Here is a 561,149-nt window from a genome sequence, read left to right as displayed (position 1 = left end):
TTCATGGTCTGTGTGTATATAAATCTCCCCACTGTATTTTCCACTACATGCATCCGATGAAGTGAGCTGTAGCCCACGAAAGCTTCTGCTCAAATAAATTGGTTAGTCTCTAAGGTGCCACAAGTACTCCTTTTCTTTTTGCGAATACAGACTAACACGGCTGCTAGTCTGAAACCTTTCAAATCTTGGGGGTGGGGGGAAAAGGCTTTTGTTTGTGCTCTTTGTTCAAATGGTTGTTCTCTCTTGGGACCAAGAGAGGCCAGACAGGAATCCATCTTCCCCAACCCATCCTAATCCAAGTCTCCAATACTGAAACCAGTAGAGGTAAGCCAGGCAAGGCGAGTTAGTTTATCTTTTGTTTTATGGGAATTTTCCCTGCGTTAAGAAGGTGGTTTATTCCCCTTTTCTGTAACTTTGTTTTGCCCAGAGGGGGATCCTCTGTGTTTTGAATCGGATTACCCTGTAAAGTATTTTCCATCCTGATTTTACAGAGGTGATTCTTTTACCTTTTCTTTCATTAAAATTCTTCTTTTAAGAACCTGCTTGATTTTTCATTGTTCTTAAGATCCAAGGGTTTGGGTCTACATTCACCTGTACCAATTGGTGAGGATTATCATCAAGCCTTCCCCAGGAAAGGGGGTGTAGGGTTTGGGGGGATATTTTGGGGGAAGACGTCTCCAAGTGGGCTCTTTCCCTGTTCTTTGTTTAACACGCTTCGTGGTGGCAGCATAGGGTTCAAGGACAAGGCAAAGCTTGGTAAGAATCAGCTTGGGGGGGTCTTTCATGCAGGTCCCCACATCTGCACCCTAGAGTTCAGAGTGGGGAAGGAACCCTGCCAGGGGTGGGGCTACACCCAGCTATCTGGGGACACACAGCCTCCCCTACCCGGCCCTCCATACAATTTCTGAAACCCAGTGCGGCCCTCAGGCCAAAGTTTGCCCACCCCGGGCCTAGGTGCTCAGAGCAGCAGCCCCGAGGGCCAGCCCAGCCCTTTCACCTATCTCATCACCCCTCTCCGAAGCTGTGCTCAGCTGCCTCCTGCGTGACCAGCCCTGCACAGGGGCCCAGATCTGGCCACACCAGGCATCAGAGTCTTGTGTTACTGACTGAAGAGGGCTCCCTGGGCTGTTGCCTCAAGACCTAGGGCCCTGGGTGATCACAGGGCTGGAAAGGGCCTCGAGACATCGTCTAGTCCAGGCCCTGCACTCATGGCAGGATTAAGTCTTATCTAGCCCATCCCGGACCAGTGTTTGTCCAACCTGCTCTTAAAACATCTCCAAGGACAGAGATTCCACAACCTCCCTGGGCAATTTATTCCAGTACTTAACCACCCTGACAGTTAGGAAGTTTTTCCTAATGTCCAACCTAACCCTCCCTTGCTGCAATTTAAGCCCATTGCTTCTTGTCCTAGCCTCACAGGTTAAGAGCAATAATTTTTCTGCCTCCTCCTTGTAACTAAACAAACCCCGTGTTTTCAATTTTCCCTCAGAGCTCATGTTTTCTAGCCCTTTCAGCATTTTTGTTGCTCTTCTCTGCACTTTCTCCAATTTGTCCCCATCTTTCCTGAAATGGGTGCCTAGAACTGGACACAACGCTCCAGTTGAGGATCTATCAAAGCAGAGCAGAAGAATCACTTGCTTACAACACTCCCGCTAATACAGCCCAGAGTGATGTTTGCTTTTTTTTTGCTACAGGGGTGACTCTGATTTAGCTTCTGGTCCACTATGACCCCAGATCCCTTTCCGCAGTGCTCCTTCCTAGGCAGTCGCTTCCCATTTTGTATGTGTGCAACTGATTGCTCCTTCCTAAGTGGCGCACTTTGCATTTGTCCTTATTGAATTTCATCCTATTTACTTCAGACCATTTCTCCAGTCTGTCCAGATCATTTTGAATTTTAATCCGGTCCTCTAAAGCACTTGCAACCCTCCCAGCTTGGGATCGCCCGCAGACTGTACAACTGCACTCTGTGCCATAAGCTAAATCACTGATGAAGTTGTTGAACAGAACCGGATCCAGAACCGATCCCTGCGGGACCCCACTTGTTATGCCCTTCCACCATGACCGAACCACTGATATCTCCTCTCTGGGAAGGATTTTCCAACCCGTTTTGCACCCACCTTGTAGCTCCGTCTAGGTTGCATTTCCCTAGTTTGTTTATGAGAAGGTCGTGCGAGACAGTATCAAAAGCCTCACTAAAGTCAAGATTACCACATCTACCACTTCCCCCCCCTCCACAAGGCTGGCTGGAGCCCCCCTCCCGGTATGCCAGGCTTGGGCAAGGAGGTGGCAGGATCCACGCTGGGACAGCTGCGTTCTCACCCACCCCAGCTCTCCATACAGCTCTGCCCTGGCCCCTGGTGCTGAAGCATGGAGCAGGTGCAGCTGTTTGTGCAAGCGAGGGCCTGGGGCACCTGCCTTTCACACGCTAGCCTGCAGCCCCTTTCTCCACCAAGAGAGTCATTTGAAGGGGGGCAAATCGCTGCCAAGAGGGCCCCCCGGTGATCTCTAAGGCCAGCACTCCCCCCCAGAGCAGCCAGTCACTGCAGGCCAGGCTCCAAGGCCCCCGACCTGCCCTTCGCAGCACCCAGCTGAGCCAGGGCAGGCTCCACCTGGCAATGAGACTCCAGCACCAGCCCCTCTACAAGAAGGAAACAGCTTTATTAAAAAATAAGTCCAGTCTGGTTTCTATACAGGTTCCACGTGGAGGGGACAGCTTGACTCAGCCAGCAGAGAATCTGGAGCGCACCGCTGCCATCAGGGACTCTGCTGTGCTGGGGGGCCCGGGGAAAGTACCAGACAGTGCCAAGGACCCTGGGGACAGCTCACTGGCCTCACTCGTGGAACAACTGTGGAAGGAAGGTGCACGTGCAGCGATGGCCAAGGTTTCTCACCATCCTAGGACATCGGGTGGGGGGTGGAGGGGAAGGTCCTCAGAGGCCATCCAGGGCCCTGCAGGGATCCCCATCAGGGCAGGGTGCCCCATCCAACCTCCATACCCCACACAGGGCACTGGCCCCAGGCTGTGCAGTGCCCAGGCTAATGCTAAGCAGAGTCAGATTGTAACAATCACACGTCCCAGTGACTGGATGGGAGCGATCTGTGCGAGACGACCAGCCCTGAAACATGCAGTGACAAGGGGCCTCAGCAGGGCTGGTACCTGCCCCTCTCGTGCCAGGGCAGTGACCCAGGAAAGCCAGAGGGGCTGCACTCATTGGGACGGACCCTGTGCACACCCCGGAACAGTTCCATGTCCTATTGCCCAGTTTATTCGCTCGGGGATGCCTGTGAGGCGTGCAGATCGCGGGAAAGGCTGGCGGAGAGCTGGGACCGGGACGCTTGAGCCAGCAGCCAGAGCAGAGGGAAGGGCGGAGTCCTGGCCCTGTGGGGCGGGTGCCCCAGGCTGCAGTAGAGAGCATCCGCACAAGGCCCCTGCTCCAGGCAGCGGGCATGGGAGTGAGCATAGCACGTGCTGCTCTGCAGCAGGGCCGGCTGAGCAGAGCCCAAGGCACCGGTTCCGGGCCCTGGAAGCCGTGGCATCTCCGGGGCAAGGAGCATCCATCCAGCTGACCGCCGTCACGGAGCCCAGGCACCCGCAGGTCCCATCTGCCGCTCACACAACCCGGACCAGGCGGCCCAGAGCCTCAGCCACCTTCATGCGGACGACAGGAGCCGGGTCCTTCAGCAGCACGTTGAGAGCTGGAACGAGAGCACATGACTCGGGCAGCCCTGACTGAACACGCAGCCGCGAGCCCGGGGACCGGCGCCCATGGAACCAGTCTCATTCCAACAGCCCTGGAGCTGCTACAGTCCTGCCCCAGCGAGGGCAGGCCAAGCCGTGCCCCACTCTGCAGCAGGGCCAGCCCCTCCCTGCACTGGAGGTCAGCTCCCCCTCCCATCAGATAGGAGATTGGGGCACTGCCCCAGGCCTGGGCTCTAGCCCTGGGCTCCAGCCCTGGTCCGCACAGCCAGGCATTGAGCCTGACCAGCCAGGGGTAGCGCCTCCCAACCTCCACCTCTGCTCCCCAAACCAGGGCCCCAGGCACAATCAAGGCTTGCCCCCCGCCTTCCACCCCACAGGGCAGCGCTCCTCCCCAGCAGGAGCTGCCTCAGCCCTGCATGGAGAGGAGCTGCCATGGCCCCGGCAAAGCCCCCTCTGGAACACAACATCCATTACCCAAAACGAGCAGGGGGGGCCAATGGGGCAGCAGGACCAGCCTTGGCACCGGCTTCTCCTAGAGCCTCCACACAGGCCACCCCACCCCCTGCAGCCTGTGACAGGGAGCCAGGCAGGGCAATAGGAACCCCCCCCTCCCCCATGCACTGATCTGGCTGGCCCCATCATGGGGGACTGACCCCTGGTGCCCACCCGTGTTTACCCTCGGCCCCAGGAGGTAGGGCAGGGCTCACCACCTTAGAGGGGGAAATGAAGCACAGAGGCTGCGTGACTGGCCCCGGGTCACATAGGGCAGCTGCAGCAAAGCCCGGCTCACCAGCGGAGAAGCGGGAGCCCCACGGGAAGCTGTGCGCCCAGCCCCTGCACTCTGCCCGTTCCCCAGGACCCACCCTGAGCTTGGCGGGGCAGGGGGTGCTCTGGGTGTACAGCAGCAGCAGCCCACCTGTGCTAAGGGACACCCACAAGCAGCCTGGCAGGGGCTTGGAGATGCCAGGGGGGGCGCTGGTTACTTCATGCCCCGCCCCAGCACTAAGAGGGGTGGTTGGGCCCTGGAGGAGAATCCTGCGGAGACAAGGAAGCAAGGCAGCAAAGCCCTTTCGCTGCAGACTCCACGCTGGGCTGGGGGTCGGATTCCAGGCTGGTCCCCGGCCGCTGGGCGAGCACTGAGCAGACCCTCAGCTCCACGTGCTCCCGGGGGGGAGCGGGCAGATCAGGAACCCAGGGCAGGACAGTGGCCTGGTTTCCCCAGAGAGCAGCAGGAACCGTTGGGCTGCACAGACTGTGCTGCAGCACTCGCCTGAAGTTGTGAGCGGGTCTTTGGCCTTCTGCTCGCCAGCATCCCCCCGCCGGACTCTCCCCTGCTAGCGCCGATGGGCCCCCGTGCTGGGCCGCTCTCAGCCTGCCAGACTACTGGGTGCCCATGGACAGGGCAGGGGGCGACGTGACCCCGCCGGTGTTCACAGCGCCTCGCCTAGGCCCAGCCAGGTAGGGTTTCCTTGCAGTGAAGTTATAATATTTTCCAGTAGCTTGTTTACAAAGCTGGGCGCCCCCCATCCCTCCAGCTCCCCTCTGCCATGAGCATGGATGAGGTCCCTGATTTATGTGCCGACTTGCTTCCTGTTGCAGCCGTCCTGGTGATTAGCCTGGGCTAGTGCAGGGGTGCCCCCGGGGCTGGGCTGTAAATCAGAGCCCAGAGCTGTCCCCGGACCCCAGTCAGCTAATCCACTCAATACGGGAAGCCAGAGCAACCCGATCCAAGGCTGCTAACTCCAGCTATTACTCACAGACACACGTCTTCTCTTTCACTTGTTTCAAACAGACAGGCCTCTCTCTGCTGGAAGGGCTCCGGGAGCCAACGGAAAGATAGTTTTTCCTTTTTTAGTGTTTTTTAAGCTCTCTTGGAACAATCCAAGAGTTTCCATGCATTACTATACACTATGAGGTCACTAGTGACAGGGAAAAAATCCCTGAAATCCAGGAAAATTACTTAACTCGGCTCCAAAATGCCACCAGCTTCAATTGGACTTTTTATGAGTCCTTTCTAATGAGCTGTAGCTGGGCCTTTTAACGGGTAACACGTTACAAACAAACCCGGAATTTCCTTACGCGCCAACGTTGCAAATGCCACCCATGCTCTGAGCAGATGCCCGAGCTGCAGCCCGCGATGCCGCAGGCAGGAGCCGGAATTTCCGCCTCGGGCCGCTTCGCCAGCGCCGGGCCATGCTCGGCTCTGTGCTTGGAGCAGTTTCCGTGGGTCAGGCTCCTCCGGAGCCCAGCACCGGCAGCAGCCAGGGCGGGGGTTAGTCACAATGCACGCTGCCACGACCATCACAGAGCTCTCGGGCTGGGTCTCCCGGGCGAAGCAAACCCTCACTTGCTGGTCCAAGCCCTGTCCCCAGCTAAGTGAAGGGGAGCCGAGCCGCTGGGGGACTGAATGTCACAACCCCACTGCTAAGTTACTAGCACAATGTGCCCTGCCCCTCACTCGCTCGAGAGAGAGGCCGCCAGGCAGTGGCCAAGCAAGCCCTGCACGGGCAGCTTGCTAGGATCCTGGCACGCACAGTCGGCTCTGATGCTCAGAGGTCAAGGAAACCAGGCCTGCGAATAAAGTCCGTGAAGATGAGTGACCTTGCAGCAGGGCACACTCTGGATTGGCCCGTCCACCCCTCTGTTTCCATCTCCAGAGGGAAGGCCGGGCAAACCCAGAGTCGGGCTGTGACCATGTGTGCCAGGAGCGGGGACCAGCCTGTGGGACAGGAGCCGATGCCGCAGGGTTGGCTTGTTCTCCAACCCCCCTGGGCCGCACCGGCCAGCGCCTACACCGTGCTCTTGCGTACGTTGACACAGCACATGCTCCCGGCAGGGACTTTTCAGTGACTCGTTCCCCAACTCCCGAAGACACCCACCTCTGCTGTGAAACGGGCTATAAATGTCCAAGCCAACATCGGAGACTTACGCACCAGCTCCATCGGTAACATGCCAGAGGAGGCCACCGGGTGCAGGCCCAGGAGCCTCGAGGGACTGTGTCTAAAGCTCTTTGGAATCTACTTAAGTTACTCCCCCAGGTCTTCACCCAGGACTGTGCAGACAGTCCAGGAGAGGGACGATTGTCCTTGGCAGAAAAGGGACAATCTGCCCGGCCACATTACATTGTTCCTGGGGCAGTCGAGCACCGGACAGAGCTCCCGCCAGTCAATCTAGCGGTGATGCAAGTCTCATCCGATCAGTGATCTACAGGGTTCTGCCTGTAGCAGCCCTCTCAAGACAATAGTCCCTGCCCCCGTTCGGATTGCCTAGGCAAGTCTGTGGCTTGGGGTCACTCGTTAGCAGCTCAGTCTCATCGTTCTGCAGTATCCTCCCACCACCACAGTCTAGCCAGCCTTGGCTGCAACGTGCTGCACAGAGAGTAGGGCTCGTCTATGCCGGGATGCTGCTGCTTGGCAGCCCAGACACTGCCCAGGCCGCCGGGGGGCTCCCCCCCGGTAATCCAGTCGAGGCAGGAGCCAGGCTGATGGAACCAGTGCTGTGTACACAGGCCCTTAGGCTGGCTTGGTTGAAATCGCTTGGAGGGGTGGCGGTGGGGATTTTTCACACGTAGCCAGGTTGAGCTAGTGTCTAGTGTTGACCAGCCCCTGCTGTTTGTGAGGGTTCCCCAGACTCTGTCCTTGGTCCCCTCTAATCTCATCCACAACACGAACTCGGCTCCTGTCTCTGTGACCGTGCCCAGCTCCAGCTCTCTACGCCAGCCTCCTCCTGCCCAAACTGGTGTCTGCACCGCTCTCCGAGGTCTCCTCAGGGCCTCTGGTCACCAGCTCCAACACAACAAGGCTGAAAGCGAGCCATCTCCTCAGTCACTAGGGCCAGCCTGGCATGCAGGCCCAGACACTGGCCCCGGGTAGGTCCTTACATCCACACCGCAGCCTGCCCTGGCCAGCCGCCAGGTCACACCTCGATTGCTGCAAACCCTTCCCCCTAGGCTGGACAAACGCAGCCTTCTGCCCACGCTCACTCCCAATGCTGCTGCCAAGATCCCGCTCCTAGCCTGGTCCCCTGCCCTGGCTCCACCAGACAGGAGCTACTTGACCTCACTTCCATGGCCTTCCCCAAGCTATTCCCCCTCCCGCAGCAGCCGGTCATCTTGTTCACGGGCGAAGCGCTCACTCCCTGCCCATGGCACCAGCCTCCACTGCCACTTACAAGTCTATAAACAAACCCCTTCATGCTTCCTCAGCTGCTGCCCCTCAGCCTTGGCAGGAGCTCCCCCGCCCCACCCACCCTCCTTTAAACACTCCCTTATGGTGACACTGACAAAACCCTGAGGAGTTAAGCCCTGGGGGCTGAGACCACCGCCTGCCACGCTGACCAGCCCCATCTCCCTGCTTCTGCAGCCTCTCCAATCTGCCTGGGACTTCGAAATTTCAATCTGTGCATGTACAGCGCCTGGCACAGCAAGCCCCTGGGCCATGCCTAGGGCTGCTAGGCACTCCAGTAATACAAACTGATTCGTTAACTAATGAGCTCCAGCCCCCACTCATTTCAAGCCAGGCCAGCCAGAAGCCAGTGATCAGTGCCTGTCTACCCAGGTCATCCCACAGCACAAGATGGGCCTGTGACAAGAGCTGCCAGTACACCAGGCTGCACAGCCCTGGCAACAACCCACAGGGAGCAGCTCGTCACCAGCTCCCTCCCCAGCACTGGAGTCCCCTGCCTCAAGGCCTGAAGCATTGACGAGAGCCCTCGCAGGCCCTCGTTCAGCCAGGCTCGTGTTTAACAGGACTGTGCCGTGCTAACATGTACCCCCTGGGCCCCGAACCCAGGGAGCAGAGCCCTGCAGCACCAAGAGCCCCAGGGCAGTGTTCCCAGAGTGAACGGAAGGGAAAGGGCCACGGGATACCAGCTGGGAGAAGGGAGCTGGGATCTGTTCTGCAGGGAGCATCAAGGGCCCCCTCCAGCCTGTGCAGCACCATGCCTGCTGGACCTCTCAACTGAGCACCAGGCAAGGACCGAGTACACATCTCGTGCCCTGCACCAGGTACAAGCTGGCACTGTGACGAAGTGGGAATGTTGGAAGATTTTCTCCACATACTGTGTAGGTGCCTCAGTTTCCCTCTATGCCTTTCTTAAGTATCCAGGTGGGGGGATAAAGGGGTGTGATTGTTGCAGAGCCCTAGGGGGCCAGTGTGATGGTATCTACACAGAGAATGGCCGACACCCTGTCTCCTGGCAACTGATGGCCTGGGCCCCTCCCCTGCAAAGGTGCCGACTAAAGGTGTTGGAGAACAAAGATCAGGTGGCCTCCTGGCCTGGGAAAGAGAAAGGCCAGAGGAAGGGCTGGGGAGTTTCAGTTTGGAGCTGGCTGGGGAAATGGAGGGAGGCCCAGATGGTCTGGCCTCCCTGCCCCCCCAAAATGGACTGACTGAGGGGTCCTGGTCTCTGTACCTACAAGCTCTGTGTTAGAAGGTTTATTAGATGACAGGAACATGGTCTGTTTTCCTGGCTGGCTGAGAGTCACATCTGACTGCGGAGTTGGGGTGCAGGACCCCCTGGCTTCCCCAGGACCCCGCCTGGGCAGACTTCACTGTGGGAAGCGCACAGAGGGGCAGAGGATTGAATGCTCCCAGGTCAGACCCAGGAAGGTGGAAGCCGTGTGAGCTTCTTGCCCTGGGAACAGTCTGCTCCCAGAGAGGAGACTTCCCCAGAGTCCTGCCTGGCTTCGTAGGGAGCAGCTCCAGAGCATGGCCCGGGGGCGCCGAACAGGCACTAGGGAACCCGAGAGGAACGTTTGCTATTGCAGGCGGGCCTGGCAAGGGCAGAGATGCCCCCCAGCAGGGGGTTTTGCTGCTGCTCAGGAGAACGACCTTGGACTCTGAAGTCAGGGGGGGCCAGTGGCCTCGACTCAAGCCAAGACCAACTGTCCCTTAGCCCAGTACCCAGCCCAGCCCTCGGGGGCACATGCACCCTGGGGAAGCCCCTGCCAGCACAGGGGTTTATAGCCCTGTACGAAGGATGGAGCAGAGGCGCGGCGTGACCCTGACTTGGTGGCAGCAAGCAGCAAAGTGCCAGAAATGAACTGGAAGGTGAAGCTGCTCCAGCCCCTGCCCCGGCTCCGGCTCCAGGCCCATTAACCCCCTGCTGCCCGATGCGGTAACCTCACTGGGAACCGCTGCAAAGCCTGAGGCCCGCCAAGAACCTCACCAATGACGGGCTCCCAGCCCTGCCTTCCCGCACTGCAATCTCCCTCCCATTTCACACGCAGGCTCCTGGGGCTCTGCACCCGCAGCTTCCAGCCTCGGCACAGGCCAGTGACAGGGCTCCCACAGCACCCACCGGTGCCCAGCCCACAGCAGCACAGCGCTAAGGGACGCTCTTACTCACAGGAAAGGAGTTGGTCCAGGTCCACTTGCTTACAGTGCTCTTCATCCACGTGCAGAACGAGGAAGCCTGGAGTCAGAAGAGATGGAAAGTTACGGCGGAGTTTGCAGCGCAGGGTTTTGAGGCCTTGCTTCACCTGGCCAGGTCCCACCAGAATTCGGGTGTTCTGCAGAGCAGCAGCCGCAGCACGTCAGTGCAGAGGCACCAGAGCACCCTCCCCTAGCGTCGCCGGCATCCGCACAGCGCTGATCTGCGAGGGGAGAAGGCTGGGGAATGTCGCAGATTCCAAGGCCAGAAGGGACCCGAGAGATTATCCAGTCTGACCTGCCTAGCCAGAGACCCGCCCTAACATCATCCCTAAATCCAGCCTTGATCCAAGACTTGCAGTTCCCATCACTGACACCACGACCCTTGGTAATTGGCCCACGGGCTAATCACTCACAGTTAAAAACGTATGCCTTATTTCCAGTCTGAATTGGTCCGACTTCAAATTTCCAGCCACCGGATCGTGTTAGACCTTTGTCTGCTAGACTGAGGAGCCCATTATCCAATATTTGTTCCCCGTGCAGGTATTTATAGACTGATCCAACTCACCCCTTAGATATCTCTTTGTTAAGCTCAAGAGACCAAGCTCCTCAAGTCTCTCACTCTAAGGCAGGTTTCTAACCCTGGAATTGTTCTCGTGACTCATCTCTGACCCCTCCCCAAGTTATCAACATCCTTCTTCAAGTGTGAACACCAGAACTGGACCCATGATTCCAGCAGCGCTCACACCAGGGCCACAGAGATAAAATAACCTCTACTCCTACTCGAGATTCCCCCATTTATGCATCCAAGGATCCCATTAGCCCTCTGGCCACCGCATTACACTGGGAGCTGAAGTGCAGCTGATTATCCTGGGAAGCAGCGACTTTGAAAGATGTGGGGGTCCTGATGGATAGAGGCCCCAGCTAAGTCTGGCCGACAGCCTTTGTCCCTAGACGGTCCATTTACACCGAGCCACATTAAAACGCATGTTTGCACTGTATCTCTGGGTAAGCTGCGGGCAAGCAATCTTGATCAGTGACCTGCCCTCTTGATTTACCACTCCAATTTTTATATCCTCTGCAAACTTCAGGGACAATTTTTTTTATGTTTTCTTCCAGCTCATGGATTAAAAAGTAAGTAATGTTCACTAGCATAGGGCCAAGAACCCATCCCTGCGGGACCACACTAGAAACATGCCTGCTCAAGGACTCCTCGTTCCCAGCCCTATCAGCCAGTTTTTAACCCAGGTAACGTGTGCCCTGATGATTTTAAGTTGATCTAGTTTCTTCAAACTTGTGTGGTACCAAGTCAGCGCTGAACAGAAGCGTAAGATCTTTACTCCTCATGACCATGGTTAGCAGCCAGACTGGTCATCACAGCAAACAAACAGTTTGACAGGATCTAGAGTCCCCGTAAACCCAGGCTGAAAGAGAATTAAAGGACAACGACTAATGTCAATCAAGTCCTGTATCGGCCACTCCATTATCCTGCCCACAACTGATGTCAAACTGACAGGCTTCTCATTACCTGAGCCAGCCTGTGTGCCCTTTTCCAACACCAGCACAATATTAGCTTTCTTCTCGTCTTTTAGAACTTCCCTGGCGTTCCAAGACTTACTGAAAATCAACATTAGCCATCCAGCCAGCTCTTTTAAGACTCTTGGATGCAAGTTATCCAAATCTGCAGATTTAAAAATGTTTAACTTTAGTAGCTGCTGTTACCCTGAGATACTAGTGGACTGGAGAGAGAATCATCGTAGGACATGACATCTCACCGGTTTTATTCCCAAGTACAGAACAAGTGTGTATTGAACAACTCCTGCTTTGCAGGAATTCTACCACCATTTCCATCTAGTAATGGACCGAGACCACTGGCAGCATTCTGTCTGCACACACTTAAAAACTCCTCCTTGTCTAACTCTGCTAGCCACAGATTTCCTCCAAAAAACAGAGCTGCCTTCACTCCCGCAGTGAACTGGGTCAGTCTTTTCACCAATACAGCCTTCTTCCTCAGCTGTGGGGTGCTGTGCAACTGATGAAGGGTTCTTAAACCATTCCCAATCATCATTCACATCTTTCTGATTAAATTCCTCCTCCCTGCTGGCCTGGCTCACACTTGTTTTCATCCTTGTGAAATTGGCCTTAGTAAAGCACCATGTCTATGTTTTACTGGTCTGGACTTTACCTGGCTGGATCAGGCCATGGTCACCTGCACCTGAGCTCCCAGGAAGTTCTAGTCCTAGGATCAGTCCCTCCTTCTCTGTCAGCACAAGATCTAATAAAGAATTCCACAGGTTGGCTGCAACACCTCGAGTTAGGCAATTGTCATCGAGCAGGTTTAGAAATTCCAAGGATGTTTCCATATTGGCAGCATGAGACCTCCAGCATGTGCCACTCAGAGAAGCCCCCATAATCTGCCCCCCGCCCAACACATTACAGATACAGAGTTAAGCACCCAAACCCCAGTGACTTTCAAACCCCTCTGCCAGTCCCAGCCAGCGGGAGTAGGGCTGATGTGGGAACAGTGCCAAGGCAACCTTACCTATAAACATGGGTGCTGCTGCTCGAATGTCAACCCAGTTGCTCTTGAAGTAGAAGAGGTTGGTTGAAATCAAACGATTCAGCATCTCTGGGTAGTTCTGCATCTAAAGGGAAAACCAAGGTAATGAGAACGAGCTGGGCTCCCGGGGGCACCCTGCTTCCTGCGGAAAGGGGCAGCCGTGCAGGGCATCTCCAGGGCTAAGGGTTGACAGAAGAGGGACTAGTCTGATCAGCAAGGTTCAGAGAGTGTAACGGTCCCTTCTGGCCGCAAGGCATCTCCTCTGCCCTCTGGTAGATCCCTGGCCAGACGTTTCACCCCCACGGGCAGCCCGAGGACTCGGTGAAACTAAAGCATGTCAGTGCTCAGGACACTACACTGATGTGTGCCACGGCAGAGAGGAGAAACCAAGGGGCCAGCAAAACGCCCAATGCCCCAGCGGCCGGGAACCGAAGAGGTGACGTGTGCCCAGATGATCCTGCAGGCGGATCTATGCCCCACGCTGCAGAAGGCAAAAAACCTACGGTCCCTGCCAGTCTGAGCTGGGAGAAACCCCTTCCCAGCCCCTATGTCTGGCCATCAGGCCCACCGCAAGACCCACCAGCCAGGCATGTGAGAGAGGGTTCCCTGCACCAGCTCAGAGCACCAGGGTCCCATCTCCTGCTGGGGCTTCAGAGGAAGGGAAAGATTCTTTCCCGACCCCTGCATGTGACTGGTTGAAACACTGGAGCATGAGAGAGTCAGATGAACAGGTCAAGGGCAGTGCAGACTGTCTGTCCCCCCCAGGCTGCAAAGGGAGTGGGTGACAGGAGGTCCACGGGGTCACGGAGTCCAAGGCCAGATGGACAGCATGCAATGCTGCAGCTTGAGCCAGGCAGCCCTGACCTCTGCACCTGGGCCAGCACTTCTGTTCACTCCATTGGGGCATCAGAAAAGGGCCAACTCCAGGGACTCTCGAAAGACCCCCCCCTTTCAAGGGGGGGACCAAGCCGCTGTCATGCTAGCACCACTACTGCCGGGGAGCGTCAGCGTCTTCCTGATGTCCCAGAGGGGCTTTGCTCTGGGTCCTCCAGCTCACTAGGCTGGAAGTGCTGCTCTCTGGCTAGCCCCAGGGCATTGCAGTGCTGGCTGTCAGCAAGGGTCAGAGTGGGGCGGGCTGGAGCAGGTTAGTTTCGCCCCAGCAGTGACTGCTCACAGGGCTGTCAGCCACTCACTCCACCCCCTGTGAAGCCAGAGTCTCACTCACCAGGTGTTTGCAGACATCGTTCATGAACTCTCCGTAATGCAGGCTTCGGTCTTCATGCAGGTGGTTCAGAAACATGTCACAGAGCCCCTCGCAGCCCATGTTGGGGCCACACATGCGCAGAGCAAATTTACAGGCCTGCAGGACAGGGCAGATGAGGAGACCACAACACCATGTTAGTCACTAGAAACTCACCAGCCCGCAAGTCTCCTTCCACCCTGGCAGAACATTCCATGCCCAGGGACCAAAAGCCCTGGTTACGGGCTCCCAGCCATAGGAGCGCTTAGCAGAACACTGTCCTGGCTGAGCTCGCAGGCCAGCATGGCAGCTGCACTTGAGACACCAGCCAAACGCCTGCTGGCCCCAGTCTAGCAGCAAGGCACTCACTTTGATGACCTCTGGCTTTGGATCTTGGAGGTGAAGCAGCAGCGTCACCAGCCCATTCAAGATCTGCTCAAAAAAGACGTCTTCACAGTTCCCAGCACTGAACTTGGTCAGGTTCCCGAACAGAACGATGGAAGACGTGCGCAGTTCGTGGTTTTCCTGCAGGCAAAGGGCACACAAGGCGAGTGTCGCTGTGATGGAGAAGCACAAGAGGATCACAGCAGGCACCGTCTCAGTGATCGGTACAGCCCCACTCCAGCTGCTTGCTCCTGGGACACCCTAGCATGGGGGAGCACAGGAATTGTTCCCTCCTCGTTCACTGGTTCCTTCCCACCCAGCCCCCCAACCTGCTGGCCGTCTCCAGTTCTGAGCAAACAGACACAGCAGATGCTGGAGCTTTCTCACGATCCACTGGCTTCTTGGGGATTGGGTGAAAAGCAGAGAGCAAGGATGAGGTTTCAACCTCCCCTGCCTCGGTTCCCTCCTCTGTAGAATGGGGCTAACAGCCCCCCGGGGCAGAGATCCGCCGGCTGTCTGGACCGTGCTGGGAGTCCCCTGGATGGACATTACTTTAGCACAGAGAAACAGTCACCCGGCCCTGCTACAGACTCAGCTGCTACGTCTCCCACAGTACGTCACCCGCTCCTGCTCTGCCATCTTGGTGGGTCTTTCCTTCCTGCCCATGGGCGCAGAGCGTTCCTCTCCCAGCCCCCGTGAGCCACAGCCAGCATGCCAGGGTTGTTCCCTCTCACCCACCCCCAGCTCCCACTTCTCTTTACACAGGTGTGCTAGCACACCAGGGACTCGCAGTCACGCCCACTAGGCACCAGGCTTCTCACGCATGAAGGACCCTGCTCCCAGCTGGCGGGCAGAGGCAGGGGAAGGACCAAGGGAACGGTAGGGAAGTTGCAAAGCCTCCAGCACTAGTGGGTCTGAGAGGGACTTCAGTGCGGGCAGACAGAGCTGGGCTCCGGAGGAGCACAAGAACCCATTGCATGGCCACCTGACGGACGGGTAGCCGAGGCTGGGAGCAGCGGTGCGGGGCGAGCAGGGCTCTGTAGGCAGTGACTCGCGGCGACTGCAAGAGGGGCGTGACCCGATTCCACCGGGGCATGCTGGAGTTCAGCAGCAGCGCGTGCTGGGAGGCCAGCGCAGGGGGGGCAGAACGAGGATCTGAGCACCAAGGCGGAGGGAGCAGGGGATCGAGCTATGGTTTGACACAAGGGAGGAGTTGCAGGCCTGAGTGCTGGGGAGGCGGGTGGCGTCGGTGACAGCGTCAGGCAAAGGGAGAAGGCGGGAGCTGGTTTTGGGCCACGGACAGTTCGGGAGGGCAAGCTGTCCCTAGAGGGGGTGTCAAACAGGCGGGATGGAAGAGAGGTTGGTGGCAGAGCGAGCTCTGCGAGCCGTCAGCAGAGAGTCCCCCAGGGCCGGGTGCAGAGCAGGAGAAGGGAGGATGCAGAAAGAGCAGCCAGAGGCAGGAGAGGCAGTGTCTGGGTGGCCCAGTGGGCACAGGGTGTTCTGGAGACGGATGCGCAGGACAGAGCTGAGGCCCTGAACCGTGGCCATGAAGAGGTCGTTCAAGACCGGAGAGTCGAGCACAAGCCAGAGCAGGAAGAGAGAAATCGGTGCCTGTCAATACTTCGGAGAGGAGGTGAAGTGTAGGGGGAGGGGAGGGAGTGAGATCTTTGGAAAGGCAGGAGCACTGTAGGGAGGGGGCAAGTTTCTCGGAAGGGGAAGGAACAGAGAACAACCCGATGAGGCGAAGGAAGGGATCACAAGGCAGGTGCAGAGAAGGGCAGAGCTCAGCAGACTCGCAATCCTCTCTCTGAAGGAGTCAGGAGGATCTGGTGCAGGGAGCAGGGTCATTAGTCTCACCACTTCCCGGGGGCAGGCCCTGTGCACTCGAGTGCCTCATGCTCGGAGAAGCCCTCACCCCTTCCGTTAACTCGCTCCAGCTACATGCTGCTCATCTCCACCACTCAGGCCTTCAGGTACTCTTCTCTAGCTTTGTTCTTTCCCTGCTTTGCCGTTCCCAGGACAGGTACATTGCCGCCCGCAGAACCACTGGCCTGGCCTGCTCCCTTCTCAGAGGAATTGTAACCTCGAAGTATTGACCTGCTCCTCCAGCCTCTATCCTAGAGCACTAAGCACGTCCTCCTAGGAGGCCAAGCTAGACCGACCCCCTTCCCATGGTTAACACCGCTGGCCTGCTGCACACCAATGCCCCACTATGTGAACCAAGCAACTCCCGCACACTGGTACCAGCAAGGCCATCCTCACCTTCCCCACTCCTCCCTGTGGCCAAGAGGTGAGCCCACAATGGCATCTACTGTCTAGCTTAGGATGCCACCTATTTACTGGTAACGGGCAATGGGATGGATCACTTGATTCCATTCCATTCATTCCCTCTGAGGCACCTGGCATTGGCCACTGTCAGAGGACAGGATACTGGGCTAGATGGACCTTTGGTCTGACTCAGTCTGGCCGTTCTTATGTTGTAACTTAGCCTCAGATGATCCCTGCTTAGCTACGAAGCAGCCCAGATCTCTCCTGGGTAGGACAACCTGCCAGGACTACACTAGCTTGTGGTCTAAAGCTCTGTGCGCCCCCTCAGCCCTAACTCCCAGCATCGTGCTGAATCAGCAGCTCTGTTCTCTGAGATGCTGGAGAAGGCTGACCCCCCATTTCAGAGCAGGCACCTCTTCTCATTACAGCCCCCGAGCCCTTTGCACCCTGGCTAACGGCTCACGCTCCCCTGCCCCCAAAAACAGCCACGGTTCTGCCTTACGTTGTCAAAGAAGGGGCGGATGCGGATGGCAATATGGAGAAGCATGGAGCGGATGTCCCTCTCCTCCACATGGTCCAGGAGTTTGGACAGGCTAGACATGGCCTCCAGAGCGACCACATTGTCGGGATCATCCTTGTCGTCCATGCCATTGACCATGGAAGCCAGGAGCTGGGCCCCGTGTTTCCTCACCTGCAGAAGGAAGTGGCACATTAGAAGCACTCCCTGTTGTGGGACACATGCCAGGATATGTGGGTGGGATCCAAGCGGCACCCTCAGGGAGGTCATGGTGTCACTGCCACATGGAAGGATTTCTCCTAGGTGGAGCTTGTAGCATCATCTCTAAGCAAACGTCACTAGCACTTTCTATTACAAAGAACCGACAACAGGGGCCTGTAACTTTGCCAGACTAAGAACGGAGGCTTGTTTCTTTTCACGCCTGATAGTTTCAGCTAAAACAGTTCTGAAAAATGGCTGAATGAGGTTAGGGAAAAAAGAAAAAAAACCCACAACATTTTCTCCTGCCCTGCCCTGCCGTCCCCTCCAATGCTTTGGCACAGGGATGTGAAATTTGGCAGGGTCACCCTGGCATCATGGATGTGCCTTTTGCCATCTCCATGAAAATCTGCCCAAACGTGGCCCAGGGATAAGAAAAGTCAGTTTGCACATGCTCAGTAGAGAGACTTGTTCAGCTGCTAAATTCTCTGAAGATTCTATCTGCACGGAGCATACTCCAGCCCAGAGCTGTAGGACTTCCCTGGAATTGCTCCTCTCCATGACTGGGCTGCTGTGGGTCCAGATACAGGAACAGAGCCAGGAGACTTGTGCTCTCAGTGCCCCCTGCTGGTGATCAGCAATGTGGTTTGAACACACAGGGACGGGGCAGACAACCTGCAGGAGAACATGTGAGGGGTGGGACAGAGCACAGCTCACTCCAGAGCCTGGAGCTGAACCCAGGGACCCTGAGTCTCCCCATTTCTCTGCTGTCTGCAGATAGCTGTGAAAGCCACTGGCAAAGCGCATCATCCCCTGTAGTTACTGATCCACAGAGGAGACCAGCCTACTATGGCTACCAGTTACTCCATCAGTGCAAGAAGTGGACATCTGTGTTGTGGAACAATCCTATGTGAGGACATAACTAAAGCCCGTGTGATAATGTATAGGAACAAGGAAGCCGAATTACATTTGCACCAAAAGACTCCATCCTGACCACTCCTACCTTCTGGGGGCTTGACTTTTGCAACCTAACCGCCTGCGGTGTAACGGATGTAGTAATACAAGCATAGGGCAAAGCTTTCGGAACACTGTGGCCATCTGGCCACAAGCGCCCTGGAGGACCGGATGCCCCTCTGCAGTTGTAAATGGATACAGGGCCTTTTACTTCTAGTTCACCACCTCTGTGCAACCCAGGTCAGGCCAGCCCTTGGATCAACTCGTAGCTTCCACAGGGCACCCGACCTTATAAAAAAAAGACATGGTCACTGCCATGTGCTCCATTTTATTGGCATTAAATGCAGCACTCCCCCCCACCCCCCGGCTCCTGGCCTGGTGCCAACACAGCCGTGTGCTGGGCAGATGGTGGGCGTGCTGCTCTGGGCATGCAGAGCAGGTGTAAGCACATGCAGCCACTCTCTCGGCTGGGGAAGTTCATTCAGTCCCTGCTTGCCCGGGGAGCACTTTGCTCTGCTCCCGGCAGGAGAAGGCGGAGGAGCTGGATGCTGTTACAGAAGGGACTGACTATGGCTACGCCAGCAGAATGGTATTTTTAGTAGCTACTTTATTTTAGTGTCAAGTCACAGTAGCTTATTGTCTGTCTTAGGGGTGACCTGTCCATGACCTCTTCTTGGGGTTTGGCACAAGCCTGAGTGTAGGAACAGCGCTTGCCAAGTCACTGTGCTGCCAAAGATCAGACAGCAGGTACAGAAACCCGAAAAGTGCGTGCAGGCAGTTCAGGGCCACGTGACAGTCAGCAGGGCTGGGCTCCTCTGCTTACAATGGGCTGCGATGCAGATTCCAGGGCGGCCTCTCAGACAGGAAACGACGGTTTTAAAACAGTCATTTCCCACTGCAGGTGTATCTGGAAACAAGCGGCAACTCCTCACTCTCCCAGCAACCGAGATCTCACATGCTACAGTGGCTGGGAACAGCACAGCCAGCCACCCCTGCAACCGGCTGCATCAGAAGAGATGTCGGAGTCGGGAGAGAACAGACAAGTCCGACCGCAGGCCTCGAGAGGGGCAGACACCGTGCTAAGGTGGGGCTCTCCAGATTCCCATGATAAGCATCCCTGGCTGTCAACGGAGGTATCCACTGGCGAACAGAGTAGAGCAGGAATCGCCAGTAACCAATGGAGACAAGTCTGAGCACTTCTCCCGGTGGCGTGCTGGCTTTCCTTTGCACAGCCTCTTTCAGCTGGCGCCTGACCAGGGCCCAGCGAACTCGGGACTTCCCAGGAGACTGTAGCCTGTGCTCCAGAATCTGGGCTCATGTTTTAAGTTAAGAAACCTTCAAAAAATGGGAGTCAAATCAATCAGTGCCTGCCTGAGTCTCTGCAAAGAGCCAGAGACAATAGTTGGGGGGAGGGGGGTGTTTTAACCGCCCCATTCATCTCCCTAGGGTGTCAGCAATCAGGGGTCAGAGCCAACAGTGCTGGCATCTCCCTTTCCTGCCGATCAAAGCAGGTCCCGGAGGACGGTGCTGTCCGAAGAGCTGCACGGTGCTAGTTGCATGAATGGGTGGAACCTGGGAAAGCAAGGGTCCTTCCCCAATTTGGGCAGTACTCCTGCCCCTCCCCCGACACCTCCACCTAGTACAGGTCAGATACCACCCCGGGGCAGCAGGCAGGAACACGCTTTAGTCTGGGGCCAGACAGAAGTACCCTGGCTCTAGCGAAGAGAGCCTGGAGCCAAGCAGGACCGTTCGCTCAAAGCCCTGGGCTCCTTTCCAGTCAGCACCCAGCAGGGCTGCGGATGCAGCTCTGCGTCGGGGGGATTTCTTGGTGGTGCACTAGTGCACCAGCCGCTCTCACCTTGTCCGGCGACCCAGAGGAGATGTTGCCCAGCCCCCGGAGAGCCAGCATGCGCACCAAGGTACAGGGGTCCTTCTGCCTGCCCGTCATGTTATCCATCATGGACTCCAGGAGGATCAGGTCACTCACCACGCTGCTGTTCAGAAGCTAGAACGGACAGACAGCCTTGGTGTGAGGCACTGCCAGGCTCCGCAGCGACCTTCCCCAGCCAGGCCACATCAGGGGCAAGGTCATGTCCAGTGCTTAGAAGTTCCTGGCCCTACACAGTGTAAAATGGACTCCTGACCTTCCAGCTCCCTTGCAGAGAGGCCAGAGAGCCTCGCTCAGTGACCAGTAACCCCAGAGACGTCCCCAGCCATATACCAACCTGCACAGCTCAGTAACCACACAGCTGCTTTCCTCTCCAGGGAGCTCTCATCCATGCCCTGGCTGGCTGGGGCAGGAGGGCGCCCCAGGCCCATGGCCTTGCTAATGCACCTTAGCCCAGTGGAGAAGAGCTGCCCTCTGCCTACAGCTGGCGGATCTGTGGCATGCCCACCCATGAGTGGTGCAAGGGGCCAGCTAGCCTAGGGGCGACAGGAAAGGTTCCCCAGCAGAGCGGCTTGGTATCACACACACACACCTTTACTCACAGCAGGCGTTTACAAGACAGCGACCCAGCCTTGCTTCCACCCTCACCTCTGCCCAAAGCTGCCTGTGTCCCTTCTCTCCCCAAGAGAGAGGGGACACCAAGGCAGACGTTACACTGACCCACCCACAGGAGGGCAGTGAAGGGCTTTTAGATCCTTAGATGGAAGGTGCTGAGAAGGGCAGAGTACCACTGTCCCGGGGGCAGCCCTAGTTCCTTCCTGGAAAAGGAAAGGTTAATTCTCAGGAGGGGTCCTGGAATGAGACCCTGCGCAAGGGGGCCTGCAAATGCCTCTCGCTCCCTTATGCATCCCCGGGGCTGGAAACCAAAGCGAGACGAACTGAGCGCAGGAATAAGGGACAAGTTGAAGTGAGGGTAATTAGCCACTGAATTTACCAAAGGATCTAGTGGCTCCTCGGCCACTGGGAGCCTTTAAAACCCTGTGTTAGCTCAGCAAGATCTGGTGGGCTTCAGACAGCAAATACCGGGCGAAAGGCCCAGGGCTGGGTGCGCAAAGCGCCAGATTGGAGGACAAGGGTCCCCTCCGGTTTAACGCCAATGAACGTTTGGAGTCAGGGATTAGCAGCTATTGACCCAGCTCTTCACGGTTTCCTTCCCACTTACACGAAGAGAGGGGCTGGAGAACAAAGCTGAACCGAGCAGACCCGAGCTAGTTACGGGCAAGCAGTTCCTCCACGCAAGGGCTGTCAGCACCCAGCACCCCACGCCCGGGAGGCTAGCAAGCGGGAAGTCGGAGGAGACCTAGCTAAATGGAGATCACAGGGCCGCTCTCCCAGTGGGCTCCAGGCCCACCCCCTCAACTTGAGGGTGATGCTATGTACTTGAGAGGAACGCACTGCCAGGAGCAGCTAGACACCCCACAACAGAGATCCTGGAGACCTCTAGGTCCTGGGGGAGCGTGTGCCAGGAGGAAGCACCACCCCTGCCCATCAGCTCATATAAAAGATACAGGCCAGCGGTGGTGTCCGCCCTGCGACATGGAGCTCAGAGGACAGTTCGAGTCGCATTCCAGGGCCAGAAGGGACCACTGTGATCAGCAGTCCGGCCTCCTGTGTAACAGGTCACGGAACCTCCCTAAAATCTCCCAAGAACAGAAGCTTTGCAGGGACTGACAATGGCCAGTGACGGAGAATCCACCACCACTCTGGGGAAACTGGCCCAACAGTTAATGGCTCTCGCTGTTAAAAAAAGTCTAGGCCCGGTTTCCAGTCTGAATTTGTCTAGCTTCAACTTCCAGCCACTGGATTGCGTCAGACCTCTCTCGGCTAGATTGAAAAGCCCATTATCAAAAGTGTGCTCCCCACCTAGGTACTTACAGACTGTGATCCTGTCACCCCTTAACCTCAGCTAAATAGACCGAGCTCCTGGAGCCTCTTGCAGTACGGCAGGTTTTCTAACCCTTTACTCATTCTGGTGGCTCTTCTCTGACCCCTCCCCACAACTGAAGAAGGATGCTGAAAAAAACTGGACATCAGAACTGGACACTGTATCCTCGCAGTGGTCACGCCAGGGCTCAGGACACAGGTAACATAACAGGGAATCAGCAGAGAGGTTAACACACCTTTGAACCCGAGTCCCCAGGGGTTTGTATGGTGATCTATGGACCCAATCACAACTGGTGGCCAAGGAGATCCCAGGCAGCCGCCTTGCGGGGGTGGGGGTGGGGAGACGGACGGGACGATGACACTGACTGCATCTCTGGCTTGAGCTGCACTCACCAGTGACCGCAGACCACTCTGCCCAGGGAGAGGTGCTACTCTCGGCCAGGCTTGCAGGGGCCTCAGGGAAAGCGTCCATCCTTTACACCCTGCACCACGATCGCACACGCAGGAGAGGCCTGAGGGCTCAGGGGAAGCCTTAGTACGAGCTGCAGCTTGGGTCAGCAAGGCCGCCGACTTCAGAATCTCCCCCACGCCCTGAAACTGCTCTGGGGCAATTAAGCCACTGCAGATTTGGGACCCAGCCCCGGGTTGGTGTCTAGGTGGGTTCCCCTCCCCCACTCATCCCCAGGCTGGATACCGGCCAGGCAAGCGAACTTTTGGAGGGTGAACTAGCTCCCTTGGGCCTTTGGCAGCCGTTTTGCTGGGTCAGACCCGTGGAGCGTTGGAGATCCAGGCAGAGCACTGGTCCTCATGACCGACTCCAACAGAGACCGAGCGCCCCAAAGCAAGGTTGTGGCTTTGAGAAGAGGCGAGGCCAGGGCCACCATGCACACCTTGGATCTTGTTCCATTGTCCCGGCGGGCTCGGGGAGGAGGTGCAACACCATAAACCCTCCCCTAGCACTGCTGGGTCTGGAGAGGGAGAGGGACCAGGCCTTCGCACTGCAAGAGGGACAGGGAAGGGCGAGAGCCAGCCGCAGATGCCCAGGCAGGTCTGGCAGCACAGCTCTACCACGCCCAGCGACACGCCATGCCCCAGCTGCTTGGGGGCCAGCCCACACCTCCCGACTGCCGCTTGGTCAGGTCAGCCCCTGGCAAGGAAGGGACGGCAGCTCTCACCTCATCAGCTTTCCGAGAGGGAGAGACGCAGGCGGCTGCTTCCTTCCCCACAAGCTCGAGGGCGAGGCAGAAACTGCTATTTTAAACCCTGCAAGGCCCGAGAGCCAAGCGCACTCGAAAGCTGAAGCAGATTGTGGGGCGGCAGCCAAGAGCAGGGCCCTCAGCCCCCCCCAGCCACACAGAAAATAAAAACAGGGCCCGAAGCCCAGGCTGCTCGAACCACTGAGCATTTACGAGGTGGTTAGAAGCAGGGCTGGAGCTCTGCGGATGGCAGGCCGCGCTGCTCTAGGGAACATAGACCACGGCAGCAGCCCAGTGTTATAAGAGCGTATTACGGTCGGCTGGCCTTGCAGCAGGAATGGCCTGAGTCACCTCATTCTTTACGGTGGTATGTAAGGAAGGGTAAGGTTATGTCTTGCTGGCTCCTGGCCCCGATGTGGTAAGAGCTGGACTCCTAGGAGCACGTCTATGCCATTCCCTTTAACGGAGGGCCAGGGAAGCTGAAGGGGACTGATCAGCAGCGCCAGCCTGCTGGACTCAGCACTGCCTCTGGGCTCTGCTGCTAACCCCTCGCCCCGGTGCCCAGGAGCCAAGTGGGGCGCCCCGGCCCTGCTCACCTCAGCGAAGAAGGCGGTGGTGGTGATCCTCTGGCGGTCATACACACTGTTGAGCATCGGGAAGAGATTCTTCACAATCAAAGGGAGCTTGGGGCCAGCGTGTTTAGCCATTGCCCTGGAAGAGAACACCCCATTACACGGCATACAGGGCAGGCTGGCTGGCGGCATTTGCCTTTTTAACTCAGTAGCACAAGAATCAAAGTAATCCCCTAGCTCTCCAGAGGCCAGCGTTAAGGGCACAGTAGCCAGTCTGAGCCCATTGGAAAAGCCAGTTCTAGGCAGTATAAGCAGCCATCCAGGATATCTGACCTGGGCAACCAGAGCCAGCCCTGGGCAGAGGCCCAGCCAAAACGCCGGCACATCCCACCTTCGGTGGCGCAGAACCCTGACAGTGGCAGTTCTGACAGGGAGATTACAGCCATGGGGTCTCCTGGCCTCCTCCAAAGCTCAGGCTGAAGTGCCAGGAGCCACCGGACAGTTTCACTTGCTTCTCCCTAGCCCACATCAAGCTTGGTAGGAAGTTTGCTTTATTTTGACAACGAAGGGAGAGTAACACCAATACCCCACCCCCCTCCAACCTCCATGACCATGTGTCTGAGCTCCAGGTGAGCACCTGCAGCCGCGAGGAGCTGCGTGGACACCCCGGCTCAGGGCTGCCTAGCCCTTTACACACAGGACAGGCAGCTGGAACATGTGTCTTGGCAAGAAGAGGCCCCCAGCAGAGCCCCTCCCTGACTGACTGCCCCTCCCCCCATGCTCAGGAGCTCCAGTCCAAGCCTTGGACACCCTCCTAACAAGGGCCAATCACCTACAGTGCAGGGACTCCTCCCACCCTCAGCCTGGGCGGCCCTTGCTCCTGGTGGCCAGAGCCTACAGCCTGGAGGTCTCCCAGCCCTCATATACAAACCCAGGAGACATCTGAGCTCTGACCCATGTCCTCTGTCAGCACAGAACTCTCTCCTGCTGGCCCTTGACTGGGTCCCCTGAACCCGCCTCCTCTGCCCTCCAATCCAGAGGGAACAAGCTGCCAAGAGTCTTGCTCCACTGGCTCCCCTCCTCCACTGCATTCAGGTCAAGCGCCTGTCCTTGCCTTTCAGTCATGAGTAGCTTTGATCTTCATATTCCCACAGACCCCATCCCGGCTCTTTGGTGCTGCATCCATTAGCCATGCGAACCCCAGTGCTCTCAGCCTGCAGTGCCCTCCCTTCTCTTGGCCCGGTGCTGCCAGGCTGCCCACAAGGGTAGCCAGCTGTCACTGGGAGCAGGGAAGCTGCGGGTAGCTTCACAAGCCTGGAGCCCAGTGCTTCCAAGCCCTGGCCCGAACACACCGTTCCACCATTGCCCCCAGTGGGAGCTCTGCAGCCACAGCTGCCTTAGTGCATTTGCCCTTTGTCCCAACTGCCCGCTGCACACCTGGTCAACAGGCGCCGGGGGGCTCTGTGCAGCACACGCTGAACTAAGGTATAGCCCTGTGCCCGGAGCCTTCCTTCGCCCCGCCTCCACCTGACCATTCGCCTATTGCTGGACGCTGGAGAGGGGCGGGGTACAGAGAGAAGGCGACGGGCCGAGGCTCAGTTTTCGATACCTCACCGTGTAGGTGTCTGCGGAGAAAGGGCTGAGGCCTGTCCACTCCAGTCAGCCACTCCTAGCGCCCAGCTCCACCCGGGGCGGGGGGGGTGATTTCGCTCCAGATCTAAAGGAGCGACGTAGGTCCTGAAGCACTGAGATCTGCTGTGCCACAGCGCCCTTCCCAGCTTCCCCTTTGTCCTGCATCGCTCCCCATTTCCCGGGGGCTGCCCTACTCCAGCAGATCTCACCCAGCCCGTGCACTCTGCTGCTGATCCCAGGCTGCAGGGGGACAGGCTGCCTGAAGAACTCCCCTCTTACCTTGCAAGCAGCATAATGCCATCATGGTGCCTATCAGAGCTTTTCATCAGCTCCCAGCCTCCCGCACTCTCCACAGACTTCACCACCTCGTCACTGCCCCCTTGGGTCAGCATGGCTCTCAGGGCTTCCACCGCACAGCTGGACCGAGAGAGAGAGAGAGAGGTTCTTTTATGAAGCCTGCATGCAACTTGTTCGTAGTGCAGCGAACAAGGGCGCCAGCCAACGGGGAGTGCTGGCCAACGCACACCACAGTACATTAGAGAATTCTGCACAGTGGCGCATGGGGTTATTCAGAGGCGCGAGGGTACCTGAGGACTGAATGAGTTATGTGAAGGCTTTAGTTGGAGTGAGACAAACCCATAACTCACGGCTACCTCCATTTCCACCAGGACATTTGCCGTTAAAGTGATCCAAGACAACGGACTGAAAAGTGAAGAAGTCCAGAGCTACTATAAGGCGGCTTTTTTTTTGCATTAATATTTTATTGGTAGGGATTATTTTGTTGCAAGCAGAGAGCAACATATGGGAAACATACATTATCCTGTCAGAACAAAACAAATATTAGTAATGACTAAATCTTAGGCTTCTATACAAGAAAGAGGACTGTGTTTACCACACATGTAAAGAAAACAAAATCCCGGAGAAAGAACAGCTCAGGGTCAGGGACTTTTAACCCAAGACTGCCATGCTCATGCTATTCGCTTTGCCTGGAGAACAAATGAATATAAACTGGCCACCAGGAAATTTAGACTAGAAATTAGATGAAGGTTTCTAACCATCAGAGGAGTGAAGTTTTGGAATAGCCTTCCAAGGGAAGCAGTGGGGGCAAAAGATTTATCTGGCTTTAAGATTAAACTCGATAAGTTTATGGAGGAGATGGTATGATGGCATAACATGGTTTTGGTAATTAAATATTCATGGTATATAGGCCCAATGGCCTGTGATGGGATATTAGATGGGGTGGGATCCAAGTTACCCAGGAAAGAATTTTCTGTAGTATCTGGCTGATTAATCTTGCCCATATGCTCAGGGTTTAGCTGATCGCCATATTTGGGGTTGGGAAGGAATCTTCCTCCAGGGCAGATTGGAAGAGGCCCTGGAGGTTTTTCGCCTTCCTCTGTAGTATGGGGCATGGGTCACTTGCTGGAGGATTCTCTGCTCCTTGAAGTCTTTAAACCATGATTTGAGGACTTCAATAGCACAGACATAGGTGAGAGGTTTTTTGCAGGAGTGGTAGGTGAAATTCTGTGGCCTGTGTTGTGCAGGAGGTCAGACTAGATGATCATAATGGTCCCTTCTGACCTAAATATCTATGAATCTATGAAAAAAAGCCTAAACCGCGGTGACGGAGGCTCAGCAGGTTTGGAGGGACTGGCTGAAGAAAGACCCGCGTGTGCGCAGAATTCGTGAGCGCTGAAAGTTCTCTTCTGCTGCTGTAAATGCACTCGCCATGTTCTGCAGCAAAGTTGTGTAACTGCAAAAAACCCCAAAAGATCCTGGCTCTCCTTCGGGACAGTATATAATCTTTTCTCCAGCATTGTCCAGAATCCAGACTAATGATGGAAAATATAGAATGAACCATTGTACACATGGAAATTAAAATGGATACACGACTGCTAAAGAAATATTTCTTCAGCCTTGTTTTTATTTGTGTCCTTTTATCTAGCTCTCTCCGCCCCAGCGCACACACAGGGTGCGTTAATAACACGAGCTGTATACATGGAAAAACCTCTGCATGCACGCGGCACTAAACTAATGGCAGCTGCTGGGTTAGCCTCTTTTTGAGGCATCCCCTTTTATAGGCAAACTCTTGATCACCCGCGTGGGGCAGCTGCTGAGCGTGCTCCTAGGACGGGTGAGTAAGGAGACTAACTAAAAAACAAGGGGTGCAGCGGCTCTGCACTAAGTTGCCCTTCCTCACCCAGAGAGTGTTTCCACTCCACGGGTGCAGGACAGACCATGCGGCTTGTTGCCTGCAGCTTCCCACTTCTTGGAGATGCCCCAGTGGACTAGCCATGTCCTCCCACAAACACAGGGAGGCATGGATCAGCTGCAGAGGGTTCTGAGCAATCAGAAAAGAGTAGCTAGGAACAAGAACCAAACCAATCCTGGACATCTGCCATGGGCAGGAGTTTCCCAAACAGGCCGTCAAGCATGTTTTAACTGGCTACTGGCACAAGCCTACCTCATTTGGCAATCCTGGCCTCCATTTTGGACCCCGTGTATAATCTGGCCCATCAAACGCTGCCGTTCTCTACTTTTTCCATCACAAATGTTTTTCCTACAGAACTAGTTTGCATTAACTTTAGGGACTGAATTCTGGGGGTAAAATGCTCTTTAGAGCCTTACAACTGCCATCAATAACCTCCTACAGCAGCTTTCAGAAAAAAGCAGTTGGCCTGCATTTACAAATGATCAGTGATGGCAAATCCACCACACCCTGTTAAATTAACCATTGGAATCGTTACCCTCACTAGGCCTCATTTCCAATCTGAATGGGTCTAGCTTCTACTTCCAGCCATTGGATCCTGGTAGTCCTCTCTGCTAGATCGAAGAGCCCATCGTCAATAGTTGCTCCTCATGTCGGTACTTACATAGTGATCAAGTCTGCCTTTAGCCTTCTCTTGGGTCGGGTGCATGGATGGAGCTCCATCACTCTAGGGAAGGGCTTCTAATTCTTTCATAATTTTTGTGGCTCTTCTCTGAACCCTCTCCAATTTTTTTGGCATCTTTCAAAAGAGACACACACACACACACACTCCTACAAGAGGACCATTTAATAGTTTCCCTACCATTGCAGGAGCCTCAAGCACCGGGGCACCCCAGTGCCTCCTATTCTCTACCTGGGGCACGGAACAGTCTAGTCTCCTGGGGGGCTGCAACAGTTGGGTCCGATTTCTGTGGCTGGGTTTAGTGCATGGGTCGTGGCCTGAGCTCACCGGGGTCAGACATGATGATCTAATGGTCCCTTCTGACCTTAGACTCCAAATCCACCTCCTGTATTTGAGATCATGGATCTATCAGGCATTAGTCTCTACGTAGAGTCAAGGGACCCTTTGTCTGGCATGTGTAGGTGCTGGGCAGGAGACCACCACCAACCTCGGACAACATCGAACCGCACGGGACACCACCACATACTTCACGCAGCGAATGACCACACCCATCTTGGGATAGGAGATCCCTTGAATTTAAGGTGACCCAAGCTGTTCCCTTCTTTGTCGCTGTACTACATGACTGCATCCAGATACAGGTACTGCTCATATCCAGCACCAGCTTCAGCCTCCTTGCAGCTGAAGCCTCCAGAAAATTAGTTTCAGAAAATGAACGGCACAATATATGCAACTAATTCCCATGCCTTCTCTTTCACGATGGCTGAAAATGGTTTTAGCTGTAAGTGGAAGAATGGGAGAGCAGGTGATTTAGCAAGCTAGGTTACTTGGGATACCAGCTTCATATATACACAGAACAGCTCTCCACTTCAACATCCACAGGAGAAGCGTACACCAGCTATCCACAACTTGGATGTCAAAGCCCTTTGACTGGGGCAATGTATCCAGTCACCCAGCTCCCAGGGGCAGCTGTTGAATAAGGAGAACAAAGTCACCTTATTTACATGTTCTGTACATTCCACTCAGTACTGAATCCCAAGTGTTTCATGTCAGTGTTCTTCAGACTTGTAGCTAAGACTGGCTATTGCAGACATCGGTCATGCCAAATGCTGAACTGCTTTTGGAAGAGGCAATATCTGCCCAGTGTGTTAACACAGCAGCTAGTGCGTCCTGAACCCGGCTGTAATACCAAGAGCACCCCTCTCTCACCATCCCGATGTCAGGGTGACCTGTAACCTTTCTGCTGAGCTGGAACGCTGATCTACAGAAGCCTCTGAACTTTTCCAGCTGCATTCAGCATAAGCAGCAGCCTGGGACAAGTAGAACCCAGGGACTTTAAGTAGTGATTTTCTTGGTGCACAAGGAAATTAGCATAAAAAAAATAAATAAGATATGCATGGCTTTGGGTGGTGGGACAGTAACTTTCTGGCCATTCCATACAAGGGTTCCAGCAGCAAGTTACAGAAGCTATTTTGCATATAGATGTAATGCTGCATTTTAGGGACTGTGCTGACCTCTTTGTTTAGAAAAATGTTTTCATACACCTTTTCCTAGCGCGGTATGAAAAGTTAGTCCAGATCCACTTCTCTGTAAGCTGCCAGCCCAGCCCAGCCCAGCGGGGCTGTGTATCCAGTTAACAAGGGAGCTGCTTTCCCCACTCAGTTTTTGGTTATCAAAGGCCCCACAGGGAGGAAGTCCCGACAGCTGGTAAGTCTGACTTGGGGACTGGCGAGATCTGACCAGCACATCAGAGGTACTGCATGAGCTGGGAGAGGGGTTTGTTCCTCATGGTGCCCAGCGGGGACAGCCTGCTGGTCAGTCAGGAAGACAGGAGTGTTTAGGAATGGCACTCTATAGCTGAGGGCACCCAGTCAGGAAGAGCTGGCCACACCATAGCGTAACCCTGGATGGCCAGTAAATGTTCCTGGCTGCATCACAAGAGGTATGGGGAGGGCTGTGGTTTGAGGGGACTAGCAGGAAGTCGAACAGCTGCACTGTGGCCAGACTTGCGGTATAATTAACAGCATTCTGATCAGGGTACAGCAAGGAGAGATCCTGGTATGTTCAATTGTGTGTTTTTCTGCATCAGTCTCCAAATAACTCAGTCCCCACACAGCAGCTACCTCAAGGGAATGGATTCCACGGAGCCCAGGCAAGGACCTGCTGGAGGCCTGCCCGATGAACTAGGCGAAGGAGACCGTGTTCTGAAGCTGTCCTGGAAACCGTAGACTTTGTGAGCAGGCCATAAGCCATGACCCCTCAGATGAACAGTTAAGAATGCAGCCCCTGCCCAGTTTGACAAGCCATGGATATTAAGGTGCTCGCTGGCCCTACTGAAAGCAGAGGGCAGGTAATTGTGCACAGAAGAGTCTCAGCTCAAGAATCCCCCTATCCCGTGACAGGGATGGTTAAACTGAAGCAAGACACAAAGCCAGTGAGCCACATCAATAGCCTCGAAAGGCAGCTGGTTAAAGTCAGTCGTTTGCTAGATTTGCATTTTCCAGTGTCCTATAGCCACTTCCTGGCTTCCCAACAAAAGCCCATCTCCTCCAAGGCCTTTTCCTGCCAAGCTATCGTATTCACCTTGACCAGCTCTTTGGCATTTAAATATCAGCAAGACTTAGAATTCAAAACGTGTACAGGAAATTATGAATATTGCAACCAGCTCCTGGGAGCAGCCTGGAATTTCACATCTCTGCATTTTTCCTGTACCTGGGACAAAAGCAATTTTCCCCGCATTAATCAGCAATGACTTCAGATGTAGAGCCAAAGTTCCCCTGTTTGCACCCAATGCAGTAAGAGCAGAACCAAACCCCAGGGACTGGGACGTTCTGCTGTCAGCGTCAAGGGCCAGGCAAGTCTGGATGTGGTTGGTAAGAGACCCTCCCCCCACCTCCCCAAATGTAGCCATTTGATCAACCGATATCACCGCAGCTTCCCGCCCTGCAGCACTGCTGTGGCTCTGGAGTAACACCTGCAAAATTCAGCAGAGACCAGAGAGCACTTGGCCTTGCCTATGTCGGGTTTCTTCCTGTTGGTAGCCAAATCTCTAGATCCCCAGAAAAAGCCACCTTTTCACTTGAGCACAAAGGCCACACTCAAGACAGTCTTCAGGGAGCTTTTGTCACATGCCTGCTATTGACCTACTTAACCCTGTATTGGAACCCTTTCCAGTCCCGCCACTCGCCTTCAGTCTCCACTGCACCCCATGCCATTCTGCTAGGTGCTCTTTGGGAACGTTTGCTAACAGAGTTGGAATAGCACCCCCCCCAGGGAAGGTATGAGTGCCTCACAGTCCACTCCTAACTACCTGAACCAGAGAGAACCCTGGAGAGCCCCCCCCTCTGGGAGCTGCAATGCAATAGTGACCCATCTGCTCTCTTCCACCTTCAGCTCTGAAGACTTCAGGATAATTCAGGGACTCCCTATCCCTTTTGCAGCCAGCATGTTGCAGGGAAGAATAACCAGTTCCCACTCAGCAGAACTGGGTCTTCTTGCAACCTGACATTCTCTCCAACAGGTCTGGCCTTTGCTCTGCCTGACAAGGGATCAGAGAGGCCAGTTCCCGTACTGCTAAAGGGAGGCACTCGGGAGGAAGCATTTTAATGCTTGATCCAATCTGTGGCCAGTGGCACTCTCAGACAGGACAGCAGCAGTCCCACTGTATTTGGATTCTTGCCCCAACTGTTCCAAGAGTCAGTTTTTTGGAGGAAGATCTGTAGTTTCTGGCTCCTGCATCTCCCTCCCTGGGAGGCAACCAATTGCTCCAAGTTCCTTTAAGTGTTCCTCATGTTATGGTGGTCTGGGGTCTGGCTGAGATCTCTCACTGTGCATCTTTTCCAGAAGTAATTAAGGAGGAGGAAGAGCGATTTGAGAGAACAGACAGTTCTGGGTGCACACGGCCAAAGCCACAAAGAGTGCAAGTGACTTAAGGAATGGTGAGAATTTCGGTCAGGGTTCACAAATAGGGTGGCTGTCAAGGCTCCTGCGAGCAGATCCCAGAGAACAGAACCCTCCCAGAGCTGGGCTGGAGAGTGGAGGACGCAGCCAGGAGGAGGAAACAGCAGCCGTGTGGAGCAAGCTCAACTTTAGCTTGAGCCACTTGAGCAGATTTTCTTTTAAATTTTGTTTTAACATATGGTCTAAATAAAACACTAATCAGAGAGCAGCTTTGCTAGCCAGCGTAACAACCTGTTTCCATTCATTACAACTTTGGGCTGGAAAAGCTACCAGAGGAATTAGTGGCAGCTTTCCAGGCTGAACACAGGGCCTATCAGGCTTCGTCAGATGCAGTTTGCATCACTTTAAAGTGTGTCATGGGCAGCCACTAATTCAGACTCTGTCTCTCCACCCCCAGCAGACAGAGCACAGCTTTTCCTTGCCATCGTCACAGCACAAACTGATGAATGGAGCTTGAATCCCCTAAAGTGGCTACAAGTCCCAGTTCTGGGTCCATGCAGCCTTCCCCATGCAAGTCGGATTTCCCCGAGTAAGAGGCCACAAAGAGCCACAGTAAAATCTGCAAACCGCCCCCCCAGGCCAAGGGGAGTCTGGCATAGCTTCCCCTTGCCTGGTAAAAGTGGGGCAGGAATCTCCAAACATCAAGTGCAGCACGTGCCTCACACACACGATCCAGCACACAGCAGCTATGCAAATCTTACAGTCCGAGGGCAAAGGAGGGTTTCCCCCCCCAATCAGATTCTGCACGTTTTGCTGTAGCCGCCCTGGGCCTGACACCACCGCTAGTGACTGCAATGGATCACGGAGGCAAGGCTTGAAGAGGGGTTGCCAAGGCATGGAATTTGGTAAGAAGATGCACGTTTACCGCCTAGTTTTCCTGGTTCGCTGGCGTGCTCCCCATGCGGTTTTGAAGGCGGGTGCCCCATAGCAGCGATCTCCCCAGGAGTGTTAAGGGTGCAGCAGGACACAGCTTTGCTTTGCTGCCACTGGGTGCATCAGTCAGAGCCTCAAGGTCAGCTTGTGGGCACGGCTGAAACCTGCAGCCTCCAGCATCCTAGTCAAACCAGCGCCATCTATTGGTACCAATAGAGAACTGCCTGTCTCCTCTCCCCAGGCAATGAAAGAAGCGCTGCTCGGGATGCAATGAAGAGCGTGAGTTTTGTTTCCTTCATGCCAGTAGGTGAGGGTGCTGGGCACAGCAATCCTGGTTCAGTGCCACCTAACGTGGGCATTGTCCAGCATCTGCCTGGGGAACAGCCAATCAGGCTCCTCTTCAAGATCACATCGGCCCCAAGTTTTGCCCCTCAGTGCTGAAGAGGAGAGTTTACAGAATCCCCCTGCTTGGGGGGGGAAGAGGGGTTTGAAAGCATATGGTGCTTGTGCAGGTCTTTCACACGGCAACAAGGGAGGGGACAGCTCTCAACAGGGAAGGGACATTGTAAGAGCCCAGACCCAGAGGAGTGACTTGGGAGCAGGGACAGAATCTGAAGTTACCCAAACTCCTTTTTGAACACTGCTGGCCCTTCGTCCTGCCTGCGACCCCCAGAGGTAAGATCAGAAAGATGGCTTGTGTCCCTCGAACCCTAGACACAAGCCAGCAGCATGTCCTGACTGGAGCTGGCCAGTAGCCAACGGGAATGCCAGGACTGATGAGGCTTTGCTGTGAGGCACATGTGCTGGGTGTAGATGCAGTCAGTGAAGTTACACCATCCCTCAGCTTCCAGCCGCCCCATGATCAGCAGGGCACAGGGCTGGGCTCCCTCAACACATGCTCAGACAGCTGGGAGGTAGAGCCAGCCCCATACACACCGCATGGCAGCGGGGATACCAGCAGTCACGGGAGTTTGAGGCCACTGCATCAGCCAGCAAGTCTCTTCAGCAGGTTTGACTGTGGCCAGCGCCACTGTGCTCATCAGCCACATCCCACCGAATTTGCTGTTTGCTCCTCCAGTTCTGGGGGAGGGGGGAGATGGACTAGCCCACACCGCATGCTGGGCTTCCTGCTGGAAGTCACAATCCATCCAGGAAGCTGGTGGATGAGTAAGAGCGCCAGGCCAAGATTGGCAGTGCCAAGGAAGCCGTATTGGTGCCAGAGGCAGCAGAGCCCTGATGAGCAGAACCATAAAGCATTTTCCAGGCCACACAATCCGGCCAAAAATGGTGCAAGTTTAATATGCTCAGGAGCGGCCTCGGGGCACATGACACTAAAGTCCCAGAAACCTGCCTGCCAGTCAGCAAGAGCCATCTCATACACACCGCAACCTGACTGGCTCTTCTCTGACAGATCACCCTAGCAGAGGGTGCCCTCCCTCAGACGTGTTCTCTCCCAGCCATCAAACACTCGGTGCCCTGTAGGAGGAATCAATGCTTGGATCTACATTTGTTATTGACCAAGACATTTGACAAAGAACTCAGGACTGATCACGTTAGATGAGGAACTCTGCCCACTGAAATCCAAGTTCAGGACTTGTCCACATGTGCAATTGCTCTGGAATAGCAATTCTGCTTTAAATTCATGTCCTAACTTATTCCAAAATAGCTGTCGTGTGCAGATGAGCCCTGAGGATCACGAATGCATTAGGCTTTCCCCCAGTTTCCCAAACTCTGCCAGAATATTTCATTTATAAACACAGCGCACAGAAGACACTTGCAAGCAACCTACTCATCAGTAGCCACATGGGAAGCAGCTCCAGCATTGCAGGGAGCCAGTCAGAAAGTACCTTAGCACGTAGCCCCATTTCGGCTTCACGGACAATAAAAGAAAGTGTCACTGTGCAACCCGGAAGGAGAGACAAAGGTGTGGAACCCGAGCAAGAACTGGGGAAGATCTGGTGGAGGAGGGATCTGAGTCAAGCTTGAAGGGAACTAGCCATACAATTAACTCACTCAGAGGGGCCACAAACCATGACCAGACTGAACGGAGGGATCCAGATGAACTGGAGCATGAAGGGCCCGACTCTCAGTCACACATGAACGATCCTGATGTGCACACAAGATGATCAAGAACCAAGGTCGGAGTAGACATATCACAAGCAGAAGCAACTCAACATGTCACTCATTTAGGCACAAGACTTCCTGAAGAGGTGGCTTAATGCTACTAGCGAGAACGGGTCTGGACAGGCCAGTCTCACCTCTTGGACAGCTGGAGAGTGTGGATTAATATCCTGTAACTCCTGCTGTCAAAGCACCTGAGCCAGTGGTGTGAGGCAAAAGCACACAATCACCCACAAACCGCACGCATAATCCTTGCCCTTTACTAAATGGCAAGGGACAAAGCTCCTTAAAGAAGTCTCTTCTGTTTGCAACAGTGGTATAATTTTCTGGCCCATGAACAACATAAGCCCAAAGAAAGATTCAGCCTCCAGCTGCCCTGTCCGTGGGAGAAGGGTGTGCAGATCAGACCTGAGCATGCGCAGGCCACTAGCTGCCTGAGGGGGGCACCTCTAACGGCTCCAAGGACTTTTGTCTAGAGCAGCACACAAGTGTGTACTCCAGCAGCACCGACAGCTTGGGGGCTGGGTTACTATTCTGCAAAGCCAGCCTCTAACCTACTCTGCAAATACAACTAAGTCCTTTCAGTTGGGAACTGCGGAGTTACAGATTGTGCAGGGATCTACGTATTGCCGCTGGATACAAACCTTGGCTAGAGACGGGAGAGAGAACTGCTGAGTAAGTGGATCACGTGCTTGAGGGCAAGGGAAGAAAAAGCTTTGGGGGATGCCCAGTAAGACAAGAGGCAACGCTTGTGGGTCTACCTGACCATTGCTGCTGTCCCTGGAGGCGGCCCTCTTCAGACTGCTGATGGGGTGGTAGGTCACCCAATGACCAACCAGCTTTTGGAAACCGGGCCTAGAAAAGGGAGTTTGCAAGACAGCCATTACCATGCAGTGATCTTCACGAAAGCACTGCCATGCAGGTTCAGGGTACGCACGGAGAGAGCAGCGGCTTTTCCGTGGTGCTCACCAGTCGTACCCAAGGCCCCCCCCCCCCCCCCCCCCCAGCCCCACTGAACGAGCAGGGAATGAGGCAGAGGAGTCAGGAGGGCAGCACAAGATCAGACAGGAACAGAAGCCAGGTCAGCGTCCACCCACAAATCCATCTTTCCTCGTGAGGGCAACAGAAGCCCTTTGGCCCAAGGCACTGCAGAAGAGTAGTCTGGTGACCGGAGGAGACTAGAAAGGCTGAAGACACAGAGCTTGGAATATCCTCCATGCACCAGAGCCATGAGTACTGCCAAAAGCAGGCGTTCCCCAGTAACGCAGGAGGGGATGGTCATCGGCAGGCTAAGCCCAGAGAGTCAGGAGAGCAGTCTGCCAGCACGGTCACAGAGAGCCGAGGACCAGCGGCTGGGTGCTGGGAGGGTGCTGGAGGCGATGGACGGTACCTAGAAGGGACAGGTCAGAGCTCTGCCACAGCGTACGCAGATCACAGAGTCAGAAGTCCAGGGACTTGGCCACTTTCCCAGCCTGACCCCCTCCCTGCAGGTTGGCAGCCAGAGCACTCAGGACAAAACGTCTCATGAGGGGGCTGCGCTGCCCCCTCTGCAGCAGCCCACCCTGAGGGGAAATGGGGAACACGACTCCCCATTCCAGTGCGTCAGTCAGCGATTAAAACGTGCCAACGTTTGGGTCTGCAGGAGACAGAGCAGTTTGTACCCCAGTTTCCCCCGGGCCCCGTTTCCAAAAGGCGCGCGCGTATACGGGCAGTTTGGCAGAGGGGGTGGCTGCCCGGAGGACATGGGGAAGAGCTGCAGGGCTAGGTCGGGGACACCATGCCCTGGAAGTAGCAGTAGGCCAGGGCACGGCGCACTCCACCTCCGCACATAGGGAACAATGTCACAAGCACAAGCGTGGCTGGAGATTGATCCTGTTCTGTGGAAAGCCGAGCTCTAGCCACAGCCTGTAGCTCAGGCCTTCATCCAGAACCGGCTACGGGCTTCCTGTGATTCGCCAGCCATCCGATTACACGCAGGCAGCATGTGTGTTTGTGAACAACAAAGATCCGTTCCACAAGGCAGGTAAAACCAGCTGCCTCCAAGCCCCCAGCACCCTCTGCTCTTTACCTGCAGGGGTCCAGGTTTCTGGTCCCTTGGCTCCGGCTGGCGCTCTTCCTCTCCTTGGACTGCAGGTTCTTTGGTAGCTGGACACCCACGGTGCAGCTGACTCGCAACAGGAGAGCCACAAACAAGTGCGGGTAGAGCCCCAGCACGGCTGCCCCAGACTCTGGAGCAGACATGATCTCATGCAGAGCACATGTGGCCTGAGAAGAAAGAGGATTAGGAAGGGCCGGGGCGGAAGAGAGAAATCATCTACTCCCCACTAAGACCTGTTAACGATATTCGATAGGTTATCAACTACAGCAAGGAGAGCTGCGAATCCCCTCCTCCAGTTCAGAGGCCAACAAGACCCCAGCAACCAGCCCATTGTTCAGCAGCCCAGACATGGCTTTGCTGTAGTCAGAGCTGGAAACAGAGCAGAAAAGCCACCATTAGAACAGTTGGATTTGAAACTTGCATGTTTCTAAATCTGGGTCTGAGATCGGCACCTGGCAGGGAGAGCACAGGAGATCTCATAGCTGGAGTTTTCAGGCAGGAAGAGTGTGTGCACATCACACACACAGCTTGCAGAGCCCTGCTCCGGCTGATTTAAAGAGCTGTAATTACATGGCCCAGAATACACAGGGCTGTAAAGAGGGGAGGTGGGGAGGGAAGGAGTGTTTGCTTTCAGCATGACGGATTCTGTACCATCTGCACTTGGTTCGGAGGAGGAGGAGGAGGAAATTGTCACAGCTGCTTTACTCCTTAAAAAGCTGCCAAGCAGGGATTAGGTTTTTGACAGGATAAAACGCAAAGTGATCTCCCTAGAGGATGAACACCTGAGAGGTTTTTTATGAGCCCGTGGATTAGCTCTAATAGGCATTATACAGTGATGCGTTATTTCCAGAGTCCAGGCCTGGCCCAAACACCTGAGCTGAGGAAATGAACAAAGCAGGCCAGGTGGGGGTGGGGGTCTGGAATGCCATCTTCCCTGGGGGCTAGGAGCCCGGCTAACAAAGTAGGGCCCCTTTGTGCCGGGGGAAGGGTGGCAAGGCATGGGAGTGGCAGGATACTTACAGCAAAAGGGAGGGGAGTTGCGATGCGCTCATAGGTGCCCCCCAACAGGAAGGATTTGTTCTCTTTGTATGGCACATCCCGATTCACCTTGTCCAGGAGCAGCTCCAAGATCTGCGGCGTGAGGGTTGGCTCCGTGGCCAGCGCCTTCCACATAGCACAGGTGTGACTAGGTTTTGACAAACAGGAGGGTTAGTTTTGTACCCAAGCTGCCCCCGTTAGTTTGGTACTGGCTCCTAGCTTTGAGCAGCAGCAAGCCTGCGAGTGTCCTGGCACGATGCTGCACAGCTCCCAACTTGGGGACAGACATGGGTCTCCTCTCCTGGCCTGCAGTCCAGAAATAGAGTGAAAGGGCTACCTACCATCCTGGGGCTTTCTGGCTGGCTCTGTAGCCGCACTTGCAGCCTAGCTAGGACATCCAGAATCCCGCCAGAGGAGAGGCAGGAGACAAGCCTGTGAAGATCCCCATGGATGGAGGGAATTGGTCTGTGACATGGGGGGTAGGACAGAGCCATGAGAAGAGAAGAGGGATGTTCAGGATTGACATCAGATGAAGCCTCCGGGCAACCCAGTAGCTCCCGCTGCGCACTCCCCTCCAAAAGGAGGGGCTGGGGGCCACCCAGCTGCAGTTGGATGAAACACTCCCTCTGCATGACACCCTAAGGATGGCAAGGTGCATTACGGGGTTTTCCCCTTCCTCAGGCCATGATCAGCTGGTGGGGCCTTTGCTTTCCCCATTCCCTTAATTCCTATGCCTCTAGCACCCCTGCTCCAGCAGGGTCACAGTGGGGGTCACATGCAGGGAGGGGGACACGTGCAATAGAGGTGTGAGGGCAACCCCACGGCCAGGGCTGGATGACTCCGGGTGGGTGGCCTAAGCCATAACAGACTCACTAATGCAGGCTACCGCACTAAGCAATTCCAGGCCCTTTTTAAAGGCAGCTCTCCCGACAAGTGGACGTGCTGATCCCCGAGCACAGGAAGGGCATTCCAGCAGGGTCCGATTACCAGGGGCAGGAGCCAGAAGATTAGCTGCAGCTTAAGTGAAAGCTTCTCCGAAGCCCAGCTCCTCCGAGAAGGAGAGCGAGAGCATGCAGCGCACCAGCCAAGGCAATGGCGCGAGCCGAGTACCTGTCAAAGGGCAGGGAGCTGCCCAGCAGGCTGGACACAACCGCTGTCTTATGCTGGGAGGCCAGGATGTAAACCGTCTGCTGAGCTGCCTTCCTTAAGTGCTCCTCATCCACCTCCTGCAGCTTGCTGTGAATCAGAGCCATGATCACGGGCACCTGGAGGACGAGAGACAGAAGACGTGTAGAGAGGAGCCGGGATGGGTTCCCGGCACGCTGCTCAGACCCAGGGTGGCAGGGCATGGGGCCCTCCAGGCAGGCTGCCAGCAGAGGAGGTCGTATTAGCTGGCTAAGCTACAGTCTATGGTACATCTATGGTGCTGGGGGCCGGCAGTGATCTGGGGCAGGGCCCTTAGCCCTCTGGGGTCCCGAGGAAGGGGAGAGGCAACAAAAACAAACGTTAGCCAGCAGTCCACTCCATACGAGCCCCCCAGCCCTGCTTTTCCTTTGCTGCATCCAGCAGCAATTCTCTGGGTAGAAGGATGGAGGGGGCTGCATCTGAAGCCCATGAACACGACTCCCCAGCCCTCCAAGCACCCCCAGGCCCTGAGCAGCTCCCAGAGGGACAGGATGAAAGCTCAGCCCCTGTACCACGCCCTCTGCATAGAGCCCAGTGCCACAGACAGGCTGCCAGCTACGTATGCTAATCACATTGACCCAGTCATAGGCCCAGCTCCTGGAAAGAAGCCTGCAGGCCGAATGGTGGGAGCGAGCCGCACAATGCAGTCAAACAGGGCGGTCACGCACAGAGCAGGCCTGGCAGCATACTCCAGACAGGAAGTGCAGAGCGGCAGGGTGCTCTGTCCCAAGCGGTGCTCAGGTTTGGCCCTGGACTCAGAGGCTTCGCACCAGTTTGGATTTCAGACGCTGGGCTGGACAGCTCTGACCAAGAGATGAAGCACGTAAGCTGGAGCAGCCCCAAGCAGGATAGAGGCTAACAGGGAGAGAACAGCCCAAGGAGTGCAGAGGGAGAACTGCTTTTTCCAAGAGGGGGAAAAGGGGGAAAAAAGCTTGGCCAAGAAGGTAGAGGAATCAGATGAAAGAAGCCTCACATCCAGAACCTCTCACCCCCCTGGGCTTCCAGCCCTCCTGCCTGGCAAGGCCCCCAAGGATCTCACAGGGAGCCCCAGTAAAGCACCAGAGGCCAGAATGGCTGATAAACCCAGGGAGCAGGCCTGGCAGGTGGCAGCTTCCCCACACCCGCCAGCAGGTGACTCCAGTTCCAGGGCTGCAGCTCCTGTTCCAGAGTCGCTCGGCCAGGCTGGGGAGCAGGACGAGGATGCTGAGTGATGCCCACTGACTAAAGAGCAGCACTGATGGGGCAGAGGCACAGACATTCCTCTGCCCAAAGTTCTTTGCGGCCTTGTCCTGCTGCCACCATATTTACAGCCAGAGCTCTTCAGGGCAGGACCATGGCGTGTCACCTAGCTCAGAACCTGCCCCATTTCCCCTCAGCCGGTGCACAAACGTGCCAAGTTCCTGCCCTGCAGAGCATATTCCATAACCTGACTGCACCCTTCATCTGGCAGTAGCACCCAGACACCAAGCCCTTCCCCAGAGTGGGGGCTGCTAGTACTGGTAGGGACCAATGCCCTGCTCAGACCCGGCAGCAGGGGAGAGCATGGCATAGCAGAATCCAAGAGCCAGCTCTCTAAAGGAGGTCTCCTTTTGCCCTGGAATCCAAAGGTAACCGAGGGAAAACAAAGGCCAGGAGAGAACCTAGGGCTTTACCTTTTCCAGTAACACCCCTCCACGCTCCTTCAGGAGGGCGTTGATCATGACAGCAGCAGCTCGAGAGCAGTTCTGATCAGGATCTGCCAGCCCTTCAAACATCGTGAGCAGAAGGTTCATCAGCTGGTCAGGTGGGAGGCGCTTCCCAATCACCTAGCAAGGGAGAAGGGAGGAAGAGATGTTAAATCTAACATGCTGGGGATTAGAGCACCTTTAACCCAACGCACTTGAAGGTCACTGAAATGCAGACACACCTGGGGCGAGACACAGCAACTAACACAGCAGTGCTGCACAACTCACAGTCGGAATAAAAAGCCTTACGCCTGGCTACTGTACAAGGAGGCAGAACGCAAGAGTTGGAATTTGGCCAGAATACAGTCGGTCACATGCCATAGAAAGGGTCTCAGAATAGAGAGAGACTGGAAAGGCTCAGGCCCCTGGTTTGATTACCACCCCACCCCAGCTGAAAGACAGTAGCCCCAACCTCCCACTGCGGGCCTGGTTCCCTACCGACAGAGAAAAGACCCCAAAGGAACACCTGGGTGTGCCATGGATTACAGCTGTCCGGCTGAGACAACAGGCTCACTGCTCCAGGCCTTTGCCACGGGGACCTCCGTGTTCTTTAAAAATCAAGTCTGGCCCAACCACCGTGTGACCTGTGGGGCTAGTGCCACCCTCGCTATGCTCTAGGGGGTGAGACTGAGAAAAGGAGGCGCAGTTCCCCAGCCAAGGAGCTGACATTCTAGCTTAGACGAACTTTGAGACAGCCAGAGGTGCAATCTCGGAGTAGCTTCGGGCTGACCCTCACGAGCTGCTTGCTCTTCGAAAGGAGCGGGGACTGCACTGGGCAGCATGGACACTACTTCTGCTCTGGAGTTAGCTGCCCTGTGACTAAGCCAAGGACGCCAGTGTCCAGAGCTTTCATTCCATTAGAACTGGTCACTTCACAAAGGGAAACTGAGGCAAAACTGGGCATTTAGAACTGTCCACTCCACACTCAGATGTGGCACCAAGAACCTGACATGTGCCATGGGGCTGGTGAGGGGGTGTGGCAGCCATGCTACTGGGAGAGATGTGGCCCCAGCAGAATCCAGACACTTCAGTGCTCACACTGCCGGAGAGTTCTGTTCACCTCACCCGCTGGGGCAGCTCCTCCACCCCGCAACGGGCACCTGTGCTCCCAGGCCAGGTACAAGGACCCCGAGAGCTCACAACTCCCCTGCTCCTATGTTCATGGCCGCTATCAAAAGCGGCCACAGCGACGGGTTGATGGTCACTCCCATGACAGCACATCAGGACCCTCTTCAGGATCCCCATGGCACGGACAGCTCTGGGGCACTGCAGGACAGCTACCATTTTCCTGCTACTTCCCAGCAGGCAGTGCAGGCTGCTGACCCTTTGTGAGAACAGATGTGCTCACTGGGGGGCACACAAGACAGGCTGGGAGCTCCAGGCCAGTGGTCCAGTCCCGTTACCATTTGGGTAGGAGGCAGACCCCCGGCCCATTGTATACATTTAGTCTCAGGTGTGGACCCGTTTCTTTGGGGGTAGGGTCAGGTTAGTACTGGAGTCAGAGGGGCAGGGACAGGAGACAGGCGAGCGATTGGCCCTGCTCCGGCTGCCCACCCCCCTCACCAGGAGGGCGGCTCCCACGGGCCCAGACGTGTATGTTCTAACCGCCAAGTGCAGAGACTGACCCTGCAGCAGGTCTGCTCTCCCTAGCAAACGTACCTGGCCAGGGTCAGCTGGGCCTACGAGCACATCGGATCCTACTGGCGGAGAGGGCATGATCAGTCCTTATGCCCACAACCCCCATGCAGGAAGGCAAGAACATTGTACCACTGCACAGACGAGGAAGTGGGCAGGGAGGGACTCCCAAAATCTAGACACCTCAGTGGCTAACCCAGGAGTGACAGCTTGCTGATGGACCATCCTCGGCCCACTGTGCTCTCCCACAGCTTCCTGGGGCACTCCAGGGTACAGCTCGGCAACTGGAAAGGCTTCTGGTTACACCCTCAGCCGCCAGATCAGGACATCTGCTATTTCCACATCAATAGCTTCACCCCCCCTCAGCCAGCGTCTAGGGCCAGGTCACACCACCAGCCACAAGGAGCAGTCAGCTCCCCTTAGGCAGGTTGGGATACTTACCTGAGCCCAGGTATTTTGCTTATTCACACAGAGGTGAAGTCTAAGGAGTTTGGAATGAGGGGAAGGAGCTCAAGGGGGCAGGCTTGAAAGAAGCCAGGTGTTCCCACTCTCCCCTGTGGGTGTCTCCTATGAACTCCCACAATGAGAGGTAGGGCACCATTTCCAGGATAAGAACCCTTCTCCTTAGGGGGTAAAAATTCACTTGGACCAAGCTGGTTAGCGCACTTTGGGACAGAAGCCAGGTCCCCCGGTCCACTGACACAAGAGTGTACAGGACACACGGACAGGCACTCCTGTTCGGAGCTCTGGATTTGCAGTTTATAGAACAGGTGCCCAAAGGCAGTCACAGGGTTCAAAAGCAAAGCCCCTCACATGCCATGGCCTGGCAGTTCTGGACACCGGTGTTCAGAGCACTTCTGTCACCGAGTGCTCCAGGCTCCGAGCAGCCCCCTCTCTGTCATCCAAATCCAACATGAGCCGCCAATAGCCCACAGGTGGGAAGAGCAGATTTCAGGGCACAGACAAGGGGACTGGAGCCTTCGTGGGCTCCAGCCCCAGAACGCGACATTTACCCTGAAGAGACCAGGATTCAGTGACAGGCGCAGGGCTCTCAGCCTTACCATGGCAATGTTGTAGCATGTATTGAAGAGAATGGTGAAGTCAGGGTCTTCCAGGCCTTTCTTCAGGTCTTTCAGCCTCTCAACCATCTCATCTCTATAATCATGGGCGAATCCTACATGCGAGACAAGCAGCAGCAGACTTAGCAGAACTGCTCCTCAGCCGTGACTTCACCACATGCTTTATACCTGGCACCAACACAGCACCTCCGAAGTGGTCGGAGGTCCCCCAATAGGATCATTACGCCTCTTGGCTGCCTGCCCTCCCCCGGGAATTGGCACCTTAGAGCCCCCCTTTCAGGTGGGGAAGATAAAGCTGAAGTGACTCACTCCAAAAAGCCCCCTGCAAGCCAGGACTAAACCCAGAGTCTGAACTCCCAGCTCTGTGGTCGAGTCATGTTTGCTAACCAAAAAAGAGGGGGAAAAACAGAAACCCCTTATGTCATATACAGCCTGCTTTTCCTCTGCAGCATCCCACAGCTCCACGAACTCCTTCCCAGTGGAGGAGCGCCCTCTCCTGGACAGAGAATTTTCTCCTCAACTCCAGGATCACGGCTATTGCTTTATTTGTGCTGCACAGCGTCAGACAGCTCCAGTCACAGACCAGGGCCCAGTTGTACTACTTCTGTTCGTACAGCACCACCAAGAAACGTCCATAGAGTTGACCAAAAAAATAAAATGCATTTTTCCCCAAAAAGATTTTCTGCAAGAAAATTTCAGTTTTGTGAAAAATAAATCAATTTTCCACTGTGTGTGTGTGTGTGTGTGTGTGTGTGTGTGTGTGTGTTATCAAAATGACTACTTCCTGGCTCCCCATCTGGAAGGCTCTTGTCAATTTCACTCTTGACCTGTGGGCTAGCTCCAGGAGGTGGAGAGGCAGGAAGCGAGGACTGTCTGCCTCGCTGCTACCTGGAGCTGTGGGGTCAGGCTGAGCACCAGCCTGGGAGGCTCTTGTCAATTTCACTTCCAGGGGGGAGGGGCACAGGGAAGGTGGGAAGCTGAAAAATTCCACTGTGGTTCTCCCGGAACAGAAGCTCTTTAAATCTCAGAGGAAACATTTCATATTTTTGGTGTTTCATCCTGATTTGGGACAATTGTGTGTGGAAAGGGATCCCCACCCTCCCCTGCAAGCTCTGGGCCTAACCCCGCTCATCGCAGCACAGAGGATATTGAAGTGATTATTAGGACATTTGAAACCTAAAGCTTACAGGTCAGATATTCAATGTCTTCAAGAGGGAAGAGGGCTATTCCTTTCCTTTTCTGAGCACGTCCCACATCCCACTCAGAAGAAAGCATCAGCATCTAGTTTCCAAGCATCAGCATCTAGTTCCCTGGTACCAGGCAGCGACTGCGAAAGGGGGATTTCCCTCCCCACTGTCTGCCAGGCAACAGGGAAGAGGGCTCCTTTGGTACTAGCTGGTGCAGACAGTCCTAGGTAGCGACACCGCTCTCCCTCCCCATCCCATTCATTTACCTTCATAACATAGCTGTATGTAGAGCAGATAGTAGGCACAGTCCACAGCACACAGGCGAATGCTGGCAAGGGAGTCTGAACACCGGGGGGAGAACAGTGCAACCAGCACCCCGAGGTTATAAAAGGGCACCACAGTCTGACCAGGAGAGAGGAAACACATGGGTGTTAATGAATGGCATGTCCTTGGTATGCAGCATAGCAGGGCAAGTGGAACAGGTCAGGAGTTACTAAGGGAGGGTATACAAGTGGGGTCCCTCTGGGATCAGCTCTGGGCCCGGTTGTGTCCAATATCTTCATCAATGATTTAGATCATGGCACAGAGAGTACACTTATTAAAAAGTCTGCGGGCAATACCAAGCTGGGAGGGGTTGAGAGTGAACTAGGTTCACCGGGGGAAGGAGACCAAAGCCCTGAGGTAAGTGGGAAAGCGGGATACCGGGAGGAAGCACAGGCAGGAATGTCTGTGAGGGGAGGGCTCCTGCCTCATACTGGGAATGAGGGGCGATCAACAGGTTCTCTCAAGTGCTTATATACAAATGCACAAAGCCTTGGAAACAAGCAGGGAGAACTGGAGGTCCTGGTGATGTCAAAGAACTATGACGTGATTGGAATAACAGAGACTTGGTGGGATAACTCACATGACTGGAGTACTGTCATGGATGGTTATAAACTGTTCAGGAAGGACAGGCAGGGCAGAAAAGGTGGGGGAGTTGCACTGTATGTAAGGGAGCAGTATGACTGCTCAGAGCTCCGGTACGAAACTGCAGAAAAACCTGAGTGTCTCTGGATTAAGTTTAGAAGTGTGTGCAACAAGAGTGATGTAGTGGTGGGAGTCTGCTATAGACCACCGGACCAGGGGGATGAGGTAGATGAGGCTTTCTTCCGGCAGCTCACGGAAGCTACTGGATCGCATGCCCTGATTCTCATGGGTGACTAATTTTCCTGATATCTGCTGGGAGAGCAATACAGCGGTGCATAGACAATCCAGGAAGTTTTTGGAAAGCGTAGGGGACAATTTCCTGGCGCAAGTGCTAGAGGAGCCAACTAGGGGGGGCGCTTTTCTTGACCTGCTGCTCACAAACCGGGTAGAATTAGTGGGGGAAGCAAAAGTGGATGGGAATCTGGGAGGCAGTGACCATGAGTTGGTTGAGTTCAGAATCCTGACACAGGGAAGAAAGGTAAGCAGCACAATATGGACCCTGGACTTCAGGAAAGCAGACTTCGACTCCCTCAGGGAACGGATGGCCAGGATCCCCTGGGGGACTAACTTGAAGGGGAAAGGAGTCCAGGAGAGCTGGCTGTATTTCAAGGAATCCCTGTTGAGGTTACAGGGACAAACCATCCCAATGAGTCAAAAGAATAGTAAATATGGCAGGCAACCAGCTTGGCTTAATGGTGAAATCTTAGCGGATCTTAAACATAAAAAAGAAGCTTACAAGAAGTGGAAGGTTGGACATATGACCAGGGAAGAGTATAAAAATATTGCTCGGGCATGTAGGAATGTTATCAGGAGGGCCAAATCACACCTGGAGCTTCAGCTAGCCAGAGATGTCAAGAGTAACAAGAAGGGTTTCTTCAGGTATGTTGGCAACAAGAAGAAAGCCAAGGAATGTGTGGGCCCCTTACTGAATGAGGGAGGCAAACTAGTGACAGAGGATGTGGAAAAAGCTAATGTACTCAATGCTTTTTTTGCCTCTGTCTTCACTAACAAGGTCAGCTCCCAGACTGCTACGCTGGGCATCACAAAATGGGGAAGAGATGGACAGCCCTCTGTGGAGATAGAGGCGGTTAGGGACTATTTAGAAAAGCTGGACGTGCACAAGTCCATGGGGCCGGACGAGTTGCATCCGAGAGTGCTGAAGGAACTGGCGGCTGTGATTGCAGAGCCATTGGCCATTATCTTTGAAAACTCGTGGCGAACCGGGGAAGTCCCGGATGACTGGAAAAAGGCTAATGTAGTGCCAATCTTTAAAAAAGGGAAGAAGGAGGATCCTGGGAACTACAGGCCAGTCAGCCTCACTTCAGTCCCTGGAAAAATCATGGAGCAGGTCCTCAAAGAATCAATCCTGAAGCACTTGCATGAGAGGAAAGTGATCAGGAACAGCCAGCATGGATTCACCAAGGGAAGGTCATGCCTGACTAATCTAATCGCCTTCTATGATGAGATTACTGGTTCTGTGGATGAAGGGAAAGCAGTGGATGTATTGTTTCTTGACTTTAGCAAAGCTTTTGACACGGTCTCCCACAGTATTCTTGTCAGCAAGTTAAGGAAGTATGGGCTGGATGAATGCACTACAAGGTGGGTAGAAAGCTGGCTAGATTGTCGGGCTCAACGGGTAGTGATCAATGGCTCCATGTCTAGTTGGCAGCCGGTATCAAGTGGAGTGCCCCAAGGGTCGGTCCTGGGGCCGGTTTTGTTCAATATCTTCATAAATGATCTGGAGGATGGTGTGGATTGCACTCTCAGCAAATTTGCGGATGATACTAAACTGGGAGGAGTGGTAGATACGCTGGAGGGGAGGGATAGGATACAGAAGGACCTAGACAAATTGGAGGATTGGGCCAAAAGAAATCTGATGAGGTTCAATAAGGATAAGTGCAGGGTCCTGCACTTAGGACGGAAGAACCCAATGCACAGCTACAGACTAGGGACCGAATGGCTAGGCAGCAGTTCTGCGGAAAAGGACCTAGGGGTGACAGTGGACGAGAAGCTGGATATGAGTCAGCAGTGTGCCCTTGTTGCCAAGAAGGCCAATGGCATTTTGGGATGTATAAGTAGGGGCATAGCCAGCAGATCGAGGGACGTGATCGTTCCCCTCTATTCGACATTGGTGAGGCCTCATCTGGAGTACTGTGTCCAGTTTTGGGCCCCACACTTCAAGAAGGATGTGGATAAATTGGAGAGAGTCCAGCGAAGGGCAACAAAAATGATTAGGGGTCTGGAACACATGAGTTATGAGGAGAGGCTGAGGGAGCTGGGATTGTTTAGCCTGCAGAAGAGAAGAATGAGGGGGGATTTGATAGCTGCTTTCAACTACCTGAAAGGGGGTTCCAAAGAGGATGGCTCTAGACTGTTCTCAATGGTACCAGATGACAGAACGAGAAGTAATGGTCTCAAGCTGCAGTGGGGGAGGTTTAGATTGGATATTAGGAAAAACTTTTTCACTAAGAGGGTGGTGAAACACTGGAATGCGTTACCTAGGGAGGTGGTAGAATCTCCTTCCTTAGAGGTTTTTAAGGTCAGGCTTGACAAAGCCCTGGCTGGGATGATTTAACTGGGAATTGGTCCTGCTTCGAGCAGGGGGTTGGACTAGATGACCTTCTGGGGTCCCTTCCAACCCTTATATTCTATGATTCTTTGGAAGACAGGATTATAATTCAAAATGATCTGACAGCCTGGAGAAATGGTCTGAAGTAAACAGGATGAAATTCAATAAGGATAAATGCAGAGTGCTCCACTTAGGAAGGAACAATCAGTTGCACACATACAAAATGGGAAATGAGCGCCTAGGAAGGAGTATTGCGGAAAGGGATCTGGGGTCATAGTGGATCACAAGCTAAATACGAGTCAGCGTAACGTTGCTGGAAAATGAAAAAATAAAAAACAAAAATGAACATCATCTTGGGATGTATTAGCTGGAGTGTCGTAAGCAAGACACGAGAAGTAATTCTTCCACTCTCTTCCGTGCTGATTAGGCCTCAACTGGAGGATTGTGTCCAGTTCTGGGTACCACATTTCAGAAAAGATGTGGACAAATTGGAGAGAGTCCAGAGAAGAGTTTAAAAAAAAATAAAAAGATAAAAAGGGCTAGAAAACATGGCCTAGGGACAATTGAAAACACGGGGTTTGTTTAGTCTAGAGATGAGAAGACTAAGGGAGGACATAACCGTTTTGAAGTACATAAAAGGAGGGAGAAAAATTATTCTCCTGAACCTCGGAGGCCAGGACAAGCAGCAATGGGCTTAAATTGCAGCAAGGGCAGTTTAGGTTGGACATTAGGAAAAACTTCCTGTCAAGGAGTTAAGCACTGGAATAAATTGCCCAGGGAGGTTGTGGAATCTCTGTCATTGGAGATGTTTAAGAGCAGGTTGGACAAACACCTGTCAGGGATGGGCTAGATAATACTAAATCCTGCAGTGAGTGCAGGGGACTGGACTAGACGACCTCTCGAGGTCCCTGCCAGTCCTGTGGTTCTATGGACCAGTGCAACAGGGGATTGAGTTTCCTGCTCTCCGCACCCCATATTGTGAGCGACGTGGTGCAGGATCCCCATTACTGGGTGGGATGGGCATGTCTTTACATTGCATTTACTTACACTAACATTCAGTTTGTCCCGGTAGAACTCCAGCAGTGTGGCACTGACCTCCACTGCTCGCTCACGCTCATGCTCTTTGTTCGACCTGATCCATGGGCCTAGATGCTGTAGAGGCAGACCCAAAGACAAGAACTCAGAGGTGGGTGAAGGCTTGCCCCTAGACCATGGAGTTCTACGACACAGTCCAGGGCCTATGGCATCTACAGAGCATTGCGTGCTGGGGTTTATCAGGGTTAGAGTGACAGCTTACACAGGACACACGGTTATGCTCAGGAAGATAACTGCAGTCTGAGGGATGGGCCAATTCTCACTACTCTGGGTTCAAGCAACTCCCAGGACCAAATCTGCCAAGGGCAGATGTTGCCACCTTCCATCTCTCTATGGCACACGTGTCCTTTGGTCCACAGACTGCCCAACTGAACTCCCAGTCTGTTCTGTTGAATGAGGAGAGTATTGGGCCCTGAGACTAGGGGTGCTGCTGTGTAGGGCTGAGCAGGCACGGGCAGCACAGCTAGCCATTGTGTGGCTAGTGAGTACCAGAGGTGGCTGAGATATGGGCACCTCGCTTTAGGCCCCAAATACCAGAGACTAATGTTGAGAGAGTGACCAGAAACCCACATTATCTTCCTCCCTTTGCTCAGCATTAGGGTGGTGAGCAGCCAGCTAGGTGGTAGCCAGGAGCCTTCCCACTCTTCCCCCCGCCCAGACTCTGGGGCCACCCACCTCGAACATGCTCTGTAGTCCATGGGGAGTCAGGTCCTTCTGCAGCATGCTCTTCAGCAGTTCCTTAAGGGCACTGATGGTGTCATAGTAGAGAGTCTATGAGGAGGAAAAGGCACGACATTACCACCAGGTGACCGCTCAGATCTGTCCCAGTGGAGTCGGTCTGGCCACAGAAGGGCACCAAGCTTTGCGTGAGGCCTGTGCTAGCCGCTTGCTGCATGGCATAACATGAAGGCAGCTGCTGCTGCCTTCCTCTTGGGCACAAAGGTGCAGCTCTCAGAGACACAAGGCCCAGCAAGCGAGGCCTCCCCGTAACTGGAACTGCTTGGTCACATCGTCTAGTGACCCTGTGGGGTGGAACTCTCAGAAACGAATGGCTCCAGCTTAGACTGCATGGCACCTGCTAGCTAGGGGCTGGGAAAGAAGTTTGCTAGGCTGTAAAGACCCTCCCCTTTCTGAAATCCAGAACTTCCTGGCTCACTAGCCTTTCTCCCAAGTCCCAGGAGCACCTTCGGGCCCCACATGGTGCATTCCGGTTCACAGAAGGGATCCCAGAAAACACAGAGGGTTTCAGACTCTTGAGGGAAAGTTTTAGGAGCTTTATTAAAAGCTGGTTTGAGCTGCCTGCCCCTGACCTCTGGTTAATGGGACAAGCCCAGAGACAGCTTCAGTTCCTGCTTTGCAGTTCATGTGAAAGCTGCCCTCTAACTGCAGTATGGAACTTTAGGGGCTACTCTTTAGCGGCATGTTGCAATGGCTGGGTGGCAAACAACCAGGCTGTTATTCATTACTGCTCAGCCGTATGTAGATCTTCGAACAAAACCCCATCGCTTCAGCCCTATGGGCTTTCAAAGGCTGCTCAGAGAAAGATGCCTTTTCCACCAAACAGACAGTTTGCTGGGTTGTTCTGATTTGGCTCTGGGAACGTGGTGTTAATACACCTGGAGTTTTTGGAGGCTTATCAGTGAATCAGTGTTTTCTTACTCATGTTTTGTGTGTAGAAGTTTACGGGCCAGGTTTCCCCAACAGGTGCTGCACTAGTCAAGTGAAGGAGAATTGAAGCGCGTATTACGCACCGGAAAGGCACCACTGACAAAGAACTAAGTGGCTCATGGATCTGGCCTGGCACACACAACTTTCCACCAGTGAGGCATCAGTTCCAGTCCAGCTGAGATCAGTGACTGGCACCATCTCAATGCTGTTCTTCAGAACAGACATGACCGGACACCAGCTCTGAATCCCATTGGTGCACTGCCAGAACTAGCTAGGAGCAGAGAGGGCCCCAAACACCACACAGACTGTCTAGCTCAGACAGCTCCCTTCCCACCTCAGCCTGCTGGCAGTTCAATTCTCTACCTCCTTGTGCAAGGCGTCTGGCACGTGCCCATCTCTTTCCTTCAGGACGTCCAGCGGAGGAAGGGCCAGCACGCTGCTCAGGCAGGTATCAATCAGTTCCCTGTGCTCAGGCTCGCTAAGCGGAGGCTCCAGTATGCTGACCGATGCGTTAAGGGAGCAAGTGAGCAGACACATGCCGTTCGCTAAAGGGAGCTACCTCCATACCAGCCACCATTTTAATTTGCATTCTTGCTGATCTCGCTGCGCAGACAGTGGCGGAGCTGTTCTCCACATCTGTGTCGGGGACGGACACGTGCTGCAGGATGTTTAACTCTAGCTCAGAAACAAACTCTCTCTCTCTCTCTCGCAGAGTTTAAGATGAAGAGTGAGGCCCTTGGCTTTCTATTTTGCACGAAGAGATTTCAGTGCAGAGCCTGAGCAAGACAACCAAGTGCATAACGCAGGTGGGGAGCGGGGGTGGGTACTAGCGAGAAGTTTTCTGCAAGAATTGTCTCAATCTAAACTCCTGGGGTGCACATATGGAATGGGACACGCACTGGCCAGGCACTGCAGATTTGTACTTGGTTTTCATACCACTCACGTGAGACGGCAGCTCAAGCTGCCTCGGCAGGTGGTTTCTCGTTATTTCCACGGAGGTGGGAGTACAGGGAAAGGATACACCAGGTACGTGCAGGAGATCATGGCTCTCTGGCGAATAGGAGTTCTCAGCAAGTCCAGTGGTTCTGTTTTGATAAACTCCTAGCATGCAAAGGGAGAGAGGTTAGCAGAAATCCATCACCATCTCAAAGACAGCTCGCCCTGAGCAAACCACAAACGTTTGGACCCAGAAGATAGGCCACACAAGGTCCTGGAACAACTCCACCTCCACAGAACAGCCATGAACCCTGCCTTCCAGCCAATCTCCCCACACAGCCTCCCACGCAGACCACCACTGACCTGGACAGTCACCACACCTTCTTCCCACGTTCAGCCTGCTCATTTGAGAGTCAGCAAACCATGCGACCGTCCTCCACTTCCAGTCTCCACACGCCTCGTTCCTCGCCTGCACTAACTCCCTCCCTGGCCCCAGGAAAGGGGACAGACACCCAAGAACCTCCCCCAGAATCCCTGGCTGAGGCAGAGTTGTGTCTATCTAACCCAGCCCCCCAGTCCTGACCTAGGTCTCAAGAGAAGTAGCCCAGAATTTCCTCTTACCATCATCTGAGCTAGGAGCTCTGCTTTGTGGGAGAAGAGGAAGGCACCGGACTGCATGCTGTTATAAACGGCCTGGCTGATCATGCAAATGCTCCGAATGAGGCTCAGCTTCAACGTCAAATCCTAAGTGTAGAGAGCACAGGACGAGCAGTGAGGTGCAGGTCTAAACCCAGCAGCATCTACCCACACGCTGACCGGGGTGCACTGAGCTGGCAGGCTCAGCCACCCATCAAAAGGTGAGCACAGCAGCTCTTTCCTCGCCTGCCTCTATTCCGGTTGCTCTGCTGTGGGCTCTGCCAGCTCTGCCTCTCGTCCAGGTTACAGCCGCTGAGGCTGGTCTACACCTAAAATACAGGTCGATCTACGAGGCCAGCCAGCACTGGGAAAGCTTTAGTACCCTCAGAACAGTACCTAGGTCAACTCAGGCTGTGCCCACGCTGCCGAGGGAAGTCGACCTACGTGCTGCAACTCCAGCTACGTGGAGAACGTAGCTGGCGTCCACGTGCCTTAGGTCGAGTTACCGCAGGGTCTACGGGAGAAAGTCTCCCGGCGACTTACCTTACTTTTCCCCTCGGGGGGTGAGGGGGTAGAGTACAGGGGTCGACGGGAGAGCTATCTGCAGTCAATATGGCAGGTCTTTACTAGATCGATCTCAGAGCGTCGATCCCGGCTGTAGTGTAGACCTGCCCTTGGTTTTAGGTGTAGATGTGACAAGGTTGACAAAAGGATTCTTTGTCAGCCTGGCTTCCGCCTGCCAGAGGCGGATGACCTGCATCGACCGAAGGGGCTTTCCTGTCAGCGTAGGAAGCGTCTGCACAAGGACGCTAGAGCGGCACAGCGACAATGCTGTCCCTGTAGCATGGACATCTCCCCAGCTAGCACGCATCCCAGCCCCCGAGGGCTTTCCAGCCCGCAAGCTCCTGATCCGAACGCAGCCTCCACCCAGCCAGCAGTGCGCCCGAAGAGACGCCTTGCACCTCCCACCTGACGAGGTGGCACCCAAGGACAAGGTGCACGTGCTGGAGATTCAAAGTGCAGAAGCTGCCACCTTAAAGGGAGCCTTGCTCCAAGCCCAGTGTTTTTAAAACGAAGAGCTCGGGAATCTGCACTTCGGACAAGGCCTCCGAGCCTCCCGAGGAAATACCATGGAGCCATCCAGCAGCAGGGCCGAGACACATGCCTCACCAGCAGACAAATGTGTCCCTGTCCATTACTACTTACTCTGCTGTAAAGAGCCAGGCTAACCCCCAGGCCCACAGCAGGTGGGAACGTTCCTCGCACTGCCCGTGGCTTTGCCCGTCACCCCACGAGACAGCAGTCAATCCCTTGCAGCACCAAAAAAGGGACTGCCGCAGGGATTAATGTAGAGGGCCCCGATCCCTTTAGATCTAGGGTATGCGATAAAAAGGACTAAGGCCTGGTTCTTCTCCTGGGTACATGCAAGTTGAGACACTGCTCTACTCCAGCCACAGCTCCCCAAATGAAGGCATAGTCCTAGTGCCCCCCCTTCACCACCCCTCTCCCCGTGGACCCTATGGAGATGGCTGTGGAGCCAGCAGCGTGTTTGCCAGGGAGCGTCCCGACTGCTCAGAGCGTGCCCAGAAAGCCATGGTACAGAAGTGGTTAGTGCCAACAAGAAACCAGAAGGAAAAAGACATTAGTGAGTCTGGAGAAGGAGGTGTTCTGGCCTGAGATTTTAACTTGAGCTTGACAAATGCCACGTTTTGTTCCTCAGTCTTTTATAGTAGCAGAACGCAGCTGCCTTCCCCTCCCCAGACAGCGACCTGGGTATCTGGCCACTGAACACCTGTTCTGGGTGGGTAGGGACTTTTAGCCGAGCTGTGAACTGTGGCTAGACCTCGGGGGTCATTAAGCTTCCCCACCTAGTTACATCAGTGCTGCTCAAATGAGCTGGGGCGGGGGAGAAATGGCACACCAAGGTCTATGGGGCAACTGTGCTCTGGGAAGCAGCAGTGCCGGAGTGGCACCTGGGCTCTGGGGTTATTCTCCCATTTTTGCAGCACAATTTGAACACATGAGGCTGACAGACCTGACCACACTGCCTGCGGTCTGAGAGCCAAGCTGAGGGTCTCCTTTTCACGCAGTCACCAGTGAGAGGTTCTGCAAGGCAAAGGAGGCTGTCCAGGACATCTATGCAGCCCTGTAGCTTTCAGTGAGTTTGCACAAAAACTGAGTGCGAGAGGAAACCTGCTGAAGGCACACAAAGGAAGGAAGACACTCCAGTTCCCTCCTGCTGACTCTGCGGGGCTTTAGTGACTACAGCCAGCCGACCTGGAGAGCGGAGTGCCATTTTAGTCTCTTCCAGACCAGAATCATGCTTTCGGCTCTCGGCCCCTCCGATAACAAGCACTCGGCCACAGGGCAACTCTGCTGTTCACCCTGTGATGGTCTCATTCCTCCCCAATGCCAGACTTCCCTGCTGAGAGCACTGCACAGAGACCCCAATCACGAGCACTGGTATTTAGTAAGCTAATAGTCTCCTGTGACGAAGTGGGACTGTTCTTAATGTTTCCTCTGAATAGTGTGGGGGTGCCTCAGTTTCCCCTAGGCAGTTCTTAAGTATCTAGGGGGTGGAGTAAGGGTGTATGATCATTGCAGAGCCCTAGAGGGCAGGTGTGTGCAGGAGTCTGGACACAGAGAATGGCCAACACCCTGTTTCCTGGCAACTGATGGCCTGGGCCCTTCCCCCCCTGCAAGGTGAGAGCTGAAGGGTTGGAGAACAAAGGAATCAGGTGACCACCTGGCCCGTGAAAGGAACAAAGCCCAGGGGAGGAGGGGCTGGAGGGAGTTTTCAGTTTGGGGCTGGCTGGGACATGGAGTGAAGTGCAGACGTGGTTGTCTGGCTCACTGCCCCCCAAAATGGACCCAGCTGAGGGGTCCCGTTCTCTGCACCTGCAAGCTCTGTTTTAGACCATGTTCCTGTCGTCTAATAAACCTTCTGTTTTACTGGCTGGCTGAGAGTCACGTCTGACTGCGAAGTTGGGGTGCAGGACCCTCTGGCTTCCCCAGGAGCCCCGCCTGAGCGGACTCACTGGGGGGAAGCGCACGGAGGGGCAGAGGATGCTGAATGCTCCGAGGTCAGACCCAGGAAGGTGGAAGCTGTGTGAGCTGCGTGTCCTGAAGACAGGCTGCTCACAGAAAGGCGACTGCCCCAGAGTCCTGACTGGCTTCATGGGGAGCAGTTCCAGAGCATCGCCCAGGGACTCCGTGACATCTCCTCTCTAGAGTGATCAAACAGAGAGACAGAGAGAGGCAGGCAGAGCAGAGAGTAGGTCAGATTTAATGCCTCACACTGTACCTTGGTTTCTACCTTTATTCCCAGAACCTGAACAAGTAAAAGAAAAACATGTTAGCAAGGTTAGCAAACACTGAAGTGAGCTGCCTCCTCCCAAGACATGGCATGAGCCCCTCCAGGGGTTGGCATGGGCCCTTTCAGATGCAGTATTTGCACACCCAGCTAGGCTGTTCTCACTCGTTCACATGCACACAGGCAGGTCACCTACCTTGGTGTCAAAGTAATGGAAGATGTTCCTGAGAATGTCTACTTCAATTCTGGACAGCACGAGTTCTTTGGGGGCATACCTAGCTACGTAGCCATAGCATAAGATCAGGGTGCTCTTTATCTTCTCTGCTTCATTATCGCTGCGGTCCTGAGACAAGAGATAGGAAAGAAGCTAGAGAAGGAAGTGACCTGTTGGGCCACCCAGTCCCTCTCCATGACAAGGCAGGACTGGTCCCCTTGGCCAGTCTGTCTGTGGTCCTGGGATGGGACCTCCCCACAGGGGGTGGGGCTCAGAGACTCCTGGTTCCCTTTGTATTATTTTCCTGTCCATGCTGCTGTTTGCAGCTCCCCTGCAGATTTCATTACCATGCTGTTTACATGCCTCTGCTGGAGTAACGTGGTTACCAGGACATGGGCCAAGAGAGGTCTGTGGCATTCCCTAGATTGCCTCCAGCGCCATCCTGTGCAGGACCATAAATGGAGTGATGCTAAATAGCCACCAGTTTGCAGAGCACATGAACCCAACTTGAGAGTATCCATGTGAGAGACCGGCTGCCTATGAGAGTTCGGGTTCTGTGCACTAGAATTACAGTCAGCAGGGTGGGTTAGCCAGAGAATTCTTTCCAGCTGCTGGCACTTTGCATGCCCCATACCAAACTAGAAAGCTATTCTCTTGCTTCCTTTGCGAACACTTCCGCCATGTACTGCCCTCACTTTGCTCTGCTGTTACATGCACGCAAGGTAAATATTTGACAACTGTAGTTTCTGGTGATTGCCATTAGGTGGCACACACTGATAGCCTGCCACAGGTGGGTATGTCGGTCACTCCATGGAGAGCAATCTACTGCCCTCCCAATAAGTGCAAATTCTTGGTTTGCCATAGTGGGCTGAGCCAATGGTCTGAAGCAACAGTTCTCAGACTGGTTTGTTTCCTAGGGGGTTCCTTTCTCAAGATGACGACCTGAGGTCCCTTCCAACCCTGATAGTCTATGATATTCTATGATTCAAGAGGTTTCACAGTAGGATGTGGGGGCTGGGGTGATGGGCCTTACACAAGGTGGTCAGGAGAGCCACTGTTCTAGAGGGCGGTCAGCTCAGAGTAACCTTGGAGGGTCGACTCCCCAGCACAGCTATGTCCCTGGAGTGAAAGCATTGCAAGTTCCCCCTCCCAGCGTGGAAGGGCAGTGACCCTTCACAGGCTGCTCTTTATGAGCGGAAGAGCTTCCGCGTCTCTGCAGAGCGGCTTGGCCCCCGCCAGGACACGGCCCTCCTGCCTCAAGATGGGTTCCTCCCCCCAACCTCATACCCATTATACTGTGTGCACCTTTGACCAGAATCAGACTATTGACCCCTAGCCTGGGTCCGTCTGTTGCATGTGAAGGGCCCATAATTTGGGCCCAAGGGGCACAAAGCACAGTGGGGGTGAGGGCAGGAGACTATTCTGCCACCTTCCATCGGCAGCCACCACACCTCTCAGGACTTAGACATTAACCAGACCTTGTCAAGGGGGGCAAGCCCAGGCCAAGTCCACTCTGCACATCCCTGTGCATCGGACTCCCACCAGAGACAGGGACAGTGCGAATGCATTTGAGGGCAGGCTCTGGCTGCCAGCTCTTGTGCACTACCTAGTCAATAGCTCCCCTCTGGGGACGTGCGAGGCTATGGCCCACACATGGCTCTGAACAGGTAACGCACTGGTGTTTTTCACCATCCAGCCTCGACCTTTCAGGAGACTCCCTATTTGGCAGATACAGACACTGAAGCTGTGGCTTCTCCAAGGCCTCCCAGCAAGGAAGAGGCAGAGCTGGGACTGGAGTTCATAGGAGGTCCCAGTTCCCAACCCTCTGCTCATTCCACTCCTCCCTGCAGCCAATGACACTCCTGTGAGAGCAAGGGGACTGGGCAGCCCCCGTAACATTCCCTTGAGACACAGGGGACTAGGCCTGTTTAGTGAAGAGCTGCTCAGGTGTGGAGATCTGACTATGTTTGGGCTCTGGAAGCACCTACCCCCATCACCCCACTCCAGGTTACTTGGCCCTTTTACCTTGAAGATACTGAACAGTCCCACTGATTTTTTGAAGATGTCGGATTTGACAAAGTCTTCTAGTTTGGCCAGGGTTTCGTCCAGGTGATTTATTGCACAGATCCCAAAGCTGGAGGCAAGTCCCTGGAGGATGGGAAGAGAGCTATTAATTCACCAGCCCTGACTGGCCTGTTCAAAACACAATTCTTGGTGGTTTAACACCAGGCTTTCAAAGCGTGCTCAGCTGACAGCAGGCCTGGCAGCTTGGCAGTTTACACTCTCCACAGAGCAGCGGCTCAGATATCTTCATATGGGGACGCAGCTTGTGAAAGGCTCCAGTCTTCGCATACAGCCAAGCCACTCAGAGCAAAGTGGAGTCTCATGTAGTCTAAATTACTAGAGGAGTGAAGCTTTGGCCTGCCTAGCAGACCCTAGTGGGTCATGACACACCTGGCCACCCAGGCTAGCCACATCTGTCAGTATAAACAAGCCAGCTATACTATGTTCTCCAGAAGTCACATATGAGTTTTGCTTCCCCAGCAGACAGACAGGAGCAAATTCAAGGGAGTCCAAATCTACTGGGAATCAAAAGCAACTTTAGCAGGTTGCCTTCCGCATCATAACTCCCCACACCAGGTAGTCCAGCAAGTTGGGCTGAAACTCCATAAACCGTTTATTAAAAACTGGCCCTTACTGGATCAGAGCCAGTCACCATTAACTTATGTCTGTGCTGCCCTTAAACATGACTAGATGCAGGGGTAACACTCACCCCGATACATCTGAACAGTGCAAAGTAACGCTACATGGCAGCTTACGATAGTGACAGAGAATCCTGTACCCAGGTGACAGCTCAGGGGAACTTCAGGGAGCCCATGTAATCACCAGGGAAAGAGACCACTAGAGGCAGGCACCCCAGGGCTGGTTTCCTCTCTCACCCAGAACACTGCGGCACTAGCAGCCAGGCGCTAACATGGTTTAAGGTGTTACTCTGTGACTGACCCAGAGAGCGTACCTCTTGGGAGTTCAACCTCTTCCCGCGGTACCCCATATTCCTTGGATCCCCCTGTACTGAGCCAGCCTGTTCCGAACTTCGCTTCTTTATGTAGTCTGGCAAGCACCACTCCCCCCCAGACACTAGCTGGAGTGGGTAGGGAGACAGCTTTAGGTCTCAAACGAGGCCATGCGCTAAGAAGGGATCGTTAGTGTGGCACTGGGGAAAGGGTAGGAAGCAGCTTTATCTCCAGGCCACATCTGCCTGGCCATTGAGTCTTGGGCCAAACCCAGAAGGAGACATGAAGAGGTGGAATAAGCTGGTTATAGAAGTGCCTAGGGGGGCAGAGGGCTGGAGCCCGCACTAGTCTGTCATTCAGTGGGTGTGTGACACACAGAAGGAGTCGGGGCATGCAGTGGGGAAGCCCCCTTCTCACTAGAGGACATGGTGGTGCTGGCCCACATACTGTCTCCTCACCTCCCTTTCTGCTTCCTCCTGGTACCTGGCTGTTTCAAGCAGCTCTTGAAGCTGCTTTTGCACCACATCCTTGTTCGAACAGACCCCAAGAGCTGTTCCAATGCACTTATACAGGAAGTTCTGGAAGACAAGAAGAGGAGCATTGTGTTCTATGGAACCAAAACACCAGCAGAGCCCTTGGGAGAGCAGACATCACCCATGGCCTTCCACTCAGCCTCCAGCTACCCTGCAATGCAAGCCACGGCTCAGGAGACCATGTATTGACTGTATGGCCCAAGTGCACACATTGCTCTGACCCCTCTCAGCACCCGAGACTCCAACTGGCCAGTTTTACTCTTGCAATAGAGCATTCCCAGGCACAAGGGGAGGACAGGATGGGACCCTGCACAGGGACAGAATAGGACAGGACACAAGAACCCAGGATTCACTGGCGCCGGAAGGGAAGGAGTTGCAGGGTAGGGGTCAGGCAGGAAGCAGCAGCAGCAGCGAGCTTAGGCTACAGCAGGGAAGCTGCAAGTTAAGTTTTTAGCTCAAACAGTCCAGACGCTAGAACCAGCTGCTCCCACTGCAGCTAGCCCATGGCACGTCTAGCCACTCCATGCACACTCCAACCCACGCCTGCCATTCGGCTGCTGCTCTTGGGGGGACGGGCCCGCGCACGCACCGCTCTCGAAAACCCCAAACTCGGCCAGCCCTGCTTCAGCACACGAGGACCACAGCAGAGACAACTGCTGCAATTCATTAACCCGCCTTGGCGGCTCTGGGCTTCCGCTACCACATGTACGCAGGAGACTCACGTCAGCTTCGGCACCCCTCACTTCCACAGCCTCACCTCACGTCTCTCCTCCCATGACATTTCTTTCCTTCGTGCTCTTCGCTGCCCAGGAGGGCCAGAACCTCGGTGACCCTCAACACCGCACTGAGGCAGACCCGAAATCCTGCTCTGTTCTTCTCCAAAATATCGCCAAAGCCACCCACTCCTCCCTGGCTGCACCCATGAGACCCTGGCTCGCTCACGCAAACATGGACCAATTCGCCACAACTAGAGTAACTGAAACGTTGGGCGATTCCTTGACTCAGTGGCCCGAACGCCCCTCAGAGGCCAGTGCAAGGCACTGCCGTGGTGACACGGCGACCGCCACTTCTTCCAACGGCGCCTAGAATCCAAGTCGTTGGCTGTATGCGGCAGCTGACCAAGATCAGCCCCAGGCTTCCCCATCCCCTCCAGCTGGGCCTGGCTGGGAGCAGATGCTTCCCTCTGAATGCCAGAGTACCCAGCCGCCTCCCCAGGGATACAAGCCCAGGAGGACGACGACGACAGACCTTCTCGGAGGGAAAGCCGTTGTAGCTGCTCAGCTGCTTGCACATTTCCATGCTGAACTGACAAATCCAGGCGTCGTCAGAAATCGCCGTCAGCGTCTCCCGGAGGAACTGCAGGGGAGAGAAATGGAGAGAACGGATTTCTATTCAGAGCCTCCCAGCGTGCGAGGAGAAGAGAGAGCCCCTGCCCAAGTGCTGGGCGTGTTTAAGCCTCTATTTAAAGCTCAGAGCCTTGAGTGTCTGAATTCAACACACACGCAGAGATGGAGACTCCCGAGAGGCACCGCTAAGACAGACGTTCAGAGCACGGGGACGCATAAAGGCTCCACTCTGCTGAATGGAGGCAGGGCCCCAGAGGTTAGTGACTGTCATTATCCGAGGCCGGCCCAGCTAACCCTACTCTGCCTCTCAGCTATTTCCTTCCAGCTCTCAGCACGAACACTGGTGCTGCCTTGGAAGGAGTCTGAGGGAGGAGGAGGAGGAGTTCTTCCTGGAGAACAGCATGCTGCCTCTTCCCGGAGCAGGAGGAACCCCTGCACTAGTTCCTTGATTGCTCCAGGCCTTATTTTAAACTTTAACAAATCCCCTGCGCACACACTGTTCTGGGATTCGTGCCCTCTGGCGACCCAGGAAGCCTAGAGAGGAGACGGCTCGGGTACTTCCCCTACCAGGCCCTGCCTGAACCCATCAGCAGCTACGCTAACCTGAGCCCCGTCATTTGTCCGAGCCAAGACGTCTCTTCAGAGCCGTCCGTGGCGACTGGGGACACACAGCTGCCTTGCAGTGGGGGCAGAGGTCCGGGTTCTGGGCCTACAGCCTTGCACATGGCGTAAAGGCACGCTCCCTCTGCCGCACTGACCCTCAGAGGAGGCTCAACGGCCTCTTGAGCAGACACAGTGTCGCCAAGTGCTCCAGGCTGCATTTGGGACCCCCCGACCCTGCCCCCCACGCGTGCACCCCCCCACACCCCCATTAACAATACAGGCTATTACACCCCTTTGAACACACTTACCAAAAGCAGCTGGTCTTCCCACTCCTTCGGGGACAGGGATTTCTCCGTATTTGCTACAAGAAAAACCAAACCCTTCGTGTGTGCTGGTTTCAGATCAGCACCCTACAAAGCACAGAGTGCAGCAGGCAGAACAGGCTCTCCTGGGGATCACGGAGCCAACGCTCCGAACACAGCCATGGACACGTTACTAGCTCTCGCAAGGAGGCTGGTGTGTAAATGCAGTGTGGAGAGGAACCCAGTTACCTTTGATTTAACACACAGTTTAAGTGCAATATTTTGGGAGACCTAAATGGAGTCCAGTTATCAGTTACAGTGGCAATAAGGGTCATTAAATCAAGGTGCCAACTGAAGAGTTTGCAAAGAACATGAACTTACACCAAAGAACCTCTGCGCTTTTTGGCATGGCTGGTCACACTGCCCCCACCCCACTGGTGGGAGCACTGAGATTATTTCACTGAAGTGTCCCTAGCCTCTGTTTGCCAGAAGATGGGAATGGGCAATGGGATGGATCACTTGATTCCCTGTTCTGTTCATTCCCTTTGGGGCCCCTGACATTGGCCACTGTTGGAAGACCGGACATTGGGCTGGATGGACCTTTGGTCTGACCCAGTACAGCCATTAGGTAAATGGAAGGATTAGCTAAATGCAGGAATGGCATTGGCCTTGCAGAAGCAGCAGGGATCAGAGGATATGTGTAGCCTTAATTGGCCAAGTGTTTCTCTTCTGTGGTTTTCTAGACTTTGCTCCTCAAAGCTCCACAGGCTTCAAGGTGTGGCTGGCCTCCTGATGCCTGAAGGCAGGCTTTTCCGGGACACAGCACTGCACGCCAGCCCTGTGTGACAGGGCAGGAGGGCTGCCTCCTGGAAGCTGCACATCGAGGCTGCTGTCAGAGGTGGGAGACAGCCAGCCAGAGCAGCTCATGGGTTGTTTACAGTGATCTGCATGGCCTCTTCGTGTTTGAATAGTTACAGTTTAATGCTGAGTAGTTCCAGACTGCTGCCCATCCCCACAGTATCCGAGTGCAACAGCGCACCTCAACAGCAGCCTTTAGATATCACAGGACTCTGAATAAGACTTTCGCTTGTGGCCCCATTAATGCCTTACCTTCCAAGTGCTCTACTAAGGGGGGAATCTTCTTATTCCACAGCTGGCCCAGCATGGGATGGATATTAAGGTGCAATACATTCAGTAGACGCAGGGCAGCTGCCCCCCGACCGTCTCCTAAATATGGCTGTGAAGACACAGTCTGGGGGAAATGGGGCAGAAGAGAATTACAGCAGGTGAATTCACAGTTGTGTATATAATTCCTGTAAGCACTGGAAGGCTACAGAAAGATGTGGAGGTTAAGTATAGCTTCGCTCCCCTCCCCGAACCCAGCACAATTGCTTTAGCCATCATGGAAACACCAGCAGCCAGGACACAAGCATGTAGCTGACAGAGGGGAGACGGGATGTTTTGCCAAGGACGTGAGGGCAAATCCTGTTTCCTGAGACATGCTAGAAAGTTCCCAATATCAAAGAGTAGGGGGGCCTGGTTTTTAAGAAGCTCCTGGGTAACATTTCCAAGAGTGCCCAAGTCCCGTTTTCACAGATGATGTAGGCACATGGAACCCCAAGTGCCTAAGTCACTTATGAAAACGGGACGTTTCTGAAAGTATTTCCCCTTGCTCATAAAAGGGCCGACAGACTACAGAGAACTCTATCAGTAGAAAGGACCCAGCTGCTGCTCCCTGGATCACAGCACGTCCATCTCAGATTACAGTGATGACAAGAGCGGTAAGGTCATAGGAATGATTATCCAGGCTTTTACAGCACCCCCGGCTTGGAGGCACCAGGGCCTGGGTAGTCGGGGGGCACTAGTACCAGGGCAGACCATTCTCAGCCTGGTCTTCCCACCCCCTCCAGGGAAGAAAATGCCGCCTTCTTTCAGTACAAAGAGAACCCAGACAGACCAGCCCCAACCTCACTCACCAGCAGCCTCGCCATTAGAGCACACGGCGATGGCAGGTTTGCTACAAATACAGAAACAAGTGTCAGATGGGAAACTTGCTCACCTAGAGCTTGAGCACAAGACTAGACGCTCTGGATGCTCAATGCTTCCTGCTGAAGCAGGCACAGAATCTGCCCAGGAGAGCAGCTGCCGATACAAACCATGTGTGTCGTAGTGGATGAGGACGGCATTCTCTCCCTCCTCCTGTTTCTTTGTAGCCAGGTGCATTAAGCTCCTGCATAGGGGGGTCAGGGCACCGGTGAACTGTATGGGGGTCACGAACTCCAAGAGATACGGCCAGAGAACCTGCGGAGAACAAGTCAATCATGTTTGTCTAGCACAGGAGCGGGCTAACTTTTTGGACTGAGGGCCGCATTGGGTTTCTGAAATTGTATGGAGGGCCGGTTAAGGGAGGCTGTGCCTCCCCAAACAGCCAGGCATGGCCTAGCCCCCACCCCCTATCTGCCCCGCCTCGCTTCTTGCCCCCTGATGGCCCCCCTGGGACTCCTGCCCCATCCAACCCTCCTTGTTCCCTGATGGCCCCCCCCATGGACCCCTGCCACATCCACTGCCCCTGCTCTCAGTCCCCTGACCACCCCCAGCTGCCCCCTGCCACCCCGTCCAACCCCCTCCAAGGATTTTAAAGACTCCTTATTGAGGTTGCAGGAACAAACCATCCCGATGTGTAGAAAGAATAGTAAATATGGCAGGCAACCAGCTTGACTTAACAGTGAAATCCTTACTGATCTTAAAACACAAAAAAGCAGCTTACAAGAAGTGGAAGATGGGACAAATGACCAGGGAAGAGTATAAACATATTGCTCGGGCATGCAGGAGTGAAATCAGGAAGGCCAAATCACACCCGGAGTTGCAGCTAGCAAGAGATGTTAAGAGTAACAAGAAGGGTTTCTTCAGGTATGTTAGCAACAAGAAGAAAGTCAAGGAAAGTGTGGGCCCCTTACTGAATGAGGGAGGCAACCTAGTGACAGAGGATGTGGATAAAGCTAAATGTACTCAATGCTTTTTTTGCCTCTGTTTTCACGAACAAGGTCAGCTCCCAGACTGTTGCACTGGGCAGCACAGCATGGGGAGGAGGTGACCAGCTCTCTGTGGAGAAAGAAATGGTCCGGGACTATTTAGAAAAGCTGGACGAGCACAAGTCCATGGGGCCGGATGCGCTGCAACCGAGGGTGCTAAAGGAGTCGGCGGATGTGATTGCAGAGCCATTGGCCATTATCTTTGAAAACTCATGGCGATTGGGGGAGGCCCCGGATGACTGGAAAAAGGTTAATGTAGTGCCCATCTTTAAAAAAGGGAAGGCGGTGGCTCCGGGGAAACTACAGGCCAGTCAGCCTCACCTCAGTCCCCTGAAAAATCATGGAGCAGGTCCTCAAGGAATCAATTCTGAAGCACTTAGAGGAAAGTGATCAGGAACAGTCAGCATGGATTCACCAAGGGCAAGTCATGCCTGACTAATCTAATTGCCTTCTATGACGAGATAACTGGCTCTGTGGATGAGGGGAAAGTAGTGGACATGTTATTCCTTGACTTTAGCAAAGCTTTTGATAGTCTCCCACAGTAAGTTAAAGAAATATGGGCTGGAAGAATGGACTATGAGGTGGATAGAAAGCTGGCTAGATTGTCGGGCTCAACGGGTAGTGATCAATGGCTCCATGTCTAGTTGGCAGCCGGTATCAAGTGGAGTGCCCCAAGGGTCGGTCCTGGGACCGGTTTTATTCAGTATCTTCATTAATGATCTGGAGGATGGTGTGGATTGCACCCTCAGCAAGTTTGCAGATGACACTAAACTGGGAGGAGAGGTAGATACACTGGAGGGGAGGATAGGATACAGAGGGACCTAGACAAATTAGAGGATTGGGCCAAAAGAAATCTGATGGAGGTTCAACAAGGACAAGTGCAGAGTTCTGCACTTAGGATGGAAGAATCCCATGCACTGCTACAGGCTAGGGACCGAATGGCTAGGCAGCAGTTCTGCAGAAAAGGACCTAGGGGTTACAGTGGACGAGATGCTGGATATGAGTCAACAGTGTGCCCTTGTTGCCAAGAAGGCCAATGGTATTTTGGGATGTATAAGTAGGGGCACTGCCAGCAGATAGAGGGATGTGATCCTTCCCCTCTGTTCGACACTGGTGAGGCCTCATCTGGAGTACTGTGTCCAGTTTTGGGCCCCACACTACAAGAAGGATGTGAAAAAATTTGAAAGTGTCCAGCGGAGGGTAACAAAAATGATTAGGGGACTGGAGCACATGACTTATGAGGAGAGGCTGAGGGAACTGGGATTGTTTAGTCTGTGGAAGAGAAGAATGAGGGGGGATTTGATAGCTGCTTTCAACTACCTGAAAGGGGGTTCCAAAGAGGATTGCTCTAGACTGTTCTCAGTGGTAGCAGATGACAGAACAAGGAGTAATGGTCTCAAGTTGCAGTGGGGGAGGTTTAGGTTGGATATTAGGAAAAACTTTCACTAGGAGGGTGGTGAAGCACTGGAATGGGTTCCTTAAGGAGGTGGTGGAATCTCCTTCCTTAGAAGTTTTTAAGGTCAGGCTTGACAAAGCCCTGGCTGGGACGATTTAGTCGGGGATTGGTCCTGCTTTGAGCAGGGGGTTGGATTAGATGACCTCCTGAGGTCCCTTCCAACCTTGATATTCCATGATTCTAACCACCCCTTCTCCCTGACCGCCCCTGGATCCCTAGCCCCTAACTGCCCCCCACCACCTCCCCATCCAACCCCCCTTCTCCTTCCTGACTGCTGCCCCTGGAAACCCTGCCCCCATTCAACCCCACTGTTCCCCACCCTCTGACAGCCCCGACCCCTATCCACCCTCTGAACTCCCCTGCCCTCTATCCAATCCCCCCCGCTCCCTGCCCCATTACCGCGCTGCCTGGAGCGCCGGTGGCTGGCAGCGCGGCTGCACCAGGACAGGCAGCCGCGCAGCACAGAGCACCGGGTCAGCTGGGGTCTGCTGCCCTGCCGCAGTGAGCTGAGGCTGCGGGGGAGGGGTGACAGCCTCCCGGGCCAGGAGCTCAGGGGCTGGGCAGGACGGTCCCGCAGGCCGGACGTGGCCCATAGTTTGCCCACCTCTGGTCTAGCACCATTCATGCTACACAGGAGTGTGATAAGGTCCCTGCCCAAGGCACTGAATCGAAAGGACTCCGATAGCCCCATGAGAAATGCCTGACCACAGGGATTGGCTGGACGGGAAGAGGAGGAGGGTTTCCATTGAGGGACACCATCCATGTGGCATCAGAGGTGGAAGAATAACTAACTGTCTGAACATTCCCCTCCTCTGACCCACCAGCTCTCTTTTCAGGAAGGACAGAGCCCTTCAAGTTGGCTGGCACCTTGTACACCTGCTCTGAACCCGGATGCTAATGGACATCAAGGCCTTCTCATCTTCCACCACTTCACAAACTCACCTGAGACAGTTCCTTGTTCAGAGTTTACAAATCCAGGTGCCCTCAGCTTAGAGGAAAGAGCAACTGGACTGTCACCAAACGATTCAGTGAAGAGCCTATTTGTTCTCTTCTCTGACGAGAGAGCAGGGAGATCTGTCCCTGGCTTTGGAACTGCAGCAGTCTGGACTTGCCTAAAAGCAGGCCTGACAGCAGATTGTGCAGGCCAAACAGCACCCCCCAGCCAGCTCTTACCAAGTGCATTAACACTGGCAATTCCCAACTCACGCACTTGGTAAGGCAGGCAGTACAGGGTACGGACCGAGTTCAGCCCTAAGCAGGGAGCGACAGTACTCCACAGACTCACCTCATCCATCCTGTCGACAGTGGTGCTGATGAGAAAGAGAGTATTGATGCTGATGTTCTGGACGCTGTCACTAGTTAAGTCATCAGCTTCTGGCGTCTGCTTCCTGGGTTGCTGTAAGGGAGCACGAACGCAGGTTAAGAGAGAAGCACAGCTGTGATCAGGCCCAGGAGACAGTGGGCAGGCAACAGAGGCCAGCTCCCTCTCCCCGGGGGCTGCACCATCACCCCCTCCCCATACCTACACAGGCTCACATTTTCCAAGCCATCAACACAGCATGCTCAGCAGACGGCAGCGTTACTCTGGGATCATGACAAGCCTCTGCCTTCCCTGCCCCATGCTATTTTGACTCCTTGCACATCAGTCACCTTGTCTCTGGAAGGAGCTGCAGGCGGTCCTCCTGCCAGATTGCACCCATTTTACTGATGGGGAAGGAAGCACTGAGTGTACGGCCTTTTTGTTTATTTTTAAGCATCTGTGTGTTAGGATATAGAAATTTAGGCCTGTCTGTAAAGGCTTGTACTCTAAGAATTTAGGAGTATTATCATCACTTGGCAAGTTATAGAGGTATAAAAGAAAGAATCAAAATTACTGTCTGCTGGTGTAAGGTCCTTCTCTTACTGTGACAGTCTGAGGCCCTGTTCTTAGGCTAAGATCTTTGGCTAAGTAGCAGAAGCAGCCATAAGCTGGGAAGCGACCGGTCACCTCCTCACATTGAAATAAGGTGCTATTGGGCGGTTAGGAATACAATCCTGTCCTGATAATGCCTGTCGCCTCCAAAGAAAGGGAAGTGCTTAGAAGATGTAAAAGGAAACAGTTTGAGACCATCCTGTCTGGCAATAACTCACTTAATAGGTGGGATGTGAAATCCTCATTTCTGTGTTGTTCTATCATTGTGGTCCCCATTTCCCTATTGTTTGTCTGTACAATCTGTCTGGTTCTGTGATTGTTTCTGTCTGCTGTATAACTAATTTTGCTGGGTGTAAACTAATTAAGGTGGTGGGATATAATTGGTTACATAATCATGTTACAATATGTTAGGATTGGTTAGTTAAATTTCAGGAAAATGATTGGTTAAGGTATAGCTAAGCAGAACACGTTTTACTATATAGTCTGCAGTCAATCAGGAAGTGGAGGGATGGGAAATGGGAGTGGGGAAATTGGAATCATGTTTTGCTAAGGGGGGAATGGGAACAGGGACACAGGTGTAAGGCTCTGTGGTGTCAGAGCTGGGAAGGGGGACACGAAGGAAGGAAACTGGAATCATGCTTGCTGGAAGTTCACCCCAATAAACATCAAATTGTTTGTACCTTTGGACTTTGGGTATTGTTGCTCTCTGTTCATGCGAGGACGACCAGGGAAGTAAGTGGGTGAAGGAATAAGCCCCCTAACATCTTGGTGCCGTGACTTGGATGCATCGGATAGGTGAGTGGCAGCCTGTAAGTCCCCCTCCCCAACAGTCCGGGCAGCTGCTTGGAGGGGGTATTGCGAACTCTCCTGATGGTAGTTGCAGGTTCTGGCAAGCCAGGGTAAAGGATTTTTTGGATAAATGGGTAAGGAAGAACCAGGGCCCCTACCAGGTGCAGGGGTCACCCTGGGATGAGATTAAAAAGGAAATGGAGGCAGTGTTAGGGGACCCAGAGGGATGGGAGGCGGCTGAGGAGCCCACCCTCCTTTGGTATACGGGTAGTGGAAGAAGGTCCCTTCCCATGGGGACTGGATGCCTTCTAGGGAAAGGAGGCACTTCAGTCCCCTTGTGAGCGGTTTGAAGTAAGGGCAGCATTATGGGAAGCTGCCAGGAATCTTTCAAGTTTGGTGCTGCTTCAGCAAGGGCTGCTGAAGGGTTGTAAATTAGTTAGGGGTGGTTACACATGATTTGGCACAACAGGGTTTAGAGTCCAAAGAAGAGTTAACAGACTCCCTTAGAGACTGGAGCTGGGACTAGGTCCTGGGGGAGTGGAGGGGGGAGGGAGTTTCAAAAGTGCAGAATGGCAGGGTTTGCAGGAGCAGGTAACAACCCCCACTCTTCTCCCAGAGCCAGGATGAGAACCTGGGGATAAGGGTTTGCAACTGTTTCAACCCAGGGAACCTACCCTTGGCTCAGAGCTAACTATGTCCTTTTCTTCTTTCCTCTTGGTTTACTTAATTTGCTGCTGGTAGCCTATACTTTAAACTGACCTGACAGGCTTAAATGGTTTCTTGCCATCTCTTCCCCCTCCTCTCCCCACCCCCACCTTTCCACACTTTTGTTCTTCTGAAGTTTTAATGGAGGGTACTTTGGATACTTATGTGAGATTTTTGGGGGTTTTTTTGGACAAAGCATGAGGGAGTTCTGCTATATTCCACTGGAATTTTTTTTTTTTTTGGAGTAAAAGATCCATGGGCATCCATGGAGACAAATGTTTTACTGCCTCTTTGAACAGTCTCAAGGCGAAGACAGCACAGGTTAACGCAGCTGTGTGGCAATAATTGTACTTGGTGGCTGAGTTGTTACAGACAAATTGCACCACCTTAAAGAACTGAATGTAGGAGTAAGTGAGTGAAAGGTTAGAAATAGCTTTTGCAAAAATTGATGACACAGGGTTTGGGGGAAAATAAACATTTGGGAGTTGGGGAAATGGTAAAAAGGTAACTGTTGTGAAGACGTTAAAAGAGTGACAGTTGTGGTGTTACAAGAAGGAAGTTTTTGTTTAATGATCAAACCCAGTTATATCCATGTAACTGTGTGCAACTCTGTGCAGTCACATTGGATGGACGCTTGGTAATTAAGTTATCCCAGGGGGTCAGGTAGAGTGGCTACTACCACCACTAGGCTTCTGTCCCCAGAAGCCTTTACAGCAATTTTGAGGGAAAACGGGCCCTTTTCCCGCAGAAATGGTCTATAAAGGGACTGCTACCGGCAGCAGGAGTAGAGAGAATCTGATCAAAATTATTTGACTATTGGGTAATGTAACCAAAATCACTAAAGGATGTAAGGGGTTTCTATTGGAATTTAACTTGGCTGCCCCTGATTGTGTCTAGTTGTACAAGATGGGAGTGTAATCGGGGTACAGTTGTGTAAAAAAGAATAATCACAGCGCAAGGGATGTTCGGCAAAAGAGAATTTTATGTGCGCACAGGAAAAGGAAAAGGGGAGGCATGATGGGAACACTGAGCCTTGGGGTAGTTCTGGGGGGATCAGATTGTCACTTTGGTGAGTGTGCATAAAAACTGTGGGCACGGGGGATGCAGTTATCCCTTGTGTAAAATTAATATGGCTAATATGTTGTGGAGGTTAAACTATGGAAGGAATGTGCATTTTCCCAGGACGTGTGCAGTGTATATTGGAGAAGGGGTTAAAAAAAAAACACCACGCAAACAAAAGATGGTACTTAATTAAAATCCTATTAGGGCTCCAAAAGGAGCCACAATAGGTTGTGCTTTCTTTTTCAGATCTCTGTGTTTTGGAGCAGAAGATGAAAGTGGAAAGTAATCAGAACTCTGGTGGAAGTAGAATGTGTCCCTTTTAAGACAGTCTGAGCTGTTAATTGCTTTGGATCCAAAAGCAAGCCAGAAAGCCTCTGTGTAAATAGGTTTCAGAGTAGCAGCCGTGTTAGTCTGTAACCGCAAAAAGAAAAGGAGTACTTGTGGCACCTTAGAGATTAACAAATTTATCAGAACATGAGCTTTCACAAGCTACAGCTCACTTCACGAAAGCTTGTGCTCAAATAAATTGGTTAGTCTTTAAGGTGCCATAAGTACTCCTTTTCTTGAAGCTACTAGAAGACTCAGATTATGGCCCTCCAGGAAAGGAAGGTGAAAACAAACAAGGGGAACAGGTTAACCCTAAGGGGGTGGGGGGGGTGCACTGCTAAAATCTAAAGCTGTGTCTCCATTACCTGAGAATAAACATAAAGCTTGGTACAATAGAGAAACTATTGCAAACCTGGCCTCTTGTACAAGAGGGGAAACTGAGGTACACATTTACTAGCCTGATTATATAACAAAATAGGACAGCCTGGAGGTAATTCTTCTGTTTTTCCTGCAATTAGCAAGAAGATTTGTAAAAGGAAGTGGTATTATTATTAAGCAATAATTTGTCCCCACTAGCGAGTGGTGGAAATTGTTTCTTTTGTTTTTCCAGACACTCTACAAGCAAGCTGGCACCAGCGAAAGAATAACCCACAATACCATGGATCTATGTTTTGTGTTTGTCTGTGGTGTTTGTCTCGTTGCTAGCATTGTTGTGTTTCAATGAACAAAAAACCTAATGACGTGGGTGGGGGATGGCTTCAAAAGGCTAACCTTGGTGGGGGTGGAGGGGAAGAGGTGTATGGGAATGCAAAATGCTCAACTAGGAGGCCAGCACCTGTGTAATAGCTACTGAACAGCAATTAAGGTGGTCCCCACAAGCCCTATGGGAATAATGAGAAGGGGAGGAGCTCACTGGGAATCAGTGGAGGGGTGTGTACAATAGTGTACAGCAAGAGAAGATATTTGGATGTGCCCCTCTCCTATGACTATGGAGGAGCAGGATCAATGGCCTATGGCAAGGGGTAGACAATTGCGTGTACTGTGTATGAGGAGTTTTGGTGGGAATGTACGTATATTACTAGGGGCACAATTACACCAGCCCATAACCAAACAACACCCATCTACACGCTGCTATCTGGACTTTGGTGCACAAATGGATCTGTGAATCTTATTGCTGTAAATAATCAAACGAGGGCATACGGCCTGATTCCATACCAAGTGGTTAAGCTGGTTTGGGCAATATCCCATTTCTCTGTGAACATTCAATGGACTTATGATATGGACAAAAGCATGCAACAAGCTGCCCCTGCAGGTTTTGCAACTGGACACAATAAGATCTTGACCCTGTCGAAGGAGGAGAGGCAGTGTTTTGGTGGTGGCCAGGATATTGGACCATACCTCAGTGGTCAGAACTCTCGGTGTTGCTGTAAATCATCATAGCAGCTGCTGTATTGTTAACAGTATTTGTATGTTATGTTGCATATGGAAATGATTAAGGGGGACACAACCCCCTAGAAAACAGCCACTAATTATAACCTATAAGTAATGTAGTAAGCCCTCCACCCCCTACAGTGTACTAGACAACCCGGACCCAACCTTCTCAGGCCCACGGTAATGGGAAGTCTGGAACACTAATTGGAATAGGTGTGGTATGCCCGTGTGAGAGAAGGTGCAGGGCACTATATTACACAGGGGCAGTGGGACAAACTGAATATTGACACCTTCCACCTTGATGCCTGGCCCTATCAGGAAATGTCTTATTTCACCATATGTCTTATGCTTTTCCAGGGATACCTGGACAGGAGGATCCCAAAAGAAAAAGGGGGTGGGAGTGTTAAGATATAGATATTCAGGCCACTGTGAATTTTGGGTGCCAGTCTTGACACCTTCGGCTTTCCCAGATGCAAGCACTCCCCATTCCAACCGATGCCTTGGGGCTGTAGGCAGCCAGCCTGGCACCACGTCTCAAGTGGACACTTGAGAATTTGGGCCCAGATGACTAGGCCCATGAAGCCCATGAGAGGCAGGCAAGGCTTAACCCTGGCCTTTTAGCTGGGTGCTCAAGCTTTCCCCCCAGCTTTTGGCTAGAAGCTAAGGAGGGGATTATCAGTTGCCAAGATCCCCACCCCTGCTTCCCCTGCCAGTCTACCTCAGTTATTCCCTTTTCCTGTGGAAGCAGTTGGGGAGGAGCCTGGAGGAGCCATTGAGGAAGGAGGAAATTCCAGCAATTGCAAAGCAAGATGCTCCAGCCTGTGATCGAGGGACCGTGTGAGGGTGAAGACCGAAGAAACCAGAAAGGACTGGCAGGGACAGAGTTCATGGGGTACAAGAATAATGCGTGGGTGGAGAACTGACAGATGGGGGGAGCGGGGGTGCAGTGGATTGCCCACCTTGGGACCACGTCTAGAAACGTGCCAGCTTCTCAGGCTCAACAGCCCCAAAGTAGGCAGCTATGTGGTGCAAGCAGCAACAGAAACCCAGTTTCCAGACTCCCAGGCCTGCCTGCAGAACTCCACAGTCCAGTCTGCGGCCACTCTTCTCTTCAGCAGAGAGGAGAGGTCCCTGCCAGGCAAGGCCACCATCTTCATCCAACTGGGCTGGCCACACTTTGCTGGACTTGGATCTCCACAGCCCCACCTCCGCTCCCCAGGCAAGAGCGGCTGCCATCTGCTCCATCTCATGCACCTTTGGTTTGGCCACTGAGCTCCTGGCCCAATCTCTTTGGCCATTCGTATCACCCCTGGGCAGGGGGGCCATAGACCTCCCACTTTTTGAAGTGTGGAGGCCAGCTGGGGAGCCCGGGCAGTGGTGGGAGCCGCATGGACCCAGAAAGGAGCCCCCGGCCCTGCCCCTACCCTCTGGGCTCTCCACTGCTCTTACCCGGACAGGTGGGTCCTCTGAGCTGCAGCCCGGCATGGTAAGAGCCATGCGGGAAGCTGTGGGAGCCACGGCGTGGACCCTCTACCTGTCCTGGGTGGGAGTCTGGGGGGTGGGGACACAGGCTGGGGGCTGCTGTCCTCAGCCCCACCCTCACCGTGGACAGGTAGAGGGTCCACCGCAGCTCCCCACAGTTGCCTGAGCAACTTTTACCATGGCCAGGCTGTGGCTGAGCCGGGTCGAGGAGAGCTGTGGGGAGTGGGTCCCTCTACCTGCCTTGCTCTGGCTTTGGGGAGGGAGGGGCAGGAGGGGGAAAAGAGAAGGAGTGGAGACAGTGCCTGGGGAGGTGCCTGTGGCCCCCCAACCCCACCACTTTTGGGAAGGCTCCAATGTCCTTGATGTGCTGGCTAGAATTAAAACCAAGATTTGCTCTCACATGGGCCCAAGAGACCACACAGGCCCCGCTGAGAGAGCCTACTACCGCCAGGCTAGACAAATGAACTTTACACCCAGGCCAGCAGCCTGAGGGTGCAGAGCCAGTCCTCACAGAGTCGCGTGCCCTGATCCAGAAGGACAAGGCAAGGGTAATCGTAAGAACTGGCTGTATCATGGCAGTTTTACCGTGTCAGGAGGAAGGGCGCACTGGTGGATGATGTACTCAATCATGACTTCCCCGCCTGCCTGTTCCAGATAGCCATGGTGAGCCATCGCGCTGATCACCTGGACCACGGCCCGTTTCACCTAGAGGAACAGAGGGTGAGCAGTGCACTCCACAGTGGCAGCCCCTCGAGCAAAGCAGAGGCCAGTATCCTCCTTGGCTGGAGCAGGCGGGAACGAGCAATCGTCCTTGACCTCCGCCCCAATCCCTGGCACCCATCTGTTCCAGGAAAGGCCTACACGAACGCAACCCAGCTGCTGGCTATGCAGCCATGCACGCCAAAGGGGATTCTTAAGCCATTTAAGAGCCTCCCAAGGCTGCACAAGTCACTGCTCTAGAGGCCAGGCATTTAGATTGAAAACCAAACTCTGGTGCTTTGCAAGCAGAACCACACCCTGCAGAGCCAGATTAGCTACAGGAACTCTTCTCACACCCAGGGCTTGAGAGAGATGCGGCAGGGAGCTGCCCCCAGCCAGCTTGGGTCTAAACCAGACACCTCCCTTTGCTCCACTGACAAAGGGAAGGGGGACAGAGGACAAGGATCACAACAGCTGGTCATGAGAGAGGCTTATTGTAATTCTTAGTCTTAAAAGAGGAACCCACTGGAGAGGTCAGCATGGGAGTCATGAGTGCTCAGAGGAGGGAGCTGAAGGAGAGAGAGCAGGTGACCTCAGAGGACCAAGGAGGCATGTTCCAGGCATAGGGGCTAGTATGAGAAGAGGGGCAGAGCTACAGGGAGCCCCCAGGTGAGCTGGGCTGGTACAGCATGGGGCACCTGCAGAGTGCCACAGGGCCCTGAAGGGGAGCCAAGTCCCAGAAAAGCCTAATTCACCACATGACCAGCCGGGAGTTAAGGACAGACGAGGGAGTTTCCAGTTACCTTATTACTGTTGTCCTGCAGAGGAAGTTTCATAGAAGAAAGAATAAAGGACTTTTTAATCTCCATCTGAGAGGCTGGAAGAAAGAACAAAGGCTCAGCAACTCATCCCTGCCCAGGCTGACAGGACCACAGGGCCTGGCCCCAGAGAGCATCCAGCACTGACCACCCTCCCTGGCCAGATGTGTGCTTCTCTCCTTTCCCCTCTTGGAAGGGCCATTGAGTGGGAAAGATGCTTGTTTTCCACCTAACAAGCAACTGGATACAAAGCCACGCTGCAGTCTCCATGCAGGTTCTTCACACTGAGCAGGAGTGGAATTCAGAGGCCAAGAAGGTTGGGGCAGCATTGTGCCAGCAAAACGTCCAAGCTAACATTTAGCAACTCCACCCAGACTAGCCAACAGTTACACGCCTTGGCTTTGGGAAGGGAACAGTTCTACTCCAAGAGGCATGGATGAGGCCAGAGCAGGCTTGCCATCCGGCACCAGGAGAACATTCCCATGTGGTGGAAGTGGAGATCACCCATTAGTAAACACAGCAATAAAGGGCTGAGTTGGCCTGAGGCATTTTGGCTACTAAGGGAAAGGCTTTGTGTAGCGGATTACCCTAGGCCAGGTCTGCTCAGAGGAAGCATCTGGATTACTCACAAGCTGCCCACCTGCCTGGGGGCTCCCAGGCCTAAGGATCCCTGGCTCCCTCCACCCCCCCCAGAAAGAGAGAGCACTATTTCCTCAGTGTTGTCTGCCCACAATGGGCTGGGAGTAAGGAACAGAGCTTAAATCCCAAGCCACATCCTGCAGGGTGGCCCCAAGGTTCCTGCTTTGTGATGCTCTACAGCGGGTAACAGTGGTGTGCATACTAAATATCACAATTTTGGCATAAGGGCTTGTCTGGGGCACAAGGCCGTGAAGGGTGTTTGTCTAAGAGATGTGCTAGGAAGTTCTCTGGCCTGCACTATACAGAGAGCCGGACTAGATGATCACATGGTCTCCTTTTGCCCCAAAGGGACATGACCAAGAAGTCAGGGACTGTCTGCCAGAATGAGGTCAGTCCTCTGAAATCCCAGCCCCCAGGTCTAGCTACCCAAGCACATGGCCTAGCACCGAGCAGAAATTCCCACCTGGGTGCTAGCACCCTGCATGGATACGACAGGGCCGCTGGAGGGAGCTGATCCTTTTGGTACTTACAGGCACAGTTGATGATTTGCCTCAGGATGATCAGTGTCGCCACACGTATTCTCTCGTTGTGGTTCTCCAGCTTTGGGAGTAGGAAGCCAAGCAAGCGATCAGGAAATGTACAGGCTGCAGAAGAACAAGGCCACCATTATGGACACTCTTAGCTCAGGAGCAGCCAGCAGAAAGACCTCAGGCCAAACACGGCCGGCAGTCACCTTAGTCTGACAGGCCTGCAGCCCAGAGACGACAGGTCCCAGGAAGCAATGCTGCCTCTCGGCATGAGCAAGGGGTATTCTCCTCAATTTGGTGCGCTGCATGCTGGGACAGGCCCCTCCGCAACTGAAGGCTGTGGCTTTGCCGTTTGTATTTCAAAAGTCATTAGTATACCCTCTATTTCTGCTATCTTGGCTCACATGGCCAATACTCCAGTGGAAGCTGTCTGCTGATCTGTGTGATGCCTCTGCAGTATTTTCAGCACGTCTCCCCCACTGGTTATGCATCTTAGCGACCTTTGCTGAACATTCAGCAGAGTTGTCCACAAGTGGACAAGCACATCCTCTTCTTCCCAAACCATCAAGCAAGCCGGTGGTTTAGAACCCAGGACCGTGCAGGAGGAGGTCAGGTTACACCTTCCAACATCTAACACCTTGCATTTATCACGGATGCATTGGCTGATTTCAGGCTCAGTCCCAGGAGACCCAGCTGAAGCAAGGTGCACTGGCATAAGTCAAACTCGTCATATAAGAAAAGAAAGGAATCAGAACTACTCTAGACATCTCAGAACTAGTGTTGCTACTTTGCATAAAACCAGTTGGAAGTGCGGCTCAGCTGTCAGGCTTTCAAGCACAAGGGCTAAGGACAGAGGGAAGTCATCTGACAGTGACTAGGCAGACATCTGGCAGGATCCTAATCAAACTACTGCTGCTTTAGTGGCAATTCCACAAGCTTCCTTTAAAGTATGAATCATTCTAAAGGGAAGCTTGCCAGAGCTGGGGGCTACAGGACTCAGTCCATAAAGGCTCCCACATACAGGAGGCAGGGCTACAAGCAGTGCTAGAAATCACACCAGGGCTCTGTTTTATGCAGGACTCTAGTAGCCAGAGACATAATTCAACTAGCTCAGTCCTTCCACAGAGCTTTCATCCAGAGGCTAGCAGACAACCTGTGCGCTACACATCAGAGTGGAGTTCTGCTCTGAGGGGCTCCCTGGAATCCTGCCACCTAGTCTGGCTGCTGCCATCTGCTGCTTTAAGCAAAAAGAGGGTAAAGCAAAAACCGTCAGGGTACATACAAAGCCAGTCTCTGTCCCCGTTATCCCTTCCAGCATACCCGGCTAAGCTAGAGGGCTAACTGGCATGTGCTGCATTACTAGCCTCTATTTGTCTGAAGAGGCAGCAGAATCATCGGAAGTTACTCTGCTAAATGGCCCTCAGGAACGTGAGCAGTGAAACCAGATGCCTTCGGAGAGCGATGAATTCGCCACAGAGGTTAGAATCCTCAGCATCCCTGAGACATGCCACACCAGCAAACCTTCATACTCGAGCCAAGTCAGTCCAAGGCCAAGTTTTAAATGGCCAGATCTCAGCAAACACCTCAGTTAAGCAAGTGGTGCCCTGTAATCTGCCTGCTTTTGGCACAGTCCCCACACGGGATGTGAGCAATTGCTTTCACCAAGCCTGAAGCCAGGGGGGACAGTCGAAACAAGAATCTGGTCAGTCTGCCTGTCCCATTTCCCCATCCCCCTCCCAGAACTGAAGTCTGCCAAACCCAACTGGACACCCAGACAAGGCGAGAAACTGGTTTTCTGCCTTCCCCCTGATGCAGCCAGATCTCAGGTGGAGCTCAAACCTTCCTGAACGTGCCAGGAGACTGGCTCAGAGGGGGTCAAGAAAACCCCTTTCCCACAAATGCTGAACACTGACCACGAGAGTTTGCGGTTATGATCGGCATTTCCACAGGGAGGCAGAGAATCTCTGCAGATTTCAAACCCACACACAATGCCATAGACAGGCAGGAGGTAAGTCACAGCAAGAGTCCACAGGGGACTTGGCCTTCACCCCTCAGCCCCCTGCACCCTTACCAAGGACAGTGAAGCATCGAAGGACCTCATTGTGGTTCTTTAAACTCAGGGGGACAGAGGACTCCACTGGGGCACAAATCTGTTGGGGGAAAAGAGTCAAATCAATGAGAGCTGGGCAGCACTTGGCATTAAGCCCCACACCAAACCCTTTCAGCTTGAGCTACATTCGCAGGCACCGAATCCACACTCGCAGCTGGACACGGCCAATGGAAGAGCCCAGCATTTCACAGTCCTGGAATCCAGGCCATATGCTGCATGTGATGCTCCCAGAGCACTTTAAACATTTGATCATTGCGAAGTAGCCTGGAGAAGCTGCGTGTACCTGCTAGCACAGACCTTCGCACTCTTCAGTCATTCAGTGCTAGCAGAGAGCATAGGTTCCACAGACAAGGCTCATTCAACAAGCTGGGGGGGGGGGGTGGAAAGCAGTGTGCAGTGGCCTTGGCATATGGGATCAGCTAGCTTGTGGGTTTGGTTTGGAGCTGCTACACATTTCCATTTCATGTGCAGTTTAACATGATCAGAGCACAATCTATTTCCTTTGCAAGTCATTGCAGACTCCCTTCTTTTAAATACTAAAAATCGCTCTCTGCAGACTGCTCTAATATGCAGTTTATCTGGGGACCCCCTCCCCATCTGCTCCCTCTCCAGCTTGCAGACAGGACATATTTCTTACTGGCATCCGAAGCAAGCTGCTCATTGTCTGTACTTATGCCAGAAAGTTCCTGGCTGTTCAGGTCTTTTTGGCTAATGCTACTGCATAACTGTATTGGTTAAAATCAGTGACTCCACTCTCCACTTCTGATCCTGAGAACAAGCTCTTGTGAGCAGCCATGCTGGGTCAGACCAATGGTCTATCTAAACCAGTATCCGGTCTTCCAGCAGTGACTGGTGCCAGGTGCCCCAGAGGGAATGAACAGAGCAGGTAATCAAGTGATCCCTCCCCTGTCGTCCACTTCCAGCTTCTGGCAAACAGAGGCTGGACACTCAGACCACGTGTTACACCCCTACCCATCCTGGCTAATAGCCACTGATAGAACTAGATAAGTTCCTGGAGGACAGGTCCTTTTTTTAAACCCAGTTATAGTTTTGGCCTTCACACAACACACAGTCAAGCTGTGGAAGTCATTACTGGGGATATTGTGAAGAAATATTTATTTTGTTTTAGACCTGCTGTCTATTAATTTCATTGGGTGACCCCTAGTTCTTGTGTTATGAGAAGGAGTAAATACTTCCTTACTCACTATAGACCTCGATCATATCCCCCCTTGCTTGTCTCTTTTCCAAGCTGAAAAGTCCCAGTCTTATTAATCTCTTCATACAGCAGCTGTTCCATACCCCTAATCATTTGTTGCCCTTCTCTGTCTCTTTTCCAATTCCAATAGATCTTTTTTGAGATGGGGCGACCACATTGGCACGCAGTATTCAAGCTGTTGGCATACCATGGATTTAGAGAGAGGCAATAGAATATTTTCAGTCAGGTTCTCTAGCCCTTTTCTGAGGATTTTTAACATTGTTTGTTTTTTGGCTGCTGCTGCACAGTGAGGGGATGTTTTCAGAGAACTCTCCACAATGACTCAGATCTCTTTCCTGAGTCACAGCAGCTAATTCAGACCCCATCATTGTATACGTACAGGTGTACCTAGAGTACTATTTCATTAGCACACAGTCTGCACAGGGTTGGCAGCCATTACCTTATGGTCTTATTTCGTCTTTGTGTAAAACACAAACTTTTTAAACACAGTTCTCACCACCTTCAGTTCCTCTGCCATAGCCACAGGCCTGCTGGCTGACTAAGGCACTTACAAAGACCAGTTTTACCAGACATGCTAGCGCAGCTAGCGTTAGACGTGTGCGTTTATCAGTGTGACGGGCTCTCCTATCAGAAACTCCAGCCGGGAGAGCGGGAAGCCAGGAGCCTGGGCAAAGCAGTAGTGGAGGAAGGGCACTGAAGAGCACACGTCAATGCCTTGCATATTGCCCATCCCCCAGCCACGTGGAGCCCAGGGCTCCTGATCTTTCGGGCCCCAAAGGGAAAAAAATTAATTAGCTTAAAAATATATTAACATGATTTAAAAGGGTGCCACCCTATAGACAGAGGCCATCTGATCAAGGGGGATCAACTCCCTCCCCCATGTATGGTTTGGCATATGGAGTCAGCAGCCACAGGCTGGCCCAACCGAACCCAGGCCAGGCTGAAGAGGAATGTGGGGTTATCCCTCAGCTCCCGTAGATTCAGGCACCCATAGCCAGAAGTGGGCTGGGGAGCAGGTCGTCCCAGCAGTGCCTAATCCTTAAAGTGGGCCTTCCAAGTGTTGTACCACAAACAAATCACAAGTCAGCCCCCAGACATCCTGGGGGGGCCACACAGGAAGGCTGAGTGCACCCCCTCTGACAACTGAGCAGAAGCAGCTCTAGGGATTCACTGAAGTTTCTGCTTTTGACCCAGTGACCAGGCCTGGAGTTAGAGTAAGTCTGTGCAAGCGGCTGGATTCAAACTGAGAATCGCAGTTCTTTTCCAGGCGAGCCACCCTCCTTCACAAAGCTGAGCCGTACATGTACTTCCCAGCACTACAACGGCATTACCCCATTGGAGACCAGCGGTTCTGTCAATCCACTCAACAGCACCAGAGCTGTTTGCTCGAGTAGAAAAGCAATTCAAACAAAGGGCTGTCTGCACTTTGCACATGGTTATTCCTGCCGAGCCCCCTCCATTAGGGCAGCACAAACACTCCTCCAGCTGGTTCGGAGAATCACTGGACCCAGACTTCTCTAGAGCACCTGGCTCCGCTCCACAGCCATCGCTTGTCCTTCAGGAGTTCAGTAGCACCTCCCACCTGGCTCATTTCAAGCAGTTCTCTCCAGGCCACATCATTTAGCTCTCGGGCCGAGTCTCCAGAGAGAGTGAAAGAGGGTCTGTGCTTTTAGAAAGGACCACGACACGTGGGGACAGCGTCAGACAGAACTCTTCCAGTCCAAGCACCAGACAGGGTGACCAAGTGCAGCCCAGGACCATTTACTTAGTGCCAACGTCCAGACAGAAAGTCCCTGCCTCAGGGGCAGAGTCTCGGAGCTAGACGCTGAAGGAGGGATGCACAGCAATGGAAGAGGGTTTAGTGCTTTTTCCCCTAAAGTTATAAACACTTGGTGCCATGAGCAACCTCGGCGTTAACAGAGTACCTGCTCATAGGGCCAGATTGTTAGCACAGATCAGGGCCTGCTCCTAGCACCGGATTCAAGAGAAGGCTTGGCTGCATGCCGAGGCATGCGCAGTCCATGGGCTAACACTCCCCATGGGAGAGCTGGACACTGATCGACTCTAGGTTATGCAGCCCGAGTGCAGCAGAAGCAGCCCAAGAGCACCCTCTCCAGCTAGGGCAGGGGTGGGCACACTTTTTGGCCTGAGGGCCACATCTGGGTGGGGAAATTGTATGGAAAGACATGAATGTAGGGCTGGGGCCTGGGTGCAGGAGTGTGGGGTGTGGCGAGGGGCTCAAGAGTGAGCTCAGGGCAGGGGGTTAGGGTGCAGGCTCCAGCCCAGCACCACTTACCTGGAGTGGCTCTGGGGTGGCAGTGGTGCGCAGCAGGGCTAAGGCAGGCTCCCTGCCTGCCCTGGCCCCGCACCACTCCCGGAAGTGGTCAGCATGTCCGGCAGTGGCTCCTGAGGGTGGGGTGGGGCAGGCTGCTCTCGCCTGTGGGTAACGCCCCAGAAGCTCCCATTGGCTGTGCTTCCCCCTTCCTGGGGAATGAGAACTGAGTGGGGGCGGTGCCTGCAGGCGAGGGCAGCGCAGGGAGCCCTCTGCCTCCCTCTGCGGCTGCAGGGACGTGGTGCCGGCCGGTTCCGGGAGCAGTTGGGGGCCAGGGCAGGCAGGTAGCCGGTCTTAACCCCGTGGCGCCATGAGGCTTTCAATCTGGCCTATGGGATTGCCAGCCCCAACGGGCTGGATCCAGCCTATGGGCCACAGTTTGCCCTCCCCTGTGCTAAGAGCTTGGAGGGCAGGGAGCATTTGGAGAGATTAGATACTCGAGGGCATTAAAAAGCTCATTTAGGAGCCTGCAATAGAAAACTGGTTGTTGGTGGGGAAGCACTTGGACTCTTCAACCAAGTCCATGAGAGCTGTCCAAGAGGTGGGCAGTCTGGCCATCCCAGGCAATTCAAACCTACCCCGAGGTGCATCCAACAAGGAACACTCCCAGCCAGTTACAGACCTCCACCACGGGCAGCTAGCCACCTCCCACCTTTCCGACTTCAAAACAAATGCACCACTTCCCCACCTTCCAAGGTCCGGCAACCCACCCAGAAAGATCCCAAAGACACCACACACACAAGATGGAGCCAACAGTCCTGCCCTACCAGGATGAAGGTGAAACCTCAGTTTCTCAGTAGCATATACAGGAACCATGGACAACTGGTGCTTAACAGTTACAGGATTAATCTAAAGGTTGATGCCAGAACACCACTGTAGGGCTCCCATGTGAATAAGATGCTCCATGATATGTTGATCTAGCTCCCTGGATTGTTAGCAGTACTTCATGTTGCTTGCTCCTAGTTTTCAACCTTTCAACGGTTTTTGTTTTCCCTCCACATTTGTTTGAGAATTCTGCCTTTACTGCTTCACTGAGAGGGGTGTGACCCTTGTTCAAGACAGCTGGAGCAGAAGAGCAAACAGCTTCTGATCCTGCTAGCAAGGGACTGGCTTCTCCTCTCCCCTGCCAGGGTCAGGCCATCTGAGAAGGAGCTCTCTGCTAGCAGGAGCACCTCAGGGCAGCTAGGAGGCACCAAGCCAACTCTCTCTCTAGCAGAAAGACATGCTCTATGTTCCTCAGCAGCTCACCCTTACCTGTGCTGGTAGCTGCAGCTGCTCCTTCCAAATACATCCCGCCCCTTCTGGGACATGCACAGGCTGGCCAACCTGGCCCCTGCCCTCAAAACAGAAATATGGTCTCCACTTAGAGACATTTCTCCTTCCTCATTCCAAACTGGAGCCTGGGGCTTTCTAGACTGGGAAGTTCCCTCTGCAAGATGGGGAAGAGTTTAGGGTATGAGGCCCCCAACACACCAAGTTCTCGGCTTGACACAGGTGGCTGTAATGCTTGGATGGGAACTCCAGCGCCAGGCTCTGGATCCCGTGTGCCATTTCCCGAGACCCCTTTCAGGAAGTTCTTATGAATGTCGGGTCTCACCAGCACCCAGCCCCAGAATAGGCCTCCCAGCCCTGCTGACCCATCTCGATCCTTACCTGGGGATGCAGGTTGCTCAGAAGGGCATCAAGCTGCGCGTCCAGAGTGCGGCTGCCAACGTTGACAGAAGCCTCAAGAATCTGGCACAAGCTCTGCTCAGAAAGAGACATTGCAATGCTGTGATTAGCACTAGGAAAAGGAACAGCCACTCCACTGGAAATGGAAGGGCAAAGACTTGGTGATCAGGAAGCAGAAAGACTCCGTGACAGGGATCTGAACATAGGAGACGCTATCCCAGTGCACACTAAGCTAAGGGGACGGGGCTGTAAAACAGTCACCTCCAAGTGGGAGCATAATCCAGCTGCTGTGGGTAAAGCACTGAGGTGGTTTCTGGAACTCACCCATCTCCCGCCATTCTCCTGCTGCAGCCAGCCACAGAGCAGCACCTCCACATACTGGCTGCTGCAGCCAGCCATGTAGGTCAGCAGACTTCCAACCCAGCCATTATTTCTCTGCTAACAGCACTTTGTCTTAGGGGGCTCTACTGGAAGGCCTCCCCTTACAGGCAGTGGGAGCCAAGAAGCAGAGCAAGAGGAATCCAAGACAGAAGGAAATACAGTGGTCCCAGCAACGGAGTAGGGCATGGGGTGGAGGGAGTGGTAGAGAGATCAGCCTGCCAGGTCATCTGGAGGGGACTCCCAGCCCACCAGAGAGGTTGCTATACTCTGGCTCAGTAGCAGTAAGTTTGCCCCTCCCCGACAAAGAGGCACATGGCAGAACTAGCCTGGTCCCTGCCAATGGCAGGTTCAGCCTTTGCGGAAGAGGTATCAGAACCTGCCAATGCCACACTGGCCAGCCTCAGTGGTGCCATCCCTGGTGTGATTCCAGCCAAGCCAGAGCGTTTAGAGAAGGCAGGATTTGTCACCGTGCCGCACCGCATGGGTCTGGGCACATAACCCGGCCTGTGGTATGAAGAGGAGCCTTCAAATGCTCCTTTGCTGCCAAAGCCTGGATCTCAGTCTGACTGCGCCGGGCAGGCGAGAAGACCGAGCAGGGAAAGAAGCGACAGGACTGTGGATCTGCGAGGGGCACCTGGCTTGTACAGAGCATGTGCACACACATGGGGAGCCTATCTTACAGGCAGTCTGTGCTCCTGTCCCACCCCCCCCGCTGGGAGCGCCCTATTCAATGCTCCATGGATTACAGGTAGCTGTGGGGACACACAAGAGGGTGCCCCTCTGTCTCGCGGGAGCAGTGCACGGAGCAGTTTACCTTGGTCACATAGAAAGCCTCTGTATGCTTCTTGTAGAGTGCGAGAATTCCCGGGACCAATTTCGGGAGCTGCTCCTCGAGCTTTTCGCTGGGCAGCAGGTGACTCATGGGCCCAAGAGCCTTCACGACAGCGAGTCTCAGCTGCAGGGACAGAAGCCACCGGCAAGAGTCACAGGCTTCCCAGCCAGCCCTAGCCCTGTAGGCTGGGTCACGCTGCTAGACTGGCTCCAATACTGCCCCCACAGAGACACGACGGTCAGAGGGGTTGGTTTGTGCCCCTCTGGCGCCAGGAGGAGGTCTCAGGCTAACCACCACGCAGCCCGAGCCTGCTCCAAGGACCCACTGAAAGGTGCAGTGGCAGTGTAAGTTTGCCCACAGTGCTCCACCAACCCAAGGGCAAGGGGCGCTGGGTCTCACCATGCATTCAAAGGAGCCATTGGCATCAGGTGCTGAGAGAGAGGGTGGATGGCATAGCCAGGCCACCTTCCATCACTCCCAAATCCAGATAGGTGGAGCACGCCCAGTTTCTTCATGGATAGGATTTGGAAGTTTCCCCCTCTCCCTTAGACTCAGCTGACACACTGATGGTAGCAAGGGGTACACGCACAAGACTCTCGCACTCCAAGCTGCATAACTTCGGGACGGAGTGACAACTACAGCTGTCCCAGAGGGCAAACACTAGCATGGCATTAGAGAGCAAGACAGGTGCTTCTTCAGCCACCAGACTAGAGTCTTTAGGGTGGGATGGTGGAGAAAGGCAGACTCCCCTGCATGAGCAGTGGGAGGCCCAGTCCAATAGTGGAGATTTAGGGGGAAGGTAGAAACCCACTGCCACACCCAAGCCTCACAAGCTAATAGCAAATGGCACAGCCGCACCTTGGCCTCCCGGCTCTGCAGCCAGATGTTGAAGAGCACATCATAGGCACTGAAGATCTCATTGGAGAAGGTGTCTTTCCTTACAGTGGGGTCAGGCGCTTTATCCAAGTTCGCCAGGTATTCCTGGATGCTCTCACTGAAATGCTGCAGAGCTACAAGACACAGGTTTACTTACATTTAGATGCTACACACCCAGGGTTAAAGTTAACAGTAGGCTTTTGACTGAGGTCTGAGATGCTGCTGTTTGAGCAACATCCAGCATCCTGGTGCTGGAACAATCCCACTTTAACACCACAGACCTCCAGCACTGAAGGTGCAGCCCGCAGGAGAGGTCTGCGGCTGTCACAGGTTGACAAGATCCTTTTACTGGCCTACTCCTGTGCTCTAAGGCCTGTATTTAAGCCCTTTAGTCCCCATTTTGGTGCAACGGCTCCTGACAACAGCCATTTAGAGGTCGAAGCGGGGCCGATGTCTCGACTTAGTCAATTTGGAAAGCAAAGAGGAGACCTGGTGTTCAGGCTCAGTGCAGAACCCAACCCAGAGGGGTCCCCTGGAGGGTGGATCCTCCTCATCTTTGTATCAGGCTTTGACTAATCAATAGGTCTGACCAGTAGGTGTCTGGTAAAGTTTCCTAATCAAATACACAAGGGGTGGGCAGGAAGCATTGTGCAGAGAAGAGAGGCGAGAACACACACACAAGGCAGGTGATGGCGTGGGAGAAGCACACCTGGGTTTAGGATGGGAAGGAGAACAGGGGAAAGACAGGAAGGAAAAGAGGGGTTCTGTTTTTAAACATTAAATTAACCACGCTAGCCAGACTGACTGGCTACTACAGTAGCCGTGGCCCCCAACCTCCTTCTTCCTTTGAGATGCAGTGACCAGGCTGGTACAGGTTCTCACCCAGCTGATTTGTTTACTCCTTGGGCCAGCCATGTAGTTTTCTCAAGTCCCACCTTGCTATTGTCAGGAAAAATCAGGACTTTTCAGGTAAGCCCAGAGAAGGGTCTAGACCCTTCATGTGGGATTTCTAGGAGCGCGTCTCCAGCGTGGGATGCAGGGCTACCCTTCCCACACCTCACTTTGGGTGCCCGTATTTAGTGTCCCCTCCAGCTTCCCCTGGGCCCTGCAGCAGAGGAGACTTCTGCCAAATGGGAGCCATTCAGGCATTTTAATCAGTGCCAGTGTGAAGAGTTTGGTGAATTTTGAGGGCTTGCACTTGCTGCCTTCATATCCTTTTACACACCCAAAACCAACATGAACATCCCAAATTCATCATTTGAGTTAAAGGAAAAACATGCTTCCCACCCTGGGGCACGCTGCTGCCAGAGTCCCTGTAACACAGCTGAGGCCCTGGCATGCTGAAGCCCAGGAAGATTGATCTGCAGGTACCTGGAAGTTTCCTTTCTTACAGAACTAAGGTCCACAGAGCCAGCTTGCCCTGACACACAGGGTATGTCTACACTGCCCACTCGGCGCAGACCGACTGATTTGAGCCCAACCCCCCTTCCATCCACTCACAAGTCTGTCCGACTCAGGTCAGCAGGCGCACAGGACCAGAGTCCTGGGACCCTGCTGGGGAGAGGGTCAGAGCCAGAGTCTCACTGTGACCCTGGGCCAAGCCCTGTCACACTGCAGCTCGAGCCACAGACCAAGTCTGAAGGGCTGCACAGTGCAGCACGGATGCAGAAGCACGGCTGGGAGACCCTGGTCCAACAAGCATAAGCCCAGGGTTACAACACAGTGCAGACGCTCAAGTGCGGGCTTGGGAACGTCAAGTCCACAAGCCAGAGACCCGGGTTTTCAGTGCAGTGCTGCCACACCCAGAGGAGAGATGGAAACGGACGTGCAAAGACAAGGTCTGGTTCACTAGGGAAGTGATGCCCAGTCTCTGCCATGGAGAAACGGCTGAGCTTTTTCTGGGATTCAGGAAAAGGGAATATGAAGGATCCTGGCTGTGGAAGGGGTCTCAGCTGGAGGGACCTCGTAAGGACAGGGCATTCGTGGGCTGCCAGGTCTTGTTCCACCCCGAGCTGCAAGCAGGGGTCTGCAGCCACTGTAACAGCTCCGTGGGCTTTAGCAGGTTGAAGATAGGAAGATGCATCTACAGCTGCCCGGGCTCTGTTCCCTGCGGCCTCCTTCCCATCACTACTCACTAGGCAATTGGCAGGGAGGCGACCCACAACCAGTTACCCCTGGACATTAGCAATCCCAAATCTCTTCACATTAGTCACCTGACCTTTGGTTCCCAGTTGTTTAGCTTTTAGCTCCATTGCTAGGCATCAGCCCCCCAGCGTGCTGGGCCTTCCAGCCCTGACCCAGGGCAAAGCCCTCTCTCCCATGCTGCCCCTCTCCACAAATATCCAAAACGCTACCTTGCCCTTGATGGCTGCAAAAACCGTGACAAGGGTTAGGCCTCTGGTGCACAGAGGCTTCTGCAATGCCATGCTGGCCAGTACGGTCTCCTTGGATCCAGGCCGAGATGGGAGTACCTCTGGTGTTTTACACTGCCACTGTATGCTCTTTGGGGCAAGGGCCATTTCTCTTCTGTTTGTACAGCACCTAGCACCCTGGAGTCCTCAAGCCCTGATGAAGGTGCTATGGTAGAGTACACACCATGAATCATGTAGTCCCACTAAGTCAATGGGGCAAGCACAGGCTTCAAGTCAAGCACGTTCCTAAGTGCTTTGCTGGACCATGCGAGAGCCCGCAGCCCTTGGGAGACCTCAGCACCTTGTGTATGACAAAGGCCATGTTCTCTGAGGAATGAGCACAGGACTGGGGATCAAGAACGCCCAAGGGGTGCTCCATGCCTTGATACCAACTCGCCGACCTTTGCCCAGTCACTGCCCCTGGGTGCTGCAGCTTCCCTGAGGAAACGGGGAGACTGAATGACCTTTTGCAAAGAGGGGGAGCGTTAATGATTTGAAAGACACTGAAGATATTTAGCACTTAGTGCTAAATGGCAGCACTAGACGAGAGAGCTTCATTATACTGGAAAGACAAGTCACCTGCATTATAACCAACTTCCTCCTGGTGGACTCAGTGGTGACTAGCCAGGAACTGCGACCTTGCAATTCTATCGACAGCACTGACTCAAGCACCAAATCACTGGCTGAGTGAGGCACAAGAGGGATATTTAAAGGAGCTTCACTCACAGCTTCAAATATTTTTCCTCCTCACAGCAGCTTTACCCTAACTCCTTGGGAAACCTGAAAGGATGCATGAACGCTGTTTGGCAATTTCCATTATGCTTCAAACTGTTCAGTGCATCAGCATTCACTTTCAGGGAGCCCACTGGACTGCATTAGTCAGCACCGGAGAGAGATTTTGATTACTGCATTCTAGCAAACTCAGAGTCTCTCCATATCACTGTGTTATTCCAGCAACAAGAGCTAGTTTCCAAGACTAGCTGTGCTGCAGAGCGGGGTCACAGAAATCTCCCCCCTGCAGCCTGAGGGCCATTCAAAGGTTCTGCCTGAATCCATTTGTTCCCAATGCAGAGCTGCCCCAGCACTGAGGCCCCTGCGCTCACACATCAGCGAGTGGGGATGCTGCGGTGGCCAAAGAGGCTGCTCGCCCAGCAGAGTGGAGAGCAAAGCTGCTGCATCTGGCAAAGCCTTTGAGAATAGATCAGTGCTCGCACAGACCTGCCCTTCTCTTTTCAGCTGGCTGATGAAGGAAGCCACAAGTTTGAAGCATCCTCTACTAGGATATTTGAGACTACAGTTTCACCTCCAGGTTCCTGTGATGACTACAGGACTCTGTCTTGGGCCGTAAGACAGTAACACAATAGCCCAGAAAAGCCTAACGGGGCAGGTGGTTACAAAGCGACTGAACAAAGATGCAGACGTAACCCACCAGCCAGACACACCAAGAACCACATCAAACTTGACCCAATGTGCAAGATTGCCAACAGAACGCAGGCCCAAAGCCTGCTCTCAGCTCTGTGGGCAGCTCCAGCTGGCGTCAAAAGGAAGACCCAGCATTGGCGTCAGCTACAGCTGACAAGCACGAAAAGCTCAGCTCATCTGTTGGCCAGACCCAGACGCTCTGACCCCCCCACCCCACCCCAGCTGTAGGCTCATGTTTTCCACTCTGGCCCCCCCACTTCACATGAAGTGTCACTGAGCGGAGGCTGTTGGCGAACTCCCAGGGATGTTCAATTCTATACATCTTCAGTAAATTTCACTGAGGCAAAAACCTCACTGAAAGCCAAGAACACTTGGTCTCCTGCCTCTGAGAGCAGTTTTGAGACCAGTGAGCTCACAGTACAAGCCCCCCCACTCCAGAAAACAGTTAAAGCAGCTCTTTGGGGCAGGACTCAAGTTTTCTGAAGTACTTTGCCCATTTTAGGTGCAGAGATAATCGGCAGAAAGGAAGAGCCGGGAAATCCCAGCCCAGTGATTACTTTGTTCAGAACTGTGACTAGGTAAAGGCATAAGTTTAGTTCACCTCCTTGAGGGATGGTGAGAAAGAGGAGGGTTCCTAGGCCTGTTGGAAGTAGATTTGGGGGAGAAAATGCAGCAATGGTGCTGCCATAATTTTGAGACTAGGACTGATCCGTCAAGCTTTCATTCAAGTTCTCCCACCTCAGTTGGCAAAAGGGGACATTCCTCACCCCCTACAAAGAGCCATTTTAGTCCTGTGCGGCTTGCCCCCTCAAAATTCGTCACCCCTCCACCACTCACATCCTTGCCCAACATGTCTCCACGCTGCCCTCAGCTAGGAGAGAGTTCAGACTCCTTGTCCACTGCCCTCAGTCCACCAACTGCAACACAGAGACCACATCCCGAACCAAAGATCCCACTGCTTCCTCCTCACCCATTCTATAGGGCACTGAGCAGGCAAGAGGGCGGAACGGACCTGGGTTAGATTCAAGCCAGTGCCCTAGAAATGAAAGGCTCAGTATCCTACCCCTGAGACAGCCATCTCCCAAAGCCAAGTCATTTAAAATACTGCAGTTCTGCTCTGAAACAACCTTCCCGGCCTTCGGGCCGAGTCTTTCCTTCATAGGATGAAGTAAGTTCCTTTATAGTGAAAGCTAAGGGAGATACAGCTCCCAAAAACAACCCATCAGAAGCCATCACAGCCTCAGTAAAAAGGAACAAGCCACCTTACCATAGCAAAACACAGACTTCATGTGGTCCTGTTTGGCCATTCCCAACATTGGCAGCATGGTCCCAAGGATGGAATTTAAGAAAGGCACCATCCCAAACACTGCAAGGGAAAAAGAGAGAAAGTTACAGTGGAGCAAGGTGAGTTGAGGCCGGGATCCTGTGGAAGAAGGGTATGTAACCATGTAGTTGGAGACTGCCTGAGAACGCATATGTGGAGCTGATCAAATGAAGATTGAGCAAGCAACTCGCTTTGGCCTCTAACATTGGAGCCCCCGACTCTGCAGCCTTGACAATCTAATGGGGTTTGCATGCTTGTTCTGAAGCACAAAAAGGGCAATTTGGTGATAAAAAGGAAGCTGCTGATTTCAAGAGCTCAGGTACAGAGCCTACAACCCCAAAGTTATAAATGGAGTTTTAGCAGCTAGCAGCCCCTCAAGTGCCTGGAGTTGTATCAGTTTAGACTGCCCCCAAGATGCAGGCTTCTGACCAGTCAAGAGCCACTTACTGCCAGACATTTCATTAGCCAGCAGATCAATTTGGAAAACAGCAGATAGGCAGGGGCTTTGGAATCTGTGTAGCCCAACAGCAGGCTTGGTTTTAGTGAGGCTTTCAACACAGTCCTATGGGACATGCCCATAAAAAATTAGGGAACTGGGTTGAGATTAGATTACTAGAATGGTGGATCTCAACCTTCCCAGACCACTGTGCCCCTTTCAGGAGGCTGATTTGTCTTGCCTACCCCAAGTTCCTGCAGAATCAAACATACAAAAGTGTCACAACACACTAGCACTGAACAATGGCGGACTCTCTCCTTTTTACCACTAATTATAAAATAAAATCAACTGGAATACAAATATCGCACTTACATTTCAGTGTATAGTCTATAGAGCAGTATAAACAAGACATTGTCTACGAAATTTGAGTTTGTCCTGACTTTGCCTAGTTTTACAACAAGCTACATAAAAAGCACTAGCGAACATCTAGATGAGTTGATGTATCCCCTGGGAGACCTCTGCATACCCCCAGATCCATTGTACCAGAAGATAAGAACATAACTGCCATACCTGGTCAGACCAATGGTCCATCTAGCCCAGTATCCTGTCTTCTGACAGCGGCCAATGCCAGGTGCCCAGAACAGAACAGGGAATCAAGTGATCCATCCCATCGCCCATTCCCAGCTTCTGGCAAACAGAGGCTAGGGACACTTCAGTGAAATAATCTCAGTGCTTCTATCAGTGGGGTGGGGGCAGTGTGACCAGCCATGCCAAAAAGCGCAGAGGTTCTTCAGTGTAAGTTCATGTTCTTTGCAAACTCTTCAGTTTGCACCTTGATTAAATGGTTCTGACAAACTGTGTCCCTAGCCTCTATCCCTGCCCATCCTGGCTAATAGCCATTGATGGACCTATCCTCCAGAAACTTATCTAGTTTTTTTTTTTTTTTTAACCCTGTTAGTCTTGGTCTTCACAACATCCTTTGGCAAGGAGTTCCACAGGTTAACTGTGTGTTGTGTGGAAAAAAATACTTCAGGGAGGTTTAAAAACCAAAGAAAAGGAAGTAATTTTTTCTACACAATGCATAGTCAACCTGTGGATCTCCTTGCCAGAGGATATTGTGAAGGCCAAGACTAACAGGGTTCAAAAAAAGAACTAGATAAGTTCCTGGAGGATAGGTCCATCAATGGTTATTAGTCAAGATGGGCAAGGTGTGTGAACAATTGGTTCAAAGCTCAAGCTCAAAGAGTAGTTATCAGTGGCTCACTGTCAGACTAGGAGGGCATATCTAACGGGTCCCGAACAGACCCTGTGGGACCAGTACTCCTCAATATTTCCATTAATGACTTGGATAATGGAGTGGAGAGTACACTTATAAAGTTTTTGAATTATACAAGCTGGGAGGGTTGCAAGCACTTTGGAGAACAGGATTAGAATTAGAGAGGATCTTGGCAAATTAGAGAACTGGTCTGAAATCAACAAGATTAAATTCAATAAAGACAAGTGCAAAGTACTACATTTAGGAAGGTGGGGGGGAATCAAATGCATAGCTATAAAATAGGGAATAACTGTGGCTAGGTGGTAACACTGCTGAAAAGGGAAACATGGGGGTTATAGTGGTTCACAAACTGACTAGGAGTCAAGCCTTTCTTGCCATTGCATCACATGAATATTCTGGGATGTATTAACAGGAGCGTCTATGTAAGATAAGAGGTCACTGTCCCACTCTACTCAGTACTGGGGAGGTCTCAGCTGGAGGACTGTGTCCAGTTCTGGGCCCCACACCTTAGGAAAGATGTGGGCAAACTGGAAAATCCAGAGGGAGCAACAAAAATGATAAAAGGTTTAGAAAACCTGACCTAGGAGGAAAGGTTTAAAAACTTGATAAATTTAGTGTTGGGAAAAGACGACTTATCCAGTGCCCCCTCAGCTGTATGTGCTGAGGGCTGTTCTAAAAAGAGGACAGAACAACTGTTCTCCATGTCCACTGGTGGTGGGAAGTAGTATTGGGCTTAATCTACAGTGAGGGCGATTCAGGTTAGAAAGCTTTTAATATCTAACTCTAGGGGGAGTTAAGCTCTAGACTAGTCTAAGGAAGGTTGTGGGATCCCCATTGCTGGAGGTTAAGAACAGGCTGGACAAACACCTGTCGGGATGGTCTGTTTACTTGGTCCTGTCTCAGTGCAGAGGACTGGACTAGATGACCTCTCAAGATCCCTTCCAGCCCCACATTTCTGAGTCTAGGTCTGCCCTCTCCACTAGTGATGCCCTGCCCTAGAGATACGGTTTCTAGCTGATCACCAGGTAGCCTGTAAGGAATGGCTGGAGACAGCAGCACAATACTAATAGACACTGCTCGACTTTCATGACTACTTTGCCCACAAGCAGTGACGGGTCGTAAGAGCGCACATCATGATTTAGTGTCACTTGTGAATTCCACACATTAACCTGGATTTGCACGATATGGATGCTGAGTGTGGAAGGTGGCTACCTGCTACTCAGTGAAAGCTCAGTGCTCAGAGCACTAGACAGAGGCCCAAAAAGGGGGTCGGAGAGACTCCCAGAGGCAGAAAAGGGTCATCCAATTCTTCGGTTTCAGAAGAGGAGCAGCTGTGCCTGATCACCGGAATTAGAGACCGCGTACAGGGCACTTCCAAGTACTTGCATAGTCTCACTGGTGCCTTGTGTGGCCGTACATCCTCTTGGGCAAGTAAACCTCCAGGATACAGAGGGGGAAACCGAAGGCAAAGCGGTTACGTGTCCTGCCCAGGGTCACAGCAGGTCAGTGGCAGAATCGGAAGTAGAACCCAGATCGGACTCCCAGGCTCTCGCTCCAGCCACACTGTGCTAGTGACTTAGCTTCCGTGCTCCAGCAAGAACTGGAGAATCCCTAACTTTCAAGGACACTCTGGACCACACCCCGAACTGCTGCAAGGCAGACCCACAAAAAGCTGGTGCAATGTCTGCCTCCAGCTCCACTCAATCGGAATCCTCGTGCAGCAGCCTCGACTTCTCAAAATGGGGCTGTCTGGCCTTTAATTTACCAAGGGCCTGGCTTTCAGCCACCATGGACTAAAAACAAACAGCCAGGCAGGACAAGTTCTGGAAAGCACCACCTCTTCCACCACGGGCTCCAGGCATGGTCTCCTCAGCCCATCTGGAGGCAGGAGAGGCACGGTAAGCTACTGTATAGCAAACAAGTAAATATTCCCCCCTTCGGATTAGAGGGTTGAACCTGCAGTGCCTCTTCCTAGCACAGACTTTCCAAACCCAGTTTTGAGTGAAATCCAGTGTGGTAGTTTTCTTTTTTTTTTTTTAAATAGGAAGTATGCCAACTGCATTGAACTTCTTTGCAGAAGTTCACCACACCATGGAGGTGGCATAGTTTATCCTGGGACTATACCAGCTGAACTGCTCTCAGAACAACTCTTCCCACAAACAAGCGGTATCTCCACGTTTACCCCCAGCCCATGGAATCACCTGCATCTCCAGTCGTCCTCTTCCTAACAAAAAGGTTAGCTGCAGATAGGGCAGATAACCTACCGTTTGACACAGAGAGGTTTGCGAAAGTCTGCATGATGAAATAATGAGGCAGGATCCCTGGCTGAAATTTGGTCAGCACCTCCTCCATCACTTTGTTGATAAAACGCCTCCCCGCAGCAACCAGGACATTGCTTGCTGCTTGCTGCCAGTCATAAATGATTTCCTACGTCAAACAGAACAAGACCACATTCAACAAACAGTTACAGATCACCCCTGCAAGATGTTCTCCGCACGATAGTTCCTATTATCCAAGGAGAGCATATGCACTTTCCCATGCTGCCTGGTCAACTCAAAGTTTGCAGGACAGACCACATATACAGAAAAATGGCAGATTTGGGGGCAGGAGGGCACTGGAAAAAAAAGTCAGTCCCCAGGCAGAATGCATGCCTACCTGGGCATTTACATGACACCCCCTGGAATAGCAGCTGCCTGTCATGCTCATTACAGTGTGCATACAAACAATTAACAAGCCAATTAAGATTTACACACACAAAACTAAACATCTACCCAGATATGTAAGTCTGTGCAAGACTAGAAGACCGACAATCCCAGGCTTTTCCTGAGCACCTAGAGCCCCTTCTGCCACTCAGCTGTGGTCACTTAAGCAAGGCTAAAGGGATGCCAAAGGAGAGAGACAGGCCCACCACATCCAGAAGGGGAGTGGCAGCAACTGACATGACACAGGGAGGAAAGAGGGGAAAGAACGAGGAACGGGTCAGAACCCTTGCAGCTCCTAACTCCAGATCAGAAATGGATACGGTAAGGAGACAATATAGGAGGAGAAATGGTGGGAAGCATCATGGAATGAGCCAGACAGATAAAAAATACAGTAACTCCTCGCTTAACGTTGTAGTTCTGATCTTGAAAAATGCTACTGTAAGCGAAACGATGTTAAGCGAATCCAATTTCCCCATAAGAATTAAATGTAAAGGGGGGGGTTAGGTTCCAGGAAAAAAATTTTTGACAGACAAAAGATTTTTTTTATATATATATATAATTATACACACACACACACACAAAGTTTTAAACAAACAATTTAATGCTGTACACTGCAATGATTGTGAAGCCTGGTTGAGGTGGTGGAGTCAGAGCGTGGAAGAGGGTGGGATATTTCCCAGGGAATGCCTTACTGCTAAAATGATGAACTAGCACTCTGCTGAGCCCTCAAGGGTTGTGGTTAATGTAACCTCACATGCTACAAGGCAGCCTGAATGGAGGGAGGGAATGGGCTTGTCAGCACTCGTTCTCCACTTGTAAGTTACTCTCTTCTCGTGCCAGTATATTTATGCTTGTATCTGCAATTTTCACTCCATGCACCTGAAGAAGTGGGTTTTTTACCCACGAAAGCTTATGACCAAATAAATCTGTTAGTCTTTAAGGTGCCACCGGACTCCTCGTTGTTTTAGGGAACTTAGGGGAGCGGGGAGCTGATGGGGGGCTGCCGGTCCACCCTGGTTCCAAGCCCCCACCAGCTAGCTCCAAAGGGCTGCTCTTTCTGCCAGCAGTGGACAAAGCAGGCAGCTGCCAAACAACGTTATAAGGGAGCATTGTGCAACTTTAAACAAGCATGTTCCATTGCTAATCAGTTACAGAACAAGTTAACCGGGACGACGTTAAGTGAGGAGTTACTGTAACAGAACTACCTACAGCTTCCAGCTCATACCTTTGACTTGGTCATTTCATTGGATGCCAGAAAGATAACGATTTTGGCCGTGCTTTTGTCCAGATAAGCAATGTTATTCTTCACGACCGTTTCCATTGCCTTCAGGATTATTGTACGGTGGGGATAAGCCATCTGAGGAAAACAGAGCCACACATGAGTCCCAACGCTAAACGCAAGTCAGACCATCAGGTAGATCTCCACCCGAACAAAGCGCTCACCACCCTTTGAACAGTTTCAGCCTGTACGAGGGGTCTGCAGTGCACACATTGGCCTCAGCAGAGAGCCTTGGGGGCACCCCCGGTTAGCTTTGGCCATGCTGAAAAGCTGACTAGTCCTACCCTTCTCTGCCTGTTTCTGATACGTGACAGTCCTTACCTCTCTGTTAGCACCTCTTAGACCAGTTAGTTTCTTGAACAGACTCTTGGGAGCAGCTTTGACAGAGATTTTTTAGAGTCCCAGTGATAGTAACCCATATCCCTTTAGGCATTGCTCCTGCACTCCCCCCAGCCGTCCGCTCAGGTTACTGACAAATCTCCTGATCGGTACTGCAGACGGACGGGATTCTTTCTGCATCCCGGCCCTAAAGGCAGAGAGCAAAGCCATACCTTTTCATGCTGCCGCAGATATTCATCACAGGAGTTTAGGATCTCTTCAGGCTCGCTCTCTCCCAAGTAGCACAGAGCATTGTAGATCTGTTCTTGGACTAATGGGTCCTTATCAGTAGTGGCATCCATCAGCGTTACGGCAAGTTCTGAGAAAGATACACTAAGCATGAAACACGCTTTCCAACACCAGTACAGGAATCTCTTCCTAGGAGAGAGGGAAAAGCCACTGCTGCCCCTACTGCAGGCACATCTGTTCTCCCACGAGCAAGTGGCAAGCCAGGACTCCCAGCTTTCCTTTCCTCTGGTCCACAAGAGGCCATGGCTCTGATGGAACATCCCTGCCACAGCACCTGCCTCCCAACCTTCAACTCCTCTGGGGTGAATCGCTCACCTCCACCCCTTCTAAAAAACCCCACACCTGACCCCTCCCTCACCTGAGCAGGGTCCAGAAAAACAGTTCCCCCAGCATCCCCATATATGTTCTGACAGTTCCCAGTTAAGCCCCCTTTATCCAGTGCTGAGGCTCCACTTCTCCTGGTGGTTCAGTGACCTACATTCTCTCCAATTAGAGAGCTCTCAGCTCCTATTTTGCTTTCAACACAGCTGGCTCCTCACTCACCTCTTAGTTTAACTTTGCTTTTTGAGAAGGCTACGTATGTGGTTACAGCCAAGTGCAGAGTACAGACACTGCATGGGTACGAACAGCACAGCTTAGATGAGCAAAGTGCCCGACACACTCAAACCCCCAGCATACACATCCTACAGGGCAGGCTCTCGACACACCCAAGCAGGGTCTCCCACACCTACGCTGCTATTTTTAGGCAGCCTCTGCCTTTCACCAAGGCATGTGGCAACACATGCACTGGCCGTCTTCCACATGCAGCCCTCAGTGTAGACAGAGCCTTAATGGATCAAACACCAAGGCTCTTTGCAAAACAGGTTTCGTAGACCTGGAATTGGTTCCATAGCCGTTCTCGGAACCCTCTCTAGTTTTCAGATACCATTTGTGAGTTCCCACTGCAAAATCTGTCAGAGAATCCCCTTCTCAATATGGACTTCACTATCAGGCTGCTTAGCTTTAGCTCCCAAGGTTGTAAGGGTTGAGCCATCTGTAGCACTGGAGGAGCTTAGAATCAGGCTGCACAAGAAGCTCTCAGGAAAGAAACCTACACTGGCTCTCAAGGGATGAGCTGAGGGGATCAAGGAGGACTTTTCTGTCCCTAAACTTCTGTGATGCCCAAGTCTTCTTAACCTGCTGACATCCCCTTTGATTAGCCCTGTCTGGAAGTGCAAGGAGTCCAATTCAATGCTCTGGCAGCTGGCAAGAATGGAAGGACATCCATAGCTGCAGGGGCAACAGACCTGGGACCAACATGCCCAACTAGCCAGTTCAGGAGCTGAAAGGTAGGCTGCAGCACCCTGCTTTGGAGAGTGGAAATCCACCACCTAGAGGGCATTTTATAAAGAGTTATTTACTGCAGAAGGTCCCATTAGGGCTCCTCAGGCCCCATCTCAAGGATGGTCTGAAGATTGGGCTCAGGGAGAGGGCACCAGCTAGAGATTCCTACTTCAGCCAAGAAGGTACACTTGTTACTACCTTTATGGCTTGTGACCAGCATTCCTACTGTATAAGTAGGGGCATAGCGAGCAGATCGAGGGACGTGATCGTCCCCCTCTATTCGACATTGGTGAGGCCTCATCTGGAGTACTGTGTCCAGTTTTGGGCCCCACACTTCAAGAAGGATGTGGATAAATTGGAGAGAGTCCAGCGAAGGGCAACAAAAATGATTAGGGGTCTGGAACACATGAGTTATGAGGAGAGGCTGAGGGAGCTGGGATTGTTTAGCCTGCAGAAGAGAAGAATGAGGGGGGATTTGATAGCTGCTTTCAACTACCTGAAAGGGGGTTCCAAAGAGGATGGCTCTAGACTGTTCTCAATGGTATCGGATGACAGAACGAGGAGTAATGGTCTCAAGCTGCAGTGGGGGAGGTTTAGATTGGATATTAGGAAAAACTTTTTCACTAAGAGGGTGGTGAAACACTGGAATGCGTTACCTAGGGAGGTGGTAGAATCTCCTTCCTTAGAGGTTTTTAAGGTCAGGCTTGACAAAGCCCTGGCTGGGATGATTTAACTGGGAATTGGTCCTGCTTCGAGCAGGGGGTTGGACTAGATGACCTTCTGGGGTCCCTTCCAACCCTTATATTCTATGATTCTATGATTCCCCCAGCAATGGCACGCAGCACCAGAAGCATGCAGTCATTCAGCACCAAAGAGGTTAACTGTAGTTTGAGGAGAAGCAGTGTATTTCTCAGACTGAATTAATCCAAAGATTATTCATTGGCAAAGGCTTTGAAAGGTCAGTGATGTTAATAAGATCAGATGGACAGCAGCAGCCTCCCTGCAAGCATCCTGCATGAAGCCAGCAGCTCAGGCACAGACCAGGAAGGATGGCTGCTAACCTTTAGAGCCAGTCGATAGGAATGTCTATGGAACTAAATCTGTAGACACCAGGGTGGGCAGAACAGAAGATTACAGAAGAAGTTCTATGGTTAATTACTCTCATTGTTAAAAATCCAGACTAATTTGTCTAGCTTCAACTTCTAGTCATTGGATTGCGTTAGACCTTTCTCTGCTAGCATATCAAATATTTGTTCCCCATGCAGGTATTTACAGACTGATCACATCACCCTTAACCTGCTCTTCTTTAAGCTAAATAGACTCATAGGAGTCAATCTAGCACTTTTGAACATTTTTACAAAGCTTATTCTCATGACTCTTCTCTGAGCCCTCTCCAGTTTATCAACATCCTTCTTGAATTGTTGATGCCAGAACTGGACACAGTACTCCAGGAGTGGTCACAACAGTGCCAAATACACAGTAAAATAACCTCTACTCCTACTTGAGATTCCCCTGTTTGTCCATCCCAAGATTGCATTAGTCCTTCTGGCCATAGCATCACAATGGGAACTCAAGTTAAACTGATTACCTACCATCCGCACCAAATCCTTTTCAGAGTCACTGCTTCCCAGGACAGAACACCCCATCCTGTAAGCATGGCCTGCAATCTCTGTTCCTAGGTGGTTACATTTAGCCATATTCAAATGCATATTGTTTGCTTGTGCCCAGCTTACCAAACGATCCACAACAGGTTGTATCAGTGACCTGGCTTCTTCATTTACCACTCCCACAATGTGCGCCATATCAGCAATCTTTACCAGTGACAATTGTTTTCTTCCAGGTCACTGATGAAAAGAAGTTAAGTAGCCTTGGGCCAAGAACTGATCCCTGGGGAACCCCACTAGAAACTCACCCACTCAAAGCTCCGTTTACAGTTACATGGGGGTCTATTATGTAGTTCTCTTTAAGCACTGTCCAGAGTGCAATTCACACAGAGGTACAAAATAGGACTCACTGAAGCTCAAACTCAGATATTTAATACCCATCAGCTGGCCAGGTCCAACCTTGACAGTCAGCTTCTCTTGCTTGCCTCTCAGAGAGCTAAAACATGAGGCATTTTGCCTTGACTCAGTCTCCATTACCTAGATTTCCCCTGGTTTCTAAAAAGGAGGCATTTTTCTAGCTTCTTGGTCTTGCACCAACTGTCTCCAGATTAGCAAGTCTGCCCCGTACTCAGTTTTGCATATAGAAGCTTTGCCAAGTTTAGCACGCAAGAACATAAAGCAGATTATCTGGCTCCTGCTCCCAGAGCAAATCAGTGTGAATCAGATAGGGCTAGACTAGGATAACAGAAACCACACAAGGTTTGCCCACTGCAGAGAACCAGGTAACATTCCCTCTTCCACGGCATGGCGAACTACTGCCCACGCTGTTTTAAACATTGAATCAGCCATACGAAGCCTGTTTTGAGGTAGCCCATAGGCATCTTCTCAGATACCTGAAAAGAGGTGCTCAAAATACACCAGGACAACAGGGAGTCTAGGGAGGCTCTTTGTGCCGCCCAGCAGAAGGCGCAGGTCGGAACCCCAGGCCCTTCTGCTCAGAGCCAGCAGAGGCATTTTTGCTCTACCCTCAGCTGAGGACGAAACCACCGCCCGTCTTCTCTGTAGCCCAACAGCACATTCCAGCGGCGCTGGGGCTGCACAGCAGGAGGGCAATCCAGGCCCCGAGGACTTGGGACTGGGGCACAAGCAGCGAGGGCTGGGAAGGGAGGACATCCTATAGTTTGACTTAGATGGCTCTGCGCAGGTGGGCCAAGGACGCTGGGTTAGTGAGATACAAGGAGCAAACCGGTAGCTACCAGATTTGGAAAAATGCCACCATCCTGGCTGTCAGACTCTCTAACTAGGCACACTATCTGGCTGGCCTTGTGCCAAGTGGACAGCCACTAGGGCAGGCCGCTCTTTCTCCAAAGTGGAAATTGTTCTGGTCGAAGCCAGCAGCGTGTACTATTCGTTCAGAGTATTCCTCCCAGCACGCATTGCCTTCCCTCTATTAACACTGAATTCTATCTGCCCCCGGGTGCCCCTCTTGCCTAGCTTTGGGTCACAGATTAAGACCAGAAGGGACTATCGTGATCATCTAGTCCAGGGGTTCTCAAACTTCATTGCACCACGATCCGCTTTTTACAACACAAACGACTACATGATCCCAGGAGGGGGGGCTGAAGCCTGAGCCCGCTCGAGCTCCAGTGCCTTGGGTGGGGAGGCCAAAGCTCAAGGGCTTCAGGCTGAGCCCAGGGGCCTGTAACCTGAGCCCCACCATCAAGGGCCAATGCCCTGGGCCCCAGTAAGTCTAATGCCAGCCCTGGTGACCCCACCCTGGGGTTGAGACTCACCCTGGGGTCCTGACTCAGAGTTTGAGATCCACTGGACTCTAGTATCCTACTTAGAGGCCATCAAACTCCACCCAGTAATTCTTCTATCAAGCCCATGGTTTCTGGTTGAGCTAGACTAGAACATCTTTTAGAGCAGAGGTGAGCAAACTACGGCCTGCAGGCCACATCCAGCCCGTGGGACTGTCCTGCCCCTGAGCTCCTGGCCTGGGAGGCTCGCCCCCTGCCCCTCCCCCACTGTTCCCCCTCCCACGCAGGCAGTGGGGCTGCGAGCTCCTGCCGCTCTGAGCGGCACAGTGGGGGGCAGGGAGCGGCACGCATGCACGGTGGGGGGGGGGTGGTCGGGTAGGGGGTCCCCAGGGGCAGTCATGGGATAGGGAGCAGTTGGATAGGGTGGAGGTTCTGGGTGGTCAGGGGGGTTGGATAGGGTGTGGGAGTCCTGGGGGGCCTGTTAGGGGGCAGGGGTGTGGATAGGTCGGGGCAGTCAGGGGACAAGGAGCAGGGGGAGTTGTATGAGTCAGGTGTTCAGAGGGGGACAGTCAGTGGACAGGAAGTGGGAGGGGGCAAATAGGGGGCAGAGGCCAGGCTGTTTGGGGGGCACAGCCTTCCCTACCTGGCCCTCCATACAGTTTCACACCCTGATGTGGCCCTCGGGCCAAAAAGTTTGCCCACCCCTGTTTTAGAGCAAACAGCCAATCTGTAATTGAAAGCGTCAAGAGCCTGATGATCTACCACTCCCCTTGGCAAGGTGTTCCAGTAGTGAGCTACCCTTGCCGTCCAAGAATGTGCCTTGCCAACTCCCTCAAGTTTCTCTAGACCTAATTAATTAACCACCATAACCAACAACATCTACAGGTTTACACTACCTCATGGTCCACTCCTGTATCCTGCTCAATACTAAACACCCAGGGGTGGACTGTTAGACTCCTGCCATTTATCTGCAGCACTGCATCTAGCAATGCAGGGCCCACATGGCCCTAGCCAGGGATCAGCGCCCCACCGTACTCAGCATTTTGCAAGCATGAAGCAGACCGTGCCTGGGCTGGAGACTTCAGCAGCTCGTGTGGTGATAAGATGCAACAGGTGAGAGAGACAAGTGCGGCAGAGGGGTAACAAGGTAACAGTGCAGACAGATCTGTTCCCCTAACTAATCATAGGTGGCCACCAGCCCAGCCAAGATCAGATGGGGTGATTTACTGGCACCAGAGCAGAGGTGTGTGCGATTGAAGAGGATATGGTGGTGGCTTTATGACCAATGTCAGGGAATTTCACTCTCATACAGTCTCTTACAGATGGGTAAAGTACAACCATGTTTGTGGGAGAAGTAACCAAGCAGGTGATCCAGGCTTTCTGTGTCTTGGCCAGTTTCTAGTCCACATCAGCATTTAAACGCTCACCACACGACTTCATTTCTTTGATGCTTCTTGTGAGGACCTTTGCCAGGAGGCTTTTAAATTGGTTTTAGGCACCAGCTCTCCTTTAACCACTTTTGTGGACAAGTTTGACAAGATTGTCTATGCAGCTCCATATTACTGGATTTTATTGTTAGCACATTGTATTGCATAATCACAGCAAGCATACAGCCCTCTCCCTGAGCTTTGCTAAGCCATGTCTATGTCCCACTGAAGTAGATCAGATGCCCCACTCCATCCATTGCCATGAGGCAGAGGGAACACATGTCCCTTCACTTTGAGAGCTGAGAAAGAGGTAGGAATGTGCATGTTGCTTTCCCCCCTTCTCAGGTGATTGTAACAGCTCAGTCTTCAGTCACTCAATTTTAGGAATCATTTGTCTCCTCTCAAGGTCCCTTCCAGTCCTATTATTCTGTGATAGCCAACAAGGCTGTCAAGTTAAACAGAGCCAGACCTCATTAACTCAATATACTGCTGTTTATTGTAACACTCTTATGGTCCTACAGAAATTTTCAGTCCAAGCCAGCTTGAATGTTCCAGGAGCTCTAGATCTTTATCAACTGCTTTAATTCTAGACCTTTCATTATCCTGCACTCCCATCAGACACCCATGTTGTATATAATTAAAGAGCACAGCATGTGTGCTTATAATGCTAAAGATTTTTATTTGATGTTGTGAAGCAGTCACTCTGGCTGTAGTCAATCTGTAGCAGGAGCAGCTGTGCGCACAGGTAAATGGCAATGTTGAATCATTTAAAGGAGAGTTGCCATCTATCACAACTCTTGGCTTCCTCTTTTTGATGCTGAAAGATTCTACTAGCCAATTGTCAGGATCACATTTTCTTCTTCAGAGGGGAATTAGTCCTCTGGCTCCTCCCCTCTTAGACTGTGTTCCTTGAGGTTAGGACAGGATTCTCAGGACAGGAATGTCAGCCAGAGAGCACATGGGAGTCATACCCCATTTACACCCAAGGTGAGGCCAGGTAGGGCCATCAGGGACAGGCTTATTATGCCTTGTGTAAAGGCACGGAAATACATGGGAGTCCCTAAAAGACAAAAGGCACTGAAATAAATGAGACTCCCTGAAAGCCACTGCAGGGATAACCTCCTTAACACAAGTATTAGAGAGTTCCTACTATCTGAAAAGAGCCTAAGGAATGTTTGTTTGTGCATCCCAAGAACAAGGACTGTTGAAAATATGCAGATCCCAATGCAAGTCAGATCCCAATGCAAGTCAAAGCAGTTATTCCCCCACATCCGACAGCTTTATACCTCCTGGTTCTAGCATGCCAGCAGCAGGCACTTGTCTACTGCTGGATCAAAGCAACATGCACCCAACAAGACAGACCTGTTGTGAATAACCCACATGAGTGGCTATTAACATAATGGTACATTATGCTGTTAGAAACATTCCAGGTGGAGATCAGGATTTCGAAAGGAGCAGGTAAGGACTTGGTTATATTACAAGTTGCACTTTTTCTAATTTGTAATTTTCCAAATTTGTTAGTCTAAGGTGCCACAAGTCTTCCTGTTTTTTTCCACAAGAGAAGTCTTAAACTGTTTTTTTTTTAAACTGCACAAATAGAGTTTAAGTAAATCAGCAAGTCACTTCTCCACTAACTTCAGTCGATCAAACCAAGCCATGTTTGCATCCACCTAAAAAATGTGCTCACAATTTCAGACATTTAATAACTGATTTTGGTTAAATTGGTGCAGTTTGCAATATAGAGAAGGCCAAAGATTCATTTCTAATAGAAGAGTTAAGTGCAAAGGAGACTTGCCACCTCCACTCAGCCCTGCCAGGTGTACACACTTCTCCAGAGGCTATCAAAAAACTAACTTATTGCTCATGGCTCTATGTTACAGTTTGATGCTATATCTCTTGCAAGTCACTCGCGAGACCACAGACAATTATGATACAGTGCCAATGGAATCTCAAGGGAGCCCAGACAGTCAAGTTTAGTCCCATTCGGAAATGCTTCCTGACATGCAGATTAGACTGTGGAATAGTCTCCCTAGAGAAGTGGTGGTAGAGCCATCAGATGGGCCATTTAAAACAAGACTGGACAAGGTACAGACTCCTACTACAAGGAACAATCCTGCCCTGACCTCCAAGGGACAGGCTAGATGAGATCTTAGTTTATAGGGCTTACAGTAGGAAGCCAGAAGAGGGAAGGGAGGGAAATGATTCAAGGTGAAAAAACATAAGAGCACAAAATTAATGCTGGTGTCACAACAAAAGTCATTCTGCAGCCAGACAGCTGCCACCATTAGCAGGGGCTCTGGATACCCACTGTAGTTAGAAACTTGATTTCAATTGTACTGCAGTGGATGGTCTTGGCCAGTCCACCTATGGGCCACTTATAGTTGTGGGTCCAGCCATTCTTTTGCTACCCTGCTCAAACTCATTGTCCACAAAGAGCTGGGCTGATTTCCTCTGCTGCTGCTCCTTACTCCGAGCCTCCCCTCCACCACCAGAGACCCCACACCCCTCTCTCCTTTGTAATCTTTCCCCACTGTTGCAGTCTGGTATTGAGGTGCTCAATACCATCCGCACCTGGAACATTAGCTCTGATTTAAAAGCTAAAGGAAGTGCCATGGATCTCCTGGCTCTGGAAGAGTGAGAGCTTACTATAGGGGATCCGATGAAGTGGGCTGTAGCTCACGAAAGCTTATGATCCAATAAATTGGTTAGTCTCTAAGGTGCTACAAGTACTCCTTTTCTTTTTACTATAGGGGAGCGGACCACGAAACAGCCCTCAGCAGGGTGGCTGCCATGTATCCTGGTAGCAGTTCTTGGAGCAAGGGGGACAGTCTGAGCATGGGGGAATGAAAGAGGACCAGTATATAGTAAGGACAGGAGTTACACTTCAGAACAGTCTCAGATTCCCAAGCAAGAGAGCCATACCTTGAGCTAAACAAAATCAACACCAGTGTTTGATAGCCTGGAATATAGCTATTACCTCCTACACAGGGTGCATGCAGCTGCCTAATTATCTGATTTTAGATGCAGTGAGATATTTGAGCAAACTGGCAATGTGTTATTCAGCCTTGCTCTTCCTCACTAAGGTGTTCACACTAGCAGAGCTCAGAACAACTCAGCATCATTGGAATTGCCTTTGCTTCTCTCCATTACTCTATGTCCCTTTACTACAAGTCCCTGAAAAGATGAATTTCCCCTCCCCTCTCAGAAGATAGTCACTGTCAGCGACACAAACAAGGAGTCCTGCCAGCTAACAGGGAGCGTGTCACCTGAATTGTACAATACCCTTATTGGAAGTGCCCATTTTGGTGTAAGTATCTACCCAATTCAATCCAGGTTTCTTAGCCTGACTTCCACAAAGCAGAGCAGCGGGAGTAACCCAGCACTTACTTTTCACCCGCAACTCCGTCATGCTCCTCGTTTTGAGCTTTCCTGCCCACAGAGAGTAATTTGAAACTTCTTGCTCCTTCTCAAACAGGGAAGCTCCTGGGGAACCTATTTTTACGGTCTGTCTTTGCTCCTCTAGAGAGCAGTTTCTGTTTTAAGAGTCTCTTGGACTAGAGGTTTGTAAGTCAGGAGCGTTTCACACCATGAAGCATAGGATACTAGTCCAGCCACAGGGAAATAAGACATCAGTCTCTTCAGTTTCTTGTGGGCAGCTAACAATCTCCAGCTGCCTGATCTCTCCAGGTTTCTGCCAGAGGTTCAGTTTCCTGATGGTGGGTAATCAATGCACTCTCCAATGCCATCATAGTTCCAAATGAAAAGCCTTGGGAGGGCGAGGCCGGAGGGAGAGCATGTGAAGTACTGTTCCCTACAGCTTCCTTCTTCTAGGCCTGCAAAGACAGAGACATTTCACAACATGACTTACAACAGACTTGACATACATTTATTTACCTATAACATTCAGTACTGTGTGTTCCCATCCAGCAACTGCTTCTATGCCTTGATTTCCAGAGTCCCCGCATTTCTTTTTTGGCCAGCGATAACAAGCCTGTCCACTATCATACTATCAGCCAGTATGGCTGCAGAAAGCATGACTACTTCAGAAAGGCCTAGGCTGTACTCATTTAAGTGACCTGCCTCTGAAGGGACCATGAGGATGGAAGCGACAGATATCAGCAGTCCAGAGGCCCCTGTTCAGGGGAAGTTTTCCGGATTTTTGCCTTTAAATAGAACCGCTTTGCCCTGCTTGTATACAGTAAGTGGCAACAGCAGTGCTTAAAACAACTTTAAGATACATAAATGTGGAGAATCAAAGTCCAGGCTTGCCTTTGTACAAAGTATAAAGTAGCAGAGTGTGTATACACACCCAGGTGCCACAGCACACATTGATTGTTTCTAAAAATACATATTGTAGCTTTGATCCCTTCTCTTCAACTGGGTCAGAACAGAATACCAGTCACGCTCACTCTGAAGCCTCCTTAACCATTAAGGAACGGTTAGAGTTTCTAAAACACAGAATCATAGAACATCAGGGTTGGAAAGACCTCAGGAGGTCATCTAGTCCAATCCCCTGCTCAAAGCAGGGCCAACCCCAACTAAATCATCCCAGACAGGGCTTTGTCAAGCAGGGCCTTAAAAACCTCTAAGGTAACGCATTCCACCCTCCTAGTGAAACAGTGTTTCCGAATACCCAACCTAGACCTCCCCCACTGCAACTTGAGACCATTGCTCCTGGTTCTGTCATCTGCCACCACTGAGAACAGCCGAGCTCCATCTGCTTTGGAACCCCCGTTCAGGTAGTTGAAGGCTGCTATCAAATCCCCCCTCACTCTTCTCTTTTGCAGACTAAATAACCCCAGTTCCCTCAGCCATTGGCTTGCTATTTCTCTACCACCACCAAGTTTGTCTGACCAGGTTTACCTCTAGTGAGCAGAGCACTCAGCTTCTCTCCTACCCCAGCACATGTTCAAGAATTGATTCCTCTCCCCACCTCTGTATAGTGATACTCATCTCAATGCAGATAATCTGGTCAAGAAGGAAACAGCAGCACAAGGGAGTGTCCACAATCTCACTTGTGTTTAGGAAGTGGAAGTTTAACATCCACTATCTTACTGCCTAGGGCAACTTATCTATTTTGACAGGTTTCAGAGTAACAGCCGTGTTAGTCTATATTCGCAAAAAGAAAAAGGAGTACTGTAATCGCGTGACCAGAGAGATTGAAGTGTTCTCCGACTGGTTTATGAATGTTATAATTCTTGACATCTGATTTGTGTCCATTTATTCTTTTACGTAGAGACTGTCCAGTTTGACCAATGTACATGGCAGAGGGGCATTGCTGGCACATGATGCCATGTACATTGGTCAAACTGGACAGTCTCTACGTAAAAGAATAAATGGACACAAATCAGATGTCAAGAATTAGAACATTCATAAACCAGTCGGAGAACACTTCAATCTCTCTGGTTGCGATTACAGACATGAAAGTTGCGATATTACAACAAAAAAATTCAAATCCAGACTCCAGCGAGAAACTGTTGAATTGGAATTCATTTGCAAATTGGATACAATTAACTTAGGCTTGAATAGAGACTTGGAGTAGCTAAGTCATTATGCAAGGTAACCTATTTCCCCTTGTTTTTTCCTACCCCCCCCCCCAGACATTCTTGTTAAACCCTGGATTTGTGCTGGAAATGACCCACCTTGATCATCATACACATTGTAAGGAGAGTGATCACTTTAGATAAGCTATTATCAGCAGGAGAGTGGGGTGGTAGGGGGAGAGGTATTTTTTCATGCTTTGTGTGTATAAAAAGATCTTCTACACTTTCCACAGTATGCATCCGATGAAGTGAGCTGTAGCTCACAAAAGCTTATGCTCAAATAAATTGGTTAGTCTCTAAGGTGCCACAAGTACTTTTTTTTTTAATCTATTTTGGCATTTCGAAACATCTAGCAAACACCTACTCCCCACAAGTGGGTGTTTTACATCCATTAACGGGTCACATCATCAGAATAATCAAATCATACAAGGGCCTTTGTGTTTGGTTTACACATGACCTATTAGTCCTTAGAGTCCCCAATTATTAGGCCTGTTTTAAGATGTGGCCAAGAGGGGCAGTGACTTGCCCCAAGTTATCACAGCAAGCCTGTGGCAGAGCTGGAGCACCTGGCCCTCTGCTCAGTTCACTAACCAACTAATTAACGAGAGAGGCTCCTCCATCTGCCTCTAGTAACAGTGCACCCCACTAAGCAGAGTACCAGAGCTGTAGCCAGCACTCATTCACCTGTTTCCTGAGTGTCATCAGACTAGACACTGCTCAGGAGGTAGGAATCTGGCCACTCAGACCCATGCTGGTGAAGGCAGAGGAATGGGTCTAAAGGGAGCACAATACTGCAGAGTCCCTGCAGCAGGGATGAATCCAGATACTCCTGATACAGCACAAAGCTGGTACTCATGCAAGAGCCATCATGCCTTAAGAAAAATGTAACATTAACAGAGAAAGTCCAGCCCAGCATGAAGCCATGTTGTTAAAGCCTTGGAAACTCAGTGCACCAGATTGGGTCTGGCCAACCTGCAAGCCAGAGGGCAGCAGTGCATAGTTACAAGGCTCAGACAGCTGGACAAAGCTACATCTCTGATCCTTAGAGACTAAGGAATTTATTTGAGCATGAGCTTTCGTGAGCTACAGCTCACTTCATCGGATGCATACTGTGGAAACTGCAGCAGACTTTATATACACACAGAGATCATGAAACAATACCCCCTCCCACCCCACTGTCCTGCTGGTAATAGCTTATCTAAAGTGATCATCAAGGTGGGCCATTTCCTGCACAAATCCAGGTTCTCTCACCCCCCTCCAAAAAACACATACACAAACTCACTATTCCTGCACAAATCCAGGTTTTCTCAGCAGGATAGAACGCCTCCTGAAGTGCACGCAAACAAGAACTAGACTAGCAGCATGGACCCGGAGAAGCTTTGTCATTTCCAAAGTTGCATGCAACGCAGCTAGCCATAGGACAAGTAACCGGTTCAGTACAAATAACAGGCTAAACCAGCCTTCCCATCTAGCTATCAGCCAGACTGTCAGAGGCCAGTCCTTACAGCCACCTGACTGGAGTGGCGTTCACTAACACAGGCCCGAACAGATGCAGACCCTGACCCAGCACTGAAGAGCTTACAGTGCGAGTAAGCCACATAGCTGGGAGTAGACAGATGTTAACTAGGGAAGCTACTCCTACAGACAGCTACAATGCCATTCACAGGAGCAGCAATAAGCATTCACCAGCAGCAGCGTGGTATGGAGAGGTGATCTCCTAAGGATTTATTTCAGGATAAGCTACTTATGAAAACTGTTTCCTATCATGAATCATCATTTTTTAAAGATGCAACTGGCTAATGACCCCATTAACAACAGCGATAAGCTACTGAACGGCAAAGGAAGATCATTCCCGGTCAGCCTTCCCACAGCAAGCAAGTACATCCAGTGGCCAGTTTCCTGTAAGGTGGAGATTGCATAAAGCACTCAGCAGTCCCATAAGGGGGTCACTGAGCTAGGAACAATCAGGCACCCAAACTGCCATGAAAGGAGCCCAGCCCATGGGATGTGCTGCTGCCCTGCTGAAGCAGAGCTTTAAGGACAGCCTGTGGGTGAGGAAAGCCCTGCAAGACAGAAGCCACAAACATCCAGCACAGAATTCCCCCCACACACATACCCCGTAAGTTTTGCTCTTGCTCCCTGTTCGGTGCATGTGTGTGAACCGATCCAGGTTCTCTCTAGCCCAGTCCTGCAACACATCGCCATTTCTCTGAGGCAAAAGCCCCAGACCCCAAACTAGGACCACAGCCCAGGAGCTGAAGTGCTGGGGACATTCCCAAAAGCCCCATCCCAGAGCCAGGATGCTTAGTGATGACAAGTGAGCCTGGCACTGCTCCCCAGGGCCAGGAGGAGACAGCAGGTCACAGGCTGCTGGACCAAGGAAGGCAGCAGGAAGCCCGGTCGCCTGGGTTCTCTCTCCAGCTCTGGGAGGGGCATGGGGTCTAGTGGGTAGAGCAGGGGGGCACTGGGAGCCCGGATGCCTGGGTTCTCTCCCCGGCTCTGGGAGGAGAGTGGGGTCTAGTGGGTAGATCGGGGGGGGGCGCTGGGAGCCCGGACGCCTGGGTTCTCTCCCCGGCTCTGGGAGGAGAGTGGGGTCTAGTGGGTAGAGCGGGGGGGGGCGCTGGGAGCCCGGACGCCTGGGTTCCATCCCCGGCTCTGGGAGGGGAGTGGGGTCTAGTGGGTAGAGGAGGAGGGGGGCCCGCTGGGAGCCCGGACGCCTGGGTTCTCTCCCCGGCTCTGGGAGGGGAGTGGGGTCTAGTGGGTAGAGCGGGAGGGGGGCCCGCTGGGAGCCCGGACGCCTGGGTTCTCTCCCCGGCTCTGGGAGGGGAGTGGGGTCTAGTGGGTAGAGGGGGAGGGGGGCCGCTGGGAGCCCGGACGCCTGGGTTCTCTCCCCGGCTCTGGGAGGGGAGTGGGGTCTAGTGGGTAGAGGGGGAGGGGGGCCGCTGGGAGCCCGGATGCCTGGGTTCTCTCCCCGGCTCTGGGAGGGGAGTGGGGTCTAGTGGGTAGAGGGGGAGGGGGGCCGCTGGGAGCCCGGATGCCTGGGTTCTCTCCCCGGCTCTGGGAGGGGAGTGGGGTCTAGTGGGTAGATGGGGGGGGCCCGCTGGGAGCCCGGACGCCTGGGTTCTCTCCCCGGCTCTGGGAGGGGAGGGGAGTCTAGTGGGTAGAGGGGGAGGGGGGCCGCTGGGAGCCCGGACGCCTGGGTTCTCTCCCTGGCTCTGGGAGGGGAGTGGGGTCTAGTGGGTAGAGCGGGAGGGGGGGGGGCCGCTGGGAGCCCGGACGCCTGGGTTCCATCCCGCCCCTGACGGGTCGCGGGGCCCCACGACAGCCACGGCCGCACTGGGCGAAGGAGCCCGGCCGCGCGGCGCCCCCGCCCGCACCCCGGCGGCGGCCGTACCTGCCCCCTCCCGCTCGGCGGCCCGGACGCTGCTGCTCCGGCTCCGGCTGCTTCCGGGACAGCCTGGCCCCGCCCCCACCTGCGCGAGGGGCGGGGACTCCCCGCCCCGCCCGCCCCCTCACGTGACCCCGCCAGTTCGGCCGGCCGTTGGTACCGAGGCACCAAAACACCGTCATGCGCATGCGCCTGAGCTGAGAGCAGCCCCGCCCCCCCGCGACTGACCGAGGGCGGGGTCTGGTCACACCCGCGGGGGATGGGAGCCCCACCCTCTCGGGGCGTGGCAGCATCAGGCCCCTCCCCCGAGACGCCCCTCCCCCATCTGGTGTGGCAGCCCTGCCCCCCCACAAGAGACCCCCCCCCACCTCCCATGCAGGGGGGCCTCTCTCCCCACCCCCCACAAGAGACCCCCCCACACACACACACCCCTCCCATGCAGGGGGGCCTCTCTCCCCACCCCCCACAAGAGACCCCCCCACACACACACACCCCTCCCATGCAGGGGGGCCTCTCTCCCCACCCCCCACAAGAGACCCCCCCCACACACACACACCCCTCCCATGCAGGGGGCCTCTCTCCCCGCAAGAGACCCCCCCACACACACACACCCCTCCCATGCAGGGGGCCTCTCTCCCCGCAAGAGACCCCCCCACACACACACACCCCTCCCATGCAGGGGGGCTCTCTCCCCGCAAGAGACCCCCCCACACACACACACCCCTCCCATGCAGGGGGGCTCTCTCCCCGCAAGAGACCCCCCCCACACACACACACCCCTCCCATGCAGGGGGGCTCTCTCCCCGCAAGAGACCCCCACCTCCCAAACCCCTGCAGGAGACCCCCTCCCCCACACTGGGGCTCTCTCCCCACCCAGCCCACTATGCTCTGGGGGAGACACCCCAAGAAGGTGCCCCCCACACCCAGCCCCGGGGGGAACAGGGCACACACCAGCGGCTCCACGCACAGCGGATGCCCCCCCAGCAGTGCAGCTCGGTAGAGCCACGTCACGCCCTGGACAGCGCACGTCTGTCATGCCGCCGAACACGCGTGGAGGCTGGGGCTGCTCGACAGGCACTGCGCCCCCCGGCCACTGTGCCCCTCTTCCCCTGGCCTCACCTCCCAGGGAAGCCTGGTGCCCAGTCAGAGCAGGCAAGGCCACCCTTCACCCCGAGACACACGTCTCCTTCCCCCCACCCACCAGCACAGGGCTCAGCGCAGCAGTCCCCAGCGAACATGGCAGGAGTTCTTTCCCACGGAGCATTACCAGCAGCTAATCTAACACCTGGGCCTCACGGAGTCCGGCTGCTGCTGCCTGGAATCCAGCCTTGCCACAGCCTGGCCTGAATGGCCCTGGTCCCCACAGCCACCATCTTACCCATAGCACGGCACGAGGGGCAGCGAGACCAGCCCAGGAAGCCCCCGATCAATCGCCAAAGCCAGGCAGACACAAGCTGGATGGCACATGGGCGAGGATCTCGGCCATTACGCAGCAAGGTCCTGCCTCATCACAGCATGCCATGGGCTCAAAGACACGCCAGCTTTGCAGGGCTGTGGGCGCTGTTCCAAAGGGGCACTGGGGAAAGGAGATAGCCCTGCGCTGAGGGAGTGCATTGGAGAGCAGGAAGGGAGAATTCAGGCATGAGGGACGCCATGTATTCCTTTGGGGATTTTCCCCATTTGTTGGGGGGGGGGGGGAAGAAGGGCATTATACAGATAACGCCATACGCTTCTGAGAGGGGGGCCACAGATGTGTGTGATAGGGAGGTTCCAGCCCACGTAGCCAAGGCCTGTAAAGGTCTCAGGGGAACAGAAAGCGCTAGGGCTGTTTGCTGTCCTTGAGTATTAGCAGGAGGAGGAAGGCAGGACCCTTGGAAAAAGGCTCCAGAGGGATAATCCCCACCAGGGCTCCAAGCCCCCACATTGGGGATTGCATCCTCTAATCACCCCTTAAGTCTTCCTGCTGGCAACCCCACAGGCCCTCAACACCCTGCAGCAAAAGGACTGCATGCTTACCTTTCCCCCAGCACTGCTTCTTCCACAGGCTCCACCTGCAGGAACTGATTTAGCAGCTGGGCTGGCTGCAGAGTCTGCTTTTAAGGGGAGCCAGCTGGGGCACGCTGGCTGTGGGGGAGGCAGCGCTCCCTGGGGGAAGGGAGGGCAGTGCTGTGGCGGGAGCCCAATGGGAAAGGTGGATGTTGTTTGGTGTAGCTTAATTTGCTATTCCTAATAAATGGGAGTCTGAAGAAAAAGTATCTCTGTAAAAAGTATACAGTCAGCTCTTCCTGGCCAGTCCTTCACAACCACAGAGCTCATTGCCAGCCATTAAACTGACAAGCAACCCTCCTAGCATAGCCCCAAAGGGGCAGGTCTGTAAGTGTCATCAGCCCCATTACACAGAGCAGCAAACTGAGGCACAGAGAGGGGAAATGACTTGCCCAAGCCTAGAGCCAGAACTAAAGCTCAAGCATTCGTAGGTCACAGTGCTGGACTCTGCCACTTAGGCCAGGCCAACAACCTCTGAGAGCTGCACCATATTCTACAGTACCAGCCCAGCACACTGTGGTGTCCCAGCTGCAGGAGTCTGGCCCATCACCAGTGTGTACTGTAGCAGCTTTAATAAGGGTCAAATGGGGAATATTTAAAGAGCAAGTCTCCTTTTCAAAGAGCAGTGACTGTTCATTTGTCATCTTGAGGTTTGCTTGCGAGTGAGCGAGCTCTGCAAAGCACGGTGGTGACTGGGAGGTGAGAAAGACCTGCTACGAAGGGCACTGAGCCAGTGGGAGCCATGCAGCCCTCAGAGAAAGACCTGGGAGGTTGGGTCGCTGGTTAAGGGAAAGAACATGTCCTCTTGAGGGAGGCTGACCCTGTGGTTAAGCCACAGGACTGGGAGTCAGGAGACCTGAGTTCCCAGCTCAGCCCCAAGCCAGTCACTTTCCCCTCTGTCCCCCGCCCTCTGCCGCTGTGGAATATGGCCTCCCACACGGCGAACTAGGAGGCTGCCCTGGTTAACATTAGTGAGGCAGACTGGGCTCCGTGGATGGCAAGTGCTGTGGCAAGGCAAAGGGTTATTCTGGTGTTATGAGATCATCTCTCCATACATTAATAAATAAACTGGTGTGACTGTGTCTCCAGCATCTGGCTTTGCACATGAAAGCCTCTGCCCCGTATCACAGGTGCCAGGAGGATGGCTGTCCCAGCAGTCAACAGCCTGGAGCCCTATGTGTTCAGGGATACAGGCTGGCCTGGCCTGGCTGTTTGAGGCAGTGCCCTGAGTTGCCCGATGAAGCCATTCTCCTCTTCATCCTGTCCAGCTGCTTGAAGGGGGAATCTTCTCCCAGATCCTGGAGAAGGGAAATTAGGCTGGACCCCGAGTCACAGCGTCCGTGCAGCTCTGCAGGTGCCTTCAGAGCACTGGGCACCGGGCAGTTGTCTGGGCCTAGGGCTGGCCCTGGCATAACACAACACCACAAAGTCATTCATTGCTGTGCCCGTTAGTAGACGAGGCTGATAGCACCAGAAGCGCAAAGCCTCCACAGCGATCCAAAGCCACCTGTGGGAAGCGCTGCCATGCCACCCATGTTAGAGGGCTAGAACGGAGAAGGAAGCAGTTTCCGGTATCCAGGAGAATCTAAACCCGCTTAGGAGAAATATAATTTATTCATCTAGCAGTAGCAAGTTCTCCCTAGGGCTGCTGGCCCCAAATCTCTCCTTCTTCCCTATCACTTCCCTGCCAGCCCAATGTAAATCAAACTTCCCATTTCCTCCCCGCTCTACATCAGCATGTTCCCCTGCTGCGTCCCAGACTGCCTCTCCCATCTGCCTTTCTCACTATGCCAGGCTGACTGAGTCGCACGTCAGATGTGGTGTGGAGATCAGTCTAACCCAGGTACCGGCGAAGATCGATTATCTGTGCCTCGGGGTTTGGGTGCCCAACTCAAGGCCTGGTTTTATACAGCGCTGAGCACCCTCTCTCTGAAAATCAGGCCCTTTTAAGGAATCTCAATTTGGATCCCCCAAGTCACTTCAAAATCTTGGCCGTGACATGTGGTGTCCACCCAGATTCCACCCACCAGAGCACCCGCAGCCCCTCGCTGAGATGCTCCTAACACTCGCTGTCCCCTTCGCAGCAGCCAGCTCCCTGTGAGCACACTCCCTGACTGCATGTGCACGGCCAGGCCTTCGGTGCTGTGAGAGAAAGGGAGAGACGGCACCAGTGCCGCCTGTGAGCCTCCAGACGGACAAGCGGCTGAACGGAACACGGGGTGCATTAAGCAGTGGTCTCCATCCTGACGGGGCACTACTGGCTAGTAACCTGCAGATTACATGTAATGTTGTGTTCCGGTTTCCCCATCACTGATTCTTGGTGAACTTTGCTATCCCAACTAAATCAGTTCCTGCTGACCGCTTCCTGGCCAGCCCTGCAGCATAGAGAGCAGCCGCTTGGCTTCGCTGTGTATTGGGACAGAGGATGGAGGTAAGGGACAGCTCTAACTCACCAGCTGCAAGAAGATACTCCTTCGCTAGCTCCCATTTCTTGCCATCAGTTTGTTTGGGTCTTGAGCAACTCCTGAGCGGGAGGACGGGAGGAAGAAGAGAGAAATCCCAACTGCATTTGTCATCCTGCCTGGTCCAGCACTGCAGGAGCGACAGGGCTGGGAAATACTGCAATAAAACGGAGAGTCTGTGGGGATGCACAGAAGCCTCGTTACCAATAGGTGAGAGAAATGCATCTGTGCCACCTGCTGGAGAAACCTAGACAGCCTTCCCCTCGCTGCACAGAGGAGACCTCCCCTCTCCCCACAAATAGGCTCCAGACCCACACTGGAGATGGAGGAACTCCGGTCACGTTATTGTCTGCCCCACTGTTGGGAGGTTAACGGACGCATTCTTCTGAGAAGGGCAAAGATCCACGTCCTCTGCAAGGCCCCAAAATGCAGGGTGACCCCGATAAGAAGATGATAGCTAGTATGATGATGAATGCCTAGGATTTGTATTCCCATAGCACCTAGGAGCCCCAGGTATGGACCAGACCTCCACTGTGCACGATGGTTTACAAATATAGAACAAAAGGACAGTCCCTGCCCAAAAGAGCTTACCTGGAAGGATAAGACAAGAGACAACAGTTGAGTACAGAGCGACCTGGGGGGGAGCACGAGGAAACCCTGAGCCGACATTGTCAGCCTGGCAGGCAGTGATCTGAGCACACCAGCAGCCAAGCCAGCCTCCAGCTTCCTGTAAGCTCTGCAGCAAAGGGGAGTTTTCGGGGGGGTTGAGGTAGGATAATGAGGTACTTTTGCAGATGTTTATGGGGTGCTCCTCCCAAGTATGAGGGGCAGCACAGGAGAAAGCACAAAGAGGCTTGTCTGAAAATGTAACAAGGGTGATGGAGGCTGCAGGAGCTGGGTAAAACCTTGTTAAGGGCTGAGTTAAAGCCTCATTCAAACGGATGTGTGAATATGCCCTTCATTTCAAAGAGTTGGGAGAGAGAGTTAAGGGGCCTGTCCTGGAGTGTGGGGGAGTCCAGGCCCTGCACCCCTCTTCCTGGGATTCACTGAGACTCTCAGCCAGCCAGTAAAACAGAAGGTTTATTGGACAACAGGAACACAGTCCAAAACAGAGCTTGTGGGTACACCCTGGACCTCTGAGTCAAGTCCTTCTGGGGGAGCAGGGAGCTTAGACCACAGCCCTGGGGTTGCCTGCATTCCTCCACCCAGCACGAAACTGAAAGTAAACCCCCCCCAGCAGGCTCCCTTCTTAGCCTGTCTTCACATTCCTGGGCAGAGGTGTTACCTCCCCTTCCCCCTCCTGGCTCAGGTGACAGGCTCTCAGGTCTCCCCTCCCCAGGGCACATTCCCAGGTCAACGCTCCCCCCTCCCTGCTGCGTCACATTGTCACAGGGCCACACCTAACACAGGGCCTTTTTGAGTCTGTCCAGAAAATAGCACCATGCGGACAGGGGACTCCACTGGGTAGTGTGACCAGGGGCGCTGGGACGGGGGGGTCAGGGGGCGATGGTCCCATCACTTTTTACCGACCATAAGGACGAGTGATGTGGGGCAGAGAGAAGCGAGGGGGGACGGGGTTTTGGGGGAAGGGGCAATGCGAGGGCAGGGGCTCAGGGGGAAGGGGTTTAGGGTAACCAGACAGCAAGTATGAAAAATCGGGACAGGGTGGGGGGTAATAGGAGCCTATATAAGAAAAAGCCCCAAATATCAGGACTGTCCCTATAAAATCGGGACATCTGGTCACTCTAAAGGGGCGGCACGGGGGCAGAGGGTTGGGGGGCAAGGGCAATGTGGGGGGCGGGGCCAAGGTTTGAGCGCCAGTGGCCCTCGCACTTTTAGGGCGCGTCCGTCACGCCTGATTTTGACCAGGTGTGTGCATGAGTGAACACACAGAAATGGAGACCAGGCAAGAACGGGGGAGAGGCAGAAAGCAAGAATGCTGAGCAGCAGCCTGTGAGCACAGCGTGACCTTGGAAAAAGCTGGGGAGAAACTGCTCCTTTTGTTCTTGCTTCCTTCTGCATTCAGAGAAGCAGAACTTTGCATATTCCTTGTTAAGAAACAAGACTGCATTGAAGAAAATACCAGACTTCACCAATTTCTACTTCCAACTGGAACATCCCGGCCTGGGGCCCTGAACGTTGAGTAGCCACTTAGGTTGAAAAGGGGACAAAATAAATAGATCTGATTCCTTCTTCCAGGTTTCCAAGTGCTTTTTGCCTTTTTGTTTGTCTTCCAGAGTGCAAACTCCCTGGGGGGGGGGCACTTTGTTGGCATTTGTGCAACAGTATATCCTCAGTTCCCTCCTGTATATGTCCACAGGCTACTTGGGAATACATCCCTGAAGCTTGCGCCCGAGTTATTTCAGAACTAGCCCTTGGATGTAGCCAGTTAGTTCATTTGCTCATCCAGTTCCCATTGTGTTATTTAGGGTTATGGTCAACTCCTATGCAATAGGCTCGTAGGCCACAGGAGCAAAGTATTTAAGGTTTCTAGATGACGTGGAAGCCCAGAGCCCTCCACCTTCTGGTCACTGGTGGAAATCCAGCCCAAGCACTTTGCAAACGCAGTAATTCTCACAGTCCTGTGATGCAGGTGTCATGGAGTGTGGGGGAGTCCGGGGCCTGCACCCCTCTTCCTGGGATTCACTGTGACTCTCAGCCAGCCAGTAACACAGAAGGTTTATTGGACAACAGGAACACAGTCTAAAACAGAGCTTGTGGGTACAACCAGGACGCCTCAGTCAAGTCCTTCTGGGGGGCAGGGAGCTTAGACCCCAGCCCTGGGGTTCCCTGCGTTCCACCACCCAGCACCAAACTGAAACCAAACCACCCCCCCCAGCAGGCTCTCTCCTGCAGCCTTTGTCCAGTTTCCCGGGCAGAGGTGTTACCTCCCCCTCCCCATCCTGGCTCAGGTTACAGGCTCTCAGGTCTCTCATCCCCAGTGAAACTCCCCTGCCACATTCCCAGGTCAACACTCCCCCCTCCCTGCTGCCTCACAGCAGGCTAGTCAGAATCATCACTCCCACTGTGCAGATGGGGAATTTGAGGCAGAAATGGAGGCAGGGACTTGCCCAAGGCCACAGATCAAGTCTATAAGAGAGCCAGAAAAAGAAGTAATGAACTCTACTAGTTGTCCTTTGCTCCAGCTAAGGGGTACCCTGGGTCCGAGCCCTGTACTCCTTCCAGACGCTTCTCACTGAGTGATGAGTGTGTTGGGGACACTGGGCATGGCCACTCTAATCTCCCTGTACCTTCTTTAAAGCTTCAAATAAACTTTTCTGCTTCTCCACCCCGTTGTAATTATTAAGTAACGCATACCGGGCAGCAAACCTCCTGCTGTTGCTCGCCTCTGGCACTGGGTGCCAGCAACAAGTGGTTAAGCATCAGGTTTGCCTTAAACTCCAGGGTCACAGATACATTCAGTTCCATGCGCATTCCTGTGTGAACTCTCTGAGGTGAGGGCTCTATGTGGCTATTAAAAATCCCCTGGGATTCATTCCGGAGTTCTTGGCCAAAATATGCCTTCCCCTCCCCAGCTGTGCCAATCACCCACCTGGCTGCAGTGCTCCAGCGCCGAGGTGGCTGCATTTCCATAGGGGAGGGATTCCTGGCCATCTCCAGACCCACCCAGGGAGGGATGATTGCTCTAGAAGGGACACGATGCTCTGGAGCCCGGGCAGCGTTCTAAAACAGCTTGTTACACGTCAGTTCTAGAATGCTGCCTCCAGAACACTCATCCTTCTCCCATCTCTGTGGAAACATCTCCCTCTAGACAGCAGCGAGGAGCCCGTGGCCTTGCCCTGCGCCACCGAGCCCTCGGGGCCCAAATTGAAAGATGGGGAGGGCAACGAGCTAGAAGAACCCAGTGCTTTGAGTTTCTCCTGTGTCCTTCACCCTCATGGGGAGCTAATGGTCATATTTGGACTCTGGTTCCTGTGGCATTCCCTCCAGCCCCAGTGCAATCACCGTCCCCACACCCGCTCCAGCAGGATCGCTCTGCTGCCCTTTCTTTCGCGAGCCTGGGTGGAGCCAAGAATGCCCATTGGGCGCCATGAAAAGCTGCGCTAAGCGAGAGGCCGACAGGAAGACTTTCATGGAACAGGTGCGGGAGAGCAAGGAGAATGGCTACCTCCTCTCCTCCAGGAAGATTGGCTCTGGGGCCTTCTCCAAAGTCTACCTGGGCTACGCCACGCAAGAGAAGCTAAGACAGAACTACAAGCTGGCTGCAGACCTTCGGAGCAAGCGGCACTCCATGGTGAGGACAGCAGGGCCTGGAGGCACAAGTCTCACTCAGACTCCTTGGCTGGGAAAGCCTAAGGGGAAACGCCAGCGAACCAGCGGGAAAAGGAGCTCAGTCACTGAGGGTACAACACCCCTGGGGGCTCTGCAGGATAAGGCACTTCTCCAGTCCTGCTCTCAGCTCAGAGGTGCAGTGAGTTTGGGGGCTCTCATCCTAGCCCTCCTAGGCACTGATCCATGGGATGTGACCAGCCCGTCTGGTTGCCCAGGAGAATCCCGGGTCCTGGATAGCAAGGAGTGCTGTGCTCCTGGAGGGTGGGCTATTGGCAGGGGCATGCAGGGGGCCAGCCCCTGGGAAGCTGGGGCTATAACTTACACACCAAGCCGGCTGGGTGATGGCTGGCATGTGTCCAGGTAGTTCTGTCTGTTTCTTAGGCTCAAAGGAGCCAAAGGGAGTCTGGTGCCTGGAATGGCAGCTGGGAGACTGCGTCCCCTGGATGCCCTGGGCAAATCCCAGCCCCACATATCAGCTCTCTGAGCTGGGCCGAGTCCCACGTCCTGTTCCGAGCCCTGTCCCTCGCTGCGCTGGCCGTGCTGGTGGGGGGGGGGGTGTTGGCGAGCCCCATGCTCCCTGGTCAGGATTTTACCCTGGATGGGTTGTTCTCTTTCTGTGCAGAATGTTGTCAGTGGGATTGTTACTAAGCACTCGTGGTGGGGTTCGCTGTTGTTCCCCGGCCATGTCTCTGGCTGTAGTTGTATTCTGAATTCCCACTTTGTCCCACTCGTTTGCTCAGATTCACCTGAGGGTTTTCTAGGCTGCTAATGATTTGCCTTTATCTCCCAAGCCTTTTCTGCTGTTTGCCCCCAGCCAGCACCTAGCGCACTGGGGTCCCGGTCCGTGACGAGGGCTGCTGGGTCAGACCCAGAACAGTAAAGAACAGCCACTTCTGGCTGCTTTCAGGGATCCTCTATAACCTGGCCCCATTTCTGGTTTCTTTAGACTTAACCCCCGCCTTTCTGGGTTGATTGGTTCTTGCCCTGTCTCTCCTCACGGGTTGGGTAAAGCAGGCGGGTGACAGACGGGCCCTGGCAGCTACTGAGGGTGTCTGGGGGGTGCTGAGCTTCCGACAAGGCCAGTGAAGAGCTCAGATGGGCAGAGGATGCACACAGACACTCATTCCCAAGTGATGTGCCCAAGCGACGCCCAAACAGCCCCCTGCCCCACCTTCACTTGGGTTTCCCAGACTCGCCTGCCCCTGCTGGCTCAGGCGGACGATATTTCACTCCACACGGTGCCGTACATCTGATCACCCCCACCAGTCCTTTCCCCACCTGGCCTCCCTCCAGCCTGCTCCTCTGCTGGGCCCGTCAGTGTCTCCTTCAGGCCGACACTGGACTGGCACAGACGGAGCCGCTCTCTCTCCAAGGGCCAGGAGGGCTCAACGTCAGCAAAACTAACAGGAGTTTCCCAGTCTCCTGCGTGCAGCTCAGCAGCCGCCCTCTCCTCTCTCAGGTGGCCATAAAGATCATATCCACAGCCAAAGCCCCCTTGGAATATTCCAGAAAATTCCTCCCGAGAGAAATCTACTCCCTTAATGCAACCTACAAGCACATCAATGTGGTGAGTCCCAGCTGTTTCCCCCTCCCCCACCCTGGCTACCTCGGCCTTTTGTTGTACCTACCAGAGCGGTGTCAATAGGGCACCCAAACTGCACCGGGCGAAGGCCACACTCCAGGGATGCTCATGGGCTTTCCTTCGGAGGGGCAGCCTGCAGGGATTGCAGCGATTCTGAGTCTCAAGCAGGCAAAGCCCAGCACAGATTAGGGGGGTTAGACACACCGTTCCTAGGGGAATAAATCGTAGAGCTGTGTCTCCTAACCCCCTAGTCAGGCTTGGAAATCTCAGCCTAGGGGCTCAGCCACTGCGTCTCGCCTTCGCCCAGCTCCTCTCAGGTTTTGGGGCCGCCCTTAAAGCACCAGCCCAGGCAATGCTTCCTCCACGGGTACCCTGGGGCCTCGCGCCTCCCAGCTCCTTGCAGGAGACCTGGGTCTGGTTCCGAGGCCTGGGCTGTCGCTAAGCAAGCCTGCCTGGCTGCCTAGGAGCCAGGGCCGTATGCTGCCCTGCTGGAGACCCGGGTGCCATTCCCCGACCCAGCCTCCTGTCCTGGGCTGACAGCAATCCCTCTGGACGGGACTGGGATTGTCTGGCCTCCAGGGAATCTGGTCCCGTCCACCTCGGCCATCACGTTGGCCTGGGGACATTGGTACCCCGGAGAGATGCTGCCCCACGCTGCTACAAGGGCTCTCTGTCCAGAAACGGGCACGTCTCTCATTGCCCTGGGGCCATTGGTGCCCCAGAGAGACGCTGCCCCACGCCTCTGGAGGGGCTCTCTGTGCGGGAACGGGCGCGTCTCTCATTGCCCTGTCGCCTCGGCAGATCCAGCTCTACGAGATGTACCGGAGCAGCAGACGCACCTACCTAGTGCTGGAGCTGGCCTCCCGGGGCGACCTGCTGGAGCACATCAACGCCACCTCTGACCGCAGGGAGTGCCCCGGGCTGGAGGAGGAGGAGACGCGAAGGCTCTTCCGCCAGATCGTCAGCGCCGTGGCACACTGCCACAACGTGGGCATCGTGCACAGGTGGGAGGGGCTGCTGGGGCCCGTGCCATCACTCCAGCACGGGGAGCCCAAACCCGCAGGAGCCCTGCCAAAGGCTGCGGCAGCAGCTTGACCGGGCAATGCCTGGTGTTCATCACCACCCGCCCGCATCTGGAGAACCCAGGAGTCCCAGCGCTCACCCCCCTGCTCCGGCCTCTGGACACGCCCTGTCCCATATGGCTGGTGTGCTGTACGGTCTGGGAGGGGGTGGGGAGGGGGGGGAAGACCTGCAGAGCTCCATCCAGCTGGTGCCCCAGGGTCGAGGGCGGGCTAGCTCCTGAGCCCCAGCCTTGTCAGGCTCAGCGTTACTGTCCCAAGGCTGGGGCTGGGGCTGCCATCGCCACTCCAGCACGAACATCTTTAAAAACCCAGAGACTGTAAGAGCTGCTGGGCAGGGGCCCTGGCCAGCTCACGGCCCCACCAGGTCCCCGCCTGCCCCCGCCCAGGGGAGCCTCGGCAGGTGTGAAGCTGCCATGGTCAGTTTCACACCATATGCCCCCTCCCAGCATGGGGGGCACACTGGGAGTGGGGGGCCAGACCAAGCGCAAGAGGGGGCAGGCCTGGAGCCCGCAGTGCTTCACCCGGTGAAGCAGCCCCTCTGGGACCACTGCAGCCAGTGTAACTTAGTTCAGCCCTTAGGCTACTCTACAGTATGGTTAGGGCCATTGAATCCCCCGCTGGCCCCAGGATCAGGGCTGATAGAGTCGCCTTCCTGCTGTGCACGCTTAGCATGGCTGGTACCTGGCCCCAGCAGCCTATTGCCAGGGATATACATGTGTGGAGGTGTGCGTGGGACAGGGGATCCCAGTGACACCGCTGCTCCTGCTTTGTGTTCCCTGCAGAGACCTGAAATGTGAGAATATCCTGCTGGATGAGCGAGGCTTCATTAAGCTGACAGGTGAGTGCGGCCCATTCCCAGCGGCAGGAATTGTTTCCCTTCAGCCAGCCCTGGCTAGGGGTGTGGGAGCCGCTCAGCGCTCCATGCTGGGAAGCTCAGCCTGGGTGCAAGGGAAGAGGAGCCATTGCATTTAGGTTACTTTTGCCTGCAGTGACTTTGCTTGTGACACCGGGCGGAGCCCAGCTCCAAACGGGAAGCCAGCTTCCATTCAGCTCCTCCCTGCGGAGGTTTCACCCGGCTCTTTCTCCCTCCGTTCAGCGTGTCTCCTTTGTGCATTTGCCAGCTCTCAGAGCAGAGCCAGCATCACTCTTCGTGTTGAGTCAGCCGCTCTCCCACCACAACAGGGAGAGACAAACAGGGAAGAACTAGGACCTTATGGCAAAGCCACAGAAATCAGCCGGGGACTGCGGGGAACCTCAGACTGCTTTGAACTCAGGGTCTTAACCAATTAGATTTCAGGTTTCACAGGCAAAAAGGCCCCTCAGATCATCTAGCTTTGTGTAACGAAGGCAAGAGACCCTCCCCTCGTGATCCCCGAATCCAGCCTATAGCTTCTGTGGGAGCTAGAGCAATCTTCTGAGTCTAACTAAGTAATGGCAAACCCACCATGATCCAATGGTTAATATCATCACGGTGCACCTCATTTCTAGTCTGAATGTGTCGCTTCATCTTCTAGCCATTAAACCGTGGCCTGCCTCTGTCTGTGAGATTAAAGAGATGTCTGCTCTCAGACATCTCTTCCGCTCATAGAAACCCACAGGCTGTACTCAAGTCACCTCCTAACCGTCTCGGGGATGAACTCGCTAGACTGAGCTCCTTCATGCTCTCACTCTAAGGCCGGTTTTCCAGCCCTCGACTCATCCTTGTAGCTCTTCTCCAAACCCTTCCCCATTTGTCAAAGTCTGTGTTCAAGTGAGCGTCCAGGGATGGACTCACTCATGCTGTCCGCAGAGGTAACTCCCCTCCCTGCTCCCAGTCCCCCTTCTCCTGCTCAGCCATCCGAGGACCACGTTCCCTCTCTCAGATACAGCATTGGACTGGGACTGGGTCCCCTAAGTCCTATTCACTGCCACTGCCTTCCAGGACACAGCCCCCATCCCACAAGTGTGACCTACGTTCTTTGTTCCTAGGTGTGCGACCTGGCATTTGGGGGTGTGAAACACAAGTTGTTCAGTGACCATTGACAGCCTCCCTTTAATGTTCATTTAATGGTCACATGGCCCATCAGCCCCCACCCCACAAAGACTCAGCCAAGTAACCCCCAGCTTGAGTAACCCCCTGAGCTGTGGGCTCCACTGGGAACCGGCCCTACCTGCATCAATGCAGTATCAGCACTTAGTGCAGAGAAGCAGCCACATCAGTGCATTTTGCCCTGGGGCGGCACGGCCCCGGGTCTTGTGTTTCTTTGGCAGGGAGTTCCAGAGTCTAGGTCCATCTCCGGGGGAGGCTCTGTTTCCTACACTCATGTGCCTCCCCCCGCTCACCTGGCAGTTTCATGGCTCCATTGGACTGTAAGGCATGGTCTCCCTCAAGGGGAATCCAGGCTCCAGGCCCAGTCAGCTCCTGGACTCCCCTCCAAGACCACCTCTGAGGGTGCATGCTGGCACCAGCTGCAGTCATGGTTCTGTGATGTGCCACTGGGAACGGGACTGAACTCATTCCACCTGGGCCACTGAGCGGCCATCAGACAGCAGGGCCTTTTCCTCACTGCCAGTCTGGGCTGGGTTCCAGACAGGCACCAAGAGGTGAAAGGCTCTGGTGCCCAGGAGCAATCCCTTGAGTCACCTGCTCCTCTGGGTGCAGCTTTACCGGGTGGCTCTGAAATCAATGCAAGTTAGGTTTCAGAGTAACAGCCATGTTAGTCTGTATTCGCAAAAAGAAAAGGAGTACTTGTGGCACCTTAGAGACTAACCAATTTATTTGAGCATGAGCTTTCATGAGCTGCATCCGATGAAGTGAGCTGTAGCTCATGAAAGCTCATGCTCAAATAAATTAGTCTCTAAGGTGCCACAAGTACTCCTTTTCTCAATGTAAGTTAGGGGCCTAAATACCTTTGAGGATCTGGGCCTAAGAAAGGGGGGGGTGGAAGGCCGGGGGTGGGGGGAAGGCTTGTTGTTCTTCGGCTGGATTCAAATCAGCCATTAGGTCACTGCCGAAACTGAGTTTGGGGGCCTGATCCCTACACCTCCTACCACACTGGCTAATGTGAATCAGCCACTTCCCCCAGAGCCCCAAGCCTGGACAGCCCAGGCTGGACATGGGCAGAGCTGTGTGAGAGCCCTGGACTGCGGGGTCAGACTGCTGGCCTGGTCGGTTGGCGGAGGGTGGAGAGAGAGGAACGCCACGGCCCCCTCGGTTCCCATACAGCCCCCATCGCTCCAGGGGCCATGCCACGGAGCACTGAGCAGGCATCTCACCGGTGGGTCGTTGCATTACAGATTTTGGGTTTGCCAACCGCTACTCCTTGAAGAATTCCCTGATGAGCACGTTCTGCGGCTCTGTGGCCTACACGGCCCCCGAAATCCTCATGAGCAAGAAGTACAACGGAGAGCTGGCTGACCTGTGGAGCCTGTGAGCGCCACGTCTCCTGCGGGGAGGGACATGGCCTGCGGGAACTCCGGCCTGGAGGGAGCAGGGAGAGGAGTCAGTCACTTCCTGGCACTGCGAGTACCACGAGGGAGGGGCGGGGTGGAGCCGGCTGCACCGTGGGGTCCGTTAGCACTGTGTAGTGGGGGACGAGGGGGCTGCCCGCAGGGGGGTGGGAGCACCAGGGCCCCCGATGGCCAACACCCTGGGGTTTGAACCGGGGGAGCTGCTGGAACGCTCCGTAGCCAGGGCCGTGCCAGCTGCTGTTCTCCGCGGATGGGCGCAGACGGGCCCAAGCCACGCTCACCGGTACGCTACGGGGAGGGCAGCGCAGGCTGCCCTGTGAGGACCGGCTGCTGGGAGCTGCCGTGGGCCATGCAGCCCACGCCCTGTCCCTGGGGAGGCTGGGCCTGGTGTCCTGACCCCCGGCCTCCTCCCGCAGCGGTGTGATCCTGTACGCCATGGTGACCGGGAAGCTGCCCTTCAAAGAGCGCCAGCCTCACAAGATGATCCACATGATAAAACAGGGCCTCTGCTTCCGGCAGCCCGTCTCCCCAGGTAACCCCCGCGCCTGCCCCCGGAGAGCCGCAAGCCCTGCTGCCCCCGCGCGGGGTCCCCGAGCAGCCAGGCGGGGAAGGGGACGAGAGCAGCGTGGCGGCCAAGTGCCAGGCTTTGTGGAGAATCAGCCAGAGCCGGGGCAAGGAACGGGCCGCGCCCCCCTTTGCCCCACGGCTCCTGCTTTGCGCTGAGGAGCGAGGGCCGCCCCCCGCAAGCCCTGCCCCAGGCCGACTCCAGCCCCACCGGCCTGGAGAGCAGGGAGGGAAAAGCCAGCCAGCGCGCGCGGGGTTGGCTGAGGGCCCACGGAGCCCAGCACTCTGCATAGGGCACCAGTGATCCTGCCCCACGCCGGCAGGGAGGCCGCCCTGCCAAGCCGCGGGGCAGGTCCGGCCGTCAGTCTTCAGCCCCTCTCTTTGCTGCCAGAGTGCCAGAACCTGATCCAAGGCCTGCTGCAGCTGAAGCCTGGGGCCCGGCTGGGCTTGCAGCAGGTGGCCACGCACTGCTGGATGCTGCCCGCCACCTCGGCCATCTTCCACCAGGCGCTGAACGCCACGGGCAGGCCCCCGGAGCTCGGCCCAGCCCTGGAGAAGCCGTCCGCCCAAGGTACGTGCGCGCCCTGCCCCAGCTCTGCCTTCAGGGCACCCCACAGCTGAGGGCACGGGGGGAGCGCTGGGCTGAGCACAGCAGGGAGTGGCCTCGCCCGTGCCAGGTCTGGCTCTGGGATGAGCCAAGGAGCCCCAGGCCAGGAGTAGCTCCCCTTGGGGGCTCAGCCCCCACCTCCAGGAGCCAGCAGCACCCCAGCCCCACATCTGAACTGAGCACTGCTGCCCAGCGGTGTCCCTGCCCCAAAGAAAAGAGCTGCCCCCCTGAACAGCCCCTCAGCTAGAAGCACCAGGAGTACCCCGGTCACCCTTTCCCTGGGAACCCCGCAGGACCTCACCCCACCGCTGGGGGAACATGGCCCCGGCCCCCCTCCCTTGGGTACCCTGCAGGACCTTGCCCCCCAGCTGGGGAAACATGGCATCAGCCCCTCCCCTGGGCACCCCACGGCTGGGGGAACACAGCACCAGCCCCCAGTCCTCCCCGGGCACCCCACTGAACATAGCCCCACAGCTGGGGAAATGTGACACCAGCCCCCTGCCCCTCCCCTCCGCACCCCACCCCACCGGACCTCACCTAGCAGCCAGGGGAACATGGCACCAGCCCCCTATCCCTCCCCTTGGGCACCCCGCAGGACCTCGCCTGGCAGCTGGGGGAACGTGACACCGGCCCCCTGCCCCTCTGCACCCCGCAGGACCTTGCCCGGTAGCCTGGGGAATGTGACACTGGCCCTCCACAGGACATAGCCCCACGGCCAGGGGAACACAGCACCAGGCCCCATCCCTCCCTTGGGCACCCCACAGGACATAGCCCCACGTCCGGGGGAACATGGCACCAGCCCCTCTATCCCTGCCACTTCCTTTGCAGGTGAGAGCGGAGGCTCCGTCTCTGTCTCTTTGCTGCCAGACCTGGAGAGCTCGGCCAAGCTTCCCGAGGGAGCCGCCAAGGGAACCAAAGCCCCAGCAGGCCCTCGCGCCTCCTCTGCTCAGGACTCCTTCCCTGGCCGAGCCGAGATGGAAGCCAAGGCCCCCGAGCTGATCTCTGCCGGCTGCCTCCTTCAGCTGCCGTCGCCGTGCCAGGCTGAGCGCCCTCCCCGATTCTCCCTGTACCGGCCCTGCCTGCTCTCCAGCCTCCGGCCCTTCCACCACCTCCCCAACTTCCGCAAGCCCGGCTCAGCCACCTCGGCCAGCACCTACGTAGCCAGCCAGCGGCTGGGCGAGAAGAGCCCCGCTGTGGCAGCAGCGGTGGGCAGCAGCTCCTCCAAGCCAGTCATCTCCCTCCACTCCATGTCCATGATCCGGAAGCCCCCGTCAGAGCCCATCACCAACTAGAGGGGGCCTCGCCCAGGGCCAGACCAGAGCCGCCACCGCTTGGCCCTACCCTGACAGAAACAAAGCCCGTACGGACGGGTGCAGCACGCACTATTAAATGTTATTCAGTCGCGGGCTCTCAGCTGTCCCCCTCTGGGCTCCCTCTAGGCCCCGTACTCGGCAGCAGCCGGGTCCCAGCTTGCCCCAGACCCGTGTCCCCAAGGCCTGACTCCTCGTTCCTCTATGCGCCCCTGCCTCTCCCCCAGGCCTCTCCTAGCCATGGCTACACACAGCCTCTCTCCTCCCATCCCCACCGGGGCCTTTCTTCTCCAGCCACCCTCCCCACCGGTCCCTCTCCTGGAGCCACAGACTGGCACCCTCGGCACAGTCTGCGCAGGGAGCAGCTCAGGCCATATACACAGAGCAGAGGGGTGAGAACTTGGGGAGAGGAACCCAGCCACAGGGCCTGGACCCCTTGGTGATGGGCATCCTGGAACGGGACTCCGGGGGACCTGCTGCCGTGAAGGTGGTGCCGAGGAAAACACCCTGCTGGGGCAGAGGGAGGCGTGGGCCCTGCCAGCACCGAGACAGAAGCAGTGACGCACTAGGCCTCGCCAGTCTTATGGGGGGCTGGAGAGTCCTGCAGCTCCTCCCATTCACAGGCCAGACCACTGAGCCGGGGCCCACCCCTCCATACCCCCCAAGCTCCACTTGAGGCTGGAGCGAGATGGGGTGGTTCATGTCCCCTTTACAGCCCCCCCAACCTCAGGGGCAGGCTCAAGGCAGCGCTGACTTCCAGCCAGCTGGCTGCAGGCCCCAGGGCCATGCCCGGACGCTGGGGGACACAGAGCCGCTGTGCCAGGTGTCACGGAGTGCAGGGGAGTCCGGGGCCTGCCCCCTCTTCCTGGGATTCACTGCGACTCTCAGCCACCCAGTAAAACGGAAGGTTTATTGGACAATAGGAACACAGTCCAAAACAGAGCTTGTGGGTACAACCAGGACCCCTCAGTCAAGTCCTTCTGTGGGGCAGGGAGCTTAGACCCTAGCCCTGGGGTTCCCTGCGTTCCACCACCCAGCACCAAACTGAAACCAAACCACCACCCCCCAGCAGGCTCTCTCCTGCAGCCTTTGTCCAGTTTCCGGGGCAGAGGTGTTACCTCCCCCTCCCCATCCCCGCTCAGGTTACAGGCTCTCAGGTCTCCCATCCCCAGTGAAACTCCCCTGCCACATTCCCAGGTCAACACTCCCCCTGCCCTGCTGCGTCACACCAGGGTCTTTCAGGCAGGAGACAACACACGTGGGGCAGTTGGGGTGTCCGGCCTCTCAAGTATATTTAACAGCTAAGAACAGGACCCAGCTGTCACGGAGTCCCTGGGCGATGCTCTGGAACTGCTCCCCATGAAGCCAGTCAGGACTCTGGGGCAGTCGCCTTTCTGTGAGCAGCCTGTCTGCAGGACACACAGCTCACACAGCTTCCACCTTCCTGGGTCTGACCTCGGAGCATTCAGCATCCTCTGCCCCTCCGTGCGCTTCCCACAGCGAGTCCGCCCAGGCGGGGTCCTGGGGAAGCCAGAGGGTCCTGCACCCCAACTTCGCAGTCAGACGTGACTCTCAGCCAGCCAGTAAAACAGAAGGTTTATTAGATGACAGGAACATGGTCAAACAGAGCTTGTAGGTGCAGAGAACGGGACCCCTCAGCTGGGTCCATTTTGGGGGGCAGTGAGCCAGACAACCACGTCTGCACTTCACTCCATGTCCCAGCCAGCCCCAAACTGAAAACCCCCTCCAGCCCCTCCTCCTCTGGGCTTTGTTCCTTTCCCGGGCCAGGTGGTCACCTGATTCCTTTGTTCTCCAACCCTTCAGCTCTCACCTTGCAGGGGGGAAGGGCCCAGGCCATCAGTTGCCAGGAAACAGGGTGTTGGCCATTCTCTGTGTCCAGACTCCTGCACACACCTGCCCTCTAGGGCTCTGCAATGATCATACACCCTTACTCCACCCCCTAGATACTTAAGAACTACACAGGGGAAACTGAGGCACCCCCCCACTATTCAGAGGAAACATTAAGAACAGTCCCACTTCGTCACACCAGCCCAAAGCCACTGTCCAGCTCCTGCCTCCCAGCGCCTGGCTCTGCCTCCCCATCCTCCCCCCATCTGGAATTAAATGCTGTTCCGCGGGCTCAGCGTCCATCTCCCCCTCGCTAGAGACACAGCCCGTGCCCCGGCAGGGCTGGAAGCAGCCTCCCAGAGGCACCAGGCCAGGTTCACCTGTGTGGACACCGCTCAGCATGTGCACCTGCCCGTTCAGGATGGGGGGCTGGCACAAAGCTGGGTGCAGGCGAGAATCTCAGGCCACAGCCCAGGCAGCCGCCCACCGCCATTCCTCTGAGCCACGCTGATGGCAGGGGGCAGCCCCACAGCCGGGGAGCAGCATCACTTTGTGTGCGCACCACCACCTCCCACTGAGCCCCAGCCCTGCCCTGCCGAGCAGCCCCCCTTTGCCAGCATTGCTGCACTGTGCAAGGGGGAGCCCTGGCCCTCCCGAGCCTGGCTGAGACCCCCCCAATTCATCTTGCCTGGGTCAGGCAGTGGCAACTGATGTGGGCTGGAGCGAAACAAGGAACCTCAAGGGAAGGAGCTCCCAGTCCCAGTCCCCTCTTGCTGCTCCAGAGCCACCAGGCTGAGCTGGGAGCTGCCGTCTCTACAGGGCTCGCAAGGGTGGCTGCAGCCGGCTCCGTTTGGTCCGGCTGGGCGTGGCTCCCACGACGGCTGGCAGGTCGCAGCCCTCAGCTGGGCAGAGTCCGAGCGCTCCCCGCTGCCGGGGCAGGACAAGCCGGTCAGCAAGTCACCTCGACAGCCCCTGGGAGCCCATCTGCGCCCCAGGCCCCTCGCTCTGCATCTCCTGCTGCCGCTCCTCCTCCCGATCCAGGCGCTGCAGTTGCTCCTCCACATCCTCGGGGATCTTCACCTCCAGCAGGTTCTCCATTCCGGCCTCAGGCTCATCCCCAATCAGCACCTGCCCAGGGCACAGCATCAGGGCTTCAGAGGGGAAACTAGCCACTGCTCCCTACCCACACTGACCCCCCTCTCCGCCGGGCAGAACTCACTGTGCAGTATGACTGCACCACCAGGCAGCAGCATCGAGCCCCTGATTGTCTGCATTTGCCCGGCAGAGACCGGACCCCACCCTGGAGTTTAATAGAGGGGGAGCCCCCAAAGACCCCAACCTGGGTGGGACCCATTTGCCCAAGCCCCCTGCCCTCCAGATGCTGAGCCACATGGACACGATGGGCCTCTGCCCCTACCTGGATCAGCTTCTCGCAGGCAGCCAGGACATCGGGCTCCGTCTCCCACTGGTGGAGCTCCCGCACGACCAGGTAGGTGCCCTTCTCCTTCACCAGCTGCCGGCCGGCCTTGGTGGCTGTGAGCTGCGTGGGAAGCAAGCCAGGGGGAGGGGCCAGGCCACGGATCAGACCCAGCCACAGCCAGCGTGGGCAGCACAGGAGGAGCAGCATAGGCCAGGCCAGCCCCAGCTGTTTCAGAGGGAGGTCAGGCCCACCCTGCGGTGAGCAGTTGTGGGGAAGCCTCTTCTTAGCCCCATCAGAGAGTGGTCGGCTGCTGCCCTGCAAGAGCAGGGGTCCTAACCCTCCAGTGTAAGTGAGGCTGGGGATCCTCAGAGCAGGGAGGGTTGCACGGATAGGGGGCAGCAGCAGGTGGGAGGGGGTGTGGGGGGCCCTGCTGCAGGAAAGGGGGCATCTGCAAAGCAACCCTCTCTGCCCCAGCCTCTTGTCCCCCCGCCCCGTGCTCCCCTCCCCCAGTGTTCTACAGCGACACAGGGAGGGACCCACCAGCAAGACTGCCTCCAGCAGCATCTTCCGGATGTCGGGGTCCTTCTCCCGCTGCTTGTCCTGCGGCAGGTACTGCAGGTCCACGGGCAGCCCTGGGGCAGAGCCAGGCAGGGGCATTAGAACAGGACAGGGGATTTAACAGGGCACACAGATCTACAGGCTCCTGCCAGAAAATTGCAGCAACCCCCCCCCCCCCCCCCCCAGTCACTTTACCACCCCACAGCAGAGGGGAAATGAGAGCAGAAAACAACTAAATTCTCTGTTCCTGGCTGCACAACTCTGCCACTGCTAGACCCCCCGCCCAAACAGTAGTCCCCAGAGCCCCCCTCCCAGCATCCCCTCTCCTCACTTTCCATTTCCGCTTCAGGGAATTCCTCAGGGCCCGCCAACGGCAGCAGGAGAAAGGGGAGCAGGTCCACCTCAGCGCCTAGTAACCACTCATGGTACTCTGGGAACAGACACAGGTTGGGATTAGAAGAGGGGGCAGAAATCACCAGGAGGTGGGGAGTAACAGGGGGGCCCTACAGTGAACCCACCAGACTGCCTGGCAAGAGCCAGACAGGAAACTTCATGGGCCACACGGGGGCGCTGGCGAGCAAAAGCACAAAACACCCCGCCAGTTCCTCTGGGGAGGGAAGGGACAGGCAAACCATGACTGGGGCCTGTTTGTGCTGGGGAGCCAGAGGCCAGGCCTGGGCACTGAAGCTAGAGGTCCACATGGTGGGGCAGAGCCCTGAGCTCTAGGGCACAGGCTGGTTCAGGAACCAGCTGATACCAAGAAGTCCCCTCAGGGCTCGGCCGAGGCAACGAAGCCAGCAGGATCCCAGGAGCGAGGGACACTAAGTGCTCCCCCAAATGTAAAACACTTACTGTACTCGAAGCAGCAGTTCCTGAGCGTCCCAATCACCCCCCCTCGGCGGATGGCGGAGGCCTCGTACTGCGTGTAGGGCAGCAGCCGCTGCACCACGCACCTGGGCAGAGGAGGGGCTCTTGTCAGAGATGGGCCGGCACACGCTGGGCCCTGGCGCATGCATGCCCTGGGGCACTGCAGAGCTGCGGTAGCCACGTCAGTCCCAGGACATTAGAGAGACGAGGTGGGGGAGGGAATATCTTCAACTGGGCCAGCTTCTGCTGGGGAGAGAGCCCCGCTTTCGAGCTACCCAGAGCTTCTCGCCAGCAGAAGACACGACCTCCCTCCAACCTTGTCTCCATTACACCAATGGACTAACAGTCCGACCTGGGGCAGCCCTGACCCCATGATTCTCCCGCCCGCCACCACGTTCCCAGCTGGCAGGCCAGCACCCACCTGGATCTGTCCAGCAGGAACTCCCGGGTCTCCGGCAGCTGACTCAGATTGGAGAGCAGGGGGCCCAGGTAGTGCAGGGCTGCCTTCTTGTTGTAGCCTTCGGTGCAGAACGCCTCCAGGACCTGGAACAGCCCCAGCCCCTCCTCCTGCACGGCCCGGAAAACCTGGCGGCAGGTGGCCTCCTCCCGGGACAGGTTGGAGAGGAGGGTGCAGACCTGGTCGGCGAAGGCGTAGCCCGGGTCCAGCAGGCGGTGCAGCAGCGCTGGCAGCCCCTTGGCCAGGGCCCCGTGGGTGGCCGCAGCCACAGACAGGTTGATGAGCGAGTGGTAACTGTCCTTCACCACGGCCAAGGAGCGGTCGCCCGTCAGCAGCAGCAGAGCCTCCAGGAAATCCGGCCTGCCCGCCAGCAGCATCCGCCCCTCCACGCTGCCCGTCAGCCCCAGGATGTAGCCTGTGGCCTGGCCCTTTATATCAGGCCGGGTGTCCAGGTGGAGGAACCCCAGCAGCTCTCTGGCCTGCCCCTCGTCCATGCTGGGGCAGGAGGCCTGGAGGCACCACCCTGCAGACAGAGGGACCTGTCAGGTGGGTGTAAGGAGACTGTGGGCCCCTCATTAACACTCAGTGGGGGTTTTGGTTGCTAGCTCCCAGGGCCAGAGGAAAGGGGAAGGGTGGATGGGAAATCAGGACCCTGAGACTGACAGCCCCCAGGAACAACGGGGAGAGGCCAAAGCTTCAGGTCAGCCTGACTGACAGGGCGGGCAGGCGAATGAGGGGGTCAGGAGGCCAGGGGGTCCCCATCTTCCCTGTGAGCTGAAATTGCCTGGCCACAGCAGAGCAAGCCAGGGAAGGAGAGAGCAGGAGCCTGAGCTGAGCTGGGGAGCAGAGCCGGGCTAGCCAGAGAGAACCAGCCCAGGCAGCGGATCCGTGCTGGGAGCAGAGCCGGGCCAGCCAGAGGGGCCAGAAGCGCAGCCCAGGGAGCTGGAGGCAGAGGGCTGGGGCTGGGGCGGCCGGGCTGGGGCGGCCGGGCTGGGGCTGGGGCTGGGGCGGCCGGGCTGGGGGGCGGTTTCCAGAGAAAGGTTCAGCCCCGTAAGGCGCCGCCGCCGCCGCCGCCCAGCCGGGGCCTGGGGCTCGGGGCGGGTTTTCCTGCCCCCGGGTCCCGCTGGCTGGCGGAGACCCCGCTCCCTGCTGAATAGGCTGCCCGCGCTTTGAGCCGCCTGCGCGGGGCAGGGCAGAGCCCCCTGGGAGCGCCCCTGCGCCAGAGCGGGGGGGCGGGGAGGGCTCGGGGTGGGGGGGCCAGGAAAGCCCCCACCCCCCCAAGCGGCACCTGCAAGGGCCCGGCCCGGCGCCCCGGGACCCAGGAGTCCTGGCTCGCGGCCCCGCTGCGCGTCACCCAGAGGCCAGCGCGATGCCCGGGCCGGGCCGGGCCGGGCCGGGCCGAGCCGAGCCGGGCCGAGCCGCGGGCCTGCCCCCCCCCTTGCCGGCCGCCGGACCTCGGCTTCTCGCCGCCGCGTGGGCCTTCTCCGGGCACGGGGAGTCCGCTCCGCTCCTCGCCGGACTGACGCGCTCTCTGGCCAATCGCTGGCTGCGGTGACCCAAGGGGGGCGGGCAAGAGGCGAGTACCCGGAGGCTGGGGCCCAATCAGCGGCGCCTCGGACGGCATCGCGGCGGAGGGGATTCTGGGGGTTGTAGTCACACGGGGATGCTTCTGCGCATGCCAAGCCGGAGGCCCCGCCCGGGGCCCCGCCCACGCCCCCTCAGAGCCCCGCCTCCGGCCGGGTTCCTAGCGATCGGTTTCGATTTCAGGCAACGGAGCGAGCGGGCCGGCGCCCGCGGGGTCCTAGTGCCCGCCCTCACACCGCCCAGCCGGCGCCCGCGGGGTCCTAGCGCCCGCTTGTTCCCTCCCCGGCCGGCGTCCGCGGGGTCCTAGTGCCCTGGTCCGAGCCCGTGCTCCACACAGACCCTCTCCCGGGAGACCCCTGCGGCTGAGCTGGGCCGGGGGGCGCCGACTGGGGCACTGCAGAGACGGGGCAGGGCTGTGGGGGGCTCAGGGGGCCCAGCAGGCTTGCGGCCTGAGGCTGCCTTGCTCCACAGCACCTGCTGGCAGCGGCTGGGTCAGTGCAACCGGGGAAGGGCTGGCTGTGACCTGCTGTGAGGCAGCGCCCTGTGAGGGCACCACGCTGCCCCTTCTTCCAGACTCTGCCCCTGTCCTGCAGGCTGCCCCGGGCGTGCCATGCCCATGCCTCAGTTTCCCCTCCTGTCCCGTGTCTCTCTTGTCTCAGGCTGTGAGCACTCTGGGGCAGGGACGGACTCTCCTGGTGTCTGTGCACAGCAGGGCCCTGGTCTGGGTTGTGGCTTCTAGGTGCTACTGCCGTGCAAACAGCAGTGAACCCCCTGGCCCCGGGGATGAGCTGGGCAGTTCAGTCCTGTCAGAGCTACTGCTGCAGGCCGGCTTCGCCACATTCCCCAGCCTGCTGTGAAATCAGGGGGTTGAGTCCACAGTAGTTAATGGCTAATGCCAGCGGGAGCAAAAACCGAACTGCAGCCCACCAGGGCAGGGACAGAGCCCAGTTCTGCTCTGCAGTATGTCTCACCCAGCCACCGAGTTCCCTGCAGTCCTGCCTTTGTGCAGTGCCCAGCACCACGGCCCTACACCTCCGCAGCTGCTGCCTCGACTTTCATTGTCCCTCTTGTTTTCAAAACAAGGGAAGTTCACGGGAAAAGCCTCACCCCCAAAGCCAGCCCGACCCGAGAGCCAGTTCAGGGAGGAATGTCACCCCACCAAGTCCGGCAGTGGCCAGGTTAGGGCTCCTCCCGCAGCGCTAACACGGCAGCAGGAGCTGCTGGTAAATGCCAAGCTGCACACTGAGTCTGTTCACTTTATTTCACTGTTGTGGAGACGGGCCCTGTACCCTGGGGCCCTCCCTTAGACAAATTATAGACAGGACTAGAGCTGGACCAAGAGCCACAGACCATCCCACGGGAAGCTCCCTGCTCCATCCCTCTAGGGGCAGAGAAATCTGGGGAGCAACAAGTCTAGGCTGAGGTAAAGGCATTTGCCTGCCTCGGGGGCCCCCATGAGGGGGTGGGCTATTTTAATGAAGGAGAAATCTGGCCAAAGTCACTTAAACACTAGCCCCAAAGTAACCCAAGCTGTTTATTTAAACAAACTTTTGTTATGAACACTGTGGTCCGTACATGGAAGAACAAACAGGAGATTTCACTAGATACCTAGCACAGATTTGATTTTTTTTTTTAAAACAGCTACAGGCCCCCAGCAGGAGTTTGTGTTTTAATTGCGAAATATCAGATTTTACCTCTGTTTTTGCTGGAGGTCTCCTTTTAGGATACAGATGGATTGGGAGCTTTGTCAGCCATTACTTGAAGAGGGAAGAGCATTAAACAATTGGAACAAAGATTTATTAGTTAAATAAGTTCATAGTTCAATATGCATTAATACAAACCAGGGTTTTAAATGTTCTGAATAAAAAAGACTTACTCTGTAAGATGACAATCGCATGTCAAACCAACCCCCCGACACTGGTACTTGTATCCTATTTGAGGGTTGGCAGATGGTTCAGACAAAACAGGATGAATGAAGTTGGCAGATACCAAACCTGAAAATGCTTTAAACCTACTTCCCATGTATTGTGTGCAGCTGTGTCTCTGTGATGTTGTTGACATGAACTGTGACTTATAGATTATTGCAACCAAGGTCATATAGTGGCACCAAATTTTGTACAAAGGAGGTTAAGTAAAATGTCTATGACAAGGTTATGATTATGCTATCTGTTTGCATGTATCATTTTTGTATTTAAAGTTATAAGTATTGGCTCTATACTGTCTGTATTTTAAACTTGTGCTATACAGTTTGGTCCAAACTTGTGCTATGCAATCCCAGACAACGTGGCATCAGCTCTGCCTAGCCTGCTTGATGGCCCATTGAGGACCATCAGCTACACAAGTGACCCATTGAGAGAAGGCAGACACCCCTGGGGACTCAGCCAGGCAGGCAGGGACATGCCTGTGGACAGAACTCTGAGGTTTTTCCAGGCCATGTGCTGGGTGGCTTGTGATTGGAACAAAGGGAGCCCAGGCCACATGGCAAGAGACTATAAAAGGCAGCTGCATCATCTCCATTTTGTCTTCAGTCCTGCTTCTTACCTCTGGAGGACTTTGCTACAAACTGAAGCTCTGAACAAAGGACTGAATGACCCATCCCAGATGTGGATGTTCTCCAGAGACTTGATTTGAACCTGCAGTTTATTCTGTCACTGCTGCAAGCCTGAACCAAGAACTTGGCCATTGCTGTATGTAATTGATTCCATTTAACCAGTTTTAGCTCTCATCTATATTTCTTTCTTTTTATGAGTAAACCTTTAGAGCTGTAGCTCACGAAAGCTTATGCTCAAATAAATTTGTTAGTCTCTAAGGTGCCACAAGTCCTCCTTTCCTTTAGATTTTAGATTCGAAAGGATTGGCAACAGCGTGATTTGTGGGTAAGATCTGATTTGTATATTGACCTGGGTCTGGGGCTTGGTCCTTTGGGATCGAGGGAACCTTTGTTCTTTTACTGGGGTATTGGTTTTCACAACCATTCGCCCCCATAAGGAGTGGTGCTGGTGATGATACTGGGAAACTGGAGTGTCTAAGGGAATTGCTTGTATGACTTGTGGTTAGCCAGTGGGGTGAGACCGAAGTCCTCTCTGTTTGGCTGGTTTGGTTTGCCTTAATAGTAAAGGAAACCCAGCCTTGGGCTGTGACTGCCCCGCTCTAAGCAATTTGTCCTGAATTGATACTCTCAGTTGTGTCCCGCCAGAGGCAGCATAGTTACAGTCTCTACTTCCTTTCCGCCTGGCTCTGAGTGGCTCAGAAGCACAGGAATCAGTGACAAATGTTAACCCAACGCTCCAAAGGCTTTCTTGTAAAAAGCATGATCCTTTCCCCTTCCCTTCCTCCAAACTCTCAAATACTGCATGTATACGAAGATCACAACACATTTAATATTCAGCTGAAACCCCTCCTCCACCAAAAAGAAGTAGAATGAAGGGCTGCAGCAATCCCATACTCAGTCAAAAATTTGTATATGATAGCTAATAGCTAACCCGTTGAGCCCTGTCCACTGTATCTCTACAGTTCCCTAAAGTGGACATATTGCTAAGATCAAGTTAAAAATTACTTAGACAAGTTAGATGTCTGCAAGTCACCAGGGCCTGATGAAATACATCTGAGAATACTCAAGGATCTGACTGAGGAGATATCTGAGCCATTAGCAATTATCTTCAAAAAGTCCTGGAAGATGGGAGATGTTCCGGAAGACAGGAAAAGAGCAAATATGGTGCCCATCTATAAAAAGGGGAATAAGGACAACCCAGGGAATTACAGACCAGTCAGCTTAACTTCTGTGCCCGGAAAGATAATGGAGCAAATAATTAAGCAATCAATGTGCGAACACCTAGAAGATAATAAGGTGATAAGAAACAGTCAGCATGGATTTGTCAAGAACAAATTGTGTCAAACCAAGCTGATAGCTTTCTGTGACAGGGTAACAAGCCTTGTGGATAGGGGGGAAGCGGTAGATGTGGTATATCTTGACTTTAGTAAAGCTTTTGTTACTGTCTCACACGACCTTTTAAAATCACTGTATGTATGTATTACAGGGATTACATAAAGTATGTAATCCCTGTAAACAAACTAGGGAAATGCAACCTAGATGGAGCTACTATAAGGTGGGTGCATAACTGGTTGGAAAACCATTCCCAGAGAGGAGTTATCAGTGGTTCACAGTCATGCTGGAAGGGCCTAACAAGTGGGCTCCCGCAGGGATCGGTTCTGGGTCCGGTTCTGTTCAATATCTTCATCAATGATTTAGATAATGGCATAGAGAGTACACTTATAAAGCTTGCGGATGATACCAAGCTGGGAGGGGTTGCAAGTGCTTTGGAGGACAGTATTAAAATTCAAAATATCTGGACAGACTGGAGAAATGGTCTGAAGTAAATAGGATGAAATTCAATAAGGACAAATGCAAAGTACTTCACTTAGGAAGGAACAATCAGTTGCACACATACAAAATGGGAAATGACTGCCTAGGAAGGAGTACTGTGGAAAGGGATCTGGCAGTCATATGGATCACAAGCTAAATAAATATGAGTCAACAGTGTAACAATGTTGCAAAAAAAGCAAACATCATTCTGGTCTCTATTAGTAGGAGTGTTGTAAACAAGACACAAGAAGTAATTCTTCCACTCTACTCTGTGCTGATTAGGCCTCAACTGGAGTATTATGTCCAGTTCTGGGTGCCACATTTCAAGAAAGATGTGGAGAAATTGAAGAGAGTCCAGAAAAAAGCAACAAAATTGACAAAAGGTCTAGAAAATATGAGCTACGGGGGAAGATTGAAAACACTGGGCTTGTTTAGTCTGGAGAAGAGAAGACTGAGAGGGGACATAACAGTTTTCAAGTACATAAAAGGTTGTTACGAGGAGGGAGAAAAATTGTTTTCCTTTAACCTCGGAGGATTGGACAAGAAGCAATGGGCTTAAAATTGCAGCGAGGGAAGTTTAGGTTGGACTTTAGGAAAAACTTCCTAACTGTCAGGGTGGATAAGCACTGGAATAAATTGCCCAGGGAGGTTGTGGAGTCTCCGTCCTTGGGGATGTTTAAGAGCAGGTTGGACAAACCCCTGTCAGGGATGGGCTAGAGAATACTTAGTCCTGCCACGAGTGCAGGGAACTGGTCTAGACGACCTCTCGAGTCCCTGCCAGTCCTACACTTCCCTGATTCTATGATTCTACCCACACTGTGATCACTAACATAGTGGAGGAGAGCTAGAAAGAGCCGTCGCATTCATATGGAGGAGAGGACAACTCCCTCCTTTGTGATAAATTTGTTAGGAAATTTGAAGAGTCTCTCCCTCTGGTGACAAATGTGTTTAACACACTGGCTATTGTTTCCCTCACCCAAATCACAGTTTTATATGACAGCCCCGAGGCCAAATATTCCAGCTAGTCAATTGCTTCTTGTTCCACGCTCCATTGGGAAAGGAAGTACATCTGCGCTAACCCAGGGATATGGTACACACTAGGAGGTATGTCTGGCCGCTTCCCCAAATATACACGACATACCAGTACATCTACTGATGATCACAAAGTGCAGGGCACCAGGTCTCTCAGTGTCGATTGCTGACTTGCTCTCTCAGTTTCAATTCAATGACTCGTAGTGTGGCCCTGCACGTCGACAGAGACAACCCTGCACAGTTGGTTGTTACACCTAAGAGGTCTACAACTGACAGACAGGAAAAAAAAGTGTCTGTTTTTCTTTTTCAGTTTGTTTTATGCGTTGGACTGTACTTTGTGTCACAGTGCTGTCAGTGTCTACCGCACCTGTACATTCATTTCTACCTTGCTGGGGAGACCATTATGGATATAAGAACAGCCACATTGGGTCAGACCAAAGGTCCAGCCAGCCCAGTATCCTGTCTACTGACAGTGGCCAATGCCAGGTGCCCCAGAGGGAGTGACCCTAACGGGTGATGATCGAGTGATCTCTCTCCTGCCATCTATCTCCACCCTCTGATAAACAGAGACTAGGGACACCATTCCTTCCCCATCCTGGCTAATAGCCATTCATGGACTTAACCTCCATGAATTTATCCAGTTCTCTTTTAAACCCTGTTATAGTCCTCGCCTTCACAACCTCCTCAGGCAAGGAGTCCCACAGGTTGACTGTGTGCTGAGTGAAGAAGAACTTCCTTTTATTTCTTTTAAACCTGCTGCCCATTAATTTCACTTGGTGGCCCCTAGTTCTTGTGTTATGGGGACAAGTAAATAACTTTTCCCTATTCACTTTCTCCACACCACTCATGATTTTATAGACCTCTATCATGTCCCCCCTTCGTCGTCTCTTTTCCAACAAAGCAGAAATACCCTTGCAGAAGACGTGAAAAAATCTTAACAAATTCCAAACATTCTGCTCTGTCAAAAACTGGAATGATTTTCTTTTAAAAGACTAGAAATGTACAGCATCACTGCTTCAGTAATCCCATCTGTAAAATGGGCTTCTCAGCTACAGGAGGGGTTGAAAATTGTAGTGTCTGTAAAGCACTCTGAGCTATAGAGCAAAACTGAGCTGATTCCCTGACTTCCCCGGAAAGTGGACACCAGTCCAGCACTACACGCCATCGCTCACCGAGCAGCCCGCTCAGCAAGTGGGAACAGAATAACCACAAAAAGCCCCGATCAAGCGCAAACAATAACAAGTCCACCCCCTCCACAGCCCTCAGTGCCGTTATGAACTGGGGAGAGCCATCGGGGGTTCGGGAAAGGGCACTGCAAGCCAATGAGGCTGTAATGTATTTTTGAATAGTCATCTACAGATAGTCAGCAGCAATGGCCAGCTGTGGGAAGAACGGCGTCTTGCGCTAAGATACTGAACACTTAAGGCCAAATGTGGCTGTGAGACACGTGTCTGCAACTCCCAACAGAACGAGCTGGGGAAGAATTTGGCTCTTAGTGCCAGGAAGGAAATCTCAGAGCCAGCCCTGGGGCTCGCGGAGGCACAAGATGGCCGTATTGCAGGGGAAGGCGGGGTTAACGGAGATCCCCAGGGTCCCCCAGGCCTGCTGCCGGGCAGCACAGAGCAGTGAGCTGTGCAGCGTGCACAGGTCTGGGGCCATGGGCCACAGGGTCCCCACAGGGAGTCCAAGCCAGGGCTCCTCTGCTGGTCGCAAGGCCATTGAAAGGAGAGAGGGGAGCAGAACAGTGAGGGGCCCGGCCGCCCCCACATGCACCCGCAGAACCCGTTCCCCACCCGTTCTCCTCGGCATTCACCGGTCGAGGGCCCCGAACCAGGCCGTTCGGCCTGGGACACAGACATGGAGCCCCCCAGGGGGAAGAGGCAGCAACTCAGGCCCTGCACCGGGAAGCCGGTGGACAGCCCAGCACCCTCGGGAGAGACCCGGACACAGCATGGCCCCTCGCCCCCGCCAACCGGGCCCCGGCATCCACGTGTGCCGGATCACCGCCCCCAGGGCTTGCGGGCCCAGGGTTTGAATTACAGCGAGTTCAATTTTTTTCATGGATTTAAATCTAAGCACTTCCACTGTAGCTGACTATGAGCAAACTAGTCCCAAATACCACATCCCGCGACGCCGGCTCAGGAAATACCGCAGGGGGCATCGCGGACTTGGCAACACGTCCGGTCAAGCGCCTGGTGCCACCAGTTTCCTCAGCCCGACGGGAGGCCAGGGCTGGGCCCGCGAGGGAGCCAGGCCCAAACCATCAGTGCCTACAAAATAAAATGCCCCCGACATGGGTCAGCAAATGGTCCCCACCCCGCCCGTGTCGCTCACCCCCCCCCCGCTCCAGGGCAGTGCCCTGCTGCCCCTGCTCGCTGGAGGGAGCGGGGCGTGGGCGGCCCCTGCCCCTCGCCAGGCCATCGCCTTTGGTTCCTGACCAATCCATACCAGCTCCTCCCAGCTGGGCATGGGGGGACCGGCTGGCCCGGCGCAGACGCCCAACCCAGCAAGGCTAGACCCTCGCTCACGCCGCCAAGCCCAGGACCGGATGGTGACCTGTATTAGGACCCAGAGGGCACCAGGGCAGGAAATATAAGTTTCTATTTCTCTGCTCAGACACTTAAGTCGCTGGGCAGAGCAGCCAGAGACAGCTCCTGGGCGGGACCTAGGGCTTCGAATGGTCTCTTAGTACAAGGGACCCTGCCTGGCTCAGCGCCGGCCCCGGCTGCCCACAGCCTCAGTGCCCTGGACAAGACCCCGTCCGGCTCAGCGCCGGCCCCGGCTGCCCACAGCTCAGCACCAGGGGAGGTAGCAGGGGCAGGGGCAGGATGAGACCTGTGCCAGGTGAGCAGAGGGGTGCTAAGCTTGAAGGCTCAGGCTGCTAACGGGACGGACCCTCCGTCCCGGAGACACAACGGGGCAGGGGGACAGAGTGGAAAATGTGGCTGTAAAAGCACAGAAACCGGCGGGGGGCTCAGGCACAGATGCCGGCGGGTGCACTGGGGTGGGAGGTGGGCAGACGGCACAAGCTGCGGGGTGGGGGGGTGGATAAGGGCAGGTGACACTGGGGGCTGGGAGAGGGTGGATGCAGACAGGTAGCATCGGGGGCTGGGGGATGGAGGCGGGTGGGTGGTCCCGGGGGCTGGGGAATTGGGGGCAGAAGCGGGTGGGTGGCCCCTGTGGCTGGTGGCTCGGGGACGGAGGCGGGTGGGTGGCCCCGGGAGCTGGTGGCTCGGGGATGGAGGCGGGGGGGAGGGGGTGGCCCCCAGGGGCTGGGGAATCAGGGATGGAGGCGGGTGGGTGGCCCCCAGGGGCTGGGGAATCGGGGACGGAGGCGGGTGGGTGACCCCGGGGTCTGGTGGCTCGGGGACGGAGGCGGGTCGGTGGCCCCCAGGGGCTGGGGAATCGGGGACGGAGGCGGGTGAGTGACCCCGGGGTCTGGTGGCTCGGGGACGGAGGCGGGTCGGTGGCCCCCAGGGGCTGGGGAATCGGGGACGGAGGCGGTTGGGTGGCCCCAGGGGCTGGTGGCTCGGGGATGGAGGTGGGTGGGTGGCCCCGGGAGCTGGGGAATCGGGGACGGAGGTGGGTGGGTGGCCCCTGTGGCTGGTGGTTCAGGGACGGAGGCGGGTGGGTGGCCCCGGGAGCTGGTGCCTCAGGCATGGAGGCGGGAGGGGTGGCCCCCCAGGGGCTGGGAATCGTGGACTGAGGCGGGTGGGTGGCCCCGGGGGCTGGTGCCTTGGGGATGGAGGCGGGAGGGGTGGCCCCCCAGGGGCTGGGAATCGTGGACTGAGGCGGGTGGGTGGCCCCGGGTGCTGGTGCCTCAGGGACGGAGGCGGGTGGGTGGCCCCGGGAGCTGGAGAATTGGGGATGGAGGCAGGTGGGTGGCCCTAGGGGCTGGTGCCTCGGGGACAGAGGCAGGTGGGTGGCCCCGGGAGCTGGGGAATCGGGGACGGAGGTGGGTGGGTGGCCCCTGTGGCTGGTGGCTCGGGGATGGAGGCGGGTGGGTGGCCCCGGGAGCTGGTGGCTCAGGGATGGAGGCGGGGGGGGTGGCCCCCAGGGGCTGGTGGCTCGGGGATGGAGGCGGGGGGGTAGCCCCCAGGGGCTGGGAATCGGGGACTGAGGCGGGTGGGTGGCCCCTGTGGCTGGTGGCTCAGGGACGGAGGCGGGTGGGTGGCCCCGGGAGCTGGTGGCTCGGGGATGGAGGGGGGGGGGTAGCCCCCAGGGGCTGGTGGCTTGGGGATGGAGGCGGGGGGGGGTAGCCCCCAGGGGCCGGGAATCGGGGACGGAGGCGGGTGGGTGGCCCCGGGGGCTGGGGAATCAGGGACGGAGGCGGGTGGGTGGCCCTGGGGGCTGGTGGCTCGGGGATGGAGGCGGGTGGGTGGCCCCCAGGGGCTGGGAATCGTGGACTGAGGCAGGTGGGTGGCCCCCAGGGGCTGGTGGCTCGGGGATGGAGGTGGGGGCTGCGGAATCAGGGACGGAGGCGGGTGGGTGGCCCCCAGGGGCTGGTGGCTCGGGGATGGAGGTGGGAGCTGGGGAATCGGGGACGGAAGCAGGTGGGTGGCCCCGGGGGCTAGGGAATCAGGGACGGAGGCGGGTGGGTGGCCCCGGGGGCTGGTGGCTCGGGGACGGAGGCAGGTGGGTGGCCCCCAGGGGCTGGGAATCGTGGACTGAGGCGGGTGGGTGGACCCCAGGGGCTGGTGGCTCGGGGATGGAGGTGGGGAATGGGGAATCAGGGACGGAGGCGGGTAGGTGGCCCCGGGGGCTGGTGGCTCGGGGACGGAGGCGGGTGGGTGGCCCCCAGGGGCTGGTGGCTCGGGGATGGAGGTGGGAGCTGGGGAATCGGGGACGGAGGCAGGTGGGTGGCCCCGGGGGCTAGGGAATCAGGGACGGAGGCGGGTGGGTGGCCCCGGGGGCTGGTGGCTCGGGGACAGAGGCAGGTGGGTGGCCCCCAGGGGCTGGGAATCGTGGACTGAGGCGGGTGGGTGGACCCCAGGGGCTGGTGGCTCGGGGATGGAGGTGGGGGCTGGGGAATCGAGGACGGAGGCAGGCAGGAGGCATTGGGGCAGTTGAGGGCAGGGGGAGCTGGGAGCAAGGGGCTCAGGGGCAGATGTGGGGTGGTCCTCCTGACCCCAGTGCCGTGTGGCTCCCTGGAGTGTTCGCTAGGGATGGGCACATGCTCCCTAGAGCCTGGCCCCTGGCAGGGAAACGCTGCCCGGGTGGGATCTCATGCCAGCCTGTGGGCACCTGGGCACCGGTACCGCCATGCCAGGCTGTGCGGGTATGACACAATCCAGCCCAGCCTGCATGGACAGCAGCTGGACCTAGCGGGGTTTTCTCAGCCTCGGCAGCCAGGACTCAGGGAGCCCTGCTGGGATTGGGGGGTTCAGGGGCCATGCACCTGTCGGGGGGTCTGGTTCCCCCAGCCCAGAATCAGGGGTTTCGTGGACTCCTCCTCTCGCTGGTCTCACACTCCGGCTGCTGCTTCCCTCAGTACCTCCAAGATCCAGCCCTTTCCATCCCGCCAGCCCCCCGCCTTGCAGCCCCCAGAGGCTGCTGCCCCACACAGAGCTTCCCTGCAGCTGAGCTGGCCCGGTCACCCCCATCTGTGTTATCCCAGCCCCTCCACTGCCCCCCGCCCTTCCCCTGCCCCCCACAGCTCTGCCCCCCAGTGCCCCCCACCCCATTGCTCACCCAGTGGCGCCATCTGACACCAGTTTCGGTCAGTCAGGTCCCTGTACGGCTGAGCTGTCTCCACCGCAGGCCCCCCCGGTCCCAGCGCCCCTTTCTGCCCCCGGGCAAACACTGCATTAGCCGAACCTCCCTGTGCCAGGCTGCCGCCAAAGTCCTCCTGCGCCTGCTTCCATGCAGGCCACACCCAACGCCCGTCTGCCCTGGCAGCCCCCCCACGCCCGTCTGTCTGTCTTGGCAGCCACCCCCCCCCGACGCCCATCTGTCTGACTGCCCTGGCAGCCCCCCCCATGCCCGTCTGTCTGTCTGCCCTGGCAGCCGCCCCACCAACACCAATCAGTCTTTCTGTCTCTCTGCCCTGGCAGCCACACCCCCCCCAATGCCCATCTGTCTGTCTGCCGTAGCAGGCCCCCCATGCCCATCTGTCTGTCTGCCTGCCCTGGCAGCTGCACCCCCAATGCCTGTCTGTCTGTCTGCCCTGGCAGCCACTCCCCCCCGACGCCCATCTGTCTGTCTCTCTGCCCTGGCAGCCACCCCCCTGACCCCGTCTGTCTGCCTGCCCTAGCAGCCGCCCCCCCAATGCCTGTCTGTCTGTCTGCCCTGGCAGTCCCGCCCAACGCCCATCTGTCTGCCCTGGCAGCCCCCCCCCATGCCTGTCTGTCTGCCCTGGCAGCCGCCCCACCAACACCAATCAGTCTTTCTGTCTCTCTGCCCTGGCAGCCACACCCCCCCCCAACGCCCATCTGTCTGTCTGCTGTAGCAGGCCCCCCATGCCCATCTGTCTGTCTGCCTGCCCTGGCAGCTGCACCCCCAATGCCTGCCTGTCTGTCTGCCCTGGCAGCCCCCCCCATGCCTGTCTGTCTGCCCTGGCAGCCGCCCCACCAACAGCCATCTGTCTGTCTGCCCTGGCAGCCGCCCCCAAGCCTGTCTGTCTGTCTCTCTGCCCTGGCAGTCACCCCCCCAATGCCTGTCTGCCCTGGCAGTCCCCCCCCAACGCCCATCTGTCTGCCCTGGCAGCTGCACCCCCAATGCCCATCTGTCTGTCTGCCCTGGCAGCCCCCCCCACGCCTGTCTGTCTGTCTGCTCTAGCAGCTGCCCCACCAACACCCATCTGTCTATCTGCCCTAGCAGCCACCTCCCCGCGACGCCCATCTGTCTGTCTGCCCTAGCCGCCCCCCAACGCCTGTCTGTCTGTCTGCCCTGGCAGCCGCCCCACCAACACCCATCTGTCTGTCTGCCCTGGTAGCCCCCCCCCACGCCTGTCTGTCCATCTCTCTGCCCTGGCAGCTGCACCCCCAATGGCCGTCTGTCTGTCTGCGCTGGCAGCTCCCGTCCCCTGTCTGTTTGTCTGCCTGGGAACTGCCCCCCCTCCCCTTGATCGGAGAAGACCTGGCAGAGCGTGGGGGCCACCTAGGCAGGGTCACCGCGACTGGGGCCGGTGTCCACCCCACTGCAGCCAGTGGAGGGAGGAGCTGGAGCTGGGCCTTTGCTGGTTTCACTCACCCAGAGGCTGAAATAAACAGGCCCCCCGCCCCCCACGGACCTCCCACAAGGGACTTGCTGCTGCCATGCAGCCCCCCCCACCATTCAGCACAACCTCGCACAGTCGGCTGTCATCCAGCCAGTCCCACCCCCCCCACAGAGTGTTAAGGAAAAGTTAGCACATGTGACTCCATTTTGGTTTGGGGCCCACCATTGTTTAAATGCCAGCACATCACGCACCAGGAGGAGTGATCCTTAGATACTGAATCCCTGTGAAAATCCTCCTCCTTGTCTCCAGCCTGCCTTGACTCCCAGTATCTGTTTTTTGTCAGTCTCTAACTCCCTGTCTTTTGGCCTTGATGTGAGGCCTCCCATCCTGATAATAAAAGTTACTGATGCATGGCTTTAGGACCATGCTGTGTCATTAACATACTAGTTTAGCACGAGGAATGCACCAAGCAGGGACAGGTGGTAGATAAGACAAGGGTTTGTTTATTGGCTAAGGTTTCCGATGCACGAGGGCAACATGCTTTGCTAAAAAGTATATAACCTTTGTATAATCTGTATTCGGGGTCCCCTCCTGGCTAGCAGGGGGGCACCACGCTCGAGCGTAATAAACTTAGTGTCTTTTGGGAACTCTGCACTTGTGACTTTGTTTCTGTGCCTCAGCCTAGATTCGAACTGTGCGTGTCCTACCAGGTGTAATTCGCAGCCCTGGTGTGCGTGTCCTACCAGGTGTGTAATTCGTAAAAAGAGACACACACATCCACACGTACGCAGGCAGAAACACACCCACACCCATGTGCACACACACCCACATGCAGACACACACCCATGTGCACACACACCCACACGCAGACACACATGCACACACAGACACACACCCACACGCAGACACACACCCATGTGCACACACAGACACACCCACACGTACAGGCAGACGCGTGTGCACGCAGACACACCCGCACGCAGACACACACACGTACAGGCAGACACGTGTGCACGCAGACACACCCGCACACAGATCATAGAATCATAGAATCATAGAATATCAGGGTTGGAAGGGACCCCAGAAGGTCATCTAGTCCAACCCCCTGCTCAAAGCAGGACCAATTCCCAGTTAAATCATCCCAGCCAGGGCTTTGTCAAGCCTGACCTTAAAAACCTCTAAGGAAGGAGATTCTACCACCTCCCTAGGTAACGCATTCCAGTGCTTCACCACCCTCTTAGTGAAAAAGTTTTTCCTAATATCCAATCTAAACCTCCCCCACTGCAGCTTGAGACCATTACTCCACATGTATGCACATGTATAAGCACAGGCTCACGTGTGGCAGACGCACGCACACACACACACACGTACACACTCCTGGGAGTGTCACTAAGCTCCCCGCAGGAAAAGATTTGGGGAGGTTTCGCTCGCCGCTGATGCCTGCCAACCCTTCCAGCCTAGAGCAGGCACAGGGGTGCTGGGTGCTGAGACACCTGCCTGGCCCCAGGAGACCCCGGGGTAACAGCTGCCCCGACACCTCTCCTCCCCTGCACCCATCTCCCCGACAGCGGAGGCTGGTGCAGAACTTGGCTCCGCCTTAGCTTGGCCCCGGATCCAGCCCCCTAAGCACTGCACTGGGGCCCGTATGGGGCGGGCAGCTTCCCTGCAGCGCCAGGCAGCAGGATGTGGCCTGCACATCCGCTGCCGAGTTTGGCTGTGACACTTGCAGGGCTGTTGGCCCGAGTTCAAGAACCAGCAGGTTCCCAGGAGTCTGATCAATTCACCCAGCAGAACCCAGGGTGTCCTCGAAGCCTGGGAACCCAGGTGTTGCTCCCCTGGCTCTGGCCTTGAACTGGACCAGCTCTCGGGTGCCCTGACAGGCAGCCAGACAGGGAATCAGCAAACGGGGGATGGCAGGAGACCCCAAAACTGCAGCCCTCAGGAGAAGTAGAGCAGTGGGTCTCTGGACACTGGAGCTGTCTGAGCAAGAGGGGCTGGGAGCACACACAGGCCGGGGCATGCAGACTGGGGCACGCACACAGGCCGGCACCCATGCAGGTTGGGGTGTGCACACAGGCCGGGGCACGCACACAGGCTGACTCAAACCAGTGCGCTCGGGCCCGGCGCTCGGGGCGTGATGGGTGGGCACGCTGAGGGGAGACCAGGCCAGTCTGACCTGGAATCCTTCCAGGGTGCAGAGCTGGTACCACCTCCAGCTGGGGGCTGTGCAGCACCCCAGGGCGGGAGGGGCCTGGGCTGGAGAGGGGCCATACGTCTGTCTGAGCGGCCTGTAGGGCCTTGTTTGGCCGCACTCAGGATCCCCGCAGAGCGCAGCCGGAAGCCAGGCCCCCGTCAGCCATTAACCAGTGTGCCACTGGGCGCTCCCCCCACGTCCCACGGGCAGGTCTCTCCCAGGGCGATGCAGGCGGGGCCCAGAGACGTGCCCTGAGATGCTGAGGGCAGGCCCTGACTCGCCAAGCAGCCGACAAGCTCCTGCCTTTGCTGGTGTCACATTGTTGCCGGCACCCAGTGCCGAGAGGCTGAACAACAGCTTGAGTTGGTTCGTTACCCGGTGTGCTACACCCAATAATCACAACGGGGTGGAGAAGCAGAAAAGTTTATTTGCAGCTGCAAAAAGGTACAGGGAGAATAAAATCTCAAATCCTGCACCACAGAGCAGGAAGTTACACAGGCTTTTATACATCCTTTTTCTCAGCATACTTATCCAATAGCAAGCTGCCCCAAGTATCCATATAGCCAGCCAATCCAGTTCCCAGCTAGTTCCCTGATTCTCTGTATCATTTGTTAAACTAAACATAAAGCTGCTTTATTCAGCATTGTTCTTCCATATCTCCCCTGTTTGGCCTTGCTTAGTTTCAGGCAGTCTGACTCTGCAACATATTGTTGCAGATTCTCAGCATAACTGCTGTGTGTGCCTCCAGGCCGGGGGGGCAAGGACACTTGGGCCTAGCACGCAGAGCTGCTGCGAGTGCCTCCAGGCAGGAGGGGGGGCCAAGGACACCTGGGCCTAGTGCGAGGGGGCTTCATCGACACTCGTGGTCTTCCATCCCCTCGAGTTACCTAGTGGCCATGCCCCAGTGTCCCCAACAACATCAGTCCCTTGGGCCGGCTCCTGCCTGCTGTGCCGGGCGCCAAAGAGCTCCCAGGAGCTGTCTGGCGGAAATCTCCCCCCTGCCCCTCCCGGCTGAGCCACCCCCTGGCACAGGTGGAAGGTAATATTAGCACTAGGTCTCCCAGCTGGGAGACTCCCTGGGGCAGCGCTTGTCCAGCCCCCGGCAGCCAGCAACAGGCAGAGGTAGGTGGGCTCATCTCTCGTTTCCCCCATCCCGCACAGCGTCCGCCTTCCGTGCACGTCCTCGCTCACCGCACCTCGCGGCTTTTGCTCCCGTGTCCGGGATGACCCTCATGCCCTGTTCCCTTGGGGCGTTCTCTGATCTCAGCAGGGTTTGCAGCTTCCCCGGTTTGGAGTCATGGGGCAAAGTCATTAGCGTGGTGCTAACGAGGAGGCTCGATGCATCCTGTTCCGTTCTCTGGAGCTGGGTGCGGCGGCCCCCATGACTCGGCCCAGGCAGGGTGGGGCTGGGGGCTTGTTCTGCAGCGTCGGCTCCTCTTGTCTCTGAGCAGCTCCTGCCCTGCGGAGAAATGTCTGGCCAGAAGAGGAGGTGGCAGGACTGGCCTGACAGCGCCTGGGAGCCAGGGCCACCGAAAGCGGCCCGGCTCTCCCCGGAGCCAGGGCCCAGCTGGAGGACAGATCCTTGCGCCATCCTCACTGACTTGGAAAAGCTCTGCGACCAGAGACCCCAGCAACTCCTGCCCTTCCTGCTGGAGCACGACTACCAGCGGGAGCAGCTCGGAGAGAGCCCAGGCCTGAGCCCTGCCAGGGTGTATACGCTGCTGCGGGCCTTGAAGCTGGCGATGGAGAGCGCTGGCAAGCCGGAGCAGGTCCAGCAGGTCCTGGCCCTGGTGCTGAGACCAGCTTTCGTGCTCAGGAGCCTGCTGGGCTTCATTGCTGAGCTGGAGAGCTTCCAGCACCAGGACGGGCAGATCCCCCGGGAGGTGATGGAGGACACGGTGGCGGCCCTGCACCATCTGCTGACGGCGTCCCCCAAGCAGACGAAGACCCTCCTCTGCTACCCTGTGGACCTTCTCTTCGCCACGGTCCAGAGACTGCAGAGCCGCGGCTTCGAGTTCACATGGATCATCCAGAAACGACTTCACGACACCAAGAGCCTGGTGGACGCGATCTTTCCGCGGAGCAGTGCGCCCCTCGCCTCGCCAGCCTGGCGGGAGGATTTCCACACGCTCCCCGTCTTCCCAACCCCGGAGGAGATATTCGTCGACCCTGGGCAGAAGCTGAAGCGCAACCTCCCCGTGGGGAAGTTCGTGAGCGACTTGGCCTACCTGGACACGCACTTCCGCCTGCTGCGGGAGGATTTCATCCGGCCCCTGAGGGCCGGGATCTCAGCTCACTTCTCCCTGCGGAACGTGTTCGGGGGCGCTGGGAAGCAGAGGGGGGGCGCTGCGGGTCTACAGGAACGTGCAGCTGGTGAAGGTGGGCACCTCCCCGGCTGGTGCCATGTACATGGCCCGGTTCCAGGCCCCGCAGGGCTCCGCCCACGCCTCCTCCAAACGGCTGCTGAGCGGCTCCCTGACCTGCCTCATCTCCAGGGACTGTGGCCAGGTGTTGTTTGGGACCGTGGTGGGGGGCAACCGGCCTGAGCTCCTGAAGGGGGCCGTGTGGCTGGACATTAAGGCAAACCACAGCGACCTCCTGCGGCAGCACCTGGGGAAAACCAACTTCATCATGGTAGAGTCGCCGGCCTTCGAGTCCTACCGGCACGTGCTGGAGGGGCTGCAGGAGATGGACCCCGCCCAGGTGCTGTTCCAGAGCTACGTCGTGCAGTGCCGCACCCCCGTCGCGCCACCCACGCACTTCGGAGATGCCGTCACCTTCGACCTCTCTGTTCTGCGTCCCACTGGGTGAGCCGACAAAGAGACCGGGGGGACATCTGCGGTAGGTCTGGGGTAGCAGGGAGGGGCAGGAAGGAGGAAAGCTGGGCCAGGGGTTAGGGGACTGGCTTAGGACATGGGGGGTCAATTCGCTGCACCAGTATGGACTTCCTGAGTGACCTTGGGAAGTCTCTCTGGGCCTCAGTTTCCCATCTGGAACGTGGGGTAACTGCCCTGCTGAGGGCATGAGGATAAACACATTGAGCAGCTTTGAGCCCTGCTGCGGGAATGCCGGCAACGAGACGCAGGCCTGGTTACCGGGAGGTCGCGCAGTCCCCGGGGCTTAAAGAGCCAGGCAGCGGGGCCCAGACTCTCTGCCCGCTGTGGTAACCTCCTGGCTGCCTGTGCTGTGGGGTGAGCTGACCTGGGGGTGGAGGTGAGGCGGAGAGGGGCAGCGCCGTCCGGCTCAGATGATGGGGTCACACCAGTGACTCCTTAGTTCAGTGACTCGCTTTCCAGGCTAGTTTTGACCCCCGATTCCTCCCAGCTCAGCAGACATGACAAATGGGAAAACCTGGCTGCAGCTGCCTGCCCCCCACTGCCTCGGGTCCTCGCCCACGACACACGGCGGGCGCCAGCTGCCCGCTTCCGCCCCGCCTCCCGGCGCCTCCTGCCAAGCCCAGGAGGACGCACTGCGCGGGGGGAATGCAGCGCGAGGGACCAGCCCCCGCAGTGCGTGCCTAGTGTCTGGGATGGGACCGCGCCCGTGGCGGCTAGCCCCTTGTGCCACGGCGGGGGCTGTGCTCTCGTTTTAGCACACGGGCTTGATCAGAGCTGGCGCGGGCATGTCCCCCCCGGAGCAGGTAATCGCCCCCAGCTCGACATGCAGACCCACCCTGTTATTCCTTCCGCCGGGCTGCCCAGTGTGGGCCCGGCGCTCAGAGTCTGACCACTAGACTGCGCCGGACGCCCGAGCCCGACATCGCTGGCGGTCGCCGTCCCAACCGCTCCCTCGTACCGATCTGGCCCAGAGTCCCCCATCCCCATGGAGTGCTACCAGAGCCCCTCTCCCCCCCAGCTTCGCTCTGCTCTGCCATGCCCCGGCTGGCCCGTGGTCCTGCCTCCCGCCCCGCCCCGCCCCGCCCCGGAGGCTGGGTGTAGTCACAGGACCCTCTGTCACAAGCCTTCAGGCGGGCTGAGGCCTCCCTCCCTTTCAAAGGGCCGGCCATGCTGTGACAGTCCACAACCCCCTCCTTTCTGACCCCCCATCAATACCCTGCCTTGCTCTCCCCGGCGCCTGCCACCCATTCTGCCCCTCGCTCAGAACTGGCAGGGGCGTGTGCACCTGACCCAGAATTACGCCCCCCCGGTCCAGTGTAGACGCTCAGACACACCTGCACATGTCGGAGTCCTTCCAGGAGAGGGCTGCAGCTCATGCGTCTCTCTCCACACCTGTGCGGCCGGCAGGTTGAGCACCATGGAGGGCTCCTCGAAGGCGGCTGAGAACATGCCTGGCTCTTGGCTTTCAGGGGCACGTGACCGCGGTGGACCTGACGGCCGTGAGACCCTGCGACTCCTATATCTGGTCTCCAGAGACATTTCCTCACTTAGATGAGTCTCAGATCTTGGCCATTCGAATGGCCTTGAGCAGGGAATTTGTGCTGATTCAGGGCCCACCTGGGACAGGTACGTACTCTGCTTCCCCGCCCACCACTGCAATGGCTCTGGGCTGCCCTGCGGCTTCAGCAACTCCTGCTCCTCACCCTGCCTGCCAGGGCTGCACGATTGCCAGTGAACCTGACCCCGGGGTGAGTTTTATCCTCCCTGGCCCAGCCGCAGGAGGGGCTGAGCCCATCCTTGGGCCCCGTGCTCCGATTCTGAGGAGCCCGCCCCACTCCATCCCCTAATGGGGCTCGCGCGCAAAGGAGACGCTCTAACCCTGGCATTGCTGGAGATGCGGCCTTTGTGGTGTTAACGGCAGCCCCGAGAGCATCTTCGCTGGGGCCTCCCGCTGTGGCAGCAGGGCCTGTGATCTGGTCAGCGTGACCGAACTGTTCCCGGGCCCCTGCCCCACCAGTGACCACAGGCCGTTTCCTTCCAGGCAAAACCTTCTTTGGGCTCCAGATCGTGGAGATCCTGTTGAGGAATCAGTCTCAGTGGTGGGAGGACCAGAGACCCTTCCTGGTCGTCTGCTACACAAACCATGCTCTGGACCAATTTATGGAAGGTACCTATGACTACCAGGCTCTTGGCATTTGCCCCCAGTCCCTGGGCTTCCAGGTGTCCCGGCGTCCCCGGGCGATGCTCTGGAATTGCTCCCTACAAAGCCAGGCAGGACTCTGTTGAGGTCTCCTCTCTGTGAGCAGCCTGTCTCCAGGGCACACAGCTCACACAACTTCCACCTTCCTGGGTCTGACCTCGGAGCATTCAGCATCCTCTGCCCCTCCATGCGGTTCCCCCAGCCAGTCCGCCCAGGTGGAGTCCTGGGGAAGCCAGAGGGTCCTGCCCCCCAACTTCGCAGTCAGACGTGACTCTCAGCCAGCCAGTAAAACAGAGGGTTTATTAGACAACAGGAACATGGTCTAACACAGAGCTTGTAGGTACAGAGAACAGGACCCCTTAGCTGGGTCCATTTTGGGGGGCAGTGAGCCAGACATCCATGTCTGCACTTCACTCCTCGTCCCCAGCCAGCCCCAAACTGAAACTCTCTCCAGCCCCGCCTCCTCTGGGCTTTGTCCCTGTCCCGGGCCAGGAGGTCACCTGATTCCTTTGTTCTCCAACCCTTCAGCTCTCACCTTGCAGGGGGAAGGGCCCAGGCTGTCAGTTGCCAGGAGACAGTGTCGGCCATTAATGTACCCTGGCCCTTTGCTCTGCAACAATTACACCCCCTTATCCCACCCCCTAGAGACTTAAGAAATGCAGACACCCCTACAGTATTCAGAGGACACATCCTCTTTGTCACATCTCTCCCACCTTCAAGACCGAACTGAGCGGGGTCACTTTAGCTGGTGACCTGGGGAAGTTTGAACCCACCAACGTTCCCATGGATGTCCCAGCAACTCCTTGGTGGGAGTTACACCAGGCCCTTCCAGTTTTACACTCTTCCTGTTTCACGTCCTCCCTTAGGTTGGGTGTGCTCGATGGCACTTACAGGCCACATGTGGGAAGGCTTATGCGGCCTGTGCCCTTTTGCCACCCAAATATCCTTGGGGTTCAAACTGAGATCGGGTCTTCTCCCAGCGCTCCAGCCTGGAGGGCTGCAATTCAGGCTCTCTTGGTTAAGAGCCCCCATCTTGACCTTGGCCAGCTCTGGGCTTGGGCAGCCGCTCCCCACCTTGTGACCCAGGTATGACACCTCTGCCATCCCCACCTTACACCTTCCAGCTTTTACTGTCAGTCCGGCCTGCTTCAGGCAACCCAGCCCCCTCTTCACCTTGGACACGTGTTCCTCCCAGGTCTGGCTAGAGACACAGGTATCATCAATGTACGCCAGGGCCAAGTTCTCCTTCCCCCTCAGCTTGTCTAGTATCTTACCAGGCCTAGGCCTGGGGTAGGCATCAGACACGGTGATGGCTTTAAGCTTTCAATAGTCCCCACAGAACCAGATCGACCCGTCTTCTTTGGGGACCCACCCCACGGGTGAGGCTTGCGGGCTGTTGAATGGCTGGATCACCTCTAAAGCCAGCATGTCCTTGACCTCTCTCTGCAGGCTCTGGGGTGTTTTCCCAGTGACTCTGAACGGGGGACACCTGATGGGAGGACTGGCTCCCACCTCAGGGAAGAGATCCACCTGGGGGTCTCCCCCCTTCACCTCCCAACCGTCCCTTACCAGGTCCAGGGGTCCCCTCACTCTCCTCCCACACAGCAGCTCAAAGGGAAGAACCCGGTGGATTCCTGGGGCACGTCCCCATACAACAGGTGGGGCAGGTGCCTGTCCCCGTCCTGCGGATGCTGATTCATAAAAGTCCTCAGCACCATCCCCAGGGCCCCATAGACTCTCTCCACCAGCCCATGGGATGGAGGGTCACCTGCAGAGGCCCAGGTGGGCCAGACCCCCCCATTTCTCCCACCAGCCCTGGAGCCGGGCTGACAGGACATTGGACCCCTGGTCTGTAAGGACCCCGCTGGGGACCCCCCTCTGCTGAAGATGGTCAGCAGCGCATCTGCCCTGGTGTCTACCTCGGTGGGGGACAGAGCCCCCGCCCCTGGGTAGCGGGTGGCGAGATCCATCACCTCCAGGATGTATTTGTTCCCCGACCGGGTCGCCTTGCTGAGGGGCCCCACTATGTCCATAGCCCCCTTCTGGAAAGGTTCGTCTGTGATGGGCAGGGGTCTCAAGGGAGCTTCACCCCTATCCCAGCCTTCCCCACCCGCTGTCCGGGGTAGCAGGACCTGCCGTGCCGCAGGGTCGCAGGACCTGCCGTGCCACTGGGCCGCGTCCCAGGCTCCGGGCCAGTCACGGTTCTGCAGCAGCCACTGCCTGGGGCCTGGATCCCCTGGTGTCCCGAGAGGGGGACATCGTGGGCCAGGTACGACAGCCTGCGGGGGTACTTCTGGGGCAACCCCAGCTGCCTCCTGATCCCCCACAGTTCTACTTCCCCTGGGGGTGCCCCTTCCCAGTACAGGAACCCCTTCTCCCACAGGGATCTGTCCCTGCAACCTTCCCCAAGGGGTTTGCAGCGCTGTGGCCAGCAAGTCCTCTCAGCTCCTCCAAGGAGGGATCCTTCTGCGGCTCGGTCTGCAATTCAGCTGCTGGGGGAGGGAGTGGGACTGCTCCCTCTCGTGGGCTGGGCCTGGGGTCACAGTCCCACTGAGCCCTGTCCCTGGTCGCTCCCTCCCTGCTGTGGGATGACTTTCCAGCAGCGCCTCTGGACCGGGCAAACCTGGTTGGCAGCCGTCCTGCCCTGCCTGTGGGTCCCCCCATTCAGCTGGGGTCTTATCTCCCCCCTTGCTCAGCGCTGCCCTTGCTGTCCCAGTGGGGGTAGGCAGCGAGCTCGCTGCTCTCCTTACAGCTTCAGAGCCAGCGTAAGCCCCCTCTCCGGTGTGCAGGGGGGCGGGGAGCATCTCTCTGTCCCACCCAGCCCCAGGGGTCTGGTTACAGGCAGGCAGGTAGCCTGAGCCTAGCCGCTCCTCCCTGCTGCCAGCCAGGTCATCTGCATGTGTAGGGGACAATTTCCTGGTGCAAGTGCTGGAGGAACCAACTAGGGGCAGAGTTCTTCTTGACCTGCTGCTCACAAACCGGGAAGAATTAGTGGGGGAAGCAAAAGTGGATGGGAACCTGGGAGGCAGTGACCATGAGATGGTCGAGTTCAAGATCCTGACACAGGGAAGAAAGGAGAGCAGCAGAATACGGACCCTGGACTTCAGAAAAGCAGACTTTGACTCCCTCCGGGAACTGATCATAGAATCATAGAATCATAGAATATCAGGGTTGGAAGGGACCCCAGAAGGTCATCTAGTCCAACCCCCTGCTCAAAGCAGGACCAATTCCCAGTTAAATCATCCCAGCCAGGGCTTTGTCAAGCCTGACCTTAAAAACCTCTAAGGAAGGAGATTCTACCACCTCCCTAGGTAACGCATTCCAGTGTTTCACCACCCTCTTAGTGAAAAAGTTTTTCCTAATATCCAATCTAAACCTCCCCCACTGCAGCTTGAGACCATTACTCCTCGTTCTGTCATCCGATACCATTGAGAACAGTCTAGAGCCATCCTCTTTGGAACCCCCTTTCAGGTAGTTGAAAGCAGCTATCAAATCCCCCCTCATTCTTCTCTTCTGCAGGCTAAACAATCCCAGCTCCCTCAGCCTCTCCTCATAACTCATGTGTTCCAGACCCCTAATCATTTTTGTTGCCCTTCGCTGGACTCTCTCCAATTTATCCACATCCTTCTTGAAGTGTGGGGCCCAAAACTGGACACAGTGCTCCAGATGGGCAGGATCCCCTGGGAGAATAACATGAGGGGGAAAGGAGTCCAGGAGAGCTGGCTGTATTTTAAAGAATCCTTACTGAGATTACAGGGACAAACCATCCCGATGTGTAGAAAGAATAGTAAATATGGCAGGCGACCAGCTTGGCTTAACAGTGAAATCCTTGCTGATCTTGAACACAAAAAAGCAGCTTCAAGAAGTGGAAGATTGGACAAATGACCAGGGAAGAGTATAAAAATATTGCTCGGGGAAGCAGGAGTGAAATCAGGAAGGCCAAATCACACCTGGAGCTGCAGCTAGCAAGAGATGTTAAGAGTAACAAGAAGGGTTTCTTCAGATATGTTAGCAACAAGAAGAAAGCCAAGGAAAGTGTGGGCCCCTTACCGAATGAGGGAGGCAACCTAGTGACAGAGGATGTAGAAAAAGCTAATGTACTCAATGCTTTTTTTGCCTCTGTCTTCACGAACAAGGTCAGCTCCCAGACTACTGCACTGGGCAGCACAGCATGGGGAGGAGGTGACCAGCCCTCTGTGGAGAAAGAAGTGGTTCGGGACTATTTAGAAAAACTGGATGTGCACAAGTCCATGGGGCCGGATGCGCTGCATCCCAGGGTGCTAAAGGAGTTGGCGGATGTGATTGCAGAGCCATTGGCCATTATCTTTGAAAACTCATGGCGATCCGGGGAAGTCCCAGACAACTGGAAAAAGGCTAATGTAGTGCCCATCTTTTAAAAAGGGATGTAGGAGGATCCTGGGAACTACAGGCCAGCCAGCTTCACCTCAGTCCCTGGAAAAATCATGGAGCAGGTCCACAAGGAATCAATTCTGAAGCACTTTGAGGAAAGGAAAGCGATCAGGAACAGTCAGCATGGATTCACCAAGGGCAAGTCATGCCTGACTAATCTAATTGCCTTCTATGACGAGATAACTGGCTCTGTGGATGAGGGGAAAGCAGTGGACGTGTTGTTCCTTGACTTTAGCAAAGCTTTTGACACGGTCTCCCACAATATTCTTGCCAGCAAGTTAAAGAAGTATGGGCTGGATGAATGGAATATAAGGTGGGTAGAAAGTTGGCTAGATTGTCGGGCTCAATGGGTAGTGATCAATGGCTCCATGTCTAGTTGGCAGCCAGTATCAAGTGGAGTGCCCCAAGGGTCAGTCCTCGGGCCAGTTTTGTTCAATATCTTCATAAATGATCTGGAGGATGGTGTGGATTGCACTCTCAGCAAGTTTGCAGAGGACACTAAACTGGGAGGAGAGGTAGATACGCTGGAGGGGAGGGATAGGATACAGAGGGACCTAGACAAATGAGAGGATTGGGCCAAAAGAAATCTGATGAGGTTCCACAAGGACAAGTGCAGAGTCCTGCACTTAAGACGGAAGAATCCAATGCACCGCTACAGACTAGGGACCGAATGGCTGGGCAGCAGTTCTGCAGAAAAGGACCTAGGGGTTACAGTGGACGAGAAGCTGGATAGGAGTCAACAGCGTGCCCTTGTTGCCAAGAAGGCCAATGGCATTTTGGGATGTATAAGTTGGGGCATTGCCAGCAGATCGAGGGACGTGATCGTTCCCCTCTGTTCGATATTGGTGAGGCCTCATCTGGAGTACTGTGTCCAGTTTTGGGCCCCACACTTCAAGAAGGATGTGGATAAATTGGAGAGAGTCCAGCGAAGGGCAACAAAAATGATTAGGGGTCTGGAACACATGAGTTATGAGGAGAGGCTGAGGGAGCTGGGATTGTTTAGTCTGCGGAAGAGAAGACTGAGGGGGGATTTGATAGCTGCTTTCAACTACCTGAAAGGGGGTTCCAAAGAGGATGGCTCTAGACTGTTCTCAGTGGTAGCAGATGACAGAACAAGGAGTAATGGTCTCAAGTTGCAGTGGGGGAGATTTAGGTTGGATATTAGGAAAAACTTTTTCACTAGGAGGGTGGTGAAGCACTGGAACGGGTTACCTAGGGAGGTGGTGGAATCTCCTTCCTTACATATTTTTATGGTCAGGCTTGGCAAAGCGTTGGCTGGGATGATTTCGCTGGGGATTGGTCCTGCTTTGAGCAGGGGGTTGGACTAGATGACCTCCTGAGGTCCCTTCCAACCCTGATATTCTATGATTCTAGTGTCCCAGCCCTTCTCAAGGTCACCACCTCTTTGCCAGGGTCGAGCTGCAGACTCCTCCACCCCGAGACCGCTCGCTGTAATCCCCAGGGGAACCTTGTTCCTGCAAAAGTCCTTCTCTCTCCAAGGGCCAAGCTGCAGGCTCCTCCGCCCCCCCCCCCCCGAAACCACTCCTCTCTGAGCCTTCAGCACGCCTGGTTCTCATCAATCCCCCTTTGTTTTACTGCTCCTCAGTCACTTACTGCAGGAAGCGCCATCCACGGGGTGCAGTACATCCCATCTCTGCCACCAGTTGTCACGAAGTCCCTGGGTGATGTCTGGAACTGCTCCCTACGAAGCGAGGCAGGACTCTGGTGAAGTCTCCTCTCTGGGAGCAGACTGTCTGCAGGGCAAGAAGCTCACACAGCTTCCACCTTCCTGGGTTTGACCTCGGAGAATTCAGCATCCTCTGCCCCTCCGTGCGCTTCCCACAGATGTCCACCCAGGTGGGGTCCTGTGGAAGCCAGAGGGTCCTGCCCCCCAACTCTGCAGTCAGACGTGACTCTTAGCCAGCCAGTAAAACAGAGGTTTATTAGATGACAGGAACACAGTCTAAACAGAGCTTGTAGGTACAGAGAACAGGATCCCTCAGCTGGGTCCATTTTGGGGGGCAGTGAGCCAGACAACCATGTCTGCCCTTCACTCCATGTCCCCAGCCAGCCCCAAACTGAAACTCTCTCCAGCCCCACTTCCTCTGGGCTTTGTCCCTTTCCTGGGCCAGGAGGGTACCTGATTCCTTTGTTCTCCAACCCTTTAGCTTTCACCTTGCAGGGGGGAAGGGAAGGGACCAGGCCATCCGTTGCCAGGTGTGACTAAGCGGGACTGTTCTTAATGTTTCCTCTGACTAGTGTGGGGGTGCCTCAGTTTCCCCTATGCAGTTCTTAAGTATCTAGGTGGTGGGATAAGGGTGTATGATCATTGCAGAGCCCTAGAGGACAGGTGTGTGCAGGGGTCTGGACACAGAGAATGGCCGACACCCTGTTTCCTGGCAACTGATGGCCTGGCCCTTGCCCCCTGCAAGGTGAGATAGCAGCTGTTCCCCCAGCAAACCCTGTCATTGCGGCACAGCTCAATGCTGCCGTCCCTCTGCCCTGCCCCTTGGAGGGGTCCGGCCCCTTCGCGGGCGCTGAGCTGTGGGCGCTGAGCTCCAGGCATGGCGGGTGCTGAGCTCTGGGTACATCCGGCCCCTTTGGGGGTGCTGAGCTCCGGGTACGGCAGGCACTGAGCTCCGGGCACGTCCAGTCCCTTCGCGGGTGCTGAGCTCTGGGCACGGCCGGTCCTGTTGCGGGCGCTGAGCTCCGGGCACGGCCGGTCCCGTCGCGGGCGCTGAGCTCCGGCACGGCCGGTCCCTTCGCGGGCGCTGAGCTCCGGGCACGGCCGGTCCCGTCGCGGGCGCTGAGCTCCGGGCACGGCCGGTCCCGTCGCGGGCGCTGAGCTCCGGGCACGGCCGGTCCCGTCGCGGGCGCTGAGCTCCGGGCACGGCCGGTCCCGTCGCGGGCGCTAAGCTCCGGGCACGGCCGGTCCCGTCGCGGGCGCTGAGCTCCGGGTCCAGCTTCTCCAGTGAGGGGGTAGCATTGCCGGACATCTCAGGTCGGCACGGCCGCTGCCTCTCCCTGCACAACGCACCGACCAGCCCCCTGCTTCCAGCCCTGCACAATCCACCCTGTCCCCGTGGGCTGGCGGCCAGGCTCGACCTCCAGCCCCCACATGGGGCTGATGTGACCTCCCGCGCTTGCGAGGGGTGGGAAGAGGTTCCCAGCCGAGCTGACTAGCAGCATCAGGCCAGGCCAGGCTCTGGGACGGGGGTCCGTGTAGTCAGCCCCAGGCAGCCAGCCCTGCCTCTTGCCCCCCGCGCAGGGATCCTGCGGTTCCAGCCCTCCGGCGTGGTGCGCGGTGGGGGAAGGAGCAGAAGTGACAAGGTGGCAGGTTGCTCCTTGAGGAACCTTCGCCAAAAGCAGCTGCCGGGCTTCTGGGGGCCGCGGAGAAGCACCAGCATGGCTGGGTACGTTGCTAGCATGTGGGGCGCGGGGCTCTGGGGTGAGCACCGTTGCATGCCCCGGGAACAGAGCTGGGGGGGAGCGAGAGCCAAGTGATCGGGTGGGCGCTGGGCGGGAGGCCCCACTCCCCCCCCCGCCCCGGGAGCGCGGCTCTCCCTCCCCTGCCCTGCCCCTCTCCCCCACCCCCGAGCGCTGCTCTCCCCTCCCCCACCACACTCGCTCCCCCGCCGTGCCCCACTCACCCCCCCCCACCCCTGGAGAGCGGCTCTCCCTCCCCCATCCCACTCACTCCCTCCCCTGCCCTGCCCCACTCTCTCCCTCCCCCCCAGAGCACGGCTCTCCCTGCCCGCCCCGCCCTGTGCCCCGGGCCCATGCTCTGTTCCACCCCAGATGCGGAAGACCTTGCAGAAGCAGAAGGAGAGCATCGCCTACCGCACCACGGTGCTGGAGCTCCGCCGCCGAGGGATCCTCACGGACACAGAGCTGGCCGCGGAGATCCGCGATGACAACCTGGCGCGCTCCTGGGTGAGGCGGGGGTGGGGAGGACATAGGACCCCGCTGCCCCTTCCCCAGGGCTGGGCTCCCCCATCCGAGCCCAGCTGGGGTGGGCGGCTGGGGCCCCGTGTCACGGAGTACCCAGGCGATGCTCTGGAACTGCTCCCTACGAAGCAGATGACAGGAACAGGGTCTAACAGAGCTTGTAGGTACGGAGAACAGGACTCCTCAGCCGGATCCATTTGGGGGGGCAGTGAGCCAGACAACCCCGTCTGCCCTTCACTCCATGTCCCCAACCAGCCCCAACTCAAACTCTCTCCAGCCCCTCCTCCTCTGGGCTTTGTCCCTTTCCGGGCCCGGGAGGTCACCGGATTCCTTTGTTCTCCAACCCTTTAGCTCTCACCTTGCAGGGGGGAAGGGCCCAGGCCATCAGTGGCCAGGAGACAGAGTGTCGGCCATTTATGTACCCTGGCCTTTTGCTCTGCAACAATCCCACCCCCTTATCCCACCCCCTAGAGACTTAAGAAATGCCTAGGGGAAACTGAGGCACCCCTACAGCATTCAGAGGAAACATTAAGAACCGTCCCGCTCCGTCACACCCCGTCTCAGTGTCGGCCGCTCCACGGGGCACTTCGACATGTGCGACTGGCTGAAGATCGACCCCGGGGCGGCGCAGGAGAGGAAGCCGGCCCCGGCTCAGGGCAGGGGCAGGAAGGCAGGTGAGTGGCTGGGCAAAGGGGTGTGAGCTGCCGCAGGCTATGCTCAGAGCTCCTCCTGCGGAGCCCAGGCAGACGAGCCCCCGGCCTCCCCACAAAAGGGGAACTGTGTGATGGCCGCTACTTCCTTAGAGCTGATCCAGGAGCGCAGGAGATTAAAGCTCCGCAGCTCCCTTGTAGCTCCACTCTTCTGGAATCTGGTCACCGCTATCAAAATCCAGCCCCTTCCCACTGGCCGAGCACCCAGCACTGGCTCCGTGTTTTCCAGCTGCGACCCAAACCCGCCGATTACACCTTGGAGAAGAAGTATTTCCTCGGCATCTCCCTGTTCGAGCGCATGATAAATAATCAGATCCCCTATGTGCAGCTGCTCTATCAGGTGAGTGATGCTGTCCATGTCTCTGGGAGGGGCCCGGCTGCACCGATCGCTCCCCAGGCCCCTCCCTGCGGCAGGGTTAGCTGCTCGCTGCAGCTGGTGACCCTCTCAGGTAGCTGGTGGGAGGGTTGTACAGTGGCAATGTGAGTTATCATCCCTGTCCATCTGGAGAGCCTCTGAGTAACTGCCCTGGCTGGTTGTGAACGCAGACGGTCTCCGGAAGATCCTCACTCTGTGTCACAACTCTGGGGAGGGCTGACGGTGTCAGGGTGGGGAATAACGGCAAGTAGCTGAACAGACACCAAGCCAGGACACCGCATGCACTGGGAGGCCTTGGGCTGCTCCCCAGGCCGGATCTACAAAACATGTGTTTCACCAACGCAGCTGATGGGCACAATGTGAACTATGGGCAGAATTCTCCATGTCCACTGCCTAGATGTGGGCACTGAAATAAACATCTGGGTTATCGAAAGGGCTGAGCAAGAGCCCCGCTGCCTGAAGTCACTGGGAGCTGCTCAGTGCTCAGCTCCTTTGAGCAACTGGGCACTTAGGGGCCTAAATAATGGTGGGGCAGCAGCTCACAAACCGGGTAGAATTAGTGGGGGAAGCAAAAGTGGATGGGAATCTGGGAGGCAGTGACCATGAGTTGGTTGAGTTCAGGATCCTGACACAGGGAAGAAAGGTAAGCAGCACGATACGGACCCTGGACTTCAGGAAAGCAGACTTCGACTCCCTCAGGGAACGGATGGCCAGGATCCCCTGGGGGACTAACTTGAAAGGGAAAGGAGTCCAGGAGAGCTGGCTGTATTTCAAGGAATCCCTGTTGAGGTTACAGGGACAAACCATCCCGATGAGTCGAAAGAATAGTAAATATGGCAGGCGACCAGCTTGGCTTAATGGTGAAATCTTAGCGGATCTTAAACATAAAAAAGAAGCTTACAAGAAGTGGAAGGTTGGACATATGACCAGGGAAGAGTATAAAAATATTGCTCGGGCATGTAGGAATGTTATCAGGAGGGCCAAATCGCACCTGGAGCTGCAGCTAGCCAGAGATGTCAAGAGTAACAAGAAGGGTTTCTTCAGGTATGTTGGCAACAAGAAGAAAGCCAAGGAATGTGTGGGCCCCTTACTGAATGAGGGAGGCAAACTAGTGACAGAGGATGTGGAAAAAGCTAATGTACTCAATGCTTTTTTTGCCTCTGTTTTCACTAACAAGGTCAGCTCCCAGACTGCTACGCTGGGCATCACAAAATGGGGAAGAGATGGCCAGCCCTCTGTGGAGATAGAGGTGGTTAGGGACTATTTAGAAAAGCTGGACGTGCACAAGTCCATGGGGCCGGACGAGTTGCATCCGAGAGTGCTGAAGGAACTGGCGGCTGTGATTGCAGAGCCATTGGCCATTATCTTTGAAAACTCGTGGCGAACCGGGGAAGTCCCGGATGACTGGAAAAAGGCTAATGTAGTGCCAATCTTTAAAAAAGGGAAGAAGGAGGATCCTGGGAACTACAGGCCAGTCAGCCTCACCTCAGTCCCTGGAAAAATCATGGAGCAGGTCCTCAAAGAATCAATCCTGAAGCACTTGCATGAGAGGAAAGTGATCAGGAACAGCCAGCATGGATTCACCAAGGGAAGGTCATGCCTGACTAATCTAATTGCCTTCTATGATGAGATTACTGGTTCTGTGGATGAAGGGAAAGCAGTGGATGTATTGTTTCTTGACTTTAGCAAAGCTTTTGACACGGTCTCCCACAGTCTTCTTGTCAGCAAGTTAAGGAAGTATGGGCTGGATGAATGCACTACAAGGTGGGTAGAAAGCTGGCTAGATTGTCGGGCTCAACGGGTAGTGATCAATGGCTCCATGTCTAGTTGGCAGCCGGTATCAAGTGGAGTGCCCCAAGGGTCGGTCCTGGGGCCGGTTTTGTTCAATATCTTCATAAATGATCTGGAGGATGGTGTGGATTGCACTCTCAGCAAATTTGCGGATGATACTAAACTGGGAGGAGTGGTAGATACGCTGGAGGGGAGGGATAGGATACAGAAGGACCTAGACAAATTGGAGGATTGGGCCAAAAGAAATCTGATGAGGTTCAATAAGGATAAGTGCAGGGTCCTGCACTTAGGACGGAAGAACCCAATGCACAGCTACAGACTAGGGACCGAATGGCTAGGCAGCAGTTCTGCGGAAAAGGACCTAGGGGTGACAGTGGACGAGAAGCTGGATATGAGTCAGCAGTGTGCCCTTGTTGCCAAGAAGGCCAATGGCATTTTGGGATGTATAAGTAGGGGCATAGCGAGCAGATCGAGGGACGTGATCGTTCCCCTCTATTCGACATTGGTGAGGCCTCATCTGGAGTACTGTGTCCAGTTTTGGGCCCCACACTTCAAGAAGGATGTGGATAAATTGGAGAGAGTCCAGCGAAGGGCAACAAAAATGATTAGGGGTCTGGAACACATGACTTATGAGGAGAGGCTGAGGGAGCTGGGATTGTTTAGCCTGCAGAAGAGAAGAATGAGGGGGGATTTGATAGCTGCTTTCAACTACCTGAAAGGGGGTTCCAAAGAGGATGGCTCTAGACTGTTCTCAATGGTAGCAGATGACAGAACGAGGAGTAATGGTCTCAAGCTGCAGTGGGGGAGGTTTAGATTGGGTATTAGGAAAAACTTTTTCACTAAGAGGGTGGTGAAACACTGGAATGCGTTGCCTAGGGAGGTGGTGGAATCTCCTTCCTTAGAGGTTTTTAAGGTCAGGCTTGACAAAGCCCTGGCTGGGATGATTTAACTGGGAATTGGTCCTGCTTCGAGCAGGGGGTTGGACTAGATGACCTTCTGGGGTCCCTTCCAACCCTGATATTCTATGATTCTATGATTCTATGATCACATAGTTAACCTTGTGACTTGCTTTCTGCTTAACAGCCAGTTTTCCTAAGTGCTCGAAAAGCCACAGGCAGACTCCGAGTTTAGGTCAGAAGCGTTGCCAAGGGAATTAGCATTAATTAAAGAGAGGAAAGACAAGTGTCCAGGCAGCAGCACCATTAGAATAATGTAACCAGACCGCATACGCTTCACCCACTTCCTGAACAACGGGACTGAGTGTGATCAAAGAAAAGCAAGTACCTGTGACTCATTAATGACGCATCAGGACAGGCATCTGTAACGGAGAGCCCTATCGTAAGGATGGGTATAAGGAGCCCAGCGACTGATGCGGTACCAGGATAGAAGCCTCAGTCAGAACTGTATCTTAGGGTTATCACGAGAAACAAATGCAGAAAATACATTGCAACTTCTGCACTAACTCATCCAATCTACACAAACCAAGAGTTTTCCCCTCACTGATTTCAAACCCCCTCAAAGTGCTGAACTTCCTTGGAAGAGGGGGCTGAAGGAATATGGGACACTGGAAAAAAAACTCATAGCAAATCTCAATTGATGTTTTCCCCCCACAAATTGCTACCAATAAGCCTGGCCCGCAGCTGGGCTTGCCCTTGTTCCTGCTTCAGCCTGTTCCGATCCCGGCCCCGGCCCCTGCCCCTGCCCCTGCCCCCCTCCGGGTTCAGGTTCTAGCTTCGATCCTCAGCTCTGCCTCTAGCTTACAGCTCCAGGGGAGCCTCCGGCTCCGGCATTTGGCTCTGACCCTCCGCTCGTCCCCTAGGCCCCATGCTAAGTGGGAGGTCGAATGGCCCCTTCCACCAGCCGGCCCGGCCCGGCCCGGTGACAGCAATGGTCTCGCAGAGTGGTATTTCCCGGAGGGGGGGCAAACAGCCCAGGGGATGAACGGGGCAGTTCACGGCATGCAGAGCGATTGCGTCAGGCTGCTTTCAGCTCCAGGCATGGGTGCCGACTTTCCAAAGTGCTGGGGGGTGCCCAATCCCTGCCCCTGCCCCCACTCCAACTCCACTCCTTCCTCCAAGGCCACCCCCATGCTCCACCTCTTCCGCCCCCACGCCACACCCACACCCTACCTCCTCCCACCCCCACTCCACCCCTTCCTCCAAGGCCCCGCCTCTTCCACCCCCACTCCACTCCTTCCCCCAAGGCCACTCCCATGCTCCACCCCCACCGCCCCCACTCCACTCCACTCCTTCCCCCAAGGCCACCCCCATTCTCCACCTCTTCCACCCCCACTCCACCCCTTCCTCCAAGGCCCCGCCTCTTCCACCCCCACCGCCCCCACTCCACTCCTTCCTCCAAGGCCCCGCCTCTTCCACCCCCACCGCCCCCACTCCACTCCACTCCACTCCACTCCTTCCCCCAAGGCCACCCCCATGCTCCACCTCTTCCACCCCCACTCCACCCCTTCCCCCAAGGCCCCGCCTCTTCCACCCCCACTCCACTCCTTCCCCCAAGACCAGCCCCAAGCCCCACCTCTTCTACCCCCACTCCACCCCACCCCTTTCCCCAAAGCCACACCCCCACCCCACCTCTTCCCGCCCCCACTCCACTCCACTCCACTCCTTCCCCCATGGCCCTGCCTCTTCCACCCCTACTCCACTCCTTCCCCCAGGCCACATCCATGCCCCACCTCTTCTGCCCCCACTCCACTCCTTCCCCCAAGGCCACCCCCACACCCTACCTCTTCCCACCCCCACTCCACCCCTTCCTCCAAGGCCCTGCCCCATCCACTCCCGCCCCACCTCTTCCCACCCAGTTCCGCCCCCTCCCCTGAGCATGCCTCATCCTCGCTCCTCCCCCAGCCTCCTGCCACAAAACAGCTGACTGTGGGAGGCCTGGGGAAGGCGCTGATTCATGGGGCCTGCCAGTGGGTGGGAGGTGCTTGGGGTGGGTGGGGAGCTGTTGCTGGGTGCTCAGCACCCACTGTTTTTTCCCCATGGGTGCTCCAGCCCTGGAACACCCACGGAGTTGGCGCCTGCGTCTCCAGGGGGGTGTTCTCTTTCATCTGAGAACATCTCATGGAGACGAATGGGCCACATCACACATGTGAAGAGCCCCTTCGCCCTAGATTAGCCCCCGAATGGATGACAGAGTCCGGGGCTCCCCTCCACTCCCCCTATCCCATGCCAGGAGGGACAGAATCTCCTAGCCCAGCATAGATGGTAGAAAGCGTCCTTTCGAGTGCCCTCCTCTGCCCCCCAGCAAATAACTCCGGTTCAGCGGCAGCCCCGAGCTGGTCTGATCCAGGCATCGGGCCAGCCGGGAGCAGTGGCGGGTCCCCTGACGGATAGGCAGAGCTGCAGATCAGCTGCACATCCCTGGCACTGGTGTCCGAGTCACCTGACCAGTTCACCTAGAAGGGCAATGAGCCCATACCCAGGCTCCCGGCGCCTCCCGAGGGGCTGTGCCAGAGTTACCCCTTGGGAGTAGCAGGGCCTGGCACATCATGGGTGTAACAGGCCCCACTGCTTCACTCAGGTCCACATAAGCCCAGAGAATCCAAACTGCAGCCCGCGGTGCTATGGGAAAGTGGATGGGGAATCCGCCCTCACCTCTTCTGAGATGATGCGCTCGGGATCCTGGAGCCCCCCCTACTCCTGGGGGCTAGCGAGCTGCTGGGCTGGCTTGCTGAAAAACAGCCACACCCCTCTCCCAAGCCCCATGCAACAGGCAGATTTCAAGACTCCACGATGGCTGGAGCATCCAGCCACAACAGTAACCAAGCAACCCAGGGGGTCCTGTTTAATAAATAACTGAGACAAACCCCTGGGTATAGGGTGTGACGATGTGACTCAGCAGGGAGGGGGGAGTGTTGACCTGGGAATGTGCCCTGGGGATGGGAGACCTGAGAGCCTGTCACCTGAGCCAGGAGGGGGAGGGGGAGGTGACACCTCTGCCCCAGGAATGTGAACAGAGGCTGCAGCAGGGAACCTGCGGGGTGAGTTGAGTTGGCAGTTTGGAGGCTGGGGGGAGGAACACAGGGAACCCCAGGGCTGGGGTCTAAGCTCCCTGCTCCCCCAGAAGGACGTGATTGAGGGGTCCTGGTTGTACCCACAAGCTCTGTTGTGGACTGTGTTCCTGTTGTCCAATAAACCTTCTGTTTTACTGGCTGGCTGAGAGTCTCAGTGGATCCCAGGAAGAGGGGTGCAGGGCCTGGACTCCCCCACACTCCGTGACAACTGGTGGCAGCGGTGGGATGTACGCTAAACGCCTTAAGAGTGACCTGGTGGAGCTGTGCAGGCAGAGGGGGCTGCGCATCGGGAGGTCCACCAAGGAACAACTGATTGCCCAGTTGGAGGAGAGGGATCGCTTGGATGACCCGATCCCTATCCCGGAGGGGAGCCGCCCGGCAGACGCAGCGTGGGCCCTGGGGCCTGACCGGGCTGGGAGGGGTCAGACTGCTGCCGAGGACATCCCGAGACCCTTCCTACCTATGTCTGGGGGAGGGGTTGGGGGAAGCCCAGCGGATACCGAGGGCACCCTGACCCCAGCACCCAGCAGGGGATCCTCCCGGCGGAGCTCCCCATCCCTGGAGCGGAGGCGGCTGGAATGGGAGAGGGAGATGAAAATGAGGGAGCTGGAGGATCATGAAAAACAACGTCAACATGAGCAGGAGGAGAAGGAGAAACAACGTCAACATGAGCAGGAGGAGAAGGAAAAACAACGTCAACATGAGCGTCAGGAGAAGGAGAGACAAAGACAGCACGAACTGGAGCTGGCCAGGCTGAAGAGCAGTGGGGCCCCGGCTGTGGTGAGTGAGGGGGGACCCAAGACTGCAAGGAACTTTGATAAGTGCTTCCTGGCCCAGCGTAAGGAGGGGGAGGACATAGATAGCTTCCTGACGGCCTTTGAGAATGCCTGTGAGCTGCACAGGGTTGACCCTGCAGACAGGCTCCAGTTTCTCACCCCCTTACTGGACCCCAAAGCCGTGGAGGTGTACAGCCGGATGACAGGGCCGGAGGCAGGGGACTATGAACTGTTCAAACAGGCCCTGCTCCGTGAGTTTGGGCTGACCCCCGTGATGTACCGGAGAAGGTTCCGGAGTCAGCGTAAAACGCCTGAGGTCACCTACCTACAACTGGCCAACCGGATGCAGGGGTATGCCCGCAAGTGGACAGCGGGGGCCCGAGCTAAAGAGGACCTGCTTGACCTAATTGTACTGGAGCAGCTGTATGAACAGTGCCCTTCCGACCTGAGGCTGTGGTTGGTGGACAAAAAGCTCGAGAACCCCCAGCACGCAGGGCAGCTGGCCGACGAGTTTGTGAACAGTCGGTCAGGGGGTAGCCGGGAGGAGTCCCAAAAGAACAGGCCCCCCCCGATGCAGAGAGAGAGTCACCAGGGGGCCTCCCAGCGGGGAAATAGGGAGAACCCCCTCCCGAGGGGAACGCCTGGCGTCGGGCCCCTCCGACCCGCTCGAGGGGACCAACGTGACCTGAGCTGCTATCACTGTGGCCAGAGAGGCCACGTACGGTCCCAGTGCCCTGGGCTCAGGGACAAACTGAGCAGACCCAACCTACCCAGGGTTAACTGGGTAGGGACCCAGCTGGACGAGGGGCAGACGACTCAGGAAAGGGGGGCTGCCAGTTTACCACCTGCCCCGGAGGGAAGAGTACCCCAGGCCAGCTCCACCAGAGGGCTGGAGGCTCTGGACTCAGGGCGCTCAGTTTACAGGGTGGGCGCGGGGCTGTCCCTCCGGAGAGAGTGCCTTGTTCCCCTGGAGGTGGATGGGAGGAAGGTCAATGGATACTGGGATACGGGTGCGGAGGTGACGCTGGCCCGGCCCGAGGTGGTGGCCCCAGATCGGGTGGTGCCCAACACCTACCTGACCCTGACAGGGGTGGGTGGGACCCCATTTAAGGTGCCCGTGGCAAGGGTACACCTGAAATGGGGGGCCAAGGAGGGCCACAAGGATGTGGGGGTACACCACCATTTGCCCACTGAAGTTTTGATGGGGGGAGACCTAGAGGACTGGCCAAGCAAGCCCCAGACCGCCCTGGTTGTGACCCGTAGCCAGAGCCGGCGAGGGCCACTGCTCCCTGACCTCGGGGAGGGTACCGCACCGGAGGCGCAGGACCCTACCCTGGTGGGAAGGGAGGGCCGAGGGGCACGGCTCAGAGAGGCTGAGGCCTCAGACCTGGCCACTGAGGGGGAACCGGTCCCCATCCCTTCCCCAGCCGCTGAGTTCCAGGCCGAGTTGAGGAAAGATCCCTCCTTGCGGAAGCTCAGGGACCTGGCCGACCTCAGGGTGGTACGGACCATGAGCAGAGGCTGCCAGGAGAGGTTCCTGTGGGAGAAGGGGTTCCTATACCGAGAATGGGCTCCCACAAGGGAAGTAGAGTCCTGTGGGATCAGGAGGCAGCTGGTGGTCCCCCAGAAGTATCGCCGCAGGCTCCTGTCCCTGGCCCATGACATCCCCCTCGCAGGGCACCAGGGAATCCGGCGCACCCGGCAGAGGTTGCTACAGAACTTTTACTGGCCCGGGGTCTTTACCACGGTCCGGCAGTATTGCCGATCCTGTGACCCCTGTCAGAGGGTGGGGAAGGCCCGGGACAAGGGGAAAGCGGCTTTGAGACCTTTGCCCATCATAGAGGAGCCTTTCCAGAAGGTGGCCATGGACATCGTGGGGCCTCTCAGCAGGACGACCCGGTCGGGGAAGAAATACATTCTGGTGGTGGTAGATTTTGCCACCCGCTACCCCGAGGCAGTGCCCTTAGCTTCCATTGAAGCAGACACCGTGGCCGATGCGCTCCTGACCATTTTCAGCCGAGTGGGGTTCCCCAAGGAAGTCTTGACAGACCAAGGCTCCAACTTCATGTCGGCCCTGCTCCGGTGCTTGTGGGAGAAATGTGGGGTCCGGCACGACTGGGCCTCAGCTTATCACCCCCAGTCCAACGGGCTGGTGGAGAGGTTTAACGGGACGCTAAAGATGATGCTGAAAACCTTTATGAACCAGCACCCACAGGATTGGGACAAGTACTTACCTCACCTGCTGTTCGCGTACAGGGAGGTGCCACAGGAGTCTACCGGATTTTCGCCTTTCGAACTGTTATATGGAAGGAGGGTGAGGGGCCCCCTGGACCTGATGAGAGACGAGTGGGAGGGGAAGGCCACTCCCGATGGAGAGTCAGTGGTGGAGTATGTCCTGATCTTCCGAGAGAGACTTGCTGAACTCATGGGCCTGGCCAGGGAGAATCTGGCCAGAGCCCAGAAGAAGCAGAAGGTCTGGTATGACCGCACGGCAAGGGCCCGTGCCTACGCCACCGGGGATCCGGTGATGGTTCTCATCCCAGTGAGAAAGAACAAACTACAGGCCGCCTGGGAGGGCCCTTTCAAGGTCGTCAAGCAGCTCAATGAGGTAAACTATGTGGTGGAGCTGTCGAACCGGGCGCACCACCGCCGGGTGTACCATGTGAATATGATGAAGCCATATTATGCCAGGGGGAATGTGGTGTTGGCCGTGTGTGGACAGTGGGAAGAGCAGGGAGATGACCCTTTAGTGGATCTATTCCCTGGGACTAGAGCTGGTTCCCCCCTGGAAACAATTCCCCTCTCGGATCAGCTAACCCCTGCCCAGCAAGATGAGGTCAGGGAGGTGCTGCATCCGTACCGACAGCTGTTTTCCAACCAGCCTGGACGCACTAATCTGACTGTCCACCGGGTGCAGACAGGGTCGCACCCGCCGATAAGATGCTCCCCCTTCCGAGTCACAGGGAAAACTGCTCAGGACCTGGAAAGAGAGGTCCGGGACATGCTGGCTTTGGGGGTGATCCAGCCATCTGCCAGCCCTTGGGCCTCGCCGGTGGTGCTGGTCCCCAAAAAGGACGGGTCGGTCCGGTTCTGCGTGGACTATCGGAAGCTCAATGCCATCACTGTATCTGATGCCTACCCCATGCCCAGGCCGGACGAGCTCCTAGACAAGCTGGGGGGAGCTCGGTACCTCACCACCATGGACCTTACAAAGGGCTACTGGCAAGTGCCGCTGGATGCAGAGGCCCGGCTGAAATCGGCCTTTATCACCCCTCTGGGGCTCTATGAGTTCCTGACCCTGCCTGTCGGCCTCAAGGGAGCGCCGGCCACCTTCCAGCGCCTAGTGGACCAGCTCCTGAGGGGGATGGAGAGTTTTGCCGTGGCGTATATTGATGACATCTGTGTCTTTAGCCAGACCTGGGAGGACCACGTGTCCCAGGTTAGACAAGTGCTGGACCGACTCCAGGGGGCTGGGCTGACTGTAAAAGCGGAGAAGTGCAAGGTGGGGATGGCGGAAGTGTCTTACCTGGGCCATCGGGTGGGGAGCGGCCGCCTAAAGCCGGAACCAGCCAAGGTGGAGGTGATCAGAGACTGGCCCGCTCCCCACACCAAAAAGCAGGTCCAAGCCTTTATTGGGATGGCAGGATACTACCGAAGATTTGTGCCTCACTTTAGCGCCATAGCCACCCCCATCACTGAGCTATGCAAGAAGGGGAAGCCAGACAAGGTGGTCTGGACCGAGCAGTGCCAGGAGGCTTTCCGGGCGCTGAAGGAGGCTCTGGTCAGTGGCCCAGTTCTGGCAAACCCAGACTTTGACAAGCCCTTTGTGGTGTTCACCGACGCCTCCGACACGGGACTGGGGGCGGTGTTAATGCAGGAGGATGAAAAGGGGGAGAGACACCCCATCGTGTACCTGAGCAAGAAGTTGCTACCCCGGGAGCAACACTACGCGGCCATCGAGAAGGAGTGCCTGGCCATGGTGTGGGCCCTCAAGAAACTAGAGCCCTATCTCTTCGGGCAGCACTTCACCGTGTACACCGACCACTCGCCCCTGACCTGGCTGCACCAGATGAAAGGAGCCAACGCCAAGCTCCTGAGATGGAGCCTGCTCCTGCAGGATTACGACATGGACGTGGTCCACGTGAAGGGAAGTGCCAACCTGATAGCGGATGCGCTGTCCCGGAGAGGGGGCCCCGAACTTCCCCAGGTCACTGGTCACAGTGACCCCGCTCAGTTCAGTTCGAAGGGGGGAGAGATGTGACGATGTGACTCAGCAGGGAGGGGGGAGTGTTGACCTGGGAATGTGCCCTGGGGATGGGAGACCTGAGAGCCTGTCACCTGAGCCAGGAGGGGGAGGGGGAGGTGACACCTCTGCCCAGGAATGTGAACAGAGGCTGCAGCAGGGAACCTGCGGGGTGAGTTGAGTTGGCAGTTTGGAGGCTGGGGGGAGGAACACAGGGAACCCCAGGGCTGGGGTCTAAGCTCCCTGCTCCCCCAGAAGGACGTGATTGAGGGGTCCTGGTTGTACCCACAAGCTCTGTTGTGGACTGTGTTCCTGTTGTCCAATAAACCTTCTGTTTTACTGGCTGGCTGAGAGTCTCAGTGGATCCCAGGAAGAGGGGTGCAGGGCCTGGACTCCCCCACACTCCGTGACATAGGGAAATGCTGTTAACGTACCCACACACTCGGTGACACCGATCGGGGAACAGAAATGGTGGATGGACGTAGCGGGGTGGCTGTACCACGTGCCAGCTGCTGGGGGTGGGGGGTGATAACAGCTTTAGGATTTTGTTGCTAGACGCAGGGTCCATCAGTCCCATAGTACAATCTAGTGCTGGCTTTGAGGAATGCTCCAATCTCTTCATCAAAGAGCTAGCAGCTACCACCGCGAAGCAGGTGGAATTGTAACAAACATGCAGCAAAGGGTTAATCCGGGACCAAGGAAGGTTTTGTAAATAGTTACCAAAGAGTAACTATCCCTGGAGAGGTTTCAGAGCAGCAGCCGTGTTAGTCTGTATTCGCAAAAAGAAAAGGAGTACTTGTGGCACCTTAGAGACTAACCAATTTATTTGAGCATGAGCTTTCGTGAGCTACGGCTCACTTCATCGGATGCATACCGTGGAAACTGCAGAAGACATTATATACACAGAGACCATGAAACAATACCTCCTCCCACCCCACTCTCCTGCTGGTAATAGCTTATCTAAAGTGATCATCAAGTTGGGCCATTTCCAGCACAAATCCAGGTTCTCTCACCCTCCGCCCCCCTCCCCCCACAAACTCACTCTCCTGTTGGCAATAGCTCATCCAAACTGACCACTCTCCTTACAATGTGCATGATAATCATGTGGGCCATTTCCAGCATAAATCCAAGTTTAACCAGAACGTCAGGGGTGTGGGGGGGGAAACAAGGGGAAATAGGCTACCTTGCATAATGACTTAGTCACTCCCAGTCTCTATTTAAGCCTAAATTAATAGTATCCAATTTGCAAATGAATTCCAATTCAGCAGTTTCTCGCTGGAGTCTGGATTTGAAGTTTTTTTGTTGTAAGATAGCGACCTTCATGTCTGTGATTGCGTGACCAGAGAGATTGAAGTGTTCTCTGACTGGTTTATGAATGTTATAATTCTTGACATCTGATTTGTGTCCATTTATTCTTTTACGTAGAGACTGTCCAGTTTGACCAACGTACATGGCAGAGGGGCATTGCTGGCACATGATGGCATATATCACATTGGTGGATGTGCAGGTGAATGAGCCTCTGATAGTGTGGCTGATGTTATTAGGCCCTTTGATGGTGTCCCCTGAATAGATATGTGGGCACAGTTGGCAACAGGCTTTGTTGCAAGGATAGGTTCCTGGGTTAGTGGTTCTGTTGTCTGGTATGTGGTTGTTGGTGAGTATTTGCTTCAGGTTGGGGGGCTGTCTGTAGGCAAGGACTGGCCTGTCTCCCAAGATTTGTGAGAGTGTTGGGTCATCCTTCAGGATAGGTTGTAGATCCTTAATAATGCGTTGGAGGGGTTTTAGTTGGGGGCTGAAGGTGACGGCTAGTGGCGTTCTGTTATTTTCTTTGTTAGGCCTGTCCTGTAGTAGGTGACTTCTGGGAACTCTTCTGGCTCAATCAATCTGTTTCTTCACTTCCGCAGGTGGGTATTGTAGTTGTAAGAATGCTTGACAGAGATCTTGTAGGTGTTTGTCTCTGTCTGAGGGGTTGGAGCAAATGCGGTTGTATCGCAGAGCTTGGCTGTAGACGATGGATCGTGTGGTGTGGTCAGGGTGAAAGCTGGAGGCATGTAGGTAGGAATAGCGGTCAGTAGGTTTCCAGTATAGGGTGGTGTTTATGTGACCATTGTTTATTAGCACTGTAGTGTCCAGGAAGTGGATCTCTTGTGTGGACTGGACCAGGCTGAGGTTGATGGTGGGATGGAAATTGTTGAAATCATGGTGGAATTCCTCAAGGGCTTCTTTTCCATGGGTCCAGATGATGAAGATGTCATCAATATAGCGCAAGTAGAGTAGGGGCGTTAGGGGACGAGAGCTGAGGAAGCGTTGTTCTAAATCAGCCATGAAAATGTTGGCATACTGTGGAGCCATGCGGGTACCCATAGCAGTGCCGCTGATCTGAAGGTATACATTGTCCCCAAATGTGAAATAGTTATGGGTAAGGACAAAGTCACAAAGTTCAGCCACCAGGTTAGCCGTGACATTATCGGGGATAGTGTTCCTGACGGCTTGTAGTCCATCTTTGTGTGGAATGTTGGTGTAGAGGGCTTCTACATCCATAGTAGCCAGGATGGTGTTATCAGGAAGATCACCGATGGATTGTAGTTTCCTCAGGAAGTCAGTGGTGTCTCAAAGGTAGCTGGGAGTGCTGGTAGCGTAGGGCCTGAGGAGGGAGTCTACATAGCCAGACAATCCTGCTGTCAGGGTGCCAATGCCTGAGATGATGGGGCGTCCAGGATTTCCAAGTTTATGGATCTTGGGTAGCAGATAGAATATCCCAGGTCGGGATTCCAGGGGTGTGTCTGTGCGGATTTGATCTTGTGCTTTTTCAGGAAGTTTCTTGAGCAAATGCTGTAGTTGCTTTTGGTAACTCTCAGTGGGATCAGAGGGTAATGGCTTGTAGAAAGTGGTGTTGGAGAGCTGCCGAGCAGCCTCTTGTTCATATTCCGACCTATTCATGATGACGACAGCTCCTCCTTTGTCAGCCTTTTTGATTATGATGTCAGAGTTGTTTCTGAGGCTGCGGATGGCATTGTGTTCTGCACGGCGGAGGTTATGGGGCAAGTGATGCTGCTTTTCCACAATTTCAGCCCGTGCAAGTTGGCGGAGACTCGCTGGCTCTCAGCTGGGTGTCCCGTTCTTGTCTCAAACAGCACCGCATGTGCCCAGAGATTTCCCGGCTGCTGGTGCCACTCTTTTACAAACAGCTCAAAGACCACAATGCCGTTGCTGAATATGAAAAGATCAAGGTAGGTGGAAACATTTTCCACAGCTGGGAAATCCAGCTGCCTGTGTCACAACCTGCCAGCCCGGGCAAGAGTGTTTGGGGAGTGCGGGGAACGAGGCCATGGTTATTACCAAAGAGATTCTAATTCATTAGACACATCCCACTGAAGCTGTTAACAAGCCCAAGGTACAGCAAGAAACCAACTGCAGGGCTCGTTTCTCCCATCCTTCTGCCTTGACTCACTGAAGGAGCCTGCCACGTGCGCCTCAGGGCAGTGTTTATTTATCAGTCTAGGTTTCCTCTGGATCCAGATGAAGCCAACAGGACCGGCTGGTGGAGACTCTGTTGGGTCCTGTGACTGGGGCATTGTGAGTGCAGCTATTTCTGCCCCACTTAGCCCTGTCAGGCAGCACTGCAGCCCCACGGTGCAGTAAATGGGGGAGTTGCCCAGGGCTGGCTTGTTTCCTTCGGTTTGTTCTCATCCTCATCTGTAGGGCTGGCTGGAGAATGCAAGGAAAAAATATCCCAAAAAACATTTGAGGGGATTTTGAACATTCAGCAATTTCTGGCTGCTCGGGAAGCTGGAGGACAACAAAGGAAACGTGCTCAGCTAACCATTCAGGGAGGATTTCTGCAAAACAACTGAAATTTCAAAAACTTGTCCAACCAGCCGTAGTCATTTTTCTGCGTGCACGCCTAGGTGTCTGGTGTGGGGGCCCTTCCTTCTAGCTGGGGAGGCCAAGGGGAGTTTTAATGGTTAATATACACACACGAAAAGAGGTGCTTTGAAGGAAAAACAAACACATGGGGTGCCCTAAGCACTAAATCCTCCTTCCTCCCAGAGGGAACAGGCTCCTTCATGCTCATCCTCTGCACCTTGGTTTTAAACCTTGGAGTTTAAACCCTTGGAGTGCCCCAAGGGTCGGTCCTGGGGCCGGTTTTGTTCAATATCTTCATAAATGATCTGGAGGATGGTGTGGATTGCACTCTCAGCAAATTTGCGGATGATACTAAACTGGGAGGAGTGGTAGATACGCTGGAGGGGAGGGATAGGATACAGAAGGACCTAGACAAATTGGAGGATTGGGCCAAAAGAAATCTGATGAGGTTCAATAAGGATAAGTGCAGGGTCCTGCACTTAGCACGGAAGAACCCAATGCACAGCTACAGACTAGGGACCGAATGGCTAGGCAGCAGTTCTGCGGAAAAGGACCTAGGGGTGACAGTGGACGAGAAGCTGGATATGAGTCAGCAGTGTGCCCTTGTTGCCAAGAAGGCCAATGGCATTTTGGGATGTATAAGTAGGGGCATAGCGAGCAGATCGAGGGATGTGATCGTTCCCCTCTATTCGACATTGGTGAGGCCTCATCTGGAGTACTGTGTCCAGTTTTGGGCCCCACACTTCAAGAAGGATGTGGATAAATTGGAGAGAGTCCAGCGAAGGGCAACAAAAATGATTAGGGGTCTGGAACACATGAGTTACGAGGAGAGGCTGAGGGAGCTGGGATTGTTTAGTCTGCAGAAGAGAAGAATGAGGGGGGATTTGATAGCTGCTTTCAACTACCTGAAAGGGGGTTCCAAAGAGGATGGCTCTAGACTGTTCTCAATGGTATCAGATGACAGAACGAGGAGTAATGGTCTCAAGCTGCAGTGGGGGAGGTTTAGATTGGGTATTAGGAAAAACTTTTTCACTAAGAGGGTGGTGAAACACTGGAATGCGTTACCTAGGGAGGTGGTAGAATCTCCTTCCTTAGAGGTTTTTACGGTCAGGCTTGACAAAGCCCTGGCTGGGATGATTTAACTGGGAATTGGTCCTGCTTCGAGCAGGGGGTTGGACTAGATGACCTTCTGGGGTCCCTTCCAACCCTTATATTCTATGATTCTATGATTCTAAACAAGTCTCAGACCTGTAATTCTATGCTACTGCTGAGGTGTGACCGGCAGCGTCAGGAAGTGGGATGTGAACCCGTCTCCATGGGAGATGAGCTGCAAACAGGCAAAGCCCAATGACTCATATTTTGGCTAGTTCCTCCTGCCTACCCCGAGGGTTAGTGGTAGTTCAGTTTTTGCATCGAATTCCTCTGCACGGCTCCTGGAAGCGCACCCTATTCTGTAGCCGCCAGTCGTGGGCAAGGTGCTTCACAGGGGACTCAGAAGAGAGGCCAAATGCTTCTGCTCTAGTACATTCGCGGCCCACAGTAGCAGCAGCTCGCAGGGTAAGCAGCCTAGCGTTACTGGCACAGAATGGCCGCTCAGTCCCTCCCCTCGGCTGCGGCCGAATGAGCTGGTACCACCTGTAAAGCTCTTTGGGACAAAGGGGGTTAAAGGAATAGCAAGAGTTACAGGGCGGTTACTGGATCCCAGCTCCTTTGCCTCGGGTGGGACAGCTCTGCCTCCTCCCACTCATTTTAAGAAATGCTCAGTGTGCCAACTCTCCCTGTCTGCAGGGCATGGAGAGCAGCGTCTTCTTCATCCAGCACACAGCGGCCGAGAGCCACAGCGCTGACTCCGAGAGCTACAGGAATGAGTTTGAGGCTTCCTTCCTGGTCTCACTGAGCAGATACCTCCTGGAGCAGGGATACGACCAGAGCCAAGTCACCGTTTTGACCCCCTACCACGGCCAGGTGCTGAAGATCCGCACGCTGATGAGGCGCAGGGACATGGGAGAGGTGGCTGTCCACGCCGTGGATGACTTCCAAGGGGAGGAGAATGACATCATTCTTCTCTAGCTGGTACGAAGCAACAGAGAAGGGAGGATTGGTTTCCTCCAGGATAAAAATCGGCTCTGTGTGGCTTTGTCACGGGCCAGGAAGGGCTTCTATTGCATTGGAAACCTAGCCGGCATTGCAGCTGGGTCCAACAGCAAACTGTGGAAAGATATTCTACGTCTCCTAAAGAGAAATAAACTTATGGGGGAAGGGCTGACGCTGGTGTGTCACAATCACCCCGATACCAAGACAGTGGTGAAGGAGAGTTCGGACTTCAGTAAAATCCCTGACGGAGGCTGCACGCTCCAGTGCCAAACCCGGCTGGAATGCGGCCACCCCTGTGCGCGCCGCTGCCACCCATACGACAGGGATCACGGCCTATACGTTTGCCAGTTCCCGTGCTCCAAGCTGTGTGAGCTCAACCACAGGTGTCCCAGAAAGTGCAAGGAACCTTGCAAACCTTGTTCCGTGGAAGTGGAAAAAGTCATTCCCAAGTGTGGGCACCTCCAGACTGTCCCCTGTCACATGCCAGCTGATCACTGGCTCTGCCAGGAGCCATGCAAGCAGCTTCTGGAATGCAAACACCCATGCACGCGCCGCTGTGGGGAAGCCTGCAGCACCTGCAGGTGCAAGGAAATGATTGATGTTACTCTGCCCGGTTCTCAAGTAATGAGAACGGAATGCTACAAGCAGAAAATGCCTCCGATCTGCCTTGAGACATGCAAACAGAAACTTGAGTGCGGACACCACTGCAAAGGAAACTGCTATGAATGTGTGCAGGGCAGGCTGCACGTCCACTGCCGTAACAAGTGCACAAGGGTCCTTCTGTGTTCCCACCAGTGTCAGGAATTGTGTTTTGAGAACTGTCCTCCATGGAAGAGGAAATGCCCCAGCAAGTGCCAACACAGCCACTGTGATAAGCCCTGCGGGGAGATCTGTTTCCCCTGTATGCAGCCCTGTTCCTAGAAATGCAGGCACTACCGGTGTACGCAGCTGTGCTCCGAGAGGTGCAGTCGCCCCCACTGCAATGAGCCCTGCCAAAAATCACTCAGCTGCAGCCACCCCTGCGCAGGCCTCTTTGGAGAGCCGTGTCCTCCCAAGTGTCGCACATGCCACAGAGACGAGCTGGCAGAGATTTTCTTTGGGGCCGAAGACGAGCCGGATGCCCGTTTCGTTGTCTTAGAAGACTGTGGACACGTTCTGGAGGTGCAGGGCCTGGATCGCTGGATGGATGGAGAACCAGACAACAGTCAGACCCAACACGTCCAGCTGAAGGTGTGCCCCAAATGCGCGACACCCATCCAGCACAACACGCATTACAACAACGTGATCAAGGCCATACAGCAAAAAATCGAGGAGATCAAATTGAAGATTCAGGGAACCAGGGAAGAACTTGAAGCTGGAAAGCAGCAACGGCTCCTTTGGCTGAACAGCGACAGAGACCTCGTGACCTGGGCGGGTATGGAAAGAAGCATTATGAACACTGTCTCCCGTCAGAGCCTTCTGGACTTGGAGAACACACTAAATTTCTTCGCAAGTCTCTCCAGATTGAAGCAGCAAGCACAGAAGTGCACAGTGGCGAGAGAACGCAACCTGAAAAGGAAGATAGAGGCTGTGGAACAGAAACAGACACGCCTTCACGGCGCAGCAGCTCAGGGAATGCAGGAATGAGATCACGAGGATATCGTACCTGGGAAACATCTTTGAGCGGCTGAGTGGCTACGAAAACAAACCAGTGTCGTTATCCACCGAGGCCGTGGCACTTGCTAACGAAGCCATAGGCGTCCTCCAGCGACAGGAACCTTTCACCCAGAGTCGGGAGGAATCTCTCCAGAGGGTGCTGGAGAAGATTGATGAGTGGCTTCCTGCTACAGGACTTCAGCTCTCCGAGGCAGAGAGGGTCATAACAGAGGCCATGCAATTCGGCAGGGGCCACTGGTACAGATGCCCTCAGGGCCATTTGTACACTATTGGGGAATGCGGCCGCCCAATGCAGCAGAGCAGCTGCCCCGAGTGTGGAGCTACCATTGGGGGGCAAAACCACACTCTCACTCGGGATAACGTCGCCGACGATCAAATACTGGAACCCGCTAGAGCACAGGAGCGAGAACCACGTCTACAGGATATTATCTTAGCTCTGCCCAACTCCAGCGATCAGCCATGGTTGGTCACCCACCTGCTGCCCGCCCAGCCCCGGCCCTCAACCGGACTCGCCGCCCCCTCGCCCGCCCAGCCCCGGCCCTCAAGTGGTCTTGACACCCTCTCGCCTGCCCACCCTCCACCCTCAGCCAGACTCACCCCCCTCTCGTCCACCCAGCCCTCCACCCTCAGGCCAACTCACCAATCCAGCTCCCCCTGCCTGCCAGCCTTGCCAACCCCTCAGCCCCCCAACCCCCCTGCCAGCTGGCCTTGCCAACCCCCTGCCTACTGTCAGGCACCGCAGGCCTCGAACCCAGGCCCATGGGCGCGCCGAGTGGGAACCTTGCTCCTTCTGCCACCGCGCGGCAAGGCAGGGAAACCGCTGCTAATGCTCCACTTGCTGCGTCAGCAGGGTCCGGGGACTAACAGCAGCTGCTGATTGGACACCACTGGGCATAAAGCTTGGTGTGCCTGGGCCACCCCTTGCCTGAGCAATCTGGCCAGGCCTGGCGCCAACGGGGCCCCTACAACCAAGTTCCTGGCTCCTTGCCCGGTTCCCCCTCCTTATGCCTCATCCTGACCCCAGTTACTGACGCTGGCCTTCACACCTGACGTGGCTTCTGACTCTGACTCGTCCTGCCACCCTTGGTGTGATTCCTGCCCACGAGCCGACTCTGCTCTGAGCTTTGACCGGTAGGTGGGACTGCCTGTGTATGGGCCCTGACAGTTTGCTCAGACCACCTCGGTCTCTTCTAGGCCTTGTTGCTGAACCCCTGAACTGAGTATGGACACTGCTGGGTCTTCCGCCGCACTGATGCCGCAGGGGCCTGTGCGTCTGCAGGAACACATCACTGTCCTCCAGGCTGAGAACCAGAGCCTGAGAGATCACATATGGCAACTGCAGACAGAAAATGTCTCCCTGCGGAAACACATTGCAGCTCTCGGAGCAGCTGCAGGTACCCACATCTCCCCTTGTGACACCAGCTAGAGTTCCGCTCGCAGAGAGATACCATGGCACCATCTGCAAGTTTTGCATGTTTATTACCCAATGCAGACTCCTGTTTATGCTCCAGCCTCAGGAATATGCCATGGACCAGGTCAAGGTGGGGCAGCTACTTAACTTGCTTACTGCAGAGGCCCTAACATAGGCTAGAACAGGATCACCCCATGCTGACATGCTGGGCTTCTTTCCTGCAAGCATTTGCTACCATTTGTGGCAAATCAGCTAAAACTCACACGGCAGAGACTGCCTTACATATGCACCGGGAAACTCTGGGGTTGGCCCCTTCCTATGTTGCCCAGTTTAGACACTTGGCCACAGACAGCCTCTGCGATGATGTCGCACTCCTCCATCAGTTTCAGTTCAATCAGTGTGATGAATTAAAGGACGAGCTGACATGGGTAGGCTCTCCTGCCAAGTTGAAGGCTTTTATGGACCTGTGTCTCAGGACAGACACCAGGCTTCATGAATGACAAATGGAACGCAGGAAGACTCCGTCTACATTCTGCACCTGCCCAAGATTCAGCCCTCAGACTCAAGGAAGCCTGGCCCTGGTCAAGCCCACACAGATAGATGTGGTGCAGCCCCACCTGTCTCCAGGCATGTGAGTGCACCAGAGATGGGAAAGCCTGTTTCTCCTGTGGAGGAGCGGGACACACAGCATCCATGAGCCTGACCAAAATCTCCACCAGCCTGATGATGGGAAAAGATTGGCCCCAGGCTCAGCTAAGGTCCCGACTTGAGTTTGGGCACCACCACTGACAGATCCCAAGGGGATTCCTCCCCACTTCTACAAATTCCCCTGCAATTGCAGATCACACAGGACACAGGGTCCTTCCTATGCAAAGGGCCTTGACTGACTCAGGAGTGGGGGATAATTTGATGGATTTTTTCACAGCCCAATGTCACATTCCAGGGTGCAATCTGGACCAGTGAGGGGCTGTGTCAGCACCTACCCTGCAATCTTGGGTGCCTCACAACGCTTTGTTGTTGTAGCTCCCAGCCTAGGCCACTCACAAACAGCCTGCCAGTCACACCCTGAGTGTCTGTGTGTAGCCGCAGCCCTGGGCCAGCAGCTCTGACCCCCACAGCCTGCCAGCAACACACCAGCCGCACTGTGGCTTCCAGCAGCCTTGGTTACTAACTGCAGGGTGACCCCAGCACACTCCCAGTCCCGAATTTCCCCCCAAAAGAGGTATTTTGCACAAGAGCCGTGCGTGGGACTATTTGTTTAATCCCGCTCCCGCTGCAAAGACCTTAGATCCCGCAAATCCCGCAAGAAAGACTGATTCCCCCAAGCTCCTGAGCCCCCCCCCCTCCAAAAGGTCAGTTAATATTATTTACAGTAACTCCTCACTTAAAGTCGTCCCGGTTAACATTGTTCCATTGCTTCGTTGATGATCAATTAGGGAACATGCGCGTGTAAAGTTGTGCAATGCTCCCTTCTAACATCCTTTGGCAGCCACCTGCTTTGTCCACTGCTTGCAGGAAGAGCAGCCCTTTGCAGCTAGCTGGTGGGGGCTTCGAACCAGGGTGGGCCGGCAGCCCCACAACAGCTCCCTGCTCCCCTAAGTTCCCTGTGCAACAGCTGCCCAGCAGGTTAGCAATTGCCGGCAGTTCAGCTGTCCCTCCCCCACTGCCCTGTGCTGCTCCTGCCCTCTGCCTTGGAGCTGCTCCCAGAGACTCCTGCTTGCTGTATGGAGGAAGGGGGGAAGAGGGAGGCTAATGTCAGAGTGTCCCCCTCCACCCTGCTCCTGCACCCCGCTTACCCCATCTTCCATAGAGCAGGGGGCACACATGACAGGGCTCAGAACAGAGGGAGCTTCTAGGCAGTAGCTGCTGTCTCAGGTCTCAGCAAGCTGATTTAATTAACAAGGCAATGTACTTAAGCCTGGGGTCAGCTACTTAAAGGGGAAATGCGCATCTTTCTCTCTCAGACAGGGTGTGCGTCTCTGTCTGCTATGCTGCCTCCCCTCCCTCCATAGCAGTAAGGCATTCCCTGGGAAACATCCCACCCTATGACTTCACCACTTCAACTCAGCTTCACAATCATCATCGCTGTGTACCAGTATTAAATTGTTTAAAACTTATACTTTGTGTGTGTGTGTATGTGTATGTATATTACATATGACAGTGTGTGTATATATGTCTTTTGTCTGGTGAAAAAAATTTCCCTGGAACCTAACCCCCTCATTTACATTAAATCTTATGGGGAAATTGGATTCATTTCACATTGTTTCGCTTAAAGTCGCATTTTTCAGGAACATAACTACAACGTTAAGTGAGGAGTTACTGTATATGGAAACAGAATTCAGACATAAGTTTTACCACTAAAAGAATAAAGCAAATCATGCTTAAACCATGTAAAAAACCCCTTTAACTCCTGTGATGATAGACATCAGATCGCTTTCTATTCCTCGCTAACATTTAAGTATTAAAACCTTTATTTAAAAAAAAAATTTTAGCGTTTCTCTGCAAATTAGCACAGACTGGTTTTTTGCTCCCTGAGGCCTGCCCGCAACAAAAAACATTTTACCTGCTCCCGCTATTATGGCAGTGGGTTCTGTGGGATCCCAGTCCCGCTACAGGACTCTCTTCTGCATGGTCCAGCTTCTCCTGGACAGTTCAGATAGTAAAGGTCAAGGGTCAATATTCGACAGTTTTCTACCTTCACCAGAGTTACCAAACAGCTCAGTTTAACCACTGGATTAGTTTAGGTTTATAAAATAAGTTTATTTACCTACAGAGATAGTTATTAAGGGAGTACAAGTATAGGGCATTAAAGTAAAAGATGGTTACAAGAGAAATAAAGACAAAAATACTTTCTAGTATCTAAAGCTTAACAAAAAACTTACACTTGGTTCAGGGTAAACTCCTATCACATGTTCCCAGCAACGCTGCTGAGCAAAATCTCATGTCAGGATCCGCCTCCAAAGTCAAAGGGTGAGATGAGATTTTTTCAGCTGCTCTGTGTAAGGAAGACAGCACTAAGAGCGCTGCATGGCCACCACCAGCTGAAGCAGGGAGAGATCGGAATTAAACTTGTTGGCAGGGTCAGGGTTAGGGTCTACTTAGACATGTATAGTTTACAAGTGTAGAGGGTTAATAGTTAAAGATAGTTTTAGGTGGCTGCGGTTAGCGATAACAAGGTGGCGGTCACAAGCAGTCACAGTTAGAGAAATCCAGAATGGAGGTCTGGGAGCGATTCGGCCAATAGCAAGTAGGGAGGCTGAGGTGAAATAAAGATCACTCCAGAACCTGAAGGGAGAAGTCAGTCAGGCAAGATGAAAGTCTTCAATCAGGTCAGGCAAATAAGGCACAAGTTTTCAATCAGGTCCAGCTTTGATTGACAGATAGAGGGCTTAAACCTGATTGGTAGGAAAGCTTATGACTGTAAAAATAACCAATCCCAATAGGCCAAAATCTGTATATAAGGCAGAGAGCTGACACTCTTGAGTCAGAGAGAGTGGAAGGTACTGGTGTGTGTATAAGCAGCAGGAGAATCAAGAACAAACAGAAAAGACCAAAAATCACTTTAGAAGAGGTAAGCAGTCACAACGGAGCAGTGTCAACCCTGGTAACAGTGACAGAAGAGAAGGCGCTCTCAGGGAAAAGAAGATAGAGAAAATAAGCAAAATAACTCTCCTATAAAGAATAATTAAACTGTGTAAATGTAAGTGTTCGGGATAATAAAGCTGGATGTTTTTGTGTTTGTTATGATTTAGATGTTTAAGGATTTGCTGTCAGTATTCTGTGAGTGACTGGTCATCACATATGGAATGTGACCACTTGAAGCAATTTAAAAACTGTATGATACTGCAATTTTGAATACTTAAAGTCAATTAGCACAGATACACATTATGCCTGAAGAAAATTTATGGATTCTTTATTTTCTTAATAAATTTATTGTATTAGGGAATATTGTGTTAATAAACAATATTTTTGTTTTCAAAGAATACTGTCTGAGTGTCAATCCTTTGAGCAGAAGACTGGATCCGTGTCCTTCCAAGGATCAACAGAGCTAGTCTGTCCTGGGGAGTCCTCCACAGGTTGGAGAGAAACCCCCTGGCAAAACCCTGGCAAATCCTCTAAAGTGGGCCCACCCCCTTTTACCTACCAAAATAGACAAATGAATAGACTGAGTTATTGGAGTAGGCAGGCCACTGAGGGGTGACTAAAGTCTTATGGGGGGGGGGGGGGTAGCAGGGCTGGTTCCAGGAAAAGGATTCAAATAGAGAAGTGAACAAAACCAAAGGTGTGGGCTGGGCTGGAGGAAAGAGGATGACCTGTAGGTCTTAGGTGCTGGGCATGCCTGGAGGGAGAGAAGGCAGAAAAGGATGCCACTGTGGTCAGAGAGATGGTTTTTAGATTATGACCCCACAACAGAACGGGCAAGAGCAAAATATCTGCTCCTGAAGAGCAAACCAGCTAGAGCACCTGGTCCCGAGTTGTGCTGACAAGAAGAAAACATTAAGAAATCTAATTTAAAAAGTTCTTCAAGGACTTTGTGAAGGAAAAAGGGTAGATCATGGAGTCCTGCACCCAGCTCCCCCCAGTGACACAGTAAGCCTTCAGTCCTCCAGATGCAGAAGGACTTAGGAAGAAGATGTAGGACAAAGGGCAGGTAAAGGAAGCACTCTCTGATGAAGGATGGACATACCTAGTACGACAGAGTAAGAACAAAAGGCACGGGACCATTACTAGCATTTCTCCACTCCTCCCTTCCTCCACCTTTTTGCTTTTTCTTTACTGATTTTAGTTCCTCTTGGATTCTGGAGTTAGGGTGAGGATTTTCCAGTGTGATTTTTGGGAGGCTCAGCTCTCTTCCCTCAGGGCTGGGGAATGGGCTCTCCAAGTACAGCTGACAGATTGTGCTTTATTCACTTTGTTCTGTCCTCTTATTCTCAACAACACTTAAAGTGCGTTTAATTGAAGCTCTGTAGGAAGAAGTATGTGACACACTATGGCGTCCTAGATGCTATAGTAATACAAATAATAATTTTCAGTCAATTTAATCTCACACCAAAGTGACTAGTACCTCCACATATAAACAAAATGTCACATGCTCCTTAAGAACTGGGCAGGTAGGAAGGACACAACCAGATGTTTAGACCTAAACAATCTAGAAGCCAACAGCCATCCCACAGAAGCCACGCTGACCACGAGAGGCCACCCAGAGGATTGAGGTGCATTGTGCTAGGTCCTGTGTAAGCCTGGAGGACAGGTGTTAAACATAGGACTTGCCCATGGATCCAGCCTGCACTGATGGACTGACGTGGCCCTAGCTCTTTTAAAATGATGATCACAGACATGCACATCATGGTTGCCAGGTTAACATTCTAATTAAGAACTGAGAGGAACAGGAGATGGCACCATCCTCCAGCGCTTGCAGACAACCTGGAACAATGAGCCCGATCCTGGTCCCTGCCCCAACCACTATATCCCTCTGCCCCACACTCACCCCTTTGCCCACTCCCTTTAATTCTTGTTAAGCTCTCCCTTGCGTAGCTCTCCTGGCCCCTAAGCTGTCTGGGGCAGAGTGGTCGCTACCCATTCTGTAAGGCTCCCTGAGATGGATTTGGCCTAGTCCCATTTTAAGTATGGGAAGTTGACCGGCCATAGTTGAAGGTGAGGGAAGTATGCCTACACAGGCCCTGGGGTGCTTCTGTGACCGCCCTGAGCACCCCCAGACAAATGGTTAGACACTTCCCAACTCAGTGTGACTGGCCAGTTTTGATGCACCAGTTGCCTCCCCCTTCCTTTTGGCATTTTTTTTCTGGGTGCACCTGGCATCTTGCTTGGGTGACGCATGGCAGGGAGCACTGCCCAGCATCACTGCCTCACACTGGATCATTTCACTTTCTTCCCTCTTTTTGCGTGTGTCGTTCATAAATACAATGGTTGAGTTCTCTCCCTTTGTGTGGTGGTGTACAATCAACAAAACCAAGGCCCTGGCAAGAGAGCCACAGGGTAATTTGATTACAACATCCTGAAAAATCCTACCCATTCCTCATGACAGGCACGGGCCAGCTCCTCCAATCATCAATCAGTAATGCCACGGCTTGTTTTTCCAGCAAAAGGGATACAGGTCCAAATCACAGGTCACAGCCCAAAACAGTCCATTAATTAAACTAGCCAGAACTCAAGCAAGATTGTGTGTTCATCCCCTGCCCGCCGTATCTCTGCCATAGAGCTATCGTGGGGGCAGCCAAATCACAGCGTCGCCAACCCCAAATGTCCAAAAATCCTGAGTCAGGCTCACCAAAAATCATGAGAGTGGCTTTAAATTTACGAGATTATGTAAAAACAACAGATTTGGGGCGCTTTTTATTTGCCTCTCGCTGTTTGAGCCTTTTGGGTGCACGGGGGTCACGTGTTGAAGCTTTCCCTGCAGCCACGAAGGCTAGAAACTTACTTTTTCTTTAAGAACAAAGGCTGAAGTCAGCGGGGCTTTAAGGAAAACAATAATTATCATAAGACTCAAGACAAAATCATGAGTTGGCAACAGTGAAATTAGCTTGAACGCAACTGATCTCCCTTGAGCCAAGCAGCAGCCTGCTTCAGTGGGGGACCAGCCCCTGCTCACCAATGGAATCAGTGCATGCAGCAGCCTGTTGAAGACAAAGCAAGCTCTCGTATCAATTGCAGACACAGCTTGAGTGTTCATGCTTTGTCACAAGCAAATCAGCTGTGGAATGTCATGTCTGCAACCACAATTCTTTTGTCCTCTCTTCACACAGCATCTGCTGCAGGTTCTCTCCATATCGCACGGCAATGAAGGGGAAGGGAATTAGAAGCCATGCCATCCACAGTCAATGATGCGTTCAGCTATCGCAATGATGAATTGACACAATGTGGGAATGTGTCTGTACAATTTATGACTCGTATGTGTCTAGCTGCAAACTCCATTCTGAATATGCAGCCGTATGCCTTCTCTAGGGTCTATTTGCCTCCATGTTGGCCTGACATTCCAAAGGCTGGTAGCAAAAGAACAGCAGCAGCAGGTAACTGACTCAAGCACCCAATCATTAGAAATCTATTCACCCTAGACAAAGGACTGGTCCCTATCCAGAAGAACCGGTTTCACACAGGGGAGGCAGCCTTGGCAACAAAGTCACCTGCAGGGTCTGTGCTGATATGAGAAAACTGGCACGGGGGGCACCCGATGGGCGGGGGCTGAAGACTTTAAGAGGGCAGAATCTGGTCTGCTCAAGGGGCAGTCCAGGAGGGAGAGGCTACTCATCATGGAAGGTCCTCTCATGAATCAGTAACTGGTTAAAAGATAGGAAACAAAGGGTAGGAATAAATGGTCAGTTGTCAGAATGGAGAGAGGTAAATAGTGAGGGAGGGAGGCACTAATCACTGCTAGGTGTACTCTTCGGGAACTAGTAGAGAGATCTGAAGTCTTCAGGGACAGGAGGTAGTCTAGAACAGGATGCTTAGAGTATCTGGAGAATGTTGGTGTAGTTGTGTCCAGGCCCAGAAGAGTCTCCATTTGGCCTGATACCAGGGTCTAGAAGACTCTTTTCTACTCTGGCTACGGATCACCTGAACAGGTGCCGAACATGAGTGCTCTATTTCCAATGCCCATCTAATAATTAGACGGTTAGGTGGAGTGAGCCCAGACTGAGATGCTTAGTCTTCCTCCCACCCTGGGTTAGGAAAGCCAGGAATGGGCAGATCCTGATAGACAGGCGGGCAGCCGCCATTAGAAGTTCTGTGAACCAGAACGGTTTGGGTCAGTGGGACACTAGGGGAATGATGTTGGCTCTGTTGCGACGTATCTTCCCTATGATTGTGGAAGATGGGGAATGGGAGGAAAGGCATATCTGAGGCCATCATCCAAGCCAGCAGCAGAGCATTGCCCTGGGATTCACGATCCATAGCTCCTCTGGAACAATATAGGGGGAGGTTTCTGTTCATTTGGGATGCCAAGAGGTCCCATTGTGAACCCCACTGTGTAAATCTCTCAGTCAGGACAATGTCATGAATCTCCCACTCGTGGTCTGCTGAGAAGCTTCTCTTTAGTCTGCAAGCGAGCTGTGAATACTGGGGAGGTAGGTGGTCTGTATTGTGATGCAGTTTCTGACGGATCAGTTCCAAAGTCTGACTGCTTCTTGGCAGCAGATCTCACTCCTTCCTGTCCGTTTATATAGACCATAGCGGTGATGTTATCTGTATATGGAGTGCGTGTACAGGAAGATGAAAGGCCTTGCATACAAGGTGGACTGCCCTCAGTTCCAATAAGTTTATATGTATAGTCTGGCCTCTCATGGGGTCCAGGTAAGCACCCTACCCCAGGAGGGAGGCATCCATCACAATGGTGGCCCTGGGGGTGGGAGGGCTGAAGGGAACTCCCACCATGACCTTTTCTGGGATCAACCACCAAGTCAGGGAAATGACAACTCTAGTGGGACTGACCACGCTGGAGCAGACATGGTCCTTGCTTGGTCAATAGATGGGGTGGAGCCAGCCTGAAAGCACTGCAGATCGAGCCTGTGGAAGGAGTCACGTAGGCCAAACAGCGAGAGTGTGGTCGATGTGTAAAATCAGGTTGCTCACAGCACGAAACCTTTCTGAGGTGAGGAACGCTCTTGCAGAAGCCAAGTCCAACCGTTCCTCTGTAAAGTTTATTGACCTTGTGGGTAACAAAAGACTTTTTTGTTTATACAAACTCCTAGGGCTGTTAAAAGTTGTATGAGAAACCCTGTCGCTGACCTGACCTCCTGACGAGGTTGGGTTGCCAGAAGCCAATCGGATATCACATGGGATATCATATAGTCCTGGTGCCTCATATGGGCTACTTACACAGAGAAAACCTTCTAAATACTCTGGTGCCGTAGCCAGCCCAAAGGGGAGTACTCAAAACTGGAAATGTTCCTGGCCTACCATGAAACGCAAGGAACTTCCTGTGTGATTGGTGAATATCCACATGGAAATATGCATCCTCTGTGTTGAGAGCTATGAAACACACCCCTTCCTGATGGGAGGGGATTATAGATGCTCATGTGGTCATCTGGAACTTCAGCTTTTGAATAATGATGTTGAGTTGCTGAAGGTCCAGGGTAGGTAAAAGGGATTCCGCCTACCATTGAAGAATCACCTGATGAGAGGTGGGGATGAACGGGGTTTGTGAGGTGGCAAGGAAAGAAACTACGAAATATTCCTGGTGAATAATCTCTGGAACCTAAACTGTCCACTGTGATCTTGTTCCAGCTGTGGGTTAAAAGTGTAAGATGGCCCCCAAAAATGACAGGGGACAGATGGCTGGCAACAGTAGCGGTGCTTGGGTCTCGACCAATATGCCAAAAGTGGCTCTTGGCTGGTGGTGGATAGTGAGGAGAGGCTGTGGCAGTAGAGGAGGCCAAGACCAAGGCCTCTGAATCCTCTGGCATTTGCGCAGAGGCTGTGTTGTGCACCGGTCATAAGATGCATGAGGAGGTGGCGGTCTTGGTATATAGGACTCTGTCTGGTGTTTCCTCCTAGGGGCTGGCGTATAAATCCCCAGAGAATGCAGCATCAATCTTGAGACTTTTAGCAAGTGCAGGGACTCATCGGTTTTCTTGTTGAAGGGATTCGACTCGTCAAAAGGAAGGTCCTGGGTGGCACTCTGGACCTTGCTAAGGAACCCTGCCGATTGTAGAATCCCCCTCACACCTAGACCAGTGGCTAAACTTCTGGAAGCCGTGTCCACTGCATGCAGTGCAGCAGGAGGGCTACTTTTGCCACTAGCCTCCCCTCCTCTAAAAGAGACTGAAATTGAGCAGTGTCTTCTCTGGGAAGCTTGTCTGTGAAGTCCACAAGACTAGAATAAGTATTAAAATCCTATTTCACTAGCAACCCTTGTTAGTTAGCAAAATGAAACTGCAGACCTGTGGAGGAGAAGACCTTCCTCCCTACACAATCCAGTCTTTTAGAGCCTTTATTTGCCATGCGGGGCCCACACTTTCATCAGCCATCTGTACCACTGGCAAGTTGGGGACAGGGTGGGATAATAAGAATTCAGCCCCTTTGGCAGGAACAAAATACTGTCTCTCAGCCCTTTTCAGTATGGGGGCACAGGATGCTGGAGTGTGGCATCCCTCTCTAGCCGGTTCTAGTATGGCCTCACTGATGGGTAGGGCTACCTTACAAGGCTCCTGAGGCTGCACAATGTCCAGGAGCTGGTATTGAGGGTCCTAGACCTCATAAGAACAGCCATACAGGGTCAAACCAAAGGGCCATCTAGCTCAGTATCCTGTCTTCCGACAGTGGCCAATCCCAGGTGCCCCAGAGGGAATGAACAGAACAGGTAATCATCAAGTGATCCATCCCATTGCCTGTTCCCAGCTTCTAGCAAACAGAGACTAGGGACACCATTCCTGTCCATCCTGACTAATAGCCATTCATGGACCTATCCTTCATGAACTTATCTAGTTCTTTTTTGAAGCCTGTTATAGTCTTGGCCTTCACAACATCCTCTGGCAAGGAGTTCCACAGGTTGACTGTGCGTTGTGTGAAAAAAGACTTCCTTTTGTTTTAAACCTACTGCCTATTAATTTCATTTGGTGGCCCTAGTTCTTGTGTTATGAGAAGGAGTAAATAACACTTCCTTATTTACTTTCGCCACACCACTCATGAGTTTATAGACCTCGATCACATCCCCCCTTAGTTGTCTCCTTTCCAAGCTGAAAAATCCCAGTCTTATTAATCTCTCCTCATAGGCAACTGTTCAATACCCCATATAATTTTTGTTGCCCTTTTCTGAACCTTTTCCAATTCCAGCATATTCCATAGTATTCAAGATGTGGGCGTACCATGGATTTATACAGAGGCAATATGATGCTTTCTGTTTTATTCTCTATCCCTTTCTTAATGATTCCCAGCAGTCTGTTCGCATTTTTGACTGCCGCTGCACATTGAGTGGAGGTTTTCAGAGAACTATCCACAATGACTCTGAGATCTCTTTCTTGAGTGGGAACAGCCAATTTAGACCCCATCATTGTATAGATATAGTTGGGATTATATTTTCCAATGTGCATTACTTTGCATTTATCAATAGGTGAATTTCATCTGCCGTTTTGTTGCCCAGTCACTCAGTTTTGTGAGATCCCTTTGTAGCTCTTCACAGTCTGCCTGGGACTTAACTATCTTGAGCCATTTTGTATCATTTGCAAATTTTGCCACCTCACTGTTTACCCCCTTTAGTGGTATCTATAGATCACTGGCAACTTGTTGCAATAGTCCCGGTAATGGCAGTGGTCATTCGGTGGAGAAGGCTGTTGTCAGTTGTTGGCTGCCTGTGTTCTCTCTGTGTGCTGAACCTGACCAGAGCTGGTACAGCACACGGACTGTTGCTCAGAGTGTAACTTTTGCTCACTTTGGTTCAGGCCTCAGGCCTCGCACCAGGCCCCGTGCTCTCTCTCCCTATTACAAAAACAGAGGAGGAGTGACCACCTCATCCAAGGATGATGCAGAGGCACCCATCAGGACCTGTGAATCCAGTTCCACTCCTCCTCCTCGTCTACTGACAGAACCGGGAGGCAAGGAGCAGTGGGACTCGAGAGGGGCGCAGATATCTGCCATAAGGAACTCACAGATCCCAATAATGCAAGAAAGAGGGATCGATTGGTTGCAGGAGAACCCCAAGGAAATCTGTACCAGCAGTCCCTGGGGGGGAAAGGGGTGTCGTATCCAGCAAGATGACGAGGGTAACCCTGTCACGGAGTCCCTGGGCGATGCTCTGGATGCTCCCCATGAAGCCAGTCAGGACTCTGGGGAAGTCTCCTTTCTGTGAGCAGCCTGTCTTCAGGACACACAGCTCACCCAGCTTCCACCTTCCTGGGTCTGTCCTCGGAGCATTCAGCATCGTCTGCCCCTCCGTGCGCTTCCCACAGTGAGTCCGCTCAGGCAGGGTTCCCCCCAACTCTGCAGTCAGACGGGACTCTCAGCCAGCCAGTAAAACAGAAGGTTTATTAGACCACAGGAACATGGTCTAAAACAGAGCCTGTAGGTGCAGAGAATAGGACCCCTCCGCTGGGTCCATTTTGGGGGGGAGTGAGCCAGACAACCACATCTGCACTTCATTTCATGACCCCAGCCAGCCCCAAAACTGACACACTCTCCAGCCCCCCCTCCTCTGGGCTTTGTCTCTTTCCCGGGCCAGGAGGTCACCTGATTCCTTTGTTCTCCAACCCTTTAGCTCTCACCTTGCAGGGGGGGAAGGGCCCAGGCCATCAGTTGCCAGGAAACAGGGTGTTGGCCATTCTCTGTGTCCAGACCCCTGCACACACCTGCCCTCTAGGGCTCTGCAAGGATCATACACCCTTACCCCACCACCGAGATACTTAAGAACTGCATGGGGGAAACTGAGGCACCCCCACACTATTCAGAGGAAACATTAAGAACAGTCCCCTTCGTCACAAACCCCTTGACTATCAGGGTTCAATTGCCTCAGAGAGTCCTCTGAGTCCAAGACCTGCTCCACTGGTAGAAGTGGTGACGTTGGTACCAGGACACTCCTGCCAGATGGCCGGAAGGGAGATGGCTCCTGGGACAATGGTGCAGACTCCTCCTCCAGAGTAAGAACATCCCTCTGGAGGGCTGAGCCAGAGAGAAGTGGAGACTACAGATAAGGGAGGAATATATCCTCTGGTGTTGTATAAGTCTCGGGACACCCTGGTGTTCAAGAGGTTCCTGTAGTTAAATCTGATTGACCTGGTTCATCAGCTGGTGTTTAGACAGACGAAGCGATACAGACAATAGGTTTGGACCTGCACTTGTAGATGGAACCAGTGAATATCTATCCTTATGCTTCAGTACCAAGGTGACCAACAGAACCAGCGGATCCTTCTTTCTATGTGTCTTGCACTCTGATCCAGGAGTCTTCAATAGAGTCAGTTCCTTAAGTTCCATATGTGACGTCTTACCCAAGCTGGACAGACTCAGGGAGGAAGTGTGTTTTTCACGGACAGTCCTCAGTGGGGATCTGTCCTTACACCCAGGAGAGTGCTCTCTACCATCAAGGGCAGCCCTGAAAGAAGAGATCTTAGGCTTAGATGTTGAGGGCTTTGCTCCAAGGCACGTACTTGGAGGGGCACTGTTGATCAGTTAAGGCTGATTACAGGGGGTCTCCCTGGCCCAAATCGGAGAGGGGTCTCATAGCCTTCTCCATCACGTGACTCCATAGGTGAAACTCCCGGGCTTCTTGAGTTCTGGGTGGGAAGGAGCAACAGAGATATGCGCCTCACCCAGACAATATAGGCAATGCTGATGTTCATCACTGATGGAGAAGGATCGAGGGACTCTGGGCACAGTCCTGGTGCTGGGGAGGCGTTTCCCAACCAGGGAGAAAGAAATACTCTAAACTGTACTGTACTATAAACTTTAACTGCTAACTACTAACTAACTTTAACTGCTAACTCTCAGAATATAACTATTTACAAATGCTTTCTTTATAGGTTATGCACCAAAGTGGAGGACACAGTTCTGACTTGGGCCAGGCAGCGGTAAGAAGGAACTGGAGAGGTATCAACACACACGGTCTCTTACACCCCAGATCAGGAGCATGAGGAGAACTACTGCACATGTGCGGGCCAATGGACACTGCTCTGAAAAATTTCTGGACTAGGGTGCATGGCGCGCACTCATACCCACATTTAGAATACACTTAAAGACCATCAATCTATGAAGAATGTGCACCTAAGGGGTCAGATGGGTCTTCAATATGGAAGCTGAAGTCACCAAGGATGAGTGTGAAAGACTGGGAAGGTAAGAGAGCCAAGATTTGAAATCAAAGAGGAAGGCTGAGGGGGAGGAACTGGATGGACAGTAGATGACAGCAACATGGGGGGGGAGCGGAGAGTCGGGTACAGTGCTGTTCAAAAAGAGAAGAAAGTGGGAAGGGAGAGGGTGGAGGGACTTGAAGCAGCAGGAACAGGAGAGAAAAAGCCCAACACCCCCACCCTGGTCTGTTCCAGGCAGGGAATGAGAGAAAAGAAGAGACCTAAGAGGGCAGCAGCAGAGGCCATGGCAGACAAAGGGATCTAGGTCTCAGAAAGCCAAGAACTGGAGGGAACAAGATACAAAGAGGTCATGGATGACAAATCTTTTCAGAGAAGGAGCAGGTGTTCCAGAGAGTAGGTGTTCCAGAGACAGTGGGGAAGGGGGGGTGGGTGGTGGGTGTGTGTGTGGTGGTCATGGGGAGATGAATATGGGAAACAGAAAGGGGGTTAAGGTAGGACTTGGTCTGTGCTAGTGGAAGGAAAGGAGAGAGGGGAAGAGGAGCAGGTAGGGATGGTGGGAACTGTAGAACGGTGAGGGTACCAAGGATGGGAAAATGGAGCCAGTGGTAGGGAAGGAGGATGGATTAAGAATAGATGCAGTGACAGCCACTCTCAGTATGTAACATGTCCCCACCTCCTCTACACACACACACGTACAACCACCAATACCTGTATACTTTATTTTGGAAGAATATCAAGTATTTTTATTTTATAAACACAAAAAGGCACAAATACAATGCATGATTCAAGCAATGCTACAAATCATCATATTGGTATAAGGCAAAAACAGTTTGTCAGCTGAAGTGATGCACCGAGACACATTTTCAGTCAGGCTGGGTCTCTGACATCCTAGCAGTTTATCTGCTTTACCTCAAAGCGCCCTGCATTCAGTTAAAAAACAAAACAAAAAACAACCCTGCCCAACAGCATAAAAATTCTTACAGCACTTGCAAATTTAGCAGCAGGCTGCACTACTCATCCTGCAGTGAGGCAGCATTGCAGGGAAAGGATGGAAACACATTAAAAAGGAGAAACAAGACAGTGAAAACACAAAGGGTGGGGACAATACTATTAAACAGATCGCTGTGCTCCATAGCTCTGTTCAGCAAAGACTCCATTATGAACCTAATCAGAACTGGGAATATTTAGAGAAAGCAAAACTGAACAGTTAATCCGGGAAGATTTAACTGTACTACACAGATTCCTCTTCAACAAAATTCTCATCTTCACTGAGACCAGCTCCAAAGACCACTGAAATCATTGAGAGTCTCTACTTGATTTCAGTGGGCTGTGGATCAAGCCCCACTTGCATCCACTGCCACTGTAACACTGCAGGGCTTTATGATACAGAAAAGTATAATGCGACTTCAGGCTCTCTCAGAAACAATGTCCTTATAGGACACAAAACTCAGCAATTTCTCACACTTGACACACAGTAACTCCAAGAACTCACTCTCACCAGATGGAAGTTTTGGTTACACCTCACCAGAAGGCCAGGGAGAGGTTTTAATGTAGATTAGCATAATCCCCTAAGTAAACAAAACACATTATCTTTTCAGGTTAGACCATTCCTACTTTCTTTCCACTTCTGCTGAAGTTCGAGCACAACCTGTCTGTATTTGAAAAGCTCCATAACAGGCAGGATAAGCTGATTCTCCAGCACCATCCTAACTCAATTTGGACTTCATCCATCCCCTCAATTTACAAGGAACAACAAGAAGCTGTTCTTTATTGTTGCAGAAGTTTTCTGTTGATCAAATCACAATCTGCTTTCCTTTCCAAAAATCAGTGGGTCGATACTTTGGATTAATTGCTTTGGATTAATATGTAGGCTACAGTGTTTTAGCATTTGACTCTATGCATTTTGGATGAGTCTTTGCCTGTTACTCTAAGTTTTTCTTTACCAAAATAGCTTTCACTGGCAGAGAGTTGCTGGCTACACTCTAGAGTCAAGTGTCTTAGCAAAGAGGGAGTCCCGTGAATATCAATTCTGCATGCAGCTGACTCACTTCATTTCTCTTTCAAGAAACAGCCAACCATTGTCCAAATGGATACTTCAGCTTTGCTGTTGTACGCAAACTCCTCCGTTCTGAAAAGAGGCACTGATGCAGCAGGCTACTTCAGAGACAGTGCTCAGAATGCGCTCAGTCAATCATGTTAAATTATCAGTGTAAGATTACATGACAATCAGTTTCAGAATAATTTTTCAACAGGAAGGAGTCTATTTCTACAGCCTTTTGGTACTAATGATATATGTACATATATTGTGTGTATACAAGTCAGGTAACAGTCTTTGAATTATAACTAACTAGTGTGGGCTCCATGAATCTTTTGCAGTGTGCGTGTTTCCATTGGTCTCCATTTTATCCACATCAGAACTGTTGTCTTCCTGAGCATTTGGATTTTCCCACTTTCCCCAAACACCCTCTTTGGCTCCGCCATGAAGGATACCTTTATTGTATGCAAGAGGAGAACAAAACATGAGATTGAGACACACCAGTCCTGCTTTGGCACCTGTGCATTTTGGTGCTCTCGTTTGGTGGTTCCCAACCTTTTGCTGGAATCCCATTGGGGAAACACTAATGGCTGGGTGTGTTCTTCTGTTCAGTCCCCCTTGGAGCACCCTTTAAAACAACACTGTCTTTCCCCTCTGTCCACTCTCTCTTTCATCGGGTCTTTATCCGTCCCATCCCCTCCGCCTTTTTTGTCTTGCTTCTTCCTTGTGTGTATTTTTCTCTTTTTATTACTATTTTTTTTTTAATTCTTATCTGGCAACTGTCTATCCTCTCCCTAGTCCACAAAAAGACAGCTGTGCCTAACCTATGTACACATGAGCTGCTCCCAGCATTGGCTACAGCAGGGAGCAGTGCAGGGACAGAATGCAGCTCACTTTCTGGGGCCAAACAACTTTCCCTGCCTCCAGTTATTCCTCTTCTCTGCTGCCTTCCCCCTCAACAAGCCTTAAGGTTCCCAAAGGGGTCCCACGTCCCAGTACTCCAGTCATTTACCACGATCAATGCTACCTGTGAAACACATGCAGGAGCTACCGATAGCTGAGGGGAAACAGGGTGTTAACATGTATGAGGGGCTGCTATAGAAAGCTCCTAGACTTGAACAATCCTCCTAATAGCCATGTCATAATTAAGACTGGCAATAGTTTGCGAAGAGCCATACAAAACTCTGGCTTGCAGCTAGTATGAAGATTTACTCCCCCTCAAGGCAAGCATTCCGCTTTGTAAAGCTCTGCTTACAATGGCGTACAGCCCCTCAATGTAGGCGCACCCTAGTCCTGCTATTACATGGGCATCTACTGAAAGTCCTCTTAACAAGGACCTGTTTAAAAAGAAAGATCACTCACCTTTACAGTAACCAACGTTCTTCGAGATGTGTGGCCCTTATTTGTATTCTATTGTGGTGCACATGTGCTCTGTGCAACTGAGACTGGAAAATTCTTCCTAGTAGCGTCCTTTGGTCCGCACCTGTGCCCTGTATCTCTTTGTGCTCCAATCCGAAGGCTTTAGGGGTGGTGTGGACTGAATGCCTCTCCAATACCTTCCGAGAGTGATTTGTGGTAGAGAAAGGATCTGACGCAGGAGAGGAGGAGGGTGGGTAGTGGAATACACATAGGAACCACATCTCAAAGAACTCAGGTCATTTACTTTACTGTTCTTCCTTCAAGTGATGGTCCCTATGTGTATTCCACTGTGGGTGACTCCCAAGTAGCATTCAGCAAGGAGGAGGGCGAGAGGACCTGTATTGCACCATCAACTCTAGGACCACTGTACTGAAGAACGCAACCGCAGAAGAGGGTTGCACCAGTGCAGAATGTCTAGTAAAGGTTTGCACAGAGTTCCATGTTGTCACTCTACAGATCTCCAGGAGGGAAAAATCCTGAAGAGATGGCCCTGAAGCAGTCTGGGCTCTGGTCAAGTGAGCCCTCACTCTGACGAGTCATCATCCCCGCAAGATCATAGCAAAGGCACACAACACAAGGTGCCACAAGTACTCCTTTTCTTTTAACCAGAAATCAGTTTGTAAAGACTCTGTGAGAGGAAACTGCTTCTCCTTTCATCAGCTCAGCAAAGGAAACCAAGAATCTCAGATTTCTGGGAGGGTTCAGACCTCTGTAGGTAGAAAGCTATGGCTTGAGGGACGTCCAGAGAGTGGAACTTCCTGTTCTCCCTGATGGCGTGAGGTTTTGTGGAGAAGACCAAAAGGTATATGACCTGGTTAATGTGGAATTCAGAGGGAATCTTTGGAATGAACTTGCGGTGTAACCTCAAAACTACCTTACTCTAGGGAGCACTACATAGGGAGTCTGCCATAAAGGCCCTGAGCTCACCCACTCTTCTGGCAGAGGTGATTGCAGTCAGGAAGGCTACCTTCATATTCAGGTGAAGAAGGGAGCAAGGGGCCAATGGTACAAACAGAGGATTCATGAGTGTTGACAAAGCCAAGCTGAGGTCCCAAGACAGTGCTGGTTTCAATACTGGAGGAAAAGTTCTGGCAAGGCCTTTCAGGAATCTTAGGGTTGGGCTACACGTGTGAGTTAAGGCACATTAAAGCAGCCCCAGGCGCCCTAGCTCACTACCCATCCACTAGGGCGTTCCTGGTTCTCCACCTAGGTGAGAAGATTAATACTTGGTGCACCCTGGCTGAAACGCCCAGGCATCAGTGGGAACGAGGTGTTGCATTATTGCGCTCTGATCGGCCTCCGGAAACGTCCCCTAATCCCCTCAGGTCAAGTGGCCGCTCTTCTCATTGTTTCTGAATCACTGTAGGAATGTGGATATGCCCTTTGAAAGCTCAGTTTCTGACAGCCAGCTGCTTATCTACTCCGAGACAAAGCAACCCTTACTGTGGAATGCTTTGTGAGAGAGAGGGGTGGGGGGTCTGCTGCTGTCTGAACTTACAAGACAGCATGATGACATGCTCTCAGCCCGCCCAAAACGCACTCTCCCCCCACATACACACAACACACTCCACCCCCCCAATTTGAAAAGCACGTTGCAGTCACTTGCAGCGGCATTGGGAGCGGTGCATTATGGGCAGCTATCCCAGCATGCAAGTGCCGTAAATGTGGCCACGCCAGTGCGCTTGAAACTGTCAGTGTGGACAGACTTCAGCGCTTTCCCTACTGCGCTCTCCCAAGGCGGCTTTAACTCAAAGCGCTCTACATCTGCAAGTGTAGCCATGCCCCGAGTTGTAGGTTGGGTGAAGACTGAGTAGCCGTCAACCAGGAATTGGAAGGCGTTAATTGATGTCAAATGCACACACTGGAAACAGAGATAGCCCCAGATTCTTCAGGGAAAGAAGGTAGTCTAAGAGAGTAGGAATGTCCAAATCCTCTGGGGTTATGTGCCGAAGTTGGCACCGGACAAAAAATCTCTTCCATTTAGGCCCTCAACACTGTCTCGTGGGGAGTTTTCTGCTATTACGGAGTACGGATTGTAGCTCCTTGGAGCACGATTCCTCTAAGCTCGTCATCCTTCCCAATACCAGGCTGTTAGTTAGAAGGCTGCTGGGTTAGGATAGTTGATCCTACCTCTGTTCTGTGTTAGAAGGTTTGGAAATGGATGGATATACATGCACGGGAACACAGACATCTGAAGGATGCTGGTGAACCAGAACTGCCTCAGCCGGTAGGATGCCATGAGAATCACCAACACACTGTCCTCCTTGATTTTCTTTAGGACTCAGGGCAAAAGGGTGGCGGGGTGGGAAGGCATACATCAGCAGCTTCAACCACTGAACCAGGAAAGAATCCCCTCTGGAATCATGACCCCAAGCTGCTTGGGAACATTAGGTCGGGCATTTCTTCTTGTCCTTGGGCATGAAGAGATCCCACAATGGGAATCCCCACTGGAAGATGTTTTGTACCACCAAGTTGTGTAGTTCCCACTTGTGGTCCTGCGGAAGCTTGTGGGTGGAATCCTGGGCTTCCTCCAGAAGACTCTGAAGAGACTCTGGAATTCACACCTTGAAATTGCTTGTAGTCATTGGGTAGTGATGTGGCTGGTATCACCACCTCATCAGGGAATGTGGAAGAGAGTGCTGCATGGGGGTTGAGCTGTTCTGTCTGCTTGGGTTGATCTTCCTCACAGTACTTATGAGGGAGCTGATACTCCCTTTGCAGTGATCCTTGTGTAGATGCCTGCAGAGATCCCTTTAAGTCAGGCGGTCTGCAGTAGGGATCCCAGGAACTCCAATGTCCAGGGGATGGGATCATAATAAGGAAGTGGTGACAAAGGGGGAGGGTACCAGGAGAGTCTGGAGCCCCTATCTTGGCAAAAATTTACTCCTGGGGGAATTCCGCGCCAATGCAGGTGTGCATAATTAATGAGCCGTGCATACTTTAATTTTGGTGCGCAGAAAAAGGCTTCTGTTGAAAAGTGGCTACAGTTCCATCTTTTGCCCACCAGAGGGTGCTGTGGCGACAGAACACAGCAGCAACTCCCAGCCAGCTAGGGAAGAGAAAGCCTGCCTTCTTCGCAGCACCTGCCAGGTCAGGAGCTATGGAGAGACAGAGCATGGGGCGCTGGGCGGGGGGTCAGATAGGGGCTCACAAGGGCTAGTGTGGGAGGACAGACTGGGGCAAGGGCTGAATGGGAGTGGAGGCACAGGGCGACATGGTAATGGGGGATGGGGTGCAGAGCTACATAGGGATAGGGGGTGGCTGGGTGGGGGCACAGACACATTGGGACAGGGGAAGGGGGTACAGAGCCACACAGGGACAAGGCGTGGCTGGGTGAGGGCACAGAGACACATGGGGATGGGGGAGGGGATGCAGGGCACCATGGGGATGGGAAAAGTGGGTATCTGAGTGGAGGTGGAGGAACACATGTGGACAGGGGGTGCAAGGACACATGTGGATGGGGGGGAGTGGGTGTCTGAGTGGGGGTGGAGGGACACATGTCCCTGACTGAATGGGTGAGGCTAGGGGTCAGCCAGGTTCTACATGGGGGAAAACTCTCTAGCAGTCCCTCCTTGCCCCCCCCCCCCGAAAAACCTGTACCATACTTTTCCCACCCATACCCGACAACCCTCCAAGTTCACACCCAGTCTCCTTCCCAGTAATTATTTCCCTCTCCCTCAGCTTCTCCGTTACCCCTCACTCCCCGCAGACTTTGCACTGCTTCTGTGGGGGTGCAGGAAATATGGTTCTGTATTGTAGTTTAAATCAATTATTACTCAGAGTTCTGTATTAATATGCCTAGTAAGGAATCTTTTTGCCAAAAAACATTTTCTGAATCTTTTTTGTTGTCTGTATTGTTACAGAACACACTTGTTGACAAATATTTTGAAATAAATGACCAAAAATAATTGAAACTGGTGTGATTATATTGTGTTATTTTGACAAATAAAATATGCAGAATTTGAAAATATTGTGCACAGAATTTTAAAATTTTTGTTACAGAATTTTTAGGCACAGAATTCCCCCAGGAGTAAACATTGCTTCTTGAAGCAGGCAGAGGGACATTGACTCAGTCTCTATCTCACCAGAAGAATAGGATTCTTCAGACTCCACGGATAAAGCCATTGACAGTACTGGCAAATGGTGCCTCAAAAGGTATGGGTATCTCCTTATAGATCACTGGTTCCACAAGTATCAGCAACTCTGTGTTGGAATAAGAGCCAGATCCTCCAGGACAGTGAGCCCAGGTCTACCAGAAGGAGAGCAGGAGGGATTGCTACCTCCCAGTGGAGCTGACAGTAGTGATTTAAGTTGGGTGCTAGACGATGGAACCACCAAGTCCCTTTTGGTGCTGTGGTGCAGTGCCGACAGTGCAGCCGGTGCTCACTCCCTCCTGTTTCCAGTACTGGGGCTGGTCCTGCCCCTTCCGCAGCTGGCTGCTTAGGGCTGCTCTTGGCCCTCAGTATTGACAGATCAGCCCCTGGGTCCCAGTGAGCTCCGAACATACCAATACTGGGATGTGATTTGGAAGGTGGAGGAGAAGTGATTCTCTTTTCAGAGGCCTTATGAGCGGACCTTTCCTGTTTCTGATGGGGTGTTTGATCTTACCCTCCTCCTGTCTCTTGTCAGCGTTCTCAGGCTTGGTATCAGACGATCCAGAGCTGGAGAGTGTCAGCCTGAAAGGCCATTATTAGGGAACTGCTGACGACGCACGAGGGGGTCTGTGTTTGTGCGTGACAGAGAGAGAGAGGGACAGAGAGAGGGACGTGGGATTGGACTGGGGCTTCATTGACTGCTCCATTAGGGTATCTTTGAAGCTGAAATTCATGGGATTGCCATGTTCAAGGTGGAAGTGAACAGCAAATATTGCACATGGAGAGAACGTGGGAGTCTCCAAGGCAATATAAAGCTAGAGGTAGGTCATGCAGGATTTAAAGCCTGGGATCTTAGGCATCCTGAGAACTCTAAATGTTATGGAGGAGAGACATGGGGGGAAAACCCAGACCACAAAACACTAACAAAATTAACTACTAAAATACTAGAACTAGCTATTTAAGACAAACTATTTACACCCCCTTGCCCCCCCAGATTTTTTTTAGCAGGAATGCTAGCAAAAGCTGCAGACAACGAGGAGTTCGGTCTCAGACCGTAAGCTGTAGAAAGGAATTTGAGAGGCAGTCAAGCCACACCTCCCCTTATGCCCTCGATTCGGAGCCCCAGGACACACAGGATGCAGGCACAGACCAATGGATGCTGCTAGTAAGAATTTTCCAGTCTCAGGCACATGGAGCACACGCGCACATAGGGACCGTCACTCAAAGAACCACACACTCGTCCATACACCTAACCAAACACATTCAGAAACAGAGTGGGGTCCTCTGAAATAGACCACTGAGAAGGCAACAAGCCAGTTAAGATTCAGACTGCAGCCACCCTTATCAATATGGAAGCAAGGCTCAAGAGATGACAAGTCCAATATAGTTTGCCTTGATCAGAGCAGACATGCTGAGAAATGTATGCCCCACAGGCTGCATCTCTTAATTGACTGTAGGCTGCAAAGGTGGTGAAGTTCCTGGTTGGGCACATTTTGGGTGTCCCTTGCCTAGCAAGGACACAGTAACCATTAACAGTTGCCTTTGCTTACCAGCTGCACTTGGAATGGTAAACAGATCGCTTTCATCCTTCACAGTTACCTGAGGAAATAAACAAGAGTTAAAGTTCAGTATACACCCAACTATATGAGCTCCCATGTCTCTCACCCTTCTCTTTACCAGCCACCACAGAAGTGGTTCATTTTTAATTAGCTGCTCATAGAATCATAGAATATCAGGGTTGGAAGGGACCCCAGAAGGTCATCTAGTCCAACCCCCTGCTCGAAGCAGGACCAATTCCCAGTTAAATCATCCCAGCCAGGGCTTTGTCAAGCCTGACCTTAAAAACCTCTAAGGAAGGAGATTCTACCACCTCCCTAGGTAACGCATTCCAGTGTTTCACCACCCTCTTAGTGAAAAAGTTTTTCCTAATATCCAATCTAAACCTCCCCCACTGCAACTTGAGACCATTACTCCTTGTTCTGTCATCTGCTACCATTGAGAACAGTCTAGAGCCATCCTCTTTGGAACCCCCTTTTAGGTAGTTGAAAGGAGCTATCAAATCCCCCCTCATTCTTCTCTTCTGCAGGCTAAACAATCCCAGCTCCCTCAGCCTCTCCTCATAACTCATGTGTTCCAGACCCCTAATCATTTTTGTTGCCCTTCGCTGGACTCTCTCCAATTTATCCACATCCTTCTTGAAGTGTGGGGCCCAAAACTGGACACAGTACTCCAGATGAGGCCTCACCAATGTCGAATAGAGGGGAACGATCACGTCCCTCGATCTGCTCGCTATGCCCCTACTTATACATCCCAAAATGCCATTGGCCTTCTTGGCAACAAGGGCACACTGCTGACTCATATCCAGCTTCTCGTCCACTGTCACCCCTAGGTCCTTTTCCGCAGAACTGCTGCCTAGCCATTCGGTCCCTAGTCTGTAGCGGTGCATTGGGTTCTTCCGTCCTAAGTGCAGGACCCTGCACTTATCCTTATTGAACCTCATCAGATTTCTTTTGGCCCAATCCTCCAATTTGTCTAGGTCCTTCTGTATCCTATCCCTCCCCTCCAGCGTATCTACCACTCCTCCCAGTTTAGTATCATCCGCAAATTTGCTGAGAGTGCAATCCACACCATCCTCCAGATCATTTATGAAGATATTGAACAAAACCGGCCTCAGGACCGACCCTTGGGGCACTCCACTTGATACTGGCTGCCAACTAGACATGGAGCCATTGATCACTACCCGTTGAGCCCGACAATCTAGCCAGCTTTCTACCCACCTTATAGTGCATTCATCCAGCCCATACTTCCTTAACTTGCTGACAAGAATACTGTGCTCAACTATGGCCTGTCAGACTCCAATAAATCAGAGAGGGCTGGGACCTATGTTTGCAAGGAAAGAGAAAGCCCTCAAGGTGGTGTTATAAAATAGAAGGGATGCCCAGGGCTCTGACAAGGAAACGAAGCTCTCATGTGGGAAGGCATAAGATGCTCTCACCAGTAAAGATGCATGGAACTATGTTCCTAGTTAAGGATGAAATCCTCCAGACCAAAGTCAGTGTTCATAGTACTGCACAAGGTTCCAGTTGCATAACTCCCATGAAAACCACAGCCCAGCTGATGGGACTGTCATTGCCCCCCCACAACAGCTGTAACACTCTCCTAGCAGGCTGCTTACATGAGAGCTGGATGGTGCCTCAGACATGGACATTCCTGGAAAGGAGGTTGTATTCAACTCGTAAAACGCAGGTGCACACTCTCTGCTTGCGTTCTGCAGGTGATTTGCCATGGACTGTCTGGCTGAGACTACCAGTCTGCCAGGAATGTGTTGGCTGAATTAGAGAAAAAAATATCAAGGAGGGGTATTTAAACAGCAGAAGGCTGAGAGAGATTAAAATAGAGGTCACATCACCGCTAATTCGATACCCACTGGAAACATAGGCCTTGTCTACACTACACAGTTGTGTCGGCAAAACAGTGGAGGGGTACACACTACAGTGAAACTTTTGGCGGCAAAACTCTCTCGTTTTGCCGAAAACCACCTTGACGAGAGGCGTAGAGATTTTTGTGGCAAAGTTAGAGTTATGAAGCGTCAGGGTAGACACTGTGTTCACCTGGCCTCCAGGAAGGATCCCACAGTGCCCACCGTGACCAGTCTGCTCACTATTTTGAACTCCACAGCCCTGCATCCAGCTACACAGGCATGTGCTCCTCCCCTTTCAAAGCTCCAGGAGCTGTGGAAATTCCTCAGTGTGCAGAGCTCACATAGCTAAGGCCCCCTTGAGCACTACAGCAGCAAACACACTCCTGCCTAGACTACAGGGGAGGGGTAGATCATCTTGGTCTGTAGGCAGACGAGGCTGTGGGAGAATTCAGAGGGAATCTCAGAATCATTAATGTGGAATCCTGCTCTCCTCTGCACTAGGAACACAGTGGCAGGTAGGTAGGGAGGAGGGCGGGAGAGACACTGCTGTGCAGAGCTGGGGTTGATAGGGGGTGGTGTATCCCCCTCCCTCTGCCTCAGAATTAGTTGCTTCTGGCTGCTCTCTGAACTTAAAAGAGACCGCATGCTGACACTCACTCTCCCCCAACACACACACTGTCTCTCTCTTCCCCCCCTGCCCCATCACACACACATCCTCCACTTCAGATGAAAAGCAGCTGGCAACCTAATAGGATGCCCATGGAAGGATGGGATTGAGAAACCTGCCCCATGTGATGGTGTACGTGCCCCATGAAGCACTGAAAACCCTTCTCAAAGCATCCTGCGGCCAGTTGCACAGTGGGATAGCTACCCACAGAGCACTGCTCTCTGTCTCAATGCAAGAGCTGCTAGTGTGGATGTACTCTGCCGACACAAGGAACATAGTGTTGACACAAAACAGCAGTTTAATTAAAACGGTGGTGTATGTCGGCATAACTTGCGTCGACAAAAACTCTGTAGCATAGACAAGGCCTCAGAAGAAGGACAAAGGTGCAGCGATACCCTGGTGATGCGCCAGAGAAAACCCTAAGAGAGAAAGCAATGAGCCTGAATAGCCTCTTATATTTATTCTGGACAATAAATTTAAATTTAGATTTTCTGGATGTGAAACAAAGACCTTAACTGGAAGAGGTTCTTCATTTACAAAGAGAGGCTGTAGAGACATTGTACTGTAACATTCGGGGCCAAAGCAGTATAATTAATACCAGCTCACAGTAAAAGAGGACTTGTCAAACAAACTTGGGTTTTTTTTTTATTTTTGCCTTTTTACTTTCTACCGTCTTCTGCATATTCCCATCTGCAGGGATTTAGCCAGCAATACTAAGAATGTGGATTCTAGCTGAAGAGAGATTGGACAATTGCCATCCCAAAGTAAGCACCCTCCACAGATGCCAAGTCGATGATATTCCTGAGTAAGCCTGTGTACTCAACTCCAAGGAGCTGTATGGAAGTCCTGTGAAGGCAGGGCACTAATACAGCCTTTGCCCTAATGGAATAAGCCCAATCTTCTCAGGAAAAAATGGTTACTCACCTTCTTGCAACTGTTGTTCTTCGACATGTGACGTTCACGTCCATTCCAACCAGGTGCGCGTGCGCTGTGCACATGACAGCCAGAAGATTTTTCCCTTAGCAGTATCTGGAGGGTTGGCCTGGGCGTCCCCTGGAGTCACGCCTTCATGGCGCCCAATATACGGCCCTGCCGACTTGATACCCGCCTCAGTTCCTTCTTCCCAGCGACTCAGACAGCAGGGTAGGTGGGTGGGTATTGGGAGGGACATGAGCACCACATCCTGAAGAACAGTTACGAGAAGGTGACTAACCGGTTTTTCTCCTTCGAGTGCTTGTTCATGTCCATTCCAGTCAGGTGACTCCCAAGCTCAAGTTCAGGAGGTGGGGTTGGAGCTGTCCACTGATTGGAGCACGGCTCTACCAAAGGCCACGCTGTCTCAGGCCTGCTGGGCGATTGCATCATGCGCGGTGAAAGTGTGTATGGAGGACCATGTCGCTGCTCTGCAAATTTCTTGGGTGGGAACGTGAGCCAGGAACGCCGTTGAAGAGGCCTGAACCCTGGTGGAGGGGCAGCAACACCTACCAGGTTATAGCACTCATTATGCAGGATGTGATCCATGATGAAATCCACTGAGGAGAGACAGGAAGACCCTTCATTCTGTCCACCACAGCCACGAAGAGTTGGATGGACTTTAGGAACAGTTTTGTTCTCTTGATATAAAAGGCTAGCGCTCTGCAGACATCCAGTGAGCGACGTCTCTGCTCCCTACCACTTGAGTGCGGCTTAGGACAGAACACTGGGAGGAAGATGTCCGGGTTGATGTGAAAATGGGAGACAACCTTCGGGAGGAAAGCCTGGTGAGGCCTGAGCAGCACCTTGTCCTTATAGAACACAGTGTAGCGAGGCTCTGATATTAGTGCCCTGACCTCAGACACCCTCCTGGCTGAGGTTATCACTACCAGAAACGCCACCTTGTATGTGAGAGAGAGAGCGAGAGAGCGCGTGAGCGAGCAGGGAACACGTCGTCAGTGGTTCAAAGTGTGGACCCATCAGTTTGGAAAGGACCAAGTTAAGGTCCCAAGGCAGGATCGGCTGTCTGACCTGTGGATATGGCCTGTTGAGTCCTTTCAGAAAATGACAAACCATAGTTGGCGAAGATTGACCATCCCTCTGCACCTGGATGGAAGGCTGAAATGGCAGCCAGGTGAATCCTTATGGACGACATGGACAGCCCCTGCTGTTTGAGATGGAGGAGGCAGTCCAATATAAGCGGTAAAGAGTCGAGGATGAATGATGCTGTGTCATCCAGATTTAAAATCTCTTCCACTTGGCAAGGTAGGCAGCCCTGGTGGAGGGTTTCCTACTGCCAAGGAGGACTTGTCTAACCTGGTCCGAGCAGGCAAGCTCCACTGGGTTCAGCCATGGAGCTTCCATGCCGTGAGGTGCGGCAACTCGAGGTTTGGGTACTGAAGGCGGCTGTGGTCCTGAGTTATTAAGTCCGGGAAGAACGGAAAGGTGACTGGGGCTTCCATGGACATTTCCAGGAGTGATATGACCAGTGTTGGCAGGGCCAGGCTGGAGCTATCAATATCACCAAAGCTTGATCCCTCCGTATCTTGAGGAACACCTTGTGAACGAGCGGAATGGGCGGGAATACGTACAGGAGATGGTCTCCCCACAGGAAGAGGAATGCGTCCACTATGGAGACTGGACTGTGGTTCCGGAAGGAGCAGAACTGCTGACATTTCCTGTTGAGATGTGTGGCAAAGAGGTCTGTCTGGGGAAAGCCCCACCGTTGGAAGATGGAGTTCGTACATCCGGGCGTAGGCACCACTCGTGGCCGTAGAACAACCTCCTGAGGTAGTCCGCCAACTAGTTCTGTGCTCCAGTCTAGGTACGATGCTTGCAGGTGGACTGAATGCTCTACACCGAAGTCCCACAGCATGAGGGCTTCCTGGCACAGGGGAGAAGAGCGTGCACCCATTTGTTGATATAAAACATTGCTGTGGTGTGTCTGTCATAACTGATACACATCTCCCTGTTAGGTGGGCTCGGAAAGTCTGGCATGCCAGGCACACCACTCTCAGGTCTCTGACATTGGATGTGGAGAGCCAGTTCCACCTGAGACCAGAGGCCTTGCGTCCTGAGGTCTCCCAGAGGTGCTCCCCAGCCCCAGTCTGATGTGTCAGTCACCAGTGAGAGAGTTGGCTGGGGGCGGGCGAAGGGAACCCCAGCACACCACCTTTGGGTCTAGCCACCACAGAAGATAGTCGAGGACAAGGTGAGGCAGAGTCATGACCCTGTCCAAACTGTCCTGAACTGGCCAATACACCGAGGCCAGCCACCACAGGAGCGGCCGCAGTCTGAGCCCGGCGTGTTGCACCACACAGGTGCACGCTGACACAGGTCTCAGGAGTCCGAGGCAATTCCGTGCTGTGGAGGTGGGAAACTGCCTGAGACTCTGAATGTCATCGCCCATGGCCTGGGTTGAGTCCAGCACTGCCCCTATAAACTCTATCCACTGAACGGGGGACAGAGTCAACTTCCCCGTGTTCAGGAGAAGGCCCAATGTGTTGAATGCTGCCGTGATGAATTCGACTTGTGCCTCCACTAGGGCCCTGGAGCGGCCCTTGATCAGCCAGTCGTCGAGGTACGGGAACACCTGTATCTGGCGCCTGCGCAGTAACGCGGCTGCGATGCCGTGCACTTGGTAAATACTTGAGGCACCGCTGACAGACTGAAAGGGAGGACTGAACTGGTAGTGGTTGTTGCTCACCACAAACCTGAGGTATTTCCTGTGGGACGCAGTTATGGCTATATGAAAGTAGGCGTCCTTCAAGTCTAGTGCAGCATACCAGTCCCATGGATCCAAAGAAGGGATGATGGAGGCCAACAAGACCATGCGGAATTTGAGTTTCTTCATGAACTTGTTGAGTTTGCACAGGTCTAGAATAGGTCTTAGCCCACCTTTGGCTTTTGGTATTAGGAAATACCGGGAATAAAAACCCCTCTCCCTGTAGTCCTGAGGAACCTCTTCCACTGCTCCCAGTGAGAGGAGTGTTTGCACCTCTTGGATAAGGAGTTGCTCGTGAGAGGGGTCCCTGAAGAGGGACGGGGTAGGGGAGTGAAAGGGCAGGAGGGCCGAGAATTGGAGTGAATATCCCCTTTCTACTGTGCAGAGCACCCAACAGTCCAACGTAATGCGAGCACACACAGGGTAGAAAGGGGATAGATGGGACGAAAAGGTAAGGCGGGATGGAGCCAGTCTCTGCACTGTTGTGTCGCCCCCAAGCGCACCTTCAAAAGGCCTGCTTCTGGCCTGAGGAGGGTTTAGGCTAGTCAGAGCCCTGGCCGGACGAGGGATGAGGTCTCTTTCTCGAGTTCCTGTTCCTTGGGGGGGGGGGGGGGGGGAGTGAAGAGAGGAAGCCTGAAGTGCTTCCTCTGGGTCGCAGGCATATGGAGGCCCAACAGCCTCAGGGTGGCCTGAGAGTCCTTGAGGCTGTGCAGACGCGAGTCAGTCTTTTCTGAAAACTGACTGACCTTCAAAAGGGAGATCCTGACTTGTCTGCTGCACCATATATGGTAGGCCCGAGAGCTGCAGCCAGGAACTCCTCATGGCCACGCCGGTAGCCACTGTACGGGAGACTGCGTCCAACGCCACCCACAGGGACACAAGGGAGATCAATTTGCCCTCCTCCTCTAGTGCGGAGAACTCCGCACAAGAGTCAGAAGGCAGAAGTTCAAAGAACTTTTGCATAGTCCTACAGGTGTTAAAAGTGTATCTGCTAACCACCGCCTGATGGTTAGCAATACGGAGCTACAACCCCAAGTCGAGTATATTTTCCTCCCCAAAAAGGTCCAATTTCTTGGCCTCATGATTCTTGGGAGAAAGTCCCTGGTAGCCCTGCTGCTCACGCTGGTTAGCAGCATCAACGACCAGGGAGTTCGGTTGGGGGTGGGTGTACAAATGTTTCATACCCATGTGAGGGAACAAAATACCTCCGCTCGTATCTTTTGGACGTTGGCGGCAGTGAGGAAGGGGTCTGCTACAGAGTCTTGGTGACATCGCTAATTGTTTTGATCAGTGGCAGCATGATTCGGGGTGGCCCAGGAGGGGAGAGAATATCAACTACTGGATCAGTTTTCTCCACCACCTCCTCCGTTTTGATATTCAGGTTCTGGTCCACCTGTCTCACTCAGCAGCTGCTGAAGGACCCTAAGGTCCTCTAAGGCCGGAGCAGTTGAGGTACCCTCCACCGCCTCGTCCGACGACTAGGACGAGAAGGTGGCGGGAACTGGATTCTGTTCACTGTCCTCAGCCCCTCTGGAGTCCTGCGGGGCAAGGAGCAATGGCACTGTGGACAGCGCTGGGATCGGGGGCCAGGGACGCCGCCGAGGACAGTGCAGCAGCTGACACTGTTGTTGGCTGAGGCCATCGACACCGATCTGGAACCCTGGCTTTGATGATAGGCCCAGGGTGTCCAGAAGGGCCACTGAGGAGCCTGCCACTAGCCTGGCCACGGTGCCAGGTAGGGATGTCGATTGCACCGAGAGCAGGATCTTCTGCTCCTACTAAAATGCAAAGACTCTACTTCCGATTCCAAGGTCTCTGACTGAAAGGACCAGGGAGGAACGGAGCCTCTTAGTGCTAGGGATTGGTGTCAAGTTGGGGACCAGAGCAGCTCTCCTGCATGGCCCCCAGTGCCGCAGGCTGACGCAATGGGGATGGCCTCATGGCAGACATCATCGCCAGCTTGCCCACACAATGTATAGGGCCTGGTATCTGTGCCGGTGACCTCTCCCTCCTAGGAGACAAAGGCAGAGCCGTGAGTACTAACAGGTCCGCTGCTGCCTTGAATGCCTCTGGTGTGGAGGGGAGCTGCATGTCCTCATAGCAGCAGGCCGGTGAGCGATGTGGGTCCGGACTCAACTGGACCCCTCCTGGGGCAGGAGTTGATGGGATCCCAGCCAATTGAGCACCCGATGGGGGCTTGCTGGTTAAATGGTCCTTGGATCTAGCTGGGGAGCGCCTCTGTCTGCCTTTTTCTTTTTATGGGGCACCACGGAGCGAGAGCAGTGCCTTACTGATGCCTGCCTGTGGGTGGAGCCATGGCGGTGCTGAGGGTCTGTAACTGAATCTTTCCTCTGTGCCGGCGTGCTGCACACCAAGGATGCGACTCTCGAGGCCAGGTCCGGCGTGGGGTTCCGACTGTGGCCGAAGTGCTGCCTCCATAAGTAAGACTTGGAGTCACTGCTCTCTGTCCTTAAGGGTCCTGGGGCGGAAACTCTTACAGATTTTACAGCGGTTCCTGAGATGCCCCTTGCCAAGACACTTAAGGCACAAGTTTGGGTCGCTTCTTGGCATAAACGTGCCACAGTCTGAGCACAGTTTAAAGCCTGGGGACCAAGGCATAGCCCACTGCCTGAGAAAACACGTCGGGAGGAAACACCCCCCGCAAAGGAAACTTATAAAAAAAGCTAACTATAAACTACTCTTCTGCAAAATCTAACTATGTACACGAAGAGAGATATTGCGATGCATGTGTTTGCCGAGGCAAGAGCGGTAGGGAGTTCCAGCTAGCCGCACAGGCAGTAAGAAGGAATTATTGGGGGAAGGGGAGATGGTGTTGGGTTGGCAAGGCACTATATTGGGCACCATGAAAGCACGACTCCAGGGGGCACCCAGGCCGACCCTACTGATACTGCTACGGGAAAAATCTTATGGTTGCTGTGCACGCAGCACACGCATACCTGATTGGAATTGACATGAACAAGCACTCGAAGAAAAACTAGAGCTTTAGCTGAAGTGCAGCAGATCTATCCCCAAAACGCTTCCATCCAGATCTTAATGACAGCTTGTATCGAAACCTACAGGCAATCCAGGACAGAAGCAGCCCTGGCACGGAAGGACTTCCTCCAGCTTGAGGACAGCTAGTTGGAGTCCTGGGGCAGCACTGGAAGAACAGGAGGAGCCGTCAGCATAGAAGATGATGGAACGAAGGTCCTGGAGCCAGTCATTTGACCCAAGACCTATCTGTGTTTCCTTGTTGTCTTTAAGAAAGCCTGCCAAATGAGGGAACACCCCAGAGCTCTACTTTCTCTTGCCTGAAGGCAGAAGAACCAACTCTTGGCCCAACTGCATTATATCACAAAGACTGGGCAGCTTGCGGGAACTGCACTAAAATGGAATATCGTGGGTTAGCTGGGAAGACACTGTCTTAGGCGATGTCTACACAGCAGCTGGGAGAGGGTTTCGCAGAGCAGGCAGGCAGACACACGCTAGCACTGCTCAGAATAGCAGTTCAGCCACAGGAGGCTGCCCAGGCTACTGCCTGAACACAATCCCACCTGACCCTCTGGTTTGGCGAGCTAATCCCAGTCATCCCAGCCATGCTCCTATTCTTAAGTGCACGAGCCTGAGCAGAACGAGTGCGTCTGTCTAGCCGTGCTGGGAAGCGCCCTCCCAGCTGCCAGGTAGCTATCGCCTTAGGCAATCAACTTCTACAAGAAAATAAACTGGATTGTGTTATTAATCTATTCCTCTCTTCATAAGACAATAACCGAGTAAACAGAAGTATAACATTTTAGGTGGATGAAACCAGTTTTTCAAGTTAACACAATTTTTTTCTTTAATAAGGGTGCAGAATCAAGAAGGGACAGAGGAGACAGGCTCATCTTTTCCCCTTGCACCAACGAGGGCTCTACAGCCATGAGTCATAGTGTACTGAGAGTGCCTATTGGGAGGTAGGAGGTAAATCTCCACATGGTTCCCACACGGAATGACTATAGGGAACTACACTTTAAGGGGCAGACGAAAAGTGGAGGGCTGGATTGGCTGAGCAACCAGTAATGAGAGTTTTCCAGCTTTGAAGCCTATACACTTTAAAATATCCCATTTTAATTGTATTTACATTTTGTCACCAAGTCTCTCTTCTGAGCTTGGCCTTTGCAGGGCACATTTCAATCTTGAGCTGAAATTTTTGTACAGACTTTTGAGCTTCTAAAAATGTGATTTTCTGACAGGGCCTGCTCAGTATTTACACTGTAGCCGAGACAGGGGGTCAAGTATGATAGTGTGCTGCAATATCTGCTGATGCTGTTGAGACCTTTCACTGAAAGTACTGCTATGTGAGCAGTGAAGCCCCGAGATCACCATGCAGTTACCTTGGTAAATGGAACCCAGCAGGCTCCACTTCTGGGCTTTGTTCTATGGTTTTGCCTTTGTGCTTCTTCTCCAACTGTGACTGGATCTCTCCTCCTCCTCTCTTTCTGCCATATGAATACAACTTCACGCCAGGGAGCAGGGGCTGCTGTGCAATGGTGAAGACGGTTGGTTGATCTGATGGCGAACTGGAAGGTGAGACCTCAAGAGTCTTTTCTTCATCATCATATTTTAAGTCCTAGGGAAGAGAAAAAAAATTAAATACCTGCTAAACTGAAAGTACTAAAATGCAGCCTGCAGCAACCTTAACTTTTGCATTCTTAACCATGCATCTCTAAGGCTTTCTTAACGTATTTTGTATGGAATTTCCACGGGTTCTCTCTTTGGTTTAAAAAAAGAATATGGATGATTTTTTTTTTTCCCCAGAATTCAGCAAAAACACAGCAAGAGTTCCAGGAGCACTGAACAAGATGAATAGCAGCTGAGCCCGCAACAGTTTACAATTCAACAGTATGCAACTTATGATACCTGCATATGCATGCAGCTTATGATACCTGCATACGCATGCACAGAATGGCCGCCTTTTGCTGCACGCTTTATAAAAACAATGAGACGATGAATGCAGAAGTCTACTGCAAAAACAGTACAAATATTTCAAAGGCTCATAAGTCAGTTAAATTACAAAGCTTTTGTTTAAAGACTTTCCAAAAATAATTCACCATCAGATAGAGATCAACCCTCAATAATTTCAACTCAAGAGGTTAGGATTCCTGAAAGATGAGTGACTAAACACCATGAAAGAATATTTTATCTCCATCATCACAAGATTCAAATCAAATGAGAATTCCTGCAGGTGGGATATCATCCAACAGCTGGCAGGGGCAGAGATCCATGATCAAACTGTGGATGTTAGAGTGGTTACATTCAAGAGTCTCCCAGAAGCGAAGCCTTGCAAGAACAGCACAGAAAGCTTGTTGTGGTGGCTAGCTAAACTAAAGGCACAAATACAATATGGGAGTTTGTAGTTAAGTCATGCATGTCTGTCTGATTAGGAAGTAGGCCTGATAGATAAATACGAAAAAAAACAACAACCCAAAAAAACCAAAAATCATTCTAAGACAGTGAGAATTCACTGTGTCACCAGAACTAGATTCTACTTGAGGTTGAAGAATCTGTTCAAGAGTAGGTGATCTATTAACATGTAGGGGAAGCCCCCAGTCTTCCAGAACAACTCTTCAGGACTGGCTGACTCTCATCTGTGGAGCTCAAGTATCTGATAATACCAGCATTCCCAGCAAACAGCCTCTAACTCATTCTCTCTTTGGAAACAAGCTTGTTTTCTGATAGTCACCCTGAAATTCCCACCTCTAGCATGCAGAACTCATGATGGCTCACTTTGACAGTGTAATACACTCCCAGCGATTCCAGTTTCTCTCTTCCCTGCTGCAGATTTAGTTCCCGGAACCACGGTATGCCCCCATGTCTTGCCGATATGAATTCTACCAAGCTATGGAAAGATGACGGGTCCTGGGGCTTGTCCAGGATAATGAGCACCTCCTGGTTACCTAGGTATAAAGACAGTACAATTAAACTAGATTACATAGCACAACATAAACTAATCTCAGAAGTGTGAAGGAGCTTCTTCTATCATTCCCCCCACTTCCTACTAGCTGTTGTTTCTAGGAATCCAATATGTTCCGAGGTAGTCTCAGGATGTTTATATGGTTTATGTAGCACAGCGATACTAGGTCTATGGAGTAACTCACATTAGCATACATACTGCTCCATACAGAAGACACAGCAGGAGATCTTCAAAGAAACTTCTGCTGGCTCCACACATCATGATGATAATGACAGATAGAAAAAGCTAATGTGGGTGTATGTGTGGTTTCCCGCTTAGGACAGGGAAGACAAGGCACACCTATCACTGCAAAACACATTAGCCCATTGTAGAGGTTCAGACTCTAAATTATAATATATGGTACATTTGTCTGGTGGAGGTGAGGGAAGATATGGAAAACAAACATTTTACAAACAAAAAGCCCTTCAATAGTTCACAGGTTTATCTAGGTTGTTTTTCAAGACATCACCACCACCTGGGAAGCATTCCCATTTCCACTCACTTGGGTTGGATGCCTGGGCTCCCAATCTGGAGTAAATGTTCTTGGCAAACTCAGGAGAGACATGAAGGATCAAATAATACAGGTGGAAGCAACATTCGCAAAGATACACACTGCTGAACGGAAGAGTCATGGTGGTATGATCTTTGGAGGAAGAAAGAGGAGAATTTAAAAGTATGCTCACATTTATGCTCCTATGATAGCCAAACTGTACTCAGTGTTTCAAAATCTCTGAACATAATATGGTGCCACAGCCAAAGGATGGTGCTGTCACTGCTCTATTTATATTATGTGCTTTGTCCAGGTGGAAAGAATATCCTCATGTCAAAAACCTACTTAAGCCTCCCACATGAGAGATTAACTATCTGTTCATTTAATATTCTAAAATGAAGTCTAATTTTAAAGTGTACAAAGAAAAAACCCTCAATGGAGAATGGCAGTGGGTATTAAACACTATAATGACTAACTCCTCGAAGTCAGTGACCAGGAGCTTTCTCAGAGCATCAATGCAATCTGCCGGGCTGGGAACTCCTGGTTACTAAGATTTACCTACAGGGTATCTCCAAGGTGCACCAAGCCCTAAAATGGTGTGTAGGAAAAAGAGTGGCATGAAGTTCTAGTCTCTGTCTCTTCTGAGAGTACAGATGGAGAAGTAACAGGAATGTTTCCAGCTGTGCCAGAAAAGTGTGAATGGATTCAGTGAGACCAATGATTCTAAAAGTCAATCATTCTGATCCAATTCATACTGCCCATGGAATGTCCCCACACTAGAGGGACCTTGCTTCTGTGTGCTGAGTCCCAATGCTTCATAGCCAAGGCAGAAGCAATGGTCAAAACAGTTTCTTTCTTGGGAGTTTTAAATACCAACTTCAAGGGATTGAAGAAAACCTTTCTTTTCTGCAGTTTATACATGGGGGGGTGGGGTGGAAAAGGGAGGGCATGCACAAAGTTAAAAATGATGTAGGCTACTGACCTGTCATAGTGACAGCGACTTCTTGCACAGATATCTTAAAAATACAAGAGACAGATTTGTTAGGTGATAACTTATTGATTGCCAAATAGAACAGTGAGAAAAGCCATTTAAAATCAAGGTTCGTGGCTGTCTTTCATTTTACAGTATTGACCCCCAAATGGAAGTCTAAGATATTTTCATAGAGAAGCTCTGAAATGGACGACAGGCTTTGCTTTCTCCTGAAGATCAGTTTTTGAATTTATTTTACTAATAGCCTCTATGAGTTAATAAAGTACACTGCAACTGAGAACTGGATAATACATTTTGCAGTTAAAATATTTCATTTAGAAACTGTTAAGGATGTAAATATATGATACAATTTTATTAGTTTTAGAAAAAAAACCCCTCATGTTTCAATTTCCAGATTTTCATCATTCAGATCCCCCAAACAACTTTATCACTAACTCTATAATTCCACCAACCATTGCTGAGTAAACCCAGGGTTTACTCAGCAATATAGATACAGGAGATGCAAATGGCAACCATTCATTGTACGGTTTCTGTGTACTTTCAGGCCAGAACTTGATATATTTATAAAACTTTTACGATGAAGACCTTGAACTCTATCTGGAAGTGCATAAGGAAGGTAATTCAGAGTATAATGTTCACTGTATACTTTGGAGGATAGGTGGAGTTGACTGCCCTGTCTAGTTGGCAGTAGCTGTGGATCCAGGAGTGTATTAAGGCTCATTGGTAGAAATAAAGAGAATTATAAAACACCTACATGAACAAGGACAGGCCAAGCCAGCACACCTTCTGTAAAAGAAGCTTGCACCTCTCTATTAAAATTCTTTAAGCATGTCAACAAAATAGTGGATAAAGGGGAATCTGGCAACATAATGTCTCTGGACATTGCAAATACTTTTGGAAAGTCTCTCATAAGAGGCTTTTCTGCAATTGTGTATGACATTGCACCTTCCTCTGAAGCATTTGGTAGTGGTCACTCTCAGGGCTGGTCTACAGTAAAGCTGTAAGTCGACCTAAGTTATGCTACTTCAGTTATGTAACTGAAGTTGACATAACTTAGGTCGACTTACAGCGGTGTCTACACTGCGCTGTGTTGATGGGAGACACTCTCCTGCCGACTTACCTTCCGCCTCTCGGGGAGGTGGAGTACAGACTCGACGGGAGAATGCTCTGCCATCGACTTAGCAGGTCTTCACCAGACCCGCTAAACTGACACCGCTGCATCAATAGCAGCAGTGCCGATTTAGCTGTAAGTACAGACAAGACCCGAGAGGCAGAAGACTGTACTCTAGTTTGGTGTAGAATGGCAATTAATAGGTTTGTAAAATATTCAAGCCAAGTGTTGCAACTGACAAACTTTATAAAAAGTGCTGAAGGAAGCCACAGTGGTTCCAGGTCTGTGGTAGATAAATCACGATCTAAAAGCCAGTCAGCCAGCGGCATTTCAGAAGTACTCAAAGGCACTAACTTTCATGGAGGACCAATGAATGAATAAAAGGGGGGAGGAGGGGAGGCTGGGTTCCTAGAGTCTTAAAAAAAAGTTAACTTATCTTCTTGAAGTCTGTTTTCCAACTTCTCACATCTCCAATTAATCACAAACATAAGAAAAAAAACTCTGTGGCAGAATGCTCCACACAAGACGTTTCTGGCATAAAGGATTTATTTTGAACAAGTTAGGGCTGTGCAAGGGTCCAAAATCAAACTTACCTGGGAAACTAGTTAAAACTCAACTACTGAAAGGAGAAACAGCTTCGCAATGTGTACAAACCTGCCTGAGGGTAGAGAGTGGTCACAGAAAGAATGAACATTTCCAGTGAGGATAAATTTCAAGAGGAGAAAAAGGGAGAATCTCTCTCATCTAATATCGGTGCAGAAAAAAAAAATCCTCCCTGTTAGCATGGAATCCATGGGTATACTATATTACGCCAGTGAATCTTTTGAGACAGGGAAATAGGATATACCATATATTCTGACTGTGTAGCACTTGGAATAATAGGGCTCTAAGTTTCACACCACTTTGGCAGAAATATTTCTGCTGGTTTCTCTTGTGCCTTCTCTTTTGGACACTCAAATCTCCTCCTACTGAACATCCCTCCCAACCCAAGGGAAGAGGTGCTTTTAAATTCAGTACCTGAATGGGATTAATGTGAGAAAGTGTCATGGTCCCAATGTGGATGATATTGCACTTTCCCAAGAAGTTTGGGGGATCCAAGCCTTCCTGCAGCTCCCTCTTTAATGGCAACCTTCTCCCAGGAGAAGCAGGTACAGAACAGCTCTCTGTCTGGTTGAGGTTGGGAAGAACATAATCTACACGGGATATTTTACAAATCTTGCTGACTTTGGCACAGATGTTCACTAAAACTGGACAAAACATTAAAGGAACAAATGTTATTCCCTCCGCTGACCAGCAGTCCTACCGGTTCAAAGCTGCACCTGTTATAAATGCAAGACACATTGAAGCCAGGCTTTCCACAGCAAGAAATGGGTAGCATTAACACGAACTGTACCGCTCCCAATAAGCTATGTAACCGCTTAAACTGGAACACTGCCAAGTAATCAATTTCGTGCAAGGTTTTCCAGTGGATACACGGCACCTGGTTCTGTGTAGAAGACACACCTGGTGCGGCTGGCAGCCCATTCCCAGGAGAGTAGAGATACCATTGGTCATGTCTGCCATCCTTGTGGATCTTCCCCTTTCAGTTATCCTTCCATCCTTTCAGTTATTCTCCCTTTCAATAAGGATAAGTGCAGGGTCCTGCACTTAGGATGGAAGAATCCAATGCACCGCTACAGACTAGGGACCGAATGGCTAGGCAGCAGTTCTGCGGAAAAGGACCTAGGGGTGACAGTGGACGAGAAGCTGGATATGAGTCAGCAGTGTGCCCTTGTTGCCAAGAAGGCCAATGGCATTTTGGGATGTATAAGTAGGGGCATAGCGAGCAGATCGAGGGACGTGATCGTTCCCCTCTATTCGACATTGGTGAGGCCTCATCTGGAGTACTGTGTCCAGTTTTGGGCCCCACACTACAAGAAGGATGTGGATAAATTGGAGAGAGTCCAGCGAAGGGCAACCAAAATGATTAGGGGTCTGGAACACATGAGTTATGAGGAGAGGCTGAGGGAGCTGGGATTGTTTAGCCTGCAGAAGAGAAGAATGAGGGGGGATTTGATAGCTGCTTTCAACTACCTGAAAGGGGGTTCCAAAGAGGATGGCTCTAGACTGTTCTCAATGGTAGCAGATGACAGAACAAGGAGTAATGGTCTCAAGTTGCAGTGGGGGAGGTTTAGATTGGATATTAGGAAAAACTTTTTCACTAAGAGGGTGGTGAAACACTGGAATGCGTTACCTAGGGAGGTGGTAGAATCTCCTTCCTTAGAGGTTTTTAAGGTCAGGCTTGACAAAGCCCTGGCTGGGATGATTTAACTGGGAATTGGTCCTGCTTCGAGCAGGGGGTTGGACTAGATGACCTTCAGGGGTCCCTTCCAACCCTGATATTCTATGATTCAGTTGATGTATATACAATTATGCTTGTGTGTGAAAAGTCTGCCTCTGAGGACACACCACTAGAAGGGGCAGGCACGCAGCCCAAATCTAACAAATGCAAAACTCTTTTTTTTAGGGATGGTAAAGTACAGTTCAGCACCCTTTTTAGTATGAGAGCATTACAGTTCAAAACTTAAAGACAGCACAATTTCGATCAGCACACTCTGAAGTATGAGATTACTGAATTAGCTGCAGCAATGCTTACTTGTTATAGCTCACATATGTAACCACCCTCTAACTGCTCCACAAGACGGTGCTGAGTGCTATGATGTTCTGTCTCTGTGTGCAGCATTCACTCTAAACATTGTTTACAGGGACGAGAGGAAGCCTACGTGTAAGCAATAGCCTCTTTACCTGGAATAATTCCATCATTTTTCTGGACACGCTTCAGCATTGGTTCAAACTGCAGATTCAAGGATTTAGTCAGCTCCTGAACCAAGCACTCAAAACTACCACCGATGTCGATCTAAAACAAGACAAGGCTTCAAGGTTTCATGTTACACTCTAATTTTCTTCAAAATGGATATTAATTCTCTTTTAGTCAGCAGGGCCCTTTTCGTTCAGTAGGCTGCTTCACCACTAGATCACTCTAATCAGGCTAAATCTCTTTGATAATCCCCGTATAAGAGCAACAACCAAAACAAAACAAGTGAAACTCAGAGGGGAGAAGGCTCAGGTTGCAGTTTTATACGGAAACCTTGTACATTAAGTATCCGGGACACAAGCCTCCCTCTCCCGTTTATCTACACATAGTCACTTGGTGAGCTCACATTTTTCATGGCATGGGACATGTTTTTATAGTCTTGTGGCCTGCCTCCTCTCCCTTTTGCAACCCGATGGACCCGCTCTCCTCCAGTTCTCAGTTACACAATGTGCATAGGCTAGGCTGGCTCCTCTTCCTTATTTCCAACTACTTGTATAGGGCACCAGGGCTCTTTGCCACCAATAGCCTAGAAACAGCTGGAACCAAAGAGGAAGAATCTGCATAATGTGACCTATCAAGACCCCTGCAGGTCATGGGCTGCAGTTTGAGGACCATTTTAGCGAGCAAACAACCAGTTAGTGAGACTACAAATAAATTTTAAAATCTGACATGTTTAAAATCAGGTCCAAATTATACGGTTGCTCATGCAGAGGTACTCAACTTTGCTGAAGTACTACAACCGCAATTTTATCATCGTCTTTAATATAAAAGTCTGACCCCTGGAGATGACCAAAACCAGCATGCAATGCTTTGTCTGAACCGTAGATTTCCTGTATCTCTCTGCCTCTTCACGTCTTTTCAAACCTCATTTGAAGATGGAATTAAAAAATAAAAAAAATATAAATACTGGTTTAACTCTAAAGCATACTGAAATATACAGCAGAGCCTCAGAGTTCTGAACACCTCGGGAATAGAGGTTGTTCGTAACACTGAACAAAACGTGATGTTTGTTCTTTCAAAACTTTACAACTGAACACTGACGTAATACAGCTTTGAAACTTTACTATGCAGAACAAAAATGCTGCTTTCCCTTCTTTTTTATAGTTTACATTTAACACAGCACTGTACTATATTTGCTCTTTTTGTTCCCAGTCTCTGCTGTTCCTGATTGTGAACCTCCAGTTCCAAATGAGGTGTGTGGTTGACTGGTCAGTTCGTAACTCTGAGGCTCTCCTGTAACAGGCATGTATGACACTATGAAGAGTTGTTTGTAATAATAGAAATCTGATTACTAGTAGCTCATCAATAAGTCAGCTTACTGATTCAAACAACCTAAAAGCAGTAGGAGTCAAGTGTGAAAGAAACTGGAGACAGCAATCATGGTATGTAGCCCCATGGTACTGTCCCCATATAGAGACTCACTTCAAGGAGGCATCCTGCACAAAGCTTGTCTATCGGTGTTTCACACAAAATCTTTCACAGACAGTAGAAATCTTTCCATCCAGTCACAGTTTCTTGAAAGTTATTCTCCCTTCTCCACACTAGACAAGATTATTAATAGCACTGGAATCTCACCAGGGCTAAAATCCCAGTAAATACTGCAACAAGAGTCAAACTAAACACAACGGGAGGGGTTCACTTCTAATACTGGCTGCCATTCTTGCTACTTAACTGCAAATGGAAAAGCTACAATGCTTCTTCCAAGTCATACTAAACAGCATGGTCCCGTGACCTGAGAGACAGCAGTTATATCACATTGTACAAGGTCAGCTACTTTCCAGAAGAGGGCTAATTCTGTTTCATCTCACCTGGAGCAGGTCAAGCTGGTGCCGTAACTTATCAGTGACACAGTTAAACATGGTCTCCTTCTGATTGCGGACGTGCCTCTGCATAAGATCTTTCATTCTCTGGAAACAGCCAGGACCATTCAGTTGGCTACAAACTACAGAAGAGAGATGGTATTTAAATGTCAGCACATAATCTTACAAGTGTTGGTGCAGCCTTGCCCACATGCTACTCAACCAACGGCCTGAATGGCAATCTGTCAGGATGCCTGGTGCCACACAATGACTACTAAAATGGAAAAGGCAATCTAATAGAGGTGTGGCCTACAGAGACTGCAAGTGCCAACCAGAGATGACCCATGCCTGCTGATAGTGGAGGGGGACAACCCCAGAACAGCCCAAGTCATGCCCCGCCCCCAAAGCAGTGCCTCCCTCCCAGAAAGCAGTGGCCCCTCCCTGCACCTCCCAGCTGTTCCTCCTGCCTGCTCAGCTGTCCTGTAGGGAGGAGGCCCGACCGCACCATGTGATCAAGCCTCTGGAGGGGGGCACATGACCCTACACGTCCCCCCCTCACACACACGTATTGCCTCTGGTCCCAGCATATGCTGCTTCATTTTGATCCAAGTGGCCATACTAAACTGCACACTGGGACGGCGTTGAAGGCACTAGACAGCCTTACGATTTGTGAAGCCCCAAGCTGTCATGAGGAGAGAAGTTCTCCCTCTCGGGAGCAAGAGGGGCAAAGCTTGCATGCGAAACAGGGCTCCACACTGAAGATAAGGTGGGACATAATCTTCATTGTAGAACTCTGCTATATTTAGCTTGTAGACCACACAGACTGTGAACTACACAGCCAGAAGCTTTGTGGTCATGACACGGAGCACTTCTCTAGTGCTTTTATAGCAAACCATAGCGGCATATATACAGGCATCATAACCGTCACTGTGGGTTAAACTCAGGATGTTCAGCACCAAACATACAAACCTCTACTACCTGCATTACTGACCCTCTTTAGCTGTGAGAAAGCAGCAAATTGTATGCTCTGCACCTAGTCCGTAGGGGGAGTCATCAGCACATAAAAAAAGCCAGGGTATTACACGTTGATCCCTCAAGCTCTTTTCACCAAGGAATGTGAGAAGCTACAGACCTGACAGCAACTTCAGTAGAATATGGTAGTGGATTGGTTGCTAGGTTGTCTTCTGGCACCCTTAAAACATATCAGTACATTTCAAAACCCATAAGGTCTCCACAATCCCTAGACTTCTAATCTCAAAACAGTGGACAGCATTTGACCTACCACTCTTCTGCTTTCATCATCACATGCTTCCAATTTTAAATAAGCCCAGACCTATGCAATCATAAACACAGCAGCAAAGTATTACTTCATACATGCCACCATATGAAGCAATCACTACAGTGTCTCTGAAGTCCTTTATAAAGTTTCCAGAGACTTATTTTGGTGTGGCTCCTAACATCCAGAAGGATTACAGGAACAGGATAGCCTTCCTGTATTTCAACTAAAAAGAAAAGGAGTACTTGTGGCACCTTAGAGACTAACCAATTTATTTGAGCATGAGCTTTCGTGAGCTACAGCTCACTTCATCGGATGCATACCGTGGAAACTGCAGCAGACTTTATATATACACAGAGAATATGAAACAATACCTCCTCCCACCCCACTGTCCTGCTGGTAATAGCTTATCTAAAGTGATCATCAGGTTGGGCCATTTCCAGCACAAATCCAGGTTTTCTCACCCTCCACCCCCCCCACACAAATTCACTCTCCTGCTGGTGATAGCCCATCCAAAGTGACCATTCTCCCTACAATGTGCATGATAATTAAGGTGGGCCATTTCCAGCACAAATCCAGGTTTTCTCACATCCCCCCCACCCCCATACACACACAAACTCACTCTCCTGCTGGTAATAGCTCATCCAAACTGACCACTCTCCAAGTTTAAATCCAAGTTAAACCAGAACATCTGGGGGTGGGGGGGTAGGAAAAAACAAGAGGAAATAGGCTACCTTGCATAATGACTTAGCCACTCCCAGTCTCTATTTAAGCCTAAATTAATAGTATCCAATTTGCAAATGAATTCCAATTCAGCAGTTTCTCGCTGGAGTCTGGATTTGAAGTTTTTTTGTTTTAAGATAGCGACCTTCATGTCTGTGATTGCGTGACCAGAGAGATTGAAGTGTTCTCCGACTGGTTTATGAATGTTATAATTCTTGACATCTGATTTGTGTCCATTTATTCTTTTACGTAGAGACTGTCCAGTTTGACCAATGTACATGGCAGAGGGGCATTGCTGGCACATGATGGCATATATCACATTGGTGGATGTGCAGGTGAACGAGCCTCTGATAGTGTGGCTGATGTTATTAGGCTCTGTGATGGTGTCCCCTGAATAGATATGTGGGCACAGTTGGCAACGGGCTTTGTTGCAAGGATAAGTTCCTGGGTTAGTGGTTCTGTTGTGTGGTATGTGGTTGTTGGTGAGTATTTGCTTCAGGTTGGGGGGCTGTCTGTAGGCAAGGACTGGCCTGTCTCCCAAGATTTGTGAGAGTGTTGGGTCATCCTTCAGGATAGGCTGTAGATCCTTAATAATGCGTTGGAGGGGTTTTAGTTGGGGGCTGAAGGTGACGGCTAGTGGCGTTCTGTTATTTTCTTTGTTAGGCCTGTCCTGTAGTAGGTAACTTCTGGGAACTCTTCTGGCTCTATCAATCTGTTTCTTTACTTCCGCAGGTGGGTATTGTAGTTGTAAGAAAGCTTGACAGAGATCTTGTAGGTGTTTGTCTCTGTCTGAGGGGTTGGAGCAAATGCGGTTGTATCGCAGAGCTTGGCTGTAGACGATGGATCATGTGGTGTGGTCAGAGTGAAAGCTGGAGGCATGCAGGTAGGAATAGCGGTCAGTAGGTTTCTGGTATAGGGTGGTGTTTATGTGACCATTGTTTATTAGCACTGTAGTGTCCAGGAAGTGGATCTCTTGTGTGGACTGGACCAGGCTGAGGTTGGTGGTGGGATGGAAATTGTTGAAATCATGGTGGAATTCCTCAAGGGCTTCTTTTCCATGGGTCCAGATGATGAAGATGTCATCAATATAGCGCAAGTAGAGTAGACTCCAGCGAGAAACTGCTGAATTGGAATTCATTTGCAAATTGGATACTATTAATTTAGGCTTAAATAGAGACTGGGAGTGGCTAAGTCATTATGCAAGGTAGCCTATTTCCCCTTGTTTTTTCCTAACCCCCCCACCCCCAGATGTTCTGGTTTAACTTGGATTTAAACTTGGAGAGTGGTCAGTTTGGATGAGCTATTACCAGCAGGAGAGTGAGTTTGTGTGTGTATGGGGGTGGGGGGGGGTGTGAGAAAACCTGGATTTGTGCTGGAAATGGCCCACCTTAATTATCATGCACATTGTAGGGAGAATGGTCACTTTGGATGAGCTATTACCAGCAGGATAGTGAGTTTGTGTGTGTGGTTTTTGGGAGGGGGGTGAGAGAACCTGGATTTGTGCAGGAAATGGCCCAACTTGATTATCATGCACATTGTGTAAAAAGTTGTCACTTTGGATGGGCTATCACCAGCAGGAGAGTGAATTTGTGGGGGGGGGGTGGAGGGTGAGAAAACCTGGATTTGTGCTGGAAATGGCCCACCTGTTGATCACTTTAGATAAGCTATTACCAGCAGGACAGTGGGGTGGGAGGAGGTATTGTTTCATATTCTCTGTGTGTATATAAAGTCTGCTGCAGTTTCCACGGTATGCATCCGATGAAGTGAGCTGTAGCTCACGAAAGCTCATGCTCAAATAAATTGGTTAGTCTCTAAGGTGCCACAAGTACTCCTTTTCTTTTTGCGAATACAGACTAACACGGCTGTTACTCTGAAACCTGTATTTCAACTGTTGTTCTTTGGTGAGACTGCCATTTCATAAAAATGTAAGAATGACCATATTGGGTCACACCAAAGGTCCATTTAGCCTAGTATCCTGTCTTCCGATGGTGGCCAGAAGGAATGAACAGAACAGGTAATCATCAAGTGATCCATCCCCTGTTGCCCATTCCCAGCTTCTGGCAAACAAAGGCAAGGGACACCATCCCTGTCCAATCTGGCTAATAGCCATGGATGAACCTATCCTCCATGAATTTATCTAGTCCTTTTTTGAACCCTGTTATAGTCTTGGCCTTCACGACATCCTCTGGCAAGGAGTTCCACAGGTTGACCATGTGTTGTACAAAGAAATATTTCCTTTTGTTTGTTTTAAACCTGCTGCCTATTAATTTCATTTGTTGACCCCTAGTTCTTCTGTAATGAGGAGTAAATAACACTTGCTTATTTACTTTCTCCACACCAGTCATGATTTTAAAGACCTCTATCTTATCTGCCCTTAGCTGTCTCTTTTCCATTCTGAAAAGTCCAATCTCTCCTCAGATGGAAACTGTTCCATACCCCTAATCATTTTTGTTGCCCTTTCTGAACCTTTTCCAATTCCAATATATCTTTTCTGAGATGGAGTGAGCACATCTGCACGTAGTATTCAAGATGTGGGCTTACCATAGATTTATATAGAGGCAATAAGATATTTTCTGTCTTATTATCTATCCCCTTCTTAAGGATTCCCAACATTGTTTGCTTTTTTGACTGCCGCTGCACACTGAGTGGGTGTTTTCAGTGTCAGATTTCACTGTCAGATGGAGGCACGCACCACACCTGGGTGCTACTCCATTGCTGTGACAGACTCCAGCTCTAGCTCTGTGCAGTTCCACAGCACTGCTGTGGAATTTCATTCTCTGCTCCTTCTCTCCCTTTTGAAGATGCTAAGTGATCTACAAATACACAACATTATTACTCAGCTGCTCAAGAATAAGAATGTAAAGTGATCCCTTTGAGCTAGGCCTTTGAAATGTAAGAAATGAAAGTGGGAAAAGCAGACTCAACAGGCGGAGTCATGTAGTGACACTACCACCAGCCAGGTTTCAGAGGAGCAGCCGTGTTAGTCTGTATTCGCAAAAAGAAAAGGAGGACTTTTGGCACCTTAGAGACTAACCAATTTATCTGAGCATAAGCTTTCGTGAGCTACAGCTCACTTCATCGGATGCATGCTGTGGATCTTCTGCAGTTTCCACAGTATACATCCAATGAAGTGAGCTGTAGCTCACGAAAGCTTATGCTCAGATAAATTAGTTAGTCTCCACGGTGCCACAAGTACTCCTTTTCTTTTTACCACCATAGAGATTTCCATATTACCAGCTTGGGAACCATTCTGTCCAGTACTAACTGGCAGAATTCACCACTGCACAGATGTTTAGCGTCACTGCTACAATTTGGTTCCCAGGTCAGGAACTCAATGCACAGGAAGCCAGACTTAGCCCAGCTATAGGATTTTCCTACCTGCATATACTGGTTTCATGCTAGCCTGTATTTCTGGCGTCAGGACACGGGATATACCACGCTGCCTTTTATTGATGTACTCCGTCTGATCCAGGAGAAAGTTACACATCTGAGAAGTGAAGGAAGGAAAAATCAGTATGGTTTGCTACAAAAAGTTCTCTCATTTCAAATGAAGTGGCTGCTTACTAAACGTTGCCCATTACCCACAACAGTTATATTACTTGAGCATTTGCAGATTCCCTATAGTAAGCACAGGGCAAACTGTAAACAGTGAGGCATCCTCACCATATTTACCCAACACAAAACAGACAAGTTTTGAAGGGCATCCACTGCATGGACCCCCTTGCCAATCTTACCAAAGCCTGGACAGCTTCCATTTGATGCCTCTGAATGACGCTTACTGGCTCTGTGTTTCTGCCTTTTTCCTGGAGCTTGTTCTTGAGATCTCTGAAGAAGTATTTCAATTTATCTAAGATGGCTTTGCTGAACTGTTTGATGGACTCCCCCAATCTACAACTGGAAGGGGGAAAATACATTCAAGGATTAATCCAGGCACCTAAGGGCATGAGTAACACGCTGCAATGCCAAAAGGGGCATTTGGGGGCATGATCACCATGCACTTAACTGCTCTTGGAGGAGATAAAATGGTGGGGTCATACTGATGACCAAATGATGAAGTTATGTCCAGAGAAATGAGTTCTATGAAACATCTGCATTTTTTTTCCACAGGGTCTAAAGTCCCACTACAAATGCTAGGTGCCCTTTCAGGGAACCCTTGCTGCATCAGATCTGTCTGTTTCTGTCCTGGGCTTTCCTACTTCTATAACAGCTTCCATCAGAGGATCTCAAAGCACTTTATACCTTTTAATGAAGCGGTGTATTAGTACCTATAAAAGATAGACCACTATCCAGTATGGCAATTTATATAATGGATCTACTGTTCCAAAGTTTGGATCACATAGGCTACAAGTGATTGATTTCTTAATTCAGAAGAGGATATTTTAAATAAGTACTGTTACTCCATGATATAAATAATATTCTCCAAAGGATTAGTAAATTTTACGTTCACTTAAGAGTTTCAGAATTTAACACCTTCATCCTTGTTAAGACTTGCATTACAATACAAGTTATAACTAGTACACAGATACAGTGTATAAAGACTGTATTTTTAAAATAGTAATTGAATACACGAAGCGACTAGAGAATAGGGCCCCCATTCTGCAACCGCACTTAAGAAAACTGGGCTCTGTGCCAGCACTCTGGCATTTGGTTGCAAGACTAGGGACTGTGTGATACAATTTAATACAAAAATACAAACGAGTGCATAACTAATCCTTTCCCATTTAGGAAGCAATGCAAATTAGACACTAAATCAGCCATGAGGTGATCTCCACCTTTTGGGAGACAGGAAGTGAATTGGAAGGCTCAGCCCCTCAGGGGAAGAAATCATGAAGTTTTGCCATTCCCTGTATCAAATGCTGGAATATCATTTCACCTACGGCATAAAGTGGCCTGAGGACATTAGAGAACAGAGGCCATGCATTTTGTACCAGCTCATCTCGCTGTTTTTGGCAGACAGCACAAAATTGTGTTTGTTTTTATACCAGAGAGGTTTGCAAGTGTCTTGTGTTAGTCAGAATGTCCTAGTGTGCAGTGAAAAGGAGGGTACCTGAAGACGTCATTCCATGTCATGGAGATTGCACTGGATATTGGCTCTGTGAGTTGCTCATTGAAATCAACAAAACCACATGCTCCAGAGCTGTAGACACCTTGACGAGCGCACACAGCTCGATACGTAGCATAGGGGTATCCAATAACCTGTGAAATAGAAAGCAAAGAGAGAGAGGGTCTCTCACAGTATTTCAATGTACACAGGAGACAGCGGTTCAACTCTAAGACATGAATATGCTCTTTGGTTGCTCACAGGTGAGAAATGTACCTTTGGGATAACCATATCATATCTGTGCAAGGCACTGACAGGGTATGATTTAGCTTCTGAGTGCTGTAAAGTAATACAAATAAAAAGAGCAGCTCAAAAGGGATAGTCAACTTACCATGACAATTCCTTGCCCACTTATGGACTACTAGGTGCTGTTCCCCTACAGAAATAAGACAACTACGTGCCAATGCAGAATAGTTTTCAGGGAGGTGGCGTGAGATACACGAGAACAGCGAGCAGACTAAGAGGCAGGAGTGCAGCACCCATACAATGTTCTATTATTTGTATTCAGGTACTGGTTAACGGCTCCAATCACAGCTCCATTGTAGTGGGCACTGTACAAACACACTTAATACAAAACTCAGAAATCTAGATTACAAGTGAAACTGGCAGATGGATGAAACTCACAAATGGCTGTTTCAGAGTAACAGCCGTATTAGTCTGTATTCGCAAAAAGAAAAGGAGGACTTGTGGCACCTTAGAGACTAACCAATTCATTTGAGCATGAGCTTTCGTGAGCTACAGCTCACTTCATCGGATGCATACCATGGAAACTACAGCAGACTTTATATACACACAGAGAATATGAAACAATACCTCCTCCCACCCCACTGTCCTGATGGTAATAGCTTATCTAAAGTGATCATCAAGTGGGCCATTTCCAGCACAAATCCAGGTTTTCTCACCCTCCACCCCCCCACACAAATTCACTCTCCTGCTGGTGATCATAGAATCATAGAATATCAGGGTTGGAAGGGACCCCAGAAGGTCATCTAGTCCAACCCCCTGCTCGAAGCAGGACCAATTCCCAGTTAAATCATCCCAGCCAGGGCTTTGTCAAGCCTGACCTTAAAAACCTCTAAGGAAGGAGATTCTACCAACCTCCCTAGGTAACGCATTCCAGTGTTTCACCACCCTCTTAGTGAAAAAGTTTTTCCTAATATCCAATCTAAACCTCCCCCACTGCAACTTGAGACCATTACTCCTCGTTCTGTCATCTGCTACCATTGAGAACAGTCTAGAGCCACCCTCTTTGGAACCCCCTTTCAGGTAGTTGAAAGCAGCTATCAAATCCCCCCTCATTCTTCTCTTCTGCAGGCTAAACAATCCCAGCTCCCTCAGCCTCTCCTCATAACTCATGTGTTCCAGACCCCTAATCATTTTTGTTGCCCTTCGCTGGACTCTCTCCAATTTATCCACATCCTTCTTGTAGTGTGGGGCCCAAAACTGGACACAGTACTCCAGATGAGGCCTCACCAATGTCGAATAGAGGGGAACGATCACGTCCCTCGATCTGCTCGCTATGCCCCTACTTATACATCCCAAAATGCCATTGGCCTTCTTGGTAACAAGGGCACACTGCTGACTCATATCCAGCTTCTCGTCCACTGTCACCCCTAGGTCCTTTTCCGCAGAACTGCTGCCTAGCCATTCGGTCCCTAGTCTGTAGCGGTGCATTGGATTCTTCCATCCTAAGTGCAGGACCCTGCACTTATCCTTATTGAACCTCATCAGATTTCTTTTGGCCCAATCCTCCAATTTGTCTGGGTCCTTCTGTATCCTATCCCTCCCCTCCAGCGTATCTACCACTCCTCCCAGTTTAGTATCATCCGCAAATTTGCTGAGAGTGCAATCCACACCATCCTCCAGATCATTTATGAAGATATTGAACAAAACCGGCCCCAGGACCGACCCTTGGGGCACTCCACTTGATACCGGCTGCCAACTAGACATGGAGCCATTGATCACTACCCGTTGAGCCAGACAATCTAGCCAGCTTTCTACCCACCTTATAGTGCATTCTTCCAGCCCATACTTCCTTAACTTGCTGACAAGAATACTGTGGGAGACCGTGTCAAAAGCTTTGCTAAAGTCAAGAAACAATACATCCACTGCTTTCCCTTCATCCACAGAACCAGTAATCTCATCATAAAAGGCGATTAGATTAGTCAGGCATGACCTTCCCTTGGTGAATCCATGCTGGCTGTTCCTGATCACTTTCCTCTCATGCAAGTGCTTCAGGATTGATTCTTTGAGGACCTGCTCCATGATTTTTCCAGGGACTGAGGTGAGGCTGACTGGCCTGTAGTTCCCAGGATCCTCCTTCTTCCCTTTTTTAAAGATTGGCACTACATTAGCCTTTTTCCAGTCATCCAGGACTTCCCCCGTTCGCCACGAGTTTTCAAAGATAATGGCCAATGGCTCTGCAATCACAGCCGCCAATTCCTTCAGCACTCTCGGATGCAACTCGTCCGGCCCCATGGACTTGTGCACGTCCAGCTTTTCTAAATAGTCCCTAACCACCTCTATCTCCACAGAGGGCTGGCCATCTCTTCCCCATTTTGTGATGCCCAGCACAGCAGTCTGGGAGCTGACCTTGTTAGTGAAAACAGAGGCAAAAAAAGCATTGAGTACATTAGCTTTTTCCACATCCTCTGTCACTAGGTTGCCTCCCTCATTCAGTAAGGGGCCCACACTTTCCTTGGCTTTCTTCTTGTTGCCAACATACCTGAAGAAACCCTTCTTGTTACTCTTGACATCTCTTGCTAGCTGCAGCTCCAGGTGCGATTTGGCCCTCCTGATATCATTCCTACATGCCCGAGCAATATTTTTATACTCTTCCCTGGTCATATGTCCAACCTTCCACTTCTTGTAAGCTTCTTTTTTATGTTTAAGATCCGCTAGGATTTCACCATTAAGCCAAGCTGGTCGCCTGCCATATTTACTATTCTTTCGACTCATCGGGATGGTTTGTCCCTGTAACCTCAACAGGGATTCCTTGAAATACAGCCAGCTCTCCTGGACTCCTTTCTCCTTCAAGTTAGTCCCCCAGGGGATCCTGGCCATCCGTTCCCTGAGGGAGTCGAAGTCTGCTTTCCTGAAGTCCAGGGTCCGTATCCTGCTGCTTACCTTTCTTCCCTGCGTCAGGATCCTGAACTCAACCAACTCATGGTCACTGCCTCCCAGATTCCCGTCCACTTTTGCTTCCCCCACTAATTCTACCCGGTTTGTGAGCAGCAGGTCAAGAAAAGCGCCCCCCCCAGTTGGCTCCTTTAGCACTTGCACCAGGAAATTGTCCCCTACGCCTTCCAAAAACTTCCTGGATTGTCTATGCACCGCTGTATTGCTCTCCCAGCAGATATCAGGAAAATTAAAGTCACCCATGAGAATCAGGGCATGCGATCTAGTAGCTTCTGTGAGCTGCCGGAAGAAAGCCTCATCTACCTCATCCCCCTGGTCCGGTGGTCTATAGCAGACTCCCACCACCACATCACTCCTGTTGCACACACTTCTAAACTTAATCCAGAGACACTCAGGTTTTTCTACAGTTTCGTACCGGAGCTCTGAGCAGTCATACTGCTCCCTTACATACAGTGCAACTCCCCCACCTTTTCTGCCCTGCCTGTCCTTCCTGAACAGTTTATAACCATCCATGACAGTACTCCAGTCATGTGAGTTATCCCACCAAGTTTCTGTTATTCCAATCATGTCATAGTTCCTTGACATCACCAGGACCTCCAGTTCTCCCTGCTTGTTTCCAAGGCTTTGTGCATTTGTATATAAGCACTTGAGATAACCTGTTGATTGCCCCTCATTCTCAGTATGAGGCAGGAGCCCTCCCCTCACAGACATTCCTGCCTGTGCTTCCTCCCGGTATCCCGCTTTCCCACTTACCTCAGGGCTTTGGTCTCCTTCCCCCGGTGAACCTAGTTTAAAGCCCTCCTCACTAGGTTAGCCAGCCTGCTGGCAAAGATGCTCTTCCCTCTCTTCGTAAGATGGAGCCCGTCTCTGCCCAGCACTCTTCCTTCATGGAACACCATCCCATGGTCAAAGAATCCAAAGCCTTCTCTCCGACACCACCTGCATAGCCATTCGTTGACTTCCACGATTCGACGGTCCCTACCCAGGCCTTTTCCTTCCACGGGGAGGATGGACGAGAACACCACTTGCGCCTCCAACTCCTTTATCCTTCTTCCCAGAGCCACGTAGTCCGCAGTGATCCACTCAAGGTCATTCTTGGCAATATCATTGGTGCCCACGTGGAGAAGCAGGAAGGGGTAGCGATCCGAGGGCTTGATGAGTCTCGGCAGTCTCTCCGTCACATCGCGAATCTTAGCCCCCGGCAAGCAGCAGACTTCTCGGTTTTCCCGGTCAGGGCGGCAGATAGATGACTCAGTCCCCCGGAGGAGAGAGTCCCCGACCACCACCACCCGCCTTCTCCTCTTGGGAGTGGTGGTCGTGGAACCCCCAACCTCAGGACATCGCATCTCATGCCTTCCAACCAGCAGAGTCTCCTTCTGCTTTCTCGCCCCAGACATATCATCTGGTCCACTCTCCGCAATGGTACCTGTGGAGAGAACATGAAAGCGGTTAGTTACCTGTGTCTGTGTTACTGGAACCCAGACATTCCGCTTACCTCTTCTGGAGGTCACATGTTGCCAAGCTTCTTCACTGGCCTCATCCAAAGTGATAGCCCATCCAAAGTGACAACTCTCTACACAATGTGCATGATAATCAAGTTGGGCCATTTCCTGCACAAATCCAGGTTCTCTCACCCCCCTCCCAAAAATCACACACATAAACTCACTATCCTGCTGGTAATAGCTCATCCAAAGTGACCACTCTCCCTACAATGTGCATGGTAATCAAGGTGGGCCATGTCCAGCACAAATCCAGGCTTCTCACCCCCCCACCCCCATACACACACAAACTCACTCTCCTGCTGGTAATAGCTCATCCAAACTGACCACTCTCCAAGTTTAAATCCAAGTTAAACCAGAACATCTGGGGGTGGGGGGGTTAGGAAAAAACAAGGGGAAATAGGCTACCTTGCATAATGACTTAGCCACTCCCAGTCTCTATTTAAGCCTAAATTAATAGTATCCAATTTGCAAATGAATTCCAATTCAGCAGTTTCTCGCTGGAGTCTGGATTTGAAGTTTTTTTGTTTTAAGATAGCGACCTTCATGTCTGTGATTGCGTGACCAGAGAGATTGAAGTGTTCTCCGACTGGTTTATGAATGTTATAATTCTTGACATCTGATTTGTGTCCATTTATTCTTTTACGTAGAGACTGTCCAGTTTGACCAATGTACATGGCAGAGGGGCATTGCTGGCACATGATGGCATATATCACATTGGTGGATGTGCAGGTGAACGAGCCTCTGATAGTGTGGCTGATGTTATTAGGCCCTGTGATGGTGTCCCCTGAATAGATATGTGGGCACAGTTGGCAACGGGCTTTGTTGCAAGGATAAGTTCCTGGGTTAGTGGTTCTGTTGTGTGGTATGTGGTTGTTGGTGAGTATTTGCTTCAGGTTGCGGGGCTGTCTGTAGGCAAGGACTGGCCTGTCTCCCAAGACTTGTGAGAGTGTTGGGTCATCCTTCAGGATAGGTTGTAGATCCTTAATAATGCATTGGAGGGGTTTTAGTTGGGGGCTGAAGGTGACGGCTAGTGGCGTTCTGTTATTTTCTTTGTTAGGCCTGTCCTGTAGTAGGTAACTTCTGGGAACTCTTCTGGCTCAATCAATCTGTTTCTTTACTTCCGCAGGTGGGTATTGTAGTTGTAAGAAAGCTTGACAGAGATCTTGTAGGTGTTTGTCTCTGTCTGAGGGGTTGGAGCAAATGCGGTTGTATCGCAGAGCTTGGCTGTAGACGATGGATCATGTGGTGTGGTCAGGGTGAAAGCTGGAGGCATGCAGGTAGGAATAGAGGTCAGTAGGTTTCCGGTATCGGGTGGTGTTTATGTGACCATTGTTTATTAGCACTGTAGTGTCCAGGAAGTGGATCTCTTGTGTGGACTGGACCAGGCTGAGGTTGATGGTGGGATGTAAATTGTTGAAATCATGGTGGAATTCCTCAAGGGCTTCTTTTCCATGGGTCCAGATGATGAAGATGTCATCAATATAGCGCAAGTAGAGTAGGGGCTTTAGGGGACGAGAGCTGAGGAAGCGTTTTTCTAAATCAGCCATAAAAATGTTGGCATACTGTGGGGCCATGCGGGTACCCATAGCAGTGCCGCTGCTATGCAGGAAGTGGCCCAACTTGATTAGCATGCACATTGTGTAAAAAGTTGTCACTTTGGATGGGCTATCACCAGCAGGAGAGTGAATTTGTGTGTGTGTGTGGGGGGGGGGGGGTGAGAAAACCTGGATTTGTGCTGGAAATGGCCCAACTTGATGATCACTTTAGATAAGCTATTACCAGCAGGACAGTGGGGTGGGAGGAGGTATTGTTTCATATTCTCTGTGTGTATATAAAGTCTGCTGCAGTTTCCACGGTATGCATCCGATGAAGTGAGCTGTAGCTCACGAAAGCTCATGCTCAAATAAACTGGTTAGTCTCTAAGGTGCCACAAGTACTCCTTTTCTTTTTACAAACGGCTGTGTAGATTTACTAGTGGTTGTGCAGCATTTTTAAAATGCACGATGCTGTTTAACTGGGAGAGGTGAAGCAAACAGTGACAGTAAATGAAACACATCTTAGCACAATTAGTCATTCACTGAGCTACAGCAGCCAACATCTTCTCTATTACCCACAAAACCCTTACATGACTAAAGTCTACACCATCTACCCAGAGCAATGCACATTTTTGCTAACAACCCTTGGAATTTTCTTCATTTCAGTGGAATGGGGGTGCCAGCACTGCCCTTTCCTTCCATAAGGTATTTACTAAGAACATAAAAATGGCCAGACTGGGTCAGACCAAAGGTCCATCTGGCCCAGTATCCTGCCTTCCAACAGTGACCAATACTAGGTGCCTCAGAGGGAATGAACACAGCAGGTAATCATCAAGTGTTCCATCCCGTCACCCATTCCCAGCTTCTGGCAAATGGAGACTAGGGACACCATCCCTGCCCATCCTGGCTAAAGCCAACGATGAACCTATCCTCCATGAATTTATCTAGTCCTTTTTTGCACCCTGTTATAGTCTTAGCCTTCACAACATCCTTTGGCAAGGAGTTCCACAGGTTGACTGTGTTGTGTGAAGAAATACTTCCTTTTGTTTTAAACCTGCTGCCTATTAATTTCACTGGATGACCCTTAGTTCTTATGTTATGAGAAGTAAACAACACTTCCTTATTTACTTTCTCCACACGAGTCATGATTTTATAGACCTCTATCATATCCCCCCTCAGTCGTCTTTTTTCCATGCTGAAAAGTCCCAGTCTTATTAATCTCTCCTCATATGGAAGCTGTTCCATACCCCTCATCATTTTTGTTGCCCTTTTCTGAATCTTTTTTCAATTCCAATATATATGTTTTAAGATGGGGCGAGCCCATCTGCATGCAGTATTCAAGATGTGGGAGTACTATGGGTTTATATAAAGGCAATAGGATATTTTCTGTCTTATTATCTATCCCTTTCTTGATGATTCCCGACATTCTGTTCGTTTTTTGACTGCCGCTGCACACTGAGTGGATGTTTTCAGAGAACTATCCACAATGACTCTGAGATCTCTTTCTTGAGTGGTAACAGCTAATTTAGACCCCATCATTTTATATGTATAGTTGGGATTATGTTTTCCAATGTGCATTACTTTGCATTTATCAACACTGAATTTCATCTGCCCTTTTTTTGCCCAGTCACCCAGTTTTTCACAGTTTGCTTTGGACTTAACTATCTTGAGTAGTTTTGTATCATCTGCAAATTTTGCCACCTCACTGTTTACCCTTTTCCAGATCATTTATGAATATGTAGAACAGCACTGGCCCCAGTATAGACCCTTGGGGGACACCACTATTTACCTCTCTCCATTCTGAAAACTGACCATTTATTCCTACTCTATGTTTCCTGTCTTTTAACCAGTTACCAATCCACGAGAGGACCTTCCCTCTTATTCCATGACTGCTTACTTTGCTTGTGAGCTTTTGGTGAGAGACCTTGCCAAAGGCTTTCTGAAAATCTAAGTACATTATATCCACTGGCTCCCCCTTGTCCACATGCCTGCTGACCCCATCAAATAATTCTAGTAGATTGGGGAGGCATGATTTCCCTTTACAAAAATCATGCAGACTTTTCCCCAACAAATCACGTTCATCTATGCATCTGATAATTCTGTTCTTTAGTATAGTTTCAACCAGTTTTCCTGGTACTGAAGTTAGGCTTACCGGCCTGTAATTGCTGGGATCACCTCTGGAGCCTTTTTAAAAAATTGACATCACATTAGCTACCCTCCAGTCATCTGGTACAGAAGCGGATTAAAATGATAGGTTACATACCACAGTTAGTAGTTCTGCAATTTCACATTTGAGTTCCTTCAGAACTCTTGGGTGAATACCTGGTGACTTATTACTGTTTAGTTTATCAATTTATTCCAAAACCTCCCCTATGACACCTCAATCTGGGACAGTTCCTCAGATTTGTTACCTAAAAAGAATGGCTCAGGTTTGGGAATCTCCCTCACATCCTCAGCTGCAAAGACTGATGCACAGAATTCATTTAATTTTTCCGCAATGGCTTTATCAGCCTTGAGTTCCCCTTTAGCATCTCAATCATCCAATGGCCCCACTGGTTGTTAGCAGGCTTCCTGCTTCTGATGTAGTTAAAAATTTTTTTTGCTATTACTTTTTGAGTCTTTGGCTAGCTATATTTCAAATTCTTTTTTGGCTTTCCTAATTCTATTTTTACACTTCAGTTTATGCTCCTTTCTATTTTCCTCAATAGGATTTAGCTTACATGTTTTAAAGGATGCCTTTTTGCCACTTACTGCTTCTTCTACTTTGTGGTTTAGCTGCAGTTGCACTTTTTTGGTTCTCTTACTATGTTTTTTAATTTGGGGTATACATTTAAGTTGAGCCTCTATTATGGCGTCTTCAAAAAGTTGCCATGCAGCTTGCAAGGATTTCATTTTTTGCGCTGCACCTTTTAATTTCTGTTTAATTAGCTTCCTCATTTTTGTATAACTCCCCTTTCTGAAATTAAATGCTACAGTGTTGGGCTGATGCGGTGTTTCCCCCACCACAGGGATGTTAATTATATTATGGTCACTATTACCAAGTGGTTCAGCTATAATCACCTCTTGGACTTGATCCTGTGCTCCACTGAGGACTAAATCAAGAATGGACTCTTCTCTTGTGGGTTCTAGGACTAGCTGCTCCAAGAAGCAGTCATTTAAAGTGTCAAGAGACTCTCTGCATCCCATCCAGAGATGACATGTATCCAGTCAATATGTGAATAGTTGAAATCCCCCATTATTATTATGGAGTTTTTTATTTTTATAGCACCTCTAATCTCCCTGAGCATTTCATAGTCACTATCACCATCCCGGTCAGGTGGTCGGTAATATATCCCTACTGCTATGTTCTTATTATTCAAGCATGGAATTACTATCCAAAGAGATTCTATGGTACAGTTTGGTTCATTTAAGATTTTTTTCTTCATTTGATTCTACGCTTTCTTTCACATATAGTGCCACACCCCCACCTGCACGAACCTATTCTGTCCTTCTGATATATTTTGTACCCTGGTATTACTGTGTCCCATTGATTATCCTCGTTCCACCAAGTTATGCCTATTATATCAATACCCTCATTTAATACGAGGCACTCTAGTTCACCCATCTTATTATTTATAGACTTCTACCATTTGTATACAAGCACTTAAAAACTGTCACTGCTTAACTCTCTGCCATTACATGATGTAATTGAATGAGACTCTTTCATTTGACTGTTTCTCATCAGATCCTACTCATATTTTATCTTCCATCCTCTCCTCTTTACAAGGATATAGAGAATACCCATTAATAGATCCTCCCCTAAGGGATGTCTCTGTCTGAACCACATGCTCCTCCGCACCTGTCGGTTTGCCCCCCAGCTCTTAGTTTAAAAACTGCTCTACGACCTTCTTAATTTTAAGTGCCAGCAATCTGGTTCCATTTTGGTTTAGGTGGAGCTCATCCATTCCGATGTATAGATTCTTTCCTTAAAACTACCACCACTAATACCCCACCCCAGTTACATAGCATTTTTAGAGTGATGCAAAAAAAACACTAGATAGTCCTCATCACACCGCTCCAACATAGATCAGCATTAGCATCATTTTATATTTGGCTTTGTACAGAACACAGTACATGGAGAGCAGAGGGGTACAATAATGTAAGTGCAGAAGGAAAGAGCAGTGAAAGGCAGCACTAAGCTTGAGAGGCAGGCAGGATGGCAAGGGTGTTGACAATGACAGCATAGGAGAGGGTTTGGCAAACAGAAGCACGTATCTTACAGGTAAACCCCAACTTCTGACTTTGTCTTCACACAGCTCCTCTGCCCTTCTGGCTCCTTTCTTTAGGCTGGCGAGAATGAGGACAGAAAAATAGTACTTGATGTCATGGAGGCTGTCTTCCACGGCCTCCTGAAAGAGCGTGGGTAGTCTCGACAGGCACTCCTGCACGATTTCTTGAACCTGGGCCCGGTGAGAATTGTCCTGAAAGGCAAACAGAGAAGATCCTAACAGGGCAATGTAAAAAGCTCTCAGTGCAACAGGCACATGAGGCCATCTACATCCCTGCTGAGCTCTGCCAGTTGCTTCAGAAACATCCAGAGGCCTGCATACAATGCGAGCAATCAACGTGGGCCGCCTGCTACATTGCTTCAGGTCACTGGATGTTGGCTAAACAGCACCTAGAAGAATTAAAGAACACAACTGAGAGCTAACTTCGTACAGAACCCACAGCTCTGCTGGTCTACTAGATCCACATCCAGAGACAAGTTGGATGCTGTAATATCTTTTACTGGACCAACTTTTCTCAGTGAGTGAGACAAGCTTCTTAGCTATGCAGAGCTCTTCTTCAGGTATCTGTGTAAGCTCAAAAGCTGGTCTCTCTCACTAACAGAAGCTGGTCCAACAAAAGATATTACCGCACCCACCTTGTCTCAAATATCCTGGGACTGACGCAGCAACAACACTGCATACAGACCTATATCCAATAAGTCTACACATCTCTCCAGTGGAAGATCCTGTGACCATCAAAGCATGCACACACCACAGATATGTGGGCACCCTGCATTACATTCAAAGGCAGCATAACACAGGGCAGCAGCAGCAAGATGCCATGAGCCAAAGAGCTATAGCTACTTAGCCACCCACATCTTTAACAAAGAGGTACAGCCTACAGAAACTGCAGGTCACGAACACCAGAGTTACAAACTGACCAGTCAACACCTCATTTGGAATTGGAAGTACGCAATCAGGCGGCAGCAGCAGAGAGCCCACCCCGCAAAAAGCAAGTACAGTACTGTGTTAAATTACTAAAAAAAAAATAAATAAAAGAAAACAGCATTTTTCTTCTGCATAGTCAAGTTTCAAAGCTGTGTTAAGTCAATGTTCAGTTGTAAACTGTTGAAAGAACCATAACATTTTGTTCAGAGTTACGAACATTTCAGAGTTACAAACAACCTCCATTTCCGAAGTGTTCATAATTCTGAGGTTCTATTGTAGTTACAATTTTCTCTCATGTATGAGTTTGTCTTTGGTTCAAACTAATGACTGCCCATTGTCTGCCATCATTGCTGTCACAGAGGAGTTCCATTTGGGTTATGTACTAGAAGTCAGTCAACGTGAAATGCATTAAACAAGTAAAATACAAAGATTAATTTTAAAAGAGAGAAACTCAGGGCTTGTGCTGCAAACAGAGAGAAGACAGTCTCTTCGGTTCCCTAAATATGTATATTAAGCAGGAGTCTACTAGGCCATACTGTTCATTTTGCTGACCGCCATTCCAGCATTTCTTCTTCATCTTGAGTAGGACCCAGGACAATAGCACTAACAGCCAGCAACATGTATCATGCAATAAACCTAGAGTCCATGCAAGTCACTGCAATATGTCTATTCCAGCGGTTCTCAAACTGTGGGTCAGGACACCAAACTGGATCACGACCCCATTTTAATGGAGTTACCTGGGATGGCGTTAGACTTGCTGGGGCCCAGGGCTGAAGCCGGAGCTGAAGCTCTACCACCCGGGGCTGAAGTCATAGCCCCAGGGCTTCAGCCCTGCATGGCAGGGCTCAGGTTACAGGCCCCCTGCCTGAGGCTGAAGCCCTTAGGTTTCGGCTTTGGTCCCCCCCGCCCAGGGCGATGGGGCTCGGGCTTTGGTTTTGGCCCCGGACAGTGAGGCTCAGGCTCCAGCTAGTCTAACGCCATCCCTGGCGACTCCATTAAAACCGGGTACTGACCCAGTTTGGGGTCCCGATCCACAGTTTGAGAACCACTGGAATAGACATATTGTCTGGGATTGTGGAACTCAGGCAAGCTTAGGCTTCGGTCTCCACTCCTGGGGTTGTGTAGTAATTTTTGTTGTCAGAAGGGGGTTGCGGTGCAATGAAGTTTGAGAACCACTGGTGTATTCCGTATTATGCATTTGCAAATACTTATCAGTTTTGAGGAAACTTTTAATAGTTGCTCAACCCAAATAAAAGTAAGTTAAAAACATTAGTGTATGCTTACCTCTGCTCTCTGATTGGTCAGATAATTGACCACTTGACTTATGACACGAGCCACATTTCTGATCACCTTCTCTGTTGCCACCATGCTATGCTGCAAGGCAGTTTGAATGGCAAACTTCTTCAGAGCCGGTATTTCTGAACAAAGAGACAAGAGAACATGACCATTCCCCTGCATGGACCCTCTTCCTCAGAAATTATTTAGCACTCAGAAGCCTCAGTCATAATCGGGACCCCATTGTGCCAGGCTCTGTACAAACACCTAGTAAACAGACAAAATATGAAAAGGAAGACTCGGGGAAGAGGACTAGGAAAACAGTGATCGGGAAACATTTTGTTGCAAGAACTGGACGTAGAGATATTTTTAAAGAAGAAGATATAAAACAAAAGTGATATCTGTAATGCCCATTGGCCATGTACCTGGGAGAACACTCAAACTGACCTCAAAGTTACAGGGGGCAGATCATTGTATTAGTGAGCAATCAAGACAACAGATCACTAACTCAGCAGCATGATACTTGAGCTCAAGTTAGCAGGTGTTAATACCTGTATCCTCCTCATTGTGGAAGACTTGCGGCTGCCCATCTCGGAGCAGTTTTCCATGCAATTTTAGATATTCTGTAGAGCTGACTGTGAAAACCAGAAGTTTCCCATGCTGGGATTCAACTTCACCAGGGTCACTTGTGTCTGAAGTAGTTAACTCTTCATCCTCAGTCTCCTCTTCTTCCTCATCTTCATCATATGCTGCTTTCCTTCTCATTTCCTGCAACAAAGAACAGCCTCCATTTCACCTCTACTCAAAGCAGACTCGTGGATCAGCTGCAGAGGCTTTAGCCAAAATCTAGTTTAGACACTAGAATGAGTATTTCTCGTCTTTATACGAGATATCTGCTAGTTCTACCACAAGCTGCATTTGGTCCGGTTCTCTGGCCTGTGTTATTCAGAAAGTCATAATGGCAATCTATGGATGAACATACAACTCGCCTCCCGAAATTAGCCAAACGAGAACACAGAGGTGCCCTCTGCTAGATAATGTGCTTCTCATTAAAAAGGTGCCCTAACCATTCATTAGTAGTACACATAGAAACATCAGTGATTCAGATAAAAGGAGTGGTAGCACCAAAAACATATGGATTCCCTTTAACTTTTCTGTGAAAGTTGACGACATTTCAGATTTCAGTTATGGTTCACTGCATCCACTCACTACTTTAGAGCAGCGAAATCCAGATGGTGGCCCGGAAGAGCTGTCTCCCCTTCTGCAGAGATAGAGGTGGTGTTCCCATGGATTCCTACCTGAAGGCCGTTGTTGAAATCCACCCAAATCCGCTGTTTGGAAAATCTGTTTCGGGACTGAACGCAGATCAGACTAATGTCACGAAGCTTCATATCTTTCTCTCTCTGCAATTTACTAATCTAAGTAAAGAAGAAAGGGGAGAAATGAGGTTATATCCAGAACAGGTGACATCATTTAAAAAAAAAAACAAAATTCCAACTGCAACCAAAAGCTGAAGCTGCATGTGACCTGCACAGAGAGATTGTTGTTTTATTGGGGTGTCACTGCTGTTCAGGGTGAGGAATGACAAGGTTGCCCAAGTTACGTTACTTGCTGGTAACTGGAGGTTCTTCAAGATGTGTGGTCCCTATCTGTATTCTACTGTGGATTACGCACGTGCACCATGCGCCTGGAACTGGAGAATTTGAAAGTAGTGTCCACTGATCCATGCATGCCCCCTGGATCACCTTGTCTCTCCAACCAAGGGGATAAAGGACAATGTGGACCGACTGCCTCTCCAGTTCCTTCTCCATCATGAATCGGAGGAGATCCAAAGGAGAGCAGACAGTTGAATAGGGACCACACAATAGGGACTACACATCTCAAAGAACCTCCAGTTACAGGTAAGTAAACTCCTGTTCTTAGAGTGATGGTCCCTATTGTATTCCAGTGTGGGTTATTAACAAGCAGTACTTAAGTAGGAGGAGAGTGTGAGGATGTTGATGGTAGGGCTGAGCAAAGGACTGCTGTCCCAAAGGAGGCATCAGCAGAGGAGTCCTGGACTAGGACAGTGTGTCTCGTAAAGGTGTGAACAGAGTCCCACATGGCTGGATTACAGATATCAAGGAAGAGTACATCCTGAAGAGATGCCATACTCGCAGCTTGTGCTCTCGTGGAATGAGCTCTTCCCCCATGTGGGAGAGAGGCTCGATATTTGGTAACAGTAGAAAGCAGCCAGAGATCCATTTGGAGATCCTCTGAGTCGAGATCGCTTGTCCCATTAGTCTTTCTGTTAGAGCGATGAATAGTCTTGGGGACTTCCTGATTGGTCGTGTTCTGTGTAGAACAAAGGCTAAGGCCTGCCAGACATCTGTCCCTCTGAGGAAGTGTGCGGTTTAGGGAAGAGCACAGGTAAGTGGATTGAATGGTCCAAGTGAAATTCCAAGACAACCTTGGGAGTGAATTTGGGGTGTAAACATAACAAAACCTTATCTTTATGGAATGCAATGTAAGGAGGATCTGCCATCTTCACTCCAAGTTCGCCAACCTTTCTGGCTAAGGTGATATGGTCTCAAGTTGCAGTGGGGGAGGTCTAGGTTGGATATTAGGAAAAACTATTTCACTAGGAGGGTGGTGAAGCACTGGAATGGGTTACCTTGGGAGGTGGTGGAATCTTCATCCTTAGAGGTTTTTAAGGCCTGGCCTGACAGCCCTGGCTGGGATGATTTAGTTGGGGCTGGTCCTGCTTTGAGCAGGGGGTTGGACTAGATGACCTCCTGAGGTCCCTTCCAACCCTAATCTTCTATGATTCTATGATAGCTACAAGGAATGCGACTTTCATGGAGAGAAGAGACTTGGAGCAGGAAGCTAGAGGTTCAAAGCGTGATCGTGTAAGTGCTGAGAGAACAAGGTTTAAGTCCCACTCAAGGGTAGGCTTGTGAATAGTCAGAAAGGTTCCAAGTAGGCCTTTCCAAAATCTGGTGATCAATGGATGAGCAAAGACCAAGTAACCCTGAGAAGGAGGACAGAATGCACTAATCACTGCCAGGTGGGCTCTCAAGGAGCTGATGGATAGGCCTGATGTCTTTAGAGAAAAGGTATCGTCTAAAATGAGAGAGATATCTGATGTGCCCAAGAAGAAAAATATCTCCACTTAGCCAGGATGAATCATCCAGTGGAATCCTCCCTACCATTAGAAAGTACGTCTCATATGGCTGCAGAACATGCATGTTTCAAGAACAACGTCCATCCAAAAATCAAGCCTTGAGATGAAGAAAATGCAGATTGGTGTGCTTGGTCTTGCCATTCTGCTAAGTCAGGAGTCTGGGGAACGTTGGGAGGATGATTGGTATTCAGAATGACATGTGCAGAAGATTCGGAAACCAAAACTGTCTAGACCAGTAGGGAGTGATCAGGATAACCTGTGCCCTGTCCTGCCGAATTTTGGAGGGTGAGAACGGTTTTTTGGGATTTACACCCAGGGAAGACTCATAGAATCACAGGATTGAAAGGGACCTCGAAAGGTCATCTAGTCCAGTCCCCTGCACTCATGGCAGGACTAAGTATTATCTAGACCTCCCTGATAGGGGTTTGTCTAACCTGCGCTTAAAAATCCCCAATGATGGAGATTCCACAATCTCCCTGGGCAATTTATTCCAGGGCTTAACCACCCTGACAGTTAGGAAGTTTTCCTAATGTCCAACCTAACCCCCCCTTGCTGCAATTTAAGCCCATTGCTTCTTGTCCTAGCCTCACAGGTTAAGGAAAACAATTTTTCTCCCTCCCCCTTGTAACAGCCTTTTATGTACTTGAAAACTATGTCATGTCCCCCTCAGTCTCTCTTCTCCAGCCTAAAGAATCCCCATTTTTTCAATCTTTCCTCATAGGTCATGTTTTCTAGACCTTTTATCATTTTTGTTGCTCTTCTCTGGACTTTCTCCAGTTTGTCCACATCTTTCCTGATATATGGCGCCCAGAACTGGACACCATACTCTAAGTTGAGGCCTAATCAGCACAGAGTGGAAGAATTACTTCTCATGTCTTGCTTACAACACTCCTGCTAATACATCCCAGGATGATGATTGCTTTTTTTGCTATTGTGTTAAACTGACTCATATTTAGCTTGTGATCCACTATGACCCCGAGATCCCTTTCTGCGGTACTCCTTCCTAGGCAGTCATTGCCCATTTTGTATGCATGCTACTGATCGTTCCTTCCTAATTGGAGTACTTTGCATTTGTCCTTATTGAATTTCATCCTATTTACTTCAGACCATTTCTCCAGTTTGTTCAGATTGTTTTGAATTTTAATCCTATCTTCCAAAGCACTTGCACCCCTCCTAGCTTGGTATCATCCGCAAACTTTATAAGTGTACTCTCTATGCCATTATCTAAATCATCAATGAAAAATTTTGAATAGAACTGGACCCAGAACTCATCCCTATGGGACCCTACTTGATATGCCCTTCCAGCTTGACTGTGAACCACTGATAACTACTCTCTGGGGACAGTTTTCCAACCAGTTATGCACTCACCTTATAGTAGCTTCATCTACATTGTATTTCCCTAGTTTGTTTATGAGAAGGTCATACAAGACAGTATCAAAAGCCTCACTAAAGTCAAGATACACTACATCTACCACTTTCCCCCTATCCACAAGGCTTTTTACCCGTGTCAAAGAGAGCTATTAGGTTGAAGAGGAAGTGTAGAATCATTAGAGTTGATGCATGGGCCTTCTGGCATGACTTATGAACAAGGAGCCAGTTGTTGAGGTAGGGAAAGACAAGGAGACCAAGGAGTCTGGCGTGAGCTCTCACTACCGTGAAGACTATGCTAAAAAGGAGCACTCTGTGGCCAGGGCCCATCATGAATGTGAGGATGATCTGTGAACAAGATGAATATCTACATGAAAGTAGATGTCCTTCATATCAAGAGCTGTAAACCACGTGTCCTTTTTTGGGGATGGTATTACAGAGGCCAGTGAGACCATACAAAACTTGAGTTTAAGGACAAAATGGTTGAGGTGGTGGAGGTTGAGAACTGGTCTCCATAAGCCCTTCTTTTGGGATATAAAAAAATAAGTCAAGTAAAAGCCATTTCTTTGGTATCTATGGGGGACATGTTCTATCACTCCTCGCTCTAATAGGTAGCCCACCTCTTGCTTGAGAATAGTCTTGGGAGAGTAGTCCCTAAAGGAGGTAGGAGAAGGGCGTTGTGGAGGAGGTAGGAAAGCAGACTCAATCACAGAGCCAGCGCGGATGACATTCAGCACCCACTGGTCTGGTACTACATTCTAAGGGTTGAGAGCGCGCCAGACAATCTACAAAAGGCATGTGAAGGTCGGACAATGTTTGGCCTAGTGGTTCACAGCTCTCAAGGTCCCTTCAAAAATTGTGCCTCGCTGCCGGTTGAGATTGGAAGGCCAACCCTGTTGCAGAAGGTGCAGGAAAGTGAGTTCTTTGAACATTCCGCCTTTTGCATGGTGCTCCATAGGGCATCTGATGGGGAAAACCTGTTGAGCCACATAGAATCACAGAATATCAGGGTTGGAAGGGACCTCAGGAGGTCATCTAGTCCAACCCCCTGCTCAAAGCAGGACCAATCCCTAATTTTTGCCCCAGATCCCTAAATGGCCCCCTCAAGGATTGAACTCACAACCTTTGGGTTTAGCAGGCCAATGCTCAAACCACTGAGCTATCCCTCCCCGCACGTCTAGGTCTAGATGATTATTGATGGAGCTTTCTCTTGGGAGGTGTATATGTCCCCAGAGAGTGGAGGATAGCCCTAGAGTCCTTCAAACTACGGAGGAATTCATCCATCTTCTGACTGAGTAATTGTGGTTCATCGAAGGGGATTTCCTCCACAGTATTCTGGACCTCTCAAGGGAACTTTGACACATGGAGCCATGATTCTCTGCACATGACAATGGTAGTAGCCATGGCTCTAGAGGATATGTCAGTGGCATCGACTCTGTACTGGAGGGCAGCCTTGACTATTAGTTTGACTTCGTCTATCGATGCCTGGAAACAAACACTGTCCTGTTGTGGAAGACTGTCGGTGAACTCCGTAAACTTAGAGTAGTTCAAGAAGTCGCACTCGATCATTATTGCCTGATAGTTGGCTATCCTGCACTGGAGATTAGATAACAGGAAGACCTTTCTCCCCAGTAAGTCTGGGCACTTACGCTCTTTGTCTGCAGGAGGAGACCATGGGTGTGGCCGTAGAGCCCTGTCAGAAGTGGCTTATGCCAAGGACTTGGGAGGAGGGCGAGAAAACAAAATTTCAGCCCCTTTGGCCAGTGCACAACATTTCCCCACCCTGTTGGGGATGGAAGCACAGGCGGCAGGAGTGAACCAAACAGCCTTAATGGGCTCCATTATAGCTTCGTTTACGTGGAGCACTATTTTGCTGGAGACAGATGGGTGGAGGATGTCAAGGAGTTTGTACTGGGATTCCTGAAAAACCCTTCAAGAGGAATCGTAGTTACCCAGCAACTCTACAACAAAGACCCTGGAACTGCTTGAATTCACTGGGGGGCGGGAGGGAGGGAGATGTGGGGGTTACCACGTCGTCCAGAGACGAAGATAGCAGTTCTTGCTGGTTCCGGCAGAACTGTTGGGTCCAGTGCATATTGCTCTTCCTCCTCTAAAGGATCCGGGGGGGATCAGAGTGTCTCAAATCAAGAGGAGGCAAGGAGTGACTCCCTAGCAGACCTGAGAGACACTGCAGAGCGGTACTGGTCCCAGGGCCCTCAATATGGCCAATAGGCAGGGTTAAAAGGGGGACATGGAAGCCCCAGTGGCATGAAGTGCCAGCGGCTCCAAGCTAAATACAGAGGTTGTTCCCAAGCAGGTGTAAGTCTTTCGGGTGGTGGAAGATATGTAGGGTAAGGAAATGAAGGTTCCTCGGGTGGTTTGGAGTCTCCGGATGAGGAGAAAGCTGATTCCTGTTCCAGAGGTGGTGCCACTGAAAGGAAGGTGCACCTTGAGGAAGGAACAGGCAATAAACTTCTCTGAGCTGTTGATTTCCAGGTGGTGTTATAACATCTCTGGAAAGGAACAGACCCAGTGGAGGGGATGCCAGAACCGGGAATGTGAAGATGTCCTGTGAAGCGGCCTGGGACTCAGTTTTCCCCAGTGTGAGAGTGGCTGTCTTTGTCTGGACCATCAGAGCTGGAGAGGGTGCTGTCAAAGACTGTGCGACAAGTCGGAGGTGAACGGTCATTGTCAGAGCCAACAGATCCTGAGGTCTGGGGAGGTGCCGAGAACAATACAGACTAATCGCTTTCCAGTATTTATGGAGCTTGATATTTATGGACTTTCTTGTCAAGCCTCTGGGACTTAGGATGTACTACAGTAGAACCTCAGAGTTACAAACACCAGAGTTACAAACTGACCGGTCAACCACACACCTCATTTGGAACCAGAAGTACACAATCAGGCAGCAGCAGAGACAACAACAAAAAAGAGCAAATACAGTACAGTACTATGTTAAATGTAAACTACCAAAAAATAGATTTGACAAGGTAAGAAATCTCTGTGCTTGTTTCATTTAAATTAAGATGGTTAAAAGTTGGATTTTTCTTCTGCATAGTAAAGTTTCAAAGCTGTATTAAGTCAATGTTCAGTTGCAAACTTTTGAAAGAACCACCCTAACGTTTTGTTCAGAGTTGTGAACCACCCACATTCCCAAGGTGTTCGTAACTCTGAGGTTCTACTGGAAGTCCTCTTCAGCTGAGGAGCTGGGCTTCTTCAGAGCCAAATCCGGTGTTGTTGAAGTCCCAGGCATATGAGAATGCTTCCTGGGTTCCCGAGAATATCCTGCTGGGGGCGTCTATGAGGGTAACATCTCTGGAATCAGTGTCTGACTTCGCAGCAGGAAGGCCAGGCCTTGCTTCGTCAGGCTGGTGTACAGGGGGTTTCCCCCGTCTGGGCTGAATTGAACCCTCTCAGTCTTTTCCACGGAGGTGTTTTCAAAGGTGGAGTTCCTGCCCTTCCCAGGCACAGCTGGGGAATGAGTGGCAGATACTGCACCTCACTGCAACATGAGCTTCCCAAAGCAATAGTGGTTGTCACTGACAAAGAAGGATTGCAGGCAGGAAACAGAGTTTGAAGCCCTGAGTCTTGGGCTGAGTCCAGTACCCACATGGGGCATTAGGGGGAAGTGAAGTGTTCCCCCAAAGATTAATCTGGCACTAAAAACTATGAAAACACTAACATTATTAACTGTACAAGGCGCTAAAAACTATTTACAAAGCTAAATAGTATCTTAAGAGATGAAGCCAAAGCTACGGACACAGAGAGGTTCCGACCTGGCTCATGCAGCAGTGAGAAGTTGGTCGATTTGCCCCGCCTTTTATCCACTTGGTCAGAAACATGAGCTGAGCCAGGGCACATGTGCAGACTAGCGGACAATACTTTCAAATTCTCCGGCTCCAGGCACATGGTACGCACGCATAACCCACAGTGGAACACGTTAGAGATCATCACTTGAAGAAGAATCCACATTTCCTTGTTTGAACAAAAAGTTGGTCAGATCATGGCTCCCAAGGGCACTCACTCTGAATTCCTTCTCTAGGATTTTCTTCCTAAGGTCATTTTCTTTCTGGAATGAGGCTGGATTTTCTGCACCAGGTCCTTGCCGTTGCTGCTATGAAAGAACAGAATACCGGAAGCATTAAAAACATTAGAAATTTAAAGCTCCACACTGCCCCAATCACCAGGCTGTGTCCCATAGGTAATTTAGACCTTAAATGGGTTTTATGCATTTTTTTAAAAGTGATATTTCCTAAGGTTGGGGGGGCGGAGGGGGAAAGAGTGTTTAAATCAGAAAAATTCCATGATCTAGAAACATTTGGCTAGACACAACTGAACACAACAAAGCTTTCAATGGCACAAATCACAGAAGTTCCCAGAAGAGAACCTTGAGGGAGTCCTCAAGACTCATCACACCCAAGCACAGCAGTGACTGGCACTGCACACCAATGTTATAGTGATAAAATTGAGATTAAGTAAAAGACAAGTAACTTCAACTTTATTTTGTGAAAGCCTCACTACCCATCTTGCCTGAGGACATGACACAAGAAGAGAAGGCATGTATCTAAGGTTGGCTCCAAGCTCTTGAGGCAGAGATAGTTTGTTTATTTTCTCTATAAAAGGTCCCTATACAATCGTACTAATGAAGTACAATGCCTAACTTTCATTCATCTTTAGACTATGAAATAGCCTTCCAAGAGACGAGGAAGCTCTATTGCTTAGGCTGTTTCAAACCTACGGGGTAAAACGCTGGAGGAACATTTTGTAGAGTACAGTTCAGCACTGTCTCCTGGATGATGGACTAGATCTAAGAGCATTTTCCTCTCTAACCTGGCAATCTGAGAGCTGAGGATCCCACTACATCTTCTCTTATTGCACAGCTCCCAAGGCTTGAGTTAGATTTTCTTCATATGCGATTTCTGGATTATCCATCCTCCTCTTCTCCCCACTGGAGCAACTAACCATGAAAAGCCTTTCTCCGGGTTTGAAATACAGCCCATCTGAGTGGCAGGGGTGAAGTTAGCTGGAGGAGAATAGCTGTTTTAACCACTAACAAACACGACTTTCTATTGCCTGGAGGCTGTTTCCAGACCCAATTATACCTGCCACCCACTGTCTTGTACTAGGAGGGGGGAAAGAGTTACCAACCTCTTGCTGGAGCTGAGTATAAAGTGTGTCCTTCTCCATTTCCATTTGCACCCGCTGATTTTCCAGCTCTTCCAGTGACTTTTCCATGGGCTGGATTTCATCTCTTAAATCCAGGTCACTGCAAGATCCAGGATACTTAAAAGTTAGGCTATAAACAAAGTGACCCGCTACAAAAAAGACATTGCATGCACTGATATTCTACTTGAATTAAGTGGATATTTTTTCTGTAAAAGAATTACACTGATATTTTGCTTTAATTGCTTGATTACTAACAGCAATTCACTGTGAACAAATCTGACAATCCTGTGCCACTCATTTTGTTTGCAAAGCTTTTCAAAGATGGGTGAGTTCCATGGCTCTTTGGTTTGCACATCACATTATAATCTAGGGCACTCATACAATAGGGCCTGATCCAGAGCCCACTGAAGTCATGGAGAAGACTCCTCTTAACTTCAATAGCTTTTGGATCAGGTTCACAGCCACCAAAGCTGGGGACATTACATGTAAAAACTTAAGTTTCCTTGCTGGAAATAAATAACCCAAGCAAGTATTTTCCAAGATTACATGTAGCATACCAAAACAAGCCAGTCCCACAGGCAGGAAGGTTAATGACAAGGCAAAAGGACACTACCCATTTTGTGTGTCCATGTGCGGAATGAATTTTGTTGTGTGCACCAATATGGAGGTGATGTGTGACACACTGAGTGCAGGGGACTGGAGTAGATGACCTCTTGAGATCCCTTCCAGTTCCATGATTCTATATTGATGCACATAACAAAATTCATGTGGGGGGGGCTCCAGGTAGGGGGTAAAGGCTCTGGGGTGGAGCCAGGCATGAGGGGTTCTGGGTGTGGGAGGGGCACTTCTCCCCACCATGGCAGATCTGTGCTGGGGAGAGGCATCTCTCCCCGCCGCAGCCCTGAGCCCCTGCGTGGGGCTTAACCGGCAGCGGCGTGGCCACGCAGCTTAGAGGGAACTTAGTAACACTTATCAATTCTGCTTCCCAGACAGTACCCAAGTGTGTGCTCCCTGAATCCACTCTAGCCTTTTAAAGGTTAGAGTGTGAACAGTAAGACAACAATGATTTACATCAGCCACCATGAACAAAGACAAAAAGACTGCATCTTGGGAGAGGTGGGGGGCTACAATCCAGATCTCTGACTTGCACTGAAATCAGAGGAAGCTGAGAATGTTAACACCTCACAGAACTAAGCTCTTGAATTTTAAGACAAGAGACAGAGAACCTGTTTGTTATGGGCCTCTAAAATGATCTACGGAAAGCACAAGCCAAGATACTAGAAAGCCCAGCACACAGACACTCTGAGGACAGACAAATATTTCACACTTTTATAGCCATTTATATCTTGAGACCACTGTACTAGTGCAAGCTAAAGGTGGTACAGTCCATTGTAATTCAACTGAAAGGTTAGGGACATATCAACTTTTCCAATAGTGATGAACTTAGTGCACTGCTGTGGCCAGTAATCCATACAGCCAGCCACCAACCTAGCCCCTACCAAACCAGAAAACTTAATTGATCTTTTTTTGAACTCTGCACACTTAAGGGCTGATTTACATGGCAAGCCCTACAAGTTGTAGTATGATTAGGGCCCTACCAAATTCATGGTCCATTTTGGTCAATTTCACAATCATAGGATTTTAAAAATCATAAATTTCATGATTTCAGCTATTTAAATCTGAAATTTTACAGATGATAATTGTTGGGGTCCTGACCCAAAAAGGGGGTGGAGGAAGAGAAATCACAACGTTATTATAGGGGGGCTGCAGTACTGCTACCCTTACTACTGCTCTGCTGCTGGCAGCGGCGGTGCCTTCAGAGCTGGGTAGCCAGAGCCGCGGCCGCTGGCCGGGAGCCCAGCTCTGAAGCACAGAAGTAAGGATGGCACGGTGTGGTGTTGCCAGCCTTATTTCTGCGCTGCTGCGGGCAGAGCTGGGTGCCTGGCCAACAGCTGCTACTCCCCAGCCCTGAAGCCAGTGCAGAATCAAGGGTGGCAATATCACAACCCCCCTAAAATAAACTTGTGACACCCTCCCCCCCGTAACTCCCTAACCCAAAGTCAGGACCCTCAATTTAAGAAATGCTGGTCTCCCCTGTGAAATCTGTATAGCACAGGGTAAATGTACACACAAGACCAGATTTCACGGTAGGAGACCAGACTTCAAGGTGCATCACTCGTTTTTCATGGCTGTGAATTTGGTAGGGCCCTAAAGGCAGGTCTACACTACCGCTTCCGGTCGATCTAAGCAACGCAATTTGAGTTACATTAGTAGCATAACTTAAGTCGATGTAGCTTAGATCTACTTACTGTGGGGTCCAGTCTATGCTATGTTGATGGGAGACGCTTTCCTGCCAACATTGCTTCCGCCTCTCGTTGAGGTGGAGTACAGAAATGCCACTGCATCGATTGCGGCAGCACTGATTTAGCTCCATAGTGAAGACAAGCCCTAAGGCTGAGGAGCCACACTGACGTTCACTGTACCTAGCACTGTCCACACACTGTACCACACACTGTCCACACTAACGTTCTGGTGAGCTGCAGAGTCAGACTCTGGCTTGCTGCACAGTAACTTGCGAGCCCTTAGTCTCAGTGGGATCACCTCTACGTTCTACCTCTACTTGTAATCTGTCCCATTTTATGAAAGTTAAGAGCATCTCTTGTACCCCTGGCAAGTTGCTGAAGTGGTTCCCAGTTTAACAGAGCTTGAGTGATCAACCACTACCTCATGCAAGACATGCTACTGCAGCAGGCTCGGGAGAGTTGAAGTTACCTCATTATTTCTGTAACGTTAAAGCTATCAGTCTTCGTACAAACAAAAGCTAAACTCCCATATTGGCCATCCATGAGCAGCTGCCTCCGCAGGTTTGCACTCAGCATCTCTTTGGCAGTCTTGTCATCCACAGCTCTGGTGATGTTGGCTACTACCCACACTGCATTGCAGTTCTTTAAATACTAAAGGATGGCAAGAAAAGTCAGTTTACAGGAAAACTGTAGTAATTCGTTCTAAAGCTTGAGAGTTTCAACCAATTCTTACGAAATAATACATTCAGAAGAACTGTCCAAAAAAGTTTGCTTTTTTTAAAGAAACACTGTTCACGGTCTCAGAATCTCCAAACCCGCATGGTTGTCTAAGTCGTAGAGTGACACTTAGGGCAGGTCTACACTACAGGGCTAAGTTGACCTAAGTCACACAACTCCAGCTACATGAATAACATAGCTGCAGTCGACGTACTTTAGATCAACTTACTGTGGTATCACACCGCACTGGGTCGACGGGAGAAACTCTCCTGTCGACTTACCTTATGCTTCTTGTTCCGGTGGAGTACCGGAGTCGATGGGAGAGTGATCGGCAGTCGATTTACCGGGTCTTTACTAAATCGACCCCCGGTGGATCGATCGCCGAGCATCGATCCCCTGCTAAGTGGAGACAAGCCCTTAGAAATATTAAGTGGAAGACAAGCCCTTAGTAATATTAATATTAATATCCAGCTGGATAATGCAAAAGGAAAGAATTCCAAACCTATTTACGAGCCAAGGCTTTCAGAGTTACTATATAACAGTTACATGTGTCTATCAGTGGTTAACCATTTTCCAAATTTAACGTTAATCAGGTTTTTTTGCACTCTTATCTACTGAGGCACTATAAGACAGTTGCCCAGATTTTCGCAGAATGCACTAATACAAACACAATTTAGCAGTGTTGCTGATGGAGATGTACAAAAGGGATTGAAATGGCAGAAAAGGTCTGCGTAAACACAAACACAGATGTATTACTTCTGACTGTACTATGATCAGTCCCTAATAGTAATGCATCCTTCTAAGGGAGGGATAAATGTCCTCAAGGCACCTAAGAGTGCAATATGATAGCATCTATGGTGATTACTTACAGACCTCAAATAACAATCAATGTATGCCCTGAAGCACAAGGATGGATAGCACTTGTAATTTTATCCTAATTAGTGCAACTGTGGATGCCACTTATCCATAGAAGCTACTAATCCTAGAGTTTTAGTAATCAGCTTGTCACTATGGTATCATGCAGCAGCAAGTGCCACATGTTAATTACATGGTGTTGCAAATGTTTATGTTTGAAAAACAGAGGAAAAGGGAAGAGGTTGCTCATGTGCCCAATGCATATGGAATGACATGATGTGTGCAAAAGCATTATATAGCAGTTAAGGAGGAAGATGCTGCTTCCAATGAAGATCAGGTCTGGGAACCAGAAGGGACATAAGGGTTTAAAAAAACAAAACAAACCACAGACTGAAATTTCAGAGATGCCATTGTACCTCTTTGGCAGCATTATCCCTGGCAGCATTGGAATCTCGTACTCCAGGCAAATCCACCAGCACTGCCCCAGTCTTCAAGACATTAGCACCGGGAACACGGATTTTGACACATTTAACAATGGGCCAAAATTCTCCACCTTTCATGTCGCGTAAGTTATCAGTCCGAGAGTCAATGAATTTCTCTATTTTTGTGCGAAAATCTGCTGCCTAAGCAATGGAGAGAAAACAAGAGTAAGGTTCACTACAGGCAATAGGCTGAGCTACTCCATTTATTCTCTATATCAGTGTGAAATTGCCTGAATGGGTGAAGATATAGGAAGGCCACACCTCAAATCATGCTGTGTTTACCTTCTCTGCAGAGATGTGCTTTACTGTCCCAAGATGCTGAGTCACCTCCTTCATCTCCTTCAGCTTTGGAAGTTCTGCTATCGTCCCATATACAGCTTTCACACGACTATAGGCAGCGCCAGCTTCAGTCTTGCGATCTGGGCATCGTTTCTTTAAGTTACCAGATTTGTCTTTCATATCTTCTAGGAGAGCTTTCAGCTCATTATCCCACTCCTGAAGTGGGAAATACAGAATTGAGACAATTGAGACAATACTCCAAAAGAGTAAGTTTGTCATTTGTTATATGTAGAATAACTATTCAAGTTAAAATGAATCAAGACCAGATGCTGTTTGCCCTAAGATATTTTTACCACATACAGAGGAGTGAGTTCTATTACTATTGCTCTGCTGAGACCAAGAAACCCTTTTTAACTGATTACACTAGCTAGTCAGTAAAACAGGAAATATTTTCAAACATTTTTAAAAGCTTTTTTGGTTTGTTTTTTCCCCTTGAAGACTGATGAAAGTTTTCCACTCAGCTCCGATTCTCTCCCTCAGATATTTATACAGCTCCCTTTTACCACAGTACCTAAGCACTAAAATTAAACATACAATATGAACAGCATCACCAACGACTGGTACAAAGAACGGCTACTGAAAAGATCCAAGATAGTTCCAACATATAGCATGAGCAACATTCCTATTTTTAAACAGGATGAGAGGATCGATTTAAATAATTATTTGAATCACCAAGAAGAAATCCTCCATTTCAATCCTTGATTTTAATCTACTTTTCCACTTGTACTTCAATTATTTTCTGAAGAAAGGTGCATTCTCACTGGTTGATATAATCATTAAAATATGTTGATTTACAACTAGGCAGAGCCTCTATACTAGCCCTGATACATCTTTTTGCTCCTAAGAGGGTGCACTATAACTATATACTTTTATTTAAACAGTTATTTGGCTTAATATTTTCAGATCCTTCTTACCTGCATTTTTAGTATGTTAGAAAATGGTGAATGATATATTGCTTACTTATTAATAAACATTTTGCACATAATTTGTGTCAATCTGCATTAGAAGGGTAATTTGAATTTAATTAAACACACAAAATAGCATATTTATTATTTAAATGTTTTAGAATCCTAGAAACGTAGGACCGGAAGGTACCTCAGTAGATCATCTAGTCCAATCCTCTGTACTGAGACAGGACTAAGAATTATCTAGACCATCCCAACAGGTGTTTTTCTAACCTGTTCTTAAAAACCTCCAATGACACAGATTCCACAACCTCCCTAGGTAATTTTTTCCACTGCTTAACTACCCTAAACTTTTCCTAATGTCTAACCTAAACCGTCCTTGTTGCAATTTAAGCCCATTACTTCTTGTCCATCCTCGGTGGATAAGGAGAATAATTTATCACCCTCCTCTTTATAACCACCTTTTATACACTTGAAGACTATTATGTCCCCCCTCACCCAGTTTTTCCAATCTTCCCCCATAGGTCATGTTTTCTAGAACTTTGATCAGTTTTGTTCCTCTCCTCTGGACTTTCTCCAATTTGTCTTCATCATTCCCAAAGTGTGGTGCCCAAAACTTGATGCAGTACTCCAGCTGAGTACTGAGTAGAATGGGAGAATTATTTCTCATGTCTTGCTTACAACACTCCTGCTAATACATCCCAGACTGATGTTTCCTTTTTTTGCAACTTGTGTTACACCATTGACTCATATTTAGTTTGTGATAGATTATAATCCCCAGATCCCTCCTAGGAAGTAATTTCCCATTTTATATTTGTGCAATTGAGTATTCCTTCCTAAATATAGTGCTTTGCATTTGTAGTTATTAAATTTCATCCTATTTATTTCAGGCCATTTTTCCAGTTTGCCTTGATCATTTTGAATTTTAATCCTGTCCTCCAAAGCACTTGCAACCCCTCCCAGATTGGTACTGTCAGCAAATTTTAAGTGTACTCTCTATGCCATTATCCAAATCATTTATGAAGACATTGATTATAACAAGACCCAGGACAGATCTCTGAGAGACCCCTTCCAGCTTTTCTGTGAACTACTGATAACTACTCTGAGTACAGTTTTCCAACTAGTTGTTCACCCACCTTATAGTAGGTTTGTTTAGGCTATGTTTCTCTAGTTTGCTTATGAGAAGAACATGTGAGACCTTACTGAAGTCAAGATATATCACATCTACGACTTCCCCCCATCCACAAGGCTTATTACCCTGCCAAAGAAGAATATTAAGCTGGTTTGACATTTGTTTTTGACAAATCTATGTTGACTTACTTATCACTGTATCTGCTAGGTGCTTACAAACTGATTGGTTATTTGCTCCATTATCTTTCTGGGTACGGAAATTAAGCTGACTGGTCTATGATTCCCTGGATTATCCTTATTTCCCTTTATAATAGATAACTACTGGTTCTACTGTATTACCTACGAACACCAGAGTTACAAACTGACCAGTCAACCACACACCTCATTTGGAACCTGAAGTAAATAATCAGGAAGCAACAGAGACCCCCGCCCAAAAAAACAAATACAGTACAGGGCCGTGTTAAACATAAACTACTAAAAAACAAACAACAAAAGGAAAGCAGTATTTTTCTTCTGCAAAGTAAAGTTTCAAAGCTGTATTAAGTCAATGTTCAGTTGTAAACTTTTGAAAGAACCATAATGTTTTGTCAGAGAAGTGAGCTGTAGCTCACGAAAGCTCATGCTCAAATAAATTGGTTAGTCTCTAAGGTGCCACAAGTACTCCTTTTCTTTTTGCGAATACAGACTAACACGGCTGTTACTCTGAAACCGAACATTTCAGAGTCACTAACTACCTCAATTCCTGAGGGGTTTATAACTCTGAAATTCTACTCTATATTTGCCCTTTCCCAGTCCTCTGGGATCTCTCCAGCTGTCCATGAATTCTCAAAGATAATTGCTAATGGCTCAGAGATCTCTTCAGCAATTTCCTTAAGTACTTGGGATGCATTTTGGTCAGGCCCTGACACCTTGAAGACATCTAACTTATCTAATTAATTCTTTAACTTGCTCTTCCCCTATTTTAGCCTCAGATTCTACCCAATCAATGTTTACCATGTGAATACCGAAACAAAAACGGCAGTTAACATTTCAGCCATTGCTGTGTTTTCCATTATCGTTCCCTACTTGTTGAGCAATGGACCTAACCTGTCCTCGGTCTGGTCTTCCTTTTGCTCCTAATGTATTTGTAAAATGTTTTCTTGTTACCCTTTATATCCTCAGCTAGTTTAATCTCATTTTGGGTCTTGGCCTTTCTAATTTTGTTGCTACATGCTTAGGGTTTTTTTTGTTTTTTTTTTATATTCATGCTTAATAATTTGACCTAGTTTCCACTTTTTGTATGACTCTCTTGAACATCTCTTGGTTAAGCCAGTAGATTTTAAGAGATTATAAGAAATGTTGCCCTTCACATATTTTGTACTAAATTCAGATTTCATTTTAAAACAGGTTTATTGCTAAGAAGAGAAAAAACCAACAATTTAAATAAACAAAAAATTGAAAAATCTGATTCAATAAAATTAGATTTTTAATTATTTTTTTTAAGTCACTGATTTTTATCCACCTTGCAGGATGAATTCATCTCCGACATTAACTTAAACAAATCCAACACTGCACCAAGGATGAATCCAGCCTTTCAAGTACCACTTAGGTAACCAGCCTAAATAGATTTCTGCTCCGGAGGCAGTGGAGGAAGATCTGAACAGCAGCTGAAATGACTGAAAATGATAAAAGGAAGCTAAACCTGATACAATATACAGAGAAGGACCCATTGAAGAGAAATCAAGTGGAATAAAAGGAGACAAGAGAAAATACTATACGCTATACACAGAAAAGAAAGCCATTTAACAGTGCCCTCAGCAGGTATTATGGAAGGTAGAGAGAAGGGTGCAAGGGAGGTTGAATGGAGAGCTGAAAGTCTTCAGGATTTGGGGATGGGAAGTAGTAACTAGTAATCCAGAATGTCAGCTCGATAGCGAGGGGCTAGGGTAGAGATGTAAATCTAAATAAAATCTGTACTTTATCCCTCACTCGGCCTCTGTTTTTGGAGCCTCCTTCCACTGAAAAGCTCCAATGTCTGCCACCACTGCCACTCACAGCCTTGCCAAACAGCAGCGGAGTGAACTCAGACTCCTCTCCATTTCACTGCTCCCCACAGAGGTCTAAATAGCAGACAATGACAAAAGCTAGTCGCTCTGCTGCATCTTGGAAGAACTAAAAAGTAGCAGTAGCAAAGGCAACAGAGCAGTCTATCTGCAAAAAACAACAAACACAACTGCATCAGTTTACTCTCAAATCAAGTTTGGAAGGCTATCTTGTCAACCATAAGTGATATAAAGGGAAGTTATTTACCATAAGGTAACTGAAGTCCTTTGAGATGTGTGGTCCCTATCTGTATTCTCCTGTGGGTATGCATGCACTCCACATGCCTGAGACCAGCAAATTCTTGCAAGTAGCATCCACTGGTCCATGCCTGCATCCTTGCTCTCCTTGTGTTCTGTATCGAGATTGAGAGGCAGGGTGGACCAAATGCCTCTCCAGTTTCTTCTCTACTGAGAGCCTTATGATCCAAAGCACAAGGGAAGGAAGCAAGGTAGTGGCATACAGAAAAGGACCAGCCATTTTGGAAAAGTTCTAATTACAAAAGGGTAGTGACTTCCCTTTCTTCTTCACGTGCTGACCCCTATGTGTAATTCACTATGGTCGACTGACAAGCAGTACTCGGAGGAGGTGATGCAAAGATGCAGGTGATATAGCTGCTTATAGAACCACAGTCCCAAAGGATAAGTCAGTGGAGGAGTCTTAGTTCAGTGGGTAATGCCTTGTGAACATATGCACAGAACTCCATATTGCTGCCTTGCACATATCAAGTGGGGGTACCTTCTGAAGCGATGCTACCGAGGCTGCTTGTGCTCTGGTACCAGTGAGCCCATACTGCATGTAGGGGAGGAAGATGTGCCAAATGATAAAGCAGGACGCAGCCAGAGATCCATCTAGAGATTGTCTGGGAGGAAATAGCTTGTCCTCAGACTCGTTCTGCTATAGCAACAAACAATCAAGATGACTCTCTGATCTGTTCTGTTCGCTGCAGGTAGATGTGCATTGGCCTCGTCACATCAAGGAACGAAGCCCTTTTCTCTTCAATGGAGGCAGGAGGCTTCGGGAAGAACACCATGAGTGGACTGTCTGGTTTACGTGAACTTCTGAAACTGCCTTAGGGATGAATTTCAGGTGCAGCTGTAGCAAGACTGTGTGTCTTTATGGAAAATTGCGTAAGGTGGGTCTGTCGTTAGGGCCACAAGCTCACCTGCCCTTCTGTCCAAGGTGATAGCAACAAGGAAGATAATGTTCGTTGATAGGTAAGACACTGAACATGTAGCAAAGGGGTCAAAAGCTGGCTTAGTGAATGCAAAAAGTACTAAGTTGAGGTTCCAGTGAAAAGTTGATTTTGTTACTGGCAGAAAGGTTCTGGTTAATCCATCTAGGAATCTAGAAGTTACTGTGTGAATAAAAATAAAGTAGCTATCTGCTGGTTTTTTATAAAAGTTGCTTACCACCAGGTAAACCTGTATCAAGCTAAGGGAAAGACCAACCTTGTGGGTAAGGAGGGAGACTGCAAGAATATCCACTGTATCTGCAGATATATGATTCTGCTGGTCCCGAGGGAGAAGCGCTTCCACTTAGACAGCTAACATTTTTCTGATGGAATCTTTTCTGCTTGTCAAGCTGTCTCAAGTGGGTCAAGAGCACGAGTGCCAACCTCGGGCAGACTGTCAAGGAGCAGGGCACAAGCCCCAGATTGATTGATGGTTCTATAATTAGATTTCACCAACCAAGTAACAAGTGTGAACTCCTCAATGACTATACCAGCCTTTCCCTGGAGTCACAGACAGTCCACTTGGGCACTCCGGTCTATCTTGAACCCAGGCAAGCCTGCCTTTGTGACAGATGGTCCTTTACACCAAAAATCACAATATTCAGGTTACTCCCAGTCCCCAAGGGCAAGTCACTTATCCCAGGTCAATTGTACCCATGCGCACTCAAAGACAAAACTTGTAGCCAATCGTGTAATAAACTAAAGATTTATTAATGAAGAAAAAGAAACAAGAGTTATTTGCAAGGTTAAAGCAGATATACATACTCAAATGAGTTACAATCTTAGGTTCCAAAAGGTGATTGTAACTGCTGTATATGCCAGATCCATATGTCCCCTAAGGCAAGCTATGCAGCTTGAGGATCCCCTGCTTATGTTTAGAAATCTTTGCCCTTCAAAAGTTCAAGTCACACAGAGCTACAGTTCCTTCTGGTCGGGCATTTTTATTTTCTTCCCCCAGAGTTCAAACTGATGGCAGAGTGTCCAAGTGCAAGCCTCTCTTTATGGGTAGGGGGGACCATGGGGGGCAGGGAAGCAATCAACAAAGTCTGTCCTTTGTTGTTTCACAATGGCTCATTTACCCTCAATGGACCTTCTTGTGTGCAGAACAAGCACTTTACATTAATGAATGCTTCTTTGCTGTTTGGTGAGTAACTCAATTGCAAATGCAAACTCTCAATATAACTTTATACCATGGGCTAACAGAGGTTCAGTGAGATCAATACATGCAGCATCCTACAAGCATTTCATCAGGTCTAAACACTAAAACACATTCTTCCTGTCGACTTAACATCTATTTCACAACAACACAAACACAGAGGTAAGCCAGACTGGTTCCAGCTATGCTTTTGTCAGTGTTCAGTGAGACCTGGGCATAAGCTGGCACCTGGTCTGCCAGCATCACACTGCTGTTCTCGAGAATGACTTGCTCAGCCTCAGAATAGGAACGTTCCACATTCCAGGCCCATCCAAATACGAAGCCATGGGGTGAAAGGCACCTGAGTTGGGATGCCTGAGCCTGCCATTCTCTTGAGTCAGACAATCTGGGAGCGTTGAATGCTGATGAGAGGACGTGCTGACGTTTTTAGGAGGCTTATAAACCAGAACTGTTTGGGTCCTTTGGCCTCAATGAAGATGACTCAGGCTCTGTCTGGCTGAATTTTCCAAAGAACCAAGGTAGCAGCAGAATGAATAGTTCAAGTGGTGTCCAATGGAGTAGGAAGAGTGTGTCACCCCTGGAGCAGCAAGTGTTGCATTTCTTGTTTTCCCGGGAGGTGAAAGAGTCCCAAGTGGGGGTTCCCACTGAGTGAAAATGCTGTTCACCACTGAATCAAGCAATCCACATCATAGTGTATCAGTGACCTGTCCACTTAATTATTTACCACTCCACTAGTGTGTGTCTCATTTGAAACATTTATCAGTGATTATTTTATGTTTTATCAAGAGCTATGAATCATGAGTTCTTTTCCCGGGTTGGTATTATCAATACCAATATAACCGTGTGGAATTTTAGTTTGTGAATAAAAACATTGAGTTGTCACAGGTCGAGACTGGGTCTCCATACTGCCTTCTTTTTGTGAATGAGGAAATATTTCACACATAAACCTCTTCCCAATGCTGAAGAGGTACCTGCACTATTGGTCCCCGTTGGAGGAGAGAGAGTATCTCCTCGTAAGAGTGGTCCCTGAAAAGGGAAGGGGAAGGAGGTTTTGGAGGAGGAGGAGGAGGAGAGAAGCTTGATTGTATAACTGAAATGGATTATATCCTGCACCCACTTGTTTGTTGTTACTGCCCTCCAGCTGTGGGGCAGGGGTGGGAGGCAGAAGAGTGCTAGGCAGCTACCAAAGGAGACCTGGGAATTGGGTAGAGATGGCATCAACTTTGGTTCACAACTCCTGAACATTTTGTCAAAAGTATCTTTCGGCCAGGAGGTGCGGTTGGGCTGATGTGGTTAAGTGGAGGGTGCAGGGTACCATGCCTTTGGGCCTTCTCTGTCTTTTATGAGGCAGTTCATAAGAACGCTGATGGTAAAATGGTTGAGGCATAGGCCTCTATTTGTATGGTTATTAATAGTATTTCCTCTTCAGGGTGGATATATATATTTAATATATATATATTTTTTAAAAAAAGATTTGGCCACCAGTGTGTCTTCACTGATAAGGGCCAGAAATTTAGCCCTGTCCTGCTAGGATAGTTTGTCCTTAAAATCTAGGAACTCTGAATAATTTAGAAAAATCATACTTAGTCCAATATTCTAAATTGGAGGTTAGTAGATTTAAACACCTTCCTCTCTAACAGATCCAGATGTTTGGCCTCCTGGTCAGTACCAGGCTCTTGGTGGTGGCTCTTGGGTGTTGCTGCCTAGATCTTTCAGTGACATCCTGAACAACCAGAGTTTAGTGCAGGATGGGTAAATAAAATCTCTGCCCCTTTTGCAAGCATAAAGGAAAACTTCTCAGCCCTCTTGGGGGAAGGACACAGATTACTGTCGTATGCCAAATTGCTCTTGCCAATTCCAGTATGTCTGTGTTCCCTGGGTGTGCTATCCAGTTGGATCCCGTGGGTTTTAGGATGTCCAAAAGCTTATGTTGAGCGTCCTGGATCTCGTCAGGAGACGTGGAGCACTTGGGCAAAACTCTGTAGCAGTTCCTGGAATTGCTTGTGGTCACCTGGAGAGGATGGCGAAGCTGGAGCATCTGCCTCATTCAGAGAAGAGGAAGATGATGTAGGAAGAGAGCCTGAGATATAAGCGCTCATATCGAAGGCCTGAGCTAAAGCCGTGGGCCAAGCTTTGCTGATATAAAGCAAAGTTAGCACAAGTCAGGCTGTAAGCAAAGATCAGGCTCTGCCTGTGTGCAAGCTCACAGAATCTGGCAAGCACAGGGCCGATATTGCAGAAACGCACACTCCTAAGAAGAGCTAAGCACAGAGCACTCAGGCATCCCGATCTCAAGTGGTACCAGAACATCCCTGATATCAAGGATGGTACAAAAACATTCCCAAAGGCTAACAGGAACACACTGACCCCTCCAATAAGATAAGGTCAGGATGACAGGGTGATGAATAGAGATGTTTTGATCGAACCAACATGTACGAGGAGCTGGGTAATAACTAGCCCTGTGTGGGGGCAGTAACTATGTCAGAGGAGCAGTACGTAACTTGTTTGTGTCAGGGTCTAAAGAGGTATCTCTCGGAGTGTGTGTCTTGGTCCAGCCGAGGGGGAAAGGAAAGTCCCGCTATCCACTGGGCTGCATTCATTGTCACAGGCATACATGTCTTAGTAACCTTGTAGAGTCTGCCAGGTGCTATTACCATGCTTTGTCGGCAATAAACCTGGCCTGGCACCTTCGGATCTTCTGGTCATTGAGTGGTTTGCTCGAGGTCTGCTGTGCCGGCTGTCTTCACAGAGCTGGGGCAGCACACAGGGAGAATACACACACGCAGCTGAACATCTAACCACAGAAGATACCCTTGTCAGTACCAGCAGAACCATACTCTTCCTCTTCTGTAGGCTCAGAAGGAAGTTCTGGTTGTTCTCTTGGAGCGGAGGGGTGATCTGACTCCTTATTAGATTACACAGACCTTGGGTGTTGTGTGCATTGGATCCCATGGACCCAACAGGGCCAGAAGAAAGGTTTGAAGGTGGGTTGCAGAGGTCCCCAAGACATAGGGGGTACCACCAGTACCAAAGGGGGGATGTCCTGGTTTGGGTGGGGGAGTTTGGTTCCAGGAAGCTCTTGATCTCCTGTTTGGATTGTTCTCCATCAATGAGGCAATGACAGTTCCTCCAGTAGATTTGACTCCCCCAATAACAAGGTCAGGTCTGACAATCAATGGTGCAGTTGATCCTATCACAGGAAAGCTGTAGGTGGTAGACTGGATAGGGTCCCATAGCGCATGTCTCCAGGTGGGGTCAAGATCTCTCTGGTAATGGCTGCTCCTGGCAACAGAGGAGACTGCAGATCCAGGAAAACAAAGACATCCCCGGGAGTGGAGTCCTTCTGCTCTACCCGCGGTGTGTGCGGTTCTGTCCACCCACACCAAGAGAGCTGACGTAGGAAGGCTCTGAGTTGGCGGATCCACATGGGGTTGGAGCATTACTGCCGGTGGCTGAGGTTCTCGATGGGTGCTCTTTGTCAGTACTGGTGGTTCTCTGCCTTTCGACCTCAAAGGTGGTGTTAATGCTGCTGGGTGTCTGTGCTGCTCCTATGCTGTTTGTGGCACTCCAGAATTAGCTGCACCAGAGTAGCTTGCAGATTCAGAAGACCTCTACGTTAATCATGAAGACAGACCACAGACTTGGTTCAGTGACGAAGGTGCCCTGGCTCAACACATATGCCCACAACAAGAACTAAGAAGCAGAAAGTCACATCCTCACATTCCATCTACATTCCATCAAAACAATGTAATATTGGGCTGTTAAGGTGGCGATCCTGTCCCAAGAGTACCCACCACCACCAGATAAAGGAACAGATCTTAAGATATTTAAAAAAAAAGGAGTACTTGTGGCACTTTAGAGACTAACCAATTTATGTGAGCATAAGCTTTCGTGAGCTACAGCTCACTTCACTCTGAAACCTGAAGATATTTAAAGAAAACTTTGTTTGATAGCATCTGTCTGGCAATAGGGTGACCAGATGTCCCAATTTTATAGGGACAGTCCCGATTTTTGGGTCTTTTTCTTATATAGGTTCCTATTACCCCCCTACCCCATCCCGATTTTTCACACTTCCTGTCTGGTCACCCTATCTGGCAAGGAACCACTTCTCACTAGTTGTGACTGTGAAATCTACATTTATTTATTGTTTTGCCTTTATGATCCCTACTTCTCTATTGTTTATCTGTAGGGTCTCTGTCTGATTCTTTAATTCTTCTGTCTGTTGCGTAACTAATCTTGCAAGATTAAAATCAACTAAGGCGCTGGGGTCTGATTGGTTAAAGAATTGTTTCATAATGGGCTAGGATTGGTGAAAAATACTGTTTTGTAGGACTTCAGTTTAAAATGATTGGTTACGGCACAGCTAAGCAGGACTCGAGTTTCACTATATAAACTGGGGTCCAAAAGGAAATTCTTTGGGAACCAACTCCAGGACACAGCCCAAGCTCAGAGCTGCCAGACCTCAACACTCTGCCGATGACACCGTGCAGAAACTGGAGTCCCCGGATGACCTGATCCTGACTGGCCACCAGGAAAAGTTAGTCTGATTTATTGGGAGTGGCGAGCATTGTATGCTTAGTATTTGTATTCTGTTGTAGTAACTGTTAATAAATAGAGGTTAAGGATATTACTGTGTAAGGCTCTTTCATTGGTAAAAACCCCCACAAAACCCACAGAAGATTACACCCTGAACCCTAGGAATTGGGTATGGGTGGCCTTGAGCCTAGGAACTGGGTTAGGGTGGGGGTGCCTAAATTAACCCTTGAGCCCACCAAAAGATAAATGTGGGGTGTCCTAGAGCGTGCGGGTAACACTTGTACCTCCTAGTTTGAGCAAAACATCCTCGTCTGTTATTCTGTCATCCCATCCTTATCTTTATGAGGGGCCTGCGTGTTCCTGTACCATCCTCTCCAGTCAGGAACATGTTTACCTGGTTAGCTGATACTCTGATGTTACTATTCTGACAAAGCCTACTTTGCTTCACCACCTTTGGTTCATACTGCTAGGCGTGCCTAGGGCTCCCCTACAGATGGTACCTGCCGATGGCAATGCTGCCAGTGTAGAGTCTAGTATCAGCAGAACCTTGTTCCTATGCATCTTTATATTGTGGCCCTGGGACTCAAGACATGCTAAGTCTTCGGGACCTGAGGATGAAGACTTGCCTGACTTGGATGGAGTTGGGGGGGGGAAGGGAGGATCATCCTCTTCAGAGTGGTCTGCTTTTGTGCTTATGAAGTGTCCCCTGCTTTCCTGAGCAAACCCGAATGGAGGGTCCATAAGTATGATCTTCCTCACACTTGCGTCAGGCCTCATGCTAGGAGACGCGCTACTTGATGACTCTGGCCAATGTACAGGGAGGTTCCTCCAGTCTGGGTCTGACTGGGGCCTTATAGCCTTCCCCAGGAAGTTAGAATTCCCACACCTGACAGGTCCAGCTGGGGCAGACACAACAGATACGGCACTTGGTGAAGAGATGAGCCTCCCTGAGGCAAGTGCAGACAATGCTGATGGTCATCACTGTCAAGAAAAGAGGAGGGACAGGAGACGCAGCTTTTAAAGCCCAGTATTCTGGATATAATCTGATTTCAATACCAGAAAGCTGGGAAGGTTCCCCATGGTGGGGACGCTATCTAACCACTAACTAGTATTAATAGTTCTATTAGTATAGCTACACTGAAGATAAAATTGATGAAGAAACTGGAGAGGCAATTGCTCCACCCCACCACTTATGATTTTGGCGCAGAGCATGAGGACAGCAGGAGCACAGATGCAGACCAATGTACATTACTTGCAAGAATTCTCCTGTCTCAGACACATGGAGCACACGTGTACTCACAGCAGAATACACAGAGACCAGCATTTGAAGAAGAAATTAAGTTTACTTACCTGTAACCTAAGTTCTTCAAGATGGGCTCTGCATATTCACACTCATGGGATGCACCTATTGGGTGTGCTCAGACAGTGGAATTTTTCCTAGCTGTACCTCCTGGAGTGCTCACAAGCTCCCCTGTCTCTCCCCTCACCATTCAAACATTCTAAGGGTGAGACCACTCGAAGAAGAAACTTAGGCCGTGATTGTGTGCACAAAACTTGAGACATTTTTCAAAGGGTCTGATTTTCACAGGGGAGCAATTTCTGAAGATCAGGCTCTTTCAAATGGGCACCCAACAATTAAGGCACCCAAAACCATTTTTTAAAATTAAATGCAAGTCTAAGCTTATATTAGGAAGAGGCGAATGGCACTTGCCTGGGAAAAACTTCAAGCTCACCAAGGACAAGTGGAATTTTCAAACCCTGGCACAGTAAATCTTAAAAGTACCATCCAACTAAAAGGTCAAATTACCATCATCACAGACCCCACAAGCCTTAACATCTCTTTGGAACAAGGCCAGAGAGATTTTTATCTCATTATATTTAGTTATGTTACTTCTCTGTTTAGAAACCTATTAACTTCTAACCAAAAATAAGACATACATTTATAACAGTGAGAGTAACCACTGGAACAAATTTACCAATGGTCATAGTGCATTTTCCATCACTGATAATTTTTAAGTCAAGGCTGGATGTTTCTCTTAAAGATACGCTCTAGGAATTTTTGTGGAAGTTTTATGGCCTGTGTCATACAAGAGGTCAGACTAGATGATAACAGTCATCCTTTTTGGCCTTGGACTCTATGAAACCCCTACAAATTATAATACAACCCCAAAGATCTAGAAGGGTACCCAATATTTTCTGATGAATAGCATTCAGATGATAGTAAAACTGTTCAAACGGCATTGAAAAGATTGCGTGACAAGTTGCTAACCTGCCCATGCAATGAAGAACATGCCCGTTAGTTTTGCAGATTGGCTTTAAAGGGTCTCTGCAAACTGGAACATTCACTCAGGAGTGTAGTGAAACCCATAAAGGATGGAGACTGGGAGCAAGACAATACAACTTAGGTTAATGGGTTTCAGGATTCAAAGTTAGAGGACACATCCATGAGGAGACAGGGAGCGAGAGAAACAGACAGACACGTCATAGATTTCAGATTTTGCCCATGAAATGTTGCGTGCCAACACAAAATGCATCTGCACTCCACAGGAATGAAATTACTCTTCTTTAACCCCTTTACCCTAACACCATAGGCTCCCAATGTCGTCATACAACCATTCTGCTGGCAGAATTTAGCCATTTTAGGGATATTTAGATTTATCTTTGCTACCTACTTCTTTAGAAAGAAACTCCACATCTGCTTCATATAGACTCTTCCCACCGGTTTTGGAGATCTCCACCACCACAGCAGTGCAGGCTCTCATGGCAGATGTAGGCAGCACAGCTTCCTCATCCAGCAAGGCATTTAACAAGCTGCTTTTCCCTGCCCCGGTGTTCCCCACCACTGCAATGTAGGTCTTTGGCATTTTTGTATCTTTCTGCAACTTTTCAATCTGTTCTCTTTATTTTAAAAAAAAAGAAAAAAAAAAGGCAGAATTATGAAGCAGTCACCTGGCAACATTTAACTTAAGCTTTCAATTTGCATAAGCAGCTATTCTGACTGATGGAAGTTGAATTACCTACCACGCTCCCAAAATTACTCCACCAGAGATCAAATCAGAACTAGAGGGTTGTATCCTACTTCTGGTATTTTTGAAGTCACCACCACCCTCAAACATTTCACTTACAACATACAGCAATACAACCACCTACTTTAATCATGAGGGTAACTAACTACTGGAACAATTTAGCCAGGCTCATGTTGGATTCTCCATCACTGGTAACATTTAAATCAAGACTGGATGTTTTTCTAAGAGGTCTGCGTTAGGAATTATTTTAGGGTAGTTTATGGCCTGTGTTATACAGGAGGTCAGATTAGATGATCACCATGGTCCCTTCCAGCCTTGGAACTTAGGTATCATCCGTTCTTACCCTGGTAGGATCGTTGCCCCTGCTAATACTGTTATTTACTTGCTGCAATGTTTGACAAATCCACATGACTTCCAGGCTTGGTCATAGCTTAACAACCTAGGCACATGAGCAAATCTCATCTCTCTCAAACACTGTGGTTTCTTCCCTCCCCTCCCCCCATAAGCCGCTCTTCAGCAATCAACAAGATTTAATGTTATTCTACAGAATAACTGTCTGCCTCCAACATTTACACCTATGTAAATAAGGAGCCAGGAAGGTGGAACAAGCCAGGACATCCAGAACAAAATCAGTAAAGCCAGGAACACCTTCAGAAGCTTAAATCAGTCTGGAAATCATTGAAATACAACACCAAAACCAAACTCAAGATTTATCAGAGCTGCGTACTTTCAACACTACTTTATGGTGCAGAATGCTGGAGAATGAGAAAGTAGGACACATCCAAACTGATTCCATCACCAGAGTAGCAATAAGATGGACACCAGAAGACAACTGAAAACGAGGCTGCCCGAGAACAACATGGTGAAGAGCTGTGGAAGCCGAGCTGAAAAACCTGGGGAACCATGGAAAGACTCGCCAGAAACAGACAGGAATGGAGGAGCATCATCACTGCCCTAAATGCCAGAGGCGTAATAGGAACATGAAGATGATGCAATAAGCAATTAATAAATATCAGAGAAGTGTGACTCAATCTTCTGCAAAGGATTCAACTCAGGTTTTCTTTAAGAATTGAAGAGCTCTGTTAAAATACTAGCACGTCACTGCACCACTGACAATACAGAATATATGTATGCTGCAGTTATATTCAATATAGAGGAGAATTATTTTTATTGCATTTGGACAGAGCACCCCCATGGAACTTATTGCTAGTATTTATGTGCTGTCATCTTGAGGGACCTCTATGCTTATCCCTTGCTAAGATATATTGCTTTCTTGGTTTATATAACAATTCATGATACAGTTTTAAGTATTTTAGTGCTCCTGAGACCACAGGAAAACTGAAAATTGCAACTATCTAAAGAGTACTTATGTCTGCTCCAGACTAACAGAAAAGTATCACATCTAATAAATTCCAAATTACAGAACTATGCTTACTTAGGAAGTATGATGGGATGTACTAGCTCTTTGGGGTTCAGCAAAGAATCTTCTGTGACAACAGCATCCTAATCCAAATGAGCCTTTGGAAAGAAAATCCATTACCGCTGCATCTATTGCAGGGATTTATCCGAGGACTAGCAGGAGTTCACAAAGTGGGTTTGCTTTAAGCAAGTGACCTTTGGCACCCTGTCAATTAACCCAGCAGGAATCATAACACCTGCTGCTAGCCTTCCTTAGAAGCTCAATGAGACAAGCCAGTGAGTTTCAGTCAGAACATTAGCCTATAGAGTTAGGAGGAGTGATTTTTTCTGCAGTTTTGACTGTTTATTAGCAGTATTTATCCTGCAGTAGCTCCCAGAGGCCCTGCTCAGGATGAGTGTTCCAGTCTGCTGTAGATTGCACAAATTCATGACATGGTTCTTGTCCCAAAGAGCTTGCAATTTAAGTTTCCATTTTTAAAAAAAACAGGTGTTGTTGGTCTAGGACTGTAGTTAAAGAGACTGGCCTAGAAGCGTAGGTAGGAGAAGTCTATGGTATGCCCTTAGGCCCTTCACAGAACAAGAATGCCAAATAAAGCACCCCAGAACATTGGAAAGACTTTGTCAGCCAGTGTGTGGTGTGTCTTAGTGTATGAGGGAGTGGAGGTGGCAGAGTACAGTATTACCGGAAGGAAAAGAGGGACACAATATTGTACTACTGTATTCCAGCCATACTCGTTATGCACATTAATTAGACATTTCCAGTGATATAAAGCTTCTGTTTCTAATTTTTAGATATCACAAGATAAACAGATCTTAAACCGGTCTCTGGTGCAGAACTGAATTACCAGTCTTGGGTTTCAAGAGGGTGGGTATTTTTGTGTTTAACTTTTTAGGGAAGCTGTGTGTGAAACAAACGTACATCTGAGGAAACCTAAACATGCATTTATAAAATTAAGTTAATCCACACCTTGGAGGCATCTACCCCCAAGAAAAATATTCTCCCATTAAAATAATGCAACATAGTGAACTCATACAACTTTAATGAGTGAGATATACTTTGAAGTCCTTTGATTTGAGGAAGGCTATGGTCATTGAGCATAACGTCAACATTATGTCAATACTAAAGAGAGAAACAGAAGGAGAGTGAGAGATGGATGGATGGAAGGAAGAAAAACGAGCGGCCCATCCACAATACCCCTGCTCGGGGCTCTAGGGGTGTGTCTGTGCGGATTTGTTCTTGTGCTTTTTCAGGGAGTTTCTTGAGCAGATGGTGTAGTTTTCTTTTGGTAACCCTCAGTGGGATCAGAGGGACCATCTGCTCAAGAAACTCCCTGAAAAAGCACAAGAACTAATCTGCACAGACACACCCTAGAACCCTGACCTGGGGTATTCTATCTGCTACCCAAGATCCATAAACCTGGAAATCCTGGACGCCCCATCATCTCAGGCATTGGCACCCTGACAGCAGGATTGTCTGGCTATGTAGACTCCCTCCTCAGGCCCTACACTACCAGCACTCCTAGCTATCTTCGAGACACCACTGACTTCCTGAAAAAACTACAATCCATCGGTGATCTTCCTGATAACACCATCCTAGCCACTATGGATGTAGAAGCCCTCTACACCAACATTCTACACAAAGATGGACTACAAGCCGTCAGGAACAGTATCCCCAATAATGTCACGGCAAACCTGGTGGCTGAACTTTGTGACTTCGTCCTCACCCATAACTATTTCACATTTGGGGTCAATGTATACCTTCAAATCAGCGGCACTGCTATGGGTACCTGCAGGGCCCCACACTGTGCCAACATTTTTATGGCTGACTTAGAACAACGCTTCCTCAGCTCTCATCCCCTAATCCCCCTACTCTACTTGCGCTACATTGATGACATCATCATCATCTGGACCCATGGAAAAGAAGCCTTTGAGGAATTCCACCATGATTTCAACAATTTCCATCCCACCATCAACCTCAGCCTGGACCAGTCCACACAAGAGATCCACTTCCTGGATACTACGGTGCTCATAAGCGATGGTCACATAAATACCACCCTATACCAGAAACCTACTGACCGCTATACTTTCCTACATGCCTCCAGCTTTCATCCAGACCACACCACACGATCCATCGTCTACAGCCAAGCTCTTTGACACAACTGCATTTGCTCCAACCCCTCAGACAGAGACAAACACCTACAAGATCTCTATCAAGTGTTCTTACAACTACAATACCCACCTGCTGAAGTGAAGAAACAGGTTGACAGAGCCAGAAGAGTACCCAGAAGTTACCTACTACAGGACAGGCCCAACAAAGAAAATAACAGAACGCCACTAGCCATCACCTTCAGCCCCCAACTAAAACCTCTCCAACACATCATCAAGGATCTACAACCTATCCTGAAGGACGACCCATCACTCTCACAGATCTTGGGAGACAGGCCAGTCCTTGCTTACAGACAGCCCCCCAACCTGAAGCAAATACTCACCAGCAACCACACACCACACAACAAAAACACTAACCCAGGAACCTATCCTTGCAAAAAAGCCCGTTGCCAACCATGTCCACATATCTATTCAGGGGACATCATCATAGGGCCTAATCACATCAGCCACACTATCAGAGGCTTGTTCACCTGCGCATCTACCAATGTGATATATGCCATCATGTGCCAGCAATGCCCCTCTGCCATGTACATTGGCCAAATTGGACAGTCTACATAAAAGAATAAATGGACACAAATCAGACGTCAAGAATTATAACATTCAAAAACCAGTCAGAGAACACTTGTGTCTCTCTGGTCACTCGATTACAGACCTAAAAGTCGCAATTCTTCAACAAAAAAACTTCAAAAACAGACTTCAACGAGAGACTGCTGAATTGGAATTAATTTGCAAACTGCACACCATTACATTCGGCTTGAATAAAGACTGGGAGTGGATGTGTCATTACACAAAGTAAAACTATTTCCCCATGTTTATTCCCTCCCCCCCCTACTGTTCCTCACACATTCTTGTCAACTGCTGGAAATGGCCCACCTTGATTACCACGACAAAAAGTTGTTTTTCTCTCCTGCTGGTAATAGCTCACCTTACCTGATCACTCGTTACAGTGTGTATGGTAACATCCATTGTTTCATGTTCTCTGTGTATATAAAATCTCCCCACTGTATTTTCCACTACATGCATCCGATGAAGTGAGCTGTAGCTCACGACAGCTTATGCTTAAATAAATTTGTTAGTCTCTAAGGTGCCACAAGTACTCCTTTTCTTTTTGTGGATACAGACTAACACAGCTCCTACTCTGAAACCTGTTTCTGAATTGTAATTGAAAAGACTCAAGGTACGTTAAGTGTAATACATCCACAGGGCCACAAGAGGGCACACTGGAACGGCATGACAACAGGTTCCTGGATATTTGAGTAGTTTCTTGTCCTGACCCCATTAATTTAGGTTTTCATACTGACAACCCATATTGGCTGGATACCATTTCCTCAACAGTTCCTTAAGAAATTCACCACTGGGATGACACCGAATTTGCCACAGTAGCCTAAAACATCCCTGTGAAGTGGCTACTAACACTATTTTACAAATGGATAAACTGAGGCAGAGAGGTTAAAGTGACTTGCCTAAAGTCATGCAGAGAGTCATGAATCCTGCCTTTCAGTATGCTTTGACCAGTACAACCCTGCCTCCCCCTAATGGTCTCATTAGTTTGAGAACTATGGACTCTCAAAAATAAAGCTTTACCTCCATTCCTCCATGTGCACTTTATCAATGCCCTCCACAGCATACAGAGTCTGGGAAATGTCATCAAGCACAGTTTGACATTGACTCAATTGGAACTCAATGTCTCCCTCTGATAAAGCCCAGGCTTTCTGAAGCTCACTCTCCGTTATATTTGTATTACTGGAACTTGCTTTGTGAGCAGAATTTTCAGCATCAGAGAGATTGCCCAGATTTTTGGTTTCAGACAAGAGGCCAATAGCACTTGAACTCTCTGTAGACATGGATGGGAATTCTTCCATATCTTCACTTAAATCCTCGGAATGACAGGAAGCTTCTTCATCCGAAGAGCAAACATGTTCTGAAGCTGGTTGGCTAAACGTACATGCCTCAAACGTACAAGGAGAGAGGACCCGGTCTTGAATCTGAAGATTTGCCATAGACGTTGGTTGAAACGAATGGTCTGGCAGAGAGCTTACTGAAGTCTCTGAGGCACCACATTTGTGCAAAGTTGAGATTACCGGAGAGAAAGTTGTGGGATACTCCTTGAAGTCCAGGCTGCAATGACCAGAAGTGTCAGAAAGCGTCTGTACTTGCAGAGAACACTGCAGATTTTCTTCTTTGAAACCAGGAAAGGCAGCAGGTTCACAAGCTAAACTGTTCAATGTTGACCTAGACAAATCCATACCTTCTAGTTCTGGCACACTGCTCATACTACTAAAATCATTAGTAGTCTGTAAGTCACTGCGGTCTTTCGATCCCACTGCAATACAAGGCTCCAAAGCAACTCTTCCATCCATGTAATCATATAGGTTAGTTTGCCCTTTCTGGTTTTGGGGGCCTCCATGCTGGTTATCTTTAGCAAAGTCCTCCTCTTTGTCAGTTCTCTCATGGTGGTTATTAATCATCTCAGCAGAATCACTTGCCTCAGGAGGAGGAAGCTTAGAGGAAGAGAGTTCCAACTGACTGTTGACATATGAGCTCTGAAGACATCTGCTTACATTACTATCTACAGTCTTTTGAGAAGAACTGCTCACTTTGACTGCAGAAGGAGGGATGGATGCATATGAACTTTTCAGTTTCTTCAGTGATAAAGAGTGTTTGGCTTCAGGCTTGGATGGCGTTTGGGTAAGATGTTCAGTAAGGCTTGTCTGAGAAGTGCTGCATGATCCTGAAGCATCAGGAGAGCCAATTTCCTTTTGATTTGGTGCTGGTTCCTCATCAGCAGACTCTGAAGAAATTGCAACAACAGGGGGACACATTTTGGATGGAGGGGAAATGCTGCTTCTGTTACCACTATCACCATGCTCCTCATGAGAAAGCTCTCTTTTTAACTGCGCCTGAGAATTAATGCATAGTCTTATATGTGACGTAATTTGTTCTTGTATAGGTGAGTTAGCGTTCCAATCCACTGTGGCTGCAGGTGTTAAATCTGGAGGTGAAAAGAAAAAAACACCAAACATTTCATTTGGGATTCACAGAAATCTAGACTATTCCAATGCCCACTTCGGCTCCTTATATGCCTATCAAATTCAAGCTTCTGCTACTTGCTTCTCAGCTACAACCTTCTCTCCTTTTGCTTTCCCTCCCATGTGCCCTGAATTCTGCCAATGATGCCAGCCTAGATACCCCCTTCATCTCACTCACACTCTGCTACTTTCTGCCTTCTTCCAAGCCACCCCCATACGTGGAATGCCCTCCTTAATGTTTACCAGGTCACCTCCCTCTCTCTCACTCTCAAACCCCACCCCCATGACTTGTCTCTCAAAAGGCCGAGGCAGATTTAAAGCCAACAATGGATCACTGCTTTACTGTGTAATCATGTGATCTTTTTGCTTCACCTCTCCCTTTCCTCTCCTAAATTCCGCTATTTCATTTATCCATGTCCCACACTTGTCATCATATCCAAGTTTAGACTGCACGCTCTGGGGCAGGGACTGTATACTTGCTTTTGTGGAGTAACCTGGCATGTTTCTGGCTGTTCAAAGAAATAAAAAATATAACTTGAAACATTTGGGTGCCCTCTACCCTCAACCCTTGATTCAATGTTAGTTTTGCACCAACAGAGAACAGCTGCATTTTAGAGTGAGCAACTTCATTTGTTTAGACCCTACTAATAGAGGCTTCCTTAGTGGAGAATATCATTTTTACCCTCAGATTTAAGGATGAAAATGGATCAATCAACTTTATTTGTTTTTGTCTCTTTACAGACTCAGGCGGGGCACTGGTTTACATTTTTGAGGCTATCTTCACAACCATACGGGTTAAAACTGTTTTGTTTTTAATGAAAGTTGAGATTCTGGAGCACAATTCCAAGTTAAGGGATGAATTCTGGGATAGAGAAATATGCGGGCCTTGTGCTTATGTGTCTGCCTAAATATGAGGCCAGCTGAGCACATCTGTTACATCTGTGCTAGAGTAGGTCCAGGCTGTAATCACAGCTCAGGAAGACATAGCTAAGTTATCTTTAGTGTAGCTACCTCAGGTACCAGAGCAGTGAAGCTGCAGCAGTGTGCACGTCAGTGTGGACTGTACAAGATGGCTCAAAAGCCCGTGACTGCAGTGTAGACGTACCCTTAGACGGAAGCCAGTGCTCCAGAACACTAGTAGGCTAGAGAACTACAATATTTGTAAACTTCTCAGCAAATTCAATCTGCATTAGCCATACCACTCAGGCTGCTCTGTCCACAGCCACGAGGAATGCAAGAAAAACCACGCTGGAAGATGGAAAGAGTGTGTGTCTATATAAAAATATAAACACATTAAATTTATAACTGAAATGCAGGAGCCAGAGCAACCGATGTAAGCTACTTCCAAGTTTGTAGGATAAGGCAAATTTGGTTCCAAAACACTGTGAGAGAGATATTCCTCACACAAAAAGGGAAGTTTATCAATGTGAAATCAGACAACTATAATTTCTCTATACAATAGGGACTATGCGCCATAATAAATATGACGTGCTGTGATAGCCAAATTAATTTATTTCTGGCAGTTTTCATAGCCACACACCCAGCCCACAACATATGCCTTCTCAAATGCATTTTTCTGCCTTAAGACATGTATTTTTTATGCTTTTAAAAAAAAATTACCACCTTTGCAGGGAGAGCATACAGATTTTGTTTGAAGACAGGAGATTTCACTATTTTGTGTGTTGTTGTGACCATCAAATTCAGGGACTTCATGTTGGTCTGCATCACTTTCTACCTTCAAGATGATCTTCTGTGAACTAGAAACAGCCCCAGTTATTGAATTCACACAGAATGCAGGAACTGATAAGTCTTCTATATTGGGTGTTTTGACACCATCAAGTGTTCTCTCAGCCCGGTGCAGTATTGGCATGTAATTTTTGTCTTTGATGCTTTCAACATGGTCTTCTGACTCCAACTGCTGCGGCAAGTTACTTATAACACACTGGCTGCTCTCTCTAGATGTCTCAATGAGATCTGAAGTTATATTTGTGTCTTCATCACTCCAATACACAGCTGAAGCTTCTAAGGAGTTACATGAAAAACCTGACTGTGTGTCAAGACCAGCTGCTTTGCAACTGTCACTGCAAATACCTTCATGGAGCCCGTCACCTGTTCCACTAGAACTACTGCTACTTAGTTTTCGGGTAAGTTGATGATGCTCACTTTCAGAGCTATTCGATATGTCAGAGAATATGAAGTCCAAATCTTTGATTTTGGTGCTCTGTTCAGAATTTATATCAGGAGACTTCAGGGGAGATTTAGCAGAAGTATATAGATTATCTAATGCTAAACACACCCTAGACTGAAACTGTTCCTCTTCAGACAGGGAATCTGCACTTGGGCTTTCTGGAATTTTACTTACCACATCTTTTTCTAGTACATAAGTCCATGAATCTTCTGAACTGGCAGCAAGTTCAGTAAACCCGGACTGACTGTCAAAGGGGAGACTCTGGGATTCAGATATTAATTTAACTGACTGTTTTCCATTTACTTGAGGTTCAATACTTGAAAACAGAAGTAAACTGCTTCCATCTCTCCTTTCACTGTCTACTTCACCTATAGATTTACAGTCCGTGTCTTCTTCTACTTTACTTTTAATGGATGGCACAAACCTTTCAGGTTTTATGTTTTCATTTACCAGGTTCTCAGAGTCATTTGTTTTTTTAAAAAATTCTCTCACCAACTGGGCAATATTTTTACTATTTTCCTTCTCCACTTCATCACGATGCTGAGCTGTTTGAAGAATGGGGTATTTTTTAAAGAACTTCTTAACACTACTGCTAACAAACTGATCATGACACTCCTTCAAATCAGTGGGAATGGAAAACAAGATTACATTAGGACTGGGCAGGTCAGATACAAACTCCTGCATGGAAAGAGACCCTAAAGGGCGGTTTCTCTTTTGGGAGCAGCACTGCTCATCTTCAGAAACTGAAGTTCCAGAATATTCGTTTCTACTAATGTGTCTTTTTAGTGTTCTGAAAGAATTTTTTTTGTTTGCCTCTTTATTCTGAGAATCTTTATTCTCCTCTTTATGAAATTCCACTCTGTTCGTAAAGTTAGACTCTGAAACAGTTAAATCTTCGTTACTGCCTTCAGAAAAGTCTGCACATCCTGTGGGCTGGCATATCTTTGCTTGGGATTTTAGGGGTTCAGAGTCTTTGCTTTCTTCATGCATATATACCAGTTCATTTGTTTCTGTTTTCTGATTAAATTTGTCTTTTTCTGCACAAAGGCTTGTCAGCATTTCATTTACTGGAGAGTCTTTAACAGTTTTTAGGGCTCCAAGAGGCACAGCTAGTGTCCCCACCTCTAGTTCTTGAATGCAACCATCAAGCAAGCTATGCGCAGGCTCCGGATTCTCCTCTACATTTTTTCCAGCTTGGATAGAATTAGAATCAGCATTTCCTACATGTTCATCTGAACAACCTGCATCTCCCTTATTCAAACCAACCTCTGCATTGCCTTTCACTGCTTCCATTTCTCTCTGGCTTCCCAGTACACAGGGAAATTCTATAGAATTATATGGATAACGTAAGGATTCAAGATCACGTTCTACAGTTATTTGGTTCTCTGTTTTTTCTTGTCTCAGTGTTGGGCTTTTTACTAAGTGACTGAATTCACCAACTACCACACCTGTGCTACAATTTTCAGGTCCAGCAATTCTAACTTCACTTAGATCATATTCTGCATTGCAAAGAGAATAGCATTTTCCCTCCAAACTCCTATCTGTTGATGTTTCTGTACCTATCACTGATTTGATATCAGCTGTTTCAATCACTCTGTCAAGCTGATCTTCATTTGGCTTGCAGTCCAGGTCAGCTTGCAGAATAATGCTGCCAGAAACACTGTTTGGATCAGAGATGACAGTATCCTTCTCCTTCAGGATTTTGCTTCTATCATGCTGCATTTCAACTGTATTTTTCATTCTCATGCTATTGTTTTCTTCCTTTTCCTTTTCAACTTCAGAATCTGAGATATATAAATTAAGTTCCTCTCCACTGAATAACTCAGACCCCTCTGTAGGGTCATTTTCAATTTCCTTTAGGTGGTTTTCAGCTATATTTTCTTTGGCAGATTCAGGCTTTCCAAATGCAATAGCCTGCATCCCGACTGCAAGATCATTTTTGTCTACACTGCATGGTTGTGTGTCCATTTCAGAAGTTTGCAGTTTGATTCCACCTTCCTCTTGGCATATACTTTTTTGATTACTCCTTTCCAAAGCAGTTGGTGTCAAGATTTCAGTAGTCATATTTTGTTCACATAGCTTCTTCAAATCACAGTCTACAACAAAGTCCTCTGGATAAAGTGATTGTTTCACAGGATCCTCTTTGGATTTCAAGTCTATGTTACTTTCCAAATGCTGGGACTCTACGGCATGGGAATCTGTCTCCTGCTGGTCATGAAATGCACTAGACTGCTGTCGTAATTCCAAATGGGCAGCGCTAACAGAAGAGTTCTCATTATTTTCTTGGTAATTATTCAGTGTTCCCAAATCAAGCTCACTAAAATGTGCATCAGCATTATCTTTTTCCAGTGTAACTGATTTTACACTCCATTTACAGTTTACTGCCTCACCTGTATTTTCATCATTCAACTTCATACCTTCTTCATTCCTGGTGTCCTGCTGGGGCAAGATATAGTCATTTACAGGTTCTGGATTGTTTCCCATGTCCCTTTTATTCACATAGTAAGGGGACTGTGTTTGTGAACAGGAATAATCATTAGTAGCAGCAAGAAGCTCTGACTTTAGAGAAGTCTGTTTGGGTAAGCATAATGGAGAAAGATCATTTGCTATTCCTCCCTCTAATTCTGAAGAGTAATATGCTGTATTCCCTTCCAGCCTGTTTGTGGGTGCTTTTGTAACGCTGCTGTGATTAAGATTGGTTTGTCCAACATGCATATTTGCCATAATCTCCATCTCTTTATCTATACCTTTGTTTTCTATATTTTTCTGTTCTTCAAATATGCTATCATTAATGGCTGTTCCTGAGTCATGTCTCTCTCCTGGTATTTTCATTATCTCTTTGCTTTTGATATTATCTTCATCTGTCTTTTTATAAAACGTATTCTCAATACTAGCTGACTGATCAAGCTGCTTCTCCCCTGATGCTGTATCATCCACTACTGAGCAAGCAGTTTTCAGTTCCTGGCAATCAGTATCATACATCTCATTGTTATCGTTAAGAGTGGAATCCAAAGTATGTCTGACAAGGATTTCAACTGTTTTAATACACCTGGTGTTAGTGGTTGAAAGAGAATTGGAAGAAAACACAGAGACATATGACTCGTCCTCTTCTTTTCCTGGAGACCTCTTTCTCTCCAAAGTACAGTCACTCTTCTGTAGAAGACACCGATCAAGAAATTCTTCACCTACATTAATCGGTGACTCAGGATTCATCGCTTCCACCAATTTCTCTGTGTTTTCCCAAAATGTCACTGTATTTGGAGAAGAACACGAAGCTACAAATACTGTTTTTTCATCAAAGGTTTTTATCCGTGTTTCTGAAGACAGCTTTTCCTTTGCTTTGGAATCTATCTCCATCTCTTTAGAGAACTCTCTCCAGGAATTTTTACTTGCATTGTTAAACAGTATAGTTCTTTCATATGCCTCTGAAAATGGTTGAAGACTCAAATGTGTGTCCAGAGACATATTTACTTCTTCCTCACAGATACTAGTGTTTGACACACTATTTTTGTTTCCATTTACTGCAGGTTTTGTAGCCAGTAAGTTTATGGCCCTCTCATTTATTAGCCTAGTTTGAGTTCCCACTTCTGCATATGATATTTCAACACAATCTGTAACTAAAGATATTCTCGTCTCTGTATCCATGGAATCCATCTTTGATTCACTCTCATCTTTGTCTCCGTATCTAACAGGACTACCCATTGTTAAAGAGATGTCATTTACATTCATACCTGTTTGCTCTTCATCCCCTTCAGAAGCACTTACTTCCAAATGTATTTTATTGATACCAAAATCACTAACCTCCTGTGGCACACCTTTTGTAGGTACGGATGTAGTCATATATACGTGGTCTGACTGAAAGCCTTCAGACTCTATACACACAGTGGCATGAGAAATATTTGCCTTATTGCATGCATTCTGTTCCACAGAAGTTTCAGTTTCATTTTGAGACAATGGCTGGATGTTTGTTTCCTGGCTCATCGTTTCACTGATGGACCTCTTGACAGATGTAAAAGCTCCAGAGTCTTCATACCTGCAAGGATACTCAGGAGAAGTCATTTCTACTGCTGTGGCCTGCAAACTGCAAAATGTTCCACTCAAAGGTTTGACAACTGCCCCTGAATTACGTAATTCCTCTTCCTTTGGAGCTGGTTGGTGAGGTGAGCTCTCACTGTGCAAAGAGCCAGAGGAAGACGGCACACAATTACAGGGAGAATCATAAGTTACATCTTCCAAGTATGTATCTTGAGAAAGGATATGGTGTTTAGAAGGAGAATGTACATGATAGTCTGAGATATTCTGTGTACACAAGGGCAGGTTCTCTGGTGCTGTGGGATCTGAATTGTTTTGAAGTATCTTTGTTACAAGCCCATCCAGTGCCACATGAGAATCCATTGATGATTCTTCCTCTTCTGAATGAAGCATATGCAGACACTGGACAATATTTGTTCCACTGGCTCTAGAGACTTGTTCTGTAACAGAGCTCTGGAATAAGGCAACCCCACTGACACTGTCATCCTCATTTTCTTGGAATTTAGCAGAACCAATATTACTCTCAGAACCGGACATTTCTTTTGCTGCACACATTGTCAGAATTTTATGAGCATCAGAAGAATTCTGATGTTCTAAGTTAATTATTCCAGTGTCTGAAAACATATAGTCCTGATCTAAAGCATTTTGCAACTTGTCCTCAAAAACATGATCGCTATGTATTTCTCTCACTTCTCTGTTTGATATCGTAATGATTTTATCAGTGTTAGGTTCAGCTCCTTCTTGAATGTCCAAAGTAGTTTCAGGCTTCTGAGTTTCCATATGTAAGGTATTATTTAAAGTTTCCAATTCTCCATCAGCCAAGGAACAACTTTCACGTTCTACAATATCACTACTTTCTTTTATTGCTTCCTCATTTGGCATAAGGCTGTCTTGCTTTATAACTGAAGTCAGCTCATCTTTGCAGATCTCATTTTTCATCTCAGAATGCCGAACACTATGTGGAAGTTCTAAGTCTGGCACAAATGATATGTTTACTTCCCGAGTTCTGTCTATGGTCACAGCAGTTTCAGAAGGCAAATCCAACTCTTCTACACAGGTTTTACCATCTGCATTCACTAGTTTCTTCGGACTCACCACTTCTTTTGCAGGAGACCCACCATCCAGATCTTTACCCAAAGCAATGTCTTCTGGGACAATGCTTATTGCCATACAGTCACTGTTTTCTGAACAGTTTTCTACTTCAACAATAACCAACTCTGACAGGCTATTTACACGAAGACGACCCTTTTTCTTTGAATGGGATTCACAAGTTTCAGCACCAGCAACAGATACAGCCAAACATGGAGTTTCATGTACACAAGCATCAACAATATGCTGCTCCAATGAATAGCTATTCTCTTCTTCTGTTGAACTTTCCTTTTCCATTAAATTCGCCTTATAATCACTGACTGATGGCACCTGAACATTTTTCATAGCTTCATTTATCACTTCTGTGACTTGCATTTGAATATAAGGTTCTGAATGCCCCGAAGTTTCATGTTTAGCTGTTTCTTCTGTGCTGTTAATAACATTAATCTCCATCACTACGTCATCGTCAGAGTTTGCACAACTTCCAAGCACTGACTTATCAGCTACAGGAACTAGTGGCTTGGAATCAAGGTTGCCTCCACTTTCTACTTGAAGAGAGTCTGAAAGATCTAGACTATTATCAGAAAGACTAGCTCTGACAATTGCTTTTCCACTCGGGTCACTGTCATGTGTCTCTACAGCACCTCTTGAGTGAGGAAAAGGTGGTGAAGGTTCCAGATTATAAGTTACAGGAGGTTGTGTTTCTATTTCACCACTGTCTTGTCTCTCATCCAGGAATGGTCTGTAAAACTTTGACATGCTTCCTAATGTGCATGGTTGGGCTCCGCTTGGTTTCACACAGAGAAAGTCAGAATTAGCCAGTTCTGCTGTCCTTGCAGCATTTTCCTGAAACGAAGACTGTGCAATTTCAAAGACTCTTTGTTGAGAAGGCTCTGTGGTGACTGTTGAGTCCTTCCGATGGACATATTCAGGTGAAGAAGAACGTACAATCTGAGAATTAGGTCTAGTGTAGTTTTCCAAAGAAGTATCTGCTGTTGCAGCTGATGTAGATGTTGCAGGCATTTCTAATTTGTTTGAAGTCACATTAACAGAATTTGTACAAAGAGAAGACTTCGCTGAAGACAGGACTGAGCCAGCTGATGTTAACGGCAGAGTCACAATGACCGTGGGAGGCTGCATATCACCACAGTGTGTGCTAGATATAGATGGAGCTCCACTATTTGGGACAACTTGAGAAGTCCATGCCAGCTGGGATATAATGGGAAGGCCAACATTGTTCTCGAAGACCAGACCTGCGTTGTACACTGGTGGTACTTCAGGAGATGTCAACAGCGGTAACTGAACCTGTAGAAAAGAGACAAGAGTCACGGCACCATAAAATGCTAAGTATAAGTAACTGAAAAGGAATGAACTTTGGTTTTACATATTAATTGTGAAAACAGAAACCCATGTAGAATGGATAACTTGACATTTCATATCTACTTAATCCCTCTTCACCACCCCCACCCACTTACTCGGTGCCACCCTCCACCACTCCACCCCCACACTACTACACATTAAGGGCACATAATTTTTGACTGGAGGGAGCATAATAACCTTCTTCCCCATACACAACTGATGACCTCAGTTGCTTTCAACTACCTGAAAGGGCGTTCCAAAGAGGATGGATCTAGACTGTTCTCAGTGGTAGCAGATGACAGAACAAGGAGTAATGGTCTCAAGTTGCAGTGGGGGAGGTTTAGGTTGGATATTAGGAAAAACTTTTTCACTAGGAGGGTGGTGAAGCACTGGAATGCGTTACCTAGGGAGGTGGTGGAATCTCCTTCCCTAGAGGTTTTAAGGTCAGGCTTGACAAAGCCCTGGCTGGGATGATTTAGTTGGGGATTGGTCCTGCTTTGAGCAGGGGGTTGGACTAGATGACCTCCTGAGGTCCCTTCCAACCCTGATATTCTATATTTATTACACTCCAAGTGTAGTCAGTGCTGTTTTTCAGGAAGTGGTCCAAGTTCCAACAGCACTTCTTTCTCGTTCTGTCTGGCCAACGTAGGCACCCTTGAAACAATTTAGAAGCAGTGCAGGAGTGATCAGAGGGAACTCAACAAGGGGCGGGGGAGCAGTGCTTGCTGAAGACAGGATCAAGAAATGTATACACACACAATAGGTATTTATTATTTTTTTCCATTTGTAATATAAATGTATTTATTATAACAATCTTCAAGATGTGCACATAAACAGTATGACATTTTTGTAACCATTGTCCTTCCTTCCCCAATTCCCCATCTTGTTTGTTGCTAGCATTCGTTGTATCTTCTCTAAAATTTAGAAAATAAGTACACTGGGCCAGGATCTGGGTCTTATTTGTCTGAAAAGCGCCCATTACACTTGTGTATTGAACAAACAACAGCATGACTCTTGCAGTGAGCAGGGGAACTGATTCAGGAGGTCAGAGAGCATTTCACAGATTTCCACCATTAGTTTTCTTAGCTGAAAAAAGGTGTAGATAAATCTCTGCATTATGCATCTTCACATAACTTTCATATGACTTTGTATTATGCCTCTATTTTCATAGAACTTTGTATCAGATCCTTATATAGAAAACTTTCTATTGAGCCTTGGTATAATGTTAAAAATGTCTTTTTGCTAGGAGTAGAATAAGATCCCCCCCCCCCAACTCTCTTAATCAATTGCCCTGTTGAATGAACGAGGTGTGAAAGGCAAGCACCTCCAGACAGCTGCAACAGAAGGGATGGAAACCAGACCCAAGAACAATAAAACTTGTCAAGTGGGCTCACTAAAGAAGAGCAGATATATTGATGGCCTTGGGGGTTAGAAGCCAGCACTTTCTTTTGAAAATACCCTTTGTAGCATTAAGATCACACCCAGAAGGAAGCAGCACAAAGGACCAATGGACACAGACACAGATTTTGTATCTGATATAGATTTGCATGAGAGGGAAGCAGCTATAAATATGACGGGTCTTGCAGAGGACCCCGGGTCTCGTCTTGTCAACATCGGAGCATCGATCCGGATCGACAGAAGCCCGGCTCCACCCCTCCCCCATTTAACTCACCTGGCCAGTGAAGTTAAGGGGAGCAACTCGTTGGTAACAACAACAAGACGGAGCGTGCGTGCGTGTAATATAGATAATATGCATATGATACAGTGTTGATTGATACATGTATTACCAATAAATGTGACGCTTTGCCTTATTCCCCCTGAAAAGATCCTGTGCAGTACCTTAAGTACAACAAAGGAACACTGTTTGTCAGATGAAATACCCTGAGTACTGCTAGTAATTTCTTTTTCCTATGCTTTGCCTCACCTGTGGTAGCGAATTCCTCATCTCTCCACATGCACTTTGCAGCTGATCGATTCTACAGTAACAATGTTCAAACTGAAACAGAAGTGCAAGAGGTTTATCTGAAACACAACCTCACTTTAATTCAAGATCCAGAAGAATAAAATGAAGAGGAGGCCTAATACCTTGTAAACTGCATCATTTACTGCTTATTAACAGATTTCAGTTTTCAGGCTTAAAGGAAGTCAAGTTTTTTCAAGTCTTCCAATTTTAATGGAAGTTAGTCTTACTTAGTTACCTTTAAAAGTGAATCATTCTCAGAGTCTGTAGCATAAACAACTATACTGATGTATTAAAAGAATACAAGTTATCTGAATACTAAACTTATGGGAGTTCTCTTCAGTATCACTAATTAGAACAGAGGTCTCTAAAACTTTGATATACTGATGGGACCCCGCCAGGAGCACAAGGGCAACACTTAACTTATTTAACAGAAATCAGATCACAGCCACCCCCATCCAGTCTGCAATGAGGACAGGACATTTAGATCAAAATAGAGCACAGCATGCTGGGACTCATGGTTCCCACAGGACCTGCCTTGTATTAAGGAGGAGGGTAGCCACAGGCTGCACTGTGTAACAATATGGATCACATTTGACCCATGCTTTAGCTACTCTTAAAACAGATCAAAAAAGGAATAAAATGTACCAGAAAGTAAAATTCTGAATTTGGCTGACGAACTTGTGTTCCAGACCTGATACCATTCCCTGCAGGATGTCCAAAGGTCACAGTATCTCCTTCCTGCAAGTTAATTGTACCTGAAAATTTAAAACAAAAACAAAAAAATATTAGACATCACAACAAACGATCATTCTTTTCAAAAATTCAGAACTATCGTTGGATGTATTACATCAGGCGATAAAGAAACCATAATATAAATGTTAAATAAGCATCAAATAAAGTGATCTATTATGTATATCCTAACATCTAATCCTAAAGAGAAGAATGCACAAGATTCCTCTGGATGCCCTTGAACATCTTCCTTCCACACTTACCATTGATTCTAACATCGTTCACATAAACGCCTGTCAAACTGGAATCCACAAGTCTGTAAGTATCATTGGTTCGAATCACTCTGGCATGAGTCCGGGAAATGTAATCTCTTCTCTCTGAAACTGGACCACTGATGAAATAGTCCACAACATCTTTGTTTCTTCCAATCAGGGTAACTGCCTTATAAAAACTTTAAACAAAGTTTAAAAAAAAAAAAAAAAAAAGTCAGATTTTTTTCTCTGTTACATATAGCTTCTCCTGCGGAAGTCTGGATTTCATGGAAAGCAGCGTGATTACAAGAGGCTAGAGACAACACCTCTCACTGTACCACAAATAGGTGCAGTAGAATTTCCAAGGTCTAGTAACTCAATTACAGTTGGAGTAATGAATCACCATTTTCTGGTCACTACCAGAGAAGATGCATAGAGCAAAACTAACTCAGCATAATAGGGAGTGGTTTCAGAGAACACAGGGCTCACATTTTCAGAAGTAACCAGTGATTATGGGAGTCTTGATCTGTGGCTGCCCAACTTGACACACATTAAAGGAGCCCAATGGGGGAGGAGGGGAGCAAGAGGTAGTCTGTACTAAGTCCACAGAATACTGTGAGGACTAAGTTACAGCTGATTTTATACAGCATTTTTATTAATGATCTAAAAAAAAAAGAACAAACAGCTAATAAATTACTTTCACAGGCAATAATAAAGTAGGAGGAGTCAAACACCACTCAGGGCATAGAAATAATAATACAAAGGAACCTAGAGAAACTGGAAACATAAGCAGAAAAGAAGAGAGATTCAACTTATACATCTGGGGGGAAATAATCAACAAAATCCCACTGCACTGACCGTGCCAAGACTGTTCTGTTAAATATTCAAAGTGGCAAAGTCAAAACTGTCCAAGCAAGCTGTGAGAACCAAAGACTTGTAAGGGGAGCTGGTCAGGCTTTTAGGTTGATCAGGCTGGTATCTAAGCCAGGCCCTCAGAAGGTTCTGGGACCCATACTGAGAGAAATTCAATACAATTTATAAAATTGATAGAAGAAAGGAATACTTGTGGCACCTTAGAGACTAACCAATTTATTTGAGCATGAGCTTTTGTGAGCTACAGCTCACTTCATCGGATGAAGTGAGCTGTAGCTCACAAAAGCTCATGCTCAAATAAACTGGTTAGTCTCTAAGGTGCCACAAGTACTCCTTTTCTTTTTGCGAATACAGACTAACACGGCTGTTACTCTGAAAATAGATAGAGTTACAATTCTCAAACTAAAATAAAATCAAGAAAACAAAGGTAAGCTACGATTAATAATATTGAACTAAACTAAGAAACATACTCTATCAAATCAGACTCACACCATAACAAGTTAGTCTCAATACTGGACACAGTCTACAGTATGGACCATCGCCACTCATATTTAACATGGAACACAGCCCATAAAATACAAATCCCAGCATGTAGTGTTCATTCTTGAGCAGAGCAGCCCAAGAGCTGTCTTACACAGTACTCACTGGATAACCTCTGCAACACCGAAGACAGAAGCTTTGCGGCCTATACTGCGCAGGTGACACTGGTTGAGCCCCCCTCCGTGCGTTTGGCAGATGGTTGCCATTTCAGAGAATACAAGCTTGCTTTACATCTGGAAGGGGGAAAAAATAAATTAAAAATAAAGTGAATGAAGCATGTAAGTTTCATACCGCTCACAAAAACACTCCCACTTTATCTACAACCCTTCAATGCATTTATCCCAGAAACATCAAATATCACCATCCACAAAGTGAACTGAAAAAGCAGTCCAGGGTCAAAAGTGGAGGACCAAGTTCCACGGCCAACAAGTAAAGTTAACATAGCTTTTTCTTTCTAGGGTCCCTCAGTTATACAGTGCTTTCCAGCCCAAGGATCCCAAAGGCTTAACAAATTACGTATATATTTCCATGCCCATTATGGAAATATAACCAACCTTGGTATGGAACGTCGTAGATCTTGCACACAACAACATTATACAATCATTATTAATTTTCTGGTCCTAAAAAAAGAGAGTGTCCTTTCCATAGATTCCAAGGCCAGAGAGGAACACTGTGGTCATCTAGTCTGACCTTCTGTATAACTAAGTCAGAGAACTTCCCCATAATAATTCCTAGAGCATAATTTTCAGATCAACATCCAATCTTGATTTAAAATTGCCAATGATGGGGAATCCACCACAACTCTTGATAAACAGTTCCAATGGTTTATTACCCTCACTGTTAAAAAATGTATGCCTTATTACCTGTCTGAATTTGACTAGCTTCAACTTTCACAGCCATTGGATCATGTTATACCTTTCTCTACTAGATTGAAGAGTTGATTATCAAATATTTCTTCCTTACATAGATATATATTGTCAGGGTTCCTTCCCCACTCTGAACTCTAGGGTACAGATGTGGGGACCCACATGAAAGACCCCCTAAGCTGATTCTTACCAGCTTAGGTTAAAAACTTCCCCAAGGTACAAACTTTGTTTAAAACACTTGGTGGTGGCAGCATACTGTTCAAAGCCAAGGCAAAGAACAGGGAAACAGACCACTTGCAGACGTCTTCCCCCAAAATATCCCCCCAAGCCCTACACCCCCTTTCCTGGGGAAGGCTTGATAAGAATCCTCACCATTTTGTACAGGTGAACACAGACCTAAACCCTTGGATCTTAAGAACAATGAAAAATCAATCAGGTTCTTAAAAGAAGAATTTTAATTAAAGAAAAGGTAAAAGAATCACCTCTGTAAAATCAGGATGGAAAATACTTTACAGGGTATTCAGATTCAAAACACAGAGGATCCCCCTCTGGGCAAAACCTTAAAGTTACAGAAGACAAGAATAAACCTCCCTCTTTACACAGGGAAAATTCACATAAAACAAAAGATAAACTAATCCGCCTTGCCTGGCTTACCTCTACTGGTTGTAATATTGGAGACTTGGATTAGGATGGGTTGGGGAAGATGGATTTCTGTCTGGCCTCTCTCAGTCCCAAGAGAGAACAAACATGTAAACAAAGAGCACAAACAAAAGCCTTTTCCCCCTCAAGATTTGAAAGTATCTTGTTCCCTTATTGGTCCTTTGGGTCAGGTGCCAGCCAGGTTAGCTGAGATTCTTAACCCTTTACAGGTAACAGGATGTTGCCTCTGGCCAGGAGGGATTTTATAGCACTGTATACAGAAAGGTGGTTACCCTTCTCTTTATATTTATGACACATATAGAATGTAATCAAGCCACCCCTTAACCTTCTCTTTTTTAAGCTAAATAGATTGAGCTCCTGGAGTCTATCACTATAAAGTGTAATTTTCCTGTCCTTTAATCTTTCTAAAGGCTCTTCTCTGAACCCTCTCCAATTTATGAACATCCATCTTGAACTGCGGACATCAGAACTGGACACAGAATTCAAGCAGTGGTCAAACCAGTGCCAAATACAGAGGTAAAACAGCGCCTCTCTTTCTACTCAAGATTTCTCTGTTAATGCATCCAAAGATCACATTAGCCCTTTTGGCCACAGCATCACACTCGGAATCCATGTTCAGTTGATTATACACCACAGCTTCCAAATCTTTTTCAGGATATAGTCCCCCCATACTGTATGTATGGCCTACATTCTTTGTTCCTAGATGTATACATTTACCTATATTAAAATGCATTTTGTTTGCTTGTGCCCGTTTTATCAATCAATCCAGATTACTCTGTATCAGTGACCTATCCTCTTCATTATTTAACCCCTTCCCCAATTTTTGAGTCTGCAAACTTTATCAGTGATGATTTTATGTTTTCTTCCAAGTCATTCATAAAAAATGTTAAATACCATAGGGGCCAAGAACTGATCCCCGCGGCACCCCACTAGAAACACACCTGCTCAGTGATTCCCAGCTAGCCAGCTCCTAATCCATGTAATGTATGCCATGTTAATTTTATATCATGCTTGTTTTTTTAATCAAAATGTTTTGCAGTACCAAGTCAAATGCCTTACAAAGATCCAAGTACAGTAACTCCTCGCTTAACTTAGTTATGTTCCTGAAAAATGCGACTAAGTGAAACGATGTTAAGCAAATCCAATTTCCCCATAAGAATGAATGTAAATGGGGGGGGGGGGAGGGTAGCTAGGTTCCAGGGAAATTTTTTTGGCCAGACAAAAGACTATATTTTACACACACACACAGAGTATAAGTTTTAAACAATTTAATCTTGTACACAGCAATGATGATTGTGAAGCCTGGTTGAGGTGGTGGAGTCAGAGCGTGGAAGAGGGTGGGATATTTCCCAGGGAATGCCTTACTGCTGAATGATGAACTAGCACTCTGCTGAGCCCTCAAGGCTTAACACGTTGTTAATGTAGCCTCACACTCTACAAGGCAGCGCGAATGTAGGGAGGGGAGAGAGCATACCAGAGACAAACAGAAAGACACATTGTGTGTGTGAGAGAGAGACAGACGTGCACTGCCCCTTTAAGTACGTTGGCCCCACTCTAAGTACATTCCTTTTTAAAAAGAAAAGGAGTACTTGTGGCACCTTAGAGACTAACAAATACAAGTACTCCTTTTCTTTTTGCGAATACAGACTAACACGGCTGCTACTCTGATTCCCTTTTAAGTAGATCAGCAAATTGAGACAGCAGCTGCTGCCAGCAAGGTCCCTCTGTCCTGAGCCCCGTCGTGTCCCCCCCGCTCCCACTCCATGGAGATGGCCCGATGGGGTAAAGGAGCAGGGGAGAGGACGAAACCCTGACATTAGCACCCCTCTTCCCGCCCCCCCCCCGCCACTTGCACAGCAAGCAGGAGGCTCCCGGAGCAGCTCCAAGGCAGAGGGCAGGAGCAGCACAGGGCAGTGGGGGAGCGACAGCTGAACTGCCGACAATTGCTAGCCTGCTGGGCAGCTGTTGCACAGGGAACTTAGGGGAGCAGGGAGCTGACTGGGGGCTGTCAGCCCACCCTGGTTCGAAGCCCCCACCAGCTAGCTCCAATGGGCTGCTCTTCCTGCAAGCAGAGGACAAAACAGGTGGCTGCCAAACAACGTTATAAGGGAGCATTGCACAACTTTAAACTAGCATATTCCCTAAATTGATCAGCAACCTAACAACGAAACAACATTAACCAGGACAACCTTAAGTGAGCAGTTACTGTATATTACCTCAACACTATTTCCTTTACCCACTAAACTTGTAATCTCAAAAAAATTATCTAGTGTGATTTTCCATAAACCCATGTTGATTGGCATTAAATTACCCTCCTTTAATTCTTTACCATTGAGTCCCTTATCACCTGCTCCATTATGCTGAAACATCATTAGTTATTTAGGCCAGAAGAAATTTGGCCAGAGCACTGAGTTAACAAAAAAGCCACAGATCTTTAATGAAAACTGGACTAGACCCTGGTTTTATGTCTCATCTGACAGACAGCAGCTCACCGACTCTTAGCATCATACAAACTCAAGGACCAATACAGCAGCTCTTACAAAGGCAAATGGGCATTTTGCCCACACAAGGAGTGAAGGATGAGCCCATGCCTGGAAGTTCCAGGAATCAGCAAGTCTACATCCAACTATTCAGTCATTAAGAAAGGAGGGGAAAAAATGCATCCCACACAAACTTCCAAACACTCATACTGATCATTTAATCAATGACTTGTGACTAGTAGTTTATGTTTATCATTTACCAGCTTAAATCTGTCACTCTGAAGAGGCTTTATATTCATTACTAACTAGATGAGGATCAGTGGCCACTGCCATCGCAATCATCTCTTGCCTACCAGCACTTAACTATTCCAGCATTTGGGTTAACGTCAACAACTCCTTATTCACCAGAAGAAGAAAAAGCAGAAAGGATTGAAGCTAGATTTAAAACCTGGTGTGTTAAGTCTTCATACTCCTCTAGCATCCTAGAGGACCTTAAAACTTGTTACACTGGTACCCTCTCCCTCACCCCAGCCCTGCTCCCTCCCGATGTCTGTCAGAAAGTTGTGAGCTCTCTGGGGCAGAGAATGTCTTTCAAATGGACGTGCTAGTTCAGTGCCTACCACAATGGGGCCCCACATCCCAAACGAAGGCTTTGGTTGCTACTGCAATTCAAAATAATAAGTGGTCAATTAACATAGCATCTACGGCTTGGGATTATTTGCCTGTGTTGGTTACCACTACAGGGGAAAGAGCCTGCACTTTCTGGAGAACAGTGTTCATTTGTACGCACCCCCGGGCAGGACATACAAGAGCGAGAAGCCCAACTATCTATCCTGTTATTTCTAAGCTCTACTAGCAGTATGCCAGAACTACTTCCCCATAGAGTTCTGGCGCATGAAGGTCTGGACACAAACCCAGAAAGCTGCCTTACATATCACTAAAACAGAAACTTTTGAGACATGTGGTAGAGCGCATCTTAGACCTGGTGGAGTGAGATCTCTAGCTCATAGCATGCATCAACTTGGACAGTCTTAGAATGGAAATTAGGCAATGTCTAGTATCCTCCATGCACAACAAATAATCTGGGTGATCTCTGTAGCCGGACACGGCCCCATCCATGGCTTGGCCTCTGCCAGGCAGAAGCAGCTTCTGCTCCATGGGGAGGAGGGACAGCCCATGCCCCGTCCCTCCCCCCCATCTGTCTGTGTAGGTTTCTTCATCTGTGTAGGTTTCCTGTTGTTACAAAACCACAACGAGCGGAAGCTCTTAAGGGCTTGCTTAAAGCTATACTACCAATTGTATTCATGCTTATGAATATGTAATCAATATGTAAGGAACGAGCGAGATAGTGTGAGTATAAGAAACCAGTCGCAAGGCTTGAACCGAAATATTACCGTGTAAGGATAATCAAGGTGTATATGGGACTGTATATAAACCTACGGCAGTAGCGGACAGAGAGAGATGTAACCTATGACAGCAGAAACTCAGGACCGGACCGGAAGCAGTAAAGCCCTCCCATATATCCGAAGGGACGTCAGGGGTTTTAGTCGCCTAGCGGTTCGATCTCTGGGAACCTGGAACCTGGCCAGTCTCAGTCACCTAAGATCGAAAGGAACATCTGGACCTGCAGCCTGCCACCAGTATGAATGGAATGTGTGAGAGAGTATAATTGCGTAAATAAGGGAAGCACACAATAAATCAGCCCTCAGTTCTGCTTTAGTTCAACCTTTGTGGTTATTTCTTGGCTGGTTCCAAGAACGGGCAACAATCTCTAGTTTAGTCCTATTTAGAGACTAAAACCAATGTTTTCACAACAGATGTTTCAAGTTAGGCAGGCCCCTAAATTGATTGTACTGGAAGCTGCAGGAGCTCAGCATGAAATTCAGGCCACATTTAGGAGGCTAAACTTGGGTCCTCAGGTTTAAAAAAAAATTACCTCATAGACTTATCTAAACATGTAACGGAGCCTCCCTTCCCTTAACACAACTGTCTAAGTGGAAAGCAGAGATCACTTCAGAGATGAACTAGAGAACAGAGGACCACCACATCCCTGCAGAACATGATTACTGATCCACCATATATCAGTACCTGTATCCCACAGCTTCTCTGGGCTGATACAATCACCATCAGGAATGCAGTCTTTTGCAAGAGACTGTGCAGGGACCATTCCATTAACGCTGGTTCCATTAGTTTGGCAAGCACCATATTTAAGACTCAGGACAGGGACAGCGCACAGGCAGGAGGAAAGTCCTGAGGTAGGGTGAGCACACAACAGAGTTCTAGACAGGAGGAAGAGAAGCTAAAATGATAATCTTATGAACTCTTTTAGAGCTAGGAAAGAAACTGAGTTGCCTGAGATGAAGTACCAACAGCACAGAACAAAGGAACTGGAAGACTTTACTTCAATCGTACCCAGATGGAGAACGATTTCAACTTCAGAGAGCAAAAGGCTTTTGGGCAAAGGCTTTCTGATCTTCAGAAATTTTTAAGGGCCTTTATCAAGAGAAGAGAGTTTGTCCCAGGTGAGAAACTTAGCTAGTGTTACTTGGTAGTTAGCTTTTGACTTCCCTCCCCAGAAGTGGGTAGTGAGAAACAAGAGGAACCAAAAAGTTGATTTCTCTGTGGCAACTGAAATATTCAAGTCCTTGAGGAACTAGATACACACAGGTTTCAGCCTTGGATGGAGAGGATATGGAAGCTGGAATTAACGAAAGATTTTTTTGCCCGTTAAAAAAAAATGCCCTCATTTATTGGGAGGGCCACTCTGCCAGGTTGCTTTATCTAATGGATGTTGAACATGAGAGACTTTTTTGATCTGGTGTTCTTCTTGGCCCAATGTCTCAGCCTCCAAGACTTCTTCCAAAAAATTTTAAGTCATTCAGAAGGGGAGAGCAAGAGAAGACTGTTGGTGGTGTTACAGCATAATCTGATGAAGAGAATACAGATGGGAACCCTCTGGGATAGGGCTGTCTGGGATCTTTTGACCCTCCCAATCCTCTGAAAATCATGGTTAAAAAGTCAGCTGCCAGCAAGAATGTCTTGAGGTTCTTTTTCCCCCCTTCCAGACGAGCAGAAACGAATCTTGAGACATACATTGTTGAGTTCACATTGCCCAATAAAGCCAATATGCCTGTGGTTCATAAGGATATGGTAGACTTACCTCTGAAGAAATGAACAAGCTGACAAACACTAGGACCCAATCCCCAGCACAACCAACACAACATCATGGACAGAAAAACTAATATTGTGACACCAAAGCTTCAATTGCTTGGAGCATCTGACACAGGATCCCCAGAGCCAGAAGCCATCAATGCTGGAAACTCTGATGTTAAGGCACTGGCAACAGATGTTGAAAATGCTAGTATCAGTAAGAGTTCAGACACACAATCACAGGCATTGCGATAGACAAACCACTGAGGAGATTCTTGAGCTTAATGACTCTTTCTCTACCTCCACAACCCTCAGGGAGACTAGCAAAGCAGTCTCTTTGGAAGACACAGCAAGTTCATCATGAGAGCTCCATGGCTGAGGCAGCACTTCAGGCAAAAGCCAACCCTGTCAAGCTTACAACTGTGGGTTTCAGAGCATCACAGAATCAGAAATGTAGGGCTGGAAAGGACCTCGAGAAATCTTCAAGTCCATCCCCCTGTGCTGACACTGGACCAAGTAAACCTAGACCACCCCGACAGACATTTGTCTAACCTGTTCATAAAAACATCCAATAATGGGAATTTCTCAACCTTCTTTGGAAGTCTATTCAAGTTTAACTACCCTTATAGTTAAAAAGTTGTTCTCAATTTCTACCCTAATTCTCCCTTGGTGTAGACTTCTCCTACCTTCAGTGGACACAGAGAACAACTGATCACCATCCTCTTTATAAAAGCCCTTAACATATTTGAAAATTGTTACAAGATTCCCCCTCAGTCTTCTTCTCTCAAGACTAAACATGGGTTTTTAGGTTTTGTTTTTTTTAAAAAGTCTTTCTTCTTAGGTCAGATTTTCTAAGCCTTTTTTCACTTTTGTTGCTCTCCTCTAGACTCTCTCCAATTTGTCCACATCTTTCCTAAAGTGTGGTACCCAGATTTGGACAATACTCCCAGCTGAGGCCGCAACAGTGTAAGCAGAGTGGGAAAATTACCTCCTGGGTCTCACATACAACACTCCTATTAATACACCCCAGGGTTATATTAGCCTTTTTCACAACTGCATCACATTATATTTGTGATCCACTATAACCCCCAGATTCTTTTCAGCAGTACTACCACCTAGCCAGCTGTTTTTTGGGGGTTTTTTGGCTTGTGCATTTCATTTTTCCTTCTAAAATGTAGTACTTTGCACTTGTCTTTGAATTTCATCTTGATTTCAGACCAGTTCTCTAATTTATCAAGATCATTTTGACTTCTAAGCCGATTCTCCAAAGTGCTTGCGCAACCCCTTTCAACATGGGGTCATTTTATAAACAAATTCCACTCCATTATCCAAGTCATTAATGAAAATGTAGGATTGACCCCTGCTGGACTCCACAAGATACATGTTCCCAGTTTGGACAGCGAACCACTGATAACTGCTCTTTCAGTGTGGTCTTTCAACAAGTTGTGCACCCACCTTAGTTATTTCATCTAAACCTTTTTTTTCCTAGTTTGCTTATGCAAATATCATGTGGGATAGTGTCAAAAGCCTTCCTAAAAATCAGGCTGTATCATTTCTACTGCTTCCCCCATCCATTAAGCCAGTAACCCTGTCAAAAGAAGGAAATTAGGTTGGTTTGGCATGACCTGTTACTGACAAATCCATGCTGGCTATTCCTTATAACCCTGTTAATTTGCAAGCACACACAGATAATTGCTTAGTTAACTGCGAGAGAAAGGAAACCTCTAAGAGTCCCCTTATTAGTGTTAGTAGTCCATCGCTGACAAAGACGACGATATTGTTACAATTCTCATTTATGGCTAAGCATATCACTCCAAAATCCAAACCCTGATGCACAGAGTCGGCCACACCAAGGGCATGGGAAGTCCATATCTATGATTTTTGATGATGCAGCTCTGTGGCGTCTTTCACATGCAGCCTCAAGATTTTGCCTAATCCACTCAAACCTGATAAATGCTGATCTTACTAGAGAACACCAGTGAATCCTGTTCTAAGGCATTTGCTTGAGTTGAGACTGATGCCAGATCACTGGAGACTGCTCTTCAGGTTATCTTTGAAGTGCTTATACGGAGGACCCTTCTTTCTTTTGCCAGACTCTGCTCCCCATACCAGATCTGTTTTGGGAGACGGTGGTCTTCCATTCTGATGACATGTCTGATCCACCTACATTGTGGTCTCAGTAGCATTTCTTCAATGCTGGTTGTGTTTGCTCTCTCAAGGACCTTAATATTGGTCACTCTGTCCTGCCAGCGAATGCTCATTATTGAGTGGAGGGAGCACATGTGAAATTGCTCAAGCTATTGAATGTGCTGTCTATAAAAAGTCCAAGTCTCAGATGCATAAAGGAGAGATGTTGAACCACAGCACTGTAGATCTTCATTCTGGTGGAGACACGAATGTTGTGTTGGTTAAGGACTTTTGTTCAGAGTTGGTCAAGGACCTGCCTGACTTTGCCTCCAGAATTAGTAATTTCCTTATCCAGGGAACCATCACTCAAGAGGGTGCTACACAAATACTTGAACTGATCCACATTTTCCAGCTGTGTGCCTTGGATGAAGATGGCTGGTACTAGGGCATTGGAATGAGGTGCTAGCTGGAACAAGACCTCTGTCTTCCCGAGAGTGATGGTGAAGCTAAAGAGCTGGGATGCTTCAGAAAACCTATCAATGATGACCTGAAGGTTGTCACGTCTATGGGCTATCAAGGAGCAGTCATCTGCAAAAAATTGCCTCCACAAGAAGTTTCTCAAGTGTCTTGGTCTTAGAGAGGGAGCCACCGAGGCAGCAGCAGATGTATATCTCCTGATCCAAGTCCCTTGTGGCATGGCTGAGGACACAGTGAAAGAACAAGCTGAAAAGCATTGGAGCAAGTACACAGTCTTGCTTCACTAGATTTGAGATTTCAAATGCATAAGAGTCACTATTGGGGAGCACTTGCACTGTCATGTGGCCATAGAACAGACAGATGATTTGTATGAACCTTCTTGGGCAACCCAGTTTATGTAGAATAGCCCATATACCCTCTCTGTTGATGGTATCAAAAAGCTTTGGTCTAGTCAATGAAACCTGCATACAGGTCCATGTTCTGCTCTAAACAAACATTTTTCCTGGACTTGCCTTATGACAAAGATCATGTCCGTAGTACTACAACCTGGTCTGAAACCACACTGCACTTCTGGAAGATTCTCCTCAGATACGTTCACAATGAGTCTGTTCAGTAGAATGCGAGCTAGTATTTTCCATGCCGTACAGAGAAAAGAAATGTCTCTGTAGTTTCTACAGTCAGCTTTGCTGCCTTTGTTTTTAAACAGTGATAAAATAATATAATCGTTGAAGTCTTGTGGCATTTCTTCTTCCTCTCAAATGCTAGTCAAGATGGCGTGAAATACCTTGATACCCTTTAGGCCTGCTACTTTGTACAATTCTGCTGAAATACCATCCTTTCCAGATGCTTTGCCAGGGTTCAATTGTTTGATGGCTTTCATGACTTCTTCAACTGATGGAGGGAGGTCGAGATCCTCTTTGATGGGTGTAACTACACTGGTTCTGGTGGGACCCAACTGAGAGTGCCAATTCAGGACAAACTGCTTAAAGCAGGGCAGTTACAGCCCAAGGCTGGGGTTCCCATGCACACCAAGGCAAACCAAACCAGCCAGACAGAGAAGACTTTGGTTTTACACCACTGACTAACCACAAGTCACACAAACAATTCCCTTAGACACTCCAGTTTCCCAATATCACCACCAGTGCCACTCATTATGGGGACAAATGGTTATGAAAACCAATACCCTAGTCAAAGAAAAAAGGTTCTCTCGATCCCAAAGGACCCAGACCAATATTCAAATGAGATCTTACCCACAAATCACGCTGTTGCCAATCCTTTGGAATCTAAAATCTAAAGGATTATTCATAAGAAGAAAAAGATATAGATGAGAGCTAGAATTGGTTAAATGGAATCAGTTACATACAGTAATGACAAAGTTCTTGGTTCAGACTTGCAGCAGTGAGAGAATAAACTGCAGGTTCAAATCAAGTCTCTGGAGAACATCCTCAGCTGGGATGGGTCTTTCAGTCCTTGGTTCAAAGCTTCAGTGTAGCAAAGTTCCTCCAGAGGTAAGAAGCAGGACTGAAGACAGGATGGAGGAGCTGCAGCAGCTTTTTATATTCTCTTGCCATGTGGTCTGTCTTTCTTTGTTCCAAAGACAAGCTGTCCATCACATGCCCTTAAAAACCTCAGAGTTCTGTCCATAGGCATGTCCCTGCCTACCTTGCTGAGTTGCAAGGCGTCTGCCTTCTCTCAATGGGTCAGCTGTATAGCAGATGGTCCTTAATGGACCATCAAGCAGGCTAGGCGGAGCTGACACCAACCTGTCTGGGGTGTCACCCAGAAGCATAGCAGAAGTTTGAAATACAGACAGTATAGAGCCAATATTCATAATTTCAACTACAAAAATGACACACACATATAGACAGCACAATCATAACCAGCAAACCATAACCTTGTCTTAGATACCACATTTGACCCCCTTTATACAAGATTTGGTGCCACTACAGGACCTTGGTTGCAACCATGTTCTATATGGTCCCAGTTCAAGTCAATAACGTGACAATGGGTTTCTCGGATAATTGATCAAGGACACCCAGATTGACTGTGGATGGTCTACTGAGTAGACTATTGAAGTGTTCAGCCCTTAATAGTACCCTTGACATAAAACGCAATAGAATGGGACAATTAGCTAAAACCCTGAATGTTGAGGTGCTTTCAGGCACAGAGACCTTTTTTTGTTTGAAAGTTCTATGATGCAACCTTATCAAATCACATGCAGGACTCATCTGTCTGATGTGAAGAGAGGCCATTGGTCCTTGAATTTTAAGTCTCCCCACTAGGTGGGGCTTGTCAGACCTCTCCTGACCATTATCAGGCACTATTTCTAGTGTTGGAATTTGCATTGCAGGAAGACTAGTCTCTGCTCTTTCCAGGTTTAGACTTGTTCCATCTGCTTTTGCTGCAATCTCACCTACCATACTTAGGAGTAGCCATGAAAAAAATATTTAGACCTGTAATAAGGTCAGCTATCCTTTTTCGCAGCTTTGGCGTTAGGAGGGTTCAGTAAGGTCTTTTTTGATTTATCTGAGGATTCCATCACCACGTTGTCTAACAGCTCCCCAATAACTGACCTCTGAATATTTCAAAGCCACTAACATTTTTGGCATATATCACCCTTCCAGGCTCATAACCAGAGGTGCCATCTGGTCATCATATTCATGTCTTCAGCACGTGCCACGACCTCCAAAGCTTCTCTGGTTGCATTGGCTATGAATGCTCAAGCCACCGAGATTTTCTTTAACTCTGAACCTCATTGATCTATCCTAACTTTTTTTGGCAGTCTGGCTACCAAACTCAGTCCAGACCCGTATTACTATTGCAAAAAAATGTTGCAACAGCAGAAGACCTCAGAGGGGAAGATGCAGCCTCAAACGTATGGCACATTGGTATTTCCATTCTACGGTTGTTGGGTTCTTTTGGGAAAAAGTCCCCTTCCATTTGGATAGCAGTGTCTTTGACTAGTGCTGAAACTGCCCTGTCCACTTTGGGAAGAGACCCAAGATCTGCTTGTCTATAGTGCACTTTCTCCAGGCTTCCCAAAAAAGTCTACAATCTCAAAGACTTTGACGGTGTTTCCCTTTCAGATTTAATTACTTTTTTCAAAAAGATGTGAAGGGGAATGTGTGGTTCAGATTTTAAACAGGCTGGGATTTTTTATTTTATTTTTTTGCAATTTCTGTAGCAATCTCCTCTTCTCCCTCCTAAGAATCTTTTCTAATGGGCTCATCTGACAGAATACCCAAGTATCTAATCACCTTTTGTAACGTCTTCTCAAATGATTAAGCTGGAAAAAAATTCCTCTTGCATTGCTTCATTCTGCGTTTCAGATGCTGAGATCGAGAGTTTCATCTCTCTCTTGTGAAGATCTTGAGTTTCCACTTAACTTCTCTCTCTGACTTAGATTGAACAGATTTCCTAGCCAGTTTTTTCTTTGATGGCATGAAGAGGAGGATGAAAATGAATCAAATGATGAAGAACCAGACAGAAACAATTCTAGTCCCTTTAAGCTTTTTCTTTCCAAGTATGAAAACCTTGTGAGCAGAGCCTTTAAACTCTGGTGATCAGCCAATGGAACAGCTATCCCCAGAAGAACAGACCAGTTTTCTCCTAAGTTTCTGAGACAATTTCTTGAACCCTTTTCCCCTTTTTCAAATTTTACTTCTTTAGGGAAAATGGGGATTGGAAACCTGAATCCCATGAACCTCTTCTGCTAGCAGGCATCTCTTTATCTTTGCCCATTTGACAGTGCATAGGATGCCTGTAAGGAGACAATGCAGCTACTGCCTGGGGCTCTCGAGATGGCAGCCTCTGAGGTAAAAGTGCTAATAATTTTATTAAGATGTTAAAATAAAAAGAAAACAGTACAGAGTTTAAGCATAGAAGTTTCTGGTTATCAGGGAATAAGGTACAGATTGTCAAGGGGTGTGAAGTTCGGTTTAGGAACAGGTGGCGTAAGGAATACATAATCTGCAATATCCTCGATTGGGGGTAAAAGGTTAACGGTCAAAGTACAGACATGGAGATATGGGGGTATGATGTTCGTATAATGAGTGGATACGATGAGGATAGATTTGCCCTCATTTGGTGAGATTTAATGTTCAGTGAGTTTATGGTTCCAGCTCATATGGTCCAATGGAAAAAGTCTTTCCGTCGCTTTCTCATAATTGATGCACGATGTCGTACCGGCACACATCTCCTGGTACTGTTGGTGGCTGGTGAGGTGTTCGATGTAGATGCCCCTGGACCATCGGATGGTGTCCGAGACCATGTTCTACACCAAATCCAAGAGCTCCCTAGCCCACAGAGGAATTTCTTCCCACCTCCATGAAGAATTCCTGACTTCCCCTGGGGCTAAACAAAGGAAATCAAACTGCCCACTCAGGACTTGCGCCGCAGGAGGAAACACACATGTAACTGTCTTACCAGCCTCTCTTTGCTTTGTCTGTGACAGATTCAGCCATGGGTTGCTTATGGGTTCTGGGTTGCTTATGGGTTCCCTGTACATCAAAGGGCAGCAGCCTGGGTAACTGCCTCCAGGAGAAGAGCTCTCTCCATTTTTCGACCATTCTTCAAGACATTCACAACCTGGCTGTCAGACTCCCCACAGATGAGGAACCAGCTCCTGGGGCAGGTTAAGGTGGCAAAAGTAAAACCTTTCTGACCTTGCAGATGAGACAGCTGGAGTGCACAATACACACACCATTCCTTCTCCATCCTGGATACAGACCAGGAGGAACAGAGCTTTGGTCTTCCATTTGGACCTTTCTCCAGCATCCTCCTAGTCTGAGCTGCCAGGGGGAAGGGGTTACAGTAATTCCAGGCAGGAGACAAACCGACTCTTCAGGGTGTTTTTTTTGTTTTTTAATTCTCTCTCTTGCAGTAGATGTTACAAGACGCAGAACAAAACTAAGGAGTCTCCAGAATGCGGGGACTAGTCCCATGTCAGCTGTCCAAGCAGCTCAGATTCTACTCCCTATAGCTACAGACTGGTGAGGACCCATACTGAAGACCTGTGGCCATACCCCTGAGAGAGAAGAGGTGACATGGACAAAAAAAAAAAAAACAGAAGAGGAGGGGACAAAGCAATTGCCACATCTGGATAGACCGATGTCCATCTAGCTCAGTTTACTGCCTCTGAAGTATCAGAGGAAAGTGCAAGGAACTCCAAAGTGGATAACTTTATTCATTGTCTTACAGCAATGCCTAGCGGCCCCAACTCATCAGATCTCATACAAATAGGTAGTGAGAGTCTCAACCCCAGAGAGATGACAATCTAAATACCCAAGACAAACAAGGAGGTAAGAAAAAGTTTCTTCCTAACCCCTGATACTTAGTAGCTGGCTTAGGCCCAATAGAAGAGGGTTTATGTACCTGGTATTAAAACCAGACATATTTTACTTCTATTTCATAAAGGAATAAGCAAGTAGAAGTGCTAAATGAACTCGGGCAGTGCTTCCCAAACTGCAGTCCACAGAGAGCCAGCCGGTCAAATGAGTCTGTCTGTTAAAAATCACCTTAGAAGAAATTAAAATACATTAAAAGCTTTCCCCAATACTCGCTTTCCAAGCAAGCAAGCGCGGCTGTTCCCCACGGGACACGACGCCGCGGGGGCAGGGGCCCGCGCTCTGCGACAGGGGCTGAGCCTGGAGCCTCGCCTCCGGCACCGTAGCCCCTTCCCTCCCGCTCGCCGGCCCCTCCGGCTGGGAGCCCCCGCCCAAAGCGCGCGGGGGCGGCGTCGGCCGTAGGGCCCCTAGGCCGGGCCCGGAACGCTGGGCCGGAGCCCGCCCCCCCCACGGGGAGCCGCGCCCCCCCCCACGGGGAACCGCCCCCCCCCACACGGGGAGCCGCGCCCCCCCCCACGGGGAGCCGCGCCCCCCCCCCACGGGGAGCCGCCGACCGCGGGGGCCGGGAGGGACCCCAGGGGGTCACCGCCGCATCCCCACCGGCGGGCGGGGGATCGGGCCGGGGGGAACCAGCCGCTCGGCGCGTGGCAGGGCCCTGCGCCAGGCGCCCCCGCCTGGGCCCGGTCACCGCCCGGCCCGCCCGCGCGCGCGCAGCTCCCCCTCACGGGCGCGCCGGCGCAGGGCGGTTCTCACCGGCTCCAGCTGGCGCCGCGCTTTCCCGCGCTCAGGCCCGCGCCCCCGCCGCGCAGTCACCGGCCTTCGCTCCCGCCCAGCTCGCGGCCCGCACCCCACGTGATCCGGGCTGGCCAGCCAATCCGCGGCGCTCCTCTCGCACCCGGGCACGTGGCGCTCGGCGGCCGCTGATTGGCTGCTGGGGGTTGGGGTGGGCGGGCGCCAGGCCGGCGTCGCGGGAAGGGAGGGAAACGAAACCGAAAGGCGGCAGCGGGCTGCGGGTTGCACCGGGACAGCGCTCAGGGGCTCGCGGGGGGCGGGGCCTGGCGCCTCGAAGTGACTCCGCTCGTTGGGGGGGTCCCCACGCCCAGCCCCCGTCAGAACAGCGTCACCCCGCCCCCCACGTCACCCCTCACATCACCCCCCGCCCCCCACATCACCCCCCGCCCTCACATCAATCCCTGCCCCCCATCATCCCCCTGCCCCCACATCACCCCCCGCCCCATCACCCCCTACCCCCCACATCAACCCCTGCCTCCAACATCACCCCCTACCCCCCACATCACCCCCTGCCCCCAATGTCACCGCCCACCCCCACATCACCTCTGCCCCTGAGCGGCCTCTGACCCCCCCGCCCCCACATCACCCCTGCCCCCCACATCACCCGCAGCCCCCGAGCAGCCTCTGACCCCCTGTGACGTTCTGAGCGTGACATAATATCTCATGGAAAGGTGACAGGGCCAGAAAGAGCCAATGAACTCCCAGGGCGAGCTGAGCCGCGGCCAGACTGTAGAGACTGGTTGTGAACAGAGCCGTGAACTGCAGCGGGCTTGTTAGAGAGAGAAGGGGAGATGTTTGCTCAGGTCTTGTGATGTCCACAAACAAGTCTTGTCTATGGCTATGGCTTTGATTCAAAGATCAAAAAGGGAATATTGACATTTAGGAAGACACTGGAGTGACAGAGTATTATTGTCTATGTCTCTTTGAAGGTTGTGGTAACCTGTGTCTGAACTGTTTAATGGATAAATGACCCTGGGCTAATTGCCAGGATGTTTGGGAGAAGGAAAGTCAAGCCGATTGTTTTCTCAGGCCATAAGGCTGCAGGAAATGTATAAAACCCTGGGACACCATCCTTCTTCATCTCAGATCTGCTTTGAGTTTCAGGAGGGGGAAACCTTAAGCCATCAGGATTGAGATCCCCAGTCACTGACAGGAGTCACCCTGAACATGGCCATTGGACTATAACCCCTGGAATAGTTCTAAAAGGACTTTTGGCAACTACAAGCTCATCTCTGCTCTGTATCTGGACCTCAAGAATTGAATCCAAGTCTCTCTGTATATTGATCTTTTAACCAACGAGCTCTCTCTTTTCTTTTTTAATAAATTTTAGCTTAGATAACAAGGATTGACTGTAAGCGTGTATTTCGAGTAAGATCTGAGTTATCATTCGACCTGGGTCTGGGGCTTGGTCCCTTGGGGTCAGAAGAACCTTTCTGAGGATGAAATAAGATTTTCAGAGTTTATCATCCTATGGTTGACAGGTGTGTCTGGATGGAGGCCTGAGGCTGGCTACTTTAAGGGAACTGCGTTGTTTGGACGTCTGAGTACCCAGGGAGGTGCTGTAGAAGCTGCTTTGGGCTGGCTGGGTAAATCTAACCATTGCAATATCCATCAGCGTTTGGGGTTTGTCTGCCCCGGTCTGTTTGCAGTTCACCCTGATTGAGTGACCTCAGCTGGCTCCCACGGGCAGCACCATCACACCCCCGGCCCGGGAATGTGGCAGGGGAGTTTCACTGAGGATGAGAGACCTGAGAGCCTGTAACCTGAGCCAGGAGGGCGTGGGAGAGGTAACACCTCTGCCCGGGAATGTGGCAGAGGCTGCAGGAGAGAGCCTGATGGGGGGGTTTGGTTTCAGTTAGGTGCTGGGTGGTGGAACGCAGGGAACCCCAGGGCTGTGGTCTAAGCTCCCTGCTACCCCAGAAGGACTTGACTGAGGGGTCCTGGTTGTACTCACAAGCTCTGTTTTAGACTGTGTTCCTATTGTCCAATAAACCTTCTGTTTTACTGGCTGGCTGAGAGTCACAGTGAATCCCAGGAAGAGCGGTGCAGGGCCCGGACTCCCCCACATTCCGTGACAGGCTATTACTTTTTTCCCTGATCTTTTTGGCACATTTCTTTAACTACTAACCATTTCTTACTTTGAACTGCCTGGAGAATTTGTGAAATCCAGATTTCAAAGCATGGCCAGAGCAGTCACGGGGGTAAATTTTCAAAGGGACAAAGGGCAGTTACGTGGCTCATGCCCCATTTTTTCCAAGTGGTACCCTCTAGAGTAGCTGCTGTGCCACTCCCCCGCTTCACCATTGCCCCCTCCCTGAAATTACCCCTGCTTCCCAGAGCAAACACTACCCCCGGAGACAAACCATGCAGACACTGCCCCCCCCCCACAAGCCCCTCAGGGCAGATATTGTACCATTTCCCCTCTCCAGAACTGACGTTGTACTCGCGTGGACAAAGGCGATCATGGTTTCAAGAGGGGATAAGAGAACACTTCCTTCCAGGGATCTGATCCTGAGAAAAAATGCTAAGGCCAGCGCTGAAAGGCCATTCACCCCTTGCGTAGCTCCGTTGACTTCAGTGGAGTTTGAACATTGCTCAAGATCTAGCGCCTCAACAAGCCTCCTCTGTAACCTCCACTCGCCCACTGGCCAGGGCATGTTTTCATCCTCCCTCCTGTCTTCTTACGCATGAAGGTGCTGCCTCCCCTGCTCCCCGGGGTTCCCCTTCCTGCAGACGGGAGCAGGGATGGGAGCAGAGATTAATTTCCCACATATTTCCACAGTCCCTTTTGCTGATGGAACTAGGAGTTTGGAACAGAGCTTTATCCAATCAATGATTCTTCATCACATTTCAAGAAAAGGGAAGAGGAGACAGTAATGGAGTCTGAAGCTATTGACTAGAACAATCCTGATTCCACATTTATTATTTCCCCAGTGCGTTTTGTTTTGTGTGGCTTGCTCCATCCAGTTGTTGGTGTATAACTCTCAGCTGGGCCTCCCATCTTTACCATACATATAGACTACAGTTTATTTAGTTTCCTTATAGCCAGACCTAGAAGAGCCCATTATCATTCTGCATTCAATGGCCTCTGCTCATTATCAAGTCTGGGAGTCAGGCCGATGCAGAGCCATCTTGGGTAGCCATGTCTTCAGGGATAGCTATCTGCAAGTGAGAACTTTGGGATGAAATATTTCTGGACTTTCTGATGCATGGAGATGAATGTATTTTGTGAAGCTGGCGTGTCAGAATCAGGTGGAAATGGGTTCAGGTTGATTCTTGGCACTGGCAATTTAATAGCATGTACAAATCCCGTCAACAAAGGGAGTGGAAAAATGCGCGGAAGGTAGAAACCTGGGTTTGAAGGGGAGAAACAAAAATATATTAAGAATAAAAAAGAAATGCCATAGTTCTGAATAGTGCTGTGTGACTGCTATTTCTTTCCATCATGTGTGTTCCTACCTATGGCCAAAATAGATGGCGGTGTGTTACCCAAATGTCGTATGTTCATATATACATTTATGATGTATACCTAAGACTGCCAATTGTGCACCTAATGGAACTGCACTTTCACACAAGAGAACCCCTGTCCCCCACCTGACTGGTGAAAAGTTTTTCAGGTCACTATTAACATGGGAGAGAGACAGGCTACAAAGAGGGGAGAGGCAGAGAAAATCAGGGAGAAGGTGGTGAGAGCCACTACTTACGCTGGGATGGTCTCCTTCGCGCCATAGTGTTGGTCTCTCCTAGCCGCAAGATGGCCTGGCTCCTGGCACAGAAACAGTCGTTATTCTCTGCACTCTGCAGTGCTGGAAACTCTTTTTCTTAGACATGGAGGTGGGTGTGAAGGGAAACCCACGAGTGCCGGCCTGCTCCTGGCTGGTAGTATGACATCCCGCCCCGTAAAGCTGCTAGGTGTGATTTCTCACTGCAGTTTTACCAAACGGCGTGCAATATGGGGGTGGCCAAAGTGCAACCCATAGAATCCTGCGGTGTAATGTGAACCACTGTTATCCTATTAATGACATGTGCACTGTAGTGACCACAGGCCCCAGCACATAATGCTCCAACCTTGCCTCTTGGATACAGATGCAGCATTGCATGCTGGGACCAGTAGGCGTCATCGATCACACCTTTTGTATTAAAGATCAGGGTGGCTACAACCTGCTCCATTTTATGCTCACAAGGCATGGTCCTTAGTGGCAAATGAAGGGGGATGCAATGGAGGATGGTGTGGCCCAGAATAAAGGATAAGGTGAAGGCCTGCCTGGGAACATAGGAATTGGCAGGCTGGATCAGACCCAAGGCCCACCTGATATTTCAGTATCCTCCCTCCGACAGTGGCCAGCACTGGATGTTTCAGAGGAAGGTATAAGAATCCCGCAGAAGCGGACGTGGGATAATCTGCCCCCCCATTCGGTCTTGTCCTGGTCTCTGATAGCTAGAGCAGGGCTCAGCAACCTGAGGCATGCGTGCCAAAGGCGGCATGCAAGCCACTTTTTAGTGGCACTCTGCTGCCAGCCGGGGTCCCAGCTGCTGTCCTCACTCAGCCCGCTGCCGGCCTGGGTGAATGGAACTCTGGGCCAGCAGCGGGCTGAGCGGGGCCGGCAGCCGGGACCCCAGCTGGCAGGGGTCGGCGGACGGAACCCCACACTGGCAGTGGGCTGAGCTGCTCAGCCCGCTGCTGGTCTGAGGTTCCGTCTGCCGCCCGCACTGCTGGTCTGGGGTTCTGGCCGCCGGCCCCTGCCAGCCGGGGTCCCAGCCGCTGGTACCGCTCTGCCCGCTGCCAGTCTGGGGTTCCGTCAGGGGGCCCCTGTAAATGTAAAATTTATTACTGGCAGGCGAAACCTGAAATTAATGAAGACTTGGCACGCCACTTCTCAAAGGTTGCCGACTCCTAAGCTAGAGATTGACTTAAGCCCTGAAGCAGGAAGTCTAATGCCCACTCCAGAATTTGTTATCGTTAATCAAAACAACTCTGGATATTTTGATGCCATATAGATGTCCAATCCCTTTTTTAATCCTGGCCTCAATGACTTCCTGTAGCAGGGAGATCCACAGGCTGTTCACACATGGGGTGTGAATAAGTATTTCCTTTCCTCGGTTTTGAATGTCCCACCTTTTCATTTCACTGCATGCTCACTTGTTTTTGTGATCCGAGACAAGGAGAACTTTGATCCCGTGGCACAACGGGACAAAGTTTAGAGAAACAATTTCTTGCTACTGTGAGTGACTGTTTCATGGAAAAGCTAGAACATGCGAGAGGAGATATTCTTCACTTGGACCTAAGATACACACAGGAGTTCATTCAAGAAGTGACAGCAGCTGAGTTGCTAAGAAACAGGGATGAGATAGCATTAGGCTCACCATCCCAGAGCCAGGTAGTGTACCAAGAAGAGCTGGCCCCACAGGGAAGTTGAGCTGGTTAAATTCCCCTTGTCATGTGCCTGCTTAGAGCTGATGGGATGGGGCTCATAGGAGAACAGCACAACGTGAACAAAAGTAAAATGAAACAATCTAATATTGCTTTAAAATCAGTTTAATCTAACCTAAGTTCACATCTACCCTGCAATAACACCAGCTGCCTTGGGCTCGGGCTGCAGGGCTCGGGCTGGGCTCTGGGCTGCCACAAGGGGGCAGGGTCCTAGAGCCCACGTCTCCCCTACGATTTCATAGCCCCGCAAGCGGCATGCACCCGAGTCAGCTGACACAGGCCAGCTGTGGATGTTTGGTGCAGTGTAGATGTAGCTTAAGGCTTCAAACACTATTTGACACTAATAATTAGACAGTTATCGCACTGCATCCCTGCAGGGTACAGTGAAGGTTGTTCGGGTGCCTTAATATCTTAACAAGTTTAGACTTCTTTTAAATTTAACCCTACGGCTGAACGGGGTGTGGCTCCAACTCCTGGCACATTTTCTGAAGCCAGGCTCTGTTTTATTGCTCTGTAACACACCCAGCATTGTTCTGGGCACGACAGAAGTAAGAATAAGAGCAGTACAAAGCAACCAGACTCCACCTCCTCCCAGCACCCTAAAGAGCATGCTACTATCCTTGGCACCATGTGACTTACTTTGCCTACAGGGTTCATAAGAACAAATTGCTGCAGTCCTTTGCAATGACCACACAAAGCCCTGTGAGCAAAGCCACTGTGACCACGCAGCCTGCACTGGCCTCCTAAGTTCACATACCTCCTCCTGTTGCATAGGGTGACCAGATGTCCCGTTTTATAGAGACAGTCCCTTTTTGGGGGGACTTTTTCTTATATAGGCGCCTATTACCTCCCACCCCATGTCCTGGTTTTTCACAGTTACTATCTGGTCACCTCCTGTTGCATAACTTACCTCCCAATGAAAGGCAAGGCCATCACTGTGTTCTTGGTTTCCTGTGCTCCAGCAGATTTTGGCTGTTTCAGATTCTCCAAATCCCTCTTCATTTGCACTTTACAGAAATGGTTTATTGCGTCTATTGGCCCCAGTGACAGCTCTGAGCTGCCAGCAGATGGAAAAACCTTGCTCCTGCCTGCAGCTGTCTTAGCCTGCAAAAGGAGTGACAGATGCCGATTAACAACAGCAAGGGCTGCCTGCCTAGTGCAGGAGCTGCCGCAGGCATGACAGTGCTTCAAAATGACATGCTGCACGTGGGAGACGGGAAGGCACCCGAGCTTCTGCCCGGTGCATTGGGCACTGCAGTGGTTACACCCGGTATAAAGGGCTGTTTCTGTTATACAGGAGAAAGATCCTTTGAAAGTGACAGGAAAATCCATCCTGCAGAAGCCTCGCCACACGAATAGACTGCACCCTCACCATGGTATCCGAGCCCGCAGGACACTTCCTCCCTGACGGCCAGGGCACTAGCTCTGGACGTTGCTTTGTGGGTCTGCTCACCCGGCCAGCAACTGGGGCGGTGGGGTCACGGCTCCTCTCTTCTGCGGGAGCCGCCTGTGCCGGCTCTGCTCAGGATCTGTAACTACATCACTGCAGGCGGGGCCGGTGCAAGGATGTTTTGCACCCGAGGCGAAACTTCCACCTCCCACCCCCACTCCGCCCTGAGGCGCCCCCCCGCGGCAGCTCCCCGCTGCCCCCTCGGGGGCCGTGTGGCTACTCCCCCCGTCCCCTCGGCCCGGGGAGCCATGCGGCAACTCCCCGCCCCAGCTCACCTCTGCTCCGCCTCCTCCCCGAGCACACCGCTGCTTCTCCCGCCTCCCAGGCCTGCGGCGCCCATCAGCCGTTTGGCGCCACAAGCCTGGGAGGGAGAGAAGCAGAGCAGGGCGGTGCGCTCAGAGGAGGAGGCAGAGCAAAGGTGAGCTGGGGCAGGGAGCGGTGCCCCTGCGCACAGCCCCCCCACCCCTATTACTTGCTGCAGGCGGCCCTCCCCTGGCCCCCCTGCCCCAGCTCACCTCCGCTCCACCGCCGCCCCGGAGCGCACTCTTGGCCACCCCCAACCACTTGGCACCCTAGGTGACCGCCTAGTTCGCCTGTTGGTTGCGCTAGCCCTGATTACAGGGCTAAGGCTGCAGATACTTGGGGAGAGGAGGAAGCAGCTGGAGCAGAGAGCTGGCGGTGGGCCTTGTCCTGGCATTGAGACGTACGGTCTGGGAGACACTGGGCCATGCAACAGGAGCTTGGCTTGAAGACACCTCCACGGCACTGGCCTCACCTCTGGGCTGCTGTCAGAGAAGCGCCTTTTCCCCACCCGTGCCTGCAACGGCTCCAGCACGCTGCTCCTGTGATCCTGGAGCAAACAGACGTAACCAGTCAGACCTGAACCTCCCCATTCCCACCAACCCCCAAACTCACAGAATCTCTTCATATAACCTGGGACTGGTTTGCTTCGATCCCACAACCTGCGGGCAGGCAGCGGTGGAGAAAACACCGGAGCAGGCAGGAGGAGGCCAGGATCAGGAAGGAAGCAGCTGGGAGAGCCTGAAGCAGAAACTTTCCAGCCCCTTTCTGCTTTGCTGCCTGACACGTTATTACCGTGATGAGCATTCGTATCACACCAGCAACGTGCTGGGCTGCAGCCCGAGGCCCGAAGAGAAGGGCCCTGCTGCAGAAGCTCCCGAGCTGGACAGAGCATCCAAATGGAGCGGGGGTGGGGAGTCTGAGGTGGCAGCAGGACTCAGCTGGCCACGTTTCTATAATAAGATTTTCAGCCTCCACGTGAGGACCCTCGTCTGAGGAGGGACTAAGGAGGGCAGCCTGTGAGCACAGCCGCTTTGGGAGGGTGAGCCAGGCCTCCAAGCTCTGCAGATTCCCCTTTCTCTGAACTAGCCCCCCTCTCTCTAGGGGTTGGTCTACACTTAAAACCTGCACTGGCCTAGCCATGTCAGTCGGGGTGTGAAAAACCCACACCCTGGAGAGACGTCACAATGCCAACCTAACCCCAGCGTAGACAGCACGAGGTCGGCCGAGGAATTCTCCCCTTGGCCTAGCTACACCTCTCGGGCAGGTGAATTAACTCCGACAATAAGGGCCCCTCCCCTCAGCCACTACAGCATTTCAAGTGTAGACGAGGCTTAGCCTGCTCCCTCGCTCCCCAGGAGCGCCTTCCCCAGCCCCGGCCTGCTGGTCTTTACACATGCATAATTGCTAGAGGGAAGAGACGACGACCCCACTGGGGTCCCTGCCTGGCCGCTGCTTTGAGCCCCCTGCACTAGAGCTCACAGCCCCTGGGGGGCCGGGCAGTGGTTACTTGCTTCCCACTGGCAGGAACAGACCCTCCCATGCTGAAGAGCCAAACTCCCGGTGTGCTGTCATTCCAGGCAGCCCAGGCCCAGCCCTCGGCGGGAGGGACAGCACCTGGAAATCCTGCATCGCTCCTTCAAGCCACTGTGCGCAGATTCTCCTCAGCGCTGCCTTGGTGACAGGCTTCTCCCTGGAAAGGTCCCAAGAGTCCATCTCCTGGTAGAAATAGCGATGTGGATCCTCCAGGCCCAGCTCTATGAAAAGAGCCTTAATGGACTGCCTGAGAGCACGGGAGAAACCAGCGTTGGGAAGACATTTGTCCCTCCCCTTGGAAGCTGATGCTAGCTCAGCGAGCTCCCCAGTGTGTCCCCTGGGGGCCAGGCGAGCTGGCTTGCAGTGCGAGCCTCTGGCAGCATCAGACTGATGCCCTGTGACGATGTGAGGCAGCAGGGAGGGGGGAGCGTTGACCTGGGAATGTGCCCTGGGGAGGGGAGACCTGAGAGCCTGTCACCTGAGCCAGGATGGGGAGGGGGAGGTAACACCTCTGCCCAGGAATGTGAAGACAGGCTGAGAAGGGAGCCTGCTGGGGGGGTTTAGTTTCAGTTTTGTGCTGGGTGGAGGAACGCAGGGAACCCCAGGGCTGGGATCTAAGCTCCCTGCTCCCCCAGAAGGACTTGACTGAGGGGTCCTGGTTGTACCCACAAGCTCTGTTTTGGACTGTGTTCCTGTCGTCCAATAAACCTTGTGTTTTACTGGCTGGCTGAGAGTCTCAGTGAATCCCAGGAAGAGGGGTGCAGGGCCTGGACTCCCCCACACTCCGTGACAGGCCCCCAGGGACAGACGAGCTGCGAGCGGCTTGTGCTGTGTGTATGCCCCACCTGACAGGCCCAGGATGGGGGGGGGGGGGGAGCCTTTCCTCCCTTTAGATGAGGGGGTTGGAAGTGGTTCTCTGTTGCCTTGAGCCGTGATGGCTGGTGGGCCCAGCTCCCGCAGCAACCGCCTGCTCTGTGCCCCACGCCCTGCCGCAGGGGGTTGAGTTTAGCCCCGAGCCACACTATGTATTATGGGACGTCTCAGATCACACCTTGGCATGTAACATGGCAGCGTGCTAAATTCAAACACACGGGCAGTGTAGGGCAGCGGGGACCAGCCTCACGCCCTGCCTGCATCCCCACTTCCTTCCTGCACCGCCTGCCCCCATTCCCCAGTGGTGGGCTCCTCCTGACAGATGGAAATGTGAACCAAAGTGCTCTTGGACCCCAAGCCAGCCAGAACTCAGATCCTCAGACCAAGGGGATGTGGGCTTAAATCTGTCACTGCGTGTCAGGGGGTCTCCAAGTCCCTCTCTCACTACACGCTGGCCAGAGCCTGAACCCTCAGCCCCAAGCATCCCGGCGCGTTGCAACGTGCCCAGCCGTTTGCAGGCTCTCCTTCGCTCTGGGGCTGGCTGGCTTCCCCTAAGGACAGGGGCTAACACAGAAGTGAAGGGCCCCTAGGCCCCCCACCACAGACGCTGAGTTCCCAGGCACGGACTCTTCTCCTTTCGACAGGGTCCAATGGGCATCTCCTACGTGCGAGCACGTCCAGGAGCACCTGCACGCCCGTGACCCTCCCCGCCAGATCAGTGATAGCGAGAGGGAGACGCAGGATTCGATGCAGGGGCGCAGACAGCCAGGGCTGCACAGGACCCTCTCGCCAAGGGTGGGGAGACTGTGCAGAGAGGAAGCAGAGGGGAAAGAGGTGACCTGGGCCTGCCCTCATTCTGTCCTGGAGGGGCGCAGAGTTAGCCACAACTGGAATATGTTCATGACAGGTGCTACCATGTTGAGCAGCACTGGCTACTCCTCAGCTTTGGTCTTGGCTGTGCTCCCTGCCCGCTCACTGGATCGAGTGCCGCACCCCCGGGATCTCCGACAGAACCCTTTGATTGGGGGAACAGGCACGGGAGGGGTTTGGCTAGTACTGACTGGGGATAGCCTATGAGTGCAGCACAGCCCTGGTGCAGGGCACTTTACCCAGACTTCCCTCATCTAGAGCAACCAGTGTCCCCCAGCAATGGAGCCCAAAGCTCACCCTTGTCATGGAGGCCAGGAGTCTGAGGTCACTGGCGGAGTGCGTGGCTCTGTGCCCCCAGCCCACCCTTCACACTGCATGCTGGTCATCCCTGCACGCAGCCAGCCCCTCACCTGCTGGAGATGGGACTGTGCAGGAAGTATGCCATAAGCTCCAGCAGCAGCTCCTTACTGTCTCTGCAGAAGGCCATGAGGGCATTCAGGGAGGTCAGGACAAACTTTTTCTGCATCTTTTCCTGAGAAGAGAGAAGACAGAGCATTAGCCTGCCCCAGTCCCAGCGAGGAAGAAGCTTCCCCCATGGGATGCCCGGAGGCTCAGGCTGGGACTAGCAACCGAAGAACGAGAAAAACCTATTCACGTGGCAGCATGCTGGCTGATGGCGAAGTGGCAGCCAGATATGGTACGGAGCACAGGAGTTCAGGAGGCCCCTAGGGCAGGGGCATGTGGGGGGAATTCTCCTTCTTCCCTTTGAAGACCTTTGAGTCAGGGCTGCTGAGACCCTCCCTCTCTCAGAGGCCTGTAGCAGAGAGCCAGGAAGCAGCAGGCGGCTGGACTGTCATGACCCAGCGCAGACAGAAGGCACTAGGTAAATAGACACAGCCATGCACTGCAAATGCTAACGAGCACTCCATCCCGAACCGGCACAGACTGTCCCCTCAGCAGGCTGATACAAGATCCCACTTGCGCTTGGTGCATGCACACAAGCACATCAAATACCAGTTTGTATGAGGAGGGGTCCACGTTCCCCCGCAGGGCCATCTGGACACATTCTTCACTTCCTCTCCTAACGCACTGCGCACCATTGCCGTGCACTGAGGACCTTACCCAGTTCCCATCACAGTCTGCCATTGCCTTCAGTGAAGGCTGGATCTGATCCTGACCATGGCGTCTGCTACGTCCGGGGGCTGCACGCCGGGGGTGGGGGGGTCGTGCCTGAAGTTTGTGAAGTGCTTTGAGATCCTTTGGTGAGACAGGCGATATTATCCCCATGCGTGCACCAAGCACAAACACCCTGGTGCAGAGCTCCACGCACATACCTTGCACCACACGTACCAGGGCGTGTGCCCAGCACAGGGGCACAAGACACTGCCATGCATGGCCTCTGGTCAGCCATACCCATGGGCAAAGGGAACAGTTCCTGGTTTGATGTCAGCACCCTGCCTCGTTCCTTCCTAAGGGCTGGGTGGGAACGACACTAACTAGCCTGTCACCACCTCTTGTTGTGGCCTTTCTACGGGTCTCGGCTTCTCCTAACTGACCCTTCACCACTTTGTTCTCAATCTGATCAATTCATTGAGCTCCACCTCAGACTGAGACTCTCAGCCCCTCAATTCTAGGACTTGCAGCTTCCTTGGGTCTCCTGGTTGATTTCCTGGAGGCAATCTGGTGTGTTACCCCCTTGCTGTCTCAGGCCTTTCTGCCTCTCGCCCCGTCTCTGGCCTCTCCCCTTTGTAGCAGGTCTGGTTTTCTCTGTTGGTGGCAGAGGTGGATGCCTGTCTCCATGACTGGTGGCTCTGGCAGCTGCGTGGGGTTGTGATCAGACTGCTGGGCTGGAGGCAGGAGAGATGCTCTCCTCCCCTCTGACTGTGCTCCAGATGAGCCCCGTTACACAGCCACTCCTTTTAGTTCTGCTTCCAGCTCCCTGGAGATCATTGTGGGTGGCCAGGAAACTACAGGTTCTCCAGAGCTAGCAACCAATCCCCATCAGTTCTGAGGGCTCCAAGCTATACCCAGAGTAGGGTGACCAGACAGCAAGTGTGAAAAATCGGGACAGGGGGTGGGGGGTAATAGGTGCCTATAGAAGATAAAGCCCCAAATATCGAGACTGTCCCTATAAAATTGGGACATCTGGGCACCCTAACCCAGAGGGAGCCGTTTCAGACCATCCTGGGGAGCGGATGGGGAAGGATTACCACTGCCCTTTCCCACCCAAGTGCTGCAGAGCACTGGTGTGCAGGGGTGCAGTTAGCACGGCCCTGGGGCATGCTAACCCTTCTGAACCTCGGGATCCTTACCTGCAGTTTGGGCGGGTCGCTCTTGTTCAGGATGAGCAGCAGGGCCTTGCAGACCTCACGGCCGTTCTCCACCCCAACCTGCTCATGCAGCGTTAGGATGGCCTGGACTATGTAAGTCTTTGCACTGTAATCCACGGAGAGCAGCGCCTCCAGGAGCTGGCGCACAAACCCGCTCATGCTCAGTCCCTGCAGGGAATCCTGGCAAGGGGCAAAGGGGACACTCTGAGACACTCCTTTCCCCTTTCCTCCTTTCTATGTGTGGGGAGAAAATGAGCCTGCTCAGGGGCTCTGGGGGGGGTCACACCCCCAATCCCACGCCAGCTGCCCGACTTTCTGCCATGGCAAGGCACGCGCAGGTGCAGCTTTGCAGGGTTTCGGTAGGAGTTGGAGGCGCAAGTGGTGTTCTTGTCCATCCTCCCCGTGGAAGGAAAAGGCCGGGGCAGGGACCGTCGAATCGTGGAAGTCAACGAATGGCTACGCAGGTGGTGTCGGAGAGAAGGCTTTGGATTCTTTGACCATGGGATGGTGTTATATAAAGGAGGAGTGCTGGGCAGAGACGGGCTCCACCTAACGAAGAGAGGGAAGAGCATCTTTGTGAGCAGGCTGGCTAACCTAGTGAGGAGGGCTTTAAACTAGGTTCACTGGGGGAAGGAGACCAAAGCCCTGAGGTAAGTGGGAAAGCGGGATACCGGGAGGAAGCACAGGCAGGAGCGTGTGAGAGGGGAGGGCTCCTACCTCAAACTGAGAATGAGGGGCGATCAGCAGGTTATCTCAAGTGCCTATATACAAATGCACAAAGTCTGGGAAACAAGCAGGGTGAACTGGAGGTCCTAGTAATGTCAAGGAATTATGACGTGATTGGAATAACAGAGACATGGTGGGATAACTCACATGACTGGAGTACTGTCATGGATGGGTATAAACTGTTCAGGAAGGACAGGCAGGGCAGAAAAGGTGGGGGAGTTGCACTGTATGTAAGGGAGCAGTATAACTGCTCAGAGCTCCGGTATGAAACTGCAGAAAAACCTGAGTGTCTCTGGATTAAGTTTAGAAGTGTGAACAACAAGAGTCATGTAGTGATGGGAGTCTGCTATAGACCACCGGACCAGGGAGATGAGGTGGATGAGGCTTTCTTCCGGCAACTCACAGAAGCTACTAGATTGCACGCCCTGGTTCTCATGGGAGACTTCAATCATCCTGATATCTGCTGGGAGAGCAATACAGCGGTGCATAGACAATCCAGGAAGTTTTTGGAAAGCGTAGGGGACAATTTCCTGGTGCAAGTGCTGGAGGAGCCAACTAGGGGGGGAGCTTTTCTTGACCTGCTGCTCACAAACCGGGAAGAATTAGTAGGGGAAGCAAAAGTGGATGGAAATCTGGGAGGCAGTGACCATGACTTGGTCGAGTTCAGGATCCTGACACAGGGAAGAAAGGTAAGCAGCAGAATACGGACCCTGGACTTCAGAAAAGCAGACTTCGACTCCCTCAGGGAACTGATGGGTACGATCCCCTGCGGGGATAACATGAAGGGGAAAGGAGTCCAGGAGAGCTGGCTGTATTTCAAGGAATCCCTATTGAGGTTACAGGGACAAACCATCCCGATGTGTCGAAAGAATAGTAAATATGGCAGGCGACCAGCTTGGCTTAACGGTAAAATCCTTGCGGATCTTAAACATAAAAAAAGAAGCTTACAAGAAGTGGAAGATTGGACAGATGACCAGGGAAGAGTATAAAAATATTGCTCGGTCATGTAGGAATGAAATCAGGAGGGCCAAATCACACCTGGAGCTGCAGCTAGCAAGAGATGTTAAGAGTAACAAGAAGGGTTTCTTCAGGTATGTTGGCAACAAGAAGAAAGCCAAGGAAAGTGTGGGCCCCTTACTGAATGAGGGAGGCAACCTAGTGACAGAGGATGTGGAAAAAGCTAATGTACTCAATGCTTTCTTCGCCTCTGTCTTCACGAACAAGGTCAGCTCTCGGACTGCTGCCTGGGCAACACAGCATTGGGAGTAGGTGGCCAGCCCTCTGTGGAGAAAGAGGTGGTTAGGGACTATTTAGAAAAGCTGGACGTGCACAAGTCCATGGGGCTGGATGCATTGCATCCAAGAATGCTAAAGGAATTGGCGGCTGTGATTGCAGAGCCATTGGCCATTATCTCTGAAAACTCGTGGCGAACGGGGGAAGTCCCGGATGACTGGAAAAAGGCTAATGTAGTGCCAATCTTTAAAAAAGGGAAGGAGGAGGATCCTGGGAACTACAGGCCAGTCAGCCTCACCTCAGTCCCCTGAAAAATCATGGAGCAGGTCCTCAAGGAATCTATCCTGAAGCACTTACACGAGAGGAAAGTGATCAGGAACAGTCAGCATGGATTCACCAAGGGAAGGTCATGCCTGACTAATCTAATCGCCTTCTATGATGAGATTACTGGTTCTGTGGATGAAGGGAAAGCAGTGGATGTATTGTTTCTTGATTTTAGCAATGCTTTTGACACGGTCTCCCACAGTATTCTTGTCAGCAAGTTAAAGAAGTATGGGCTGGATGAATGCACTATAAGGTGGGTAGAAAGTTGGCTAGATTGTCGGGGTCAACGGGTAGTGATCAATGGCTCCACGTCTAGTTGGCAGCCGGTATCAAGTGGAGTGCCCCAAGGGTTGGTCCTGGGGCCGGTTTTGTTCAATATCTTCATAAATGATCTGGAGGATGGAGTGGATTGCACTCTCAGCAAATTTGCGGATGATACTAAGCTAGGAGGAGTGGTAGATACGGTGGCAGGTAGGGATAGGATACAGAGGGACCTAGACAAATTGGAGGATTGAGCCAAAAGAAATCTGATGAGGTTCAACAAGGATAAGTGCAGGGTCCTGCACTTAGGATGGAAGAATCCCATGCACAGACTTTGGACCGAATGGCTCGGCAAAAGTTCTGCTGAAAAGGACCTAGGGGTGACAGTGGACGAGAAGCTGGATAGGAGTCAGCAGTGTGCCCTTGTTGCCAAGAAGGCCAATGGCATTTTGGGATGTATAAGTAGGGGCATAGCGAGCAGATCGAGGGACGTGATCGTTCCCCTCTATTCGACATTGGTGAGGCCTCATCTGGAGTACTGTGTCCAGTTTTGGGCCCCACACTACAAGAAGGATGTGGATAAATTGGAGAGAGTCCCGCGAAGGGCAACAAAAATGATTAGGGGTCTGGAACACATGAGTTATGAGGAGAGGCTGAGGGAGCTGGGATTGTTTAGCCTGCAGAAGAGAAGAATGAGGGGGGATTTGATAGCTGCTTTCAACTACCTGAGAGGTGGTTCCAAAGAGGATAGTTCTAGACTATTCTCAGTGGTAGAAGATGACAGGACAAGGAGTAATGGTCTCAAGTTGCAGTGGGGGAGGTTTAGGTTGGATATTAGGAAAAACTTTTTCACTAGGAGGGTGGTGAAACACTGGAATGCGTTACCTAGGGAGGTGGTAGAATCTCCTTCCTTAGAAGTTTTTAAGGTCAGGCTTGAAAAAGCCCTGGCTGGGATGATTTAATTGGGGATTGGTCCTGCTTTGAGCAGGGGGTTGGACTAGATGACCTCCTGAGGTCCCTTCCAACCCTGATATTCTATGATTCTATGATCCTATGAAACGAGGCAGTGAAATTCATCAAGCCACAGAAATTAAAGTTTACTAAGCTAACCTCTGCGGTCTCCCGGGGAGAAGCGAAATGGCCTTTCAGCCTCTCGCAAGAGGCGGGAGAACACGAAGCGGTAGCCAGTGCTGTGTGTGCACAGAGAGCCCTCCCCATGCTGTGCTGGCATGGGCCCTTCTTGCCTGCTGCCAGGGCTGAAGAGTCAGAACTCCTGGCGCCGGGGTTAACGCCAGTCCATCGATGGACAGCTTCTAAACCACACATCATAACAATACCTGGCACTCTGCTAGCTCTGTAGCCTCCCAGTGCCGGGCCACTGTTAACTGGCTAAACCTCAGAGCCCCGTGAAATAGCTCCGTCTATTACCCACTCTGTTGGGGCACTGGCTTGCGCTCGGTCACACGGCAAGCCTGTGCCACAGACGGGGTTAACCCTCGGGCGCTCCTAGCTCCCAGTCCTGTACTCTGCTCACTCGGCCACACTGCTGTGTTTGGCCAGTGACACAGACCGAGGCAGCGTCTCACCATTGAGCTGAGGACGGGGTAGATCTGCCTGAACCATTCTGTGTCCTCGAACTGGAGGATGAAGGATGGTATCTCGCCTCCAGAGGCAGAGGCCTGGGGCTGCTCAAACTCATCCGGCTGCGTCAGGAAAAAACTCGTCACACTCTGAAACAAAAGCAAAGGTGAGCCAGGAGAGCCAGCCCAGAGCCACGCAGGCCAGCCCAGAGCTAGCCCGGAGCCACGCAGGCCAGCCCGGAGCCAGCCCGGCGCCATGCAGGCCAGCCCAAAGGTAGCCCAGAGCCACACAGGCCAGCCAGAGACTGCCCAGAGCCATGCAGGCCAGCCCAGAGACTGCCCGGAGCCACGCAGGCCAGCTTGCTAGAGGTGACGAGAGCCTGGGGCAGCATAAAGAGGCCCTTTACAGGCCTCTGTCATGGAGTGTGGGGGAGTCCAGGCCCTGCATCCCTCTTCCTGGGATTCGCTGTGACTCTCAGCCAGCCAGTAAAACGGAAGGTTTATTGAACAATAGGAACACAGTCTCAAGCAGAGCTTCTGGGTACAACCAGGACCCCTCAGTCAAGTCCTTCTGGGGAAGCAGGGAGCTTAGACCCCAGCCCTGGGGTTCCCTGCGTTCCACCACCCAGCACCAAACTGAAACTAAACCCCCCCAGCAGGCTCCCTCCTGCAGCCTCTGTTCACATTCCCCTCCCCCTCCTGGCTCAGGTGACAGGCTCTCAGGTCTCCCATTGAAACTCCCCTGCCACATTCCCAGGTCAACACTCCCCCCTCCCCGCTGCGTCACATCGTCTCTTCTCCCTGAACACGTGTCCTTCACCAGCTATCCCGGGGGTGGCAAAGGGTGCATGCTCAGGGCACCTGGTTTTCAAGAGGAAACATCCCAGCTCAGTAAAAACCACCCTGGGATCAATCTGGGCACAGAGGGGCCAGCTGGCAGATCCCAGACCCCCACTGCAGACACTGCTACAAGTTACCTCCTTCCACTTGGGGACAGGCAGGGAAACGGATATCTTCTCTAGAATCGCCGTTGTCCTGGCCGCCTCGTCCTCTTCCTCCTCGGCGCCCTGCCGCTCCTTGCCGCGCTCAGGGCCTGCCCTCTCCACCTGACCCTAGCGAGGAGGAGGAGGAGCTGCCCCTTTCTGCCTGCTGCTGCACCCACATCCCCCTGGGCTCTGAGAGTCAAGAGGTGGGATCTCCCAGTGTCTGAATGCCGGGGAGGGCAGCCGGCTGTGAGTGCCACAGGGTGGGGCATAGGGTGACACCCGCACTCCCTGGCTTACCCCAGGGTATAATGCTGGCCCGGGGAGGGCAGCCGGCTGTGAGTGCCACGGGGTAGGGCGTAGGGTGACACCCACGCTCCCTGGCTTACCCCAGGGTATAATGCTGGCCCGGGGAGGGCAGCCGGCTGTGAGTGCCACGGGGTAGGGCGTAGGGTGACACCCATGCTCCCTGGCTTACCCCAGGGTATAATGCTGGCCCGGGGAGGGCAGCCGGCTGTGAGTGCCACGGGGTAGGGCGTAGGGTGACACCCGTGCTCCCTGGCTTACCCCAGGGTATAATGCTGGCCCGGGGAGGGCAGCCGGCTGTGAGTGCCACGGGGTAGGGTGTAGGGTGACACCCGTGCTCCCTGGCTTACCCCAGGGTATAATGCTGGCCCGGGGAGGGCAGCTGGCTGTGAGCTGACACAAGACTTGTGGGAAGAGGTGAGAGGTTTTTCGCAGGAGTGAGTGGGTGAAATTCTGTGGCCTGCGTTGTGCAGGTCAGACTAGATGATCATAATGGTCTCTTCTGACCTTAGTATCTATGAATCTATGAATGTAAGAGCCGTGGGAACGGTGTCATTGCAGGAACTCACTGCTCTGCTCTCGTGACTCTGACCTTCGGACAAAAACGAGGCCCTGGGGCTCCCGCCGTAAGCCCAGCCCATGGCCAGGCCAGTCTGGGGCCTTGCTCTGCTCAAGGAGGCTGCCCTGATTCCAAGCCCCGGGGTGGGATGACGGAGCAGTGGGACAGGAGTGTGGAGACCAGCACTGACCACAGCGACTCTCCAGGAGCGAGGCTGGGCTTCTGCCTGATTCCTCTGCCCTGGTCCTTGCAGAGACTCCTCCAGGCTCCTCCTCAGTCACCTCACGCCTCTGGCTGCAGCTCAGCTCCTTCCACTGACAGGGAGGCCGGGAGATACTCTCACTCGGCAAGGGGGTAGGTTTTATGCTGTGTGTATTGAGCAGGTCTCCTGGCTCAGCTTGCAACCCCCATGCCTGCAACATCTGCCTGCCCCGCAGCTGGGAGAGGGCAGCACCACTGGCCTGCCTGCAGTGGGGCCCAGGCCACTGCCCCAGCACCCAGCGGGCCTGGCTGCGGGAGGAGCAGACCAAGAGGCAGGGAGCAGTCTCCCTGCTGGAGCCTGCAGATCACTGCACTGCAGCGCAGGGAATCCCCAGGAGATTCAGGGAGAGCAGGACACACAACGGGGGCTCCAGACCGGAGCCCAGGGGAGAGGCTCCCCTGGGAAACAGCGAGGAGCAGCAGAGTGCTGGGGAGAGGTGTCAGGAGATCTCTGCCTATGGATAGCGCTTTCTCTCTTGGACCATCCGCACCCCTCTACCTGTTGCACTTCCAGCCACGTGGCCTGCAGCGATTCCCTCGAAGACTCTATGTCATCCTGGCTCCGGAACTGCTGCATCACCACCGAATTGGGCAGGAAGCCGGATGACAGCCTGCGGACCTGCAGATGGGACAACTCCTGAGAAACAGAAACAAAACATATCAGAGAGCAGCTCGCGCTCCAGGGGCACGGCAAACCACAGCCACACGGCTGGGCCACAGCCACCACCCACGAGGGATCCGGGCCAGGCCACTTGTCCGGGCTGCCACCACCATCCACGGGGGTTCCGGGCCAGGCCACGCAGCTGGGCCTCAGCCACCATCCCTGGGGGAACCAGGCCAGGCCACACGGCCAGGCTGCAACCACCATCCACGGGGGATCCAGGCCAGGCCACACACTGCCCCCCGGTGAACAGGGCCAGGAAGCGCGGCTGCTGTGTAATCACTGCCCACGGAGGATCCTGCCACGCCCCTGGGGAACTACACTGGCCTGCACGCCATTCGTGTTCTAGTCTACTTGTCAGCAGTCACAACATGCAGACATGTTCTCTTAAAGAGCCAGTCCGTCCCCAGCAGAACTGGCTTTCTGGGCCAGCTCCAAAATAAGGCTCCCAGAGCTGAGCTGGAGGCCTGTCCCCGTGCACTGCATGGTCTGTGCAGGGCACCCAGGAGGGCCGGGGAATGCTGCATAGCGGCTCCTCCTCCCCTGCCTAATTCTTCAGGGGGTTGTGACAGATCCTCACCCACTGGGGGGGCACCAAGGCCTGGGCGGCCCAGGGGAGGGGCTGACAGGCCCAGAGCAGTAAATGGGAAACAGCTAAGTAGGGAGGAGCTATTCCCCAGAGCAGAAGGACGGGCACGAAAGGGAAGAGATCAGGTGGAGAGGGCAGGCCCTGAGCAGTGTGGATGGCTCCCTGGGCAGTGCGGATGGCTCTGGAGCGATCCGCACGCCTCTGCAGGGCTCTTGGAGAGGAAGGTTCCAGCAGGAGACAACATCAGCACCTTTCACTGGAGAGCTGGGTGCTCGGATGCCCGCTGCATCCCGGCTGGGGTAACGGGCTGCCCTGAGCCGGGACAGCGTGCGTGGCGCTCAGAGCTGGAGGACGCAGAGGTCAGTGAGCTAGACAGCCACAGAAAGGGGAAGGAAACATGCCCAGGCCTCGACAGTCAGGGGATCAGAGAGGAGCTAGGCAGTGGTTCTCAACCATTGACCACTGCGGGCTGCATCCAATACTACCTGTATGGCCCTGAGGATGCCCCATGGGCCGCAGCTGTGTGCTGACTGGGCCGGAGGTTGAGAAACACTGAGCTGGGACCTGGGGGTCTTCAGGACCATGGTGGCAGGTGCAGGGCCGGCTGCAGGCACCAGCTTTCCAAGCAGGTGCTTGGGGCGGCAGTCCGTGTCCTGCGGCAGCAATTCGGCGGCAGCCCCGCCACTCTTCCCGCCGCCGCGGCAATTCGGTAGCGACTGCTTGCGGTGGCAAAATGGGCAGGAGTTTGCGGTGGGATCCCCAGCAGGCTTTGCTCAGCTCACATGGGCTCACCTTGGACGTCTGACTGCTGACCTGAGACGCGGAGGGGCCATGGCTGTTGACTTTGGTGATCTGCTGTGAAGGTGACCGGCTGTGGCTGCCGGTGCATTGGCTCTCACTGGCTGCCGCGGCCTCCTGGCGAGCCTGGGGGACCCGGACGCAGAAGGGAGTTATTCCGCTGCTCTGGCTGCATCTGCCCCTTTCTCATTCCTTCCTGTTCCCGGCCCACCTCATGCACCTGTACCCCGGCCGCGGTAGGGGAGGCTGCAGCTCAACAGCTGCCTGGCCGCTCTCTCTTTCCCCCCAGCCAGCCTGCCAGCTGCGAGGCTAGAGAGACCCTGCCCCCCAGCCAGCCCACTGAACCCCCGACGCCTGCTCAGCATTCATCCAAGCCCTTACCTGGGATATCTGACTCCGGATCCTTGCCAGCGAGGTGCGGCGCAGGGAGTCTTCCAGCCCTCGAGAAGTGCTGGGGGTCGGAAGCCCTAAAGGTGAGCCCCGGCCTGCGGGAGGCTCCAGGGCGTCCTCTCGGCAAACCCCATCTGCCGCAGGAGCCTGGGGGACGAAGGAGCTCGCTGTCACCGTGCACGTCCCAGGTCCCACGCGCTGCACCTGTGCGGCTGCCTCGTGCACCATCGCCAGGCACCAGGGCAGGAGCTTCCACTGCGGGGCAGGCAGAGCCCACGGGGCCAAACCGCCCGGCAGCCGCCCGCGCTCCGGGGAGCAGCTGCAGCTTTGTGCAGTGGGGCTTGTGACGGGTTGTGTGTCCACAGCACAGCCACGGGGGGGCCAGGGGGAGACGGGGGCAGAGAGAGCAGGGGAGCCACGGGACACCTGCTCGGGGATGGTGCTTGGACCGGACCTCACCCCCCTCCCTCACCTTCACACCCCTACCCCCCGCACACCCCTACCCCCTCACACACACAGCCCTCACACCCCTACCTCTCACACATCCCTACACACCTATACCCCCCACACCCCTCACATTCACACCCCTACCCCCCACACAGCCCTCACACCCCTACCCCCTCACACACACCCCACACACCCCTATCCCCCACACCCCTACCCCCCTCACACATCCCCACACACCCCTATCCCCCACACCCCTCACACCCCTACCCCCTCTCACACACCCCACACAACCCTACCCCCACACCCCTACCCCCCTCACACACACACCCCTCACACTCACCCCCCATCCCCCTCACACCTCTACCCCCCACACCCCTACCCCCTCACGCACACAGCCCTCACACCCCTACCCCCCTCACACATCCCCACACACCCCTATCCCCCACACCCCTCACATTCACACCCCTACCCCCCACACAGCCCTCACACCTCTACCCCCTCACACACACCCCACACACCCCTATCCCCCACACCCCTACCACCTCACGCAAACACGCCTCACACTCACACCCCCACCTCTACCCCCCACACCCCTACCCCCCCACACACAGACCCCTCACCTTCACATCCCTCACCTTCACACCCCTACCCCCCACACCCCTCACACCCCTACCCTTCCACACATACACGCCTTACACTCACACCCCTCACCTTCACACTCCTACCCCCTCACACACACCCCTCACCTTCACACCCCATACCCCCCACCCCTCACACACACCCCTCACCTTCACACCCCATACCCCCCCACCCCTCACACACACCCCTCACCTTCACACCCCTACACCCACACACCCCTACTCCCCTCACACGCACACTCCTCACCTTCACACCCCTACCCCCTCACACACACTCGTACCCGCCACACCCTCCCCCTCACACACCTCTACCCCGCCACACACACACCCCTCCCCCCTCACACCCCTCACACACACCCCTCCCCCCTCACACACACACCCTTACCTCCCCACCACATACTCCTACCCCCACACACACCCACACCTCTACCCCCCCCACAAACACCTCACCCCCACTTCCCTCACCCACACCCCCACACTGCACACACCTGCTCCTAACCCTGCCCCCACCCCCCACGTGCTCCACACCCTCATCCCCCCATGCCCCTCACTCCTGCCCCCACTCCACTCACCACCCACACCCCCTTCACCTCATCAATCCCAGCCCACACCCTCACTCCCTCTACAGACACACAAACCCCAACCCCCTCATCCCTTCCCCACACACACCCGCCCTCCTGCCACCCCTCACCCCCAATCCATTTCAACCCAGTGGGGCCCCAGAGGGCAACCAAGCGACAGCCCCTCGGGTCTCTGCCAGAGATGGGTCCGACCCGCCCAGAACGGGGCGACTGGCTGGGGTGGGCTGTGGGGCCCTGGGCCCGTGGCCAGCAGAGTCTATTCCTGATCCCGTGACCGGCTGCTACACACACCCCTGCCAGCGCTCGCCCAGCCACGACACCCCAGCCAGCCCCTGCCTGACGCACCCGGCCCCACTGGCACTGCCAGACACTGAATCGCGGCCGTCTACACACCGGCCCGGCCCCACAGCCTGCCTCCCCACGCCTGTTCCCCAAAGACGGGCTCCATTACGGCTGTGCCAGCGGCCCAGGGTGCTCCCTAGGGAGGCGAGTACCAGGGTGAGAGGAAGGGAGGGACTCGGGCGTCTCTGGGACGTCGCTGTCCGACAGACGCGCGGAGAGGGGCGAGGCGGGTGGGTTTGGGGTCCGTGGCGACACCTTCCAGCTTCGTGGCACCGACTCCCCCCGGGAACGTCCCCAGAGACCTGGCAGGCAACAAACTGACATTCCAACCAGGTGGGACCAGGCTGAGCACCGGCACGGCCCCGTGGCGAGTAACGGGCTGGGAGACACAGCAAACTCCCCAGCCTGGCCACGCACCCCCCAGCCAGGGCCCAGCGCCTGGCGGGGAAGGGACAGGAGCAAAGGGAGCTGCGTTGTGAGTCATGTTATCATCTCCTCCAGGGCGGGGATCAGCACACGGGCCTGGCTGCGCTGCTCTCCTGCGGGGCAGCCGCGGGGTCTGACGCAGGGCTCTGGCAGTGGGCACATGGAGGCCAAGTTTGTAAAGGAGAATAATCCCCCCAAGACAGACCCCTCCCAGCCAGTCAGTAACCCCAAGCCAGATTCTCCCTTCTCCTCTATAACTTGCCAGTCACCCCAGGACTGGTCCCTCTCTTTCCCTGTGGTTTATGGACTGTCCTGCCACTCTCCCCTCACCGCCAAACAGCTGTGAGGCTAGAGAACGTAAGAATCAAAGAACGGCCACACCAGGTCAGACCAATGGTCCATCGAGCCCGGCAGGCGCAGCGGCCAGTGCCAGGTGCTTCCGAGGGAATGAACAGAACAGGGCCATTATCACGGGATCATTGACACGAGAATTGGCGGCTGTGATTGCAGAGCCATTGGCCATTATCTTTGAAAACTCGTGGCGAACGGGGGAAGTCCCGGATGACTGGAAAAAGGCTAATGTAGTGCCAATCTTTAAAAAAGGGAAGAAGGAGGATCCTGGGAACTACAGGCCAGTCAGCCTCACCTCAGTCCCTGGAAAAATCATGGAGCAGGTCCTCAAAGAATCAATCCTGAAGCACTTGCATGAGAGGAAAGTGATCAGGAACAGCCAGCATGGATTCACCAAGGGAAGGTCATGCCTGACTAATCTAATCGCCTTTTATGATGAGATTACTAGTTCTGTGGATGAAGGGAAAGCAGTGGATGTATTGTTTCTTGACTTTAGCAAAGCTTTTGACATGGTCTCCCACAGTATTCTTGTCAGCAAGTTAAGGAAGTATGGGCTGGATGAATGCACTATAAGGTGGGTAGAAAGCTGGCTAGATTGTCAGGCTCAACGGGTAGTGATCAATGGCTCCATGTCTAGTTGGCAGCCGGTGTCAAGTGGAGTGCCCCAAGGGTCGGTCCTGGGGCCGGTTTTGTTCAATATCTTCATAAATGATCTGGAGGATGGTGTGGATTGCACTCTCAGCAAATTTGCGGATGATACTAAACTGGGAGGAGTGGTAGATACGCTGGAGGGGAGGGATAGGATACAGAAGGACCTAGACAAATTGGAGGATTGGGCCAAAAGAAATCTGATGAGGTTCAATAAGGATAAGTGCAGGGTCCTGCACTTAGGACGGAAGAACCCAATGCACAGCTACAGACTAGGGACCGAATGGCTAGGCAGCAGTTCTGCGGAAAAGGACCTAGGGGTGACAGTGGACGAGAAGCTGGATATGAGTCAGCAGTGTGCCCTTGTTGCCAAGAAGGCCAATGGTATTTTGGGATTTATAAGTAGGGGCATAGCGAGCAGATCGAGGGACGTGATCGTTCCCCTCTATTCGACATTGGTGAGGCCTCATCTGGAGTACTGTGTCCAGTTTTGGGCCCCACACTTCAAGAAGGATGTGGATAAATTGGAGAGAGTCCCGCGAAGGGCAACAAAAATGATTAGGGGTCTGGAACACATGAGTTATGAGGAGAGGCTGAGGGAGCTGGGATTGTTTAGCCTGCAGAAGAGAAGAATGAGGGGGGATTTGATAGCTGCTTTCAACTACCTGAAAGGGGGTTCCAAAGAGGATGGCTCTAGACTGTTCTCAATGGTAGCAGATGACAGAACGAGGAGTAATGGTCTCAAGTTGCAGTGGGGGAGGTTTAGATTGGATATTAGGAAAAACTTTTTCACTAATAGGGTGGTGAAACACTGGAATGCGTTACCTAGGGAGGTGGTAGAATCTCCTTCCTTAGAGGTTTTTAAGGTCAGGCTTGACAAAGCCCTGACTGGGATGATTTAACTGGGAATTGGTCCTGCTTCGAGCAGGGGGTTGGACTACATGACCTTCTGGGGTCCCTTCCAACCCTGATATTCTATGATTCTATGATTCGCTGCCATCCCCTCCCAGCTTCTGGCAGTCAGAGGTTTAGGGACACCCAGAACAGCAGGTTGTGTCCCTGCCCATCCTGGCTAATAGCCATTGATGGATCTATCCTCCCTGAACATATCTCATTCTTTTTGGAACCTCCTCCCCCAGCCAGCCCAGAGGTGAGATCAGGTGTATCCCCCGACCCCCAGCCAGGCCCGAGGCGAGATCAGATCCGGCAGCAGACCTGCTGCCTTGCCCCAGCCTGCTCGGCGTCGACCCAAGCCCTTACCTGGGATATCTGACTCCGGATCCTTGCCAGCGAGGTGCGGCGCAGGGAGTCTTCCAGCCCTCGAGAAGTGCTGGGGGTCGGAAGCCCTAAAGGTGAGCCCCGGCCTGCGGGAGGCTCCAGGGCGTCCTCTCGGCAAACCCCATCTGCCGCGGGAGCCTGGGGGACGAAGGAGCTCGCTGTCACCGTGCACGTCCCAGGTCCCACGCGCTGCACCTGTGCGGCTGCCTCGTGCACCATCGCCAGGCACCAGGGCAGGAGCTTCCACTGCGGGGCAGGCAGAGCCCACGGGGCCAAACCGCCCGGCAGCCGCCCGCGCTCCGGGGAGCAGCTGCAGCTTTGTGCAGTGGGGCTTGTGACGGGTTGTGTGTCCACAGCACAGCCACGGGGGGGCCAGGGGGAGACGGGGGCAGAGAGAGCAGGGGAGCCACGGGACACCTGCTCGGGGATGGTGCTTGGACCGGACCTCACCCCCCTCCCTCACCTTCACACCCCTACCCCCCGCACACCCCTACCCCCTCACACATCCCCACACACCCCTACCCCCCTCACACACACCCCTCACACCCCTAGCCCCACACCCCTCACACACACCCCTACCCCCTGACACACACACACACAACATCACACTCACACCCCACCCCTCCACAACCTCACCCCAACCCCCTCACAAACCTCTACCCCGCCACACACACACCCCTACCCCCTCATACCCCTCACACTCACACCCCTCCCCCCTCACACACACACCCTTACCTCCCCACCACATACACCTACCCCCACACACACACACACCTCTACCCCCCCCACAAACACCTCACCCCCACTTCCCTCACCCACACCCCCACACTGCACACACCTGCTCCTAACCCTGCCCCCACCCCCCACATGCTCCACACCCTCATCCCCCCATGCCCCTCACTCCTGCCCCCACTCCTCTCACCACCCACACCTCCTTCACCTCATCAATCCCAGCCCACACCCTCACTCCCTCCACAGACACACAAACCCCAACCCCCTCATCCCTTCCCCACACACACCCGCCCTCCTGCCACCCCTCACCCCCAATCCATTTCAACCCAGTGAGGCCCCAGAGGGCAACCAAGCGACAGCCCCTCGGGTCTCTGCCAGAGATGGGTCCGACCCGCCCAGAACGGGGCGACTGGCTGGGATGGGCTGTGGGGCCCTGGGCCCGTGGCCAGCAGAGTCTATTCCTGATCCCGTGACCGGCTGCTACACACACCCCTGCCAGCGCTCGCCCGGCCACGACACCCCAGCCAGCCCCTGCCTGACGCACCCGGCCCCACTGGCACTGCCAGACACTGAATCGCGGCCGTCTACACACCGGCCCGGCCCCACAGCCTGCCTCCCCACGCCTGTTCCCCAAAGACGGGCTCCATTACGGGTGTGCCAGCGGCCCAGGGTGCTCCCTAGGAAGGCGAGTACCAGGGTGAGAGGAAGGGAGGGACTCGGGCGTCTCTGGGACGTCGCTGTCCGACAGACGCGCGGAGAGGGGCGAGGCGGGTGGGTTTGGGGTCCGTGGCGACACCTTCCAGCTTCGTAGCACCGACTCCCCCCGGGAACGTCCCCAGAGACCTGGCAGGCAACAAACTGACATTCCAACCAGGTGGGACCAGGCTGAGCACCGGCACGGCCCCGTGGCGAGTAACGGGCTGGGAGACACAGCAAACTCCCCAGCCTGGCCACGCACCCCCCAGCCAGGGCCCAGCGCCTGGCGGGGAAGGGACAGGAGCAAAGGGAGCTGCGTTGTGAGTCATGTTATCATCTCCTCCAGGGCGGGGATCAGCACACGGGCCTGGCTGCGCTGCTCTCCTGCGGGGCAGCCGCGGGGTCTGATGCAGGGCTCTGGCAGTGGGCACATGGAGGCCAAGTTTGTAAAGGAGAATAATCCCCCCAAGACAGACCCCTCCCAGCCAGTCAGTAACCCCAAGCCAGATTCTCCCTTCTCCTCTATAACTTGCCAGTCACCCCAGGACTGGTCCCTCTCTTTCCCTGTGGTTTATGGACTGTCCTGCCACTCTCCCCTCACCGCCAAACAGCTGTGAGGCTAGAGAACGTAAGAATCAAAGAACGGCCACACCAGGTCAGACCAATGGTCCATCGAGCCCGGCAGGCGCAGCGGCCAGTGCCAGGTGCTTCCGAGGGAATGAACAGAACAGGGCCATTATCACGGGATCATTCGCTGCCATCCCCTCCCAGCCTCTGGCAGTCAGAGGTTTAGGGACACCCAGAACAGCAGGTTGTGTCCCTGCCCATCCTGGCTAATAGCCATTGTCGCGGAGTGTGGGGGAGTCCAGGCCCTGCACCCCTCTTCCTGGGATCCACTGAGACTCTCAGCCAGCCAGTAAAACAGAAGGTTTATTGGACAACAGGAACACAGTCCACAACAGAGCTTGTGGGTACAACCAGGACCCCTCAATCACGTCCTTCTGGGGGAGCAGGGAGCTTAGACCCCAGCCCTGGGGTTCCCTGTGTTCCTCTCCCCAGCCTCCCAAACTGCCAACTAAACCCACCCAGCAGGTTCCCTGCTGCAGCCTCTGTTCACATTCCTGGGCAGAGGTGTCACCTCCCCCTCCCCCTCCTGGCTCAGGTGACAGGCTCTCAGGTCTCCCATCCCCAGGGCACATTCCCAGGTCAACACTCCCCCCTCCCTGCTGAGTCACTTCGTCACATCTCTCCCCCCTTCGAGACTGAACTGAGCGGGGTCACTGTGACCAGTGACCTGGGGAAGTTCGGGGCCCCCTCTCCGGGACAGCGCATCCGCTATCAGGTTGGCACTTCCCTTCACGTGGACCACGTCCATGTCGTAATCCTGCAGGAGCAGGCTCCATCTCAGGAGCTTGGCGTTGGCTCCTTTCATCTGGTGCAGCCAGGTCAGGGGAGAGTGGTCGGTGTAGACGGTGAAGTGTCGCCCGAAGAGATAGGGCTCTAGTTTCTTGAGGGCCCACACCATGGCCAGGCACTCCTTCTCGATGGCCGCGTAGTGTTGCTCCCGGGGTAGCAACTTCTTGCTCAGGTACACGATGGGGTGTCTCTCCCCCTTTTCATCCTCCTGCATTAACACCGCCCCCAGTCCCGTGTCGGAGGCGTCGGTGAACACCACAAAGGCCTTGTCAAAGTCCGGGTTCGCCAGAACTGGGCCACTGACCAGAGCCTCCTTCAGCGCCCGGAAAGCCACCTGGCACTGCTCGGTCCAGACCACCTTGTCTGGCTTCCCCTTCTTGCATAGCTCAGTGATGGGGGTGGCTATGGCGCTAAAGTGGGGCACAAATCTTCGGTAGTATCCTGCCATCCCAATAAAGGCTTGGACCTGCTTTTTGGTGTGGGGAGCGGGCCAGTCTCTGATCACCTCCACCTTGGCTGGTTCCGGCTTTAGGCGGCCGCTCCCCACCCGATGGCCCAGGTAAGACACTTCCGCCATCCCCACCTTGCACTTCTCCGCTTTTACAGTCAGCCCAGCCCCCTGGAGTCGGTCCAGCACTTGTCTAACCTGGGACACGTGGTCCTCCCAGGTCTGGCTAAAGACACAGATGTCATCAATATACGCCACGGCAAAACTCTCCATCCCCCTCAGGAGCTGGTCCACCAGGCGCTGGAAGGTGGCCGGCGCTCCCTTGAGGCCGAAAGGCAGGGTCAGGAACTCATAGAGCCCCAGAGGGGTGATAAAGGCCGATTTCAGTCGGGCATCTGCATCCAGCGGCACTTGCCAGTAGCCCTTTGTAAGGTCCATGGTGGTAAGGTACCGAGCTCCTCCCAGTTTGTCTAGGAGCTCGTCCGGCCTGGGCATGGGGTAGGCATCAGATACAGTGATGGCATTGAGCTTCCGATAGTCCACGCAGAACCGGACCGACCCGTCCTTTTTGGGGACCAGCACCACCGGCGAGGCCCAAGGGCTGGCCGATGGCTGGATCACCCCCAAAGCCAGCATGTCCCGGACCTCTCTTTCCAGGTCCTGAGCAGTTTTCCCTGTGACTCGGAAGGGGGAGCATCTTATCGGCGGGTGCGACCCTGTCTGCACCCGGTGGACAGTCAGATTAGTGCGTCCAGGCTGGTTGGAAAACAGCTGTCGGTACGGATGCAGCACCCCCCTGACCTCAGCTTGCTGGGCAGGGGTTAGCTGATCCGAGAGGGGGATTGTTTCCAGGGGGGAACCAGCTCTGGTCCCAGGGAATAGATCTACTAAAGGGTCATCTCCCTGCTCTTCCCACTGTCCACACACGGCCAACACCACATTCCCCCTGGCATAATATGGCTTCATCATATTCACATGGTACACCCGGCGGTGGTGCGCCCGGTTCGACAGCTCCACCACATAGTTTACCTCATTGAGCTGCTTGACGACCTTGAAAGGGCCCTCCCAGGCGGCCTGTAGTTTGTTCTTTCTCACAGGGATGAGAACCATCACCGGATCCCCGGTGGCGTAGGCACGGGCCCTTGCCGTGCGGTCATACCAGACCTTCTGCTTCTTCTGGGCTCTGGCCAGATTCTCCCTGGCCAGGCCCATGAGTTCAGCCAGTCTCTCTCGGAAGATCAGGACATACTCCACCACTGACTCTCCATCGGGAGTGGCCTTCCCCTCCCACTCGTCTCTCATCAGGTCCAGGGGGCCCCTCACCCTCCTTCCATATAACAGTTCGAAAGGCGAAAATCCGGTAGACTCCTGGGGCACCTCCCTGTACGCGAACAGCAGGTGAGGTAAGTACTTGTCCCAATCCTGCGGGTGCTGGTTCATAAAGGTTTTCAGCATCATCTTTAGCGTCCCGTTAAACCTCTCCACCAGCCCGTTGGACTGGGGGTGATAAGCTGAGGCCCAGTCGTGCCGGACCCCACATTTCTCCCACAAGCACCGGAGCAGGGCCGACATGAAGTTGGAGCCTTGGTCTGTCAAGACTTCCTTGGGGAACCCCACTCGGCTGAAAATGGTCAGGAGCGCATCGGCCACGGTGTCTGCTTCAATGGAAGCTAAGGGCACTGCCTCGGGGTAGCGGGTGGCAAAATCTACCACCACCAGAATGTATTTCTTCCCCGACCGGGTCGTCTTGCTGAGAGGCCCCACGATGTCCATGGCCACCTTCTGGAAAGGCTCCTCTATGATGGGCAAAGGTCTCAAAGCCGCTTTCCCCTTGTCCCGGGCCTTCCCCACCCTCTGACAGGGGTCACAGGATCGGCAATACTGCCGGACCGTGGTAAAGACCCCGGGCCAGTAAAAGTTCTGTAGCAACCTCTGCCGGGTGCGCCGGATTCCCTGGTGCCCTGCGAGGGGGATGTCATGGGCCAGGTACAGGAGCTTGCGCTGATACTTCTGGGGGACCACCAGCTGCCTCCTGATCCCACAGGACTCTACTTCCCTTGTGGGAGCCCATTCTCGGTATAGGAACCCCTTCTCCCACAGGAACCTCTCCTGGCAGCCTCTCCTCATGGTCCGTACCACCCTGAGGTCGGCCAGGTCCCTGAGCTTCCGCAAGGAGGGATCTTTCCTCAACTCGGCCTGGAACTCAGCAGCTGGGGAAGGGATGGGGACCGGTTCCCCCTCAGTGGCCAGGTCTGAGGCCTCAGCCTCTCTGAGCCGTGCCCCTCGGCGCTCCCTTCCCACCAGGGTAGGGTCCTGCGCCTCCGGTGCGGTACCCTCCCCGAGGTCAGGGAGCAGTGCCCCTCGCCGGCTCTGGCTACGGGTCACAACCAGGGCGGTCTGGGGCTTGCTTGGCCAGTCCTCTAGGTCTCCCCCCATCAAAACTTCAGTGGGCAAATGGTGGTGTACCCCCACATCCTTGGGGCCCTCCTTGGCCCCCCATTTCAGGTGTACCCTTGCCACGGGCACCTTAAATGGGGTCCCGCCCACCCCTGTCAGGGTCAGGTAGGTGTTGGGCACCACCCGATCTGGGGCCACCACCTCGGGCCGGGCCAGCGTCACCTCCGCGCCCGTATCCCAGTATCCATTGACCTTCCTCCCATCCACCTCCAGGGGAACAAGGCACTCTCTCCGGAGGGACAGCCCCGCGCCCACCCTGTAAACTGAGCGCCCTGAGTCCAGAGCCTCCAGCCCTCTGGTGGAGCTGGCCTGGGGTACTCTTCCCTCCTGAGCAGGTGGTAAACTGGTAGGCCCCCTTTCCTGGGTCGTCTGCCCCTCGTCCAGCTGGGTCCCTACCCAATTAACCCTGGGTAGGTTGGGTCTGCTCAGTTTGTCCCTGAGCCCAGGGCACTGGGACCGTATGTGGCCTCTCTGGCCACAGTGATAGCAGCTCAGGTCACGTTGGTCCCCTCGAGCGGGTCGGAGGGGCCCGACGCCAGGCGTTCCCCTTGGGAGGGGGTTCTCCCTATTTCCCTGCTGGGAGGCCCCCTGGTGACTCTCTCTCTGCATCGGGGGGGGCCTGTTCTTTTGGGACTCCTCCCGGCTACCCCCTGACCGACTGTTCACAAACTCGTCGGCCAACTGCCCTGCGTGCTGGGGGTTCTCGAGCTTTTTGTCCACCAACCACAGCCTCAGGTCGGAAGGGCACTGTTCATACAGTTGCTCCAGTACAATTAGGTCAAGCAGGTCCTCTTTAGCTCGGGCCCCAGCTGTCCACTTGCGGGCATACCCCTGCATCCGGTTGGCCAGTTGTAGGTAGGTGACCTCAGGCGTTTTACGCTGACTCCGGAACCTTCTCCGGTACATCTCGGGGGTCAGCCCAAACTCACGGAGCAGGGCCTGTTTGAACAGTTCATAGTCCCCTGCCTCCGGCCCTGTCATCCGGCTGTACACCTCCACGGCTTTGGGGTCCAGTAAGGGGGTGAGAAACTGGAGCCTGTCTGCAGGGTCAACCCTGTGCAGCTCACAGGCATTCTCAAAGGCCGTCAGGAAGCTATCTATGTCCTCCCCCTCCTTACGCTGGGCCAGGAAGCACTTATCAAAGTTCCTTGCAGTCTTGGGTCCCCCCTCATTCACCACAGCCGGGGCCCCACTGCTCTTCAGCCTGGCCAGCTCCAGTTCATGCTGTCTTTGTTTCTCCTTCTCCTGACGTTCCCTCTCCTTCTCCTGACGCTCCCTCTCCTTCTCCTCCTGCTCATGTTGACGTTGTTTCTCCTTCTCCTCCTGCTCATGTTGACGTTGTTTCTCCTTCTCCTCCTGCTCATGTTGACGTTGTTTCTCCTTCTCCTCCTGCTCATGTTGACGTTGTTTCTCCTCATGTTGACGTTGTTTTTCATGATCCTCCAGCTCCCTCATTTTCATCTCCCTCTCCCATTCCAGCCGCCTCCGCTCCAGGGATGGGGAGCTCCGCCGGGAGGATCCCCTGCTGGGTGCTGGGGTCAGGGTGCCCTCGGTATTCGCTGGGCTTCCCCCAACCCCTCCCCCAGGCATAGGTAGGAAGGGTCTCGGGATGTCCTCGGCAGCAGTCTGACCCCTCCCAGCCCGGTCAGGCCCCGGGGCCCACGCTGCGTCTGCCGGGCGGCTCCCCTCAGGGACAGGGATCGGGTCATCCAAGCGATCCCTCTCCTCCAACTGGGCAATCAGTTGTTCCTTGGTGGACCTCCCGATGCGCAGCCCCCTCTGCCTGCACAGCTCCACCAGGTCACTCTTAAGGCGTTTAGCGTACATCTCCCTGCTGGCCACTCGCAGGCCGGGCAGCTTCCCACGGTTTCCAGGAAAAGCCCTTAGTGTGCCAGTCCTTCTTGAGGTCACCACCTCTTTGCCAGGGTCGAGCTGCAGACTCCTCCGCCCCTGGGACCGCTCGCTGCAATCCCCCGGGGGACCCTGTTACTGCAAAAGTCTTTCTCTCTGGTCACACATTCCCAGGGGTTAGCCGCCCCCCGAAACCGTCTCTCTCTGAATCTTCAGCACGCCTGGTCCCCGTCAATTCCCCTTCGTTTTACTGTTCCCCAGTCACTTACTGCAGGAAGCGCCGTTCACGGGGTGCAGTAGATCCCACCGCTGCCACCAGTTGTCGCGGAGTGTGGGGGAGTCCAGGCCCTGCACCCCTCTTCCTGGGATCCACTGAGACTCTCAGCCAGCCAGTAAAACAGAAGGTTTATTGGACAACAGGAACACAGTCCACAACAGAGCTTGTGGGTACAACCAGGACCCCTCAATCACGTCCTTCTGGGGGAGCAGGGAGCTTAGACCCCAGCCCTGGGGTTCCCTGTGTTCCTCTCCCCAGCCTCCCAAACTGCCAACTAAACCCACCCAGCAGGTTCCCTGCTGCAGCCTCTGTTCACATTCCTGGGCAGAGGTGTCACCTCCCCCTCCCCCTCCTGGCTCAGGTGACAGGCTCTCAGGTCTCCCATCCCCAGGGCACATTCCCAGGTCAACACTCCCCCCTCCCTGCTGAGTCACTTCGTCACAGCCATTGATGGATCTATCCTCCCTGAACATATCTCATTCTTTTTGGAACCTCCTCCCCCAGCCAGCCCAGAGGTGAGATCAGGTGTATCCCCCGACCCCCAGCCAGGCCCGAGGCGAGATCAGATCCGGCAGCAGACCTGCTGCCTTGCCCCAGCCTGCTCGGCATTCATCCAAGCCCTTACCTGGGATATCTGACTCCGGATCCTTGCCAGCGAGGTGCGGCGCAGGGAGTCTTCCAGCCCTCGAGAAGTGCTGGGGGTCGGAAGCCCTAAAGGTGAGCCCCGGCCTGCGGGAGGCTCCAGGGCGTCCTCTCGGCAAACCCCATCTGCCGCGGGAGCCTGGGGGACGAAGGAGCTCGCTGTCACCGTGCACGTCCCAGGTCCCACGCGCTGCACCTGTGCGGCTGCCTCGTGCACCATCGCCAGGCACCAGGGCAGGAGCTTCCACTGCGGGGCAGGCAGAGCCCACGGGGCCAAACCGCCCGGCAGCCGCCCGCGCTCCGGGGAGCAGCTGCAGCTTTGTGCAGTGGGGCTTGTGACGGGTTGTGTGTCCACAGCACAGCCACGGGGGGGCCAGGGGGAGACGGGGGCAGAGAGAGCAGGGGAGCCACGGGACACCTGCTCGGGGATGGTGCTTGGACCGGACCTCACCCCCCTCCCTCACCTTCACACCCTGTGACGAAGTGGGACTGTTCTTAATGTTTCCTCTGAATAGTGGGGGGGTGCCTCAGTTTCCCCTAGGCAGTTCTTAAGTATCTAGGGGGTGGAGTAAGGGTGTATGATCATTGCAGAGCCCTAGAGGGCAGGTGTGTGGAGGAGTCTGGACACAGAGAATGGCCAACACCCTGTTTCCTGGCAACTGATGGCCTGGGCCCTTCCCCCCTGCAAGGTGAGAGCTGAAGGGTTGGAGAACAAAGGAATCAGGTGACCACCTGGCCCGGGAAAGGAACAAAGCCCAGAGGAGGAGGGGCTGGAGGGAGTTTCAGTTTGGGGCTGGCTGGGACATGGAGTGAAGTGCAGACGTGGTTGTCTGGCTCACTGCCCCCCAGAATGGACCCAGCTGAGGGGTCCCGTTCTCTGCACCTACAAGCTCTGTTTTAGACCCTGTTCCTGTCGTCTAATAAACCTTCTGTTTTACTGGCTGGCTGAGAGTCACGTCTGACTGCGAAGTCGGGGTGCAGGACCCTCTGGCCCCCCCAGGACCCCGCCTGAGCGGACTCGCTGTGGGAAGCGCACGGAGGGGCAGAGGATGCTGAATGCTCCGAGGTCAGACCCAGGAAGGTGGAAGCTGAGTGAGCTGCGTGTCCTGCAGACAGGCTGCTCACAGAAAGGCGACTACCCCAGAGTCCTGACTGACTTCATGGGGAGCAGTTCCAGAGCATTGCCCAGGGACTCCGTGACACACCCCTACCCCCCGCACACCCCTACCCCCTCACGCACACACAGCCCTCACACCCCTACCCCCCTCACACATCCCCACACACCCCTATCCCCCACACCCGTCACATTCACACCCCTACCCCCCCACACATCCCTACACACCTATACCCCCCACACCCCTCACACCCCTACCCCCTCTCACACACCCCACACAACCCTACCCCCCACACCCCTACCCCCCTCACACACACACCCCTCACACTCACCCCCCATCCCCCTCACACTCACACCTCTACCCCCCCACACCCCTACCCCCTCACACACACCCCACACACCTCTCCCCCCTCACACATCCCCACACACCTATACCCCTCCACACCCCTCACACCCCTACCCCCTCACACACACCCCACACAACCCTACCCCCCACAGCCCTACCCCCTCACGCACACAGCCCTCACACCCCTACCCCCCTCACACATCCCCACACACCCCTATCCCCCACACCCGTCACATTCACACCCCTACCCCCCCACACATCCCTACACACCTATACCCCCCACACCCCTCACACCCCTACCCCCTCTCACACACCCCACACAACCCTACCCCCCACACCCCTACCCCCCTCACACACACACCCCTCACACTCACCCCCCATCCCCCTCACACTCACACCTCTACCCCCCCACACCCCTACCCCCTCACACACACCCCACACACCTCTCCCCCCTCACACATCCCCACACACCTATACCCCTCCACACCCCTCACACCCCTACCCCCTCACACACACCCCACACAACCCTACCCCCCACAGCCCTACCCCCTCACGCACACAGCCCTCACACCCCTACCCCCCTCACACATCCCCACACACCCCTATCCCCCACACCCCTCACATTCACACCCCTACCCCCCACACAGCCCTCACACCCCTACCCCCTCACACACACCCCACACACCCCTATCCCACACACCTCTACCACCTCACGCAAACACGCCTCACACTCACACCCCCACCTCTACCCCCCACACCCCTACCCCCATACACCCCTCACACCGCTACCCCCCACACACAGACCCCTCACCTTCACACCCCTACCCCCCACACCCCTCACACCCCTACCCTTCCACACATACACGCCTTACACTCACACCCCTCACCTTCACACTCCTACCCCCTCACACACACCCCTCACCTTCACAACCCATACCCCCCACACCCCTCACACACACCCCTCACCTTCACACCCCTACACCCACACACCCCTACTCCCCTCACACGCACACTCCTCACCTTCACACCCCTACCCCCTCACACACACTCGTATCCCCCACACCCTCCCCCTCACACACCTCTACCCCGCCACACACACACCCCTACCCCCTCACACGCCTCACACACACCCCTCCCCCCTCACACACACACCCTTACCTTCCCACCACATACTCCTACCCTCACACCCACACCCACACCTCTACCCCACCCACAAACACCTCACCCCCACTTCCCTCACCCACACCCCCACACTGCACACACCTGCTCCTAACCCTGCCCCCACCCCCCACGTGCTCCACACCCTCATCCCCACATGCCCCTCACTCCTGCCCCCACTTCTCTCACCACCCACACCCCCTTCACCTCATCAATCCCAGCCCACACCCTCACTCCCTCTACAGACACACAAACCCCAACCCCCTCATCCCTTCCCCACACACACCCGCCCTCCTGCCACCCCTCACCCCCAATCCATTTCAACCCAGTGAGGCCCCAGAGGGCAACCAAGCGACAGCCCCTCAGGTCTCTGCCAGAGATGGGTCCGACCCGCCCAGAACGGGGCGACTGGCTGGGATGGGCTGTGGGGCCCTGGGCCCGTGGCCAGCAGAGTCTATTCCTGATCCCGTGACCGGCTGCTACACACACCCCTGCCAGCGCTCGCCCAGCCACGACACCCCAGCCAGCCCCTGCCTGACGCACCCGGCCCCACTGGCACTGCCAGACACTGAATCGCGGCCGTCTACACACCGGCCCGGCCCCACAGCCTGCCTCCCCATGCCTGTTCCCCAAAGACGGGCTCCATTACGGCTGTGCCAGCGGCCCAGGGTGCTCCCTAGGGAGGCGAGTACCAGGGTGAGAGGAAGGGAGGGACTCGGGCGTCTCTGGGACGTCGCTGTCCGACAGACGCGCGGAGAGGGGCGAGGCGGGTGGGTTTGGGGTCCGTGGCGACACCTTCCAGCTTCGTGGCACCGACTCCCCCCGGGAACGTCCCCAGAGACCTGGCAGGCAACAAACTGACATTCCAACCAGGTGGGACCAGGCTGAGCACCGGCACGGCCCCGTGGCGAGTAACGGGCTGGGAGACACAGCAAACTCCCCAGCCTGGCCACGCACCCCCCAGCCAGGGCCCAGCGCCTGGCGGGGAAGGGACAGGAGCAAAGGGAGCTGCGTTGTGAGTCATGTTATCATCTCCTCCAGGGCGGGGATCAGCACACGGGCCTGGCTGCGCTGCTCTCCTGCGGGGCAGCCGCGGGGTCTGACGCAGGGCTCTGGCAGTGGGCACATGGAGGCCAAGTTTGTAAAGGAGAATAATCCCCCCAAGACAGACCCCTCCCAGCCAGTCAGTACCCCCAAGCCAGATTCTCCCTTCTCCTCTATAACTTGCCAGTCACCCCAGGACTGGTCCCTCTCTTTCCCTGTGGTTTATGGACTGTCCTGCCGCTCTCCCCACACCGCCAAACAGCTGTGAGGCTAGAGAATGTAAGAATCAAAGAACGGCCACACCAGGTCAGACCAATGGTCCATCGAGCCCGGCAGGCGCAGCGGCCAGTGCCAGGTGCTTCCGAGGGAATGAACAGAACAGGGCCATTATCACGGGATCATTGACACGAGAATTGGCGGCTGTGATTGCAGAGCCATTGGCCATTATCTTTGAAAACTCGTGGCGAACGGGGGAAGTCCCGGATGACTGGAAAAAGGCTAATGTAGTGCCAATCTTTAAAAAAGGGAAGAAGGAGGATCCTGGGAACTACAGGCCAGTCAGCCTCACCTCAGTCCCTGGAAAAATCATGGAGCAGGTCCTCAAAGAATCAATCCTGAAGCACTTGCATGAGAGGAAAGTGATCAGGAACAGCCAGCATGGATTCACCAAGGGAAGGTCATGCCTGACTAATCTAATCGCCTTTTATGATGAGATTACTAGTTCTGTGGATGAAGGGAAAGCAGTGGATGTATTGTTTCTTGACTTTAGCAAAGCTTTTGACACGGTCTCCCACAGTATTCTTGTCAGCAAGTTAAGGAAGTATGGGCTGGATGAATGCACTATAAGGTGGGTAGAAAGCTGGCTAGATTGTCGGGCTCAACGGGTAGTGATCAATGGTTCCATGTCTAGTTGGCAGCCGGTATCAAGTGGAGTGCCCCAAGGGTTGGTCCTGGGGCCGGTTTTGTTCAATATCTTCATAAATGATCTGGAGGATGGTGTGGATTGCACTCTCAGCAAATTTGCGGATGATACTAAACTGGGAGGAGTGGTAGATACGCTGGAGGGGAGGGATAGGATACAGAAGGACCTAGACAAATTAGAGGATTGGGCCAAAAGAAATCTGATGAGGTTCAATAAGGATAAGTGCAGGGTCCTGCACTTAGGACGGAAGAACCCAATGCACAGCTACAGACTAGGGACCGAATGGCTAGGCAGCAGTTCTGCGGAAAAGGACCTAGGGGTGACAGTGGACGAGAAGCTGGATATGAGTCAGCAGTGTGCCCTTGTTGCCAAGAAGGCCAATGGCATTTTGGGATGTATAAGTAGGGGCATAGCGAGCAGATCGAGGGACGTGATCGTTCCCCTCTATTCGACATTGGTGAGGCCTCATCTGGAGTACTGTGTCCAGTTTTGCGCCCCACACTTCAAGAAGGATGTGGATAAATTGGAGAGAGTCCAGCGAAGGGCAACAAAAATGATTAGGGGTCTGGAACACATGAGTTATGAGGAGAGGCTGAGGGAGCTGGGACTGTTTAGCCTGCAGAAGAGAAGAATGAGGGGGGATTTGATTGCTGCTTTCAACTACCTGAAAGGGGGTTCCAAAGAGGATGGCTCTAGACTGTTCTCAATGGTAGCAGATGACAGAACGAGGAGTAATGGTCTCAAGTTGCAGTGGGGGAGGTTTAGATTGGATATTAGGAAAAACTTTTTCACTAAGAGGGTGGTGAAACACTGGAATGCGTTACCTAGGGAGGTGGTAGAATCTCCTTCCTTAGAGGTTTTTAAGGTCAGGCTTGACAAAGCCCTGGCTGGGATGATTTAACTGGGATTTGGTCCTGCTTCGAGCAGGGGGTTGGACTACATGACCTTCTGGGGTCCCTTCCAACCCTGATATTCTATGATTCTATGATTCGCTGCCATCCCCTCCCAGCTTCTGGCAGTCAGAGGTTTAGGGACACCCAGAACAGCAGGTTGTGTCCCTGCCCATCCTGGCTAATAGCCATTGATGGATCTATCCTCCCTGAACATATCTCATTCTTTTTGGAACCTCCTCCCCCCAGCCAGCCCAGAGGTGAGATCAGGTGTATCCCCCGACCCCCAGCCAGGCCCGAGGCGAGATCAGATCCGGCAGCAGACCTGCTGCCTTGCCCCAGCCTGCTCGGCATTCATCCAAGCCCTTACCTGGGATATCTGACTCCGGATCCTTGCCAGCGAGGTGCGGCGCAGGGAGTCTTCCAGCCCTCGAGAAGTGCTGGGGGTCGGAAGCCCTAAAGGTGAGCCCCGGCCTGCGGGAGGCTCCAGGGCGTCCTCTCGGCAAACCCCATCTGCCGCGGGAGCCTGGGGGACGAAGGAGCTCGCTGTCACCGTGCACGTCCCAGGGTCCCACGCGCTGCACCTGTGCGGCTGCCTCGTGCACCATCGCCAGGCACCAGGGCAGGAGCTTCCACTGCGGGGCAGGCAGAGCCCACGGGGCCAAACCGCCCGGCAGCCGCCCGCGCTCCGGGGAGCAGCTGCAGCTTTGTGCAGTGGGGCTTGTGACGGGTTGTGTGTCCACAGCACAGCCACGGGGGGGCCAGGGGGAGACGGGGGCAGAGAGAGCAGGGGAGCCACGGGACACCTGCTCGGGGATGGTGCTTGGACCGGACCTCACCCCCCTCCCTCACCTTCACACCCCTACCCCCCGCACACCCCTACCCCCTCACACACACAGCCCTCACACCCCTACCTCTCACACATCCCTACACACCTATACCCCCCACACCCCTCACACCCCTACCCCCCTCACACACACACCCCTCACACTCACCCCCCATCCCCCTCACACTCACACCTCTACCCCCCCACACCCCTACCCCCTCACACACACCCCACACACCTCTACCCCCCTCACACACCCCTCACACCCCTACCCCCTCACACACACCCCACACAACCCTACCCCCCACAGCCCTACCCCCTCACGTACACACGCCTCACACTCACACCCCTACCCCCCACACTCCTCACACTCACACCTCTACCCCTCACACACACACCCCTCACCTTCACACCCCTACTCCCCACACACCTCACACCCCCTACCCCTCCACACACACCCCTACCCCCACACCCCTCACACTCACACCCCTCACACCCCTACCCCTTCACCTTCACATCCCTCGCCTTCACACCCCTAGCCCCACACACACCCATTACACCCCTACCCCCCTCCACACACACACACCGCTACCCCTACCCCCCCACACCCCTCACCTTCACACTCCTACCCCCTCACACACTCACCCTCACACTCCTACACCCACATACCCCTACTCCCCTCATACTCACACCCCTCACCTTCACACTCCTACTTCCCACACACACAGCCCTCACACCCCTACCTCCCCCACACACAGCCCTCACACCCCTCTACCCCCCCACAACCCTACTCCCTCACACTCACACCCCTCACCTTCACACCCCTATCCCCACATACCCCTCACACCCCTCACATTCACACTCCCACCTTCACACCCCTACCCCCACACCCCCACACACCCCTACTCCCCTACCCCCTCACTCTCACACCCATCACCTTCACACCCCTACCCCCCCACACCCCTTACCTTCACAACCTTACCCCCTCACACACGCCAACCCCCTCACACACAACCCTACCTCCCTCACACTCCTACCCCCCCACCCCTCACACTCACACCCCTACCACCCCACACACCCCTACCTCCTCACACACTCCTACCTTCGCACCCTTACCCCCTCACACACTCCTCACACATACACCCCTACCCCCTCACACACACAGACCCTTCATCCTCACGCCCCTACCCCCACACTCCTACCCCCTCACACACACCCTTACCCCCCTCACCTTCACACCCCTCACCCTCACACCCGTACCCCCTCACACACACACACACACCCCCTCACTCTCACTCCCCTACCCCCCCACCTGTCACCCTCACACCCTACCTCCCCTCACTCACACACCCCTCCCCCCACACACACCCCTCACTCCTACCACCCCCCAATATATTTTAATTCCATGGGACTCTTGGCACGACCAGCCCCACAGGAGACCCCAGAGGGCAACCAAGCGACAGCCCCTCAGGTCTCTGCCAGAGATGGGTCCGACCCGCCCAGAACTGGGCGACTGGCTGGGGTGGGCTGTGGGGCCCTGGGCCCGTGGCCAGCAGAGTCTATTCCTGATCCCGTGACCGGCTGCTACACACACCCCTGCCAGCGCTCGCCCGGCCACGACACCCCAGCCAGCCCCTGCCTGACGCACCCGGCCCCACTGGCACTGCCAGACACTGAATCGCGGCCGTCTACACACCGGCCCGGCCCCACAACCGCAGCCCCACTGCCCCGCTCCAAAGACAACACCCCGCTGCGCTGCCTGAGGCAGACAGAGCCACTGCCCCCCACAGTCAGAGAGCCGGAAAGGAATCGTGGTGAGAAAAGCAGAGTGGGGGGCAGGGACTGGAAAGAGCCAGGGGGCCCCGAAGGCTCTGAGGACCCAGGGGCGCCCAGCTCCTGCGTAGCCCCATGCTCAGTGCACTGGGGCAGGTCACCTCTCCACTTAGAGTGGAGACAGCGCAGCCTGGTGCTGGGAGCACAGGCCTGGGAGACAGGAGCGCTCCCGGAGTCCGGGCATGGCTCCGACAAGCCCATGCATCACCGTGCCCATCTGTGCCATGGCGCCAGCCCTGTGGGAGAGCTGTGGGCCCTTGGCAGGGACAGGGCTGCACTCAGCCGACCCACCAGCATGGTGGCATGTGTTTACCTTGATCAGCGGACGTTCCGCGTCCTCCTCGGCACCCTCAGGGAAGGCCCCTAGGAACATGTGAGAAGCAGCCAGGCCGTAGAGTTTCGGTACCAGTGGGCCAAGGAGACAGGCCTCCAGAATCACGTCTGCATCAAAGGAATCGGTGTGGGGGATCTGCGTGGAAAGGCAGGGAGGGAGCCGTCAGCCAGCTCTGCCTTCACCACGGGCACCAGCTGAAATCTGCCTGCAGCACCAGGCTGCATGGTGAGGCACTCAGCCTGGAGGGGGCCCGGGCGGCCACCCACACCCTGTGCTCTCCACGCCCCACACGTCGGCTTGGCACTGCCTCGAGGCGCTCATGGCAGAGCGTGCCACCCCCTGCAAGCGGGCCTCACGCACCACACACTCAGCTTCCCCATGGAGGGTGTTTCGAATACCTCCAGCTGAGCACAATAGGGCCAGCTCCCCAGCGAGCCTTGTGCTCCCGACACACAGACTCTGTAAAGTGCAAGCTGGCCTGCATGTTGTGGGCTCGCACCAGAGCATCTCTTTCCCCCCCCTCCCCGGGGGGGCAGTCACCGTCACGACACAGCCATCGGTTTCAGTCCCAAGTAACTATGCTTAGTACAAACGGCCACACTGGGTCAGACCAATGGCCAGGCAGCCCCGTTTCCTGTCTTCCAACAGTGGTGGGGGCCAGAGGCTTCAGAGGAACAGAACAGGGAATCATGAACAGAACAGGGAATCATCAAGTGATCCATCCCCTGTCGCCCATTCCCAGCTTCTGGCAATCAGAGGTTTAGGGACACCCAGACCGTGGGGTTGCATCCCCGACCATCTTGGTCAACAGACATTGGTCCTCCACGAATTTATCTATTTTTTTTAACCCAGTTATAGTTTTGGGCTTCACAATGTCCCCTGACAATGAGTTCCACAGGTTGACTGTGTGTTGTGTGAAGAAATGCTTCCTTTGGTTTGTTTTAAACCTGCTGCCTTTTAATTTCATCGGATGACCCCTGTTTTGTATGTTATGAGAAGGGGTTAATAACACTTCCTTATTCACCTTCTCCACCCCAGTCATGATTTTACAGACCTGTATCTTATCCCCCCTTAGTCGTCTCTTTTCCAAGCTGAAAAGTCCCAGTCTTTAATCTTTCTGCATATGGAATCTGTTTCATACCCCTAATCATTTTTGTTGCCCTTTTCTGAACCTTTTCCAGTTCTCGTATATCTTTTTTGAGATGGGGTGAACAGATCTGCATACAGCATTCAAGATGTGGGCGTACCAGGGATTTATATAGTACCATTATGATATATTTCAGAGTAACAGCCGTGTTAGTCTGTATTCGCAAAAAGAAAAGGAGTACTTGTGGCACCTTAGAGACTAACCAATTTATTTGAGCATGAGCTTTCGTGAGCTACAGCTCACTTCATCAGATGTATACCGTGGAAGCTCATGCTCAAATAAATCGGTTAGTCTCTAAGGTGCCACAAGTACTCCTTTTCTTTTTGCGAATACAGACTAACACGGCTGTTCCTCTGAAAGTGGAAAGAATGTTAGGAAGCATTAGGAAAGAGTCAGATAATAAGACAGAATATATCATAATGAAAAGGAGTACTTGTGGCACCTTAGAGACTAACCAATTTATTTGAGCATGAGCTTTCGTGAGCTACAGCTCACTTCATCAGATGCATACCGTGGAAACTGCAGCAGACTTTATATATACACAGAGAATATGAAACAATACCTCCTCCCACCCCACTGTCCTGCTGGTAATAGCTTTATCTAAAGTGATCATCAGGTGGGCCATTTCCAGCACAAATCCAGGTTTTCTCACCCTCCACCCCCCCACACAAATTCACTCTCCTGCTGGTGCTAGCCCATCCAAAGTGACAACTCTTTACATAATCAAGTCGGGCTATTTCCTGCATAAATCCAGGTTTTCTACATCCCCCCCACCCCCATACACACACAAACTCACTCTCCTGCTGGTAATAGCTCATCTAAACTGACCACTCTCCAAGTTTAAATCCAAGTTAAACCAGAACATCTGGGGGGGGGGGGGGTAGGAAAAAACAAGAGGAAACAGGCTACCTTGCATAATGACTTAGCCACTCCCAGTCTCTATTTAAGCCTAAATTAATAGTATCCAATTTGCAAATGAATTCCAATTCAGCAGTTTCTCGCTGGAGTCTGGATTTGAAGTTTTTTTGTTTTAAGATAGCGACCTTCATGTCTGTGATTGCGTGACCAGAGAGATTGAAGTGTTCTCTGACTGGTTTATGAATGTTAGAATTCTTGACATCTGATTTGGGTCCATTTATTCTTTTACGTAGAGACTGTCCAGTTTGACCAATGTACATGGCAGAGGGGCATTGCTGGCACATGATGGCATATATCACATTGGTGGATGTGCAGGTGAACGAGCCTCTGATAGTGTGGCTGATGTAATTAGGGCCTAATCTTTCCACTTGTTTACCTGTTGCTGCACACTAAGTGGATGTTTTCAGAGAACTCTCCACAATGACTCCAAGATCTTTCTTGATTGGGAACAGCTAATTTAGACCCCATCATTGTATATGTATAGTTGGGATGATGCTTTTCAATGTGCATTACTTTGCATTTCTCAACACTGAATTTCATCTGCCATTTGGTTGCCCAGTCACCCAGTTTTGTGAGATCCCTTTGTAGCTCTTTGCAGTCTGCCTGGGACCTAACTATCTTGAGTGCTTTTATATCATCTGCAAATTTTGCCACCTCACTGTTTATCCCTTTTTTCAGATCACTTATGAATATGTTAAATAGGACTGGGCCAAGTACAGGCCCCTGGGGGACACCACTATTTACCTCTCTTCATTCTGAAAACTGACCATTTATTCCTACTCTTTGTTTCGTGTCTTTTAACCAGCTGCTGATCCATGAGAGGACCTTCCCTCTTATCCCATGAGAGCTTACTTTGCTGAAGAGCTGGATCACCCTCATGCACATGCTTGTTGACCCCCTTAAAAAATTCTAGTAGATTGGGGAGGCAGGATTTCCCTTTACAAAAACCATGTTGACTCTTCCCCAACAAATCGTGTTCATGTGTGTGTCTGATAATTCTGTTCGTGACTATAGTTTCAACCAATTTGCCTACTACTCAAGTTTGGCTCACTGGCCTGTAATTGCTGGGATCGCCTCTGGAGCCTTTTTTAAAAATTGGCATCACATTAACTATGCTCCAGTCATCTGGTTCAAAAGCTGATTTAAATGAGAGGTTATATACCACAGTTAATAGTTCTGCAATTTCACACTTGAGTGCTTTCAGAACTCTTGGGTGATACCATCTGGTCCTGGTGACTTATTCCTGTTTAGTTTATCAACTTGTTCCCAAAACCTCCTCCACTGACACCTCAATCTGGGACAGTTTCTCAGATTTAACACCTAAAAGGAATGGCTCAAATGTGGGAATCTCCCTCACATCCTCAGCTGTGAAGACCGATGCAAAGAATTCATGTAGCTTCTCTGCAATGGCCTTATCCCCCTTGAGTGCTCCTTTGGCACCTTGATCGTCCAGTGGCCCCACTGGCTGTTTGGCAGCTTCCTGCTTCTGATGTTGTTAAAAAAAACCTGCTATTAGTTTTTTGTCTTTTGCTAGTTGCTCTTCACATTCTTTTTTGGCCGGCCTAAGTAGCCTTCACACTTAACTTGCCAGGGTTCATGCGCCTTTTTATCTTCCCCGCTGGGATTTGACTTCCAACTTTTAAAGGATGCCTTTTTGCCTCTACTCTGTTGTTTAGCCACGGTGGCACTTTTTTGGTTTTTATTCATACTTTTTTAAGTAGGGGGATACATTTAATTTGAGCCTTTATTATGTTGTTTTTTTAAAACGTTTCTATGCAGCTTGCAGGGATTTCACTTTTGGGACCGTGCCTTTTAATTTCTGTTTTACTCGCTTCCTCATTTTTTTGTAGTTCTCTTTTCTGAAACTAAATGCTACCATGGTGGGCTGCTGTGGTGTTTCCCCTCCCCCCACCCCCCAGGGATGTTAAATTTAATTACATTATGGTCACTATCACCAAGTAGTTCAGCTGTAGGCATCTTTTGGACCAGATCCTGTGCTCCACAAGAGCGGCCTCTCCCCTTGTGGGTTCCTGGGCTAGCTGCTCCAAGGAGCAGCCATTTCATGTGTCTAGAAACTTTATCTCAGCATCCTGTCCTGAGGTCGCATTTCCCAAGTCAGTATGGGGACAGTTGAAATCCCTCATTATTACTGAGTTTTCTATTCTTATAGCCTCTCTAATCTCCCTGAGCATTTCATAGTCACTCTCACCAACCTGGTCAGGTGGTCAGTAATAGATCCCTACAGCTACGTTCTTATTATTCAAGCATGGAATTACTATCCATAGAGATTCTACAGTACTGTTAGATTCATTTAAGATTTTTACTAACTTGACTCCATGCTTTCTTTCACATATAGTGCCTCTCCCATAAGAACGGCCAGACTGGGTCAGACCAAAGGTCCATCCAGCCCAGTATCCTGTCTACCAACAGTGGCCAATGCCAGGTGCCCCAGAGGGAGCGAACAGAACAAGTAATGATCAAGTGATCTCTCTCCTGCCATCCATCTGCACCCTCTGACAAACAGAGGCTAGGGACACCATTCCTTCCCCATCCTGGCTAACAGCCATTAATGGACTTAACCTCCATGAATTTATCCAGTTCTCTTTTAAACCCTGTTATAGTCCTAGCCTTCACAACCTCCTCAGGCAAGGAGTTCCACAGGTTGACTGTGTGCTGAGTGAAGAAGAACTTCCTTTTATTTGGTTTAAACCTACTGCCCACTAATTTCATTTGGTGGCCCCTAGTTCTTATATTATGGGAACAAGTAAATAACTTTTCCCTATTCACTTTCTCCACACCACTCATGATTTTATAGACCACTACCATATCCCCCTTCGCCTCCTCTTTTCCAACCTGAAAAGTCCTAGCCTCTTTAATCTCTCCTCATATGGGACCCGTTCCAAACCCCTCATCATTTTAGTTGCCCTTTTCTGAACTTTTCTAATGCCAGTATATCTTTTTTGAGATGAGGGGACCACATCTGTATACACTATTCAAGATGTGGGCGTATCATGGATTTATATAAGGGCAATAAGATATTCTCCATCTTATTCTCTATCCCTTTTTTAATGATTCCTAACATCCCATTTGCTTTTTTGACTGCGACTGCACACTGCATGGACGTCTTCAGAGAACTATCCACGATGACTCCAAGATCTTTCTCCCGATTAGTTGTAGCTAAATTAGCCCCCCATCATATTGTATGTATAGTTGGGGTTATTTTTTCCAATGTGCATTATTTTACATTTATCCACATTAAATTTCATTTGCCATTTTGTTGCCCAATCACTTAGTTTTGTGAGATCTTTCTGAAGTTCTTCACAGTCTGCTTTGGCCTTAACTATCTTGAGCAGTTTAGTATCGTCTGCAAACTTTGCCACCTCACTGTTTACCCCCTTCTCCAGATCATTTATGAATAAGTTGAATAGGATTGGTCCTCGGACTGACCCTTGAGGAACACTACTAGTTACCCCTCTCCATTCTGAAATAAATTTTACCATTTATTCCTACCCTTTGTTCCCTGTCTTTTAACCAGTTCTCAATCTATGAAAGGTTCTTCCCTCTTATCCCATGACAACTTAATTTATGTAAGAGCCTTTGGTGAGGGACCTTGTCAAAGGCTTTTTGGAAATCTAAGTACACTATGTCCACTGGATCTCCCTTGTCCACATGTTTGTTGACCCCTCAAAAGAACGCTAATAGATTAGTAAGACATGATTTCCCTTTGCAGAAACCATGTTGACTTTTGCCCAACAATTCATGTTCTTCTATGTGTTTGACAATTTTATTCTTTTCTGTTGTTTCAACTAATTTGCCCGGTACTGACGTTAGACTTACCGGTCTGTCATTGCTGGGATCACCCCTAGAGTCCTTCTTAAATATTGGCGTTACATTAGCTATCTTCCAGTCATTGGGTACAGAAGCTAATTTAAAGGACAGGTTACAAACCATAGTTAATAGTTCTGCAATTTCACATTTGAGTTCTTTCGGAACTCTTGGGTGAATGCCATCTGGTCCTGGTGACTTGTTACTGTTAAGTTTCTCAATTAATTCCAAAACCTCCTCTAACGACACTTCAATCTGTGACAATTCCTCAGATCTGTCACCTACAAAAGACGGCTCAGGTTTGGGAATCTCCTTCACATCCTCAGCCGTGAAGACTGAAGCAAAGAATTCATTTAGTTTCTCTGCGATGACTTTATCGTCTTTAAGTGCTCCTTTTGTATCTCGATCGTCCAGGGGCCCCACTGTTTGTTTAGCAGGCTTCCTGCTTCTGATGTACTTAAAAACATTTTGTTATTACTGGGACGAAGTGGGACTGTTCTTAATGTTTCCTCTGAATACTGTAGGGGTGCCTCAGTTTCCCCTAGGCATTTCTTAAGTCTCTAGGGGGTGGGATAAGGGGGTGTAATTGTTGCAGAGCAAAGGGCCAGGGTACATAAATGGCCGATACTCTGTCTCCTGGCAGATGATGGCCTGGGCCCTTCCCCACTGCAAGGTGAGAGCTAAAGGGTTGGAGAACAAAGAAATCAGGTGCCCTTTTGGCCTGGAAAAGGGACAAAGCCCAGAGGAGGGGGGGCTGGGGAGAGTTTCGGTTTGGGGCTGGCTGGGGACGAGAAGTGAAGGGCAGATGGGATTGTCTGGCTCACTGCTCCCCAAAATGGACCCGGCTGAGGGGTCCTGTTCTCTGTACCTACAAGGTCTGTGTTAGACCGTGTTCCTGTTGTCTAATAAACCTCTGTTTTACTGGCTGGCTGAGAGTCACGTCTGACTGCGGAGTTGGGGTGCAGGACCCTCTGGCTTCCCCAGGACCCCGCCTGGGTGGACTTGCTGTGGGAAGCACACGGAGGGGCAAGGGATGCTTAATGCTTCGAGGTCAGACCCAGGAAGGTGGAAGCTGTGTGAGCTTCTTGCCCTGAAGACAGGCTGCTCACAGAACGGAGACTTCCCCAGAGTCCGGCCTGGCTTCGTAGGGAGCAGTTCCAGAGCATCGCCCGGGGACTCCGTGACAATTACCTTTTGAGTTTTTGGCTAGCTGTTCTTCCAACTCCTTTTTGGCTTTTCTTATTACATTTTCACATTTAATTTGGCAGTGTTTATGCTCCTTTCTATTTACCTCACTAGGATTTGACTTCCACTTTTTAAAATATGCCTTTTTATCTCTCACTGCTTCTTTTACATGGTTGTTAAGCCACGGTGGCTCTTTTTTAGTTCTTTTACTCTGTTTTTTAATTTGGGGTATTCATTTAAGTTGAGCCTCTATTATGGTGTCTTTGAAAAGTGTCCAAGCAGTCATTTAAAGTATCGAGAAATTTTGTCTCTGCATTTCGTCCTGAGGTGACATGTACCCAGTCACTATGGAGATAACTGAAATCCCCCACTACTATTGAGTTCTTTATTTCAATAGCCTCTCTAAGCTCCCTTAGCGTTTCATCGTCACTGTCACTGTCCTGGTCAGGTGGTCGATAATAGATCCCTACTGTTATATTCTTATTAGAGCCTGGAATTACTATCCATGGAGATTCTATGGAACATGTGGATTCATTTAAGATTTTTATTTCGTTTGATTCTAAACTTTCTTTCACATATAGTGCCCCACCAGCACAACCGACTGTCATTCCTGTATAATTTATACCCTGCTATTACTGTGTCCCATTGATTATACGTGTTCCACCAAGTTTCTGCCAGGCCTTGTTTAATACAAGGCACTCAGGTTCACCCATCTTAGTATTTAGTCTTCTTGCATTTGTATACAAGCACTTATTACATCTGTCACTTTTGAGTTGTCTGCCTTCATGTGATGGAATTGAATGGGCCTTTTTTTCATTTGACTGTTTCTCTTCAATTCCTCCCTGTACTTTATCAAGTTCCATCCTCTCCTCTTTACTAGGCTAAAGAGTATCCCTTTTAATAAATCCTCCCCTAAGGAATGTCTGTCCAAACCATGTGCTCCTCTGCACCTGTCAGCTTTCCCTCCGCTCTTAGTTTAAAAACGCCTCTGATCTTTTGAATTTTCTTGCTAGCAGTCTGGTTCCGGTTTGGTTTAGGTGGAGTCCATCCTTCCTATACAGACTCCTTCTTTCCTAAAAGGTTCCCCAGTTCCTAATAACACTAAACCCCACCGCCCTACACCATCCTCTCATCCATGCACTGAGACCCCACAGTTCTGTTGAACTGGCCCTGTGCGTGGATCTGGAAGCATTTCAGAGAATGTTACCAGGGAGATTCCAGAGTTTAATCTCTTGCCTACATTTGGCCTCCAGGACCTCTCTCCCACCTTCCCCTATGTCACTGGTACCTACATGTACCACGGGCTCCTCCCCAGCATTGCACATAAGTCTGAGCGACCTGCAATCTTTGCACCCAGCAGGCAAGTCACCATGTGGTTCTCCCGGTCACCACAAGCCCAGCTCTCTTTATTTCTAATGACTGATTTCCCCATTGCTATTCCCGGTCTCTTCCTACTACTTGGGATTCCCTCCCCTGGACAGGTCTCCTCAGTGCAAGAGGACACCATGACATCATCTGGAAGGAGGGTCCCACCTATGGGGTAGTTCCTGCCCCCAAGCTGTTGCTATGTCTGTCTCAGAGCCCCCCAGCCAGCCCTTTCCTAGGCAGAGCTCCTGCTAATCCCAGAACACAGAGCACATCTGGCCGGGCCCCATGATCCACTGCCAGCCCCCTCCCCATCCACACCGTCACCTGGATCCTCGGTGGCTGCCTGTAGACAAGATGCATGTAGCGTTCAAAGGCCTCGTCCTGCAGCTTCTTGTGCAGCCTGGGCTTCCTGGCGGCGGAGAGCTTCCCCTGCTGAATGAGGAGCAGATCCTGGTCCCTCGCGGCCAGCTGGGCACAGGCCTGCAACATTCAAAGGGGCCCTGGCTCACGGTCGTTCCAGGCAGGCTGAGAAGCCCAATGACTGTCTGGGGAAGTGGCAGGGCTTGGGAAGCGGGTCTGCAGCTGCCAGGCAGTCACTGGCATGCAGCAGAGCCCACCCACGACAGCAGCCATTGTGGTGGGGGGCTGGGAACAGCAGACGGCTGCCCAGATCCGGGGGCTGTGCAGGGACTGGAGGGCCAGAGGCTGCGCATGGGCCAGAGGTGCCTGTGGCTCAGGGCTTGGTGCCAGCCCTTTCCCACGGTCTGAGGTCAGGACCCACACTGGGGGCCTGGTGCCCAGTGTCTGGTGCCTGGATTTCGTGCCCCTGCAGGCCCAGGGGCCGTCCATGTCCTTACTGACTAACAGGGCCCACCTCCCAGCCTCCCCCCCCCGCATCCCTGCTCGAGCAAGCTCCGACAGGGCAGAATCTTTGGCCCAGTGGGATTGGTGCTTCGGCCTATCACTCAGGTGCTCTGGACCAGCGCTGGGGGAGGCAGGGCCAGCAGCTTGCCGTCCCACCGTCAGGCGTCACCTCCTCCTTCTCCTGGCGCACCCAAGAGTAGTCCTCATCCTTCTTGAGCTTCCAGGGGAGCAGCGGCACGCACAGCCTGCAGAGAGGGACACGCCTGTCAAGAGCCAGGCTCACGGCCCCCAGGCCATCCACCGGCCTTGGCCCGCCACAGCCAGGGCGGCAACCCCAGACACGTGGCCCTAAACCCTCACAGAAGCAAGAGACGGCTCATCGGGTGCAAACTAGCACCAGCGTCCCCCAGGGATCTCAGAACACCCCACTCACCGCACGTCCCCTCCCCTGCCTGAGCGCACCTGGGGCAGCAGACCCTGGGCTGCCCCTCCCCTCGCTCTCAGGGCGACAGCAGCCTGCCTGGGGCTGCACTCCGCAGGGGTGGGAGGGGCTGCCCGAGCCAAGAGACATGACCCAGGGCCGCCGGTGGGCCGCCCAGCGTTGCCCCAACGAGGGCCACGCGGGTCAGGAACGTCGGGTGTGGGGGTATGGGCCTGTCTGTGTGTCCGTCTGTCTGTCCCCATGTGTGTCTGGCCATCCATCTGTCCCTACTTGTGGGTATGTCCATCTGTCTGTCTGTCCCCACGTGTATGTGTCCCCACGTCCGCCTGTCACCAAATGAGTGTGTGGGGTGTGCCCACAGTTGCTTTTCGGTGAGGACTCCCCCCATGTACTCGCTGGTGCCCCCCCATTACACTGCTCTTAGGCAGATCTGCAGCCACTGCCCTCGACCCCTCCCCACACCCAGCTCTGAGGCTGTGCGTTCTGGATCCGCAGAGAATCCCTCGGTCCAGGCGGAAAACTTCTCTTCCTCCTGAGGACACTGGGGATGAGGGATGGAGCTTGCAGAGCTCACAACATGGAGCACAGCAGGGGAGAGTGTTGGGGGGGTCCTCCAGCCATGGCAGAGAGGGTGCACTCACGGTGGGGAGGTTCTCCGGCCATGGCGGTGTGGGTGCACCCGGGGGGGGTGGGAGGTTCTCCAGCCACGGCAAAGCGGGTGCATCGGGGGGGGAGGGGAGGTCCTCCAGCCATGGCAGCGTGGGTGTACCCGGGGCGGGGAGGTTCTCTGGCCATGGCAGAGGGGGTGCACCCAGGGAGTGGGGGGAAAGTCCTCTGGCCATGGCAGGGTGGGTGCAGCCGGGGGGGAGGTTCTCTGGTCATGGCAGAGGGGTCGCACCCAGGGAGTGTAGGGAAAGTCCTCCGGCCATGGCGGTGTGGGTGCAGCCGGGGGGGGGAGGTTCTCTGGTCATGGCAGAGGGGTCGCACCCAGGGAGTGGGGGGAAAGTCCTCTGGCCATGGCGGTGTGGGTGCAGCCGGGGGAGAGGTTCTCTGGCCAGGGCAGAGGGGGTGCACCCAGGGAGTGGGGGGAAAGTCTTCTGGCCATGGCAGTGTGGGTGCACCCAGGGGGGAGGTTCTCCGGCCATGGCAGAGGGGATGCACCCAGGGAGTGGGGGGGAAAGTCTTCTGGCCATGGCGGTGTGGAACCGTGTATTTGGCAGGAGCTTGGAGCACCCGGCCTGACAGTGGGGCAGACCCCTGGCTGGGCTCACTTGACAGAGAGGGAATGAGGGTCCAGGAGCAACCGTTGTCTGGCGTCCTTGTTAAGGGGCCGCAGTGAGCCCTCGCTGATGGGGAAAGGAGCGTCCTGCACGGGGTCTAGGAGGCTCATGCACAGCAGCTGCAGGAGAAAGAGGCCCTGAGTCTAGCCAGCTGCGGAGGGGCAGGGGCTCCTAGGGGAGGGCAGCACACATGGCATGGATGGAAGAGAACTGGTCCCCCCACGTCATCCACTCAGTGTCTAACTGCATCTCCGGGGACCCCCAGTTACTGCAGTCCCAGCCTCTCCCAGCAGGGGGTGCTGTGGGGAGCGGGGCAGGAGCTGGCTGGGGGGAGCTCCTGTCTACTCCAGCCCCAGCTTCTCCCAGCAGGGGGCACTGTGAGGAGTGGGGCAGGAGCTGGCTGGGGGGGAAGCTCCTGTCTACTCCAGCCCCAGCTTCTCCCAGCAGGGGGCACTGTGAGGAGTGGGGCAGGAGCTGGCTGGGGGGGGAAGCTCCTGTCTACTCCAGCCCCAGCCTCTCCCAGCAGGGAGCGCTGTGAGGAATGGGGCAGGGCACTGTCTATGGGGGGCGCTCCCGGCTACTCCAGACCCGGCCTCTCCCAGCAGACTGTGTCTGAGTGTTGGGGGGTCCTCCAGCCATGGCGGAGAGGGTGCACTCACGGTGGGGAGGTTCTCTGGTCATGGCGGTGTGGGTGCACCCGGGAGGGTGTGAGGTTCTCCAGCCACGGCAAAGCGGGTGCACCGGGGGGGAGAGGAGGTCCTCCAGCCACGGCGGCGTGGTTGCTAGGTACAGGGCTAGTCCGGGCAGACATTGTGCACAGAGTAGGCCCCTGTGGCAGGTATCCCTGAGCAGCCTGGTTCGTGTGTACCTGTGACAGGGCCCTGCCCAGCCCGTGCTGCCCTGCCCCCGGCGCTGGGCCCAAGCTCGGTCCGTACCTTGGTGAGATACAGCCTGGGCAGGTACTTGCTGTGGTGTATGCGGTGCAGATGCTGCTCCACGCCCAGCAGCAGGTCCCCGCACTCGTTCCCAAAGGCCAGGCTCTCCGGGATCGTGTTCAGCTTGAGGTGCCTGAGGAGAGAGGCGAGAGGTCGCGTGGCGGGGGAGCGTCGATCGGCACAGCCCCCCGCAGCAGCAGAGCGGCGTACAGCAGAGAGGCTAACAGAGGGAGTTTGCCTGGGATCTATCTGAGAGGAGGTACGCTAAGGGCTGCCTTAGGGAGGCTGTGTTGGTGAGTATCTGAGCGTCTGTTGTGGGGACAGTTTGACCGTGTGCTTGATTGGTGGTTTGAAAAGAGTGAATTGGGAGCGCTTTGTTCCAGGTGAGCCCTGAGTGGGCCTGACTGTTCTAAAAAGCCAGTCAGCTGCGAACCCGCTGAGCAGCGACCAGCAGAGCAGCGAACAGAGGGAGTTTGCCTGGGGAGAGCCCACTGAGGCTTACATCTGGCCGGCTTCTCAGTGTAGTTACTACAACTCCTGAGGAAGCTCGTAGAAGGAAGGTAATATGGATGCTGAGCGTTCAACTGCTGTGACCTGAACTGGATGTGCCATGTTTGTCTTTCTTCCACAGGACAGAAGCGACTTTGTCTGTACAAAGTGCAAGCTGGTCTCCATATTGGAAGAGAAGGTTCAAGGTCTGGAGAAACAGGTATCGACCCTGCTTTGCATAAGAGAAACTGAAGATTTCCTGGACAGATGTCGGGATATGCTTCTACGGGCACAATGTTCTGAAGATTCAGAGCAGGCTGCGCAGCGGAGACAGGAGGATGGTGAAGAAATTTGGCAGCATGTGACCTCCAGAAGAAGAAAGGGGAGCGTCCAAGGACCAACAACACAGATACAGCTAAGCAAGCGTTTTCATGTTCTCTCCACAGATACTAATGCGGAGAGTGGACCAGATGATACGTCTGAGGGAAGGGAGCAGAAGGAGACTCCGCCAATTGGAAGGCATGAGATGCACTGTCCTAGGGTTGGGGGTTCCACGGCTGAGCCGGCCAAGGCTCTCGATTGCACATGGCTGGGAGCCCAGGACCACGGGGGCAGGTAATTTCCATGCCCTGAACAGCCTGAGGCTGGTACAAGTTTGCCAGGTCCCAGAGTGACCTATCAGTCTGCGGGGCTGGGCCTGTGCCCCTCCGGCAGTGAGAGTCGGCACCAGAGACGGACGCTGCATTTTCTGTCTTTGCTGCTCATCATTCCCCTCGCGTGTTTGTCTGGTTTTGTCTTTCTGGAATTGGGATCAGCCTTTAGCAGCAGCCCCAGCCCCTCCCAGCTCTTTTCCCTTCCCCTAGGACAGTTCTTACCATCTTAACCCCAGCTAAGGGGCTGTCTGGCCAGGGGGGTTTCCCAGGGAAAGGGCCCCAGGGGTGGCTGTTAACATACCAGCCCCACGGAACCCCTGACGTTTCCAGCGCTCGCCCCGATGTGACGACTTCCCTGTGCAGGGTGAAGGGACATTTCTTGGGGTGTTTGCCACGGGACCAAGCTGGCTCAGCTCCCTGGATCCCAGACCTCGTTTAACACTGTGCAGCTCCAGTCAGTGACAGGAGCATGTTAACACCGGAGGCCCACAGACACCAGACCCCCAGGGCCGTGAGACCCACGCAAAGCCCCCACAGCGACTGCGGTATGGGCAGGATCTGGGCAGGGTCCCTGACAGGCCGTGCTGGCTGGCCTGGCAGGAGCGTCTTGGGACTGTTCTTAATGTTTCCTCTGAATATTGGGGGGGTGCCTCAGTTTCCCCTATGCAGTTCTTAAGTATCTAGGGAGTGGGATAAGGGTGTATGATCGTTGCAGAGCCCTAGAGGGCAGGTGTGTGCAGGAGTCTGGACACAGAGAATGGCCGACACCCTGTTTCCTGGCAACTGATGGCCTGGGCCCTTCCCCCCTCCAAGGTGAGAGCTAAAGGGTTGGAGAACAAAGGAATCAGGTGACCTCCTGGCCCCGGAAAGGAACAAAGCCCAGGGGAGGAGGGGCTGGAGGGAGTTTCAGTTTGGGGCTGGCTGGGACATGGAGTGAAGGGCAGACGTGGTTGTCTAGCTCACTGCTCCCCAAAATGGACCCAGCTGAGGGGTTCTGTTCTCTGCACCTACAAGCTCTGTTTTAGACCATGTTCCTGTCGTTTAATAAACCTCTGTTTTACTGGCTGGCTGAGAGTCACGTCTGACTGCGAAGTTGGGGTGCAGGACTCTCTGGCTTCCCCAGGAGCCCCGCCTGAGCGGAGTCGCTGTGGGAAGTGCACGGAGAGGCAGAGGACGCTGAATGCTCCGAGGTCAGACCCAGGAAGGTGGAAGCTGTGTGAGCTTTGTGTCCTGAAGACAGTCTGCTCCCAGAGAGGAGACTTCCCCAGAGTCCTGACTGGCTTCACGGGGAGCAGTTCCAGAGCATCGCCCAGGGACTCTGTGACAACTGGTGGCAGCGGTGGGATGTACTGCACCCCGTGGACGGCACTTCCTCCAGTAAGTGACTGGGAAGCAGTAAAACGAAGGGGGATTGACGGGGACCAGGCGTGCTGAAGATTCGGAGAGAGACGGTTTCAGGGGTGGTTAACCCCTGGGAGTGTGTGACCAGAGAGAAGGACTTTTGCAGTAACAGGGTTCCCCTGGGGATTGCAGCGAGCAGTCCAAGGGGCGGAGGAGTCTGCAGCTCGACCCTGGCAAAGAGGTGGTGACCTCGAGAAGGGCTGGCACACTAGGGGTTCTCCCTAGAAACAGTGGGGAGCTGAGAGCACACAGGCCTGTGAGTCCACAACAACTTGGGAAGAGCGAAGTGATGGCCTGTCACCATCTCCTTAAGAAGGACATTGTAAGCCTGTGCAGAAAGGAAGGGTTGAGCATTGGAAAGTTCACCAAAGCAGAGTTAATCGTGCAGCTGGAGGAGGATGACCGCTCTAAGGAACAGATTCCTGACCCCAAATGGGGCTACAGCAGGATCTGGGAGCAGCTGGAGTGGGAGCCAGGCAGCGCCAGGACTCCTGTCCCCGACCAGACGTGGGTCTTCACGATCGGGTTCCCCATCGGGGGATCGGAGACGGACGGGATTGGAGCTGAGTCCGAGAGAGCAAGAGGACTGTGAGAGACAGCGAGAGCCCGAGAAAGAGCTGCAGAAGCAGCAGCAGCATGAACTGGCGGTGGTGGGGCGGAGAGGCCTAGGGGACCCCTCAGGGGTGAGTGGGGATAGATCCCGGGGGGCCAGTTCCACAGGGAACCTCGAGACTAAATTGCTGCCCCTGGTTAAGGAGTGGGGGGATGTGGATGCCACCTCACTGCCTTTGAGCAGGCTGGCGATTTGAACCAAGGGGACCCTGCGGAAAAGCCCCGGTGTCTAGCTCCCTTGCTGGGTCCCAAGGCCATAGACTCCGTCAGCCAGATGGGTGGGGAGGTGGACAGGCTCCCACTCCTGACCCCAACCTATATGTCTGTGTGGAGTTTCCTGGGGCCTGGCCCCTCGGACCTCCAGTGGGAGTGGAAGGTGATGGTCAATGGGGAGACATTCCTGGGTTGGTGAGATCCTGGGACAGAGAGAACTGTTGTCAGGCCCTGGGTGGTGCAGCCTCTGATGCTGAGGGGCTGTGTGAGCTGGGTGAGGGTCTCAGGGACGAAGCCCCTCGCCCTGCCTATGGCCCAGATCCCTGTGCAGACCCAGGAGGGGTGGGGCTGGCTGGTTGTTGGGGACACCAGCTGCGAGACCCTGTTGTGGGGTGATTGTGTTTCTTTGGGACAGGATCCAGGCTCTGCTCCTGTAACTCCCAAGGGTTTGAATTTGAATCCAAGGAACCAATCAGTGGAGAGGGAAATGGTCAGTGAAAATGCAGATGACCTGGCTGGCAGCAGGGAGGAGCCCTAGGCTCAGGCTACCTGCCTGTCGGTAACCAGACCCCTGGGGCTCCCCGCCCCCTTGCACACTGGAGAGGGGGCTCACGCTGGCTCTGATGCTGTGAGGAAAGCAGCAAGCTCGCTGCCTGCCCCCACTGGGACAGCAAGGGCAGTGCTGAGCAAGGGGGGAGATAAGACCCCAGCTGAGTTGGGGGAGACACAGGCAGGGCAGGGGATCTGTGGGGAGTGGCAAGGTGCTTGGTAAGGAAAGTCTGGATGAGCCCAGGCAGCCTTGTGAGCTGATGGCTGTGTCCAGTCAGCAGGGTGGGAAGGCGAGGAGAGTGGAAGATGAGTGTCCCTGGACCTTACCTGTTAGCTGGGTGGAGAATTGGGACAGTGAAGTAAACGTGCCTGTGTCTGTCAGGGGTATTGACTTGCCTATGGAGGGAGCTACCCTGATCTCCAAGCAGTTGTCTGTGACCAGCCCTGTGTGCTGGGACAAGGGGAATGAGATCCCAAGCTGTGTGTCTGGGAAAGGAGAAAGTGTGTCCGGCTCTTCTGTGTCTTTGGAGCAGACAGAAGGGGCCTTTCAGCCTGTGATGGTTGAGGGTCGTGCATTTTGTCTCAGAGTTGGTTCTGGATTCAGCTAAAGCCCAGGAAAGGAAGGGTCGTAAGTTTGTGTCTGCTCGGGAGAATGGCCCTGCAACTAGGTCGCATCCAGTTAGGGTCTATGTAAAATCCCAGAGCCCAGACAATTCTGGTGCTTGTATTTTGCCTGTTGCTAGTGTGTTGTTGGAAAGGGTGGAGCAACTCTGACTAATCAGGGTGAGATCCTAGCCAGGGCACAAGGAGAGCGTGAAGGTGATGTGATTGTGTTACCTACTGAGGGAGTGGAAACCTGTAGCAAGAAGGAAAAGATTCCTGAACTTGTGTGTGGCAAAGGGAAGGAGAATGCTTCTGACCTTTTATCTAGGAAGTCTGTCAGTTTGCCTGAAAGGGGATTGTGTAGGAATCCGCCGGATGGGCCAGAGGTAATTCTGGATGTAAGGGAGACCCAGAAAGAGTCTGTTGTTGCTCAGGAAAGTGTTCCTCTAGAGCAAGCCCTCGGTAAAGAGGGTAAGAGCAGAATTTCTGTGAGGGGTGAATTGTTGCACAGAAAAGCCCTAGGGAAAGGAATCCTCATGGAGTCTTTGCAAGCAGTTTACTGCAACTGAAGAGTGTGAAAGTGATTTAATCAAGAAAGTTTCAGTTCCTAACAGCCAGAACTTTTCTGTTGTGAATGGATCCACTGACTTTCCTGTTGAAAGATCCAGTGTGGATAGCTTTGAGAAGGTCTCAGATGAAGTGAAAGCTGTTTAACTTTCTTAACAGTCCTATAACCAAGTGACTGTGTTTGGCCCGCTTGTTGGGGAGAAGACCCAATCCCAGTTTGACCCCTGGGGTTTTGGGGGTGGCCAAAGGGCACAGGCTGCATAAACCTTCCCACATGCGGCCTGCGAGCGCTATTGACCACCCCCGACCTAAGGGAGGGCATGAAACTGGAAGGGCAGACGTGGTTGTCTGGCTCACTGCCCCCCAAAATGGACCCAGCTGAGGGGTCCTGTTCTCTGCACCTATAAGCTCTGTTTTAGACCATGTTCCTGTCGTTTAATAAACCTCTGTTTTACTGGCTGGCTGAGAGTCACATCTGACTGCGAAGTTGGGGTGCAGGACTCTCTGGCTTCCCCAGGACCCCGCCTGAGCGGACTCGCTGTGGGAAGCGCACGGAGGGGCAGAGGATGCTGAATGCTCCGAGGTCAGACCCAGGAAGGTAGAAGCTGTGCGAGCTGTGTGTCCTGCAGACAGTCTGCTCCCAGAGAGGAGACTTCCCCAGAGTCCTGACTGGCTTCACGGGGAGCAGTTCCAGAGCATCGCCCAGGGACTCCGTGACACCCCAGGGCCGTGAGACCCACGCAAAGCCCCCACAGTGACTGCGGTATGGGCAGGATCTGGGCAGAGTCCCTGACAGGCCGTGCTGGCTGGCCTGGCAGGAGCGTCTGCCTCTCACCTGAGTAGCTGGTTTTGGGCGTTCCAGACCTTCACCGACCCATCCCTGCTGGCCGATGCAAAGAGCTTCAGCGTGGGACAGCAGCACAGGCCTACAGGGCAGGAAAGAGCTGCCATTAAACAGGGAGCGCCCCCCCCAGCCTGGGGCTGGCCCCCCATGCAGCATGCCCTGGGGGGAGTAGGAGTGCCATGAACTGGCTATACCCCATGGGGCACCAACAGTCCCTTGTCCCACCCAGGCAGGTCACGGCCCACAGGACACAGTGTGACACTGCCAGACCAGGTGCCAACTCCTGCCAAGGTCCCCTTGTCTCAAGGGAACCCCGACAAATACGTCACTGGAACCAGCCTGGCCCACCTGAGTGTGAGCATCATTCAGACAGGGATCATCAGAATGTGATTCGTGCTTAGACTGTATGGAAAGCTGGTGAGTTCCTGCCGGCATTAATCTCACGTATCACCTCTGTATCCCCTCGTGCAAGGGAATGTTTGAGCGTGAGCCTCTGTGACTGTGTAACTCACCAGGCAGGGCAGAGACATTAACCAGTGTGAAGTGCTGGCTTCAGCAGAAGGTGTTAAGTTCTGCCCCACACGAAAGGCCCATCGACACCAGAGGGACCATTGTGGGACAATAAAGAGGACACAAGATGTTTCTTGTTCTGCCCTCCTACTCCTAGCCCTAAAGATGTGTCCTGCAAGTGAATTCCTCCCGTCAGCTGAGTTGGCAGCTCAGAGCACATTGGGGGTGTGACGAGGTGACGCAGCAGGGAGGGGGGAGTATTGACCTGGGAGTGTGCCCTGGAGATGGGAGACCTGAGAGCCTGTCACCTGAGCCAGGAGGGGGAAGGGGAGGTAACACCTCTGCCCAGGAATGTGAACAGAGGCTGCAGCAGGGAACCTGCTGGGTGGGTTTAGTTTCAGTTTGGGGCTGGGTGGAGGAACACAGGGAACCCCAGGGCTGGGGTCTAAGCTCCCTGCTCCCCCAGAGGGACTTGACTGAGGGGTCCTGGGTGTACCCACAAGCTCTGTTTTGGACTGTGTTCCTCTTGTCCAATAAACCTTCTGTTTTACTGGCTGGCTGAGAGTCTCAGTGAATCCCAGGAAGAGGGGTGCAGGGCCTGGACTCCCCCACACTCCGGGACAACTGGTAGCAGCGGTGGGATCTACTGGACCCCGTGAACGGTGCTTCCTGCAGTAAGTGACTGGGGAACAGTAAAACGAAGGGGGATTGACGGGGACCAGGCATGCTGAAGAGTCAGAGAGAGACGGTTCCAGGGCGCGGTTAATCCCTGGGAGTGTGTGACCAGAGAGAAGGACTTTTGCAGTAACAGGGTCCCCCGGGGGATTGCAGCGAGCGGTCCCAGGGGCGGAGGAGTCTGCAGCTTGACCCTGGCAAAGAAGTGGTGACCTCAAGAAGGACTGGCACACTAGGGGCTTTTCCTGGAAACCGTGGAAAGCTGCCCGGCCTGCGAGTGGCCAGCAGGGAGATGTACGCTAAACGCCTTAAGAGCGACCTGGTGGAGCTGTGCAGGCAGAGGGGGCTGCGCATCGGGAGGTCCACTAAGGAACAGCTGATTGCCCAGTTGGAGGAGAGGGATCGCTTGGATGACCCAATCCCTGTCTCTGAGGGAAGCTGCCCGGCGGACGCAGTGTGGGCCCTGGGGCTTGACCGCGCTGGGAGGGGTCCGACTGCTGCCGAGGACATCCCGAGACCCTTCCTACCTAGGCCTGGGGGAGGGGTTGGGGGAAGCCCAGCGAATACTGAGGGCACCCTGACCCCGGCAGCCAGCAGGGGATCCTCCCGGCGGAGCTCCCCATCCCTGGCGCGGATGCGGCTGGAATGGGAGAGGGAGATGAAAATGAGGGAGCTGGAGGATCATGAAAAACAACGTCAACATGAGGAGAAACAACGTCAACATGAGCAGGAGGAGAAGGAGAGGGAGCGTCAGGAGAAGGAGAAACAAAGACAGCATGAACTGGAGCTGGCCAGGCTGAGGAGCAGGGGGGGCCCGGCTGTGGTGAGTGAGGGGGGACCCAAGACTGCAAGAAACTTTGATAAGTGCTTCCTGGCCCAGCGTAAGGAGGGGGAGGACATAGATAGCTTCCTGACGGCCTTTGAGAATGCCTGCGAGATGCACAGGGTTGACCCTGCAGACAGGCTCCAGTTCCTCACCCCCTTACTGGATCCCAAAGCCGTGGAGGTGTACAGCCGAATGACAGGGGTGGAGGCAGGGGACTATGAACTGTTCAAACAGGCCCTGCTCTGTGAATTTGGGCTGACCCCTGAGATGTACCGGAGAAGGTTCCGGAGTCAGCGTAAAACGCCTGAGGTCACCTACCTACAACTGGTCAACTGGCTGCAGGGATATGCCCGCAAGTGGACAGCTGGGGCCCAAGCTAAAGAGGACCTGCTTGACCTAACCGTACTGGAGCAACTGTATGAACAGTGCCCTTCCGACCTGAGGCTGTGGTTGGTGGACAAAAAGCTCGAGAACCCCCAGCACGCAGGGCAGCTGGCCGACGAGTTTGTGAACAGTCGGTCAGGGGGTAGCCGGGAGGAGCACCAAAAGAACAGCCCCCCCCCCCCCCCCCGATGCAGAGAGAGAGTCACCAGGGGGCCTCCCAGCGGGGAAATAGGGAGAACCCCCTCCAAAGGGGAACGCCTGGCGTCGGGCCCCTCCGACCCGCTCGAGGGGACCAACGTGACCTGAGCTGCTATCACTGTGGCCAGAGAGGCCATGTACGGACCCAGTGCCCCGGGCTCAGGGACAAACTGAGCAGACCCAACCTACCCAGGGTTAACTGGGTAGGGACTCAGCTGGATGAGGGGCAGACGACCCAGGCAAGGGGGGCTACCAGTTTACCACCTGCTCAGGAGGGAAGAGTACCCCAGGCCAGCTCCGCCAGAGGGCTGGAGGCTCTGGACTCAGGGTGCTCGGTTTACAGGGTGGGCGCGGGGCTGTCCCTCCGGAGAGAATTCCTTGTTCCCCTGGAGGTGGATGGGAGGAAGGTCAATGGATACTGGGATACGGGTGCGGAGGTGACGCTGGCCCGGCCCGAGGTGGTGGTCCCAGATCGGATGGTGCCCAACACCTACCTGACCCTGACAGGGGTGGGCGGGACCCCATTTAAGGTGCCCGTGGCAAGGGTACACCTGAAATGGGGGGCCAAGGAGGGCCCCAAGGATGTGGGGGTACACCACCATTTGCCCACTGAAGTTTTGATGGGGGGAGACCTAGAGGACTGGCCAAGCAAGCCCCCGACCACCCTGTTTGTGACCCGTAGCCAGAGCCGGCGGGGGGCACTGCGCCCTGACCTCGGGGAGGGTACCGCACCGGAGGCACAGGACCCTACCCTGGTGGGAAGGGAGGGCCGAGGGGCACGGCTCAGAGAGGCGGAGGCCTCAGACCTGGCCACTGAGGGGGAACCGGGCCCCATCCCTTCCCCAGCCGCTGAGTTCCAGGCCGAGTTGAGGAAAGATCCCTCCTTGCGGAAGCTCAGGGACCTGGCCGACCTCGGTGTGGTACGGACCATGAGGAGAGGCTGCCAGGAGAGGTTCCTGTGGGAGAAGGGGTTCCTATACCGAGAATGGGCTCCCACAAGGGAAGTAGAGTCCTGTGGGATCAGGAGGCAGCTGGTGGTCCCCCAGAAGTATCGCCGCAAGCTCCTGTACCTGGCCCATGACATCCCCCTCGCAGGGCACCAGGGAATCCGGCGCACCCGGCAGAGGTTGCTACAGAACTTTTACTGGCCCGGGGTCTTTACCACGGTCCGGCAGTATTGCCGATCCTGTGACCCCTGTCAGAGGGTGGGGAAGGCCCGGGACAAGGGGAAAGCGGCTTTGAGACCTTTGCCCATCATAGAGGAGCCTTTCCAGAAGGTGGCCATGGACATCGTGGGGCCTCTCAGCAGGACGACCCGGTCGGGGAAGAAATACATTCTGGTGGTGGTAGATTTTGCCACCCGCTACCCCGAGGCAGTGCCCTTAGCTTCCATTGAAGCAGACACCGTGGCCGATGCGCTCCTGACCATTTTCAGCCGAGTGGGGTTCCCCAAGGAAGTCTTGACAGACCAAGGCTCCAACTTCATGTCGGCCCTGCTCCGGTGCTTGTGGGAGAAATGTGGGGTCTGGCACGACTGGGCCTCAGCTTATCACCCCCAGTCCAATGGGCTGGTGGAGAGGTTTAACGGGACGCTAAAGATGATGCTGAAAACCTTTATGAACCAGCACCCGCAGGATTGGGACAAGTACTTACCTCACCTGCTGTTCGCGTACAGGGAGGTGCCCCAGGAGTCTACCGGATTTTCACCTTTCGAACTGTTATATGGCAGGAGGGTGAGGGGCCCCCTGGACCTGATGAGAGACGAGTGGGAGGGGAAGGCCACTCCCGATGGAGAGTCAGTGGTGGAGTATGTCCTGATCTTCCGAGAGAGACTGGCTGAACTCATGGGCCTGGCCAGGGAGAATCTGGCCAGAGCCCAGAAGAAGCAGAAGGTCTGGTATGACCGCACGGCGCGGGCCCGTGCCTACGCCACCGGGGATCAGGTGATGTTCTCATCCCGGTGAGAAATAACAAACTACAGGCCGCCTGGGAGGGCCCTTTCAAGGTCATCAAGCAGCTCAATGAGGTAAACTATGTGGTGGAGCTGTCGAACCGGGCGCACCGCTGCCGGGTGTACCATGTGAATATGATGAAGCCATATTATGCCAGGGGGAATGTGGTGTTGGCCGTGTGTGGACAATGGGAGGAGCAGGGAGAGGACCCTTTAGTAGATCTATTCCCTGGGACCAGAACTGGTTCCCCCCTGGAAAGAATTCCCCTCTCTGATCAGTTAACCCCTCCCAGCAAGCTGAGGTCAGGGGGGTGCTGCATCCGTACCGACAGCTGTTTTCCAACCAGCCTGGACGCACTAATCTGACTGTCCACTGGGTGCAGACGGGGTCGCACCCGCCAATAAGATGCTCCCCCTTCCGAGTCACAGGGAAAACTGCTCAGGACCTGGAAAGAGAGGTCCGGGACATGCTGGCTTTGGGGGTGATCCAGCCATCGGCCAGCCCTTGGGCCTCACCGGTGGTGCTGGTCCCCAAAAAGGATGGGTCGGTCCGGTTCTGCGTGCCAGGAGGCTTTCCGGGCACTGAAGGAGGCTCTGGTCAGTGGCCCAGTTCTGGCAAACCCAGACTTTGACAAGCCCTTTGTGGTGTTCACCGACGCCTCCGACACGGGACTGGGGGCGGTGTTAATGCAGGAGGATGAAAAGGGGGAGAGACACCCCATCATGTACCTGAGCAAGAAGTTGCTACCCCGGGAGCAACACTACGCGGCCATCGAGAAGGAGTGCCTGGCCATGGTGTGGGCCCTCAAGAAACGAGAGCCCTATCTCTTCGGGCGACACTTCACCATCTACACCGACCACTCTCCCCTGACCTGGCTGCACCAGATGAAAGGAGCCAACGCCAAGCTCCTGAGATGGAGCCTGCTCCTGCAGGATTACGACATGGACGTGGTCCACGTGAAGGGAAGTGCCAACCTGATAGCGGATGCGCTGTCCCGGAGAGGGGGCCCTGAACTTCCCCAGGTCACTGGTCAGCGTGACCCCGCTCAGTTCAGTCTCGAAGAGGGGAGAGATGTGACGATGTGACTCAGCAGGGAGGGGGGAGTGTTGACCTGGGAATGTGCCCTGGGGATGGGAGACCTGAGAGCCTGTCACCTGAGCCAGGAGGGGGAGGGGGAGGTAACACCTCTGCCCAGGAATGTGAAGACAGGCTGAGAAGGGAGCCTGCTGGGGGGGGTTTAGTTTCAGTTTGGGGCTGGGTGGAGGAACACAGGGAACCCCAGGGCTGGGGGTCTAAGCTCCCTGCTCCCCCAGAAGGACTTGACTGAGGGGTCCTGGTTGTACCCACAAGCTCTGTTTTGGACTGTGTTCCTGTTGTCCAATAAACCTTCTGTTTTACTGGCTGGCTGAGAGTCTCAGTGAATCCCAGGAAGAGGGGTGCAGGGCCTGGACTCCCCCACACTCCGCGACAGGGGGAGGGGAATAAAAACCCCTGACAGGGAGGAACTGATTATCTCTATGCTGCTCAGAATCTGGGGGCAGGTTTCTAGGCATAAGCAAGACATCCCCAGTGCTCAGCCCAGGCTAGCCCGTAGGACGTATAGTATAGTTTAGTATAGAAGCTTTTATTCCCTTTTGAAATTAAGATTGTAACTCATCTGCTTTAACCTTGTCAATAACGCTTGTTTCCTTTTCCTATGTAATCAAGCTTTAGACAGCTTGTTATAGGACAGGCTACAAGCGTGGGCTTTGCTGTGAGAGCTAAGGTGCAACTGTCATGGAGTCCCTGGGCGATGCTCTGGAACTGCTCCCCATGAAGCCAGGCAGGACTCTGGGGAAGTCTCCTTTCTGGGAGCAGCCTGTCTGCAGGACACACAGCTCACACAGCTTCCACCTTCCTGGGTCTGACCTCAGAGCATTCAGCATCCTCTGCCCCTCCATGCGCTTCCCACAGCGAGTCCGCTCAGGCAGGGTCCTGGGGGGTCCAGAGGGTCCTGCCCCCCAACTCCGCAGACAGACGTGACTCTCAGCCAGCCAGTAAAATAGAAGGCTTATTAGACAACAGGAACATGGTCTGACACAGAGCTTGTAGGTGCAGAGAACAGGACCCCTCAGCTGGGTCCATTTTGGGGGGGCAGTGAGCCAGACAACCACGTCTGCCCTTCACTCCATGTCTCCAGCCAGCCCCAAACTGAAACTCCTTCCAGCCCCTCTTCCTCTCGCTTTCCCCTTTCCTGGGCCAGGAGGTCACCTGATTCCTTTGTTCTCCAACCCTTTAGCTCTCACCTTGCAGGGGGGAAGGGCCCAGGCCATCAGTTGCCAGGACACAGGGTGTTGGCCATTCTCTGTGTCCAGACCCCTGCACACACCTGCCCTCTAGGGCTCTGCCATGATCATACACCCTTATCCCACCCCCTAGATACTTAAGAACTGCCTAGGGGAAACTGAGGCACCCCCACACTATTCAGAGGAAACATTAAGAACAGTCCCAGTTCGTCACAGCAACTGACCTGGGGTGAGTGACGGGTCCTTTGGGACAGGGAGTAACCTGCCTATTGCCGTATCCTTGGGGTAAGGGCCCAGCTATCACACAGGCAGCTCCCCTGGGTGGCAGGTCAGATGGGAGCACCAACAGGGCCTGTTTGTGACTCCCAGGTTAGGCTGTTGTAGGGCCTGAGGAGCTCACACCTGGTAACTGGTTGGGTAAATCGAATACAGAGCTCACAGCCAATGGGGGGTTGGTGCCGGGTTCCCAGCACTCTGCCCTGAGGCTGGCATGCACGCCCTGGGGTCATGGCAGGCAGCTTGACACACTGCTTCCCCACTGGGCATGTCCCCCCTTCCCAGGGCCAGACACTCCCTGGGGGTCACCTTTCCACCCCACCCCATCTGAGGCTGGGTACTCCCCATCAGGCACTGCTATCCCTCTGCTGGGGCTGGACACCTCCATGGAGCACCATTCCCCACCCCACACCCCAGGGCTGGACACTTGCTAGGGGGCACCGCTAACCCTCTGGATGCCCAGACCCACCTCTAGTCCCAGGCTCCTGCTCTGGGTGCCTACGCAGGCCCTGATGGGAGGAGCAGAAGCCGCTGGGCTGCAGGGCTCTTACCTGTGATCTCGTCCAGCGGGTCATCCTCGGGGCTGTGCTCCTGGCAGCTCTGGGCCAGCAGGTCGTACTGGACGATGCTGTAGGTGGCGGTCTCGGGGTCCTGGATGGCGGTGCCCAGCTTGGAGCCCAGCGGGCACATGTGCAGCACGGGGTGCTGGCAGGAGAAGCTCAGCAGCAGGGTCAGGCACTCGTCAATGTAGGGGAAGATGCGCCAGACTTTCACCGTGCAATCGCCACCTGCACCGGGCCAGGCAGAGGGACACTGCCAGGCTGCTCCCACTGGGCCCCACGCTGGGCTGCAGCAGGCCACAGCTCTGGCCTGTGGCCTGGCTGGGGCAGTCGGCTCACAGGGGCCTTGCTGCAAACTCCCAGACTTCGCCTTTCAGGTGCCACCACCACGGAGCTTTTCATTAGTTTGATGAAACACGTGAAACGGATGGAAATGGGGGACAATCCCTCAGCTCCTGCCCACCCCCGGTCACGGGGGAAACATCTGCCCTCCTCCCAGGATGGGGGGGAACACCTGACCCCCCCGGGGTTGGGGAATGGGGGAGTGCCCTGACCTCTGGGGATGGGGGAACGCCTTGCCTGCGCTTCCCCTCCCGCCCCCAGGATGGGGGAACACCCTGCCAGGCCATGCCCAAGGTCCATGGACTCTCCTGCTGACCCCTCTGCCCTCTTTAGCGACTGCGTTTTGTGAGCTCTGGGGCCAGGACTTCTCCAGCCCCCCGAGGACCTGGTCCCTGCCCCCTGGAGCCCCGTCCATGCCATCGCTGCACAGGGAGGGCTCTGCCCTCCAAGGGCTCCGTGGGGATCCCTGCCCCGGGCCGGCAGTCACTGGGGCTGCACAGAAAGCCCGGCTGCCGGGCGCTCAGTGCACTCACCAGCTGAGATGATACAGCTGTCGTGGGGGCAGGCAGCCAGCGCGGTCACCCTCTCTGAGCCATGAGCCTTCACCTGGTACTGAATGCGCCCGGTGAACCACTGAAGCACGCAGAGTGAGCCGTCCTCCTGCCCCAGAACTGGCAGGTACCTGCGGGCAACGCACATCACCCCTGGCATAGCCACAAACTACCATAGCACCGAACCCACCGGAGAGGCAGGGGCTGGAGTCACCAGGAGCTGCCCCCACCTGCACTCCTGCCCCGCCCCCCCGTGCCCCCTGCTGGGACAAGATGGGGCTGGAGCTCCCTGCCCCAGCCAGTGCTCCTGCCCCGCTCCCCACAGCGTCCTCTGCTGAGCACTCCCTGCCCCGTTCCCCACAACACCCCATCTCTGAGGGGCCAGGGTGGGGAGCGGTGCTGGGTCTAATCCTTACCTGTTTTTGTCCTGCAGCTTTAGCGGGAGATGTGTCCAGGACTTCTTGTCCCCTTTCTGCTCCATGATCTCCCGCCACTGGGCATAGGCCTTCTCGGGGTCCACGAGGTGGCTGTAGAGGAGCAGGCAGCGGGGCCGCGCCGACTCGCTCCAGGGCACCACAGTCTTCTTGACGCTCATGGGGTTGACAGCGGTGTTCACCCTCAGGAGCTGGCCCAGCTCCAGCAGCACAAAGAGGGTCTCCTTGGGCAGGCAGTAGGCCACCTCCACGGCCTGGCAGGGCCTGTCCAGCAGCAGCGTGGAGAGGATGCGGCCGGTGTGCGCGGCCACGAGCCGCACGGTGGAGTCCTGGCAGGCGCACGCAACTCGCACCGGGAAGCTGCCCACGGCGCTCAGGTCGACGGTACAGAGGCGCGTCACGGCGGCACCCAGCCAGGTGTGCAGGGAATAGAGCTGGTTGACCTTCCAAAGGTCCATGGTGGAGCCGGACAGCGAGACCACGTACCCCCCCTCCGGGTGCGTCTGCAGCTGCTCCACCACCTCGGCCACCTGCACTTCGTCCACCTGGTCAATGGTCTGCAGGTTCCAGGTGCGAATGGTGCCGTCCTGGGAGGCAGAGAGGATGAAGGGCCCCTGCGGGTAGATGGTCACAGCGGTCACAGGCCCTGCCGGAGAGGAAGGGAAGGAAGGCAGAGTCAGAGCAATGCCCAGGCTGCCCACGGGGGGCACTGCCAGTCTGAGGGGCAGTTTTGCTCCCAGACAGGAGTCCCCAGTCGAGGGCCACATGGGAGCCAAGGAGCACGCTTAGTGTGAGGGCAGTGGGCAGTCATCTCCAGGGCCGGGCAGTGGGCAGCCAGCAGGGGGCACAGGTGTCAGGTGCAGCCCCAGGGCAGCAGAGGCTCTCCCTGCAAGGCAGGGGCCCGTGGCAGGGACCAGCAGCTTCAGACAGCGCCCCACTCTGCTCCCCAGCTGGGGAGGGTGCTCGTGGCAGACTGGGCTCAGCCCCCGGCCCTCACCGGTGTGTCCCACGAAGATTGTCTGGATCAGCCACTTCTTGTCCCAGACCTTGATGGTGGTGTCGCGGGAGGCGGTCACCACACACACCCCCGCCTCGCAATAGGCGATGTCAGTGATGGCCCTGGGAGAGAGGCAGCCATGAGTGCTCCTGCCGGCTCCGGTGCCCCACCCCTCCCAGGGCGCCGCAGGGTGCTGGGCACCAGGCAGGGTCACCCCATGACTGCACAAGCCCCGGGGCACATGGCAAGTCGCACTGGTGGCTGGGCCTGGGGGCACAGACCTGGGGGCCAGGCAGGGCTTTCTCAGCTGCAGTGTCTACGAAACTCCAGCCCCACCACCCAGGGATGGGCAGGGAGGGCTCACAGAGGGTCCCACAGCCTGCCCCAGCCAAGGCAGAGGCAGCAGCTGCCAGCGCAGCCCTCGACCCGGCAGCGCATGGGCCCGTCTCACTTTACAAACATAGAGACGAGAGCAGCCTCTGAATGTGAGCGTCAGAGAGACCAGAGGTCCCCGCATGCACTGAGGAGTCCTGGCGGTGACACACAGAACTGGCCAGTCCCATCTGTCCACACGCCCATGCCAATGCTGGGCACAGCTAGCGAGGGAGGGGAACCTGGAACCCACCCAGTGCCTCCTGCCCCTCCCCTCCCCATGGAGCAGGAGCCCAGGGCCCAGGCCCTCCTACAAGAGCGTGAAGTTCCTTAGGGTGGAAAGCCGGCGCTCTTTCTTCACTGGGACACCTGAGGCTGGCAGGGCAGCGCCCCACTCCCTAGAGCAGTTGTCACCTGTTGTGAAGGTCCCTCTGGAAGGTCAGTAGCTCCCCCTGGGAGAGGTTGAAGACAGCAACCCCGGTGCCGCAGGCAGCAAAGCATGTCTGGGGGATGCCGGTGTCCAGGGCCAGCCGGCTGAAGGTGTCGCGAGGGGACAGGCCCTGCTGCACGGTGGCCTGGCACTGCAGCTGGCGGAATCCATAGCGGAAGGCCCAGACGGACAGGCTGCCCGCTCCAGCTGTCACCACCTGATTGAGCTCTGGGCCGTAGTGGCAGCAACGGATGCCATGCGGAGCCAGCACCTTGGAGAGGACCTCGAAGTCTGGGCTCAGCACCTGCAGGCTTCCCTGGTCCCAGGCCACGTACTTGTTGACCTGGGTGGCGTAGAGCAAGCCCGCGATGGGCTCCGGGGCCTGGGTGCTGTGGCTGAACCAGCCGTCCTCCTTGTGCAGGTGCAGCTGGCTCTCCGCATCCAGGACCACAAAGAGGCTGGCACTGCTGTTGTAGGCAACCTGGCGCACGGGCTGCGGGAAGCTGAGGTGACGCAGGTGCTGGAGACCGTGGGTCAGCTGAGCAGCCTTCAGCTCTTCCTTCTTCATCTGCCAGGAGGAGGAGGAGGAGTCACGCGACGCCACGATCCACTGCCCTCACCGTGCTGCTCAGCAGGTAACTCGGCATAGGGCAGGGCTGGCCCCCAGGTACCACTCGGGGCCCGCAGGTCCCAGCATGTCCTGCTGCAACCCGAGTCAAGTGGAGCAGTGCAAGCTGGTGCTCGACGGCTCCACGGGGAGGGTGGCTGCGTGCGAGGCACACTGACGGGGCACCGGAGCACCTGAATGCTGCGGGTGATGTCTGGGTATCAGATGGTTTCAGGCACCTCCTGTCACATGCCCACTGCGGGAGAGCAGACACTGATGGAGCCAGCAGGAGAAACCTCCAGGGAATGGCCTGTAGGGGACGGTCAGCCCCGGCTCCGGGTGGGGAGGGACAGGGCAAAGCTAGCCTGGCTCGGCAAGAAGCTATGTGGGGATAGGGAAGCGTGGGGCCCGAGTGAGAGACCTCTGGGTTCAGCTGCTGCTCGGGCACGGCTCCACGGGGCTCCAGAGAAGGCCGGCGTTTGGGTCTGGTAGAATGAGCTGAGCAAGGATCCCGATGGATGCGCTGCCGGTGGGCTGGCGTGGTGATGTGACCGTGGCCTGGCCGGGGAGGGGCAGCAGCCACCACGGTCAGGCCATGCTCATCACCGCCCTCTCCTGCGTCTACAGGGACACCAGGCCTCGGGCAGCTCCTTCCTTCCCCCACCACATACCTTCTCCATAGTGGCCTGGATGCCCGCCCGGAGCAAGGCCCAGAGCCGGCGGGCGCTCGTCAGCTGGGTCTCCTCCTCCCTCGCCGCCGGCAGGGGGCTCAGGTGACACATGGCGCTGGGAGTGGCGGCCACCCCTGTCGAGGTCGCTGCTGTGGAAAGAGAGGCTGGGAAACCCCCTCCCCATTCATTCACCCCCACTTGGTGCCCATGCAGCCCCTATCCCCCAGTACAGTGCTTGCGTTCCCCCGCTGTCCCTCGGCCTCGCACCATGCCCAAACCCTGCTCTCACCGCTACCGAGAGAGGGCCGAAGCCCAGGGAAGACTCCCGGCAACAGCTGGGAAGAGGCGTGTACAGGGGACATTTGACCCGTGGCAGCAGGAAGGCGGCACAAACACACCTGCCCCCGTCCTGGGCACAGAGGAGGCCCCGGTTCAGAGGGACCCAGCTCTGTGCCGGGAGGTTGCTTAGCAGCTGTGTACAGAGGGGGCATTGGCTGCATCCTCCTCTGGCATCGTCTTGGGCATGGACAGCGCCGGCAGAGGCAGCCGCCTGGTCTCGGAGGAGGCATGCTGGGGGGCAGGGCAGCCAAAGGCCCAGTGGGTGACGGGGGGCACGGGGAGGAGGTGGAGGCGAGGGCAGCCATGGGGCAACTTACAGCCACTGTCCTGCGATTCCCATTGCTCCGCCGTGGCTGAAAGCAGCATCTCCTCAGGTCAGGCTGTCCGCGCCTCAGCCCCCCGCAGGCGGCTCTGCTAGGCCGGGGCAACTCGGCCACCCACAGGGCTCTGAGGGGCAAGAGGGAACCCACTGCTGAGCTCAGGATAGTCCCTCCTGCCTCGAGGTGGCACTGGCAACCCCCGTCCCCCAGATAAGCCCCTCCCCAGCTCACCTGAGGGGCCCTGGCAGATCAGCATCTCCCCACCTCCCCGCTGTTGATCACTCGCCAGCATGTGGGGCGCTGGGTCCCCTCTAACCCAGCCCTGGCGCAGTCCAGGCTCCGGCTCCCTGCATGGCAGCCCCTTCCTGCCAGGGATGCTCAGAGCGGGGCAGCTGGAGCCTCCTGCCCACTGTGCCCCCCATCTTCCACAGGTGCCACCCCCCGGGCCTGACAACCAAGCTGCCCCCCAACACCCCGCCTGACGCCTGACAGACCCCACAGTCACCAACCCCCCCAGGCCAGACGCCCGAGCTCCCCCCACAGCCCCCGCCGGTGCCACCCCCCCCCAGGCCAGACGCCCGAGCTCCCCCCACAGCCCCCGCCCCCCAGGCCAGACGCCCGAGCTCCCCCCACAGCCCCCGCCGGTGTCACCCCCCCCAGGCCAGATGCCCGAGCTCCCCCCACAGCCCCCGCCGGTGCCACCCCCCCCAGGCCAGACGCCCGAGCTCCCCCCACAGCCCCCGCCGGTGTCACCCCCCCCAGGCCAGATGCCCGAGCTCCCCCCACAGCCCCCGCCGGTGCCACCCCCCCCCCAGGCCAGACGCCCGAGCTCCCCCCACAGCCCCCGCCGGTGCCACCCCCCCCCAGGCCAGACGCCCGAGCTCCCCCCACAGCCCCCGCCGGTGCCACCCCCCCCCAGGCCAGATGGCCAAACCCCTCAGCATTCAGGCCTCTCTAGCTGGACCCTGCCAGGCCGCAGGCCCAGGAAAGGCCAATGCCACCCACCCTGCACCGGTGGGCAGAGAGCGCCCAGTGCTGGGGAAAGGCAGGTCGCCGTGGAGACGGTTCTGTTTACGGCCGCAGGATTTGCGGGCACTGGGCAAGAGCAGTGCGCGCGGGGGCTCGGGTGTCTGGCCAGGGGGGCAGGGGAGGTCAGTGCCCGCGGGGGCTCGGGTGTCTGGCCGGGGGGGCAGGGGGGGTCAGTGCCCGCGGGGGCTCGGGTGTCTGGCCGGGGGGGCAGGGGGGGTCAGTGCCCGCAGGGGCTCGGGTGTCTGGCCAGGGGGGGCGAGGGGGGGTCAGTGCCCGCAGGGGCTCGGGTGTCTGGCCGGGGGGGGCGGGGGGGTCAGTGCCCGCGGAGGCTCGGGTGTCTGGCCGGGGGGGGCGAGGGGGGTCAGTGCCCGCGGGGGCTCGGGTGTCTGGCCGGGGGGGGCGGGGGGGTCAGTGCCCGCGGGGGCTCGGGTGTCTGGCCGGGGGGGCAGGGGGGGTCAGTGCCCGCGGGGGCTCGGGTGTCTGGCCGGGGCGGGGGGGTCAGTGCCCGCGGGGGCTCGGGTGTCTGGCCGGGGGGGCAGGGGAGGTCAGTGCCCGCGGGGGCTCGGGTGTCTGGCCAGGGGGGCAGGGGAGGTCAGTGCCCGCAGGGGCTCGGGTGTCTGGCCGGGGGGGCAGGGGGGGTCAGTGCCCGCGGGGGCTCGGGTGTCTGGCCGGGGGGGCAGGGGGGGTCAGTGCCCGCGGGGGCTCGGGTGTCTGGCCGGGGGGGCAGGGGGGGTCAGTGCCCGCGGGGGCTCGGGTGTCTGGCCGGGGGGGCAGGGGGGGTCAGTGCCCGCAGGGGCTCGGGTGTCTGGCCGGGGGGGCAGGGGGGGTCAGTGCCCGCAGGGGCTCGGGTGTCTGGCCAGGGGGGGCGAGGGGGGGTCAGTGCCCGCGGGGGCTCGGGTGTCTGGCCGGGGGGGGCGGGGGGGTCAGTGCCCGCGGAGGCTCGGGTGTCTGGCCGGGGGGGGCGAGGGGGGTCAGTGCCCGCGGGGGCTCGGGTGTCTGGCCGGGGGGGGCGGGGGGGTCAGTGCCCGCGGGGGCTCGGGTGTCTGGCCGGGGGGGCAGGGGGGGTCAGTGCCCGCGGGGGCTCGGGTGTCTGGCCGGGGCGGGGGGGTCAGTGCCCGCAGGGGCTCGGGTGTCTGGCCGGGGCGGGGGGGTCAGTGCCTGCGGGGGCTGGGGGGAGCGAAGGGCCAGGGTATTTAGAAAAGACTATTTAGAAAAGCTGGACGTGCACAAGTCCATGGGGCCGGACGAGTTGCATCCGAGAGTGCTGAAGGAATTGGCGGCGGTGATTGCAGAGCCATTGGCCATTATCTTTGAAAACTCGTGGCGAACCGGGGAAGTCCCGGATGACTGGAAAAAGGCTAATGTAGTGCCAATCTTTAAAAAAGGGAAGAAGGAGGATCCTGGGAACTACAGGCCAGTCAGCCTCACCTCAGTCCCTGGAAAAATCATGGAGCAGGTCCTCAAAGAATCAATCCTGAAGCACTTGCATGAGAGGAAAGTGATCAGGAACAGCCAGCATGGATTCACCAAGGGAAGGTCATGCCTGACTAATCTAATCGCCTTCTATGATGAGATTACTGGTTCTGTGGATGAAGGGAAAGCAGTGGATGTATTGTTTCTTGACTTTAGCAAAGCTTTTGACACGGTCTCCCACAGTATTCTTGTCAGCAAGTTAAGGAAGTATGGGCTGGATGAATGCACTATAAGGTGGGTAGAAAGCTGGCTAGATTGTCGGGCTCAAAGGGTATTGATCAATGGCTCCATGTCTAGTTGGCAGCCGGTATCTAGTGGAGTGCCCCAAGGGTCGGTCCTGGGGCCGGTTTTGTTCAATATCTTCATAAATGATCTGGAGGATGGTGTGGATTGCACTCTCAGCAAATTTGCGGATGATACTAAACTGGGAGGAGTGGTAGACACACTGGAGGGGAGGGATAGGATACAGAAGGACCTAGACAAATTGGAGGATTGGGCCAAAAGAAATCTGATGAGGTTCAATAAGGATAAGTGCAGGGTCCTGCACTTAGGACGGAAGAACCCAATGCACAGCTACAGACTAGGGACCGAATGGCTCGGCAGCAGTTCTGCGGAAAAGGACCTAGGGGTGACAGTGGACGAGAAGCTGGATATGAGTCAACAGTGTGCCCTTGTTGCCAAGAAGGCCAATGGCATTTTGGGATGTATAAGTAGGGGCATAGCGAGCAGATCGAGGGATGTGATCGTTCCCCTCTATTCGACATTGGTGAGGCCTCATCTGGAGTACTGTGTCCAGTTTTGGGCCCCACACTACAAGAAGGATGTGGATAAATTGGAGAGAGTCCAGCGAAGGGCAACAAAAATGATTAGGGGTCTGGAACACATGACTTACGAGGAGACGCTGAGGGAGCTGGGATTGTTTAGCCTGCAGAAGAGAAGAATGAGGGGGGATTTGATAGCTGCTTTCAACTACCTGAAAGGGGGTTCCAAAGAGGATGGCTCTAGACTGTTCTCAATGGTAGCAGATGACAGAACAAGGAGTAATGGTCTCAAGTTGCAGTGGGGGAGGTTTAGATTGGATATTAGGAAAAACTTTTTCACTAGGAGGGTGGTGAAATACTGGAATGCGTTACCTAGAGAGGTGGTAGAATCTCCTTCCTTAGAGGTTTTTAAGGTCAGGCTTGACAAAGCCCTGGCTGGGATGATTTAACTGGGAATTGGTCCTGCTTCGAGCAGGGGGTTGGACTAGATGATCTTCTGGGGTCCCTTCCAACCCTGATATTCTATGATTCTATGGTACATAAATGGCCGACACCCTGTTTCCTGGCAACTGATGGCCTGGGCCCTTCTCCCCCCCCCCCCCCCAGGTGAGAGCTAAAGGGTTGGAGAACAAAGGAATCCGGTGACCTCCTGGCCCGGGAAAGGGACAAAGCCCAGAGGAGGAGGGGCTGGAGGGAGTTTCAGTTTGGGGCTGGCTGAGGACGAGGAGTGAAGGTTTCAGAGTAGCAGCCGTGTTAGTCTGTATTTGCAAAAAGAAAAGGAGGACTTGTGGCACCTTAGCGACTATCTCAAATAAATTGGTTAGTCTCTAAGGTGCCACAAGTTCTCCTTTTCTTTTTGAGGAGTGAAGGGCAGATGTGGTTGCCTGGCTCCCTGCCCCCAAAAATGGTCCCAGCTGAGGGGTCCTGTTCTCTGCACCTACAAGCTCTGTGTTAGACCATGTTCCTGTCGTCTAATAAACCTTTTGTGTTACTGGCTGGCTGAGAGTCCCGTCTGACTGCGAAGTTGGGGGGCAGGACCCTCTGGCCCCCCCAGGACCCCGCCTGGGCGGACTCGCTGGGGGAAGCGCACGGAGGGGCAGAGGAGGCTGAATGCTCCGAGGTCAGACCCAGGAAGGTGGAAGCCGGGTGAGCTGTGTGTCCTGCAGACAGGCTGCTCCCAGAGAGGAGACTCCCCCAGAGTCCTGACTGGCTTCATGGGGAGCAGTTTCAGAGCATGGCCTGGGGACGCCGGGACAGAAGGCCCCTCCCTGGCATCAGGGGAGACCTGCTGTGGAACCGGGTGGGGGCCACGCAGCCCTGTCTTCATACCAGTCCCAGGCTGCCATTTTAACAGGAATCCGGCCCTCAGTCCAGCGCCTTTCACCCCATCCCTGTTGTTGGGAACACTGGGGCATGGCCACTAGGTAACTCGAGGGGATGGAAGACCACGAGTGTCGATGAAGCCCCCTCGCACTAGGCCCTGGTGTCCTTGCCCCCCCCCCCCCGCCTGGAGACACTCGCAGCAGCTCTGCGTGCTAGGCCCAAGTGTCCTTGGCCCCCCCGCCTGGAGGCACACACAGCAGTTATGCTGAGAATCTGCAACAATATGCTGCGGAGTCAGACTGCCTGAAACTAAGCAAGGCCAAACAGGGGAGATATGGAAGAACAATGCTGAATAAAGCAGCTTTATGTTTAGTTTAACAAATGATACAGAGAATCAGGGAACTGGCTGGGAACTGGATTGGCTGGCTATATGGATACTTGGGGCAGCTTGCTATTGGATAAGTATGCTGGGAAAAAGGATGTATAAAAGCCTGTGTAACTTCCTGCTCTGTTGTACAGGATTTGAGATTCAAATCTCCCTGTACCTTTTTGCAGCTGCAAATAAACTTTTCTGCTTCTCCACCCCGTTGTGATTATTGGGTGTAGCACACCGGGTAACGAACCAACTCAAGCTGTTGTTCAGCCTCTCGGCACTGGGTGCCGGCAACACTGTGAGCCGGGGCAGCAGCCCTCTGCTGAGACACTGGCCGCCCTGGGGGCAGGGGAAAGAGGCCCCGGCCGCTATGGGACATGAAGCAGGAACTGATTCAGGGCTGGCCACGGGCCCGTGCGAGGCAGCGGCTGTACGAACAGCAATGATCACAACCGCCCCCAGCACCCCAGGGAAACACCCCACACCCAGGAGATCCCCACCTGCAGCCGCAGACTGTCCTGGGGAGGTGGGGGCTGGCAGCACCGAGCCCAGCCCCCAGTAGTGGCAGGCTGCCACCTCCAGGCCTCAGGCAGAGATCATCCAAGGACAAGGAAAGTCCCCAGCTATCAGACGCCACCCTCCCACCCAGCTCCGCCCGCCCCACAGCCAGCAAGGAGAGCCTCAGAGCCAGCGCCCAGGCCCCTGCCCACGGCACCACTCCCATCACAGCTTCCACGACCAGCCTGGAGACCACAGAGTGGACGCCACATCCTGGGCTCAAGCCCCCAACACACACCAGGAAGTCCCATCCTGGGCAGACACCAGCTGCCAAGGGGCATGGAGCCCCCAGGGGCCTGTGCTAGGACCATGGGGGCTGGATTGTATCTACCTGGCATTGAGTTGGTTGCACTTGCAGAGCTGCTTGTGCCTTGAGACCACCGCCTAGATTTGTCCCCCTAATCGCCCCCAGCTGGTCACCCCCTGACCCCTGCACTTCCCAACCCCGCCACTCTGCTGAGCGGCCCACTTTCCTTATCCCACCCCCACCCCACCCCTACAGCATAGGCAGGTGCAGCACCTGGCACGGGGCACTCCATGCTGGCACCTAGGAGGGACTGACCGGAGAAGCAGCTGGGGGGGGGGGGGGGGGGGGCAGAAATTAACATTTGCAAACAAGCTCCCTTTGTGCTTTCTCCACTGCTGCCCCGCCCCAGACTGCAAACCGACCTCACTGTCCCCGCCACAGCCCTCCTGGGGGGATGGTAACAAACCTTGACAACGGTTGGGCTGCGGAGGTGAGAGCCCACTGCCTGGCTGTGTGCGCGTCTACTTTGGCGCCTGGCCAGCTCCCGCTGGCAGCTTGTTTTACACATAAACGGCAAGGTCTGGTCTGGTTGCACAACACCTCGCAAACGGGGCCCTGGGGCTCCCAGCTACACGTAAAGGGTAGAAAGGGGAGAGCAGCCCAGGGCAGCGTCTGCAGAGGTGCAAACACAGGAGGCAGGACACCGGCGAATGGGAGGACACGGTGCAATTGAACGTTCAGGTTGACTCTCCAAAGGCTCCTGAGCACGTGCTGGGGAAGGGGCTGCGCAGGGCTGGGAGGGGGTTAGTGAGTGCAGAAGGGACACTCGAGCAGGCCCCAAGGAGGAGCCAGCCCTGCCTGCGTAGCTGCCATTTCCCCAGCTGGGAACCCGCCGAGCAGCAGGAACGCTGAACGGCCAGCACCTTTCTGGTACCGCCCCTGCCCCCTCAACTTGCAGAGGCTCCCTCTTCCAGCCCCATGGACAGGATGGATTCTCTAAAGGAAGGGGCATCAGTCACAGATAAACTTTATTGGTGTAACGATACATTGCTATGCAGTAAAGTCAAACCTCACAGGGACTTAAACATGAAACTGGCCCCAGCTCCCCACCTGCCGTGCAGGAGCCTAGAGGCACAAACTCTTGAAGCAGCGCAGGGGAACAGCAGCTGTGCCCTCCCCTTGGAGCAGGGGCTCCCTGCCAAGAGGCCGGCTATGCACCACTCAGGCCAGTGAACATAGGGGCAAAGGCAGGAGCGGGAATGCCAGGTCTTCGGTAGCTGGGCTGGGATCTGGTCCCATGGTTCCTGGCCAGGGCCCCATCTCAACCATGGATACGGGCCACATTTGCCTAGACTGAGCAATGCGGTGGAGCTTGCTGTGCTCACCAGCCCTCTGCCCGGGCACCACTGCAGAGACCCCACACAGGCCATGCGGAGCATCTGGCAGGAGTCCAAGCTACCAGGGTGCCCTTCACCCTGCTGGCCAGCCATGGCACAGCTCAGAGGCTCACGAGCCCCTGCCAACGAGCCCCAAATGCTGCGAGCTCCAGCCAGAGCCTAGCTGTGGCTGCAGCGCTTTAGCAGAGATGGTCAATGCACACGGGCCCCCTGCTCGAGGGTAGAAGGGTATAGCCATGGCTCCCAGCGCTGGGGAGAGCAGCCTCCTTAGGCCACAGGTGGGTAAAACAGGATGCTTTGAGCTTAAGGTTCCCCTCCCCTCATCCTCCACAGGCCAGCAAGGGCCCTGGGCACACCCTGCACGCTCAAGGAGGCAGATGGTTACTGCCAAGACAGCTCCTGCCAGCACCGATGTACAGGCACCTGCTGGCCCTTAAAGCACTGAGCTGGGCAGATGTGACGAGCTCGCCTTGGACCAAATGCCCATGGGGGACAGGTGAAGGGACAATGCCCCACAGCGAAGGGGAGGCTCTGGGGGCAGCTGGCAACCCCACACGGTCCCCTAGCTGTAGGGAAAGCTATGGCTCACCCCAGAGCCCCTGGGGCACCAACTCCATTCCTGTGGCAGATTCCAGCAGTGAAGAAGGCTGGGTGACGAGCAGGCTCAGGTGGACGAGGCTGGTGCATGGGCCAGCTACAGGTCCCTCCGCAGGCCTGAGGCTAGCAGTGTGCGGCTCCACAGGCAAGCTCCCGGAGCCCTCCTCGGCTGGCTGAGATGTAGAGGCCCTGACTGTGCTGGGCTGGCCCCTCTCCACCTTTCCCTTGCAGCAGAGAAGTTGGGCCCAGATCCTCTGCCAGCACATCTCCACTAGGGGTTTGCACTACACCAGCTACCCGGTGCAACCTGCCAGGGCGAGTGAGGCCAGAGGAGGAGCTGCAGGGAGCAAGACCTGGTGCTGCTGCCCTCTGCAGACACCATGCTAGTGCCAGGTTCCGCCCCCCCATATGATCCAGTGCCCATGCAGCTCTGCACCCCAGTCCTGCTATGGCCCTGGGACAGCGTATACTCATCCTGGCATCGGGCCCAGCAGCCTGCACTAGGAGGGCCAGTGCTGTGGAACTGGCCATGGGGGACGGAGGGGAGGATGCAGTTAAACCAGAGCATGAGTCAGAGCCTACAGGGCTGAGCTGCCAACAAGAGGAAAACAGGCTCTGCAGCCCTCCCGGATGGAGCAGGCTCCCAGCAGCAGCCACCCCCTCCCGCCCCGCCCCACACGCGCTCTTGCCCAGCTCGAGCACAGCTGATGCCAAAAGTCATCTGTGGTTTAAAAACAAAACAAAAACAAACAAACCAACCACCAAACAGCCCCTCCGGCCTCAGCTCGCTCTCCCAGCCAGTTCCTTTGCACAGGGGAGCAGTGCTCAGCATGGGGCCACAGGGTGGCTGCTACAGCCTTGGAAAAGAGCAAACTGAGCCCATGAGGTGAGCAGGAGCCAAGCAACCCCCCTCCCCCCCAAAAAAACAGGGAGCGGGCCAGTGACGTGGGGGGAGGGGTGGGTCACCAACAGTTCTGAAAGAGGAGATCCAGGACGCGAGGATGCCCTGTCCTGCCGCTGCTATGGCCGGACGGAGTTTGCTGCGTCGCCATCAGTAAAGAAAAGTGCCCGAGGAGCAGCCTGCCCTGCTTCAGAGCCAGCAGGAGCAGGACATCAGTGCAGCCAGCAAATCAATTCCTAAAGTGCACTGAACCATCTCAAAGGCCCTGCGCAAGCATCTGGCAAGCTGGAGCCCAGGCCGGCAGTGAGAGCGTGGCCTCTGCTGACCAATCACGCAGCACCTGTCTGGAGGGAACGGGCTCTCGGGCAGCACCTGCAGCTGGAGGATATCTGCAGCCCAGAAGCACCAGCTGCTTTCCACATGCAGTGCTGTGGGGCAGGAGCTGGGGCACTCTGGAGCCCCCAGCGCCAAAGAGCAGAGCAATGCTGCAGGCTCTGTGCATGGGGTAGTTCACATAGCGGCCAGGGCTGGCCCATCCTCAATGCTGATGGACTGGAGACTGGAAGGCTGGCTCAGCAGGGCTGAGTACTTCTTGGAGCTCATCTGGACACTCACATGCAGATAACCTGCACCCTGCAAACAAGCACAGCTGTCACAGCTCTGCCCAACATGCTTTGGGGGAAGCACAGCTGGCTGCAGCTCAGAGCCAGGCACCCCACCCCGGGCGCACACCAGCTGGGGCTCCACAGAGACTGGCCACGGCCAGGCAGCCTCGAGTCCCTCTCAGAAGGGGTGACACCTTCACAAGTTTCAATTCAACAGGGCCAGGCACCATGCTCCCAGGGCCCGCCAGGGCCAGAAGCTCTGTTTCCATCACGCAGACGGGCTGGAGAGAAACGGGTACAGTCATGCTTTGTGGGCAGGGGACAGCCAGGATCCCGCCCCACTCGGCATGTCCCTGCCAGCCGAGCTCACACACCTGTCCTCCTCAATATTGCTGCTTTCCTTGTCATAGGCATCCATGCTCCTCCCCTGGTCTTCTTCACCGAGATCCATGTCCAGCTCGTTCCCTGACTCCGAGCGAGGGTATGTGGACCCACTGGAGAGACAAAGGGCAGCAGTGAGCATCAGCCAGCTCCCTACAGCTAAGGCACAGCCCCATTGGCACCAGTCTAAGGCACTGGCCTCCCGTTACGAATCCTGGCTATGCTGAGCAAGGGCTCCCAATCCGGCCAACTCAACCCCCCAGCGGCCAGAGGGAGGAGGGGCTGCAGGGACCCTCCCTGTGGGAGGCCGAGCACCCATGCCATTAGGAGAGGGAGGGTCAGGCTGCCAGGCCGCGGCTCCCATCCAGTTTGTACGTCAGTGTGGAAGTGAAGCTGTATGCTGCAGGCAGATTGAAGGGGCCTGGCTGCTCTGGGTTCCCTCTAAGTTTTCCCACCCATGTGCGGAATGCATTTTGTTATGTGCACCTATATGGAGGTAGTGTGTGACACATCACCTTCATATTAATGCACATAACAAAATTCATGTGGGAGGGGTGGGGCCGAGGGGTTCAGAGTGTGGGAGGGGGCTCAGGGGTGGAGCAGAGGGTTCCAGCTGGGGGTGCGAACTCTGGGGTGGGACCAGGGATGAGGGGTTTGGGGTGCAGGCTGCCCCAGGGCTATGGCGGGGAGAGGACTCCCCCCAGCTGTCTCTCTCCCCACGGCAGCACCTGGGTGGGGGTGCCTCTCCCTGCCATGGCAGCTCCGGGGCTGGGGACATGGGATAGGCGCCCCACCCCTGGCTGCAGAAGGTTGGGGGCCAGGCTAGGTTGGGGCCAGAGGAGGGGCGCCCAGGTCCCAGCTGGGTAGGTTCCCTGAGCGCCTACGTGGCACTTAACAGGCCGCTGCACGGCCACACAGTTGACAGGGAACTTAGGCGGAGTGCAGCTCTAGCTCAGGGCACTGCTGGGGGTGCTGGGTCGAGGGGGCTCCCCCAGCAGGAGGCACAGCTTTCAGACAGGTCGCACTTCCCCGCCGTCCCGCAGCCTGACCTGATGGAGCGGCAGGTGAAGAAGACAATCCTCTTCAGCCTCTTATTGTAGAAGAAGTAGTTGAAGGACCAGAGGCTGCCCTCCTCGCCGAAGGGGTCCGAGTCCAGATCTGGGTTGTAGCTGCAAAACCAGTGGCGGGGTGAGAAACACCCTGCCTAGAGCTGCCTGTGCAAGAAGGGCTCCCAGCACCCAGACTCTCACTCAGTCCAGGCACGCTGCTCACTCTGGCCTGACACCAGCGTGACAGAGCAGAACCGACCTTTGGCACCTGGTGGTCAGAGCGCAGCAAAAACGGTAATGACCCAGCCGCCAACCCAGCACACCCCACAAGGCAGGCGGGTGCAAGGATCAACGATGTGCAGGGAGAAACGGAGGCAGGCTATTAGCCCACTGGGCCAGCAGCCCCAGGCAGAGCCAGGAGTGAGGCAGTCAGCTCCCTTAGCCGCAAGCTCATGGTGTGCCCAGGGTGGGAAGGGGAAGGCATGGGATCGTCCCTTTTATCTGCCTTGGCAAAGGGACCCCTATAGGCAGGGCAGGCCAGAATCAGTAGGATGTTCCCCAGATCCACTACTGGCCACACTATGTCGGCCCAGCATTGAGGAAGAGCCCCGGCTCTGTACTCCCCAGCGGCGCATGGCCTGGCTGCTCCAGGGCGTGGGGCTGCCCTATGCCGAGCGGGCAGGCAGAACAGACCTGTAGATGTCACACTCCGAGAGACAGATTTCTTCATCCACAGCATCCCACAAGTGAGGCTTCAGGGCTCTGAAGTCCTCCCGGACCGCTGAGAACAAGCTACAATTCACAGCATTCACCACCTGGAGGAGACCAAGACACACTCTGGGCTGGGCTGGACACACGGGAGTCAGGACCCTGCAGCTTTCCAGAGGGAAGCAGGCAGCCCCTCCCCAGGGGCCCTGTGCTGTGTCCACGATGCCTGGGACAGGGCCCAACTCCTCTGCTCTGGGGAGGCCAGATGGGAGTCCAGAGAGTCTGGAAGGGTGGGTTTGGAACACTGGCTGGCCCTGAGGGCAGGGCCGGATTAATGCAGGGGCTTTGGGGGTGCAGCCCAGGGCCTCGGGCTAAGGGGAGCCCTGCAAAAATAAATCCATAATTATATACAATTCAGTGGTCACCAACCTGTCGATTGCGATTGACTGGTCGAACCTGGAGCCTCTGCCAGTCGACTGTGATCTCCGGGCTGCTAAAAGTCCAGGGGCACAGCAGGGCTCAGGCAGGCTGCCTGCGTGCTGTGGCCCCATGCTGCTCCCAGAAGCGGCTGGCTGCTGGCACATCTCTGCGGCCCCTAGGGGGGCAGGCAGCTCTGTGTGCTGCTCCTGCCCCCAGCACTGTTCCTGCTGCTCCCATTTTCTGGGAACCGGCCAATGGGAACTGCGGGGACAGCGCTTGCAGGCAACGCACTACGCTGTCCCCCTCTTCCCAGGGGTGCGCAGAGACATGCCAGCAGCTGGCTGCTTCCAGGAGCAGTGTGGGGCCACGGCACACAAGCAGCCTGCCTGCCTGAGCCCTGCTGCGCCACTGGCCAGAAGCCGCCTGTGGTAAGTGCCTCCCAGCCGGAGCCTGCACCCCAGCCCCCTGTCCCAGGTCAGAATCCCCTCCTGCACCAAACTCCCTCCCAGAGCCTGTATTCTTCACCCTCGTCTGCACCCCAACACTCTGCCCCAGCCTGGAGCCCCCTCCTGCACCCAAACTCCCTCCCAGAAAAACGAATATAACAGCTGTTCTGTTAGGCTATTTTGAATTAACTTAACTATATTCTACATGTTTTAAGCGTGAAATGTAACCACAGAACACCTTTACGTTAATTAAAAGGCAAGTTTAGTATAGCGTTAATAGCTTTGATGCCATAATTGTGATAATTTTGTTTTAAATTAGGAAAGAGACTTGTATACAGGGGCCCCACAAAATCTAATAGCCCTGGCCCCCACAGGAGAGTTAATCCAGCCCTGCCCAAAGGCTCGCTCCTCTGAGCGGGAAGGAGCCATTGTTTCCCATGGCACACGCCGGAAGTGATAAGCTAACAGCTTTGGCAAAGCCCTCGCTTGTCGCACAGCCCTTCCGTGAAGGGGAAGCTGCTGCAAGGGTACTCTTGGGATGGGAGGAAAAACAGAAGTCTAACCTAGAACACAAGTGTGTGTGTGGAACAGATGCAGACCAATGGGCACCCAGCGTTAGATTCAGGAAAACGTGGGGAGAAGCAGGAGAAATACAGAAATGCATTGTGGGGCAATAGAAGCAGAGGTGGGGGTGGTTGGACCTGCCACAGGATCCCACAGACGCCAGTTCAAAAGACTCTACAGCTGCACGTGGCTCCCCTGAAGCTGTCTGGGAAGGGAGCATTGCCGCAGGCCGAGGAAGGAGGCCTCCCGCCAGCAGGCACAGCTCTGGGCACCCTCTGCTTAGTCAGGATGGAGCTCTGCCCACTCCTCAGCATGGTGCCTGGGAGGCTGGACAGGGTAACCCAGTCTGGGTGGCTCTCAAAATGCTGAAAAATGCTCAAACCCTGCCCCTGCCTCTACCCAACGAAAAGCAATACCATACCCCCACCCCACAACCAACCCCAACACCACCACCATGAAACAACCCAGCCCAGCTGGCACAGCCAGGGGAAGTCAAAACCCCACCCACAGGCACAGCATCCCCCAAAGGAGAAGGGCCAGAGGGGCCCTGGAGCCTGGCAGGGGCTGTTCTGAGGCTGCTGATTTTATGGGGGAAGTGCTCAGATTCTGCAGTGATGGGCAGCAGGACAGATCCTGATAGCCTGCGCGGGACGGGGGGGGGGACGGGACGACTTCGCTCCAGTGGCTGAGAGGGCAGAAGGGGAGGGTGTCTCACTGGAGGGTGGGTCTGGAGGTGGCAGAGCATCTCCTGGGGAAGGGTCTGGCTGCAGCCCCTCTCGGAGCAGGTGGGCCTCATAGATCTAAACCCCACTGGCTGGGTCCCTGGGGGTCCCCCACCACACCGAGCTGGAGGGAGCCCTGTCTCGGCTGCTCTCAGAAGGTCCCTGCCAAACTCCATGGCAAGGAGCACTCTGACCCCAGCCACCATCAGTAGCTGGCTCCTGTGCAGTGTTGAAAGGAGCCCATCCCGTACCCAGTTGAGGCTCGGCTCCCTGCTAAACTCGTGGCTCTTGGCAGCACTGAAGTCGTAGTCGGGCCGGAAGGACTCGTTGAGGGTAGCGATCAGGTAGAAGAGAGTCTTGCGGCTGCACTTGTCACTCAGAGGCCCCTCCTCGTCTCCACTCTGACTCTTACTGAGCCTGCACACACAAGACAGCTAGGCGGGCAGCTGCTACCAGCTGCCCAGAAGCAACACACTGGAGGGAGGCCCCCGGCAGCCCCACCCCACACCCCAGGACAGGAATCCTGTGGAAACCAGCTTCAGCCCCAGGGATATTGCCAGAACCCAGCAAACAGGGCTCAGACACACCCTAGGATGGGCAAGTGGGCAGGGACACTTCCCAGTGGAGATGTGCCACACGGCCCTAACCAAATGCACACACAGGCACAGGAGGGAATGCACACGCACACCCAACTTAATCCAGGAGCAGCTAGGTATGACAGAGCACCTCACCTGCACAGAGGGTTGGCCTGGGAGATCATCAGTCCCAGCGTGCACTGCTGCATCTCAGCTCCAGAGGCTCAGGAACAGAGAGCACTAACCCCAGGCTGCTGGCCCAGACTGGGGCGAGGCCAGCTGCAATGCATGGGGCATCCTGAGGCCAATCCCCCATTCCCTTTCCCTCAGTGGGCTCTGGCTCCAGCCCATGGCTACCTCTTGTGCGGGGCCCCACTGAAGCATGCAGAAGTCCCATGCCGCCCAGTCCCCAGCCCAGAGTGGAGGGCTGACGTACCTGCTGGGGCTGATTCCTGTGGTCTGAGGGGGTGACAGGGCTTCAAGGACATGCGGCTGGCCCTCCTGGCAGAACTGCTTAAACATATGCTTGTCATCGCCCGCCATCTTACATGAGTAACTCTCAATCCTGCAGAGAGACAACACCATGTGTGAGGCCCGCCGGGGAACAGCACAGCAGGCCCCGGGCCCACGCCTGCTCCTCAGAGCAAGCATGACAAGCGACAAGCGGAAGAGCAACACTGGGTGCCCAGCCCCAGCGCAGACAGAGATCACCCTTCACAACACTGGCACTGGGTGCCGAGAAGGGACAGGCCAACAGGAGCGGAGACATGTCCAGCACGGACACAGGCAGCCTAATGTTCTCCGCCAGGCTGTCCCGGCTCTGCCCAGAGCTACAGGGACTGCTGTTTCAGAGAAATTTAAATGTGACCACCACAACACCCTGCAGAACTGGCTGCCGGGTCTGGAGCGTGCATGGGGGAGGGAGGAGAGGTGGGCTGAACAGGATCCAGCAAACTTTCTCCATGAACTCTGACCACGAACATGCCCACGAGCTGTTCTAAGGAGCTCCTATGTGCCCTCCCTCCCCTTCCCCCGCTCCTGGCCTGCCTCACCAAGGGTACAGAAGAAGGCGCAGGAAACCCAGCTAATCACTGCAGCATCCTGATCAAAGTAGGGTTCTGCCCGTACCAGGGAGTTCACCTGCTGCCAGTAACGTTGTCAGAAAAGGGCTCCCCAGCCAGTGCTGGAAATGATTTGATGGCCATGCTGCCCCCAGGACTGAGGCCCCCCCTTGCACACACCTCCCCCCAACAGGCTCAGTCCCTCTGCACTGGCAACTAGCCAGCGTTACCTCTGGTTCAGGGGGACGATGACTGACCAGCCATTGCCACTGACCCGTCAGTTCCTGGTACAACAGAGCAGACGTGCCAGGCAGGGCCCCTGGGAAAGCTTGTGGGTCCCATTCCCCAGGTTCAGCTCAAGGGTGAATGAGTGGCAAGGAGGCATCCCATAGCTCCCTGTGATCATCTTAGCGACATTGCTCTGGGCTGTGAAGCTTTTTGTGCCCGGTGTGCCATAGTTAGGTCGGCCTAACTCCTGGTCAGGACCTGGAAGAACTCTTCCATCGACCTAGCTACCACCTGCCAGAGGTGGATTAACTCCCCTGACGTGTTCATGCCAGGGCATGGCGGGCACAGTTGCAGGGCTCTAACTGTGCCATTGTAGCAGCTGTCGCTTAGACATGGCCTTGGAGACATGCCGCTGCCAGGGCCGCCAACACCGAGATCAGTCACACATCACATATCGCTGGCCCTGACACGCCACTCCTTCCTGTTCGCCTTTCTATCCTGTGTAACAACAGGCTAGTAAGTTTCACTTCTGATTCTGTCACTTCCAGGCTGTGGTGTCTGGGCTCAAGGGGGGTGGGGGAAGGGTTGTTAGGCAGACATATCCACTGTCATCTGTTCATGGACACATTCCTATAGGCCCCCCTAGAAACTCTGGGCAGACCCCACCTTCTGGCTCCCCTGTGAAAGAGCTGCGGACACTGACAGCATCACGAGAGCAGGGTGACAAGGCCCCGGTAATGGCAGCCTCCAGTCAGAAGTTACACCCAGGCCCTGCCAGGGCTCCCAGACGCTGCCCAGGAGGTGAGCGCGTGAGCAGGAAGTGTGCTCCTGGGGCTTGCAGGAAGGATGCGAGACGGTTTGCAAACCCCGACTCTTAGACTGTGCCCTCAGTTCACAAACCAAATCCACACAGACTAAGCCTTTCAGGAAGGGCAGGAGACCCAGCCCAGAGCAGGGCTTTCTCCCCCCCAACTCTGCAGCATGTGTTCCACAAGCAGCCTCGACAGAGGCAGAAAAGACAGACATGGTCCTGTCCAGCTCCCATGGCCCCCACAATAGGCTGGGACAGAGGTAACGCAATCACGCTTCCTGAAGGGCAGCAGCAGCCTACGCCCCATGGTCACACTGAAAAAGAAGCGGGGATTGGGGCACGTTCTGGGGAATGTCTGCAGCACCCTCTTGACCACTCTGCCCTTCTCTAGCTGCTGTCAGCCAAGAACGCCAGCTCTTCGTGAAGTGCTTGAAAAGCCCAATGCTAAAGCCGGTCAGAGAGCGTGTGGAGCACCCCCTACCCTACGCCTGGGCCAGCTGGGAAACAGATTCACTTCGGCTTTGTCTCGATCAGCCAGCGAAAGCAGTAACTGACCAGATCAAGCTATCCGGGTTTCAATGCCATTTAAAGCGCCCTAAACACAGGTTAGGGTTCCGCATGGTGCAGCAAGATGGAGTTTCATTTCATTGGTGCGTGCTCCAATACAGACACAGTCAGAGCCTGTGAGCAGCCCAGCCACATGTGAGCAGCCCAGCCACAGTCAGAAACAGACTGAGCAAACCTACCCTGCTGGGCAATGCCAGCCAGCCCCACAGTCAAACAGAGCTCAACTCCCAAACTTCACGTTCCTGGCCAACTTTGGGTTTCAAATAAAGCCCAAAACCTGGAAACGCCGATTCAGGAAACTGCCAATGGTCTCCTGAAGTTTGCTCAGCTCACCCCCTGGCTGGAGTCCTCCTCGGTCCAGACAGAAAGGGAAGCACCAAGCCCACAGAGCGAACCAAGGTCAGGACTCACGATGGAACCCAGGAGTCCTGATTCCTAGCTCTTTGCTTGAACCAGTGAGCAATTGATGGGGAAGCAACGCTAGCCTGCCATACAAAGGGGCATGTCACTGTCAGACTCCTGCTAGCTGTGGGCAAGGGGCAGTCTCCTGCCCCCAAGCTAACCTCCTTGGGCAAGCAGCACTGACCAGGGAAAAGCCCATATGGAGCTCTGGTCTGGCTGCTCCATCCCAGCAGTCTACAACGGAGATGCCTACTAGCCTAGATGCCCTAGGCTGCTGTATGGACGAGCCCCTGCTGGGCCCAAAGAACTGCCATCTCCTCCTCCTGTTCCACATCGTCGCTGTCCCAGCACAGGCCTTGCATAGCTCATGCTCCACAGCTGATGGGGGTGTGATGAGCACAGGCTGGTCCAGCCAGTCTCTCAGCCTGGTCACACTTGTGCAGCTGCCCAAGAACGGAAGCCATTGGCCGATTGGTTCCATTCTTGCAGCTCAAAACATCCTGCCTTGAGAGCAGATGTCTCTTCACAGCACAGATGCCAGGCTGAGGGTAAGTGCGTTGCTCCACCCACTGGAGAGATTCAAAGGGAGGAAGCGTACAGGGTCAGTGAGAGCATGAGAACCAGAGCTTGGGAGCCCACAGGAGCTGACCTATCCCCACCCCTACACTGCATACCACAGCTTGCACTTGGGTGGAAGTTTCTGCAGCCCAAGTGTCTAGGACCATCGGTGCTGACTCCATGGGTGCTCTGGGGATCAAGCACCCACTGAAAAAATAGGGGGTGCTCCGCACCCACAGCAGGGCTGAATTAATCTTTTGTGGACCCCAGCCCCTGGGCTGTGGTCCCGCTCCCCACTTTGCCCATGCTCTGCCCTGAGGCCCCACCCCTGCTTGGCCTCTTCCCCCTGAGGGCCTGCCCACCACTTGCACAGTGGGGAGGGGGCAGAGAGCATTGAGCACCCACTGGCAAAAACAAAAGTCACAGCCTGTACCTAGGACCCAAGTCACTGTTCATAAGCTTGGAGAGGAGATGGACTGGCACCTCTGCCCTGCCTTCCCCACTCCCACAGCTAGATGGGGCTCAGAAAGGAGACATCCAGGGGCTACAGGTGCTCAGGCTTGCCTCTGCTGATCCAATGGCCAGGGAGTCCTCAGCTGAGTGGCCTTGGAGCACCTTCCAGTTGCTCTCCCAGGCTAAGTGGAGAGAGGCCCAGCCAAGAGTCTCACATCACTGCTTTTTATGACTCCTGTAAACATGCCTGGAGAGCAAGTGCTGGATGAGCCCTGCCTCCTCCTTCCCAGCCATCCTCTGACAGGAGCAGGACCTCCCAGGCAAACAGCAACACCTAGGCAGGCAGAGGCGCTAAAGACAGGGGAGCACAGCGGTAGCCTTTTGTTCCCACATCTGGGATCCCCCTAGCCGGAGACGGAAGGCTCAGCCCAGAGACCTGCGCCCTGCACTGCAGCATGTATGCAAGGTGGGGTTTGAGGTACCTGTGCACACAGACTGACTCACTCCTCTTCCCACTCACTCCACCTGTCAAGACATTTAGAGCAGAAACAATCCTGGTAGATGGGACTGTCCATGGGAGCTGAGGGGACACTCCCTAGGGTGACTGCGGAGGGCCTGGAAGCAGACAGCTGAGCTGTGTGTGCCCTGAGACTGCAAAGCCTGTGGCAAGTTGGAACTTCACAGACAGCTGGGCAGAGGCAGAGAGCAAAGGCCTGTAAAGTCTACATAGTCCATTCCGCCCCCCACACACATGCGAGCGGCAATTACCTGGACAGCACCCATTCGATGCTCTCCCACTCACCCATGTCAGTATGGTGCCTAGTGCCTTGGCCACTCTAGCTTGAAGTGTTTCACCTGGCGGTGGGGTGCTCCTCAGCTGAATAGATCTCACTGCCAGAGCTATCAAGCTTGTCTGGTCCCCCTTGTGGGGGGACTTTCTGCACCACAGGAAGGGCACGGGAAGAGGTGGCTCAAGTCCCTGGGGAAGCACAGAAGGAAGCTTTGACAACACTCACCTGCCAATGATGTGAGCATCTCCCGTCTCCACTGTCAGCTGAGAGTTTATTGCTTCAAAACTTGAGTTCTCTAACAGCTTCATTGTCCCACCTTCGGCTGCAGAGCGACTCTCAGTGCAACACCTGCTGCAAAGCTGGTACGACCTAGCACAGAGAAACAGGTTCCATCAGCTGCCCCATCCCAAGAGCAGCACAGCAAGACTGCAGACAAGGTGAGAATGGCCCTGATTCCCGGTGAGCCCAGCCCCTGCAGCATGGAATGGGTTTGGCTAGTCTGGCAGGGAGGTGATAAGCCAACACAGAGACAGGGAGGGGCAGGAGAGGTCAGGAGGCAGACACCCTGTTAAGTGGGGAGAACAAGAACAGATCTCACGTTCCTAGGAAGGAGCCAGGCAGCCTCCCAGGCTAACCCTATCGCACATATCCCACTCTCAGGTGACTGATGTACCATTCCCTGCGAAGGGCAAGCTGGCCTGCAGCTCTCCACATCCACCCTCACACCAGTGTGCCAACCGCATTCTCACCCCCTAGCACTAGGCTCCTCGCCAGCACCCAGAGCTTACAATCCACGAGGGGGGTGGGAGGGCACGGCTGCTATACATTCCCCCTTCAGACCCAAAGGCTAGTTCTCCCACCCCTAACCCACAGGGAATCATTTCCCCCAGTTCAGCAAGAGTCTGTGCTCTGTGAAGCTACCTCTGACCTGTTCCACCCAACACTCCAATATAAGAACATAAGAACGTCTATACTGGGTCAGACCAAAGGACCATCTAGCCCAGTATCCTGTCTTCTGACAGTGGCCAACAGAACAGGTAATTTCATGACAAGTTCTCCCTGTTTTAAAGCACCACGCTTCCATATAAAGGAGTTTCCTCCTCTCTTTTATTATTCTCTACAGAGGCAGCATTGCAGCTAAACAAATTCACCTCCATACTCAACAGACCAACCCAAGTGACCGCTGGGCACAAACCGAGGACAGTGTTTTCATCATGGCTGAACCACTAGCTAACATTCCTGCCCAGGCCAGGTGCACACCTGGTCCCAAGTACACGCCCATCCCATATACAAAGCAGGGCAGCAGGATTTAGCACAAGAACAGCTTCCTGTGCCTAGACACTACCTGCACTAGGACCCTAAGGGAGAGGGTTCTCACCACCAGCCCTGCAAATTCAAAGGCACAATGAACCCCCCCATGCTCACCCCCACCTCAACATCACCACAAAAGACTGAAGAAACAGATTTGAAGGAATCACTTTGCCAATCATGTAACCGCCCCAGCAGCCCCCATTCACCATCTGCATCAGCAGCCTCCCTGGTGCCCCCAGTGGCTGTTCACACGCAAGAACATCCCCTTATTCACAGTCCCAAAAAGGGCCCCTGCTTGCATCCACACTCTGCCTCAAAGATTAGTCCCCCCAACCCCTGCACCGACCCCTGATTCCCATACACCAGTGGTTTTCAAACTGCGGGTTGCGACTCAGTACTGGGTCACGAAATGTAAGGCATTGGGTCGCATAGGCTCTGGTCAGCCCCACCGACCGGGCCGTTAAAAGTCCCATTGGCGGTGCTGCCTGGGTAAGGCAGGCTAGCCCCTACCCGTTCTGATACCGCGCTGTGCCCTGGAAGTGGCAAGCAGCAAGTCCCACTCCTAGGCATGGGGGCCTCAGGGCTCCGTGCGCTGTTCCCACCCTGATCACCAGCTCTGCTGGGGGAGGGGGGAAGATGTCGGTGCCTGTGGGCAAGAGCTGCGCAGAGCTGCTTGTGCACTTCCACCTAGAAGCCGGACCTGCTGCCGGCCGCTTCCAGGGCACAGCACGGTCCGCGGTGCCAGGAAGCCTGCCTTAGCACCCCCACTATGCCACTGATCAGGAGTCGCCTGAGGTTAGCCCATGCCCCAACCCACTACCCCAGCTTTGAGCCCCTCCCAAACCCACAGCCCCCTCCTGCACCCCAAATTTCTCATCCCTGGCCCCACCCCAGAGCCTGCACCCCCAGCCCAGAGCCCTGATCCCCTCCCACACCCTGAGCCCCTCATTCCCAGCCCTACCCCACAGTCCTCACCCCCACACCTCAACCCTGAGCCCCTCCCACACCCCAAACCCCTCATCCTCAGCTCTGTTGGGTCACAGCCATCAACAATTTTCTTCAACTGGGTCACCAGAAAAAAAGTTTGAAAACCACTGCCATACACCCAGCTCCCCAACTTCCATCTGTATGCACTCAGCAGCACCTCCATCTGTCCCCCGTCTCCAGCTTCTCCACACCCCCTTCAGCACCTTGGTGCCTGTCATAAATATAAAGGGAAGGGTAACCACCTTTAAATCCCTCCTGGCCAGAGGCAAAACCCTTTTACCTGTAAAGGGTTAAGAAGCTAAGATAACCTTGCTGGCACCTGATCAAAATGACCAATGAGGAGACAAGATACTTTCAAAGCTGGAGTGGGCAGGAACAAAGGGTCTGCCTGTCTGTGTGATGCTTTTGCTGGGAACAGATCAGGAATGCAGCTCAGAACTCCTGTAAAAAGTTAGTAAGTAATCTAGCTAGAAATGTGTTAGATTTCTTTTGTTTAATGGCTGGTAAAATAGCTGTGCTGGAGGGAATATATATTCCTGTTTTTGTGTCTTTTTGTAACTTAAGGTTTTGCCTAGAGGGATTCTCTGTGTTTTGAATCTGATTACCCTGTAAGGTATTTAACATCCTGATTTTACAGAGGTGATTCTTTTACCTTTTCTTTAATTAAAATTCTTCTTTTAAAGAACCTGACTGATTTTTCATTGTTCTTAAGATCCAAGGGTTTGGGTCTGTGTTCACCTGTACCAACTGGTGAGGATTTTTATCAAGCCTTCCCCAGGAAAAGGGGTGTAGGGCTTGGGAGGATATTTGGGGGAAGACGTCTCCAAATGGGCTCTTTCCCTGTTCTTTGTTTAACACGCTTGGTGGTGGCAGCATAGGGTTCAAGGACAAGGCAAAGTTTGTACCTTGGGGAAGTTTTTAACGTAAGCTGGTCAGAATAAGCTTAGGGGGTCTTTCATGCAGGTCCCCACATCTGTACCCTAGAGTTCAGAGTGGGGAAGGAACCTCGATAGTGCCCATGAACCACACTGCTGTCCATGCACCCAGCCCCCTTGCAGCCCTCCCACGCAGCGCCCAGATTCTCAGAGACCCATATGTCATGCCCCTATTTTCTCCACCCCGACACTGGTGCACCCTGTCCCCATTCCCCAACATGCACCCTGCCTACCCATGCACCTCCCTCTGCTGTCCATGCATCCTGCCCCTCTCTGCCCCCCATGCACTCCCCTCCCCCATGCATTGCAGAACAAGGAGTAATGGTCTCAAGTTGCAGTGGGGGAGGTTTAGGTTGGATATTAGGAAAAACTTTTTCACTAGGAGGGTGGTGAAGCACTGGAATGGGTTCCCTAGGGAGGTGGTGGAATCTCCTTCCTTAGGAGTTTTTAAGGTCAGGCTTGACAAAGCCCTGGCTGGGATGATTTAGTTGGGGTTGGACCAGATGACCTCCTGAGTTCCCTTCCGACGCTGATATTCTATGATTGCCCCATCCCCCATCCATGCACCCTGCCCCCGCTCCCAATACCCGACACACCTCCCCATCCCCCTACTGGTGCCATGCCTAGCCCTTGCCTGCTGCCTGCACCGCCTGGCGCAGTGGGAAGGGCAGTGGCCTGTCCTCACCCCCTGGGGAGGTCTCTGATGGAGGGCCCCAGCCTCGCTGCCCCCAGTGCAGCCCCTATCCCCAGCCTGGCTCTGTCCCCAGTTTGGCTCCAGCTGTAACCAGCCAAAATGCTCCTGGAGGTGACAGGGCAGCCCCAGCAAAGGGTCTTGGCTCCAGAATTCACTCCTTATGGGGCCTTTAAGGACACATTCCTAAGGATATTTGGTTGAGATGGCAGCTGAAGAGGGCTCTGGGTCTCACTCTACAGTGCTGCCAGACAGAGACCTATTTCCATCAGTGCAGTTTCACCCTGGACAGGCTCTCTCTGAAGTATATAGACTTTGTCAGTTTCAGTGAGGGGATCCCTAAAATCTTTGCTGGCTACAAAGGAGAAGTCCCTGCTCAAGAGCTCCGTGCCCCACCCTCTCTCCAGCTGGGACCTGTTGCGCCATCCTGGCTTGTAACAGGAGAGATTGTAAACAAGCAGCAGCAGGGACATGCCAGGGCTCTCGGGAAGCAGTGTTCCTTCACAGGACTAATCTGGGAGGCCCGGCCATGCCACTGCCCCAGACACAGGGAGCCAATTTGGTTTCAGATAGGAGCGGGGGAGATAACCCCTTGCAGAAGGGTCCCTGGGAGCATGGAGGGGACTCAGGGCTAGCTGCTAACAGACAGTAGCTAGGGGCCGAGTCCATCCCAGGCTCCAGGGACAGAATTGAGCAATAGAGGAGAGGTTTCAGAGTAACAGCCATGTTAGTCTGTATTCGCAAAAAGAAAAGGAGTACTTGTGGCACCTGAGAGACTAACCAATTTATTTGAGCATAAGCTTTCGTGAGCTACAGCTCACTTCATCAGATGCATACTGTGGAAAGTGTAGAAGATCTTTTATACACACAAAGCATGAAAAAATACCTCCCCCCACCCCACTCTCCTGCTGGCAATAACTTATCTAAAGTGATCACTCTCCTTACAATGTGTATGATAATCAAGGTGGGCCATTTCCAGCACAAATCCAGGGTTTAACAAGAACGTCTGGGGGGGTGGGGGGGGTTAGGAAAAAACAAGGGGAAATAGCCACTCCCAGTCTCTATTCAAGCCTAAGTCATTATGCAAGGTAACCTAAGTTAATTGTATCCAATTTGCAAATGAATTCCAATTCAACAGTTTCTCGCTGGAGTCTGGATTTGAAGTTTTTTTGTTGAAGAATTGCAACTTTCATGTCTGTAATCGCGTGTCCAGAGAGACTGAAGTGTTCTCCGACTGGTTTTTGAATGTTATAATTCTTGACATCTGATTTGGGTCCATTTATTCTTTTACGTAGAGACTGTCCAGTTTGACCAATGTACATGGCAGAGGGGCATTGCTGGCACATATCACATTGGTGGATGTGCAGGTGAACGAGCCTCTGATAGTGTGGCTGATGTGATTAGGCCCTGTGATGGAGTCCCCTGAATAGATATGTGGGCACAGTTGGCAATGGGCTTTGTTGCAAGGATAGGTTCCTGGGTTAGTGGTTCTGTTGTGTGGTATGTGGTTTCTGGTGAGTATTTGCTTTAGGTTGGGGGGCTGTCTGTAGGCAAGGACTGGCCTGTCTCCCAAGATTTGTGAGAGTGTTGGGTCATCCTTCAGGATAGGTTGTAGATCCTTAATAATGCGTTGGAGGGGTTTTAGTTGGGGGCTGAAGGTGACCGCTAGTGGCGTTCTGTTATTTTCTTTGTTAGGCCTGTCCTGTAGTAGGTGACTTCTGGGAACTCTTCTGGCTCTATCAATCTGTTTCTTCACTTCACCAGGTGGGTAGTGTAGTTGTAAGAATGCTTGATAGAGATCTTGTAGGTGTTTGTCTCTGTCTGAGGGGTTGGAGCAAATGCGGTTGTATCGCAGAGCTTGGCTGTAGACAATAGATCGTGTGGGGTGGTCAGGGTGAAAGCTGGAGGCATGTAGGTAGGAATAGCGGTCAGTAGGTTTCCGGTATAGGGTGGTGTTTATGTGACCATCGTTTATTAGCACTGTAGTGTCCAGGAAGTGGATCTCTTGTCTGGACTGGTCCAGGCTGAGGTTGATGGTGGGATGGAAATTGTTGAAATCATGGTGGAATTCCTCAAGGGCTTCTTTTCCATGGGTCCAGATGATGAAGATGTCATCAATATAGCGCAAGTAGAGTAGGGGCGTTAAGGGACGAGAGCTGAGGAAGCGTTGTTCTAAATCAGCCATAAAAATGTTGGCATACTGTGGGGCCATGCGGGTACCCATAACAGTGCCGCTGATTTGAAGGTATACATTGTCCTCAAATGTAAAATAGTTATGGGTAAGGACAAAGTCACAAAGTTCAGCCACCAGGTTAGCCGTGACATTATCGGGGATAGTGTTCTTGACGGCTTGTAGTCCACCTTTGTGTGGAATGTTGGTGTAGAAGGCTTCTACATCCATAGTGGCCAGGATGGTGTTATCAGGAAGATCACCAATGGATTGTAGTTTCCTCAGAAAGTCAGTGGTGTCTCAAAGGTAGCTGGGAGTGCTGGTAGCATGACCTGAGGAGGGAGTCTACATAGCCAGACAATCCTGCTGTCAGGGTGCCAATGCCCGAGATGACAGGGCGCCCAGGATTTCCAGGTTTATGGATCTTGGGTAGCAGATAGAATATCCCAGGTCGGGGTTCTAGGGGTGTGTCTGTGCGGATTTGATCTTGTGCTTTTTCAGGGAGTTTCTTGAGCAAATGCTGTAGTTTCTTTTGACAGGTTTCAGAGTAACAGCCATGTTAGTTTGTATTCGCAAAAAGAAAAGGAGTACTTGTGGCACCTTAGAGACTAACCAATTTATTTGAACATAAGCTTTTGTGAGCTTATGCTCAAATAAACTGGTTAGTCTCTAAGGTGCCACAAGTACTCCTTTTCTAGTTTCTTTTGGTAACTCTCAGTGGGATCAGAGGGTAATGGCTTGTAGAAAGTGGTGTTGGAGAGCTGCCGAGCAGCCTCTTGTTCATATTCCGACCTATTCATGACGACAACAGCACCTCCTTTGTCAGCCTTTTTGATTATGATGTCAGTTGTTTCTGAGGCTGTGGATGGCGTTGTGTTCCGCACGGCTGAGGTTATGGGGCAAGTGATGCTGCTTTTCCACAATTTCAGCCCGTGCACGTCGGCAGAAGCACTCTGTGTAGAAGTCCAGCCTGCTGTCTCGACCTTCAGGAGGAGTCCACCCAGAATCCTTCTTTTTACAGTGTTCGTAGGAAGGATTCTGTGGGTTAGTATGTTGTTCAGAGGTATGTTGGAAATATTTCTTGAGTCGGAGATGTCGAAAATAGGATTCTAGGTCACCACAGAACTGTATCATGTTTGTGGGGGTGGAGGGGCAGAAGGAGAGGCCCCGAGATAGGACAGCTGCTTCTGCTGGGCTGAGAGTATAGTTGGATAGAGAAGAAGCACCAGGCTAGGGAACCTGTCCGCCCAGCAAGGTCAAAGGGAGGTCAGCTGCTCCCGGACTGAGGCTGCTGGATGTTCTTTCCCTGACATAACCCAGAGGAGATTAGCACAGGCACATGCTACTGCACTGACATGCTGAGCAGCCATCCGAGGGACTGCCTCAGCATTAGCCACACAACCCTGAGCCCGCTCCCCCAGACATCCCCAGTGGAGCCTGTCACGGAGTCCCCGGGCGATGCTCTGGAACTGCTCCCTATGAAGCCAGGCAGGACTCTGGGGAAGTCTCCTTTCTGGGAGCAGCCTGCCTGCAGGACACACAGCTCACCCAGCTTCCACCTTCCTGGGTCTGACCTCAGAGCATTCAGCATCCTCTGCCCCTCCATGCGCTTCCCACAGCGAGTCTGCTCAGGCAGGGCTCCTGGGGAAGCCAGAGGGTCCTGCCCCACAACTCCGCAGTCAGACGTGACTCTCAGCCAGCCAGGAAAACAGAAGGTTTATTAGACAACAGGAACATGGTCTAAAACAGAGCTTGTAGGTGCAGAGAACAGGACCCCTCAGCCGGGTTCATTTTGGGCCCAGTGAGCCAGACAACCACGTCTGCTCTTCACTCCATGTCCCAGCCAGCCCCAAACGGAAACTCCCTCCAGCCCCTCCTCCCCTGGGCTTTGTTCCTTTCCCGGGCCAGGAGGTCACGTGATTCCTTTGTTCTCCAACCCTTTAGCTCTCACCTTGCAGGGGGGAAGGGCCAGGCCATCAGTTGCCAGGAAACAGGGTGTTGGCCATTCTCTGTGTCTAGACCCCTGCACACACCTGTCCTCTAGGGCTCTGCAATGATCATACACCCCTATCCCACCACCTAGATACTTAAGAACTGCATAGGGGAAAGTGAGGCACGCCCACACGATTCAGAGGAACCATTAACAACAGTCCTGCTTGGTCACATCTCTCCCCCCTTCGAGATTGAACTGAGTGGGGTCACTTTAGCAGGTGACCTGGGGAAGTTCCAAGCCACCAACGTTCCCATGGATGCCCCAGCATCTCTCCCATTACTTGGTGGGAGTTACACCAGGCCCTTCCAGTTTCATGCCCTCCCTTAGGTCGGGGGTGGTCAATAGCACTCACAGGCCGCATGTGGGAAGGTTTATGCGGCCCGTGCCCTTTGGCCACCCCAAAACCCCAGGGGGTCAAATTGGGATTGGGTCTTCTCCCCAACAACCTGTTATAGGACTGTTTAACTTTCTTAACAGCTTTCACTCCATCTGAGACCTTCTCAAAGCTATCCACACTGGATCTTTCAACAAGAAAGTCAGTGGATCCATTCACAACAGAAAATTTCGGGCTGTTAGGAACTGAAACTTTCTTGATTAAATCACTTTCACACCTTCAGCTGCAGTAAACTGCTTGCAAAGACTCCGTGAGGATTCCTTTCTCCAGGGGCTTTTCTATGCAACAATTCACCCCTCACAGAAATTCTGCTCTTACCCTCTTTACCGAGGGCTTGCTCTAGAGGAACACTTTCCTGAGCAACAACAGACTCTTTCTGGGTCTCCCTTACATCCAGAATTACCTCTGGCCCATCCGGCGGATTCCTACACAATCCCCTTTCAGGCAAACTGACAGACTTCCTAGATAAAAGGTCAGAAGCATTCTCCTTCCCTTTGCCACACACAAGTTCAGGAATCTTTTCCTTCTTGCTACAGGTTTCCACTCCCTCAGTAGGTAACACAGCCCTGGTCTACACTAGGACTTTAGGTCAAATTTAGCAGCGTTAAATCCATTTAAACCTGCACCCGTCCACACAATGAAGCCCTTTATTTCGACTTAAAGGGCTCTTAAAATCGATTTCCTTACTCCACCCCTGACAAGTGGATTAGCGCTTAAATCGACAGAGCCACGCACGAATGCGTTGCCGGCTCGAATTTGGGGTACTGTGGACACAATTCGATGGTATTGGCCTCCGGGAGCTATCCCAGAGTGCTCCATTATGACCGCTCTGGACAGCACTCTCAACTCAGATGCACTGGCCAGGTAGACAGGAAAAGAACCGCGAACTTTTGAATCTCATTTCCTGTTTGGCCAGCGTGGCAAGCTGCAGGTGACCATGCAGAGCTCATCAGCACAGGTGACCATGATGGAGTCCCAGAATCGCAAAAGAGCTCCAGCATGGACCGAACGGGAGGTACGGGATCTGATCGCTGTTTGGGGAGAGGAATCCGTGCTATCAGAACTCCGTTCCAGTTTTCGAAATGCCAAAACCTTTCTGAAAATCTCCCAGGGCATGAAGGACAGAGGCCATAACAGGGACCCGAAGCAGTGCCGCGTGAAACTGAAGGAGCTGAGGCAAGCCTACCAGAAAACCAGAGAGGCGAACAGCCGCTCTGGGTCAGAGCCCCAAACATGCCGCTTCTATGATGAGCTGCATGCCATTTTAGGGGGTTCAGCCACCACTACCCCAGCCGTGTTGTTTGACTCCTTCAATGGAGATGGAGGCAATACGGAAGTAGGTTTTGGGGACGAAGAAGATGATGAGGAGGAGGTTGTAGATAGCTCACAGCAAGCAAGTGGAGAAACCGGTTTTCCCGACAGCCAGGAACTGTTTCTCACCCTAGACCTGGAGCCAGTACCCCCCGAACCTACCCAAGGCTGCCTCCTGGACTCAGCAGGCGGAGAAGGGACCTCTGGTGAGTGTACCTTTTAAAATGCTATACATGGTTTAAAAGCAAGCATGTGAAAGGATTACTTTGCCCTGGCATTTGCGGTTCTGCCTTTGCAAAAGGTTTCTGGGGAGGGCAGCCTTATTTCGTCCTTCATGGTAGGACACTTTACCACTCCAGGCCAGTAACACGTACTCGGGAATCACTGTAGAACAAAGCACTGCAGTGTATGTTTGCTGGCATTCAACCAAAATCCGTTCACGCGGTGGGAGGAGGCAAAATGCGACCTTGTAATGAAAGCACATGTGCTATGTATGTAATGTTAACAGCAAGGTTTACCCTGAAAGAGTGTAGCGACTGTTTTATAAAATGTGTCTTTTTAAATACCGCTGTCCCTTTTTTTTTCCTCCACCAGCTGCATGTGTTTCAATGATCACAGGATCTTCTCCTTCCCAGAGGCTAGTGAAGCTTAGAAAGAAAAAAAAACGCACTCGCGATGAAATGTTCTCCGAGCTCATGCTGTCCTCCCACACTGACAGAGCACAGACGAATGCGTGGAGGCAAATAATGTCAGAGTGCAGGAAAGCACAAAATGACCGGGAGGAGAGGTGGAGGGCTGAAGAGAGTAAGTGGCGGGCTGAAGAGAGTAAGTGGCGGGCTGAAGACAGGGCTGAAGCTCAAAGGTGGCGGCAGCGTGATGAGAGGAGGCAGGATTCAATGCTGAGGCTGCTGCAGGACCAAACCAGCATGCTCCAGTGTATGGTTGAGCTGCAGCAAAGGCAGCTGGAGCACAGACTGCCACTGCAGCCCCTCTGTAACCAACCGCCCTCCTCCCCAAGTTCCATAGCCTCCACACCCAGACGCCCAAGAACGCGGTGGGGGGGCCTCCGGCCAACCAGCCACTCCACCACAGAGGATTGCCCAAAAAAAAGAAGGCTGTCATTCAATAAATTTTAAAGTTGTAAACTTTTAAAGTGCTGTGCTTAAAGTGCTGTGTGGCATTTTCCTTCCCTCCTCCACCACCCCTCCTGGGATACCTTGGTAGTCATCCCCCTATTTGTGTGATGAATGAATAACGAATGCATGACTGTGAAGCAGCAATGACTTTATTGGCTCTGCAAGCAATGATTAAAGGGAGGAGGGGAGGGTGGTTAGCTTACAGGGAAATAGAGTGAACCAAGGGGCGGGGGGGTTCATCAAGGAGAAACAAACAGAACTTTCACACCGTAGCCTGGCCAGTCATGAAACTGGTTTTCAAAGCTTCTCTGATGCGTACCGCGCCCTCCTGTGCTCTTCTAACCGCCCTGGTGTCTGGCTGCGCGTAACCAGCAGCCAGGCGATTTGCCTCAACCTCCCACCCCGCCATAAACGTCTCCCCCTTACTCTCACAGATATTGTGGAGCACACAGCAAGCAGTAATAACAGTGGGAATATTGGTTTCGCTGAGGTCTAAGCGAGTCAGTAAACTGCGCCAGCGCGCCTTTAAACGTCCAAATGCACATTCTACCACCATTCTGCACTTGCTCAGCCTGTAGTTGAACAGCTCCTGACCACTGTCCAGGCTGCCTGTGTACGGCTTCATGAGCCATGGCATTAAGGGGTAGGCTGGGTCCCCAAGGATACATATAGGCATTTCAACATCCCCAACAGTTATTTTCTGGTCTGGGAATAAAGTCCCTTCCTGCAGCTTTTGAAACAGACCAGAGTTCCTGAAGATGCGAGCATCATGCACCTTTCCCGGCCATCCCACGTTGATGTTGGTGAAACGTCCCTTGTGATCCACCAGAGCTTGCAGCACTATCGAAAAGTACCCCTTGCGGTTTATGTACTCGGCGGCTTGGTGCTCCGGTGCCAATATAGGGATATGGGTTCCGTCTATAGCCCCACCACAGTTAGGGAATCCCATTGCAGCAAAGCCATCCACTATGACCTGCACATTTCCCAGGGTCACTACCCTTGATATCAGCAGATCTTTGATTGCGTGGGCTACTTGCATCACAGCAGCCCCCACAGTAGATTTGCCCACTCCAAATTGATTCCCAACTGACCGGTAGCTGTCTGGCGTTGCAAGCTTCCACAGGGCTATCGCCACTCGCTTCTCAACTGTGAGGGCTGCTCTCATCTTGGTATTCATGCGCTTCAGGGCAGGGGAAAGCAAGTCACAAAGTTCCATGAAAGTGCCCCTACGCATGCGAAAGTTTCGCAGCCACTGGGAATCGTCCCAGACCTGCAACACTATGCGGTCCCACCAGTCTGTGCTTGTTTCCCGAGCCCAGAATCGGCGTTCCACAGCATGAACCTGCCCCATTAGCACCATGATGCATGCATTGTCAGGGCCCATGCTTTCAGAGAAATCTGTGTCCATGTCCTGATCACTCACGGGACCGCGCTGATGTCGCCTCCTCGCCCGATATCGCGTTGCCATGTTCTGGTGCTGCATATACTGCTGAATAATGCGTGTGGTGGTTAATGTGCTCCTAATTGCCAAAGTGAGCTGAGCGGGCTCCATGCTTGCCGTGGTATGGCGTCTGCACAGGTAACTCAGGAAAAAAGGCGCGAAATGATTGTCTGCCCTTGCTTTCACGGGGGGGGGGGGGGGGAGGGAGGGAACGGGGGGCTGACGATATGTACCCAGAACCACCCGCGACAATGTTTTAGCCCCATCAGGCATTGGGATCTCAACCCAGAATTCGAATGGGCAGCGGAGACTGCGGGAACTGTGGGATAGCTACCCACAGTGCAACGCTCCGGAAGTCGACGCTTGCCTCGGTACTGTGGAAGCGCTCCGCCGAGTTAATGCACTTAATGCACTTAGAGCATTTTCTGTGGGGACACACACACTCGAATATATAAAACCGATTTCTAAAAAACCGACTTCTATAAATTCGACTTAATTTCGTAGTGTAGACATACCCACAATCACATCACCTTTCTGCTCTCCTTGTGCCCTGGCTAGGATCTCACCCTGATTAGACAGAGTTGCTACACCCTTTCCCAACAATACACTGGCAACAGGCAAAATACAAGCACCAGAATTGTCTAGTCTCTGGGATTTTGCATAGACACTAACTGGATGCGACCTAGTTGCAGGGCCATTCTCCCGAGCAGACACAAATTTACGACCCTTCCCTTCCTGGGCTTTAGCTGAATCCAGAACCAGCTCTAAGACAACTGCACGACCCTCAACCATCACAGGCTGAAAGGCCCCTTCTGTCTGCTCCACAGACAAAGAAGAGCTGGACACACTTTCTCCTTTACCAGACACACAGCTTGGGATCTCATTCCCCTGGTCCCAGCACACAGGGCTGGTCACAGACAACTGCTTGGAGATCAGGGTAGCTCCCTCCATAGGCAAGTCAATACCCCTGACAGACACAGGCACGTTTCCTTCACTGTCCCAATTCTCCACCCAGCTAACAGGTAAGGTCCAGGGACACTCATCTTCCACTCTCCTGGCCTTCCCACACTGCTGACTAGACACAGCCATCAGCTCACAAGGCTGCCTGGGCTCATCCAGACTTTCCTTACCCAGCACCTTGCCACTCCCCACAGATCCCCTGCCCGTGTCTCCCCCCACTCAGCTGGGGTCTCAGCTCCCACTGTGCTCAGCGCTGCCCTTGCTGTCCCAGTGGGGGTAGGCAGCAAGCTCGCTGCTTTCCTCACAGCATCAGAGCCAGCATGAGCCCCCTCTCCAGTGTGCAAGGGGGCGGGGAGCATCTCGCTGTCCCACCCAAGCTCAAGGGTCTAGTTACAGGCAGGCAGGTAGCCTGAGCCTAGCTGCTCCTCCCTGCTGCCAGCCAGGTCATCTGCATTTTCACTGACCATTTCCCCCTCCACCAATTGATTCCCTGGATTCAAATTCAAACCCTTGGCAGTTACTGGAGCAGGGCCTGGATTGTGTCCCAAAGAGACACCATCACCCCACAAGAGGGTCTCGCAGCTGGTATCCTGGAGAACCCCAACGGCCAGCCAGCCCAACCCCTCCTGGGTCTGCACAGGGATCTGGGCCATAGGCAGGGCGAGGGGCTTCATCCCTGGGACCCTCACCCAGCTCACACAGCCCCTCAGCATCAGAGGCTGCACCACCCAGGCAGGGCCTAACACCAGTGTTCTCTGTCCCAGGATCTCACCACCCCAGGAATGTCTCCCTATTGACCATCACCTTCCACTCCCACTGGAGGTCCGAGGGGCCTGGCCCCAGGAAACTCCACACAGACATATAGGTTGGGGTCAGGAGTGGGAGCCTGTCCACCTCCCCACCCATCTGGCTGACGGAGTCTATGGCCTTGGGACCCAGCAAGGGAGCTAGACACCGGGGCTTTTCCGCAGGGTCCCCCTGGTTCAAATCTCCAGTCTGCTCAAAGGCAGTGAGGTGGGCATCCACACACCCCCCCCCTTAACCAGGGGCAGCAATTTAATCTCGAGGTTCCCTGCAGAACTGGCACCCCGGGGTCTATCCCCACTCACCCCGGGGAGGTCCCCTAGGCCTCTCCGCTCCACCACTGCCAGTTCATGCTGCTGCTGCTTCTGCAGCTCTTTCTCGGGCTCTCGCTGTCTCTCACAGTCCTCTTGCTCTCTCGGACTCAGCTCCAAACCATCCATCTCCGATCCCCCGATGGGGAACCCGATCGTGAAGACCATCGTCTGGTCAGGGACAGGAGTCCTGGCGCTGCCTGGCTCCCACTCCAGCTGCTCCCAGATCCTGCTATAGCCCCATTTGGGGTCAGGAATCTGTTCCTTCGAGCGGTCATCCTCCTCCAGCTGCACGATTAACTGCTTTGGTGAACTTTCCAATGCTCAACCCTTCCTTTCTGCACAGGGTTACAATGTCCTTCTTAAGGAGATGGGAAGAGCAGAGTGATGGCCTGTCACCAAGTTGTTGTGGACTCACAGGCCTATGTGCTCTCAGCTCCCCACGGTTTTCAGGGAGAACCCCTAGTGTGCCAGCCCATCTCGAGGTCACCACCTCTTTGCCAGGGTCAAGCTGCAGACTCCTCCGCCCCTTGGACCGCTCGCTGCAATCCCCCGGGGGACCCTGTTACTGCAAAAGTCCTTCTCTCTCCCAGGGTCAAGCCGCAGGCTCCTCCACCCCTGAGCCTGCTCATCGCAGTCCCCAGGGGGACCCCATTACTGCACAGTCCTTCTTGCTGGTCACACACTCCCAGGGGTTAACCGCCCCCCGAAACCGCTCCTCTCTGAGCCTTCAGCACGCCTGGTCCTCGTCAATCCCCCTTCGTTTTACTGCTCCTCCGTCACTTACTGCAGGAAGCGCTATCCATGGGGTGCAGTACATCCCACCTCTGCCACCAGTGTCACGGAGTCCCTGGGCGATGCTCTGGAACTGCTCCCTATGAAGCCAGGCAGGACTCTGGGGAAGTCTCCTTTCTGGGAGCAGCCTGTCTCCAGGGCACACAGCTCACACAGCTTCCACCTTCCTGGGTCTGGCCTCGGAGCATTCAGCATCCTCTGCCTCTCCGTGCGCTTCCCACAGCAAGTCCACTCAGGCGGGGCTCCTGGGGAAGCCAGAGGGTCCTGCCCCACAACTCCGCAGTCAGACGTGACTCTCAGCCAGCCAGGAAAACAGGTTTATTAGGCTACAGGAACATGGTCTAAAACAGAGCTTGTAGGTGCAGAGAACAGAACCCCTCAGCTGGGTCCATTTTGGGGGGCAGTGAGCCACACAACCACGTCTGCACTTCACTCCATGTCCCAGCCAGCCCCAAACTGAAACTCCCTCCAGCCCCTCCTCCCCTGGGCTTTGTTCCTTTCCCGGGCCAGAAGGTCACGTGATTCCTTTGTTCTCCAACCCTTTAGCTCTCACCTTGCAGGGGGGAAGGGCCCAGGCCATCAGTTGCCAGGAAACAGGGTGTCGGCCATTCTCTGTGTCCAGACCCCTGCACACACCTGCCCTCTAGGGCTCTGCAATGATCATACACCCTTACCCCACCACCTACATACTTAAGAACTGCATAGAGGAAACTGAGGCACCCCCACAATATTCAGAGGAAACATTAAGAACAGTCCCACTTCGTCACATCGCCTCAGCCCCAGGGACCCTGCAAGGAACAGCCAGCCTCTAGCCCCAGCATTACAGGGGGCCACAGAGCACCAGGATTAGGGAAGGGCAACAGATGGCCTCAGTGCAGACACTCCAGGATGCAGCAAACACTCGACAGCTCCCTGCCCCACACCAACACTGACTGCCCCAGCAGGTAACACAGCCTCCCAAGGTGGGATTGGGAACTCTCGCAGACTCCCCTTACTGTGACAGCCGCTACCTACAAAGGGGCCAAGCCAGGATGGAAAACAAAGTCCTCAGGAACTCCAGTTCTTCCTTTTGACCCCTTGGATTCCCCCAGCCCAGTCTCTTCAGACTCACGTGGATGCAGACACCCCGTCAGTCCCCGACAAGGGGAATCCTGCATTTCCCAGCAGTGCCTGGATCAGTCCTACCTAAACTCTTCCTAATGGTGCCCGTGGAGCTTGGGCCAGAAGAAAGGAACGAGCCCCTGTGGAGGGGAGGGCAGACTTCCAGGTGGAGAGGAAGCTACTAACTCAGTAGGAAGCACCAGAGCTCTAATGACCCCAAACATTCACACTGGTCTGGGACTAGTTTGGTCCCTGGCTCAACAGGGGCTGAAGCAGGAAAGGGAGCTCCCACAATCCCTCAGCAGCACCATCAGGGGGAGGGTCAAAAACAAATCAAGCCATGTGCTACATCCTGGTTCAGATTGCAGGAGCACCACCTCGACTGTCAACTCCAGGATCGGGGAGAGTCACACAGCACCTACAAACCTAGTCTCGGACAGACTGTGAGAATGGCTACTGCAAGGCAGGGAGGCAGCATCAATCTGAACAAAAGCAGACTTCCCCTTACTGGGACAGGTGCTACCACAGGAAACAACCATCAGGGGAAAAAACCGAACAAATAGTCAGAGTGTTGCAGACGAGACGCTGCGGCCTCAAGCACAGAGAAGATACTTGAGTAACATTGCTACATTAGTGCACACAGACCCCGACCACTGTCAGAAGACAGGATATTGGGTTAGATGAACCACTGGTCTCACTCAGTATGGCCGTTCTCATGTTAGCCTTTTTGGCCACAGCGTCACACTGGGAACTCATGTTCAGCTGATTGTCCACCATGACCCCCAAATCTTTTCCAGAGTCCCTGCTTCCCAGGATAGAATTCCCCATCCTGTAAACATGGCCTACTGTTTTTGTTCCTAGATGCAGACATTGCCACTTAGCCTATTAAATCACATATTGTGTGCTTGCCTCCAGCTTATCAAGTGATCCAGATTGCTCTGTGTCAGTGACAGGGTGGATAAAAATCAATGATTTTTTTTTTAAATTTTTAAAATCGGATTTTTAATTAAATCAGATATTTTTTGATAAAATGCTTTTTGAGGAAAAACACACCTATCTAAAGATAGTTTTAATTAAGATACATTATAGCTCAAATATATCATCACGGAATAGGGATTATAAATTCTAATTCTATAGTTTGAGACAATATATTCATGTCATGTTTAAGAAAAGTTTTGTAAATGAGTTCCAATAGTTTATGGATTAGTGACCCAATCTTATGGGGTTCCAGGGGCTTCTGTATAGATTATTTAGGTTAATCTTTCTATCTACCCAATGGGACTCTTGCTCAGTCTAGAAGATACCATCAGAGATGCTTAGTTTAGCAGTTCTCAAACTGTGGATTTGTGTTTCCAGAGACAACACACTTGTTAACAGCAAAAATGTTTTAAAATAAATAAATAATATATAGAGGAGAAATAACAGACCTCAACTCTATTGTTCCTCTGCAAATGTGTGTACACAGAGTCAATCCCTTACCTCTCTTTAAAAGTGCAAAGTTTCAAAAAGTTCAATGAATAGAAGATTGTTGGGGGCGGAATAGATCTGGACAAGGAGAAGTCCGGACATAAATGTGAGAAGCGAGGGACATATGCTTTTTTGTTAAAATATTATATGTTTGCTGTTAAAGAAAAAGATCCAGAATACTTAACATTGTAGTTTTAGTTAAATAAAACAATTTAAATGTCTGTCTGGTGATGTTCTCTTCCTAATACAGCATGGCAAGAAAATCCTCCAAATATTAATGATTAACCTGTTGAACTGGAGATATTTATGAAGTCATTGGGAGGTGAACTATCTGCTTCAATTACCTTTGGTAAATGAAATAACCAATCATTCATTTTCTGATATAGCTGTAAAACTAATCTGAAGAGTTTTCAGAATAAATCACTGTTTAAAAATGTATAGTGTGTACCTTCTAAAAATGAAACCTACCTCTCTCTCTGAGTTGTGAAGAATATGTATTAAGGTTATAACAACCAACAAGAATGCACTTTTATGTAGAAATCCATGATTAAATCACTAGACAGGAAGACTCCATTTAAATCAATTTGATTTAACTCAAATCCACCCTGGTCAGTGACCTGTCCTCTTCATGATTTACCAGTCCACCTGGGTCTTCTGCAAATTCTCCCAGGACATTGATGAAAATGTTAAATAGCATGGGGCTAAAAACCGTTCCCTTGAGCACCCTGCTAGAAACAATCTGCTTGATGGCGATTCCCTGTTTACAATTACATTGGCCTTAATCTGTTTAATATGTGCCTTGTGAATTTTATATCATTCTGGGGTTTTTCATCAGAACGTTGGGAGGTACCAAGTCAAACACCTGAGAGAAGTCTAAGTACAGTACAATACATTACAGAGTAACAGCCGTGTTAGTCTGTATTCGCAAAAAGAAAAGGAGTACTTGTGGCACCTTAGAGACTAACCAATTTATTTGAGCATAAGCTTTTGTGAGCTTCAGCTCACTTCATCGGATGCATACTGTGGAAACTGCAGAAGACATTATATACACAGAGACCATGAAACAATACCTCCTCCCACCCCACTCTCCTGCTGGTAATAGCTTATCCAAAGTGACCACTCTCCTTACAATGTGTATGAAAATCAAGGTGGGCCATTTCCAGCACAAATCCAGGTTTTCTCACCCTGTTGGATCATATTAAAGAAGTTCTGTATTAAAATCACAAATGAGTTTGATTCCCCAGAGTTCAAATTCCAGGGTATTACTAATTAAGAGGTCTCTTGGTTTTTGGTACTGTTTCTCTCCCTCTATGTGTGAAACTTGCAAGCTGCTAATTGTGTTAGTACATTCTAATACAGAGTCTATTCTCAAAGCAATTTCACAGAGAGAGAGACTCAAAGCAATACTCTAACAACAGAAACAGCACCCAGAGACTCCCCACCCTTTTGTTGTATTAACAATTGTGATTAAAATAGAGATAGAGGATGTATGTGGATGGATGCTTGGTGTGGATAATAACTGAATGATCAGGGAGGTGCCAGCCTAAGAATCCAGTGTCCATCGGCTGAAGAAGGCGTCAAGTGGAAATAACCAGAGGACCCCCCCCGGAGGGCAGACTGGAATCCACCCAACAGCCTCAAGAATGGGAGAACCAAAGAACAAGATAATATCTTGGAGCCGTCAGGAATGTGCTATCTGCTGATTGATTCAGCAACAGCATGATGAAGCAATTCCCATAGACTGGCATAGGAAGAAATTCCTATAGACTCTAAAAAGTGAGAACTTTGGGGTCTGATTCTGCAAACCAACTTCCAGGAGCATCAGATGAGCATCTGACAAGGCCCTGCTCCCTCCTCATGTCCAGGCCACCTGGCCAGTGGCTTGGCATGAGCAACTCTAAGGCTGGTAACTATGATAACAACCTTGCAGAACCTGTGTGTGTGTGTGTGTGTGTGTGTGTGTGTTTGTATGAATGAATGTGTGAATAAATATGAGATTGAATGGAATGTTATAACTAGAACTAACTGCTTTCTATGATTCTTTCTGTATTCACAATAAATGTGGTATTTTGCCTTTTTCCCTTTAATAAGATCCTGCTGGTTTTTATTTTATTGGTACAACAACCCAACCAGCAGGAGAGTGAGTTTGTGTGTGGGGGGGTGGGGGGGTTGGGTTTGTAGGGAGAGTGGTCACTTTGGATAAGCAGTTACCAGCAGGAGAGTGGGGTGGGAGGAGGTATTGTTTCATGGTCTCTGTGTATATAATGTCTTCTGCCGTTTCCACAGTATGCATCCGATGAAGTGAGCTGTAGCTCACGAAAGCTTATGCTCAAATAAACTGGTTAGTCTCTAAGGTGCCACAAATACTCCTTTTCTTTTTATTAATTACACTTCTTTAGGTCATTATTAATCAAATCCCACAGCCGCTCCATTATTTTGCACAGGATCAAATGCCTATCACCCTGGTTATACTGTTGACCCTTTTTAAAAATTGGCCCAACATTAGCTTTCTTCCGACACCTTGCTCCTGATGCATACTTTTGGGTGCTCATGCTGCAAACACCCGTCCTCAGTTGCGTTAAGGAACATGGTGCTTAAAATACCAGCAGACACCTGGAGCCCTGTTTACACTAACTCTCCAACCACTGACCACATCCATGACAGCAGTGGAAAGTCTAGCAAAAAAATCCTAATGCACACACAGCCTCTATGGAAGTGAAAGCCAACCCTAATCCTGACATAGAGGAGGGGGAAGGGATAAGTAAACAGCAGCGTAGGGCTTTTATAGCCTTGGGTCCAGAATAGCATCCCAAGGATTGCTTGGGATAGCATCCTACGCATGCTCCCTAGCCGTGTTCTATTTTGAAAGCATTTGGTGGCTCATGACTCCTGCAATGGAATCGGCAGGGAAGGGATAGACTTCCAAAAGACTTGCTAATCTCATGAAGTTACTGAGAGACATGGCATCACCACAGAGAGAAATCCTAAGTCACGACATTAACTTCATTCAAAAGGGCCTTTGTTTCAGTCCTGGAGGTGTAGTTATACAAGATTTTATAGCTCCACAGCACCAGGCAATGATGATCGAGCAGCAGAGTTCTGGACATTGGGACCTCAAGGAACATGGACCTCACGTGACCATATCCCGTCTCCAACGGTGACCAGTATGCGTTGCTGCAGAAGAGAGAGCACTGAACCCTGCTGGAGGCAGGGAATAATCTGTCCAAAGGTGAAAGGTCTTCCTACCTCTTAAGTGGTAACATATGCTCAGAGAGCCAAGGCTTTAGCGCCCCCATTTTTTTCCACACCCACAGACTGCCCTCAACTGCCCCATGGGCTGAATCTAGCCAACAGGCTGCACTTCAGCCATACCCTGAGTTACCATAAACCCAGTCATCCAAGCACAGAGGGACTGGGTTAGCATCTGAAAAGGCAGTATTGGCCAGGTGACAGAGCATTATGGAGGCATTTAGGCTGTTAAGAGGAAATAAAACATGGGGTATCATTAAACAATTACAACCCATTCTTGACAGGGACCAAATTCTGACAGAAAATTTTCCTGAACCTCCTCTTCTGGCCTTCAAACAACTACTCAACATCATCAGAAGCAAGCTCCCCACAGACCAGGACACACCAATTCAAAGTGGAACCAGACCTGGCCAGAATAACCAATGCAAAACCTTCAGACATACCTCCACTGCTATGAAGATCAACCTCCCTAGAACACACCTTTCAAGATCAATGGATCCTACACATGCCTATCACAACATGCATATACTTTATCCAGTGCACTAAGTGTCCCAACAACAACTATGTGGGTGAAACCAGACAATCACTATGTTCTCGAATAAACTTGCACAGGAAAATGACAGAAAGATAAAAAACACCATATCACCTATGAACACTTCACAAAATGATCACTCCATGTCTGACCTCTCAGTCCTTGTGCTCAAGGACAAGGAAACCTGCACACCTTCCAGACACAAGCTTGGGATCTTAAATCCATAACTCTGCTAGACAATAAAAATCATGGGCTGAAGAGAGACACTGGATTTATGGGTTTCAGAGTAGCAGCCATGTTAGTCTGTATTCGCAAAAAGAAAAAGGAGGACTTGTGGCACCTTAGAGACTAACAAATTTATTTGAGCAGAAGCTTTCATGAGCTACAGCTCACTTCTTCGGATGCATTCGGTGGAAAATACAGTGGGGAGATGTATATACATAGAGAACATGAAACAATGGGTGTAACGAGAGTGATCTTAAGATGAGCTATTACCAGCAGGAGGGGGGGGGGTACCTTTTGTAGTGATAATCAAGGTGGGCCATTTCCAGCAGTTGACAAGAACATCTGAAGAACAGTGCGGGGGGGGGGGGTGCAAATAAACATGGGGAAAATAGTTTTACTTTGTGTAATGACCCATCCACTCCCAGTTTCTATTCAAGCCTAAGTTAATTGTATCCAGTTTGCAAATTAATTCCAATTCAGCAGTCTCTCATTGGAGTCTGTTTTCGAAGTTCTTTTGTTGAAGAATTGCCACTTTTAGGTCTGTAATTGAGTGACCAAAGAGATTGAAGTGTTCTCCCACTGGTTTTTGAATGTTATAATTCCTGACATCTGATTTGGGTCCATTTATTCTTTTACGAAGAAACTGCCCAGTTTGACCAATGTACATGGCAGAGGGGCATTGCTGGCACATGATGGCATATATCACATTGGTAGATGTGCAGGTGAACGAGACTCTGACAGTGTGGCTGATGTGATTAGGTCCTATGATGGTGTCCCCTGAATAGATATGTGGACACAGTTGGCAACGGGCTTTGTTGCAAGGATAGGTTCCTGGGTTTGTGGTTCTGTTGTGTGGTTGCTGGTGAGTATTTGCTTCAGGTTGGGGGGCTGTCTGTAAGCAAGGACTGGCCTGTCTCCCAAGATCTGTGAGAGTGATGGGTCGTCCTTCAAGATAGGTTGTAGATCCTTGATGATGCGTTGGAGAGGTTTTAGTTGGGGGCTGAAGGTGATGGCTAGTGGCGTTCTGTTATTTTCTTTGTTGGGCCTGTCCTGTAGTAGGTGACTTCTGGGTACTCTTCTGGCTCTGTCAACCTGTTTCTTCACTTCAGCAGGTGGGTACTGTAGTTGTAAGAATGCTTGATAGAGATCTTGTAGGCATTTGTCTCTGTCTGAAGGGTTGGAGCAAATGCGGTTGTATCATAGAGCTTGGCTGTAGACAATGGATCGTGTGGTGTGGTCTGGTCTGGTCGAAAGCTGGAGGCATGTAGGTAGGAATAGCGGTCAGTAGGTTTCCGGTATAGGGTGATGTTTATGTGACCATCACTTATTAGCACTGTAGTGTCCAGGAAGTGGATCTCTTGTGTGGACTGGTCCAGGCTGAGGTTGATAGTGGGATGGAAATTGTGGAAATCATGGTGGAATTCCTCAAGGGCTTCTTTTCCATGGGTCCAGATAATGAAGATGTCATCAATGTAGCGCAAGTAGAGTAGGGGCGTTAGGGGACGAGAGCTGAGGAAGCATTGTTCTAAGTCAGCCATAAAAATTTTGGCATACTGTGGGGCCCTGCGGGTACCCATAGCAGTGCCGCTGATTTGAAGGTATACATTGTCCCCAACGTAAAATAGTTATGGGTGAGGACAAAGTCACAAAGTTCAGCCACCAGGTTAGCCGTGACATTATCGGGGATAGTGTTCTTGACAGCTTGTAGTCCACCTTTGTTTGGAATGTTGGTGTAGAGGGCTTCTACATCCATAGTGGCCAGGATGGTATTTTCAGGAAGATCACTATTTCCCCATGTTTATTTCCCTCTACCCACCCCCCCACTGTGCCTCAGACATTCTTGTCAACTGCTGGAAATGGCCCACCTTGATTATCACTACAAAAGGTCCCCCCCTCCCCAATGGTAATAGCTCATCTTAAGTGATCACTCTCCTTACAGTGTGTATGGTAACACCCATTGTTTCATGTTCTCTATGTATATAAATCTTCCCACTGTATTTTCCACTGAATGCATCCGATGAAGTGAGCTGTAGCTCACGAAAGCTTCTGCTCAAATAAATTTGTTAGTCTCTAAGGTGCCACAAGTACTCCTTTTCTTTTTACTGGATTTATGGCTTGTTACAACAACCTGTAATCCACTAACCTTCCTTTTTTGTCTTCTGACTGCAACAATATCGAATGATCTTCACTTTGAATGGTCTTTTACAACATGTGTTAGCCCCTTAGTTTTCAGTTTAAACTGGTTTTTACCGAAAAAAATCCCAGATTTTACAAAAAAAATTTCTGATTTTCACCCCACTTTTGTATCATTCAAATATATAAAAATAACTTGTTTTATTAGGAAAATACATATATCTCATGCAATGTACTGTAGTTCAATAATACATTAGTGTGTGTGTATATGCAAAGCTGCCTGCTGAAGTAAGGCTAGAAGATACAAACAAACAGGTACGCACGCAAGCTCTGAAGTATGTGTGCATCTGAACGTATTGATTACTCACACCCACTACGTACACATTTTAAGCTATTAGCAGATAACGGTTTAAAGATATGACATGCTAAAATGGGAAGAAAACAAAAATCTGTATCAGAATACATTTCAGAACACAAGTATTTGAAAGTTAAAAAAGCACAGGAGAAAAGGACAACATTGAGTGTATGTGCTGCAAATGGTGTGGCCCAATTATTCAATTTAAATATTTATAGGCTAATAGTTCTGCGTCTACAACAGTAAACTTTTTTATTCAAATGAAAATTTATTTGGGGATTAGAGATGTATTGTTTTCTTAAACCCAGAGGTGGTGTTTGTTTTAGTTCTGCAACAAACCACACTGAATTCCATTCATCAAAGCATTAATCTACTGAATACTTTTTTCCCCTTGTACTTCCATCCACCAAATAAACCTCAATACTTACCAAGAAATATTAATAGTTTTTTCCACCAATTTTCACTTGTTTTTGTTGTTGTAGTAATAAACACCAATAAATTCATGGGAAAAATTAAATAAAATAAGAACTGAAAAACAACGGACCCTAAATATGTGGTAAGTACCTACGCTAAACACTATGTTCTACCTCGTGTTTAGCTGTGATACTCCCAGAGTCTCTTTTCCAGACCCACAGAGCTCTGGGTAGCTCAAAAGTTTGTCTCTTTCACCAACAGGAAAAAAAAAAAATACTGCCTCGTCCCCTTCTCTCTCTCAGAGGAAGTAAGTGAGAGCAAGAAGCTGTTCAGAAGGTAAAATCTGAGAATGAGCAATTTGTGCTAAAGGCAAAAAGAGGCTAAAAATATTTGTAGGCAGAGTCCCAAAAGGAACCTTTGAGCTCTGAGCTCACTGCACAGACCAATTAGCCTCCAGCCAGGGAGATATTTTACTGCGGACAATAAAGCATACAAGGTGCAGGTGCCCCGCTCCCCACCTCAGCCAGGTCATGAAGCCAGGCACACAGCTAGTTGTAAATATGGTACCTGAAGACTTGATTTAAGAACTAGTTTCTTTTTCTCGCCGGTCTTGGTAAATCCCTTCTCTGGGGCCAAGCAGAAAGCTCTCCCTGGAGTGCAGCTGTTCCCCAGTACCTCCTGAAGAACCTCCTCTTTCATTTAAAAGGATTAGAGACCCGATCCTCAGCTCTCCTCCAGCAGCACAAAGCTGCCACCAGTGGAAGATTTCCACAGCATGGGGAAATCCTCAGTTGGTGCAGTCATCCATGCCCATCATCCAGTCCCTGTCCTGGGGAATGGGGGAGACCGGGGCATCTGTCATCCCTAGTTTCAAGAACAGGCCCTTCACCGGTTAGAGCAGCCATGTCAGTTCCATTCTCCTGCTAGAGAAGTGCTCCTGAGGCAGAAGGGGCAAAATGCTACTGTCCCTCAGAGGAACAGTGAAGATGTCCAGACCAGAGGAACAGATGGGATTCCAGCAACCCTGCATTGAGCTGGTGGGACTATGACCCACTTCCACAAATTTCTGAAAGAGCCTCAGTTAATTTTGCCACTACAGAAAGACAGCTGTGAGAGTACCTCCATCAAGCATCGAGGGAAATAGGGCTCCCTGCTATGAGGACCATTTATATGTAGTAAACAAGGACAGAACAATCAGATCGAAAGCAGGAAACATTAAGAATTAATAGTCGGAAATGCTTCCCAAAAAAGACCAATTAGGTAATGGAACAGGAAACTAATAAAGGTCACATGATCACTATCTTGCTACATGACTAGACATGTAGCTGATTCAGGAAACTAAGAAAAATGGTGCTATGGTGAGACAGGAGTGAGATTCTGAGAGAAGAGAAATTCTACAGTCCAAATATCTACGCAGTTCAGTGTGCTACATTAGTGAAGCATTAAGGCTGAAAATCTCACATCTGAGAACTTCGTCACCCATGAGAGAGAAGGATCTTTTATAACCCCAGTAAGAGAGCAAGAAAGAGAAACACTAGGAAACTGAAATCAAGTCACCCCTAACTGAAGCGTTTTGTTAAACTTTCCATGAAATATAAGTGAATATTTAATGTAGATCCATTTTTGGGAGCTGTAATCTCATTACTGCAGCATATATGGGACTTTGGAGAACAGATAGCCCAGAAGTCTGCACTAGTTTTTCATATCCGAGTACCAGGAGCATGTCATGGAATTTGTACCCCCACTGAGTTACCAGACACCGAATAATGAGAGAGAGAAAGAGAGAGAGAGAGTTTGGAAGGGGGTGAAGCAGGACCAATGCCACTCATTCTGGGCAGATGCCAGCCAGAGCCATTGTCCAAACTGTCTGTCAGAGAAAGATACCATCTGCTCAGACACCAAGAGATTCATGAGCAAACTCATGGGCAAAAGGGAAACAATGGAAGTTAACCCCATACAGGAATGGACAGAAGCCAAACCTTGACAAAGTCAAGTTAGCAAACAGCCCAACCATGACTAGACGAGACCAGGAAAGGCAGAAAGCAAAGGGAACATGTAACAGTTAGAGAATGGGTAAAGGCTGATCTTTTAGTCAGGCAATAGGAATGGACTCGTCTGACAGGAACTGCTCTTGTGGTTTCCCTGATACCAAAATCCACTATTTGGACTTCTTGCTTTTCAGTACAGCTGTTACTCATCAGAGCAGGGACTCCCCTCCCCACTTCCCCACCTCCTGGACCCCTGTCATAAACGTACAGCTAAGGGTAACATAAAATCACTCCTTTACTTGTAAGGGGTTAAGAAGCTCAAATAACCTGTGTCATAAATATAAAGGGAAGGGTAACCACCTTTCTCTATACAGTGCTATAAAATCCCTCCTGGCCAGAGGCAAAAGCCTTTCACCAGTAAAGGGTTAAGGAGCTAAGATAACCCCACTAGCACCTCACCCAAAATGGCCAATGAGGGGACAAGATTTTTTCAAATCTGGAGTGGAGGGAACAAAGGGTTGGGTCTGTCTGTGTGCTGCTTTTTCTGGGAACAGATCAGGAATGCAGCCTTACAACTCCTGTAAAGTTAGTAAAAGTAATCTAGCTAGAAAATGCATTAGATTTTCTTTTGTTTAATGGCTTGTAAAATAAGCTGTGCTGGAGGGAATATATATTCCTGTTTTTGTGTCTTTTTGTAACTTAAGGTTTTGCCTAGAGGGATTCTCTGTGTTTTGAATCTGATTACCCTGTAAGGTATTTACCATCCTGATTTTACAGAGGTGATTCTTTTACCTTTTCTTTAATTAAAATTCTTCTCTTAAGAACCTGATTGATTTTTCATTGTTCTTAAGATCCAAGGGTTTGGGTCTGTGTTCACCTGTACCAATTGGTGAGGATTATCATCAAGCCTTCCCCAGGAAAGGGGGTGTAGGGCTTGGGGGGATATTTTGGGGAAAGACGTCTCCAAGTGGGCTCTTGCCCTGTTCTTTGTTTAAAATGCTTGCTGGTGGCAGCATACTGTTCAAGGATAAGGCAAAGCTTGTACCTTGGGGAAGTTTTTAAACTTAAGCTGGTAAGAATAAGCTTAGGGGGTCTTTCATGCAGGTCCCCACATCTGTACCCTAGAGTTCAGAGTGGGGAAGGAACCTTGACAACCTGGTTGGCACCTGACCAAAAGGACCAATAAGGGAAGAAGGTCCTTTCAAATCTGTGGGGGGAGGTTTCTTGTTGATGATTTCTTTGTTGTTCTTTCCGGGACAGAGAGGGACCAGAGCAGGAAAAAAACATCTCCTAAAACCCTACCTGAAATAAGCATCCAAGATTACAAAAATTGTAAGGAACAGCAAGGAAATGTGTCAGCTTATCTTTTGTTTTAGCTTGTGAACTTTCCCTACGCTAAAAAGGAGGTTTATTCCTGTTTTTTTGTAACTTTAAAGTTTTGCCTAGAGGGGAATCCTCTGTGTTTTAAATCTTATTACCCTGTAAAATTACCTTCCATTCTGATTTTACAGAGGTGCTTCTTTTACTTTTCTTTATTATAAAGTTATGTTTTTAAGAATCTGATTGGTTTTTAGTGTCCTAAAAGTCCAAGAGTCTGGTCTGTGCTCACCTTGTTTACCTATTTGGTTGGTATATGATTCTCAAGCCTCCCCAGGAAAGGGGGTGAAGGGGTTGGGGGGATATTTTGGGGAAACAGGAACTCCAAGTGGTCCTTTTCCTGAATCTTTGTCTAACTCACTTGGTGGTGGCAGCGATACCATCCAAGGACAAGGAAGAATTTGTGCCTTGGGGAAGTTTTTAACCTAAACTGGTAAGAATAAGCTTAAGGGGTCTTTCATGCGGGTCCCCACATCTGTACCCCAGAGTTCAGAGTGGGGAGGGAACCCTCACATGGTGGCAGAGCGGTGGGATAATTCTGAATCAGAAGCACAGACCTTAGGATTTTAAAAAGGACACATTTTTTCTTTTGGCTGCTTGAAAGCCAGGGAGGGGATTGCTTTTTTTTTTTTTGTTTCTTTTTAAAGGACACTTTTTTTTTTTTTTTTTTTTTTAGCTGAGAGCAGCTGCAGTTTTGTTTTTTTTTCTTTGCCTGCAGGCAGAGTAGTTAAGTCCTGCAAGGAAATTCACAAGCTAAAACAAAAGATAAGCTAACGCATTTCCTTGCTATTCCTTACAATTTTTGTAATCTTAGATGCTTATTTCACGTAGGGTTTTAGGAGATGTTTTTTTCCTGCTCTGGTCCCTCTCTGTCCCGGAGAGAGCAACAAAGAAAACACAAACAAAAAACCTCCCCCCACAGATTTGAAAGGATCTTCTTCCCTTACTGGTCCTTTTGGTCAGGTGTCAACCAGGTTATTTGAGCTTCTTAACCCCTTATAGGTAAAGAAGGGATTTTATGCTACCCTTAGCTGTATGTTTATGACAACCCCTTTCACCCTAAATCTTCAGTTAGCATGTCCAGAATCAGGAATAGCAGAAGATGCCTCCAACTACAAAACAGCTGATTCAGTTACAGTGAGCAAAACTCTGGAGACTCCCAGGACAGGAACTCCTAAGAACCTAAGAGCTGCCCTATTTGGTCAGGCCAATGGCCCTTCTAGACCAGTATCCTGTCTCCAAGAGTAGTCAGTACCAGAGCGTCAAGGGAAGTTTACAGAACAGGTCAGTTGGCGATCCACCCAGTCTTCCCCTTCTGACTGGTAGTCAGAGATTTAGGGTTGCCTGGAGCATGGGGTTGCTATCCTGACCATCTTGGCTAACAGCCATTGATGGCTTTATCCTCCACTAACTTTATCTAGATCTTTTTTGAACCAAGCAGTTACAGTTTTGGTCACCATAACATCCCATGGCAGTAAGTTCCACAGGTTAACTGAGCACTGTGTGAAAAAATACTTCCTTTTGATTATATTAAACCTACTGCCTATTAAATTCATCAGTTGACTGCTGGTTTTTGTCTTGTGGGAGAGAGTAAGCAACACTTCTCTATTCACTTTTTCCACACCGTGTACAATTTCCTCCCCCCACACACACCCCCTGCCTTAGTCATCTGTTTTCTAAGCTGAACAGCACTAATCCTTTTAGTCTCTCCTCATATGGAAGCTGTTCCATACCCTTAAATCATTTTTGTTTCCGTTCTTTTAACCCGTTCTAATTTCCTTTTTGAGATGAGGTGACCAAAACTGGACACAGTATTCAAGCTGTGTGCACACCATGGATTTATACAGTGGCATTATGGTATTTTCTGTCTTATTTTCTATTCCTTTCCGAACAGTCCCAAACAATCTCTTGGCCTTTTTAACTGCCACCGCATATTGCACTGAAGTTTTCACAGAACTGTCCACAATGACTCCAAGATCTTTTTTTTGAGCAGTAACGACTAATTTAGAACCCATCATCATTATATATGTGTAGCTGGGATTATTTTTTCCAATGTACATTAATTTGCACTTTAAGTGTTGAATTTCATCTGTCATTTTGTTGCCCAGTTACCCGTTTTGTGAGATTCTCCTGTAGCTCTTTGCAGTCAGCTTTGGACTTAACTACCTCAAGTAATTTTATATCATCTGCAAATTTGCCACTTCACTGTTCACTTTTGTTTCCAGATCATTAATGAATATGTTGAACAGCACAGGTCCCAGTACGAGCCTTGGGGAACCCCATGGTTTACTTCTCTCCATTGTGAAAACTGACAATTTACATTTACTCTTTGTTTCCTAACTCTTAACCAGTTACTGATCCATGAGAAGAGATTCCTCATGACTACTCAGTTTCCTTAAGAACTTTTGGTGAGTGAACTTGTCAAAGGCTTTCTGAAAATCCACGTACACTTTATCCACTGAATCAGCTTTATTCATGTGCTTGTTGACAACTTCAAATAATTCTAATAGATTAGTGAAACATGACTTCCCTTTACAAAAGCCATCAAATTGTGTGTGTGTCTGCCTAATAATTCTGTTCTTTAATATAATTTCTAACAATTTGCCCGGTATTGACATTGGGCTTACCAGCCTACAAGTGGCAAGAATCACAGCTGAAGCCCTTTTTAAAAATTGGCATTACATTTGCTACCTTCCAGTCATCTGGTACAGAGGCTTGTTTCAGAGATAGGTGACATACTACAGTGAGTAGGTCTGCAATTTCAAATGTGAATTTCTTCAGAACTCTTGGGCGAATACTATCTGGTCCTGAAGACTTATTACTAAGGATGAGAGTTTGTCACGGAAGTCATGGATTCTGTGACTTTCTGTGACCTCTGTACCGGCCACTGCACCCTCCCCAACAGCAGGAGGAGTTTGAGCGGGGGCTGGGGTGCGGCATAGGTTGAGGGCTCCCCATAAGCAGCGACATCCCTTGGCTCCTAGGGGGAGGCATGGCCAGGGAGCTCTGCGCACTGCCTCCGCCTGTAGGCACCGCCACCACAGCTCCCACTGGCCGCAGTTCCCAGCCAATGGTAGCTGCGAAGCCAGCGGTCAGGGAGGAAGCAGCATGTAGAGCTGCGTGGCCACGCCTCTGCCTAGGGGATGAGGGATGTTGCCGTTTCCAGGGACGTACAGAGCCAGGTAGGGAGCTTGTCAGCCCCGCCAACCTGCCCCCACCCAGCACTGTGGGTCCCGGGCCGCACACCATCACCCACCCTCCCCCACAACACCAGCGTGGGTCCCAGGCCACCACCCATGCCCAGCACAGGCACTGGGCACCCCCCAGCCACCCCTCTTTCCCTAAGCATGCGCGTTGCCCCCGTCCCCCAGGTCGCCCCCTCCCCTGAGGGCCCATGGCGCACACACCCCAGGCCACCCCCCTCCCCCAAGCACTCACGGCACCCAAGTCCACCGGCTCCCCTGAGCACCCCCAGACTGCCCCCCTCCCCAAGATTAGTCAGGGGTATACAGTACAAGTCATGGACTGGTCACATGCGGTGAATTTTTGTTTATTGTCCGTGACCGGTCCATGACTTTTACTAAAAACACCTGTGCCTAAAATGCATTACTGTCAAATTTAACAACCAAGGAATCAACTCAATCAAGCAAGGATAGCTCTGAGCCAACAGTGCCATAAAATATACCATGTATCTTACATGTGACTAAGTCTAATTACAGGCACTGCGCATTCAGGGATTTGTCCCAGATGTGCCTTAGGTGTGTTTATTGGTAGTAAAAGAAGGATGGCTCTGCCCATGGTAACAGAAGTGGCAATCTAACAAGGATGTTGCCCAACCTCAATACCTGTTGGGGAGAAGCAGAGGTCAGAAGAAATTGGTTTTGGTAGCTGATATAACAGGTACCCTGCCTCCCTAGATGCAAGAGCCTTATCTTACCAAAAGACAGAACACTTCCTTGGGACAGGAGACTGGCAGGGACGCTGAGGCAGCATTTAGGCTGTGAGATTACTTTTCTCCTGTCATCTAAGATTTCTGAGGCATGCAAAACTTTGTAGCTGAACTTTAGAGCCTCCCTATCTAGCATGGTGATAGGGCCACATAAATACCCAACAAAGCTTCACTTAGAATCATAGAATATCAGGGTTGGAAGGGACCCCAGAAGGTCATCTAGTCCAACCCCCTGCTCGAAGCAGGACCAATTCCCAGTTAAATACCTAGTACCTATCCTTGAATGTACGTTTTTCCGCTCTCTGTCACTTACCAATAAAACCTACTCTTGAGACAAGCAGAATTGGTTGTGGATACTGTCAGTGGGGGCAGTCACTGTGGGCAATGCTGAGATGCTGACCTCAAGGATGATACAATCCAGAGCGAGTGCAAATTTCACTGCACTGTGGCAGGCAAGGGGCGTGAGACCTTCCATCCCAACAGTGCCACAAGATCCGGATTGAGGCACACCTCAAAGCAGGCACCCACCCATGGCAGCCCCATAACTCCCAGCATGCAATGCTCCATCCCACCCTAGCACCCCCCCACCACACACACCCCAGGCGCTCCCAGCTGCATGCTGCGCTCCATCCCAGAGGGCACCGCCTCGGGCCTGGAGGTCCGCAGCTGCCACCGTGCAACGCTCCAGCCCCTCCCTCCAGGGGTGCAGCCCCAGGGGGCCACAGCTCCCACCATGCACCACGCCGTGAGGCCCTGGAACGCAGCCCCTGAAGGCTACGAACCTCACGGTGGGGGGCGGGGGGAGGGTGCACCTGCCAGCGCGCCGTGCGTCACCGGAGCCTGAGGCCCAGTGATCAGACTACAACTCCCAGCATGCAAAGCGTCGCCCCGGGCCCAGCCTCTTCCGCCCGCCCTGTCCCGTGCGGCGCAGTGCAGCCTGGGAGTTGTAGTCCTCGGGCTCCCGCGGCTCCGAGGGGTCGGGCACGGACCTACTCGCGTCTCGCTGGCTCAGACCCGGCCGGTCTCCCCGCGGCGGCGGCTCCCTCACTCCCTGGGCGCCTGTAAGCGGCAGAGCGGGCGGGGAAAGCTCGAGCAGGGCGCCTCCGCCTCGGCCGCCGTCCGACTCCTCGCCGCGGCCCGCCGGGCCTCCGCCCGCCTCGACATGTCCCCGGCTAACCGGGGTGGAGCGACTGACCGACGGAGCGCGCACTCCCCTGGCTAGCGGCGGTCACCGGCCCGTCTCCTCAGGCGCCGGACGACAACAAGAGCCCCGCCCCCCCGCCGCGTTTGACCCGCTGCCCCCTCTGTCCGCCCATTCCTATTGGAGGAGAGAAAGGCCAATCATCGGACTCGTAACCTCGTATTGGCTAGAACGGATGCAAATCAAACTCAGAGGCCCCCCTACCGACGGGAGAGAGCCTGCATCTGATTGGCTGCGGCTTCTCAGGCCCTGGTTGGCTGGCTGGGACAAAGCCGGAGCCGCTGTCAGTCCAGTGCGGGTGGCCTCGCCCCGCTGCTCCGGCCGGGGAGACAGAGGGGGGAGGGGGAGACAGGCTTCAGGGGGCGTGTCCCTGCCCCGGCTCCCGGGAGGGGCCATTCCCCTGCATTCCCCCACAGGTGCATCCTAGGCACCCCACCCTAGGGAGGGGCCAGGCCCCTGCACCCCCCATAGGAGCATCCCAGGCACCCCACCCTAGGGAGGGGCCAGGCCCCTGCACCCCCCATAGGAGCATCCCAGGCACCCCACCCTAGGGAGGGGCCAGTCCCCTGCACCGCCCATAGGGGCATCCCAGGCACCCCACCCTAGGGAGGGGCCAGGCCCCTGCACCCCCCATAGGGGCATCCCAGGCACCCCACCCTAGGGAGGGGCCAGGCCCCTGCACCGCCCATAGGGGCATCCCAGGCACCTCACCCTAGGGAGGGGCCAGGCCCCTGCACCGCCCATAGCGGCAGCCTAGGCACATGGCACCCCAGGGAGGGGTCAGTCCGCTGCACCCCCCATAGGGGCAGCCTAGGCACACGGCACCCCAGGGAGGGGCCTGTCCTCCTTACCTTGACAGGAGCAGCCTAGGCACCGCTTCCCCCCACCCCTTCCACAGAGGGGGGGTTCACCCACCAGCCAGATCTGCCCCCGCCCAGGTCCGTTGCACACATTCCCCATCAATTCCCCACCCTTATTTCACCTCTTGCCCAATAACTCCTCTCCCCCCCTTGGGGGACCCATCCTTTCCAGCAACTGATACCAGCCCCAGCCTCTCAGGCTGGCCTATCCCTGGCATAGGATGTAGGAGCTCACACCCTTTGCTCTCGGATAAGGGCCTTTGCACCATAGGGTAACATCAGGAAGTTGAAACTTAGCACATAGCAGCTGTGTTAGTCAACAGAGGTCTGAGCAGAGTGCAGACTGCACAGACGCTGGCTGGCTAACTGGCTGTCTCTTTCCAGGGTGAATTTAAAGTTAGGTCCTGATTTAAAAGGTACTCAATGGTGTGAGCTGCTTCAAAAACTATGCAGACACTTATGAGCTTCACAGACAGCTGCGCTCGACAGGAACACTAAACCAAGAACTGAGATAAGACAGGTGCATGGAACACAGCATTTCGAGCGGCAGGACCCGGCTTTGGGACACCAAGGAGAGCAGCTGAAAATGAACCTGACCATGTCCCAATCTGAACGCAAGGCCCGCCTCTTTGATAAGGACCACATGACACATCCCACTAACAGATCAGCCAAGAACTGGGGACTTTAGAGGGGAAGAAGTAGAAGGGAAGAAAGAATTTTAAAAAATAAATGAAAAAAGCCAACCACCCAGAAATGGCTTCAGGAACAAAGGAAACTGTGAGAAAACGGCCACTCGGTGTGATCTTTAATTGTTGTATGGCACTTAGATGGGAGCTTGACACTCTGCAAATCAGAACCTAGACATTCTTTTCCCTGAGGACGGCGTATTCATTTCATGTCCATTTGTACTGCTGCTGTACTCCTTCCTCTGGCTGGGAAGAGATGATTAACCCTCTCTCTGCCAGCTCTGTAGGGGGCTGTGCACCCTGGCATACCACGTCAAACCCCACAGTTGAGATAAGCCCAAGCACTTTCTATTTTGTTTTCTGCCAACAAGAAATCAAGAGGGTTATGACCCTGCCTGGGGAAAATAGGGGTGGGCAGGTGTGAGATTTCAGCCCCAACTGAGCGAATATGATTTTCCTTGGATGTTGCCAGACCAAAACAGGCAAGAATGAATGTTTGCAAGGCTGACTCTGAGGGCTTGCATTGGACAGGTCTTTCGTGCTTCCCAGCCAAGCTCCGTGAGCTCCTAATGGAGAACACGCAGCTGTAACATGCACATGGTGTGGGCTACTCACAACTTTGCAGTAACAGCAAGGAGAGCCCGAGTTCCTCCTGCATAGGCCCCTACTACTTGAGCTACAGAAGAATCTCCTTTAGCAGAGACCAGCGTAGGGCCCATGACACACACTGGAGCAGTTGTGCTTCTCTTCGACCTGGGCAGTGGTGCACATACAAGCTAGCCAATTAACTACTCTTCTGTTTTTATTACAATGACAAAGCAGTTCATAAAAGCCAGTGTGGTCCTGGTAGGTTAGTAGCCGGTCATTGACAGTAGCCTGTCAGAGATGCTTCAGAGGCAGGTGGAAGGAACCCCTGGGCAAACATTTGTGCACTAACATTTGTGAGCAGTAAATAATGAAGAGGACAGGTCAGTTATACAGTGCTCTGGATCACATGATAAGCTGGGCACAAGCAAACATGATGCATTTTTAAATGGCCAAATGTGAGGTCAGACATCTAGGAACAAAGACTGTAGGTCACTGCCACATTACCCAGGGTACAATCTGGACTGATGGACAGCTGTGTCCCTTAATTCTCCAACCTGGGGTGCCTTTTACACTGCTTCGCTGTGACAACCACTACTACTGGTCCGTCCACACGCCTCCAGCATGTAAATCACCCCCAGCTACACTGTATGAGTGCTCTAGCCAGCTACTCCTGAATTACCTTACAGGCAACGGCAGCAAACTCCCAGTCCCAGACTTTCCCCAGAAATGTGCATCTGGTACTGCCTAGTGCCCTCCTGGACAAGAGAAGCTCATAGAAAGTCCGTTGTTTCGTTAATAGAAAATGAAAGGCACAAACCTTGTTATCGCAGATGGAGTAAAACTTCAAAAACAAATTTATTAACTACAGATAGATTTTAAATGATTACAAATAACGAGGCATAAAAGTCAGAATTGGCTACAAAGTAAATAAAAGGAAAAATGTATCTAATACCTAACTTAACAAGCTATGTGAATTCAAAGCAAAGGTTTCTCTCACCACATACCTTAGCAGTCTTGCTGGCTGGAATCCTTTCAGTCAGGACCCCTCCCCCAGTTCAGTGTTCATTTCCTTGTCCTTCAGGTGTTGTTGATGCCATGAGTAGAAATGAAGGGAGAGAGATTTTGGCGCCGCCATTCCCCTTTCTTATAGCTCTGTTTCTTTGAAAGTCAGCTGAGGTTCAGGAGACGACAGTCTGTGGGACAGGAACCTCCAGCTGTTTCTCTGCCAACATGTACATTTCTCACTTACACCCTTTTTCTTGCCAAAGAATGGCCACTTTACCAGGTGACAGTCCATTTTGATTTTGTTGACACCTGGCTGAGGCCTCAGTTTGCCTTTTGTCTTTGAGGAACTGGTTTGTGCCTGCTCTTCTAAATTTGGAATATGTCTTAGTAATGTTATATAGTAGAGTCTTATCACTTTACAAACAACGTTGTCACACATATTTTACCAGGACAATAATGATCAGCACATTATGAGTTTCCAAATTGTACCTCATAAGACATACTTTGTACAAAATCTATTATAGCTTTGTAAAAAGGGTGAACATAAGGATACAGACTGTCACAGCCATACTCACAGGATGAGGAATTCTATCCTGGGAAGCAGGGACTCTGGAAAAGAGTTGGGGGTCATGGTGGACAATCAGCTGAACACAAGCTCCCAGTCTGATGCTCTGGCCAAAAGGGCTTATATGATTCGTGGATGCATAAACGGGAATTTTGAGTAGGAGTAGACAGGCTATTTTACCTCTGTCTTGGCACCAGTGTGAGTCCTGTGTCCAAGCCTAGTGCCCACAGTTCAAGAAGGATGGTGAAAAATTGAAGAGTGTTCAGAGAAGGGCCATGAACATGATTAAAGGATTAGAAAACCTGCCTTATAGAGACTGACTCAAGGAGCTCAATCTGTTATAGCATAAAAGAGATGGTTAAGGGGTGGCTTGATCACAGTCTATAAGTACCTACCAGGGGAACAAATATTTAATAACCATAGAATCACAGAAGCGTAGGACTAGAAAGGACCTCAGTAGGTCATCTAGTCCAATCCCCTGCACTCAAGGCAGGACTAAGTAATAACTAGACCATAATGGGCTCTTTGATCTAGCAGAGGAAGGTCTAACACGATCCAATGTCTGGAAGTTGAAGCGAGACAAATTCAGATCGGAAATAGGGTATACATTTTTAACAGTGAGAGTAATTAACTATTGGACCAATTTACCAAGGGGCGTGGTGGCTTCTCCATCATTGACAACTGTTAAATCAAGGTAGGACTTTTTAAAAAAGATCTGCTTTAGTTTAAAAGGAATTGTTTCGGGGCAGTCCTCTGGCCTGCTACACAGGAGGTCAGACAGGCTGATCAGAGTGGTCCCTTCTGGCCTTGGAAACTGTGAACGTGCCCCTGAAGAAAGCTACGCCCTATACCCTGTCAGCCCGTGGCTGGTTTGTACCCCGAAGCAGGAGCATTTGAGTCCAGGCTACGTGGACGTTCTAATTCGTTATTATTTGTATTCTGGTAGCACCGAGGATCCTAGTCACAGACCAGGCCCCCAGTATGCTAGCACTGTACAAACAGAACTAAAAGACAGTCCCTGCCCCAGAGTTTATATCGATGTGGAAGACATGAGGTGACAGGGAAGCCCAAGGAAACACTCAGCCGCCAGTGGTCAGCATGGCAGGCACTGGTCTCCTCCAGCAGCTGAACCACGGTCAAGTGTTTTGTAGATGTCACAGCAGACGGGAGGTTGGAGGTGTGATCTAAACAATCTTTTCTGGAACCCTGCTATGCTCTGGCACATGGGGAGACCTTGTGCCAAGGTAACTGTGCAGCAAGGCTGGGCATGTGTCCTGCTGTCAGACCAAGGCATGTGCCCTACTGCACCTGTCTGCGGCCTACGCCCGGCTGTACATGCACACCTGTGTCCTGCTGTATGTGTCTGTCCATGTCCTGTGCCCCCCGTACGTCTCTGCCCGAGGCATGCTGTACGATCCACCCATGGCCTGTGCCCCGCTTCACATGTGCAAAGGTAGCCTGCTGCATGTGCCCGTGTCCCACTGTACTGCCCGCCCGTGACCTGTGCCCCACTGCATGTGCCTGCCTGTGGCCAGCTGTACGTGCCTGCCTGAGGCCTAAAGTACTACCTACCCATGGACTTGCCCCACTGTACTGCCTGCTGTGGCCGGCTGTATGTGCCCGCGGCCCACTGTACTGCCCGCCCGTGACTAGTGCCCCTCTGCACATGGCTGCCTGAGGCTTCCGGTATGCGTCTGTGGCCCACTGTACTGCTTGCCCATGGGCAGTGCCCTGTGGCATGTGTCTGCCCATGGCCTGTGCTCCTCTGCACGTGCCGGCCCGTGACTGGCTGTACGTGTCTGTGGCCCACAGTACTGCCCCCACACGGCCTGTGCCCCGCTGCAAGCACCTGCCCATGACTGTAGTGGCTGCCCGTAGCCTGTGCGCCATGGCCCATGCCTGTCCGTGACCTGCTACACATGCCAAGGGCCCCCTGTACTGCCCACCTGGGGTCATGCCCCGCTCCACGTGCCCACCCACGGCCGCGTCCCGCTGCATGTACCTGCCCGTGGCCTGTTCAACAAGCCCATAGCCCCCTGTACTGCCTGCCCGCTGCCTGTCCCCACTGCCCCAACCCGCCCGCTGCCTGCCTGTGCCCGTCCCCACTGCCCCAATCTGCCCACTGCCCCAACCCGCCCGCTGCCCGCCTGTGCCCGTCCCCGCTGCCCCAACCCGCCCACTGCCCGACTGTGCCCGTTCCCGCTGCCCAACCCGCCCGCTGCCTGCCTGTGCCCGTCCCCACTGCCCCAATCTGCCCACTGCCCCAACCCGCCCGTTGCCTGCCTGTGCCTGTCCCCGCTGCCCCAACCCGCCCACTGCCTGACTGTGCCCATTCCCGCTGCCCAACCCGCCTGCTGCCCATCCCCACTGCCCCAACCCGCCCGCTGCCCAACTGTGCCCGTCCCCGCTGCCCCAACCCGCCCGCTGCCTGCCTGTGCCCGTCCCCGCTGCCCAACCCGCCCACTGCCCGACTGTGCCCATTCCCGCTGCCCAACCCGCCTGCTGCCCATCCCCACTGCCCCAACCCGCCCGCTGCCCGACTGTGCCCGTCCCCACTGCCCCAACCCGCCCGCTGCCCGACTGTGCCCGTCCCCGCTGCCCCAACCCGCCCGCTGCCCGACTGTGCCCATTCCCGCTGCCCAACCCGCCTGCTGCCCATCCCCACTGCCCCAACCCGCCCGCTGCCCGACTGTGCCCGTCCCCACTGCCCCAACCCGCCCGCTGCCCGACTGTGCCCGTCCCCGCTGCCCCAACCCGCCCGCTGCCCGACTGTGCCCGTCCCCGCTGCCCCAACCCGCCCGCTGCCCGACTGTGCCCGTCCCCGCTGCCCAACCCGCCCGCTGCCTGCCTGTGCCCATTCCCGCTGCCCAACCCGCCTGCTGCCCATCCCCACTGCCCCAACCCGCCCGCTGCCCGACTGTGCCCGTCCCCGCTGCCCAACCCGCCCACTGCCTGCCTGTGCCCGTTCCCGCTGCCCAACCCGCCTGCTGCCCATCCCCACTGCCCCAACCCGCCCGCTGCCCGACTGTGCCCGTCCCCACTGCCCGACCCGCCCGCTGCCCGACTGTGCCCGTCCCCGCTGCCCCAACCCGCCCGCTGCCCGACTGTGCCCGTCCCCGCTGCCCAACCCGCCCGCTGCCCGACTGTGCCCGTCCCCGCTGCCCCAACCCGCCCGCTGCCCGACTGTGCCCGTCCCCGCTGCCCGACCCGCCCCACCCGTCTCCCGCGCCCCACCCGCGCCCCGTGTCCCGCGCGGCCCGGAACGCTGCGGCCGGGGCGTGTTTCCAGCCGGCCGGCGCGGAAGTGCGGCGGCCGCTCGGCTCGGCTCGGCTCGGCTCGGCGGCGATGGCTCTGCCGGGCGCGCCGGCCCCCGGGCCCCCCAGCGGCCCCGCGCCGCCCCCCACCGTGCTCATGTCCGTGCGCGTCTGGGCGGCGCGGCCGCTCGGCCTCCTGCCGCCGCCCGCCGGGGCCTCGGCCGCCGGGGACGCGCTGCTCCGCCTGCAGCTCAGCGTGCGGCCCGGGCCCGCCGGGGAGCCGCTCTTCCGCCTCGCCCTGCGCCACACGGACGCCCGCCGGAGCGTGGTACGGGGGGCCGGGCGGGGGGCTCGCGGGGGCAAGAGCCTGGGGGGTGGGGCAAGGGGGTCCGGGTGAGGAGGGGGGGTAAGGACCTGGGGGGCTGGGTGGGGTATGACCTGAGGGGAGTGGGGCAAGGGGGTCCGGGTGAGGAGGGGGGGTAAGGACCTGGGGGGCTGGGTGGGGTATGACCTGAGGGGAGTGGGGCAAAGGGGTCTGGGTAAGGAAGGGAGTAAGAACCTGGGGGGCTGGGTGGGGTATGACCTGAGGGGAGTGGGGCAAGGGGGGTCCGCGTGAGGGGGGGTAAGAACCTGGGGGGCTGGGTGGGGTATGACCTGAGGGGAGTGGGGCAAGGGGGTCCGCGTGAGGGGGGGGTAAGGACCTGGGGGGCTGGGTGGGGTATGACCTGAGGGGAGTGGGGCAAAGGAGTCAGGGTGAGGAGGGGGTAAGAACCTGGGGGGCTGGTGGGGTATGACCTGAGGGGGTGGTACAAAGGTTTCAGGGTGAGGAGGGTAAGAACTGGAGGGGTATGACCTGAGGGGTGGTGGTCTGGGTGGGGGCAAGGCAGGCTGGGGGGCCATAAGAACAGAGGGGGTGGGGGGAGACTGAGGTAGGAAGCGGAGGGCCTGGGCGGGGACACATACTGAGGGAGCTAGGAAGGGGGTAAGCACTGAGGGGTTGGGGAGAGGGCAGGTACTGGAGGTTACAGGGGTTGTGGCCGGAAGGGTCTGAAGAGGACAGTTACCCCCTCCTCTCCAGGGTCAGTCAGCGCCTGCTCCTCCATCCCAGCCGCTCTCTCTTTGCCTCAGCATTGGGGTTTCTGCACCCCGGTAGGGCCCGCCACTCGTCCCACCCCCCCGAAGGAAGGGGCCCCGTTTGCTCAGCTGCTTTTGAGGCAGGAGTTACACAGGTCTGTGCCGCCCGAACCTGGTTACTGACCCTGCTTCCAGAAGAGGATTTCATGACTGAAATCTCCCATCCTGTGGCTGCTTAGGGGTCCCATGTGGGACTAGCCCCATGGAGCCGATGTCCCCAGCAGGGACCCACCTAGACTGGCCCTCGCTGACCCCCTTGTTGGCAGTGTCAGCAGAAAAGCCAAGGACTGAATAGACCCTGGATCCTGAACTCTCTTCTCAGCCTTCGGTTCCTCCAAGGCAGGCGAGGCAGCTACTGGGGACCGTGTGGAAGGCAGCTCTGCACTCTCCCAGCTCTGGGGATGATGGGAGGCCTCCAGAGGCCAGTGGTGTTCCCCCATCACTGGTCACAAGTGTCCATGTTTACACACAATCTTTACAAACACTTGTCAGGTTTCCCTGTGAGCGTCATGGGCAGCAGCCATTCTCTGCTTCAAGGCTGGGCTAGAAATACATTCCCCCCACCTGTGTATGGCTGTGGATCACGTACAGTAACTCAGGATGAGGCAGCCCTGAGGGGTTCTGCAAAATAATTCAGGTGATAAAGTCCTTCGTCTCTGCTGTGTGTGAGAACAGAGGTTTGTGTGCATTTCTGACTGAGGGGATTGAGTTCCTGGCCGTTGTATAGGATGATGTCTGGTGGGACGGGAATTCTGAAGGGTTGTCTCACCCCCAGTGTACGGCAAGGCTGGTGAGGAGAAGGAGCTGCGTTTGCATCGGAGAAGCAGAGTTCTGTTAGGTAAACAGGAACGTTAGCTTTCCCTCTCTTGCCCCTCACATCCTTCTGGGTCCCAGCCTGACATGTATTCTATGTCCGTTCTTATGCCGTGCTCATGCCTGTAGGGTCTGAGTGCCTTGTATGAAACGACACGACCAGCCTCTGTTCTGGGGTGTGTGTTCTCTCATCCTCTTCCCAGGGGAGAAGTGTGTGCAGGGGGGTGCTTTGTTTTGGTAGTTTAAGCATACTCACTGCTCTGTGTCTGCCAGCAAAGGCCGGTTGGAGAAATGTGCCTAACTCTTGAAGTGGAAGGTGGGGAGGTTTAGGATGGTCCGTATGTTGTGGGGGAGTTCAGGCCACAGGCTCAGGCTGGCCCGGAGAAAGTTCTGTCTCCTGCACAGGCGAGTTTTACCCTTATTGCAGAGAGTCCATTGTGCCAGAGGAGTGGAGCTGTCGACTGTGGTCTTCATCCCGGAACGTTAGGCTCTTTTAGCTACGCTGGGCCCAGGCCATGGAGCACATTAAAGATACGGACCAAGATCTTGGCCATTGTCTTCCATGAATGCCTCAGCCAAGAGGCCAGTGTCCACAGCACTCACCTCTCCTGCTGTAACTCACCTTTCTAACGTCTCCTTTTAACTCTCTGATGGAGGCTTTACTCATTCAGCTCTGAGTGCTGATAGCTGCGTGCTGTCAGAAGGCTCCATCTTCGCTCTTCCTATCCTCTGGGAGCACCGACTTGGACTTGAACTTTCCCAGCTTCAACCATCACATCGTTTCTGTGGAGATGCCACCTGACTCCATCTCCCTCTGCACTGACTGCCTCCTCCTCCCCCTTCTCTGCCAGCCCTGGATACTTCAGTCTGAAGAGCTTCCCGAGTTGAACCCTTTCCTCTCTCTTCTGCCCCTTACTCTCCACTGAAACAGCATTCCCAAAGTCTCTCATGACCTCTTCCTAGCTAAAGCTCAGAACAGTCATTTCCTCTCTTTGACCTGTTGGCCGCCTTCAGCTCAGTTGTCCGTGCACTTCTGGAAATCGTGTCCTCCCTTGGCTTCCATGACTGTCTTCTCCTGCTTCTCTAATCACTCCCTCTGCGTGTTTTTTTTTGGGGGATCCTCCTCATCCGCCTGCAGCTTTCTGTGGAAGTTCCAGTGGGCTCTGTCCTTGGTCCCCATCTTGCCTCCCTCTGTACCTTATCTCTGGTAACCTCATCTGCAAACACAAATTCAGCCTCCCCGCTGTATGCTGAGGACTGACATCTACCTCTCTGCCCCAAACCTGTTTCCCTCTATCCAAACTGAAATCTTGGCCTGTCTCTGTGACCTCTTCTCATGGATGTTGTCAGTAGCTACCGGTGTGGTGCTCTGCTCTTGTTCGTTGATCATAGAATATCAGGGTTGGGTTGGAAGGGGACCTCAGGAGGTTATCTAGTCCAACCCCTGCTCAAAGCAGAACCAATCCCCAATTTTTGCCTCATATCCCTAAATGGCCTCCTCAAGGATTGAACTCACAACCCTGGGTTTAGCAGGCCAAAGCTCAAACCACTGAGCTATCCCTCCCCCCAACTGATGATAACAGTCGGCTGCGTGTGTGTTCCCTCTGTGTGCTGCCCCAGCTCTGCGCAGAAGGCTGACACAGCAGACCCCGAGAGAACCCCCAAAGACCACAGACTCTGGTAAGGTACGAAGGCACCTGGCCCGGTTTATTGTCCAACGAAACACAGTAATAGTTCCCTATAGACTCTACAGGACGTACTACGAATATGTGCCCCTGTAATGGACACAGCTCAGTCAGGGGTGGGACACTCCACTGCCCCCTAGGCCGGACCCAGGGATGTATTCTTATACACAGGTACAAACAAGTTACATAACACTCCTGACATATTGAGGTGCAACCCCTTTACGTAACAATGCACCACCCTTCTACGCAGTAAGGTGCTGCCTCTCACCTTGTACACGTTGGTTAGAACAAAACAACCCTATCCATCGTCATAGCCTTTTGCCCCTGTCCTTGTTATCTATGTGGATGGTATAAGAATGTTCTTGTACCATTTGTGTATGGCTCTGGTATCCAATGCAACAGCATATCCTTATGCAACATCAGCCCTTTCCTTGCCAGCGTCTGTGAGCAGGGCCTGCCTCTGGCTCACAGCTTAACTTTGCTTTATGTCAGCAAAGTCTTGACCATTACTTTAGCTCAGGCCTTAGGTCTCATACCGGGCCTCTGATACCAAGGGTTTATTTTTCAGGGCCTCATCTTATTACATTGGCTATCTAGCTGGCAGCTCGAGCTCAACTTGGCTAAAACTAAGCTCTTAATCTCCACCCTTCCCCAAACCCTCCCTGCTACCTCCTTCCTTGATGACTGTGGACAACACTACCATTCTGCCTGTCATGCAGGCCCGTAACCTGGGTGTCATCTTCAACTCAGACCTCTCTCTAGAGCCTCGCGTCCAGACTGTACAGATCATGCACAACATTTCTGCATCATGTCTCTAAGATCCAGCCTTTCCTCTCCATCCACACAGCTAAACTTTTACCCAGGCTCTCACCATCTCCTCTCTCACTGCCGCCTTCTCTCTGGCTGTCACACGTGAGGTCTTGCCCTGCTCCTGTCCACTCAAAATGCTGCTGCCAGGATCGTTGTCCCAGCCCGGAGCTCTGACCGTGTCACCACCCACCTGCATGTTTACACTGGCTCCTCCTTCTCTAGCTCATCAACCATACGCTATTTGTTTACATTTTCAGGGCCTTTTGACTGTCCCCATACTACCTGTCACCTCTCAGTCAGTACTGAAAGGTTGAGTCCTGCCTCCAGTCAGCTCAGGATTCCAGCCTCCATCACCCGCTTGTTGAATTTTCAAACAAGCCCCTTCCTGCTTTCTCCTGTGCTGCCCTTCACTCTGGGGAGGAGCTTCCTGTAGACATCTGTAAAGCTACCTCATTTCCTCCTCCACATCCTTAATGCTCTCCTTTGTCCTGATGCCTACAAAATACTTGACAGGTGGGGCATGATGTGCTGAGAGCACAGCTTATGCTGATCAACGCATAACTCTTGTTGTTTCTTCCTCCTCGTCCGTCAGTCTGTCTGTCTGTATCCACCTAATGTCTCATCTTATCCTTAGGTTATAACTCTTTGGGCCAGGGACTCTCTCTTTGGTCTGTTTGTACAGTGCCTAGTGCAGTGGGCTCTGGTCCATGACTAGGGCTCTAGGTGCCACAATGAGACACATAACACTCCCGTGACAGTCTGTCTGTCACTGGGACACGCCGGGGCATCCACCCTAACCGTGGCTCCTGAGGAGATCCCCGTTCAGGGTGATTGCCTCACTGCTGCCGAAGCCCCAAGTCTGGGGGCAGATATGCCCCTCGTGCTGGTGCGTGCACATCCACACTGGCATTCCCAGCTGCGAAAGAGCTGGGTCCAGCAGTAAAGGGGGCTTTGGGATTCCCTCTCGTTCTTCCTAAATCCCCCACCCTCAACTCCAGGTGGTCCAGGATGCTGGAGCCCGGGAGCAGGACCACCTCTCCTCCAGCCTCTGCCAGGGCATCCTGTCCACTCTCCCCTCACCTCTTCTCTCCGCTTCCCTGACCTCCTGTCTCCAAATACAATCAAACAGCTTCCTCCTGTTCCCAGAGCTCTGTCTTCCCGCCCTGCTTGCCTGGAACGAGTTAGCCACCTGCCTCCCCTGCACTGCTCTGCTCCAGACTGGGGCTCCTGCCCCGCTCGCCTCGTGCGCACTGCTGTTTGATAGGAAATCGCCCCCGCCCCACTAGTATTGTCATGTTGAGCGCTAATGCGGGCAGAGCAGGTAAAAACGCTTGTGCCCTGTCTGCACTAGTGCTCCCTCTGGTGGATGTGCACAGGGCTAGTGCCATGGAGGGGTGCCCGAAAAGGGGCAGAGTGCCCCTGGGATTCTCAGTTGAGGGGTGCTTTCCTTTATGCTGTCTCATCTGCCTGATGCTCATCTGCCTCCAAGTCCCTCCCACTCTCTAAGCTCTCCATTTCCATTGGTGTGTGGGGGTCTCTCGGGACACTGCTGAGTGTGTGGAGGCTGCTACAGGAAGTGTGATCTGGTAAAGGCCAGGGCCTCTCAGCTTTCACTGGAAATGTTCCCTAGGCCGGGCAAGCTGAGGTCATGTCACCTTCCCTGCTCTCTGCTGTCTGTGCTGCGTTGGTAGCTTAGCTGTGTCTGTGCAGCCCCTTACCTTCCATGAGACAGGAGCCTGCTCTCCGCTGCACGCCTGGCTCGTGTGTGTGCTGGATTATAGAGGGCAAGGGACATCCCCTAGTAGAGGGTGTTGCGGTATTTCCAGTGGGGGTGAATGGAAAGGAGACAAGCTTCATTTTGTACTTCCGCTGGCTCGGTCTCCCCCTCTGATCGCTTACCTGGGGACTCTGGACAAGTTCGCTTCTGTCTGGGGTTGGATTTCAAAAAAGAGCCTTCTTAAGTGAATCCCCTTCCCTACCCCATCTCTTGGCACAGCTGACCTCCAGGGTGGGTGGGTGGGTTTGCGTCTGCAGAACCCTGGCTGGGGGTATTTTCCCTCGGGCTGTAAGGCTGCTACTGGACTGTTATTTACAGGACGAGCAGGGGAGTGCACTAAAAACCCTCCTTTGTAGCATCTTAGGCTTAACAGTGCCCCCCTTTCTAAGCCGAAATGCACAGGCTGAGTCAGTGTAGCTCAGCGCCCGCCCCACAATGGCACTTCGGTCATCTGCCCTTTTAAAGAAACAGGTTTTCCTGGCTTGTGCAACACATCAGGCTGGTGACATTGCCGTGTCAGGCTGCAGGGCAATGAACCTAGCTCCAGTGCTGCAAGCAAGTGGCAAATGACTTTCTCCTCTGCTGATGGGATTGGGAGTGAATGTAAAGACATGTGAGGGCACTTCATGAAAGCCCCACTTCCACTACAAGCACAGCCAGGCTGTGGAACCACCGGGTAACACTCAGACCGGACATGGTTTGGAAGGGTAGCTCACCGCTCCCAGATCTTACCTGCAGCCTGGCCAACTCAGCAGGGCTTCTCTCCTCTCACAGCCAGTTCAAGCCACTCCCTCCAACCACAGGCCCTTTCCTCTCCCATATCTGACCTCTGTCCTGCTCAGAGCACCTGCTAGGTTGGAGACCTGCCCATCGCCTCTTGGGAGGATCCCTGTCTTGGACCTTTGCCAGGTTTTACAGCCGTCACAACAGACTTTGCTTAAGAGGCAGATAGAAATGATCTCAGAACTCCCTGCCTTTTACAGCACCCAGAGGTGCGCTGGGTCCTTAACGCAGCAAATGGACAGACGAGCTTCCTGCCCCCCAGCGCTTAGTCTCCTCTTTGAGGCAGCTCCAGGAGCAGGTGTAACAAGCAGCCAGGAGGCTGGATGAGGAAGGACAGTCATGTGCTCATCCTGACAGTCCCCTTAGTCATACTGCATGGGGTGTGAATTCTCACACTCCTCAGAGGAGGTCTCCTTCCTGCCCACTCTTCTGTGTGATGGCTTCACTGTAAGGATCCTGCTGCCAAGTGCTGTGCGTGTGGCTGTCATTGATTGCTCTCTCTGGCTTCTCATTGGCTCAGGCACGATACAGCTTCCAGTTACTCACCAAGTACAGGTTTCAGAGTAACAGCCGTGTTAGTCTGTATTCGCAAAAAGAAAAGGTGTACTTGTGGCACCTTAGAGACTAACCAATTTATTTGAGCATGAGCTTTCGTGAGCTACAGCTCACTTCATCACCAAGTACAGTAGCTAATACCCAGGTCACTCCTCCTTTTAATCTCCCCCACCTGCATCCATGGTGGCTGAGGCTCCAGCATTAGGCTTGCATGCAAGAGCCAGAAAGTGAAATGGCCTGGGTCTAATTTCATGGGCCCAACTGAGAAGAAACAGAAAACCCCTGCTTTGTGGATTGCTGGGGGGAGGAATACATTCAAATGTTCAACTCTAGTAACTGTTGGGGCAGGGGGTGTTTAATACAGAAAGTGAAACTTAAAACAAGAAAAGACAGACAATGTCCCTTGAACCTCCTTCGCCTCCCCCATTTTTACATGCAGCATTAAACCCTAACGCAGCCAGGTGCCTGCACTGCCCTCCTATTGTCTTGTCCCTGGTTGAACTGTGAGAGGCAATGCATGGCCTGTTGGTAGATCTGGAAAGCAGTGAGGCCCTGCGGAGCTCCTCTCCCCTTTCTGAGAGAGGCAGCAGGGACAGCCAGCTCTCCAGAGCTGCCTGGCTTTCACCAGGGGTAGCTTTAACCTGAAGTAAGGCTAGACTAGTGAGACTTTCCAGACAAGTTATTTATATTGGGCCATGGCTGTGCATGGGCCGTCAGAGGCCATAGACGTGAGGTCCCTGCCCCCTGGAGTTCAGTCTCAGGTTAGACAGAAGAGAGGATGACTGGACATGGACAGTCTGACAAACAGGAGACGCTGTCATAGGTGTGGCTAGAACCAAAGAATGGCCATACTGGATCAGACCAATGGTCCATCTAGCCCAGTATCCTGTCTTCCAACAGTAACCGGGGCAATTTGAGTGATCCATTCCGTCATCCAGTTCCAGGTTCTGGCGGTCAGAGGTTGAGAGACAGCCAGAGCATGGGGCTAATAGCCATTGATGAACCTATCCTCCAGGAACTTACCCAGTTCTTTTTTGAACCCAGTTGTAGTTTTGGCCTTCAAGCCATCCCCAGCCAAGCAATTCCGCAGGATGACTGTGTTGTGTGAAGGGGTACTTGCTTTTGTTTTCAACCTGCTGCCTGTTAATTTAACTGAGTGACCCCTGGCTCTTTTGTTAGGTGAAGGGGTAAATCACACTTTTTCTCCACCCCAGGCATGATTGTATAGACCTCTGTCACTTCTCTCCTGGGCCGTCTGTTTCCCAGCTGGACGGCGCCAGCCTTTTTAATCTCTCCTCAGACGGAAGCCATTCCATCCCCCTGTCATTTTTGTTGCGCTTCTCTGACCTTTTTCGAATTCTAACATATCTTTTTTGAGATGGGGCAACCAGACCTGCACACAGTGTCCAAGGTGTGAGCATACCATGGATTTATATAGCAGCATTATGGTATTTTCTGTCTTATTATCTATCCCTTTCCTAATGGTTCCTAACTTTCTGTTCGCTTATTTTGTCTGCCACTAGACATTGAGTGGATGTTTTCAGAGAACTAGCCACACTGACTCTCAGATCTTTTTCCTGAGTGGGAACAGCTAAATTAGACCCCATCGTTTTGTATGTAGAGTTGGGATTGTGCTTTCTCATGTTTGCATTTATCAACACTGAATTTCATCTGCTCTGTTGTCACGCACTGTAATGAGATCCCTGTGGCACTCTTTGCAGTCTGCTTTGGCCTTAATTGTAGCACCCCCTGCTGGCAGAACATGGCACTGCAAACCTCCTCAATTTCTCCTCACCAGGGTTTTCTGTCTGTCTGGGAGATTCACGTGGCTCAGTCACTTGAAGTTCCAGCTCCCTTCCAAAGTAATACAAGTCCAGACAAGCAAAGGTTCTTCTGCCCTGCCTGGGCTTCTTCCCACCCACCTCCAGACTCCGCTCTGGACTACCTTGAAGTCTCTCTGCTCTGGGGTAGAGGGCTGACTCCCAGGCTGCTTCCCAGAGTCTCCTCCTTCTTCCAGCCCTTCCCTCAGGACCTTCCACAGCCACTCAACTTGCCCCCAGGCTTCCTCCTCCTCCAAACTGAGTTCTCTGGGCCCTGTTATGAGGCCCGGGTGTTTCAGGCTGTCACCTGACCCCAATTAGTCCTGGGAGGCAACTAAATTATGGCACAGGTGGGGCTAACTGGACAGGGCTGGCCAGCCCCAGGCCTTGTGGCCCTTATAGGGGAAGGCCACCCTGTTACAGAGGGGCCTCGGGATTGGGGGAGAGGTCTCCTCTAAGAGCCACTGCACAGGGCATTTCTAGGTCTCACTCTTTTTAGATGCCTGTTGTGGTTTTGTTGTGCCCAGAGGGTAGCAAATAGAAGTGGCAGTGGGTGGTGCCCTCGCTGTGTGGTGATGGAGCCAGCTGCGTCTCGCTGAAATACGCTCCTGTGAGAGACCTTGGGCTGAGGCGGTGCAGGACAGGCGGAGGACTGCAGAACACGTCTGTTTTGGTAACGTGTGAGCTGTGCACGGCCCAGTATTTTAATAGCACGGCCTCATGTACGCTCAGCATGGAAGCTTCTCGGGATGGAGCTGCTGCTGGCCGTGATCCTGCAGACTTAGGCACTTGCTTAACTTCACCTGCAGCAGTTTTCTTAAGCACGTAGTACAGCATCAGCCCTTAACACCCGGTAAGAGGGTCTCTGGAATGTCCCAGGTTACTGGAGCCCTGGCCAAAGACGGGGGCCAGAGAGCAGTGTGTATGTGGCGGGGAGGGGGTAGGCATGTTGCCTTGCTCATGCCTCAGGGTGGCCTCATGACCCTCTCCTTGGTCTGTCCCCAGAGCATTGCTGAGTATAACCTCAAAGACATCTCGTACTCGGTGAAGAACACCTCGTGCCACGAGCTGACGGTCCTTAGCAGCTCAGACAACCCGATGGTGTTTCACTTCGAAGATGAGCGGGAGGCACAGAAGTGGTGGACGGTTGTCAGCAGCTCCCTGCGGGAGGTGCAGAAAGGTCAGCAGTGGCAGGCTGGGTTCTCGGGCTGGCTGTGTCCGGGTAACATTCATGTGTTACAGAGAGAGACGCAGGGGGTGTAATGCAGGGGCAATGCCAGGCTTCTCCTGGCCCAGGGCAGCTGGCACCTCACCCAGAGCCCCACGGCCATAGCCGCTGTATGTAACAAGGAGCAGATTGCAGATCCCTCTGTGACAGAGTGGGGAGTATTGACCTGGTGTGACAAAGTGGGAATGTTCTTCATGTTTTCTCTGAATACTGGGTAGGTGCCTCAGTTCCAGCGATGGGGAGCTCTGCCGTGAGGACCCCCTGCTGGCCGTGTGGGTCACGGTGCCCCCGGTGCTCACCGGGCTCCTTCCAGTCCCTCCCCTATCCATAGGGAGGAGGGGCCTCGGAAGGCCCTCGGCAGCAGTCTGACCCCTTCCAGCCGGGACAGGCACCAGTGCCCGTGCTGCATCTGCTGGGCTTCTTCCTTCAGGGACAGGGATCAGCTCCTCTGAGTGATCCTCCTCCTCTGGCTGGGCAATCAGCTGTTCTTTGGTGAGCTTTCCAATGAGCAGCCCCCTCTGCTTGCACAGCTCTACCAGGTCCCTCTAAGAAGATGGTTATACATCTTCCCGCTGTTCCCAAGTTGCTGTGGACTTGCAGGCCTGTGTGCTCTCAGCTCCCCACAATTTCCAGGAAGAACCTCTGCTGTGCCAGCCCTTCTCCAGGTAACCACCTCTCCCCAGGGTCAAGCCACAGGCTCCTCCGTCCCTGGAACCACTCACCAAGGGGACCCTGTTCCTGCAACAATCCTTCTCTCTCCCAGGGTCAAGCCGCAGACTCCTCTGCCCCTGGAATTACTCACCGCAGTCCCCAGGGGGACCCCATTCCTGCAACAGTCCTTCTCAGTAGTCATACACTCCCAGGGGTTAAGTGTAGCTTCTCTGACCCCCGAAACTGCTCCTCTCTGAGCCTTCAGCACGTCTGGTCCTCGTTAATCCCCCTTCGTTTAACTGCTTCCCAGTCACTTACTGAAGGAAGCGCCATCCACGGTGTGCAGTTAATCCCATCGCTACGACCAGTTGTCACGAAGTGTGTGGGAGACAGGGCCCTGCACCTCCACTTCCTGCCATTCACCATGACTCTCAGCCAGCCAGTAAAACAATGTTTATTAGATGACAAGAACACAGTTCAAAACAGAGCTTGTAGGTACAGACAACAGGACCCCCTCAGTCAAGTCCATCTTGTGGGGCAGGGAGCCCAGACCCCGATGCTGGGCCTCCCTCCGTTTCCCCAGCCAGCTCCAAACTGAAATTCCCTCCAGCCCCTCCTCTGGCCTTTGTCTCTCTCTCAGGCAAGGAGACCACCTGATCTCTTTGTTCTCCAACACCTTCAGATGGCACCTTGCAGGGGAGGGGCCCAGGCCATCAGTTGCCAGGAGACAGGGTGTCGGCCATTCTCTGTGCAGACAGCATCACACCTGCCCTCTAAGGCTCTGCAACAATCACGCACTCTTATCCCACCACCTAGATACTTAAGAAATGCATAGGGGAAACTGAGGCACCCACCCAGTATTCAGAGAAAACATTAAGAACATTCCCACTTTGTCATACCAGGCCAATACTCCCCATTCCGTCACACCCTCTCATATGGGGATAGGGACAGCAGGCAGGCCTGGTGCTGCTGTTAAAGTGGCTCACTTGGGTATCACTGCAGCCTCCGCCTCTCACACCCGCTGGGTCCGGACGGTGAGGTGCGTGTCGTCGGAGGTGCACAGCGGGTCTCTGGTGGTAAGCAGCAGCTTGGCTTTGCTCTGTCAGCGGTGGCAATCTGGTGAATAGTGCTCGCTGGGGGCTCCAGGAGAGCAGGGGCCTGTCTCTGGCTGGGCTGTGCACTGGTTGTGGTGGGACGCAGGCAGGCAGGTGGTGTTTGTGTCAGGGCAGGGCTGTGGGCGGCTGGTGTGCACTGGTCAGTTACCAAGCTGGGGACAGGAGTCAGGGTCGAGCTGGATCAGGCTACCAAGGAGTCAGGGTCAGGCACCAGGTTACAGACAGGAGGCAAGTAGCGGAATCAGAGATGAACCAGGGTCAGGAGCTGGAGTCCAGGGCCAAAGCAAGGCATGGGCTGGAGTGGAAGTAAGCACACAATCTGTGTGTGCTCAGACAGCCCCTGATTGGCTTCCTGGTTTGTATACCGGCATTGGCAATCAGGAGGCTACAGTACTTCCGGCAGTGCCTAGTTTCACAGGGTCCCTCAGCAGGAAACTGGCCTGAAGTCCCGTGGCAAGGCAGAAGTTGCGGCAGCCCAGAACCTCCATGGTCCCAGGTTCTAGTCTGGCAGGTGCTTACAGGCTGGGTGTCAGCGGGACTCAGCTGGGGAGAGGCAGGCAGCAGAACTGATGCTCTCCCAAGCACCACCCACTCTGACACCAGAAGGAGTCGCCACTCACAGATTATATAGCTCTTCATGTGGCTACTCCTCCTCTCTGTGCTGTGATCAGCAAGAGACGGTTAACATTTACACTGCAGGGATTAGGGTTCTGAATTAACACTCAGCTATGATGAATGGTGCAGTCTATAATCTTCGGGCGGTGGTTTCAGGTTGGCTGTAGGCTCAGCGTGCATTACTGAAGTGGGTACTCCTGATTCACGTTTCAAAGGTTTTCCTCACAACTGTAAGGGCTAGAGACTTAGATATCTGTGTTTTTGTAATGCTAGCTGAGATTCTGGAGCCCACGATGGCAGCCCTCAGGAGTACCGGCAAACTGAGCAGCCACCAGCCAGCTCTGCTTGACCCCTGAGTGCCAGAACTTTGCAGCAGGGTGAGGGTGCCATGTATCTTCTCTCAGGCTGCAGTCAGCCATGGAGAGAACTCACTGCCTTGTCTGTACATTTTAGTACAGATGGGTCAGTGGATTTAGTGTCAATTCAAGCCAGGGACTGCTGGGGCTGGGTATGGCATTGGCTGGTTCCCTGCAGCACTCTACCAGCGCCTTGGCATGAGATTGAGAGACTCCTTGTTCCAGCAGCTGCCCAGAGTCTCTTCCTCCCGCCCTGGCCTTGCCTTTGCTAGGAGGGAAGATAAGCCTCACCATGAGGGAGCGAACTTGTGGTGACATCCTAGGGTGGAGGAGGCCGTTGGAGTTCTCATACATGTTAGCAGGTTGAGATGAACCCCAGTGCTAACCTGTGTGGAAGCGATGCACTGCTGTGTCCACACTAGATGTTACCTTGTGGTAAGAAAACACCTTTTTTTCTAGTGTAGACGCATGGCATCCCCAGGAGAGGGTACCTCCCGGCACGGCTTGCTCTGCACTTCCTCAGCAGGGTGCAAGAGGAGGTGTCTGCCCCTTGAAGTGCTATGGGTGGGGAGGAAACAAAGCCGGGGAGCGAGAGGCTGAGGGCAAAGCAGACTCGCAGAAGGGGGGTGTCTGCACATGTTAGTTCGGGACTGAGCTTGGGCTGGTGGGACAAGGAATGTTGCAGGGATCCCATGTCACTTTCTAACAACCCTCTCCCCCACTGCTCCCCAGGCAGTCTGAAGAAGCCAGGGCGGAGCAGGGGGTCTAGAGGAAGGGTCTATTACAGAGGGGCCCTTTGAGATGGGGAGGAAGAGCGTGTGCTGTTGGGGGTTGTAGCATCCCAGGGGAATCACCTGGAAAGTGGGAATCTGAGATTGAAATGGTGGGAGAAGGTCTGGAGAGATGGGAAGGGGCCTGGGAGTAACTGGATTCCCCCAGGACGGGAGGAGCAGAAACACTGTCACTGCCCAAAGGGTTGCCCTGAGAACCAAGGGAAAAAACGTGTGCCTGCTCCCTCGGGTACTGCGATTGTCGGGGTAACTGTGACCGTGGCGGGCTAAGCATTTCAGACTGTGCACACGTGAGCTGACATTAGCCCTTTGGTCGCCGGACACCTGGGTGGGGCAGATGGCGATTGCACCCCTGCCATTCGCAGCCCCGCCTGGAAGCCCCCACGTTGACCCACCTTTTCCTTGCTTCCCAGGAATAGTGCTGGCTTGGCTGCACTGTCTCCTAGGGCTACAGTGTCCCCACCGACACTCTCCTGGTTCTCTTTCAGCTGCCGAGAGTCCCAGTGTGCTGGTGTCCCAGCCCTCTCCCCTGCCCTCAGCCAGCGGGAATGCCCTGCCCGCGCCGCCATCGGACGCATCTCAGCCCTTGGAGCTCTCCAATAAAGGTAGGGAAGAGTGGAGGATTCCTTGGCCCTTCGCGTAGGGCAGGAATTGTCATTGCACGGACGCCGCAGGCATGAAGGCCCAGGGCTAGGAGCCCAGCTCCGCCTGCTCCCCATGCTCAGGCTGCCAGACTCTTCTCTGAATGCTGCCGGCTCTGTTGTCCTGGGACACAATGGCCAGAGATCAGAGCCTGGGCGCTCAGCCCGTGGCGGGGGGCTCGGTTTGGACGCTCAGGTCAGCCGAGTTCAGCTTGAGAGAAATGACTAAACTATGGGTTGTTTCAGCCAGCGCCATTCTTTGCTCCCACAAAGTCCCCTTTTCTCTCCTACCACCCTGCGTGTGCCCCTCTAGCAAGGGCCAGGGCCACGCCGGCTGAGGCACCCAGAGGGGTTGTTGCAGTGCAGCCATGGGCTGCTGCTCCTTCTGGGGGCTGCGCACCCATCCCTGGGTGGCTAGAGCCGGGCTGACCCCGGGGGAGGAGCGCGTCCCCAGTCTCTCCGTGGAGCCTGAGCGCTGCTCCTGGACTAGCCGCTCGCCTGCACGCAAGGCCGGAAGCCGCACTCCAGTGCCCACCTCAAGGCAGGGTGGTGCCCTGTGGCGACACACTGACACAGGCTCCCCCTTGCTCTGTGTCTCCTGCCTTTCCTAGAGGAGTTAGCGCTCCGCCTGGCTACAGCCATTGTGCTGGGGGACGAACAGGCAGCTTCGCAGTGCGCCGTGGCGCTGGCTCGGCAGCAGGCCTCCTTGCGCATCCTCCCGAAGGAATCCAGCTACCCCACCAACGAGATCAGGTGAGCGCCTTCGCACCCTGCAGGGTGCCAATGCCCAATCTCCCTCGCTCTGCCATTGCTCCGTACTCCCGCCCTGAGCATCCAGCCCTTCCAAAGGTGCCCTGGGGCCCTGGCCGGACTGGGGCCTTCAGATGCCACCAGACTGGAAACGGCCAGTAAGCTTCTCTCCTCTCCTAATGCTCTGCAGAGCAAAGGGTTTTACTTTGAGCTAGCTTCCCCCCTGCTGGGGCGTGCGGGGAGCTCACCTTCAGCACGCCTTGGCCCCTCCGCCTTGCCACTTGCGTCTTTCCTGGAAAGCCCTGGTGCCGGCACCGTGTGTGGGAGCAGTGCCGCCACGAACAGGTACTGCCTGGGAGTAACGTGTTGGCCAAGGCAGCGCTGGGCTTTCTCTGCCCCCTACAACCTGGTCGTCCCTGGCCTTCAGGGAGCATCTAGAGCCAGTGGAGCACTAACACAGACCCTGCTGACGGGCCTGGCCTCTCCTCTCAGGATGAAGGTTGGAGTGGAAGATGCGACGTGCTCCGCCAACATCACCATCAGAGTCCATGCACACATGTCCATCGGGACACTGAGGCAGCAGGTATGACGCAGTGCTGAGGCACTTCCCCTCCTGTGACTGCCGGGAGGAGCTGGGCCATGGGATGCCAAGTCCCACTGGCCCACAGAGTCCATCGCCTGCCTTTTAGCAGAGCTGCTCAGAAATGCTCCAGCCGTAAATTGTTAGCCGCGCTGAACGGCTAACTGAACAATTCCGGCTCCATGTCTGGAGAGAGAGCTGGGGATCCAGTCTGCTCCTCTCCTCTAGCAGGGCTGGTGGTTCTTCACTGGGGTACGAGGAACGCTGGTGGACACTAATTTGAACCCAGCTTGGCGCAAAGCCACAGGGTGGAGCTGAAAGCTTCTGGGAGGCGTGCTGTGTGGGGGCTGGCAACTACAAGCCAGTAAGCCTCACTTCAGTACTGAGCAAATTGGTTGAAACTGTAGTAAAGAACAAAATTGCCAGACACATAGATGATTTGTTGGAAAATAGTCAACATGGTTTTTGTAAAGGGAAATCCTGCCTCCCCAATCTACTAAAATTCTTTGAGGGGGTCAACAAGCATGTGGACAAGGGGGATCCAGTGGATATAGTGTATTTAGATTTTCAGAAAGCCTTTGACAAGGTCCCTCACCAAAGGCTCTTAAGCAAAATAAGCAGTCATGGGATAGGAAACAAAAGGTAGGAATAAATGGTCAGTTTTCAGAATGGAGAGAGGTAAATAGTGGTGTCCCCCAGGGATCTGTGTTGGGCCCAGTCCTATTTTAACATATTCATAAACGATCTGGAAAAAGGGGTAAACAGTGAGGTGACAAAATTTGCAGATGATACAAAACTACTCAAGACAGTTAAGTTCCAGGCAGACTGTGAAGAGCTACAAAAGGATCTCACAAAACTGGGTGACTGGGCAACAAAATGTCAGATGAAATTTAATGTTGATAAATGCAAAGTAATGCACATTGGAAAACATATAATCCTAACTATACATATACAATGATGGGGTCTAAATTAGGTGTTACCACTCAAGAAAGAGATCTTGGAGTCATTGTGGATAGTTCTCTGGAAACATTCACTCCGTGTGCAGCAGCAGTCAAAAACCGAATAGAATGTTGGGAATCATCAAGAAAGGGGTAGATAATAAGTCAGAAAATATCCTATTGCCTTTGTATAAATCCATGGTACGTGCACACCTTGAATACTGTGTGCCGATGTGGTTGCCCCATCTCAAAAAAGATATATTGGAATTGGAAAAAGTTCAGAAAAGGGCAACAAAAATGATTAGGGGTATAGAATGGCTTCCGTATGAGGAGAGATTAATAAGACTGTGACTTTTCAGCTTGGAAAAGAGACGATGAAGGGTGGGTATGATAGAGGTCTATGAAATCATGAGTGGTATAGAGAAAGTAAATAAGGAAGTGTTATTTACTCCTTCTCATAATACAAGATCAAGGGGCCATAATACACGAACAAGGTAGCAAGTTTAAAACAAACACAAGAAAGTATTTTTTTCACGCAACGCACTGTCAACCTCTGGAACTCCTTGCCAGAGGGTGTTGTGAAGGCCAATACTATAACGGGGTTCAAAAGGGAGCTAGATAGATTCATGGAAGATAGGTCCATCAATGGCTATTATCCAGGATGGGCAGGAATGGTGTCCCTAGCCTCTGTTTGCCAGGTGACAGGGCATGGATCACTTGATGGATACCTGTTCTGTTCATCCCCTTTGGGGGACCTGCCATTGGCTACTGTCAGAGGACAGGATTCTGGGCTTGATGGACCTTTGATCTGACCCAGTATGGCCTTTCTTATGATTCCCTCATGGTGGAATGTTTGTCGGCTTCTCCCGCCCTGCAGGTTTTCCAGGATTACGGGTTCCACCCCAGCGTGCAGCGGTGGATTATCGGCCAGTGCTTGTGCGTGGATGATCGGACGATAGGCTCGTATGGCATTCGGAAGGATGGAGACACAGCCTTCCTTTATCTGCTGTCAGCCAAGAGGGCCAACCTGTCCGAGCAGCGCTGCGAAGAGGACAAAGCACTGGTCATGCTGCCCCCGGCCCCCTCGCTCCCAGACAGCTCTGGCACCGACGAGAAACGCAAATACAGCACCTTGCCAAACATGGCTCCAAAGAAAGGTCTGATGTGCTTCTTACTGCTCACAAACGGAAACCCTAGGTGGGGTTGGGGCCAGATCCTCTACTGGAGTGAACAGGCTCAGCTTCCCTCAAGACAGGGGAGCCAGCCACCCTGACTAGCTGAGGATTGGGCCAGGGGTTTGTTACTGCTGAAATGCTTCCAGTCCCAGGTGTGGGGCCAGAGAGACAGGAACAACTGCAGGGTCTCAATGTGTGGATGAGACGGTGGTGTAGGGAGGAGGATTTAGGATTATTAGGAACTGGGGAACCTTTTGGGAAAGGAGCCAACGCAGGAAGGATGGGCTCCACCTAATTCACAACACAACCAGATTGCTGGTGTGTACAATTCGAAAGGTTGAAGGGCTGGGGGAAAGCCGATAGGTCCGGAGGAGTGTATGCTTCAGACAGGGACAGCCCTCACGGGAGGATCTATTAATGGAGATTCCCTATATCCTTGTAAGGTGGAGAGGATGGAAGTTTGTAAAGCACAGGTAGGAGCTAGTGAGGAACAGTCAAATGTAAGAGTCCCATTTAAATCTAACAATATTGACAGAATGTACAAGTGCTTGTATACAAATGCTGGAAGTGTAAATACTAAGATGGGTGAACTAGAGTGCCTGGCATTAAATGGTGATGTCGATATATAATAGGTATTGTGGAAACTTGGTGGAATGAGAGTAATCAATGGGACATGGTAATACCAGTGTACAAAATATACAGGAATGAGAGAGTCGGTCATGCTGGTGGGGGTGTGGCACTATATGTGAATGAAAGCAGAGAGTCAAATAAAGTACAAATCTTAAATGAATCAAACTACACCATTGAATCTCTATGGATAAAAAGTCCATGCTTGACCAATAACTGTATACCAGTCAGAATATACTATTGACAACCTGAGCAGGATGGTGACAGTGATTGTGAAATGTTCAGGGAAATTAGAGAAGCTACAAAGGCAGAAAATGCAATAATAATGGGGGATTTCTACTGTCCCCATGTTGTCTGGGAACATGTCACTTCAAGAAGGGATGCAGAGATAAAACTTGTAGACACATTAAATGTCTGCTGTTTGGAGCAGCTAGTCCTGGAACCCACAAGGGGAGAGGCAATTCTTGATTTAGTCCTAAGTGGCACACAGGATCTGGTCCAAGAGGTGAATATAGCTGGACTGCTTGGTAATAGCGACCATAATGTAATTAAATTTAAAATCCTTGTAGGGGGAAAATGCCAAGAAAACCCCAAACAAACCCAACCCTGTAGCATTTAATTTCAAAAAGGGGAACTACACAAAAATGAGGAAGCTAGTTAAATATAAATTAAAAGGAAAAGTGAAATGCCTGCAGACTACATGAAGACTATTTAAAACACCATCATAGAAACTCAAACTTAATTTATACCCCAAATAAAAAAAAGGTAAGTAGATCAAAAAAATGCCACCATGGCTAAACAAGAGAGTGAAAGAGGCAGTTAGAGGCAAAAAGGCACCCTTTAAAAATGGGAAGTCAAATCCAAGGGAGGTAAATAGAAAAGAGCTGAAACTCTGGCAAGTCAAGTGTAAAAGTCTGAGGCAGAGCCTACCACGGAGCGGTACAGATAGTTTCAAAGCCCTACCCCAGCTCTCTCTTCCCCCTCTCACTAACAGCTGTCTCTTTGACAGTTAACTGCCAGGTGAGTGATGGGGGCTGGGGAGAGGCTGGCCCTGGACCCCCCATTTGTGCTGCTAACACTGAAATGGGAGGAAGGGGAGTTGTCAGCTCCCCTCTAGAGCGAGCTGCTCCTGCGTGGGCTGAGTGCTCTGCCCCCCAGTGGGGGTGGGGGACAGTTGAAGCTCAGGGCATTGCAAACGGTGCTGTTCCCAGCATCTCACTGTGCAGCCATGGTGCAAATGAGAGGACCCCTACCCCGTGCCGTGGTCTGTGGTGGCACAGCTCCCTGCACTCCCGCCCAGCCACGCCTTGGCGACCGCCTGTGTTACGCTGAACGGCACTGCCTCAGCCCGGTGCATTTCAGACCTGGTCTCGCATCATCCTGTAGGGGTGTTCGTAACGTGTCTGTTTGCTGGTGTCTGCCCCTCTAGCGTGGGTCGCTGACAACAGCGGGAAGATGAATATCGGAGAAATCAGCCGCCAGCTGGGCATGCTGCAGCTCACCAACCCCTTACCCAGCCAGCCCAAAGCCCCCCCAGCCGCCGCTGCTCCACCGTCCCCTGTGCAGGTATGTACCCGTCTGACCCTCCCCACTCCCGTCCTCTCCCAATGCAGGTATGCACCCGTCTGATCCCTACCCCCAACCTGCCCTCACCTCTGTGGTATGCACCCATCTGACCCGCCCACCCCACCCCCTCTGTCCCTCCTCTGCTCTCACTTGTGAAGGTTCGTACCCTGTCTGGCTGCGCCACCCTCCCCTTCAGGAGCCCATGGACTCAGGCCTGAACAGGGCAGGTGTGAAGAGCAGTGAGTGAGGACAGTCCTCGTGCAGTGGAGTAACAGACCCGCCTGCTCCCAGGCCCGCCTTTCGCAGACACTGACGCTGCCTGGCGCTGCCTTGGGGCATCGTGGTCAGAGGCCTGGTCCCCTGGGAGAAAGTGCACACACAACTCTGGGCAGGGGACTGACCCCCTTCTTTCAGAGGTGGATTTTCTCTGCTTCTTTGTCTATTGCACATCCTTCAACTTCGGAGTCCACCTCCCCGGGAACCTGCAGGGGAGACCATTAACCCGTGTGCTCCCACAGGTGCTGGGAGTGTGGTTCTGCCTCTTCTGCTCGCTCAGTGCTGTGTGGGTGAAGGGCTTGTCTTGTTCTCTGCAGACAGGCTGGGCGTGTGCAAAATGTACCTACATCAACAAGCCCACGCGGCCGGGCTGCGAGATGTGCAGCACGGACCGGCCGGTGGAATACGTGGTGCCGGGCAGCTATCAACCGGATGAGACGGAGCTCTGGAGGATGCAGCAGGAGGAAAAGGGGATCTTGCAGTACCAGCAGGTAACTCTGGAGGCAGCTCTGCCCCGGGGGGCAGCCCTGCTGCCCTCGCCGCTCTGTGCGGGGACAGTACCAGGGGAGGATGAATCTATAGTAGTCGGCTACCAGCAGCCACTTGGTGGTGGTTCCTGGGTGCATGGATGCCCTGGCAAGGGCATCTACTCGCCAGGGGCCCCGCCAAGTGGAGTCAGGGAGAGCTGCCCTCCTCTCTAATAGCGAAGGCAGGCAGGGAGCTGGCAGGGTCCAGCACGCAGGGAGCCTGTGGCCCTTGGCCCCTCCAGCCAGGCTGTTCCAGGTGAGGGCAGCCACTGGCCATGCCACAATGGGACCCCGGCGGTGTTTCCCTCGCCCAGGCCTCTACAGCAGGGCCTTGGTTAGGGCCCCGTTCAAAGGGGCTGAGGGCTTTCCAGCTGTGGGTGTGGGCACTGCAGCCGGAGCTTGGCATGACACGGACTGGCAGCTCCTTCCCTTCTCTTTCAGCTCCATGCGCCAGCGCCCGGGGGCGGGCACGTCTTTGTCACGTGCGGCATGGTGAGGAGTGGAAAGAGCTGCGGTCGGGCTGGCTGGGCTCTCGAGGCCTTGGCTGGGCTAGTTGGGTGGAGCTGTATTTCCCATAGGGGTGACAGCACCAGCAGACGCCCCGGTGTAAGCAAGGCTCGGCTGTGCTGTGGCTTCAGCCAGGGGCCCTGCCCCCATTGGGAACTGCGTCTCCACCTGCTACCCCAGCCAAGGCCCGGAGTGCCGCAGGGCTCCAGCGAGTCAGGCTCAGCGACTGACAAAACTCTTCTCTGCTTTCTTTTTTCTCTCGTGCTGGAATCTCACTAGGAAAAGGGAAGGAGAGAAGATGGCTCGGCCACACACTACACCCGGAGCCCAGGCTCCCTGGATGACTTCATCCACCTCTCCTCGGAATTCTGCTAGCCACGTCTCATGCCTGGCCACCCTGGGCTGCCCCACCCCAGCCACTCTCGCGCTGGCCTGGGGCGTCTGTTTGTGCCGGGTCACCATACTTGGTCAGACTGTAGAATCAGTATGGTAGTTGTTTTCCCACACGGAGAGCAGCGGGCAGGCCGCGGCGTTATACTGTGACACCGGTGACTGTGCCGTGGGGCTGCCAAGCCATGGGCAGAGCCACTTCAACTGGCCTAGGGCCTGCCCCAAGAGGGGTGGATCCCAAGCGAGAGCATGGGTCTCATTGCGCAGAGAGGCCTCTTTCCTGGTGGCTTGGAGGGCTGAGGTTCTGGCTGAGCTAGGTCTGGCCCGGCGGGAGTGAGGAAGCTTTCTCAAGCAGTTTCACATCGGTCTGTGTCTTCCCTGCACGAGTTTGGCGATGGTGCTTCACCGCATTGCGGGTTCTACAGCTTAGATGGGCTGAGAGATGGAGCGAGTGGAGTATGTGCTGGCCCAGGGCCAGGCCATGGGAAGGCTGCAGCTTGGAGCGGCTGTGCTGCCTCCCATGGCTTGGGGGGTGAGGGCCCTTGGTGGTGCAGGCAGAGCTCTTCCCCACCCTCCATGGCTGGTCCTGGCAGCCCTGCTCGTCCCTGCCGAGGAGGGCTGCACAGACCTCCCTGTCCGGCTGGAATGGCTGCTTTCACCCGCAGCACCGCCTCTGCAGAGGCCCAGGCCCTGCCTGTGGGCAAAGCACAGCTCCTGCGCCAATGGGCTGCCTCTCTCCTGCGTGTACAGGCCACGCGCTTTGGGCAGCTGCCCCACAGGGTTTCCTTAGGAAGGCTGGGGGACCAGGCTGCTTCCCCTGTCGCCATGATGCTGTGGGGCGAGGGCTCTGTGGTCTCTGCCTGGTTCTTTTAGGGGAGAGCAGCGTAAGCAGATCTGACGCCCCTGCCGAGTGGCGCTGGCCGCTGGGGGGAGCGCGCTTGGGCAGCTGCTGCCATCGGTCACTGCTGTGCTGTTGCTGTGACCTCCGTCAGCATGGGGAGGCGGGAGGGGAGGGTGGGTTCCCCCGGTATCTCTCCCCAGGAAGCCCCTGCCTCCCGTCCTGTTTTATACACTGCAGTTGTCAGTGCTGCCAGGCAAGTTGGGAGAGCGGGGGAAGGAAGGGGAGCGTCTGTGTGCGCCTCCCAGAGAACCACTCTCATCCCAGGCTTCAGGGTGCTTGCTTGTTCCGTTAGGCTTACAGGCAGCCAGGGGGATGGGTGCTGCTGGGGTCGCCCTCCGTCCAGCCAGTCCAGAAAAACAGCAGAGGTTGTTGGCCAGGAGCTAGAAAAGGGCCCATTTCCCCAGGGCATGGGGCCTGATCCCTGCCAGGCCAGCTTCAAGCCTCTTGTGCCCCTGGGAATTGCAGTGCCTTGCACTAAACCATGGGAGCCAAACTGCCCAGCCAAGAGTTGTGCTGAACCGACACAGAATAAAGCCAGCTGAAGGTGCAGCCCTTGGCTAGTCCAGGTTCCCACCGCTGCAGGTGGAGGCTGCGATGCAGTGCTGTATTAAAGTGGGGAGCTGCTGTGGGCTACACCTGCCCTGCCAACCATGCGTGGGTCACCTGCACAAACACTTCCTGCGTAGCCATTTGGCGTGCAGCTCCAGGACCCCCTCCGGGAAAAAATGCAGGACGGAGCCAGCCCCCCAGCTCAGGAACTCCTGCACCTGCCTTCGGAGTTCTGAGTCCCACATACAGTGGAAAGGCAGAGCCTCCTGTGCTCAATCTAGTAAGGCCCTTGGGGCTGGGCTTTGGTGCAGGGTCGCATGCATACTCAGCTTGGGGAGGGGGGTGAGTGCTTAAGTGACTTCCTGCTTAAGGAAGGAGGGTTTGACAAATGCTAGAGCAGGAGGAGTCCCCCCGAAAGAGCCCTGAGCTAGAGCTGCGGCTTAGAGGAGACTTGGCGACTCTGCATGTGCTTTGACTCTGGTTAGGGGATATGCGTGGCAGAGTGTCATGTGAACGGGGACTGGACAGAACTTCTCTCCCAGGAGTGACAGGACTTGCAGTCAGACACTGGCCTGGCTCGCAGCGTGGGGAGCGTAAGGGAGCCACCTGCTGAATAGGCCAGAGATAAGCTGGGCCTGGAGGTCTCCCGGCGTTTGTCGGATGTCATGGTTTTACTACGGAGGAAGGTGAAGGGTGTGGCCACTCTGCTGCAGGTACGGAAGCAGCAATGCAAAGCTGTCAGTGTAGATGGGATGGGAATCCCAGGCCAAAGTCAGAAGCCTCTTGTGATGGGCCCAGTGCTGATGTCCAGCCACACCTTGTCTGTGTGTCTTCTGTGAAACAAAGAGCCCCCATCCCAATAGCACTTTACTCTGGGAAGAGATGATGCAAGCCCCTCTCGTTACCTGCATGCACTGATACTGTGAGGGCGGGTGGGCCAGATTCACTTCTTCTGTGTTGCACGTTGTGTTTGAAATCTCAGCCCAAAGCCAGTCACCGGCTGTAGGATGGACGTGGCCAAAGCGTCTGTGAGACACATGCTGCTCCCCTGCCTGGAGAGCCTGGCTCTGACACCAGTGCGCTCAGGGGCGCCATGTGGGATCCGGCTGAGGCTCCTTGGCATCAAATCCTTCGTGGGGAGGTCTGGCCTGCAGAGACTACAGCTCCCAGCAGGCCATGCTTCAGTGCCATGGCAGCTGGGAGTATGATGGAGGAGCAGGATGGGAACCCGTAGTCTCTGTGGCTGCCCTCCTCTCCTGTAACCTCTTGTGGTGCAGTCTGTGTCCAGTTCCTTGTATGGAGTGTGATGGACAGTGATTGCTCAGCTGCAGGTACTGGAAGAGTTCACACCTGAGTTCCTTGGTCTATTAAAGGTTTCTCTAAAGAGCACATCTGTCCCAGTGTGTTATTGGGCAGCCGGCAGGGACTTTGGCCTGGTCTGCACAGAGATGTGCAGCACTGGACTAAAGGGGTGTTTCCAAAGGGGTGCTGGCCCTGGCTAGGTGCTCTTGTGCCTTGAGGGGCTGATTTGGATGAGTTTAATAGTTTTTTACTGGATTACGCTAACTCAAAAGGAGCCAATCCTAGCAACACAGAACAGCCAGATGGGATCAGAGCTGAGGTCCATCTAGCCTGGGGTCCAGTCTCGCACAGTGTTACCTGGGGTTTCTCAGAACCCAAAGCAGTGGTAACATGACTGTTTCTCTCCAGGCGGTGTCAGGAATAAATCAATGGGAACCCAGCGCTTCTGTCTGATAAACAATTGATAAAAGCAAATGTGCTCTTATCTAAAACTACTGTTTATTAGATATTAAGCGCACACACGCATATGCAATAGGTTTAAGACATCCCAGATATAGTTACCCACAGTCTGAGATGGTGTCAAGTGATCACCAGCTGGGCTTCCAGGGGCCCTCTTCCTGTCCAGCTGACAGGGAGTTTAGATGTCAGCTCCTTGCCCGGTCCCTAATCTTTTATAGCTATCTCTAACAAACCACAGAACCTATAGTGACTCCTAGTGGGTCGGTATATAACAACCTCTACTGGGTCACCAATTCTTCTAATTTCAACAAACTACTCATCTCCAAACATTTCTAATATTTCCAGCCATAACAACAATACGTCAGGGGCACCTAAAACCATGGGCTCTTCACTCACTGTCTTCCATAACTTTCTCGCCCATCCTCCCATTCTGATTAACAAACTGCAAGTATGCGGCTGTCTGACCTTGTCTCACAAAGGCCTAAGATTGTTCCTAGCGATGTGACGGTTGGTTTTCAGCTGGCAGTGCTGCACGTACGAAATGGCTGACTGCGGTGCTGTCACGTTTCGGGGTACACGCAGGAATGTTAGATTCCGGGTGGCCCACTAGCTTCTGCAGAGGAAGGTGCAAGAACTGGCAAGAGGAGACGTGAGATAATCTGCCCCCGGCCCCATCTCCTGGTCTCTGTTGGTTAGAGATTGGCTTCAGCCCCAAAAGCAGCAAGTTTCATCTCTCTCCTAAAGCTCCTCTCTTAGCATTTGCTACTCTAACTCTGGATGTTTGTGTTAACCCTAGAAATGCCCAATCCTTTTTGGAAGCTTGTTAATAAATCATAGATTCATAGATACTAAGGTCAGAAGGGACCATTATGATTATCTAGTCTGACCTTCTGCACAACGCAGGCCACAGAATCTCACCCACCAGCCCTCGCCCTTGAGCCAGTCGTACAGCCAGCGCAAAGGCTGAGCAGCATGTGTGCTGGGAATAAAACACCAAAACCCAGAACTCACTGATGGATACTTAACTTGGGTGTATAAAAGGGAATCTTGAGTAGGGGGGGAGAGGTTCTTTTATCTCTGCAGTATCTGGTATTGGGATGGGAAGTGGGACCCGGAGAGGCCAGAACAGGCCTTGGAGCAGGTAGGAACTCCCAGGACCCTTCCTCCCAGCCTAGAGCAGGCTGCCCACCCCACCCCCACCAAGGCTCAGTAGCTCTCTTGTTCCCCCTTCTTATCCGTCTGGCTCCCTATTCGCATGGAGCTTCCACCCCTGCAGGAACAAATATTTGGTGATGGGCTCCTTGATCTAGCAGGGAAAGGTCGAACACGATCCAATGGCTGGAGTTTGAATCTAGACCAATTCAGACTGGAAATAAGGCGTTAACAGTGAGGGTAACTAACCATGGGCCTGTGGAGAACACTTGCAAGGCCAGTTTAATTCACTTGTAGTTCAGACACCTTCTCAAATGCACTGCTGGAATTACCCAGGCAAAACCACAGTTCCCCTCGGTGCATTCGCCAATGATGATGTCGTGAATGATTATGGACAGTAATGCTGGTGGCATCCATGTCTAACATCCACGGAGGTTGTCATTGAAGGACAGTCATCTGCTTGGAGCAATGTGGCATTCCTGATTTGCAATTGGAGTTCGTCCTGCTCGGGGGGGCTGCCCCCACAGGCTGAAGAGCTCCACCCAGCTGAAGCGGTCTGGTTTCTTTTCAAGGTGCCAGCCACCGACCTTTCACACCCCTGCTTTTAATAGAAACCCCTCTGCTTCACAAAGGCAAGTGATGATGACTTTGGCTGTTGGTCGGAGGTTTCGCTGGCCATTTGGGACATTTTATAGGAGTTGGGCGCTCATCCCCAACCCCATCCTGGCCCTAATAGCCCTTTTAGGAGGCTAGCAAGAGGTCAAGCAAGTGTTCTCCACTGGCCCGTAGCATGTTTTTGCCCTGAGAGCAGGCTGCCCCCTGCTACTACAACATGAGCTCTCCTGGTAAGGGGCTGTGATGGACTGGGAGTGGAAGGAAATGTGCTGATTTGGGGTGGCGATGACAGAATGTGAGCGCATGGGGGTGCGCTGCCGGTGAGGAAGTAGATCAGCCCCTATAAGTTGATCAGCAGCAGGTTAATGACCTCAGCTTGGCAGCCTGTCCTCATCATGTGACTTGTCTAGTGTTCTGCCCTGCCACTGACTGTGATGATGAAGAGTCTGAGACGGTGTTAGCAGCTGCTCACCGGAGAGTCGTGTTAATTGGACCAGGCGACTGGAATGCCTGCATTGGTCCTGAGAGTTCTCTAGAATGGTGCCGCTGTGTCGGGAAGCTGGGCATGACCAGGCAGCAGAGGACTGCGACTCAGTGCAATTAGCAAATGCCTTGTTCAAGCACAAACTGTCCAGGCAGTGGGTGTGGACAGTGCTGTATCTGGGGACTCACTGACTCCATTGTAATTTCGAACAGGCAGTGTGATGGGGAGTTGATTCTTCTAGAAGGCAGACAGGATCTGATCGTAACGTAGTAATAGCCAACATAAAGATCAAACAGCAAAGAAAGAATGACCTGCAGGTATCTTCAGGCTCTGTTATAATGTCGACAAACTGAAAGTCCAATGAACAAGTGGAATTCAAGAAGACAATTGAACAAAAGCTGCAAACAGTTGAGCTTCTGCGCAAGTAGCGTAAATCAAATAGAGTACATCGTCTGCTGCACTACAGAGATGGTGGATGAATTCCTGGGGAAACAGATCCTAAAGAAGAAACCTTGGAACACGGAGAAGATTGAGTTGTGTGATCAACGAAAGAAGCTAAGAGCACAATGGAAGATGGATTAAACAGCAAGAGATCAATATTCCCTTATGATGCCAGAAATAAATGCACTGATTAAAGTGGCAAAAGAAGATTGGCTTGAACAACAGTGCAGTGATATACGGAACGGCTTTGTGGCAAATGCCAGTAGGAAGGCCTGCCAAACCATCAAGACACTCTTGAAAGGTCTCTCTGACAGGAAACACACCTTTTCACCCCCATGTGCCAGGAACTGTATATTGTAACCCAAACAAATGTTACGCTGGAAGTGAAAAAAGCAGAGGGGATATCTGTGAGAAGTTTGACTTATCCCTGTGAACCTCCTCCTGCAACTGAAGAAGTTGTGGATGGAGTGTGGACACTGAAAAACAGTGAAGTCCTTGAAGTGGACAACATACAAACAGAACAAATCCAAAGGGGTGGAGCGGCCCCCATCCCAACTTGTCAGTGCCATTTGGGAGCCTGGAAGATGGCCCAAGACTTGGGAACTCTGCTGCTTCTGGAAATTTCTGCACAGTCTCATTCTGGACGCCCGCAGTAAAAAGTCTGCTATGCATCATTCTGAAGAGAAGGCTCTCAGAAGAGGGCAGTTTCTGTCTGAAGAACAAGCGGGACTTAGATCCCAATGAAGTACAGTGGAGCAAATGTTCAGTCCGTATGTGATATGGAGAATGATGGGAAGCTGCTCCACGCTTTGGTGGATTTTGCTAAGGCGTTTGTCAGCATCTGGCACAAACTTCTTGAGGTGGCTGCTCGGAGCTGGTGAAAATGTAATAAGGCCGATCCAAAATCTCTGTGGAAGTTCAGCAGCTCTGGGGCATGCCGGGCATGAGCAAAGTAGTTGGTTCAACTTGAGGATAACTGTCAGACAGGGCTGCTGGTTATCACTGATCCTCTTCAGCAGTTATCCTGAAGACATCTTAAGACCCACTGGTGGAAACCTCCAGGAGAGAGTACGCGTAGGTGAACAACAAGCTAGTCAGCTGTGCTTCGCCCATGATATTGACCTGATTGGATTGTCCCAAGAGGAGGTTGTTGCAAGACGAGGCTTCACTCTGTCTGTCTCTCCCCCTAAGCACCCCCCTCCTGATGCTCTTTATAGGGGAAACAGCTCCTCTGACCCCAGCTGGCTCTACTGATTAAAACCCAGGCCCCACCCCGGGTGTGGCAGGCAGGGATCACTGGACAGGGCTGGCCAGCTCCCAGCCTCTGGCCCTTGAAAGGCCAGGCTGCCCCACACTGGCTTTAAGAAGACAGCGCTCTATGGGGCTTGGAAAGGGATCTGGGAGCTGCCGGGCCAGTCTCAGCCCCTGGCTCCTTGGCCTCTCATTCTGTTGGGAAGCCTCCATGTCTAGTGCTGATCATGTGGCAGGTGCCCTATGGGACCCAACAGACATGGTACTGCCAACCAGAAAGGCTCAAAGATTGCGAGTCAGACCCCAGGACTCATGGGGGGCCCAGAAGTCATGAGACTTCATGGAAAGAGATGAATGAGGGGTTGATGTCATGATTTTGGGGGGGACAATTAGTGCTGCCAGTGGTCCCAAATGTACTAAGGGGACTTTAGCCCCTGCTGCAGGAGCACTCACCCCCATATCTGCCTGTCCCCTGCTCCTCCAGCAATTCTGTTCCCCAGCTTCCTCTCTGCTCCTCTTGGGGCTCTCCCCCAGATCTGGGTGGTAGGCTGCAGAAGGGTCCCCTTCCAAGCAGGGGGCAGCTCCAGGGGTTCTTCCCCCTGTGACCTGACGGATTCTCACTGGCCCTGGGGAATTTAGCAGATGGTCACTAAGGTGACTGACTCTCAGTTAATCCCACAGCTTCAAGTGTCACCGTTGCCTGGTGGGCCAGGAGGCCAGCAGGCCCCAGAGAGGTGGGGGGAAACGACACCAGAGTGCAGGAGGTCTTGCAGTAGGCGACTGATAAACGGAACACGGACACACCTCACGTCTTCAGTCCCATTTCCCCATAAAGCCTCTTACTGCTCAGGCAAGGCCGCAGATTCCTGGGTGTGCAGGAGCCGCTGGCTGGCTCCCTGACTAGCTTCCTGATAGGCCACTGATGAGCCCAGCTGCCCTGCCTTGGAACTGAGAGTGGTCACAGCTCCTAAAGCAGCGGCTCCGCCTCTGGCTGATGACTCTGGTTTACCCTCTGGCTCTGGCATTTGAATCATAGAAGATTAGGGTTGGAAGAGACCTCAGGAGGTCATCTAGTCCAATCCCCAACTATATCATCCCAGCCAGGGCTTTGTCAAGCCGGGCCTTAAAAACCTCTAAGGATGGAGATTCCGCTACCTCCCTAGGGAACCCATTCCAATGCTTCACCATCCTCCTACTGAAATAGTGTTTCCTAATATCCAACCTAAACCTCCCCCACTGCAACTTGAGACTATTGCTCCTTGTTCTGTCATCTGCCACCACTGAGAACAGCCGAGCTCCATCCTCTTGGGAACCCCCTTTCAGGTTGCTGAAGGCTGCTATCAAATCACCCCTCACTCTTCTCTTCTGCAGACTAAACAAGCCCAGTTTCCTCAGCCTCTCCTCATAACTCATGTGTCCCAGCCCCTGATAGTTTTCGTTGCCCTCCGCTGGACTCTCTCCAATTTGTCCACATCCCTTCTGTAGTGGGGGGACCAAAACAGGACACAATACTCCAGGTGTGGCCTCTCCAGTGCCAAATAGAGGGGGATAATCACTTCCCTCGATCTGCTGGCAATGCTCCTAGTAATGCAGCCCAATAAGCAGTTAGCCTTCTTGGCAACAAGGACACACTGTTGACTCATATCCAGCTTCTCATGCACTGTGATCCCCTTTTCTGCAGAACTGCTGCTTAGCCACTCGGCCCTCAGCCTGTAGCAGTACATGGGATTCTTCCTTCCTAAGTGCAGGACTCTGCACTTGTCCTGGTTGAACCTCATCAGATTTCTTTTGGCCTAATCCTCCAATCTGTTTAGGTCACTCTCGACCCTATCCCTACACTCCAGCGTATCTACCTCTCCCCCCAGCTTAGTGTCATCCACGAACCTGCTGAGGGTGCAATTCATCCCATCATCCAGATCATTAATAAAGAAGTTGAACAAAACTGGCCCCAGGACCAACCCTTGGGGCGCTCTGCTTGACACTGGCTGCCAACTAGATATGAAGCTGTTGATCACTACCCATTGAGCCCAATAATCTAGCCAACTTTCTATCCACCTTATAGTCCAGGTGGACCGATCTGGCTTCTGTCCCTCCGGCCCTGACCTTTGGCTTGTTCCAGGGCTCTGCCCACCCTGGAGCCAGCTCAACCTGGTAGCCAAACTCTCATTTCAACTAGTGGGCCTGACCACTCACACCCCAGGTGGCTAGGGAGGCAGGTCCCAGCCTGGACCCAGGCTCCCCAAACTCAGCCCCTTTTCAAGGTGATTGTCTCCTGTCCCTTCTGGAGTGGTTTTCCCCTCGGTGCACCTTCAGCCTCCTCTCTCACTGCAGTGAGCTGGCTCTGGCGTATACAGACCCTGCCCACTCCAGCAGCATCAGAGAGGAGTAGTTAATTGGAGTCAGATGCTTGGGTCTTTATTTTCTTCCCCAGTCAAGCGCGGGTGTAAGCCCTAACGTTTGCAGAATGTGCACACCCCTCTGCCATCCCTCCTCCACGCGAGGATCCCGGGCATGGGCTGAGCCTGCCCTTCTCTCCTGTTGTGGTAGACCTCTTGGTCTTTGATGTGCCCAGGCTTCCACCGTCCTACTTCAGGAAGGGGCCTTGGCCTCCTACTATGTGATCCCTGCATGTGTATCAGCTGTGTAATGGGGCTCCCCTTTGTCAGCCAACCTGCCTTGCAGCACAGCCCCTCCTTCTCGGCAAATACCCCAGAGCTCAGATATTCCCCTTAGGGCAGCCACCTGCCCTCCAGCTGCCCCCTCTTCTCTGCAATGGACTGGCTCTGCAGGAGCATTTCAGTATGGAGCTTGGACAGCACCTCCTCCTGCAACTGCTGCTCTCTCTCCTGTTCCTCTCCTCTGAGGCAGGTCACTTCCTACTCTCTCTGGACGGCTTGGGTCAAAATCTCATCCCTCGTTCCTCCTTGTGCTTGCCAGCACTCTGTCGAGTGAGTCTGGCTGTTTTTGTGAGAGGATTTCAGCCCAGTGCCCATCAGCCACACTAACCCTTCTCTCTGATCTCCCCAGTCTGGCTGCGGGGCCACGCCTACCTTGCCCAGTCTCCCCGTTTGCGCTATGGGACACCCCTTCCATTGGTGGCCCTCCACGTCCCTTCTTTGAAACAGTCTCCCATAGTCCCTATTGGTCCCTTGCTGCTTCGGCGTTGAGCCCAGCCTCACAGCTCCACTGTACATCCCTGGGTGTGCTCCGGTTCTCCGCTCAGGGCCAGCATTCTCTGCCGTGTGGCTTCCTCTGCTCTCGGGGCCATTTCACCGGTTTCGCTGCTGGGCTGTCTCTCAGTGAGGCTCTGAACCCCGCTGAGTCCTTGACCCCCACCTGTCACTATTTGAGGGGCTGCTCCAGCTTCCCGGCTGGTCCAAAGCTTCCTTCCCTGCTCTGCTCTGCTCTGCTCTGGGAGAAGCCTGTAGCTTCTTCTCCTAGCCTCTGCCTGAGCACAGTCGTCTTCCCCCCGTGTACTGGGCAGGGAGGGTCTTCTCAGCTAGTGACAGCTCCAGCTCTTTCTGCCTCTCTTCCGAGCTAGAGACTTTCTGCGGCTGGCTACCTACTTCCGTGCTTTGCCGGAGCCATTGCAACTTTGAGCATAACAAAGCCTTGAGCTTTCGTTATTCTGGAGCTGCCCGCTGGGAAAGGGCAGAAATCGGGTTCTCTGGGTTCCTCTTTTTCTCCTTCCCTTTATTCAGCTGCTCTCCGAGGTGGCTCTTCTCAGCCTCCGTGTTTCACCCAGCCCTGAGATCCTGCTTCTTGCATGCCTCTCTATGCAGTCCCTCATCTGCCTTCTGCAGCCTGGACCGTGAGCCCTGGCGTCTTCCTCTTGGCTAATTTGTTCTTTCCCGGCAGCCACAGTCAGAGAACCCTTTTCTTCCTGAGCACCTCTGGCTTCTTCAGCTGCCTCCTGGACCTGTCATGAGCCTGTTACCAGACTGGACAGGCAGGTTCCTGGGCTGAGAGCAGCATTGTTGTACCTCCTCATGCCAAATGGGAGCTCAAACCTTGCTGCCATTCTCCCACTTTTGACTCTATGTCCCAGGGGCCCCAGGTTTGCTTATTGCTGGGGCCCCAGACTTCCCTTTGCTCCTGTCCAATTGCCCAGAGGTGAGGCTCTTCTTAGGGCCTTTCAACACGTCCTGCTTCCCCCACACAAAATGCATCTGTTCCCCGGGGACTTGCCCTACCTTGTCCTCTCCATATCTTCGCAGTAGGGCAGGCCCCTGTACACAGCATCTCCCTAGAGCCTGGCCTGGATCCTGTCCCCATGCACAGGACAAGCAGTGCTCCAGCAGCCAGTAAGGCTCCCCCATCTGGCTGGACAGCCTGGCTCCTCTCGGGGGGAGTTCCCCCATTCTGCTGGGCGGTGCAGTCCGGCCCCTCTTGGGGGAAGCTCTGGGGCCCCGCTGGGCGGCCTGGCCCCTCTCGGTGGGGAGCTCCGGGGCCCCGCTGGGCGGCCTGGCCCCTCTTGAGGGGAAGCTCTGGGGCCCTGCTGGGCAGCCTGGCCCCTCTCGGTGTGGAGCTCCGGGGCCCCGCTGGGTGGCCTGGCCCCTCTCTGGGGGGAAGCTCTGGGGCCCTGCTAGGCGGCCTGGCCCCTCTCGGTGGGGAGCCCCGCTGGGCGGCCTGGCCCCTCTCGGTGGGGAGCTCCGGGGCCCCGCTGGGCGGCCTGGCCCCTCTCGGTGGGGAGCTCCGGGGCCCCGCTGGGTGGCCTGGCCCCTCTCGGTGGGGAGCTCCGGGGCCCCGCTGGGCGGTCTGGCCCCTCTTGGGGGAAGCTCCGGGGCCCCGCTGGGCGGCCTGGCCCCTCTCGGTGGGGAGCTCCGGGGCCCCCTGGGCGGCCTGGCCCCTCTCGGTGGGGAGCTCCGGGGCCCCCTGGGCGGCCTGGCCCCTCTCGGTGGGGAGCTCCGGGGCCCCGCTGGGTGGCCTGGCCCCTCTCTGGGGGGAAGCTCTGGGGCCCTGCTAGGCGGCCTGGCCCCTCTCGCGGGGAGCTCCGGGACCTGCTGGGCAAGGTGCCCTGACCTCTCCCTGGCTCTGTTCTGCAGGCCCTGGAGGATGAGCGGCTGCAGAACTTCCAGCAGTTGCTGCAGCTGGAGGAGGAGGTGCTGGTGCCCAGCCAGGAGGCCATGGAGTGCCGGATCTGCTACCTGCCCGTGGCTCCAGGGGACGGGGTGCTGCTTCGCGAGTGTCTGCACAACTTCTGCAGGTACGGCTGCCCAGCCGGCACCCCCAGGCCACGGTGTGTGGGCGCCGCGAGGCAGAGACTGCTGCAGAGCCGGGGGATGGAGACCGTGGGATCGGGCCGGAGCCACCAGCTCCTCCCTGGTGTCCATTCCCTGGTCCCTGCCATGCAGCGCTTGGACTCCATCCCTGAGGCCCTGTGCTGGGAGCCTGCGTCTGAGCCAGACTTTGGGCCCTCGCGGGGCTGCGAGGGCTGAGAGCTCAGACCATGGGGCCACAGCTGCCGGGTCAGGGGAGGGGTTCCCTGGGGTGACTGCACCCTGTCCCCACAGAGACTGCCTGCGGCAGGTGATCATCTACAGCCAGGAACCCCAGGTGTCCTGCCCCTTCCGCGATGACACCTACGCCTGCAGCAGCAAGCTCCAGGAACGGGAGGTCCGGGCGGTGAGTCCCTGCAGTGGGCAAGGAGGGCTCCAGCTTCCAAGAGCTGGCCTGCAGGCCCCAGCGGGTGGGCGAGCGGGTGTGGGGCACGATCTCGGCTGGTTCCATAGGACCAGCCCCAGTGCTCGAGGGGAGGCACAGCGGGAGATGGGGGGAGTGGGGTAAACACTGGAATGGGTTACCTAGGGAGGTGGTAGAATCTCCTTCCTTAGAGGTTTTTAAGGTCAGGCTTGACAAAGCCCTGGCTGGGATGATTTAACTGGGAATTGGTCCTGCTTCGAGCAGGGGGTTGGACTAGATGACCTTCAGGGGTCCCTTCCAACCCTGATATTCTATGATTCTATGAAATGTTATCAGACAAATGCCTGGGCCCCCAGGGACTTGCTGGGAGGCTCTGACCCCCCCGCGCTGCCATCAGATCCCAGAGGCCTGGCCCCCTTCTCCCCTCCCCCCTTGGATCTTGGGGACCTGCACACTTAAGCCAGGCTAGCCCCTGCCCCACAGCCACCTTCTGTCAGGGCAGAGCTCCCAGAAGGGGCCCCTGCAGCCTGTCCCTGCCCCTGGCGGCTCTGGATGAGGTGGGCATGGCCAGGAGTGGTGTGACCTCCTCGGGGCTCTGGGCCCACAGCTGGTGTCAGCAGAGGAGTACAAGCGGTTCCTGGAGCGGGGCCTGGTGGCAGCGGAGAGACGCACCCAGAACAGCTATCACTGCAAAACCGCAGACTGCCAGGGCTGGTGCATCTACGAGGACGCCGTCAACGAGTTCCGCTGCCCCATCTGCTGGGGCCTGAACTGCTTGCTCTGCAAGGTGAGCCCCGGGGGCCCTGCGGGGGGGAGCCCGGGGGGGCAGGCCGCTCTGCTCTCCGGTGGGGATGGACGTGGGGCCCTGCCTGCAGCTGCTGCCATCCTGTGGAGACTGCCGCGCACAGTGCTCCAGCAGCCAGGCCCTGCGCAGTCGGGTGGAACGGTGCATGCTGGGATGGGTCATTTCTGCAGCAGGGATTCCAAGGCCAGCAGGGACCATTGTGATGCTCTAGTGACCTCCTGCCTCGTACAGGCCTGGGAACAGGCCCAGGTCATTCCTAGCGCTGAGCTTTTAGACAAACAGCCTGTCTGGATTTAAAAACTGCCAGTGACAGAGAATCCACCATGAGCCTTGGGAAATTGCTCCAGTGGTTAATTCCTCTATGTTAAAAACGTACGTCCTATTTCCAGTGTGAATGTGTCTAGTTTCAACGTCCAGCCATTGGCTCGGGTCAGACCTTTTCCTGCTAGACTGAAGAGCCCATGATCAAATCTCTGTTCCCCACGTAGGTACTTATAGACTGTGACCAAGTCACCCCTTAACCAGCTCCTTGTTATGTTAAACAAACGGAGCTCCTGGAGTCTCTCACTGAACGGCAGGTTTCTAACCCTGTAATCATTCCCATGGCTCGTCTCTGACCCCTCCCCAATGTATCATCATCCTTCTTGAATTGTGGACACCAGAACTGGACCCAAGATTCCAGCAGCCCTTGCACCAGGGCTACATACAGAGCAGCAGGAGCATGGGAGGAGAGGGCAGCAGAGTAGGGGGTTGGGGAGGGGAGGTCTGAAGCAGGGGGGTCTGGAGCATGGGGGGTGGGGTCCAGAGCACTGGAGCTGTGCAGGGGATGGGGAGGGGGATGGAGAGGGGGTCCAGAGCAGTGGGGGTGGGACATACAGGATGGGTAGGGTGGCCCAGAGCAGTGGGGGGTAGGACAGGGGGAGAGAAGAGAGGAGGGGGTCTGGAGAGGGAGGGGAGGGGAGGTGTCCAGAGAACTCAACAAGCATGTGGACAAGGGGGAGCCAGTGGATATAATGTACTTCGATTTGCAGAAAGCCTTGACAAGGTCCCTCACCAAAGGCTCCTAAGCAAAGTAAACTGTCATGGGATAAGAGGGAAGCTCCTCTCAGGGATTGGTAACTGGTTAAAAGATAGGAAACAAAGGATAGGAATAAATGGTCAGTTTTCAGAATGGAGAGAGGTAAATAGTGGTGTCCCCCAGGGGTCTGTTCTGGGCCCAGTCCTATTCAACATATTCATAAATGCTCTAGGAAAAGGGGTAAACAGTGAGGTGGCAAAATTTGCAGATGATACAAAACTACTCAATGACAGGTTTCAGAGTAGCAGCCGTGTTAGTCTGTATTTGCAAAAAGAAAAGGAGGACTTGTGGCACCTTAGAGACTAACCAATTTATCTGAGCATGAGCTTTCGTGAGCTACAGCTCACTTCATCGGATGCATACGGTGGAAAGTACAGAAGATCTTTTTATACATGGTTTGTGTGTATAAAAAGATCTTCTGTACTTTCCACAGTATGCATCCGATGAAGTGAGCTGTAGCTCTCGAAAGCCTATGCTCAAATAAATTGGTTAGTCTCTAAGGTGCCACAAGTCCTCCTTTTCTTTTTTGCAAAACTACTCAGGATACTTAAGTCCCAGGCAGCCTGTGAAGAGCTACAAAGGGATCTCACAAAACTGGGTGACTGGGCAACCAAATGGCAGATGAAATTCAATGTTGATAAATGCAAAGTAATACACATTGGAAAACATCATCCCAACTATACATATACAATGACGGGCTCTAAATTAGCTGTTACCACTCAAGAAAGAGATCTCAGAGTCATTGGGGAGAGTTCTCTGAAAACATCCACTCACTGTGCAGCCGCAGCCAAAAAACGAACAGAAAGTTGGGAATCATTAAGAAAGGGATAGATAATAAGACAGAAAAGATCATGTTGCCTCTGTATAAATCCCTGGTATGTCCACACCTTGAATACTGCGTGCAGATGGGGTCGCCCCATCTTAAAAAAGATCTATTGGAATTGGAAAAGTTTCAGAAAAGGGCAACAAAAATGATTCGGGGTCTGGAACAGCTGCCATATGAGGAGAGATTAATAAGAGTGGGACTTTTCAGCATGGAAAAGCGACGACTAAGGGGGGATATGATAGAGGTCTATACAATCATGACTGGTGTGGAGCAAGTAAATAAGGAAGTGTGATTTACCCTTTCACATAACACAAGAGTGAGGGGTCACCCAGTAAAAGTAACAGGCAGCAGGTTTAACACAAACAAAAGGAAGTATTTTTTCACACAACACACAGTCAACCTGTGGAATTGTTTGCCAGCGGATGTTGTGAAGGCCAAGACGCTCATAGGGTTCAAGAAGGGTCCTCTCAGCACGACCACCAAGTTTAGGATCTAGCTGAGCTGTACTGCTCCAGCCGGCTGTGAAACAGGGACACTGTGCCGCTCCAACGGGGCAAAGCCGGGGGCTCCCCACACAACACGCCAGCGCCTTCTGTTGGGCAAAAAGTAGAATGACTTTTTTCCTAACGCAGAGGGGTTCGTGATCTCCGGATTTTGGGACTGTCATGGAGCTACAGGCTCTGTGCTATGCCCCTGCTTGGGAACAGTCCCTTGGAGGCGCCCTTCAGTGTGATGGGGTCCCCCGCAGTCTCACCGCCACCTCCTGGACTGAGCTCCCGGGGGGCTCCAGCTCTGCTGCGTCATGCCGGGAGTGCTGGCCTGCAAGTCCCACTGAGACAGACCCTGGGAGAGAGTCTGGGGGGGATGAGTTCACCAGCCAGTGTTTGCAGTAACCAGGCAGTGCAGGGTTTGTTAGTCAGCTGGGACGCAGCCGGGGCTGGCCCTAGCTCAGCACCAAGAACTGAGGGTAAAAGCACCATCTGTCTGCTGAGCTGGAGCAATCAGCCAGCCAAGCTGCAGGGGCTGCGTCCCAGACTCCGTCTCTCTCTGACCTCTTCAGTCTGCCCCTGGAGAGCCCCAGGCTTCATCCCCTGCTGCTCACGGCTGGAGCTGGGGTCTCTGCTCCACTTCCCTGCTGAGCAGTGGAGATGTCACCTTCCTCTGAGTCGTTGGGGCTTCCTAGTCGCCTTGTGAGCTTCTGCATTGACATGGGGTTGCTTCCAGCAGGTCCAGTTCCTGGCCCAGACAGCCAGGCATCACCCCCACCCTGTTCTGTGCTGCCCCGCATGAGCAGCTGTCACCCACTTCCTCCACTGGGGAGTGAATCAAAGTATAGAGGGGAACTGAGGCACACAAAGGCATCATAAAATTATACAAATAATTCCTACTTCATCCCAGGGCCCCGTCAGGATTTTTGGGTGGGAGGTTGCTCTGGGGCAGGGTGCAGCATGGGAGGAGGTGACATGGGGGGCTGAGGTGCAGGTTCTGGGGGAGGGCTTGAGCAGAACCAAGGGCTGCTGCGTTGCTGGGGCAGGGGGTGAGTCAGTCACTTAATATCCAAGCCCTGGGTCCTGCCCTGTGGCTGGGAGAATGCTGTATCCCCTGGCGGGGCGCCAAGCTCCCATGGCAGAGGGGGCCCTGGAGACTGAGAGGGGATTGGCCATTGCCCCGGGGTCAAAGCCCAGCCTCCCTGGCTCCCCCCCACCAAGCACCATAGGCAGGGGCCCATGGCGAAGTGCCAGGCCAGCTGGGAGCTGCTGTGTGGGGCTCTCAGCCGGCCCAGGGCCTACCCACGCAGAGGCTGCTGCAGGGGAGCAGGGGCTGATTGCTGCCCATCTCATCCCCCGCCCAGGCCATCCACGAGGGGAAGGACTGCCGCCAGTACCAGGACGACCTGCAGCTCCAGGCCCAGGACAACGCTGCGGCCCGGCAGACCAGCGACATGCTGCAGGTGGGAGCACGGCCCCGGGCGCCGGGCCCAGCCCAGGAGACCCCCCTGGCCATGCTGCAGGTCAAGGGGGAGCGGGGCACCGAGGGTCTCTTCCCGGCTCTGGCATGGTTTGCTGTATGGTCTTGGGGAAGGCCTGTGCCCCACCTGTAAAAGAGGGCTAGCAGGTCCCAGCCTCACTCCCAGCCCTGGGCTCCCCACAGCCCCAGGCACCCCCCAGCTCTGCCAGTGTCCCTCACTCCCAACCCGCAGCCCCTGCTAGCCCAGCCCTACACCCCCCCTGCCCCCCACCAGCTCTGCCAGTGCCCCTCCCAACCCGCAGCCCCTGCTAGCCCAGCCCCGGGCACCCCCACAGCTTGTCACAGCATCCCCGGGCGATGCTCTGGAACTGCTCCCCATGAAGCCAGGCAGGACCTGGGGAGGTCTCCTCTCTGGGAGCAACCTGTCTGCAGGACACACAGCTCACACAGCTTCCACCTTCCTGGGTCTGCCCTTGGAGCATTCAGCATCTTCTGCCCCTCCGTACGCTTCCCACAGCGAGTCGGCCCAGGCTGGGCTCCTGGGGAAGCCAGAGGGTCCTGCCCCCCAACTCCGCAGTCAGACGTGACTCTCAGCCAGCCAGTAAAACAGAAGGTTTATTAGACGACAGGAACATGGTCTAACACAGAGCTTGTAGGTGCAGAGAACAGGACCCCTCAGCCGGGTCCATTTTGGGGGGCTGTGAGCCAGACAACCACGTCTGCCCTTCACTCCATGGCCCCAGCCAGCCCCAAACGGACTCTCTCCAGCCCCTCCTCCTCTGGACTTTGTCCCTTTCCCGGGCCAGGAGGTCTCCTGATCTGTTTGTCTTCAACCCTTTAGCTCTCACCTTGCAAGGGGGAAGGGCCCAGGCCATCAATTGTCAGGAAACAGGATGTCGGCCATCCTCTGTGTCCAGACCCCTGCACACACCTGCCCTCTAGGGCTCTGCAGCAATCATACACCCTTATCCCACCACCGAGATACTTAAGAACTGCCTAGGGGAAACTGAGGCACCCCCACACTATTCAGAGGAAACATTAAGAACAGTCCCACTTTGTCACTCAGCTCTACCAGGGCCCTTCACTCCTGACTTGCAGCCCCGGCGAGCCCAGCCCTGGGCTCCCCCCTCTCCCAGCTCTGCCAACACCTCTCATCCCAACCCACAGCCCCCTGCTTGTCCAGCCCTGGGCTCCCCCCAGCTCTGTCTCCTCTGACTGCTGCCTTCCCCTCACAGACACTGGTGCAGATGGGCGAGGCCATGCACTGCCCCGTATGCCGGATCATCGTGCAGAAGAAGGACGGCTGTGACTGGATCCGCTGCACCGTCTGCCAGACGGAGATCTGCTGGGTGACCAAGGGGCCACGCTGGGGGCCTGGGGTGAGCTGTCACAGGACCAGCAGCCCTGGCCCCCAAGCACCTGTCCCCAGGGCAGGGAACTGCACCGGCCGTGCCAGGCTGGGCCTCTACTGCCTCCCCCAGGAGCTCATGTGGGGGAAGCTGGGCCATGGCTGGGGGAGTAGCAGGTTGTGCAAGGAGCAGGCTCCTCCGCCTGGCTGTGTGGCTGCCCCTTCCCCTTGGCTCCAGAGGGAGATTTCCCCTCCTGTGAGCTACTGCTCCAAGCAGGGAAAAGCTGACCTGGCCCCCCGCCAGGCCATGGGGCTCCGGTGCCCGAGGCTCTGCCCCAGCTGCTAGAATAGGGGCGCTCAGGGCAGCGCATGGGCTAGAAGCCTGGGCTCTGGGCAGGAGGGGAGCCGCCCCTCGAGCCAGGCAGAACTAGAGTTAGTGCCCCCAACCCTCCCCCTGGAGGGAGCCCTGAGGCTCGTGCGTGTGGGAGCAGCAGCCTTCCCCTCCCCCAGCCCCCACCCTGGCTCCAGAGCTGTTCCTGCTGGTGGGACCCTCCCTGGCCCTGGCATGCTGCTCCTGGGGGCTGGAGGGGAGCAGCTGGCTCTGGCTCCTCTCACCTTTGAATGCAGCCCCCCAGGGAGAGGTGGGGAGATGCTGCTGCACCCTCCCCCCCACGGGCAGCTGGGGGCAGGTGTCTCTGTTGTCCGTCGTCAGCGTCCCCCCCTGACACTCTCCTCCCCTCCAGGGCCCTGGTGACACCAGTGGAGGATGCCGCTGTAACGTCAATGGGCAGAGGTGCCACCCACACTGCCAGAACTGTCACTGAGCACGCGGAGCCAAGCCTGGGCCTCCCCACACGGCAGCCCCCTGGCCACAGCACAGGTCAGGCAGGTGCCTTGCTCCTGGGGGAGCGCCTAGCCCTTGCCCGTGCAGTGCCTTGAGGGGCTCCTCCCTGCTCTGGGCGGCTTTCACCTCCCACTCTGAACCTGGCCCAAGGCCTTCCTCCTGCTGAGCCCTAGGCTGGGCCTGTCTCTGCAGCTCCAGGCAGGCCCAGGAGGGAGCTGTTTGGGGTCAGGATTTCAGAGCAGCTGCTGCCTCTGCACCTGCCTGCCTGGCCCCAGGGCTACATTCGTGCTTCTGGAGCTATGCAGGGCTGGGGTAACTGGGGGTGGGGAAATGCTGCTGGTGTAGAGAGGTCCTCAGCCCCCCTGCAATTTAACCTGGGCCTTGCCTTCACTTGCCCTGTACCCTCTCCTGTGGCTGTTGAGTGCCTCCCCCAACACAGGGAGCTCCCCGTGACAACCTCGGGGGGCGGGGGTTTACAGAGGCTGGCTGTTCCCCACTTCTGGGAGGATCCTTGGGTTGCAGGGGCAGGTCCAGGAGCCACCAGCCCCTCGGGGCCCAGGAAAGCTGCACACTTATCCCTTACTGTCATGTGCGGGGGGCAGAGACATCCCTCGGCCCTGGCCCAGTCCCCCCATGCCCAGCATAGCACAAGCTGCTCCAGGCTGGCCTCCCTCTCACCCCTCGGGCTGAGCTGTTGGGGGCAGCCTGGCACTGCCCAGCTCATGGCCAGGCTGCTTGAAGGATTTACCTCCTGAGGGTGGCTGTGGCCTGCCGGAGCTGGTGCAAGGAAGCAGCCCCAAAAGGCCCCAGCTGGGCTCTCTGCCCCTTTGGGCAGCTCAGGCTGTGAACAGTGCCACCCCCAGCTGGCATAGCAGGAGAGCCCATCATGGCTGCTCCTGCAGGAATCCAGCAGCTTGTGGAGATGGGGCCTGTGCCAGGCTGGTCTGGCTCTGGGGAGGCAGTTAGGGCCACTGCACAGCAACACACACATCTGTTGGAGGCACCGGGGCAGCAGCTGGTGCCCATGCCGCAGGGCACTGCAGCCCCTGAGATGCTAGCGGCAGTGGCCAAGAGCTGGGGTAACTGATTTGCCCCACCCACACTGCAAGGGGAGGGAGCACGGAGGACCCCAGCCAGGCCTCTGTGCAGTGCCCTACCCTGCAGCATGCTAGGAAGAGGGACAGGGCAGCTCTCCATGAAGCCTGAGGGAGGGAGTGGGGCCCCTCCACACTGCCATGTGTGTGTGTGGGGAGGGGGGGGGGGGGAGAATCAGCCTCTATCGGGCACCTCCCTCAGTAAAGTGAGTGCTGCGTCCCCCGCTGACCCCACACAACTCAGACAGATGCTGCTCTGGGGACAGAACCATTGAATAAATGCCACCATTACACACAGGCCCCCCGGAAGCTGGGGATGCAGGGCACAGGCCTTCCCCTCGGGCTGTACTGGGCTCCCCTGGGGGTGGGAAGGAGGCAGGGCAGCAGGTGGGAGTGACAGGGCCAGGGGAAGGTGAGGGCCCCCCGGGCAGGGCCTAGGCCAACACACCACACCACACTTCCCCACTGAAGATTGAAGGTTTATTTCTGCCCCCCCCCCAGCGGGCACGTGCAGACAGCAGCCGCCCCCCTTCCCAGAGTCCTTTCCCAGGCCTAGCAGACGAGCGGCTGTGTCCAAGGGAGAGGACATTAAATAAGAGTAACACGTCATGAGGAGTGGGCTGTACCCGTCTGTCTGTCCAGCTGTACATACATTCCTGTCCAGGGAGGTGCCGCGCGGCGGCTGGGTGGCCAAGGCCCACAGGGTGGCAGGCTCCGGTCCAGTTCTTACTTAGGGGGCCGGTACGCGATTTTTCTGCTCTTTAGTACAGACCACCTATGGCGCTTCAGGTAGTAGATGAGGGGCACCAGGAGGCCAACCATGATCAGCATCTGGAAAGGGAAGAGAAGGGGTTAGGCCAGGCCCTGCCCTGCTTCCAAGCACCTTCCCCCAGCAGTGCATGGACCCAAGGCACTGGCCAGGGTGAGGGCCGGCAGGAATCGCTCAGACACATACCCAGCCTTGCCAGCAGGCCAGGCTGGGCTCCTCCCTCCAGTCCAGGGCACTCCCCAGGCCCCCCAGAGAGGAGCCCCTGTCCCTAGCACCCCGGGGGCAGGCACTGACCTTCATTCCCATGCGTTTGCGGTGATCATGCTCCGGCTCTGCTGCCCACCTCAGGAACGTGCACACATCTTTCGCTATCTGGGACATGGTGGCCGGGGTCCCTGGGACAAAGCAGAGTCAGCGGCGCCCCGTGTGCAGGGTCCGCGGGCGCCCAGCCCCACCCCACGCGTGCGGCCCGGAACAGGGTCTGCGGGCACCCCCCGCGTGCAGGCTGAGAGCAGGGTCTGCGGGCATCCAGCCCCACCCCACGCGCAGGCTGAGAGCAGGGTCAGCAGGCACCCAGCCCCACCCCATGCCCAGCCCCACTGCGTGCAGGCCCAGAGCAGGGTCCACGGGTGTCCTGCCCCGCCCCACCCCGCGCGCAGGCCCAGAGCAGGGTCCATGGTGCCCCGAGCACAGGCCCAGAGCAGGCTGGGGCCGGCCCCTGGGGAGAAGCACAGAGCACAGCCAACAAGGAAGGGACTCCAGGCTGCTTGGGGCGCGAGGCCCTGGCTCTGTGCTGCAGCTGTGCAGGCAACAGGCACCTCAGCCGACCCTCCACAAGCCCCTGGCTGGAAAGGACCCCGCTCCGGGACAGGCTGGGGGGCCTCCCGGCACAGAGCACCTCTTACCATCCTCGAACTCCAGGACCTCGTTGTAGATGGGGGGCGCCATGGTGATGGCCTGCCCCGGGAAGTAGGGGTTGTAATGCAGCTCTTCCCTCATGACCACCCCAGTGGGTGGGTCGCAGTAGCCGGTGAGGAGGGAGAACACGTAGTCCTCACCCCCGTGCCTGAAAGACAAGGCCAGGTGAGATCCCAGGCCCTGGCCGAGACCCAGCTGCCCCCAGGCCAGAGCAGCCATGCTGTGTGGCTGCCCTGCCCCTCAGGCCAGGGTGATGGGCCCTCGGCAGTGAAATCCCGGCCTCCGACCCACTGACACCCCGAGATGGGGGAGGAAGTGGGAGGGCCTGAAAGGAGCCTCCGATTCTCCTGGGGGTGGGCCCTAGGCCTCACTGGGTGTGCTTAGGGCCCGCAGCACAGAGCACCCACCTGGGCTCAGCTTGTCCCCAGCACCATCTGCGCATGGGAGCTCCAGCTGCTTGAGTTAGTCCCAGCATGCACTGCTCCAGCATCTCTTTGAGACCTGGCCCAGCCAGCTGGGCCCTGCGCTCCTCCCCGGCTGCCCTGTTACCAGCTGCTCAGCCCCCCAAGGGCGCACTGGAGGGGGCCTCACCTGGCGCTGATGATGTAGCTCAGGTCTGGGGGCAGCGCCCCATTGTTGGCTGCTCGCGCCGCCTCAGGGTTGGGGTAGGGCTTGGGGAAGTAATCGGAGAGCTTGCCTGGGCGCGTGAACATCTCGCCGTTCTCATCAGGGCCATCGACCACCTCCACCTGGCACGAGAGAGCACTGAGCCGGGGCCCAGGGGCCCCCGCGCCCCACAGAGAACACTGAGCCGGGGCCCAGGGGCCCCCGCGTCCCGCTTGGCACGAGAGAGCACTGCGCCGGGGCCCAGGGGCCCCCGCGCCCCACAGAGAGCACTGAGCCGGGGCCCGGGGCCCCCGCGTCCCGCCTGGCACGAGAGAGCACTGAGCCAGGGCCAAGGGGCCCCCGCGTCCCACAGAGAGCACTGAGCCGGGGCCCCCGCGTCCCACAGAGAGCACTGAGCCGGGGCCCCCGCGTCCCACAGAGAGCACTGAGCCGGGGCCCAGCTCACCCCACAGAGTACTGAGCCAGGGCCCTGGGGCCCCAGCATTCTACCAGGCTGCAGACAGTTGGGCCCAGGGCCCACCCCACAGAGAGCACAGAGCTGGGGCCAGGGGCCCTCCCACCCCACAGAGAGAAGCGAGCTGGGGCCCAGGGGCCCCCACGCATCCCACAGAGAGCACTGAGCTGGGGTCAGGGGCCCACTGCATCTCACCAGGTCGCAGAGACAGAGCACCAGGCTGGGGCCTCTGTCTCTCACAGACGCAGAGCACTGGGCTGGGGCCCAGGCAGCCCACAGTGCATGACTGTGAGGGGCGAGCTTCCCATCACCCAGGGCCTGGGAGGGCACATGGCAGCGAGTCCAGCTCTTCCCCCCACTTCCAACACACACCAGCTAGCAAGAGCCAGCTGCCAGAACTGGGGTGTGGATCCCCCCTCGGAGAGTCCCCACCGCTGTCAGTCTCACCTCCTCGGCCAGGGCCTTGGCTTCAGCCTCGGTGTGGGAGACGCCGATGAGATTGCGGAAGGCCAGGTACTCCATGCTGTGGCAGGCGGCACACACCTGCTTGTACACCTGGTAGCCGCGCCGGATGCTGGGAAGAGGGAGGAGGCCGTGAGCCCCTCTGCCTGGCCTAACCTTATCTGCTCCCCATGGCTCTGAGTGGGAGGGGGCTGGAGGAGGAGAGTCACAGCAAGCCCCTGTGCCATAGCCAGACCCCAAGCCCCCAGCATTCCCTGGGGGAGCCTGAACATCAGCCAAGGGCCAGCGAGAACCAAGAGTTGTGGGGCTGACCTGTCACCCCTGGGATGCAGCTTCCCCACCTGCCTGTGCTCTGACCCCCTGCAGGGGGCTGGCAGCTCACCCCCGGGCTGCCCTCCCTCCAGCCATGGGTTCACTCCATCCCCAGGACAGCCGGCGCCCCCCTCACCGACCTGTCGTGATCCAGGGAGGCCAGCAGGCCGTTGTGGCTCCAGGCGTAGCTGGGAGGGTGCAGCAGCAGGTCACTGGCACTCACAGCCGTGTGGAGAGCCAGGGCCAGGCCAGCCCCGCCGGCAGCCAGCACGCCCAGCGCAGACAGCGCCACCTTCCTACCACGGGACATGCCCGACAGCGACGACATGCTGGCCTGGAACACAGACGAGCGCCGGTCAGCCTGCCAGCTCCAGCAAGGGGCACCCGCCCCCAGCCACACTCCCCAGAGTCCACGCCGGCGGGGCCTTTGGAACCTTCCCACGCCCCAGGAGAGGAGGGAGGGGGAGCAGCCTGTGGGTGCACGGGATGCAATATGCCTCCAAGCCTGCTCAGCCGGGTGCCTCCATCTCCCCCGACAGGCAGGAGACACTGGCCTGCTCCCGCCCGAGCAGAAGGAAGCAGAGTCCCCCTTCCACACAGACTGGGAAGGGCCCAGCGGGGTCAGGAGCTGGAGCTGAAATTTCAGCTGTCTGAGCGGCAGCCCCCAGCGGGGGCCCTGGAGCACTTGCACCGGAGGGGTAGGGGTGGGAAGCAGCAGGTGGGTGGGCTGTGGCTCTCCAGAGCTCCCTGCTGGATGGATTCTGTTTAAGCCAACCAGCCAGGACCAGGCACATGGGGCGAGTCCAGGCCTCTCAGCCCACCCCTCACAGAGATGGGGGTCTCTGGGGCACTGGGACAAGCAACTTCCCCTCTTCTCTACAAGGGGAGCAGTGGGCAGGACTACGGAAAGCCCAGGCCCAATAGCCCTCAAGGGAGCTGACCGATGTGCATCCATGGTGGGAGTGAGCAGGGGGCACAGAGCTCCCACAGCAGGGCAGGACAGTAACCAGGCCCAGCCCCACAGCATCTCGTGGGCAGTGTCACACAGTGGAGCCCTCCACGTCGGCGGGAGTGAAGGGGTGAGACATGGACAGCAGGTGACGGGCTCAACTCTTAGCCACACAGCCTCTCACAAGGCATGTGCCACATTCACAGGAGTGGCTAGATTGTCTATAACCACTACACCGTGCTCCACGCCAGACCCAGAACAGACCCTACCTTTCCTGATTTATTAAGTTAGAAAATTGCAAATGGTGCATTTATTTACTAGGTTACATTTGTATTGTGATTTGGATCAAGCTCGATTTGGATAGAATTTGGAATTTAATTGAAGTGCACAAAACAGTATTTTTAATCTTTTTATTAGTTTAAATAAAACTAACTTGAGTGTGGTGGACACCTCGATCAATTGTTTGCCTTATGTATGTGTTGTATTTAAAACTGACTCAGGTGTTAAACAAAGGACGTATTATCTGTAGTTAATTAATTGAACTGATGAATGTGGTGACCAGAAACAGTCAGGATTTTAGAGCTAGTAGATCTCATCCTCTCTCACCTTGTTTTTATTCGTAGATTGGAAGAGGGGAAAAGTTTTCCTGCTTTTTCAGCTCCCAACTGGTTTCTTACCTTTGAATGAACTAGTCACTGAACTGAACTCGAGGAATAGACTGAAATTAAGACAATATTCCCTCTGCACCTGCAAAACAGGCTGCCGCTGTCAAAAGCGGGTTTAGCGCTTCAACAAACTCTGGTTTCCAGTGCTTAGCCAGAGACTCCACCAGTTCAGTGGTTTGATATTCCTTAAAACTTCAGTGATAAATGTGTACAGCTTAACACTATATTTTATATTTAGTTTAAACGATTAATAGATTACAGTAAGTTTAGGCCTTAACATAGACTGTCAATTTCAAATTTAATTTTAAATAGATTTTTTAAAACAAATGTATTTAATTTAAATAAAAAAATCCAATGTTTGTCATCACTGATTGTTACCCACCCCGACTGCAGGCCAGTGGACACAGGCAGAGAGGCCAGCGCTGGGAGTGTCACATGAGTGCACATGGTCCCATCTCAGTAAGTCCCACTGAGCTCCGGGGCAGCTGCTGCTGTTTGATTGCAGCGCCTTGTCACCAATATGGCAAGGGAAGCAGCCATGCCAACACAAGGAACCACAAAGCAGAGTTCAGCACCATTCAATACCCACTCGGACCACCTCACAGCCAGCTGCAGCCACACTAACTACAGCGATGCCTGTTGCAGCACACCACACGCCAACACCTCTGCAGAAAGCACTAATCTGAGCATGGGGACTGGGAGCCAGGAACCCAGTTCATGCTGATTTAAGCACTGGGCCTGGACAAATCATGGCGTCTCACCATGCTGCTGCTTCTCTGAGTTTAAGACCAGAAGGGATCCAGTCTGATCCCCGTATAGCACAGGCCAGGGAATCCCACCCAGTTACCCAATATTGGGCCCAATAAACTGATTGGCTGACGCTTCCCGAAAGGCAACTAGCATGGATGTGAGGACTTAGACATAGGTGGAGACTCTATACGTTCCTGGGGAGTCTGTCCCAGTGGTTCACCACCCTCACTGCTAAACATCTGTACCTAGTTTCTCATCTGACTATCTTGCTCCAGCTTCCAGATGCCACCCTACTAGATCAAAGAGCACGTTAGCAACTGGTGTTTTTTCCTGTGACAGTCCTTACCCACTGTGATCAAATCATCTCTCACTCTTCTGTAAACTAAACAGATTGAGCTCCTTAAGGAATTTTCTCCAGCCCGTGAATCATTTTTGTGGCTCTTTTCTGCACCTCTCCAATTTTTCAACATCCTTTTTAAAACGTAGCCCCCAGAAGTGGCTGCAGCGTTCCAGTGTCCATTTCAGCAACACCATGGCTAGAGGTAAAATCCCCTCCCCACTTCTACTCCCCATTTATACATCCGTGGATCGCATTAGCCCTTTCTGGCACAGCAGACTTCTGTTCAGTTGCTCATCCCCTGTGATCTTTTCCAAAGTTACTGATGTCCAGGATACAATCCCCCAGCCTGTAGGTCAGGCCTGCATTGCTGGTTCCTAAATGTGTAACTTTCCATTTGGTTGCACTTTGTTTGAATGGGTCCATCTTACCAAGCGATCCAGATCTCTGTACAACTGGCCTGTCCTCAGCACTATTTACCACTCTGCCAACCCTTGTGTCATCCACAAGTTTTATTAGCAGTGATCTTATATTACACTTATCATAGAATATCAGGGTTGGAAGGGACCTCAGGAGGTCATCTAGTCCAACCCCCTGCTCAAAGCAGGGCCAATCCCCAATTTTTGCCCCACATCCCTAAATGGCCCCCTCAAGGATTGAACTCGCAACCCTGGGTTTAGCAGGCCAATGCTCAAACCACTAAGCTATCCCCCACAAGTTGAATAGCATCAAGCCCAGTACGAATCCCTGTGGACCACCACCAGACTCTCCCATTTAAGAGTGGTTCCCCCACTGACAACTACTTTCTTAGATCTCTCACTTAGCCCGCTGTTAGTCCATTTAACATAAGAACGGCCATCCTGGGGCAGACTAATGGTCCACCTAGCCCAGTATCCCGTCTGCTGACAGTGGCCAATGCCAGATGCTTCAGAGGGAATGAACAGAACAGGGCAATTTATTGAGTGATTCATCCCTGTTGTCCAACCCCAGCTTTTGGCAGACAAAGGTTTAGGGACACCCAGAGCATGCGGTTTCATCCCTGACCATCTTGGCCAATAGCCATCGATGGACCTGTCCTCCAGGAACTTCTCTTTCTTTTCTGAATCCAGTCAGTCTTTTGCCCTTTACAACAACCCAAGCAACGAGTTCCACAGATTGACTGTGCGTTGTGTGAAGAAATACTTCCTTTTGTTTTAAGGCTGCTGCCTATTCATTTCATTGGGTGACCCCTGGTTCTTGTGTTATACGAAGTAGTAAATAACACTTCCTTATTCATGTTCTCTGCACCATTCATGATTTTATAGACCTCTATCATATCCCCCCTTAGTCATCTCTTTTCTAACTTTTTAAATTCCAGTTTTTTTAATCTCTCCTCATATGGAAGCTGTTCCATATCCCTAATCATTTTGTTGCCTTTCTCTGTATGTTTTCACAGGACACGTACTCGGATACCATACAGTGCTGGTTTATCAGAATGTTGTCTGCTACTTAGCCAAAAACCTTACAAAAATTTAAGTCTATTACAGCTATGTAGTTACCTTTATCAAACTTGCAATCTCACTTCCCAAAGAGAAGTTTAAGGGGTGACTTGATCAGTCTGTAAGTACCTATATAGGGAACAAATATTTAACAACGGGCTCTTCAATCTAGCAGAGGAAGGTCTAACATGATCCAGTCACTGGAAGCTGATGCTAGACAAATTCTGACAGGAAATAAAGCGTAAATTTTTAACAGGGAGGGTAATTAACCACTGGAACAATTTCCCAAGGGTCGCGGTGGATTCTCCATCACTGGTGATTTTTTAAACCAGGACTGGCTGTTTTTTTTCTAAAGCTCTGCTCTAGGAATGATCTTGGGGCAGGTGTCTGGCCCGTGTTACACGGGCAGTCAGACCACATGATCACAACAATCGTTTTGGACCTTGGAATCGATGAAAAGAATAAACTCAGGTTTAATTACATCCAATTTCCAATAAAACCATGTTGACTGGAAGACGGGAGTGATGACCTTGACACACCTTAGCAGAGAGAGAAGGATTCGTTCATAATTCCTCAGTGGTGGGAAGGCGCAAAATGCCAGGTATGTGACGCCACTCTCACGAGCTGCAGGATCGTGCAGGGGACGATGCCCCGTAACAGACGCGGCTCTCGGGAAAGGGGCAGCCCCGCGGCTCGCTCCCTGGGGAGACCCAGGCCCGTGCGGGAGGGGAAAGCCAAGGCTCGCAGACACGCTTAGGAAGGGAAAGGGAGCCGGAGCCCGCAGCTGAGGGCGGCGACCTGACCCCTCCGAAGGCTCCCGCTTCCCCAGCGCGCAGCAGGAGGCGGCCGCGCTCCTGCTGGGCCCCCCGGCAGCCGCCTGCGGGGCGAGATCTGCGCAGCGCGGCCCCCCCGGAGAGACTCGCCCCCGCCCCGCCCCGCGGCCTGCCGAGCCGAGAGAGGCGCCCGCCGGGGGTCCCCGCCCGGCCACACCCAGCCCGGAGCGCCCCGAGGGCCAGCGGCCGCTCCCCAGCTGCGGGGCCCCGGGCCCGACCGGGCGGGGGCGCCGCGCCCCGGTGACCTTCAGGGCCGGGCAGGGCGCAGAGCCTGGGGGGCGCGGCCCGGGGCGCGGCGCGGCCGGCGGGTCTCACCTGGGGGGGCCGCAGGCGGGGCCCGGGTGGCGGCGGCAGCAGGGAGCCGCCCCGGGTCCGCAGCACCAGGCACCGCGCCGCCGACAGCGCCGCCATCTTGGAGAGGAGCCGGGGTCCGCCTCCTTCCCAGGGTGCACCGCGCGGGCCGGGTCTACGGCGGCCGAGTGGGGAGGGGACGGGGCTCGGCAGGAAACGCGGAAAGGGCGGAGCTTGCAGCGCCTCTGGGCACAACTGATATCCGGTCACGTGGATCGCGACGCCGAGCCGGAAGCACCGCCCCCACCGGAAACAGCCCCCGCGCTGGAGGTCATGGGGTCATAGCCTCGCGGCAGCGCTGGGCCCGGTCGCGCCACGCCCCCACCCCATGGGACTCCGCCCCCCCAGCCCTTCCCCCTCCGCGCCGATCGGGGCCCGGCCCCCCCAGCAGAGTCCTCGGGCCTCCCCGCCCGGCTCCCTGCCCCAGGCCCCGGCCCCCGCTCCGGGCAGGGAGGGGAGATTCCAGGGGCTGCCCCGCTGGGGAGCCCGGGGGCGAGCGCGGAGCTGCGGGGGGGGGGAGCCAGGCTCCGGGGGGGGGGGAGCTGCGAGCTGGGGGGGATAGCCAGGCTCGGGGGGGGGGAGCCAGGCTCCGGGGGGGGGGCTGCGAGCTGGGGGGGATAGCCAGGCTCCGGGGGGGGGGAGCCAGGCTCCGGGGGGGGGGAGCTGCGAGCTGGGGGGGATAGCCAGGCTCGGGGGGGGGGGAGCCAGGCTCCGGGGGGTGGGGGGGGGAGCTGCGAGCTGGGGGGGATAGCCAGGCTCCGGGGGGGGGGGAGCTGCGAGCTGGGGGGGATAGCCAGGCTCGGGGGGGGGGGGGGGAGCTGCGAGCTGGGGGGGATAGCCAGGCTCCGGGGGGGGGGGGGGAGCTGCGAGCTGGGGGGGATAGCCAGGCTCCGGGGGGGGGGGGGAGCTGCGAGCTGGGGGGGATAGCCAGGCTCCGGGGGGGGGGGAGCTGCGAGCTGGGGGGGATAGCCAGGCTCCGGGGGGGGGGGGAGCTGCGAGCTGGGGGGGATAGCCAGGCTGCGAGCTGGGGGGGATAGCCAGGCTCCGGGGGGGGGGGGGGGGGGAGCTGCGAGCTGGGGGGATAGCCAGGCTCCGGGGGGGGGGAGCTGCGAGCTGGGTGGATAGCCAGGCTCCGGGGGGGGGGGGGAGCTGCGAGCTGGGGGGGATAGCCAGGCTCCGGGGGGGGGAGCTGCGAGCTGGGGGGGATAGCCAGGCTCTGGGGGGCGGAGCCAGGCTCCTGGGACAGTAGGAGGAGAGCTATGAGCGGGGAGGGGGGGGAGAGAGCTGCCAGTCGGGGGGGATAGCCAGGCTCTGGGGGGGAGGGGGGCGGAGCCAGGCTCCTGATGAAGTGAGCTGTAGCTCACGAAAGCTTATGCTCAAATAAACTGGTTAGTCTCTAAGGTGCCACAAGTCCTCCTCTTCTTTTTGCGAATACAGACTAACACGGCTGTTCCTCTGGCTCCTGGGACAGTAGGAGGAGAGCTATGAGCCGGGGGGGGGGGGAGCTGCCAGTCGGGGGGATAGCCAGGCTCTGGGGAGGAGAGCTGCAAGCTGGGGGGGATAGCCAGGCTCCGGGGGGCGGAGCCAGGCTCCCGGGACAGTAGGAGGAGAGCTATGAGCCGGGGGGAGCTGCCAGCCAGGGGGGGGGGGGGATAGCCAGGCTCCGGGGGAGGGGGGGGAAAGCTGCGAGCCGTGGGTCTCATCCCCACACTGCCCCCTCACGCCAGGTGCAGACAGGCACCCGACAGACCATCAGTGCGCACACGAACTGCAGTGGCTGTAAGTTGACCAACTCGAGGTCGACTTGAGTTCTCAGTGTAGCCGAGGCTTGGGGAGAAGCCCACTCCCTCGCTTCAACTCCGGGGCAAGTTCTGGCTCCTGCACTCATGAAACCTCCCCCTCGCAGCCAGCAGTTCCAGGGTGGGGGAAGGCCACAGCAGCAGGGGGAAAGGTGTCCTCTGAGGAGAGGGGGCCAATGCCCTTGAAAGCTCTGAACATCGGAAGGGGGGGCCTGTACTCCCCCGCATGGACCTGGTTCACAGCCAGGCACAGAGGAGGTGGGCACAGAGATTGGTGTTGCTGCATTCGGACCACCACAGCAGTGGCTTCATGGGGGATGTTGATTTGCAGTGTAAATTGGGCTGCCCCCTAAACTTGACTTCACCCCACGTCTCTCACTGCATCTGGCCCGGCCTCCTCTGCTGACACAAGACCTCCACAACCACCTCCCTGCCTTCTGCCTGACCTCCTGCAGGAACCCCCCTCCCTGACCTGTCCTTCCAAGGTCTGCCTCTGCCATGCTGCTGTCACGTGCCAGATGGGGAGAGCTAGCGTTGCTGTCCTAACCCCCTACCCCTCACTTGCAGTGTACGCGGAATTGGACTATCTCCCCCCTTGCTGAGCAGCTCCCTTCCTAACTCGTAAGCTCCCCAAGGCTGGATCATCTTATTTACCTACAGTTAGTCAGGACCCAGCCCAACGATGGAGGCCTGTAGGTGGCGCCAGCACCAGCTATGAACCACCCTCACCACACTTGCCAAAGGCTTTTCTTCTTATTTTATTACAAAGATGAACACTCCTGGCACACACTTGCCTTTCCAATCCCTGTGGATTCCCCCAGCCCAGTCTGCTGGCTGCTGTGGGGGCCTGGCCCACCTGTATACAGTGGAGGAGTGTGCAAACCTGAATGCCCCACTCCTCCCCCAATGCTGAGGAAGGCATATCCAGCCCATGCATGAGGAAGTGTGGGGAGCACCCTCCACTCCCATACCTATGTGGACTCAAGGGGACCTGCCTCTCCAGTACTGCCTCCTGCTTCTCCCAGCCTAAGCCCCCCCCATCTGCCTTCTGTCTGTGGGAACAAGCAAGGCCAAAGCATCCCTGCTCCCATGCCCGCAGCCCGGTGCCGTGTCCCCTCCCCCGTGCACCAGCTGGCAGATGCCCCCCGAAGGCAAAGGTCCCAGCATGCGAAGCCCAAGGACAGCTGAGTTCAGTGGAATGCAGGCAGTGGGCACCCCAGGCCCTCTTGAGGCCACTGAGCACAAGGGAGGGGAACTGACTCCTGCTGCAGGCCCCAGAACAGCCTTCTCCCTCCAGAACAAAGGTGCAAGGCTCCAGCCTGAGAACATGGGATGGCTCCAGGGCAAGACCCAGATCCTGGGATCCAGTTGCCAGGCGGGGGCCCAGTCAGCAGCCTCCTCCCCCAGGAGACATAGGGCCAGGCAGAGGGGCCCAGCTACTTCCAGAAGAGCACATTCCAGAGCAGCAGCCAGCAGGGGTAGACGAAGAGGGCGATGAAGGGAAAGACTATGGAGCCGTAGAGGTAGTGGTCCAGCAGGCCCTCAGACACAGCCTGCAGGAAGAGCTGCCAGCACTCCAGCGCCGAGACGGGGTACTCGATCAGCTCCTGGTACAGGACGATGCTGAGTAGGAGGGTGACAGCTGGAGTGACCAGGACCAGTAGCACTGCATACAGATACCTGGGAGACAGACGCAGGCAGGGATCAGAGTGGGGCAGCCTGGGGCGCACCAGCCAGCAGGGCTGGGCTGAAAAGGGGCAAATCCCAGCACTCCTGCCCCACTCCCTACAGCGCCCCCTGCTGGGAGAGGCTGGGGCTGGAATGGCCAGGAGCTCCCCAACAACTCCCAGTGCTCCTGCCCTAGTCCCCTGAGCAGGGGGTGCTCTGAGAGGATGGAGGAGCAGGGAACGCCTATGCCTACAGCTCCCCATGCTGGGAGAGGCTGGTGGTAGACAGATTACCAATACCAGCATATGGGCCTGGTCCCTGGTTGGGGAGGGGATTTCCAGCCCATCCCTTGGACTGGCTGTTGGCTCTCAAGGCACCCTGCCTGTACCCAAGCAAGGATCATAGAATATCAGGGTTGGAAGGGACCTCAGGAGGTCATCTAGTCCAATCCCCTGCTCAAAGCAGGACCAATCCCCAACTAAATCATCCCAGCCAGGGCTTTGTTAAGCCTGACCTTAAAAACTTCTAAGGAAGGAGATTCCACCACCTCCCTAGGGAACCCATTCCAGTGTTTCACCACCCTCTTAGTGAAAAAAATTTTCCTAATATCCAACCTAAACCTCCCCCACTGCAACTTGAGACCATTACTCCTTGTCCTGTCATCTTCTATCACTGAGAATAGTCTAGAACTATCCTCTTTGGAACCACTTCTCAGGTAGTTGAAAGCAGCTATCAAATCCCCCCTCATTCTTCTCTTCTGCAGGCTAAACAATCCCAGCTCCCTCAGCCTCTCCTCATAAGTCATCTGTTCCAGTCCCCTAATCATTTTTGTTGCCCTCCGCTGGACTCTCTCCAATTTTTCCACATCCTTCTTGTAGTGTGGGGCCCAAAACTGGACACAGTACTCCAGATGAGGCCTCACCAATGCCGAATAGAGGGGAACACTCACGTCCCTCGATCTGCTGGCAATGTCCCTACATATACAACCCAAAATGCCATTGGCCTTCTTGGCAACAAGGGCACACTGTTGACTCCTATCCAGCTTCTCGTCCACTGTAACCCCTAGGTCCTTCTCTGCAGAACTGCTGCCGAGCCATTCGGTCCCTAGTCTGTAGCGGTGCATGGGGTTCTTCCGTCCTAAGTGCAGGACTCTGCACTTGTCCTTGTTGAACCTCATCAGATTTCTTTTGGCCCAATCCTCTAATATGTCTAGGTCCCTCTGTATCCTATCCCTACCCTCCAGCGTATCTACCTCTCCTTCCAGTTTAGTGTCATCTGCAAACTTGCTGAGAGTGCAATCCACACCATCCTCCAGATCATTTATGAAGATATTGAACAAAACCGGCCCGAGGACCGACCCTTGGGGCACTCCACTTGATACCAGCTGCCAACTAGACATGGAGCCATTGATCACTACCAGTTGAGCCCGACAATCTAGCCAGCTTTCTATCCACCTTATAGTCCGTTCATCCAGCCCATACTTCTTTAACTTACTGGCAAGAATAAAAGATAAAGAATAAGGATCCTGGCACCTGCAGAGCGAGCCCACCAAGGATGAGACTGGCCATGGAGCCCCGGCCACTCATGGACAGGCCTGGCTCAGGTGACCTTGGGCCGCCTCACTGGATGCCATGGGAAATGCACAGGTGCCACTTACTTGGGGCCTTTGGGCTGGACGATGGCTGCAACGGGCACCATGGTGACAGCCAGGAGGAAGCCCAGGGAGAAGTTAATAAGGGCAATGCAGCCCAGCTGCATTGCCAGGTACAGCAGGGACAGAAGCTTCAGGGTCATCCAGCCGCGTTCACTCCCACAGCCAGTCAGCACCCTGCAGAGCAGAGAAATGACTGTCAGGCCCCACAGACACCTGCCTAGCCCCCGCTCTGGCCAGGGCTGAGAAACAGCAGAGAACCAAAGGTACCATTTTCTATAGACTGTCACAGGGCGCTATGTTCACCCTTTTTACACAATTCTGTATAAAGCATGCCTTATGAGGTATTGTGAAAACTCATCATGTGCTGATCTTTATTGTCCCGGTAAAATGTGTGGCAACATTGTAGGTAAAGTTCATAGAATCATGGAATTGGAAGGGACCTTGAGAGGTCATCTAGTCCAGTCCCCTGCACTCACAGCAGGACTGCGTATTACCTGTCAGGGATGGTCTAGGTGTTTGTCCAACCTGCTCTTAGGCCTTGTCAACACTAAAGGGAAAAGTCAATCTAAGCTACGCAATTTGAGTTATGTGAATAGCGTAACTCAAATCAATGTAGCTTAGATCTACTTACTGCAGGGTCCACATTACGCAACATTGACGAGACACTCTCTCCCATCAACTCCCCTTTACCCTTCTCCATCAGGTGGAGTACAGGAGTCAACCAGAGAGTGATCGGCGGTCGATTTAACACAGAGGTGGGCAAACTACGGCCTGCGGGCCCTTTCTGCCTGGCCCCTGAGCTCCTGGCTGGGGAGGCTAGCCCCCAGCCCCTTCTCCGCTGTTCCCCCTCCCCTGCAGCCTCAGCTCACTGCACCCCCAACACGATGCTCTGGGCGGGGGAGCTGTGAGCTCCTGGGGCAGTGCAGCTACAGAGCCCGGCCTGACCCGGTCTCTGTGCTGCGCGGCTGGCTCCAGCTGGGTGGCGCAGCTGCCTGTCCTAGTGCTCCAGGCAGCATGGTAAGGGGGCAGGGAGCGGGGTTGGATAGAGGGCAGGGGAGTTTGGGAGGTGGTCAGAGGCCAGGGGGTGGATAGGGGTCGGGGCGATCAGTGGGCGGGGAACAAGGGGGTTGAATGGGGGCAGGGGTTCCGGGGGGCAGTCAGGGAGAAGGGGTGGTTGGATGGGGCAGGGGTCCCTGCGGGACAGTCAGGAATGAGAGGAGGGGTTGGATGGGGCGGCAGGGGGCAGTCAGGGGACAGGGAGAAGGGGTGTTTGGATGGGGCAGAGGTCCGGGGGGGGCGCAGTCAGGAAGGGGGGGGTTGGACGGGGCAGTGGGGGGCAGTTAGGGGCGGGGGGTCCGATGGCGGTCAGGGAGAAGGGGCGGTTGAATAGGGGCAGGAGGCCGTCAGGGAACAGGAGTCAGGCCATGCCTGGCTGTCTGGGGAGGCACAGCCTCCCCAACTGTCCGTCCATACAATTTCTGAAACCCGATGTGGCCCTCAGGCCAAAAAGTTTGCCCGCCCCTGATTTAGTGGGTCTTCACTAGACCCGCTAAATTGACTGCTGATGCATCGATTGCCGCAGCGTTGATCCTTGGGTAAGTGTAGACAAGGTCTTAAAAATCTCCAATGACAGAGATTCCACAACCTCCCTAGGCAATTTATTCTAGTGCTTAATCACCCTGACAGTTAGGAAGTTTTTCCTAATGTCCAACCTAAACCCCTCTTGTTGCAATTTAAGTCCATTGCTTCCTCTCCTTAACCTCCGAGGATAGAACAATTTTTCTCCCTCCTCCTTGTAACAACCTTTTGCGTTTTTGAAAACTCTTGTCCCCCCTCAGTCTTCTCTTCTCTCCAGACTAAACAAACCCAGTTTTTCAGTCTTCCCTCAGAGGTCATGTTTTCTAGACCTTTAATCATTTTTGTTGCTCTTCTCTAAACTTTCTCCAATTTGTCCCCATCTTTCCTGAAATGTGACGCCCAGAACTGGACATAATACTCCAGCTGAGGCCTAATCAATGCAGAATAGAGCAGAAGAATTACGTTTTGTGTCTTGCTTACAACACTCCTGCTAATACAGCCCAAAATGACATTTGCTTTTTTTTTTTTGCAACAGTGTGACACTATTGACTCATATTTAGTTTCAGAGGAACAGCCGTGTTAGTCTGTATTCGCAAAAAGAAAAGGAGTACTTGTTTTTAGTTTGTGATCCACTGTGTCCCCCAGATCCCTTTCTGCAGTACTCCTTGCTAGGCAGTCATTTATATAAAGTCTGATTATAAAATTCTACTGTATGACATTGCTGAGACACGCTCCAAATTTAAAAAAGCAGGCACAAACCAGTTCCTCAAAGATAAAAGGCCAACTGATGCCTCAGTCAGGTGTCAACAAAATCCAATGGACTATCACCTGGCTAAGCAGGCATTCTTTGTCAGGAAAAAGGGTGTGAGTGAGAAATTTACATCTTGGCACAGACACAGCTGGAAGCTCCCATCCCAGGGACTTGGCCACCTGGACCCCAGCTGGAGAGGATTCTCAAAGAAGAGAATTGCTGTAAGAAAGGGGAACAAACTCCCCAGATTATCTCTCCCTTCATCTCTACTCACAGCACCAACAACACCTGAAAGACAAAGGAAGCATCACTGGACTGGAGCTAGATCCTGGCTGTAAGATTGCTAGAACACATAGTGAGAGAAAACCTTTTGCTTTAAGTTTGCATAGCTTGCTAAGTTAGGTATCTTATTTCTTTGTAACCAGTTCTGACTTTTATCCCTCATCACTTAAAATCTTTCTGTAGTTAATAAACGTGTGTTATTGTTTTATCTAAACCAGTGTGTGCTTGTACTGAAGTGTCTGGGGTACTCCATTTGAGATAGCAGGATTTGTGCATATCATTTTCTATTAATGAAATGACAGACTTTCTATGAGCTTGTATTGTCTAGGAGTAAAGAGCTGGGCAGTACAAGACGCACATTTGTGGGGAAAGTCTGGGACTGGGAATTTGCTGGTGTTGTTCTGTTATATAAAATTCAGGAGTGGCTGGCTAGAGCACTCATGTAACTCAGCGGGGAGTGAGTTTACATGCTGGAGGCTGTGTGGGCAGACCAGGAGTGGCGGTGTAAAAGGCACCCCAGGCTGGAGAACTGAGGGGGGACAGCTGTTCAGCAGTCCAGACTGTACCCTGGAGAATGTCATAGGGGCCCCCCCGGGACAGGCTCCCACAGCCAGTGCCCTGCTCCCCACAGCGCCCCCTGCTGGGGGAGAGTCGCATCGCCCTGCCTTTCCCTGCCGGGACCCGCACGTACCTGGGCGTGTTGTGTGGCAACGCCAGCCCGGCCACGTAGACGGCCGTGACCGTCAGCACCACGGCCTCCGACTCCGAGACGGGGAAGTGCTGGGTGGCCACGTGCTGGCCCAGCACAGGCAGGAAGTAGAGGGTGAGGCCTGTGGCATGGCAGATCAGCAGAGGTGGCACCAGGGTGAGCAGGCCAGGCCGCGACTCCTGTGGGGCGGGGAAGGGAGGAAGCTAAGCAGGGGCAGCTGAACCAGGGCCAGAGCCAACCCCATCAGGCCTCAGCCTTGGAGGAATCCCAGTTTCTGGGGCAAAGGGGACCCCAAATCTTCCTCCCTGCCCTGGGGAAAGGGCCCTGGGCAACTTCAAGCCCAGCCCCAAAGCGGCATCTCCTGAGGGGCTGGGCCCATCGAACCAAGGGGCAGGAGCTGTGGTGGGGAGGGTTACACAGCAGGGCGGCCCAGTGGGGTGATCGCTTGACTTAGGAGCTCTCTGCCCTGCCCCAGATGCCCTGGGGACCCTGGGCAGGTTCCCGGTCCTGATCTGCGCAGGGTGATGAGGGTAAAGATTGGGAGGCGCTTGCATACTGCGGTAGCAGGTACCATAGACGTCCTTTAGATGGCCAGGAACCTGAGAACCCACGGCGGGGGAGTCCATGGGGGATAGGGGAGGAAGGCAGTAGCTGCCCTTGGGCCTGGAGAGCTCCAGGAGCGGCCAGGGCAGGGCCCTGCAACCCCTCACCTCGGCGGCAGCGTGGGCAGCACCCTTGTCTCCATCGCAGAGCGGCTCCTCGGCACCCGCATCACATTTACTCAGCTTCATCCACAGGTCGAGGGCGTGGGGCAGAGTCAAGGAAACCAACCACACAGCACCCCCTGATCCACCGGGCCCCTGCGCCGACCCTCACCCAGCCACGGGCAGATCCCTGCTCCCCAGAGACAGGCGCAGCCCCTGCCTCCCAGAGCGAGCTCCTCACCGGGACCCAGGCTGTGGAGAGGGGGCACTGCAGAGTGGTGAGGGGTCCCCTCCTGCCTGCCTGGGGAACGCGCCCCCTCCCCCCATCAGGCAGGGCTGCGCAGTTCAGCGGCCTCGTGGAAAATGCCGGCTCCTCCCCAACCTGAGTCTGAGCAGAGACTCCACCTGCGCCCCCGTCCCTAGGCCTGACCCTGCTGCAGCCCAGAGCTCTCCCACTCCCCCTGCAGCTGCGGCACCGGGGATATCTTGAGGACGAGGACGAGGACGAGGCCACCGACGGCCGGCATGTAGACGCCGATGGAGACGAAGCGTGCGAGCGAGGGCAGCAGGTAGAAGAAGTAGGACTGGTGCAAGCGCTCCAGCAGGTTGTTCAGCTTGCGGAACATCCCCTCCAGCGTCCTGCGGGGCAGGCCCTCAGCAGGGTGGATGCTGGCACCGTCCTCGCCCAGGGGTGGCAGTGTGGGAGAACGGGGGGCACAGCCTCTCAGTCCCATCCCTGGCCGGTCCCCACACTGAGCTAGACCAGCATTCCCCTAGGCTCCCCAGGCCTTGGCTCTGCCAAGAGCCCTCAGTCCTGATCCACAGCCCCTCGGCCATCCCAACCCTGGGCTCCCTCCATCCCCCAGCCCAGCTGGTGCTCCTCAGTCCTGACCCGCAGCGCCCCTGCTGCCCAGGCCAGCCCCTCCGTCCCGGCTCTTGCCTACTGGGGGAGCAGGGGCCCCTGCCCTCAGGGGTGTTACTCACTTGCCCACGGTGCCCATGTCGTACTTGTACTGCCGGAAGCTGTTGATGCCACGCACAGTGATGGCCTCGATATGGTAGCGCAGGAAGAGGCCATGGTCGCCCTGGGGCCGGCCGGAGCCCTGCTTCAGCACCATGAGCAGCAGGGTCTGCAGGCTATGCACATAGGCCGGCAGCGTGTCCCAGTCCGTGCGCTGCAGCTGCAGGGCAGAGACATCAGGGCCTGCCCCCTGCCCCCCCATGCAGTCCACCCCACCCCTGCCCCGACAGCCAAGGAGCCTGGCCGGGGGTGCAATTGGGAAAGCGGGGGAGGGGGTCAGGAGAAACCAGCAGGGAGAGGAGTCTGGCTGTGAACACTCCCCCCACCCCCAATCTCACTATGCCCTGGATAGTGCCGCCCCTGCCTCCTTGCCCTGATGGTGCCAGGAACACCCCCCACCCCCTTGACATGCATGGTGCTGGGCTCCCCACCCCCAACTCTCACCTTGCCCTGGATGGTGCACAGCAGCCCGTTCTTCTGGCAGAAGGCGTAGAAGAGGTTGACCAGGTCCAGGTTGGGCAGCTGCCCGTTCAGCCCCTCCACGGCCACATCGAAGCTGGTGATGACGTCGCTGCTCAGCTCCAGCGAGACAGCCGCCTGGATGGCTCCGGCCCGGCCCAGCATCCCCGAGGAGAGCACCTCTGCCAGCACAGCAGCAGCTCAGACCAGGCAGCCCCCACTGCCCAGAACCCAGCTTGCGGGGAGAAAGCCCCGGCCAGCTCCCCGGTTTGGAAACAGCCCCTCAGAGCAGTGTTTGGCTGCGACTCACCAGAGTGCTGCACTCTAGCCCAGGGCCCTCCTGCCCCCCTGCTGCGCCCCACCCAGCCCTGCCCCCACAGCTCCTCTGGCCTCACCGGTGACGTTGACATCGTGGTAGGCCTCCAGCCAGGCCTCCATGCCGATCAGGTCGTGCTCGTTCACCAGGAAGATGATGTCCTTGGCCCAGTAAATCTGACCTGCAAGCAGACAAGCACTGCCCGTGTCAGCGAGGGCCAGGCCAGCCGGCCCCAGGGAGCAGTATGCACCACGGCGGGGCCCGTGTCAGCAGATGCCTGGGGACTACAGCCTAGTCAGCCACACACCCCGTCCTGCACAGGGCGATTGGCCTGAAGCAGCCCCAGGAGGAACCCGCCACTTACCTGCAGCCGGGCCCCCGGGCGTCTGTGAACAGGGCAGAGGCCTCCGTGCTCTACACACTGCACAGATGCCAAGGGGAGGGGCTGAGACATGAGAGTCTGTTTTGAACAGCCTGACAGCCCCAGGAACCCTCCTCACCAGGCCGGGGGGAATGCAGCCCCAGGAAGCCCCTCACTGGGCCAGGGGTGGGAGGGACCCCGATATGGGCCAGGGAACCCTCTCGTCAGGCCATGGGGGAGCCCAATACAGTCCCGGGAACCCCCCTCGCCCTGCCCGGGAGCCTGATATAACCCCAGGAACCCCCCTCGCCCTGCCCGGGAGCCTGATATAGCCCTAGGAACCCCACCAGATTCCTGGGCCACAGGACCTCCGTCACCAGGTCACACAAAGGCCTGGCCCATGCACTGTTGAGCAGCAAGCCACTCTCAGGTGCACCTGACTCAGCACCTCCCTGCCACTCCCACAGGCCCCACCCCCCAGGCATGTACTCACTTACCCCGGAAGTAGGAAGCCAAGGCCAGCATGAGCCCCACGGCCTGGTTGTTGTGCTGCCCCATGCTACAGGGCACGCTCAGGACCAAGGACTCTGTGCTGGCCGCACGTGGTGCCCGCAGGATCCCGTACACATTCGTACCCTTCACCATCTGCAGGGAGGGAACCAGGGCTCAGCAGGACAGTGGAACCAAGCCCCACCCACAAAAGAAGTGGGCTTTGCAGGGAGCCAGGCCCTGGAAGGGGCTTCTTCCCACCCCAGAGCCAAACACAGCATCGTGGTGTCTGCTGAGGAGGGACCCAGAATGGGGGGGGGCAGGGGGCTGAGGAGCACCAGCAACTGGCGGCAGGGGGGAAGTCCATGGCAGGGATAGCAGGGGGCTCGGGTTGGGATTGAGGTGGGGGGAGCCCAGCACTGGGATAGCAGAGGCTGTGGGTTGCGACTGGGTGCAGAGCTGCATGCAGCGAGCTTGTTCAGCTCCTGCCTTTTGCCCAGTGACTGGCCCTGGCCCCTCAAGTGCTGTCAGCCCCTCAGTTCTGCTACCCCTTTTCTGTGAAGCAGACCTGCTGGATCAGCACACATGGTATGGAGATGAGGAAGGGCCAGGATCCTGCGAGAAGCCCCAGAGCTCTGTGGAGAGGTGCTAGCCCACGGGGCGTAGGGGCTGCATCTGTCCCTTTGCACCAACCCCCAGCCCAGGGGGGAAACTCCCCAACCCCCAGTGCCTGCAGCTCATCTGTGCCCTACCCCCAGGACAGAGATGGGGCAGCTCCCAGGGACTGCGGTCCCAGCCTGGCACGTACGTATCTTTCGCGTGTCTCGTCGGGGAAGGGCAGAGTGCGGGAGAAGGGCTGCTTATAAACCTCCAGGCCCAGGTTCCACATTGTCTTCTCCAGCCAGGCCACGGGGATCCCCCTGGGAAAGGAGACAGGAAGCATGATGGGCCGGAACGGGGCCCTCTTGCCCGGGGGGACGGGTAACGCTAGAGCCCAGCGCGCATAGCGAACCCCAGATTGTCCTTCTCAGAGCCCAGGGCCACACTCTACCCACCCACAGGCACAGACTTGCCCAGTGCCACCTAGCACAGTGCCACTGCCCTGCCTTGCAGAGTGAGATACACCAGCCAATGCACAAGGAGAGCAAACTGCAGGGCCCTGCGGAGCCACCCCCTCCATTAGCACCTAGAGACTACAACTCCCAGCATACAGTTCACCTGCCTTGAGTACTGCAGGCTGGGCCCTGGCAGGACACTCCTGTGTATTACAAAGGCAGCTGGCACGGGGTGCCACCCTTCCTCCCCTGCTGGCCTGGGGCCTTCGGAGAAGTGCTTGGCCTGTACCCTGGCCAGGGCTCCCCCGACTACTGGCGGCTTGAACTCACCCCACCTTCTTCTTGTGGCCAGCGAACTCACGGGCGTAGGAGAGTGCCCTCTCGCCAAACACGAACTGCTCCTCCACCATGGTGGAGCCCATGGCGTTCTCTGACATGTATGAGCGCAGGGTGAAGGGTGGGGAGGCCAGGCCCAAGAACCAGCCCAGTCCAGCCAGGTAGCTGAGAATGCTGCAGACAGGAAACACAAGGGGGTGAAGACCCCAGGCTGCTCCCCTCCGCTCCCCTCCCCACTCCCTGCCCCGGCCCCATTGCCCCATGAGAGAAGGGGTCAGGTCTAACAGGGAGGATATCTGTGCACGTGGGGGCCACGGCTTTGAGCCCCAGCTAGGCTCCCTCCCTCTCTGGGGTGCAGCACTTGGCACTGCCAGGCAGGCAACGCTGGCTCAATGCCTGGCCCCCATCCCTGGACTCCTAGGGCAAGGAGGGCAGTGTCCAGGCCCTGGGGGAGATCGTGCGGGCGCCACTTCCCGCCCTGCTGACGGGTGGCCCCGAGGGAGAGGAGAAGAGGGACGGAAGGAGAGAGCAGAGCGTGGGGATGGGAGGAAACAGAGAGAGCTCCCCACAGAGCCTGCGGCAGGGAGCCCAGGAAGCCAGGGGCCGGGCACTCACCAGAGCGGGGTGTTGAGGCGGAGGATGAGCCGGGACAGCGCCCGCCTGCGGTACGGGTCCGACAGGAGCCCCATGGCGGACGGATGGGGCCCACGGACTCCTGGGGGCACTGCGGAGAATAGGGCAGCGTCTCCAGCTGGCAGGGACCCGGGAGCCCCCTGGGGCAGGCGCGGCCAGAGGGGCGAGGGCACAATGCGGCCAGCGGCCCTGCCCGGGCCGAGACCCTGCTCCCCAGCTCCCGACAGCCCCCCCATGCCCCTCGCTGACCCCCCCGGGGACACCCCGACCCCCACCCGGACTCCTGCCTGCCCACCTAGGTGCACCGTCCCCACATGTGCACAACGCCCTCCCGGGCCGCAGGTACGTGTGCCCCCCCCAGGCATGTACATGTGCCCCCCCCTGGGGCCGCGCCCCCCCCAGGCATGTACACGTGCCCCCCCTGGGGCCGCGCCCCCCCCAGGCATGTACACGTGCCCCCCCTGGGGCCGCGCCCCCCCCAGGCATGTACACGTGCCCCCCCCGGGCCGCAGGTACGTGTGCCCCCCCCAGGCATGTACACGTGCCCCCCCCGGGGCCGCGCCCCCCCCAGGCATGTACATGTGCCCCCCCCTGGGGCCGCGCCCCCCCCAGGCATGTACATGTGCCCCCCCCGGGCCGCAGGTACGTGTGCCCCCCCCAGGCATGTACATGTGGCCCCCCCCGGGGCCGCGCCCCCCCCCAGGCACGTACATGTGCCCCCCCCCGGGGCCGCGCCCCCCCCCAGGCATGTACGCGTGCCCCCCCCCCCGGGATGTACAGGCGCCGCCCCCCTCCCGGGGCCGCCGGTCGGTCCCTGCCCCCCCCGGGGCCCTACAGGCGCCGCCCCCGCGGCGTGTGGCTCTGCGGGGCCGGGGCCGGGGCCCGCAGCTGGACGGGGGGGCTCCGCCCTAGAGCGGGGCGGGGCCGGTCCCCGAGCGGCGGGAGGGGGGCGGGGCAGGGCCGGGCCCCCGGGGGGGGCGAGTGCCGGGGGGGGGTCTCGGGAACCCGCCTGGCGGGAGACGCGCTCGGCTGGTCTCCGGGGGGGGGGGGCCGCGCCGCAGCGACCCCCCCCGAGCCGAGCTCCAGCACGAGCCCCGGGGTCAGCCCGAGGGGGGGGGCTCCCCCCCCCGCCAGTCCCCTGCACCCGGCCCGCACCTACCTGCCGCGGCGCGAGGGCCCAGGCCGCTCAATCCAGCGCCGAGCGGCCGCTCCACTGAGCAATCGAGCTCAGAGCCACCGAGGGGACCCGCCCCGGGACGAGCCTCGCTCCCAGCAGCCGGGAGGGGGCGCGCGGGCGCCCAGGTGAAGCCTGCAGGGCGCAGGGGGCGGGTGCAGGGGGTGGGCACAGGGGGCGCAGGGCACGGAGGGTGGGCGCAGGGGGTGGGCGCAGGGCGCGGGGGATGGGTGCAGGGGGCGGGTGCAGGGCGCGGGGGGCGGGGGGTGGGCGCAGGGCGTGCACACAGGGGGTGCAGGGCGTGGGTGCAGGGGGCGCAGGGCGCGGGGGATGGGTGCAGGGGGCGGGTGCAGGGCGCAGGGGGTGGGCGCGGGGGATGGGTGCAGGGGGTGGGCGCGGGGCGTGCACACAGGGGGTGCAGGGCGTGGGTGCAGGGGGTGCAGGGCACGGAGGGTGGGCGCAGGGGGTGGGTGCAGGGCGCAGGGCACGGAGGGTGGGCGCAGGGCACGGAGGGTGGGCGCAGGGGGTGGGCGCGGGGGGGATTTAATTGAACCGATTTAAATCCCGGGTTTGATCGTCGCAATCGGGGACATTGGGAGCAAAATCAGCCCCTTGGCCAGGGACTTGCTTCCCCGCACGCAATGCACCGTGGCTATATGGAAATGAGATTCCCCGGCACAGCTCTGCGCTCAGGCTGCCCCTGCTGTTCCTGGGCGGGGCGGAGATGGGGGTGCAAGGGGAGGGGGCGGAGCTGCTCGCCCCAGGCGGTCCCGATGGCACACAGAGGACGCAGCCCGGGGGGGGGGCAGCCAGAGGGCAACAGCCCCCCCCCCGCTGGGTTGGGGCTAAACCCCGGAGCCGGCGCACGTGGCCCGGCAAAGGGGCCGGGTCTCCATGGAGAGTCTCCGCCCGCCGGGGCTGGCCCCGCTGCCGAGTAGCTCCCCGCGGCTGGCTGCGCTGTTCCCCGCCGACACGGGCCCAGCGAGACCCCACAGGGGCCAGGCCTGAAAGTAAGTGGAGTGACTTACCGGTGTGTTGGGGCGAGCTCTGGACCCCAGAAGGGGCGGGGCCTCGGGCGAAAGGGGCGGGGCTGAGGAGGGTCAGAGCCAGCCCACCCTGTGAGGTAAGTGCCCCCCCTTCCCCTCCCCCACCAGGGTAGCAGCAGCCCGGGGCTCCGGCGGCTATTTAAAGGGCCTGGGTGGTAGAAGCAGGGGCGCCCGGTCCCTTTAAATAGCCGCCGGAGCCCCGCAGCCGCTCCCCCAGGGCTCCAGCAGCCGGGGTCTGGAGGCAATTTAAAGGGCCTGGGGCTCCAGCCACTGCTGGGAGCCCCAGGCCCTTTAAATTGCCCCCCGGGGAAGCCGGGCTGCTCTTGCTGGTAGGCCCTACCGGGGCGTACCCTCTTACTTTCACCTCTAGCCCCTCCTTTCAAGCTCAGCCTGTCCCACCCAGGGCACGGAAGGAGAGGAGCCAGGATCGCTCCCCTCCCCGACCTGTCCCGGGGCGGAAGCTGGGCCCTGAGCCCCAGGAACTGGTCTACGGGTCCATGCGCAAACCCGGGGCTTGGCCACCCAGCGTGACTCAGGGGCTCCTGGGCCCGAGTGCAGCCGTGCACCTGCGGGGAGAGTCCCTGGGCCGGGGTGCAGGGAGCTGGGACGCCGCCCTGCCTCACGCCCCCCGGGGCTATCCGGGCACAGTGGGGCATTGCACTCCCTGGGAAACAGTAACTGGCCTGGCGGCCCCTCCTGGTTCCTTGGGCCTCCCTCTGCTCCTGAGTTAGCGGCTTACACAGAGCTCTTCTTCAGGTCTGGAAAACTAACTCAAAGTGTCACAAGGTTTGAACAGATGGTTTAGCACAAGCAGGTAACATCTATTTCAAAGGACCGTTCAATAGGAGTTTACTTATGCTAACCAATCTACTCAAATCTTGAATTCAGCAGTGATACTTTGAGTTCCTTTCCCAGACCCAAAGAAAAGCTCTCTGTAAGCTTCAGAGTAACAGCCGTGTTAGTCTGTATTCACAAAAAGAAAAGGAGTACATGTGGCACCTTAGAGACTAACCAATTTATTTGAGCTGTAGCTCACGAAAGCTCACGCTCAAATAAATTGGTTAGTCGCTAAGGTGCCACAAGTACTCCTTTTCTAATAGCAAAGGGGAACTATAATGACAAAACAATAGAGAAGTGAGGATTTCACATCCCAGCTATTGATAAGTGAGTTCTTGCCAGACAGGATGCTCTCAAACTAAGTTTCCTTTTACATTTTCTAGGCACTTCCCTTTCTCTGAAGGCGATAGGACAGGATTGTATCCCTAACAGCCCAATAGCACCTTATTTCAATGTGACTAGTTTGCAATGTGAGGAGGTGACCGGTCGCTTCCCAGCTCATGGCTGCCTTTGCTGCTTAGCCAAAGATCTTAGCCTAAGCACAGGGCCTCAGACTGTCACAGTAGGAGAAGGCCCTTACACCGGCAGACAGTGACTTGGATTCTTTCTTTTATACCTCTATGACTAGCCAAGTGATAAGAACACATCTACATTCTTAGAGTATGGGCCTTTACGGACAGGCCTGAATATCTCTATCCTAACATCTTTCCAGTAATGAGGGGCTCTGGCCTGAACACAAGATTCCACATACTGTGAGGTCGGGAGCTATCTTCTCCCTGTCCGGTGACACACAGCCCAGTATTGTATTCGTGCCTTCCTGCACTGCCAGCTCATGTTTGGCATACTCACCCGGAGGGAGCACCTGGGAGGCTGGAATCTTGAAAGAGCCCGAGGGCTGATAATGTTAGCTAGAAGCTAGCAGCATGTTAGCCAGAAGCTCGCCTTTGAGAGGAAGGATGGTGCAGTGGTTAAGGGGGCCACTTGGGAGATCTAGGTCTAGTTTTCTGCTCTTCCCACAGATTTCCTTGGGCTTGGTCTGAACTACAGTTAGGTGGACGTAAGGCATCTTGCGTCAACCTAACTCTATCCGTGTCTACACTACAGCGTTGTTCCCGCTGATGTCCGTCGCCCACTACACTGACCTAATAACGCCCCTCCGCGAGAGGCGTAGTGCTTAGGTCGATGTCATTAGGGTGACGCAACGTCTGTGTAGACGCTGCCTTACTTACATCGCCTCTTGGCTGTCAGCCCTGCACGGGGCTCTCAGTGGGAGCCCAGCCCAGCCCAGCCCCCCAGGGCTGACAGCCTGACCCACACATCCCTGGGCCGGGGGCTCCAGTGTCCCACAATGCCCCACACAGCTAAGTTGGTGGAAGTGCTCCTGGGGAGGACATGTACCACTGACAGGGGGACATAGTGTGGACATGAATCACCACAGTAATTACTGTGGTGGCTGTACATGGGCCTAACTTAGGTTGACTTAATTTCTTTACTGTGGACAAGGCCTCAGTCACTTTGTCTCTCTGGGCCCCAAGTTCCCATCTATACAGTGGGGATAATAGCACAGCCCTGCCCTCACAGGGATGTTGTGAAGATAAACAGACTAGCAATGCCAAAGTTGAGTGTTAGACCTCACTTTGCGTGGCCAGCCAGGCTTTGGAATTGCTGAGCAGCAAGAATTAGGAGATGGATTCTGGCCAGGTGCAATGGGAGGATGTATTAAAATCTAACAGTTTAGAAGGGAGCGTGCAAGCAACAATCAACAATGTGGCTTCCCAAGAGACTCCTAGTGCCCCAGAGGGGGCAAGGAGGCCCCGGCCTCCCTCCACATGTGGAATCCAAAATGACATAGGCCTTCTTTGCTGCAGCATCAAGGCTCAAGCTCTATTTGTCTTACGTACTTTTATGGCCCCCATTATTGGAGCATCTGAGCACTGCACACTCTTTAGCTGGCCATTTTCTAAAGTGGTAGATTTTTATCCTTCCTCCCAGTGCACACTCCTCACTAGATTTCTTAATTCCCCAGTCTGCTATCCTGAAATCTCATATCCTTGTGCTGCCCTGCTCCCTCCTCCAATTCCTTGCCGTTGCACATGGTCACTCTTTCTCAGCTAGTTCCCCTCTCATTCTCAAAGTCATTTCTCCCATGTCGATAAAAAACCAGCCCTTGGGAACGGCTTTTCCTCTGGCTACGGTAACTACTTGCTGTGTCATTTTATTTTATGACTCCCACTGCTGACAAACGGGTACCCGTGCGACCCCCACGGAGCCTGCAAGCCCCAGACAAGTGACCAGGAAGCCAACAAACTCTGATATGATGATCTAGGGGCCATTAAGCCCTGTTCCTTCCAGCACAGTTAAAGGTGTACAATCTCTAATGAGCCCTGGGTTTTTAATTAGGGAGACTGTAGCTAAGTCAGCTATTTTCCCTTAACCTTTGTATGTCCATGTCTACCCTTGTGGCTGGTTGTATTTGTGTTGTTGCCTTCTGGGCAGCTTGCCCACGGGGCCTCATGTGAATAGAGTGCCTACAGGACATGCATACAGAGCTACACCCTCAGCAACCTCCTCTGGGACACCCTGGCCTAGGGCAGCGAGCTGGAAGGCTAGCCAGACCAGTTACCCCTGCAGAGCTGGGGAGCCGGGAATCACTGTTCTAGACACAGTGGTTCCCGGGCTGCTTCCCCTTGCTACCAAGAGGCAAAAACAACGCTGAGCCACCACTAAAGAAATATTGTGTTTGAAAACTTCTCCTTTTGCCTGAAGCTCTGCTGGCAAAAGCAAAGCCAAGCCAGTGCTGCGGCTCGTGCCTGAAGCTTTAGTCTCCGGGCTCTTGTTGATGCTCCCATGAGATGTGCTGCTAACACCCTGTGCAAGAACTAAACTCGGAAGAGGGGATTAGTCGTGCAAGCTGCACATCACTGAATGGAATGAACAGGCTGAGTCAATCGGGCATTACATGTCTCCAGTCCTGGCCTTTATTTTCATTCAACCCCAAATCGACATTTCCGTGAAAGGTACAAAACAGTCATTGCGACATTACAAACAAAATTAGTTTTGCCTTTCGTACAGAATCTTTACAGGAGACCAGAAAATCGCCATTTTAGGAACAGCAGCTGCAGTTCCTGGATGCTGGAGCTTTGCAGACACAGCTCTTGGCACAATGATTGCATCCGGCTGGGCAACAGGAGCAACAGCCTGAAAAGATAAAAATCAAGACACGATTATTGGAGAGGCCAGACAACAAAAAATAAAAACAAACCTCCCCTGTAAGAGTTGAAGGAAGTTCAACATGGATGAGACAAGGAGCAAAACCATGCCGTGAACTGTACTTTATAAAATATTAAAACATCTCAGTGGTACTGTTAATACATATTCCTCACAGAGGCCACATAAAAGTCAAGACTGGACAGTCCTGAGTCCTTTCCCACCTTGATATAGGTCAGAATCCTTTATCTGACCCAAGGGTTTTGTTAAGAACACTCAGCGTACGAACAAGAAACAACTGGTTGGCGTTGGAAAGAACAGAAGAAGTTTTTAGGAATTATTCTTCGGGAAAGGACACCGATTCCACCTTTCAGGCCCACACTTGGAAAGTAAGTATACAGTTTAACAACAGACGCCCTGCTTCAGCAAAGCACCTGCTTATTGTCAAGCATAGGCTTAAATCCATCCCCAGTCAGCAAAGCACTTGCGGCCTGATCCCAAGATCCCACCGAAATGAGAGGCAAGACTCACCTTCCCTTTGACGGGCTTTGCAGCAGGCCCACAAAGCACAGCCCTAACTCCCCCAGGCTACAACTTGAGCAGACGCTTAATGGTTCTGCTACATCGGGGCCAGAAATTCCAGCTTCTGTTCTCCAGGCTCCACGCTGCTGCAGGGAGCCAGTGACAAACCCTCGTTCGTCGCAGGCTCAGACAGGCGGGCAACTCGCTTGTGGAGGAAACATTTTTAAGGGGGGGGGGGGGATACTCACTCTTTTTGCAAGAGGTGCACCTGCAATTTGTGCACTGGCAGGAGTCAGCGCAGGTACACGAGCCACCTGGTGGACAAAGGGGGGGGGGAATGAGCATCACGGCTGGACTAAAACCGAGAGGACGATCAGCGGCAAGGGGAGAATTTTGTCTCCAGCATGGCAAAAGAAGCCCGGGCCATCTGAGCCGGGGAGCTCGGTTTGCAGGCTCCCGCCGCAGAGATTTCACAGAGCCGGAGCCGTCCCGGGCGCAGGGATCGTTCCCCTTCCCCGGCAAGGGGGGGGCTGTTTCCCAGCGAGGGGGGAGCAGCCCCCGAAGGCCCCGCAGCAGCTCGGAGCAGGGTCCGTGCGGCTCCGCCGCGGGACGAGTCACTCACCGGCCGCGCAAGGGCAGTCCTGGGGATCCATCGCTCTCCGGCTTGCGGCGGTCGCTGCTCAGCCAGGCGGAGGGGAGGAGACGAGGCTTGGAGCGGAGCTGCCCGACGCCTCCCATTTATCCCGGCGGAGGCGTGGGAGCGAGCGCAAAACCCCCGCCCCGCCGCCCTGCACACGGGCCCCGAAGCAGCGAGCAGAGCCGGGGGCTGCGGCCGGCTCCTATCGCCGCCCAGAGCCGCGCTGCGTGACTGCACAAGGCCCGGGGCGCCCCGCACAGCGCCGCGCGCAGAGCCCCCGGAGCGCATTGCGTGGGGCTAGCCCCGCACACAGCAGGGCGCCGTGTGCAAACGTCCCTCCCCCCCCCACACACACAGCGTTGCCTGGTGCTGTCCCCGCACAGACCCGGGCGCGGAGTGGAAACGCCCGAGTCCCGAGTGCAAGACACAGCCCCGGGCGCCGAGTGCAGCCCGCTCTCCCCGAGCGCATTGCAGGGCGCTGTCCCCTGCCGGGCCCCGGCGCGGAGCGCAAAAGCCGCCGCAGTGCGGGACACGGTGCGATTCCCGCACAGACCCTCCCCAGGGCGCTGAGAGCAACCCCCGCCCCCACCACCGCCCCGAGTGCGGGGCACGGTGCGATTCCCCCACAGACCCACCCCAGGGCGCTGAGAGCAACCCCCGCCCCGAGTGCGGGACACGGTGCGATTCCCGCACAGACCCACCCCAGGGCGCTGAGAGCAACCCCCGCCCCCCCCCGCCCCGAGTGAGGGGCAGGGTGCGTTTCCCGCACAGACCCTCCCCAGGGCGCTGAGAGCAACCCCCACCCCCGCCCCGAGTGCGGGACACGGTGCGATTCCCGCACAGACCCAGATCTGTACTACGCCCCAGCATTTAAATAACCCTTTAGAGGAACCCCTTCTGTGTGCCAGTCCCCTAAGGGGCCTTGCTCTCCCTTAAGGGGAGGCCGTGTGGTCTCAATGCCTCCGAGACCGAGCCTGTTGGCTCCCACACTCCTGTTTCACACCGTGAGCTCTACCCAGTGAGCCCAACTGAGAGAGAGTCCTGGAGGGAGACTTTGACTCTCTTCAGGGACCAATGCATCTCGGCAAGTATTGGGAGAGCCCTGCATGGATATGAAATGGGTGTCCACATCTGATTCGCAAACATGGTCCACGGATATAGAGCATATCACCACAGATCTGCAGGGCTCTAAGTATCGGCAGTGACACCCGGCAGCTTTTTCAAAACAGAGCAAGGTTTATTAGGCAACTGGGACATAGTCCATGCTCGCCGAGTCAGCATAATCAGCCAGCCAAGATGCTCTTTGACCATGGGATGGTGTTCCATGAAGGAGGAGTGCTGGGCAGAGACGGGCTCCATCTTACGAAGAGAGGGAAGAGCATCTTTGCCAGCAGGCTGGCTAACCTATTGAGGAGGGCTTTAAACTAGGTTCACCGGGGGAAGGAGACCAAAGCCCTGAGGTAAGTGGGAAAGCGGGATACCGGGAGGAAGCTCAGGCAGGAATGTCTGTGAGGGGAGGGCTCCTGCCTCCTACTGAGAATGAGGGGCAATCAACAGGTTATCTCAAGTGCTTATATACAAATGCACAAAGCCTTGGAAACAAGGAGGGAGAACTGGAGGTCCTGGTCATGTCAAGGAACTATGATTGGAATAACAGAGACTTGGTGGGATAACTCACATGACTGGAGTACATGGACAGGCAGGGCAGAAAAGGTGGGGGAGTAGCACTGTATGTAAGGGAGCAGTATGACTGCTCAGAGTTCTGGTACGAAACTGCAGAAAAACCTGAGTGTCTCTGGATTAAGTTTAGAAGTGTGTGCAACAAGAGTGATGTAGTGGTGGGAGTCTGCTATAGACCACCGGACCAGGGGGATGAGGTAGATGAGGCTTTCTTCCGGCAGCTCACGGAAGCTCCTAGATCGCATGCCCTGATTCTCATGGGTGACTTTAATTTTCCTGATATCTGCTGGGAGAGCAATACAGCGGTGCATAGACAATCCAGGAAGTTTTTGGAAAGCGTAGGGGACAATTTCCTGGCGCAAGTGCTAGAGGAGCCAACTAGGGGGGGCGCTTTTCTTGACCTGCTGCTCACAAACCGGGTAGAATTAGTGGGGGAAGCAAAAGTGGATGGGAATCTGGGAGGCAGTGACCATGAGTTGGTTGAGTTCAGGATCCTGACGCAGGGAAGAAAGGTAAGCAGCAGGATACGGACCCTGGACTTCAGGAAAGCAGACTTCGACTCCCTCAGGGAACGGATGGCCAGGATCCCCTGGGGGACTAACTTGAAGGGGAAAGGAGTCCAGGAGAGCTGGCTGTATTTCAAGGAATCCCTGCTGAGGTTACAGGGACAAACCATCCCGATGAGTCGAAAGAATAGTAAATATGGCAGGCGACCAGCTTGGCTTAATGGTGAAATCCTAGTGGATCTTAAACATAAAAAAGAAGCTTACAAGAAGTGGAAGGTTGGACATATGACCAGGGACGAGTATAAAAATATTGCTCGGGCATGTAGGAATGATATCAGGAGGGCCAAATCGCACCTGGAGCTGCAGCTAGCAAGAGATGTCAAGAGTAACAAGAAGGGTTTCTTCAGGTATGTTGGCAACAAGAAGAAAGCCAAGGAAAGTGTGGGCCCCTTACTGAATGAGGGAGGCAACCTAGTGACAGAGGATGTGGAAAAAGCTAATGTACTCAATGCTTTTTTTGCCTCTGTCTTCACTAACAAGGTCAGCTCCCAGACTGCTGCGCTGGGCATCACAAAATGGGGAAGAGATGGCCAGCCCTCTGTGGAGATAGAGGTGGTTAGGGACTATTTAGAAAAGCTGAATGTGCACAAATCCATGGGGCCGGACGAGTTGCATCCGAGAGTGCTGAAGGAATTGGCGGCTGTGATTGCAGAGCCATTGGCCATTATCTTTGAAAACTCGTGGCGAACCGGGGAAGTCCCGGATGACTGGAAAAAGGCTAATGTAGTGCCAATCTTTAAAAAAGGGAAGAAGGAGGATCCTGGGAACTACAGGCCAGTCAGCCTCACCTCAGTCCCTGGAAAAATCATGGAGCAGGTCCTCAAAGAATCAATCCTGATGCACTTGCATGAGAGGAAAGTGATCAGGAACAGCCAGCATGGATTCACCAAGGGAAGGTCATGCCTGACTAATCTAGTCGCCTTCTATGATGAGATTACTTGTTCTGTGGATGAAGGGAAAGCAGTGGATGTATTGTTTCTTGACTTTAGCAAAGCTTTTGACACGGTCTCCCACAGTATTCTTGTCAGCAAGTTAAGGAAGTATGGGCTGGATGAATGCACTACAAGGTGGGTAGAAAGCTGGCTAGATTGTCGGGCTCAACGGGTAATGATCAATGGCTCCATGTCTAGTTGGCAGCCGGTATCAAGTGGAGTGCCCCAAGGGTCGGTCCTGGGGCCGGTTTTGTTCAATATCTTCATAAATGATCTGGAGGATGGTGTGGATTGCACTCTCAGCAAATTTGCAGATGATACTAAACTGGGAGGAGTGGTAGATACGCTGGAGGGGAGGGATAGGATACAGAAGGACCTAGACAAATTGGAGGATTGGGCCAAAAGAAATCTGATGAGGTTCAATAAGGATAAGTGCAGGGTCCTGCACTTAGGATGGAAGAATCCAATGCACCGCTACAGGCTAGGGACCGAATGGCTCGGCAGCAGTTCTGCGGAAAAGGACCTAGGGGTGACAGTGGATGAGAAGCTGGATATGAGTCAGCAGTGTGCCCTTGTTGCCAAGAAGGCCAATGGCATTTTGGGATGTATAAGTAGGGGCATAGCGAGCAGATCGAGGGACGTGATCGTTCCCCTCTATTCGACATTGGTGAGGCCTCATCTGGAGTACTGTTTCCAGTTTTGGGCCCCACACTACAAGAAGGATGTGGATAAATTGGAGAAAGTCCAGCGAAGGGCAACAAAAATGATTAGGGGTCTAGAACACATGACTTATGAGGAGAGGCTGAGGGAGCTGGGATTGTTTAGCCTGCAGAAGAGAAGAATGAGGGGGGATTTGATAGCTGCTTTCAACTACCTGAAAGGGGGTTCCAAAGAGGATGGCTCTAGACTGTTCTCAATGGTAGCAGATGACAGAACGAGGAGTAATGGTCTCAAGTTGCAGTGGGGGAGGTTTAGATTGGATATTAGGAAAAACTTTTTCACTAAGAGGGTGGTGAAACACTGGAATGCATTACCTAGGGAGGTGGTAGAATCTCCTTCCTTAGAGGTTTTTAAGGTCAGGCTTGACAAAGCCCTGGCTGGGATGTTTTAACTGGGAATTGGTCCTGCTTCGAGCAGGGGGTTGGACTAGATGACCTTCAGGGGTCCCTTCGAACCCTGAGATTCTATGATTCTATGGAATCCATTTCTGGCCCTGCCTCTCTGTGTCAGTCCCAGGTGAGAGTCCATCGTCGAAGTCCTGCAGACCCACGCTGAGCTCTCATGTTCTGCTTGCCGGAGATTCCTGGGGATAGGTGTCAGTGGCTCAGTCCTTGGGGCTTCCATTGTCTTTGTGGACTCTCCATTGACGAGGGTTGGTTGCAGCCAGCCCTTTAATCACCCATTCGTTCAACCCAGTGACCCAACACTTCATCTCTCCTGCCGTGCCCCAAGAGCAGATTTAACACTTTGGCAATGGGTAACAATGCAAAGTACAGAGGGAAACTGAGGCACCCATAGGAAGCAGAAAAATATTACAGAAAGTTTCTATTTCATCACAGCTTGTCTACAAAGCTCTCTGCAGCTGAATGAGGAGCTTGCGTGTTACAGCAAAGTGAGTGTGACATCATTAAATAACCACATGGGTCATCATCCCAAAGGTGTTTAACAGCCGCATACAGTAGCTTTAAGCAAGGTCAGGTAGTAAGAGTGTCTACAGCAGTGCTCACGGAGTGCATATTTGCTGATGATCATCACTTCGTTCTGCTTGGACTGGAGAGAGGGGAAAAATCCAAGTGTTGGGTTAGTTACCCAAGCAGTGATTGCGATTCACAACACAGAGGACATGAAAAAAGAGACCCAGTACCAGGGATTAATTACATCACTCCCAAACCGTTTCAAGGAGATTAACAGGAAATCAGACCCTTTCTCCCAAAGTCAGAGTATTGAGCCACCCCATAATGGGAAAGACTAACGGAGAAAACTCGCTCTGTGGGAATTGCCATCAGAAGTCCAAAGGGCTTAGCCTAAATGCCAGACATCAGACAAGAAGGGAACGAAGAGAAAGGGTGGAAAAGAATCTTAACTCCTGGAGTTGGAAGTTCCATTTTTCCAGGAGCAAATCACCATAACTCCCAAACATGCTCGTGTAACACAATGGGTGTAGGTTCCACTAGTTAGGACACACATGTATTAGGGATATCGACCGTTGGGCTTCAGGGAGTAAGGCAGACACGGCCTGCCTGGGATTATTCAGAGTTAGTGTTTAATGGTTCCAGTCAGGACCCTGTGTGTACTGTGTGGTGCAAGGTGTCACGAACTACATCTGTATTCCTCACTCGTGGTCCAGCAAGGGCACCGTCTCCTCAGCTTTCACCTCCTTGTGTCTCTCTCCCTTCTGATCAGGGTTTTTCCAGGCACAGTCCACTGCCTATCCTGTGAATGCCCGAGCAAGTCAGATGGCCGACACAGGCTACTCTGATTTGCCTCCAGAGGCTATACACCGTGTAATTGCCTATAGTTATAAGTTACCACACAGCTCTTTCTAAGCAAGCACATTTATTCTTAAGGTGAAAGCATGACAGAGAAAAGACTTGAAAACAATAAAAGAACCTCCATGCATGCCAATAAGCTGACCAGAAATCACCCCCAACTTCAGCTTGGGCTCTGGGAAGAGTCAGTGCTACAAACTCCACCATAGGGGGAGGAGGGGGGGTTATGGTTACAAATTCATAACAGCTGTTAGCTCAGAACAAGAGCCCCCATGAATAGGTCAAGTCCTTCGAATCCGTCTCAGGAAGGATTGGGGCCTCCCTTGGTCAGATGGTCCTGTCCATTTGCTGGATCAGAAAGAAGGCCCCAAGTCAGTTTAAATGCAGATTATTTGTCCAAAAGCCCTTTGTTTGTCTTTTGGTCTCCAGGGACTCCAGTGTGAACCAGTATACGTAAGCCTGTCCAGGTGGGTGTAGCCAGACAGCCAGCCCCCCCCCCCCCCCCCTCAGACCAGCATTGCTGGAAACACAGGAGGAAGCCGGAACAGGGCACTTAACATATATTCCAGCACAGCCTTTGAAGCTGTGAAAGCACAGGTATGCTGCTACAATGTGCCTCTGGGAGCAGATACAACGATTAAGCTCACAGAAGGAGAGGCCCTGTGACAGACATGGCTCTTAGCCCCTACTAAATAGCGTGATGCACACACCCCAACATCCTAGGTGGGAAAATATTTACCCTGATAAAAGAAATGTCCAGTAGTCGACACTTATTGTTTCTCTCCCTTGCAAGTGTAAACTACTCTTGCGAAAGCTGGCGTCACCCAGACAGACCAGCCTCAATTTGGCATAAGAAAGGAGAAAGAGAATAAAGGAGTACAGAGGTATAAGTAGGGGACCTACAGCACCATGATTTTTGAGTGCTTTTCACTATCTATCTGCTGGTCAGATAAGTGACAGCCTCCCAAGGCTTCTGCAGCTAAGAGGGTCCCTACGCCTTGTCCCTTATTCATCTTTCCGCGGAATTGAGTGACCGATCCTGGCTTGGCACCGCTGGAATCGAGAGATGCAAGGAGGGTAAGAAGCACCCACACCTGATCTCCTAGCTTTAGTGTACACATATTTTGAAATAGAGCTCTGTACTTTGTTTTCTTTCTTCGGGATTGTGGCTTCAGTTTTGTAACTTGTTTGTGTGTGTAACATCTCTACATTTAAATAAGTAGGCACTAGCAATTTTGTAACCACATGATTAGAATCTAGCTTAATAAATGTTGGTAACCATTTGTGCATAAGCCTGACTTGTTTTCTCTGGTTTACTGTAAAGCAGCCAACACAATTAAAGAACCTCAGCCGTTTTGGCTCTAAAGCCTGGCCATTAGGTGAGAGTACTAAGAGCCTAGCGTTGAGTTGTGCCGCCTCCAAGGGGCAAACTCTTGGGGCGCCTGTCAGTCAATCCTGGCTGCCCGCTGCGAAGGAGCTCTGAGCTCTAGCAGTTAAAGTCACGGGTGGTTAGGACCTTGGGGCATCCGTCAGCCTAGCCCGGGCTGCCCGCCGCGAAGGGACAGTGCGTCCTAGCGGTTAAAGTCACAGATGGTATAAACGGGCATAGCTGGCACCTCACCAAACATCCTTGGCCGTCGGCTAACAGTGGGGGTACCTCTTGGGAGGTGAATTTGCCCAATCACTCCCCACTGTTCTGAGCTCCTGGGGGGCTGTGGTCCCTCTCCCCCAGGGAATTAAACACAGACCCTGGCGCACAATGAAACATAAACTCAGGGGTGAAAGTAAGTCGAGCGACTTACTGGTACGCTGGGGCCAGTTCTGGCCCCTGGAAGGGGCGGGGCCTAGGGCAGAAGGGGCCGGGCTGAGGGGAGTCAGAGCCAGCCCACCCTGTAAGGTAAGTGCCCCCCCCTCCTTCCCCTCCCCCTCCCCTACCTCGGGCTCTGGGGGCTATTTAAAGGGCCCGGGGCTCCCCTGCTTTTATTGCCCTTGTCCTTTAATTAGCTTCCGGAGCCCGGGAGAAGCGGTGGGCTCCAGCGGCTATTTAAAGGACCGGGGTGGCAGAGGCAGTTGGAGCCCCGGCCCTTTCAATAGCCCCTGGAGCCCCCGCTTGGAAGCTAGAGAGAACGACAGTATCTGTTTGTGTCCAGGAACCTCACAAAGAATCCCTTTTATAATCATCACGACTGAATCCTGCTCCTTCCCGACTGTGAGAAACACTCAAAGGAAGATGCCGCTTCACTCGGCTGGACTACAGGAGCCTGTTGGCTTGTTGGCTGGATACCAACTAAGGGCGGAGCAACTGAGCTCTCAGGTGTATCTAATGAGAAGGACCTGGGGCTGGAAGACATCCCTGCGAATACCAAAACTCAGGATCCACCGAGGCTGGAACAGGAAAGCTTGGCGTGGCCGAGGATAAATAAGACGAATCAGAGAAAGGTTCTCCGGAGACTGAATGAGACTGAGTATGGTGGAGGAGTGGCACATGGTACGGACTGAGTGCTTTTCGCGCTGACCCACACAGAGGTGTTCACGGAGTCCTGCACAGGAGACTGCTGACATTGACACAGGACGACCAGGCATCATGCGATGAGGGGGGAGATGAGCACGGGGTTACAGCTCTGCAATTACAGAGTAAATGGCTCCTGCTCAGTTGCACAATTCCACCCCACTTCCCAGTTGTGAGTCGGGTGGGAGGGGGTAAGGTCACATGTACGGGGTGTGCTGGAGTTCTCCTTCTTCCATCCGTGGGTGGTGCTGCGTCCGCCCATGAGAAGCATTCACATACGGCAGAACAGCACAAGAAGTAGGAAGTTGTGACTGGGGAATGTGGGAGAAATACAACTTAAGAACATCAGAACGGCCAGACTGGGTCAGACCAAAGGTCCATCTAGCCCAGGATCCTGTCTGCCAACGGTGGCCAGTGCCAGGTGCCCCAGAGGGAGTGAACAGAACAGGGAATCATCAAGTGATCCATCCCCTGTCACCCAATCCCAGCTTCTGCCAAACAGAGGCCAGGGACACCATCCCTGCCCATCCTGCCTAATAGCCATTGGTGGACCTCTCCCTCGTGAACTTACCTAGTTCTTTTTTGAACCCTGTTATAGTCTGGGTCTCCACAACATCCTCTGGCAAGGAGTTCCACAGGTTGACTGTGTGTCGTATGAAGAAATACTTCCTTTTGTTCGTTTTAAACCTGCTGCCTATACAAGATCATTGGGACCCCATTATGGCTCAAATAGCTCAGCTCTATATCACTGCTTGTGGTAGATGACCGTGGTGAGGGAGCATGGTAGCAGGTACTCAGAATGGATGGAGGTATACACACTTGCCTCTGCCGGGTAGATATTATACTCGGAACATAATCCCACTTTATCACAATTACTGCTTTGCATAGGGCCTGATCCTTCCAGTGCTTTCAGCTCGCCACTGATGCAAGCCGGAGTTCAGAATGCCGAGCAGCCTCCAGATTGTCTCTGGGCTGGTGTGGCGAAGTCCCACTGGGACTAGTCTACCTGGAAAGTAAAGCAAGCAGGAGGGAAAAGATAATACAGTGATTCTTTCGGCCTCTCCGGGTGGGGCCCACCTGGTCAATAGGTCAAGTCCTTCGAATCCATCTCAGGAGGGATTGGGGCCTCCCTTGGTCAGATGGTCCTGGCCAGTTGCTGGATGAGAAAGAAGGCCCCAAGTCAGTTTAAATTCAGATTATTTGTCCAAAAGCCCTTTGTTTGTCTGTTGGTCTCTAGGGACTCCAGTGTGGGCCTAGGGCGGAAGGGGCGGGGCTGAAGAGGGTCAGAGCCAGCCCCAGCCCACCCTGTAAGGTAAGTGCCCCCCCCTTCTGCTCCTCCCCCTCCCCCCCCAGGGTAGCAGCAGCAGCACCAGGCTCCGGGGGCTATTTAAAGGCCCGGGGCTCCCCTGCTTCTACTGCCCTGGTCCTTTAATTAGCTGCCGGAGCCCAGGAGAAGCGGTGGGCTCCAGCGGCTATTTAAAGGACCGGGGCGGCAGAGGCAGCTGGAGCCCCCGCTAGCCCAGGGCTCCGGTGGCTATTTAAAGGGCCTGGGTGGTAGAAGCAGGGGAGCCCTGGGCCCTTTAAACAGCCGCTGGAGCCCTGCAGCCGCTCCCCAGGGCTCCAGCAGCAGGGCTCTGGAGGCAATTTAAAGGGCCTGGGGCTCCAGACACTGTCAAAGTGCCCGGATGGGGGGTGTTGCCATTTTGGGCAACACCTCAGGCTAACGTTCGAGGGCGCTGAGCATCCCCAGCTCCCCCTGACTGATATTCAGCCCCAACGTTCCTCTTCTTTATTTCCTCCTCTCGCCCTTTGGGTGTTCCCTGTTTACTGTGCTCAATAATCCCTTTCCTTCCTTGGGGTTTACACCCTTCAGATACAAGCAGCATTTCCTCATGCCCACCCACCCCACTTTAGACTTCCCTTAGCCCAGTTCTATGTATTGAACCACATTTCCAGTCTTTCCTCAGGGACCAGACCCCCTCCAGCCTCCGGATTAATTTTGTTCCTCTTCTCAGAGCTCCCTCCAATTCTTTACTATCTTTTGTTCGGGGGCTTATGCCTTCACCCACTTACTTCCCTGGTCCTTTTCGCATGAACAGAGAGCAACAATACCCAAAGCCCAAAGGTGCAAACAATTCGATGTTTATTGGGGTGAACTTCCAGCAAGCATGATTCCAGTTTCCTTCCTTCGTGTCCCCCTTCCCAGCTCTGACACCACAGAGCCTTACGCCTGTGCCCCTGTTCCCATTTCCCCCTTCGCAAAACATGATTCCAATTTCCCCACCCCCATTCCCTGTTCCCATTTCTCCCCCACACAGCCACCCACTTCCTGATTAACTGCAGACTATATAGTAAAACTTCAGTTCTGCTTAGCTATACCTTAACCAATCATTTGACTGAAATTTAATTAACCAATCCGAACATATTGTAACATGATTATTTAACCAATTATACCCCACCATCTTAATTAGTTTACACCCAGCAAAATTAATTATACAGCAGACAGAAACAATCACAGAACCAGACAGAGATGATACAGACAAACAATGGCAAAGTGGGAACTATAATGACAAAACAATAGAGAAGTGAGGATTTCACATTCCAGCTATTGATAAGTGAGTTCTTGCCAGACAGGATACTCTCAAACTAAGTTTCCTTTTACATTTTCTAGGCACTTCTTTCTTTTATACCTCTATGACTAGCCAAGTGATAAGAACACATCTACATTCTGAGAGTATGGGCCTTTACGGACAGGCCTGAATATATCTATCCTAACATCTTTCCAGCAATGAGGGGCTCTGGCCTGAACACAATATTCCACATACTCTGAGGTCGGGAGCTATCTTCTCCCTGTCCGGTGACACACAGCCCAGTATTGCATTCGTGCCTTCCTGCACTGCCAGCTCATGTCTAGCATACTCACCCGGAGGGAGCACCTGGGAGGCTGGAATCTTGAAAGAGCCCGAGGGCTGATAATGTTATCTAGAAGCTAGCAGCATGTTAGCCAGAAGCTCGCCTTTGAGAGGAAGGATGGTGCAGTGGTTAAGGGGGCCACCTGGGAGATCTAGGTCTAGTTTTCTGCTCTTCCCACAGATTTCCTTGGGCTTGGTCTGAACTACAGTTAGGTGGACGTAAGGCATCTTGCGTCAACCTAACTCTATCCGTGTCTACACTACAGCGTTGTTCCCGCTGATGTCCGTCGCCCACTACACTGACCTAATAACGCCCCTCCGCGAGAGGCGTAGTGCTTAGGTCGATGTCATTAGGGTGACACAACGTCTGTGTAGACGCTGCCTTACTTACATCGCCTCTTGGCTGTCAGCCCTGCACGGGGCTCTCAGTGGGAGCCCAGCCCAGCGCCCCAGGGCTGACAGCCTGACCCACACATCCCTGGGCCGGGGGCTCCAGTGTCCCACAATGCCCCACACAGCTAAGTTGGTGGAAGTGCTCCTGGGGAGGACATGTACCACTGACAGGGGCACATAGTGTGGACATGAATCTGGCTGTACATGGGCCTAACTTAGGTTGACTTAATTTCTTTACTGTGGACAAGGCCTTAGTCACTTTGTCTCTCTGGGCCCCAAGTTCCCATCTATACAGTGGGGATAATAGCACAGCCCTGCCCTCACAGGGATGTTGTGAAGATAAACAGACTAGCAATGCCAGAGTTGAGTGTTAGACCTCACTTTGCGTGGCCAGCCAGGCTTTGGAATTGCTGAGCAGCAAGAATTAGGAGATGGATTCTGGCCAGGTGCAATGGGAGGATGTATTAAAATCTAACAGTTTAGAAGGGAGCGTGCAAGCAACAATCAACAATGTGGCTTCCCAAGAGACTCCTAGTGCCCCAGAGGGGGCAAGGAGGCCCCGGCCTCCCTCCACATGTGGAATCCAAAATGACATAGGCCTTCTTTGCTGCAGCATCAAGGCTCAAGCTCTATTTGTCTTACGTACTTTTATGGCCCCCATTATTGGAGCATCTGAGCACTGCACACTCTTTAGCTGGCCATTTTCTAAAGTGGTAGATTTTTATCCTTCCTCCCAGTGCACACTCCTCACTAGATTTCTTAATTCCCCAGTCTGCTATCCTGAAATCTCATATCCTTGTGCTGCCCTGCTCCCTCCTCCAATTCCTTGCCGTTGCACATGGTCACTCTTTCTCAGCTAGTTCCCCTCTCATTCTCAAAGTCATTTCTCCCATGTCGATAAAAAACCAGCCCTTGGGAACGGCTTTTCCTCTGGCTACGGTAACTACTTGCTGTGTCATTTTATTTTATGACTCCCACTGCTGACAAACGGGTACCCGTGCGACCCCCACGGAGCCTGCAAGCCCCAGACAAGTGACCAGGAAGCCAACAAACTCTGATATGATGATCTAGGGGCCATTAAGCCCTGTTCCTTCCAGCACAGTTAAAGGTGTACAATCTCTAATGAGCCCTGGGTTTTTAATTAGGGAGACTGTAGCTAAGTCAGCTATTTTCCCTTAACCTTTGTATGTCCATGTCTACCCTTGTGGCTGGTTGTATTTGTGTTGTTGCCTTCTGGGCAGCTTGCCCACGGGGCCTCATGTGAATAGAGTGCCTACAGGACATGCATACAGAGCTACACCCTCAGCAACCTCCTCTGGGACACCCTGGCCTAGGGCAGCGAGCTGGAAGGCTAGCCAGACCAGTTACCCCTGCAGAGCTGGGGAGCCGGAAATCACTGTTCTAGACACAGTGATTCCCAGGCTGCTTCCCCTTGCTACCAAGAGGCAAAAACAACGCTGAGCCACCACTAAAGAAATATTGTGTTTGAAAACTTCTCCTTTTGCCTGAAGCTCTGCTGGCAAAAGCAAAGCCAAGCCAGTGCTGCGGCTCGTGCCTGAAGCTTTAGTCTCCGGGCTCTTGTTGATGCTCCCATGAGATGTGCTGCTAACACCCTGTGCAAGAACTAAACTCGGAAGAGGGGATTAGTCGTGCAAGCTGCACATCACTGAATGGAATGAACAGGCTGAGTCAATCGGGCATTACATGTCTCCAGTCCTGGCCTTTATTTTCATTCAACCCCAAATCGACATTTCCGTGAAAGGTACAAAACAGTCATTGCGACATTACAAACAAAATTAGTTTTGCCTTTCGTACAGAATCTTTACAGGAGACCAGAAAATCGCCATTTTAGGAACAGCAGCTGCAGTTCCTGGATGCTGGAGCTTTGCAGACACAGCTCTTGGCACAATGATTGCATCCGGCTGGGCAACAGGAGCAACAGCCTGAAAAGATAAAAATCAAGACACGATTATTGGAGAGGCCAGACAACAAAAAATAAAAACAACCCTCCCCCGTAAGAGCTGAAGGAAGTTCAACATGGATGAGACAAGGAGCAAAACCATGCCGTGAACTGTACTTTATAAAATATAAAAACATCTCAGTTGTACTGTTAATACATATTCCTCACAGAGGCCACATAAAAGTCAAGATTGGACAGTCCTGAGTCCTTTCCCACCTTGATATAGGTCAGAATCCTTTATCTGACCCAAGGGTTTTGTTAAAAACACTCAGCGTACGAACAAGAAACAACTGGTTGGCGTTGGAAAGAACAGAAGAAGTTTTTAGGAATTATTCTTCGGGAAAGGACACCGATTCCACCTTTCAGGCCCACACTTGGAAAGTAAGTATACAGTTTAACAACAGACGCCCTGCTTCAGCAAAGCACCTGCTTATTGTCAAGCATAGGCTTAAATCCATCCCCAGTCAGCAAAGCACTTGCGGCCTGATCCCAAGATCCCACCGAAATGAGAGGCAAGACTCACCTTCCCTTTGACGGGCTTTGCAGCAGGCCCACAAAGCACAGCCCTAACTCCCCCAGGCTACAACTTGAGCAGACGCTTAATGGTTCTGCTACATCGGGGCCAGAAATTCCAGCTTCTGTTCTCCAGGCTCCACGCTGCTGCAGGGAGCCAGTGACAAACCCTCGTTCGTCGCAGGCTCAGACAGGCGGGCAACTCGCTTGTGGAGGAAACATTTTTAAGGGGGGGGGGGGGATACTCACTCTTTTTGCAAGAGGTGCACCTGCAATTTGTGCACTGGCAGGAGTCAGCGCAGGTACACGAGCCACCTGGTGGACAAAGGGGGGGGGGGAATGAGCATCACGGCTGGACTAAAACCGAGAGGACGATCAGCGGCAAGGGGAGAATTTTGTCCCCAGCATGGCAAAAGAAGCCCGGGCCATCTGAGCCGGGGAGCTCGGTTTGCAGGCTCCCGCCGCAGAGATTTCACAGAGCCGGAGCCGTCCCGGGCGCAGGGATCGTTCCCCTTCCCCGGCAAGGGGGGGGCTGTTTCCCAGCGAGGGGGGAGCAGCCCCCGAAGGCCCCGCAGCAGCTCGGAGCAGGGTCCGTGCGGCTCCGCCGCGGGACGAGTCACTCACCGGCCGCGCAAGGGCAGTCCTGGGGATCCATCGCTCTCCGGCTTGCGGCGGTCGCTGCTCAGCCAGGCGGAGGGGAGGAGACGAGGCTTGGAGCGGAGCTGCCCGACGCCTCCCATTTATCCCGGCGGAGGCGTGGGAGCGAGCGCAAAACCCCCGCCCCGCCGCCCTGCACACGGGCCCCGAAGCAGCGAGCAGAGCCGGGGGCTGCGGCCGGCTCCTATCGCCGCCCAGAGCCGCGCTGCGTGACTGCACAAGGCCCGGGGCGCCCCGCACAGCGCCGCGCGCAGAGCCCCCGGAGCGCATTGCGTGGGGCTAGCCCCGCACACAGCAGGGCGCCGTGTGCAAACGTCCCTCCCCCCCCCACACACACAGCGTTGCCTGGTGCTGTCCCCGCACAGACCCGGGCGCGGAGTGGAAACGCCCGAGTCCCGAGTGCAAGACACAGCCCCGGGCGCCGAGTGCAGCCCGCTCTCCCCGAGCGCATTGCAGGGCGCTGTCCCCTGCCGGGCCCCGGCGCGGAGCGCAAAAGCCGCCGCAGTGCGGGACACGGTGCGATTCCCGCACAGACCCACCCCAGGGCGCTGAGAGCAAACCCCGCCCCGAGTGCGGGACACGGTGCGATTCCCCCACAGACCCACCCCAGGGCGCTGAGAGCAACCCCCGCCCCGAGTGCGGGACACGGTGCGATTCCCGCACAGACCCTCCCCAGGGCGCTGAGAGCAACCCCCGCCCCCACCACCGCCCCGAGTGCGGGGCACGGTGCGATTCCCCCACAGACCCACCCCAGGGCGCTGAGAGCAACCCCCGCCCCGAGTGCGGGACACGGTGCGATTCCCGCACAGACCCACCCCAGGGCGCTGAGAGCAACCCCCGCCCCCCCCCCCGCCCCGAGTGAGGGGCAGGGTGCGTTTCCCGCACAGACCCTCCCCAGGGCGCTGAGAGCAACCCCCACCCCCGCCCCGAGTGCGGGACACGGTGCGATTCCCGCACAGACCCTCCCCAGGGCGCTGAGAGCAACCCCCGCCCCCACCACCGCCCCGAGTGCGCGGCACGGTGCGAATCCCGCACAGACCCTCCCCAGGGCGCTGAGAGCAACCCCCGCCCCCCCCCCGCCCCGAGTGAGGGGCACGGTGCGATTCCCCCACAGACCCTCCCCAGGGCGCTGAGAGCAACCCCCGCCCCCCCCCCGCCCCGAGTGCGGGGCACGGTGCGATTCCCCCACAGACCCTCCCCAGGGCGCTGAGAGCAACCCCCGCCCCCCCCGCCCCGAGTGCGGGGCACGGTGCGATTCCCCCACAGACCCTCCCCAGGGCGCTGAGAGCAACCCCCGCCCCCCCCCGCCCCGAGTGAGGGGCACGGTGCGATTCCCCCACAGACCCTCCCCAGGGCGCTGAGAGCAACCCCCGCCCCCCCCCCGCCCCGAGTGAGGGGCACGGTGCGATTCCCGCACAGACCCACCCCAGGGCGCTGAGAGCAACCCCCGCCCCCACCCCCGCCCCGAGTGCGGGACACGGTGCGATTCCCGCACAGACCCACCCCAGGGCGCTGAGAGCAACCCCCCCCCCCCCGCCCCGAGTGCGGGGCACGGTGCGATTCCCCCACAGACCCTCCCCAGGGCGCTGAGAGCAACCCCCGCCCCCCCCCCGCCCCGAGTGAGGGGCAGGGTGCGTTTCCCGCACAGACCCACCCCAGGGCGCTGAGAGCAACCCCCGCCCCCACCCCCGCCCCGAGTGCGGGACACGGTGCGATTCCCGCACAGACCCACCCCAGGGCGCTGAGAGCAACCCCCCCCCCGCCCCGAGTGAGGGGCACGGTGCGATTCCCCCACAGACCCTCCCCAGGGCGCTGAGAGCAACCCCCGCCCCCCCCCGCCCCGAGTGAGGGGCACGGTGCGATTCCCGCACAGACCCACCCCAGGGCGCTGAGAGCAACCCCCGCCCCCACCCCCGCCCCGAGTGCGGGACACGGTGCGATTCCCGCACAGACCCACCCCAGGGCGCTGAGAGCAACCCCCCCCCCCCCGCCCCGAGTGCGGGGCATGGTGCGATTCCCCCACAGACCCTCCCCAGGGCGCTGAGAGCAACCCCCGCCCCCACCCCCACCCCCGCCCCGAGTGCGGGACAGGGTGCGATTCCCGCACAGACCCTCCCCAGGGTGCTGAGAGCAACCCCCGCCCCCACCCCCGTCCCGAGTGCGGGACTGGGTGCGATTCCCGCACAGACCCACCGCAGGGCGCTGAGAGCAACCCCCGCCTCCACCCCCGCCCCGAGTGCGGGACACGGTGCGATTCCCGCACAGACCCCAGGGCGGTGAGTGCAACGCGTATCCTTAATGTGATGGTTATTTTATTTCCCTCATCGGGACCATGGCACTAGAGGGCCTGGGGGGCAGGCTCTGATCAGGGCCAGCTCTAGGGTTCCCACAGGTGCTGGGAATAGGGGTGCTTGGGGGGCTGCCACCCCCCCTGGCTTAAAGTGGTTTCAATCCTATGCAGGGTTTACAGGGCATTCGATGGCTCTCAGCCCCCCTGATTTCGTGCTGGCCGAAGCTGTGTCTGCGGTAGGAAATGGGCCCCTTTGGGATCCCCTCACCTGGCCTGCCTATGGGCTGTAACACAGCCCAGGATCTCCACAGGACTGTGCTCTGTGGGCCGGTGTCACCCTGGCCCGAGCCCTGCACCCTGCAAGCTGGGGGTGCCAGGAGGAGAATCGCGTGGCCACACACATTTAGGGCCCCTGTACGCCACAGGGTGGTAACAATGGGAAAATGCCAGTGGCAGCAGGGATCAGGGGTTTTCACCATCGCGTCGTCTCTCGCTCCAGCAGGGTGACGTGGAGGGTGGTGAAAACACCAGGGTCCCGTTTACACTACAACTCCCAGTGGTGTCTCTCTGGTGGTGAATTATGGCTACCAGGCCTGCTCGTGTGCAATCAAGTGCCCTCCCCCTTCACTGTGGCACTATGAGGAAAAGGGCGCAAAACCACAGATCTTCTTTGGCCACCGACCCAATTGGTTGAAACTCATCAGCCATTAACTCAGAAGCAAATCCACACATTTCCTGTCACGCATTTACCCCAGTTCTCAGAAATTGCAAAAAGAACTATCCAAGGTGTCAGAGCAGCAGCCGTGTCAGTCTGTATCCGCAAAAAGAACAGGAGGACTTGTGGCACCTTAGAGACAAACCAATTTATTTCAGCACAAGCTTTGGTGAGTATCCGATGAAGTGAGCTGTATCTCACAAAAGCTTGTGCTCAAATAAATTTGTTAGTCTCTAAGATGCCACAAGTCCTCCTGTTCTTTCTACAAGGTGTGGTAAACCCAGGACAAACAGCTACATAGCGCGGGGGGGGGGGGGGAGTAATCAGGAGGGGAGGGAAGAAAGAAAGAAAGAAAGAAAAGCTGGTTCTGTGGATGAAGGGAAAGCAGTGGATGTATTGTATCTTGACTTTAGCAAAGCTTTTGACACGATCTCCCACAGTATTCTTGTCAGCAAGTTAAAGAAGTACGGGCTGGATGAATGCACTATAAGGAGGGTAGAAAGTTGGCTAGATTGTCAGGCTCAACGGGTAGTGATGAATGGCTCCATGTCTAGTTGGCAGCCGGTGTCAAGTGGAGTGCCCCAGGGGTCGGTCCTGGGGCCGGTTTTGTTCAATATCTTCATAAATGATCTGGAGGATGGTGTGGATTGCACTCTCCGCAAATTTGTGGATGATACTAAACTGGGAGGAGTGGTAGATACGCTGGAGGGCAGGGATAGGATACAGAGGGACCTAGACAAATTGGAGGATTGGGCCAAAAGAAATCTGATGAGGTTCAATAAGGATAAGTGCAGGGTCCTGCACTTAGGACGGAAGAACCCAATGCACAGCTACAGAATGGCTCGGCAGCAGTTCTGCGGAAAAGGACCTAGGGGTGACAGTGGATGAGAAGCTGGATATGAGTCAGCAGTGTGCCCTTGTTGCCAAGAAGGCCAATGGCATTTTGGGATGTATAAGTAGGGGCATAGCGAGCAGATCGAGGGACGTGATCGTCCCCCTCTATTTGACATTGGTGAGGCCTCATCTGGAGTACTGTGTCCAGTTTTGGGCCCCACACTACAAGAAGGTTGTGGATAAATTGGAAAGAGTCCAGCGAAGGGCAACAAAAATGATTAGGGGTCTGGAACACATGACTTATGAGGAGAGGCTGAGGGAACTGGGATTGTTTAGTCTGCCTAAGAGAAGAATGAGGGGGGATTTGATAGCTGCTTTCAACTACCTGAGAGGTGGTTCCAGAGAGGATGGTTCTAGACTATTCTCAGTGGTGGAAGAGGACAGGACAAGGAGTAATGGTCTCAAGTTGCTGTGGGGGAGGTTTAGGTTGGATATTAGGAAAAACTTTTTCACTAGGAGGGTGGTGAAACACTGGAATGCGTTGCCTAGGGAGGTGGTGGAATCTTCTTCCTTAGAAGTTTTTAAGGTCAGGCTTGACAAAGCCCTAGCTGGGTGAATTTAATTGGGGATGGGTCCTGCTTTTGAGCAGGGGGTTGGACTAGATGACCTACTGAGGTCCCTTCCAACCCTGATATTCTATGATTCTATGAAGCTGGGAAGCTGCCAGCAGGCTGGGTGCAGCAAGAATCATAGAATATCAGGGTTAGAAGGGACCTCAGGAGGTCATCTAGTCCAACCCCCTGCTCAAAGCAGGACCAATCCCCAATTAAATCACTGAACCTTTCCACGAAAGCTTATGCTCAAATAAATTGGTTAGTCTCTAAGGTGCCACAAGTACTCCTTTTCTTTTTGTGAATACAGACTAACATGGCTGTTACTCTGAAACCTTTCCAGGAAGGGAGGCTGCATCCCCTCCCCTAGGGGAGAGGAAAACAGGCCCAAGGGACTGACTGTGGAAAGGTATAGCCAGACCGTGTGCCACCTGGACGGACTGCCTTTCCCAAACCTGTGTCTCCAAGGCTAAAAAGAACTGGGCCTGCTGAGGAGAACAAGATACTTGGCCACAAAGGTTATGAGCAAACCAGGGGATCTTTGACATGCCAGCAGCCGGGGTATTTATGTTCACTCTGTTTGCATCCTTCAGGACTTTCTCTGCATTCAGAAACATTGGGCGGCGAGCAGCACTCGTTTCCTCCCAATCTGTCATTCCAAGACTGTCTCCACATCCACAGGTATACAGTTTTCCTACAGGGAAATGAATCCGACATTTTAGCCAGGAACAGAGTGTAAGAGTGGGCATAGGGCAGGGAGGGGAGGATTGGACGTAGAGTCCGCGTTACATTCACCCTGTTGTAAATGAGCTTGGGATTGATCTCCGTGGAATAAGACTGGACTGTGGTATCTTTACCCACATGGAGTAGTGCCCTTCTCCTCAAACGCTTACAGAGTAAGATGCTGTTTGACTCTCTGAGAGCACGTGTGAAGCACTTGTTATGGACCCCTACCCAGAAAAACACTGAAGCACGTTTAACTTTGAGAACAAGAGTAATCCCATTGATTTTAAGAGTTGATCATTCATATTACAGTAGGATCAGGACCCTGTGGCGCTAGGCGCTGTACATTCTCATACAAGAGACAATCCCTGTCTGTTAGAGACCAGACAGAGAAAGGGTGGGAGGGAAAACAGGCCCAGAGGGGTGAAGTGACTTATCCAAGGACGTACAGTAGGTTATGGCAGAGCGAGGAATAGCACCTGCTTTTCCTGACCTTTAGTCCAGAGGGGGGGCCCCCCCATCATCAAGGCCACGCCTACAAGGTACGTGTTCAGCATGTGTCTCAGAGCTTTGCTGGACCAGTTCACTGGTCTCACGTGGCCTTGTTTGGAAGTTGTAATTAATATACCCCACAATTCCTTTTTGCAAATTCCTGTGCTGAGCAAAAGGAGAACTGATCCACATAATACGCTTGTATCCGGAAATATGATTCACCCTAGGTCATGCATCCAAAGGATCTGTACTACGCCCCAGTGTGACGAAGTGGGACTGTTCTTAATGTTTCCTCTGAATAGTGTGGGGGTGCCTCAGTTTCCCCTAGGCAGTTCTTAAGTATCTAGGGGGTGGGGTAAGGGTGTATGATCATTGCAGAGCCCTAGAGGGCAGGTGTGTGCAGGGGTCTGGACACAGAGAATGGCCGACACCCTGTTTCCTGGCAACTGATGGCCTGGGCCCTTCCCCCCCTGCAAGGTGAGAGCTGAAGGGTTGGAGAACAAAGGAATCAGGTGACCACCTGGCCAGGGAAAGGAACAAAGCCCAGAGGAGGAGGAGCTGGAGGGGGTTTTCAGTTTGGGGCTGGCTGGGACATGGAGTGAAGTGCAGACGTGGTTGTCTGGCTCACTGCCCCCCAAAATGGACCCAGCTGAGGGGTCCCGTTCTCTGCACCTGCAAGCTCTGTTTTAGACCATGTTCCTGTCGTCTAATAAACCTTCTGTTTTACTGGCTGGCTGAGAGTCCCGTCTGACTGCGAAGTTGGGGTGCAGGACCCTCTGGCTTCCCCAGGAGCACCGCCTGAGCGGACTCGCTGTGGGAAGCGCACGGAGAGGCAGAGGATGCTGAATGCTCCGAGGTCAGACCCAGGAAGGTGGAAGCTGTGTGAGCTGTGTGTCCTGAAGACAGGCTGCTCACAGAAAGGCGACTACCCCAGAGTCCTGACTGACTTCATGGGAAGCAGTTCCAGAGCATCGCCCAGGAACTCCGTGACACCCAGCATTTAAATAACCCTTTAGAGGAACCCCTTCTGTGTGCCAGTCCCCTAAGGGGCCTTGCTCTCCCTTAAGGGGAGGCCGTGTGGTCTCAATGCCTCCGAGACCGAGCCTGTGGGCTCCCACACTCCTGTTTCACACCGTGAGCTCTACCCAGTGAGCCCAACTGAGAGAGAGTCCTGGAGGGAGACTTTGACTCTCTTCAGGGACCAATGCACCTCGGCAAGTATTGGGAGAGCCCTGCATGGATATGAAATGGGTGTCCACATCTGATTCGCAAACATGGTCCACGGATATAGAGCATATCACCACAGATCTGCAGGGCTCTAAGTATCGGCAGTGACACCCGGCAGCTTTTTCAAAACAGAGCAAGGTTTATTAGGCAACTGGGACATAGTCCATGCTCGCCGAGTCAGCATAATCAGCCAGCCAAGATGCTCTTTGACCATGGGATGGTGTTCCATGAAGGAGGAGTGCTGGGCAGAGACGGGCTCCATCTTACGAAGAGAGGGAAGAGCATCTTTGCCAGCAGGCTGGCTAACCTAGTGAGGAGGGCTTTAAACTAGGTTCACCGGGGGAAGGAGACCAAAGCCCTGAGGTAAGTGGGAAAGCGGGATACCGGGAGGAAGCTCAGGCAGGAATGTCTGTGAGGGGAGGGCTCCTGCCTCCTACTGAGAATGAGGGGCAATCAACAGGTTATCTCAAGTGCTTATATACAAATGCACAAAGCCTTGGAAACAAGCAGGGAGAACTGGAGGTCCTGGTGATGTCAAGGAACTATGACGTGATTGGAATAACAGAGACTTGGTGGGATAACTCGCATGACTGGAGTACTGTCATGGATGGTTATAAACTGTTCAGGAAGGACAGGCAGGGCAGAAAAGGTGGGGGAGTAGCACTGTATGTAAGGGAGCAGTATAACTGCTCAGAGCTCCGCTATGAAACTGCAGAAAAACCTGAGTGTCTCTGGATTAAGTTTAGAAGTGTGTGCAACAAGAGTGATGTAGTGGTGGGAGTCTGCTATAGACCACCGGACCAGGGGGATGAGGTAGATGAGGCTTTCTTCCGGCAGCTCACGGAAGCTACTAGATCACATGCCCTGATTCTCATGGGTGACTTTAATTTTCCTGATATCTGCTGGGAGAGCAATACAGGGGTGCATAGACAATCCAGGAAGTTTTTGGAAAGCGTAGGGGACAATTTCCTGGCGCAAGTGCTAGAGGAGCCAACTGGGGGGGCGCTTTTCTTGACCTGCTGCTCACAAACCGGGTAGAATTAGTGGGGGAAGCAAAAGTGGATGGGAATCTGGGAGGCAGTGACCATGAGTTGGTTGAGTTCAGGATCCTGACGCAGGGAAGAAAGGTAAGCAGCAGGATACGGACCCTGGACTTCAGGAAAGCAGACTTCGACTCCCTCAGGGAACGGATGGCCAGGATCCCCTGGGGGACTAACTTGAAGGGGAAAGGAGTCCAGGAGAGCTGGCTGTATTTCAAGGAATCCCTGTTGAGGTTACAGGGACAAACCATCCCGATGAGTTGAAAGAATAGTAAATATGGCAGGCGACCAGCTTGGCTTAATGGTGAAATCTTAGCGGATCTTAAACATAAAAAAGAAGCTTACAAGAAGTGGAAGGTTGGACATATGACCAGGGAAGAGTATAAAAATAATGCTCGGGCATGTAGGAATGTTATCAGGAGGGCCAAATCGCACCTGGAGCTGCAGCTAGCCAGAGATGTCAAGAGTAACAAGAAGGGTTTCTTCAGGTATGTTGGCAACAAGAAGAAAGCCAAGGAAAGTGTGGGCCCCTTACTGAATGAGGGAGGCAACCTAGTGACAGAGGATGTGGAAAAAGCTAATGTACTCAATGCTTTTTTTGCCTCTGTCTTCACTAACAAGGTCAGCTCCCAGACTGCTGCGCTGGGCATCACAAAATGGGGAAGAGATGGCCAGCCCTCTGTGGAGATAGAGGTGGTTAGGGACGATTTAGAAAAGCTGGATGTGCACAAATCCATGGGGCCGGACGAGTTGCATCCGAGAGTGCTGAAGGAATTGGCGGCTGTGATTGCAGAGCCATTGGCCATTATCTTTGAAAACTCGTGGCGAACCGGGGAAGTCCCGGATGACTGGAAAAAGGCTAATGTAGTGCCAATCTTTAAAAAAGGGAAGAAGGAGGATCCTGGGAACTACAGGCCAGTCAGCCTCACCTCAGTCCCTCACACACCTCAGGTGTTTAACACACCTCAGTCCCTCACACACCTCAGTCCCTCACACACCTCAGGTGTTTAACAGCCGCATACAGTAGCTTTAAGCTAGGTCAGGTAGTAAGAGTGTCTACAGCAGTGCTCACGGAGTGCATATTTGCTGATGATCATCACTTCGTTCTGCTTGGACTGGAGAGAGGGGAAAAATCCAAGTGTTGGGTTAGTTACCCAAGCAGTGATTGCGATTCACAACACAGAGGACATGAAAAAAGAGACCCAGTACCAGGGATTAATTACATCACTCCCAAACCGTTTCAAGGAGATTAACAGGAAATCAGACCCTTTCTCCCAAAGTCAGAGTATTGAGCCACCCCATAATGGGAAAGACTAACGGAGAAAACTCGCTCTGTGGGAATTGCCATCAGAAGTCCAAAGGGCTTAGCCTAAATGCCAGACGTCAGACAAGAAGGGAACGAAGAGAAAGGGTGGAAAAGAATCTTAACTCCTGGAGGTGGAAGTTCCATTTTTCCAGGAGCAAATCACCATAACTCCCAAACATGCTCGTGTAACACAATGGGTGTAGGTTCCACTAGTTAGGACACACATGTATTAGGGATATGACCGTTGGGCTTCAGGGAGTAAGGCAGACACGGCCTGCCTGGGATTATTCAGAGTTAGTGTTTAATGGTTCCAGTCAGGACCCTGTGTGTACTGTGTGGTGCAAGGTGTCACAAACTACATCTGTATTCCTCACTCGTGGTCCAGCAAGGGCACCGTCTCCTCAGCTTTCACCTCCTTGTGTCTCTCTCCCTTCTGATCAGGGTTTTTCCAGGCACAGTCCACTGCCTATCCTGTGAATGCCCGAGCAAGTCAGATGGCCGACACAGGCTACTCTGCTTTGCCTCCAGAGGCTATACACCGTGTAATTGCCTATAGTTATAAGTTACCACACAGCTCTTTCTAAGCAAGCACATTTATTCTTAAGGTGAAAGCATGACAGAGAAAAGACTTGAAAACAATAAAAGAACCTCCATGCATGCCAATAAGCTGACCAGAAATCACCCCCAACTTCAGCTCGGGCTCTGGGAAGAGTCAGTGCTTCAAACTCCACCATAGGGGGAGGAGGGGGGGTTATGGTTACAAATTCATAACAGCTGTTAGCTCAGAACAAGAGCCCCCATGAATAGGTCAAGTCCTTCGAATCCGTCTCAGGAAGGATTGGGGCCTCCCTTGGTCAGATGGTCCTGTCCATTTGCTGGATCAGAAAGAAGGCCCCAAGTCAGTTTAAATGCAGATTATTTGTCCAAAAGCCCTTTGTTTGTCTTTTGGTCTCCAGGGACTCCAGTGTGAACCAGTATATGTAAGCCTGTCCAGGTGGGGGTACCTCTTGGGAGGTGAATTTGCCCAGTCACTCCCCAGTGTTCTGAGCTCCTGGGGGGCTGTGGTCCCTCTCCCCCAGGGAATTAAACACAGACCCTGGCGCACAATGAAACATAAACTCAGGGGTGAAAGTAAGTCGAGCGACTTACTGGTACGCTGGGGCCAGCTCTGGCCCCAGGAAGGGGCGGGGCCTAGGGCAGAAGGGGCGGGGCTGAGGGGAGTCAGAGCCAGCCCACCCTGTAAGGTAAGTGCCCCCCCTTCCCCTCCCCCTCCCCCACCGAGGTAGCAGCAGCAGCACCGGGCTCCGGGGGCTATTTAAAGGGCCCGGGGCTCCCCTGCTTTTATTGCCCTTGTCCTTTAATTAGCTGCCGGAGCCCGGGAGAAGCGGTGGGCTCCAGCGGCTATTTAAAGGACCGGGGTGGCAGAGGCAGCTGGAGCCCCGGCCCTTTCAATAGCCCCTGGAGCCCCCGCTTGGAAGCTAGAGAGAACGACAGTATCTGTTTGTGTCCAGGAACCTCACAAAGAATCCCTTTTATAATCATCACGACTGAATCCTGCTCCTTCCCGACTGTGAGAAACACTCAAAGGAAGATGCCGCTTCACTCGGCTGGACTACAGGAGCCTGTTGGCTTGTTGGCTGGATACCAACTAAGGGCGGAGCAACTGAGCTCTCAGGTGTATCTAATGAGAAGGACCTGGGGCTGGAAGACATCCCTGCGAATACCAAAACTCAGGATCCACCGAGGCTGGAACAGGAAAGCTTGGCGTGGCCGAGGATAAATAAGACGAATCAGAGAAAGGTTCTCCGGAGACTGAATGAGACTGAGTATGGTGGAGGAGTGGCACATGGTACGGACTGAGTGCTTTTCGCGCTGACCCACACAGAGGTGTTCACGGAGTCCTGCACAGGAGACTGCTGACATGGGCACAGGACGACCAGGCATCATGCGATGAGGGGGGAGATGAGCACTGGGTTACAGCTCTGCAATTACAGAGTAAATGGCTCCTGCTCAGTTGCACAACTCCACCCCACTTCCCAGTTGTGAGTCGGGTGGGAGGGGGTAAGGTCACATGTACGGGCTGTGCTGGAGTTCTCCTTCTTCCATCCGTGGGTGGTGCTGCGTCCGCCCATGAGAAGCATTCACATACGGCAGAACAGCACAAGAAGTAGGAAGTTGTGACTGGGGAATGTGGGAGAAATACAACTTAAGAACATCAGAACGGCCAGACTGGGTCAGACCAAAGGTCCATCTAGCCCAGGATCCTGTCTGCCAACGGTGGCCAGTGCCAGGTGCCCCAGAGGGAGTGAACAGAACAGGGAATCATCAAGTGATCCATCCCCTGTCACCCAATCCCAGCTTCTGCCAAACAGAGGCCAGGGACACCATCCCTGCCCATCCTGCCTAATAGCCATTGGTGGACCTCTCCCTCGTGAACTTACCTAGTTCTTTTTTGAACCCTGTTATAGTCTGGGTCTCCACAACATCCTCTGGCAAGGAGTTCCACAGGTTGACTGTGTGTCGTATGAAGAAATACTTCCTTTTGTTCGTTTTAAACCTGCTGCCTATACAAGATCATTGGGACCCCATTATGGCTCAAATAGCTCAGCTCTATATCACTGCTTGTGGTAGATGACCGTGGTGAGGGAGCATGGTAGCAGGTACTCAGAATGGATGGAGGTATACACACTTGCCTCTGCCGGGTAGATATTATACTCGGAACATAATCCCACTTTATCACAATTACTGCTTTGCATAGGGCCTGATCCTTCCAGTGCTTTCAGCTCGCCACTGATGCAAGCCGGAGTTCAGAATGCCGAGCAGCCTCCAGATTGTCTCTGGGCTGGTGTGGCGAAGTCCCACTGGGACTAGTCTACCTGGCAAGTAAAGCAAGCAGGAGGGAAAAGATAATACAGTGATTCTTTCGGCCTCTCCGGGTGGGGCCCACCTGGTCAATAGGTCAAGTCCTTCGAATCCGTCTCAGGAAGGATTGGGGCCTCCCTTGGTCAGACGGTCCTGTCCAGTTGCTGGATCAGAAAGAAGGCCCCAAGTCAGTTTAAATTCAGATTATTTGTCCAAAAGCCCTTTGTTTGTCTGTTGGTCTCTAGGGGCTCCAGTGTGGGCCTAGGGCGGAAGGGGCGGGGCTGAAGAGGGTCAGAGCCAGCCCCAGCCCACCCTGTAAGGTAAGTGCCCCCCCTCCTTCTCCTCCTCCCCCTCCCCCCCCAGGGTAGCAGCAGCAGCACCAGGCTCCAGGGGCTATTTAAAGGCCCAGGGCTCCCCTGCTTCTACTGCCCTGGTCCTTTAATTAGCTGCCGGAGCCCGGGAGAAGCGGTGGGCTCCAGCGGCTATTTAAAGGACCGGGGCGGCAGAGGCAGCTGGAGCCCCCGCTAGCCCAGGGCTCCGGCGGCTATTTAAAGGGCCTGGGTGGTAGCAGCAAGGGAGCCCTGGGCCCTTTAAATAGCCGCCGGAGCCCTGCAGCCGCTCCCCAGGGCTCCAGCACCAGGGCTCTGGAGGCAATTTAAAGGGCCTGGGGCTCCAGACACTGTCAAAGTGCCCGGATGGGGGGTGTTGCCATTTTGGGGCTGTCACGGAGTCCCTGGGCGATGCTCTGGAACTGCTCCCCATGAAGCCAGTCAGGACTCTGGGGCAGTCGCCTTTCTGTGAGCAGCCTGTCTTCAGGACACACAGCTCACACAGCTTCCACCTTCCTGGGTCTGACCTCAGAGCATTCAGCATCCTCTGCCCCTCCGTGCGCTTCCCACAGCGAGTCCACCCAGGCAGGCTCCTGGGGAAGCCAGAGGGTCCTGCCCCCCAACTTCGCAGTCAGACGTGACTCTCAGCCAGCCAGTAAAACAGAAGGTTTATTAGACGACAGGAACATGGTCTAAAACAGAGCTTGCAGGTGCAGAGAACGGGACCCCTCAGCTGGGTCCATTTTGGGGGGCAGTGAGCCAGACAACCACATCTGCACTTCACTCCATGTCCCAGACAGCCCCAAACTGAAACCCCCCTCCAGCCCCTCCTCCTCTGGGCTTTGTTCCTTTCCCGGGCCAGGTGGTCACCTGATTCCTTTGTTCTCCAACCCTTCAGCTCTCACCTTGCAGGGGGGAAGGGCCCAGGCCATCAGTTGCCAGGAAACAGGGTGTTGGCCATTCTCTGTGTCCAGACTCCTGCACACACCTGCCCTCTAGGGCTCTGCAATGATCATACACCCTTACTCCACCCCCTAGATACTTAAGAACTGCCTAGGGGAAACTGAGGCACCCCCACACTATTCAGAGGAAACATTAAGAACAGTCCCACTTCGTCACAGGGGCACCAATCCTGCAACACCTCGGGCTAACGTTCGAGGGCGCTGAGCATCCCCAGCTCCCCCTGACTGATATTCAGCCCCAACGTTCCTCTTCTTTATTTCCTCCTCTCGCCCTTTGGGTGTTCCCTGTTTACTGTGCTCAATAATCCCTTTCCTTCCTTGGGGTTTACACCCTTCAGATACGAGCAGCATTTCCTCATGCCCACCCACCCCACTTTAGACTTCCCTTAGCCCAGTTCTATGTATTGAACCACATTTCCAGTCTTTCCTCAGAGACCAGACCCCCTCCAGCCTCTGGATTAATTTTGTTCCTCTTCTCAGAGCTCCCTCCAATTCTTTACTATCTTTTGTTCAGGGGCTTATGCCTTCACCCACTTACTTCCCTGGTCCTTCTCGCATGAACAGAGAGCAACAATACCCAAAGTCCAAAGGTGCAAACAATTCGATGTTTATTGGGGCGAACTTCCAGCAAGCATGATTCCAGTTTCCTTCCTTCGTGTCCCCCTTCCCAGCTCTGACACCACAGAGCCTTACGCCTGTGCCCCTGTTCCCATTTCCCCCTTCGCAAAACATGATTCCAATTTCCCCACCTCCATTCCCTGTTCCCATTTCTCCCCCACACAGCCACCCACTTCCTGATTAACTGCAGACTATATAGTAAAACTTCAGTTCTGCTTAGCTATACCTTAACCAATCATTTGACTGAAATTTAATTAACCAATCCGAACATATTGTAACATGATTATTTAACCAATTATATCCCACCATCTTAATTAGTTTACACCCAGCAAAATTAATTATACAGCAGACAGAAACAATCACAGAACCAGACAGAGATGATACAGACAAACAATGGCAAAGTGGGAACTATAATGACAAAACAATAGAGAAGTGAGGATTTCACATTCCAGCTATTGATAAGTGAGTTCTTGCCAGACAGGATGCTCTCAAACTAAGTTTCCTTTTACATTTTCTAGGCACTTCCCTTTCTCTGAAGGCGATAGGACAGGATTGTATCCCTAACAGCCCAATAGCACCTTATTTCAATGTGACTAGTTTGTAATGTGAGGAGGTGACCGGTCGCTTCCCAGCTCATGGCTGCCTTTGCTGCTTAGCCAAAGATCTTAGCCTAAGCACTGGGCCTTAGACTGTCACAGTAGGAGAAGGCCCTTACACCGGCAGACAGTGACTTGGATTCTTTCTTTTATACCTCTATGACTAGCCAAGTGATAAGAACACATCTACATTCTTAGAGTATGGGCCTTTACGGACAGGCCTGAATATCTCTATCCTAACATCTTTCCAGTAATGAGGGGCTCTGGCCTGAACACAATATTCCACATACTGTGAGGTCGGGAGCTATCTTCTCCCTGTCCGGTGACACACAGCCCAGTATTGCATTCGTGCCTTCCTGCACTGCCAGCTCATGTTTGGCATACTCACCCGGAGGGAGCACCTGGGAGGCTGGAATCTTGAAAGAGCCCGAGGGCTGATAATGTTATCTAGAAGCTAGCAGCATGTTAGCCAGAAGCTCGCCTTTGAGAGGAAGGATGGTGCAGTGGTTAAGGGGGCCACTTGGGAGATCTAGGTCTAGTTTTCTGCTCTTCCCACAGATTTCCTTGGGCTTGGTCTGAACTACAGTTAGGTGGACGTAAGGCATCTTGCGTCAACCTAACTCTATCCGTATCTACACTACAGCGTTGTTCCCGCTGATGTCCGTCGCCCACTACACTGACCTAATACGCCCCTCCGCGAGAGGCATAGTGCTTAGGTCGATGTCATTAGGGTGACGCAACGTCTGTGTAGACGCTGCCTTACTTACATCGCCTCTTGGCTGTCAGCCCTGCACGGGGCTCTCAGTGGGAGCCCAGCCCAGCCCAGCCCCCCAGGGCTGACAGCCTGACCCACACATCCCTGGGCCGGGGGCTCCAGTGTCCCACAATGCCCCACACAGCTAAGTTGGTGGAAGTGCTCCTGGGGAGGACATGTACCACTGACAGGGGGACATAGTGTGGACATGAATCACCACAGTAATTACTGTGGTGGCTGTACATGGGCCTAACTTAGGTTGACTTAATTTCTTTACTGTGGACAAGGCCTTAGTCACTTTGTCTCTCTGGGCCCCAAGTTCCCATCTATACAGTGGGGATAATAGCACAGCCCTGCCCTCACAGGGATGTTGTGAAGATAAACAGACTAGCAATGCCAGAGTTGAGTGTTAGACCTCACTTTGCGTGGCCAGCCAGGCTTTGGAATTGCTGAGCAGCAAGAATTAGGAGATGGATTCTGGCCAGGTGCAATGGGAGGATGTATTAAAATCTAACAGTTTAGAAGGGAGCGTGCAAGCAACAATCAACAATGTGGCTTCCCAAGAGACTCCTAGTGCCCCAGAGGGGGCAAGGAGGCCCCGGCCTCCCTCCACATGTGGAATCCAAAATGACATAGGCCTTCTTTGCTGCAGCATCAAGGCTCAAGCTCTATTTGTCTTACGTACTTTTATGGCCCCCATTATTGGAGCATCTGAGCACTGCACACTCTTTAGCTGGCCATTTTCTAAAGTGGTAGATTTTTATCCTTCCTCCCAGTGCACACTCCTCACTAGATTTCTTAATTCCCCAGTCTGCTATCCTGAAATCTCATATCCTTGTGCTGCCCTGCTCCCTCCTCCAATTCCTTGCCGTTGCACATGGTCACTCTTTCTCAGCTAGTTCCCCTCTCATTCTCAAAGTCATTTCTCCCATGTCGATAAAAAACCAGTCCTGGGAACGGCTTTTCCTCTGGCTACGGTAACTACTTGCTGTGTCATTTTATTTTATGACTCCCACTGCTGACAAACGGGTACCCGTGCGACCCCCACGGAGCCTGCAAGCCCCAGACAAGTGACCAGGAAGCCAACAAACTCTGATATGATGATCTAGGGGCCATTAAGCCCTGTTCCTTCCAGCACAGTTAAAGGTGTACAATCTCTAATGAGCCCCGGGTTTTTAATTAGGGAGACTGTAGCTAAGTCAGCTATTTTCCCTTAACCTTTGTATGTCCATGTCTACCCTTGTGGCTGGTTGTATTTGTGTTGTTGCCTTCTGGGCAGCTTGCCCACGGGGCCTCATGTGAATAGAGTGCCTACAGGACATGCATACAGAGCTACACCCTCAGCAACCTCCTCTGGGACACCCTGGCCTAGGGCAGCGAGCTGGAAGGCTAGCCAGACCAGTTACCCCTGCAGAGCTGGGGAGCCGGAAATCACTGTTCTAGACACAGTGATTCCCAGGCTGCTTCCCCTTGCTACCAAGAGGCAAAAACAACGCTGAGCCACCACTAAAGAAATATTGTGTTTGAAAACTTCTCCTTTTGCCTGAAGCTCTGCTGGCAAAAGCAAAGCCAAGCCAGTGCTGCGGCTCGTGCCTGAAGCTTTAGTCTCCGGGCTCTTGTTGATGCTCCCATGAGATGTGCTGCTAACACCCTGTGCAAGAACTAAACTCGGAAGAGGGGATTAGTCGTGCAAGCTGCACATCACTGAATGGAATGAACAGGCTGAGTCAATCGGGCATTACATGTCTCCAGTCCTGGCCTTTATTTTCATTCAACCCCAAATCGACATTTCCGTGAAAGGTACAAAACAGTCATTGCGACATTACAAACAAAATTAGTTTTGCCTTTCGTACAGAATCTTTACAGGAGACCAGAAAATCGCCATTTTAGGAACAGCAGCTGCAGTTCCTGGATGCTGGAGCTTTGCAGACACAGCTCTTGGCACAATGATTGCATCCGGCTGGGCAACAGGAGCAACAGCCTGAAAAGATAAAAATCAAGACACGATTATTGGAGAGGCCAGACAACAAAAAATAAAAACAACCCTCCCCCGTAAGAGCTGAAGGAAGTTCAACATGGATGAGACAAGGAGCAAAACCATGCCGTGAACTGTACTTTATAAAATATTAAAACATCTCAGTGGTACTGTTAATACATATTCCTCGCAGAGGCCACATAAAAGTCAAGACTGGACAGTCCTGAGTCCTTTCCCACCTTGATATAGGTCAGAATCCTTTATCTGACCCAAGGGTTTTGTTAAGAACACTCAGCGTACGAACAAGAAACAACTGGTTGGTGTGACGAAGTGGGACTGTTCTTAATGTTTCCTCTGAATAGTTGGGGGGGTGCCTCAGTTTCCCCTAGGCAGTTCTTAAGTATCTAGGGGGTGGAGTAAGGGTGTATGATCATTGCAGAGCCCTAGAGGGCAGGTGTGTGCAGGAGTCTGGACACAGAGAATGGCCAACACCCTGTTTCCTGGCAACTGATGGCCTGGGCCCTTCCCCCCCTGCAAGGTGAGAGCTGAAGGGTTGGAGAACAAAGGAATCAGGTGACCACCTGGCCCGGGAAAGGAACAAAGCCCAGAGGAGGAGGGGCTGGAGGGGGGTTTTCAGTTTGGGGCTGGCTGGGACATGGAGTGAAGTGCAGACGTGGTTGTCTGGCTCACTGCCCCCCAGAATGGACCCAGCTGAGGGGTCCCGTTCTCTGCACCTGCAAGCTCTGTTTTAGACCATGTTCCTGTCGTCTAATAAACCTTCTGTTTTACTGGCTGGCTGAGAGTCACGTCTGACTGCGGAGTTGGGGTGCAGGACCCTCTGGCTTCCCCAGGAGCCCCGCCTGAGCGGACTCGCTGGGGGAAGCGCACGGAGGGGCCGAGGAGGCTGAATGCTCCGAGGTCAGACCCAGGAAGGTGGAAGCTGTGTGAGCTGCGTGTCCTGAAGACAGGCTGCTCACAGAAAGGCGACTGCCCCAGAGTCCTGACTGGCTTCATGGGGAGCAGTTCCAGAGCATCGCCCAGGGACTCCGTGACAGTTGGCGTTGGAAAGAACAGAAGAAGTTTTTAGGAATTATTCTTCGGGAAAGGACACCGATTCCACCTTTCAGGCCCACACTTGGAAAGTAAGTATACAGTTTAACAACAGACGCCCTGCTTCAGCAAAGCACCTGCTTATTGTCAAGCATAGGCTTAAATCCATCCCCAGTCAGCAAAGCACTTGCGGCCTGATCCCAAGATCCCACCGAAATGAGAGGCAAGACTCACCTTCCCTTTGACGGGCTTTGCAGCAGGCCCACAAAGCACAGCCCTAACTCCCCCAGGCTACAACTTGAGCAGACGCTTAATGGTTCTGCTACATCGGGGCCAGAAATTCCAGCTTCTGTTCTCCAGGCTCCACGCTGCTGCAGGGAGCCAGTGACAAACCCTCGTTCGTCGCAGGCTCAGACAGGCGGGCAACTCGCTTGTGGAGGAAACATTTTTAAGGGGGGGGGGGGATACTCACTCTTTTTGCAAGAGGTGCACCTGCAATTTGTGCACTGGCAGGAGTCAGCGCAGGTACACGAGCCACCTGGTGGACAAAGGGGGGGGGGAATGAGCATCACGGCTGGACTAAAACCGAGAGGACGATCAGCGGCAAGGGGAGAATTTTGTCCCCAGCATGGCAAAAGAAGCCCGGGCCATCTGAGCCGGGGAGCTCGGTTTGCAGGCTCCCGCCGCAGAGATTTCACAGAGCCGGAGCCGTCCCGGGCGCAGGGATCGTTCCCCTTCCCCGGCAAGGGGGGGGCTGTTTCCCAGCGAGGGGGGAGCAGCCCCCGAAGGCCCCGCAGCAGCTCGGAGCAGGGTCCGTGCGGCTCCGCCGCGGGACGAGTCACTCACCGGCCGCGCAAGGGCAGTCCTGGGGATCCATCGCTCTCCGGCTTGCGGCGGTCGCTGCTCAGCCAGGCGGAGGGGAGGAGACGAGGCTTGGAGCGGAGCTGCCCGACGCCTCCCATTTATCCCGGCGGAGGCGTGGGAGCGAGCGCAAAACCCCCGCCCCGCCGCCCTGCACACGGGCCCCGAAGCAGCGAGCAGAGCCGGGGGCTGCGGCCGGCTCCTATCGCCGCCCAGAGCCGCGCTGCGTGACTGCACAAGGCCCGGGGCGCCCCGCACAGCGCCGCGCGCAGAGCCCCCGGAGCGCATTGCGTGGGGCTAGCCCCGCACACAGCAGGGCGCCGTGTGCAAACGTCCCTCCCCCCCCCACACACACAGCGTTGCCTGGTGCTGTCCCCGCACAGACCCGGGCGCGGAGTGGAAACGCCCGAGTCCCGAGTGCAAGACACAGCCCCGGGCGCCGAGTGCAGCCCGCTCTCCCCGAGCGCATTGCAGGGCGCTGTCCCCTGCCGGGCCCCGGCGCGGAGCGCAAAAGCCGCCGCAGTGCGGGACACGGTGCGATTCCCGCACAGACCCACCCCAGGGCGCTGAGAGCAACCCCCGCCCCGAGTGCGGGACACGGTGCGATTCCCGCACAGACCCACCCCAGGGCGCTGAGAGCAACCCCCTCCCCCACCACCGCCCCGAGTGCGGGGCACGGTGCGAATCCCCCACAGACCCTCCCCAGGGCTCTGAGAGCAACCCCCGCCCCCACCCCCGCCCCGAGTGCGGGACACGGTGCGATTCCCGCACAGACCCACCCCAGGGCGCTGAGAGCAACCCCGCCCCCACCCCCGCCCCGAGTGCGGGACACGGTGCGATTCCCGCACAGACCCACCCCAGGGCGCTGAGAGCAACCCCCGCCCCCCCGCCGCCCCGAGTGCGGGGCACGGTGCGATTCCCGCACAGACCCTCCCCAGGGCGCTGAGAGCAACCCCCGCCCCCCCCCCGCCCCGAGTGAGGGGCAGGGTGCGTTTCCCGCACAGACCCTCCCCAGGGCGCTGAGAGCAACCCCGCCCCCACCCCCACCCCCGCCCCGAGTGCGGGACAGGGTGCGATTCCCGCACAGACCCACCCCAGGGTGCTGAGAGCAACCCCCGCCCCCACCCCCGCCCCGAGTGCGGGACAGGGTGCGATTCCCGCACAGACCCACCCCAGGGCGCTGAGAGCAACCCCCGCCTGCACCCCCGCCCCGAGTGCGGGACACGGTGCGATTCCCGCACAGACCCCAGGGCAGTGAGTGCAACGCGTATCCTTAATGTGATGGTTATTTTATTTCCCTCATCGGGACCATGGCACTAGAGGGCCTGGGGGGCAGGCTCTGATCAGGGCCAGCTCTAGGGTTCCCACAGGTGCTGGGAATAGGGGTGCTTGGGGGGCTGCCACCCCCCCTGGCTTGAAGTGGTTTCAATCCTATGCAGGGTTTACAGGGCATTCGATGGCTCTCAGCCCCCCTGATTTCGTGCTGGCCGAAGCTGTGTCTGCGGTAGGAAATGGGCCCCTTTGGGATCCCCTCACCTGGCCTGCCTACGGGCTGTAACACAGCCCAGGATCTCCACAGGACTGTGCTCTGTGGGCCGGTGTCACCCTGGCCCGAGCCCTGCACCCTGCAAGCTGGGGGTGCCAGGAGGAGAATCGCGTGGCCACACACATTTAGGGCCCCTGTACGCCACAGGGTGGTAACAATGGGAAAATGCCAGTGGCAGCAGGGATCAGGGGTTTTCACCATCGCGTCATCTCTCGCTCCAGCAGGGTGACGTGGAGGGTGGTGAAAACACCAGGGTCCCGTTTACACTACAACTCCCAGTGGTGCCTCTCTGGTGGTGAATTATGGCTACCAGGCCTGCTCGTGTGCAATCAAGTGCCCTCCCCCTTCACTGTGGCACTATGAGGAAAAGGGCGCAAAACCACAGATCTTCTTTGGCCACCGACCCAATTGGTTGAAACTCATCAGCCATTAACTCAGAAGCAAATCCACACATTTCCTGTCACGCATTTACCCCAGTTCTCAGAAATTGCAAAAAGAACTATCCAAGGTGTCAGAGCAGCAGCCGTGTCAGTCTGTATCCGCAAAAAGAACAGGAGGACTTGTGGCACCTTAGAGACAAACCAATTTATTTCAGCACAAGCTTTGGTGAGTATCCGATGAAGTGAGCTGTATCTCACAAAAGCTTGTGCTCAAATAAATTTGTTAGTCTCTAAGATGCCACAAGTCCTCCTGTTCTTTCTACAAGGTGTGGTAAACCCAGGACAAACAGCTACATAGCGCGGGGGGGGGGAGGGGGGAGTAATCAGGAGGGGAGGGAAGAAAGAAAGAAAGAAAGAAAAGCTGGTTCTGTGGATGAAGGGAAAGCAGTGGATGTATTGTATCTTGACTTTAGCAAAGCTTTTGACACGATCTCCCACAGTATTCTTGTCAGCAAGTTAAAGAAGTACGGGCTGGATGAATGCACTATAAGGAGGGTAGAAAGTTGGCTAGATTGTCAGGCTCAACGGGTAGTGATGAATGGCTCCATGTCTAGTTGGCAGCCGGTGTCAAGTGGAGTGCCCCAGGGGTCGGTCCTGGGGCCGGTTTTGTTCAATATCTTCATAAATGATCTGGAGGATGGTGTGGATTGCACTCTCCGCAAATTTGTGGATGATACTAAACTGGGAGGAGTGGTAGATACGCTGGAGGGCAGGGATAGGATACAGAGGGACCTAGACAAATTGGAGGATTGGGCCAAAAGAAATCTGATGAGGTTCAATAAGGATAAGTGCAGGGTCCTGCACTTAGGACGGAAGAACCCAATGCACAGCTACAGAATGGCTCGGCAGCAGTTCTGCGGAAAAGGACCTAGGGGTGACAGTGGATGAGAAGCTGGATATGAGTCAGCAGTGTGCCCTTGTTGCCAAGAAGGCCAATGGCATTTTGGGATGTATAAGTAGGGGCATAGCGAGCAGATCGAGGGACGTGATCGTCCCCCTCTATTTGACATTGGTGAGGCCTCATCTGGAGTACTGTGTCCAGTTTTGGGCCCCACACTACAAGAAGGTTGTGGATAAATTGGAAAGAGTCCAGCGAAGGGCAACAAAAATGATTAGGGGTCTGGAACACATGACTTATGAGGAGAGGCTGAGGGAACTGGGATTGTTTAGTCTGCCTAAGAGAAGAATGAGGGGGGATTTGATAGCTGCTTTCAACTACCTGAGAGGTGGTTCCAGAGAGGATGGTTCTAGACTATTCTCAGTGGTGGAAGAGGACAGGACAAGGAGTAATGGTCTCAAGTTGCTGTGGGGGAGGTTTAGGTTGGATATTAGGAAAAACTTTTTCACTAGGAGGGTGGTGAAACACTGGAATGCGTTGCCTAGGGAGGTGGTGGAATCTTCTTCCTTAGAAGTTTTTAAGGTCAGGCTTGACAAAGCCCTAGCTGGGTGAATTTAATTGGGGATGGGTCCTGCTTTTGAGCAGGGGGTTGGACTAGATGACCTACTGAGGTCCCTTCCAACCCTGATATTCTATGATTCTATGAAGCTGGGAAGCTGCCAGCAGGCTGGGTGCAGCAAGAATCATAGAATATCAGGGTTAGAAGGGACCTCAGGAGGTCATCTAGTCCAACCCCCTGCTCAAAGCAGGACCAATCCCCAATTAAATCACTGAACCTTTCCACGAAAGCTTATGCTCAAATAAATTGGTTAGTCTCTAAGGTGCCACAAGTACTCCTTTTCTTTTTGCGAATACAGACTAACATGGCTGTTACTCTGAAACCTTTCCAGGAAGGGAGGCTGCATCCCCTCCCCTAGGGGAGAGGAAAACAGGCCCAAGGGACTGACTGTGGAAAGGTATAGCCAGACCGTGTGCCACCTGGACGGACTGCCTTTCCCAAACCTGTGTCTCCAAGGCTAAAAAGAACTGGGCCTGCTGAGGAGAACAAGATACTTGGCCACAAAGGTTATGAGCAAACCAGGGGATCTTTGACATGCCAGCAGCCGGGGTATTTATGTTCACTCTGTTTGCATCCTTCAGGACTTTCTCTGCATTCAGAAACATTGGGCGGCGAGCAGCACTCGTTTCCTCCCAATCTGTCATTCCAAGACTGTCTCCACATCCACAGGTATACAGTTTTCCTACAGGGAAATGAATCCGACATTTTAGCCAGGAACAGAGTGTAAGAGTGGGCATAGGGCAGGGAGGGGAGGATTGGACGTAGAGTCCGCGTTACATTCACCCTGTTGTAAATGAGCTTGGGATTGATCTCCGTGGAATAAGACTGGACTGTGGTATCTTTACCCACATGGAGTAGTGCCCTTCTCCTCAAACGCTTACAGAGTAAGATGCTGTTTGACTCTCTGAGAGCACGTGTGAAGCACTTGTTATGGACCCCTACCCAGAAAAACACTGAAGCACGTTTAACTTTGAGAACAAGAGTAATCCCATTGATTTTAAGAGTTGATCATTCATATTACAGTAGGATCAGGACCCTGTGGCGCTAGGCGCTGTACATTCTCATACAAGAGACAATCCCTGTCTGTTAGAGACCAGACAGAGAAAGGGTGGGAGGGAAAACAGGCCCAGAGGGGTGAAGTGACTTATCCAAGGACGTACAGTAGGTTATGGCAGAGCGAGGAATAGCACCTGCTTTTCCTGACCTTTAGTCCAGAGGGGGGGCCCCCCCATCATCAAGGCCACGCCTACAAGGTACGTGTTCAGCATGTGTCTCAGAGCTTTGCTGGACCAGTTCACTGGTCTCACGTGGCCTTGTTTGGAAGTTGTAATTAATATACCCCACAATTCCTTTTTGCAAATTCCTGTGCTGAGCAAAAGGAGAACTGATCCACATAATACGCTTGTATCCGGAAATATGATTCACCCTAGGTCATGCATCCAAAGGATCTGTACTACGCCCCAGCATTTAAATAACCCTTTAGAGGAACCCCTTCTGTGTGCCAGTCCCCTAAGGGGCCTTGCTCTCCCTTAAGGGGAGGCCGTGTGGTCTCAATGCCTCCGAGACCGAGCCTGTGGGCTCCCACACTCCTGTTTCACACCGTGAGCTCTACCCAGTGAGCCCAACTGAGAGAGAGTCCTGGAGGGAGACTTTGACTCTCTTCAGGGACCAATGCACCTCGGCAAGTATTGGGAGAGCCCTGCATGGATATGAAATGGGTGTCCACATCTGATTCGCAAACATGGTCCACGGATATAGAGCATATCACCACAGATCTGCAGGGCTCTAAGTATCGGCAGTGACACCCGGCAGCTTTTTCAAAACAGAGCAAGGTTTATTAGGCAACTGGGACATAGTCCATGCTCGCCGAGTCAGCATAATCAGCCAGCCAAGATGCTCTTTGACCATGGGATGGTGTTCCATGAAGGAGGAGTGCTGGGCAGAGACGGGCTCCATCTTACGAAGAGAGGGAAGAGCATCTTTGCCAGCAGGCTGGCTAACCTAGTGAGGAGGGCTTTAAACTAGGTTCACCGGGGGAAGGAGACCAAAGCCCTGAGGTAAGTGGGAAAGCGGGATACCGGGAGGAAGCTCAGGCAGGAATGTCTGTGAGGGGAGGGCTCCTGCCTCCTACTGAGAATGAGGGGCAATCAACAGGTTATCTCAAGTGCTTATATACAAATGCACAAAGCCTTGGAAACAAGCAGGGAGAACTGGAGGTCCTGGTGATGTCAAGGAACTATGACGTGATTGGAATAACAGAGACTTGGTGGGATAACTCGCATGACTGGAGTACTGTCATGGATGGTTATAAACTGTTCAGGAAGGACAGGCAGGGCAGAAAAGGTGGGGGAGTAGCACTGTATGTAAGGGAGCAGTATGACTGCTCAGAGCTCCGGTACGATACTGCAGAAAAACCTGAGTGTCTCTGGATTAAGTTTAGAAGTGTGTGCAACAAGAGTGATGTAGTGGTGGGAGTCTGCTATAGACCACCGGACCAGGGGGATGAGGTAGATGAGGCTTTCTTCCGGCAGCTCACGGAAGCTACTGGATCGCATGCCCTGATTCTCATGGGTGACTTTAATTTTCCTGATATCTGCTGGGAGAGCAATACAGGGGTGCATAGACAATCCAGGAAGTTTTTGGAAAGCGTAGGGGACAATTTCCTGGCGCAAGTGCTAGAGGAGCCAACTAGGGGGGGCGCTTTTCTTGACCTGCTGCTCACAAACCGGGTAGAATTAGTGGGGGAAGCAAAAGTGGATGGGAATCTGGGAGGCAGTGACCATGAGTTGGTTGAGTTCAGGATCCTGACACAGGGAAGAAAGGTAAGCAGCACGATACGGACCCTGGACTTCAGGAAAGCAGACTTCGACTCCCTCAGGGAACGGATGGCCAGGATCCCCTCGGGGACTAACTTGAAGGGGAAAGGAGTCCAGGAGAGCTGGCTGTATTTCAAGGAATCCCTGTTGAGGTTACAGGGACAAACCATCCCGATGAGTCGAAAGAATAGTAAATATGGCAGGCGACCAGCTTGGCTTAATGGTGAAATCCTAGCGGATCTTAAACATAAAAAAGAAGCTTATAAGAAGTGGAAGGTTGGACATATGACCAGGGAAGAGTATAAAAATATTGCTCGGGCATGTAGGAATGATATCAGGAGGGCCAAATCGCACCTGGAGCTGCAGCTAGCAAGAGATGTCAAGAGTAACAAGAAGGGTTTCTTCAGGTATGTTGGCAACAAGAAGAAAGCCAAGGAAAGTGTGGGCCCCTTACTGAATGAGGGAGGCAACCTAGTGACAGAGGATGTGGAAAAAGCTAATGTACTCAATGCTTTTTTTGCCTCTGTCTTCACTAACAAGGTCAGCTCCCAGACTGCTGCGCTGGGCATCACAAAATGGGGAAGAGATGGCCAGCCCTCTGTGGAGATAGAGGTGGTTAGGGACTATTTAGAAAAGCTGGATGTGCACAAATCCATGGGGCCGGACGAGTTGCATCCGAGAGTGCTGAAGGAATTGGCGGCTGTGATTGCAGAGCCATTGGCCATTATCTTTGAAAACTCGTGGCGAACCGGGGAAGTCCCGGATGACTGGAAAAAGGCTAATGTAGTGCCAATCTTTAAAAAAGGGAAGAAGGAGGATCCTGGGAACTACAGGCCAGTCAGCCTCACCTCAGTCCCTCACACACCTCATGTGTTTAACACACCTCAGTCCCTCACACACCTCAGTCCCTCACACACCTCAGGTGTTTAACAGCCGCATACAGTAGCTTTAAGCTAGGTCAGGTAGTAAGAGTGTCTACAGCAGTGCTCACTGAGTGCATATTTGCTGATGATCATCACTTCGTTCTGCTTGGACTGGAGAGAGGGGAAAAATCCAAGTGTTGGGTTAGTTACCCAAGCAGTGATTGCGATTCACAACACAGAGGACATGAAAAAAGAGACCCAGTACCAGGGATTAATTACATCACTCCCAAACCGTTTCAAGGAGATTAACAGGAAATCAGACCCTTTCTCCCAAAGTCAGAGTATTGAGCCACCCCATAATGGGAAAGACTAACGGAGAAAACTCGCTCTGTGGGAATTGCCATCAGAAGTCCAAAGGGCTTAGCCTAAATGCCAGACGTCAGACAAGAAGGGAACGAAGAGAAAGGGTGGAAAAGAATCTTAACTCCTGGAGGTGGAAGTTCCATTTTTCCAGGAGCAAATCACCATAACTCCCAAACATGCTCGTGTAACACAATGGGTGTAGGTTCCACTAGTTAGGACACACATGTATTAGGGATATCGACCGTTGGGCTTCAGGGAGTAAGGCAGACACGGCCTGCCTGGGATTATTCAGAGTTAGTGTTTAATGGTTCCAGTCAGGACCCTGTGTGTACTGTGTGGTGCAAGGTGTCACAAACTACATCTGTATTCCTCACTCGTGGTCCAGCAAGGGCACCGTCTCCTCAGCTTTCACCTCCTTGTGTCTCTCTCCCTTCTGATCAGGGTTTTTCCAGGCACAGTCCACTGCCTATCCTGTGAATGCCCGAGCAAGTCAGATGGCCGACACAGGCTACTCTGCTTTGCCTCCAGAGGCTATACACCGTGTAATTGCCTATTGTTATAAGTTACCACACAGCTCTTTCTAAGCAAGCACATTTATTCTTAAGGTGAAAGCATGACAGAGAAAAGACTTGAAAACAATAAAAGAACCTCCATGCATGCCAATAAGCTGACCAGAAATCACCCCCAACTTCAGCTCGGGCTCTGGGAAGAGTCAGTGCTTCAAACTCCACCATAGGGGGAGGAGGGGGGGTTATGGTTACAAATTCATAACAGCTGTTAGCTCAGAACAAGAGCCCCCATGAATAGGTCAAGTCCTTCGAATCCGTCTCAGGAAGGATTGGGGCCTCCCTTGGTCAGATGGTCCTGTCCATTTGCTGGATCAGAAAGAAGGCCCCAAGTCAGTTTAAATGCAGATTATTTGTCCAAAAGCCCTTTGTTTGTCTTTTGGTCTCCAGGGACTCCAGTGTGAACCAGTATACGTAAGCCTGTCCAGGTGGGGGTACCTCTTGGGAGGTGAATTTGCCCAGTCACTCCCCACTGTTCTGAGCTCCTGGGGGGCTGTGGTCCCTCTCCCCCAGGGAATTAAACACAGACCCTGGCGCACAATGAAACATAAACTCAGGGGTGAAAGTAAGTCGAGCGACTTACTGGTACGCTGGGGCCAGCTCTGGCCCCAGGAAGGGGCGGGGCCTAGGGCAGAAGGGGCGGGGCTGAGGGGAGTCAGAGCCAGCCCACCCTGTAAGGTAAGTGCCCCCCCCTTCCCCTCCCCCTCCCCCACCGAGGTAGCAGCAGCAGCACCGGGCTCCGGGGGCT

General features: G+C 53.3%; 10 protein-coding genes, 2 long non-coding RNA genes, 1 other non-coding gene and 1 pseudogene across 30 annotated transcripts; 4 read left to right on the top strand and 10 right to left on the bottom strand.

Annotated features, from left to right (window-relative positions):
* Positions 1–2,639: 2,639 nt before the first annotated feature.
* On the bottom strand, positions 2,640–115,261 carry MROH1 (maestro heat like repeat family member 1). 6 transcript variants are annotated; one of them, XM_075124862.1, is made up of 43 exons: positions 115,243–115,261; positions 107,683–108,128; positions 98,106–98,251; positions 97,501–97,632; positions 95,838–96,000; positions 91,805–91,903; positions 86,687–86,838; positions 85,811–85,951; positions 84,598–84,690; positions 79,358–79,436; positions 77,290–77,403; positions 76,106–76,179; positions 75,189–75,308; positions 68,181–68,291; positions 64,564–64,708; positions 64,384–64,424; positions 63,518–63,659; positions 62,414–62,466; positions 61,405–61,512; positions 60,082–60,201; positions 58,635–58,757; positions 56,592–56,738; positions 56,387–56,413; positions 53,068–53,190; positions 52,532–52,611; positions 51,874–52,009; positions 50,518–50,613; positions 49,795–49,899; positions 45,479–45,614; positions 44,008–44,120; positions 41,240–41,392; positions 39,513–39,667; positions 38,385–38,550; positions 37,335–37,531; positions 25,704–25,841; positions 23,817–23,931; positions 20,051–20,197; positions 17,026–17,214; positions 14,241–14,396; positions 13,857–13,991; positions 12,614–12,716; positions 10,049–10,114; positions 2,640–3,696 (listed from the first exon to the last, which is right to left on the bottom strand). In XM_075124862.1, exons 2-43 carry the CDS (start codon positions 107,702–107,704, stop codon positions 3,611–3,613), a joined length of 4,947 nt encoding a protein of 1,648 aa, XP_074980963.1. In that variant the 5' UTR covers positions 107,705–108,128; positions 115,243–115,261; the 3' UTR covers positions 2,640–3,610. The 6 variants fall into 6 exon arrangements, with proteins under 6 accessions (XP_074980963.1, XP_074980962.1, XP_074980964.1 ...); XM_075124861.1 differs by lacking the exon at positions 115,243–115,261 and adding an exon at positions 113,233–113,300; XM_075124863.1 differs by lacking the exon at positions 115,243–115,261 and adding an exon at positions 113,233–113,300 and having other exon boundaries at positions 49,801–49,899.
* A 6,524-nt stretch (positions 115,262–121,785) lies between these two features.
* Positions 121,786–130,605, top strand: LOC125630884 (testis-specific serine/threonine-protein kinase 5-like). The gene is made up of 8 exons (XM_048837096.2): positions 121,786–121,989; positions 123,487–123,594; positions 124,411–124,613; positions 125,474–125,529; positions 127,968–128,100; positions 128,558–128,673; positions 129,097–129,276; positions 130,141–130,605. The coding sequence occupies exons 1-8, from the start codon at positions 121,786–121,788 to the stop codon at positions 130,602–130,604; spliced, it is 1,464 nt and encodes a 487-aa protein (XP_048693053.1). The 3' UTR covers position 130,605.
* Positions 130,606–132,201: 1,596 nt separating this feature from the next.
* On the bottom strand, positions 132,202–137,325 carry HGH1 (HGH1 cochaperone). Of its 2 annotated transcripts, none has more exons than XM_048837107.2 (7): positions 137,227–137,325; positions 135,737–136,295; positions 135,301–135,401; positions 134,780–134,878; positions 134,431–134,522; positions 133,888–134,010; positions 132,202–133,598 (listed from the first exon to the last, which is right to left on the bottom strand). In XM_048837107.2, exons 2-7 carry the CDS (start codon positions 136,264–136,266, stop codon positions 133,428–133,430), a joined length of 1,116 nt encoding a protein of 371 aa, XP_048693064.2. In that variant the 5' UTR covers positions 136,267–136,295; positions 137,227–137,325; the 3' UTR covers positions 132,202–133,427. The 2 variants fall into 2 exon arrangements, with proteins under 2 accessions (XP_048693064.2, XP_048693065.2); XM_048837108.2 differs by lacking the exon at positions 137,227–137,325 and adding an exon at positions 137,061–137,183.
* Positions 137,326–153,443: 16,118 nt separating this feature from the next.
* On the top strand, positions 153,444–161,862 carry LOC125630905 (NFX1-type zinc finger-containing protein 1-like). The gene is made up of 4 exons (XM_075124860.1): positions 153,444–154,945; positions 156,411–156,567; positions 156,983–157,108; positions 161,543–161,862. Exon 1 carries the CDS (start codon positions 153,574–153,576, stop codon positions 154,648–154,650), a length of 1,077 nt encoding a protein of 358 aa, XP_074980961.1. The 5' UTR covers positions 153,444–153,573; the 3' UTR covers positions 154,651–154,945; positions 156,411–156,567; positions 156,983–157,108; positions 161,543–161,862.
* Positions 161,863–163,582: 1,720 nt separating this feature from the next.
* On the top strand, positions 163,583–188,570 carry LOC142070914 (NFX1-type zinc finger-containing protein 1-like; annotated as a pseudogene).
* A 12,337-nt stretch (positions 188,571–200,907) lies between these two features.
* On the bottom strand, positions 200,908–312,577 carry LOC125630861 (uncharacterized). Of its 7 annotated transcripts, none has more exons than XM_048837000.2 (30): positions 312,473–312,574; positions 296,720–296,847; positions 295,214–295,401; positions 294,867–294,976; positions 294,183–294,254; positions 285,214–292,204; positions 282,146–283,553; positions 276,623–276,848; positions 262,853–263,065; positions 262,505–262,711; positions 260,986–261,167; positions 258,196–258,313; positions 257,072–257,161; positions 249,815–249,934; positions 249,068–249,284; positions 248,526–248,659; positions 246,306–246,506; positions 235,818–235,966; positions 234,505–234,664; positions 234,149–234,257; positions 228,781–228,914; positions 226,903–227,014; positions 225,136–225,365; positions 222,999–223,032; positions 222,029–222,169; positions 221,271–221,470; positions 219,908–220,143; positions 210,928–211,081; positions 209,303–209,351; positions 200,908–202,694 (listed from the first exon to the last, which is right to left on the bottom strand). In XM_048837000.2, exons 2-30 carry the CDS (start codon positions 296,818–296,820, stop codon positions 202,552–202,554), a joined length of 12,429 nt encoding a protein of 4,142 aa, XP_048692957.2. In that variant the 5' UTR covers positions 296,821–296,847; positions 312,473–312,574; the 3' UTR covers positions 200,908–202,551. The 7 variants fall into 7 exon arrangements, with proteins under 7 accessions (XP_048692957.2, XP_074980958.1, XP_074980957.1 ...); XM_075124857.1 differs by having other exon boundaries at positions 221,301–221,470; XM_075124856.1 differs by having other exon boundaries at positions 257,072–257,158.
* A 2,831-nt stretch (positions 312,578–315,408) lies between these two features.
* On the bottom strand, positions 315,409–386,706 carry WDR97 (WD repeat domain 97). 2 transcript variants are annotated; one of them, XM_075124853.1, is made up of 28 exons: positions 386,291–386,706; positions 385,635–385,783; positions 384,341–384,924; positions 383,555–383,676; positions 382,540–383,203; positions 382,106–382,254; positions 381,222–381,458; positions 373,556–373,646; positions 367,634–367,766; positions 366,690–366,817; positions 365,146–365,221; positions 364,437–364,592; positions 355,649–355,804; positions 353,047–353,202; positions 347,186–347,341; positions 338,666–338,821; positions 333,964–334,119; positions 333,577–333,708; positions 332,034–332,171; positions 330,403–330,537; positions 329,432–329,575; positions 325,284–325,481; positions 323,382–323,503; positions 321,310–321,475; positions 320,168–320,242; positions 318,853–319,046; positions 316,216–316,277; positions 315,409–315,862 (listed from the first exon to the last, which is right to left on the bottom strand). In XM_075124853.1, exons 1-28 carry the CDS (start codon positions 386,337–386,339, stop codon positions 315,660–315,662), a joined length of 4,887 nt encoding a protein of 1,628 aa, XP_074980954.1. In that variant the 5' UTR covers positions 386,340–386,706; the 3' UTR covers positions 315,409–315,659. The 2 variants fall into 2 exon arrangements, with proteins under 2 accessions (XP_074980954.1, XP_074980955.1); XM_075124854.1 differs by having other exon boundaries at positions 385,635–385,780.
* A 6,361-nt stretch (positions 386,707–393,067) lies between these two features.
* MAF1 (MAF1 negative regulator of RNA polymerase III) lies at positions 393,068–438,604 on the bottom strand. Of its 3 annotated transcripts, none has more exons than XM_048837116.2 (8): positions 438,312–438,604; positions 405,519–405,662; positions 400,859–400,987; positions 400,099–400,264; positions 397,681–397,802; positions 396,988–397,107; positions 395,932–396,051; positions 393,068–395,585 (listed from the first exon to the last, which is right to left on the bottom strand). In XM_048837116.2, the coding sequence occupies exons 2-8, from the start codon at positions 405,599–405,601 to the stop codon at positions 395,564–395,566; spliced, it is 762 nt and encodes a 253-aa protein (XP_048693073.1). In that variant the 5' UTR covers positions 405,602–405,662; positions 438,312–438,604; the 3' UTR covers positions 393,068–395,563. The 3 variants fall into 3 exon arrangements, with proteins under 3 accessions (XP_048693073.1, XP_048693074.1, XP_048693076.1); XM_048837117.2 differs by having other exon boundaries at positions 438,316–438,604; XM_048837119.2 differs by lacking the exon at positions 438,312–438,604 and adding an exon at positions 419,732–419,753.
* Positions 438,605–445,546: 6,942 nt separating this feature from the next.
* On the top strand, positions 445,547–493,301 carry SHARPIN (SHANK associated RH domain interactor). 2 transcript variants are annotated; one of them, XR_012666833.1, is made up of 15 exons: positions 445,547–445,809; positions 455,864–456,038; positions 460,103–460,219; positions 460,867–461,008; positions 461,498–461,588; positions 463,401–463,680; positions 465,755–465,891; positions 466,485–466,658; positions 479,791–479,951; positions 480,259–480,370; positions 480,996–481,175; positions 484,950–485,048; positions 486,301–486,444; positions 487,157–487,293; positions 492,014–493,301. XR_012666833.1 is itself a non-coding variant. In XM_075124852.1 (14 exons), the coding sequence occupies exons 1-14, from the start codon at positions 445,573–445,575 to the stop codon at positions 487,235–487,237; spliced, it is 2,130 nt and encodes a 709-aa protein (XP_074980953.1). In that variant the 5' UTR covers positions 445,547–445,572; the 3' UTR covers positions 487,238–488,960. The 2 variants fall into 2 exon arrangements, 1 of the variants encoding a protein (XP_074980953.1); XM_075124852.1 differs by lacking the exon at positions 492,014–493,301 and having other exon boundaries at positions 487,157–488,960.
* On the bottom strand, positions 488,818–497,360 carry CYC1 (cytochrome c1). The gene is made up of 7 exons (XM_048837111.2): positions 497,221–497,360; positions 492,034–492,227; positions 491,567–491,693; positions 490,630–490,787; positions 490,026–490,186; positions 489,415–489,515; positions 488,818–489,182 (listed from the first exon to the last, which is right to left on the bottom strand). Exons 1-7 carry the CDS (start codon positions 497,314–497,316, stop codon positions 489,078–489,080), a joined length of 942 nt encoding a protein of 313 aa, XP_048693068.2. The 5' UTR covers positions 497,317–497,360; the 3' UTR covers positions 488,818–489,077.
* A 2,437-nt stretch (positions 497,361–499,797) lies between these two features.
* Positions 499,798–513,328, bottom strand: GPAA1 (glycosylphosphatidylinositol anchor attachment 1). 2 transcript variants are annotated; one of them, XM_048837059.2, is made up of 13 exons: positions 513,274–513,328; positions 511,054–511,162; positions 510,433–510,612; positions 509,856–509,967; positions 509,056–509,203; positions 508,277–508,378; positions 507,867–508,063; positions 507,386–507,582; positions 506,887–507,040; positions 506,408–506,503; positions 505,680–505,876; positions 502,381–502,551; positions 499,798–500,735 (listed from the first exon to the last, which is right to left on the bottom strand). In XM_048837059.2, the coding sequence occupies exons 2-13, from the start codon at positions 511,125–511,127 to the stop codon at positions 500,492–500,494; spliced, it is 1,872 nt and encodes a 623-aa protein (XP_048693016.1). In that variant the 5' UTR covers positions 511,128–511,162; positions 513,274–513,328; the 3' UTR covers positions 499,798–500,491. The 2 variants fall into 2 exon arrangements, with proteins under 2 accessions (XP_048693016.1, XP_048693015.1); XM_048837058.2 differs by lacking the exon at positions 513,274–513,328 and adding an exon at positions 512,231–512,351.
* A 3,755-nt stretch (positions 513,329–517,083) lies between these two features.
* LOC125630903 (uncharacterized) lies at positions 517,084–519,042 on the bottom strand. Its single transcript, XR_012666832.1, has 2 exons — positions 518,480–519,042; positions 517,084–517,326 (listed from the first exon to the last, which is right to left on the bottom strand). It is a non-coding gene; the product is annotated as an uncharacterized LOC125630903 (transcript).
* Positions 519,043–531,675: 12,633 nt separating this feature from the next.
* LOC142070911 (uncharacterized) lies at positions 531,676–533,652 on the bottom strand. Its single transcript, XR_012666831.1, has 2 exons — positions 533,073–533,652; positions 531,676–531,918 (listed from the first exon to the last, which is right to left on the bottom strand). It is a non-coding gene; the product is annotated as an uncharacterized LOC142070911 (long non-coding RNA).
* Positions 533,653–550,202: 16,550 nt separating this feature from the next.
* LOC142070910 (uncharacterized) lies at positions 550,203–552,985 on the bottom strand. The gene is made up of 2 exons (XR_012666830.1): positions 552,336–552,985; positions 550,203–550,445 (listed from the first exon to the last, which is right to left on the bottom strand). It is a non-coding gene; the product is annotated as an uncharacterized LOC142070910 (long non-coding RNA).
* Positions 552,986–561,149: the final 8,164 nt, after the last annotated feature.

The sequence above is a fragment of the Caretta caretta genome, chromosome 2 (assembly GCF_965140235.1).
Source record: "Caretta caretta isolate rCarCar2 chromosome 2, rCarCar1.hap1, whole genome shotgun sequence".
Taxonomy (NCBI): domain Eukaryota; kingdom Metazoa; phylum Chordata; order Testudines; family Cheloniidae; genus Caretta; species Caretta caretta.
This window is presented reverse-complemented; position numbering and strand designations above follow the sequence as displayed.

What these genes read in the sequence shown, in the direction of transcription:
- MROH1 (XM_075124862.1), bottom strand. Translation starts at nt 107,704, where the DNA reads ATGACGGAGTTGCGGGTGAAAA. An exon ending in GAATAAAGGTAGAAACCAAG is followed by an intron (nt 53,191 to 56,386) that starts GTACAGTGTGAG and finishes CTCTACACTTAG; the next exon opens with GATTTGACGTTGAAGCTGAG. An exon ending in CCACCGCCTTCTTCGCTGAG is followed by an intron (nt 20,198 to 23,816) that starts GTGAGCAGGGCC and finishes TGTCCGTTCTAG; the next exon opens with CTTCTGAACAGCAGCGTGGT.
- LOC125630884 (XM_048837096.2), top strand. Translation starts at nt 121,786, where the DNA reads ATGAAAAGCTGCGCTAAGCGAGAGGCCGACAGGAAGACTTTCATGGAA. An exon ending in CCTACAAGCACATCAATGTG is followed by an intron (nt 123,595 to 124,410) that starts GTGAGTCCCAGC and finishes TCGCCTCGGCAG; the next exon opens with ATCCAGCTCTACGAGATGTA. An exon ending in GGAGAAGCCGTCCGCCCAAG is followed by an intron (nt 129,277 to 130,140) that starts GTACGTGCGCGC and finishes CTTCCTTTGCAG; the next exon opens with GTGAGAGCGGAGGCTCCGTC.
- HGH1 (XM_048837107.2), bottom strand. Translation starts at nt 136,266, where the DNA reads ATGGACGAGGGGCAGGCCAGAGAGCTGCTGGGGTTCCTCCACCTGGAC. An exon ending in GAACTGCTGCTTCGAGTACA is followed by an intron (nt 134,879 to 135,300) that starts GTAAGTGTTTTA and finishes GTCTGTTCCCAG; the next exon opens with AGTACCATGAGTGGTTACTA. An exon ending in CCTGCGAGAAGCTGATCCAG is followed by an intron (nt 133,599 to 133,887) that starts GTAGGGGCAGAG and finishes TGCCCTGGGCAG; the next exon opens with GTGCTGATTGGGGATGAGCC.
- LOC125630905 (XM_075124860.1), top strand. Translation starts at nt 153,574, where the DNA reads ATGTCTGGCCAGAAGAGGAGGTGGCAGGACTGGCCTGACAGCGCCTGG.
- LOC125630861 (XM_048837000.2), bottom strand. Translation starts at nt 296,820, where the DNA reads ATGGCAACCATCTGCCAAACGCACGGAGGGGGGCTCAACCAGTGTCAC. An exon ending in GAACGATGTTAGAATCAATG is followed by an intron (nt 294,977 to 295,213) that starts GTAAGTGTGGAA and finishes TTAAATTTTCAG; the next exon opens with GTACAATTAACTTGCAGGAA. An exon ending in ATGAGTTCTGCATGCTAGAG is followed by an intron (nt 220,144 to 221,270) that starts GTGGGAATTTCA and finishes TCTCTTCCCTAG; the next exon opens with GACTTAAAATATGATGATGA.
- WDR97 (XM_075124853.1), bottom strand. Translation starts at nt 386,339, where the DNA reads ATGCTGCTTTCAGCCACGGCGGAGCAATGGGAATCGCAGGACAGTGGC. An exon ending in GGAATCGCAGGACAGTGGCT is followed by an intron (nt 385,784 to 386,290) that starts GTAAGTTGCCCC and finishes CTCTTTCCACAG; the next exon opens with CAGCGACCTCGACAGGGGTG. An exon ending in CTGTCCCCAAGTGGAAGGAG is followed by an intron (nt 329,576 to 330,402) that starts GTAACTTGTAGC and finishes CTTTTGTTTCAG; the next exon opens with AGTGTGACGAGTTTTTTCCT.
- MAF1 (XM_048837116.2), bottom strand. Translation starts at nt 405,601, where the DNA reads ATGAAGCTGTTAGAGAACTCAAGTTTTGAAGCAATAAACTCTCAGCTG. An exon ending in ACAGGAATCAGCCCCAGCAG is followed by an intron (nt 400,265 to 400,858) that starts GTACGTCAGCCC and finishes TTGTGTGTGCAG; the next exon opens with GCTCAGTAAGAGTCAGAGTG. An exon ending in AGCAATATTGAGGAGGACAG is followed by an intron (nt 395,586 to 395,931) that starts GTGTGTGAGCTC and finishes GCTTGTTTGCAG; the next exon opens with GGTGCAGGTTATCTGCATGT.
- SHARPIN (XM_075124852.1), top strand. Translation starts at nt 445,573, where the DNA reads ATGGCTCTGCCGGGCGCGCCGGCCCCCGGGCCCCCCAGCGGCCCCGCG. An exon ending in GGATCTTGCAGTACCAGCAG is followed by an intron (nt 466,659 to 479,790) that starts GTAACTCTGGAG and finishes TCTGTTCTGCAG; the next exon opens with GCCCTGGAGGATGAGCGGCT. An exon ending in AGGAACGGGAGGTCCGGGCG is followed by an intron (nt 480,371 to 480,995) that starts GTGAGTCCCTGC and finishes CTGGGCCCACAG; the next exon opens with CTGGTGTCAGCAGAGGAGTA.
- CYC1 (XM_048837111.2), bottom strand. Translation starts at nt 497,316, where the DNA reads ATGGCGGCGCTGTCGGCGGCGCGGTGCCTGGTGCTGCGGACCCGGGGC. An exon ending in CCCGCCTGCGGCCCCCCCAG is followed by an intron (nt 492,228 to 497,220) that starts GTGAGACCCGCC and finishes TCTGTGTTCCAG; the next exon opens with GCCAGCATGTCGTCGCTGTC. An exon ending in GCAAACGCATGGGAATGAAG is followed by an intron (nt 489,183 to 489,414) that starts GTCAGTGCCTGC and finishes TTCCCTTTCCAG; the next exon opens with ATGCTGATCATGGTTGGCCT.
- GPAA1 (XM_048837059.2), bottom strand. Translation starts at nt 511,127, where the DNA reads ATGGGGCTCCTGTCGGACCCGTACCGCAGGCGGGCGCTGTCCCGGCTC. An exon ending in GACATGGGCACCGTGGGCAA is followed by an intron (nt 507,041 to 507,385) that starts GTGAGTAACACC and finishes CCTGCCCCGCAG; the next exon opens with GACGCTGGAGGGGATGTTCC. An exon ending in TCCTCGTCCTCGTCCTCAAG is followed by an intron (nt 506,504 to 506,886) that starts ATATCCCCGGTG and finishes ACTCTGCCCCAC; the next exon opens with GCCCTCGACCTGTGGATGAA.